At 45.8% G+C, this 472021-nt stretch overlaps 2 protein-coding genes, 1 long non-coding RNA gene and 1 other non-coding gene across 15 annotated transcripts; 2 read left to right on the top strand and 2 right to left on the bottom strand.

Moving 5' to 3' along the window:
• Window positions 1–70646: 70646 nt before the first annotated feature.
• LOC125111224 (uncharacterized) lies at window positions 70647–73090 on the bottom strand. 2 transcript variants are annotated; one of them, XR_007130845.1, is made up of 4 exons: window positions 72728–73090; window positions 71791–72602; window positions 71160–71346; window positions 70647–70845 (listed from the first exon to the last, which is right to left on the bottom strand). It is a non-coding gene; the product is annotated as an uncharacterized LOC125111224 (long non-coding RNA). The 2 variants fall into 2 exon arrangements; XR_007130844.1 differs by lacking the exon at window positions 72728–73090 and having other exon boundaries at window positions 71160–71314; window positions 71791–71856.
• Window positions 71982–82881, top strand: SERTAD4 (SERTA domain containing 4). Of its 5 annotated transcripts, none has more exons than XM_047753106.1 (4): window positions 71982–72111; window positions 77012–77203; window positions 78429–78544; window positions 80359–82881. In XM_047753106.1, the coding sequence occupies exons 2-4, from the start codon at window positions 77029–77031 to the stop codon at window positions 81121–81123; spliced, it is 1056 nt and encodes a 351-aa protein (XP_047609062.1). In that variant the 5' UTR covers window positions 71982–72111; window positions 77012–77028; the 3' UTR covers window positions 81124–82881. The 5 variants fall into 5 exon arrangements, with proteins under 5 accessions (XP_047609062.1, XP_047609065.1, XP_047609064.1 ...); XM_047753109.1 differs by lacking the exon at window positions 71982–72111 and adding an exon at window positions 72402–72458; XM_047753108.1 differs by lacking the exon at window positions 71982–72111 and adding an exon at window positions 73970–74195.
• Window positions 82882–153450: 70569 nt separating this feature from the next.
• Window positions 153451–469687, top strand: HHAT (hedgehog acyltransferase). Of its 7 annotated transcripts, XR_007130843.1 has the most exons (13): window positions 153984–154157; window positions 171749–171879; window positions 188232–188299; window positions 218566–218679; window positions 231377–231571; window positions 234314–234529; window positions 242268–242439; window positions 291760–291910; window positions 339030–339065; window positions 392488–392689; window positions 420808–420952; window positions 468680–468846; window positions 469422–469687. XR_007130843.1 is itself a non-coding variant. In XM_047753081.1 (12 exons), exons 2-12 carry the CDS (start codon window positions 171789–171791, stop codon window positions 468769–468771), a joined length of 1482 nt encoding a protein of 493 aa, XP_047609037.1. In that variant the 5' UTR covers window positions 153452–153721; window positions 171749–171788; the 3' UTR covers window positions 468772–469687. The 7 variants fall into 7 exon arrangements, 6 of the variants coding, with proteins under 6 accessions (XP_047609038.1, XP_047609037.1, XP_047609036.1 ...); XM_047753081.1 differs by lacking the exon at window positions 153984–154157 and adding an exon at window positions 153452–153721 and having other exon boundaries at window positions 468680–469687; XM_047753080.1 differs by having other exon boundaries at window positions 468680–469687.
• LOC125112302 (U5 spliceosomal RNA) lies at window positions 199544–199659 on the bottom strand. Its single transcript, XR_007131096.1, has one exon. It is a non-coding gene; the product is annotated as a U5 spliceosomal RNA (small nuclear RNA).
• Window positions 469688–472021: the final 2334 nt, after the last annotated feature.

Below are 472021 nucleotides of genomic sequence, written 5' to 3'. Positions count from 1 at the left end.
TAACAGGGTCACATTAAAGGGAAAATCCATTCTTTTATTATTACACTAATGAGCATTTCCGGGGCTTTGTAAATGATTTCGTTTATAAAGTTACCAAAATGAATCAAATGGCAAAATATCTCATGAAAGTATTTTCAGCAGCAGTTTATAGAAAGAGATTTGAATGAGGGGCTGTAGATTTTAGTGAAAATTTCGATCTAGGCATTTGATGTTGCAAGTATCTTTTCTGGCTTTGAAGTAACTAACTGCATTGCTAACAACTGGGATCATCCTAATAATAAAAAGAGTTACCAGTCTTATTTGTAGCTGTAACAAAGCCTAATCCAACACATTTTGAGACCAGCTCGGTGCTTTCTCCTTTAGCGAGGAAAAGAACTAACTAGCAGTTATTTGTTAAATCTTTCTTCAGACTGTGCCCAGAATTGTGTGTGTGCGTGTTTGGCTATATCCCTAGGGGCTTATCTGGTGTAACTATCAAATCCAGTGTGGTGTAAAAAGTAATCAACAATTTTTTAAAAATTCAAGAAGGACCCTACCTCCACCCCAGCTGCCAAGTCCTCAAAGATTATGCCTACACATACAGCATAGAAACACATGTGCACATAGACACACTCAATATGTGTGTCTATGTGCACATGCGTGTATATGTTTTTTGTAAAGGTGAAGGTGCCCTGGCTTTTTCAGATAACTAAATAGAAAAGCATTTATCAAGTTTATGGATTATTTTTCTCCTCTGTATATTTACTAGAAATTATATTTGGTTTTGGGTGCTATTAGCTGCCATTCTCCTCCACACACAGCAAAATATATATCTTTTTATCCTTTGGATTGACACAATTTAGAGTAATTACTCCCCCGAATTTGTCTATTCTTTTAGAAAAAGATTAAATAGGGCTCAAGAGACCACTCACTCTACTGAATCTAATGTATGAGACACTACTACTGCTCTTTTGTGTGCTTGAATTTGCATGAAAGCTTAAAGGCAAAATCTTATATCTCAGCAATTAAAGCAAATAGGGGCCCACTGGTGGGCAGCAGGTGTTGCCTGAGAAACTTAAGACAACTCGCTTTCTTACTGTTCTCTTAAAATCCCCTCAGTTTTGTAGTAAAATGAGATAGTCCAGATACGACGACTGACTGCCATTCACGGGAGCTCCTGAGCATGGAATTACAGGCTTTATTTGTTTCCCAAATGAGCTGCAAACTGTAGTTGTTTATTACTGCCCAGGAAACAAAGTGTATTTCGGATCAGTAAAGAATTTGTCTGGTGTGCTATCATCTTACCCTTAAGAAGTTTTCTTCTGCTGCCTTGCGTCTTCTGTACTATTCACATTGTGTGAAATCCATTTGCATATTTTCTTACTATGCATTCAGTGAATTCTCAATAATATATTTAGTGACAAAAATAATCAAATGAATCCAAAAAAGAAATACCAAAGAGAAAATATCTAACCTACCCTTATTAATCTACACATGTTTAAGTGCAGGGCCTATATGTTAAATCATTTTCTTGATGCCATCGTCATTTTCATTTCACTTATCAAGTGAGTCAGAAGTATAGTCAGTGACTGCAAAGTAAGACAGCAAGAGTTCATGGAACCCAGGGTATTCTTTACGATGAAAATGGAGACCTAATGATATCATGGTTTTTTAAGTGGACTGTGAGATAGACTAATTGAAGGTATAAATTTTAGGTGAAACTAGAACTGTAGTCACCAACAAAATTTTTAAGGTCTCTATCCAGACAGGAATAGTGACGACGTAAATCTACTTGCATAAAATTGCCGTTTGCCTAATAGGCTATTCTCACTGATAGTTATTGTATTATTTCACATCCATAATTATTATTCAATAAGTTTTCACTTTTCTTTCCTTTCACTGTCCCCAGTTCACCCCCTCCTACATTGGAGGTAGCCTGCAGTCTCATTATCACCAACTGAACTCAATATTGGGTCCAAGGTTGAACATGCTACAAAGCCTTTTTTAAAGGTATTCTACACACACACACACACACACACACACACATACACACACGCATTGGGGCCATACCCATGGCACATGGATATTCCCAGGCCAGAGATCAGACCCAAGCCACAGCAGTGACAATGCCAAATCCTTGGCTGCAAGATCACCGGGAAACGCCTACAAAGCATTTTTTTAAAATTAACCTTAAAACATCATCTTTGTCCACCAAAAGATATAATAATGATGATGGTAACTGCTATAAATTACTAAGATTTACCATAATAATTTGTTATTTTCATTCTTACAACAATAGTTAAGTAACATTTTATAGATGAAGAAACTGCTAGATAGAGGTTAGGCAGACTTGTCCAAGGTCATCCAGTAAGTGACAGCACTGGGATTAGAATCCACATGTTAATTACTCCAAAACCTATATTGTGCATATTGCAGTAGCATCCTTTCTTACTAGTTGCAAGAAAACAAGTTGGGAAAACATTATATTCATCAATAATCCCACCCATTCTAATCTAATGGCAGAACTAGAGAAAGAGAAGGGGAAAAAAAAAAAACTTGGGAAAGAAAAATACAAGACAAAAAGAAAAGATCGGAGATTTTTTTTTCTTCTCAGGACACAAATGATACTTTTATGTCATACTTTGTAGATGACTTATCTTTTCGAAGACTTGGGGATTCATTTACTCTACCCGTTTAGCCTGTGCTTATATTCTGAAAGTGAATTAACCAATCTGTTCTGCTCCTTGTCCACTGTTAGAAATCCGAGATGTTTTAATTGCATGAGATCACCTTTCTCCCTGCGAGGTGGATGGCCTGTATCCATTAGCACCCATCTTCCCATACTAGCCTTGAGAGGAAAGACTGTCTTTCTCTGCCTTCTCATTGCAATTTATATTGCTTCTTTACCCTTTGTTAAGGTTTAACAGGATTACAGCTAATTTTATTACATGTATCTTTCCCCTTGGTAGTACTTAATACTCTCTTTTTATGTGCCCCTTGCTTAGAGTAGGCACACTGAATGTTGAATTGAACTAAATTCCCTATCGAATAAATCGATAATACTGTTAACCTGTCTCAATATTTATGAATCTGGTATGGATTTATTTCTTCATTTCACATATATTTATAAGAGTACCTACTATGTACTGTGTATTTTTCCAAGTGCTGCACATGCAGAGATAATGACTTGGATAGACAGTATCTGCCTTCATGGAGCTTACATTCTAAGGTGGATGATGTAAGTTTAGCAGAGGAGTACAATATGGAATTCAGGAAAAGCTTCCTGGAGAAAATAACCCCTGACTTGGGTCCTAGAGAACAAATACAGATTAGACTCTATCAAGGAACACATTTTCTCCAAGGGCAAAATTTAAAACAGTGGTTCCCAAACTATAGGGTGTTTGGGAATTGTTTCGAGAGCTTAATTTGTATTTCAAAGCCTCACCTCAGAGGTTCTATTTCATTTGGTCTGGAGTGGAGCCCAAGAATCTACATTTTATTAAGCTCCCCAGAAATTCTGTCTGAGATGCACTGGTATAGAATACTGAGTCCATTATGTAGAATTCCTGGTAGCAGTGTTTCAGTGCCCATAGATTAGATCTTGAAGTGTGATAGTGATAAATAAAAGGACGATTAAGATGAGGATTAGTGCTACTGATTTTTTTTTTTTTACTTGTGCTTCCTTAAAAAGAGAACTATGTCATGAAAAATTTAGTGATAGTATGAGTTCCTGTGCATTCTCATTCAACAAAACTTTTTGAAAGTGTTCGATGATATAATAAATTGTATTATGTTAGTTTTATGATTCCTGAAAATTCCTTTGGATTATTGTTCAAACACTCCCTTCCAGACTCTCTTTACAATGATAGATGCAAGGCAAAAAGAGAGTCTGAGGAAATACTTACCTAGTACATCTCTGTCACTGTTCTAAATGAAATAAGACCGACCTTTAAGTAAATGTGTGGTGGCAGCCATCGTGCTGGCATTTTTCATTCTTGTATAGAGGAAGCTTTCTTGCCTTTTATCGTCATCCTGAACAGCTTTCTTGTCATTATAGGCATCAGACGAACCTCATTCCTGGATTCTTCACTAGGAGCAGCAATGTTTCTCTCCCCTGTGCTCTGATCTCAATTTCCTTGGTTGCTTTGCCTTTTCGCAGGCTCTTTTAGGTCAAATGGCAGGTTAATACAGCAGCCTCGAATCATCCTTTTTCTCTAAAAATAAATTCTGTGTATAGGTTCATCATCTGAGTTTCTATTTCCCCCTTATGTAAAATGTACTCATACCTCCTTCTCTGGTGGAATATTTCACAAGGATGTATTTTGGAAGTATTCTTCCAACAAAGATCTGTGATGAACCCACTGAAAAATGAGGTCACTTGAACATTTGGAATAGCATCCTATGGAATGGCTATTTTGTGACTGCTGCTATGTCATTGCATTTGGTCTGTTTATGGCTTGAGATCTGGTTAATTTGATCTTAAGGTGAAAGAGTTTGAATTCTTGAATTATTAGTCCATTATCCAAAATGAATGTAAGAATCTTGCTTTATTCTCTCCCTATTTAGACAAGTATATATCTTGCTGAAAACGTTTCTTCTTTCTTCCTCCCTTTTTCCCACTCCTATTCATATACTTTCATGCTAGATTCCATAGGTCATCACAGCTGAATAATTTCTATCAAAAAGTGATAACGTGGAATTCCCTGGTGGCTCAGAGGGTTAAAGGATCTGGTGCTGTGACTGCCGTGGCTCAGGTCACTACTGTGGCGCAGGTTCAATCCCTGGCCCAGGAATTTCCACATGCCATTGGCACAGCCCCCAAAAAACAAAAACCAAAAATCAAAAACAAATACACACAACAACCAGAAAGTGATACCCTGGCTTTTTTCACTTAATCACGAGGACAGGACAGTAGGGAGGACCAGATAGGTTTTCTCAGAGACAAGAGCGCAAAGCGAGACTCTCTTTGGTCATTACGTCTGTAGTATCTCAACAAACTTGATCCTTGATCGTTGCTGTTGTTGTTGTATACTTATCTTGACTAGAAGGAGGTACCCTAATAGCATATTAAAGAGGTGGGGAGCAGAGAAGAAAATTTGCTTATCGATCTAGCAAATGTTTGGCATAACTTTATTCTAGAATTTCAACCTCTTAGTACATAAAAATTTCTAAGCAATTAATTATGAGCACAAACTCGTGGATGTGGCAATAGTTTTATAAGATCTTTGACATTATTTCAATGTCATTTTGACAGTCTGCATCACAAATTGTCCTATTATTTCAGGACCTTTTTTCACCCGTTTTTTGTTATTCTCATCACTATTTGATATTTTAGTTTGCCTTTTACATATTCAAGACTATTCTAAAAAGAAAAACCTAACACCTTTCTGTTTCTTCCTTTAACATGTGATCTCTCACCTGACATTTAATTGTGTTTAAAACGAATATCCAGCAGATGGAAGATAATAGTCTATTATACACTGAAAATAAACAGTTTTCTGAAATTTGTTTATCTATTCAGATATCGCAAGAATGCTATTTCCGTAAGTCTAAGCAGCTAATATTAAATATGACTATCGTGTTTAATGACAAAATGGGGTTTTCCCTTATCCCTGCGATTTCTCATCTCTCCTGCCTTTCGCATCTGGTTGAAGGCTGTGAAGCTCTTACCACACTTCATTCGTCAGCTTCTGAGTGGGCTCACCTCCTCCAGGTGGTATTGTTTTCAATAACAGCCGAACTTTGTATACCCTCAGGGTCGGTCCTCACCAGTGATTCCTGTCCGTAACCCCATTAATGTTGAGAGAAGTAATACAGAGGCACCGAGAGAAGACCCCTGTCTTCTAAGCCCTCTTCGAGCCCTGGTACAGGATGACACCATTAACACCGAAATAGTTCAGTCGTGATGGTGTAGAAGCCAGGTCCTTGGAAATGAGATTTTAGGTCATTATGTCCTAAATTCTCTCCTTTTGGTCTGCCCCCTTCCTCCCCCCAACCCCAAGAGTGCACCTTCTTTTTATTATAAGTTTTGTCAGAAAGCCTTTTAAAAAAAAATCCTGGTTTTAAAAATGTGAAATGTTGACTTAACTGGGCAATTTTGTAAAAAAGGAAAACGTAAGCAGATAGAATCATGGGAAGCTGGGGAGGGGGCTTGGTTTTGTTTGGAGCCAAATCTCTTTGCTTAAATATTGAGAATATTTACAGCATTCTGTAATTAGGTCACATTTGTTTTGTGAGGAGAGATGAGGGTAGCTTTTACATATGAATTGGCTCTCTTAGTATTGAAGTATATTTAAACAGTTCTTTAAAACACAGCCAGGAAATAATGGTGACGTTTACAATAGCATTTTGAAATTATAAATACTACTTTAAATTTACTAAGAGAAAATTTCCGGTAGTAGCTTGCATTACAAAGTTAATTTATAATGTCTCTACATAATTTTATTGAGAAGACTTTTATTTTTGTGGTGAAAATAATATAGTGGCAACAGTTTTGAGGAATCTTTAAAGCTGTCATAGAGGGGAGAGCCAAACTTTGGCTGGATTTTTACTAGACTTTTAAAGTAAGAAAATGTATCAATATTACGTTTCAGTTCAATTGATCTTGATGAAGAATGATTATTTGAGTTTAAGGGTCTTGATAAATGTTGGCATCTGTTGTTTTTCTGAAACTCACGATGTTCATCAGAGCGCAGTATTCTTGCATTGTGTTTTTTTCTCTCAAAATAATGTAATTTTTATGAAAAACTCAATTAGTGGAATATTTTATGCAGTATCCCCTTATTTTGCTTCTTTCCTTCTTCCTTCCTATTATTTTTTTGAGGCAAGAAGCTTCCTTAATAGTATAGTTTCTACAGAGCTTTCTTACTTATTTTTCTAGTAATGGATTTAATGGTGTAATGATGTTTAAATGCTCTGTGAGCAAAACTGTTAAACAACCTGAAGAAATGCACTGCTGACTGACACTTCCTTTGGTCTTAAATTGTCTCCTGCATCTTTTCTAGTGACTCTATGCTATTAATGGATCTTATTAAGATAGTGTCTGTATAGTTAGCAACAGTGTTGTATTACTGTCACATATTAAGTTGCACTTTTGATCAGAACTATAAACAGATGCGTGTGTAAAACAACCCATTTTATAGAATGAGCATATGTCTAACCATTTTCATGGAATTGGAAACATGCTATATGTTGCATTTTATTCTCATATCGACTTTTCTACTCTCTCTACACCGGTTGTCTCGGTGCCTTTTTTCCTTTTGTATAACTGTATTACATAAAGAAATTGCTGACCTCTGTGTAAACAACGTAAAAACTGTTAAAATCATTAATTCAAGGAGATTTTAATGGCAGTTTAATTTTCCAGAGAATAAATTTTTGTGTGGGTTCCAAGTTACTTTTTTTTCACTTTTCTGTAAGAAATCTCTTTACGTTTCAGTACTCCCTCGGAGTGGGTAAGCATCTGACGTCTCTGATGATGATACACAAAAATCAGCCAGAATTCTTATCATTGACAAATAAGTGTTAATGTGACGATTACACAAAATAAAATAATGTTGGTTGCATAAGCAGCTATCAAGTGGATACATATGGAGATGTTATCAAGCTCTTGAGTTTGAAAAGAATCTTGTTTAAAAGGTGCTATAGAATGTTACTATCAAAATGTTTGGGTTATATTATTTCCTTTACTTCTAAGTCAAACCTGACATCCAAAGAAAATCAGCTAGAGGCAAACATTTTAAAGTTTATAAATCAAGAATGAAACTAAGTAGCTTTAAGATGATGACAATAACAACACCTTTAGCTGGAATATGTGTGTATATACAGTTACCTAGCTCGCTCTTTCATTTAATGTGAACTTGTCATAATTCGTATCGGTATTGTCATTCTATTTAGCAAAATCATTTTCTATTTGGCAATAGTAGTTTGTTGATTTCTAATTCTTTTTTGTTAGGTAGTTATTGCATTGTTTCTCAAAGACCTTGAATTTAGATATTTTTCATATTTCATTCCCTTGTCCATTTTATTTCCAGCAACAAAGATAAGAACAGACTTAACAAGTACTATTTTCCATATTCAAAATAATTTAAACATTTGGTGCTCTAAAATTGACAGAAATTAAAGTTACTACATTATCTAATTTCTGATTGTCTTTGAATCCTTAATTCCATAAATTAATCAGAAGCCTTTTTAGTCAATTTTTTAAAGAGTAGAACATCAATGCCCAGATGATCTGTTTAGTTTGTTTTTTTTTTAAATAAGAATCATCTCTACTTAAACACAAGGGAAACATGAAACACTTCTGCTTAAGATAAATCTGCTCCTAATTTGATGTTCAACTATTTAGGAATTTGTATCCCTTCCCAACACTTGCTGCTGAATCCCCCCAACCCCAATATGTTGGGCTTCCAGTTTTAAGATTTAAGGTTGAAGAAGGAAAAATAGTAGACTTGCTTATAATTTTACTTCAAAAAAGTCATATTCATTTGAGTCATGACTCAACTGTCGAAGAATGACAATTATAAACGATCAATTGGAAAACTGATATAAAGTGAAATTCCAGCAGAAAATAGGCATATTTGCATTATAACTAGCAAATCAATAAATTACCTTTTTTTATTGTTAGAGAGGGATTTAGGTTATTTATCATACCTTGTTATATACTTAAGATTATGGTTTAATTGCAAATTGATCATAGCTACTTTGATCTCCAATATTATGCAAAGTTATATTTAAGTCAGATTTTTCTTTCCATAGATTATGAAAATATTCATGTTTCTTTCCCATTTGCAAATAAAGTTATTCCCAATTCAAAAATAAAAGGTCTCGGTAGGAGTTCCCTGGTGGCTCAGTGGGTTAAGAATCCAGTGTTTTCACTGCTGAGGCTCTGGTTACTGCTGTGGTGTGCATTCAGTCCCTGGCCTGGGAACTTCTGCATGCTATGGGCATGGCCAAAAAAAAGTCAGGGAAACACGTGAAATATTTTGTTTGAATAGTACTTTATAATGAAATAGTATACGCTAAAGGTTTCTACATAAAAATAAATGCCAAATACGTGGGGACAAATTTTGGAAGGATCTCATAAACTCAGTAAGAGGGCAGAAAATGAAGGAACATTCTCCAGTTGACATAAGGAAAATATATCTAAGGGAAAACCTTCCAAGCAGTACATTTTCCCCCTTTTTTTCTATGTGCTATGTGGAAATTCCTGGGCTAGGGGTTGAATCAGAGCTGCAGCTGCAGTTTATACCACAGCCACAGCAATACTGGATCCAAGCCACATCTGTGACCTGTGCTGCAGCTTGCAGCAACCCCAGATCCTTTACCCACTGAGAGAGGCCAGGGATCCAATCTGCATCCTCACGAACGCTGTGTCAGGTTCTTAACCCACTGAGCCACGATGGGAACTCCCCAAATAGTACATTTAACATGCAATGGGAAGTGTCCACTTGTTACCAAATTTCATGTTTTTCTTTTCTTCTCAGTCATCTGGCTAGCTTGCGTTTCTTGGCCTCCCTTGAAATTAAGTATGTCCATGAGACTGAATTCAACCAATGGAATACGAGCAGGGGCCATGGGCACCACTCTCGAGGTGTTTTTTAAGAAACAAATTTGCCCTCGCCTTGCCTTCTTTCCCTTTCCACCGACTGGATCCAAAGGAAAATGAAAGCCAAGGGAGTGACAGAGCTGTGAACTGGGAAGATCCCGGGTCTTCAAGTCACCTGACGGTCAAGAGACAACCAGATGTCTTTGCCTTGGACCCGGTAGCATAAGTGAGAACAACTTCTTTTGATTTGAACCATTATGCATTTCAGACCCATTTGTTACTGCAAACAATTGAAACCAAAACAAATATTGGGATCTTCCAGTGGGGTTCTGGGGAGTGAAAACCTACAATATGTTACACTGGCTTAGCAGCCCAACAGCCAGCAGAAAGGAAACAGACACAGCAGGCTGAAAACTGGAACCCACATTATGCAGTGGCAAAACCTGTGCCTGTTTTACTTGGAAGGGGGTCTGTATGACTACTGAACCTGTAGTGTAGGCGAAATGGATAGAAAGAGCCCGAGTAGCCAATGTATCTGAAACGGGGGGTTTTTTGGTTTTTGGTTTTTTGCTGAAAAGTATTACAACAAAGCAGTAAACTCAGGCAAGATATAAATGGTCTTCCCATACAGACTGAAGGGACTGGAGAGGGCCCAGAGATTAAGTGCCTTAGAGGTTGGAAAAGTCTACTGTTTCTGAACCCCAAATATTAAGATTCGACTGAAAAAGGGTCTTGGGTTTAAAAGGCCTATTAAGACCCCAGAAGAAAACAAAGGGACTCAGCCATGTGATAGAGATCAAAATTTTAAAAGCGTTTTGCTTCTTATTTCAGAGGAACTGCAGGTAAACTTGCACGCTCATGAAGCCAACTGTGAAAGTCATGTAAGCCCCAAGAAGAAAATAATTTTCAGTAGAGTTAATTTGAAATGTGTTCGTTTCAAATGTACAGCAAAGTGATTCAGTTATACATATATATATATATATATATATTCTTTTTTCAGATTCTTTTTCCGTTATAGGTTTTTACGAAATAGTGACCACAGTTCCCTGTGCTATGCAGTAAGTCCTTGTTGTTTATCCGCTTTCTGTGTAGTGGTGTGTATTTGTTAATCCCAAATCTGAATTCATCCCTCCCCCCTCCACCTCTCCCCTTTGGTAACCACACATTTGTTTTCTATGTCTGTGGGCCTATTTCTGTTTTGTAAATAAGTTCCTTTGTATCATTTTTGGAATCCACGTAGAGGTGATATCATATGATATCAAATGGGAATTTTAATTACGGTTATCCACTTCCTCCTCTATATTTCGTATTTGGTGAGCAGATAAGTTGTCTTTAAACTCTCGGGCCACTGGATTTGATGGAAAGAAGAGTGTGTCACCAGAGAGGAGGGTCGTCAGAAGGAGTGCAGGAGCTGATGGGACTTGAGTTTGTCTTCGTTGGGGAGAATGTAAGCTATTTAACAAACCTTTGTTCTCCTCTTCCTGGACGCGCACTAACTCGTTTTCCAGCCTCTCTTGTAAATATTTGTGGCTGTATGACTGAGTTCTAGCCACCTGGAACATGAGGGGAAGTGACAGGTGGCATTTCCAGGTCAAATGGCCCCTTCACCATCTTTTCTTATCCATTAGCTGGTTGTAGATGGTGGCATCCCAATGCCCAAGGGGATGGTGGAGCTGCTAGATGAAAGGAGCCTAGGTTCTTCTTCTTATTATTCTTCCCTTTTTTTGTTTGTTTTTTTGTATTTTTTTTTTTTTTTTACCACATCCATGGCATGTGGAAGTTCCTGGGCCAGGATCAAACCCACACCACAGCAGCAACCTGAGCCACAGCAGTGACAACACTAGATCCTTAACCCAACCCACTGTGCCACCAGGGAATTCTGGAGCCTAGGTTTTGGAATCACTGCTTGGGGCTTATCTTCCCACCAGCCAGTATTATCTTTGTCCGCATGTTACATGAGCAAGAAATAAACGTTTGTGTGTTTGAGCAATTGTACATTTCAGGCCTACTTTGTTCCTGCAGCACCCACTTCACACCAGCAGGTAAGTTCATGGATTCCAAGCTAGCAGCTGAGAGAAGTCTGGATGACTCCACTGCCAGAAAGAATTCAGTGTGAGGAAGGACAGTGTCTGGTATCTGATTGTTTGAGGACCAAAACCAAATGAGGTAGGTCTCAGGAACACTGCCTGCCAGGACTGCATCAAGACGTTATTTCTCAGGAACAGTTTAAGGCTGTTAGGGCAAATTCATATTACTCGTCTCTCCAACCCGACTGGAGAATCGGGTCTAACTATGACCCAGGAGATGAGATGAGGTGATGGGTTGAAAATCTCTTAACCACGAAATTTGGTTTGTGAAGCCCCATGGCATTTGTGATTTCTAGTCCATTAATTGATAAAAATTCCATTTCTGACATATAGTTCATAGGAAAATAATATTAAGGTAACACTAAGCTTATTAACATTTCAAACTTCGTCTTAGAACAGTTTTGGATTTACAGAAGAAAGAATAATGTGATAATACAGAGTTCCCACATACCCTGCACCTTTTGCCCGTATTATTATTATTATTATTTTTTGGTCTTTTGTCTCTTTTTTGTTGTTGTTGTTGTTGTTGTTGCTATTTCTTGGGCCGCTCCCGCGGCATATGGAGGTTCCCAGGCTAGGGGTTGAATCGGAGCTGTAGCCACCGGCCTACGCCAGAGCCACAGCAACGCGGGATCCGAGCCGCGTCTGCAACCCACACCACAGCTCACGGCAACGCCGGATCGTTCACCCACTGAGCAAGGGCAGGGACTGAACCCGCAACCTCATGGTTCCTAGTCGGATTCGTTAACCACTGCGCCACGACGGGAACTCCTGCCCGTTATTATTAACATCTTACATCAATATGGTACATTTGTTACAACGAATGAACCAAGGTCGATACAATTAATGAACCAATATCAAACTAAGGTTCATCATTTCATCAGATTTCCTTAGCTTGCACTCCATGCCCTTTTTCTGTTACAGGCCACCACACTGCATTCAGTCACCCTGTCTCTATCCTCGTGACTGACAGTTTCTCAGACGTCCCTTGTTTTTAATGACCTTGACAGTTCCAGGTAGTACTGCTGAGGTATTTTGCAGAATGTCCCTCACTTGGGATTTGTCTGATGTTTTTCTCATGATTCGACGGAGGGTATGGGTTTTAGGGAGGAAGGCCACGGAGGTAAAGGGCCATTTTCAATACGTCATATCACGGATGCGTACGGTCAACATGAGTCATCGCTGCTCTTTGATCACCTGACTGAGGCAGTGTTTGTCGGGTGTCTTCACTGTCTAGTTATTCCCTTTTCCCGTTGTATCCCGTCCTCTTCAGACGGGAGTCACTGTGTGCTGACACGTAAGAGTTATGCTCCAGATTCTTGAGAGCAGAGTATCTACATAAATTGTTTGAAATTCTGCGTGGGAGCTTTGCCTCTCCTCCCACTTGTTTGTTCCGTCATTTAGTATCAGTTTAGACACAGAGATGTCTTATACTTTGGGTATACACCACTATATTTACTTTGTTCAGACTGTTCCAGCTTTGACAATTGGGAGCTCTTTCCTTTGGCTCCTGTGTCCTTGTGACTTGGCTCCTCCATGGTGGGGGCATTGTTCCTTGCTTCCCTCCCTCCCTCCCCACTTTTCCTTCCTTCCTTCCTTCCTTCCTTCCTCTCTTTCTCTCATCCTCACTTTCTTTCTTTCTAGCACTTCCTCACTGTATGGCTCTCTGAGATGCTCCAAGTTCAGGTTCATCTTGTATACTTTAGCCCCAATCCCAGAATCGGCTAATTCTCCAAGAAGTCCTTATTCCTCTCTTTAGGCAGAGGCATCAGAAACCCATGTCTGAACACTAGTTGTGCCTGTTGCTCCTGGGGTATCACTGGGTCCAGGCCCTCGGGGCTGACAGGAAACACACAGTGTTTGTGCTAAGCCATCTGGATGCACATATCTGCAAGTATGTGTATGCAATAGTCTGTATCCACATGAAGCTAAACGTGGGTTCACACGAATGTCGTCATTTCTAACCCGTCAGCACACGGATCATTCCAGCCTCCTCTCCTCTCGTCTGTAAAATCCCACTCCAGCCGTGCGCCACCGCCATCCCCTGCCGGCACCGCTCCAGTGCACATGTAAACACATCACAGCTGTTACCCCTACCCCTGAATAACAGCTCCCCCAACTAGGGAACAGTAGAGTTTCTTTTGCGTGTATTCCTTCTTGCAAACTCCACTCAAACTCCACCGCTTAAGTGAGCCCCTTCCCCCACTCCCTTCAGTCAGGTGGTCTTCCCGTTCACAATACAGTTAAATTATTACTATTATTATTTTTTGTCTTTTTGCCATTTCTTGGGCCGCTCCCGTGGCATATGGAGGTTCCCAGGCTAGGGGTCTCATCGGAGCTGTAGCCGCCGGCCTACACCAGAGCCACAGCAACGCGGGATCCGAGCCGCGTCTGCAACCTATACCATAGCTCACGGCAACGCCGGATCGTTAACCCACTGAGCAAGGCCAGGGATCGAACCCACAGCCTCATGGTTCCTACTCAGATTCGTTAACCACTGAGACACAACAGGAACTCCAGTTAAATTATTTTATCACATCCTGCATTCCATCCTGGGATTCTTTGACCTTCTAAATGATTTTTTTTTTTTTTTGGTCTTTTGAGGGCCATACCCACAGCACATGGACGTTCCCAGACTAGGGCTCCAGTAGGAGCTATAGCCGCTGGCCTACACCGCAGCCACAGCAATGCGGAATCTAAGCCGCATCTGTGACTTACACCACAGCTCGCGGCAATGCAGGATCCTTAACCCACTGAGGAAGGCCAGGGATGGAACCTGTGTCCTCATGGATGCTAGTCAGATTCCTTTCTACTGAGCCACGATGGGAACTCCCTAAATGATTTTTAAATTTTCTCAGACATTAAGGTTCATTCTTTGCTTTGGAAACTTCTACAGGTTTTAATAAATGCACAGTGACATATACCCACCATTACAGAATAGTTTTACCACCTTAAAAAAACAACCAGTTCTGTGTATAACTAACTATTCAACTCCCTTCTTCTGCCCTCAAGCCCCAGACAATTACTGATCTTTTCATCATCAGTTTTTGGCTTTTTTTTAGAATGTCATATAATTGGAATAATAGTGTATTTAATCTTTTCAAACTGGCTTCTTTCACTTGGCAATATGCATTAAAAAATCATTCATGTCTTGTCATAGCTTAATAACTCATTTTTTAAATTACTATTATTTAATTGTATGGCTATACTATAGTTTATCCACTGTTTATGCATTCATCTATTGAAACACATTTTGGTTGCTTCTCGTTTTTGTCAACTTTGAATAAGGCTGCTACAAAGGTTATGTGCAAGGTGTGGGGGGGAGGTTGTGTGAGTATAAAATTTCACAGTCGGGTAAATACCTAGGCATTCAATTGCAAGACCGTGTGTTAATGCCAGGTTTAGCTTTGTGAGGAACCGCCAAACTGTCTTCCCAAGTGGCTGTGGCATCTTGCATTCCCACCAGCAGTGAGTGAAAGTTCCCTTCGCTCCACGCTGTTGCAAGCTGCTGGTCGTTTTTGGATCTTCGTCATTCTAATAGGTACAGAGTGGTATTTCACTGTTATTTTAATTTGCAGTTCCCTACAGATGGGATATATGGTTTCCATCTGTACATTTTCTCTGATGAAATATCTGTTCAGATCTCTGCCCATTTTTAAATTGGTTTGTTTGTTTTCTTAAAGCTGAATCTTAAGGGTTCCTTGTATATTTTGTATACAACTCCTTTATCAGATAATGTGTTTTGCAAATATATATATTCTCCCAGCCTGTGATATGTCCTTTTATTCTCTTAAGATTGTCTTTCACAAAGCAGTATTTAATTTTAAGAAAGGTAAACTTACCCATCTTTTCTTCATGGATTATGCTTTTAGTTTTGTATCTAAAACCTTTTTATCAAATCCATAGTTACCTAGATTTTTTTCCTTTATTTTCTTCTATAAGTTTTACAGTTTGCATTCTACACTTATGTCTATGATTGATTTTAAGTAAAAAAAAAAAATTTTTTTAAGGTATATGATCTATGTCTAGGTTTTTTGTTTTTATTTTTTTGCATTTGCGTGTCCAGTTTTCCTACGTCATTTGTTGAAGAGACTCTCCTTTCTCCATTGAATTGCTTTTGCTTCTTTGTCAAAGATAAGTTGTCCGGGAGTTCCCGTCGTGGCGCAGTGGTTAACAAATCCGACTAGGAACCATGAGGTTGCGGGTTCAGTCCCTGCCCTTGCTCCGTGGGTTAAGGATCCGGCGTTGCCGTGAGCTGTGGTGTAGGTTGCTTGGATCCCGCGTTGCTGTGGCTCTGGCGTAGGCCGGTGGCTACAGCTCTGATTCAACCCCTAGCCCGGGAACCTCCATATGCCGTGGGAGCGGCCCAAGAAATAGCAACAACAACAACAACAAAAAGACAAAAGACAAAAAAAAAAAAAAGATAAGTTGTCCTTATTTGTGTGAGCCCATTTCTGGGCTCACTATTCTTTTCCATTGACTTACATATCCATTCTTTCACCTATACCATGCTGTCTCGTTTATTGTAGGCTTAGAATAATTCTTTTTTTGTTTGTTTTGTCTTTTTGCCATTTCTTGGGCCGCTCCTGTGGCATATGGAGGTTCCCAGGCTAAGGGTTGAACAGGAGCTGTAGCTGCCAGCCTACACCAGAGCCACAGCAACACCAGATCCAAGCCGCATCTGCAACCTACACCACAGCTCACGGCAACGCTGGATCCTTAACCCACTGAGCAAGGGCAGGGATCAAACCCGCCACCTCATGGTTCCTAGTCAGATTCGTTAACCACTGAGCCACGATGGGAACTCTTATAATAATTCTTAATATTGGGTATTCTGAGCATTCCTATCTTCATTCTTCTTCAGTATTGTGTTAGTCTAGGTCTTTGGCCTTTTTTTTTCTGTTTTGGCCACCCCATGGCATATGGAGCTTCCCAGCCAAGGATCGGACATGAGCCACAGTTGCAGCCTAGGCTGCAGCTATGGCAACCCTGGATCTTCAACCCTCTGTGCCGGGCCGGAGATTGAACCTGCATCCCAGTGCTCCCAAGATGCCACCAATCCCATTGGCACCACAGGGGGAACTCCTCTTTTGCCTTTTTCTATAAACTTTAGTATCAGTTTGTCAATATCTACAAAATAGTTCATTGCAGTTTTGATCAGAATTGAATCTTAAGATCACCCTTGGAAAAACTGACATCTTTATATATAACATTGAATCTTTTAATCCAGGAACACAAAAATATCTCATTTATTTAGATCCTTAGATGATTTCTTGCATCAGAACTTTGTAATTTTCCATATATAGATCCTGTACATACTTTGGTAGGCTTATCTCTAATGTTTCTTTAGAGCTATCATAAATAGCATTTTTTAACTTCGGTTTCCAGTTGTTCATTACTCTTATGTTGAGAAGCAGTTGACTTGTGTATTAATCTTGTGTCCCATGACCTTTCTATACTCAGTATTTAGGGAGTTTTTGTTGTCTTTGCTAATTCCTTGGGATTCATGTCATCTGCAAAAAAAAGCAGTTTCCTTCCTTCCCAGTGTGTCTTATTTCCTTTCCTTTTGGACTATGTAGGACTTCCAGTAAAATATCGAATAGGGGTGTTGACAGAGGACACTACTGCCTTGTTCCCCGTCTTATGGGGACAGTGTCTAGGTCTCACCACTAAGGATGTTAGGTGCAGGGTTTTTTAGCTATTCTTTATCAGGTTGAAGACGTTCTCCTTTGCTTCTAGATTGCTGAGTTTTTATCATAAGTTTTGAACTTTGTGAAATTTTTTTCTGCATCTATTGATACTGAGAATATGATTCTTCTTTAGACTGCTGAAGTAGGTAACATTGATTTTTTTACTTTTTTTAAAATTATAGTTGGTTTATAATGTTGTGCCAATTTCTGTTGTACAGCAAAGTTGATTAATTTTCTAAGTTGATCCAGCCTTGCCTACCTGGAACAAGTCTCACTTGGTCATGGTGTATAATTCTTGTTACACATTGCTGTATTCAATTTGCTAATATTTTGTTGAGTATTTTTGCGTCTTATGAGAAATTAGTCTACAGATTTCTTTGTCGTAATGTCTTTATTCTGCTGTGTATTGAGGTAATATCAGCTTCATAAATGTTTGGTAAAATTTGTTTGTGAAACCATTTGGACCTGATGTTTTCTTTTTTTGAAGATTATAAAATTATTGATTCAATTTTTTAAGAGCACTATTCAGATTATTTCTTCTTGTGTGAGTTTTGGTACTTGTGTCTTTTAAGGAATTTACCCAATTCATCTAAGTTAATACATTTGTAGGCACAGAGTTGTTAATAATATTCCATTATTATCCTTTTAATGTGCATGGGATCTCTAATGATGTCCCTCTTTCATTTATTTTTGTCTTTTTCGGGCTGCACCTGCAGTATATGGATGTTCCCAGGCTAGAAGCTGGCCTACACCACAGCAACAAGGGATCCAAGTCACATCTGCAACCTACACCACAGCTCACAGCAACGCCAGATCCTTAACCCACTGATCGAGGCCAGGGATGAAACTCGCGTCCTCATGGATGCTAGTCAGATTCATTAAGCACTGAGCCATGACAGGAACTCCAGTAATTTGTGTCTTAATTTTTGTTGTTGTTATTCTGTGCTAACCTGGCTTAGAAGTTTATCAATTTCATTAACATTTTCTGAGACCATCTTTTGGTTTTATTGATTTTCTGTGTTGGTTTCCTCTTTTCAATTTCATTAGGTTTCAGCTCAATTTTTATTGTCTCTTGTATTCTGCTTGCTTTAATTTGGTTTAAATTGGTCTCTCATTTCCTAAGATGGAAATTTAGATGATTGGTTTTAAAACTTTTCCATTTAAAGCTGTGAATTTCCCTTTAAGCACTGATTTCCCTGCATCCCACATATTTTGATAAGTTGTTTTTCATTTTCATTTAATTATTTTTAAAACTTCTGAGACTTTTCTGTCCTATTATTTAGAAGACAATTGTTTTAAAAAGTAGCTTAATTTCCAAATCAAGAAACGTAGTTGATTTTCACATTGTTCTGCCTTTTTTTTTTTTTTTTAGGTATATAAATGCCAATGTCCAAGCTCTACAGCTGAAACCAAAATCCTCGGAAAGGTTTTTAACCATTTAAGCTTATTTTATCATCTGGAGATATGATTTAGCACAGAGCTGTGTGTTTAAGGTGGCTTGACTGGGGTTAAGTTATCCAGCACTTATTGTTTAGATGCTTCCTTTTATGCTTAATGAAAGGAAACTCCTAAAGCACAGTAACTTCATACACTTGAGAGACATTAAATCTACCATCTTTATTCTCAATACTACTAACACCTTCCGTTAACTCCTATTTTCCAGTTTTCCAGCCTCTGGATCTTTTTGAACTATCTTTACCTCCTCAATCTGTGAAATCTAAGCCTCTACCCACTCATCGATCAAGAGTCAAAACATGATAAGGGCTTAACTTTATGACCCTACATTTTATACCACTCATCTCACTTTTATTTTTGAATCGCAAAGTGAGAATTCATTTCAAATTATTTACAGACTTTTTAAGGAAAAGTTTTATGTAAACAAAAAAATTTTGAGGATTATTTTTAACCACCAGGCAGTATTTTGCCTCAGTTATTCTTAAACTATGCAATACAGATGTTCACCCAAATTAGTTTCACATTTTGTTAACTGGGAAGTTGCCATATATTACATACCATACATGTCTATAGATATTCAGAGAATTTGAAAGCAGTGAAAAATGTTAAACTTCAGTGGAGATATTTTTTAATAAATCAGAAACAGTACCCTAGAATATGATGAATACCAGCTTTACAAGTGATAAGACTTCAGACTACGTGTACGTGAGAGGGAGAGAGATTGAATGTGTAAAATTTTCCTATTTGTCAAAGGACTGTAACCGCTTATAATCTGAATCTATACTATAGATTTTATGATTTGGTTTTTTTTCTTATTAGATAAAAGAATATCAAAGAACACCATTTTTACTTGGGCTTTATTTAACAAGTAATGATGAAATGCCTGCATGTGTTAGGGACTGTTCTCATCTTAGGAATATATAGTTTCTTTCCAAAATGAAGCATGAGGGAAATGGGCCTGGAAACCCAACAAGGCAAAAAATGTTGAAGTGTAATGATAGACGTCTATAAACGGTGCCCAGGCCAGCAGATGCTATAATGGTTGGTTCTTCTTTGGGATTGGGGAAAGGGGCATTTAACAAGGGCCTAATACCTGAGTACAATCTAGAAAGACAAATACATTTTTTCTAGGGAATTGGGATGAAGATGTAGCACAGTGAACACACTCATGAAGACACAGGTGGTATGCTTCTTTATGAATACCATATGTCATGGACCGTGGCTGGAGCATAGCATGTAAACAGGAAGATGAAAGGTAATGCTGGAGTCCAGGCAAGGACTGGATCATGAGGGGCTGTGTCTGCCTTGCTAAGAGTTTTATCCATTAGTTAGCAGTGGAGAATCCCTAAATAAGTTAAACTAGATAGTAACACGACGAGCTTTTCATTTTCTTAAGACCATTCTCAACAACTTTGGAGGACACATTTGAATGAAGGGAAAAACTGGAAACACAGCCTCCTGGAAGTAGGTCACTGCAGTAATCTAAGTAAGAAATATTGAGGGTTTGAACTGAGAAAATAGCAGGAAAAAAGGAAAGAGGAAATACTCAAGACACAGCAGGACTTGGTGAGTGACTAGATGTGGAGGATTAGAGAGCGAGAAGTCTGGGAAGATGCTTCATTTCTGCTTTGGACAGGGGGCTAGAGAATGTTGCTCTCTACCGGGGGGGGGGGGGCGGAGACAGAGTGAGCCCCTCTGAAAGAAGGGGAAGTTTCAGATGCCTGTGGGGAGACATCCCAGAGATTTCCCAAAGGTTGTTGCATATGCAGGTCTGAAGCTCAAGGATTGGAAGAAAACTCTTGAGCTAAAGAAATAAATTTGTGGTTCATCACATTTCAAATTATTTGAAATCTGGATAAATGAGGTTTTTTATACACCAATAGTATATTGTATCACCAATATGTTACATGGGTAAACATTAAAAAAATCATTTAGGCAATACTAAACCCAATGGGAAGATGGCATAGTAGCTATCCAACACTCCAATTACTCATTAAAAAGGACTACTATGATTAGAAGAGACTTCAAATAAATGACAACTAAAAAGTTCACTTTAGAATCTAAGAGCCACCACAATTGATGTTGTGCTTAAGTTCCTGTTGTCCCTCTGACAGTTAAATCATTATTAGGAACTAGTTCTTTGTTGTTTTGTATTTTTTATTGTTTGGAACTAGTTTCTACTAATAATGTCCTATAAATGTTAGGTTGATGGACAGTCACTACTAAAATAAAAATGTTATGAGCTAATTAAAGTACCATGTTACACCACATAAAATAATAAAACTGATTTTGGACATATTTACACATGATAGAGAGTGTTATGCTTTGGTAGGTCTTAAAACATGTTATGCTATTCATCCATTTAAATTGTACTACCTTGTTCAAAACATTTTAGAAACATATTTCTTTTGATTTTCAGAGCCTCTCTAGCAGCCATACAAGAAACATACTCATTTTACAGTTAAATCCCATTTTTTAAGAAAAATAACTTTCTTCCTCTTTTTAAATGTATTATGGGAAATTTAAAATTTACTAGACAAAGTAAACAATAAATGAACTTTATGTACTGCTCACGCAGATTTAATAGTTAGGAACATTTTTTCTTGGAATAGTTACATGTTCATACACACTTCCCACCTACTCAATTTTTATTCTTTATATGTATTAGTTCGAGTAAAGTGTATATACAGTGAAAGGCATGAGTGTTAGCTGCACAGTTTTGACAAATGGAGGCACCGTTGGAACCTCACACCTCCATCGTGACAGACCATTTTCATTTATCAAGAATACCTCCTCAGGAGAGCATGCAATGGAGTGTGCCAGGTGAACAGGGCAGGGCCAGCTGGAGGGTGGGGTGGCATGTGGCCTAATGGCAGCATTGGCGGTGGCAGCAGCAGCGGTGCTGGGGTTGATGAGCTTGGCAGCTTCAGGTCCCTCAGAGGTTCCTGCAAGGGACCCGGGCCACCAGTGGAGGCGGAGGTGCTTGGTGTTGGCACTTGGCAATGGTGGGCGTCCTTGGAGCAGCTGCCTTCCAGCAGATGAGTAAACTGAGGTTCCTTTTGGTGTTGGTTCTTTGCCCAAAACAATAAAATCTGATCAACATATCTTTCTCTGAAGGTTTTAAGCAGAGACTGGATCATGAAATTCATATTTTATAGCAGATTCTTGCATTGGGCATGAAATCAAAATAGATAAAATCTTGAGATCTTTCATAATCAAGAATTTCTGAAGATGGCAGAATATAAGGACTGGAGCTCAACTTCTCTCCTAAAAACAAAATTTGCAACTAAATGCTGAGCAACCTTCAACCAAATGGACTGGAAACCTTTAAAAAGATATCCTACTCCAGAAGAAAAAGAGGATGACACATCAAGAGGTAGGAGGGGCGATTACATGATATAAGCAACCCCATACCTCCTGGGTGGGAAAACCCAGACTGGAAGGTAACTGGTTCACAGACTCACCTGCAGTAGTGAGAGTTCTGAGCCCCACATCAAACTCCCATGTGTGGGGATCTGGCACTGGGAGAAAGAGCCCCCAGAGCATCTGGCATTGAAGGCCAGTGGGGCTTGTGTGCAGGAGCGCCACAGGACTGGGGGAAATGGAGACCCCATTCTTAAAAGGTGCACACAGACTTTCAAGTGCACTGGGTCCCAGGGCAAACCAAAGTCTCCACAGGAATCTGGGTCAAACCTGACTGCAGTTCTTGGAGGACCTCCTGGGAAAACAGGGGTGAATGTGGCTTGTTGTGGGGGAAGGACATTGGAAGCAAAGCTCTCTGGAATATTCAGCAGCATGTACTTCTCTGGAGGTGGACATTTTGGGAAAATCTGGCCCCACACATCAGAGAAGTGCTGAGAAGCCCCAGGGCAAACAACAATCCAGGTGGGATCACAGCCCCACCCAACAGGCTGCCTAAAGGCCCCCCAGGCACACAGCCCAGCCTCTAATCCCATCCAGAGACAAAGGCCCACTCACCAGAAGGATAGGAATTAGCTCCACCTACCAGTGGGCAGGCATCAGTCCCTCCCATCAGGAAACCTACAGCAAGCCCCCATACCAACTTCAGCTGCAAAGGGGGCAGACACCAGAAGTAAGAGAGGCTACAACTGTATTATCTGTAAAAAGGTCACCACACCAAAAATCTACAATAATGAAAAGACAGAGAACTCAGATAAGAGAGAAAGAGGAAAAACCCCAGAAAATCAGCTAAGTGATCAGGAAATTCTCAGCCTCCAGGAAAAAGACTTTAGACTGTTGATGCTGAAGATGATGAAAGACACTGGAAATAAACTGGAGGCAAAGATGGATAACTTACAGGAAACACTGAGCAAAAAGATACAAGATATAAAACTTCAGAAGAGATGCAAAATACAATAATTGAAGTAAATTCACTAGAAGTGGTTAACAGCAGAATACAGGAGGCAGAAGAACGAATAAGAGATGTGGAGGACAGATTAGTAGAAATTATGATGTGGAATAGAAAAGAGAAAAAAGATTGAAAACAAATGAAGAGAGTCTCAGAGAACTCTGGGACAACGTTAAACACACCAACATCCATCTTATAGGAGTGCCAGAAGGAAAAGAGAGAGAGAAGGGGACAGAAAAACTACTTGATAGAATAATAGCTGAAAAGTTCTCTAACATGGGAAAGGAACCACTCAGCCAAATCGAGGAAGCGCAATGAGTACCATATAAAATAAACCCAAGGAGAAACACCCCAAGACACATATTAATTAAACTGACCAAAACTAAAGACAAAGAGAAAATATTGAAAACAGCTAGGGAAAAGAAACAAATAACATACGAGGGAACCATGATTAGGTTATCAGCAGATTTTTCAGCAGAAACTCTGCAGGCCAGAAGGGAGTGGCGTGATATACTTAACATGATGAAAGGAAAAAACCTCCAACCAAGTTTACTTTACTCAGCAAGGCTCTCATTCAGATTTGAAGGAGAAATCAGAACCTTCACAGATAAGCAAAAGCCAAGAGAATTCAGCAACACTAAACCAGCTTTACAACAAATACTAAAGGAACTTCTCTAGGCAGAAAAGACAAGACAGCAACAGGAAACAAAAATATCGCAAATGACAAGGCTCACCAGTAAAGGTATTTATACGGTAAAGGTATGAAATATGCACACACAATTATGCCACCAAAATCAGAAATCATGAGAAAAGGTGGGTACAAATGCAGGACATTGGATATGCACTTGCAATTAAGAGACCAACAACTTAAAACAGTCTCATATATATATATACTCTTACATCAAAACTTCAGAATAACTGCAAACCAAAAATCTACAATTGATACACAAACAAATAAGAAAAATCAACTCAAATACAACTCTAAAGATAGTCATCAAACCAGAGCAGGAGAGAACAAGAGAAGGGAAAAAAAGCAACAAAAATAAATCCAAAGCAATTAATAAAATGGCAATAAGAACATACATATCAATAATTATATTAAATGTTAATGGACTAAATGTCCCAACCAAAAGACAGACTGGCTGAATGGATACAAAAACAAGATCCATATATATGCTGCCTTCAAGAGACCCACTTCACTTCTAGGGACACATACAAATTGAAAGTGAGAGGATGGAAGAAAATACTCCACGTGAATGGGAATCAAAAGAAAGCTGGAGTAGCAATACTCATATCAGATAAAATAGACTTTAAAAATGAATATTTTAAGGGACAGGGAAGGTCACTACCTAATGATCAAAGGATCCATCCAAGAAGATATAACAATTTTAAATATCTACACACCCAACATAGTTTCACCACAGTAAACTGCTAACAACCTTAAAAGGACAAATTGACAACACAATAATAGTAGGGGACTTTAACACCCCACTTACAGCAACGGACAAATCATCCAGACAGAAAATCAATAAGGAAACACAGGCTCTGAATGAAGCATTAAACTAGATGGACTTAATAGATATTTATAGGACATTCCATCCAAAAGCAACAGAATACACATTCTTCTCAAGTGCACGTGGAACATTCTCTAAGATTGATCACATCCTGAACTACAAATCCAACCTCGGTAACTTTAAGAAAATTGAAATCATATCATCTTTTCCGACCACAATGCTATATGACTGGAAATCAACAAGAAAAAACCTGCAAAAAACACAAACACGTGGAGACTAAACAACATGCTACTCTCAGAGACCAATGGATCACTGAAGAAATCAAAGATGAAATTAAAAAATACCTAGAAGCAAATGACAACAAAGATACGACCTTCCAAAACCTATGCGATGCAGCAAAAGCCATTCAAAGAGGGAAGTTTATAGCAATACAAGCCCACCTCAGGAAACAAGAAAAAGCTCAAATAAACAACCAACTTTACATCTAAAGCAGCTAGAGAGAGAACAGACAAGATCTAAAGTTAGTAGAAAGAAAGAAATCATAAAGATCAGAGCAGAAATCAATGAAATAGAAACAAAGAAAATCACAGAAAAGATCAATGAAATGAAAAGCTTGTTCTTTGAAAAGGTCAGCAAAATTGACAAACCCTCAGCCAGACTTATCAAGAAAAAAATAGAGAAGACACAAATCAATAAAATTAGAAATGAAAAAGAAGTAACAACAGACATCACAGAAATTCAAAGGACCATAAGAGACTACTATATGCAACTATACACCAATAAAACGGAAAACTTAGAAGAAATGGACAGATTCTTAGAAAGGTACAATCTTCCAAGACTAAACCAAGATGAAATAGATGAATGGACCAATCACAAGAACTGAAATTGAAACTGTGATTAAAAACTTCCAACAAACAAAAGTCCAGGACCAGATGGCTTCACAGGCCAATTCTATCAAACATTTAGAGAAGAGCTAACACCTTTCCTTCTGAAACTATTTCAAAAAATTCCAGAGGAAGGGATACTCCCAAACTCATTCTATGAGGCCACCATCACCCTGATACCAAAACTAGACAAAGATACCACAAAAAAGAAAACTACAGGCTAACCTCACTGATGAGCATAGATGCAAAAATCCTCAACAAAATACTAGCAAACCACATCCAACAGTACATTAAAGGGGTTGTACATCATGACCATGTGGGATTTATCCCAGGGATTCAAGGGTTCTTCAATATCCACAAATTCATCAGTGTGATACACCACATTAACAAACTGAAGAATAAAAACCATATGATCCTCTCAGTAGACGCAGAAAAAGCCTTTGACAAGATCCAGCACCCATTTCTGATCAAAATCCTTCAGAAAGTGGGCATAGCAGGAACCTACCTCAACATAATAAAGGCCATATATGACAAACCCACAGCTAACGTCATTCTCAATGGTGAAAAGCTGAAAGAATTCCTGCTGAGATCAGAAACAAGACAAGGATGTCCACTCTTGCCACTACTGTTCAACATAGTTTTGAAAGTCCTAGCCACTGCAATCAGAGAAGTAAAAGAAATAAAAAGGAATCCAAATTGGAAAGGAAGAAGTAAAACTATCACTATTTGCAGGTGACATGATACTATACCTAGAGAATCCTAAAGACTCTACCAGAAAACTGTTAGAGCTCATCCATAAATTTGGCAAAGTCGCAGGATACAAAATACAGAAATCAACAGCATTTCTATATACTAACAATGAAAGATCAGAAAGAGAAATCAGGGAAGCAATCCCATTTACCATTGCATCCAAAAGAATGAAATACCTAGGAGTAAACCTACCTAAAGAAACAAAAGACCTATACTCTGAAAACTCTAAGACACTGATGAAAGAAATCAAAAATGACACAAATAGATGGAAAGACATACCATGCTCTTGGATCTGAAGAGTTAATATTATCAAAACGACTTTACTACCCAAGGCAATCTACAGATTCAATGCAATCCCTATCAAATTACCAAGGACATTTTTCACAGAACTCAAAATATTGTAAAGTTTGTTTGGAATCACAAAAGACCCAGAATAGCCAAAGATATCCTGAAAAAGAAAAATGGAGCTGGAGGAATCAGGCTCCTGGACCTCAGACTATACTACAAAGCAATAATCCTCAAAACCATATGGTACTGACACAAAGACAGAAATATAGATCAGTGGAACAGGGTAGAAAGCCCAGAATTAAACCCACACACCTACAGCCAACTAATCTATGACAAAGGAGGCAAGAATATACAATGGAGAAAAGACAGCCTCTTCAATAAGTGGTGCTGGGAAAACCAGACAGCCACATGTAAAAGAATGAAATTAGAACACTCCCTAACACCATACACAAAAATAAACTCAAAATGGATTAAAGACATAAATAGGGAGTTCCCGTCGTGGCACAGTGGTTAACGAATCCGACTAGGAACCATGAGGTTGCGGGTTCAGCCCCTGCCCTTGCTCAGTGGGTTAACGATCCGGTGTTGCCATGAGCTGTGGTGTAGGTTGCAGACACGGCTCGGATCCTGCGTTGCTGTGGCTCTGGCGTAGGCCAGTGGCTACAGCTCCGATTCGACCCCTAGCCCGGGAACCTCCATATGCCGCGGGAGCGGCCCAAGAAATGGCAAAAAAAGACAAAAAAAAAGACATAAATATAAGACCAGATGCTATAAAACTCTTAGAAGAAAACATAGGCCAAACACTCTCTGACATAAATGATAGCAACATCTTCTCAGATCCACCTCTTAGAGTAATGACAATAAATACAAAAATAAACACATGGGACCTAATCAAACTTCAAAGTTTCTGCACGGCAAAGGAAACTCTAAACGAAAAAACAACCTACAGAATGGGAGAAAATCTTTGCAAATGAATCGACCGACAAGGGATTAATCTCCAAAATTTATAAACACCTCCTACAGCTCAATACCAAAAAAATAAACCCCATCGAAAAATGGGCAGATCTAAACAGACAATTCTCCAAAGAAGACATACAGATGGCCAAAAAACACGTGAAAAGATGTTCAACATCACTATTAGAGAAATGCAAATCAAAGCCACGATGAGGTACTACCTTACACCAGCCAGAATGGCCATCATCAAAAAGTCTACAAACAATAAGTGCTGAGGGGAGTGTGGAGAAAAAGGAACCCTATTACACTGTTGGTGGGATTGTAAATTGGTGCAACCACTGTGGAAAACTCTATGGAGATTCCTCAGAAAACTAAACGTAGAATTACCTTTTGATCCAGCAGTCCCACTCTTGGGCATCTATCCAGAGAAAACCATGACTCAAAAAGACACATGCACTCCAATGTTCATTGCAGCACTATTTGCAATAGCCAAGACATGGACACCACCTAAATGCCCATCAACAGAGGGGTGGATCAAGAAGAAGTGGTACATATACACAATGGAATATTATTAGCCATTAAAAGGAACGAAAGACCGGCATTTTTAGCAACATGGATGGACCTAGAAATCATCATGTTGAGTGAAGTCGGTCATACAATGAAACATCAAATGCTTTCACTGACATGTGGAATCTGAAAAAAGGACACAATGAACTTCTTGGCAGAGCAGATACTCACAGACTTTGAAAAACTTATGGTCGCTAAAGGAGACGGTTTGGGGGGTGGGGGGATGCACTGGGGTTGTGGGATAGAAATCCTATAAAATTGGATTGTGATGATCATTGTACAACTATAAATGTAATAAATTCATTGAGTAATTTAAAAAACTCTTAAAAAAAAATCTCCTCGGAGTTCCTATCCTGGCACAGTTGAAACACATCCGACTAGGACAAGGAGGTTGAGAGTTTGATCCCTGGCCTCGCTCAGTGGGTTAAGGATCCAGCGTTGCCGTGAGCTGTGGTGTAGGTTGCAGACATGGCTCGGATATGGCGTTGCTGTCTCTCTGGCATAGGCCAGCAGCTACAGCTCCCATTCAACCCCTAGCCTGGGAACTTCCACATGCTGTGGGAGCAGCCCCAAAAATAGACATAAAGAAAAAAAAAAAAAAAGAACATCTCATGATCTTTCTTAGTTGCACCTAAAAGCAACCACTATTCAGTGTCTTCATCTTATATTAATTTTGTCTGTTCTGGAACTTTAATTAAATGGGATCATGCAGTGTGTCCTCTTCCTGTCCAGTTTCTTTTGCTCAGCACAGGGATTTTGAGATTCCCCTGTGTTGTTGCGTGCATCAGCACTCCGCTCCTTTTCATGGCTGGATAATACTCCACTGGATGAGAGCAGATGATCTGTTTATCCGTTCTTGTCCCAGGTTTCCATTGCTGCCTAACAAATCACACTCCAAATTAGATTAAAAAACGTACAACCATTTACTTCCTTCATGAATGTGCCCTTCGTGCATGTCATAGGAAGGACAGCTTCTCCCTGTCGTATCTGGTATCAATGTGGGTGACTCAAAGGCTAGAGGTTCCTTGAGGGCTACAGGCTCAAATCATCTGAAGATTCACTCACATGCCTAATGGTTAACGCTGGTTTCAGCTGGGAGCTCGGCAGGTGCCTTGGCTTCCTCACTGCCTGGCAACTAGGCTCCAAGAACATGCATCCCAGGAGGGTAAGGCAGAAATATGGCATATTTATGACCTAACCTCCAAAATCCCAGAGAGTCACTTTCTTAATCCCTTACCAGCCGTCACAGTCAAAACTATTAAGTTCAGTGGAATAGCCTGTAGACCTCGTGACTCAGCAGTGTCAAGGTCACCCTGAAAGGTGTAGGATAAAACGTGTTACTGATGGCCACGTTTGGACAGTACTCTCTGCCACAGTCTGCCTTCTGGCCACAAGAGTTCACACCCTTCCCACATACAGAACACACTGAACCCCCTCTTCCAAGAGCCCCAAGCCCCTAAACATTATGGTATTAACTTACAGTTCAGGATCTCATTGTGTTACTCAGGTCCAAGTGTGGATGAGGCTTGAGGTCCGCAACTTGAGTTCTGAAGAGCCTATGGACTAAAAAGACAGTGTATAGACTCAATGACGGTTCAGCAGAGGAAAACTGCTGTAAACCCCACTGTTCAAAAAAAGTTCTGCCCTCTGGGTATTGCCATTTTTGCCATTAAATAGAGAAGGGTTTTTCCTAAAAGCCCCTCTACATCTAGGAATCTCTGTGGGGTGCTCTGAGACAATACCTTCAAGATCTTTAGAAGGATTTTCTTATCTATTTGAAAAGGTCCATAAAACACCATCTTGTTCCTCCGAGGTCTCAGCAAATGAATTTCCAGTCATGTCCTTGGCTTCATATTTAGACCACATTTTTCTGCAGCACCATTGATTTTCCTAGAAGCCATTTCTTAATTTGAGTGTCATTTACCATCTGGAGAGGCTGAAAATGAGAAACAGTTTAATTTTTTTGTACCCAGCAATTCCTGGCTTCTTCTAAGTTTAACTGTTATTTCTCTTCTGTCGCTTCAAATGCATAGCCAGTGAGAAGTTAGGGGGCACTTTTTTTTTTCATTTTCAAAAGTTTTATTGAAGTATAGTTGATTTATAAGGTTGTAATAATTTCTGCTGTACAACAAAGTGATTCAGCTACACATATACACACATCCGTTCCCTTTCAGATTCTTTTCCCATATAGACCCTCACAGAATATTGGATAGAGTCCCCTGTGCTATACAGCCAGGTCCCCGTTGGCCAATCCAGGTGGCACTTTCAATACTCTGCTTGTATATCTAACTAGATTATTGATTGCATTGGGCATGTTTCCTATTTTCCACATTATTGCAGGTGATTTTGGGGACAATGTTCCACCACTATAAGACAAAGGTCTTTTTCCCCAGCACCAATAACATTTTCCCGGATTTCTTTTCAGGCCTTGCTGACAGCCTCCTCCAGGTCCTATAAAGCCCTGATAATACTCTCTCTGAGGCCCTTCCAGCTTCAGCCCACTACTGAGTCCTCAAACCAGTGCCATACCTGTCACACTTCTGTTTCAGTAGCAGTCTACCTCCAGGTACCAAAATCTTTTCCAGGTCTCTTTTGCTGAGTCACAAAGCACACTACACTTAGTGGCTTAAGAGACCAACAATCATTTATTTTGCTCATGAACTTGCAATTTGGGCAGAGCGTAGCAAAGACGCTTCATCTCTGCTCCACACGCATCAACTGGATAACTTGCTGGCTGAAATCATCTGAAGGCTCACTTGCATGTCTGGTGGGTGATAATGGGCTGTCAGCTGGGACACCTACCCATGAACTCTCCTTGTTAGTTTCCTAGCACCATAGTGTCTGGGTTCCAAGAGCCAGTGCCCCCCAAGAACAGGCAGAAATACATGGCATTTGAGTAGCCTTGCAAGTCACGTAGTGTCACTTCCTCCATTCTCTAATGGTTCACAATTACAAAGTTCTATCCATCCATGCTCAAGTGGAGGGAATATGGCAGATGTGACATAAGGTGGCAGCCATCCTTGGGAAATAAAACCTGCCACACTACCGTTGAGAGCTATTACTTAGTTTTAACCTACAGCTGTATCTAAAGTCACAAGTCTAGGTCCCAGACGATACTTTTATCCATCCAAAGAGCAAACCCACTTTCAAGGAACTATAACTGAGGTAGTGGGGAGAACACGGTGGAGGCCTTCAAATTCCAAAAGAGCTTTTAAGATATTTTGGAGATTTGGAAAAACTATTCTCATGCAACCCTCTAAAATAGATTTTGCTTATACGTGATTGAATGCATTGTCTACTTGACTATCAATTACAACAGTTATATCACTACCAAGAAGAGAATTTAAAAATTAGAAGTTTTGCTGGCAAGGGGCAGACTAGTTAATGTCCCAAGCTCTCCAAACCTGCCAATAATTTTTAATTTTTAAAAATTTTTATTAAAGTATAGTTGATTTAATATGTTGTGTCAATTTCTGCTGTACAGCAAAGTGACCCAGATTTTATATATATACACTATACACTTATTACATATATACAGATTATATATATACACACTATATACTTATATATATATATATATATATATATACACACACACACTTTTTCTTCTATTTTCTTCCATCTTGTTCTATCACAAGAGACTGGATATAGTTCCTTGTGCTATTCAGCAGGACCTCATTTCTTATCCATTCTAAATGTAATAGTTTGCATCTACTAACCCCAAACTCCCAGCCCATCCCACTCCCTCCCCCCTTGGCAACCATAAGTCTGTTCTCCATGTCTGTGAGTCTGTTTCTGTTCTATATATAGGTTCATTTGTGCCATATTTTAAATTCCAAATATAAATGATATCATATGGTATTGGTCTTTCTCTTTCTGACTCGCTTCACTTAGTAGGAGAATCAAAACCTGCCAATAATCTTATGAGACCTTTGATATTGTTCATTATTAGCATGCTTGTTTTTCCCACTTGCACGTTTCTGTGAAACAAATCAACGGCTCTATACTTGACGTAACTACAGCCCAAGAAGATGTAACCATCTACTTGTATGTTTAATTCTTCCAAGAGGTAGCTTTTTAAAAGCTGGTTGTAAGATCCCTTGCTAAACTCTATATCCAAAGGAGGACATAGCTGATGCAGACTTGCAGAGAAATCCCTGAGAAGTATTTAATATATAATCCTTTCCACTATACTTGAGACACTCAATGCATGGAGAATATTTATAGGTATAAGGAAGGTGCCTTTTCTCCTGAAAACGTCTAACTATAAATAAACCATCAATTCCAAGTATATACATTCTTGTCACCCCTCTGCCATTTATATGGAGAAAGGCAAGAAAAAAATATGGAAATGTCAGTTATAATTGTTTAGTCTTATCAGTTGGGCTCGGTCAGAGAATCATCTCACTAAGGGAATGACAGCCCCACTGGCTGCAGAAGAAAAATAAACACAGAAAGATAGATGCTTGGACTGGCTGCTGATATTTGGGAGCATTGTACTCACCCTGAAAAGGACTTCTGACTTAAGCAGGATGAGTATTAAAAAAAAATGTTTCTTAAAAAAAAAAAGTTTAAAAAAAAAAAAAAAAAGGAGTTCCCGTCGTGGCGCAGTGGTTAACGAATCCGACTAGGAACCATGAGGTTGCGGGTTCGGTCCCTGCCCTTCTCAGTGGGTTAACGATCCGGCGTTGCCGTGAGCTGTGGTGTAGGTTGCAGACGCGGCTCGGATCCTGCGTTGCTGTGGCTCTGGCCTAGGCCGGTGGCTACAGCTCTGATTGGACCCCTAGCCTGGGAACCTCCATATGCTGCGGGAGCGGCCCAAGAAATGGCAACAACAACAAAGAAAAAGACAAAAAGACAAAAAAAAAATGTTTCTTACTCCAAGTTGATTAATAAGTTATGTTTTAGTGAAAATTACCAGGTTTCACTTGGGTGCTTTTCTTGACGTACTTGCTATACAGGTATAACAGTTTAAATCACGTTAGTAATAGTTCCAGGTTCCACTTTTAAAATAGATGTTAAGTAGCGTTGGTAGTGTAGTGGTGAGCATAGCTGCCTTCCAACTTTTAAAACAGATTTTAAAAGAAAAATTTGCATAGTTACATGTCAAATAAGCATGCCTGGAAATGACAGCCTTCAGGTGGGACCATGCATCTCTAACCAAGTCCTCACTGCCACTTACTGTTGCTCTAATTCCTCAAGGAAACACCCAATCTTTTGAGTAATAGTCTTGCAAATATAATCCTAAGAAGGTTAAGGGGTAATATTGTTTTAGAACATACTTTAAGCATGACTTTAGAGAAACACGGAGGGATTTTTCTGCCATCACCCTGTATTAGCCATCTTTAAGTTGGCTGCTACAGCTCCTCAGCTTTCTCTCCAAGATTTAAGCGTCAACCTATTTTTCAAAGTCATGTGGTCTGCTCTTTTCATTGATTCTTCAGTTGACTTTGTTTTGTTATTGAGCATGTTTTCTAGGTAATAAGCCCTTAACACTGAACTGGTAGGCTATGGGAAATCTTAAAAGGTGAAAATGAATTCAGTGATTCATATTATTCAAGGTTTTTAGTCTGTATCTCTTGAAAACCTAGTCAATGGGTGTCATTGCCTTCTCACTGCCACGACCAACACCATCACTTGGCTCCCAATAAAGTTACTTCTGATTCTCTCCTTGATTTTGATTTTGTTCTAAATGGATCTCTCTGACAGCAACAAAGTGAAGTGTCTTGAAAAGTAAATTGCTCCATATGATAGTTTTGAAATAAAATGCCTGCCAAATTGGATTGATTGGGGCTCTGAATGCAGCAATATTAAGTGAAGAAGTTTTATCTTCCATAAAAACTTCCCCCATATTTTTTTCCAGGGTGAAAAAAATATGTGAGTCACAGGGCTATATTTCAAGATGTCAAATTGAGGTTCATGATACGAAAGTGAAATGCTAACTGAAATAATACCAAATGTGCTGGAAACGATAGACATGTGCCTAGGGCTTGAGACATAGAAAAGAAAGAAATATCACTTGGCTCATCCACGGATTTTTAGTTGCTAATTATTGAAACCCATTAATGGATGGTCATTAAATACTCAGTACCATTACAGATGTCATTGCTTTGTTCCCAATTAAGGCTTTTCTGATTCTTTGCTTTTTGTTGGTTTTTCTTTTTATAAAAAGGGCTGCACCTACGGCATATGGAGGTTCCCAGGCCAGGGGTCAAACCGGAGCTGCAGCTGTCAGCCTACACCGCAGCCACCGAAACTCTGGATCGAAGCCACGTCTGAGACCTACACCACAGCTCTTGGCAGTGCCGGATCCTTAACCCATTGAGTGATTGAGCGAAGCCAGGGATCAAACCTGATCCTCATGGATACTAGTTGGGTTTATAACCCACTGAGCCACAAAGGGAACTCCTCTCTCTTGCTTTTGAGTTTATTCTAAATGGCTATCTCTTCAATTTACGGAGTGAAATGTCTCGAAGGGCATTTGGGAGGTCAGGTGATAGATGGGGGAATAGGAAAAAAGACTCAGCTGTCTCAGTTCTTACATCAGTGGCTCTCAGACTTCCATTTGCTTAAGAATCACCTGGAGGAGAAGTGCTAAAAATATAGATTTTTTCAGGAGTTCCCACCATGGAACAATAGGTTAAGAACCCAACTGTACTGGCCTGGGCCACCGTGGAGGTGCAGGTTCGATTCCCCCCAGCCTGGCACAGTGGGTTAAAGGATCTGGCATCGCCACAGCTGAAGCGTAGGTTGCAACTGTAGGTCACAGCTACACCTCGGATTCATTTCCTGGCCTGGGAACATTCATATGCCGTGAGTGAAGCCATTAAAAATAAAAAGAAACCACAAATCTGTGTAACTGGGTTCCCATACTGTACAATGGAGGGGAAAAAAAAGTGTGTTGGGGAAATAACAGTAAAAAGTAAATTAAAAAAGAAACTAAAATTTAAAAATTAGTGCACTGTGTAAATCAACTATTTTAATAAAATCATCTCACAACAACAACAAAAAAGTAAAACATTTCTGATGAACTAAAGTAGGACCAAACCAAATCTGAATCACAGGAGATGGCTATGGGATCCCGAAGAACAAAGGATGATGTTTTAATTATCTACTGTTAAATTTAGAACCACCTCCAAATATCTTATAACAACAACAACAACAACAACCTTATTTTGCTCACAAACCTACAGGTCAGGAATTGGGACAAGGCACAGAGGGAAGGGCTCCTCTGTGCTCCATGGTGTCTGAAGGTCTCAGTGGGGAAGACCCCAAAGTTTTGGAGCCCCCAGACCTCCCCACCCCTTCTCCGTCTCTGCACACAGCATCTCTACATGGCTAGCCTGAACATCCCTCAAGCACGGCCGCCACTGCCCTGTAAGTCTACTTCTTACCTGGCTGTCAGAGCTCCGAGACAAGTGTGGACGAGACAAGAGGCCTGTGTGGGAGCTGCAAGGCTTCTTATGTCCTAGCCTCAGACGCCCCAGATCAGCCCAGATTCAAGGAGGAGGAAGCAGATTCTGCCCATCAGCGGGAGCAGCAGCAAGGAATTTACAGCCGTCTCCAGTCTCCTGTAGTTTGTCCTCTGGCCACGTTATTTACATGCATCCCACAGACAAGATACACTTATCCCCTCCCAAGGCTCCCAAAAGTCTCATCCCATTTCAACACTGACCTGTAGTCCAACATCTGTCATGTAGATCAGAATGAAGCGCCTGGATGCAGTTCCTGAAATACAGCTCCTATCAATCTGAAGACCTGGGAAAGAAAGATATTAGTTATCAGCCATAGGGTACCTGCAATAAACAGTGCCATTCAAAACGGGGAAGGTTTGGGAGTTCCTGTTGTGGCGCAGTGGTCAACGAATCTGACTGGGAACCACGAGGTTGCAGATTCGATCCCTGGCCCTGCTCAGTGGGTTAAGAATCTGGCATTGCTGTGAGTTGTGGTGTAGGTGGCAGACGTGGCTCGGATCCCGTATTGCTGTGGTGTAGGCCAGTGGCTATAGCCCCGATTCAACCCCTAGCCTGGGAACTTCCATATGCCGTGGAAGCGGCCCTAGAAAAGGCAAAAAAGCAAAAAAAGGTAGGGGGAAGCGAAGGTTTGATTAAAAGGCTTACAATAGTCACTGGTTCACAATAGTTGTGAATTCCATCCAAATCCATAATCAAGAGTTCATTTGCTCTGAAGTCATTTCTTTTGCTGAGAATCTGGAGACTTTTGCTATAAGTTTTATTATTGTTTATTTTCAAACCCAAAAAAGTCCCAACTCCTTAATAGGTCCTCTAGATTCTCAAAAATTAGACAGTTCCATCTTTAACATACTTCCCTTCTCGTATTTTATACTAGGCCCCTAGAAAAAGCCAAACAGCATCTTGAGCATTCTACCTGGGAATCTTCTTAAGTAGATCAAGGTCTCTTTCCCCCATTACCACAGGCAACAGTTTGGCTACCTGTTGTGCCGGGATAAAACAGGTGCCTTTTCCTCCCACCTCTAATGACGTTTTCCCTGCCATTCTTTAGGGCCTTACTGGGAGTTTCCTGAGGCCCTTCCAGTTTCCACCTACCGCCCAGCAACAAGTTCTGGTCCAGTTATCAGCGCTATGCAGCCACTCAAAATGACAAGCTTTTCTTTGGCTCACGAATCCACAGGTTGGAATTCAGACACTGAATAGTGGGGCAGGTTCATCTCTCCTCTGGGTATCTGAGGCCTCAGCAGGTAGGACCTGGATAGCTGGATGCTGAAAGAGAGTACGAGCTGGCTTCAGTGTCTTTACAGCATCGTGGCCTCAAGACAGACTTTTTTAATGGGTTGCTCAAGAGCTCCAAGAACGAGTGTCCCGGGGCCCAGGCAGAAGCCACAAGACTTATCATTGTTGCAACCAGCACTGAAAGGCAACAGGAGATCCTGAAAGAGGGCGGGAGAATCATACCAAAACACACAAGCCTCTCTTACATCTAGAAAGCCGGAGACCAGGAGGTGCTCTGTTCCGCAGAACCAAGGCGCCTAGGCTTTAATCCTCACGGCTTTTATTAGGGAAGGTGGCGTAAGTTCATGAGCAAAATCAGGTTCAGGTGATAACTATCTTAGTGGTTGTGTTTTGCACGTGCGCCAAGTTTGTTTACTGCAAAGTCAGCAGTTGCAGTGGTCGCCACCCTCTCCCCTTTTTATTGGCTGCATAAGAACAGTTCCCGGACATTTTGGTTGCAGAGCGTTCATCTGGTTTCTATGGATCAATCCAATTCTACAGCCACGTCCGCAGCAGGTCTCCAGGTTGACCAGTCATGTGTGGGAGGCGAGGGTCTGTCTCCATCCTCCGGGGAATCTTTGATTCCAGCCTTTTGTTACATGGGATAGGGGCGATGGTTATAAGGGGAGACCTTGAAAATGTAAGGTTGCAGCTGCCAGCTGATGCTACTTTGAGAAGAGCTGGTGGCATCAAGTCTGACAGGTCACATAAACCTTAAAGTTCTTAGCAATACAGAGACTTGTCTAAAATGACTCCCAGAATATTTCCTAGTGTTACCTTGGATGTCTGACCCACAGCTACTCTAGTCTGCCTTTTTCCTCTATTGGCCAATGCAGATGCCACTGATAGTGATTTCTGATTTTCTAGATATGAGAAGACACAAGAAGTTTGGGTCTATACAAAAATCCTTACCTTAAATCTAACTCTCTGAAGGCCTGTTCTGTCAGTTTTCCCAGAGCGCCTCTCTCCTGGTCTCCATGCTGAGCTCTGATCGGGGGGCGCCGAGGGTCGGCAGCTGCAGTGGCTTATGTTTTACTCCAGGTAGAGGCTGATGACAGCAAGGACCAAACTTCGGTTCGCAGGGTTTCCCCACGGTCCGAAATTCAACTATAGTCTGAGAGGCATTTCAGGGCCATTTCGTCCCACGATGGTAGGAATGACTCTTCCCAGATCTAGTAAAGATTTTGCTGATAGGCAACTCCATGTGCTATTACTGGACTAGGCCTTGTTTACAGGAGCCAAACGTCTCTGGGCCACCTATCTTTCTAGTCTCTAAAGGTCCAGGAAAATATTCCCATGTCTAGAGACCACTGACCTCATCCGGAACTATCATTTTATCAGAGACTCAGTTACAAATTCGGCAGTACAGGAAACAGCCATTCTGTGAAAACAGTCAATAAAAATACAGCAGGATTAGTGAAGTCATAAATAAAAATTTAAGTTGCCATGTCCAGCACTGCAGGGCAACGGGAGATCCTGGAAGAGGGATGGACACGGCATAACACAGCACAGAAGACTCTTACATTTAGAAGAGTGGGGGACCAGGAGGCACTCCGTTCCGCAGAACACAGGCCCCTAGGTTTTAGCCCACATGCCTTTTATTAGGGAAGGTGACGTAAGTTCGTGAGCAAAATCGGGTGCACGTAATGATAAAGCTCTCCGTGGCTGTGCTTTTGCACATGCGCCAAATTTGTTTACTGCCTCGTTCAGCAGTTTCAATGGTCTCCAACGTTAAGTGAAGGGCTTTCACCCTGTTCAGCTGGCTTAGTCGTTTCTTATCTTTAAAGGAAATTATACACTGGCTTTGTCCATTCAGCCCAATTCTCTAGTGTGATTAGGCTGGTTATCCCCAGATGGTTTAATTGTTCCCAACAAAAGGAGCCTTTAGATTTAAATTAACATGGCCTGGCAAAGTTATAGCCCTGGGCGGAAGTCTCACTTGTTGAGGATTGAGTTTGAGTAATGTTAGAAAAAACTCTACTTAGGGTCTGGGTCAGAGCAGGTATTCACTGGCCAGGTGAGGGGATGCCACCTAGTAACATCAATAATAAGAGCCTTGGAAGGGAGAAGCCCATCAGGGTAAATCAGAAGGAAAACAAATAACCATATGAGTCCAATGTGACAGTCTTGGGACAGTGGTCTACTTCTGATGTTGTCTTCTTTTTATCCAAGCATTGGTGTTTTTCTTTTTTTTTTGTCTTTTGTCTTTTTGTTGTTGTTGCTATTTCTTGGGCCGCTCCCGCGGCATGTGGAGGTTCCCGGGCTAGGGGTCCAATCGGAGCTGTAGCCACCAGCCTACGCCAGAGCCACAGCAACGCGGGATCCGAGCCGCGTCTGCAACCTACACCACAGCTCACGGCAACGCCGGATCGTTAACCCACGGAGCAAGGGCAGGGACCGAACCCGCAACCTCATGGTTCCTAGTTGGATTCATTAACCACTGCGCCACGACGGGAACTCCTGGTGTTTTTCTTATTAGAGCCTTGTTTTAGGGTCAGTTTGAAGTCAGTAATTCTCTCTATAGACCAGTCCAATGTAGATGCCCTCAAGTGAGAAATACAGACTTAATTTTCTTCACTTTCTTTGTGAATATTGAACTTACGAATTCCTGATAAGAAACCTTTTATCTAGGCTGGAGGCAACCCTTGAAATGATACTTTTCCAGAATGCATATGCATTCCCCCATCACCATGGGACATCCGATATTCTCCCAGAGACAGATTACAGCAATCGGCTTCAGAAACAAGCTTGAATTATTTTTAATAACTCGAAGTTTATAATAATGTCACAGTGGCAGAGAACTATTTGGGAGGTGAGTTTTAGACAGTAAACACTAATCTCAACACACAAAACTGGAATATGAATCAAAACAGTCTTTTTCTTTAAAATTACCCGCATTTTTACCAAATATAGCCAAATTAGGACAGTAGAAAGTCTACCCCTAATGGAAAACACGTTTTCTAACCATTTCTTTCTCATTATTGCGTTTGCCAGGGAGCCAGGAAGAACCAAGCGGCCGTCCAAATTCAAGCTTTGCACTAGTTTACTTTTAAATTCGTTTAACAAAATTTTAAACTTAGCCCCAACCATGAACAAAATTCTTTTCTCATTGTCCACGTCCCACAAACCTTCCATCACTTGCTGTATCCGTATTAGTCTGTCTCCTGTCTTTCCATTCAAAATAACAAGCTATAAGACAGACTTACTTTTTCTCTTAATAAAATACAATTACGTTTCTCCATTAAACCTGGGTACAATAAGGTATATTTAATGTTGATGACTCTAAAGACATGTCTATATTAGATTAACAAACTTTTTTTTTTGTCTTTTTGCCTTTTCTAGGGCCGCTTCCCCCGGTATATGGAGGTTCCCAAGCTAGGGGTCTAACCAGAGCTGTAGCCGCCCCACTGGCCTACGCTGGAGCCACAGCAACACAGGATCCAAGCTTCATCTGCAACCTACACCCCAGCTCACGGCAATGCCGGATCCTTAACCCACTGAGCGAGGCCAGGGATTGAACCGGTGTCCTCATGTATGCTCATTGCGTTTGTTAACTGCTGAGCCACAGCAGATTAACAAACTTTCATATTAACATCTAATAATGAATATCAAATACTACATTTTTTGCAGTTCACGTGAACCAAAAATTAACTTACGTATTTTGAGACTCTGTGTAAGTGCTTAATTTCCTTTAAGCCAATTAAGTGGAGCTCTTTCATGAATTTTGGCAATGCCATCCGTACACAAGACACATACAAACAAAACAAAGACCTCCTACTTCCCATTCCTTAGCTTCAGCCATGAATAAGGTACAACTGGGTAAAATAAGCCTCTTCCCTGAGACCTTAAAGGCCATGTCAAGTAAGACTAGGAATGGAGTTTGTGGGTTCTGTTCTAATGTTTGTAATTTTCATCTGTCAGCAGAAGCCTGGCTTCTAAAATGGGCAGGAAGAATGGCGTGTCCTTTTGTAAAGCCAGATGATCTAACGTAGCATTATGTCAACCCCATGCTCCCAGGGTCACTTGCCAGAAGTCGCGTGTCACTTGGCCTTTCTCCGTGCCACTGTTTCACACACCTGCCAGGAATCCAAAAAGGTGTAGCCGCTGTTTCTGGAAAGACACAAGTATAACCTCTTCCCCAAGTTATTAAAGGATCAGGGCCTTGCCATATATTTTCCTCAGGTGTTTTCCAGTATGCTAACGAGGAGGTACCAGGAAAACGCTGGCCACAGTGCCATTCCATGGGCATTATTCCTTGTTCATTACAGGTGAAAAAATTCAAAGTAAGCAAAGCTCGTCTTAATAATCGTGTGGGGGAGGAGGCTTCTTGTTCGCCCATTGTTTAAGTTGCAGTTTCAATCTATGATGTGTATGTTTGACTATAGCTTGTCCTTGGGGATTATAGGGAGTGCCAGTGACATGTAAAATACCCCAAATTTGACAAAACTCAGCAAAAGCCTTACTAGCATAAGCAGGACTGTTATCAGTTTTAATACAGTGTGGAAGGCCCAGGACAGCAAAAGCTTCCCCACAATGCTTTTTGACACGTCAACAAGTCTCACTTGCCTGAGCGGAGGCCCAAGAACAGAGGAATATGTCAACAACAACATGAACAAATTTTAAACAACGGAACCTATTAACATGAGTAACATCCAATTGCCATAGTGGATTCCTTTTTAATCCTCTAGGATCGACTCCATCATTGGTAGACACTTGGGCTAAGCTTTGACACGATGGACAGGATTTAATAATATCTTGGGCGACAGCACGAGACAGACTGAGCTGTCTACGCAGCATTGCTGCGGGTTGATGGAGAGGTGCATGGGAAGCACGGGCCGCTTCCAAAACAGAAGCGTTTGACCGCCATCATGTAAAGCACCTGCTAAAGACATAGGAGAACGTCTATGAGTCGTAAAAAATGGTGATGTCCTCTAATAATTTGCTGTGTGCAAAAAAATAGTTGGAATAATGCTTCATCATTTATTCTTTCAATTTTGCTGTTTCTAGTTTTTGTACTTATTGTACCACATATTGAGACTCTGAAACAATATTACAAGAATACAAGATTATTTTTAAAACTTGAACAGCCACGAGTTCGGCTTTTTCAGCCGAAGGGTCAGAAGGTTGTGTAATTTTAGTAATGTTTGGACCTTGAATACCAGCTTCACCATTTGAAGCTGCGTCTGCACAATGAGAGTTTAGCACTAGGCTGTGGTCTGGTAACTTTTGGAACTGTAAAAGGTCTCATAGGAATTTTATAAGTTTATAGTTTTCGGGTGGATGATTATCAAGTGCACCTGTATATCCAGCCAAGGCAGTCTGCCATGGCAACGAGGTTCCCAATAAAGTCTCTCTCCAATTTGTCTAGAGGGACATTTATCACATTTGGATCCACTCCAATCAATTGTTTAGGACGGTGTCTGCCTCGAATAATAGTTTTAGCTCTAAGATCCTCCAAGTGCTGGTGTTTTCACTTCTTGATTAGAAGGATGGATCCACTCGACAATGCCCAAGTGTGGCAGCTCCTGAACTAGGGCTGCTGTAGGTGAATTCATGGAGGGCAACACAATCAGAATAAAAGGATTTTCATAATCAGTACATTGCCTCTGTGCCTTTTTTCCTCAACCAGCTGTAATTCTTTGAGGGCTGCAGGAGACAGTGTACGTGGGGAGGTAAGGTCAGGATGGCCCTTCGATGTTTTAAAAAGATGCATTAATTGATTTGTAGTAATTCCTAAATATGGCGTTAGCCAATTAACATCTCCCGATAATCATTTAAATGTATTCAATTGGCCCCTGCGAATTTGCATTTTCTGTGGCTGAATAGTACAGCCTTCTATCAAAGTTCCTAAATATTGAAATGGAGGGGTCTTTTGAATTTTATCTGGGACTATAATAAGCCCCTTTTCATTAAGATATACTTTGGTATCTAGCAAGATGTTAAAAACTTGTTCTTTTGGAGCAGAGAGGATGGTATCATTCATGTAATGGATAATATATGCCTCAGGGTATTCAAGTCTAACAGGAGCTCAGGCTCCAGCCATAAATTTTTGGCACATGGTAGGGCTGTCTTTCATGCCCCGTGGCAATACTTTCCATTGATATCGCTTCATAGGCGCCTTGTTATTTAAAGCAGGAACAGAAAAGGCAAATCTCTATTTATCTTGAGTGGCTAACGGTATGGTGAAAAAAAAAAAACAATCTTTATATCTATAACAAGGCCCAATCGAAGGGAATTGCAGTAGGAGAAGGCAAGCCTGGTTGTAAGGCTCTCACAGCCATACATTGTTTTATTAATTTCTCTTAAATCATGTAATTGCCTCCATTTACCTGATTTTTTAGGAATAGTAAAAATAGGAGTATTCCACGGGCTGTTCGTTTCCTCAGTATGTCCTGCTTGCAATTGCTGAGCTATTAGCTCATGCGTTGTAGCCAATGTCTCCTGAGTTAGGGGCCATTGATCTACCCACATTGGATCATCATTAAGCCATTGCATATCTGCAAGGGCTAGTGGAAAACTTTCAACGGTCCCTATTAAAAAATCCTTACTGAACCCATTCCATGTTTATCAAGCTTAATGTGCAAGTTTATAGGTTCTTTTGCACTTTTGTTTTTTCCTAAGCCTGTTTGTTTTTGATATCCTAACTTTTTCATTGGTTTCCATCCAGGGGAAGAATCATTAGAATCACCACATCCTCAGTTGTTAATTAAGTCTCATAGCAGACAAGAGATCTCTTCCCCGTAAAGTGTCGGCTATATCAGCAACGTAAGGTTTAAAATAACCCGTTTTTCCTTCTGGTCCGACCCAGGAAAGCATCTGCCAACTGATGGACTGTAGTGGGAACTCCGAATCCCCTCAACTTCATCTTGGGGGTAATTAAAGGCCATGTGGGAGGCCAGTCATTCTAACAAATAACCAAAACATCAGCTCCAATATCTGTTAATCCCCTTACATTTTTTCCATTAACCTTAAGAGTTATTTGTGGACGTTCTGTTGTGACTTCCTGAGACCAAAAGACCTGAGAAGTTCCCGAACATCCAAATCCTGATGGTCCCCTTTCTTTCTGGCAACTCTTTCCTATCTTAAGATATGGCAGCAGGAACAACTGAGCAATTCTCATTCCTGGCTGTAGAGGACGAATGGCACCTGACCTCCCCATCACCTTAATTTCTCCCTGATAGTCTGCATCCATCACCCCAGGCAACAGTGTCAGCCTTTCCTGGTTAAGCCCCTTCTCCCTTCTCATTAAGGCCTAACAGGAGGAAGAGAGCCAAATATTCCAGGAAGGAAAGCCCAACGCCCGGTTCACGTGTTAAAACTGCTGCTGTGGGGCAGGGCAAGTCCAACCCTGCGCCACTGGGAGTGGCCCTTGTAAGGGCTTGGATTCTTTTTCGGTTTGAGCCACAAATGCCCTCATTGGTTGATGGGGCTGGGGCAGGCCCTGACTCCCATTTCCCGACACCGGAGTTGTTAATAGAGAGCCGTTTTGGTGAAACTAAACCGACATTGACTAGCCCAAAGATTTCCTCTCTGACAATGGGGACATTAACCAGGGTTATGACCAGGTCCTGGGGGTGATCCTGCTGTTAGGGATGACTTCCCTTTTAATCGAGCTCAGCATTCTTTCTGAAAACATCCTGCTTTTCCACAATTAAAACATCTTTCCAGAGCTAAGGGTTCCTTTCCAAGCTGCAGCAAGCACTGCTTGAGCATAACCCTCTACTTCCTACATCTTGACACACCTTAATAAACGCAGAGATGCCTCCTGAATTTCTTACAGGGACCACTGCCCTTTTGCAGGCTTTATTTGCATTTTCATATGCCAGTTGTTTAATTAAAATATCAGCCACCTGAGAATGTGCTACTTGGCGACATACGGCTCGAGTTAGGTCCACAAACTGTGGGTAAGGCTCTGTAGGGCCTTGATGACATCGTACAGAAGGTCCTTGTGGATTTCCTCTCTCAGGACCTTGTCACCCACACTCTTTGGGTGGCCAGGCTCAACGGCTCATAGGCCCGAGGATCGTAAGTCAGTTGGCTTGCTAAGTCAAGAAAAGGGCCTGTCCCAAGCAACATTTCAAAGGTAACTGGGACATTATTTCTTTGATTTAAGCGAGCCTGTTCCTGACCAAAAAATCTGAAAGACTAGACTTCCAAATTAAATAGTCTCCACCATTAGGGTGGCTTTGTCGATCCTATGCCAATCCCATGAGGGAAGCTGAAGTGTCCCCATGCTTTCTGCCATACTCATAGTAAAGGGAGCTGTAACTCCATTCTGTATTCCACTCTCCCGTAGAGCTTTAAGAGCTTTAAAATCAAAAGGGTTATGCATGTGGATATTTCGTCCTGGTGTTGGAGAATGGCTCGGATCGCCAGTGTTGGAAAACCGGACACACGAACACGGGGTAGACCTCGTCAAGGCTCTTTACTTCTGCAGAAGGGCGTGCGTACTCACAGCGCCCACGCAAAGAAGAAAAGACCCTCCCTATTTATGCCTAATGCAGGTGATGGACCTGCCCCCTTCCCATGGGTCAGGTCAGGGCCCACGTTCTTCTCCGTTGGCTAATTTGAAACAATTGTTACTGGGAGAAGAGGGAAGGAGGAGGGGGTCGCAGGTGGGCTTTTCAGCTGAAACCAGAGCAAAATGGAGTCACCAAGATTTCCTTTGTTAGAAAAGACATTGTGGGACCTGAGGATGGGGGCAATGGTTACAGGGATGCTAAAAAGGTCCCGTCCTCGGGGCTAGTAGATTTTAGGGCTGATTGAAGGGGAGTTAGTGTTGCCTCCACAGCTAAAGGCTTATTCAAATTCTCATCAAGAAAGGAATCAGTCTGAAGGGGAGCAGAAGGCCTAGGTTTTTCCTTATGCTCCTGCAAGTATTCCAAAACACGTCGTACTGGTCCCCTACGTATATACGTAAAGCTGGAATGATAGGTCCCCATGTAGAAAAAACAAACAGAGAGGCCAGATTGCTGGGCATGCTTTAAATTTTCTCCCATGAGATCCCGCGATCCTGGTCCATAATACACTCTCCTGGAAACCTAGGGTTATATTTGATCACAGCTTCCAACAATTCCTCTATCTTAGACCCTGTTACCCAAGCCTCTGACTGTCTCAACATACACTTAAGCAATTGAGTGTAATGTTTAGTTTCCTGAAATTGATTCTGCCCCATTGTTATCCTGGTTTCAAGTTCCTACTTGCCCACTCTTGGTCACGACTCTGTTGAGTGCAAGGCTACCGTCTCCGCCGTCTGTAGTTTCACCCTTTCCTGCTCGTGGCAGACCTTCCTTTTTTCTCTGCTCGCGGCAGACCTCCTCTTCCAGCCCCACGAGGGGCGCCACTCTGCTTCGACCAGCACTGCAGGGCAACAGGAGATCCTGGAAGAGGGAGAGAGCGGCATACAGAACACACAAGCCTCTTACATCTAGAAAGCCGGGAGCAGGAAGCCCCCTGTTCTGCAGAGCAAGGGCGTCTAGGCTTTAGCTCACATGACTTTTATTGGGGAAGGTGACGTAGGCTAATGAGCAAAATCAGGGGCAGGTGATGATAACTGTCTCAGTGGTTGTGCTTTTGCACGTGTGCCATATTTGTTTACTGCAAAAGTCAGCAGTTGCAGTGGTCTCCAACATATCATGACAGCGTCAGAGGTCCTAAAATATCACTTTTGCCATATTGCATCTGTCAAGCAAGTCACTAGGTCCAGCACAGATTCAAGGGGAGTGAAATTGGACTCTATCTCTTAATGGGAGGAGTAGCAGAGAATTTGCAGCCATCTTTGCTCAAAAGAGGTTTTTTTTTTTTTTGGTTTTTTTTAGGGCTGCACCCATGGCAATGTGGAAGTTCCCAGGCTAGGGGTCAAATTGAAGCTGCAGCTGCTGGCCTACACCACAGCCACAGCAGCACCAGATCCAAGCTGCATCCACAACCTACACCACAGTTTGTGGCAACACTGGATCCTTAATCCACTGAACAGGGCCAGATATTAAACCCACATCCTCATGGATACTAATCAGTTTCTTTTTTCTTTCCTTTCCTTTTCTTTCTTTCTTTTTAGAACTGTGCCTTTGGCATATGGACATTCCCAGGCTAAGGGTCAAATCAGAGCTACAGCTGCTGGCCTACACCAGAGCTTACAGCAATGCCAGATCCTTGACCCACTGAGCAAGGCCAAGGATCAAACCTGCGTCCACATGGACACTATTCGGGTTCGTTTCTGCTGCACCACAACAGGAACTCCAACTAGGCAGTTTCTTAACCTGCTGAGCCACAGCGGGAACTCCAAAAGAGATCAATTTTTAAATATGATTTCATTACCTGGAAAATGAACATTTACATAGATTGCAACATCCAATAATAACACATAGTGGGGGAGCAAATGGAAAGTAAAGTGGGTGATTGACTGTCATCGAGAAAAATTCAGACCTTTGGGAGGTGAAGCAGACACATTTGGTTGCATATTCAGTTTCCTTTAACTTTGCAAAACTTCTCTCAAATACATTTAGACACAAGGTGTCAGCACAACCTTGAGCTTCATTAATTTCATCAAAATATCCAGGTAATTGTGTCAGGAAGAGTTGGTCTAGAGAAAGCAATGTAGCTTAGTTTCTCTATTTTGTGTTTGGCATTCTGCTTAGTTATTTAGTATTGATGATTTTTAAATGCTGTAATACAAACTCGAAGGTGTGCTCAAAAATGATATTAAGAAAAAGCACAGGAGTTCCCATCGTGGCACAGCGGAAACGAATCTGACTAGGAACCATGAGGTTGTAGGTTCGATCCCTGGCCTCGCTCAGTGGGTTAAGGATCTGGCATTGCTGTGGCTGTGGCCATCAGCTGTAGCTCCAATTCAACCCCTATCCTGGGAACTTCCATATGCCGCAGGTGTGACACTAAAAAGGACAAAAATACAAAAAAAAAGAAAAAAAAGAAAAAGCACAAAGCCATAGGAACACAAGAAAATTTATTTGGTGAGATAATGTCGTATGGATTTTACAGGAACAATTTATATGGTATAAATCCCTAATATGATTATAAACAATGTGTCAAGTTTACTTTGCTTTGTGCCTAATTAGGTGTATGGCTCTCAGACTATTGATATCAGGAAGCTATTTCTACAAATATATGTTATCACTAACAAGTACCTGTGCTGGCTTAAGCAGAAGCCAAGCAACTATTTTTATTTTATTTATTTATTTATTTTGGCTTTTTAGGGCTGCACCTGCAGCATATGGATGTTTCCAGGCTAGGGGTGGAATGGGAGCTGCAGCTGCTGGCCTACACCACAGCCACAGCAACACAGGATCTGAGCCGCGTCTGCGACCTACACCACAGCTCATGGCAACACTGGATCCTTAACCCACTGATCAAGGCCAGGAATCGAACCTGCAACCTCATGGTTCCTTGTCGGATTTGTTCTGCTGCACCACCATGGGAACTCCCTAGCAACTTTTTTTTTTTTTTTGCTATTTCTTGGGCCGCTTCCGCAGCATATGGAGATTCCCAGGCAAGGGGTCTAATCGGAGCCGTAGCCACCAGTCTACGCCAGAGCCACAGCAACGCGGGATCCAAGCCTCGTCTGCAACCTACACCACAGCTCACGGCAACACCGGATCGTCAACCCACTGAGCAAGGGCAGGGACCGAACCCGCAACCTCATGGTTCCTAGTCGGATTCGTTAACCACTGCGCCACGACAGGAACTCCTGCAACTATTTTTAATAGTAAATTAAAGAATATGTTTTTGCAGATTTCTGCTTCTTTATAACAGGAATTTATTTCTTCGTATCCCTCCATTGACAGGATTTTACTTCGCCCACAGTCTTTAGAAATTAAGTCAGACATTCCATACTGACAAAGGGTCAATTTACCAAAAAGACCTAACAATCCTAAAGCTACATTCTCTAATAGCTGATTTTTTGCATTCATCTTCAGTTATTTTCTTAGGATAAATTTGCTGGACCTAAGTATGTACATTTTTAAACCTCCTGATAAATCATGCCATGACTTCCAGAAAGGTTATACCAATTTTTACTCCTGGCCAGAAACATGAAAAATACCCTCCTGTCTTTTTTTCACCAAACCTGATGACCATTCCATATAAAATATTTTTTAAATGTGGTTTTATTACTTTTAATTTTTCTTTAAAATTTGATAAGGAATGGTCATTTCATACAAATCTGTTTCCCTCTGTGTGTGTGTGTGTGTGTATGTGTGTGTGTGTGTGTGTGTGTGTGTGTGAGAGAGAGAGAGAGAGAGAGAGAGCGAGATCGAGCCAAGGTCAGTAAATTCTCCCCTCACAGCCTGTATATACTTCTATCACTAAAGTGTCACATCATTTTATAATTATCAAATTGAATATTATATATTTTGTATATTTTGCCTGATAGAGCATGACCTTCCCTAAGGCCAGGGATTTTTGTATTCTGTTTTCCAGTTATCTCACAGCCACAGAGTCTGGTGAAGGAAGGAAGGCAGGAGTGAAGGGAGAAAGGAGGGAAGGGGATGTGAACTTCAACTTGGTCCTTGTCCACAGTATCGCAAATTTTAATCAGCCTAATCCTATTAAAAGAGTTTCACTGTATTCTCTTAAAAATTAATTTGCTGGCTTTTACGTCGGCTGAATCTAATAAAATCCACATAGACTGCATTGCAGAGCCCAGAATGTTCTCTCTTGTCTGAATTTTTTCATAAACCCTAGCCGATAACCTGCGTTTCACACAAGTGAACGAGTTTGGACCAGTTGATTACTGTCAGCAGGTAACATGTGAACTTCCCTTGACCCATGTACAGGGCATTTACAACCCTTTCTTTCTTGGTTAATTTCAGAACTAGGCTTTGTTTTATTGAAAGGAAGGTACATTTCTCATTACAATTAGAATTTTCTATTTGTGCAAAACACCTGTAAAAGTCATCCTAATGGGGATTTCACGAGTCTGAAACTTCTATTTTTCTGTAGAATTTTGCTAGGCACTTAGAGTATGCATTGTTTTGAAATTATCAAGGGTTTAATTACATATAATATAGGTTTATATGTCATATTCAAATAATTTGAACATTGATGTTGCATGCAGACTCAGCGATCATTCTAAAGCAATAGCTGATTTTAGAGATTATCAAATTCAGCCACGTCATTGCACACATAAGAAAACTAAAACAACAGGGAGGTGAAGCCACCCAGCTGGTTAATGTCATGGTGGCACTAGACTCCAAGTCTATTGAATGTGAGCCAATTATTTTATCCATTGATTCGCCAGGTTAACCAGCAGAACACTTCTTTCTTCAGCTGATCATATTCCTTACCTAGAGGAGAGTGAGATTTTTCTGTAATAATATACAAAAGAATGATAGGCCAAAAGGCTGATCACACAAACGATATCAGATCTACAATGATGAAAAATTAAAATACTTTCCTAAGGTCTGAATACTTTGAAACAGAATCTCTCAGACTTAGTTCTTCAGCCTAGAATCTTCTATATCTTTTTATAACACTAGTTTGGGAAGAGCAGGAAGCATCTGGTACCTACTTGTTAGCTAACAATGAAGAATGATAAGAATTAACAAGAAGTAACTCAGTCTTTATTCTTTTCCCCCTAATGATCAAGCTGAGCATCTTTATCTCATTAATATCTAACTGTGAAGTCCCTTGACACCTGAAAAGTCGAGCAATTTATTTATCAGGATATGCTACCTGATTGTGAAGCTTTCTTCTGGCGGGGATTTTTTTTTTCAAAGATTCATCTTTCTCCTGGAGTAAATATCATATTTTTAATTATTCATAATGTTTCTCCTGTTTTACCACAAGCTTTCTCAGAGGACAGAAGTGCATTAAGCCTCTTCTGTTACTATAAGAGTGTGAAGAATGAATAGGAAAAATATATATATATATATATATATATATATATTAGCATTTCATTGTTATTCTGGGCAAACAAAATTAAACCTGATTTGCAAATGCTGCAGTCAGAAACAACAAAAGGTGTAAAGTGATGCAACAGAATTTATACTGCATCCACACCAGCAAACAGAAAGAAAAATGCTCGTAGTTGAAATGGTAACTCAGAAGATTTCACATTCTTAACAGCTATATTAGGGAGGTAGAAATGTGAGCCTGCCTATAAATATGAAGAGAAAAGCATTATTTAGACTCATGCTGGAGAGGCACTCTACATTATATCTTCTGTACAAGCTAAGTTTGCTCACTTCCCTTTTCTCATATTGAATACGTAATAATTAATCAAAAAAAGGAAATACTTTCTCCATAGAATAAGATGACTAGGAACCATTAGGTTACTATCTCATAAATGCTAAAGTTGAAAGTAGTCCTATATTGAATTCTGGTTCATTGGGAAATAACTTAAATGCAGTAGAATTTGCCATGTTTTATGTACATTGTACAGTCCTGTGAGTCATGAGAAAAATGCCCCATAACCACCACTACCCCCAAGAAACAGAGTATCTCCCTCTCCCCAGAAGTTTCCTCACATTTCTTCATATTCAGTCTCTTCCCACACTTTCAACCTGCCAGTGCTCCTAATCTTTTTTTCTGTGGGTTTGCCTTTTTTAAGAATGTCATATAAATGGAATCATGCAGTTTTAGGCATTTTGAAGCTGGTTTCTTTCACTTAATGTACTGCATTTGGGATTCATTCATGCCCGTTGTCATGTTTATCAGGAGTCTGTTCCTTTTCATGGCTGAGTACTATTCCATACAGTGGCATCCTACTTTGTATACCTACTCACCAGTTGATGATCTTTTAGTTTGTTCCCCATTTGGTGTGATTATAAATAAAACAGCTATAAGCATTCATGCACAATTTTTTGTGTGTGTGAACCTAAGTTTTTATGTCTCTTGTATAAACACCTTGGAATGGGATTTCTAGATCTTATCATAAGTATATGTTTAACCTGATGACCAGTTTATTAACGGCCAGACTGTTTTCCGAAAGGCTTGTAACAGTTCACATTCCCATTAGCAGTGTGTAAAAGGTCACATTGCTTTGGGTCTTTGCGGCACTTGGTATTGAAAGATGTTTTTGTTTTGTTCTTTAATGTTAGCCCTTACCTACGTGACACGCCTATTGGATGTGTAATGGTAATGCACAGTGATTTTAATTTGCATTTCCCTAACAACTAGTAAGGTTGAGCATCTTTTCATGCACTTATTTGCCATCTATATACCTTCTTTGGTGTGATGTATTTTAAATCTTTTGCCCATTTTCTTTTTTCCTTTTTAGGATAGCACCTGAAGCCTATGGAGGGACCCAGGCCAGGGGTCTATTGGAGCTGCAGCTGCAGGCCTGCACCACAGCCACGGCAACACTGGATTCAAGGCACCTCTGTGACCTACACTGCAGTTTGTGGCAACCCCAGATCCTTAACTCACTGAGCAAGGCCAGAGGTCGAACTCACAGAGACAGCTGGTCCTTAATCCACTGAGCCACAATGGGAACTCCACTTTCGCCTGTTTTCTTATTGGGTTATTTGTTTATTTATTATTGTTTTTTAAAGTTCTTTATATTTATAATATGGTTACCAGTCTTTCAGGAGATAAGTGGTTTACACATATTTTCTCTCAATCTGTGGTTTACTCTTCATTTTTTTAACAGTGTCTTTGAAGAGCAGTGGCAATTAATTTTTGTTTTGTTTAGTTTTTGTGGGTTTCCGTTTTTGCATATGGGTATCCAGTTTCCACCCACTTCTTGAAAAGACTGTCTTTCCTGTATTAAGCTGCTTTTACATCTCTGTCGAATATCCATTGGCCACATAAGATGGGTCTATTTCTAGACTCTCTACTCTGTTCCATTTATCCACCCGTCCATTTTTTCACAAATACCACAATCTTGATCACTATAACTTGATGGTAGGTCTCGAAATCAGATAGGGTGAGTCCTCCAACTTTGCTCTTAGGTTAGTCAGTCGGGAGTAGAGAGAAATGCAGGTAAAATAGAGAATGCATGATCCGTCTATAAGTGTTCTCATTTTTAAAACTTTGTGTAGGCCAACAATACGTATGCGCAGGCTGGATTCAAGCTACAGACTGCAAGTTTGCTTAGAAGGAAAAGACTTCCTGGAAAAGACTTCTTGTAGAGCGACCGTCCCTGCAGGAGGCCTCACAGCAGCCAGGCTTGACCTCAGGAGCCTGTGACAATTGACCCCAAGCAGGGAGGCGCTGTGTGGCACAGAGGACATGGCTGTCTTCAGTGAGGCCCCAGGCACTCTGCAAAGAATCCTTCAAGAATGAAGCCAGAATTCCCACTGCTTACTGATCGTTGGTATTTCTTTACTTGAGGAGAAAGACTTTAAACTCGCATGCAAAGATGAAGCTCAAAATGTTAAGTAACTTTTTTATTGTATTTATTTTTGTTTGTTTTTGTTTGTTTTGTTTTTTGGCCAAACTAATGCCATGTGGAAGTTCCCAGGCCAGGGATTGAACACACACCACAGCGGTGACCTGAGCCACTACAGCGACAACGCCAGGTCTTTAATCCCCTGAGCCACACAGGATCTCCAAGTAACTGTTTGTTGAGAAGTTATATAAACTTACCATACAACCCAGCAATTCTACTCTTAGATACCCGATCAAGAGACATGGACACATACGTGCACACCAAGACCAGCATGCACATGTTCACAGCAGGATCATTTATAACGGCCAAAAAGTGGAAACAACACAAATATCCAGTGACAGTCTGGTGAATGGATTTTTAAAAAATGTAGTATGGTGGTACAACCATTATGGAAAACAGTAGGGCGGTATCTCAGAAAACTAAATATAGAACTACGATATGACCCAGCAATCCCACTCCTGGGCATATATTTGGACAAAACTTTCATTGAAAAAGACACATGCACAACACATGTATGCTCACTGCAGCACTATTCACAATAGCCAAGACATGGAAACAGATGAATGGATTAAAGAGATGTGGTGTACGTACATGAGGAATACTACTCAGCCAAAAAAAAGAACAATATACTGCCATTTGCAGCAACATGGATGGAACTAGAGAATCTCATACGAAGTGAAGTAAGTCAGGAGGAGAAAGACAAACACCACATGATATCACATATCTGGAATCTATATACGGCACAATTGAACCTTTCCACAGAAAAGAAACCCATGGACTTGGAGAATAGACTTGTGGTTGCCAGGGGGAGGGGGAGGGAGTGGGATGGACTGGGAATCTATGCACACTATTGCCTTTGGAATGGATAAGCAATGAGATCCTGCTGTATAGCACTGGGAACTATATCTAGTCACTTGTGATGGAGCATAATTGAGAAAAATGAATGTATACATGTATGTGTGACTGGGTCACTTTTCTGTACAGCAGAAATTGACAGAACACGGTAAACCAACCATAATGGAAGAAATAAAAATCATTACCAAAAAAAGAAATGTAGCAGGGGGAGTTCCTGTTGTGGCACTGCGGAAACGAATCCTACTAGCATCCATGAAGATGCCGGTTCGATCGCAGGCTTGCTCAGTGGGTTAAGGATCCGGTGCTGCGACGAGCCGTGGTGTAGATCGCACATGCGACATGGATCTGGCGTTGCTGTGGCTGTGGTGGAGGCCGGCAGCTGTAGCTCCGATTGGACCCCTAGCCTGGGAACTTCCATATGCCGTGGGCCCTAAAAAGAAAAAAAAAAAATGTAGTATGTCTACACAATGGAATACTCTTTGGTACTTTAAAAAAAGAAAAAAGGAATGACTGAAGCATGCTACAACATCTCAGAAATGTTCTGCCAAGTGGAGGAAGTTAGCCACAGAACACCATGGGCTGTATGCTTTCATTTACCTGAAGTGTCTTTGAAGGCAAATCTCAAGAGACAAAAAGTAGCTTAGCGGTTGTTCAGGGTGGAGCGCGGCTACAGGGATGGATTATAGATGGATATGAGAGGATTTGGGGAGTGATGAAGAAAATATTCTAAAACTGGAGCCTAGGTATGGTTGCATTCAATAAACTCACTAAAAATTGCCAAGGTAGACACTTCAAATGAGTGACTTTTATCATATGTAGATGATACCTCAGTAATGATACAAAATAACTGAGTGCCTGGTTGAGGTAAGAGCTTCGTGTGAATGAGTTTCAAGTTCACTGCCTTCCGTCGAACTTGGAACTATGGATGGTTAGTTATAGAGCTTACCCTCTTGTATGGGGAGAGGAGAGGCTTTGAGGAAGAAGGGCGGGAGAGGAGAGGAGGGGACCAGGAAAGAGGCAGCACTGCAGAGGGACACAGATGGGACAGCTTGATCTTGGCCTTCTGCTGGCTTGTGAGTCATCATGGGCCAGGCATTTATCTTTAAAACTCCACTGCCAGCGCGCCTGTTGTGGCTCAGCAGGTTACGAATCTAACTAGCATCCACGAGGATGCAGGCGTCGCTGTGGCTCTGGTGTAGGCTGGCGGCTGCAGCTTCCATTCAACCCCTAGCCTGGGAACTTCCACATGCGGCAGGTGCGGCCCTAAAAAAGACAAAAAAGAAAAAAAAAACCCACAAAAAAACAATAAAACTCCTTTGCCCCTTAGTGAATTAGTATCTCTTATAAGACTACTGTGAAGACACAATGAGATAATCCATGCAGTGTACCCAGAATAGTGCCCAGCTTGTACAAGGAGTTTTTATACTTTCTACTTATTATTAAAATGGCAGTTTATGAAGAGAAAAATCACACTGCAAGGCGCCGCTAATTTGCAGATGGTGTTCCTTATTTATTCTCACATGGGAACCGCTTAATCCTTACGCTTCATAACCCAAAGCGCAAGCCTGGCTATTGCCAGCGCCTCCCTCAAGCCATCCGAAACTTCTGTGACCTCACGGGCACATCCGCACCCTTCCTGCCCAGGAGTCCTTTCTCAGGATTCTCCTGGGGCCTCCACCCTCATCGTGCCCCCCCACCCCAGTCTTCCCGTTTCTGCCTACTCCACCCTTCGGCTGGAAGGGCCGTCCACTTCCTCTCCAGGCAAGGAGGCATTGCTTTACTGGCTCTTCCAAGTTCTTTTATGTTTTGAGCTTTGGTTTTGGTAAGTGAAGGGAAGATCTGACATGTCCCTCTCAACCAAGCCTTGCTTTTAAGATTCTTCTCTCACTCCGATGCAAAAAAAAAAAAGACAGTCTCTAAAACAATGAAATATTGATTCAGTGAGTGATGATCTCATTCGGGGAGCTTTTTAAGAGAAATTTAAAACTTCATTGGTTGAAATCTTCAAAATTATTATATGTATTATAAATATGCAAGGAAAAAAGCCATTTTAAATACAAAGAATCAAGGAATTAAGGTTTTTTTGGTTTTGTGGGTTTTTTTGTTTGTTTTGTTTTGTTTTGCTTTTTAGGGCCACACTCGTGGCATATGGAGGTTCCCAGGCTAGGGGTCCAATCGGAGCTACAGCTGCCGGCCTACACCACAGCCACAGCCATGCCAGATCCTTAACCCACTAAGCGAGGCCAGGGATGGAACCTGCAACCTCATGGTTCGTAGTGGGATTCTTTTCTGCTGTGCCACGATGGGAACTCCTAGGATTATTTTTAGGTTATCTGTGAGAGTGAGGAGAAGCAGAGGTTCCATACATGGTTTTCACACGTTTCTGGTGGCTGGTGAGTGTGCATATGGTGATGAATGAATGTACAGTTCCAAGTAGTCACCTACCACTACAGCCCGTTCCCCTCTGCTCATCTCTGCCCAACCCCTTTCTCTCTTTCTCTAAAATTTTAGAGAAATGACAATAGATGAAAATCTCTAAACATGGAGGATATTGAGAAAGAAAGAAATGAATTAGTCAATTTTCTCTTTTATAAATAATTTAAATTGTAAACCCATTTAGATTCATCAAGGGCATAACCTCCTGCTTCCAATTATCGTTTGAAATTTGGGATAGATTATCCAGTCCATTTATATCAAGAAGTATGTTATTGTGAAATGTATAAATTCCTTTTAGTTCTGGCTCTCCATTGTATTTTTTTAATCTATTAGTCTTGATTGTATGTATTAATCTATTAATTTAGTGTATCTCAAAGTGCGGCCTTATTTGAAAATAAAGTTATTAAAGATATTATTAGTTAAGATGAGGTCATTAGAGAGGGCCCTATACCAATACAACTGGTGTCCTTATTAAAAGGGGAACCTTGGACATAAGACACACACACAGAGTAGTCATTGTGAAGACGAAGGCAGAGATCTCGGCGATGCTTCTGCAAGCCAAGCATTGCCGACAATTGCCAGCCAACCACCAGCAGCTAAGGGCTTGGTATGAAGCAAGCTCTCCCTCACAGCCCACAATAGGAACCTGTCAACAGCTCCATCTAGATCTCTAGCCTCCAGAACTGTGCGACAATTAATTTCTGTTGCTTAAGCCACCGGTTATTGGTCCTTGGGTATGGCAACCCTGGCAAAGGAATACAGCATGTAACATGCTTTCTCTATTATGAGATGGTCTAATTCCCAAATGATTTTTGTTGCAAATGTTTTCCCCCAGATTCAATATAGTTATAATGTATCTTCTCAACATAAATGCATCATGGACAGAATTAAATTCCTCTTTAGAGTTACATTTGTATTGTCTATGGGAAGTTGTGTGGAGGAGAGATAACAGAGAAAGAAAATGCCTTTACTGATTTCTTTAGAGGGAAGAAAAACACTTATTTTTACATAGAGGGATGGAGGGGATCAGATTCATTAAGATTTTCCAGTTGCAAAAAATAAAAACAAAAAACCAAAACAAAAAACAGTGCTGTGGCTGTGGTGTAGGCCAGCAGCTCTGATTCGACCCCTACCCTGGGAATTTCCATATGACGTGGGTGCAGCCCTAAAAAGTAAAAAAAAAAAAAAAGAAAAAAAAAGATTTTTCCAGATGCATTCCTTATTTGGTTTTGATTTTCTACCTAATCTAAGTCCTTTCAGTTTACATTTGGTTTGTAAGTTTTCCTCAAAGATGAATGCACATAGTCATGTATAGATTGCTTGGCATCTATTCACAATAAGGCAAGAGTAAGCCTGCCTTTCCATTTAAAATGTTCTGTGATGGCAAAATACTAAGAGGGTAGGGGATCCCTTGTGGTATAGAGGGTCAAAGATCTGGTGTTTATTATTGCAGTGGCTCAGGTCACTGCTGTGGCATAGATTCAATTCCTGGCCCAGGAACTTCCATACACCATGGATGTGGAAAAAATAAAATAAAATAAAAATTAAATTAAAATTTAATACTAAGGGTCTAACTAGACAATACTGTCCTGAGACATGTGTATTATTACATGGGCTAGGAATCTGTGAAAACAAGTGGAATTGAAAATGTTTGCCTTGGAGTTCCCGTCACGGCTCGGTGGTTAACGAATCCAACTAGGAACCATGAGGTTGCCGGTTCGATCCCTGCCCTTGCTCAGTGGGTTAAGGATCCAGCGTTGCCGTGAGCTGTGGTGTAGGTTGCAGACGAGGCTTGGATCCCCCGTTGCTGTGGCTCTGGTGTAGGCCAGCGGCTACAGCTCCGATTCGACCCCTAGTCTGGGAACCTCCATCTGCCTCGGCAGCACCCCAAGAAATGGCAAAAAGACAAAAAAAAAGAAAGAAAGAAAAGAAAAGAAAATGTTTGCTTAATACAGAGAAAATTACTAATTAATGGTATGTACTTGGGTGCATAGTCAACCACGGATGTCTTTAGAAGACATGAGCTATCTAAATGTGCACATTTGGAGTATCTCTAGCATTAAGGTCTGAAAATACTCTATCCCTCTTATTATTAAGAACTTCAATGCTGGCACTCGAATCCATACATTCAAAGTGGCGTTGAGAACTGTGATAGAGCCATGCTGGTAATTCAAGTTAAAAACACATTTTCTTTGATTATCTGGATGTTGCAGGCAAATGTAGGAGCCTATTAGCATGAATTGTCATCCAGAGAATTGATTCAATTTTCCATTTTGCTTTACTCATGTAAGCATGGTCTAAACCGTCGGATGAGAAATATTCCTAGCAATGAACTGCATTTAAAATCTTGGTAAAAAGTCATTTTTATCTAATGGCCAATCATGACAACTAATAACAATGATTCCTTACACTTAAACATGGTTTTTGCAATTTACAAGCATCTTGTTTTGCATTTACCAAATTCGATCTGCTCACTCCCCCCCGCCCCCCCCGCCCAAGGTGGACGGACACTAGTCAGAAAAACAAGGAACCCAGGGGTTCAAGGGATTTGATGGAATCTACACAATTTAGGGCTCGTGAGTGTTTACTTCACCACATCAAGTTTTTTTGGTTTTGGGATTTTTTTTTTTAGAGCTGCACCTGTGGCCTATGGAAGTTCCCAGGCTAGGGATCAAATCCGAGCTATAGCTGCTGGTCTACGCCACAGTCCAAGCAACACGGGATCTGAGCCTCATCTGTGACCGACACCACAGGTCATGGCATCGCCGGATCCCTGACCCACTGAGTGAGTGCAGGGATCAACCCTGCGAGCCCATGGATCCTAGTTGGGTTCGTTACTGCTGAGCCACAGTGGGGACTCCAACATATCAAGTGTTTTTAATCTTTTTGTGTGTGTGTGTGTGTGCCCTGAGCCTCTTAGGAAATTTGCAGAAGGCTTTGGACCCCCTTCTCAGAAAAATGTTTGCAATTGTATTTATGTTTATTTATTTACTTATTTATGGTCATGTCCATGGCATGCAGAAGTTCTCAGGCCAGGGATCAAACCCATGCTACAGATGTAACCAGAGCCATAGTAGTAACAATGCCAGGCCTTTAACCCACTGAACCGCAAGAGAACTCCTAATTGTATATTAAAAGCAAACCAATTATATTAAAATACAATTATCAAAATATTTTAAAATACTTGATACTGTGATATGTGTGCTGGTTTGTTAATGCATCAAGTGTTAAGAGGCAGTGGCAAACCTAATAACCACCGCAGTTTCAAAGATACTGAAATTGAGATATTACAACAAATGGACTGCAAATATGCAAATATCTATGACTCCTACTGGTGACAACAAAACTGGTACTTCTATGTATGAGACTCTGGGAGATCCCATAACTAGGAAGCCAAGCAGGATGTGGTCCTAGAGTTTCAAATGGAAGTAATTATGTGATCAGTTTCTGGAGGGGTTCAGGAACTCTTACTGGCTTCTGAAGAAAGACAGAAAGACCTGGAGTAGCTCAGTGTTGGGGTAAGGTCGGCCACCTGAGTTGCTGAAGTCAGATTCCTAATCTACTGTGCCTTAGCAGGAACTCCTGGCTCCTCTTGACTGTGATGGCTTCTCAGATTTTCCTTCTTTTGATGACCTTGATAGTTTCGAGGACTACTGTTAAGGCATTTTTAGAATGTCCCTCAACTGGGACTTCTCTGATTTTTTGTTTTTCCATGATTAGTCTGAAGTGAGGGGTTCGAGCGAGGAAGGCTGCAGAGATTAAGCGCCATTTTCAAGCCATCATATCAGGGGTACATACTAACACGCGACCTACCACTACCGGCATTGACCTTGACCACCTGGCTGAGGTAGTTTTTCTTGGGTTACATCATAGCAAAAGTATTCCCTTTTCCTCCTGACAATTCCTTTTTTACATTTCTGTAATTAATTACTTGAAAAAAATAATTCCCGTACAGCATGTTAATCTGGTCCTTTATAGAAGCAGAGACGTAGAAGAGATTTTGGGAGATTAGTTAGTTCAGTCTCTGGGCCGAAGCCATCCTGCACAGATGGGGTTCTGGCTGGCCTACTTTTAAAGATAAAAAAGGAAGGGAACTCCACAGTGAAAGAATTCTGAACTCTTGACAGTTGATGCCCTACAACTCAATCAACAAATAAGTAGCATGTCCTAACCGTGTGCCAGCTGCCTAGACAGGTGTTGAGATCCTAGGCCTTTACACCATCTTCAATCTTTTCTGGAACAAGGTGGTGTAGACGTAAATAAATATACGAGTGAAGAAACAAATGACTGAATAAAATACAAGGCACTATAACACAGTGGGAGTTAGGATGAAAAAAATTGTAGTGGCTCTAAGCAGTTTTAAGCTCATAAAATCTAAATTTATGTTCCAGGTCCACCAGATTGAGGCATACAACTTTGCACGAGTCACGTAGCCTTTCTAAACCTCAGTTTCCTTAACTATAAGAAAATCACACCCACTATTAAAAGCTATGCAAATCAGGAGTTCCCTGGTGGCCTAGCAGTTAAGGACTCAGTGTCGTCACTGCTGTGGCAAGGGTTCGATCCTGGCTCGGGGAACTTCTGCATGCCGAAGAGGCAGCCAAAAATAAAACATTGAAAGCTATGCAAATCAAATACCATATAGAAAGTATCTGGCAGGTAGGAGGCCCTTAGTCCTCTCTGACTGTACGTGATCCCACTTGAAAGTCACTCTAAGGTAAGTGGGATCTGTTTTTTTTTTGGGGGGGGGGGAGGTTCCTCTGCTGAAACTGAATTTAGGGAATGCATAGTGTATATATACTTCTTAGTTTTCTTCCTGATTTCCTCCTTCCTCCATTCCTTTCTTTTTCTCCCTTGTTTTTTGGGTTTTTTTCCCCCCAGATTGTATTAGCTCCTTGCTGTTGCCTTAGACTGCTGGACTTTCATATCATTTCCCAGCGCCAAGCCCCTGTTACTCTGGTATTTCTGAAGCAGCAGAGCTCCTTAGTACCTGCTAAGAACTCCTTCTCCCCCAGGTCTTCAGAGAGAGGCTAAGAGCTGGAGAGAATGGAGGGGGGGGGGGGAGGGGCAGGGGCAGGGGGAGGGGCAGGGCTTGTTTCTGTGACTTGGATTCCTGCGTTTGTTTGTTTTGTTTTAAGTGGTTGCTTTGCTGATCCTATTACGGTAAAGGGTAATGATATTTGGGAATGAAAGTCTATGAATAAGTAATGATAATAGAAGTAAGAACCAGAACTCTGGGATATAAAGCGTGTGTTAAAAATAGTCTGTCATTTTCAACTCTGCCTACTAAGCCTTTTCCTAGACGGAAAGACACAGAGCTGGGGGGGGAGGGGCAGGCGACATGGGAGCCAGTCCCCAGCCAAAGGGCAGCCCCGCCCCACAGCAAACCAACTTCTCTGTTGTGGTCGGACTCTCATCTCCACCGCTACCACTGCCTTTCTCTGATGCAGGCACTGAACGTTTTTTTCAAAGCCAAGTAACCAGAGTAATAAATGTAAGATGTATCAGGACTAGAAAGGATGAGAACATTTTAGGGTCTGCTATGAGGACTGCGATGTTTCTGGAGACATAGTTACTCTTCTGCAGAGCATCTGAGGTCTCTCACACCGCCTAACAGGAAGGCCACCCAGGGATCCAGTTAAAGTGCAGCAGTGAGCAAGCTGAACCATAAGGAAACAGAAGAGACTGCAGCTCGGGGTGAAAACTCAGACCCTCGCCTCTGAGACATCAGGCATTTCATTATCTAGAAGACTGGTCAGAGTGGAGTCCTGAAAATCAGCACAAATGCCTACCAAATCCTGGTTCTAGTGAATCGAGAGAAAATAGACAACCACACAAGCAGACTCTGTGTTCAAAACACCCAGCCTACAGTCCACGGACGACCCGATCCCCAGACTACAAGCAAAGACGTTACAACCGACGTGAGCGATTGCTCTAGTGCCAATGGTGGTCTCGGATTTATCCCTTTCAAGGCGAAGGTCACAGGCTAAGGCATTCTCCAGATTCTGCTACTGAGCACAGACCCCGCCGCCACCACTGCCTCCCCCCCATCAAACGCCAGGAGTCTGTTAGGGCAGAACTGCACAAATGGGAAACACCCATCAAAGGCAGCAGGAATATTAACTTCACTAGGAAGCCTTTATATGCCATTACTTTAGAAAGGATTCCTTGTTAGTCCTACCATTAAACAATTAAATTGTCAGAGATGAATTCTGTGCGTGTGTGTGCAGGATGTGTAATTTCCCACTCAGGTGATGTCTGCTGCGGGTCTGTGTCTCTCCCTGTCTCTCTCCCTCCCTCTCTCCGCTTCAATTGTGTGCCTTTCCCTTTACATTGTTGAAAATAAATACATCTCCGTGGGAGCATAAGCAGTTTTTGTTATGAACTTTGATATGCCTACACATTTTATACCAGTCAGAAGCTAGGAATACAAAATGAAAAGCTCAAAGACGGATCCGTCTTCAAGCATCCCCCGCCTGAACATGATCCCCTATCCCCCTTTCCTGACACTGGTTATGGGTAACAGTCGGGTTACTCTGCTGGCGTTGTGGACGTGGGCATTATAGGAAACAGCTCTAAGTCAGGCTAATGCCTGCAAGTGGGAAGAATGATGACCACATGCCATATTTCCCCTTTCATCCTAATTAGAGCTTTATGCCTTGGTAATTCCGATTTCCTTCTTCTAGCCTCTCTTATAAAATGTTTGGCCCGTGGAAATCTAACACCCTTGTGAAAAGCACACACATCTCACTTAAACGCAGTATGGATTAGTTCAGCAAAGAGAGCGCATGCTACTTAAATGCAGTAGTGTTTAATAAATACAATGAGCATCATTTAAATCTCTATCATTTGACAGAGCTTGAGAATTTCCTTAATCAGATGGTAGCTTTGGCTTTGTCAGCTACCAAAAACTCTTCTTTGAGGCTTTAATCTTTTAAAAACTAAAAAACAAAACAAAAACCCAAAATAGAAGAGCTGAACACCAAAATGAAAAGACCTCTAAAAATTGCACAGAGATAAGGGAAAAGGCCAGCCCAAGAAAATACTGCTGATACCTATAAATCCTCCGGCTCCTGAAAGAACCATGTTGGATTAATTCTCTCAATGCCAATGCAACTACTAGTCTCTTAATAAGTGCTTCTTGATATGTTGACATAGTATCATAAGTATATCCTGCTGTTCTAACATTAAGCCTCATAAAATGTTTAGCTTATCTATTTTATAACAATATACAGATAAGGCAAATAAGGAAGGAAAGGGATTTTGAAATCAAAGTACAAGTAGCGACAGTTTCTCCACAGCCTGCTTCCCTTTGGGGTCTCATCACCCTTGGCTTATGTCTTCTTTTAAAAGGATGACAAAATTATGAAATTTGGATGCTATGTCTGCTTCTGTGGTGAAATTTAGATGTAGGCTTATAATTAGCTGGGGCTAATCTGCTAGAGCCTCCCACACAACCCTGCACAGCCTCTCCTTGGCCTCGCCAAAATCTGTCTTCAGGTTTTGAAGGGTTTGGTGGGGGAGTTTGGCCTCATCCATGGCACTTGGAAGTTCCCTGGCCGGGGGTCGAACCCATGCCACCACAGTGACAACACTGAATGTGTAACCCATTAGGCCAGCAGGGAACTCCTGCCTTCAGGTTTTAGATGAAACACTGCACCTCTTTACTCAGTTAATTTGTACTAGCTCTCTGGCAGAAGTGGACCTATAAGCTTAGGGTTTTGGTTAAGAAAAAACAACAACAACAACAACAACAACAAAAAAACAACGGCATAAGCCCTAGCTCTTAAAGGAAAGAAAAGAATACGGGTGGGGAAATCTCCTTGGAAGAAGAAAAGGAAAATAGAACAGGAAAAGGTGGTATTCCCAGAAAGGATTTGTATCACGTTTATTTATTTATTATGGCCGCACCCGCGGCACATGGAGGTTCCCAGGCTAGGGCTTGAATTGGAGCTGCAGCTGCCTCCACCACAGCCACAGCAACTTGGGATCCGAGCTGCACCTGCGACCTACACCACAGCGCAGAGCAATGGTGGATCCTTAACCTACTGAGCAAGACCTGGGATTGAACCTGCATCCTCATGGATTCCAGTTGGGTTTGTTAACCACTGAGCCACGACGGGAACACCCATTTTTTATTTATTTACTTATTATCTCAGTTCATATTGTAAAAGTTTAAACCCAACCCACCCCTAATACACACCCACAGACACACACAAGCCCACACACACGTTGGCCATCTCTTGCTCAACTAATTCTTCCTTCCGACAGTAGTCTTTCCCTCTTTCCATATGTGAAAATTTAAAACTTAGGTTTACACCCATCCAGTCTCTCACCTGTGGCCGCTTCACGTGCCCTCCCTTGACCCTCATGGAGGCTCCTCCCTCCCCTCTCTGATCACCTGGGTCCCATCCGACTTTCATGCCTCACACACAATCCATCTTTCCCCTCCCTGAAGGCTTGGGATGAAGAGTTGGGTTGATATATACCCAAGTACTACGCTCTTGTACTAATACAAGATTAACAGCATTAGGGAGGTCCCCCTGTGGCTCAGCAGGTTAAGAACCCGACGTGGCCTCCATGAGGATTTGGATTCGATCCCTGGCCTGGATCAGTGGGTTAAGATCAAGCATCGATGCAAGCCGCGGCAATAGGTCGCAGATGCAGCCAAGATTTGAACCCTAGCCTGGGAACTTCCATATGCCACAGGTGCAGCCATAAAGTGAAAAAAAAAAAAAAATTAACGGCATTAAAACGGTTTCAATAGAAAAATTTTGAATGGCAAAAATTACCAGGTATGTTAGAAGAACATCTCTTTACAAACAATTTGTATGTTTACTATAAACCATTCCTACATATTCAGCAATATAGGGCCCCTAAAGAGTACCCTGAACAAGGAACCGCATATGTTGTGGGATTTCCATTCAGAAATAATACTTATTGGCTTGTATTACATTTGAAATCATGTCAGTAATTATTAATTACTTTGATTAAAATGTTTGTGGGAGTTCCTGTTGTGGCTCAGCAGTAATGAACCCAACTAATATCCGTGAGGATGTGGGTTTGATCCCTGGCCTCACATAGTGGGTTAAGGATTGAGTGTGGCCATGAGCTCTGGTGTGGGCTACAGATGAGGCTCGGAGCTGGCATTGTTGTGGCTGTGGCATAGGCCAGAGGCTGCAGCTCTGATTCCACCCCCCAGCCTGGGAACTTCTATGTGCCCTGGGTGCGAGCCTAAGAAGACAAAAAAGAAAAAAAAAGTGGTATTTAAGAGATGCCTAACAAAATACAAATATCCCTGAGAGAGATAACACGCCAGGCTCATTATCAATGATTTACCTCTTTTAAGGAATTTTTTTCAGGACTCTTTGATGAAATATCAAATCCCTTTCCACTTGTGGTGACCACAGATTAGGTCACCTAAGGAAGCAGAGCTTATACCCACGTCTGTCTTGCGACGGCAGGATAATCAGGAAAGACTGCCTGTGGCCCCAAATCCATCTCCCACCCCAAATTTTTCTTTTAAATTTAAGCCAAAAAGGTCTTAGAACACCATTAAATGACCACTATCCCTGAAAGAGGTCACATGTTAAGCCAACATATTATTTTCACCTCTGAGTAAATTTGTTCATCCGTTTTTTCAAGGTGCTAACCAAGCTCCTCCCTCTAAAATTTCCCGTAATGTCTTCAATTACTGCATTAAGTCCTAAGACTTCAACCTCCGCAGTTATTGAAATCGCCCTAAATGTCTATAATTTGCTCTGCAGTTCTATCCCAGTGAGACCAGAATATGTCTGTCTGTTGGACACCTCCTTCTGTCTGTTCCGTGACCATCTCTTACTCAACTCAACTCAAGCAGAGTCAACCCATTCTATTCCCTTCAAACATACCTCTTCTCATCTGTTGTGGGTTCACTTAACCACATGGTAACTCAAGCAGAGACCTCAGCAGCAGCATCCACATGCCGCTTCCCCATGACCAATCAAGGATTATATCCTAAAGATTCCATCTCTCCCCTACCTCCTACCTGTCTCCTTCTTCCTGTTCAGAGACCACCACTCTAGCAGGAACCAGCATTTCGCCTCGCCCAGGCTGTGAAACCCCACTCTGCACCGCACTCTGCTCTTCCCAAAACTGGGCTTTGATTGTGTGTCATTCTCCACCTTGAAATCCTTCATTGCTCCCCATTGCTCATTAAGTTAAAACCATACTCTTGTTTTTCAGTGTTTATTAGCCTATGGCCTCGTCTACCTTCGACTTTCGCATGCTTTTTTAACCCCACTAGTAAAATTGGAATACTCACTATTGTCTAAAGATGCCCTTTGCTTTCCAACCTGTGCGCCCCCAATGGTTTCCTCCACTTGAAATGCTTTCATCCATTTTCCATTTCTACTCATGGAGAGCCTATTGTTCATGGTCAAGTTCAGATTTTCAGATTTTACTTCCTTAAATAAGTCTTTCTGTTGCTCCCCACAGCTGAATGTGATCTGTCCCACCATGAAACTCATCTACTATGCCCTGAAATACTAAATAGTACCATTATTCCATGCTTGTTTTATGCTACTCACTGTATTGACACCTGCATAAGTCTAGGGACAGTGTCGTCCTCATCACTACCCCACCTGCAGAGCCTACATGCATAAAATGCACATAATTATTGAAGCAAGTTTTAAAGGAGGATGATAACAACAGTGGAGGGATTCCTGGCTTCTGAAAGGGTGGCTTTGCCAAGAAGTGACATTACAGGGTCCTGGAAAGCAAGTTTACATGCTTAGTAACCCGAGGACTACAGCTTAGGACAGGCATCTCAGCAATGAATGGAAATCTGCTTTGGGGGAAAGGAGTGCCGTTCCAGAGAAACGGCATCCACCTGGGGACTCTCAGGTGGGCAGTGCAGCATGAAGGGATTTGAGTTCTTGGGGATCTTAGGAGAAACTCAGCGAATTCTAGAACAGGCAAATGAGCTGGTGATGAAATGAACTGCCTGTTTCACCATTCTACATACACTAGACTAAAGGAGCTCGATTTTTGCCTTGTTTGAGTTTCCATACATACGTGAAACTGTCAGTCAATTGCTCAATCAGTCAATACACATTTATTGAGTGCTTTCAGCATGCCAAGTGCTATGCTAGGTGCTGAGATACAGGGGTGACGAAAAAGGACCAAAATCCCTGCCCTTGAGGACCTTACTTTTTAATGAGAAAAGTGACAAATAGAATAAATATGTGAAATTAGAAGGTGATAAATTCCCTGGACAAAAATGAAACAAGATCTGGGGATGAAGTGTTGGAATTTTAAGCAGAGTGATCAGGCTTTGTTAAGAAGATAATATTTGAGCAAAGACTTGGAAGAGGTGGAACACTGGTCTATGTATCACTCTGGAGAAAGAGCATTCCAGACAGAGGGAATAGCCAGTGCAAATGTCCTGAGGTAGGTATAGGCCTGACACACTAGAGCCAAAGTAGCTGGAGCCAGAGTGAGGTCAGAGAAGTAAAGGATGCCCCCCCACCCCACCCCCGCCTTCTTAGGCCATTATAAGGTTGTGGTTTTTACATTGATTGAAATGGAGAGGCTTAAGAAGAGTCTTAGCAAAAATTGACATCATTGGCTATTGAGCTGAGACTGAATGAAGAAAGGACCGAAGAGTGAAGCAGAGGAGTTCCTGCTGTGACGCAACGGGATCCACAGTGTCTCCAGAGTGCTGAGATGCGGGGTGAATCCACAGCCCCCCCGCAGAGTGGGTTGAGGATCCAGCATTGACACAGCTGCAACATAGGTAGCCGCTGTGGTTCAGATCTGATCCCTGGCCCAGGAACTCTGAGATGGCCCCACCCCCCCAAAAAAAAACCGAATCAGAGAAACCGGTTAGGAGGCTATTGTGATACCCTACCTAAGAGAGATGATGATATGATGGTCTGGACCAGCCCGGTAGCAGCAGAGACCATGAGAAGTCATCAAAGTCTAGGTAAACGTTAAAGGCAGACCTTTAAGGATTTTTGAATGTATTAGATATAGAGCGTAAAGGGGGAAAAAAGAGTCACACATGACTCCATGGTGTGGTTTATTAACGGAAATAGAGGCTATTAGGAAAAGTATAGTTGGGAGAACAGAGACAATCGGGGGTTCGGTTTTGGATCTATAAAACCTTGTGATGTCTAGTTAAACATCTCAGTGGAACCTGGAGATTAACAGATCTCGACAGGAGATCTAAATTTGGGAGTCATCCGAATATAGACAGTATATGAAGCCAGGCGACTGATTGCCACAAGAGAGTGGTTAAAAGGAAGAAACCAAGGGCCATGACCGAGGCATGATGGGCTTGAGGCACTCTAACCTTCAGAGGTCACAGAGAATCGGTAACGGAGACTGAGAAGGCAGAGCCAGTAAAGCGGGAGACAACCCGGGTGTGTGTGTTATCCCGGAAACAGAATAAAAGGTTTCAAGGAAGAGAGAGGGATCCATCTGGTCAAATGCTGCTTACAGGTCAAGAAAGAGAAGAAGCCAGAAAAGCCCTTTGGATTTGGCAATGGGGAGGTCTTTGGTGTCATTGACAATAAGTTTCAATGGAGTGATGGGATAAGAAGGCCTCATTACAGAAGGTTTGAGAATAAGAGAAGAGGAATTGGAGAGATTTAATATTAGATATCTCTTTGTATTGTTAAAAAAAAAAATTGCACTTTTTATAAATGCCAGTAATTCAGACTCCTTATACCCCAAATGTACATTGTGTCCACAGTAATCTGAATACATCAAATTTTACTCGAGAAAACTCCCTTTCAAATGATAAGTTTTTGTGAAATGGGTTTCAACAGTTCTGAGTCTGGCATTCTCTTTGTTCACCAAAGAAAAACAATCACTGTCTTCAGTGAATTTGCAGCTCAAGATATTTTAAGTTTTATAATCAAACTTCTGTCTTGGAACTTCTCTCTCTCTCACACACACACACACACACACGATGACATCATAGCTTTCTGGTTGAATATTGCAACACATAAATTACATTCACTCATTCCCAATATTTCTTTATTGATTTATAGCTAGTTATTTTCTTGTGCTGTAGCCACCACTTACTCACTTAAATTTCTAAGAGATGTTTCTCATTCCACAGATATTTGACTGCCTTCTCTGCCCGTAGACAGTAGTTCATGTTGTCAACAGTTGGACACTGAATCTCAGCGAACTTGAAGCTTGAGATTAAAAGTAGGCCAGGGAAACTTTACAGTAACACATGTTAACCTAACATATCTGAACAGGACAGGGTCAAGTTCATGCTCAGAACAACAAGGGTGCTGTGAAATAGAATGATTTCATACTTGTGTTATGATGTCATCTTGTTGTAACATTAAAGCCAAGAGTCCTCCCCACCCAAAGGGCAATGTCAGTTTCCCAGAAGACTCACTTCTTAGAGCCCAGGCTCCAAAGATGCCAGTGCAAAACCCATGCTGATACTTAGTCTCATGTTATTTCTCAATTTTATGCCTAATTTGCTCCTTTTGGTTTTATGCATTTTGACACAGCCAAGGGTATGTGGGGATTTCCCCACAGTCCTTTAAATGCTATAAAACTTTAATATAGGGAGATAAAAACAATAATAGGCCATGCCTCCAAGCCCTCACCAGTTTTAGACCCAGATCTAGATTTTCAAGCACTTATATTGCTTTAAAAGCCCTTGTGCCCTTCTTTATCCTCTGCCCCCAACGAAATAAAAATTATATTCTACTCATAACCTGGGCACAACACCCAGTGACTGCAAAAAAAAAAAAAAAAAAAAAGCAAGCCACTTTTACAAGTCTTAAATTATCATCATAATGGTCTCTATCATGCATGAGCCAATGCAATTTAACCTGGTTCAAGATAAAGCCAAGATGGAGACCCAGTTCCCAGTTTTAGGCATGCAACCCTGAAATGTCTTTGGGAAAAAATGAAATAGTGCTCCCGGAAGTCTGTCGAGTTAGGCTGTTTTCAGCATAATTGCCTTCTCTCAGCTTCCTAATACTCTTAAAACCTCTGAGAGTCTTTAATGCACAAAGTTCAACAGAAATACCTTCAAAGCAGATTAGTTCTAATTATGTTTAATATTTGTTTGCTGCTTTATTGAATAAACTACATTTGCTTTAAAAGAAAAAAAATTCACTTAACTGCATGTCAGTCACCCAAATTTTAAGCGTACAAATGAAATGGAAAGCATTTATTACTCAAATTTAATTACAATTCTAAGAAATAAACATGCAAATTAGATAGGGTTCAATTTGCAGATGCTAATCCTCATCCTTGATCTTGTTCCTCTCCTCCCTGATTTTCAGTCTGCTTCTCTTCTTGATTCCTAGGGAGCCAGGCAGCAAGAGGTTTGGTTTTTCACAGTCGGAGGATCACTGTTTTAAAGAAGTGTTATATTTAGCACATCTGGCATCGTAGCAGTAAACAAACATTATAGTCTTTGTAACACTTTTGTGCAGGTGCCTTCCCCCCACTTTATTAGGTCTATGCCTTCCAAGCCTCTGCGTTCATTACACCTGAAATGACCCATCTCGACTATGGAGGGGTCCCTAGACAGAAGTTATGAATTAATGTTTCAAAAAACAAACTCCAGTTGAGCCCAATATAGGGGAAAATGACTATTTGCAAAATAATGTGATTCCCGGGCTTAAATTACATTCTCTTGACCAAGGACAACCTCCTTTATTACTTTTTTATTTCCTGAAGGTTTTCCCTGGAGGCTCCCCACCCAGAAAGAGTTGCCAATTCAAGTTGCAGTCGGACCAAGGTTGCTTTTTTATACACGTACAGCTCCGGAGGGGAACAGGCGGGGGCGGGCGACGAGGGGAGAATAACTGCCTGGTCCTGCAAAGACATCTGTTTCTCATCTCCGTTTGCTGTGGCAAAGGAGAAGAAAGTCTTTTGCAAAGGGTGGGAAAGACACAGATCTTTTTTTTTTTTTTTTTTTTTTTAAATCGCACGCACACAGCACAACAAAAGTAAACGAAATAAAAAAAGAGAGACATCTCGGAAGGCTGCAGAGTGAATACATTATTCGGCTGGAGCCGAGCCCCCAGGGCTAGGGCCGGAGCCCGGGAGCGCGTGGGGTCTGAGCTGCGGGCTGGAGCTGGGCCCGCGTGTCCCCGGGCACCAGGAGGGGAGGGGAGGGGAGGGGAGGAGGAGGGAGGGCGGGAAGGAGGGAAGGAGGCAGGGGGCGGGCTGGGGTGGGGGTGAGGGGAAGGCGCCCCGTGTGCTGCCGGAGGAGCGGCGGCGGCGGCGGCGGCGGCGGGAGCGGAGGGAGGGAGGGAAAGCGGGCGCGCTTGTCATGTTCCCTCTCTCACCCTGGGGGCATCCTGCAGAACCTCTCCTCGGAAATCCACGGGGAAATGGCAAACTGGATTGACGGGTTTCACACGCTCCTCGCTAGACAGAGCCGCTCATTACCATAACCGTCTGCAGCGACGGCGGCGCAGCGCTGCGCCCCAGTCGCGGCGGCGGGACCTGCCAGGACCCTCGCCCGCCGCGCACCAGCAGCCACCGCTGACCGGGCCGCCGGGCCGGGACCCGCGCGACTGTGCACCGGCGGCCGAGCTGGCGCCGAGCCCGAGGCGGGCCAGCAGCAGCTCGAGCGCCGCGGCCGCCGCCTCCCGGCTGACCCCGCGGTAAGAGCCGGGCTGGGCGCGGGCAGCGGGGACGGAGAGGCCGGGCCGGGTGGAGGGCGACGGCCGGTGCCCCCCGGCGGCTGCTGGCGCGGACCGGCTCCTGCGCGCCCTCCTGGCCCCGGGGCTCCGCCGGGGTCCCCGAGTGGACGCGCACCGGCCGGAGCGGGACTGGGGGCGGCGACAGGGCCAAGGCACAGCCGGGCGCGGAGGCGGCGCGGGCTTTTCCCGGGGCCGGCGTGCGCCGCGGAGCCTTTCCGGGCGGGAACCGCCGCCGCCTCTGGGGCTGCTCGGGCTGCCGCCCGCGCGCACCGAGCCGAGTCTAGAGGCGGGCGGAGACCGCAGCGCTGGTGAGACCTCGGGGTCCTCGGTGGCCGTTTATTCCCTTATTCTAGGGAAGGAGGGGTCAATAGGAGGGCTGCCCCCAGGTCTGGACGCCGCGGCGCTTGGCAGGTGGGGAGGGAGGGATGATGGATGTCAGGAGCGCGCGTTTGCTAGAAAAAGGAATCGCTGCAGGAGCTGACACCTTCTGTCCCCCCGCCACCTCCGCCCCCGCACCCTCCTCCCCAGCAGCCGAGCCGCGCTGCGGGCGGCGGCGGCTCCTCTGTCCTCAGCTCACCTCCCCGGCGGTCTAGGCTGCTGCCCGCATGGTCCACGCCTCCGCCTCTCTCCCCCCTTCCTCCCCTCCCACCTCCTCGGCCCTAGCAACTTTCCCGAGTGCCCGCCGGGACCGCAGGGGCGGGGGAGAGGCGGCCCCGCGGCCGAGGGTGGCGAGGACTGGGCGGGAGGCTGCAGGAGGCTCGGGCCGCGTCCTGGCCGCCCCGGTCCATCCGATGCGCAGGGCGCTCCTGCAGCCGCGGGCTCCGAGTGGGTTTGGCCGGCGAGGGAGGGAGGGCCGGGCAGGCATCTGCTGCGGGCTGGAGCGCGGGCTGGGGCCAGGCACGCCAGAACCCTGCCAACCGCCGTGAGTCATTTCCTTGGAATCCTACCTTTGGTGTTTATTTCCCTTAGAAGGAAACTTGGCTTTAAAAAAAAAAAAAAGAAGAAGAAGAAGAAGAAAAGAAAGAATAATCATAGCTCTATATAGCTCTTATGCTTCAGGAGAGGCGCACGGCTCCAGCACCGTAGAAAGACAACTTGCCTTTGTTCCCAGGCACTTGGGGTGTTGTTTACTTTCTCCTGCGGCCGGCGGCCGGCAGGGGCAGAGCCCCGCTTCCCAGGAGAGGGGCTCAGGAGCTGAGGCACTGAGCCCCGGGGGGTGTCTGTGTGAGTACCCGGTCGTGGTGGCTGCTGCCCGCCTGCAGGGGGTCGGTCTCCAAACCTCGGACCCCAGATTTGGGCCTGGGACGGGGAGACCTGGTGCCCGGACTCGGACACCTGAGCACCCCGCCGTCAGCCTCCAGCTGAGCACCTGCCTTCCCAGCCCCGGGAACCGACCTACATCTCTTGGCCTTTCGGAGCTGCTGCTGAGAAATGTTTTTCCCAGGGCAGACAGGTGTACTGCAGGGACTGGTGGAAAAGCAACATCTGCCTATTTCGAAGGGTTGAAGGATTTAATTCCTCCCACCCAATCCCCTTGCGCCACCACCAGCACCACCACCACGAGTTGGGTCTTGTTAGGGACAATGTCAGGTCAAGAACTTGATTCCACCTGGGCAGGAAGCGTAGGCCCAAGCAGCGTCAAAGGTGTATTGAAAAGATGAGTCCTTTATTTCCCTGCTTTTCGGTATTGGAATCAGATCTCTAACTGCGATAATGGTCTTAAGAAAATGTATTCCAATGGTAGATGGGGGGGGGGCAAAGAATGAGCAGAACCCCCTGTTAGGTGGAAGGTACCACTCAATCTGCAGCTATGCTCTTCTCTGTTCCAGTCGCTCCCATTAGCATCATAATGGCTCCAAGAGAAAAAGAATCCCAACTAATCTGGAAAAAACAGACTGTATAGAAAGGCTTGGTAACTTTACTGTGACCATTTGCTGGAAAAACTTGACATTTTAGCCCTTGGCCGTCTGGGAATGCTCGAGGTGTCATTCCACTACTTTGCCTTGGCTGGTGACACAGACATGCAGGAACCGGAGGATAAAAGGGTAGAGCCTTTTTATTTGTTAAACCCTTGTAGAGAAAAAAACCCACTTTAACACCCTTCTTTTGAATCCGCTTGCTTCCGATGTTAAAATTTTTTTTTTGCTGTACATGTATGTCTTTGTGACTCTGTCTGCTATTAACAGCACATAAATTTGTGAATTTCAACGGCTGAACTCACTAGCAGAATTATAATGTAAATCTCATCGTACGGAGAAGAAAAATGACAGTCTCGATGTGCACTCATAGTACCAAGAATCCTTGGTGCCTAGCGCCCCACACTCCAGTTCTTCGTGATCACTGAACTTGCCTTCTTCATTCGTTAGCATCCCAGTGCAAGTTCTAAATAGATGAAGAAGACTCAATGGCAAAATCACCTCTCCACTCCCAGATAATCCCAACTCATTTATATTGTATGTAAACTTCCATAAATCACTTGTGGAACTCAGCCTCTCCAGTTGACTTCCAATTCAAAACAAGAAGAACTTACTGAAACTGGATATCGTAAAGGAAAGAAACAGCCAAGATCAAAGCTGTTATGGATGCCATGTTTCGAGTTCAAATGCATAATAGAATTTCATATGGCGGAAACAGTAGTCACAAATGGAAACCCTGAAATCCTTAACAACCAAAAAACTACAAGGAAAAGTCATTAAAATATAAACAAACTCTTACTAATGTAAAACAGCACAGCAGCCATATAATGTTCTATTAACCAAAGGCGGTTGCTACAAGGGGCCGGCAAATGCCTCACTGTCTTCAGTGGCATGGATTTGTCGACTTGTTTTGGTTTATAGGTAATAAAATTTCCACATAGGCAAAAAGCTTGAATCTTATTCCCAGAATCCAGCACAAAAGTGAGTTTGAATTTCAAGGGAGAAACTACTGTTGTCAATAAGACAGGGCCAGTGACTCAATAATGGCTATAATTCATGTGCTCCTGGTACCATCACTTCCTGATGCTATTGTCTCTTTGAAAAGGTTCAGAAATTGGACCATTTCATGAGAGTCGTCCAGGGAATAAATTATCATGAGGTTTGATACCTTGTTTGGATGCTGAGTTTGCGAGGTAATAGAATGGCCTCGTGTGAAATGAATGTGGTCTCAATTTCTTGATTGATGACTCAAAGGGCAAAATAAATGGCATGTCCCACCGTTTCTTTTTAGGGAATTCATTGAACCTCTTTTTTTTCTTTCCTCTTATAAGAAGATTTTCCAAGTCCTCGCTGCTGCCTCTTTGGAGGGTATTTTAAAAGTAAGGCGGTAGGTGGTTTAGCAGCCCCATCAGCTGGATCCCCATTCCAGCGAATGACCCAAACACCTGCCCTGTCTATTAGAAGGCTGGCTTCCTTCTTCGATGAAGTTGGGACAGAATCTCGGGTCTTGGAGAGAAGCCTGGGTGACGGATGGAGTCACGGCTGCCAAGAGCTGCTCTGTGAGCCAGAAGGACAATGTCACTTCATGAAGCTACTTCCCCTTTGCCTGGTGCCTTTCCTCCTTTACCAGGAAGCGGACCCTTGTTTTAACATGAGGTCATCCAGTCCCCGCAAGACAATAGGTGGTTCACCCGTGCAAGCTGTGTCATTTGGAAAAGAAAGTGAAGAACCAGACCCTGAGGGTCTATTCGTAAGACAGCCCATCTTCAAGAAAGCAGATCTGACCTCACTCTTGGTGACCTTTCTTTAAGTGAGATGGTGGAAACTTTGGGTCTTGGGAAGGAATTGGTGCTTCATAAGGCGCTGAGGCTGCTCCGCTGTCACCACGGATCTGTGGCCTTCTTGCTTTAGATCGTCTCCCGCGTCCACTCCCTCTCGAGCCCTCCGCAGGACCCGGCGAAGCCCCTCAGCCTCCACGGAAAAGGCTCCCACCACCTGCGGCACCGAGGAGCCCAGGGCGCGTCCTGGAGCGGAGAGGCTCCCACGCTGCCTGCAGGCCCTGGGGATGGCGTGAACTGGACCAGAGGGCAGTGGTGGGTTGCCTCTTGGAAAGTTTCTGCCTTGTGTCTGGGCTTTGCGGTGTGGAGTTGTCGGCTGCCTCTGGCCCTGAAGCCCTGGCTCCTGTTTAATATTCTGCCTGCTCCGCTGATGTTGTGCTTGGCTCCTGTGGGACTGCAACTCACGGCTTGAAACTGGAGCCAATTTTCTGTCTTCATCTCTCAGTGTTTTGACTGGAGGCAGATCCAGTTCAGGCCGATCAGGGCTGGTGGAAACAGCTACCCAGTGTGTCTCTGTCTGCCTGGCTCTGGGAGAAGAGCGTGGAGGGAGCCCCAGCATGTGGTAGCGGGACGGGCCCCAGGAACAGAGGAAGAGGGGCGGCGGGCCGCGGAACAGACCGAACCTGAGAGCATCAGTAGGGATTACGGTGAAGGTTGCTGCCTCCCCCTTCCTTTCCTTTTGATTGATTAGCGGGTTTCATCAAAGGAGACTCTCGGGGGATTGACTAGAAAATTGATTTTGCCTTATTAATAGAAAGAAGCAGCAAGGGCTTTGGCCTTGCCTCTTAGCGGTCCATTTTCTGCGGGAAGGTCAGAGGCAACTGTGTTGAGGAGGCAAAGCAGCTGTCTGGAAGAGGGCTGAGGGGAATCGGAGAACAATAAGAAGTGGGGTTTTAAAGATCCGCCCCTGAAATGCAGATTGCTGAACACAGAGGCTGAGCTAATAGCTGCAAGAGAGTTCGCTGAGGTTTCCTTTGAAAAAATAATAAAATGGTTCAGAGCAAAGGGGAGGACCGAGCAGGAGAAGTTTCCCGAAGCAAAGGAGGGAAGCTGCCTAGGCCATCCCCTAGCTTGTCCGTGCTGAAGGCTGTTCTCTCTTTTTTCCAGATCTGAGGCCGTCAGAGATGACTCTGGTTCTGTCCATGAATAGATTCTGCGAGCCCATTGTCTCGGAAGGAGCTGCTGAAATTGCTGGGTACCAGACGCTATGGGAGGCTGACAGCTACGGAGGCCCGAGCCCCCCGGGGCCAGCACAGGCTCCTCTGCAGGGAGACCGGGGAGCCGGTCCCCCGCTGGCAGGTACTGCCCAGGACCTTCCCCTGCTGCTCTCAGCCAACAGGCTGACGGGCAGGGGTGGTGTCTGGCGCGCCCTTCTGAGCTCAGAGTTCCTGCTCCCGGGACTTCCCAGGCTTCCTGCATACTGCTGCTGGGGGAGCCCCAGGCTCCAGGGAAGGGGCCAGGGGTGGTGTTTAATTGCATTCAAACCTGAGCTTCCACGTGCTGCTGCCCTGGGTAAAAGGCATGCATCTGTATTTTTAAGAGAACCAAACCAGATCTGGAAGCTCTTCAGGTTGCATTTCTGTGTTCTACCCTCTCTGGAACTGTGTGGTTCTCTCAGAGCGAAGCACACGTCCTGGTGGGCTTGACAGTGAAATCTTCATCTCATGAGACATAAAGGAATCTGCACTCGGGGCCAGCAGCTTTGTGGCTCTTTATTAAGCACACCACTGGCTTTGGTATTAGAGGGGAAAAAATTTTTTTTAAGTCCAGACAAAGATATATTCTTCCTGGTTCTTTATTCTTATACTGGAAGGTGAGTTCCTTTGATTTTTCTGTAGTACTAGTGATTGGGGAAAAAACCCCAAAAACTAAGAACCGAAAATGTGAAACAAGTACTCCTTGAAGTCTGATTTACTAAAAAGAATTACAAGCTTGGTCTTTACAAACTAGACCTCTTTTAATTTGTGGTTGATATATTGCCTTTTTTAGAGCGAACAGGACTTTTGCTACCCTGAATTTTAATTTCGTATTTCCAAAGAAGGAATATTGTCATTCCAATGTGCAGATAATCGTTTGTTTACTTCCCTGGAGCCCAGTAATATTTACAGGTTGTTTGGTTGGTTGTGCTTATAGTTGAAGATACATAGATTTGAACAGTGGTGTTATATTATCATGGATTTAATTCAACAATTTGAATAAGCACTGGTATTATTTTGGAGTTATTACACTACTTCCCTTTATGAATGTTGCTATTTACCTGTGCATAGAATTAAGATCCTGAGTATTTAGTAAATACGGAACTCTGTCATCTTCCTCTATAATTGTCTAGAAATCCTTGCCTGGCCTGGGTCACAGGATTCCGTATGATAGCAACTATTAAGACAAATGTTTATTTTTAATCGCCACATGTACAGACAAATACGTGGCCACATTATCTTCTAGAAGGAAAGGAAAGGAACGTATTTTGTTTGGAGAACCTCTGGCAAACCACATGTCATTTGTCATATCTGATTTATTACCACAGGATCCCATTACAGGGGAATTTCAAATCCTATAACAACATCCAAGATCACATACTTTAAGAGGAAGTATGTGGAAGAAGAGGATTTTCACCCACCACTCAGCAGCTGTAGCCATAAAGTATGTTTTTTTAATAGTCGTTACTTTTATTAAGAGTTTAAGATACTTAGTTGATTGATCCATTTCCAGAAATTAAATTGTCCCACCCAAGCAACGAAAATGAGCCCCTGCTCGCGGAGCCATGTTAATCTCATTGTCACTTTTTGGGGCCTGGTGTTATTTTGCACAAGTATTTGAAGGAGCCAGTGAGAGCGCCTCTACCCAGAAATAACAAAATTGCATAGTCTAAGTGATTGCATTTTTCTCAAGTTACCTTAAGGGTCAAGGTGATTGGTGCTTTTACATGTGCAGAAGTGCACTTGTTCCCTTCTGGCCTGTTCTCCCTCTCTGACCTCTAGTTCCAAGGCCTGTTGCCACATGTGTGTGCCCGCATGGGGGTCCAGGGCTTCTGACCTCTCGAGGTCGCCCTCACCATCCCTGGGAAGTGTGTGCACGAAAGTAGAAACCTGTTCTTCAAGGTGCGTTCATCACTGGTGTTGAGTGTGTTCAAACGTGTCATTCATCCCCAGAAAAGACCAAAGCCAACTTTTTTGCATCTGTAGGAAGAAAACATCAGGATTGGAAAAGTGCAGAGATGTATGAAACCGGCCAGCTGAGCTTTTGAAATACCAGTTCCTTTTCCTCGTGGTTATTACCTTTCTTCAAAAACTTATCTGCTGATTTAATTGAGGAGAGGATAAGCCAGACCATAGTTGTTTGAGAAGCAGAGAGGATTTTTAAGGTTTTAACTCGTCTTCCTCTCTCTCACCTCTTACTCCCTCTCCCCACCCCCACCTTTTAAATACTGCATTTGACTCTGCTCTTCAAAAGACACCAGCATGCATTGGCAGGTGCTGGGCTTTTCCCTGCATGTGTGGTTCCTGCCTTTGGTTTAAATCACAGATCCTCGGGTTGGCTTTTTTTATGACCTGGAAGAGCTGGCCCCCAGGACACAAGCGGTTTGTTTCCTTTTTAGTTTCTGTGTTGTGGCCAGAACAGTCTTCCAAATTGCTGCTGGATTTGAACGAACCATCACACAGTGATGGAATTCACACAGCTCAGGAGTGAGTCCTCTGATTCCTTCTCTGCATCGCTTCTGCCCAACTCCAGAAAGAGCCTCCTTTGCCCTTCAACCGACTGGTCCTTTTAGGGTTTGAGCCTCGTTAGTTATCTTTGTCCCTCTATCAAGCAAAGGTAATTGCAAGAGTAAAACACAGACGGACAGTGCTGAAAGCCAGATGTCACGGTCCTTGATGGCCAGGGTTTGAAGTATACTTGTGATGACCCACATCTTGGCATCTTGTAAAAAAAGACATACAGTATACAATACTGACATGTAACATATGCGTCTAGGTGTGGGTGGGTGTGTATTTGTATACACACACATCAAGGCACGAGTATCAAAGGAGTCCAGCTTAATACGTTTACCAAGTGGGAAAAAGCCATGTAACTAGCATCCAGATAAAGAAGCGACATAACCAGCAACTCGTAACCTCTCCTTATGTCCCTTTCTGGTCACTCTGCCCACCGAAGAACCCACCCTCCTGACTTCTAGGAGCATAGATGAGTTGGGTGCCATCCCCCTCACTGCCCAGGCATCCTGACCGGTCCCTGCTGAGGTCTGCCCTGGGGCTGGCTTCCCCAGTGCTTCTCCTCACCAGTGAGTCTCCTGGGACGAGTGTTCATTAGCCGCACAAGGGGTAGCATCTCTAAACGAACTTAGGGGGGGGAACCACAACCTTCCCAGACCCCGAAACTGCCAGGAGGGAAATGGGCCTTATGACACTTGAACACAGACCGTTTCCTAAGCTGTCTCTTCCTGTTTTGGTTTGTAGACCATCTCAATCTTTGAGGAACGAGCCCACATCCTTTATATGTCCTTAGAAAAGCTAAAGTTTATCGATGATCCCGAAGTGTACCTCCGAAGATCGGTCCTTATCAACAACTTGATGAAAAGGATCCATGGGGAGATTATCATGCAGAATAACTGGTGCTTTCCCGCCTGCTCTTTCAATGGCACCTCCGCCCAGGAGTGGTTTATGGCTCAAGACTGTCCTTACAGAAAACGACCTCGGATGGCCAAAGAGGAGTGTGAAAAGTTTCATGCCTGCTGCTTTTACCAAGAATGTGGTGGTCACTACCTAAATTTACCCCTGTCTGTCAATGCTAACGTCGGAAGTGCCTCCTCCTCCTCCTCTTCCTCCTCCTCTTCCTCTTCCTCTCCCTCTCCCCCTCTGCCTTTACCGAGTTGCTCCCACCAGGTGGATTTTGATGTAGGCAGCACACCTCTCTACAAGGGCGATGGCCAGATACCTGCCAATGAAATCTTTGTTACGAATGCCAGGTCGCTTGGTGTTCAGGAAAAGGCCAAGTTAAATGATGAGAAAGCAGACGATGACACCAGCAGGGATGGCGGCCCCCTAAACCATGAACCCGTGGGAAATGACCTTGCTTTTGAGTGCAAAGGCCAATTTTATGATTATTTTGAGACTGGATATAATGAAAAAAACAATGTGAGTGAGTCTTGGAAAAAGTCCATAAGGAAGAAGGAGCCTTCACCGAGCAACAAACTGTGTTGCAGCAAAGGAAGTAAAATTTGAGCCATCTTCTCACCGCAATCCCGACGCATGCGCAGCATGATCAATTAGCGCCCATAAATTTTATTTTGAATGGATTTTATAGTTTTGTACAACTGATAAAATTATGCCACGAACATGCCGTGTTGTTTTAATGCCTGGAGAGCAGATTGCCTGAAACATCTGTATCGTAGGCATCAGTGCGCTACTTATAAATGTGGTGACAGTACCAAGAAAACAGTTGACTTAACGCTTAAAAGTATATCTTAGTTTTCTTACAGAAAAGATTAGTAGATTAGATGGGGGAACAATGTGGCCCTTGTGATATTTCTACTACCCCTGACCCCCAAGGAGCCTGTCACTGGTGAAGAACCCCCCACATCTTTGCCAATTAATTAGGTAGTTCTTTGGTAAGCAAATTGATATAACCAGCAAAGGATGTCTGCTTCTAATACATGATACAGTTTTTTTTTTTTTTTTCTAAAAAAAAGACTGAAGACAGGGAGCTAGATGAAATGGCTTCATGGTACTGTTAAGTGTGTGGATTTAACAGTCTTATGTGACAGATGAAATTAGGATAGAACGTAATGAAACATACCTGTCTAGGGCAGCAGTCAACAATATGAGTAGAGAGTAGTCCCTGCCAGTTCCCAGCTTGCCTAGGACGGGTGATGAGGCTTTTAGAGAGGTATTATACAGGGCGATTTTTGGTGCCTTACTTTATCTTAATTTTTGCCAATGTGAAAATTAAGGATAAATCAGAGTACAGCAGGGATTTAACAAACAGGAAAAAAAAAAGAACAGGGTGGATCAGCATTGTTTGGAAATCGTTAACTTCGAGCTGTTGCGTTCAACTTTTGATTCGACATCGCCTTTATGTTTGATGCCCAATTGCTTTTTGGAGTTGGCGTTTTTTAGGAAGGGATGGAGGAGACAATAGAGAAAGCGATTAGAAACCAGCGCTAGAGCTGCTTGAGCTTTTCTACGGCAACGGTCTGTTGCCGGGGTTTGGGTGTTCTGGGTTTGGGATTTTGTTGCGTTTTCTTGTCCGATGACGTTCATGAACCAGTGGCATGCATTATACTTTAATCGGTTTTGCATCATTTTCACTCGTTTAGATTATAAAAGCATGTGGTTTTTATATATGACTTTCGCTGTTGATTACGAAGCACAATGTTCATAAATGTGATTCTCTTAAAGAATGTAAAGACGTGTAGTTTGGGGAAGGTTATTTTGGAGAAATGGGACTTGGTCAGCAAACACGCCTATGTATTTGGTCCTCATTTTTCTCGGTCGTTTCTTTCATTCGCACCTTGGTGAGAGTGTTCAGAGTGCCTCTCTCTGACCATCCTTCCTCCCATGCCAGCCACCGCCGCCTGCTCAGCTGGGTTCCCATGTCCAAGGTGACTCACTGACCTGGGCCTCCTTCCACCGTACTTCACAGGAACCAAATGCCAAACGGAGGAAATAGTAAGTCCTCCCAATTTCTCCAAGATAAAGCTTTTTTTAAAAAAAAAAAATCACTGCTTATTAATATTAAATATAGGTCTCATTCATACAGTGTATGAGTAAGATCATTTGGACAATGTCCACAAGGACCAATTTTTAAAACATGTTCTTGTGTTCTGGCTGAATAGTAATGTCTTGTCCTTTATTTTCAATATTTGATAAACATTTGATGTTGACAACTTAGATGATAGATGCTTGTATATGAATGTGTTGTTGTAATAAAGTGAGGTTTTCTTGATATATATTTATTAAAATGATCAAAATTCATTAAGATTTTCTTATTTGAGTGGCTGTTGGCGATGTTTCTCTTTTCCATTGCTCTTTCTCCTTTAAAAAACAAAAAACCTCAAACTCTAGACACCTTAGAGGACAGTGGCACACTGGAGTTTTCAGAGGTCAAGAGAACTTTGAGAGACCCAGCTAACAGGTGTTGGAGGATGGTCCTAGTTTGTAGGTTTAGATTTCTGTTAATTAAGAGCCCTGTGTTAATCAGTGGTGATGTGGTTGGTGATTTCAGGTTTTAAAGGACCTGAAGGTTTTCGTTTTTGTAAAGGTTCTGGGGGAAAAAAAAAAAGCATATCGTGAAGCCATAAATACAGAATCTTAGCTGATTCCTTATGGAAAGTCCTATTGTCAAGATGACCCATAGGTGAATAGTTAAAACAGCTACAGAGGTGACTGCTAGTAGTAGTCAGCGCAATTCTGTATTGCTGTTCCTAGAGGCTAATATTTCACTTGCTAAAAGGTGAAAGCTAGTTGGAAGCGAATTGTCAAAAGTAGCGTTCTTGGGTGTTCCCCTCGTGGCTCAGTGGTCAACGAACCCGACTAGGACCCATGAGGATGTGGGTTCGATCCCCGGCCTCGCTCATTGGGTTAAGGATCCAGCATTGCCGTGAGCTATGGTGTAGGTCGCAGACGTGGCTCGGATCCAGAGTGGCTGGGGCTGTGGTGTAGGCAGCAGCTGTAGCTTCGATTGGACCCCTAGCCTGGGAACTTCCATGTGGCACAGGTGTGGCCCTAAAAAGCAAAAAAAACAAAAGCATTCTTATGAGCATAATACCTCATGGAGATTTACATGTGAAAAAAAGGACTTCCGCTTTCGCTTTTTAAAAGCCCCCCTAGAATTACCAGATAGTGGTGGCCAAAGCTGGAAGAGGATGGAGTTGGTGATTTCCACAGTGCTCCCTTGAGCTGCGATCATGCGTCTGCTCAGTGGAACCCACCAGCCCTTCTTTGCAGGATGAGGGGTGCCTTTGAATCCAGCAGCTCTGCAATTTGTAATATTTAGTAACCGAGTGTGTGTTTCTAGGACATTTCCAGCATACTGAGAGGAACACTTTCTTTACCAAAAAAATAATTCCTAGACACGCATCCAGATAACGCAAATGTTCCTGGCATGGGTCTGAAAGCCTGAGGGCCTCCTGTGTGGCTGCCTTGTCATTTCTGCTTGAGAGCTAGGAAGTTAGATTGTCCAGAATGGTCAAGGGTCCCCTTTGCAGAAAGTTAATGAGGTGGGTTCTCTAGTTGGGTCCTCAGAGCTGGGAAAGCTGAGAGCGCCCTGCACACCCCAACGCTGTCTCTCCACCTGGAAGTAACTCCTTTTCCTCCTGCTGTGCTTTGCTTTAAGGAAGACCTCCAAGGGCCGAATCCAGACTTCGAAATGTTCAGTGAGGGGAAATCTTCACTAAAGAGAAAGGCCCAGCTTCCCGAGAGAGCCTTTACTTGCTCCTCCCCTGGGCACCTGGGTGCTTGTTTTTAACCACATCATTAACCTTGGCCCCTGGTCCTTCTTCTCTAAAAGTGGGTGCTTTATAGACAATAGCCTGGCAAAGGTCTTTTAAAGGGCAAAAGCATCATCATCATATGCTTCTACTCTTGACATCCTATTACCTTCCATCATGTTCTATCCCAAGAGACTGGATCTAGTTCCCTGTGCCGTACAGCAGGACCTCACTGCTTACCTGTTCTCAATGTAACAGTTTACGTCTACCAACCCAAAACTCCCCGTCCATCCCACTCTTTCCCCGTCCCGGCCCCGCTCTCCCCCCCCACGTCCCCCAGTACAGCAGAAATTGACACAACACTGTAAAGAAGCTGTACTTAAAAAAAAAATCCTGTTACTCCGCTGTTCATCTTGAAGGGGTTCTGGGGACAGGATTGTAGGAATAGGGACCTAGGGAGGAAGGAAGGGAAAACTTGAAACCGATGGAAATGACTCTGAGAACAATCAATAATGAGGGTAAAGCATCTTTGGCTTGCTCGTTTGAGACAGTAGACGTTTTCAACATTTTACAGGCTGCTTTGTTCAATAAGACTGAAGCAAGTGAGCGTCAGGTATTTGCTTTTGGGGCTCATCGGTAACTCCACCCAAAGCGTGGCCACCCACTTTTCCAAACGTGAACTTGTATTATAGCTTCCCTTGAGGATTTCCTTTCTGTGTATCAAGAGAAGAATCAAGAGCAAGGTGCAAAAGACCTGGGTGTTAAGAGGTGTCAACCTCCCATGATGAGAGCAGACAGGGCTGTGGGGATACGTCCGCAATGCTGCTACACTTTTACGTCCCTCGAACAAACTGTGAGCAGAAAACGTTTTTAAAAATAATGAGTTGTTCACATCCTTTTTTTATGACAGTCTCTGAAATTTGTAGTCATTGTATTTGCGGTGAAATCACATCCCTGCCCGTTTTACTAGAACTTTTCCAAAGCAAGGATTCAGCACGTCATTAATACTGATGGTTTGAACTAGATGCAGAACTGTCCCGTGAAACGAAGACTGAAATCAATCTTTAAATAAGGAAAGAGACAATATGTGTTTTCTAGTAACTCATTTTAAGATTGCTGTGTTTGGAGTCTGAGGTTTAAAATAAATGCATCAAGGATCTTTCAAGTTAACAACACAATCAATACCTCTGTTGCTTTCTTAGAGTTCACGGTATAGCAAATAAGCAAGGTAGGATAGGGTCTCTTCGCCTGGCTCAAACCCTCTCCATTTTATGGGATCTAGCGACATGACCTGGGGTGAAACAGAGACTAGTTTAGAGATTGTTTCCAGCCCTGTGTACACGCCATATTCGAGCTGGGAGTATTCACTTAGGAAAAGCACTTGCAAAGATGTAAGTTATGAACACTTGAATCTCGTATCCTGCCATAAAGTGCATCAGCAAGTGAGTTTAATAAAACATGCTGTTTAAAATAGTCTGTAATTTCCTGTTTCTGCATTTCCCTTCAGTATCTGTGACAGGCTGAAGAACGATGACTAAAAGAAGGGAATTCACACAAGCTCGCCTGGTGGTGTTTGCAAACCATCGCCATGAGCTTCATCGACTTTGGTAAACAATTCTCTGGTGGGCTGTCTATGGCTGGTTTTTTTTCCCCTTTGGTGTTGGTCCAGTTTGTTAATTTTGAAAATGCAAACTACTTATTCACAGCCTGGAAACACCTGCTTTTGACCACAATGAAACTGATGGAATGTACGGAGACAAAATTAGTCATTTCTCGTGAAATTTCCCGTGTTTCTCAACCCCATTCAAGGGAACTGTTCCCTTGATTTAAAATTATGAAATCTTATAAAATGCCTTATCTTGGGGGAGAACACACTCAGGAAAGAACTTGCAGGAACATAAGTTGTGATCTTGCTTCTTGCCAAGATCCCAAGACAGTGGGCAGATAGCAGAACTTGGGGGAGGAGGGAACAGCCTCCAGCAGATATTGGCTCCATCCAGGTCAGTCCACGGGAGCAGCTGAGTCCAGGCACCAGGCATGTGATTCTCCGCTACCCCATCTAATTGATCAGCTCCAGTGTCTAACCCAGCCTGGATACTTCTAGACACGGTACTTTTCTGCAGATGTCTTCTGAGGCGATTGTAATGCGTTAAGCTCAGATGTGATGTAACCCTTATAATCTGGCAATCAAGACATGAGCAGATCTCTCTGAAATGCACCTGGCACAGCACTCAGGCATCGCTCCCATCCTCAAAACTCACTCAACCCCTGTGTGCGTGATCAGGAAAAGATGGAGAATGACAGGAAGCAAGGCAAGGGATTTCAGCAAAAGTCTGGGGAGTTGATCTCTGACGGAGTGGAGGGGAAGAAGTCTGAGAAATCCAGCACTCCCCATGCACTGAGGAGCATATTCACTTTCTTTAAGGAGAAGTCTAAAGATGAAAAAGCAAAGAAGGCAGAGTTCCCGTCGTGGCACAGTGGAAATGAATCCAACCAGGAACCATGAGGTTGCAGGTTCACTCAGTGGGTTAAGGATCTGGGGTTGCTGTGAGCTGTGGTATAGATCGCAGGTGTGGCCCAGATCCTGTGTTGCTGCACCTACAGCTCCAGTTCAACCTCTCACCTGGGAACCTCCATATGCCGTGAGTGTGGCCCTAAAAAGGCAAAAAGGCAATGCTTTTGGTCAGACCTCTTTCAGGAACTGAAGGACGTTATGTTTTTTCAGGAAGAGAGAAATGGCTCATCTGCCCTTTGTGGGAGCTAGGAGGCTTTCTCATCGTTCTTCAAGTCCTTCGATGCTGTGCTTTTCAATTAACCCACCAAACCGTCCGTGTGACGAGGTCGAGGCATAAGCTCATTTCTTCCATTCAGTTCAGGCACAGAGGTCGTGGGTTTCTCATGAGACTGGAATACAGCATAGGGTTAAGCGTGTGGGGTCTGGAGTCACTCTCTGGACAAAGATTCCAGCTTTGCCACTGGAGCCGTGCAAACTTGGCCTTGGCCAACAAGCCCCTTTACTTCCTAGTGCCTCGGTCTCCTTCTCCGAAGCGGGGTGGCATGCCACATCCACCTCGTGAGATTGTCAGGACTAAAGACTTTAACACTGGGGAAGTGACTCAGCCTTGCCTGGGTGTACATTATGGGTGTGAAATAGCAGTGCCCCTCCGAGGCTTCTCCACTAATGTCCCTGAGCCCTGCGAAGGCTGGGGCTGATGGTACCACATCCTCTTTGTAAATTCAGCCTCCTGGGTTGAACACTCAAGGTCAAAAAGCAAGTTTGAAATTAAATAGGGGGATGGTGTCAAACCTGGGACCTAGGACCCTGGGACAGCTGTGAAAGGAGTCGGTGTTCTTGAGATATTTTTAATATTTCAAAAACTTATTGGAAAGCTCATAAAGTTTCCTGAAAGCAGTTGCACAAGCTAACCCTTTTAGATTTCTTTACTTTTAGCTGGAATTAAATCAGCTCTGGGTTAATACTGTTAGCACAAAACTGAGAAGAAACTCTGACTGGGAAAATGAAGGCATTATCCTTAATAAATACAATTGATTTTGTGGACAGAATCTTTCAGAACATTGGTTACGTGGAAGGAATAAGAGGTGTCCTTTACCTCTGACGCATCCCTAGGATTTGCCCAAGTTCAAGTTTATTCATTTGCTGTATTGAATGATTCTCTTAGAATCATTCTAGTTTCTACTCAGAAAAAACACAATATCGAGTAAAAAAATTTAGGCCAGATATGAGTGCTTATGTTCCTATATCCAATAATGGAGGCCAAAGCAAAATTTTCTGTATAATCAGAACTTAGATGACATGGCCCGAAAGCAGTTATAAAGTAAGTATGATACAGTTTCCACTTATAAGATCTAAGTTTAAAAAGGGGGAGGAGGGGGAGGGAGTATGATGGATTGGGAGCTTGGGGTTAATAGATGCAGACCGCTGCCTTTGGAATGGATTAGCAATGGGATCCTGCTGTGTAGCACTGGGAACTCTGTCTAGTCACTTATGATGGAGCCTGATCATGTGAGAAAAGAGAATGTGTGCATGTATGTGTGACTGGGTCACCATGCTGTACAGTAGAAAATTGACAGAACACTGTAAACCAGCTATAATAGAAAAAAAATAAAAATCATTTTATATATATATATATACATATATATATATATATATATAAAAGCAGCTCAACTAGGGAGTGGTTGTCCCTACTTTAAAACCTCATATCCCCCCCCTTTTATAGCCACACCTGTGACATCTGAATTTCCTGCACTAGGGGTTGAATCGGAGCTGCAGCTGCCAGCCTACACCACAGCCACAGCAACGCGGGATCCGAGCCAAATCTGCAAGTTGCATCTGTGACCTACAGTGCAACGTGGAATCCTTAACCCACCAAGCGAGGCCATGGGTCCAGCCTGCATCTTCACAGAGACAACATCGGGTTCTTAACCTGCTAAAGCCACGATGAGAACTACAAAACCTCATTTTTTCTCTATGTTGCCTTTAAACTCAGAGCCCAACAGATGACTGAATTGAAAATAGGGTTTCATTTTAAAAATTGCACTTCCATCCCTCTCAGAGTTCCAAGAGTATATGTTTTTCCATAAGGTGAGTTACACTTACAGTGATACTTGCTGATTAGAAGGACTGAAATGAGAACAAAACAGAATGGTTTGAGAATGAGAAACTGGTGCCAGAGGGAGAGAAAATGCCAGGTTGTGCCAAGATGGTTCTAGAACTTTTCTGGGATAGAAGGTTCCAGAACGTCTCTGGTGGTTCTACCCAACCAGGCTCTAGGGTCTCATCAGTGACACCAGTAGTTGCCATTTGAACCAGCTGAGCCACTGAGAGATGCACAGGTGGCATGAGCAGGACACCTCAACCTGCCCAAGGAGATCCAGCCTGGCCATTTCTAGACACTCATTCTCCCCATGCTTGGAAACTCAGCAACTAGAGTAGGTTTTTTGTTTTCCAGCAGATAGCATTCCAACCAGTAAAGATGATCAATTAGAATTCTTACCCAGTCCAGCCTTAACCTAACTCGTTTTAGCCAAGATGACTTCAGGGGGAGGGACCTGAGGCTTGGGGGCGGGGCATCTTTCTGTCTGGAAATGGTATTGGTCCTGTGCAGAACCGGATGAAGAAATCCTGAGGCCATGGGTCCATCTAGGTATTGTCATGGATGAATGAACGGCTACATCCTGGGAAGAACCCTGGGGGGGAACTTGGAAGAATTGATTGCTTTCCAATTCCCATTCTCACTATAGGCAGAGTTTCACAATCTTTCTAAATGTTTTCTAACTTTGTACTTATTTTCTTAGAACCTATTGCATTAGTTTCTGATCACACGGCGGCTGTTTCTTAACCATAAAATTATAACCAAGTTAATTGAGAGCACTAGGTGAGGAGTTAGGAGACAGGTTCTTGCCCAGCCCTACCCCCCATTGGTTCTACCACCCACTAAGCATCAACAGGCTCTGAACTTCTCTGGATCTTCATTTCCCATCTGTCAAACGATGAGGCTGCCCTCAAAGGGCCTCTGATATTGGTCTCTTCTGGCCCTGACATTTGTGATTCAAACAACCAGAGATCTTTCTGAAGATTTTTACTTGAATTGTCTACACGTGTCACTCCTTCCTTTCCTTCCCCGGGACGCCTTGATTCCTAACCCCTCCCCCCACCCCGCCCCCACGCCCGCCCGCGGGGAAACCGAGACATTGCTTCTGGATGTTCCTGCAAAAATAAATCTCTGAGTTCTCCTGTCCAGATGATTGTTTTCTGCATGTGGCTGCTAACCGATTGCCAGAAATACATTCCTCCAGAGAGGCCACGCTCCCCCGCGGTGTCTCTGCAGTTACCCTCCCCCTCCCCAGAGAGGGAGGGCTCCCCATTAGCCCATTAGCTCCACACTTTCGGAGCCAGCCAGGCACAGCGCCGCTCCTCCTGACACAAGATTGTCCTCCCCTTCAAGCAAAGCAGCCTGCCTGCGTCAGGAAGGCAGGCGATCCGAGAACGCTCTTCTCTCCTGTTTCCGAGGAATAAAAGAGCGGACTTTCCCTCTTCTTTTTATGAAGATAGTCCTTGCAGCTGTGACTGTAACTGTTGTTGGCTTTTTTTTTTTTTTTTATGCGAGCCAAGATTATGGTCCCATAACCCAATTAGTGTCATTTGGTGGTGGTCCAAGTGCTTCCCCTGCACGAGTTTTAATTTGGGGATCCCCCGAGGCTGCACTCCACATCTGTAGCCGGCCTGTTCTTCCTCTCCCCTTATTTGCTCGAGGTTTATGGGAGGATTAGCTGTGTGGTCTGGGAGGCGGCTGCTTCTCTTTCATCCGCACGGCTCTCGAGCCGCCGAGGAGCCTTTTACTTTTCATCAAGCCCTGGCACCTGGAGGGCGGGCAGCCGGGGCGACTGGAATGAATCAGTGGATGCCCTGCAGGCCCCGAGGGGCGCGGCCCTGCAAGCGTGGGGGAGGGGAGGAGAGGGGGACGCTGCTTATTGCGGGGGTGAGGGGCAGCTCACCCCGCCCCCGCCGGGCTGGGCCAAGCTGGGATCCCCACGCAGGTCGCGGAGCAGCCCCCCTGCCCCGCCCCCACTCCCTGGCAAGCGAGGACTGGCGAGGGCTCGGGGCGCTCATTGTGCAGGCAGCTGGCACCAGCTGGGAAGGGGAATTAGCATAACAAAGAGCCCGAGCGAGCGCGGCGCGGCCCGGCGGGGGCTCTGCGGAGCGCCCCGGGCTTCGTGGAGCAGCGCTGTCACTAGCAGCAGCGCGCCCCCAGCCGCCGGGCCGAGGCCCTTGGAGCTGCAGGGCCAGACCGCACCCGCCAGCATCCGCGCCACGCTAGGTGGGCCAGAGTTCCCGCCACCGGGCTCGCCTGGAGAAAACAGTGGGTGTGGATGTGAGGGTCCCTGACAACATGAGTGGGTGTGTGCGTGTGTGTGCGCGCGCGCGCGTATGGATGCTGTGAGTCTGAGTGTGCGTGTGTGCATGGGTGTGCATGTGACTGTGTCCGTGGGCATGGGAAGTGGCCACCTGCACACCGAAGGGGACCCACTCGCCCCCTTCTCTTCCTACCTAGACCTCTTTGTTTATTCTTTCCCTGCGGAGGAAAAGAATCACCAATTCTCAACTCTGGCAGCCCCGCGGAACCCCCTGGGGAGCTTTTACGAAGCACCCAGGCCCCAGCCGCAATCCCCTGAAACACGCTAATGACGGGCCCCTGTGTGGGTCTCCAAGGGTGGGAGACCCGCCCTCTGGGATTCCGCCCCTCCACTGGGATGAGGACGTGGGAGACTCGGAAACGGCCGCCAGCCAGCGCCCGAGAAGGGAAGGGCCGTTGAGCCTTTGCGTTTAGAACCTAGAAGCTTTCCCGGCCCTCGCCTTCCCTGGCTGAGGTCAAGTGCACATTCCTCCCACAGTGGTGGGTGGGTCTCAGCTTCCGACTGGGCAGCTTCATCTCCGTATTTGCATATAAGCCTTCGAGCTGCCCGTGGGAAGAAGACTGTCGGAAAACTAAGGCTCCGTTAAGTGTCACAAAAGGTCACAAAGCAGTCATTCGACCGACCGAATGGGAGCCCAGGGCTCTGGGACTCGAAGCCCACGTTCTTTGCATTGCGACATTAAACAAAAACAAATACTGCTGTTTAATGCTCAGCAGACCCCAGGCTGACCGGGCTCCCTAGAAGGACACCGGATGGACGGTGGAGAAGAGGGTCCGCACGCAGCTGGACACAGCCCAGACCACGTTCCCTAGAAAATGCCCCGCGCCTCTCCTCCAGCTGGGATTTCTGCGCCACCTTCGACCTGATCCCCCCCACCCCGCCCCAGCCCTACCCGCCGGGTCCAGATCCAGCTCCCAGCCCCCTCCCTACCGGAAGGGAAAATGACAGCACAAGCCTTTCGCCGCCACCCGGGAGCTGTCGGCAGCTGCGCCGCCAGGGCTGGATGGGGCGGGATGAGGGGTGGGGTGGGTTGGGGGCTGGAGGGAGGGATCGCTGCGGCCCGGGACCTGGGGATCCTGGAACCCGGGAGCTACTCCTCCGCGCCTGGGGCCCAGCACCCGGTTCTCGCCTCGCTGCCCCGCGCCGGCTTCTTCCTTGAGGGCGCCGGGCGCCTCGGAGGCTCTTCACGCGTTACCGGACGGGAGTCCCTGGCCTCGGCTCGCTGCCTCCACAGCCCTCCGGGAGAGGGCGGGGAGGAGAACTGAAATGAGCTGCGGGGCTCTGCCAGGCCCAAGCTTCCCCAACTGCTCGGGGGTGTGCGTTTCCAGGAGCGCAGCCTCCATTAGGCGCCTTAGCATCACCAAGATCCAGAGGGGACAAGGCCTCTCCGGCCGCCCGCCGGGGCCCACTCACCTTTCTCACTGTCTGGGAGACCGAGGTCCGGGGGGGATGAAGTGACTCTCCAGGTTTCACGGCCCTCTGACCACCTGCTCAGCTTAGCTCAGCTGCACCAGGCTCTTTGATAGGCAAAACCCAGTGTTTCCTTAACTAGAGCCATGAAGAACCCTGGTGCCAATAAAAGGAGCAGCCCTAGGAATTCAGGCAGCATCTGGCCTTGAAAGTGCCCTGGAGATCAGCAGGGTTGAAATCCTGGCCCCTCAGCCTGAGTGCCACCCCATCTGAGTTCCAAGCATGGCAGGTGAACTGGTGGTCAGAAGGGGCAGGTGGTGGCTGCTGTTGTTATTATTAGGAGTCAGAATTCTCCCAGGTTCTAACAACTGCGTTCATTCTCAATAAATGGTTTCTTAATAATCATTTTAATTAGCAAAAAGGCTGTCTTATTAAAGCTAATTAAAGGCAATTTGGGAACCTTATTTTCATACAATCATAAAATTAGAGAAACAAGAGGCTAGAGAAACGGGGAATGTCTCAGCCTTTCTACAGAGGGGCCAGGGAGAGCTGGGACGGGAAATCCTAGACCCAAGCCAGGCCTGCAGGCCAGGAGCGCCCGCTGGAGGGCAGGCGGACAGCTGTGGGGAGGGAGCCTCTGTCCACATTTTCCACCTGGAGTCTCAGCGTCACCTGAACTTCTCCCTCTGTCCCATCACTGGCCAGTTTTCTCCCTCTATTTAAGTTGAAAATGCTGACCCAGACCTGAAATGAAGTTTACCCCAGACCTCGCCACTTCCCAAAAGCTCCCCATCTGTCCCCAGGCAGTCTTTCCATGCCCATGCATTCTGTGGCTGATTGTCCCAAATCACCAGGTTAACAGACGTTTTTTTGTTTTTTTTTTCACCTCTCAGGCCTTTCAAGGCTCCCCAGACCTCAGTCCAGGCAATTTGCCCATCCCCACCTTCTGCTCCCTGTAGGGAAGCTTCTGCTCCAGCCACTTGTGTCCTCCCAGTGTCCTCTCCTGCTGACCCGCTCCCAGCCTTCACCCCTGCTTTTCCTTTAGCCTGGAATAACCTCACCCCATCCTCACTCATGCAGAGTAACTTCCCATCAAGGCCAATCCAAGGCCACATTTAGTAGGAAACCTTCCCAGGCTATTTATAGGCTGCTCCATGATATATAACATATAATCTCCCACCCCACAACATATAATGACTTTTCAACAAGAATCATTTTTTTTTCTTTTGAAGAAAGGCATTATATAAAGGAATTAAACATGGGCTTTGGAATCAGAGACCTTAGTTATAATCCTGGCTTTACAGAACTTTGTGAAGTGGTTTATGTGCACATCTTTGCTATAAATGTCTCGGGTCTAGCAAATGGCTTGACTTCCCTAAGCTCTGGTTTCCTCATGAGTAAAATGAGGCCAATAATAATACCTATATGACTAGGTTATTGAGATGTGTAAATAGATAACGGAGGTAAATCGTTTCACACGATGTAGGCAGATAATACTGATAGCTCTGTGGTCACTGTCCTTGTTGGTATAGGGCATGATTCTGCGGGTATGAGCAGGTACACCAGGAAGAGAGAGCCCACAGTCAAAGGGAGTCCCTGACTCCCTGAACTCCCACCAGCCTCATCTCTAGGAGTCTCAGTCCTCAGTGCCTCCCCTTCAATCCTTCTCTCCAGGGTCCCTTTTAAACCCTGGGATAGGACCCTTCTCTGGGGATTACAGGGCAGTAGCTTATGGGCACACACTGTAAGCATTTTGTGCCAGAACTCAGCCCACGAAAGACACTGGACAGTTCCTTTGTGGCTCAGCGGTTTAAGAACACAGCATAGTGTCCATGAGGATGCCAGTTCGATCCCTGGCCTCCCTCAGTGGATCAGGGATCCAGATGCAGCTAGGGGATTCGACCCCTAGCCTAGGAATTTCCATGTGCAGCAGGTGCAGTACTAAAAAGGAAAAGAAAAGAAAAAAGAAAAGAAAGACCCTGGGCAGGGGGTCAGCTTCTTGGGTTCTTGCCTGAAATATCTCAGCCTCTACCCTGAGCACTTCTCCCTTTGAATGAACCCATTCTGGCTGGAACCTAACAGTTTAAAAGAGCTCGCCACTGACTCTTCCCCTGACATCCAGCCTTGAAAACATAGCCTGGGGCATACGAGGATTCTGCCCAGCAGACCCTGCACCTCTCCTAATCTGTTGCTTAGGCCACGGGACAGTGAGGGGCCATGAATCAGCAGGAGCCTCCCCTGCCGTTCACCCCCGAGCATCCTCTAGCTGAAATCGTAACCCCGACAGAACTGACCGCACAGGAAGGACAATGGGCAGGTCACGGCCTATGAGCGTTTCGCTGTCTATTCTCCAAGTAATTGTTTAAGTAGGGGCCTCTGCCTGATAATAACTATTATCACAAGACCTTGTGTTTATTAGAGACTCCTCACCAGAAGGAAATGCAAACCTATGACATTCTGATTCTGAGAAGCAGCACGCTTTCACCTACGGGGGCTGTAATCAAAGCAGAAGTAGCACACAAATTAAGCAGCAGTCCCCCGCATATCAGACACAGGGCGCATTTTCCTCATCTCAGCCAAGAAAGGGACTCATTTCCCACCCCTGCTCATCAGCGGCTGTGTGAGCCCCACCACAGCTTCCGACGGGGCCGGGACTAGCCTGCCATGTATGATTAAAGCTCTATGTTATACAGCAGTGGCTGTGTTTTCAAGGAGATGGAGGAAACCTCACAGGACCCCTGGGGCAGGACACAACACTGCTCCTCAGAAAATTCCTTTTAAAAAAGTTGTCATGAAATCCAATTAACCAGCTGGAAGGCCAGCTTGGGCAGCCCTCCTTGCGGTTAATAAATAATGGAACATGCCCTGCGTTGGAAGGGGGATTTCTCTTCTCTGAGCTTAGAGGTTGTGACAAGCCCTCCCGGCAGGAAGAATCATGTGCCGTCCCCACTGCTGCCCCCTCCTCCGGTCCCTGAAACCTCAGTGGGTCCAGCGGAGTCATTCCCATAGACAGATGCGCCAGTGTCCCGGGCATCTCCTCCCTCCTCTTCACCACAAGCCCCAAGTTCATCAGGCCAGCCCCGAGAGTGCGGGATGAGGGGTGCTTGCTTGTCTTGAGGATATCTGGCACAGGAATGGGTGTCAGGTGCTCTGGTTCCAGTCTAAGGTCTGGCCCATCCTTAATAAGGTCTGGAGGGGCTCCTGGCCCCAAGCTGAACTTCATGGTGAGGCGGAGAGGAGGGCAGAGCTGGCCCTTCCCTGCTGGTCCTCTCTCCAAAGCTGACTGCCCTGCTCTTTGCTTCACTTTTGCAGAACCAGCACCATTCAGCAGAAATGCAATGCATACCACCACGTACATGATTTAAAATTTTCTGTTAGCCACATTAAAAAAAAAAAATTCAAAGAAACGGGTGACATTAATTTTAATTATATAATTCATTTTACCCAGCAGGTACAAAACATTACCACTTCAACCTGTACTCCATGTAAAAATAATGAAGGAGGAGCGCCCACTCTGGCGTAAAGGGTGAGATCCAGCATTGTGTCTGTGGTGTTGTGGGTTTGACAGTGGGTTAAGGATCCGGCGTTGCTGCAGCTGTGGCATAAGTTGAAGCTGTGGCTTGGATTCAGTCCCTGGCCTGGGAACTTCCATATGCCACAGGGATGACCAAAAATTTTTAAAAATTTAAAAAGTAAGGAATGAGATATTTCATATTCTTTTTTTGTTCTGTCTTAAGTCTTTGCAATCTGGTGTATATTTATATAGCATATACCACTTAGGACAAGATACATTTCAAGGGCTCAATAGCCACAAGTGTCTAGTGGCTACCATACTGGACAGTGTAGTTCTGGACCCTTTGTGGGTCTAAGCCTGGATCTGCACGATCCCTCCTCCTGGGAGACAAGCAGCTCCCACCCAGCTCACAACCACATCCCTTCTCTTCCTTGCTGTCCAGGCGCCATGGGGTTGCTTCTTGGGGACCCTCAGGCCCAGCCTGCAGGTTCAAAGCCATGGGACAAAAGGAAGGTGCTGGAAACTCTACCATCCCCGCAACTGTCCAGTGAAAACTCCCAGCACCAGAGGGTCAACGTCTTGGGATGCCCCGGCTCTGGTCCATTCCCTCCTCACCTCATCCCCACTCCCAAGAGGGGATGTGTGGGGTTATCTCAGTGTGAATGGAGCCAGGCCTGGGCAGGCAGGTGCTGGGAAGTGGCTGCAGGCAGCCAAGCATTCCCAGGGCGGCGAGGGCTTTTGTTAGGAGCTGAGCGGCCTTTAATCCTCGGTGTTACCCCACAGGGAGGATGTGGGCGGCAAGTAAAGTCTTGCTGGGAAAAATACTGGCAGGAAGGTGAGCCGCGTGCCCAGTACCGCCAGCTCCCCCACCCCCCCTCGTCTTTGATGTTGTGCCTTCGTGCCACGCAGGCCAGGTCAAGCCTGTGACAGACGCAGCCCTCCCTGGGTGAGTGTGGCTGTGTGACTATGCGTGTGTGTGTGTGTGTGTGTGTGTGTGTGTGCATTTGTCCTAGCTTCTAACTGGGCTGTACCTGCCTGTCTCCGCAGCCCCCCCCCGTCTCAGTCTCCCAGGGGGAATGAGTCCTGGTGTCCCATGTTCCGAGCCCCAAACTTAGACATGAGGTCTGAGAACTAGGAGTATGATGGAGAGGACCACAGGTCTGGGGCAGACGGCACTGTGCTTATCAGGTCCACGACTGGTCTCTGTTCGTCTTGTGAACAGAAGTGGATGGGCGGCCCCCTGACTGTCCCCGTGGACAGCATGTCGAGCGGAGGGAGGTGGGTGTTGCAAGGAGCAGAGAGCTTTGACAGAAGTGCTCTTCACAGGCCTGGACTGTGGAACATGCTGCAGCCTCAGTGAGGCCCCAGGCGTGGGGAGAGGGCCACCTGTCGGAAGGGAAGCCCAGGCGAGCTTCAGTTCTCAGACCAGGAATTTGGTGGGCTCTGGCTGAATGTCCCCACCAGCCCCCAGATGTCAGAAAATGAGGGAGTGAGCTGGCTAATTGAGCTCTCACCTGTATAAAACACTTTATGGCTTACGAAACCTTTTACCTTGATAACGGTATAATTCGCCTAACCATCCTATGAGGTTGCCAGGGCAGTTATTAGTATCCTTATTTTAAAGATGAGAAAACTGTGCCTCAATGAAGTGAAAGCCTCCTTCAAGGGGTAGCAGCAAGATAAGCAGGCCAACAGGCCTTTCCGGCATCAAATTCTCCAGAACCATCGCCCACGGAGACCTTAGAGTTCTGACAACTTGGGGAGCTTTCCGATTTCTTCAGGTGTCTAATAAAAACTTTGAATCCTGCCCCTGAAACCCTGACTTTATACGGTCCCAGCCCCCTTGAAATTATACACATAATATGTGTCCATTTTGGAGAAATAGGGACCAGGACACAGAGGCTCAGATTTTTAACGGAGCCTGTGATGTCCAAAAGCTTCAGAATGAGTGAGCTGTCCCAACTCCTTTGTCTAACAGGGAAGGAGACTGGAGCCCAAAGAAGGTCAGGGACGTACCCAGGACCCCGCAGCTTCAGGGCAGAGGGGGACATCCGAGTCAGGCTGCTTTTTTCAGTGTTCACCAAATTAGTGAGGTCGGCAAGCTCCTGAGCTGCTCATGGATCCAGGGAGTCTGGTCTCAGGAAGCGAGGTAACAACTAAGAATGGATGTGCCATTCCAGCTCCACCCTTGGCTGCTGCACAACCGTGGCCACGACGCTGCCCTTCTCAGCACTTCGGTTTACCTTCATGAACCACAGAGAGAAAGATCCCCTGCCCCCTCTCTTCCAAGGACACAGGGCAGGAAAAGGGATGGAGCTGCAGAGGTCGGGGCCGGACAGGGAAGGACAGAGGGAGGATGCAGACCCCGGTTGAAGAGGCCAGGGCTGACCTCCGGATAAATGAGACACTTTGGTTTTAGAGTCCCGCTTAATCCCCTGGGGCAACATGTCTCCTGGGCTGAGCCCCACCCCTCAAACTGTGTAGCGCAAATCACCTCCAACTTTGTCTCTGAATCCTCTGAGTTATCAGGGTCCTTCGCAAAACACAACAAAACAAACCAAAAAAAAGCAGAGTCTTCTCCATCTGGTTTAAATATACTGAGATTTATTAAGGTTATGGAGAGGACTGAAAAAATAGACTCCAGCTGAATTTCTAGGACAACTCCCAGAGCCACGCTGCCACGGGAGCTGCTGCCTCTGTCACGAGCAGGAAGCTGCTAGCTCTGACCGACCCACACTGTGCCTGCTGCAATCTGGTGCTAGCCAAAAGGAGATTTTATATATATTCATAAGTATATATATATTTATATATATATATTATTTAGCATAGTAATCACATTTCTCCAAAATTCTTCAAGTAGAATTGAGGTGCTGAGGAAGATACTGAAGCTAATCTTTTGGTTTCTTAACAGCTCAGCTGGCGTTCCCCTTGTGGTTCAGCAGGTTAAGAACCTGTCAAAGTGTCTTTGAGGAATCAGGTTTGATCACTGGCCTCACTCAGTGGGTTAAGGATCCGGCATTGCCACAAGCTGTGGTGTAGGTCGAAGATGTGGCTTGGATCCCGTGCTGCTTGGATGTGGTGTGTAGGCCGGCAGGGCAGCTGCAGCTCCAATTTGACCCCTAGCCTGGGAATTTCCATAAGCCTCAGGTGTGACCCTCAAAAAAATACACACACACACATGCAGCTCAGATGTACACATACGTAGATCCTTAAAGATTTTCCGAAGGGAGTATCGCTATGGCCTGGTTTATCTGGAACAGGCCGGCTTCATGGATTACACTTGTGGGCCCCGCATAGTCCTGAACAACACCCCTTTCCCTCTGCAGCGTGTCTCCATCTAGATGACAAATGATGCGGTCGTCTCATTCTTGGGGGACACCTGACAGATATCTGGCCTCTTGGACGTGCTGACAGAGATGTCACTGCAGCCTGACCCGACCGTCCCAGTGTCTGGTTTTGAAGTTTGCCCTTTGGGAAAGTTGGCAGTCAGCTGATTTGTCTTTAGTCTCTTACTTATCAGGTTTGGACACCCAGGTCCTGCCTCACTGCCCCGGACCCGTCAAACCGAAACCTCTGGAGCTGTGGGCTTCTAACTCCTGCTCCCTAAGAGCTACGAACATGCAGCTCATAGACTTTCATGCTCAGCCTGTTGTCCTATTGTCCTTGCTGAGCCATGGCCATCCAGCTGCTCAGCACTGCCCTTGGAGAGGAACCATCCCTAACCCCATTCCGCTGTAAATACGATCCCTTTAGCATACTCACTTTGCATGACATGCCCTCACTTTGCGTGACTTTCTTTGGGGCCCGTTTTGTGCTTCTCTGGTATGAGTTTCATATCTGCTTCTTTTGCTACACTCCTGCCTCCCCTATCAGACTGGAGACCCAAGATCTCTATGTGCAGGGATCGGATTTCTTTGGTGAAACTGGGGTTCCCTTAGGGCAAAAAACCATCTCTCCTATCAGATGGGGGCTCCCCAAAACAGGAAGACCTCACTGCCTGCCGTGGCGCCTTTGCCTTCTGGCCTCAAGTTCAGGCCCAAGGTTCAAGGTGAGTTATAGGCACGAGGTGTGCTCTCCGAACTCCTCACCCACTCGGGCTGGGCAGGGGGGAGAGGGGGTGTGTGTGTGTGTGAGATTTGTCCTGCGACTCCCCCTCAAAGCAGTTCTGATTTTTCCAGTCTGCCGGGGCCTCCGGGCTGCCGCGCAGACTCCTTGCTTAATGAAGCGCAGTCTCCATCTGTGGTCTGGGCCTCCTGGCGGCTCCAGCTGCCTGGGGCCTGGCTTGAGGGGAGGCAGTAAAGAAGGTCCCTCATCCCCCCACCTCCAAGTACACACCGGGGGATCCACTCCCCCACGGCCAGCCCGTCCCCACCAGTTTGTGGCTAATGAGATCCAGACCCCACACCAGAGCTCCTCCACTGGCTTGACCTATTTAATTCACAAGGCAGCTTTTCCCTAAATGGAGTTTCGGCTCCAAAAGCTCTGGCCCTGGCCACAAAGACAGACTCTGGCGGCTCTGGCCAGCTTGGCCTTGGGCATTCCTTCCCAGCCCCTGACTTTCTTCTCTCCCTCCCTCCTTCCCTCTCCTCCGTTTTCCAACATCTGTGTCCAGAAAGGAAGAAAAGCCCTGTTTGGACTGGCCTCCTTCCATCTGTCATTTTTTTTCCCCTTTCAAGCGTCTTGTCTAAAGCAGAGTCAGTTACATAAACATTCCACCTCTTTCCATAAATTGGCCGCAGTTTCCGAACAATAGAGTTACTGTGAAGGGGAAGAGAGCGCCCCAGGCCACACCCCACAAGGGCTGGTCCCACAGCCAAAGAGAACCAGAGACTTATTCTTTGAAAGAACCAAAGAGGAAATCCAGAATCTTCAGGCGAGACCTTTTCTGTTGTGCTTGGAACCGCTTCTCCACCAAGCCCCCCGGCCCTGCCCCTTGCGCTGCTGCCCTTCCATCTCTTTAGCTTGAAGCTGTTTGAGCTGAGGCCCAATTCTGCTTCTTCTTCAACTGCCTGACAGTGTGTGTCGGTGTCCCCAGGGCCAAGCGTGTGGACGATGGGGTTGGTGGTGGCGACAGTGGGGGGGAGTGTGTGTGTGTGTGTGTGTGTGTGTGTGTGTGTGTGAGTCTTCTGGCCTGATTTTTGGAGGCACACCCTGAAGATTTTGTTGCCTTTTTCTTTAAATAGAAACAGTTGGACCTCACTAATTCAGACCAGTTGGGGAGGAAAAAAAAATGTCTGACTTAACAGAATACGTTGCAACATACTCCTTATTTCTCCCAGGTTCATCGAGTCGCTGGAGCTAGACTCACCCTGGCAGATATGGTGCTGCCAGGCCTGCTTCGTGGACAGACAAAGATTATCAGTGGCATCCTCTTGAATACCTCATTAAAAGCGAGGGCTAGTCAGGGTGTGAAAAGACATCCTTTCCTAAGAGGTCAGCTATCTTCAATGTTAGTATCACGTCTCATTGATTTAGCCAACTGTCTTCCTAGCCAGGCTGCATGCTCTTTAAGGACCAGTTCTGTATCTTATCCATTTGCTACGCGGTGCCTGCTGTAGCTGCCAGGAAGTATGCAAAATATGAGTTGAATAGTGGATGGATGGGCGGAGGGATAGGTTGATAAAATGAACGAGGCAGGGAAGGGGCGGGGGAGGAGGAGGTTTGGGCAGGGAGCGGGGCCTAAAGGAAACGTGTAGTGGCCTTGCCTGATGTGGGAGGGAAGTAGCAGAGACCTGTGTCAGAACAAAAGCATGTAGCTAAGAGCATTCCAACAGGTCCCATAGCAAGTGGCAGGAGATGGCCACGGCGGAGATGGCTGGGCACACGGCTGCTGGGGTGAGTTTCGCGCGTTCCGCTAAAGGCAGGCCAGGATGGAAGGTGATTGGTGGGATGGTGCAATCACGTGGATGGATCTGTGAGCTGGTCTGGAGCTGGAGGAAGAGGTGAGCAGGCAGCGATGAAAAGAGATTGGTCTGGTTTGCATAAACGTAGTTGGGGGGATGCCATATTGCTTAAGATGCTTTTGACTCTAAGGAGCAGATCACTTAATTCAGTTGGCTTACCCTGGTGGTTCTCTGCAGGGGGTGACTTGATCCCCTGGGGACATTTGGAAATACTTGGAGACATTTTTGGTTTTCACAACTGGGAGTGGGGGGCAATCGCTACTGGTTTCTTGAGGGTAGAGGCCAGGGATGCTGCTCAATATCCCATAATGCACAGGACAGCCGTGTGGTCCTAAAATACCACTAGTGATGCTGTTGAGAAACCCTGGCTCCAACCAATCAGAGTGGTTTATTGTCCCATATCACAAGCAGTTCCATGGGGAGTTCATCTGTTTAATTGGAGAGATAGGTCCTCTCCGTCAGTAGGCTTTGCCTCTGCCGTTTATGGGACCTGTGTTCCCTCAGGGCCACAAGAGCCTAGAGTGACCCCAAGACTACCTCTTCCCCCCAGAACCTCCTCCCATCCCTTTATAAAGCTCCACTTCCCTTCCTGTCTCTGTTGTATCCCAGGCCTGCTCTTAAATCAGTCCTGGGCGAAGGGATTGTCATGATTAGTTTAAACTCACTCTGATTTCCCCACCCCCACCCCCACATGGGTGATGGGCTCTGAAACCTGAAGGAATCTATATTTTGTTGGGAAGAAATGTGTCTTCTGGAGAGAAGAATGTGTGCCGTGTACTTTGTGACAAAATCTCCCTGGCTTCCTGGGCTCATAAAAGTGAGCCATGTGCTCCTTGGCCTTCAAGGCTGGAACTGGTGGGTCACTTATCCACTTTGGCGCCGCCACTCCCTAAGTCATTCTTTCCATACACGGCAGATATTACGGAACGCCTTCTCCTTGTGCTCAGAGAGAAACAGACACGGCTGCTGCCAGCCTGGGACTTCTGCTCTGTCAGGGGAGACATCAATAAATCTCATGGATGCTGTGCCGTTTCAGACAGAGATGTGCCATGATTTAAAAGGACCTGGAGCCGTGACAGTGTATGACAGAAGATCTCACGTGGAGGGTGGGGGGAGAGTCAGGTCTGAAGAATGAATAGAAATTAACCAGGTAAACGATGGGGGACCGAGGAGAGTCTCCTGGGAGGAGGAGCACTCGTGCACGTTCCTCTATCACAAGGAGCACAGCTCAGGCCAAGAACTGGCAGATATTACAGCGCGCCTTCTTGTGCTAGGAGTGACACAGATAGGGCAGGGGGTGCAGAGCAGAGACCCGGAGAGGATGGCACGGATGTCGGGAGACTGGGCGAGGGCCTGTGGCCTTGTAGCCCTTGCCAAGGATTCTGGTTTTGATCTTAAGAGCGTGGAAACATCATTCAATGGTTCTACACGGGATTGCATGGACGGCTGTGTGCAGAACGAGTTGGAGAGAATCAAGCAAGATTTGGGAAGATGGAGAATTGCAGAAGTGGAAGCAGGTGAGAAGCAACAGCGGTCGGAACAGGCTGGTCACGAGGAGGAAGAAAGGTTGGGAGCTCCCATCGTGGCTCGTCGGAAACGAATCTAATGAGGATCCATGAGGACGCAGGTTCGATCCCTGGCCTGGCTCTGAGGGTTAAGGATCCAGCGTTGCTAGGAATTGTGGTGTAGGTTGCAGACGTGGCTCAGATCCCACATGTGGTGGCTGTGGTGTAGGCCGGCAGCTACAGCTCCGACTCGACGCCAAGCCTGGGAGCCTCCATATGCCACAGGCGAGGCCTTAAAAAGACAAAAGACAAAAAACAAAAAAAGAAGAAAGTTTGTTAGGTGGGAGCGATAGTTGAGAGATGAAATTGACAGAGGTTGTTGTGGCTCGGGGGAGAGAAGAAAAGCTGGCAGGTGAGCTCTAAGTCTCTGGGTTGTGATAATGGTAGGAAGACGGAGCCATTTACTGAGAGAGAAAACCCTGGGAAAGGAGCAGACTTGTGGGAAACTAGAGTCGAGCTTTGGACGTGGTGAGATGGAAGTTCCTCTGAGATGGCCCCATGGAGACGATGCGTAGGCATTTGGAATATGCATCTAGAGAGTGGAAGAAGATCGGGGCGGAAATATCAGCATCGACGCTGGAGACAGCAGCCTAGAGATAGATGGTGCGGTGGTTGTCCATTGCCGAGTAAATGACCTCAACACTTGGTGACTTAGAACGACAACAATCACTCATTATCCCTTGCGGTCTGCGTCTGTTGGGACATTGGACAGGGTAGGAGGGAATGACTTAACCGCCCTCTACGACCTCCGAGGTCTCAGCCGGAAGGCTCGATGGCTGCGAGCAGGAGTTATCTGATGTTGATACTGGCCGTCGTCTGAGACCTTAACTGAGCTGCTTGGCTCTTGGCTACAACAGTCCCATGTGGCCTCTCCCTGTGGCTTGGGCTTCCTCACAACAGGAGGAATTGTTTCCAAAAGTAAACATCCCAAGAGCCAGGTGGGAACTGTATCCTTTATGTGACCTAACCTCAGAAGTCATATGGTGTCACTTTCATCATCATTTATGGACCAAGGAAAGTGTCGACTGCCACCCAGATTCAAGGGGAGGGCACTCAGATCCCACTTTTGGGGGGAAGGGTGTCTGTTACATTAGAAGAAGGGTATGTGGGATGAGATAAATGTACAGGTGTGACTGTCCCTGGGCCATACGGTCTGTCACGAATGGTCACTGAAGACAATGGATAAGATCTCCCAAGGAAAAAGAATCTAGACCAGAAGAGAGCCTAGCATGGAGGCTTGGAGTCAGCCCGCATGGCAGGAGGAAAGAGATGGGCCTGCCGAGGAGACAGGAGCAGACCAGGAGGTAGGAGGAAAACTGGAGCGTATGGCATCACAGAAGCCACTGGAAGACAGCGCCTTCACTCATTCATCACAATTTATCAAGCATTTTTTTTTTCCCCTATCTTTTTAGGGCAGCACCCAGGCTCGGGGTCCAATCAGAGCTGTAGCTGCCAGCCTACACCACAGCCACAGGAACATCAGGTCCGAGCCACATCTGTGACCTACACCACGGCTCAGGGCAACACCGGATCCTTAACCCACTGATGGAGGCCAGGGATCGAACCCGAAACCTCATGGTTCCCAGTGGGTTTTGTTTCCGCTGCGCCACGACGGGAACTCCTCTAGCACTTTCTATGCCAGGCTGTTCTGGGCACTGGGAGTATAGTAGGAAAGGCAAAATTCCCCAACTTCGTGATGATTCCATTCAAGCAGAGAGACACCCATTTCGTTAAGGACTGGAAAAATGTGCCTGGATGTAGTGACACGAAGGTCAAAGGTGACTGCTCTGAAAATGGCTTTATTTGGAAGCCAGACTGGGGTGGTTTGAGGTCCGCATGGAATAAATGGATTGTGGCAAAGAAGAGAGCTCCAGGTTTCTGGGGATAAAGTTGGCAGCCGCAGACCCTCAGCCCGGGCGGTGCATCTTCGTAGAGCAGGTCCTGTTGTCCGTCTGGGCGTCTGCATTGGCTCCTGGTGCCCAGGGGCTCAGGAGTTGGGAGGGAGCCCCGCTGTAACTGGAAAGGAACTTGGATGGATTTTCCCCTGGGCTCCACACAGCTTTTGGGGGGAGGGAACTGAGAGAATGTATTGCCTTCTGCAGCCCCAGCCTCCAAATTTTGCCAACAGTTCTGTGGTTTCCCTGTCATAGATTCTTCTCTCAATGGCTCCTGGGCACTGCCCAGTCCCGTCCTGAACCTGCAGCCCAGATTCCAGCCACACTGGTTTCTTCACAGACTATGCCCTTCCCTGCCTTCCTGAGTCCCGGACAACCTCCCTCATTTTTTGTGGGGTCCTGGGTCCACACATGCACCTATGCACTAAAATTCATTTGTAAATCTAAAACCAATCTTTGCTGTGCTTTCAGGATCTTTGCTGGACATGCACAAAGATGCAGAAAGTTTGAGGTACCTGATGTGCATGGTTCCAGCTGAGGTCAAACAAGGCCTGCTCTGCCCTCTTGTTTCAGCTTTCATTCTGTAAATATGTGTCCGCTTTGTGGTTTATTTAGTGCCATTTTAGGGGCACTTTTGTGCTTTTTGTTGACAGCCCCAGGTGCCATGCTGAAGGGCTGTCTGCTGTCTGACACATCCAGGAGGGCAGTGATGTGTCTAATGGAGAAAATATGTGTGTTAGAGAAGCCTCACTCAGGTGTGCATTACAGTGCTGTTGGTTGTGAGTGCCATGCTAAGGAATCAAAAATATCTTTTATTTTTTAAAATTAAAAAAATGTTTAGGGTTGTACCTGCAACATATGCAGCTCCTAGGCTAGGAGTCTAATCGGAGCTATAGCTGCTGACCTGCACCACAGCCACAGCCACACGGGATCCGAGCTGCATCCTCGACCTACACCACAGCTCACGGCAATGCCGGATCCTTAACCCACTGAGCAAGGCCAGGGGTCAAACCTGCATCCTCATGGATGCTTGTCAGATTGGTCTTTGCTGAGCCACGATGGGAACCCTCAAAAAATATATCTTTTAAATAAACACACAAAACAAGGTTATGCGCTGATTGAGTGATGAAAATGTACCCAGAAACTCACAGGAACCTACCTGTGTATTCCCCTCTTCCCCGGCCAGGCGATGGTTCAGCTTTGGCTAATTTGGGGTTCACAGCAACTTTCAAATAGAACGGCCATGAGTGATGAGGGTGGGCGACGTGGAAGCACCCACACAGTGCCTGGTGTAGACAGGCATTCGGGATCTCTTGACTCTAAATCTCAGTGAGAAGAAGGCAGGAAGCACTCCAGCCAGTTTCTTGCCATAATTGTTCATGCTTTGCCAAGAATTTGGTTGCTAAAAGAGTAAAAAAAAAAAAATTTTTTTTTTTTTTGCATGTCCCTACACCATTCTCTCCTGGCAGTGTTACAGCAGTGGGGTGTAACCACCCTCGAAGGTCTGTCCGGCTGCTATAAATTACGGTCTGGTTAATACATTCCTGTCTTATTTCTCTTCTCTCCACTGGCTGCCTCCTGTTTCTGTCCCCAGATGAGGCCTCTAGGCAGGAGCTGTGTCTCCTCACAGCTGGGGGTCTGCAGGGGGCTGTGTCTCCCCCTTTCCTTGTCTTCTCCACCCTCCCTCCCTTTCTGTCTCAGCTCTTGGGTTTGTTGCTTCCACTTTGGTTGTTCTTCCTGGTGGAAGAAAAAGAAAAGGAACAAAAGCCTTGATTCCATCCGGGTCCCCCCGCAGGGTGACAGAAAGGACCCCCTGGGGGCAGGATGGGTGGAGAGGGTGGGAGGGACCCTGGCCCCCAGGGTGCCCCCCATAGGGTGGCCCTCCCCAGATGGGGCCACTCTGGTCTCCTCCCAGGTCCGTGGAAGCAGCCAGAACGAGGGGAAAGGTTTGCTCTACACCTGGGTCTGATTAGACTCCCATTCCTGAGACTCTGCGTTGAACCATCTCTCCCCAGGCAGCCAGTTGGAAAACGTCTGTAAACCTGCGCTGAGGCCAGGCTTCGGGAGGTAGCCCCGGGTGAAATGGGAGGGCTGAGGGTACTTGATTTTGATCAGAGCCCTCTCTGCCTCCCGGCCTCCTGCCAGCTCTCCGGCGCCCCCAGCCAGGATCCTCTAGGAATTCAGAGCCTGGGGATTGTATTACCTTCTGAATTCTATTAGCACGGGCCGGCCCGGGGTGGGGATGGGGAGGGGGGGAATCCAGCAGCCTTTGGTGCCAAAGAGGCGCCTTTGGCTGCTAGTCTCTGTTTTTCCAGCTCCCCCTCCCCCCTGCCCCATCGCGCATGCTCTGTGCAGGGGTGGCTCATGTGCGCACAAACTGAGAAAGATGCGGGTTTTCAGATGCTCTCCGGAAAAGAGAAATTAACCATGATCGTTCTAATAGCAGCTACGTGCCAGGCACTAGTGTCAATGCTTCATGTATATTCGCACACTTCATTCTCTAAATATCGCTATTTTACAGATGAGGAGACAAGCAGAGCTGTATGACCTGTGGACGTTGATACTTCCCCGTTTTGAACTGTGGTTTCCTCATCATGATAAAGCAGGGTTAGATGAGATAAAGCTGAGGTACCTTTCATCACCGCATGTTTTCTTTTTGTTGATCTCTCTCTCTCTTTTTTTTTCTTTTTTTGACCGCACCCATGGCACATGGAATTTCCCAGGCCAGGGACTGAACCCGCACCTCAGCAGCAACCTGAGCCACTGCAGAGACAATACCAGGTCCTTAACCTGCTGTGCCACAGCTGGAATTCCATGGGTCTCTTTTGGTAACAATAAGGAGGAAAAGGAAAGAGAAAGAAGAATTAAATCCTTACGACACTGGGTTCTACAGCAAGCTTGGTAAACTAGGCCTTGAGGCCATTTAATCTTTGCCCTCTGTTATCACAACTACACAAGTCTACTTTTTTTTTTTTTTGCCATGCCTGCAGCGTGCTGAAGTGCCTGGGCCAGAGATCGAATCCATGCCATAGCAGCAACCCGAGCCACAGCAGTGATAATGCCTGATCCTTAACCCACTGAGCTACTAGGGAACTCCTCAACTCTACTTTTTATAGCTTGAAAGCAACCATCTACAATATGTGAGCCCATGAGCATAGATGTACTTTTTTTCTTTCTATTTTAGGGCTGCACCTGCAGCATATGGAGGTTCCCAGGCTAGGGGTGAAATCGGAGCTGTAGCCTTCAGCCTACGCCACAGCCACAGCAATGCAGGATCTGAGCCGTGTCTGCCACATACACCACAGCTCACAGTGACACCAGATCCCTAACCCATTGAGCAAGGCCAGGGATCAAACACGCATCCTCATGGATACTAGTCGGATTTGTTTCCTCTGCACCATGATGGGAACTCCCAGATTTCTTATAGAGCAAGCTGGCCAGGGGGCCAAATCCAGCCCTCTTCCTATTTGGTGACTAAAGTACAGCTATGCTTGGAGTTCCCTTCATGGCTCAGTGGTTAACGAACCCAACTAGGATGCATGAGGATGCGGACTTGATCCCTGGCCTCACTCAGTGGGTTAAGGATCCAGCATTGCTGTGAGCTGTGGTGTAGGGGAATTATCCAAGATCATAATCCCCCCTTGAGCATTAATTTAATCATGGCTGCAAATTCCCTTTGGCCTTTTAAAGTCACATAGTCCCAGGCTCTGGGGATTAAGACATGGACATCTTTGGGCGAGCCATTATTCAGTCTACTGCTGTGTGTGTGTGTTTGTATCAAGTACTTTTTCTAATCCATGGCTTACCTGTTCATTTTCCTTTTTCTTTTTTCTTTTTCTTTTTGGCTGCACCCATGGCATGGAGGGGGATCAAACATGTGCCACAGCAATAACCAGAGCCATAGCCAAATAGCAGTGACATTGCCGGGTCCTTAACCTGCTGAGCCACCAGGGAACTCCTCATTTTCTTAACCATGTTATTTAATTAAGAGCTTTTTTTTGGTAGAACTAGATAAGCTGATTCTAAAATTTTATATGAAAATGCCAAGGACCTAGAATAGCTAAAATAATCTTGAAAAGAACAATTTTTTCTTTCTTAGATTTTACTGGACTTCACTTTAAGGATTTTGCATTTAGGTTTATGAAAAATATTGGTATCTTTTTGGCTTTTCCTGTAATAGGGGTCTAATTTTGGTATTAGGCTTAAAGTACTCTCATAACACTAGTTGGGAAATATTCCCCTATCTATTTTTGAAAGAGTTTTTGTAAGATTAGTGTTATTTCTTACTTAAATATTTTATAGAACTTACTAATGACGCTATCTGGGTCTGCAGTTTTCTTTTTTGGAAGATTTTTAGGTATGAATGTGAAGAGAGAAGCCTACGAAGATAAGACTACTAAGATAAGATTTTTCTATTCCTTCTTATATCTACTTTTATAATTTGTGCGTTTCAAGAAATTTGTCTATTTCATCTAAGTTGTTGCAGAGCCCTTATCTTAACAAATACGGACTTTATTCCCTTTGCCTTTGTCTTTTAACTGGCTAAGACTCAGTAACTGCCTCTGCTTTTGAATCCAGTAGTTGCTTACAGGATATATTTTCTTTTTTCTTTTTCTGACTGCAATAGCGACACTAGCTTATTGAAGACAATTTTGGAAATACACACAAGCCTAAAGAAGAAACAACAGTTACGCTGTCAGAATCAAATCAGGCATTTCTTTAATTTTGTTTTATCATCATTCAAGACAATAATAATTTATAATTAATATTATTTAAACGTCCATATAGTAAAATTGACTTTTAAAAATGTATAGTGGGAGTTCCTGTTGTGGTGCAGCAGAAACAAATCCATCTAGAGTCCATGAGGATGGGGGTTTGATCCCTGGCCTTGCTCAATGGGTCAGAGATCCGGCATTGCCCTGAGCTGTGGTGTAGGTCAAAGATGTGCCTTGGGTCCCACATTGCTGTGGCTGTGGTGTAGACTGTAGCTCTGATTAGACCCCTAGGCTGGGGACTTCCTTATGCCTTGGGTGTGGCCCTAAAAAGAAAAAAATATGTCTATTCCTATGAAAGCATGAGAGCTTCAACAAGAGACATTCCAGAAAGCATTACACTTATGGGATGAGTTCCCTCCTGTCTCTCTTTGTGGGACAGAAGTCCAACTGCGAACTATTCATAAAGATGGGGAGACAGCAGCATTCTCCTTTGGGAAGTTGTCCCAACCATTTTGTGGGCAGTAACCAGATGTAGGCCAAGTGCGGTGCGATGGTAGGTCCAATGTACTGTTTAAATAGCTTAGGGATCTGTCTGGTCCCATCCATAATGGAAATAATGAAGTTAACCCTGTTCTTCTTTTTCTTTTTTTCTCTTTTTTTAAGGGCCACACATGTGGCATATGGAAGTTCCCAGACTAGGGGTCCAATCAGAGCTGCAAATGCCAGCCTACACCACAGCCACAGCAAAGCTGGATTTGAACTGCATCTGCCACGGATGGAACAGCTTGCAGCAACGCCAGATTCTTAACCCATTAAGCAAGGTCCCTGATCAAACCCGCATCCTCATGTATGCTAATTGGATCCTTAACCCACTGAGCCACCACGGGAGCTCCAGGATAACCCTGTTGGGGGGTTAACCTAACCCTAACCCCAACCCTAACCTCTGAATGGCCGTTCAGAGTCCATCGTGTTGGGTGGGGGAGGGACCTGGGTTCCTAAGACGTTCATTGGCTGAGTCTTTGATCCAGTAAAATGGTTCCTCTCACGTGGCCAACTTAGGGGAGGGTTATTCCCTGGAAATTCCTGGGGATACATGATGTGTTATTTTGACAATAAGCCAAGGCGAGATGCTGACCGACAGTGGTCTTGGGGCCCAGCCTGGCACCATCTTTCCCGTTCCAAACTTGTCTGTGTCGGGAAGCACCCAAGGACCAACGCTTAGGGGGCATCTGGCTTTTGTAGGTTCCTTGGTCCAGATCCGCGGCTGAAAAACTGTCAACCAAGTCACCGGACAGTGACTCCCCCTGGTTTTCGCCTTCAGCCTGCCTCTCCTTTGTCTCTCAAAGGCCAAGAGCTTCCACAGCTATTAAAATAGCCTCCTCTCACCAGATAGTTTGTCAAGAGGAGAACTCATATGTATCACAAGGCTTTGACTTTGGGGGCGGGGAGCCAATACGAAATCCCCGCCCAGTGCCAAGGAAAGGAAGTGGCAGCAGGGCAGAGCCCACAGAGATCTACGGCTGTGGTCAGCCAATATCTGCAGTGGGGATGCAGGTGCATTCGAGCTTTATAGCAACAGCCTTCAAATGCTAGGTGCCTGTCTTCAGAATACGAGGGACTATGCATCCGAGGAAGAGGTCGGTCCTATTTTGTAGGAACTTCACGTGGGGGATGGTGTTTGTCAAAGTCTCAGCTGAAGCAGCCTGAATGGTTGGAACCTGGGAGTGATTTCAAGGGAGTTGATCATCTAAACATAAGAAGCAATCCAGAGAGTTTTTCATCTTAGGTCCACAGACCTCCAAAGGAGTTCCTGAATAGGATACCTCTGTTTTCCTGGGGAATTGTATGTATTTATGTTATATATTTGAAAACCTCATTTGGAGAAGGGGTCCAGAGGCTCTACTAGTCTGTCTGAGTGATCTTTGAGACCAAAAAAATCCAAAGGTTAAGAACCCCAAGCCTCTCCTCTCTCCTTTTCTTTTTCTGCCCCTCTCCTCTCTATCTCCTTTCTGTTTTCCTAGCAGGGCAATCGCGAGACCAAAAAAAGCTCTTGGATGCTAATACTCATCCTTTCTCATAGCAGAGTTTTGATATGTTTGTTTAAAAGTTAAACATCCCAGAGTTCCCTGGTGGCTCAGCATGTTAAGCATATGGCATTGTCACTGCTGTGGCACAGGTTCAATCCCTGGCCTGGAAACTTCAGCAAGCTGCCAGTGTGGCACCCCCCAAAATTAAACATCTGTATCAGGAGAGAATGGAAAAAAACAGACTCTAACCCTGCTCTCACTTTCTAGTGGGGAAGGCTCCCATCCTAGGGTTTGTTTGTATCCCCGTTCCCTCCAGAAAGGGCTTGGGGCAGATAAAAACGTTTCGACATATGCAAACCCATGTCTTAGGTACCGAACAGCGGGACAGAGAACACAGGAGTGATCCTGGGGAGCTGGCACGCGCTTTGCTCAGCTGTTGAAATCAGCGTTGGCATTTGGCTCTATGCCAAAAAGCTCCTTCTTCACCTTCGGAGCATTTCAGAATCTAATAATAATCTATGTGAGTATTTTTGTCAAATTTAAAAAGCTTGGCATGTTCTGTCCTTTAATAATCCTTTCTCAGAAAAGGTAAGCTGCTTAATAAATCTCAGTGGTAATGGATGGAATCAGCCAAGAGGCAGAAAGTTTATTTAACAGTCATTTGACTTGATTAGCCTTCAGAATATTTTCTTGCAGACAAATCGGACAATTCAAGACTCTTTCTTTCTTTCTTTCTTACTTTCTTTCTTTCTTTCTTTCTTTCTTCCTTCCTTCCTTCCTTCCTTCCTTCTTTATTTGTTTATTTTGTCTTTTTAGGGCCTTCACCTGAGGCATTTGGGAGTTCCCAGGCTAGAGGTCAAATTGGAGCTGCAGCTCTCAGCCACGGCCACAGCAACGTGGGATCCAAGCCTCCTCTGTGACCTACACCACAGCTCATGGCAACACCGGATCCCCAACCCACTGAGTGGGGCCAGGGACGAAACCGAGTCCTTGTGGATACTAGTTGGGTTCGTTACTGCTGAGCTACGATGGGAACTGGAAGACTTTTCCTATCAGCAACAAGAAAAGAAGTCACTTTGGTACTTAGGTAGCTTTGGGGTCACTGTAGGAAGTTTCCAGCTTCCAACTCCATGTACAGTTTAGCCTTTTGAATATTAATCACAAACAACATGGTATGACTTAGCCAGGTGTTTTCAAAAATCATTAGGAGTAAAAATTCCACTTAGTGTCCAAAAATATGCATTAGTCTTATAGCGTACTGGTTTGCCCCAGTATCCATTCTGTATTCTTTTCTTTAGTATAGAATCACCACGAGTTAGCTAGGCACATTATTACTCAGCTAAAGATCACATTTCCGGGCTCTTTTGCGATCAGTATGGATGTATGACTGACTCTTGGCCGATGAGATGTCAATAGGAGTGATGTGTACATCTTCTGCACCATTCCTTTAAGGAAAAAATGTGCCCATCATTATCTCTTCTCCTCTTCCCTCTGGCTGGAAGGTAGACGTTATGGCAGGAGCTGAAGCAGCCGTCTTAGACCAGGAGGAGGACGGAAGAAACTGGCTCTCCAAGAAGAAAAGAAGCATATTATCTCCAACCACACAGAAACACCGCCCAGCCCTGAGCCATCTACCCAGATTTTTATGTAAGAGAAATATACCTTGTTAGAGACACCATTGTTTTGTGGGGTTTTTTGTTTTTGTTTTTTGGTCTTTTTAGGGCCACACCCAAGGCATATGAAGGTTCCTAGGCTAGGGGACCAATCAGAGCTGTAGCCACTGGCCTACACCATAGCCACAGCAATGCCAGATCCGAGCCTTGTCTGCGACCTATACCACTGCATACAGCAACGCTGGATCCTTAACCCACTGACCGAGGCCAGGGATTGAACCTGCGTCCTCATGGATACTAGTCAGATTCGTTTCCACTGCGCCATGACGGGAACTCTGAGACACCGTTATCTTGGCCTTTGGCATCGTAGCCAAATCTGTGTTCTGTCCCATCTTGGTCCCAACTGCCTTTCTTCCTGCTCTTAGTTCCTGTTTTCCTCCTCTCGGTTCCATTTCTTCTGGCTGGTCAGCCTCTGACAGTTTGCCACGTGATCCATGGCCAACGTGTCCTCAGTCATTCTCCCTTACTTACCTTATCTTGGGTATATTACTTCCCCAGCCAATCTCAACCACAATTCCCCAACATGGCCTGACTCTAGACAATCTGTGGTCTCCAACTTCTGAAAAGAATCCACCACAATAAAAGAGTAAATGCCAACAATATTTATTCAGTGCTTATCATGTACCAGTTTCTGTTCTAAATGAATTACATATTAATGTAATGTCACAGTAATTACATTTCACCTTAACCTGTCAACAGCCCTTTGAAGGTAAAAAGTTTTATTCCCTCTACTTTGGAGATGAGGGATTGGAGGCACAGACAGATGAGAGAATGTTCTTTTCACAAATCATACAGGGATCCTGACTCTGGAAACCCTGGACAGAGAAAAGCAAGAACAGAGAAGTCCTCATGGTCACTGAAGAGTCTAAGGGCCAGACGATCTAGGACCAGGGAGGTGCCAGGAGCCGCTGCAGGCTCTTCTCTGATGGCCCTGAATCCCACCTGCAGAGGGCAGCCTCTTCTTGCCCAAGTCACTCCAGGTGCCCAGTAGAGGGACAAGGAAGAGAGCCTGGAGTGTTGGCACTTCTTGTTATTCCAAGATTGTTGAGTTCACAGAGCAAGCTGAAGGGATTGCCCAGGCAGACTCTCCCAAACGTTTTTTTTAATTCATCAGCCTCAGATTCACCCACTGTCAGCTCCTCTGTTGGGGGACAGGAGGCTGATCTGAGAGTCCTTCCAGAGGCAGTCGAGAGCCTGCTGCTTCAGCCCTTCCAACAATTTGCTAGGCATCTGACTCCCGATAGTAAATAACATTTCTGTTTAACATAGGTGTAATGGTTGCTGTTCCCTACAGCTGAACTCTTTTGAAGTAGGGAGGAAAAGAGAGCTGAGAACCCGGAAAAAAAAGTTTTAGTATTTGCTGTGGAAAGGGTAAGGTGTAATATTCTTCTTGCTGAAATGCCCATAATAAGCTAGAAAGGAATTCCTTTATGCCAATGTTTATTCCAGTTGGGAGAGAGGACTTAGATTTCAAGCTTGCCCTAGGAAAGTTTCATTCATTCATTCAAGAAACATTTATTTTGTGCCAGGGACCAGGCTAGGCACTGGGGTCAAATGAAGAATAAACCAAGATTTTTGCTCTCCCAAGTACGGGGCAAATATCCAAAGTAAACAAACAAACAAAAAAATAAATAAAAGGAAATTTTGGAAGAAACATTTTTGGGGGGGTCATGCCGGTGACACGTGGAAGTTCCAGGCCAGGGATTGAACCTGCGCCACAGTAGTGACCCAAGCCACTGCAGTGACAACGCCAGATCCTATACCCGCTGAGCTGCCCAGATGCTCCTAAAAGAAGCATTGTAATCAAACTTTTGCAATAAGATCCAGCTTAAACTGTGATTGATGACAGTTAAAATTAACCGATTCTGGATTGCTGTTTCCCTGAAATCCTTTTTGGAACTGACATGAGTCAGGAGATTGATGTTCTTGCCTGGGTGCTTTATTGAAAAGCTTGCTTCCCGAGCCTCTCATCCAAATGGTTCATATGCTTCTGCAGAGACGTATAATTTTCATTTTTAAAATGTCTGAAAATTTTATCATTCCAAGCTAGATCTTAGGTACAACACACACACTGTGGTTTGGAATGTGAGATCAAAGCATCTCACAGCACCAGCGTGGTGCCGAGCATTCCAATTCTGGGAAAACAGAGCATATGCTGAGCCCTGTATTGGTCGAACTAAAGTTTTGAAGGGACAACAATAGAGGGCCACTGGCTAACGCTGCATCTAGGGACCCAGATATGTTTGATGATACGGCCGATTAAACCGACGGCTTATTGTAACAGGTACAACGCAAAACCCGTCTTCATTTTCTTCCGCCCATCTTTCCCTCCCTCGGGGCAGAGATCTTATCGATTTTGTTCAGCTCTGAGTCTCTAGCGACGAAAACAGACTTAGCAGGGCTCCATAGATATTTTTTGAATGCTGAATAAATGTTTGAAAAGGATCCTCCCGGCTACGGGGCGAGGGAGAGGCTGTGAGGGCGGAGAGGGAAGCAAGGTGGCCTCTGAGTGGGCTCCGTCCAGGTGTGGGGTTGTGGCGGCTATAGGATTAGGGCTGTTGATGAAGATGATTGTAAGTTGTCGGATGAGGATCGCTTTAGAATGTAGACCTGTCGGGACTTGCTAACGGACTGGCTGCAGAGTGTGGGAAAAGAAAGGAGTCAAGAGTGACTCTTAAATGCATGGCCGGAGCAATTGGATGAATCATGGGTCCATTTATGGGGACCGCAGGCCTGGGCAGGTGTGTGCCTGGCCTGTTCGGGGAAGAGCAAGGAGCCCAGCGAGTGAGCTAAGGGGACGGTGATGAGCTGAGGTCACAGAGGCGGCTGGAACCAGATCCCCAGGGAACTTGCCAGCCTAAGGAGGCTCTGAGGATTGTTCTAAACGATGGGAAGGTCTTGGAGGGGTGGGCACATTGTTGTAACAGGATGTGATTTGCATTTTAAAAGGATCACTCAGGCTGCAAGTGCGGAAAATCAACCATAGAGAACAAGAAGCAGAAACCAGAAGACCAGCTAGAGGTCGTAGTAGTGGACCAGGTGGGAGACAGTGGCGGCTGGGCCAGGTTGGTAGCTGTGATGGAGATGAGACAAACCAGATTGAGCCTCCCCTGCAATGAAAACTTGCTCCTTCTCCAACACACCAAATTCACTCCCTGATTCTAGACCCAACTCTGCTCACATACCACCTCTTTGGAGGTCTTCTCTCAGTACCTTTTTGTTTTTGTTTTTGATTTTACTTTTTACAGCCGCACCTGCAGCGTAGGGAAGTTCCCGGGCTAGGGATTGAATTGGAGCTGCAGCTGCGGGCCTACGCCGCAGCTGCAGCCGCGCCAGATCTGAGCCTCTTCTGCAACCTATGCTGGGACTTGTAGCAACTCGAGATCCTTAACCCACGAAGTGAGGGCAGAGATTGAACCCACATCCTCATGGAAACTACGTTGGGTTCTCAACCTGCTAAGCCGCAACAGGAACTCCCTCAATTTTTTTTAAAATTTATTTTATTGAAATATAGTTGATTTCCAATGTTGTGTTAATTTCTACTGTACAGCAGAGTTATTTATTTATACATCCATTTACATTCTTTTCCATATTTTTTCCACTATGGTTTATCACAGGGTAGTGCACTTAGTTCCCTGAGCTACACAGTAGGACCTTGTTGTTTAATCCTTCTATATCTAATACCCTTTTTTTTTTGGTCTTTTTAGGGCCACACCCCTGGCATATGGAAGTTCCCAGGTTAGGGTTGAATTGGAGCTGCAGCTGCCAGCCTACACCACAGCCACAGCCACAGCCACGTGGGATCCGAGCAGTGTCTTTGACCTACACCACAGCTCATGGCAACACCGGATCGTTAACCCACTGAGCGAGGCTAGGGAATCAAACCTGCATCATCATGGATACTAGTCGGGGTCATTAACTGCTGAGCCACGATGGAAACTCCTCAATACCTTCTTGAATTTGGTGCCAGATACCCTCTCTTCTCTCAATCCCTTTTCCAGCTTCATTTTTATTTACAGTCTGTATTACTCCCTTTTCTACATTTTATTTCCTTGTTTTTATCCTCTGTCTTCCCGACTAGAAGGTAAGCTCCGCGAAGGCAGGGGCTTGGTTTCTTTGCCTGCAAACAAGACCCTCCACAGGTCCTTGGTGAACACAGTGAAGCCCCAGTGTAGGAGCTGGGAAGTTTTCTTTATAGGAGAACTGGGTTTCCCGTGCAAATGTGCAGCATAAACAGGGTTTTAAGGGCAGGGGTCATATACTCAAACCACCCTAGGGAACTTTCTATTTTAAATATATTGACACATAGCCAACTCGGGAGGGGAGCACCCTGAGGGTGGTACTTAGATGTGAGCAATCTCTTGTACCTCAGCAAAGGTTTAAATGAAAACTTTTATTTATTTATTTTAAATAACATGACTGATCAATCTAAAAAACAACACATATCCACATATACAGGTCTTTGTGCAAATGCATGGACTGCACATATACACGCTCATTATTATTAATTATTAATTATTTTTTTATGGCCACACCCGTGGCATATGGAAGTTTCCAGGCTAGGGTTCAAATCAGAGCTGCAGCTTCTGGCCTACCCCTCAGCCACAGCAAAGCAGGATCTGAGTTATCTGCGACCTATGCCACAGCTTGCAGCAAAGCCTGATCCTCAACCCACTGAGCGAGGCCAGAGATCAAAACCACACACTCATGGATAACTGGTCAGGTTCTTAACCTGCCGAGCCACACGGGAACTCCAATTTTCAATGTAGTCTTTCTTTTCATTTCCTTTTTTTTATAGTCAGCCTAGCCCCATAATGCCTTTAATACAGAATATATCTTAATGCCTTTACTTAGAATATATCTTTCCATATTTTCTCTAGGCTCGTATAGTCTACATAGAATATACACACACACACACACTGAGGGGAAGTGCTGTTCACTGTTTTACAAATGTGAGATCATTTATACACCTTTTACCCCCGCACCGTACTTTTCTTTCTCAACCATATCACAGAGAAATTCCTCTGCGTTAACTGGCAGAGCGCTGACTGCTCATGTTCTTTGGTTACATGCTATTCCGTGGCGTAGGTGCACAGTAATTTCTTCGGCCATCCCCTCTTGGAAGACATCCTCTCTCTGTTTCCTGGCTTTGTTCCTTCGAAGAGTGCCACAACACCCATCCTTGAAATGTGGTCCTTTCAGAGCCGGAAGTGAAGTCACGTGTTCTTTCACCCCCACCCCCCACACATAGTTTTACAGTTGAGACAGTGAGGATCAGAAAGGGAAAGGAATGTGCCCGAGATTACACAGCTCTTTAACGAGTATTCGAGAACAATTCCAATAGCCGTTATTTCACAGAACCTTCACAAGCTGAACGGGTTTCATCATGTCCACCTTAAAGGTACAGAAATTGAAGCCAAAGAGACTAATTGCCTTGATGATATGGCCAGTGAGGGAGAAAGCCAGGGCCTAAAGCCAGGACTTTGGAGTCCTCATTCCCAGTAGCTTCTTCTTTCTTCATTTTATCCGCACCATTAACACAAACTGTCTACTGGGCAGCCTTTGTTAATTCATTCTGGACTTTATTTTATTTATTTATTTTTTATGGCCGAACCCTCAGCATACAGAAATTCCTGGGCCAGGGATTGAATCTGAGACAGAGCTGTGGCAACAACTGGATCCTTTAACCCACTGCACCAGGCCAGGGATCCAACCTGCACCCCTGCAGCGACCCAAGCTGCTGCCGTCAGATTCTTAACCCACTGCGCCACAGAGGGAACTCCTCTACTGGACTTTAACTATGCACCCTGCCTGCAAAAAAAAAGTTTTCCTAAAAGAATGATGCTGTTCTGATTTACTCATAATTTAGGACACATGTTCCTTACTCATCGGGCTGAAATCGTGGCAGAGATGGTTAAAAACAGATTTAATTTTGAGGATTGGCTCTGCCATGGACTGTGATTTTCAACAGATAACTCATCATCCCTGAAATTCGGTTTCCTCATCTATAATCGAGGGGTGTGATTGAAGCCACCGTATCCGACGTTGCTGGAGTAGACGACCCAAGATGTACGAGCAAATAGGACAGTGACTGGCTGTAGTAGGCCCTTGGTGAGCATTAGCTATTATTTTGGATGCTTGGCTCCACCCAACTGAACTGGTAGGTATCTTCCTTCCTAACTGTTCTTCAGTTGGGATAGAAAAAGCCTTTCTCATCGAAGGCCTGGGCCAGTCAGGATGTCCTTGCTGGGAAAGGCAGAAGGTAAGAGAGGAGTAACATACAACTATCAATGTAATAAATTCATTGAATAATAAAAAAAAAAAGAAAAAGAAAAAGAAAGAGGTAAGAGAGGAGTAAGACCTGGAAAGACTTTTCTTGTTTGCATTGCACAGAGGCATAAAGTGAAAGGGACTTGGTCCCTTAAAAAGGAAACTAAGAACATCCCAACCCTCCTGAGTGTGCCCGCCCGTGTGAGACACGCTGAGTACAGACATTTTTCAGCAACAGAGCATAACTGTCAATGGATATGTTACAGCTATTTTAGTGCCTTCTCCTCTCCAGGAGAAAAGCCATTTTCAAGCCAGTTGCTTGCAATGCATCAAGTGATGAAATACAGATAACAAATTGTGCATTTGTTTGGCTTCATGCTTATTACACCCTCGGTTCTGGAAAGCATTGCACTTAGCCCCTTAATAATCCCTCTCCCGAGATCAATTACCGGGATTTATCTGGTTCCTCGAGCATAAAAGTGTTTTATTGTTTTTACTTTTGCTCCAAGTGAAGTGTGAGGGGGTAGGCCAGGTTTAAAGGGACGGTCCCAGGCAAGAGTGTGAGGTGGCAATAGACTGGCCCTGCTTTCCTGTGGGCTGAGTCCCCACGACTGACCGGGATGCAGGGAACATTTGAAGGCACATCCCCCGAAGAGTGCCTGGGCCCAGATGTTCTTCTCTCTGGTTATTTGCGCAGAGGATGGAGGGTTGCAGGTGCCTGGGAAGGTGGGTACTGCTCGAGGAGAGAGGCTGGCAGGCAGAGCTCAGTTTTTCAGACCAAATCATTTTTCCTCTAAAGTTTCGCTGTAATCCAAACCAGTTGAGCATTTGAGAAGAAGTAGGTACCATGAAAAGGGGTAATGGAATTAGCTTTCATGTTTTTCCAGGACTCTAAACCATATTTCCTGTCACAACTGTACATTATTAATACAAGGCATCTGTTAGCACAGAACTCCCCAAAAATGTGCACCCAAACCCTTACATCTGGTTTCGATCATTTATTTCTGACATTTGTAGTTGGTGGGGAGGGAGGGGGGAGGATGGGAAAAAGGAGGAATTAAACCAAGATGTTGCCTTTAACCCATCAGAAGCTCCTAGTTGGAGCCAAACGCCGGAGTTCTTAACGTGGTTTTTGCATTAGGTAATATAATTATATTAATTTAGCAGCAAATAGCATGACTCCAGGCCTGGTGGGTGTGGGTCCACGCTCGCTTTTATCCTGCCTTCTCCGGCTGCAGCAATTAGCTTCCTCTCGCGAAGGGGATTAGCAGGACCACCCCCCAGCGGCGGGGCTCGGGGCGGGGCGGGGGGGGGGGCGGTGTTCGCGCAGAACTGTCAGGTGTCGCTTGGCTGCCGCGGACCCCCGCCCCCGCCCGGCCCCGCCCCCGCAATTAATTCCCGCTCCGGCCTCGCCCGGAGACAAAGCGGTATGTTCCCAAGGTGTCCGACCTCCCGCCCCCTCGGCGGGCCCAGCCCGGGTTCCTCCGGCAGGAATCGCCCCAGGCGCTGGGGGCCCCGAGCCGCCCGGGTCTGAGACCCGCCCCAGACTTTCCACGATCAGATTTCAGCTCCACTAACGAGGAGAAAAGAAAGAAAGAACGCGCGACTTCCGCCAACCGGAGCCGCGGGGGCCCGAGGGAAAGGCGGCCGGGGAGGGAGGGGACGCCCAGAGGCTCCGGCGGCCTTGGCCCGTGTCTGCCCCGGGCCCTGCGCGAGGATGGGTCGGGCACAGGTGTCCAAGGCGCGCTGCCCTTGACCGGACGCGGATGGGCTCCCAGGGCCTCCGACTCTGCCATCAGCTCCCCAGAAATGCCCCAGTGTCTTCGGGGGCGGCGAGGTCTCAGAGCCTGTGTGCGACGAAAGGCCTCAGTTACCCCGCCGGAACTGGGGGCGGCGCGCGGGGGAGGGGGCACAGCGCCCCGGTTGTCCTCTGTAGAAGTCACCAAAAGGGGACACAGTGGCCTTTGGAATTTGGGGGATTGCTTTTTCAGGAAAGAGACCTTTCTAGGCGCTTCAGCTTTGAAAAACACAGGTTTTCTGTTTAATTATTAGAACCTCAAAGATCAAGTCCAACAGCCTTCTCCTTTCTCAGAGGAGGAAACTGGAAACCAGAGGGGTTTGGCGTTTTTTGCTCAAGGTCACACAGGTCAAGTCTGTGGTTGGGCTGGGACTCGCGGAACCAAGTCTCTTGAGCCCAGCTCAGTGCTTTCTGCAGCTCTGATATGAAAAAAAAATAAGCTTGGCTCTTGGGGGAGATGAGGGGAGACATCCAGGCCTGGCCTGAGCAGCCAGGACTGAGGCTGAGTCCAGGGTTCAGATTTTCCTGGAGCCAGTCCATCGGCGGTCAGGCCACATGTGAGTAATAAAGGACTGAGTGCTGTGTACTTTCGACTGGTCCCCTCTTCTTGGCGCTCTTCCCCAGCTTGAACTTCCTTTTGGAGTCTCTTCTGACTTCTGGGTGTCCACCCTGGGCCCTGTTGGAAAAATTTCAGCTTCATCTCAGAATAAAAGGAATGAAAACCTGGGGAAAGAAGCCAAGGAGGAAAAGCCACAAATACACATCTGGCCGCGGCAGACCGAGCAGCTCTGAGCCTGCAGAGACGCACCATGACGGCTGTTTGCAGATGTGGGCTGCCGAGGCTGGAGGGCCCTCCCAGGCCTGTTCCTGAGAAATGAGAGCAGCCAAGAGAGCAGGCACCTTCCCTCCCATCCTCTGCCTCCTGCTACCCACCCAAGCCCTGCGAGTTTCTGCAGAGCGTGGGCAATAGCAAGAGCCGTGGAGTCAGGTGTGGGCTGAAATCCTCTCTCTACAGCCCAGCCGCAGAGGCCTTGAGCAAGTGACAACCTCCCTGAGCCTCAGTTTCTTTACTGGTGATATGGGTACCAGTAGGCTGTGCCCAGGGCCACACTGTGACTTTCCTGGGTCCTAGGCACTTTTGCCTTTGTGGCTGTGGACCCCTTCTTCCAAAAATGGTTTTTTTTTAAATAAAAATATATTTTATGATTGCCTTGGTATAAAGATGAGTGTACACATTATGTATCAAAACATTTTTTTTTGTCTTTTTTCTATTTCTTTGGGCCGCTCCCATGGCATATGGAGGGTCCCAGGCTAGGGGTCTAATCGGAGCTGTAGCTGCCAGCCTACACCAGAGCCACAGCAACGCGGGATCTGAGCCGCGTCCGCAACCTACACCACAGCTCACGGCAACGCCGGATCCTTAACCCACTGAGCAAGGGCAGAGACCGAACCCGCAACCTCACGGTTCCTAGTCGGATTCGTTAACCACTGCGCCACGACGGGAACTCCTATCAAAACATTTTTAATAGGAAATTGTTTTTTCTTCCGTTTCCACAAAGAGAACATTTTCATGGGCCCCTTAAAGTACTGTGGGCCCTCTGCATGGATAATCCTAGCGGGGAATCTGACCCTGTTTGTACACGCCCCACCCCCCAGCAGAGAATCTGCTCTGGGCGAAGCCCACGCTAAGACAAAAGGGTGTGCCCATTATGTCTGAGGAACCTGAGCAAAGAGGCTGTTGACAATAGCTTGGAATGAGTGGGGGTGGGGAGGAAGAGTAACAGCGTCATCACCTGTCACCCGCTGCCCTCTCCCACCCTATCTCAACCCCAGTGGGTGCCAGACTTCCCTACAGGATGGTGAGGCCTTGCTTCCCTTACCTGATGCGTGCCCGCTGCACCCCCACCCCCCATCTCCATTCCCTCTGCTCACACCCAGGCAAGAAGAGTGAGGGCCAGCCACGCCGACAGCCCACCTCCTAGGTCCCTGTTCAGGGACAGGCATCTTTTCTGCCCCTACACGCTTCCCTCCTGCCTGGGGCAATTCCAGGCCCCGGGGCTCTCAGCCGGGCTCCCTCATTGGCTCCTGAGGCCCCCATCCGGGACATCTGGCTGTGCCCTCCTCGCCCCCTTTCCTTCCCAGAGCAGGCCTCCCTCCGGGACACTCTTCGGCTCCCGAGAGCCTCGGGACCAGAGTGGACGGGAGGAGAAAAGCTGTCTTGCGTGATACTAGCCTTCCGCCCCGTCTGAGGTCACAGGGCTGCGTCCCGCCGCCCCTGGGGGCTCGAGGCCCTCAGGATTCTCTTCAAGCGACCAGGCCGCCGCCGGCGGGCACTAAAAGGCCTCCGCGTCTAAGGTGGGAGTGGCTGGTGTTAGCGGAGTCCGACGTGTGGGCCCCAGCGGGCGCTGCACACGGCGGCCCAGGCCTGTCCCTGCTCCGGGGAAGCGGGAAGCTCCCGGCTGGGCTGCGGCCTGCGGGCTTTGCCGGGGCCCCGGCAGCCTCCGAGGGGGCCGTCCGAGGCTGCCGGGGCTGCGGGGCTGGGGCTGACCCGGGCCGCCGCCTCCCTCCGGGCGTCGAGGCCCCGGGGAGGCCGGCGGCGCCTCCCCCGCGGCGGCCATGCTGCCTCCCGCGTCAGCGGTTTCTTGGGGAGGCGTCGCTCCAGCCGAAGCCTTTTTTCCGAGACAGGCTTTTCCCTGACAAGTTCGCAGCTCAGAAGGAGCCGGCGCCTCTTAACTGTTGAAATCAAGCGCATCTGGAAGCGGTAAACTTTTCAACAGGCGCAGAGGAAGAAAAGACATATTGTAGGGGATGGATTCACCTCTGGGACTAATTATTCTTTATATTTCACCCGTCACATTTACAGTCTTCGTCAGAGCAAAGAGACAGTAAGTGATCTCATTAAAACCCAGAGAGAGGCTTCTCCCCATCAAGAAGCACCTCCTCTCAACGCCTGGTTCTCCGATGAGAGGACCGTGTCACCGTCGCTGGGGCCCAGGGACTGGGGCCGGGAACCTCGAGGCTCTGCCGAGTGGTTTTCTTTGTCTGAATACAGGATCTTTTTTCCCCAGCCCTGGGAATACCCTCCTAAGTCTGAAATCAAAGTCTTCTCTGGCCGCATTTTCCCCAGAGGCAGGATCTTGTTGGGGAGGGGAAATAGGAGGGGGCGTTGGGTTGTGAGGTTAAAAAAATGATCTGAACCAGCTCCTGTCGCTTCCTCCCCCATCAAAAACGCATCCTGGTGAAACGACTCCAGAGAAGGCACTGTTAGATTCTTCCAGGGCTGTGGGGAGCAGCAGTGACCACCCCTGCTCCCCAGGACCATCTCTGTGGTATGAGGATCCGAGGGGCTGTAGATACCCCTTTCCAGCCACATGCACCCTGCAGTCCTTCCAAGTCACACCTCCTCGTCCTCCACCAGACGCAGTGGTGGTAGGACGACTTAGAAGGGACCCCCGCCACCACTGCCCTGCCACTCAACTCCACAGACACAGGGATGCGTGCAGGAGGAGAAATTCTCCCTCTCTGCAGTTTCATCAGGTGTTGGCCTGAGGTAGCCCTGCAGGTTGGGGAATCCTTCTGCCGAAGTGGGCCGGTATATTCCAGGTCCCCCTACTTAGAATGTGATGGAAAGAATTAGCATTACTTGGGAGCCTTTTCAGCATACAGAATCACCTCACCCCTTCCAGCCCCACATCCCAGGCGTTTTAACAAGGCCCCCAGGTGATCTGTATGAACATGAAAGTGTGAGAAGTTATGCCCTAGATCAGTGGTTCTCAATTTTGTATTTTGGTTCCGAATCACCTGGAAGGCTCATTTAAAAAAAAAACAAACCCAACAAACCTGGATGCAGGACCTTAACCTCAGAATTTCTGATTGAGGAGGTTGGAGTGGTTGAGAATTGAGAATTTGCATTTCCAATACGTTTCCAGGTGGCACAGTTACTGCTGGTCCAGGGACCACACCAAGTAGATTTTCAAGCCTAATGGCACACACTTAAGGAATCTTTTTTTTTTTTTTTTTTTTTTATGGCTACACCTGCAGCATGTGTAAGTTACTGGGCTAGGGGTTGAATTGGAACTGCAGCTGCTGGCCTATGCTTGCCTATGGCACAGCCATAGCAACACCAGATCTGAGCAGCCTCTGTGACCTGCGCTGCAGCTTTCAGCAACACAGGATCCTTAACCCACCAAGTGAGGCCAGGGATCGAACCTATATTCTCACTGACACTATGCAAGGTTCTTAACTCGCTGAGCCACAACAAGAAATCCAGGAATCATATTTTATTTATTTATTTTTCCTTTTTAGGGCTGCACCTGCAGCATGTGGAAGTTCCCAGGCTAGTGGTCAAATGGAGCTACAGCTGCCAGCCTCCGCTACAGCCACAGCCACACCAGATCTGAGCCATGTCTGCTACCTACACCACAGCTCACGACAATGCACTGTCCTTCACCCACTGAGCAAGGCCAGGGATCGAAACTGCATCCTCATGGATACGAGGTGGGCTTGTTAGTGCTGAGCCACAACGGGAACTTCCAAGAATCATATTTTAAAATACAGATTTGTGGGGTCCACTTGGGGAAATACAGATTCGAGGATCATGTAGTCTCAAAACAGGGTTGTTCAAAAAAAGTACATCTGTCTAGCACTGTTGCCAGAACACTGTGACAATCATATTCCAGTTACTCTTTGGGAAAGAGAAACTCCTTACAAAGGATGAGGCCGCTCAGGCTCTGAGAGGTTATGTGATTTACTGAATGTTTCCAAGACGGTGAGCGAGAAAACCAGGATTTGAACCCAGAAATGCCAAAATCAGAACCTATGTTTTCTCGTCTTCACAGCCTGCATTACAAAATCAGTTTAAAGATGGTTGAGTCCATTGGGTTATTTTAGTTTGATAATGATTTGAGTCACCTGTTCATAGGGTTTCCCAGAGGTAGTTAAATGGCTCTCTGGAACCTGGTTAAGAATAGATAAGACTGGAGTTCCCGTCGTGGCGCAGTGGTTAACGAATCTGACTAGGAACCATGAGGTTGCGGGTTCCGTCCCTGCCCTTGCTCAGTGGGTTAACGATCCGGCGTTGCCGTGAGCTGTGGTGTAGGTTGCGGACTCGGCTCGGATCCCGTGTTGCTGTGGCTCTGGTGTAGGCCAGTGGCTACAGCTCCAATTCGACCCCTAGCCTGGGAACCTCCATATGCCGCAGGAGCGGCCCAAGAAATAGCAAAAAAAAGCCAAAAAAAAAAAAAAAAAAGGATAAGACTGCTGTGTGCCAAATACCCGTCTTTCTCCAAGCGGGTAATGTCCTATAATACTTAGAAGAATGCCAAAGAGATGGAGCATGCCTCCTCTGATCTTGCCTACCCTTGCAATTTACCTTTATGTACAGGTTAAAAGAAAAAACAAACAAACAAAACAAAAACAAAAACAGTGAAAAGACCTGACCGTTCCTTCAAAGGTCAAAATGACCAGATTTTGAGTTAGCCGTGTCTGAATCACTGAGCTCACTGTGTATGCACGTCCATTCCCCTTCACGGCTGTAATGCCCAGCAAACTTTTTCAGTCGAAGAAAAGGCGTTAGCTTGCATTTTAAGTACCATTGTTGATGAAGGAAAAAAAAAAAACAAAAACCCACATATAACATTGTATATGCCTCAGGCCATGTCTATGAAAAAAGTATTCGCCTGAATCTGTCCTCAGATCTTTTTAAAAGTGCAAGTCGAGGCGAGGTTTCCAAGCCGGCTGGAACGGAGAACAATGCCCTGTGGCTGTGGGTGGGGGTGTGGGTGCGGCTTGTCAGCCGGCAGCTTTTGAACAGGTGTCAAAAAAAAGGCCATTTGAAATAAATGCTCCTGGTGCCTAAAAGAGAGCAGTGCCTGAGTCAGGAATGTCCAGAGGTCTCTTTGAAGGAAAAAAAACAAAAAACAAAAACCAACTTTGCTGCTCCTTCTCCCCTGGGGAGCAGAGCCTGGCATTCTCCCGCTGACTGAGCATTGGCTCCCAGAGGTGTTTCTGGAAGCACGGAGATCAAATTGCTAAGCCATTTTCTGCCTCACAATTACTTCGTTGGGTGTTTTAACTTGTAAAACTTCTTTTAAAGTCTAGCGCTACGCTTACTCCCCCCCACCCCCACCAGGCGTGGGAATCCAGGTGTCATCAGCCATTCCAGAAAAGAAGCCAAGGGCGCCTCAACGTTAGCTCACATGCCATAACCAGGCAATATTTTTAGAAATTCAAAAAAAAAAAAAAAATCTCCTGGGCAAATGGGGTCGCTCTTGTGCTGTTTGGGGAAAGTGGCTCATCAGAGTAAATGCCTCTTTCTCTGATGCCTTAAGTATCCTCCCTGCCTCAGATGAGCTGGTTATTAAGGTAATGTTACCCTTTATTGCTGAAAAGCAGTGTAAATAGACACCCAGACTACAGAGATTACCTGCTTTCAAACTGTAGAAATGAGACACTTTCTCTTACAATTTCCTTTCCCACCAAATAGCATCCCTATTTACTTGCAGGAATAGTCCCCTTCCTGTAAGGACCGCACCCATTCACTCAGACAGAAAAAGCTGGCGAAGTAAGTGTAGCTATTATGTGGGGAAACCTTTGAGTGTCTTCTTCCTCCTGTGTGCTCACCGCCCTCTGGTCATTCAGTCTCATACAGAAAGTACCGCCTCTTTTCTCTTTATTTATTTATTTATTTATTTATTTTTTAGGGCCGCATTCATGGCCTATGGAAATTCCCAGGCTAGGGGTTGAACTGGAGCTGTAGCTGCCGGCCTACACCACAGCCACAGCCACGCCAGATCCGAGCGGCCTCTGGGACCTATACCACCACCCATGGCAATGCAGGATCCTCAACCCACTGAGCGAGGCCAGGGATCTAACCTGCCTCCCCATGGATGCTAGTGAGATTCATTTCTGCTGAGCCACGGCGGGCACGCCAGTACGAAGTCTTTTCTCCTGAGAACTAGTTGACAGGGGTTGGGGGCCGGGGACAGTCCTGGGGCAGAGGATGCCTCTTGATGGATGGAGGAGGCAGGGCATCAGGAAACTCTGAGACTGAGGCAGGAGACACAGCCACCTGTGGCTGGAGAGCTCCTAGTGATGGAGAAGGCACAGCCCTGACAGTAAGTGAACAGGAATACGTACACACACACACACACACACACACACACACACACACACACGAGTACAAATACGTACATATACACATATCCGTACACACACAAGCACATACGTGTACAACCATATGTTTCCACTAACCATCATTATATTTATTACTATATAATTTTTTCTTAGACTGCATATAAAAAGTGGCATTGACGAATAACACTGAGACTTGGAAGCAGGGATGTAATGAGTATTACTTGACCTACACTCTGGAATTAGTACCCAGGGGAAGGGGTCTCAGAGGGGGGAGGACGTGGCCTGGGTAGATGCCCAGCGCTTTTACTATTAGGCGCGGGAAGAATGGCAGAAACTCCGCCCCCTCCTTCCCGCCAGAGGTTCCCTCATAACCGAAGCACAATAGCTTCACCCAGCCCACTGTAACAGGATAAACAAGTTTGATGTAACTTCCAAATCTATTTTCTATTGTACGTTCCGTTTATTGAATAAAATAGCAATTCAACATGTTTGCAAATCATGGTGCTGCGAGATGCCAGTGCTGGCAGAGATTCATGTGTTTACTGTACGGCTCGCCCAGCGAGGCTCTGCGACTCAGCAGAGCATCATTGTGGAATTCCAAACAGCTGCAAGGAGTCAGTTGAAAGCGATCTTGGCTAAGCTTGCAGGGGGCTGTGTGGTATGGTGGAAACTGGTTCCAGACAGCAGAAGGTACTTGCTTTTAGACTTCAGACGCGCAACAGCTTCTGGAAACTTGCTTTTTGGACTGATACAAATTAAGAGCGAGGCCGTGACATGATTTCATACATTTGCATTTAATTTCGTCTAAACAGGAACCTGAATTTGCTTTATGTTAGAAAACCCCTTCTTTTCAACATCTTTTTCGGGGCCCTGGTTCCCAGCCTCTGGGAAAGGGCACAAAAGCAAGGATATGGTCCCCTTACGGAGGAAAATGGAAAAGCCAACACTACCTCCTCACGCTTCGCCAAAGGATTCAAATTTCTTTCAGAGGATTGGTTGCTCTTTTAGGCTGAATGCACAGTTCGCCTGCAGGCATTCAGCCAGAGAAAAGCTGATCTTGATTTCCGGGTCAGCACGTATTTTCGAGACGGAGACGCAGAATTTGGTGGTGGTGGGACGTACCAAAAAAGTCTACCTGATCCGTGAATTGTGCTGCCCAAGTTTGGCCGCCCTGCAACCCGGACTCTGCTGGGAACTCCATTCTGCACACTACCAGCCCCATCCCACCGCCTGGAGGCTGCGTTTCTCTCCCAGCCAGGCAGGTATGGAAGGACCCTCTGTCTGTTGCTGACTTTTCCAGTAGCTGGAGCCCTGTGAGCACAGCCTTGAAACTGGCTGTAAAACAGAAAAAAACAGAAGCACATGAGTACCCAGGCTGTCTGCCTGGTCCCTTCTGCCCTGGTCTTTGGCAGCGAGGTTGGCCTAGCCTGTGTTCCAGCCGCCTCGCTGGTTGCTGCCAGTTCCGTTTCCCAGGACTTGGGACTAATCCCAGTCTCACGCCTCACATGGAGCTGGCTGGTTCCTGTTAGCGATTCGGTCTACCCCTAACAGGGAGCATCGCTGCTGCCAAGAACTCATGAAACTGGATTCCTGCTTGGCCTCTTCTGATCAGACTCTGCTGGATCACTTTGCCTGCTTGGAAACAGACGATGGCTGTGCCACGTCTCTTAGACGGGTCTGCTGCAGCCCGGGGAAGGCTGCATCTGGTCTGTTTATTCTGATTCAACTTATTCCCCCGTCTCCCCACTTGCTGTGCAATGGGCTTTAATCTGGAATTCTAGGTAATGCCAACTCCCTTTCAGAATAGTTCCTTGTAGCTATCACCTGTGCTGAATAAAATAATCTTATCAGGTGAAGAGGCTTTCAGAGAACTTTATCTACCTTTCCAAGTCTTCCAAGGAAAGTTCCCAAGACTATTCTAGAAGATAACCTGGTTTTCTTTGCTCAGCGGCTTAGCTCAAGTCAGAGGCGACGTGATGGATTTATGACTAGGCCTTTTACAAATGTGTCGATGTGGTGATCTGGCCAGCTTTGACCTGCCTTCAGAAGAATGTTCCGCCCTGAAGCAGGCCCATCTGGTCAGACATAGTTACAGAAATGGGTGGGTTCTTGCAAATGGTCCATCAACTTAACCATAGAGACAAACAGCCTGGCTGAGTCTTTAGTTGGGCCTGAAAGCTATTTTCAAAGCTATTTTCACGGAGCCCTTCTGCCTGGAGGAAAACACTTGTTAAATCTGTGTTATGAAGTGTTAGACGAGTGCCATTCAAAACTGTTAATATTCAGACAGTTTTTATTTATTAATGGACTTTTCATCTTTTCAAACTGGCTCTTTAAAATCAGTAATAATCTCTGTTGATCAAAATGGATCCAGAAACAATTTATGAGTTGGTCATTATTCTTTCTTGCTATGGAAAATTAGCCAACAACTGTTCAACAGACTCACACAACCAACAATAACTTTGAAATATAGTTAATAACACACTCAGTCATGATTTTTCACTGTCTTGCTTGTTCACAATGATAAGAATCAATATAAATGTCTCCCATTAAGATTTGTGTTTGTTCATTTCTGCTGTGCACAAAAGAAATAAAACAGTATTCCCAACAGTTACTATTTTAATCGCTTTGTTCTTTTCAGGGTATTTTAGCAGTAAGTCACTTACTCTGGTCTCATCCATTAATAAAACGCTATGATGACTTCAAATCCATTTTGGCTATAGATTATATACATAAATAAATATAGAATCCATTGAAAATCTACGACTTACAAGTTGCCTGAAACAGGGCTGTTTTCAAGACCTTTCTATTAAGCTATAGAGACCCTTTGGATAATTTAAGAAATCTTTACTACTCCAGAAAAACAGATAAGATAGTGACTGTCATGGTTGAATTGGTGGTGAAACGCCCAGAACCTTCAAGGAGCTACTTCCCCAAACTTAAGATCTCTTTCAAAGGTCACCTCAGAGTACTGAGGCTACTGCGAAGCATGGTTAGAAAGTTACAACCTAGAGTTCCTATGTGGCATAGTGGTAAGGAACCTAACCAGTATCCAAAAGGACGCAGGTTCGAGCCTTACTCAGTGGGTTAAGGATCTGGTGTTGCCATGAGCTGTGGTATAGGTCAAAGATGTGGCTCAGATCCCGTGTTGCTGTGACTGTGACATAGGCTGGCTCCTGCAGCTCTGATGCAACCCCTAGCCTGGGAACTTCCACCTGCCGCAGGTGTGGCCCTTAAAAAAAAAAAAAAAGAAAAAAAAGAAAGGAAAAGAAAGCTACAGGCTGACAGGTGAGGTGTAATTTCAACCCTAGTTCTTCTTGGGTAGAGCAAGCCGTCACCTTAACAGTAGTAATTCAAATTTTATTGAGCCTTCTTTTTTTTTTTGGTCTTTTTTTGCTTTTTCTTGAGCTGCTCCTGCAGCATATGGAGGATCCCAGGCTAGGGGTCTAATCGGAGTTGTAGCCACCAGCCTACACCAAAGCCACAGCAACGCGGGATCTAGGCGCGTCTGCGACCTACACCGCAGCTCACAGCAACGCCGGATCCTCAACCCACTGAGCAAGGCCAGGGATCGAACCCACAACCTCATGGTTCCTAGTCGGATTTGTTAACCACTGCGCCACAACGAGAACTCCTATTGAGCCTTTTTGCCACATGTTCAAGGAGGACCTTCTACCTATTTCAACAATGTGCCACCTGGATGGCACTGAGATGTCTCCCATGCCCTCATGAACGGCGACCGTGTTAATGCACCAACACACAGCTTCCCCAGGTACACGCCCTCTGCCCTGGCTCTGGCCCCATCCAAGTTCCTTTGGGCACAAAGCTTCTTCTTTTTTTTTTTTTTTCTTTTTCCTTTTGGGGCCGCACCCACGGCACATGGAGGTTCCCAGGCTAGGGGTCAAATCAGAGCTCCAGCTGCCGGCCTACACCACAGCCACAGCAATGTCAGATCTGAGCCACATCTGTGACCTCCACCACAGCTCACGGCAACGCCACATCCCCAACCCCCTGGGCGAAGGCCAGGGATCGAACCTGCAATCTCATGGTTCCTAATCAGATTCGTTTCCGCTGCGCCACGACGGGAACTCCTGGGCACAAAGCTTCTTGAGAGAGCCTTCCCTTTACGCCAACTGCTGGCTGCCACAGTCAGGATTTCAACCTTCCAGCCAAAGCAATTAACTACAGGGTCCAGACCTGCCAATCCACGAGGGTAAGAATGGGCGACGTGTCATCTGGGCTTTCGGGGATGTTCGCAGGCTGGTCTTGCCTCAGGCCTCACACGGTCCTCCCCGAAGATCAGTCCCACAGCTCAGCTCCAGCTCTTTCCTATGCGGCTCAGACACCAAGCTTAGGGACCACACAGGGAACAAATCCCATGCTGGCCTTTCATCTTCACCCCACCAGGCGTCGCTAACTTTCCTCCCTCCTCTTTTATTTTTAATTTTTATTTTATTTCGTTGCTTTTTAGGGCCGCACGTGCAGCGCATGGAGGTTCCCAGGCTAGGGGTCCCATTGGAGCTGTAGCCACCAGCCTGCACCACAGTCACATCAATGAGGGATTCGAGCCATATTTGCAGCTTACACCGCAGATTGCAGCAATGCCAGCTCCTCAACCCACTGAGCGGGGCCAGGGATTGAAGGTGCATCCTCATGGATACTCAGCAGGGATTCTTAACCTGCTGAGCCACAACAGGAACTCCCCTCCCTCCTCTTGTAGCCCCACAGGTCAAAACTGCAAATAGACCACTCCTATCCACTCAGCAGTTTAGGCGGACCTGACATATGCAGACCTCCGTGTGGGCTGCAGGTGGAATTCACCAGACTATGCTACTTCAAGCCAGGTTTGACCTCTGCCCCAGTGACATGTTCAAGCCACAGCTCTGAGCCTGGCCCCAGAGATGCCATGAGCTCAAAGGGAGACACGTGTTCAGGGTACAAGACAGTTTCAGCAAACACATCAATCCCTTTGGCCCTTGGAATGCTTGTGCGACCCAAAGGGCAGCTACTGTCTTGGTTATATTTCCCAGAAAACTAGGAAGGAAAACCAACCAACCAACCAACCACAAAAGCTGTTTCCTGGCTCTCCTGGCAACTCCGACTCATTTTGAGTGGTTGTTTTTTATTACCCCTTCCTTTGGGGAACAAATTCAAGTTGCGTGTTTATTTCTGCAACACTGAGAAACACAAAGCGAAAGCCTCCCTCAAGGATGATCTCGTTTCCCATCCCAGAGATGTGCCAAGAACCACATGAAAAGGAAAAAGAAACGCGAAGGCGTTGCATTCTGTAATAGATTTGCCCTCTAAGATTACTTAGAATTCCACTTCTATTTTATCTATTTTTTATTATATATATTTATTTATTTATTTTCGTCTTTTTGCCATTTCTTGGGCCGCTCCCACGGCATATGGAGGTTCCCAGGCTAGGGGTCCAATCAGAGCTGTAGCTGCCGGCCTACACCACAGCCACAGCAACGCAGGATCCGAGCCGTGTCTGTGACCTATACCACAGATCACAGCAACGCCAGATCCTTAACCCACTGAGCAAGGGCAGGGACCGAACCCGCAACCTCATGGTTCCTAGTCGGATTCATTAACCACTGCGCCACGACGGGAACTCCTCCACTTCTATTTTAAACGCACTCCAGGTATGATCCTCCCCACCCTCCCAAACAGTCACTCTCTCCCAAAAAAGACCCAGGCAATAAAGTGAACCATCTCAATTTACCCAGTGTATCCGTTATGTAGGCGTCCCCACCCTCGGGCTCCTCGCAGTGGGGCCCCACTGTATTTTTCCTTCATGTCTCCATGATTCAATCCACACCTTAGGGATTTTTAATGACAACTTGTGCTCCAACGGTTCTGTGGTCTCCCTCGTGTCTCTGAGACTAGATGTCATACGGATGGAGCTGAGATATTAGCACAAGCAGGCGACTGTCAGGGACAGACACCCTGGCCTCCTTGGCTGGTCTGGCCTAGTCCTGGTCTTCAGGCTCCCATACCCAGGCCGGATGCTTGAACTCGTTTCAGTTAATGTGGGTCTCCTACGTAGCCCCTGCTCCTGACCTCTGGAGGCTGTATTGTTGAGTGGATAAGAAGGAACAGACCTGGGTACCAACCAATACGCAGGTCTCTGAGCCATTCCTGGGCCACCCAGTTGTAGGATCCTGCCCAGTGTTTCCTGGTGGGTGGCCCCCAGGATTTCCAGGGGATTGACCATCGCCCGGATGGTATCAGAAACCACGTAGCCCACAAGTTTCCCCAGAAGGAAACACGGGCCAATCCCAGAGCTCAGATAAGATCTTGTTGGGTTGAAGGGACTTTCTGAACGAGAGCTGCAGCAAGAGAGCATTAAAGCTCTGAAGGCAGCAAGCTCCACAGGGCTGGAAAAACTTAAGTGTCCATCTCTACCTAAGTGGGAGAAAAGTTGGAAGCACCCTGAAGCTTCTCTTCAGCTCTATGACTTTTGGTTTTAAGTGACCGCGTCTGCCTTGGGAGCAAACCTCAGGGAGCTGGGGCAGAAATGCAACTGCTCCTAGTCTCCAGTGAGAAAGTCGGATCCAGGACGGAGAGAGAGGCCAAGGAGATGGCTGTACTTGTGTCGGTGTCTATGCAAAGTGTGAGGCTACTGGCGCCCGGGCAGATCCCGTGACTGCCGCCCCTCCCCAAGCCCTCAGGGTCACCACCACTGGCTGTGATCTCTCTCTAGTATTTTCCCTTCCTCTCTTCCTTCCTCCCTTGCTGGTCTTTTTAGGGCTGCACCTGCGGCATATGGAAGTTCCCAGGCTGGGAGTAGAATAGACAGGGGGCCTAAGCAACACATGTTTACTTCTCACATTTCTAGAGGCTAAGCCTGAAATCAGGGTACCCGCACAGCGGGGTTTCATTTTTTTTTTCCTTTTTCCAGCCACAGTTGAGCCACATGGAAGATCCACCGCAGCGGGAGAGAGCCACCCGCCCAGGACCTCAGCGGAGAGAACACAGTTCCTATGAAAGCCAGTCATGACCTCATTCAGCATCTAGGAGGGGAAAACCCACTGCATCCTTCCCCACTGGTTCTCCGTTGAGTCATATTGGAGGCAGCCCCTCTTGAGGACCTCCGGGGGCTGCTTTCAGTTAGTGGCTCCTCAGAGGTCAGCATTTTCAGGTTCTTCCAGGAGCCCCAGCCTGAGGCAGTCTTTCTTCCATCAGTAGCCATGGGCTCTCACAGCTCTGATGTGTCATTGTGTGAAAAGAACTCCTTTCCAAGGTGAGGAAGGGAGGGAAGGAAGGCAGTGAGGGGACGCAGAGATACACGTGCATTCCTTTCCTACAGCTGCTGAACCAAATCACCCCAAACTCAGTAGTGTAATACCATAGAACTTTATTCTCTCACAGGTCTGGCGGTCAGAAGTCCAAGGTCAAGGTGTTATCTAAGTTGGCTCTTTCTGGAAGCTCTGGGGGAAAACCTGCTTGTCTCCAGGTCTCTCTCTTCTAGCTTCTGGTGGCTGCTGGCAATTCTTGGGGTTCCTTGGCTTGTAGATGAATAACTCCAATCTCTGCCTCTGTCTTCACAGTACCTTTCTCACTGAATGTCTTCTTTCCTGAAATATCTAGATAAAGACACGTGTCCTTGGATTCAGGGTGCATCCTAGTAAAGACAAAATCTCAACATTCTCCATTTAATTACATCTACAAAGACTCATTTGCCAAATGAAGTCCCATTCCCAGGTTCTAGGTGGACACCTCTTTGGCGTAGATCCATTTATCCAATACAATGGTAAAGGTAAGTCCAAATAAAAAAAGCAACCGACATCGCCATGACAAGTGCAGAACATAAAACAGACCGGAGCTGTGAACTGGAACTGAAAGTCTTGGGTTATCGTCTTAGTTCCGTCAATGCCAGCAATCCTGTAATCACGGTCGAGATCCTCCCTTGTGCAGGCTCGATTTCCTCATCTCTCAAATGAGAAAATGGATGAAATGAGCCCTTCCTGCTCTGCTGCTCTGTGGTTCTCTTCTTCTAACTGGCTCTCACACATGTTCTCGTGCACACATGCATGCAAAGCACACCCCTCCCTCCAGCAGATCAAGCCAGGCACCTCCCAGACCCAGCTGAGTCTAGAATTTATACTTTCTTATGTGGGGAGTCTGGAATCTCAATTCCATTGTGTCATGTTTGACTTGGCTGGAGACATAAACTTTGGCAGTGCTTAAAAATGCCACACCTTCACATCCGGAGTTTTCCCACCATCTTCTTGGTGTCCTAGATTTTGGGACACTTTCCTCTTTTCCATTTGGGTATTTCTTGGTCTCTGGAGTTTGGTGTGTCCACTGTTCTTTCTGCCCCAGGAGTGGTCACGTCTCAGATGGTGTGTGCTTTCTCTGGCAGATCACACAAAAGGAGGGTGATGGATGAAGAAGCGAGGCTTGGAAATTCCACAGCTTTGTTTCTTCATAGGACTCCTAATAGTATAATGACCAAGTGCTGTGTTTTTTTTTTGTTTTTTGTTTTTGTTTTTGTTTTGCTTTTTAGAGCCGCACCCGAGGCATATGGAGGTTGCAAGGCTAGGGATCAAATCGGAGCTGTAGCTGCTGGGCTACACCACAGCCACAGCAATGCCAGATCCTTAACCCACTGAGCGAGGCTGGAGACCAAACCCCCGTCCTCATGGATACTAGACAGATTCGTTTCCGCTGAACCACGATGGAAACTCTGAAGTACTGGAATTTATATCACAACTCTGCTCCAGAAAACATGTGTGCATCTAAGAGTGGATTAAGTGTATCTTATTATTCCATATTTCTACATGTGCAGGCTAGGCAAAGGAAGTCTAGTCATGGAACACAGGATGAAAGAGCTGGAGAAATTGTATGCAATCATTTCTACATGTTTGGAAAATGCAAGCTCTGTGAGAGTACAGGAGTCTTGCCATCTTGGTCACACCTGTATCCTTAGCCCTTAGCTCAGGGTGTGGCATATCGTAGACATGCTTCATTTTATTTTCAGGGCCACAAATTTTTTATCAATTGTAGGTATTTATTCCCATGGTATATGGGAGTTCCCAGGCTAGGGTTCCGATCAGCTACGCCACAGCCACAGCAACTGGGCATCTGAGCTGAGCCTGTGAACTACACTGCAGCTCACTGCAACACCGCCAGATCCTTAACCCAATGAGTGAGGCTGGGGATGGAACCCGCATCCTCATGGGTACTAGTTGGGTTTGTTGCCACTGAGCCACAACAAGGGGAACTCCCATGTGGACACTTTTAAGTTTCTGATTATGAATGAAAATGAATGTATGAACCAGATTCTCAGAGGAGTGCATATCTCACGCTGTGTCTTCATTTCTGATTCATTTTCAGTAGGCAGAACTATTAGTAGGCTAACATTTTCTCTTCTAAATAACTGATGATCTCAAAGTGATTCAAGGTTTTAAGGGAGTTCTGCTCCTTATTGGCTCTGAGGTCCTTTCGTTAACAGGTATTCAGAAAAATAACCCTCTACTTACCTGTTTTATCATGTAGGTATTTTGATGTTGAATTTCTTAAATTTCTATCTTTGCCTCCTTATCCTCCCCGAAGGGCACCCCCCAATGCCCCCCACCCACACCCCACACACAGCGCATCGCCTACGGAAACAAACAGGTGGTCTGTGCGGCCACCTAGCGGCGCATCTTCGTCACTGCCGCTCTCAGAGCTTCCGAAGGAATTGAGGGAAACGCAAATTCCCCCCTTCCGCCCCTGAGACCCGCCCCGGAATTCGCGCCAGAGGAGAAAGGAGGGTGAGCTTGAAGGTGCCCCGCTTGGGTCACTGCCCCACTTCTGCAGAGATGGGTGGTCCAAGGCTGCCGTGCGTGAGGCTGGGTGACCCTGACCCCAGCCGAAGGAAGTGATGTCACGGTCTTCTCAGCGGTGCCTTTGAAACAGAGGGCGGGGGTGGGGAGAGTGGAAAGAGCGCCAGGGTGAGACAGAAAGTCCTTGTTTCCTGGGAAAGGTCAGGCTTTGAGAGACTTTTTAGCGAAAATCATTCGCCTCCATGTCGAAGTCTCCATTCGAGTAGAAGATTGCTCCTTGGAACTGAGAAGCTGTAGTGATCCCCGAGAACACAGAAAAGGAGCAGCAACGTGGTCATCAGAAAACAGAGCCCGCAAAACTCGGCAGCCCCTGGGAGATGGAGCTTAAATGAGGAGTTTGGGCCAGGGCATCCAATGAAATACCTAGAAGGAGGCTTTCTAGAACCTTCCCACGGGGTCCTCAGTCTGCAGAGGTCCCTGAGGACTGGGCCCCAGGAAGGAGGGGCGCTGGGAGGTGGGAGCTGGGAGATGGAGGCGTGTACGAGGTCAGCAGTGATCACACACTCACACAATCACCAACAGTTTCTCCCAATTTCAGATGCATCCTGCAGGTGCCACGCTGAATGGGATTAACGTGTGCCGTGATCGTTCCTTTGCTCATTTTATCAGGTTTTGCCTGAAAAAAAAGAAAAATGTACCCCACGTGCACCACGTTGAAAATCACCTCTGGCCCTGGCTCCTATCTTGACTCAGGTGGCTCTATGTAAGCCCCTCTCATGGGCTTACAGATTCTGCCTGGAAATCCTTAGCCTTCTTCATTTAAGATAAACAGACCGAGTTCCTGTTGTGGCTCAGTGGTTAATGAACCTGACGAGGAACCATGAGGTTGCGGGTTCAATCCCTGGCCTCATTCAGTGGGTTAAGGATCTGGCATTGCTGTGAGCTGTGGTGTAGGTCACAGACGTGGCTTGGATCTGGTGTTGCTGTGGCTCTGGTGTAGGCTGGCGGCTACAGCTCCGATTCAACCCCTAGCCTGGGAACCTCCATATGCTGAGGGAGCGGCCCCAGAAAAGGCAAAAAAAAAAAAAAAAAAAGAAAAGAAAAAAAGGATAAACAGCCCTGTCCTCAAGCCTGCTGTCTGCACCCCTCCACACCCTCTCCCTGAGCCAGGGTCTCCAAAGAGTGGTTTATCCTGACTCCTCCGTCCCAACTGGTTTCTGTCCTAACCATTTCATGGAAATCGCCCATTTAGAGACTGCCTGTGACTTTCTTGGTGCCAAATCCAAAGGCCTTGTTACTAAGAACATGTCGGGTTTGATACTTCCTACAGTTGTAGCCCCTGGTATTCGAGGATATAACTTTATTTTCCCAGCTCTGACCTCAGACCAGCAATTCCGCCTGCAGTGTCTGCTTGGCAGCAGACAACGTAGCCCTCCCTAATTCAACATAAACTCAGTCCCGTATGTTTAATTTTTAAAATCCATTTACAGACACTTGGGGGATTATGACTCCAAAATTAGCTTCGTTTTCTGGTACTCTGGGCAGTTCTATTTTCTACATAACTATCTTGTATTTCCACTTTGTTCTTTATTATGGTAAGAATAACATAGCATAATAAAAGTCTGTGGGGTTTTTTTTTTCTTTTTTGGCCACACCCGTGACCCATGAAAGGTCCCCAGCTAGGGATCCAATCCGAGCTGCAGGTTTGATCTATGCCACAGCAGTGACAATGCCAGGTCCCTAACCCACTGAGACACAGTGGGAACTCCCCAAAGTCTGTGTTTTTTATTGAGGTGTAAATGACATACAATATTGTATTAGTTTCAAATGTACAGCATAATGGTTTGGTATTTGCATACATTGCGAAAGGATACCACAATGAGTCTGGTTAACATTCATCACTATACATTGCGGAGACCAGCTCGGCAGGGTGGGGCTGAGAATGGGTGCTGTGAAACTTAAGGAAAAGAGTTAACATGAAACGAGACACAGAGACATTTATCTTAATTGAAGGTGGGAACTGGGGACTCAAGGTCTCAGGGACCAAGAGCCCCGCCTCCAGAAACCACACTACTTTTATTGTGCTCGAGGATGACGTCAATGGAGGAGGGGCTATGGGTGCTGGATATAGTTTTCTTATTATTTTGTAAGTTCTTTTATTGTTTTAAAAGTCACATAGCTGGTAGATTGTTAAGCTTTTACTCTGACCTTTAGGCATTTAACAATCGTTAGCATTTGAGTTAGCTATCTCTGCAGAGCATTCCAGAGAATCCTCCCTGTGCTTCCGCAAAGGGCATGCCTATCTGCAGCAACCTACAAGTGCCTAGGTTTGCACCTTGGTTCTCTTTGCTGATTCATATTCTGCTAACGACAGCTCCTAAACCCCTTGGCCATGAGTCTCCTCTTTCTCTTATTCTTTAGAGGACACATCTCACTGTGCAAACGGCGTGCCCACCTGCACAGGTCTGGTGTGCCTAGACCAATGCATTAGGTCCTCATTCAGCTGACCCTATGAATAGCTGATGCCTTTAGGTCTCTGTGCTTAAGCTGAAGTCATTCACCAGCACTGCGACTGTTTTTCAAGCAGGAAGATGGGGTAAAGTGAAGCAGGACAAGATGGAGTTTTCAGCAAAGAGGCTAAGAAAATATTGTAGAAACATGTCTCGTGACAATACATAGTTACAATGTTTTTTTTCTTGTGATGGGAAATGTTAAGGTTTCCTCTCAGCGACTTGCAGACATGTCACAGGGCATCATTAACTATGTCACCACACTGTACATTACATCCTCGTGACGTATGTATATTTTAGCTGGAAGTTTGTACTTTTCAACCCCTTCCACCCAATTCATCCACCCCCTACCCCCTGCTCCTGCCTTGGCAACCATAATATGTTCTCTCTCTCTCTAAGCTTGGTTTTTGGATGTGTTTTGTTTTTTTTTAGATTCCACATATAAGTGAGATCTTACAGTATTTGTCTGTCTCTGTCTGACGTATTTCACTTAGTATAAGGCCCTTGAGGTCCATCCGTGTTGTCACAAGTGGGAAGATGTCATTCATTTAAAAAAAATTGGTATGTAGTTGATTTTAAATGTTATATTAATTTCAGGTGTACAACAGTGATTCAATATTTTTATAACTTATACTTCATTTAAAGTTAGTATAACATGTTGGTTGTATTCCCTGTGCTGTACCTGTTTGTGACTTGTTGATTTTATACCCAGGAGTTTATACTTAATTCCCTATCTTGCCTCGCCCCTTACCCCTCCCCCCACTGGTAACCACTCATTTGTTTTCTATACCTGTGAGTCTGTTTCTATTTTGTTATAGTCATTTGTTTAACAGTTTTTTAAATTCCACATATAAAAAAGACATATGGTATTTGTCTTTCTCTGTCTGACTTACTTTTCTAAGCATGATACCATCAGGGTTTCATCCATGTTGCTGCAAATGGAAAATTTTCATTCTTTTTTGTGGTTGAGTAATATTCCAGTGTGAGTGTGTGTACCACATCTTCTTTTTCCATTCATCTGTTGATGGACACTTAGATTGCTTCCATATCTTGGCTACTGTAAATAATGCTGCTGTGAACAATGGGGTTCACATATCTTTTCAAATTCTTGTTTTTGTTTTCTTCAGTTATATACCCAGGAGTGGAGTTGCTGAATCACATTGTAATTCTATTTTGAGCTTTTTTGAGGAAACTCCGTACTGTTTTCCATAGTAGCTGTACCAATTTACATTCACACCAAAAGTTTGTTAGGATTCCCTTTTCTCCACATCCCCACCCTTTATTATTTGTTGTCCTTTGATGACACCCATTCTGACAGTGGCTGTCTAACAGTGTGAGATGATATCTCTTTGTGCTTTCGATTTGCATTTCTCTGATGATTTGCGGTGTTGAGCATGTTTTCATGTGCACATCTTCTTTGGAAAATGTCTATCAAGCCTTCTGCCCATTTTAAAATTAGCTTGTTTGTCTTTTTTTTAATTGAGTTGTACGAGCTCTTTATGTATTTTGCATATTAACCGTGTATCAGGCGTATCATCTGCAAGTGTCTTCCCTCATTCAGTAGGTTGCCTTTTTGTTTTGTTGATGGTTTCCTTTGCTGTGCAAAAGCTTTTAAGTTTAATTAAGTCTCCTTTCTTTCTTTAGTCTTTTTAGGGCTGCACCCATGGCATATGGAGGTTCCCAGGCTAGGGGTCGAATCAGAGCTGTAGCTGCCAGCCTACGCCACAGCCACAGCAACGCCAGATCCGAGCCACATCTGCGACCTACACCACAGCTCAAGGCAATGCCAGATCCTCCCCTTGCCGTTACCATTATCGTAGTCGAGACTCCAGTTCCTTCAAATCCATTTGGCTGGCTCAGGGTCTCTTATGCTTTCCGCTTACTGGCCACAGACAGTTTTCAGATCTTTTCCTGTCTTGCCAAGGTGCTTTGAGCTCTGTGCAGCTGCTCTAGGCTACGGCTTTTGCATGCTTCTAGCACCATTCCGGACGCTGCAATTCTTCCAGGAATTGTTGTTCTTCCTGGGGCATTCTGAGAGGTGAGACACATGTGCCCTCTGCTATGGTGTTCCTAGTACATACAAATTTCATCGGCTGTGACTACAATAGGAAACAGGTTTTACATCATGGCTGAGTACATGCACACAACATAAAGGAAACAACAGCTTCATGAAACAATATTGACCATTACTCCTTGCAATGTACTCTGGTATTTTATTTTATTTTATTTATTCTATATTTTTAAACGATTTTTATTTTTTCCATTATAGCTGGTTTATAGTGTTCTGTCAATTTTCTACTGTACAGCAGGGTGACCTAGTCACACATACACATATATATTCTTTTTCTCACATCATATGCTCCAGCATGCTCCACCCCAAGTGACCTGATATAGTTCCCAGTACTATACAGCAGGATCTCATTGCTTATTCATTCCAAAGGCAATAGTTTGCATCTATTAACCCCAGATTCCCAGTCCATACCACTCCCTCCCTGTCCCCCTTGGCAACCACAAGTCTTTTCTCCAAGTCCATGAGTTTCTTTTCTGTGGAAAGGTTCATTTGTGTCGTATATTAGATTCCAGATAGAAGTGAAATAATATGATATTTGTCGTTCTCTTTCCGGCTTACTTCATTTAATATGAGAGTTTCTAGTTCCATCCACATTGCTGCGAATGGCATTATTTTGTTCTTTTTTATGGCTGAGTAGTATCCCACCATGTATGTATACCACATCTCCTTAATCCATTCATCTGTCAATGGACATTTGGGTTGTTTCCATATCTTGACTGTTGTGAATAGTGGTGCAATGAACACGTGGGTGCATGTGTCTTTTTCAAGGAAAGTTTTGTCCAGATATATGCCCAGGAGTGGGATTGCTGGGTCATATGGTGTTCTATATTTAGTTTTCTGAGGTACCTCCATACTGTTTTCCATAGTAGTTGTACCAATTTACATTCCCACCAACAGTGTAGGGGGGGGGGTTCCCTTTTCTCCACACCCTCTCTAGCATTTGTGGACTTATATTTCCTTTAATGCTGGTTTTGACCCAATAAATCAATTTTATTATCCAAGAGTAGGTGTCAACCCCTGCTTTGAAAAACACTGCCTTAGTGGTGGGTTTCTATTATTCACTAGTCCTGGGATTTGGTTCATAGGGTGAGCACTGGGCCCCATGCCAAAATCAGGAAACAATTCCACACATGTTTGGTTCTTTCTCAACATGCACAGCTTTTGGAATAATAGAAAATCCTGCCTTTCAAGATGTTGTCTCTAGTATGAGTTTAAAATAAATCCATTCAGACATTCAACAGACTTTTTATTTTCAGCTTTCTCTGCTCTTTGAGTGAGAACAATGTGTGCAGAATATGACAGAATGGTAGAGGAAAGAGCAGCAGAAAGAAAGAAAACCTCAGTTATTATTTCCAAACATTGTATGTTCTGTTGTTTGTGGTACTAATAGTAGCTTAAAATGACTGAGTGCCTGCTATGGGCCCGGCCCTGGGCTCACATTTCGCATTTATTATTTCGGTTAATCCTTGTAACGACCCAAGGATACGGTACGCGCCTCATCCCCATTGTATAAAAAGGAAGTGAAGTCCAACGTAAATGTGATTCCACCCCCTCCCTCCACATCCAAAGGCCATGTCTCATTTCTACTTCCTCCTTTTTTTTTTTTTTTTCCCTGCTCTTTGCTGCATATGGAAGTTCCCAGGGCAGGGGTCAAATTGGAGCCACAGCAACACCAGATCTGAGCCGCCTATGCAACCTCCACGACAGCTCATGGCAACTCTAGATCCTTAACCCACTGAGTGGGGCCAGGGATTGAACTGCGTCTTCATGGATCCTAGTCACTGCTGAACCATGAAAGGAACTCCTCTACTTCCTACTTTGGGCTTATTCCATCTCTATAAAATGAGAGATGGGGACTGGACTACATCTTTTACCTCCAAAACTTTATAAAAGGCCCTTCCTTCCTTCCTCCCTTCGTTCCTTTTTGTTTTCTTTTTAGGGCTGCACTGCACCTGTGGCATATGGAAGTTCCCAGGCTAGGGGTCTAATTGGAACTGCAGCTGCCAGCCTACCAACACCAGATCCAAGCCATATCTGCCCCCTACACCACAGCTTGCAGCAACACCGGATCCTTAACTCACTGAGTTAATCCAGTGAGGGATTGAACCTGCATCCTCAGAGACACTGTGTCCAGGTTCTTAACCCATTCTTAACCCGCTGAGCCACAATAGAAAAACTCCTCTTTATCTATTCTAGAGCTCATATCTATAAAAGGGAGAAAGATGCCTGGATAATGCGAACAAAAGATAAATTACAAACCATTGATTTTTCCCTTCCAGTTTGGTTAGTTCATGTATTTAGCAAATATCTGTTGACTATGTACTGAGACTATGCTATGTACTACTGGAGATTTGGCCGTGAACAAGACAGATCAAGCTCTTGACATTCTGGAATTTACATTCTATAGGGGCTGGTTTCAGGAGAGCATAGACACTGACAGGTCAGGTGCTTTTCAACCTTCTCTCAAATCACACCTCCCAGTAAGAATACTTTCTGCATAACAGTGAAGCTCATTCCCTCTCCCCCCTTTACCCCACCCATCAGAATAAAAACCTTTGTAGAATAACACTTATTCTTATTACCTATAAAAAACCCCAAACCATAAATTAATAGTATCTTATGAATACTTGAATGCAGCGTAGGAAAAATTTCCCAAGTAATACAAAACCAAAAATTAGGCGAGATTTTGTTGTAATAGGGGCATGTATGCTTCTCAGTTCGTTCCATTCCAGAACATACAAAGACAATATTTGAGCATCAACTCAGGAGCCTGTTTCTCTCCTTTGTTTGAATCAGTTTTAAAGGTTGAAAATCCTGGTTCATACCATAACGGTGATACTAGTGATACATCCTTTCTACCTGGCAACGGAGATTCTTCTTTACTCTCCCCCTGAAATGGTGGTGAAACGAATGCCTTGTGCTCATCTTTTAGTGCAAATGAAGAAGGAAGCTGTAGTAGTTCATTTGCCTCTTTTGGGCAGCAAGTTTAGGTCAATTATTGATGCAGAATTTCACGAAGAAAATGGTTTTTTTTCACCTGGAAGAATTTTCCTAGTATTTCTAATTTCTCTTCTGGAAGGTAATGATGACGCACTTGGAACTGAGAGGCGGAATGCAACAGTATCCCTAATTTTATTTCAGTCCCTGTCTTTGTTGATAATGCCCTCTGCAGTATGTTGCGACAACACTGAGAACAAATAGGAGCTAGGGTGATTGTGTTTGCATCTTATTTGCCATAACAAAATATCATTTGGAATCCTGGATATATTTAGCTTGCTGAATTATAATGTTGTTTTCTCCCTGAAGTTATAAATTTAAGTTCATTAAAAAATCAATATCATCCGTTAAACATATTAATTTAAAATCCCCATCATCTTCAAAAATGGGATTGCTTGCCAAATGAGATTGCTTTTCAACGAGAAAAATGTGACTGCCATTTCTGAGTTCATTCACCATGTTTAATACTTCCCCTTAAGTTCCCGTAGGATAATCAATGAGCTGCATTCTGTATGCTCCAGCATGAGGGTCTGGCTCGCTCCAGTCTGAACAAAACAGGTCAATATTTTGGCTATTTGATAAGCTCTCTTTAATAAATTTAACAACCTTCACCATTTTTTAACACTTTTGATACAGCAGACATTTCCAGAGATGTCAAGTAGAATTCCTATTGGTGCTGATTTCTAAGCACAAGCATTATTAGTGGACTTTAACAATATTTAAACAATTTCGTTCTGTTTTCTAGCCATATCTGCTGGCTCCATCACTCGTACTTCCTTTATTATCTTTCCAGTTTAATAAATATTGACCAATGAGGCATTTTTACCAGCTTTGTAAATATATCTGATCCAGTGACATGTGAGGTTAAATTTAAACACACACACACACACACACACACACACACACACACACACACACACAGAGTCATCTTGCATAAACTAGAAGAGTTGAATAACTCACAGCATCCATGCTCTTTCTGGGACAGATCTCAAACCCAACACTGGATGTTTACCACATGAGAAGCATGGCTTTGGAAGTTTCTTCAACAGTACAGATTCAACTAGAAATAGTAATATCCCAAAGAGTTGTGAGTTTTAATTTATAAGCTGATTGAGCATTCAAATTCATATGCATCCTTTCTGTTCATGTTAGAAGAGTAATTTTTTAACATCTGTGTGGCACCTTTTGCCAAACCATATGCCCCTAAATCTCACCAACAGTCTGCAGAACTACTAAGGAATTATGCCAATAACTTTTTGTCTTTTGTTTTCTTTTAAAGTGTTTGAGGAGCTTGTTGACAAGTCCAGTATGCTGTGTTTCTAAGTGTCCAACTAGTTTTGAAGGAATTATTACAAATAATATACTGAGGTCTGTCATTTTTGTTGGATTTTACTTACTAAAAAATATTGTAGGAGTTCCTGTTGTGGCTCAGTGGTAACGAACCTGACTAGTATTCATGAGGATGTGGGTTTGATCCCTGGCCTTGTTCAGTTGGTTAAGGATCCAGCGTTGCCCTGGGCTATGGTGTAGGTTGCAGATGTGGCTCAGATCTGGCTTTCCTGTGGCTGTGGTGTAGGCCAGCAGCTGCAGCTCCAATTGGACCCCTAGCCTGGGAAACTCCATATGCCACGGGGCAGCCTTAAAAAAGAAAAATATGTATATTGTAAATAATCTGCCTCATGAAGACTTCCATTCTTTGTTTTCTTTTTTCTTTTTTAAATTTTAATTTTTTGGCAGTGACTGCAGCATGCAGAAGTTCCCAAATTGATGTCACAGCAGCAACCCAAGCCACAGCAGTGACAACGCTGGATCCTTAACCCACTGAGCCACCAGGGAATGGCCTCTTTTTTCCTTCTTAGAATGCACTTCAAATGAAATGGAAGCTTACTATTAGAGTCAGTATTTTTCTCAACATTGTCTATAGTTTTAGTTCTCGGGAGGTTGAACTGGGGTTATGCTCTAATTCTCCCATTCTGTTCTCTTGTAATAATAGTAAGCAGAAATCCTCTTAAAAGGAAATTCATGATAATCTATATAAATGCACATGTGATGCAAACCTGAACATAACCTATTTGATAATAATGTCCTTTCAGAAAAATGCTTTACAATGAAACCTGCATAATGTTAATATAAGATATAAATTCTGTTAATTGTCCTGTAACGGTGATGCTCATATTCACATCATCTACCAAAAAAATCAAATGAGCTGTTTATTAGCAGAAGACAGAATGACTTGGAGTTCCCGCCATAGCTCAATGGTTAACGAATCCAACTAGGAACCATGAGGTTGTGGGTTCGATCCCTGCCCTTGCTCAGTGGGTTAAGGATCTGGCGTTGCTGTGAGCTGTGGTATAGGTCACAGATGCGGCTCGGATCCCTCGTTGCTGTGGCTGTGGTGTAGGCCGGCGGCTACAGCTCTGATTAGACCCCTAGCCTGGGAACCTCCATATATGCCTCGGGAGTGGCCCTAGAAATGGCAAAAAGACAAAAAAAAAAAAAAAAAAAAGACAGAATAACTTGTATTAGTCAACTGAAACTCATCATGGCCTTCCATTATCTTGCTCAATTCTGTCCAAAGCAACTGAATGCAGTATTTCCAACAAGTTTACAATTCTTAATAAAAATCCAATAATGGGAGTTTCCACTGTGGTTCTATAGGATCAGCGGCATCTCTAGAGTGCTGGGACATGCTGGATTGCAGGTTCAATCCCCGGCCTGGCGCAGGGAGTGAAGGATCCAGTGTTGCCACAGCTGTAGTGTAGGTTGCAACTGTAGCTGGGATCTGGTCCCTGGCCTGGGAACTCCATATGCTGCGGAGCAGCTAAAAAAGAAAAAAAAATTCAATGGTGTGTTCTCATTCTATCCTATCCTATCCTATCCTATTCTATTTTATTCTATTGTACTTTGTTAAAAAAAAAAGGTCTGGTTATGACCCATTAGCTTTATTTGACAATCTACTAATGTATTATGTTTTACAAGTAGCCTAAATAATACTGGCATAGATAATAAATATGTAAAAAAATGCAAGAGACGTTCAGGGAGTGGTGGTGCTATAGGAACATATAAAAGAATAATGTAACAGAATAGAGAATGACTAGGCAGGTGGTAATTTTGCCAGGGTAGTCAGAGAAGGCTTCTTGGAGGAGGTGACATTGAATTGTGCTCTGTAGAGTTTAGAAAATTGATATGAATCGATTCATTCTTCAGCATTTATGGGTAGTTTGAATTATATTATTTTAAATATACTTATTATTTTTTAGCTGATTTTTATATATTTGATGAATCCCCAGTCAGACTGCAACTTCCTGCAGGATAAGACTTTTTGCACTTAAAAAAAAAAACTCCTTCAGCATTCAATTTGTGTTATGTGTAAAGCAGATGCTGGATAAACGCTAGGTCAGTGTTGACTACTACGAATCACCAAAGCAGGGCCAACATCCTGCTAGGCAGTGCAGATGAGAGCCTGTGCCAGGTGGTGAGGGTTGGGAAGGGCCTGGAATCCTTCTGAATCAATCCCCATTATTGTTTGTGCCTGAAATTTCACAATTAGAAATTCACTCCTTTATCTTTAAGCCTTTATCAGTTAAGTCTGAACAACCATTTGTGCCTGTGTTGAATCAGTATAATTTCTCTTTCTCACAGTCGAATTTACAAAGAAGTGTTGACTTGCTTAATCCCTCCTAAGCACCGGTCCTGCATCTGGAGAGTGGCTCCCAGGTGCTCAGGGCTGCCTGTCTAGACTGCTCAGGCTACTCAGGCCCCACTAACCGAGAGAGCTGGAGAGGAAACATGACCAGTGAAGGCAGTTGATGCATGACTTCAGTCTTGACAATGAAGGCAATTCTGACACTTGCTGCAAGGTTAAGGCGTGAGGGCCTTATGTTAAGTGAAACAAAAGGACAAATGCTATATGATTCCATGTATATGAGGGATCCAGGTAGTCACATATTCATAGAGACAGAAAGGAGAATGGTAGTTTCCAGGGAATTCCGTGCTGGGGAGTTTCTGTCTAGGGGACAAAATTTTAGTGTTGCAACATGAAGAGAGTCTGGCGTGGCACAGCAATGTGAATGTACTTAGATTCAGAACTGGTTATGACGGGGAGGTCTCATCGTGGCTCTGTGGAAGCGAATCTGACTAGTATCCATGAGGACACAGGTTCAATCCCTGGCCTCGATTCAGTGGGTTATGGATTCCGCATTGCCGTGAGCTGAGGTGTAAGTCGCAGATGCAGCTCGGATCCCATATTGCTGTGGCTGTGGTGTAGGCCGATGGCTACAGCTCTGATTAGACCCCTAGCCTGGGAACCTCCATATGCCGTGGGTGCGGCCCTAAAACAACAACAACAAAAAAAGGTTATGATGGTAAATGTGTTATGTACATTTTACTACAAATTTTAAAAAAAGTCTATGCTGGTAAGCTTATCTCTTATTTATTTATTTATTTATTTATTTATTTTCTTTTGTCTTTTTTAGGGCCGCGTCCACAGTGTATGGAGGTTCCCAGGCAAGGGGTCTAATCAGAGCGACAGCTGCAGGCCTACACCACAGCCACAGCAACAGCAGGATCTGAGCCGCATCTGTGACCTACACCACAGCTCACCGTAATGCTGGATCCTTAACCCACGGAGCCGGGCCAGGGATGGAACCCGCAACCTCATGGTTCCTAGTCGGATTCACTTCCACTGTGCCATGATGGGAGCTCCCTTATCCCCTTTTCGAATGTAATCTGAAGGGAAAAAAACCCAAGGCTTTACATAATTTGCTAAATTAAAAAAATATTTAAGGCATTTTAACTACTGTATGGTTATGTGAGTGACTAAGCTGATAAATTCATCATAGAAATACTTGCTAAGGATAATTTCTAGGTTAACAGATAACATGCAGAATTGGTTAAGGTGTTTATATTTAGAGAAAATGTTTAAGGAGCTTTTAATATTTAGATAGTTTCAGCATTCAGTACATAGTTGTGCAAATGTAAGATTCTAGAGATTGTTAAACTTATAAGAAAAGTCTTGTTTTTTGGGGGTGTCAAATTAAGATTTTTCTATTATAAAATTTATGCTTAATAAAAATGTGGAAAATTAAGAATAAAGTCCCACCACCCAAATTTAACCTTATTTGCTTTCCAGTCATTTTTTTCATGCACAGCTTTAAAAATATTTAGTTATGCTCACATTACATATGGATGGTAACCATTATGAAAGGTTGCATATATAATAGATCATAGAATGTATAACTTTTAGTTTAATTTACACTTTATTTTTGGGAAATTAGGGAATTTCAAGGATATCCCCCCAATTATCACATATTTTGGTACATTTTAACATATTTTTCTTTTTTTGCTTTTGAGGGCCACACCTGCAGCACATGGAGGTTCCCAGGCTAGGGGTCTAATTGGAGCGACAGTTGCTGGCCTACGCCACAGCAATGCCAGATCTGAGCTGCATCTGTGATCTACACCACAGCTCATGCAACACTGGATCCTTAACCCACTGAGTGAGGCCAGGGATTGAACCCGCAACCTCATGGTTCCCAGTCGGATTCTTTTTCTGCTGCGCCACAACGGGAATTCCTATTTTTCTTATAATGGTATTAATTTAAATGATATAAATTAAAATTGAATCTTTATAAAGAGTATTTTCTACATTATTTCCTTTGGATTTATTTCCATAAACAAAATTCAGAATCAAAAGGCTTAAGCATTAAGGGTTTTCATAATTGTAAGGGTTTTGATACTGCCAAATTGCTTACCTACTAAAAAGTGTATAAATGCTATCACACAGCACTCTTGCCAGCCTTTAATGTCATTTATTAATTCCTGATAATTTTATATGTGAAAAATTGTATTCTTATTGTACTTTGCACTTCTTTGAGCTTTTTGCAATATATCTGTTTCCTAACTGTATATTCAGCTTTTTTTTAAATTCACCTGTTGCTCATCTAGGATTGGCTTCTGTTTCTTATTAATTGTATTTGATCTATATACAATAAAAAATAACACTGTATCATAGTTCCTGCAAATACTTTCCCCGGTGTATTACTTTTTAATTTTGACTATGTTTATTTGATTGATGCTCCTAATTTACCTATGATTAAATCTGCCTTATTTTCATTTGTGTTTTCCAGTGAATGTGTTGTGTGTGCCAAAAGGGGTTAAATATAAATGACCTTGAACCTACGTTATTGTCCAATGGTGTCATTAGGAAATAACAGAGGAGCTGTTATCTCATTTCCCACCCTGGGTCTGAGGGTACCCTGAGCTGAGCTTTTACTCAGCCATCATCCCCTCCGCTGAAGGCTGCCTGCCTGCAAAGGTTGCCAGATCAAATACAATTTGAATTCCTTCTTTTTTTTTTTTAAGCATCAGTATGTCCCCAATACTGCATGAACCACACAGATGCTAAAGATTTTATTTGTGGTTCATCTGAAATCCAATTTTAATTGGGCAGCCTGTATTTTTATTTACTACAGCTGGCACTCCTGCTTGGGGTCAGTTTATTAACACCTGCTTACTTAACGCCATCCTGTACCACGCATCGGGGCTGGGGATGGGGGGGGGGAGCTGAAAAGAGGAACTAGTTCTGTTCTCAGAGTGTACTCCGGTTTCCCAGAGAATTTTGTATTAGGAAAATAATCTCCTAGACTACTTCAGTGACTGCTAGAATAAACTTAGAGCGCAGCCTCTGTTTTCCTGCGGCCCAACGCAGTTAGCCCTATTTACATGATCATAGACTCCACCTGAGGCACCCTTCCCCTGGGGCGTCTCTGCTTCTTTTGGTTTAAAGAGGGATCCGAGTGCCAGGAGTTTTAACAAGTGCCCAGGTGATTCTGGCAGGCTTGACACTGGAGGCCTCGGAGTAACACCTGACATAAAGTCATGGCCCAAGCTACATCTGTAGAGGCGGCTTCAGATCTTCCACTCTTTTACAGCCCATTCAGAATCGCCGAGACACGTTTTGCGGTGCTGCTGTCTTTGCAAGTTGCTTTACAGTTCATCTAGCTCATCCCATTTGGTCTTCACTCTAATTCTCCGGGAAAGCAGGAAGGCTTATTTCCGCCTTACAGAGGAGGACTGGGAGGTTCACGGGGGCTAAGTTCACACAGCAAGCTCCAGAAGCCCGCCCCCTTTCCACCCCACGGAGCTTCATCCTTTCGCCTGCAACACCTACGTGGGGACCCCAGGAGCTGGATTTCAGGTGACTTCCGCTCCCAAACCTGCTGGCAGCCCCAGGCCTGCAATGAACAAAACGGGGTGCAAAGGTCCGGGCGCAGGCAGCGGGGCCGGCGGATCGGCGCCGGACGCTGCGGACGCGGAGAGGCGGGCCGCCCCCCGCGCCTCCGCTCCAGCCGCGCGGCCTGCTCGCTGCGGCTCCCAGGGTGCCGCCTGCCGGTGAGCCCCGCGGCCCGAAGCGGCGCGCGCGCGCGCGCGCGGGCACGGGGGCGGGGACGTGCTCCGAGGCCGCGCGCGCGGCTGCTCCTCCAACCGCTGCTCCGGGGGAAGAGGGCGGCTTCCCGGGACGCCGCCGCCTCCGCCGCCGCCGCGGCCGCCGGGACTCGGAGGTGCTGGGAGGGTTGTTAGAACTCGGGTCGCGTGTGAACATCGCCGCCGCCGCCGCCCGGGACAGCCCGGAGGTTGGTAGCTGGTGGCTGTAGCGGGTCCCCGGGAAGTTGGGTGTAGACTTCTTGCTTCGATGTACTCGGTTGAAAAAAAGAAACGTCCAAGACGCTTTCCGTTTCCCATCCCAGCTCCTACGTGCGCGCCCGGGGGCGGGGCAGGGGAAGCGCGGTGGAGACAAAGGCGGCGGGGGCCGTGCGCCCGGGTCTAGGGCCCATCCCCTCCCGCCCGCGTCCGCTCTCCCCAGTTTCTGGGACTGTTGCGGCCACGTGTGGCCTCTGGTTCCCTTGGCGATCTTAGAAGTGCGTTTGCCTGACCGCTGCGGCTCCAGTGACCACCTCCCCCCACCCCGAAGTCAAAGACTTCTTTCGCTTTCTACTCTCTGGACTCAGTTTCCCTCTTCTCTCCGCGTATCCTCTAGGAGATAGCGGTTTTTACGTGGAAAGGCCCTCCTCCCTGCAGTCCCTACCAAAGTGGGCGGTTCTAAGGACGGCTTTGACCTTAAGGAATGTGCCGCTTCTTGTATCGTGGCCCTTGGATCAGGGCAGTCGCGCCAGCGAGTTAGCATCTTTGGTGGTTTGCTTTACGTGGGGGTGAGAGTCGTAGTTTCTGTTCCCTTCTGATTGGTACTCTTGCTTCCTTCGTTCGCAGAGGTTACACCCAGGTGATAAGTGTTCTGGGACCAGGAGATGGGAGGGGAGGCTGTCCTGAGGAGCGTGGGGGAGGGTTATGCTGGACTGTGAAGAATGAGTTCGATTTTTTTCTTCCATTTTTTCACGTTCCATCTTTCCTGTACTTTTTCCTCCCTCCTTTCTCAGTGGCAGCCCCTAACTGTGATTAGATGTTGAATAAGAGTAAATTCTGACCTGAAAGATCGAACTGGCAGTAAGAAGGACGATGTGTCTTGTCAGGTGCTTTAAATCCATTATTTCTAAACCTTGCAAAATAACTGGGAAGAATAGGTAACGTAAGCCCTTTTCACAGCAGAAGAAAGGCTTAGAGGAGATGCTAAAGCCACAGAGAGTAAATGTTGGGGTCAGGTTGTGCACCCCTCTTTCTGGGTAAAGCCGATGCTTTATCTGCTGTTGACGTTGCTCCCTCCTTGGGAAGTAGGTTGTGTAGAACAACTCAGAGTGAAGGCCAAGTCTCTAGGGAGGGCAGTCATTTTTGTGGGTGGCTGGATGTTGGTGGGGATTCTGTAGATAAAGTCAGGGAGGAGCTGGGGTAGGCCTAACTCACCTGTGTGGCTCCTTCCAGGGCAGGGCCTGGCGAAAGGAAGGTGCTGTACAACTGTTGCATGGCAGTTGCCTGGCTTGGGTGAGATCCTTGATTCCTTGGAGGGATTTTCTTTTCTTTCTTTCTTTCTTTTTTTTTTTTTTTTTTTTTTTTTGACTGCACCCATGGCATATGGACGTTCCTGGGCCAGGGAACAAACCTGAGCTGCAGCTTCAACCTTATGCCACAGCTGCAGCAATGAGGGATCCTTAACCCACTGCACCACAGTGGGAACTGTAGGAATTCTTTACCCATTTTTTTGTGTCATGGGCTTCTTTGAAGTCTGGGGAAGCCAATTTTTAAAAGGAATTTAAAAACACAAAGTGACAAATTATATTGAAACAAAGTGATCAAAATAGTGTGGTGTAGGTCCCCGACACAGCTTGGATCTGGCATCTGGCGTTGCTGTGGCTGTGGTGTAGGTTGGCAGCTACGGCTCCAATTTGACCCCTAGCCTGGGAACCTCCATATGCTAAGGGTGCGGCCCTAAAAAGACAGGAAAAAAAAATGCAACCTCCCCAAATTTGTCATAATGTTTTATGCTTCTTTATTAATACATTAAACAAAATTCAGAGCTATGTCAAGTCTCAGAATATCAAAGCAGTGGTGTCCATGTAAATGAAATTGTGCAGTATTTCCAACAGCTGCGCTGTGGTGTGAAAGAATCTGTCACTCTTACCGGTGACAAAGTTACCAGATAGGCTCTTACTTGGCTGGTTTGTTTTCCACATTTATAATCACACGAAATCCCAAATTTCAGTTAGAGGTTCAAGAAAATAAAGACGCTTGAGAAAAGAAACTGAAGTTCATGGCCTCCTGCATGCTTACCTATGGACAAGGTAAGTGAGTGAAGGGTTTGGTGCCTGGGTTACAAACCCTGGTTCGTAGTGGTTTTTCTACCATGGTCTTGCTGGCCACCCTAAAGCATTATATTCTTTTTCTTTTTTTTTCTTTCATGGCTGCAGCCATGGCATTTTGAAATTCCTGGCTCGGGAGGAAATCCAAGCTGCAGCTTTGACCTACACCACAGCTGTGGCAACTCTGGATTCTAGAGCATTCTATTCTAATAGCGCTTTCCTTCTTTTTCCATTACTGTCTCCTTTTCTACAGGTTCTCAGTTTCTGGTGTTGGATTGTTTAAATACTCTACTTGCATTGCTCCTTCTGTGGGCTGTTGTGCTGGAGAATATTCCTGTAACAGCGGGTTTGTGTTAGTTAATGCATGCCCATTTTCCCTTCCCTCCTTCCTTCCCTCTGGTGTTGTATGGTATTACCAGTGTTAGAGAAGAAAAAGGAGTTACCACTACATGTCCCATCGATGTTTGAACAATCTTTTGCTGTTATTATGAACAGTTTTATGGCAATGCACTTGAAAATTCAGATGAAATGGACAAGTTTTTTTGAATACAATACCTCATAAGATGTAAGAACTAGAAAATCTCAATGGTTCCATTAGTTCCATATCTAGTAAATAAATGAAATTTGTAGTTGACAGCCTTTCCATAGCAAAATATCCAGACCTATAAGGCTTCGCTAGTGCCGTATTACAGACATTTTTAAGAACATGAATAAAAGGGGGGAAAAAAAGATCGGCTTGGCTCCTTTTATGAGCTCAGCATAACCTCATCACTAAAGGCCAAACTCTCACAGAAAAGACCGAAAAGTCCTAAAACGATGGATTGGTAAATCAGACCTAGTGATCTCTACCTGTATTTTTCTTTCTTTCTTTTCTTTTATTTTAATGGTTTTAATTTTTTTTTCCCATTATAGCTGGTTTCCAGTGCTCTGTCAGTTTTCTACCGTACAGCAAGGTGACCTAGTCTCACATACATACATTCTTTTTTCTCACATTATCATGCCTCATCATAAATGACTAGTTATAGTTCCCAGTGCTGTATAGCAGGATCTCATGGCTTATCCATTCCAAAGGCAATAGTTTGCATCTGTTAACCCCAGATTCCCAGTCCATCCCACTCCCTTCCCCTCCCCCTTGGCAACACAAGTCTGTTCTCTAAGTCCATGAGTTTCTTATCTGTGGAAAGGTTTATTTGTGCTATATATTAGATTCTAGATATATGTGATATCATATGGTATTTGTCTTTCTCTTTCTTACTTCACTTAATATGAGAGTCTCTAGTTCCATCCATGTTGCTGCAAATGGCATTCTTTTGTTCTTTGTTATGGCTTAGTAGTATTCCAGTTTATATATATATAAGACATCTTCTTAATCCAGTCATCTGTCAGTGGACATTTAGGTTGTTTCCATGTCTTGGCTATTATGAATAGTGCTGCTATGAACATGTGGGTGCATGTTTTTTTCAAGGAAAGTTTAGTCTGGATATATGCCCAAGAGTGGGCTTGCTGGAGTCAAGTGGTAGTTCTATATATAGTTTTCTAAGGTACTTCCATACTATTTTCCATAGTAGTTGTACCAATTTACATTCCCACCAACAGTGCAGGAGGGTTCCCTTTTCTCCACCCCCACCCTCCCCAGCGTTTGTTATTTGTGGACTTACTAATGATGGCCATTCTGACGGGTGTGAGGTGGTACCTCATAGTAGTTTTGATTTGCATTTCTCTAATAATCAGGGACGTTGAGCATTTTTTCATGTGCTTATTGGCCATCTGTGTGCCTTCTTTGGAGAAATGTCTATTCAGGTCTTTTGCCCATTTTTCTATTGAGTTCTTGGCTTTTTTGCCATTGAGTTGTATAAGTTGTCTGTATATTTTAGAGATTAAGCCCTTGTTGGTTGCATCATTTGAATCTATTTTCTCCCATTTTGTAAGTTGTGTTTTTGGTTTTTTTATGGTTTCCTTTGCTGGGCAAAAGCTTGTCAATTTGATTAGGTCCCATTGGTTTGTTTTTGCTTTTATTTCTGTTGCCTTGGGAGATTGACCTGAGAAAACATTCACAAGGTTGATGTCAGAGAATGTTTTGCCTGTGTTCTCTTCCAGGAGTTTGATGGTGTCTTGTCTTATATTTAAGTCTTTCAGCCATTTTGAGTTTATTTCCATGCATGGTGTGAGGGTGTGTTCTAGTTTCACTGATTTGCATGCAGCTGTCCAGGTTTCCCAGCACCATTTGCTGAAAAGACTGTCTTTTTCCCATTTTATGTTCTTGCCTCCTTTGTCAAAGATTAATTGACCATAGGTGTCTGGGTTTATTTCTGGATTCTCTATTCTGTTCCATTGGTCTGTATGTCTGTTTTGGTACTGGTACCACAGTGTCTTGATGACTGTGGCTTTTGAATGGTTGTGTCTTCATTATCATTTGTCTTGAGGTATTTTTTAATTTCCTTCTTGATTTCCTCATGGACTCATTGTTTTTTTTTGTTTTTTTTTTTAGTATCATGTTGTTTAGCCTCCATGTAGTTAATTTTTTCTCATGTATTTCCTTTGATTTCTAGTTTCATGCCATTGTGGTCAGAGAAGATACTTAAAATAATTTCTATACTCTTAAATTTGTTGAGGTTAGCTTTGTGCCCCAGTATGTGATTGATCCTTGAGAATGTTCCATGTGCACTTGAGGAGAATGTATATTTTGATTTTTTGGGGGGTGTAATATTCTGAAAATGTCAATTTTCTATTGTGTCATTTAGGATCTCTGTTGCCTTACTGATTTTCTGTCTAGAGGATCTGTCCATTGATGTGAGTGGGGTGTTAAAGTCTCCTATTATGATTGTATTCCCATCAATTTCTCCTTTTATGTCTGTTAGTATTTGTTTAGGTATCTGGGTGCTCCTATATTAGGGGCATATATATTGATGATTATAATATCCTCTTCTTGAATGGATCCTTTTACCATTAAATAATGCCCTTCTTTGTCTTTCTTTATGGCCTTCATTTTATTTAATTTAATTAATTTATTTCTTTTGTATTTTTGTATTTTCTGGGGCCACACCCATGGCATATGGAGGTTCCCAGGCTAGGGGTCGAATTGGAGCTGTAGCCATCGGCCTATGCCACAGCCACAGCAATGCCGGATCCAAGATGCATCTGTGACCTACACCACAGCTCATGGCAATGCTGGATCCTTAACCCACTGAGCAAGGGCAGGGATCGAACCCACAACCTCATGGTTCCTAGTCGGATTCGTTAACCACTGAGCCACGACAGGAACTCCTATGGCCTTCATTTTAAAGTCTATTTGGTCTGATATGAGTATTGCAGCTCCTGCCTTCCTGTCTTGTCCATTGGCATGAAATATCTTTCCCCATCCCCTCACTTTCAATCTATAAGTGTTTCCTTTGCTGGGCAAAAGCTTGTCCGTTTGATTAGGTCCCATTGGTTTTTTTCACCTTTGCCCTAAGGTGAGTCTCTTGTAGACAGAGACTCTAGATTATAGGATTTTGCTTTTTTGCTTTTTTATCCAATCCTCCACTCTTTGTCTTTTGATTGGAGCATTCAGTCCATTGACATTTAAGGTAATTATTGATAAATATGTATCTATTGCCATTTTAAACCTTGTTTTCCTCTTTTCTTTTTTTGGTCGGATGATTTCCATTTATTTTATGCTTGTATATTCAACCTGTATTTATAGGATACTAGACCATGACCAAGTTGGATTTATTCCAGGAATGTAAACTTTATCTAACATTAGAAAACCAACGAATGTAATTTAATCACAGTCACAGAATAAAGTAGAAAAGCTACTTGGTAAAATTCAACACCTATTTGTGATAAATTCTTTGCAAGCTAAAATAGTATTGAGAGAATTTAAAGTTGAAATAATGGAGGGTAAATCATTGCTCCACAAATAAATCTGTAGATTCAGTATAATCCCAATCAAAATCCCAGCAGAATTTTTTTTCTTTGTTTTTTTTTTGGGGTGGGTTGGCTTTTTTTTAATTAATGAATTTTATTACATTTATAGGTGTACAACAGTCATTACAACCAAATTTTACAGCATGTCCTTCCCAAACCCTCAGTGTATCCCTCCACCCTGCAACCTGTCTCATTTGCCAACCATAAGTTTTTCAAAGTCTGTGCATCAGTATCTGTTCTGCAAAGAAGTTCATTGTATCCTTTTTTTAGATTCCACATGTAAGTGATAGCATTTGATGTTGGTGTCTCATTGTTTGACTGACTTCACTTAGCATGATAATTTCTAGGTCCATCCATGTTGCTGTAGTTGATAAGCCAATTTTAAAATGTATTTGGAAATTCTAGAGTATCTAAGGAAAAGAACAAAGTTGGATGACTCAAGCCTCTAGATCAGCATGTAGTTTGTCAGTGTGGTGTTGGCACAATGCTAGGACAGACCATGGAACCATAAACAGACTCACACGTCTGAGGTTTCTTGATCTATGACAGAGGCGACACTGCAGTGCCCTAGAGAAAGGACAGCCTTTTCAGTAAATGAGGCTGGCTCCGTTGGATGTCTGTATGGACAAAATGAATGTTGATCCTCTACTTCACGCCATATATGGAAATTAATCAAGGTACATCACATATCGGAATGTGAAATCTGAAACAGGAAAGCTTCTGGAAGAGACCAAAGTGAACCACCTTTATGACGTAGATATTGTCTAAGAAAGGTTTATTGAATAGGACACAGAAAGCACTAACTGTAAAGGAACATATCGTTAAGAACTTCCATGCATCTAAAGATGCCATGAAGCGAGTGAAAAGGCAAGCTACAGATTGGGTGAAGGTGTTTGTAATACTTATATCCCATAAAGGACTCACCTCCAGAATGGAGCAACAACGTCCACAAATCATTAAGAAAAAGAGCCCCGTGGGGCAAGTCACTCCATAAAAGAGGACTTTTTTTTTGGGAAATTTCCAAATTCCCAGTAAACATATGAAAACGTAGTTAGCCTCATTAGTAATTAGGGAAATGCAAATCAAAACTATAATGAGATGGCACTCTGTACTCACCAGAGTGGCTAAAGTGAAAACAAAACCAAACCCACCACCTGTCAATGCTGAGTACAGGTGAGGAGATGAGCACATGGCAGTGCTCCTACGTGGCGGATGGTATGGAAATTAGTGTAATTGTTTTCGGAATCGTTTTGCACTATTGTTTACTAAAGTTGGACGTACACCTCCCCTCTGACCCAGCAATTCTGTCAGTCAGGCAGATATATTTGCACCAGAAGACAAGTAAAAGGATATGCAGAGTGTGCTGTTCCACCCCACAGCCCCACGTTGAAAACAACCATGTGTTCACCAGTGCAAAGCATCAGTAAGTTGTATACCACGGAGTACTCCGCAGCCACCAGAACGAACAGGTTATGGCTTTGTATGCCACATGGACGAGCCTCACAAACATAGAGCTGAGAAAAAAGAAGGTAGACACAGCAGAGGAAGTGCCGTGTGAGTCCCTTTTTTTTTTTTTTTTTTAAGCTCAAAAATAGGCAAAACTAAATAAACTAGGGTGCCAGAAGTCAGGCTGTGGTCACCAAGGAAAGGACAGAAGGGGCATTCAGGTTTTTATGCGTAGTAATTACTGGAGTGAGTCTGCTTTTTGGAAGACTTAACATTTTTTTTTCTTTCAGCATGCTTTAATAGAACGTTTACTTAAAATATATTATTAAAAAATTGGATTCATTCAGATGCCCCTCGTCGAAGGAGTGTAAGATGTGGGAGGGGGGCAGTGGTCCTTGGTGATTAAAAAGGCTTAAAATAGGTTGAGAATTTTCGGGGTGAGAATGCAATATCATGTCCGTAGCTTTTTTGAATTAGGGGCTTATGAATCTGACTCCGTTTCTGCCAATCTTGAATAGAGAGATCTGGCTTAAGGGCAGTTCATATAAAAAGACTTACAGTTATGTTTGATATTAAGATTGGTAGCAGTGTGAGCCAGAAGCCAAAAAATGCTAAGTTGAGAACTGAATACAAAATGTTGTTTTCAGACCTCATTTTCTTGCAATTTTAAGGTTTTCAAGTTTAAAACAAATCACACTAAATAATTAAAGTATTCTGATCTTTCTATAAAGCCTTTCAGTTAGGTGCTTCTTCTTGCACCAGGCGGTGAACTGACCGAGGACAGGAGTAGCGTGTTAGTTTCCTATTGCTCGGTAACAAATGAGGGCGACTTGGTGGCTTTTAACAACATGAATTGATTGTCTTGTAGTTCTGGAGATCAGAAGCCTAAAACGGGCTGGCAGGGTTGCCCACCTTCTGGAGTGGCGGGAAGGGAAGTGGTGGGATCTTTGTTGGTTGTTGCTCTTCTCTGCTGCTCCCATTCCTCAGTTCTTGGTCCCTCCCTCCATCTCCAAAGCACACCTCTGCCTCATCCTTTTCTCTCTGTCTCCGACCACCCTTCCTTCTTCGAAGGACCCTGTGCGGACGTTGGGCCCACGTGGTTAATCAGGGGTAATGTTTCTGTCTCAGGATCTTTAACTTCATCACACCTGCAGAGTTCCTTTGCTGTAGAAGGTAACATAACTACAGGTTCAGGGATTAGGGCCTGGCCATTTCTGGGGGAGCCATCTCTGGGAGATCCTGCAGATGGAACCTTAGGATCCATTGTCTTCACAAGGAGCACAGTTCCTGATTCTCGATAGGGCCTCGTTGATCATTGTGGAATGCAGGCATGAGCCTGAGATTTCCCTGTTTGAAGTACAGTGGCAGAAGAAGAGACGTGATGGTGTTGCCCTACTCTAGCTCTGGAATTTGGGGTTCAGCTCTAGATGTCTGTGTAAAGAGACAACTGACAGAATGCCAAAGGGTCTGGGAACCAAGCCATTGAAGAAGTGATTGAAGGAAGCTGGAGGTTTGTCCTGAAAGAGGGCTTCGGATGGAGTGGGCGGCATTGCTTATCTTTAAATATTTGAAGTAGTATGATTGGCAAGAATAATTAAGCCTTTTAGTATACTTAATAATAATAACAATAATATTAAACACAAGAAGAAGCATTTTAGAGCTTACTGTGCCCAAGGTCGTCTTCTGACTCTTTGTAAACTCCTTTAATCCTCAAGCAACTCTCCGAGGGTTGTCATCATCCCTGATTTCTAGATAAGGAAATTGAGGCACAGAGAGGTTATGCAACTTGTACTAAGTCACACAGAAGGCAGCAAAGCTGGGATTGAAACTTTGGCCTTCTGACTCCACGGCTATGCTCTAAACTATCGTACTATCTTGCTTCCATGCTTTCAGTTCTAGCAAGTATAATGGGATTAGTAGCGGAAGCTTTTTTAGAAATAGAGGGGCAAATTTTGACTCAGTTTAAGAAGAAAAGAGAACAATCAGACTTTTTAGAAACGGGAGTTTCCCTGCCTTGCACTGTCGCTGGAAATGGTCAGGGCGGCTACTATAAACAGCTTCCTAAACTGGCTGGAGATTAGACCAGATGACAATACTGATTTTGAAATCTGGATTTGGGAATGTAATTCTTTAAAATTTCTTTTTCAAAGTTTGTAGCAGTTTAAAGTGCTAGATGTAGTTTTCCCACTAACTTTGTCAATTTTATTTGTTGGGAACCTTAACATACTGGTGTGGTGGCCGCATCCCCACCCCCCTTTTAAGGTGCCATTGCTACTGCTCCTGTAAAGAGATGGGAGCTGTTCTCTCTTCCCCCTTGGATCTGGGTTGGGCTCTTGACCAATAAGACATTTGTAAGTGCTAAAACCTAGTCCTTAAGAGACCCTGCATCTCTTGCCTTTGTTCTTTTAAGACCCTGAAGCCCCCATGCTACGAAGGGTCCAGCCTACTGGGGGCGGAGGGTGGGGAGAGGAGTGCCCACGTGGAGAAGTAAGGCGTCTAGCTGACAGCTGGCACCGAAGGCCAGCCAGGTGAGGGAGAACAGGTTGTCCCTTTCCAGGCTCCTCGAGCCAGGCAGTAACAGTCGTGGGAGTGATGCCAGGTGAGATGAGCAGAAGACCCACCCAGATGGCCACCCCACAGAACTGCGAGAAAGAATAGCTCCTTGTTATTTTAAAACACATCCCACTAGGTGTTGGGATGGCTTATTGCACAACGAGACAGAACTGCTACATAATAGTCTGGTGCATATGTGGAAGTACTGATAGGTATTTTTAAATGTTCTGTAATTAGACTCTTGCCCAGCCCGGAGGACCTCTGCAATGTCGCTCCAGTGCGTAGGTGGAAGCTTTTCTGGGTTTCTCCTTGCTATCATGTGGGTAGAAGAATCAGACTCTCAGTGATACTCCTACACAGGGTTTGTGGAACACCGCACTGTGAGAGGCCACGGTGACTCTGGACCTGGGTTTCCTGGTGAACGTTGATCATTTATATTCTGCAAAATAGGTTTCTGTTTCATCAAATTGGACCTGGAAAAGAGCAGAAGTCTCCTACCATTTTTTCCCCCGAGTGTGCTAGAATATTGCTCTATTTCATTTTCATTTCTTCAAAGCCATTGTCATTTCAGTGGGCATGAGTTCCTCTTAACTTTATTACCCTGTGGTTTTCAGAGGGCTCATTTGTTCCTAAATTTAGAACGAGTTCAATTTTACTCAGCCCCTACTTATCTCTGTATAACTGCCGACTCTCCTGTCATATCTGAGGTAAATTGGTTTGGTTTAGTTTGGCATCTTCAGCAAATCTTTTAAGGGATGTACGAGTTCGATGTTTCACGTGTATTTTGATTACATCTAGTTGATTTTCTTCCTGGGGAGTATCTGCATTATCGGTAACTTTAAGTTCTTTTGCATGTATATAGCTTATATTATCTTCAAGTTTTCCTCATGAATTGATTTCTTCATAGATGTTGAAAAAAAATGAATCTGGTGAACTCTAAGAATAGAGAGGTGGGTGAGGGAATTAGATTTGGGGAGTATGACTCTAAGCTCTGCCGCTTACTAGCTGTGTGGTTTGGGACAGACTTCTTTTTTTTCTTTTCACAGCTGCACCTGCAGCACATGGAAGTTCCCAGGCTAGGGGTTGAGTTGGAGCTGCCGCTGAAGCCTACACCCCAGCTCGTGGCTACGTGGGATCCTTAACCCACTGAGCAAGGCCAGGGATCGAACCCGCATCCTCACAGACTCTGTGTCGGGTTCTTAACCTGCAGAACCACAATGGGAGCTCCAGGGGCAGGCTTCTTGGTCTTTCTGGGCTGTAGATGTCTTCTGTCTTAAACGAGGGTACCAGAAGTGTCAGCCTCAAAGAGTTGTTACGGAGATTAAATGCAATAATACTTGTAAAGTGCTTTCTGCAAATACTGCTTATTAATAGTACAGCGACGACTGAACTCCGGGAAAACTTGGTAGGGAAAAAAGTCAGTTTGGTTAGTTGGTGGGAGCAATGACTGTGATGGATCTGGGGGATTATTAGCTTAATTCTGAGAGAGCCGTGGTGAAGTCCTCTGGTGCAGGGGGAGTATTTGGTTAGAGCCCACTTCGTGCTGAATATCAAGAGTGAGGAGCAGAAAAGAATTGGAAGTGTTGGCATCCATTCGTTGTACTTATCAGAAAGAAAGATTACAGGCTTTCAAAAAGGCGCTGGAACTTGCTGGGGCAAAGCGTCCTACAGCAGTTCTGTGTGAATGCACACCCTGCAGCCTTTGGCCACGTGGGCTGTACTTCTGTGCCAGGCGCAAGGAACAGGATTTCTGCCTCGGAGAGGAGGCGTCCAGAACTTCGGTTCTGTTTTTCACGCCATCGCTGGCTGCTCCGGGTCCTTGGGTAGATCCGTCTCTTCCCCCTGAGCAGAATTCTGATTCCTAAAGAAAGAGCTCACCGCTAGCCCTCCCGGTGCGGATGAGGGCAGATGGCATCTTTGACCCGAGGGTTAAATTAGAATGGACATGCGCATGCGCGTGGCTCCCGCACAGAAAAACCCGGCTTAGCTGAGGAGTTCGTGCCATTTTACAGCTAAGATTTTACCTGGGCCTCTTGGGGTCTAGCCTTCCCGGATAAATGCTTTTTGGAAATAGCCAGCCTGGGGCTCTTGTTCCTCCAGTTGGGCTCCTTGCCCTTATTCCCAGGGAACACGTGGCTCTGGTTTCCTACCAAGACCTCGCGGTCAATGCGTGTTTCTCTGTCTTCGCTTGGTGCCCATTCTCCTTCTCATCGATAATACTTAGCTTTGCGATGCTGCGGCCTTAGCAGCTTTGGAGTCGCTATCTTATGCCCTTTATTTGCCCCCCTGCTGCCTCCTGTCCTAGTTTGGTGCCAGGACCAACTCAAGTTTTCCTCCTGTGTGTTGCTTGCTCCGAGCACTTTCTCTCCACTTCCCACCCAGGGCCGGAATCGTCTCCCTCCCTGCCTTTGGATTTTCTCCGTGTGTCAAGGGGCCTCCTCCTGAAGCTAAATGGAAAAATTAAGTATACGGGGACCTCTGATTTCCTGAGGTTCCTTCAGGAAATCAGACCCAAACATGTCATCACATGTGTTTAGAATCCGCGGCCATTTGGCTCCTCAAGGATCTGCAGCTTGTTCTTCCTCGCTGTCCTGACCAGCACCCCCACTGAAGTGGAGACACTGGCTCGTGTTCTCAGACACATCTGCACTGTCAGACATCCCAGCCGCCCTCCTCGGCAGTCACATATCAATAATACAGCCTCCTCTGTATGGATGGATCAGGTAGACTGCTGCTTCAGAACAGGCTCTGTTGCTGAAGATGGGTTGTTTTCTCTAGAAATCATGTCACACATGGTGGTGAGCTTCTAGGCTGTCTCGTGGATGCCCCACTTCGCTGATAGTGTTGCTGCAGGACCGAAACCACGCATGAAAAACAGAAAAGAGGCTTTACCTCCACATCTGAGTAAGGGCTTCTCCGATTTCATCCCAGTGGCTTAGACCTAAAGAAGAACACAGGTGTGTTTAGAAAATGAGACAGAAACTTGAGCATTTTCTGAGTTCTTAGGAACCTTTATGGGTTTGGACATTTGAAGAACAAGTTCTAGTTCTGTCCCCAAAGGTACAGCTTTCTTTCCTTTGATACTGTTGTGTCATTACATCCTGTATTTTATTTATTTACTTTTTTGTCTTTTTAGGGCCGCACCCACAGCATACTGAGCTTCCCAGGCTAGGGGTCGAATCGGAGCTACAGCTGCTGGCCTATGCCACAGCCACAGCAATGCCAGATCTGAGCCACGCCAGATCCTTAACCCACTGAGCAAGGCCAGGGATTGAACCCGTGTCCTCCTGGATACCAGTCGGGTCCATTAACCACTGAGCCACAACCAGAACTTGGCAGTAAATCCTTTAAAACATACCTGCTTTGATTGGCTCTCTGAATGCCCAGCTGAAATGAACAGGGGAAAAAAAAAACACAAAAAACCGAGGAGAGGAATTTTCTTGAGATAAGTCAACAAGAGTTGAAAAGAATTGTTAAGGAAGAAACCTCTATTAAGAAAAGGACAGGCGTTTTCGTTGTGGCTCAGCAGGTTAAGAACCTGACTCAGTGCCTGTGAGGATGTGGATTCGATTCCTGGGCTCACTGGGTGGGTTAAGGATCTGGTGTTGCCCCAAGCTGCAGCATAGGTCACAAATGAGGCTTGGATCTGGCGTTGCTGTGGTATAGGCCTTAGCTGTAGCTCTGAATTGACCTGTAGCAGGGAACTTCCATATGATGCAGGTGTAGCCATAAAAAAAAAAAAATAAAGATGAGCATCTGTGTGGTGGTGTTTTGAGGTCATGTTACTGGAATTACAAATGACGAGGCAAGAAAAGTTAGTACTGCACAGAGTTCTTTTGGGGGCCAAGAGAAGAGGTGGTGAGGCAAAGACACCAGGGAGAAAGCTCTCCAGGCAGCTCCCAAGGACAGTTCGTGTGCTGTGGTGGGTGACTTGGGTTGGGTAAGGGGGGAGGAAGAAGATGAGACCCTAGCGAGAGTCTGGGGATGCCCAGCAGCAGGCGGGATACTCCCCCACCGCCACATGGAAGGTCAGTTCAGTTAGGGGTCATCAATTCAGGAAAAAAACCCGGGCTCCAGCTAGATAAGCTCCTGATGAATTAAGTTCACCAACTGTTCCTGCTGGCCAGATCTTAGCTAATGTTTAGGGAATACTCACTCTGTGCCCGGCCCCAGATACGCATCTTGCATTTAATCCATGCATTAACTCTGTGATGAAATGAATCTGGGAGGTTATGACCCACTCAAACTCCTCAACCAGTCAGTGACACGGCTGGGTCTCCCTCAGGTCTGCTCGATGCTGAATTCACCACTGTGCTGTCAGCAGGACGCTATTTGGTCCAATCGCCAAGTTTTAAATTCGAGGATGCAGCCTTCCTGCTTATGTTGCTTGTTACTATGAATCTTTGTGTTGATGTCTGCAAAACATACACAGTATAGATAAGAGCAGCATCAACAAGGGAAATGGAGTTCCCTGGTGGCTCAGGTCACTGCTGTGGTGTGAGTCCAACCCCTGGCCCAGAATCTTTCATGATACTGGCATGCCCACCCCCACAAAAAAAGAGAGAAATGTCATACTGAGTTTTCTAGTTTCCTGACAGTCTGACAGTTAAATCACTAATGCAGGGGAATTATCCTAGAAGGAGAATGTCCATAAAAGTCTGCTAAAGAGCAGGGCATCTAGAACTGGGATCTCCAAGATTTTTTTTTTTTTTTAATTTTTGTTTTTTAGGGCCGCACCCAAGGCATATGCAAGTTCCTAGGCCAGGGGTCGAATTGGAGCTACAGCTGCCAGCCTACACCACAGCCATGCAGGATCTGGCCTACACCACAGCTCAAGGCAACACTGGATCCCCGGCCCATGCAGTGAGGCCAGGGATCAAACCCGCATCCTCATGGATGCTACCTGGATGTGTTTCTGCTGTGCCACAATGGGAACTCCAGTCTCCAAGATTATTATGTTCAGATTTCAGTCGCATTTGAAGAGGGGTCCCGTTCTTTGCTAATTGAAGAAGTCATCCAATATAGCAATACCAACGTCTTTGGAAGGAGAGACGATATAAAACCCAGAGGTTGAAATTAATTTCCCACTAAAGGGAAGAGTGCCGTATTCTTACAGATTTCCAGAAATAAATCTTAAGATATTCTAGAAGATGCCAGGCATTAAAAAAAAACAAGTGTGATTAGAAATACAGGAAGCTAGAGGTGGTTCTGAAGAGTGGAGGAACCTGAGGGCTTGGTGGGCTTGTGATTGGCAGCACGACTGCCTGCTTCTGGAGCTCATAGGGGAGCCGCAGGGGAAACTCATGCTGGGCTGCCTCGGCCCGCTGATTTCTGACCTCCTAGTTTATGAAAGTTGACATTATATCCCTTCCTTCTCTGCTCCCTGCAGCCTGAAGAAATGAGTTTGTGTGTGGCAGATTCTGAGCCAGGCCCTAAGGACAAGTCCCTCTGTGAGCTGGCAGTAACGGGGCAGGCTGTGCCTGAGGGGCAGCGTGGAGGCTGAGCCCTGGCTCAGTCCCTCCCTCCCTCCCTCCCACAGCATTTGGAGTTCCTAGGGCAGGGATCAGATCCAAGGCGCAGCTGCATCAATGCCGAATTCTTTAACCCACTTCGAGGGGCCAAGGATCAAACCTTCAACCTGGTGCTATACAGCGGGAACTCCCCTGGCTCAGTTGTTTCTGATTTTGTGCCCTCACCATGCTGTAGAGTCATCATCCGTAAATACCTGCCTTCCTTGCTCCGCCTACTTCACCTGGCTGTTGTGAAAACAAAATGAGATCATGCGTGACTTCTGATTGTTGGCATTGCTGTCACATGTGAAGCGCTTGCTTGGGTGGGGATTAAACTTTGTCTTTTAATTTGGTATCTGCCATGAGGTGTAAGTAAAGCAATGAGGACCTTAAAAGGGTTTACGTTCAGCTCACTCTTTGTTACTGGGGAACTGATCATTTAATTTGCGGAATTTTAGGGCTTCATTTCTGTTACTTGTTTTATTACTTGAACTATAGAGCTGGCTGTCAAAACAGAGAAATCAGGAGTAGCAGAGGTTTAAGCAACCTGGGAATGCATTTCTCTTTCATGTAATCGTCCAGGTGTAAGTGGTCCAGGGCAGTTTTGTGGGTAGGGTGGGGTGGCCCATGGAGTCAAGGCCTGGGACGCCTCTGTCTCGTTTTTCTATGTGGCTTTTACCTCTTGGTCCAGAGATGGCTGTTCCAACTCCACCCAGCAGGAAGGGGCTGACCGCAGCCTTGGAGCCAGACCTATCCAAATGTCCACACTTGGAGACACTATAGAGTTGAGCTCAGCGTCTGTGTGTTCAGATTAAAAAGTCAGTGATTGTGTAAGAAGGGAGACTGCATATTGGAGGGTGAGCAACTAGCAGTGTCCGCTGATGCAGTCATGCTGATAGCTTCCCTTGAAGACGTGCTCAGAAGATGGAAGACAGAGGGGTTTTATTAATCCATTCTTATAAACCACTATGGAATGACATTTGAAGGGGAGGACAAGGAGGTTAAAGTGTGTTGGCTTGGAAGAGGTTTGGAGGTGATTTGTCTTTTTTTTTTTTTTCCCCCATTTTAGGGCCATACCTGCAGCATATGGACGTTCCCAGGCTAGGGGTTGAATAGGAGCTGCAGCTGCCTGCCTATACCACAGCTACAGCAATGCCAGATCTGAGCCACATCTGTGACCTACCCCACAGCTGGCGGCAACACTGGATCCTTAACCCACTGAGCAAGGCCAGGGATCGAATCCATGTCCTTCTGGATACAAGTCAGTTTATTTTCTTTCTTTCTTTCTTTCTTTTTTTTTTTTTTTTGGTCTTTTTGTCTTTTCTAGGGCCGCCCCTGTGGCATATGGAGGTTCCCAGGCTAGGGGTCTATTTGGAGCTGTAGCTGCCAGCCTACACCAGAGCCACAGCAGCTCAGGATCCGAGCCGCCTCTGCAACCTACACCACAGCTCACGGCAATGCTGGATCCTTAACCCACTGAGCGAGGCCAGAGATCGAACCCGTAACCTCATGGTTCCTAGTCAGATTTGTTAACCTTTGAGCCACGACGGGAACTCCACAAGTCAGGTTCTTGAGCCACAGTGGGAACTCCCTGTCCTTTTCTTTTATTCAGGCTTTTAAAAAACAGGTATTTGTGGAGCACTTAGTAGTCCCTTCCTGCTGTGTTCTCAGTCCCTTCCAGATCTGTGCTAAGGGCTGGGGTCTCAGAGAATATGGTTTCTGCTCCCTGAAGGTCCACTCCACGGGGGGAGACAGGTGTGTCAGGCAGTAAGGACAGATGTGTCTGGGGTACACTGTGGAGGGAGGCAGATGGGGGCTGTGGGTGCTCATTTGGAAAGACCCTCCCACGCTGGGCAGACTATGTGTGTGTGTGTGTGTGTGATGTGATGCAGTTGGAATAGGTTCGCTGGCAGGAGGAGGTGTGACGAGGAGGCGGGTATGTCTGTACCCCTGGAACCGTGATGGGTTCCTGAGAGAGCAAGCAAACTCCCTGGCGATAAGATGCCATTCTCTAGCACCATGTCCGTGGCTTAATGTCTTTATTTCTGTTTCTCTTCGTAGAAACTCCCAGAGTGGCCGTCGGGACCCTGTCACAAGAACAATGCTGCCCCGATGGGAACTGTGTTTTTACCTATTTGCTTCCCTAGGCTTCCACTTCTATTCTTTCTATGAAGTTTTCAAAGTCTCTAGAGGTAAGACCCCCAGCGTTTCTGAACTTGTCTCAAGAAAGAAAGGTGGGAGGGGGATGCTAGAGGTGGCAGATTCGGGAAGGTGGCCTCATGGGTTTGGGGTGACTCGAGCCTGCTTTGCTTCCCCCCGTCTTGGACAGTTTGAATCAATGGCCTGACCTGAACTGGCGGAGTTTTCCACCCTCTTCCTGGATCTTTTAGGTGACCCCATGGCCGGTCCTCTGAACGTTGGATTCCAGGGCTGTTGAAGGCAGTGGACATGATTTGCATTTGTAATTTTCAGTAACTTCTTAAATTTCCCTCCCACCGTCACTCCTCTCAGATACCAGGATGCATCCCGTGGCATTGGAGGCCCAGAGTTAGTTTTTGTTATTTTGGCCATGGTGTGTAGTGGCTTGATGTGGGATCTCAGTTTCCAGATCAGGAACTGAACCTGGGCTGCAGCGGTGAAAGCACTGAGTCCTAACCCCTAGACCACCAGGGAACTCCCCTGTTGGCAGTGCTTTTGTGCACATGTTGACCAGGAATCGGCACCAACTCCCCAGGCCAGCCACTGGGGAGAGGAACGGGAATCCTCCTTTCCTATAAGTGCAGCTTGGAACAGGCACTGCCCTTGTCTCTTCTGCTCATACCCAGTTGGCCAGCACCAAATTCCACGGCCACAGCTGGGGGCACTGGGAAATAGTGTCATTAGCTGGGTGGCCACGTGCTACATTAAACTGCCCGTGCTGGGGAGGGATGGGAGAAAGAATTTTGGAGGGTTCATGAATGGTCTCTTACAGCATCGGGGATGGTTTGCTTAATAAATGTACTGTTGCTCCTCAGAATATTTGTCCCCGTGGTAGTACATAGCCTACAGAAGCTGTTGCTAGAGGTGGCGGCGAGCCTTGTCTTAAGTAAGGATAGAAGTCAGGCAGTGGAGGAGAGAGCAGGGGACCTGTGGCAGAGATGAGTTTGCAGGCGAAAGGACAAGTGTGTGCGGTGCCCCTGGGGTGTGAGAAGACACAGCGTGACCTGGGAGCTCCAGACCCTCTGTGGGGCTGGCATACAGTGTGTGGAGGGAGAACGGCAAGAGTCCAGCTTAGATCGAAGAGCGGCGGAGAGATTGGCCGTGACCGTGTGTAGCCTTCCAGCTCAGGAGGCTGCACTTGATCTCAAAGGCAGGGGAGGATGCTGACAGTAATTGCGGTCCCTCCAAATGCAAAGGTAGGTTTGGGGAAGCACAGTTGACAGTGCTCTGCCCTCCGAGTCTGCCTCCCTGTGGAGCTCTGGGTTTGATGTGCCTCTCCAGGGTCGGCTTTGCTCCCATTCTACCTGCGTCCCACTCAGAGCCAGGAGCTTGGTTGCAGAGATGAACCGTCTAAAGTAGATGAAGACGCTTGCGTGGCCAAGGCTGTCCGGGTAGCTGGGTTTCCCTGATGGAGCTCTGAGCTCTCAGAGCCCTTGTGTAAGAGCCCACCAGTCTCTGTCAGGCACTGTGTTAGGCACTTTATGTACCTTGTCGTAGTCCATCTTTAGGGAAGCCCCTTGAGATGGCATCGTACTTAGAAGACAGGTGCTCAGGGCTGGCATCTAGATGGCATCCATGACCCTGACCCCTTCTTCCCTGTTCTTCTGCCATCCTTAACAGGGGCTCCAGCGGCCAAATTCACTTTTTTTCCTCACCAGGAAGCATGGAAGGGAAGGGAGGGATAGGCCCCCTCTTTCTGAGAGCGTGACTTGAAAATTGCCTATATCATATTCATTAATGTACTTTTTGCTAGAACCTAGCCCTGGGGCCCTACCAACTATGAGGGGAGCTAGCAAATGCGACCTTTGCTTGGGAGGCCATTCTTCCAGCTGAACTGAAGCATCCTATTACAGAGAAAGAAAGAAAAAATGGGTGGCAGCCGTTAATCAGCAGTCTTTTCCATAAATGGGTGTCACCGTTATCCATTGCTACCTAACAAACCGCCCTGAAGATTTGTGATTTGCAGCTGCCACCAGGTATCTCTCACTGTTCAGTGAGGTTTTTTTTTTTCCTTTGAAAGAGACTCTTTTTTTAAAGAGCAGTTTAAGGTTCACAGCAAAAATTGAGCAGGAAATACAAAGAGCTTTTATTCACTAGGTACCCCGCCCCCCAAGCGCAGCCTCTCTGACTATCAGCATCCTGCACCAGGTTTATTGTAATTTGTTACAATACCAAATTGTAACAATTTGTACAATACCGAACCAGAGCTGGTACATCATTATCACCCGGAGGCCGTAGTTTACAGTGGGGTTCATTCTTGCTGGTGGTCATTCTGTGAACTTTGAAAGACCATACGTTACATGTATCCGTCATTATAGTAGCTACAGAATAATTTTGCTGCCCTTGAAAAACCTCTGTGCTGTGTCTCTTCCTCCCTCCCTCCCCTTAACCCCTGGCAGCCACTGCTCTCTTTACCATCTCAATAGTTTTCTCCCTTCCAAAATGTTGCGTAGTTGGAATCATACAGTATGTAGCCTTTTCAGACGGGCTTCTTTCACTTAATATGTATTTAGGGTTCCTCCATGACTTTTTGCGGTTCGATGGCTCATTTCTCTTTTGCGATGAACAGTATTCCATTGTCTGGTTGTCCCCCAGTTTATTCATTCATTTACTTCAAGTGATCATGAATAATGCTGCTCTAACCATCCATGGGAAGGTTTTTGTAGGGACCTAAGTGCTCCCCTTCTTTGGGTAAATACCAAGGAGCAATGGCTGGGTTGTGTGGTATGAGTATGTTTATGTTTATGAGAAACTTCCAATTTTCTTCCAAAGTGGCTCTTTCATTTTGCATTCCCACCAGCAGTGGGTTCCTGTTACTCCATATCCTTGTGAGCTTTTGGTGTTGTCAGTGTCTTAGATTTTGGCCATTCTAATAGCTGTGTAGTGGTGTCTCGTTATTATTTTATTTATTTATTTATTTATTGTCCTTTTTTTTTTTTTTTCCATTTCTTGGGCTGCTCCTGCGGCATATGGAGGTTCCCAGTCTAGGGGTCGAATCGGAGCTGTAGCCACCCGCCTACGCCAGAGCCACAGTAATGTGGGATCCAAGCTGACTCTGCAACCTACACCACAGCTCACAGCAATGCCAGATCCTTAAGCCACTGAGCAAGGCCAGGGATCGAACCCATAACCTCATGGTTCCTAGTCGGATTCGCTAACCACTGAGCTATGATGGGAACTCCTCGTTAATTATTTTAATTTGCATTTCTTTGACATGTTATGCAGCATATTTTCATATGCTTATTTGCCATCTATATGCTTCTTTGGTGAGCTTTCAGTTCAGGTCTTTTGCCCACTTAAAAAATCAGGTGGTTCTTTTGCTTATTGTTGATTTTCAACTGCTGTTTATATATTTAGATAATAGTCCTTTATCAGATGTGCCTTTTGCAAATATTTTTTCCCAGTTCATGGCTTACCTTCTCTTCTCTTGACAGTATCTTTCACAGAGCGAAACTTTTTTTTTTTTTTTGTCTTTTTGCCTTTTCTAGGGCCACTCCCACAACATATGGAGGTTCCCAGGGTAGGGGTCCAGTCGGAGCTGTAGATGCCGGCCTGTGACATAGCCACAGCAATGAGGGATCCAAGCCGCATCTGTGACCTACACCACAGCTCATGTCAACGCCAGATCCTTAACCCACTGAGCAAGGGCAGGGGCCGAACCCGCAACCTCATGGTTCCTAGTCGGATTCGTTAACCACTGTGCCACGACGGGAACTCCCACAGAGCGAAACTTTTAAATTTTTAATATGTCCAGCTTATCAATTCTTTCCTTCATGAGTCAAGTCTTTGGTGTTGCATCTAAAAAGTCATTGGCACATCCAAGGTCATCTAGGTTTCTCCGATGTTATTTTCCAGGACTTTTTTAGTTTTGTGTTTTACATTTACATCTATGACATTCATTCGTGATATCCATTTGTGTGTGTCTGGATTCATTCTTTTTTCCTTGCATGTGGATGTCTATTTGTTCCAGCACCATTCGTTGAAGAGTCTGTCTTTGCTCCCTTATCTTACCTTTGCTGGTTTGCCGAAGATTGGTTGAGTATATTTAGGTGGGTCGCTTTCTGGGCTGTCCTTTTCTGTTGCATGGATCGCTTTGTCTGTTCTTTTACCGCCACCATACTTTCTTTTTTTTTTTTGTCTTTTTGCTATTTCTTGGGCTGCTCTTGCGGCATATGGAGGTTCCCAGGCTAGGGGTCCAATCGGAGCTGTAGCCACTGGCCTACGCCAGAGCCACAGCAACGCGGGATCCGAGCTGCATCTGCAACCTACACCACAGCTCACGGCAATGCCGGATCGTTAACTCATTGAGCAAGGGCAGGGACCGAACCCACAACCTCATGGTTCCTAGTCGGATTCGCTAACCACTGTGCCACGACGGGAACTCCCCACCATACTTTCTTCATACCATAGCCTTGTAGTAAGCCTTGAAGTTGAACAGTATTGGTTGTCCCACTTGATTTTACTTCTTTAATATTGTGTTGTCTATTATGGGTCTTTTACCTCTCTGTATAAATTTTAGAATCAGTTTTGTTGATATCTACAAAATCACTTATCTAGGATTTTGATTTGGATTGGACTGAATATACAGATCAACTGTAGAAGAACTGATATTTTGACAATGTTGAGTCTTTCTTTCCATGAACATGGAATATGTCTCCATTTATTTAGTTCTTCTTTGACTTCTTTCATCAAAGTTCTTTTTTTCCTAGTATATAATATATATAACTTATAGATTTATACCTATTTTTCATTTGAGGGATGCCAATGTAAATGCTATTTCTTCTAATTTCAAATTCTCCTTGTTCTTCACTGATACATGGTAAAGTGATTGACTTTTGTATATTAATCTTGTATCCTGAAACCTTTCTATAATTGCTTATGTGTTCCAGGAATTTTTTTGATTGATTATTTGGTTTTTCTTTCTTTCTTTCTTTTTTTTTTTTTTTGTCTTTTTGCTATTTCTTTGGGCCGCTCCTGCGGCATATGAAGGTTCTCAGGCTAGGGGTCAAATCGGAGCTGTAGCCACCGGCCTACGCCAGAGCCACAGCAACGCAGGACCTGAGCCGAGTCTGCAACCTACACCACAACTCACGGCAACGCCGGATCGTTAACCCACTGAGAAGGGCAGGGACCGAACCCGCAACCTCATGGTTCCTAGTCGGATTCGTTAACCACTGCGCCACGACGGGAACTCCGATTATTTGGTTTTTCTAGTTAGACAATCAGGTTATCTGCATAGGCAGTTTTTTTTTTTCTTTCCATTCTGTATTCCATGTATTTCATTTTCTTATTGCATTAGAAAAGGAGTGGTGAGGAGAAACATCCTTGCCCTTTTCCTGATCTGAGTGGGAAAGCTTCTAGTTACTCACCATTAAGTGTATTAGCTGTAGGTTTTTATAGATGTTCTTTACCCAGTTGAGGCAGTCCCCTTCTATTTCTAGTTTGCTGGAAGTTTTAAGTCATAAGTGGGTGTTGGATTTTTTTTTTTTTTCCAAATGATGTTTGTGCATCTGTGATACAATCATGTGATTTTTCTTTAGCCTGTTGATGTGATAGATTCCACTGATTGATTTTCGTGTACTGTGAGATTTTGTTTTTAATAAATCTGGATTGAACTTAGCTGGAAAGTTCTGCTTTGTGTGTTGTTAGCTGGGCTGTTATCATCTGGTGGCTCAGCTGGGCTGAAATGTCCAAGACGGCTCACACACATGACTGGCTATCAGTCAAGAGCTCAGCTGGGGACTGTCAGCCGGAATGGCATGATTCTCTGTATGAAGCTCTCCACATGGCTTTCAAGAGGGATTGTTGCGTGTGTGTAAAACCAGGAGATGCAGATCTCTTAAAGCTCAACCTGGGAAGTTGTATAGGTCACTTCTGCCTCATGTATTGGTCACAGCAAATCAGAGGGCCAGTCCCAATTAAAGGGGAGGGAAAACTATAGCTTTTTATGGTTGGAGCGGCACATACACACAGGGAGAGAAGGAACTGATCTGGCCATCTTCAGAGTCTCTGCCTTAATGGGTGTTACAATGGATAATGCTTTATCCAGATGAGGATACTGTGGTCGAAAAATATAACTGGTCCAAGGCTACACGTCTAATAAATGATAGAGCAGATTTGTCCAACTCCAGACCCACTGTTTATTCTATTCTGCCACTCATATTTGTTGATATTTTCCTAAAGCAACTCATTTGGAAGAAGACCTTTTATCTGTTTTGCTGTTAAACTTGAAACCTTAACATTTTACCCCACCAGAAAGCTTCTTGGATGGCGGTGGGAGGGGAGACTAAAAACTTTTCTACATTTCCACTGATCCAGAGGCTGTCATCCTGTTTGACTTATTACTGACCACACTCCCTGTCCTGGAGCTTCTTTTGTCCTTCATGCTTTTCCTTTTAATGTCAGTGCCAAGGCATTTGGTGACACTCAAGAAATGTCGTCTTTCTCTAGTGCTTTTGCCCATTCAGCTCATGGAAGCCAGATCTCCCTCCCTTGCCAACGGGTGTGTGACGGTGCAACACTGAATCTGCCTGGCTCCACGTCTTACTGTGTAATTCAGGAATAAGTGCTGCTTAACCCACATCGTGGAGGTAGGCTCCTAGGGAAAACTGTCTGTTCTGTCAACTTTTGTCGAGTATTTGTTTCTGAAGGAAATATAGGGCCTAGAACACACTAGAAGCTCAAAACTTAGTGTTATGTGAAATGCCACCGGCGTGCCTCTGCCTGGCTGCTTGCTCTGGGCAGGGGGCAGGCATCTCATTCACGGCCCTCTCTCCCTTCAGCAGTAGCAGGGTTGTCCAGCAATTAGGGACAGTGGATTGATTTTAACCGCTCTCGTCAAAATGGTATCTCTTGGTAAATCTGCAGCAGGAACTGAGCAGAAGCCCCCTTCTTCCTTTCAACTCTACCGCGAGTCTACACAGAGCATTTCGAAGTCCAGTAGAAGTGCTTTGTGGGGGGGTGTGGGGGGGTGACGTCTATGCCTGCTGACTTCTCCTCTGGTGCTCAGCCAGGCTGCGGCTAATCCAGACCTGCTGCATCAAGTTTGTGGCTTATGGTTTAGAAGATATACAGAGACTTGTGTGTCTTTGATTGCAGAGAGACAGAACTTGAGGAAAGATGCATGTACTATCAGTGCCTTGAAAGAATTCGTGCTGCTGCCTAAAAGAGGGCCATGTATTTTTGTCATTCATAGCCGCTGAATGCAATTCTTGGCATGAAAACAGTTGAATTCTCATCCGTGAAAACCATGGGTGATAGCAGCTCATCTGGAAAAACATCTGGAAAGGGACGTCTTAGATGACTGTTTCAGTTTGCTTAGAAATACCTATTGGTTTATGTTCAAAACTTCCATTTTTTTCTTATATCTGTTTTGGCATTTTATAACTTTCTCAGGATCTACGCACTTTATGGAGGTTTTCAACTTGATCAGCATATGGTGATTCATAATATTCATTTAAAATTTTTTGTTTCTGGAGTTTCCGTCGTGGCTCAGTGGTTAACGAATCTGACTAGGAACCATGGGGTTTCGGGTTCAATCCCTGGCCTCGCTCAGCGGGTTAAGGATCTGGCGTTGCCCTGAGCTGTGGTGTAGGTTGCAGACACAGCTTGGATCCAGCGTTGCTGTGTCTCTGGCGTAGGCCGGTGACTACAGCTCCGATTCACCCCCTAGCCTGGGAACCTCCGTATGCCATGGGAGTGGACCTAGAAAAGGCAAAAAGACCAAAAAATAAATTGACAATTTCCACACTCAGAAAAAAAAAAATAAAATTTTTTGTTTCTCTAGTTGGCTTTTCTCTCATGTCATATGCTGTTTATTTACATCTTTTTCACTCTCTCCATCACTTTCTTTCTTATTCTTCTCCCTACTTCCCTATTTGTTTTCCTTTGATCAATTTTGCTAGAGATCTTATTACTTTTTTCAGTGTAAGGTTTCTTCGATTTCTCAAATTGCGTCTTCTTGTTCATTGATTTCTTCCCTTCCTTATTGTTTCTCTGGGTTTGTTCTGTTCTTTTTCATTCCCGCTTCACGAGTTGAGTGCTTAGCGTATGTGTTTTGTGTGGGAACTATTTGTACTGCTGTGTGGTATCTGACTGTTTTTCTCAAAAGGATTTCCTGAAGAGGAATTAGAGAGTCACACTACGTGAATATTTTCAGGGTACAGATAGACGTCCCTGGCCTGTCCTCCAGGAAGGCTGTGCCAGTTAACACTTCTGATGGAGAACCCATCTTACCCTGGTCTTGGTAAGTTGAGCCTTTGTCCTTCAGTCCAAAATCTCAGGTATATTTGGTATATGATATGAAGTGAAGAGTTACTTTTTTTTCCCAGATAAATAGCACTATTTAATGTCTTCCTCCCCTTCTTGAATTATGACACAATTTTGATCATGTACTAAATTCTTATATCTACTAAATTCTTCACACACACACACACACACACATGCAATCACACGCATCCACACATACCTTGGGGGCTGTCTTTCTGTCTCACTGAATTTCCTAGTCAATTCCTACATCAGTAGTGGGCTGTTTTAACTGCTTTTGCCTTTTAGATGCCGGGTCATTTGGTGGCGTAGGTTACCACTCCTCATTCTTTTTTTTTTTTTTTTTGCAGGGGGTGGGGGGCGGTGTGTTGTGCGCTTGTGGCCTGTGGAAATTCCTGGGCCAGGTATGAAACCTGCGCCACAGCAGGGAGCCCAGCTGCTGCAGTGACAACGCCAGATCCTTAACCTGCTGCACCGCAGGAGGACTCCACCACTCCACCACTGTTCTCTATTCCCACCTTTATTTCCCTTCTTTTCTTAGCTAGTCTTACTGGTTTCTTCCAAATACATGGGTGAAATTGGCAAGTTCCCGAAAAATCTCCTTCAGGTTTTCGTTAGAATTCCAGTAAACCTAGACATTAATTCGATAGTAATTAACAATCTTATAACATTGCATCTTTCCCTCTAGGAGTATGATATTTTTTTCTCAGTGTTTCTGTTACTTCCCTTAATAAAGGTTCACGGTTGTCTTCATATTTGGCCCTGTTAAAATTCCTGTTATTTCTAAGTCTTTTTTTTTCGTTCTTGTAATGGAGATACTTTCCAACTATGTTTTCTATAATTTTTAGCTAATTATTTCTGGTCTATAGTAAAGATGTTTATTTTGGTTTAGCTCTTTTATGTTCCAATAATCACTGAATTCTCCTAATAATCCATTGGCGTTATGATGTGATTCCTCTGCTTTTTGTGTTTTATCATCCATACATAACGATAACGGTTTTGCTTCATCTACTATCGCTTCGCCAGGAATTTGAAAACAGTGCAGTAGTTGGAAAAGAATGCTGTCCTTATTTTGATTCTAACTTTAATGGAAATCTCTGTATTATTTTTACCAGTTGTGAAAAGCTGGATAAACTTTGCTTTGAAAATAATCATGTTGGAGTCCCATCGTGGCTCAGTGGTAAACAAACCCGACGAGCATCCACAAGGATGCAGGTTTGATCCCTGGCCTTGCTCAGTGGGTTAAGGATCCAGCGTTGCCGTGAGCTGTGGTGTAGGTCGCAGATGCAGCTCGGATCCCACGTTGCTGTGGCTCTGGCGTAGGCCGGCAACTGCAGTTCTGGTTGGACTCCTAGCCTGGGAACCTCCATATGCTGCGACTGTGGCCCTAAAAAGCAAAATAAAATAAAAATAATCATGTTAAGGAATACTTCCAGCTCCCTTTTATTAACATTTAAAAATCAGCAATACATGTTGAATTTTATCCATTTTTAAAGTATCTGTTCAGATGATTACCTAGTGTTCCTTTCTCAGCCTATTGATATATTTTAAAGCAATCATTTTTCCAGTAATATTTAGATGGATTTCTACAACAAATCTACTATGGCTATGGTCTTTTTAAGTACACTGCTTGTTTCCATGTTTAAAAAATATTATACTTTCTAAGTGAGATTGGTTGGCCTGTAGTTTTATTGTGTCATCCTCAGATTTCAGTATCAGTAGTCTGTTTACTTTTTGGAATGAATGCAGAAGCTTTTCTCCCCACATTCTGGAACTGTTTAAACAGTTTACAAAATGTCAGCATCAAAGTTTGCTATCATTCACTTGCAAGTTTGCCTAGCCACAGAGTCTCTTGAGAAGTAGATTCATTGGAAGCATTTCAGTATCTTACAGGGTTATTGGTATATTTAGGTTTTCTTAAGTCAGCATAATTTATATTTTCTATTTCATCGAAATTTTCAATTTTATTAATGTACAGTTTTATGTCATATTCTTAAAATGTTTTGAATCCCACATGTGTCTCTTTTCTCTTGTTTTAGGAAATTTACCAGAATGTTTTGCCTCTTTGGTAGATTTATTCTCTTTTTGGAAAAACAAGCTCTTGGATTTATTTAAAAATTTCTACCATTTTTCTGTTTTCTTTCTTTCTCTCCTTCTTTCTCTCCTTTCTCTCCTTCCTTCCTTCCTCTCTCGTTCTCTCTTTCTTTATTTCCACCTGCGGTATATGGAAGTTCCCAGGCTAGGGGTCGAATTAGAGCTGCAGCTGCCAGCCTACACCACAGCCACAGCAACACCAGATCTGAGCTGCACCTGTGACCCACACCACAGCTCATGGCAACGCCAGATCCTTTAACCCCCTGAGCAAGGCCAGGGGTCCAACCTTCATTCTCATGGATGCTACTTGCGTTCGTTACTGCTGAGCCAAAACAGGAACTTCTGTGATTCCTTTCTAATGAACAGCAGCTACCCTGGATCTTTTTGGCTTTACAGAGTCCAGGCTCACCTTTCATGCAGCAGCTTTCTTCCTGAGAAGTTGGAGTTAGTGACATTTTTATAAAAGTAACTGTGTTTTCCATTGATTGGAGGTTTTTATTTCACAGGTACTTTTCATTCCTTTCATCTTCTGTGACCAGCAGTTAATGTTTGTCTAAATGAACTCTCTGACACCAGGGAGCCCTGAAATTTAGGCAGATACGGAGCAAATTAATTGAGTTGCTGCCTGCAATTTCTTTTTATAAATGTATATATAGTAAGTGTTCTTAGAGAGGGATGCAAATATAGTTGCTCCTGGTCCCCTTTCGGCTTTTGTTTGTTCCGTGGCGTGCCTGTTCTTATCACTTGTCACCAGTCCTGGCGTATGAAAAAAGGATGGAGCTGTTCATGGATAGATTAATTCTTTTATGTTGTTCGTGCAGCACACTAGCCTTTCAGGGGGGGCTGGGCTTTGTCAATCTGGAGGTAAATTTTTTCCCATTTGCTTTTGTGATTAGAGGAATTTGGTTGCAAAATGTCTGGCTCCTGATCTGGGGAGCCCGGGTCAAGGTGGGGAAACAAAGGCTTCTGGTCCTGGGTTTGAACAGGTGGCCTTGCCCTTGGGGCCAGGTGAGCTCTCTGACCAGGGTCAGAGGTGCTAGGGGCCCTTCAGCTCCTACAGTCTTGTGGAGGGAGGCACAGGTCTGGACGGCTGGCATTAACGGGATGCTGTGGTGCAGCCGAGTCTGCAGGCTGTTGTCTTTGGCAGGGCTTCATCTTATACTGGACCCGTGTTTCCCGTGTACCTGTAGCCACGGTTTCAGGAACCCATTGAGTCACCCGCTGTCTTCCGAACGGGATTCCAAGTCTTCCGGCCCAGTGCGTCCCCTTCCTCTCAGGCTCACACTGGCCTTTTCTTGCTAAGTGGACATTGGTCCTCCAGGGATGCGCTTGGTGGCGTCTCAGCGCCTGTAATAAATCTCCCAATGACCTTGACCTGGGACAGGGCCCAGGCGGGAGCGCAGGGCTGGCACCCCGCAGTGTTGGCCTGCAAGGCCTCGCACTCCTCACCCCCTTTCCACCCTCAGCCAGGGCTGGATCCAACACAGGCGCAGATGCCGAGCTCACAGCCTCCTCTTTGCTGGAGCATTTCCATCTTAGTCTGGGTCCTCTACCCTTCCTGGGAGCTAGAGAGTCCCGTGCACATTGCGTGCTGGGAGCCTGCCTGGATGGAGCCCAGAATTCCTAAGGAGCCCGAGATGAGCTGCTCTGCTAGGGACACTGAAGCTCATGGATATCCTTTTAGCCCTCTGCATCTATGCACAGACATGCTTTGGTGTCGCTTGGTCTGTTTCTTAACCACCTTTTCATTCCCTGAGTGGAAACTGGGACAGAGGAGAGAAGGAGCCCACATACTTCATGAATCTCTTGGGAATGGACTTCCCGCTGTGGTGCAGTGGGATCAGCAGCGTCTCTGGAGCACTGGGACGCAGGTTCCATCCCCAGCCAGTGGCATCAGTGGGTTCAGGAGCCAGCATGGCCATAGCTGCAGCATAGGTCGCAACTATGGATATGCTACAGGGTGGCCAAAAACCAAACGAAACCAAACCCAAAAAACGAGCCTCTTTGTCACCCCTCTTGTTTGTGATCCTCTTCACATGCACGTTTTTTTTTTTTTCTCTCTTATTAGGGTCGCCCCAGTGGCACATGGAATTTCCCAGGCTAGGGGTTGAATCGCAGCTACCGTCCTGCACCACAGCCACAGCAACACCGGATCTGAGTGGCATCTGTGATCTCCGCTGCAGCTTGCAGTAATGCTGGATGGTTAACCCACTGAGTGAAGCCAGGGATCGAACCCGCATCCTCAATGGATACTCTTCGGGTTCTTAACCTGCTGAGCCACAGTGGGAACTCCTCCACCTGCGTGTTTGAGAACTGCTTACAATTAAATTCTCCTGTCTTTAGAAGCCCATCATTTCTGCCCCCTCCCCCTGCCTCATTTACTACCAGTCTGCAGCACCCACCGGCTTCCTGGAGAAATAAAGAATGCAGAGGATCTGATTGGACTTTTTCAACTGCATAGAAGCAGCAGGACAGTCAGGCCCTAGCTGGGTGCACTAGTCTCCCCACAGAGGCTCCAGTCAGAGGTGTGTGTATTTCCCTCCGCTTCCCGATTATGGCTCTCCAATTCTCCTACCTCACCCCATAATTGATATCCCATCAAAGGGATAAGTTAGTTCGAGGTTTTAAGTGAAAGGTTTACCACCACAGCTCACTGGTGATGATTGAAATGCAAATCCTCTCACTCAGTAGGGTGAATGGGGCTTTGATGCGTCCTTTAGTTGGGTGGTGGTGGGGGGAGCATGGAGTGAATCTTATCCACTCCAGAGCATGGGGTACTGAAGGCTCTTCAGCAGATATTGCTTCACTTCTCCACGCCACAGTTTTGGGAAGCGTTTTGTTTTGTTTTGTTTTTGCCACACTTGGGGCATGCAGAAGTTCCTGGGCCAGGGATCGAACCTGCGGTGCAGCATCTGCCTGAGCCACAGCGGTGACAATGCTGGATACTTAACCCGCTGAGCCGCATGGGAACTCCCTCAAAACAGTCTTAAGAGAGTGATCACTAAAAGCATCATGATTGGATTTGAGTGGAAATTTTTCAAATGACTTGTATTTTTTCCATTATAGTTGATTTACAGTGTCCTGTCAATTTCTGCTGTAGAGCAAAGCGACCCAGTCACACATACATATATACATTCTTTTTCTGACATTATCCTCCATCCTGTTCTGTCACAGGTGACTAGATACAGTTCCCTGTGCTGTGCAGCAGGAGCTCATTGCTTATCCACTCCAGATGCAATAGTTTGCATCTACTAACCCCAAACTCCCCCTCCCTTCCCCTTCCCCTCCTTCCCTTGGTGAGGGAGGATTATTGGTCTAGAGCGATCCTGTCTGTTGCTGTAACCGCATGAGGAGCTCTTGAGATGTGGCCACTTCAAATTGAGATATGCTGTAAGGATAACGTGTCCATGGAACTTGGAAGAATTAGTGAGAAAAGGGGGATATAAAAGAACTCATTAATGATTGTTTAATATTCCATGTTGAAATAATGTCTAGATATATTGGGGTAAATGAAACATGCTAAAATTAATTTCGGCTTAAATTTTGTTTTTTTTTACTTTTTAAAATGTGGTTAGTAGGAGTTCCTGTTGTGGCTCAGTGGTAATGAACCCCACTAGTATCCATGAGGACACAGGTTCGATCCCTGGCCCCCCTCAGCGGGTTCAAGGATATGGCATTGCCTTGAGCCGTGGTGTAGGTTGAGGCTAGGATCTGGAGTTGCTGTGACTGTGGCACAGGCCAGTGGCTGCAGCTCTGATTTGACCCTGAGCCTGGGACCTTCCATATGCCTCGGGTGTGGCCCTAAAAAGACAAAAAAAATTGTGGTTACTGGAAACTTTATAATTGTGTCTCAGGTAGTATTTGAATTGGACCGAGCTGGACAGGATTTTATCTTAATTCTTCCGTCTGCATAGGCTTCCTTTTTCCCACTAGAGGGAGATGTGTCCTAACTTGGGCGAGTCTGATGCTTTTTTAGCGGGGAAACTTCACTGCCTTGGAATGTTCTTTTTTAAAAGAAGAGAACTCAGGTTTTTGCCTTGTTTCAGTTCTGCGTGTTTCTGATGTGTCTGGATGTTGCGTTTTGTAGGAAAGGGAAGCCAAAACAGAAGAGTCAAGAAAGCAGAGACGTTTGCTACCCTCTTTTTGTTAGGAGCTTGCTGTCTGTGCCCTAATCCCTTAGGGCTTGAGTGTGTGTGTGTGCGTGTGCGTGTGTGTGTGTACGCAGCTGTAACAGAAAAGACCAGGACAGTCACACTCTGCCACAGCCCCTCCAGGACCACACCGAGTTGAGTGTGAACCAGCCTCTCCAGGACCACATTGAGTTCAGTGTGAACCAGCCCCTCCTGGACCACACCGAGTTGAGTGTGAACCAGCCCCTCCAGGACCACACCGAGTTGAGTGTGAACCAGCCCCTCCAGGACCACACCGAGTTGAGTGTGAACCAGCCCCTCCAGGACCACACCGAGTTGAGTGTGAACCAGCCCCTCCAGGACCACACCGAGTTGAGTGTGAACCAGCCCCTCCAGGACCACACCGAGTTGAGTGTGAACCAGCCCCTCCAGGACCACACCGAGTTGAGTGTGAACCAGCCCCTCCAGGACCACACCGAGTTGAGTGTGAACCAGCCCCTCCAGGACCACACCGAGTTGAGTGTGAACCAGCCCCTCCAGGACCACACCGAGTTGAGTGTGAACCAGCCCCTCCAGGACCACACCGAGTTGAGTGTGAACCAGCCCCTCCAGGACCACACCGAATTGAGTGTGAACCAGCCCCTCCTGGACCACACCGAGTTGAGTGTGAACCAGCCCCTCCTGGACCACACCGAGTTCAGTGTGAACCAGCCCCTCCTGGACCACACCGAGTTGAGTGTGAACCAGCCCCTCCAGGACCACACCGAGTTCAGTGTGAATGTGTCCTGGGGTCCTGGGCCCCGGGACTCAGTGCCTCTCCCTTTTCTGTTTTTCCTGGGGTTTGAGGCTGGGGCTGCTGTTGGCGTCTAGTGCGTGTAAGTCTACCCTTGGATCCTACTCAGAAACCAGCATCATTTCATGATTATGTTTTAGTGACACTGTCTCTTCCTGATTTTCCTTTGATCTTTCGGGGTAGCTCCTTTGTGGTCTTGTGGGGTTTTTTGTACGGGTCTTGGTCCGATAAACACTTTATTTCTCTTTTCTTGCCTGTGCAGCCTGCGCCCTTTCAGGCAATCTCAGCCATCCTGGAGGCTTCAGCACTCCCCTTAACTTATCCTGGGGACTCCTAAGTCTTTACCTCCAGCGCAGGCACTCTTGAGAGCTCCTTCCATGCCCATCCAGCCACCTGTTAGTCATCACACAGAAACCCCAAACTCGGCCCCACAGCACTCCTTACCTCCCCTCTCATGGCATTCATCAGCCCTACTGTTATTTTTTATTGTTTTGTCTCTCACACCTGCTGTACAGTAAGTTCCAAGAGGGCAAATGCCTTGGCCATCAGGTTCTGATTCACTCGTCAAATTTCAGGCCGTGCCTGGTTTTTGTTCACCCTTATTTGAGTGAAGATTTTAAAATATTTTTTTTCATTTTAAACCGATAGTTTAATTATAAGCATACACATTGCCGTTATACCATTCCGTCAATAATCTGCTTGGCGTTCTGTCATCTGTTCTGGGGCGTGGTCTGTTGAGACATTTTCTTCACCGTCTGTACAGGTGGGGCGATTGCCTTCATCCCTCCTGTCGTTCTCTGTGCTGGAAGCTTTCTCTTTTGGTCCCTCTCCTCTTGTGACCCTTAGGACAAGTCAAAGGGACATTTCCACCAGCCCCACCGTGTATTTCCAGGAAGGAGCTGAGGTCACACAGATCAAGGAGTGTGACATGTTTCCACGGCTGTGGTTCAGTCCACAGGCAGCTTTTCCAGGGTGTATTCCAGTTGCTTTTAGCACCGCTCCTGTTAAACCAAACCCAGTGTGATTTAGATCCGTGACTAATAGACACTGTTTTTCTCGTCAGAACATGAAGAGGAACTGGACCAAGAATTTGACCTGGAGACTGACTCTTTATTCGGAGGATTAAAGAAGGTACCAAGTGGGTCAATGATAAACCTTCTCAATTTTCACACCTCGTTTCAATATTTTGCATCTTTGGAGCTGGGTGTCAGCCCAGGTGTGGTACTCAGCAGCCACTGGAGAGGAAGAGCCTCTCCTCTTGTAAGTGGTGTGAGCGTGCCATGTCGCGTGCGGTTTCCCGTGTTCTTTCTTTACCTTGTCCCAGCATTCTCCTCTCAAAACACCAGAAGACACCAGGAATCCAGGTCGGTAACCTTAACAGTTCATGCACATCTCACTTTTCCTGACCTACCCACATTGATGGGAATCCAGTGTGGTTCCTGGACACTCCCTGTACCCACTGTTGGCAGCTATGGAACTGCTTCCTCCCGGCCTCTAGTGCTCCTGCCATCTGCATATGCTGCAAAGCATGCTGGGCATCCCCCGCCCCTCTGCTCCCTGGTTCTGCAGCGGCAGTGGCCTGGCTCATTTATCTTCCACTGCAGCTCATTGTGCCTGCTTAGATAGCAGGTGGCGTGGCCGCTGTTGCTCTCCTAGGTGTGATAGCACTTCTGTTCTTTAGACAATGCCAGGCCCTCCTCTTCCCTTCGTGAGATGCTAGGCTACTTTCTGTGTCACCCCAGAACCCTTCATCTCTTGAGGTGGGGGTTTTTCTCCTTCTTCCCCTTTCAGTTTCTCAGGACCCCATTCTAGGAACAGCTGGCATCACAGAAGGTCCAGCTTCAGCTCAGGGTTCAGGGTTCAGGTCAACACTAGTGAGGAGCTGTTCTTCTGGGTGTTTTGATACATTTAAAAAAATGATATAAAAATGTTAATTTTACTATCTTTGCTCTAAGAGTGTCATGTGCCAGATATATTGTAAGTTTAGTCAGCTTCTGTTGGCTGACTTGGGGCATAAAATAATACTCGCATTCTGAGTTCTGAACCCCTGACTTAACACGTGAACTTTGGAAGACAATTCATTTCCAAGCCAGGAACTGCCTGTACTGATATTTTCCTACTTTGAGAGTTTCAGATCTTGCTTAGAATTGAAGCAAATGGGCTTCAATTTCCATTTTGATTTTCTAGGGTAACCTGTCCCATTTTCCCAGTTCTGGCTCTGCTCAGATTCACCATATTAAATACACGAGCCATGTTTGTCTGGGGCTGGGAAGACAGCCTGTCCTGTGTGATGGACCTCCCAGTTGCTCTGCCCACCAGACATTTCCATGAGTTTATTTTTTTTTAATTTTTAATTTTATTTATTTATTATTCTTATTTTTTGTCTTTTGTCTTTTTAGAGCTTCACCTGTGGCATACGGAGGTTCCCAGGCTAGGGGTCAAACCGGAGCTGTTGCTGCCAGCCTACACCACAGCCACAGCAACATCAGATCCAAGCTGCATCTGCAACCTATACCACAGCTCATGGCAACGCCAGGTCCTTGACCCACTGAGTGAGGCCAGGGATCAAGTCATGTACAGTAGGTGGTATTGTGCTTGCCTCATCAATGAGGAAACCTGGGAAGCTTTATGTCACAGTGGACTTTGAGCTGTAATAGTGTTACAGAACTCAGGTTCAGCTGATTGCCATTCAAGAATCCAATACTGAGAGATAAGCATTGGGCAAAAGGTAAGATAGGTTTATTGAGGAAGCCTGCAATCCTGGTGAGAAGGTGGACTCATGTCCCAAAGAACCAGCTCCCCAGGTCTTGCTTGGAAATTATATAAGGAAAGAGGAAGGAGCTAGGTGCTGGGGAGAGGGTTGCAGGGTGCATGATCAGCGCATGGGTCGTCGTCTTATTGGTTGGTGGTGAGTCAACATCATCAACCTTCTGGTTCTGGCTGGTCTGGGATCTTCATGCTTGTGGGCAGCATATAGTTAACTTCTTCCACCTGGTCGAGGTTTCAGTATCTTCACAACAGCTCAAAGGACATGGCTCAGAAAATCTCGATAGCCCTTCAGAAGAAATTAAAGGTCCTTGACTTTAATGGCTAAACTCTTATAATTTGTCTTGTTTGACTGTTGCCCTTTGTTGCTGCATTTTCTCACTTCTCTGATTGAACTTATTCTTTGACTTTAAGTTTTTCTGCAGACAGGAGGCATGGGAGGGGTCTGTCCTGGGAAGGCCCCACAGGGTCCTGCTCCACTATATCAGGGAGTCTAGGATCTGCTCTTTAAACTGCTCTTGGGGGGTGGGGGGATGTGCATGGGCTGAGGGATGGAAACCCTGTGAAATCAGATTATGATCATTATGCAACTACAAAAAAAAAAAAAAAGAATCAGTGAATCAAAAGAAAAAAAAAAAAAAGTACCTGGAGTGAGATAAATAGATGAGGATGGTGGACCGAACTTATCTTGGAGATTAGCATTTGGAAATGGCCCATTGCTTTCATTACACTGTACTAGCCCCTGGGAATGATTCAGCTCCCTACAAAATGCCAGCAGTGATTTGGAAGATGTGCAAGAAATGTACCTTAAAAATGGCAAAGTAAGTAAAGCTAGTATTTTTTCCAAAAAAAAAAAATAAAAATAAACTGCTCTTGGATCACTTAGAAAAAAATGGTCATTTTTTTTCTTTTTAGAATCGTAATTCAGGCATTTCAGATAATACTAAGTTGCCAGAGGCAAAAATAGCAAACTCCTATTAGGCTAAGAGACTTCTTGCTGCAGAGAAGCAATCATGAGGCGGTTTGAGAAGTTGAGCCAGGATCAGGCCCCAACAAGTTTGGGAGCTACCATGGATTTCATTTCGGAGAGGCAGGCTCAGCCCAGCTGGGTGTTGCTAGACAAAGGGGCTTTTGTCTTCACTGACTTCCCAGCTCTAGCTACTGCATTACCCTTGGCTGCTTGACACCCTGCCAAGGCGCTAGAGTCCTGGGGACATGGCCTCTTGTGTGTGTTCTTCCTGACAGGCCCCTGTGATGGGCATGGGCAGAGGGCATTGACATTCAGGTCAAAATTCCTTCATGGGAAAGTACACAAGGCACACATATATGCCCTTGGGGCTCCAAGGGCTTTTTTCCATTCTGAAAAAAATCTCTGTCCCTCTGTCCTGTCCCATCCATCCATCTATCCATCCATCCATCCATCCATCCATCCAGTGATACTGAGCACCTCTTGCCCTCATCTTTCTACATCTGGCATAGGGATGGGGAATTTGGAGTTCTAGAATTTAGAGGGAAAAGGATGAGTCAGGGTGGATGACCAACAGATGATGGAAATTGATACTATGTCCATGATAAATATCATAAAACAGACCAGAGGCCATATGTAGCCACAGAAGTTTCACTGATGTCTGCTGAAAGTCTTATTTCAGCTAAGATAGAGGCCTGATATGTTCTGAGTCTTTCCTCTCGAGGTTGTGGGAGGTGACAAACAAATGCTATGCTGGTCCAAATTCTAATCAAAAAATGATAGTAGCAGTTCCCGTCATGGCTCAGTGGTTAACGAATCCAACTAGGAACGATGAGGTTGCAGGTTCAATCCCTGGCCTTGCTCAGTGGGTTAAGGATACAGCATTGCAATGAGCTGTGGTGTAGGTTGCAGACGCCGCTTGGATCCCTTGTTGCTGTGGTGTAGGCCGGTGGCTACAGCTCCGATTCGACCCCTGGCCTGGGAACCTCCACATGCCACGGGTGCGGCCCTAAAAAGACGAAAGACAAAAAAAAAAAAAAAAAGATATCAGGCATGAGTAGAAATCATGAACTTGAGAAGGAAACTTTCATGTTCTCTGACTCGTCCATCCTTTAAATGTTGCTAAACCTCAGCACTACTGACACCCTTCGTTGTGGGGGGAAGGGGGCTGTTCTGTACATTGTAGGGTGTTGAGCAGCATCTCTGGACTCCACCTGGTAGGTGCCAGGAGCACCTGCTGCTCCAAATCATGACAGTCACAAATGTCTCTAGGCGTTGCCACGTACCCCCCTCGAGACAAAGCTGCCCCTCTCTGAGAACAGCCAGCCTGCGGTCCTGTTGAAGGGCTTTATCCTGCCGACTTGCATTTCTTACCTTTGTGCATCCTGTTTCCTCTGGATTGTGCCTCACCCCTTTGCTACCTGGTCCTCACTCACGCATCATCTCCAAACCCGGTGTCTCCTATCATAGAAACATTGCCTGGGGCTCTAAATCGGGCTTAGTGCTTAAAGTTCCCGACACTTCCCTTCGTCTCTTTTTATCTCCCTCCGCAAATGCAGCTTTCAGGGAATGCGTTTCTATGCCCACGGCCATATGGAGCACAAGGGACACAGTAGTGAACCAGACAGACAAGGTCCCTGTCCCAGTGTCACCTAGCAGGGACAGACCGACAGCAGACGAATGAAGAAACATAACAGTCACAGATTGAGCTAAATGATGTGAGGGAAATGAGCAGGGTAATGTGTAGTGATGCTTTGGATCGATCTGGTCCCCTCTTGTGATAAATAGATGTGCAGTTTTATCTCGTGATAACCATCTTCCACCTGCCTGCAAGTCCCACAAGGGCAGGGCTGGATTTAATCAGTCCTGTATCTTCAGTGTCTGGGACAGAGTAGGTGAGAGTTTTGCTAATTTAGCCGCAGGAAAGAGTGAATAACACCGTGCCAGGTTGCACCATTGGTGTAAAACGCATTGGTCCTAAGTGCACCTAGTTTGATGAGCAGATGAATGTTGCATGGGGGCAGTGTTGCTGTTCTGAGCAGGGAGAAACCACCGTGGGCACAAGCCATCATGTGCTGCCGCTGCGGGGGGAGGCTGACCTTTAACGGAGCTCCGCAGGATGGGTGAGCTTTGGCAAGGTCATTGCTAGAAAAGATGCTCTTCCCCAGGGGTCCACTGTGCTTGGAAAGGCAGTGGGCACATTAGGGCGATGGTAGCCCAGGGGAGGCTCCCTTAGGACCATGAAAGGGTGCTGGGCCTGCCACAGTCCTCCAGCTGTTGATGATGAGTTTGGAGGACTGCAGCCCCAAACGGGAGTGGCTTTTGGTCTTGTGACTGCTTTGGCGTCAAGCTGCCCACTTTTGCCGAGATGCCAGATGCGGTGGGGGAGCGTGTGTGGGTGCAGCTCTCAAGGACTGTTCAGATTCCATATGCTGTGGCATTTGCCTCCTGATTTGTATGTCTGCTCGTCCTGCCACAGGCTTTGGTGGCTTCCGGGAGCGTGTGTGTGGCCAGGGAAGGGTCGAGCCCAAGGCTTTCTAGTCTTGGCCGCCTGTTTGGTGGTTCCCTTCTCTTTTTTCTTGCCTCATGTTCTTCCGCAATGTCCCAAGGAGATAAAGGGAATGTTTTAGTGGCCGTGTTCCTTGTTTGATGTTTCTAGATGGTAGACCCTGAATCATACTGACATGAATGAAACTTTGTGTTGGGTTGTATTGTCATAAATTTTTTTTTCCCTTTTATTTCTGATTTAAGGTAGTTGGCATGATGGAAAGTGCACAGGTTTGGAGTTGGGCAGACTTTCTTTCAAAATGCAACTTGCTCCATTTAAGAAAATCAGTTACCTTATTTGGGCTTCAGTTTTATTTTTTTGGAATATAGGAATGGGAGGTCTCCTCGTGGAGAAAAGATGATGGATATAAAACACCCACCTTGGAGTTCCCGTCGTGGTTTGGTGGGAACGAACCTGACTAGTATCTATGAGGTGGTGGGTTTGATCCCTGGCCTTGCTCTGTGGGTTAAGGATCCGGTGAGCTGTGGCATAGGTTGCAGATGCAGCTTGGATCTGGGGTGGCTGTGGCTGGCAGTTGTAGCTCTGATTCAACCCCTAGCCTGGGAACTTCCATCTGCCATGGGCATGGCCCTCAAAAGACAAAAAACAAAAACACCCCCCAAAAAACACAAATAAACAACCAAACAACCCCCCCCCCAAAACAAACAAACAAACAAGAAAAACACCTAGCTTGTGTAATGCTTGGCACAGAATGGATCTCCAGTCCACACTTCTGTGGCCATTATTTGTCCTTCTGTGCATGGTGACATCTTTGTTTTAGAGTTAAGATTTATTGATGGTCCCTCTCGGGCAACGAGATAATGTTCTGTAGAGAAGCTTTTGAATCCAGAGGGGATGGATTATCCCTGAAAGGAGCTCCCCAAAGCCCAACGTATTATGAAGCATCTCACGTGTAATCAATTACTCATTCCTTTCCGGAGGACACCTCTTGCAGTGACTGTTCTGAAACTGGGGCCTACATGTAAATGAGATGTTCTTTCTGAAGTAGAATCAGCGAGGAATTTTCAGGGCCTGCCAGAAAATTAGAAAGAAACAGAGACCCCACAGAGAGCTCGATTGCTTATGTCTTTGGAGTGTTCCGAGAGAAGAGGTCATTTTGAAAAGCAAAGACAGTTTTTAGCTCAAATTTTGCCTGTAGAGCTGTTAACATTCAGCTCATTTATAAATTCCTTTGTATTGTGATACTTTCAAAGAAGTTTGAGCTCACATTTTGCCTATAAAACTGTTTAAATTTAGCTTATTTATAAATTCCTTTGTATTGTGATGCTTTCAGAAAAGTTCAGTCAGCTCCCTTTTGAGTCACCGAACCAATATTCATTGAGCGGCTACTGTGCAAGAGGCTTCCCAGCTGGGTGCTGGGTGCTGGGGGGCTGTGACCTTCCAGGCTCAGTCTGTCCTTCCTGGGCTCTGAATGCAGGGGTTGGTGATGCTAAGACAGAGGGAACGATGCAGGCAGAAACAGCAGGTGCACGAAACCCAGGCTCAGTGGAACTGGAGCCAGAGGAACTGGGGAAAGAGGGGTGAGAGGAGCAGCGTGCGTAAGGACTGGATTAGGGAGAAAGTGTCGGTCAGCCTGGCTGGGAGGATGCTGAGAGGAAGCGCAGACACAGGAAAGACAGAGGCTGGATCCTAAAGGCCACTGGGTGCCGTACGTGGAGTCTGGACTTTATTTGGAAGGCAGGGGACGGTCCCTGAAGGGGTTCAGCCATTTCTTCTGCGGGCTCTTTCAGGAGCCTGGGAACTTCCCTGCCTTGCCCACCTCTCCTGTGCTTCCCGTCCCCCCCCCCACCAGATTTGGGCATCCCTGGAATGTGCATCTCATACCGTTGCTTGAAACCCTTAGTGGCTCCTATTTCCTACCATATGAAGCCCAGACGCTGTGGCTGACATTTGGCCCCATTTGGCCCCTGGCCCTACCTTGTTTTAGCTCCTCAGCAACTGGTAGTGACCCTGTGCTACTACGCCATTCCCCAAGGGTGCCTCGATGTTTCCAAACCCTGAGCCTCATGCAGAATGATGGGCACATCTGCTGCTCAAGGAACAGCCCGCTGGAACTTTGCCTGCTGCCTCTCCCGGGCTCCCCCCAGCTGGCATCAATTTCTCCCTCCTATGAGCTCCATACTTTGGATTCCTTCTCACACCTGTGTTATGCAGCAGTTACCTGTTTATTTTTATTTATTTTTTAATTTTTTGTCTTTTGAGGGCCGCACCTGCGGCATATGGAAGTTCCCAGGCTATGGGTTGAATCGGAGCTGTAGCTGCCGGCCTACACCACAGCAACACCAGATTCGAGCTGCATTTGCAACCTACCCCACAGCTCAGGGCAATGCTGGATCCTTAACCCACTGAGCAAGGCCAGGGATTGACCCTGAATCCTCATAGATGCTAGTCGGGTTTTTAACCTCTGGAGCCACAACAGGAACTCCCATGGCAGTTACCTATTCACCTCTGCCTCCCCTGTCTGGCATCCAGCAGTGGCTGTTGGATGAAGGTGGACTTGCCCACCTGGTTGGGGACTTACCATGGAGGAGCATCGGTCCCTTGGCAACGTTTGCCTTGTTTCACGTGTCTAAGCTCTGGCAGGTTAGAGAGTTTCAGCCTTACCTCATCTTCCTTAAGCCACAGCTCCTCGAAGATGACTCCCTCATCTGATGGGAGCAGATGAATAAGCTGCTTGGCTGTGAGAATTTTCAGCCTGTCTTTATTAACAGAAAATTGGATTTTATGCAGCTTTGCTCCATCACAGGCTGCTCAGCAGAGGCAGATTCTTGCGTCCTGTGCCAGCCTCCCCCCGACCCCCCCTCCAAATGGCAGGGGCAGGACAGCCACAGACTAGTCACGGAAGGTTCCCGAGGACTCCTTGGGTTTGAGTCCTTCTTGTTAAGCACAAAGAACTCCTGCTCTTAACTTCTCAGTACATTGTCTCTTGTCTAGTCTCAACCCTGTCGGATATCCTTCTTGGTAGGGAGGAGGTTTGTAAGGAGGCAGGAGGAAAAGGAGGTGGGAGTGATTTCCTGGGGAGGGCGGGGAAGGGAAGCTTGGCGCCTCATGTAAAACCAAGATCTGCAATGCAGATGGTTAAACACCAGACCTGCGTATTAGCTCAGCCCCTACATCCCACGCTCTGCCCGCCTCTGTCTTCTATATCGACTAGCTCAGGGTGAAAATATCGATTTCGCTGTAAAGGTCTTTGAAGGAACCCGGGGAAGACAAGGTGAGGTTAAAACCAAGGGCTTAGCCTGCGGAACTGAAAGATCAGCTGTGTGTGTGTGTGTGTGTGTAGCAGAGGGACTGAGAGAGGGTCCCCATAAATACTTAGTAAGATCTTTTTAGGGCTGCATCCACAGCATATGGAGGTTCCTGGGCTAGGGGTCACATCGGAGCGGTAGCTGCCAGTCTGTACCACAGCCATAGCAACACCTGATGCAAGCTGCATCTGTCACCTGTGCCATAGCTGCGGCCACACCGGATCCAAAGCCGAGGATCGAACCCGCATCCTCGGAGACACTCTGTCTGAGCCACTGAGCCCAGCAGGAACTCCTTAGTAAGATCTTTAGGTGGTAATACAGGTTTAGAGTGGTGAGAAATTTTTCAGCCACAAACCAGTCAGTTTGCAAGGAGTTCTTTGCTTACCAGCTGCTTTGCTGTGGAGCTGTGGGCTAAGGGAAGGTAGAAGCACAGTTTCTCTCAGGAAGTTTACTCCACCTGAGAATGCCAGGCTGCCACGTGGCTGGAATAGCGACGATGCTGAGATTAGTGAATGAAGGGTGAGAGCATCAGTCAAGCTGAAGAGGTAGCAGGCGTACAGAGCCAGGACAGCCGGCCCTATTTGTGTGTCCTGCCTGAAAATCGGCACGTGCATTACATGCGTGAGTATTGCCATTTATGTGAGTATTTCTGGCTGATGTAGCCAAAAGTTGCTGGGGCAATTTCCAATCTTGAAATGACCAAGTTTCTAATATATATACATATATACATATATATGGTTTTTTTTTTTTTTTTTGGTCTTTTTAGGGCCACACCCACGGCATGTGGAGGTTCCCAGGCTAGGGGTTGAATCGGAGCTGTAGCCACCAGCCTGCGCCACAGTCACAGCAACATGGTATCCAAGCTGCGTCTGCCACCTACACCACAGTTCATGGCAACACTGAATCTCTGACCCACTGAGCAGGGCCAGGGATCAAACCTGTGTCCTCATGGATACCAGTTGGGTTCATTAACCACTGAGCCAGGATGGGAATTCCCAAGTTTCTAGTCTTGAAGGCTCCCCTGGGGATGTGGGTCTGAGCTGAACCTTGAATAGAAGGATGGTATTTTGAAGTGACTCTCGTCTGTCTGGTTGTTGAACAAAAATTGAATTCTTGGATTTTACATTTGGTAGCTTCTGGTACCTGGCAGTGGGTAGGAGGCTCCCCAGCCTCACTGCCAAGTGGTACGTTGTAGAGGAAGAGTCCAGATTCTGCCAGGTGTGCAGACATTTTTGAATATGTAGGTAGAACATCTACCACTGAACCTGTTCTGTCTTTAGCTTCTTCAGCAAGCACCTTGCAGGAAGGATTCATCTGAGGCTGAGGCAGTTCTATTCTGTGCATTGGAGCAGACACCCTGCTAGTCTGATGGGGGGATAGAACCTTTGAAGGGAAGAGACACAGAAGCACAGGAGTGCTGGAAGCAGGGCTCTTCTCACTGAAGCTCTGGGCGCCTGCTCCAGGGATTCTTATGCCTCATCTTTTTTTTTTTTTTTTTCCTTTTGGCCATGGCATGCAGAGATTCCCAGATCAGGGATTGAACCCCTGCCATAGCTGCAACCTGAGCAACAGGAATGACAAGGGAACCTTAACTCACCGAGCCACCAGGGAACTCAATTTTATGCCTCTTATGCGTCATATTATCCATCTTATGCCTCATCCTTAGGGTATTGGAGGCTGAGAACATGTCTAGCCCATCACTTCCTTCATTTGTAAATTGCTTATTCTAACATCTTTATTGCTAATAAGCTCTCAGGTGCAGCTTTAGGTACCAATATTGAAATAATTTGAATTGCAGCCATGTCTAAAACTGGATTTCTGACTGGGACCCTTCAGATGCTATCTCATTCCTCCTGGAATGTGGGTTCTGCATTTGGGCACTTTCATTGTTAAGAACAGTCCCTCCAGATAGATGAGGTTGTTTATGCAACCTATCTTGTGTAAGTGCTCCAACAGATAGGATTCTGAGAATGGAGGGGGCAGAGTTCAGCAGTGGCTTGGAGCTGAAATTTGGGGGGAGAGGTGGGGAAATGGCAAGGAGGGGAAACGTTTCCTTCTCCCAGAACATTCCCTAAAAGCAGCACCTGTCACCATTCTTTAAAAGGTTATTACCTTTCAAAATCATGACATGACAGTTGCTATGTCTGTTAAAAAGAAATTAGTAGCAGCTGCAGGATAAGAGTGAGATCGTGGGCCCGTGGGAGATGTGAAGGGTGGTGTCTTCGTAGCTGCTGAAAAGTTCAAGGTGGGTGAGGGTTCGTTATTCCATCATAATTTCACTCCTAGGTTTCAGGAAGGCAGTTCTCTCACTAAATATGATCACACCTGTAGATGTATTAGGCAAGCAGTAGAAACCAATTCCACTGAGCCGTTTGGGTGTTTCGTGGGCAGGATGAAATCCTTTTACGAAGTGCTTTGTCATTTAGGAAGGTGATACTACTACCATGCATGAAAAGTTCTGAACAATCCCTGCATCAGGTAACCAGAAGTTCTTCAATTCATAGCCATCACTAAGGATATATGTTCTTAAACACATACAAATCCGCTATTTATAGCTGTCACTAAGGGTGTATGCTTTTAGCACTTCTAGATTCTTGACTGGTGATCACATGGGGTGTGTTCTGAGGGGGAAACTTTCATGTTTTTAGGTTTGGCTGGCATTTCTGTTACACTAGTGCAAAAAGAGCAGTTCAGGAAGAAAACCAGTGAAAACTACAAACTCTCTACATTACTATAAAATCAGAAAAACATCAGTGTAGTGCAGGACCACACAGTGGAGTAACTTCTCATAAGAAATAGCATCTTTTGTTACAACAATGAAGCTTAGTCCTGCCAAAGCAAGACCTCAAAAAATTGGTAGGACACTCAGAAGTGTTTCTCTCCACGGAAATCTTTAGTAAAAGGCGAAAGATTTATGCGATCTGAAGAGAAACAAGAGTATGTTTTATGTTGGCCAAGCTCATTCCTTCTGTAACTGCAACTCCTATTACACTGATGGTGGCTCATTGTCCCCATGAGCTACTTTCTGTCTCAAGTTTGTACAAAGAATTTTTCAGCAAACTTCTTATGGTTAGGAACAATGAGTTGAAAGAGATATAGTTTTTAAACTTGAAAGAACTAGTTGGACGCTATGCAGGGTACTATGGGTATGCAAATGAGGAGTCTGAGTCATCAACTGAGGTTCTGCCAATACTTTGGTATTCACAGCACCTCTGAAGCCACCATTAGGGGGCGTAGCAGAGGTCCCTGGAGACTGGGCTCTAAACCCTACAGAAACTGCAGTCTTTATTTATTGTATATTGTATCTTGGATTTTGAGTACAGTTCTGTTCCCTTCCTTTCCCTAACTACCAGCACAATTAATACAGAACCTTAAAGAACTCCCTTGCTATCTCTTTCTACTCGCACCCATCCTGCTCTCCCCATCCCTAACCAGTGCAAGCCAGGGTTTTTGTTTTCCATCTCATTATTTTGTCATTTGAGGATGTTATATAAATGGAATTGCACAGTATGTAACCGTCTGAGACAGACTCCTCCTCCTTCCCAGCATAATGCCCTCGAGATCTCCAAGTTGTGTGTGTCAGTAGTTTATTCCTTTTCTTTGCAAGGTCATTAGTTCATGATATGGATGGACTTTAGTTTGTGTAACCATTTGACCATCAAAGGACATTTCTATTGTTTCTAGTTTTTTGGCTTTTATAGATAAATCCGAGGTGAATGTTTGGGTATAGATTTTCATGTGAACCTAAGTTTTATTTTCTCAGGATCGATACCCCAGGAGTTTGATTAGCTGTATGAACTGTTTTCCAAAATGGCTCTACCATTGGACATTCCCACCAACACCATTTGAGATAATGCAGTTTCTCTGCATACTTGCCAGCATCTGGAATTGTGAACATTTTAAGCTTCAGCTGTTCTGATAGGTGTATAGTGCTATCTCGTCATGGTTTTAATTTGCATTTCCCTGATGGATAAAGGTGTTGAACTTATTTGCATGTGCTTATTTGTCGTCTCCATAGCCTCTCTGGTGAAATTCCATACATGTCTTTTGCCGTTTTCTACTTGGATTGTTTATTTTTACTATTGAGTTCAGAGAGTTCTTTATATAGTCTAGTTACTAGTCCTTTGTCAGATAGATGGTTTGCAAATATTTCTTAGTAATTTGACTTTTCATCCTCTTATTATGGTCTTTTACAGAAATCCAGTTTATTTATTTTTCTCTTAAGGGTTGTGCTTTTGGTGTCATATCTGAGTACTCTTGGCCTAGTTGTATTTTTTTTCCCAAAAGTTTCATAGTTTTGCCTGTTACATTTAAATCTATGATCCCCTTTGAGTTAATTTTATGTTAATTTAGGTAAAGGTGTATTATTATTTTGCTTATGGATGTCCAGTTGGCATTTAAAAAAGTCATAGGCTATACGCTATAGCACCCTTTGTTGAAAAGACTGTTCTTCCTCCATTGAATTGTTTGGCACCTTTGTCATAAATCAATTGGCCAAACTTGCGTGGCTGTATTTCTGTGTTCTCATTTCTGTTCCATGGATCTGTGTATCTGTCTTTCCATCAGTACCACATTTTCTTGATGACTGATAAGTCTTAAAATTGAGGAATCTAACTTTATTATTTTTTTCAAAAATACTTTAGCTCCTTTGTTTCCTTTGCCTTTCCAAATACATTTTAGAATAAGCTTTTCTATATCGACAGAATATTTTGCTGGGATTTTGATAGGAATTCTGTTGAACATAAGATCAGTTGATGTTTTAACTATGTTGAATTTTCCAGTCCATGAACACAATATAGCTTTAGATTTATTTACATCTTTTTTTCTTTATTTCATTAGTGTTTTGTTGTTAGCATACATATCCTATATATATATATCTTGTTAGATTTATACCTAAGTGGGTTTTTTTTTGAGCAATTATAAATGGTTTTACATTTTAAATTTCAATTTCCACACGTTCATTGCTAGTGACTTTTATATATGTTGATCTTATAACCTATGACTTTTCTAGATTCCTTTATTCCTTATTGGAAGATTTTTTTGGAATAGATGTTGAGTTTTTCCTACATAGACAGTCATGTCGTCTGTAAATCAAGACAGTGTCATTTCTTCCTTTTCAATCTATACAATCCTTACCTTTTTTTCTTATTGTACTGGCTAGGATTTCCAGCGTTACACTGAATGAGAATTACGAGAGTGAACATCCTGGGTTTTTCCCCAGTCTTAACCATTTGGTATGAAGTTTCTGGAGGGGTTTTTGTAGATGTTCTTAATTGAGTTGAGGAACTTTTCCTCTACTCCTAGTTTTTTGCGATTTATGTATGAGTATTGAATTTTGTCAACTGTTTTTCCTGCATCAGTTGATATGATCATGCATTTTTTTCTTCTTTAATTAAGAGTATGTTAATATGTTGTTGGATTACTTTGATTTTTGAGTATTGAACCAGCTTGTATCCCTGGGATAAACTCCTCTTGATTGTGAGAATATATATATATATATATATATATATATATATATATATATATACATATATATATATATATATATATATACACATACATACACATACACACATTAGACTGCAGTTTTTTTTCCCCCCTCTCTTTTTGAGTACTGTTTATGGCTGATTTTGATTGATTATATATGGTCATGTATTTTTAATTTCACATTTTATGTATGTATTGCTAGATTTATAAGATGAGCTGGGGGAGTTATTTCTCCTCTTTTCTCAAAGAGAGTATCTTTAGATGCTGGGTAGAATTCTGTGGTGAAACCACTTGAGAATGGAGATTTCTTTTTAAGGAGTTCAAAACTATGAATTAATTTGATGAATAAAATGGTATATTTTTATTGGGTGAATTTTGGTAGTTTGTGCTTTTCGAGGAATTAGGCCATTTTATCTAAGTTGTCAAATTTATGTATATAAAATTTTTCTTGGTATCACTTATTATCCCATAATGTCTTTGGAGGGTCTTGTGCTAGCCCCCTTTTAGTCTTTATTTTGGTAAGTTGGGTCATCTTCTCTTTTATTCTTTGTTGTCTAGAAATTTGTAAACTTATTGATTTTTACAAAGAATAAGCTTTTTGTTTCGTGGGCTTTTCCCTATTTTTCTGCATTTGATTTCATTGATTTCTTGGCTTTCTTTTTTAGGGTAGCACCTGTGGCATATGGAAGTTCCCAGGCTAGGGGATCAAATCTAAGCTATTGCTGCCGGCCTACACCATAGCCACAGCAACATGGTATCTGCGGTAGCTCACAGCAATGCTGGATCCTTAACCCAATGAGCAAGGCTGGGGATGGAACCCATATCCTCATGGATCCTAGTCAGATTCATCTCTGGTGAGCCATAACGGGGACTCCTGATATCATTGATTTCTGGTCTTTATTTACCCCTTCCTGCTTGGTCTGGGTGTATTTGGCTCTTCCTTTTCTAGTTTCTTGAGGTGGTAGCTTCGAGTTTTGAGGTCGTTACTCTGATGTAACTGTTTGTATTTTTCTTCAAGCAATACTTTAGCTACACATTTTTTTTTTTTTTGTCTTTTTGTTATTTCTTGGGCCATGCCTGTGGCATATGGAGGTTCCCAGGCTAGGGGTCGAATCGGAGCTGTAGCCACCGGCCTACGCCAGAGCCACAGCAACGCGGGATCCGAGCCGCATCTGCAACCTACACCACAGCTCACGGCAACGCCGGATCCTTAACCCACTGAGCAAGGGCAGGGATCGAACCCGCAACCTCATGGTTCCTAGTCGGATTCATCAACCACTGTGCCACGATGGGAACTCCCTTAGCTACACATTTTGATAAACTACATTTTCATTTTTTATTCGGTTCTACTTGTTTTTTAATTTTCCTCACGACTTCTTCTTTGACTCGAGCATTATTTAGAGAAGTGTTTGGAGATTTTCCTCTTACCTTTCTGGTATTGACTTCTAGTTAGAATCCATCGCTGTCAGAGAATACACCGTGTATGAAGCAGTTCTTTTACATTTGTTGGGATTTGTTTTATGGCCCAGGATATAGTCTATCTTAATGAATGTTCCATGAGAACTTGAAAAGAATATCTATTCTGATGTTTTCCAATGGCAGGTTCTATGAATGTTGATTAGGTCCTATTGGTTGGTAGTGGTAAGTTTTTTTGTATCCTTAATGATTTTCTGTCCAGTAGTTTTATCAATTGCTGAGAGAGAGGTGTTAAAAGTCTCCAACTATAGTTATGGATTTGTTTATTTTCTATCAATTCTATCAGTGTTTGCTTCATATATTGACAGCTCTGTTGTTTGGTGCATGCATGTTTAGGATTGTTATGTCTTCTTGGTGGGTTGACTCTTTTATCATTATTTAATGATCCTTTTTGACTCTGGTGATTTTCTTTCATGAAACCTACTCTATCAGATATTCATATAGTCACTGCTACTTTCTTTTGATTGATGTCTGTAGGCATATCCTTTGTTAGCCTTTTATTTTCAAAATACCTATATTGTTATTTTGAAGTGAATTTCTTACAGACAGCATAGGATTGGATTGTGTCTTAAAAATCTATTCTGCCAATATCTGTCTTTGTTTGTTTTTTTAAGGGCCTCATATGATAGTTCCTAGACTAGGGGTCTAATCAGGGCTGCAGCTGCTGGCCATAGCCCCAGCCACGGGCACATAGGATCTGAGCCACATCTGTGACCTACACCACAGCTCATGGCAAGGCCAAATCTATAACCCACTGAGGGAGGCCAGGGATCAAACCCTCATCCTCATGGATACTTGTTGGGTTCATTACTACTAAGCCACAGCAGGAACTCCCAATGTCTTTCTATTAATTGGTATACTTAATTTGATTGGATTCAGATTCTTGAATCTGTAGGTTTATTCATTCTGCCCAATTTGGACATTTTTTATCATTTCTTTTTTCCATCCCCGCATTTTTCTTCTTTCTTTCTAGTATTCCAATGACATGAATGTTAGACCTTTTATAACTGTGCTACAGGTCCTGAGGCTCTGTTAATTTCTTCAGCCCATTTTTCTCTATTATTCAGATTGTATAATTTCTATTGACATGTCTGTAAGTTCAGTGATTCTTTCCTGTGTCATCTACCTCTGCTATTAAGCTCATCCAGTGAGTTATTTTATTTTGCTTATTTTTTTTCCCTCAAGTCCCCTGGTCAGTCTGCTGCCTTCTTTCCATCTTTCAGAATCTTCTTATAGTTTATTTTATAATTACACCCAGGGTTTTTAGCTCTCCTTAGTGGGAGGGTTATGGAAGAAATGTCTTTATTGTATCTTGCCTAAGAGATGCAATAAGAGAACCTGAAGATACAATAAGAGAACTAGAAGTCTCTGTTCAAGTATTTAAAATATTTCAGCCATCATAAAAAAAGATAAGTCATCTTAATAACAAGTTTCTGCAGAGGCAATGCACTGTGGGGGACTGGTTGGTGGGAATGTGCTCAGAAAATGCTGTGAGCCTTGGACTCTGTTCTTGTTTGTCTCTGTTTCCAGTCTTGGAGGCACCTCAGCTGCTATGATAGCTGGCCATGCTCAGGGATGCTTTGGGAGGGAACACTATAGAAAACCTCACTTCTCCTGCGTGTTTCTCCTCACTCTCAGGCTACCGCTGTGCTTACAATACTTCTGACACCAGTTGTGTGCAGGGTTTCCCCACACCAAGCAATTCTGCAATACCGATTGGGTGTCCTACAGTTTAACTCAATTCTGACGTTATCTACCAGGAGATAGCATCAGATCCCACAGGTTGAGGCCTCAATTCCACAAGACTGCTCCCCCTACCTTCCTTAAGATGCCAGTTACACGCCTAATTTGTTACCTGTGTTTCTGACCAGTTGGCTTTAAATCAGAGATTCCCACCACCCCTTCCTCAGGTTCAATTAAAACTTGCTAGAGCTGCCCACAGAACTTAGGAAAACAGTTTCCTTACTGTTTTCTGTTTTGTTATAAAAGGATACAGTAAAAGATACAAATGATCATCCAGGCGGAAGAGACGTGTAGGGCAAGATTTGTGGAAGGGGCACAGAGTTGTCACACTGTCCAAGACCACGCCCCAGCACTTCCCCATGTTCACCAACCCCAAAGCTTTGGGTTGTACGTTGGGGGTTTTTATGGAGGCTTCCTCGCATAGGCAGGATCAATCACTAACTTCATTCCTAGGTGCTCTCCTGTCTCTGGACAATGGGGAGTGGAGCTGAAACTTCCAAGCGTCTAATCCTAGCGTGGTCTTCCTTGTGACCAGCACCATCCAGGAGCCCACCAAGAGTCACTGTATGAGGACAAAAGACAATGCTATCCCCTAGGAAATTCCAAGGGATCTAGGAGCCTCGTGTCTTGAGCCAGCATCAGAGACCGAGTACGCAAACAAAAGATGCCGGTAATGCTCTTATCACAGGAGATTCCAAGGGTTTTAGGAGTCCTGTGCCAGGGACCGTGGCCGTCAACAATATGCGTGCTTTCTCTTATTTCACAGGGAGGCCTCTCTTTGAGAGCGTGGGCAGTGACTTAATGGCTAAAGGGGATAGGCTGAAAAGATACATGGGAGAATCCGTCCACGTATTCTGATTGCCCACTTTTCTGGTCTTTCATGCAGTGTGTAACATTCAAGTTGAAAAATGGTATGTAGGATTATGAAGAGCTCCCCCCACCCCCAGCGGATGGATGGCAGAAACATCAGTCTTTCCCTTTTCTCTCTTGTATCCCTCTTAGCTTTCTTAATTGGCCTTCTGCCCTGGAAGACCTTCCGCATTTGGGGATTCCATCTGGGGTTCCCCTCTGCTAGTGTTTCTCACCACAGAGATGTGACATAGTAGTTTTTCTCGAATGTGTGAAGACGTCCTAAGAAGAAAGCGAATTCTCTGAGCGTGAGGGTGATTTTAGGAACCATAGTCTCCAGAGGGGTGGGGACCATTCTTTGTCTCCGTGTTACTGTGACTTTGTCTTTTTGGTATTCCAGAGAAGTGACGCTAATGAGACACACGATTTATTAGCATGGTTGGTAGCCGGGGAGTCTTATGGGCTTGTATAATTTGCTGTCCAGCCATCCCATTCGATTATATTTTTTGGTCGTGATCTGTATCTTATTTATCAGCTTGATTCTTTACAACTCATTTCCCCACATACCGTATAGAAAATGTGGGTAACGTTTTTTCCAGTTTGAGGGGTATGGGGAATATAATATAGTTTTTCATGCCTTTGAATTCATACTAGAACTTAATATTTCTTTAAAAAAACCAATTCTTCATTAGCTTCGGGAAGAAAGGGAGGCCTATGGAATAAAGTAGGGAGACCGAATCTCTACATGTTGGATCATGTGTATGCACACGTCGTGAATAATCTGGAGCAACTTGTAGCTAGAGGATGTTACTGAGTTTAGCTTAACAGTTGGGTTGAAGACATTCAGAGAATCCACCCATATTAATTAGGTCCCTTTGATGAATTAAGTCATCTTGAGAGGTTTTCTCTTTTCTTCTTCTGCGGAAAAGAGAAACCTCCTGCTCCTGTTGTATCCTGGACTGATTTGTGAGGCTTAGCTCTTAAGGGCTGGTTAAGAGCCGGGATGGTACATGGTAAACAGTACAGTGTAAACTAGTCCTGTTGATGGCTTTCCCACCCTTGCAAGCATCTTCTTCACGTGGGCGGGATGGTAAAGACATTTAACCAGATGTTATTTACAGAAAAAAAAATCTTTGGTTTGGGAAAACATTTTATCTTGAAGGACAGGTAGGTTGGGGAAAGAATGTTGTCTCTGGAAATCGTGAACAGTAAAATAACTTAGTTCAAATTATTTTAGAAGTAGCAATAATTTCAAAGCATTTGTTGAAAGATAAAACTCTTCCAGGAGGAGTTCCCATCATGGCTCAGTAGTTAATGAATCCGACTAGGAACCATGAGGTTGGAGGTTCAATCCCTGGCCTTGCTCAGTGGTTAAGGATCTGGCATGGCCATGAACTGTGGTGTAGGTCACAGACGTGGCTCAGATGTGGCATTGCTGTGGCTGTGGCATAGGCCAGCAGCTACAGCTCTGATTAGACCCCTAGCCTGGGAACCTCCATATGCTGCAGATGCAGCCCTAAAAAGACAAAAGACAAAAAGAAAGAAAGAAAACTTCCAATAATTGCTAAAGGAATCATTAGCCAGAGTTCATCCAGAGAGCAGGGCTTCTTCTGTGCAGAATCCCTACAAATTAGTGCTCCTTTTTTCTTTGGAGATTTATAGGCCCCTAAGGTGAGCCTCAGAATGTGCAGGGAAACATTTCTGGATTCTGGTATCTCGTAAAGGTTTTTCTCTGTCCACACTTTTGCTTGGTGTACTTGGAAATTAGGCGTTGTCTCAAAGGAAATAATATGCACATAATGCTGTTTAGGACATAGGAAAAATAAAAAGTGTTTATTATTTCTGTTGCATTTCTGTTTTGCAAAATGCTGGGCATGAGGGGAAGGAAAACAGTAAATATATTCAGCTCTCTTGTTTTTCTACATGAGGAAAAAATAATTATAGTAAGAAAAATACAGACTAGTGGGTAAGGTAGATCACTTGATCACTTTTTCCTCTCTTTTTTTTGGTTTTTTGCTTTTTAGGGCCGCACTTACAGCATATGGAGGTTCCCAGGCTAGGGGTTGAATCAAAGCCACAATTGCGGGCCTACACCACAGCAATGTGGGATCTGAGCCGCATCTGTGACCTACACCACAGCTCACAGCAATGCCAGATCCCCGACCCACTGAACGAGGCCAGGGATCGAGCCCTCATCCTCATGGGTACTAGTCGGATTTGTCTGTGCTCTGCCACAGTGGAAACTCCTGGGTAAGGTAGATCATCTTCCATTTGGTTTTGAAATTCATAAACAGATGCATGTGTGCATGTAAATCCATCACTGCCTTCATTATCCAGTTCTAGAATACTCCTTGGCCTGGCCTGTCTGGTGTTTTTCTCCATTTCATTTTTCTCCACTGAGTAGACTTACTTCAGAATAATGTCCTTCAAAGAATAATTTTCATAAGGTTTCTATTATAAAGCTAGAGCTGGATTGCAGTCAGAAGAAGCATTCTTTCTCAAATATGTTGATCAAGATTCCCCTGCGGACAACAGAATCCATTCTCGTTGGATTAAGCAGGAAGGGCTTTGTTGCAGGGATTTAAGGAGGTGTCAGAGTCGTTGAAAGGACTGTAGGGACAAGCACTCAGCAAGCTTCCTGGAGCAAGTCCCAGAGCCACCCCGTACAACTGTAGCTGCGGCACGGTTCTGGCTGAGGACATAGTGCTGTCGCGCACTAGCAAAAGCTGCCACACAAGGAGTCTCCACTGTGGCTGCTGCAGAAAACCAAGGGCCTTTGCCACCATTCTTTTGGAAGTCTCACAATCTTACTCTGGCGCTATGAAGAGGGGACAAGATGGGGGGACCAAGCCTAGATGGGCAAAGGCTCGTCCCTACCTGTGAAGTACGTCCAACACCGTGCACAGGGGGGAAACAGGTGTCAGCGCTCCCAGTTTTTCCTGGATCACCCAGGCCAACAGATGCGCCCTGCTGAGACATCCGTGGCCTTCATGGAAGCTGTGTCATTGGTAAGATGTAGATGTCAGAGCTGGTAGTGAATTAGCCAGAAATGCCATCTGTAAAAAGCAATGCACCTGACCTACCCTCACCAGGAGATGAGTGGTAGGTCTGGGAGAAATGGTGATCGCTTAAAACAGGTGCCGGCAAACCAGGGCCTTTGGACCAGATCCAGCCCTGCACCTGGTTTTGTGGGTACAGTTCGGTTGGAGCACACCCCACCCCATTTGCTTCTGTGTGACCAATGACTGCCTTTGAGCTACACCATCAGAGTTGAACAGTTGCCCCAGAGGCTGTATAGCCCACCAAGCTAAAAATATTTACCATCTAAGCCCTTTATTAAAGTTTGCTAGCCCTTGGAGTTCCCACTGTGGCTCAGTAGGCTAAGAATCTCATATGATCTCTGTAAGGATGTGGGCTCGATCCCTGGCCTCACTCAGTGGGTGAAGGATCCGGCATTGCTGCAAGCTGTGGCATAGGTGGCAGGTGCAGCTGAGATCCTGTGTTGCTGTTGCTGTGACGTTGCCAGCAGCTGCAGCTCTGATTAGACCCCTAGCCCGGGAACTTCCATATGCCACAGGAGCAGCCCTAGAAAGAAAAAAAAAAAAGTGCTAGCCATTGTTTCAGTGTGTTTATTTATTATTATTATTATTATTATTTAATAATTATTTCCCCAATACAATTTTTTTCTACTGTACAGCACGGTGACCCAGTTACACATACATGCACACATTCTATTTTCGCACATGATCATGCTCCATCATAAGTGACCAGACATAGTTCCCAGTGCTAGACAGCAGGATCTCATTGCTAATCCATTCCAAAGGCAAGAGTTTGTATCTATGAACCCCAAGCTCCCCAACCACCCCATTCGCTCCCCCTCCCCCTTGGCAATCACAAGTGTATTCTCCAAGTCCATGAGTTTCTTTTCTGTGGAAAGGTTCATTTGTGCCTTATATTAGATTCCAGGTATAAGTGATATGATATGGTATTTGTCTTTCTCTTTCTGACTTACTTCACTCAGTATGAGAATCTCTAGTTCCATCCACGTTGCTGCAAATGGCATTATTTTGTTCTTTTCTATGGCTGAGTGGTATTCCATTGTGTATATATACCACATCTTCCTAATCCAATCGTCTGTCGATGGACATTTGGGTCGTTTTCATGTCTTGGCTGTTGCGAATAGAGCTGCAATGAACATGCAGGTGCATGTGTCTTTTTTAAGGAAAGTTTTGTTTGGATATATGTCCAAGAGTGGGATTGCTGGGTCATATGGTAGTGGTTATTTTAATTGCAATAAGAAGGATGGATTTGGAGGGATGAGTTCTGTTTTAGATGCATTCACTTGTTTTAACTTTAGACTTTGCACTGCATCCATCAATCCCTTGGGCTTTTATGACTGTTTTAAATTCTGATTATATAAAGGAGGACTGACTGGCCGCTGGAGGCCACCTAACAGCAGGTGGTGAAACTGGAACTCAAGCCTGGGTCTCCTGGATGTGAGCACAGTCAGGTTTCTGCCACACACACACACACACCTGGCTCCATCAGCCCGTGGGGAATAAGGTCACTTTCTCTGCATTGTGGTAGATACACACACACACACACACACACACACACACACACACACACGAGATGAGAATAATATCTGCTGGAAAGAGGCGGGCCGTCCTTTGAGGCCATGCATTATAATCACTCCCTCTGTGTTGTTGGTATCTTCCGTGCAGGGATGTGAAAGCCAGGACCTCCTCATTAGGGGTGTTAATTTCCTGGGTTTAACTCCAGGCCGCCACCCCCCCCAAGCCCCCCGTCCCTTCAAGGCCCAGAGGAATGTAGAAATGAACGTCAGTTTCACTCTATTGCGTCAATGGAAGGGGTCGAACATTCTAGTTCTGCTGCAGCTCGCCCTCCCTGAACCCTGAGGAACTGGATTTTGCAATCCTGAGGTCCTGAACTCCCCTTCTGTGGGTACTGAGCCAAGACAGGCTGTGCCAGGAGATCTCTATCAAGCTCTCTCCGTTCCCGCTTGCGTTTACGGATGCTCATAAATTTGCCCATCAGAGCAGATCTCATCGTGGAGTGAATAGCTGTTTTGGCCTTTGTATCGATCCTAATAGAAAGATGAGCTCATACAAAGCGGAAGAATTACCGAATTAAGAAAGAATTCAAAGCAAAATCCCACAGGCGGACGGGACTCACTTTTCAGGGAGCACTTGGTGTGAGAAGATACTCTCCAAAGCCCGTTCACTCGCTTATTTCCAGCCATTGGTGCCGTTTGCCCCCAGATTCCTAAAGGGCGTGTCTGAGGCGGCAGGTGGGCTCGGAGCCGGCAGAGGCTGTGCCCAAGGGGCTCAGGGCTCGGCGATCCCGGCAACTCCCTGCGCGCAGAGGATGTGTTCAGGAAGTTGGGTTTTTTTTCCCTTAAAAACTCAAACTCGGAATGTAGTGGAAAACAGTTCGATGGTTGCTCAAAACATTAACCAGGGGAGGTGGGGGAGGGAAGGATCGGGAGTTTGGGGTTAACAGAGGAAAGCTATTGCATGTAGGGTGGAGAGACAGCAGGCTCCGACTGCACAGCACAGGGAGCTATATTCAGTGTCCTGTGATAAAGCACAGCAGAAAAGAATCTGTACTCTCTCTGTAACTGAATCCCTTGGCTGTACACCAGAAACTACCACCCCATTGTGAGTCAATTATACCTCAATACAATTAAAAAAAGACTAGCTCCCATTCGACCCCTAGCCTGGGAACCTCCATATGCCGCGGGAGCGGCCCAAGAAATGGCAAAAAGACAAAAAAAACCCCCCAAAAAACCATTAAACAGAATTATGATATGATTCAACAATTCTCCTCCTAGGTGTATACCCAAAAGAATCGAAAATGGGTATTTAAACAAATGCTTGGCTGTAGATGTCCATAGCATTATTCACAGTAGCCGAAAGGGGAAATAGCTGAAGTATCTGTGACTGGATGAGCAGGTAATCTGTGGTATATCCCTGTAATGGGGTGTCGCTTGGCTCTCCTCAGATGTGTGACTGTGTGGAGCAGACCTCAGCAACACTGTGCTATGTGAAAGAAGCCAAACCACACGCTGAAGGATTCCATTTCTAGGAAATGCCCTGTGTGGCTAAATCTATAGAGACAGAAGGCAGATTTGTGGTTGTCAGAGCCTGGGGGAGGAGGGGGGAATGGGGTGTGGCCAATTAATGGTTGCAGAGCTTCCTTTGGGGGTGATGAAAGTGTTTTTGAATTAGATACGGTGTTGGTTACACAACATTGGGAGTCTACTTGCCACCGAGTTGAATTTAATGTTATTTCTAAGTCAGCTGAATTTTACCTTAAAATAATGAAGACAGTAATAACCAATGCCCCCCACCCCCCACTCACGTTTTTTTCAGAATCCCTGAGTTGTAGAGTTTCAGTTCTGTTAGATTCTGGCAAATAACCTAATATTTGAGTAAAATTCTCAGCTACTGGTAAGAACAGTGAGGTACTGAAAAGCAGGCTAGGTCTTGGGAGAGTCTGGGTTAAAAAACCAGTGGTGAACTTGGTGTAACTGATTGTATCTGTGGGATGAATTTCCCAGCTTCCCCTGGGGTGTCTTGGTAAACGCCTTGGGTTTTCCTTGGCCCTGGGTGCTTTAACAGCATTTCCGTCCCTTGGCCTGGACATATGAGCCGTGGAATTGTGTCATCTTCAGCCAACGTTAATTCAACATCGTCTGAGGAATGCAAGAAAAAACACAGAAGGAGATTTTTGGCCACCCCCCTGTGATAACAGTGCAGGACTCCAGCTGAGAGGCCAAGAGTGAGAATGCTGCCATCTGGTGAGGTTTAGGGCTGATGAGAATTCAAGGCCAAAATAAGGAAAAATTTACTCAGTGGTGAGTTGGCAATGTAAGGTCTTCATTTGCCAGGAATTTTTCCTTTTAACTTTCTGCCTTTAGACTACTAGATGATTTTAAAAGAGATTTGAACCACCAGATGTGAGTACATGTGTTTAAAAAGAGGTCATTTGGCCACATTAGGAAATCATTTAGAATTTAGAACATTAACAAATTATTAAGACATTTAGTGCACCCATGTTCATAACAGCATTGTTTGCAACAGCCAAGAGGTGGAAGCAACTCAAATGTCCATTGACAGGCGAATGGATAAACACAACAAGGTGTATCCATACAATAGTGGAATATTATACAGCCTTAAAAAGGAGGGAAATTCTGCAGTATGCTTCAATATGGATGAACTTTGAGGACATCATGCTAAGTGGCATAAACCAGACCCAAAAGGACAAATAATGCATGATTCCACTTATAAGAGGTACCTGGAATAGTCAAATTCATAGAGACAGAAAGTAGGACAGTGCTTGTCAGGAGCTGGGGTAAAGTAAGAATGGGGAGTTGTTGTCTAGTGGGTATAGGATTTCAATTTTATAAGACAAAAAGTTCTTATGGAGATGGGTGGCAGTGGTTATAGAACAGCGTGGATGTCTTTAATGCCTCTAAACTGTACACTTAACAGTGGTTGCGATGGTACATTTTGTCACACGTATTTGACCACGTTGCAGCCTGAGGGCCTGGAGCTTTAAAGTCCGGCTCTGTCGTATACTGGCTGCGAGACCTTGGATGGGATATGAAACCTCTCTGAGGAGAGTTTTCTTTTTCTTTTCTTTTTTTGGTCTTTTTGCCATTTTTAGGGCCGCTTCCGCAGCATATGGAGGTTCCCGGGCCAGGGGTCCAATCAGAGCTGTAGCCGCTGGCCTACGCCAGAGCCACAGCAATGTGGGATCTGAGCCACGTCTGCAACCTACATCACAGCTCATGGCAACACCGGATCCTTAACCCTCTGAGCAAGGCCAGGGATCGAACCCGCAACCTCATGGTTCCTAGTTGGATTCACTAACCACTGAGCCATGATGGGAAGCCCGAGTTTTCCTCTTCTTACCCTGCTCTGGGCAGAATCATACCGCATAGTCAGTCTGTGTGCTGTGGTGGTTTTTCCCCATCTGGGGAAGAGGGCAGGCTGGCTGAGTGGGCCACTTTCTGGAGCAGAGCAGCCTGTGTGGATGTGGGACCTGGAGGCATGGATGGGTCCCAGGGACGTGTGTGTTGGGGGGGGGGGTCACCCCTTCCCCTGAGTGGTGGGCACTCAGTCAGGACAATGTCTGTAGATGGATGGCTCGCGCTCTCCTAGGATTTCCTCCCGTTAGCCTGGAAAATAGCTGTTTTTTTCCACTCTGTGAAAGCAATCCGAGACATCCTGGTGGCTCCCCCTTCGTTTTACACGCTGGGAGGCTTGGGGCCAGACAGTTACATGACTTGTCCAAGTTTACACGGGGGCAGAAACGTGACAAGAACGTGGGTCATCTGATTCACTCCCCAGCGTTTTGAAGGCTGGGTGTTGGGCGCTCACGATACAAATTTGTGCTTGAGTCATGGATCTTGCCCTCAGGAACTGATCATTTTTTTCCCTCTCTAGGGAGAAAATATATAAGTTAAGTAGAATAAAAAAGGCTATGGTAAACATGCTGCAGTAAACTGTGCTCCAGTGAAAGTGCTAGAATTGAGGTGCGACTGACAGAAGGGGCCGCAGTGAGGCCCACCTGGAAGGCGGAGAAGGTGTCACCCTTGAGCTGACCCCTGGGTGGTTAGGGGGCGATAAGGAGGTGTCCTTGGGGTTGGGGACCATGGGGTCAGATGCTGGGAGGGCTTGGGCGCGTCTGGGTGTGGCAGGCGAATCCAGGTAGAGGGGTTGGCACGAGGAGAGACATCCTGCCAAGGGCTTCCTCTTTGGTATCCGACAGGATTGGGTTTGAAAACCCAGGTCTGTCCCCCACTAGTTTGGGGCAAATAATTTGCCGGCTCTGACCTCCTCTGACTCATCTGTAATGTGAAGTTTAACAACAACAAAAAGAAACCACGGCAAGGATTGTTGAGACGTTACCATTAGAAAACACGCGAAGTCGCTGTACAGTAGAAAATCGAGAGAACGCTGTAAACCAACTATCATAGAAATCATTATGAAAAAAAGAGAGCAAACACCCCCCCCGGGATGTTCCTGAGTGCTTTGTGGGAGAAGGAAGGGTCTGGGCTGTCCTAGTGCCTGTAGATGAATGACACCCTGTCAGATGTCCTGCTTTGCCATGGTTTTCAGAGTGCGGGGTGTTGTGTTGGTAGCACGACTCCTCAAGGGTGAGGAATTCATCTCCCTCTCCCCACAGTGCCTAGTGTGGAACTCTGCTCCCTACGGCAAAAGAGATTCCGGGCCCAGATCCTTCCCTTTGTTAAGGACAGGAGAGGCTGGGAGTTCCCGCTGTGGCACAGTGAGTTCATGCTCCAGCTTGTCTCAGTGGAGGCGCAGGTGTGAACCCTGGCCTGGCACAGTGGGTTAAGGATCCAGGGTTGCTACCGCTGTGGTTTGGATTCGATCCCTGGCCTGGGAACTTGCACATGCTGTGGGTGCAGCCCCCCCCCCCCCCCGCCGAAAAGAGAACAGGAGAGGTCGGGTTTCTCGAGGAAGTCGGAGTGTCAGAGTCACTGTTTAAGGATCCAGAATCATCTTGTCCTTGAGTTCTCTGCTCTTGCCTGATTGCAGGTCGAAAGCCTCAGGATGAATAACTGTGCTTAACTGTAAAACTCTTTAAAAGGCTATTTTCTGAAGTCATTAGGGATGAAAGACTGTGATTTTGTCGATGGGATTTTACCAGCATAGTGTTTCCAATTGTCCTAGGCCTTAGGATGGAACATAAAGATTTTTATTTTTATTTGGTTTCTTGTATGCTATGAAGTACTATTTCATTTTTTCCCTTTGAAAATTAAATTTGGAAAAGTTTTGAAGCATAGGTAAGCCAGAGGTGATGAATTCTGAATGCAATCCTAAATGTTCAGAAACACATATGTGTGTGTATAATTGACGTATAGTTGATTTACAGTGTTGTGTTAATTTCTCTCTTTTATATCTTCTCTTTTACTTTCTTTTCCGTTATGGCTTATCACAGGGTATTGAGTATAGTTTTCTGTGCTCTATAGTAGGAACTTGTTTATCCATATTTATATTTAAAAAGCTAAAATGTTGGTTGTTTTTTTTTTTTTTTTTTTTAATGGCCAGATCTGCAGCATGTGGACGTTCCCAGGCTAGGGGTTGAATCAGAGCTGCAGCTATAGGCTTAAGCCACAGCCACACCAGATCTGAGCTGCATCTGTGACCTGTGCTGCGGTTTATGGCAATGAGGGAATCCTTAACTCACTGAGTGAGGCCAGGGATTGAATCACATCCTCACGGATACTATATTGGGTTCTTAATCCACTGAGCCACAGTGGGAACTCCTAGCCTTGGTTTTTAGTGCCTCTGAGCTGTATTCCTGTTACAAAGTAGCAATTTACTAGCATGGCCTCATTACACGACCTTGGGACTTGTTTACCTTTAAGGTTAATTGACTCTCCACTAACTTGACATTTTTAAGACAGAGAAATAGCTCTGGAAGAGGGATTAGGCCAGGTTAAAGATTTGCATTCTCTGCTCTCCTGCTGCCTGAGTGTGAAGTGTGGGCATGTGCTGGGCCCTCCTGTAGTCAGTCTTTCAATGGAAGGAAATGGACCAGATCTGTCGTTTTCATGGAACGGCGTCTCTATGAACAGGTCGTGTTTGGACCAGGATCAGGGGTGCCAGGAGCACATGCTGTTTGAGAATACATGGTATCGCTGTGTTTCTTTATTTGGAAAATAGAAAACCTCTTTTTCTTTTTTTAAGCAAGAGGCGAAATGTAAAGCTTGTTACAATCCTAACTGGTTAACACAAGACGGGAGCACGTGGGATTGGCGGTTAGTGGCAAAAAGTCACAGTTTTTAGGGAGTTCTGCCTGCCAAGTGCTGTTTTAAATTTTTGGTATGGGAGTTCCCGTCGTGGCGCAGTGGTTAACGAATCCGACTAGGAACCATGAGGTTGTGGGTTTGATCCCTGCCCTTGCTCAGTGGGTTAACGATCCGGTGTTGCCATGAGCTGTGGTGTAGGTTGCAGACGCGGCTCGGATCCCTCGTTGCTGTGGCTCTGGCCTAGGCTGGAGGCTACAGCTCCGATTAGACCCCTGGCCTGGGAACCTCCATATGCCGCAGAAGCGGCCCAAAGAAATAGCAAAAAGACAAAAAAAAAATTTGGTATGCATAAACTTTCATTTAAACCATACAAAGCCCTAGGAGATCTGTTCCGTTATCAAATGAGAGGACGGAGCAGAACGGGGATGTGTCTCGCTCAAGGTCATCACGGCCCGTGTGGGTAGAGCTGGAGTCCAAACCCGACCTCAACCTGCGGCCTTGGCTGCCACCTTTGCTACCTCTGCATCCAGAGTCTGACGGGAATCAAGACTACCTTCCCCTATATTTTATCTTCTGAAAAAAAAAAAGCATTTTGTAACATGTGTCACTTGTATGAAGTCGCTCCTCAATCCTCAGGTAGAAAAAAAAAAAAGAAAAGAAAACTCCATTTTCCTCTAAATCCTATTAAATTTGACTCAATTTGTAGAGAGTGGTGAGGTGTTCAGCAGCAATAGATCAGTGGTCAGGGGAGGGAGTTCCCACTGTGGCTCAGTGGTAAAGAGTCCGATTAGTATTTATGAGGACGCTGGTTCGATTCCTGGTGTCACTTAGTGGGTTAAGGATCTGGCAATGCCACAGATGTCGCAGATGTGGCTCCGATCCCGAGTGGCTGTGGCTGGCAGCTGTAGCTCTGATGCAGCCCCTAGCCTGGGAACTTCCATATGTCGCAAGTGTGGCCCTAAAAAGCAAAAAAAAAAAAAAAAGTCAGTGGGGGGGGTGCCTTCTCCACCCACACAGTTTGGCTAGAACATTCTGAGGGCCTCAGATCCGCACTCTCTCATGGTGGTGCCAAGATGCTCACCAGCCAAGCCGCCACGGTCTCTGAGTGGCCGATCACTGTGTACTGTCTATGTGACGCTGTGTACACGAACTGAATTCTTTAAGTGTCAGTTTCATCTTTTATAGCATGGGGTTAATTAGAGCTTCCATCCCACGGAGGGTCCTGGGGTGGGTCGGGGGATCAGCTTTAACAAAGATACTCATTTGGGCGAATGGCAGTGAGACCAGCCAGGCTAGAGGGGAAGGTCAAAGTTGGTAGGGGTTGGGGGTGGGGATAGAGGCTGGAAGTGTTGTGTACATGTCATTTTGTAGCTTTTGGACTCACTTTGGCCACTGTCTTGCCATTGTTTTATTAACTAGAGTTTGCATTCTGCCTCAAACACATAGTAAGATGCTTCTGATAAAGAACTGTTTTGGCCTGTTTAGGACCCAACTGACTTTGAGTGGAGCTTCTGGATGGAGTGGGGGAAGCAGCGGCTGGCATGGCTTCTCCTTGGCCACGTGGGTGTGTCTCAGGTAGCCAACCTGCTCGCAAGGAAGGTACGAGCCTTTTACTCCTTTGCTTTTTTTTGAAGAAAGATGTGAATGTGGGGGTGGGGGGATAAAAGGTAAAGATAAGGTGAATTATTAGTCATGGGAAAGATAAAGATTTCATGCATGCTTAGCCTGAGCTTACTCATTTTTCACACCACTGACTATAAAGGGTTTAGAGTAAAACTAACTTGAGATGTTAGCTGGTCAGAAAAGCCAACTTTTTCTTTTGGTTACATCCATGCCATGTGGAAGTTTCCAAGCCAGGGATCGAACCGTTGACACAGCAGTGACCCGAGCCACAGCGGTGGCAATACCAGATCCTTAGTCTGCTGTGCCACCAGGGAACTCCCAGATGGTGTTCTTTAAGATCCTCTTAAACCAGAGGATCTTATGAAAACCTGTTGTTGAGAATCTATGTGACTGCATCTAAAGAAGGGTCAGTTCAAGTGGATGATTTCACTAAGAAGTGGGAATGATTTTAATGTTCATTTATGCTACAGTAGCTGTGGTAGTTTCAAATTCCAGCAGTATTTTGTCTTGCCTCAGCCTGCTTTGGAGAACAAGAGTTTCTTTCAAGTGGATGTTTGAAAAGCGCTTTTGCAAGAGGCGGGCTGGAGGATTTCTTTCTATTCTAGCTGACAAGGGGCTTGAGGGTCTTTCTCTGGTGTTAGGGCTGGGCTTTGTCCAGCATCCTCTCATGGATGCTTCTGGCCTCTGTAGTTTCCTAATCTGAAAAAAATGAGTCTGTGCTTGGAAATCTACCCAGTAAAAACAAAGCACAGCCAAAAACAGACTTGGAAGTGAACCCAGGAGAAATGTTTGATTCTTAGAGGTCCACGGAGGTGAAAAAAACGGAAAGGACGGAAGAAGTGGGAGCCTCTGGTCTGAGACGAGGACGTGAGCTGAGAAAACAGATGCCATGTGCCCAGAGATGTGCCCTGGGCTTGGGCTATTTTTTTTAGCCCTTTCCTGAAATTTGGTTCTTTCTGGGCCTGCTTCTCATCCTGGAATAGAGGAAATCCCCATAGCACACTATGTTTCTTTGTTTTAAATCTGATAGTGATGATTTTTTGGTACTCACGTGGTTTGCATCGTCTAACTAAAATTCTAGAGGCTGTCAGATCTGAATATATATTAAAATTTCATGTAACTTTTTTCCATTTTATTGCGATAACGTTAGCATGGCACTGCGTAAGTAGGGTATACAGCGTAATGACTTCGCAGACATGTATCGTGAAATGATTACCACAATAAGCTTAATTAACATCCATCACCTCACAGGGATACAAGGGGCGAAAAAGAGAAAGAAAGGAAAGAATGTTTTTTCCCTGGTGATGAGAATTTTGGGGTCTACTCTACTATGTAGCGCTTTTTTTTAAATTTTGAAGTAACCTTTCTTTATTATTATTTTTTTAATAGTTATTTCCCCAATACAATTTTTTTTTTCCTACTCTACAGCGTGGTGAGGAGCGTGACAATATTTGGCACCTTTTAAATACACTGTATACCGGTGTTAACTGTAGCCAAGAATTTGTACATTACATCCCTACCGCTTCTTTTTCTTGTAACTGGACATTTATCTTTTGATCCCTTTCATGCAATTGTATATAACCTTCTAAGCAAACCTAATAACAAATACTTTTTTTTTTTTTGGTATTCCTAAAATGCTAATGAATATATCTCCCTCAGCCTTCAGTAATGGATTTCTTTTCTTCTACAGATCTGTTTGGTGTTTTGTTAAGAAGTCAAAACTGGTGGAAAATTTAACATTTTCCTTTCTTTTTTCTTTTGGTCTTTGTAGGGCCGCATTCTTCTCGGCACATGGAAGCTCCCAGGCTAGAGGTTGCCTCAGAGCTGTAGCTTCCAGCCTACACCACAGCCACAGCAACACAGGACCCGAGCCCCATCTGTAACCTACACCACAGCACCCAGCAATGTTGGCTCCTTAACCTACGGATCGAGGCCAGGGATTGAACCTTTTGTCCTTATGGATACCAGTTCAGTTGGTTACCACTGAGTCACGATGGGAACTCCAGCACTTTAACTTCTAACCCAAAGCCTGTGTGTCCATAGGGAAATGACTTGTTAGCCCAGGTCTCAGTTTTCCCATCTGTAAAATGAATAGCTGAATACCTGTGTTTTCTTACCTCTGTGAGGGGAAGATGAACTGTTTTGAGGAGGATCCGTGAAATGCAGCCGGTCTGCATCCTGCTGCTGTGGGAGAGGGCCAGCCGTAGTGGAGAGGAAGAGTACTGGATGACAGATAAGGTCCCGGGGTTTTGCGTGCTGTTAGCTTTCGCACCTGAGGATGGCTTTTCATCGCTGACTCTTAATTCATCATTTTCTGTAAAGTAGGCTTGATGCGATAGGATGTCTTTTTTCCCCCCTTCCCCTTGAAAAGTGCTGAGCTTCATTTGTTAGAAATATCATTAAAACGTAAGGCTGAAACCTGAACAAGGTAGGACAAAGAGGAAGCACCGCACAAGAAATGGCAGAAATCAGTGCATTAACAGTAAATCACAGTGTGAATGGACCCAATCTGCCCCTCAGCCCCAGAGAAGGATTGTCGGACTGGATACAAGAAAAACAGAAATGAAGGAAAATAAATGAAGAAATGAGACAGAGTCGGAGGAGTGCCTCTGGGCAAGATGTCCTTCAAACGGAGGGACACAGAGGAGTTCCCATCCTGGCGCAGTGGAAACGAATCCGACTAGGAACCATGAGGTTGCGGGTTCGATCCCTGGCCTCGCTCAGTGGGTTAAGGATCCGGCTGTGAGCTGTGGTGTAGGTCACAGATGCGGTCTGATCTGGTGTTGCTTTGGCTGTGGGGTAGGCCAGCAGCTGTAGCTCTGATTAGACCCCTAGCCTGGGAACCTCCATATGCTGCAGGTACAGCCTTAAAAAGACAAAAAAAAAGAGGGACACAGAGAGTTTGAAAGGATGGAAAAAGGTGTTCCAGGCCAACATAAGCCCTGTCTTTGCCCCATCCACCTAGATACTGGTGCAGTTTCATTAACAGCATTATTAAAACATTATCAGTGATCAGGAGGGCTCTTGTTTAATGATAAAGAGTGCATTTCATTAGGAAGCTGTTATAATTCTGTTTCAAAATATAGAAAGCAAAAGTTAATTAGTACCATAAAGCTAAATAGATATATCTGTGATTACAGGAGAAATTTTAACATAATTTCATCACTCCTTGATATTATCAGATAGAAAAAAGCAACTAATATAATTACTAAGTTCGATATAAGAAACATGTAAATTTTTGCACCTCACACCTGGAGAATCAATGTTCTTTTAGAGAACACATAGAATATTTGTAAAAATTGACCACATACTTGACCATGAATTAATTTCAGTGACTTCAAAGGCTGTGTTTTACGTGAGTTACCTACTGTAATCCCAGGGCAGTTAGGTTGGAAACCAATAACAAGATGACCTGGAAACTTCTAATTCACTTAGAAATTTAAAAAGAAAACATACTTTAATAGGTCAGAAAGAGATCCTACAGGAAATTAGAAAATAGAAATCAATGAAAATATATTACATATCAAGACTCATATGTTGCTACTTGGGTAATTGTATCTAAGTGCATAACTGTACATACATTAAAACAGAAGAAAGGAATTATAATTTATTCCATGGAAAGGAATAAATTATAATTTGTCAATATAGCTGAATTGCTGGATCACAGCACTGAGCTAATAAGGCACGTTGCAAAGGAATCCATCAGATAGGCGCCTATGCAGATAAAGCTGTGCAGACTGAACGATATGTTCACATGTGTGATCACAAAGACGAGGTTGCCATTAAAATAAATTCGACATAGTGGCTACATCTGGTTGGGGAGCGAAGTAGAATCAGGAGGGAGGAATCAGGGCTCTTTTTTGTTTTCGCTTTGACTATTTATTTGTTTTCATTGAGGTACATTTGCCACACTCCCAGGGCCTCTTTTTTTTTTTTTTTTTTTGTCTTTTTGTCTTTTCTAGGGCTGCTCCCAGGGCATATGGAGGTTCCCAGGCTAGGGGTCTAATCAGAGCTGTAGCCGCTGGCCTACGCCAGAGCCACAGCAACTCGGGATCCAAGCCGCGTCTGCATCCTACACCACAGCTCACGGCAACGCCGGATCCTTAACCCACTGAGCAAGGGCAGGGACCGAACCCGCAGCCTCACGGTTTCTAGTCAGATTTGTTAACCACTGAGCCATGATGGAAACTCCCCAGGGCCCTTTAAAGCACTGATGGCTGTATCTGTCCTAAGCTGCTGGTGGCAATGCAGGTGTTAGCTCCTTATTCTTTATACCTTATAAACTTTATATATATTCATTTCCCTGTGTTTGAGAGTTGATAAATTTTTAACTGTACATAAAAATAGGGATGGAGCGGTGGGCAGAGGAAAGGTGAGGCTGCCTTGGGCGCACTGAGTTTTTCATCACCCGCCCTTCCCCCTCCCCCCAACTCTGCCATGTGCAGCAGGCACAACATGGCTCCATCTGACTGGTCTCCTTTTCCTTCCACTCATTTTGCTACCTCTTTTTTTTTTTTTTTTAATTAGTGTATAGTTGATTTACAGCATTGTGTCAATTTCTGCTGTACAGCAAAGTGACCCAGTCATATATACATATATCTATGTATATATATACACACATAGTCTTTTTATCATGCAATCTTCCATCATGTTCTATCCCAAGAGACTGAACATAGTTCCCTGTGCTGTACAGTAGGACCCCATTGCTTATGCATTCTAAATGTCATAGTTTACATCTACCAACTCCAAACTCCCAGTCCGTCCCACTCCCTCTCCCCTCGGCAACCGCAAGTCTGCTGTCCCTGTCTGTGCTCTCTTTCTGTTCTGTGATAGGTTCATTCGTGCCATGTTTTCAATTCCCCATAGAATTAACATCATATGGTATTTGTCTTTCTCTTTCTAACTTACTTTACTCAGGATGAAGGTCTCTCGTTCCATCCATGTTGCTGCAAATGGCATTATTCCATTCCTTTTTATGGCTGAGTAGTATTCCACTGTATATATGTACCACATTTCTTAATCTGTTCATCTGTTGATGGACATTTAGCTTGCTTCCATATCCTGGCCATTGTCAACAGTGCTGCTACAAACATAAGGGTGCATGTATCTTTTTGAATGAAAGTTTTGTCTGGATATATTCCCAGGAGTGGGATTGCTGGGTCATGTGGTAGTTCTATGTTTTGTTGTCTGAGGAGCCTCCATACTGTTTTCCATGGTGGTTGTACCAATTCACATGCCCACCAACAGTGTGAGAGGGTTCCCTTTTCTCCACACCCTCTCTCCCATTTGTTGTTTGTGGACTCATTAATGATGGCCATTCTGACTGGTGTGAGGTGGTACCGCATTGTAGTTTTGATTTGCCTTTCTCTAATAATTAGTGATGTTGAGCATTTTTTTCATGTGCCTGCTGGTCAACTGTATGTCTTCTTTGGAGAAATGTCTATTTAGGTCTTCTGCCAACTTCTCAGTTGGGTTCTTTGGGTTTTTTGTTGTTGTTGTTAAGCTGTTTGTATATTTTGGAGATTAGGTCCTTTGTTCCACTGTTAGCAAATGTTCTCTCCCATTCTGTGGGCTGTCTTTTCACTTTTTTAATGGTTTCCTTTGCTGTACATCATTTTGCTGCCTCTTGTTTGTTTTTTGCAGATCAGCATTTCTCTGGCCTTTTCCCATTATTTCTGCCCCAGGAGCCTTTTTAACTATTTTCCCCCAGTTGTCACTTCCTTTCCTTGAAATTTCAAAACCACAGATACACTGTCTGTTCATGGGCTGTGTGCACACTTGTGCTTTATGCATAACGAGTAAAGTTTTCTTGTCTTCAAGAACCAGAGCCCCCTCCCTTGGAGTAGATGCGGCTCCTGTAGCAATTTGAGCTGTAGATTAACTCTGTTCTTGACCAGATCCTCCTCCCTCGTTCCGAATTTCCTCCATTCTCAGCTCCTATTTTGTACCTACCACCATCAGAAATCTACGTAGGTTTTAGGCTCTAGATGTCCCTCTGTTTAACTTCCTTGTCCCCTTGACTTAAGGCTCTCTCTGTCGGAGGCCACATTCAGGGTGGCTGAGAGCGCTTGGCCAACTCCCAGCTTGGCCACTTTCACAGTCTGCAATCTTAAGCACGTTAGTTAATGTCTGGGAGGCTTTCTCCTTCCTTGGATGGTACCCCTTGCTTCTTGGATAGTGATGAGGGTCTGATGGTTTTGCTGTGACAGCCAAATCAGAGGTGGCTGCTGCTGTGGTCTGTGTGCACTCCTGGGAGCGATTCCCTCTATGGTGTTTAAGAAAGGAGGTGACTGCCTGAGACCCTGAAACCCCGCAGGGCGGAGGCTGTCTGATGAGTCATATCAGCTTTCTTCTCATGCATGTCTTTCTCTGACCCTGTTTCAGTCTTGCGCTGGGTTGTGGGAGAAAGGATGGGGGCACACAGCCCCTTCCCCTCAAGATGCTGAGTGAGAAGTGACAGAGGAAGCCCACTCCTGATGGGGATCCTGAGCCTGCCGATGCTGGGTTGGGTGCCTGGAAGGGGTGGGCCACATCTGCCTTGGGGGTGTCAGGGAAGGCCCCCAAGGAGGCGGCTTTTGAGCTGCAGCTGGAAGTGAGTGGAGTCATTGGCTTATTTCAGCCTCCTGCATCTTGTCACCGGGCCTGGGTGGACAGGTGGACTTGGCTTTTTATCTGCAGAAGCACATCTTATCCAAATTCTGTAGGAGGTTTTGTTTGTGTTTTTCTTGCAGTGAGGCAGAGCTCATCCTGAGTCATGTGTGTGTGTGTGTGTGTGTGTGTGTCTCCTGTCCCTTTGCAGCCACAGGTTTGATTTGTGCCAGTGGGTGGGCAGGGTCCTGGCCAGGCCGGGGCACAGTGCTTTCTTTGTGAGTCCCCGAGGTTCTTATGTAAGTAGGAACCACAGCTTTGGCCCCATTCGCTCCATGCTTTCACCGCCTGGACTGAGTGGTCCAGATGGCCTTAACTGGGGTGGATGCTTTTGGCACTTACCCAGGGTGGAAGGTTGGGGCTGCAGTTGTCTCTGATCCCCCCGTCCTCAGGGGCCTCATGCACCATGGACCGTGCTGTGCGAGGGCAGAGGCGTCATCACTTCTTGCTTTTAGAGCCCTTCTCCCCAGAAGGATGCGTCCTCTCTCATCTAATATCTAATCCTGTCTCTACCTTTGCTGGCCCTGCCTCCTCCCAGAGAGAGGCAAAGAATGGGTTATTTTCAAAAGTGTGATTTTCTTTTTCTTCGGTGTTGGCTCCCCCCCCCCACATAAAGTAATAAAACTTTCCACTGAGCTCCTTGGCCAAGGTCAAACGCCTTTTCTCTGGGTAGGGCTCTCTCTGGGTTTTGGCAGGACCGCAGCAAGGGCAGCGCCCTGGGAGGGGGTGCTGAGCACTGGCCCTGAGCTCTGGCCCCGGGTTTGTTATGACTGGAGCGCATGTGGGGTGCGTCAGACAGGGGCCTCCTTTCTTGAACGCCCTCACCACCTGAGACCTTGTGTTCTCTGCCCTCAGAACTAAAAATTCCCCTGTGTGAGCGTTTTGTGAGGGCTGGTTTGGGGGTGGGGGCAGCTGCAGCTGGGTCCATTTTCACGGAACTTCTGATGGGGAGCCCCCACAGCCTTAGCCCTGGGCCCCAAACGGCTGAGCTCATCAGGCCACAGGACTGAAACAACGTCATCCCGTGGCTGAGATGAGTAAACTAACCTCTGGCAGGCTGTGATGAGCAGGCGCTCCCTTCCAGCATGTTATCGAAACCACACACCTAATAGGAATCTCATGCACTAATGGATTTCCTGGAACCAGCAAATCTTCCACCCCCATCAGTGCTCATTCTAAGGAGGGGCTGACATTTGCTTTGTTTGGGCCTCCTGGCCTTTGCTTCCAGGAAAACAGGCTAGGATGCAGTTGCCTGGCCTCGGGGATGGCTTCGTTTTTGTTTTTCCTATTTGTGTGGGGATAGGTATGTATATATTTTCCAGTAGCAGCTGCAGTCGATTATGCAGTATGTAATAACATATGCCATGTCTAAGGATTATTGATTGGCTCCTTTTATTTATTTCTCAAACAATGCCCCCACGGAGTGGTTTCTGGGCAGATGTGCAAAAAAGAATTAACACGCAGCAGAGTCGGGTCCAGTTGCCAACAGGAGCCTTCGCCCCGGCTCTGTGCGTTCATTCCTTCCTCCGAGGCTGGTGAAGGCAGGTGTGTCCTGTTATCACTCAGCGCCTGCTGCACAGACCCCACCAAAGTGTGAGCGGGGCATCGCCAGCCGGCGGTGCCTGTGGCTGGGGGCAGCCCCCTCGGAGGAAGATTGGAAGACGATAGATTTGCAGAAGAAAGGACGAGGCCCAGTCTTTTCTCCAGGATGCTGGTTTATGTCGGCCTTTGAAATATACCGGCTGGATTTGTTGAGCTCTCGGAAGACTTCCCCGGGGTGATGGCGGTCAGGCTGTAGCCCAGAGTCTGCTTTCATAGGTGGGTGCCTCTGGCCTGTCAGGTGTGCTTTTGAGGCTTTTCCCCCAACCCAAGATTTCTGAGACCCCTGTGAGTGGGAAGCGGGTGGTAGGCAGTGAGATGTGAAAGAACCCCCGTCTAGCCTACCTGCCCTGGCCGAGGGTCTTTGTTAACAAGGGGTGAAGTGGTCCGTGTAGACTTCGGAGAACAGCAGGTTTTCACAGGAGAGATGAAAAAGCCCCACATTTTGGTACTAATTTCTCACTCTTGGTCATAACTGCCAGGTTACGTCCCAGTACTTGGGGAAGCCTGTCCCATCCATCTACCCATCCATCCAGATGCCTCTCCAACTATTCTAACCACTCATGTATCCAGTATTGTTGAAACACATGCTGTATGCTGGGTACCATGTTCGATTCTGGGCTTGCATTATTATGTTTATGAACAAGACAGAATATTAGTTTGTTAAGGGAGCCTATCAAAAAGAGAGTCAGTTATGCCCCATTTTTTTTTTAAGGGCTGCACCCATATATATATATGACTGAGTCACTTTGCTGTACAGCAGAAACTGGCACATTGTAACTCAACTCTAATGAAAAATTTGAGAAAAACGAGCATTGTGAATGCAAATTGAGGCCACAATGTTGTATAATGGATATCATCATACAACTCAGAATGGTTCAGATAAAAAATGGTAACACAACCAAATGCTGGCGAGCATGTGATAGGTGACCAAAACTGTATTTGCTCAGATTGCACTGAGAAAAGTCTTGAAAACCCTTCTAGCAATAAAGCCAAAGTGTCATTTTGGAGTCAAACATAACACTGTTTGTTTTTATTATTATTGTTATTTTGTCTTTTTGCTATTTCTTGGGCCGATCCTGCGGCATATGGAGGTTCCCAGGCTAGGGGTTGAATTGGAGCTGTAGCCACCGGCCTACGCCAGAGCCACAGCAACGCGGGATCCGAGCCGCATCTGCAACCTACACCACAGCTCACGGCAACGCCGGATCGTTAACCCACTGAGCAAGGGCAGGGACCGAACCCGCAACCTCATGGTTCCTAGTCGGATTTGTTAACCACTGTGCCACGACAGGAACTCCTGTTTTTATTTTTGATAAGTTAAGAGATTGCTGGCATTTTTGATGCCAGAGGCTAACTATCTGATATTTAAGCATTTTCGCTTAAGACAAAAGTTTGACGAATTACATGCGTAAGCATTTTTGGGGTGGAAATGGGGGGAGGGTGGCTGTCTTTAGGCCTTTGCATATGAAAATGGTTCTTGAAACCCTTGGCCAAACCCTCCTCCTCAGAGCAGCAGACCTTCCAGAATGCTCCCTGCACTGCTAGGCACTGTCACGTTTCCATGTCTTGCCCTCTCTGCCCTGCTGCTCGTGGGTCAAGGCGTGCGTGTGGAAGGGTTAGTGGTTCAAGGCAGTGTGCTGCCTGACGGTGGGAACTGACCTGCTCTGATCCCCGTCAGCGAACAAGGCGTGGAAGGCTAATCATGCTCTTTACGACTTTAGTGGTGTTTTGGAGATTAGACTCCAACCACATTTTTCTACATCCTAATTGCATTCGTTTTATAATATGAATTCAATATTTTAGTGGGATTCAGGAGTTCCTGTTGTGGTTCAGCAGCTTAAGAACCCGACACAGTGTCCACGAGGATGTGGGTTCCATTCCTGACCTTGCTCAGTGGGTTAAGGATCCAGTGTTGCAGCAAGTGGCAGTGTACGTTGCAGATATGGCTTGGATCTGGTGTTGCTGTGGCTGTGGGGTTGGCCAGCAGCTGCAGCTCTGATTCACCCCCTAGCCCAGGAACTTCCATGTGCTGCAGGTGCTGCTGTGAAAAAAAAAAAAAAATTAGTGGGGTTCCAATTTGCCTAAGTTTTTATTTTAATTAATTAATTGTTATGCCCATACCTACGGCATATAGAAGTTCCTGGGCCAGGGATCAAATAGAAGCCTCCACTGTGACCTGTGCCACAGGTGAGGCAGTGCCAGATCCTTTTAACCCGCTGTCCTGGGCCAGGGATTGAACCCGCACCTCCACAGTGACCCAAGTCGCTGCAGTCGGAGTCTTAACCCAGTGTGCCACAGCGGGAACTCCTAAATACATTTTCAAATAGGTGATTGTTTTCGCACATCTCACGTCTTTCCTTTTTCATCACTTACCGCCGTGAATGTGTGTAGCGGCGTTGCCACCCCCTCCGGGGAGGCTGCGTGTGTAAATTTGAGGGAAAACAGAGGGTGAGGCTTAGTGTTCGCATTTTCTGTGAGGTCTTAGCTCTGTTGAGGGGTGTCTGCTGGACTCTGGCAGGAGGAAGATGGCGGGAGATGGGAACCCAGGACAACCTTGTGTGTCTTGTGTGTCCCCCAGGTAGGCTTTGTGAGCATGAGTAAGTTCGTCGGAGACTCTTGAGCAGATGGGGTCTGCACAGCACTGTTAAGTTGTTCCTGAAGGTTCCTCCAGCTTTTCCAAGTTGAGGCAGCTTAAGTCTGTGGTTAAGTTCCCAAATGAATCCCAACAGACAGGCCTTTTCCAAATGGATCAAATAGCACTTAATAAAAATGTGGCTGCGTATAAGTATAGGGACGTAGCCGTGCATGGAAAAGAATTCAAAGTGGTAAACGCTGCAGATCATATTGAGAAAGACACCCCCCACCTTTTTTCAATTTCTTAAAACTGCTTCTTAAAATAGTCTTTGGCGGCCTTATTCCTTACAAAATTGGACTCTGTCCAGAGGTGAGTGTTTGGGGGAAAGTTTGAAGCAAATTTATGTGGCTGGTTAATGTGGGTAGTAGGATGGAAAAACAGTAAAAAATGAAGTGCAGAGTTCTCTGATTTTCTTGGAACTTAAAAGTGGCTGAGCTCGTCACCCATTTAAAATGTTCTCTCTCGGGCTGGAGAATAGGTTTGGGAAAGAATTGTACTCACGCAATATTTTGGAAGCGTGAGCATTGAAGGATGGGATTTACAATTTGCCGTCCACACCTGTCCTTCCCTTAAAGAACTCTTTTTTGTTTGCACAAGAAGACCGAATTTCAAGCAGTCCCCACTTTTTGACTCAGTGTATTCCTGAATATCTTATTTTTAAATGCTGACCAAAAAGACATATTCTATTTCCCTATAGGAAGGATATCTTGTCTTTGCAGTATTCTTCTGTATATGCCGACACTGTTAGAAACATCTTACACATTTTAACTTACTTAATGCTCATAATAACCTCAGGAAGTAAATACAGTCATTATCCTAATTTTATGTATGAGAAAAATGAGGCACAGGAGATTAAATAACTTGCCTGTGGTCACACGGCTAGTCAATGGGGACACCAGAAATTATTTAGGCAGCTGGACTTCAAAGCTTGAGAACTTATATCAGTGTGCTATGTTGCCTTTCAAACAGTGTTAAAACATTGTTGTGGTTTTTAAGGATTTACCAGCCAGATACGGTCAAGAATGTATTGTGGAAGCAGACATGTTACTTTATCTACTTAGTTATTCAGTGTCAGTAACTATGACTTGATAATGAAATAGGAAAACATGCTTATTCTCGTAAAAAGAGAATAAAGGTATTAATCAGATTGATATGCAAAGGTCTCTGTATCACTGAAAGCAGGAAAGCTATACTTTTTCTGTGGCATAAATTTAACTGTCAATAATGATAATGCAATAAAAACGTAATTTGATGTCTACTTTTACATCTCCGGTTTAGACTTCAGAAAGCCTTTTGTGGCTTGGATGGTCCCGTTTTCTCGATAAGACTCCCCAGAAGTGTTCACTACTGCTTTTTTTCACCTTCACTTTTGCAGAATAGTGTACACAGCGGCTAGTGTGCCCGGTTGGCAGCTTTTCCAGCTGTCTTCTGGCTTCCATGATGTCTGTTGAAAAGTCAGCAGTATGTCTTCTTGTTGTGGGATATCAGCTCGTCTAGGTCGCTTTGACTCCAAGCAGGAAAGTGGCTCCTTGCTTCTGGGTGGATCTGGCAGAGTTCTGGGGTAGGCAGTCATCACTATGGTGTTAATGCGTAAGGTCGCTCTGGCTGCTCTTTGTCTGTTTCGCTAAACGTCCAGGGCAGTGAGAACAATTTGGTTATGGGATTGCTGAGCGTTATTGTCTTATGTATAGATGCTTCAATGGCAATGCCTGTTAATTCACCTGTCTTCCCCCGCGCCACCCCCCCCCCCGCCCCCGTGCCTCTCCCTGGGTCCCTCCCTGTCTGCAGCACAGACCCTGGATCCTTGCAGCCTACGGGATGTGGGCCTGCCATTGCGCGCTGGGGACCCGAGGCACGGCCATGGTTCTTCTTCACACCACCATCTCCTTCTGCGTAGCCCAGTTCCGGTCGCTGGCCCTGTCCTGGCTCTGTTCTCTCTTCCTCCTCTCGACACTGAGGCTGCAAGACGTGGAGGAAGTGAAGGTAAGCGTCTCCATGCCCACTGGGAAGGAGATGGCCCCTTTGCCAATGCCCACCTCTGAGGGGACACCTTTGTTTTCAGACGAGAGTCCGCTGAAGAACTGTGGAGGGGCTCCCCCTAGTGGCCACGGTGGGTTGATGCATGTGAACCCTGCCTTGCATTTGGCGGTCTTGCCTTTTGTATCTGACTGTCTCAGCTCTTGGAGGCCGACCAGTGTTGACCTTGTACCTTGTCTCCTAGTTTGATGCCAGAGGTCACAGGAACAAAGGGGAAAAAAAAAAGCAGTCATACCCTATGCATTTAAGATAAAAATCGTCCTTAGAGTGCTGCACAATTTATAGGAGTGCTCCCGTTCCTTATCTCTCAGAAGCCCACGAGAGCCCTTGAGACAGGTAAGGCAGGTATTTTCCTTGCATGGTGGGACTGAAATTCCAGTGTGTCTCTACTTTTGTTCGTTTGTTCACTCAGTCATTCATTCACTCGCTGATTCAGGTGATGGCACTTAGAACTGGTGAGGCCGGGGGTTGGCGCAGTCGTGGGAGAGGAGAGACAGGAAAGATGAGCCGGTGGTTTTCTAATCTCATCTCTTCACTGTCTCTCCTCCTCTTGACGTTGGAGGCAGTCCTTTAACCTCTGCGTCTCACTTTCATCATTTGGAAAATGGAAGTGATAGCTGTTCTGCCTTCTTCATGGAGTTGCTCTGAGAGTCTATGTGTTAAGGAATTGTGTAAAAATTGTAGCCTTTTGAAAATTCAAGTATTTTTTGCTGTCGTTAGACTCTCTTAATTTTCCTTCATTCTCACCCCTGGACCGGGGTGAATACTGCACGTGTCTCAGTAGGGTAGCAGCTTTCTCCTGACAAAAGATATTTAACCTCCCAGGACGATTAAACAAGACGACCATTTAAATAAGGGTGCTTAGAAATAGATTTGCAATAAAAATAAAAGCAAATTCACACCTAACTTTTGGGGGAACCTGGCAAATGTATCAAACAGCCTTCAGGAGTTCCCTGGGGGCCTGGTGGTTAAGGATCTGGTGTTGTCCCTGCTGTGGCTTGGATCTGATTCCTGGCCTTGGGGCTTCCTCAAGCCGTGCCCCGAACAAACAAGCAACCCCCCCCCCGCCCCCCCAACAGCCTTTGGCCATAAGGATCATTTGTTTGGGGGCCATTAGCATCAGCTGTGGTGCTGGTGATGGTTAAGTGTTCCGTGTGTTCCGTAGGCTGGTGGTGTGAAAAGTATTGCTGAAGGGGAGCAAATGACCAGAAACTAGTTGCATTGAGTTTCCATGCTTTTGCACATGCAATTTTCTCGATTCTTCTTGGTGGCTTCTGAAGTGCTGGACATGGAGTAGAAACTCTGTTCAGAGCCTCGCTTTTTTCTGTGGCAGCCTTTAAAAACCCTTATGGATCAAAGGAACTCCTCTTTCCTTTGTCCCAATTCTATTTCTTGAATCTACTTCCATAAATTATTTTTTCTCATCCAAAAATATAAAGACTATAAAATGATCCATAGTTTTACTCCCCTGCTTTTAGTAAGATTTTGTCACCTTTGCATCTAGTCTCTTGTCGCCTACGTAATTTTGTGTGTGCCTGTTGTTTCTCGTTTCATGCTGTTATTGTAATGGTACTTTTACACACCTGTCTCCTGTATGATAATTGAGATTCACTGAGGGCAGGGCCTATATTTTTAAACTATGTGTCTCTAATGCTTATTTGAAAAATGGTCCTCCACTGTATGTGGATCCAAATTAATAACAGAAGAGCAAAAGGAAAAATGCGTTGAAGACATAAACCCCACGTGGCATTTATGGACACACCTCATTTTATTGTGCTTCACAGCTTCATGGGTATTGCTTTTTTTTTTTTCTTTAATTGAAGGTTTGTGTCAACTCTTTGTTGTCAGATGATTGTTGGAATTTTTTAGCAACAAAGCGTTTTTCCATTAAGTTATGTTCTATGTTCATTTTTTTTTTCCCTATTTATGGCCACACCTGCAGCATATGGAAGTTCTCAGGCTCGGGGTCGAATTGGAGCTGCAGCTGCAGCCTAAACCACAGCCATAGCAACACTGGATCTGAGCTTCGTCTGTGAACCATGCCGTAGCTTTCAGCAACACCAGATCCTCAACCCACTGAGCAAGGCCAGGAATCGAATCCCACATCCTCACTGGACACTGTGTCTGGTCCTTAACCTGCTGAGCCACAACGGGGACTCCTATTCATTGTGTTTTTCAGACATAATGCTGTTGCACACTTTCATAGATGGCAGTGAAGGGTAAACATAACTTTTATGTGCACCAGGGAACCAAAAAAATGCATGCGATTCACTTCATTGCAATATGCGCTTTAGTGCGATGGTTTGGAACTGAACCTGTGGCATCCTGACGTCTGCCTGTGTGGCCTCTACTTGTCTTCAGAGCTGTTGAAGGCACCGTCAGGGTGTCCACTCAGTGTAGCCCGTCTCGGTCTATCCCCTGGGGCATCGGATAGACGTGTATTTGAGGAAACCTCCGCCGTGTGTTGGTTGCATCAGGCTCCGTGCGAAGCAGGTGTTAGGGACCCTCTCCTGCCCGCTGCTCACTCTCTGCTTGTTGTGCTTGTCAAGGTCGCTCACCTGCCGTCAGTGGTTCTGGATCCCCAGGACGGCTCCTCTGCTCTGCCCGCGGAAGAGATCGCCTTCCCCGGAGACTGAGTGAGGTCTGGCTCTGACACTCAAGGGTTCTTCTCTCCTTCTGCCTTTGCAGCGAGGCTGGTATGAGACGGAGAACGAGTACTACTTGCTGCAGTTCACGCTGACGGTCCGCTGCCTGTACTACACCAGCTTCAGCCTCGAGTTGTGCTGGCAGCAGCTGCCTGCCGAGCGCGCCTTCTACTCCTTCCCCTGGATGGTGGCCTACGTCTTCTACTACCCCGTCTTCCACAACGGGCCCATCCTCAGCTTCCCGGAGTTCCTCACGCAGGTAGAGCCCCTTGGGGGCCGGATGGCTCTTTCTGCGGATAAAGCTTCTGTCCTTGTGGCTGGGTCATCCGTGGGTGCCCACGGATGCAAAGCCCACGTCGTTGTCCTGGTGTCTGATGATCAATGAAGTGCCTCAAGGCCAGCGTGTCTCTTGTGCATCTGGACTGAGGGACGTCCCACCCAGGTCCTCAGGGGGCGTGGCCCCAGGGTGAAGGGCGGGGCCCAGCCAGGAGCTTGAGGGTAGGCAGCCCCGGCAGGCGGTGTCAGAGCAGGAAAACTAGATTCTCACGGTGTGGCTTGGAAAGTAGGAGGAGAAACTGGCTAAGCTGTTGGTTGACCAGTCGTAGGTGGCCCGTTCTTTTCACAAACTGCTTATGAATCGTTCTGTGGTGGCCCAGGGATTGTTCAGGACAACCTGGAGGGGATGACGGTGGGGTTGGAGATGGTTTGGAGGATACAGTGTGCTTTCGGGCCTGGGCACCTGTTTCCGCCCAGCCGTGTGGTGATGCTGCTGCTAGAGGTTGAGAACCATGATCTTAATTTCCTTGGAAGAGAGGGGGATGGAGTGGGGATGGGGTAGGCCCGGGGTAGGGTGGGTTCAGGTCCTCCAAGTTCGTCTCTTTTTTACAACCTCCTGGCCATTGTGAGGGCTGCACCTGCCGCACATGGAGGTTCCCAGGCTAGGGGTCAAATCGGAGCTATAGCTGCTGGCCTACACCACAGCCACAGCCATGCAGAATCTGAGCTGCCTCTGTGACCTACACCCCAGCTCACGGCAACACTGGATCTTTAACCCACTGAGCGAGGCCAGGGATCGAACCTGCATCCTCCTGGATACTAGCTGGGTTCATTAACCACTGAGCCATGATGGGAACTCCGCCATTGTGAGTTTTGAATTCTTTCTACCACTGCAGTCAGGAACTTTGGGACTGAGCATCCACAGGCAGACCCCTCCCCTCTCTTGAAGACAGTTGCTGATTCTCAGAGAAGCATAGCCCAAACCCATTAAGAGAAAACAAATGACTTTCCTAACTGCCTCTTTTCCATTAAGGAGCTTAGCCCTGTGGGATCTGTACGTTGTTGGTGGGCATATCATCATCCTTTTTAGTTCCTGTCTCCTCCTTTCCGACTGTACCCTGTTAGCTCTTGAGACAAGGCGAGTGGATGGTCGCAGGGTCCTGTGTCTATTACGGAGAAGCAGGTTTGGAGGTCATTGCCTACCTAAATCCTTAGCCAAAGGCTTTTGTTCTCCCGAGTTTGAGTCTGGGGAAATGAAAGGGTTAACATCCCTGTGGGGACGCAGGTGTGGTGACTCCAGGTTGCATTGGGTCTTCTCTCTAGCCCTTTTATCCCTTTCAAAATGATAGCACTTTCCAAAAGCAGGGGACACAAAAAGGCAAATTGAAACCTTTCTCTGTGGTCTGCGAAGAGTCACAGAAAAGTCATCTAGAAGAGGCAGAATGTTTAATAAGCCACAGAGCAATGAGAATAGGCCAGGTACTTTCTGCTGTGGCTGGGGGGTGCCTGTGGGGGGGGGCACTTACCTCCTATGAGAAAAATGGATCTAAAATGGGAGTCCTTATACTGGGAAGCTAGTCCAATAGTGAAAGAACTGCTTCAGAGAGCCTGGGAAAGGGAGGGCCGGAAGAAAGCCCACTGGAAGAGCTTGTAAGCCAGACTTGTTCTGAATGAGCGTTTGTGTGAATGGACAAATGTAGTAGGAACCGGTGATACTAGAATTCAGGGCTCTTAGATGGATTCTCAGGTCACTGCTCACCAATCAGAAAGCGCAGAAGAAGATTCTGCCACCAGGGGGCAGCAGAGCCTCATCGTGGAAACCGACTGAAGCCGGCAGACCACGGTGTTGCTAAAATGATAGAATTATGTCCACCGTGGGAGAATGTTATCTTTCACCCAATTTTTTTTAATGTGTAAATTTACATACTGAAGATGAAGGACATATAGAAGAGGTGACTCTGTAATGTATGGCATGTGATATTTGTGCAGATCCATCACGAACAGGGAAGCCTTTGCATGTCAACAGGCCTCCGTGCCTTAACTTGAAGGCCATCTCTGATGGCATTGGAGTTTCAGGAGTACGGCCTCGTTTATTTTTCTCCCAGGGTCCTGTGGAATTGAGACTGAGCCGGGCGAGGTGGGGGGAGGGGGCGGGGGAGGTCTTGGGAAAGGTGGGAAATGCCGTTTATTTGCCGAGCTTGGTGCCTGGGGCAGGTGGAATTGTGTACTGAGGAGCTGCTGTGGGGGACGCCGGTGAGCCTGCATGTGGTAGCACCCGGCGAAGAACCAGTGTTCAAACAGGGAACTCGGTTGGTGGTTAAAAGCCCAATCCTATAGCTACAGGGTTTGAATGCCTGCTCTGCTTTGGCCTGAGAGCGTTTGGTGAGTTAAGCTTGCTTTGTTGGTGATTCAGTTTCCTTATCAGTGACATGGGAAACCAATATCATCTCCCTCCTAGGATTGTTATGAGAATGAAATGAGTTCGTGTCGGTCATGTGGCGTGGCATGTAAATACTGTGAAGTGCTAACTGTTACTGCTGCTGTTCTTATTGTGAGCCCAGAGTGGGTGGTATCTGTTGGAGGAGGTTTATCGAAAGGATGTAATTGGGAGTTTCTGTCATGACTCAGCGGGAACAAACCCGGCTGGTATCCATGAGGATGCGGGTTCGATCCCTGGCCTCGCTCAGTGGGTTAAGGATCTGGCGTTGCCACGAGCTGTGGTGTAGGTCACAGACATGGCTCAGGTCCTGTGTGGCTCTGGCTGTGGCGTAGGCTGGCAGCTGCAGCTCTGATTCGACCCCTAGCCTGGGAACCTCTGTATGCTGTGGGTGTGGCCCTAAAAAAGAAAGAAAGGAAGGAAGGGTGGAGGGAGGGAGGAGGGAAAAGAAAGGGAGAGAAAGAAGGAAAACGGAGGGATGTGATGCCTGGTTGGCCCATAGCTGGACCCCAGCCATCCGAGGCTCCTCACCCCTCCCCGCCCAGCACTGCCATGCTAGGAGCCATTTCCAGGACATGGCGACACTGGCTGAGCCAGCCGAGGCCTCTGTATACACGTTAAGACTCTGGCCGGTGGGTGTGGAGATCTCCTCACCTTGCAGCTCCCAAGACAAGTCTCAGATGTAAGTTCCCTTCTGTATTAAACCTGCACCTGCCGCCTGGAGTAACCTGCCTGTTTTTTCTGCTTCTCCATGCCCTTCGCAGGTGGGGACCACTTTCAGATTTCACCTGGGAAGCTCCCGAGGGTGAAAACTCACATAAGTTAATGCCAGAACTGAGGCCCTGGGTGTCCAGGCTGTAGGTAAGGGCAGTAGCCAGGGATTCTGGGCAGGACGCTGGGCAGGGGCCATCCTTGGCCTCAGAGGAGGCCCGCATGCTGGTTCCATCTCTTTGGGGGAGAGATGGAGGCAGTTGCTGCAGGTACAGGGGCGGGCGCAGCCCTGAGTGACCAGGGCCGGCAGTCAGTATCCCAGATAAACCACTCAGGATGTGGGGTGGGCTCTGGAACTAGAGGGCACCTGGAATGACACTGACTGAACTAAGTCAGTCCAACTGAGCACTTACTCCGAACCAGGCTTTACATGTTCTAACCCATTTCATCCTAGCAACAACCCTAGGGGTTAGACACAGATGGTAACATGAAGGCCAAGAGAGGCTGATGGAGGGCACCTTGGGGCCGAAGGAGTAAAGACTGGAGCCTTGTCTCCAGCTTGGTGAGCCTCGCAGGTGTAGAGGATGCAGTGTGGCCGGGTGGACGGGCGGGCCTGCAGGCTCAAGCTGGCCAGCCCAGGTCCCAGCGCCGTGGCAGCTACACCAAGGCAGGCCCCCCTCTCACTGTTCTAGCAGAGACCACTGGGTGCCACTGGCCTTGGTCTGGATGCCTAGGGCGGAGCAGTGAGGGTCTGATTCGGGAATGACCTGCTAGGAGTGGGGGTGTGGTTCGTGAGCTCGGGCTGGAGAGAAAGTCCCCCATGACAAAGGAATGAGACTTGAGACTCGGGCTGTAGTGCCCTGGACCCAAGGGCGGAGGCTGGAGCCAGGGCAGCACAGCTGAACAGTTCCCTCGGGGGAAAGCTTCTGTTTGGTGCCCGGTACCATGTGTCCTGTTCGGGTGGGAAGAGGAACCTTTCATCTCTGAGAGCTGTGGTCTTGAATCACTAGAATAGCTTCACAAAGCTTTGATATTCCTTTTTATGCAATTTGCATGAAGTGAGGTTTTAAGATATAATGTGTTCTAAAATGCACTTTGCAGATGAGTTACTATGTGTTTTTCAGTGGAGGCTTAACTAAAAATTCCCATTGGTGGCAGTTTCCCATGGTCTTAAGGCTGGCACACCCCTAGCTTTGAAATATTTCTCAAATGAAACGCTTGGCATGCAGAGGTGGTGTAATGAGCAGCCCTGCTCATTAGGTGAGCTGAGTACAGCCTGTCTTTACTACCTGCTGGATCGACAAGGGACAAAGCTGAGTTTTTTAAATAAAAGGGAGTCAACAAGATGGAAGGCACACTTGCGCTGTAATAATGACGCAACTCTAAAGAGAGACTCATAGCCATTTTTTTTTCAAAATAAAAGCAAATAGAATGAAAAGTTAGATTGTTTTCCTTCTGCTGTGTTTCCTTGTGCAATTAAGGAATGGATGTTCTTTTGCTCTGGGTGAGGAGGCATCCAGCATCAGAGAGGGAGCATCACAGAGAGGAGTCCAGCCCTTCTGGCCCTGTGGTGACACATAATTATGCCTTATTAAACCTGGCGAGGAGATTGGCCCTGGGGAAAGTGGGTAAGTCATTATTGGCAAACCAGGCAGCCACAAAATGCACCTTGTGTTTCTTCTTCATTAGAGATATTCGTGTCATTTTAGAGTCTGCATTGTTTGGGGAAGGAAGGGAGGGCCTTTATCCTGACCTTGACATGGGTTGCCTGGAGCTGACTGGACAGACTTCGTTTCCTGATTGCCTGGTGTGGTGGTTTGTTCTGATCCCACAGTGGCTCCCCTCCTGTCTAGCTGCTTCTCCCCGTGCTGAGATGGGGCTGTAACCCAGGAAGGCTCTGAGGCCTCAGGTCTGTCTTTGGGGGATCTGAGCTTGGGGTTAGGCATCTGCTCAGGGACCTGCAGGCTATGTGCATCGTTGCTTCTTTAGAAGCTGGAGACAGTTGTGCAAAGATCGTCTTTTGTCAACACTGCTTTTGAGGTGGTTATCACATTCGGCCAGGGACTCTGCTTTCCACCAAGAGGCTGGCACTAAGAAAGGGCCCATCCATTGGGTTGGGATGGTTTTAGGCGCCTCTTCGTGTCCTAGCCTCACCAGTTGCCTTGGTGCAAAATGTTCTAGCCTGCACAGACTGATGGACACTAATCGTTTCTTCATTTGCTGGTGGTCGTTCGGTCAACATGATTAGCTTTAGAGAGCTGGAAGAAGGTTGAGAATGAGCAAAAGGGAACTCGGTTTGTAGCTAAGAAAGTCTACGAGTGAGGAAGGTAGGAGAAAAAAAGAATGGGGTGCACACGGAGGAGAGAGAATACTTGGCTCATAGAGGATGCTGGGCCTCCCGGGAGGCCCTGCGAGGAGGCATCCTTTAGAAGAAGGTGCAGAAACAGAGGGCTTGCCTTGGCAGCTGCCAGGACCATAGTATTCACAGTATTGTAAAGTGACACTACTCCCTCCCCGTCCCCCAGCTTACAGAACAGAATAATTGTTAAAAATAACTGAAGAATCTTCCCATCCAAAAATTACCACCCCTGCTGCCATTTTGGTGTCTATCTCTCTAGCCTGTCATTATTTATGCATAGTGACCAAAAATAGTCCTCCTGGCTGTGTAAGATGGCGGCACACCCAAGCTTTTAACCGAGCCCCGGTCCCCTGCAGTTGGACAGTTGGGTTATTTCCTTCTCAGTTAAATGATGCAGGCCTGAGGGATCGGGCAGGTGGAGGTCTCTCACGGAGGATTTAGCCATCCGCTGGCTTGCTGTTGCTCTGTGCTAGACTTTGTAGGGTCTCACAGAGCAGACGTGCCTGAGGTGAGGATGAAGCCGAAGACCTCCCTCAGGTATGCCTGGAAAGGAAAGAGCCTGCGCTGGGTCCCTGCAGTGCAGCTGTAATTGCAGCAAGCTCTGATCCACACAAGACGGCAAATCCCCAGCATGCCCCACCTTCCTTCCTGGATGACCTTCCCAGCTAGTGCTTCCCCTGTCAAACCTGGTCAGGTGGAGCCTTCAAAGCAGTTGCTTTTGTTTCTTAACAAATATCTTTCTGAGGTGAACTAAAGAAAATGAAAGGAAAAAAGAAATTCTTGTTAACTTGATCAGTTTACATAAAAACGTTAAACCAGGAGCTCCCGCTGTGGCCCAGTGGGATCGGCGGCAGCGTCTTGAGAGCACTGCGATGAGGGTTCAATCCCTGGCGCCGCACAGGGGGTTAGGGATACAGCTCTGGTGAAGCTGTGGCATAGGGCTCAACTGTGGCTCTGATCTGATCCCTGGCCCAGGAGCTCCATATGCTGCAGGGTGGCCAAAAATGACCAAAAAAGGTTAAACCAACAGCTTTCCTTGGCGTAGCTAGCCAAGCAGATGGCAAAAGGGGGGAAAGCCACTTATGCAGATGTTTGCAGTTTCACTGCACTGGTCAGAACGTCTTGGTCTGGCTTCTTGCTCCAAGAGGACCCTGTGAGACAGTGGTAGGATATATGCTCAAGAATGGAACAAAAATAGATTACTTGGAGTGAAGCTCTCCCACCACCTCTGAGGGAGGCGGCCTTGTGCCTCAAGGGTTGGAAGAGAGGAGGAGGTAAGAAGCACCTCAGAATCATCTTTCCGGTTTATGTAGTGTCTTGAGCCCTAGTTGTCCAATGTTGAGTCAAGTCCATATCCTCTGCCAGCTGTTGTTTGCAGGTGCGACGTCATAATTTGTGCGTTCACTTCACTTCTGCATTTCAGGGCAGGCTTCGGTCTGTTAACGTCATGTCAGTGTAAGATGCGGAAAATGCACACACATCTCTTGTTTTTCTGCGTTTGTCTGGGGTGTGCCAGGAACCGCCCTCCATCCTGGGTTTTTGCAGGCCTGCTGCTGGGGGGGGAAGGGGTGCACGACCTTCTTGGTTTGGGGCACTGGGCTAGCGTGCGGGACAGAGTTTTCTGGCTTGGACATGACTTCTTTTTTAAACTTTTTATTGAAATGTAGTTAATTTACAGTGTCGTGTTGGATTCAGGTATACCGCAAAGTGGTTCATGTGTGCACACATACCTACCTATTCTTCTGTAGATTCTTCTCCGTCATAGGTTATTATCGGTTATGGATCATGACCAAATATTGAGTATAGTTCCCTGTGCTATTCAGTAGGTCATTGGTTGTTTCTCTCGCTCTCTCTCTTGCTCTATATATATCTATATATTTGTATATCTGTTAATCCCAAACTCCTAATTTATCCCTCCCCTATTCCCCTTTGTAACCATAAGTTTATTTCCTATGTCTGTGAATCTCTGTCTTGTAAATAAGTTCATTTGTATTGGGTTTTTTTTTTGATTCCACGTATAAGTGGTATCACATGGTATTTGTCAGACATGATTTTTTTTTTTTTTAACCCAAGAACATTGAGTGTTCCCACCAAACCAACCCTCTGTCTCGAGATACAGCAGTACCAAAGGTTTATAAAAATGCTGTCTAGGGGACTCTGAAAAGTTTTAAAAATGGAGGTGCTATCGAATGACTTCTTTTGTTTCCACTTTAGATGCAGCCGCGGGAGCAGGGCTCGCTGAAGGACAGCTTTTCCATCCTTGTCCGGGGGCTGGGCCGCCTCCTCTTCTACTGGTGGCTGGTGGAGCTGATGGTTCATCTCATGTACACGCATGCCATCTGCAGCAGCGCCCCCCTCCTGAGCGCCGTCTCGTGCTGGACCTTGGGTGAGTGTGGGAATCACTGGCAGTGGAGCAAGCATCACAAGGTGGCTTCAGAGCTAGGCTGGACCCGGGGCAGCCAGGGGTGTGGCTGCGTCGAGCAGATCTTCCTTCTTGTATCCTTGCTCCTCCCTTGGGGCTGAGATGACACGTGCCTGAGGTGGCCGATGGAGGGGAGGGCCAGGCTCGGTGGTCTGGGAGCCGAGGATGGTAGCAATTCCTCTTCATAGGAGAATCTTACCAAGCTCTGCTGGGTCTGCATCTTCCTGCTGTGTCAGCAGAGCACCTGACAGGACAGGGCAATTGAGGCTGGGTGCGCCCTTTGAGTCCCTGCCAAGAGGTAACGCAGAGCAAGTTCCGCAGCAGCCCTTGCTTTTGTGCATGATACAAAGCAGAGCGTGAGCTTTTGAGTCAGATAGATAGAGGGTTTTTTTTTTTTTTAATTGAAATGTAGTTGATTGACAGTGTTATGTTAGTTTCAGGTGTACAGCAAAGTGATCCGGTTATTTTTATATTTATATATTCTCGCTCAGATTCTTTCCCCTTAGAGTTTATTACAAAATATTGAATACAGTGCCCTGATATGCAGTAGATCCTTATTGTTTATCTAATTTGAGAATTACCTGAGGATTTACCCTTGAGGGGGATTTGATAACTGGCAGTGACTCTTGACACCATGGAATAGAGTAGTGTTGAGTTGTGGTTAAGTGTCATTTGTAGCACAACTTAAAATTACATGTATACATTTATATATTTGCTTTGTAGGGCCTTGGGGGGGGGCATGTGGAAGTTCCCGCGCTAGGGACCGAATCCGAGCTGCAGCTGCTGGCCTACACCACAGCCATAGCAACTCAGGATCCGAGCCGCGTCTGCGACCTACACCACAGCTCACAGCAATGCCAGATCCTTAACCCACTGAGCCAGGCCAGGGATCGGACCCACAACCTCATGGTTCCCAGTCAGATTGGTTTCTGCTGCGCCGCAACGGGAACTCCACAGCGCTGGATTCTTAACCCACTGAGTGAGGCAGGGGATCAAACCCTGGTCCTCATTGGTACTAGTTAGATTTGTTACCACTGAGCCACAATGGGAACTCCTGGTTTTTTTTTTTTAATTGCAGTATAGTTGATACTATTATAAACAATGTTATGTTAGTGTCAGGTGTGCCGAAAAGTGATTCAGGTACATAATCCCAGACTTCTAATGCATCCCTCCCCCTTTCTCCTTGGGGAACCACAGGGTTGTTTTCTGTGTCTGTGGGTCTGTTTCTGTTTGGTAGATAAGTTCATTTGAATCATATTTTTAGATTCCGCATATAAGTGATATCATATGATATTTGTTTTTGTCTGGTTTACTTCATATAATCCCTAGGTCTACCCATGTGGCTGCAGTGTCATTATTTCATTCTTTTTATGGCTGAAGAGTATTCTGTTGTGTGTATGTATATGTGTGTGTGTATCTGTATCTATCTATCTCCTATCTCTATATCCGTATCTATCTATATCTTCTTTATCCCTTCACCCTTCACAGACAAAGATAAGAACCTCTGGTCCATAGACAAACAAAGGTTTGAACAAAGGTTAGAGGCTCCTGGGCAACCTTTGGCAGCTTGCTACAACTCTCTGTGTCTTCACCTGTCAAGTAAGCAGACTCACCTTTGCAGGGTTATTTTGAGGGTTGAACGAAACCATGCGAGTGAAGGGTTTTCCTCCTCAAATGTCTGGCAGATGGAATTAACAGTGTGAGCTTATGTTGGCCCCTCTGCTGGCCCCTTTTTTCTTGTCTTCCCGTTTCTTTATATCTGCAAATAAGCGGGCTGGAGGTCTTATTTCCTGAGCAGGACACAGTCTCTCCCAGTCCAGGACTTTTCTGCGGAGAAGTCATGGTTCTTTATTCCTCTGGCCCAAACAGCAGGGAACATGTCCCTTTTCTACATAAAACCTCATTTCCTTGTTTGCGCGCCTTCCAAGAGCTCCCGGGAAGCTGAAGTCAGCCCCGCGCTCTGACCTCCAGCCTGTAGCTCCAGTGGGAAATGTGTGATCTTCCGGCCAGATTAAGCTGCTCCCTGCCGAGGGCAAGAGTAATAGCCTGACTCCTTATCTGTTTGGTGATTTATAGATTTAAAAAAAAATCTTGATTGCCCTTGTTATCGCTTATGCTCAATCAGAATTTTTTCAAGGAAGATGCCTTTTAGGATTGGAAAAATGCCGAGCTGTTTTAATGACAGTCTCTTCTTCCTGAACAAAATCTTTTTTAGTAGGTGAGGGTAACTCATAATCTAAGGCTTTAATGATACACTTAGACAAACCAAATAGGGTGAAGTGATGGCTTATGCTAAAGCATATCACAGTGATCCTGCATCCGAATTAAGAGATGGTATCAGTTCAGGCGATTTTTAACTATGAAAACTGGAAAGCAAAATCAAAGTGGGGCTTGCAGCTATTTCTCCTAAGGTCAGCACTAAGGGTGCTAAATTCTTGACTTAGAAAATTCACCCGTGAACCATTTGGGTACCAACCACAAAGCTTAAGAAGGAACCAGAATCCTAGAGCCCCTTGTCTGTACCTGCAATCCCATCGCCTCCTTTCCTCCTTCCATGACGAGAACCTGACTTGGGGGTTTATCATTCCCTGTTTATACTTTCTTTTTCTAAATGATTAATTTATCTTTAGGGCCATTTTGTTTTTATTTTTTGTCTTTTTTGTTATAATTGGTTTACAGTGTTCTGTCAGTTTTGTGCTGTACAGCGAAGTGACCCAGTTGTGTGTGTGTGTGTGTGTGTGTGTGTGTGTGTGTGTATGTACATACATTCTTTTTCTCACCTTACCCTCGATCAGGTTCCATCACAAGAGCCATTTTAGGTTTGTAACAAAATTGAGAGCAAGCTTCAGAGATCCCCTGACCCACACATACACAGCCTCCCCCCCATCTCCATGCCCACCACAGTGGGACATTTGTTACAACTGACGAACCCACAGTGACCCATCTTTATCACCCAGAGTCCGTCATTTACATTAGGATTTGTTCAGTGTTGTATGGTCTGTGGGTTTTGACAGATGTGTAATGACATGTATCTACCACTATGATATCGTACAGAGTCGTTTCAGTGAAAAAACTAAAAAATCCTCTGTTTTCCATTAATGCTTCTCTCCCCTTTAATCCCTGGCAACCATGCATCTTTTTACCACCTCCATAGTTTTACCGTTTCCAGAATGTTTTATAGTTGGAATCATACAGTAGTTAGCTTTTTCAGATTGACCTCTTTCCCTTAATGATGTGCATTTAAGGTTCCTCCATGTCTTTTTATGGCTTGATCGCTCACTTGCTTTTAGTGCTGAATAATACTGCATTGTCTGGATGGACCACAGTTGATTTATGTATCCATTTGCCTACTGAAGTACATCTCAGTTGACTCTAAATTTCGCAATTGTGAATAAATTTGCTGCAAACATCCATGTGCAGGATTTTATGTAGACATAAGTTTTCAGCATCTTTGAATAAATACCAAGGAGTGCAATTGCTAGATTATATAGTAAGAATGTGTTTATTTTCATAAGAAACTGCCAAACTGGCTTTCTCAAACCGGCTCCCCCCCCCCCCAAAGTGATAGTGCAAAATGTATCATTTTGCCTCTTAATCAGCAGTGAATGAGTGCCTGTTGCTCCACAGACTTGCCAGTATTTGGTGTTGTCAGTGTTTTGGATTTTTGGCTATTCTAACAGCTGTGTAGTAATGTCTCATTGCTGTTTTAATTTGCAATTCCCCAGTAACATATGATGTGCAATGTCTTTTTATCTGCTTATTTGCTTTCTATATGTCTTCTTTGGTGAGCTGCCGCTGCAGGTCTCTGCCCATTTTTTAATTGGATTGTTCATTTTTTTTTATTGCTGAATTTCAACGGTTCTTTGTATGTTTAAGATGTGTCGTTTATCTAATTGCCTTTTGCAAATATTTTCTCCCAGTCTGTGACTTTTCATACTCGCAGATGGCAGTTTCCTTAACAAAAACGAAAGGTTTTAATTTTAATGTAGTTCAGCTTATCAAAGATTTCTTTCATGGATTGTGCCTTAGTTGTTGTATCTAAAAAGTCACCCCCACACCCCAGGTCACCTGGGTTTTCTCCCGTGTTATAAGAGTTTTACACTTGTGTATTACACGTTTCAGTCCATGATCTCTTATGAGTTAATTTTTGCGAAGGATGTCAGGTCTATATCCACAGACCTGAATTTCTTTCAGCACCATTTGTTAAAAAGACAGTCTTTGCTCCATTATATTACCTTTGCTTCTCTGTCGAAGATCAGTTGGCTGTATTTGTATTTATGAGCCTATTTGGGGCTCTCTATTCTGTTCCTTCGATCTTTTTATTTATTCTTTCACCAGGATCACACTGTCCGGATTAATGCAGCTTTAAAGTAAGTCTTGAAGTCAGATAAGAGGCAGTCCTCTGACTTTTTCTTCTTTTCCAATGTCGTGTTGGTTATTCTGGGTCTTTTACCTCTTCATATAAACTTTAGAATCAGTTTTTCAATATCCACAAAATAACTTGCTAGGATTTTGATCTGGACTACATTGAACCTATAGAGGAAGTGTGGAAGAATTGATACCTTAAGTCTTTCTATACATGAGCATGGCTATCTCTTGATAAATAAATAAATTAATTAATTAATTTATGGCCGCACCTGCGGCATATGGAAGTTCCCAGGCTAGGGGTCGAATCAGAGCTGCAGCTGCTGGCCTACACCACAGCCACAGCAGTGCCAGATCCCAGCCTCCTCCACAGCTCATGGCAATGTCAGATCCTTAACCCACTGAACGGGGCCAGGGATTGAACGTGCATCCTCATGGATACGAGTTGGGTTGGTTATCTCTGAGCCACGACGGGAACTCCTATCTCTTCATTTGTTTAGTGATTCTTTGATTTCTTTCTTCACACTTTTATAGTTTTCCTCATATATAACTTGTTCACATTTTGTTATACCTACATTCTTTGGGGGGTGCTAACTGTAAATGGTATTGTGTTTTTGGTTTCAAATTCCACCTGTTTATTGTTGGTAAATAGGAAAGCAGTTGACTTTAATATATTAACCTTGTTTTGTGCAACCTTGCTAAAATTTCTTCTTAGTCCCAGGAGATTTTTTGTTGTTGTTGTTTTTGGTTCTTTTAGGATTTTCTACATAGACAGTCATTTCATCTGCAAACAAAAGTAATTTCTTCCTTCCCAAAGTATATGCTTTTTATTTCATTTTCTTCTTTTATTGTGTAAGCTAGGACTTCCAGTATGATATTGAAAAGGAGTGGTGAGAGGGGAAATCTTTGCCTTTTCCTTGATTCTCACCGCTAAGTGTGATGTTTTTTTATTTGGTCTGAAACTAGAAATCTGTTTTCTCACCATTAAGTATCATCGTAGCTGCAGGTTTTATGTAGATGCTTTTTATCAAGCTGAGGAAGTTCCTTTCTATTCTTAGTTTGCTGGGAGGTTTTATCATGAATGGGTGTTAGATTTTGACAAATGCCTCTTTCTTGTATTTATTGATGTTACGTGTTTTCTTTCTTCTCTAGCTTGTTGATGGGATAGAGTCCGTCACTGAGTTTCAGGTATTTGACCAGCCTTTTACATAGGTCTCATTTTTCATGGTGTATAATTGTTTTTATACATTGATGGATTTGATTTGCTAATATTTTGTTTAGGGTTTTGCATCTTTGTTCATGAGAGAGATTGGTCTGTGGTTTTCTTGTACTGCTTTTGTCTGATTTTGGTATTAGGATAATGCCGGCATCATAGAATGAGTTAGGAAGTATTCCCTCTTTCTTCTGAAAGAAATGATAGAATATTGGCATAATTACTTACTGGAGTATTTTCTGTTTTGGAAGTTTATCAACTATTGATTCCATTTCTTTAATAGGTATTATCCTGTTCATATTGTCTGTTTCTTCTTGTGTGAGTTGACAAATTGTATCTTTCAAGGAATTTGTCCATTTCATCTAAGGTATTGAATTTGTGGGCTTAAGTTTGTCCATGGGCTCTGTACTGCACTCCCCTTTTTCATTCTGGTATTAGCACTGTTTTCTTTCTTTCTTTTTTTTTTTTCCTTGGTTAATCCGGCTAGAAACTTACTTATTTTACTGATCTTTTCAAAGAACGAGCTTTTTGTTTTGTTGATTTTTTAAAAAGATTGGTTTCATATTTTAAATTAGACTTCTGCAGTAATTTTTATTATTCTGCTTGCTTTGGATTTAATTTGCTCTTCTTTCTAGTTTCCTAAGGTGGAAGCTTAGATTATTGATTTTAGGTATTTCTTCTTTTCTAATATGTGCATTCGATGTTATCAATTTCTCTTCAAGCTCTGCTTTTGCTGCATTCCACACATTTTGATAAGTCGTATTTTTATTGTTATTAATACAAAGTGTGTTTTAATTTTCTGGAGATGTCTCCTTTCATTGATGTGTTATTTAGAAGTGTTTTGTTTGATCTCTAAGTATTTTGAGATTTCTTGGCTGTTTATTGTCAATTTCTAATTTAGTTCCATTTTGTCCGAGAGCAGTTTTCTGTTCTCTTAAATTTATTGACATATGTTTTATGGCCAGAATGTAGCTGTCTTGGTGAATGTTCCCTGTGAGTTTGAGAAGGATGCGTATTCTGTTGTTAGATAAAATCGTCTGGAGATGTCAGTTATATTCAGCTGAGTGATGGTACACTGCTAAGTACAACCATGTCTTTACTGATCTGATGGCTGCCGGATCTCCCCATTTCTGATAGAGGGATGTTGAAATCTCCAATTAGGTATAGCGAATTCATCTGTTTCTCTTCGCTTTTCTATCAGTTTTTGCCTCACGAATTTTGTCCTTTTGTTGTTATGCATAAACATATTAAGATTTATTATGACTTTTTTGGAGAAGTGACCTATTTTATTTTATGTATTTATTTTTTTAGGGCTGCACCCTCGGCATATGGAAGTTCCCAGGCTAGGGGTCCAATCAGAGCTGTAGCCGCCAGCCTACGCCAGAGCCACAGCAATGCCAGATCCGAGCCATCTCTGACCTATACCACAGCTCACGGCAACACCGGATCCTTAACCCACTGAGTGAGGCCAGGGATTGAACCTGCCACCTCATGGTTTCTAGTTGGATTCGTTAACCACTGAGCCATGAAAGGAACTCTCGACCAGTATCATTTTCCTTCTCTCTGAAGAACTTCTTTTACCATTTCTTACGGGTAAAGTGTACTGGAAACAAATTCCACCATTTTTGCTTGTCTGAGGAAGTCTATTTCTCATTCACTTTTGAAGGATAATTTCATAGGATACAGAATTTTAGTGTTTTTTTCCCCGTCAACACTTTAAACATTTTCCTCTATTCTCTTCTTGCTTGCATGGTTTCTAGGAGAAGTTACAAGTATTTCTTATCGTTATTTCTCTATATATTAGGTGTTTCCTACCCTCACCCCCACTGCTTCTTTCAATTTTTTTTCTTTATCTTTGATTTTCTGCAGTTTGAATAGATATACATGGGTATATTTTGAGGGCATTTATCCTACTTGGGATTCTCTGAGCTTAGAATTTTTTTTTTTTTTTTGACGTCGGACATTAATTTTGGGAATTCTTAGTCATTACTGAATCAAAGATTGCTTCTGCCCTTTTCCTTCTGGTCGTCTCATTACCTGTGTGTCACACATTTTGTAGTTGTCCCACAGTTCTTGGGTACCTCATTCTGTATTTTTTCCCCTTTGGTCTTTTTCTTTCTGTTTGCTTTTCAAGTTTAGAAGTTTTTATTGACAGATTCTCAAGCTCCGAGATTCTTTCCTCGGCTGTATGCGGTCTACTGATAAGCATTCTTTATTTCTCTTACATTGCAGTTTTGAGCTCTAGCATTTCTTTTTGATTCTTAGAATTTCCTTATCTCTACCTACATTATCCATCTGTCTTGCATGTTGTCTGTTTTTTTCTGTTAAAACTCTTAGTACAGGAGTTCTCTTTGTGACTCAGCAGGTTAAGAACTTGACTAGTGTCTATGAGGATGTGGGTTCAATCCCTGCCCTTGCTCAGTGGGTTAAGGATCTGGCATTGCTGCAAGCTACAGTGTAGGTTGCAGATGTGGCTCGGACCTGATCTGGTGTTGCTGGTGGTTGTGGCTTTGGCTGGAGGCCACAGCTCTGATTCGACCCCTAGCCTGGGAACTTTCATATGCCACAGGTGCAGCTGTAAAAAGAAAAAAAAAAAAAACCTCTTAGTATATTAACTATAGTTGTTTTAGATTCCCAATTTGATAATTTCTATATTCCTGCCATATCTGGGTCTGCTGCTTTCTCTGTGGGTCTTTTTTTTTTTTTTGACTTTTAGTATGTACCTTGTAATTTTTTTCTTGAAAAATGGACATGGTGTCTGGGTAAAGGAACTTCAGTATAAGATGTTGGGAGAAGGAAAGTGTTCTTTAGTTTTATGATTGTGTCTCAGTCTTTCAGTGAGCCTATGCCCCTGTGATATGAACTGCACAAATGTGTCTATTTTTTTTCCCAACCCTTTTATTTAGTATAGAATGACGTGTGTGTGTGTGTGTGTGTGTGTGTGTGTGTATGGGGGTACTAGAGTTGAGTAGTTGAGTATTTTTCTTCTGTTCACGTGGAAGACAAGAGCAGACTAGAGTTGGGCGTTTTCCTTCTTCCAGGTTGGTTGGGATCTGATAAAATACCAATAGATTAGGGTCTGATAAAATAGTTTGTTCTGAAGGCAGTTCCTGTTAAGAACAGATGGACAGGGTTGAGGGGGAAGCGTTGTGGCTGCAGCAAACAAAGATCCTGCTTGGTATGGGTTACTCTGGTATACTCAGGGAATGTAAGCTGTAAGTAGAGACAGATGTAGAGTCGAAGATACAGTGAGAGATTCTGTCAGAAATGCATGAAGGGGTTTTATTTTGGAGAGCTTGTAGATGGTGCTGAGGAGAATTTGTTCTACCTTTTAGGCGATAGGGATCCATGGATGTATTTACGTATTTTGGGTATTTTAAATACCCAAAGAGTGAAAACCAGAAAGCTTATAAGCAGAGAGGAAACAGGATTAGATTTGGGGTTTAGAAACATTCTGCTTGCAGTGAAGAATATGCATCACAGTGGAGTAAAACTGGAAATAGGAAAACCTGTTAGAAAATGATCCATCTCTTTCACTCAACAAGGATTACAGAGCCAGGCAGTGTTTTACATGATGGACTATTAAAGAAAATCAGGATCAAGGTGCTGAGGACTTGGATGAAGCAAGGAGGTTGGAGAAAAATGGACCGATGAGAGAGAGCGAGGTACAGTCAGTAGGATTTGCTCATCAATGAGACAGGGAGGATGAGAGAGGGAAGGATCTAAGGAATTTTCAATTTTAGAGTTTAGGTGATGTCTGACATGTCCTTTCACCAAGAGCAGGGAATATAGGAAGACTAGTAACAAGTTTTAGGGAAGAAGAAGGAGCCCAGTTTTTGGCAAGTTGTATTTAAAATGGAATATCCAGGTGGAGACCTCTCTGCTACAGTTAGATGGGACCTGGAGCTCAGGAGAGAAACGGGATGGAGACAGACTTTCGAAAGCCATTGAGTGTATGGGATAAGTCAAGTCCATGGGAGCAAAGAGATTTCCTAGAAAAATGTGGAGCATGAGAATAAAGGAGCGCCAAGTATGGAACTTGAGGGAATGCCAACATCTAACAGGCAGGAAGAAAAGGAAGAGCCAGCAACAAATGAGAAGGAAATTAATAAACAAAGTATAGAGTATAGTGAAGGTTTCAAGAAGAAAGGAAGGCTCGATTTATCAGAAGTTGGAGAGAGGCCAAGCAAAAAGGCCCTGAAGAGAGTCTGTTTTATTTTGCAAGTCATTGTTGACTTTGGCCACGGTTGACTTTTTTCACTGTTGACTTGGTCATTTTTAAAGAATATAAACAAAGGCTATAGAATAATAAAGAAGTGAGAAAATAGAGACAGTAGCTAATATGCTGCTTTAATTGTGTTAAACGATAATGCCTCATGTCCCCTTGTCAAAGAAGCTCAGATGGCCTTGCAGTGGCACAGCCCGTTGAGTCTGGCCTGCTTCTTGCTTCCTTGCGGCAGACCTGCCCTCCCTTCTCGGGGTTTCCCTTTGTCCAGGCTGCCATGGCATTGGAGTAGAGCATGACAAGCGTCCCCTTTCTTGCCAGTGCACAGGATTTCTTCAGCTTTAGGGTTTGGGGGCTAATCCCTTTTGGGATGTTCAGAGAGGGAAAGAAAATAAACATCAGGGAATATTAGGCTTACAAAGGTACTTCAGCCCTGGTCTTCAGTTTCTGATTTCCTTCTGAGATAGTAAAGAGGTATTTTTATTTTTTAATTGTCACTTTAATTTTTTTGGTGGAAGGGTTCTCTGTTCTTCTGTGATGGCCTTTTTTTTTTTTTTTCCATCATAAAGTTGCAGTTCAGTGCGAGGCATCAGCACAGACAGTAAAAGATGCCTCTGTCTCCTATGCAAGAAGATATACAACTGGGCTTTCATTTCCAAGGATCCCAGGACGGAGTAATGTTCCACCTTGCTCAGAGATGACTCCGTAGAGTGAAAGCTGATTTAGAGAGGGAATTATGCCATTACCTTTGGTGTCTGTCTCCCTCAGTGCTCACTGAAGAACAGTGCACTGCACAGGTGCTTAAGGAATACCTCATGTACATGCTCAGGTGAAGAAAAGACGTTTTATAAGAACTCTGCCTAGTGAATGTGAGTGACTAGACATTCAAGCCAGTGATCAATCCAAGATTTTTCATGAGGTGCCTAAAGGAAGTCATCCGAAAAGTGATGACTACAGGTTGAAGTGATGAGATGGTGGGGTAGGAGGACATGGAGCTCGCCTCCCCCCCTGAAAACAACAAAACACCTACACGTGGAGCATTTCTCACTGAACACTAACTGTAGACTGGCAGAAGGACTCTTGTACAACCAAGGCTTTAAGAAAAGTCTACATGGAGTGGGGTAGGAAAGGAATAGAAAGATATCCCATTTTTATGGATTAGAAAAGATAATTTTACTTTTTTTTCTTTTTTTAGGGCTGCTCCTGCAGCATATGGAAGTTCCCACACTAGGGGTTGAAGCCAGCCTATGCCACAGCTGCAGCAACACAGAACCTGAGCCATGTCTGTGACCTTTACCACAGCTCACAGCAACTCTGGATCCTTTACCCACTGAGTGAGGCCAGGGATTGAACCTGCAACCTCCTGGTTACTAATTGGATTGTTTCCACTGTGCCACAATGGGAACTCCTAGAAAAGATAATATTTTTAAAATGCCCATGTCACCCAAAGCAATCTACAGATTTAATGCAACTCCTGTCAAGATATCCATGACATTTTCCACAGGACTAGAACAAATAATCCTAAAATGTATTTAGAATGACACAAAGACCCTGAATTGCCAAAGCAATCTTGGGAAAAGAGTATAAAGCTGGAACTATCATGCTTCCTGAATTAACTACAGAGCTACAGTAATTAAAACAGAATGGTACTGGCACCAAAATAGACATATAGATCAATGGAACAGAATAGAAAGCCCAGAAATAAACCTGCATACTTATTGTCAATTAATCTATGACAAATGAGGCAAGAATATACAATGTGAAAAGACTATCTCTTCAATAGTGGTGATGGGAAAACAGTAGAGCTACATGTAAAAGAATGAAATTGGACCATTTTCTCATACCATGTATAAAAAATAAATTGAAGTGAATTAAAGACCTAAATGTCAGACCAAAAACCATAAGGCTACTAGAAGAAAACATAGGTGGAAGACTCTTTGATGTGAATAATAGCGAAAAAATTTTTTGGATCTGTCTCCTAAGGCAAAAGAAACAAAAGCTAAAATAAGCAATTGGGATCTAATTAAATTTAAAAGGTTTTTTATATCAAATTGACAAAACCATCTATTAAATGGGAGAAAGTATTTGCAAATGATATGACTGATAAGGAATTAATGTAAAAAATATGTAAGCATCTCCTACACCTCAATATCAGAAACAACTTGTTTAAAAAAATGGGCAGAAGGCCTGAATAGACATTATTTTTCCAAAGAAGATATACAGATGGCCAGTAGCACATACTCAAAATAACTGATCATCAGAGAAATGCAGATCAAAACTATGATGAGACATGACCTCACACCAGTCAGAATGGTTATCATCAAAAAGCCTACAAAGAGCAAATATTGGGGTGGATGTGGAGAAAAGGGAACCCTTGTACACTGTTGGTGGGAATGTGAGTTGGTGTAGCTGCTATGAAGAGTGTGGACGTTCCTTAAAACTAGAAATGGTGTTACCATATGATCCAGCAATCCCACTCCTGCGTGTGTATCTTAAGAAAACGAAAATGCTAATTCAGAAAGGTGTATGTATCCTAAGCAACACCATGTACAGTAGCCAAGATAGAGAAGCAATCTAAATTCCATCAACTGATGAATGAAGATGTTCTTTATATATGCTTATTTATATGTTTATGGCTAATATTCTACTGTATGTTATATATGTATGTATATTATAATATTTGTATATCCTGTGTGTGTGTGTGTGTGTGTGTATATATATATATGTATGTATGTATACATGTATCCCAGTAGAACATTAGCTATAAACAAATGTAGTTTTGTCATTTGTAACAACATGGATGGACCTAGAGGGTATTATGCTTAGTGCAATAAGTCAGACAGAGAAAGAGAAAAACTCTCTTTCTTGTCACTTATTTGTGGAATCTAAAAAATGAAATGAATTTGTATAAGCAAACAGAAGCAGACTCCCAGATACAACGAACAAACCAGTGGCTACTAGTTGGGAGAGGGAAGAGGGGAGGGGCAAGAGAGGGGCAGGGAATTAAGAGATACAGACTACTAAGTATAAAATAAATAAGCCGCAAAGACATACTGCACAAGCGCAGGAGAATGTAGCCTTCACTTTATAATAACGTTAATTGGAGTATAATCTAAGAAATTATTGAATCACCGTGTTGTATACCTGAAAGAAATATAATACTGTGAATCAACTATACTTCAGTTTAAAGAAGCAATGACTGCAAAGTGAGCAGAAAGCAGGATGTAAGTAGAGGTGGTTTACTATAGGATTCATTTGTTTGGGTTAATCCAACGAAGGTATTCACAGACTCTGCGGAAGGTATTACATCTTCTCCTGGTGGGATGGAAAAACCCTGACTGGCTGGGTTATCAGGGCTCAAGTGCTGCGCCTTGTAGTTAGGAGGCCTTGGGAACTCCATGGCAACCGGTGACCTGCGTTTTTCTTTCCTTCCCTTTAAGGCTCTCCTAGAGACGTCAAAATAAAATTTTCTTCCCGTTTCTTTTATCCCTTCTCAGGGATTTGTTGATTTCTTTTCCCTTCTCCTTCAATTTCCGACGCGGCCTAGAGCTGCTATAATCAGCTTCTCAGGTGGAGATCAGACTCCAGGAAGATCTGCCACCTGAGCAAAGAGTGGACAGAGCTCCAGGGGCTCTGGTTGGTGCCCTTGTCAGGGTTGTGCCCACCCCCATGGGGCTACCTTTACCCCTGGGGGGGCTATTCTAGCATCGCCATAGACACATCTTACTGGGAGAACAACTTTAGGAAAGACCAACATTGTAATGAAAGCAGGGCCTGTATCTTCACTTGCTAATGATAGACTTTAGTTCATAGATCTGGGAGCAAGGATAGGGATTCTTCCAGTTCTTTCCTCAGTAACTCAGAGGATAACGGCAGGTGGATTTGGGGTCCACTTGGAGTACTGGCAAACAAACTCAGGCCCAAAGTCCCTTTTGCCGCATTTGTACCTACTCTGATTCATGGACCAGAAGAGCATTTGGGGTTCGTACATATCACTGTTAGCTGAGAGACCGTGTTCAGTGACTCCCCCCGCGGCCCCGATTCTGGTTATTTTACTTTCTCTGGGAACACAGTTACCCTGGTAAATGACCTCATCTCTTTAGGGAATGCTAGAAAGGAGACATGAGTTAAAGTGTGTACTTGTGCTATGGTTGTAGAATTTTCTTCCCTTATAGCAACTTCCTCCCACTTCATTCAAGGGCTCTGTGACTTGACTCAGGTCTTGGATTCGGTTGAAGAGCTATAAATGTCACGGTGGCTCAGGGCACATCTCTGGTCACTAAGACTTGACCTTTTTCCCCCAGCTCTGCATACAGTGAAGACAGTGGTGGGGATAATAGGAATAGCGGTAGCTCGAGCCCTTGTTCTCTGCCAGATACTCCTGAAGACCTTCGCGTTTCGCAACAGACAGAATCTTCACAGCAACCCTAAGAGCAGGTAACAGCTTCACACCTATAAACGGACACAGAGCTGTTCAGGAAGTGAAGCAGTTTGTCTAAAGGGAGGGTGAGAGTCCCCATTTATTGAAAGTCCAGGGTCCTTGGAGTTCCTGTCAGGACTCAAGCGAAAATGAATCTGACTAGCATCCATGAGGACGAAGGTTCAATCCCTGGCCTCGATCAGTGGGTTAAGGATCCAGCGTTGCCCTGAGCTGTGCTGCAGGTCACAGGTGCGGCTGGGATCTGGCATTGCTGTGACTGTGGTGCAGGCCAGTGGCTCCAGCTCGGATTCGACGCCTAGCCTGGGAACCTCCACATGCCATGGATACAGCCCTAAAAAGCAAAAGCAAAAACAAACAACCCCCCACCCAAAACCCAGGGTCCTATGGCCAGTTACGCTTCACCAAATGTGCCTGTGGGTCCGAGCATTGTGATTACCAAGCTGGGCACATGCCTAACAGTAGTGATCGTGCCCACTTTGCCTTGGGGGTAAACGCTGCTGTTTTGTCTTTATCTCTTAACGTTGTCTCTGCATTGAAATGTGGAATCTGATGGTCCGCAAGCAGCATCCCCAGCTCACAGAGAATGGCTTTGGCTGCCCACTTCCGAGATGCTTGTGCTCCCTCGCTCATGAAGATCTCAAAGTCTTGGTCAAGGGCTCTCTTGGGAACACAGAGGGTGAGTTAACAGGTCACACATGATAAGTCTACCGAACATTCTTATCTCCTGAAATGATGCTATTACTTCCTTTATGGTTGCCTGAAGAATTTCTGGCATCTCCGTCCCATAAGTATGGGCAGTTGTGGTGGCAGGGTGTCTAAACCCTCAGCCAGCCCCATTCCCGGCTACCCCCCCTGGCATACAGAATCCTGAAAGGCTGGAAAGCACGCCCGTATCGATAATTCCACCCAGTGAGCATTTGTTCTTTCCTCCTCCATCTAGAATCCATTTCCACACACACATTGGTCAGATTTTTGTCAATATAAAGAAATAAAATCTTGCCATTCTTTTGGGGTGAAAGTCTTGAAATAGGCCCCCGGAGCAGGCTGGGTCCACCCTCATTGGTAAAGAGCCGGAAAAGCAGAAGGAAGATGGGCTTCCCTCACGTGGAGATTCCCTCTGGTGACTTCATTAGAGAAGCCTTCAGTCAAGGCCAGGTCAGCTTTACCTCACAGGGAGAGAGGGGCTGCTTCTGCTGGCAAGGGGTGCCTTCCTTGAGGCTTGGGGTTCAGGATATACTCAGTAATCCCCACTGTAGTTCTTAGGAGTCCCGTCCTTTGGAGATTGGTGCCTAACTTTCACATTAATGTGCAAGGCTGAGACTCCAGTTACTGCAGTAATTTGATAAATCTAAGAATCCAACTTTTTTTTTTTTTTTAGCAGAGTAACAGAAAGTCCCTGGATTTCAGTCCATTGCTGGAGCTGAGACTTTAGGAACTCGAGCCTGTGATTCTCCTCTTAACTCTTCTGTTAAAGCTCCCCTGGCAGTTGGAAGCCAACAGCCCACACTATGTTTCCTGAAATTAAAGGACACCACGCTATTATTAGTTGTAATATGGGTTCCCCAGGGAGGCTAATTTGCAGGTGTTTATTAGGGGTTCTCTTGGGGTTAATGCCTATGGAAACAAAGGGAAGGAAGTAGGATGGGGCAGAGGCAGAATTTGATGCAGTCTTTTTTTTAAAAAATCTTTTAAAGTAGAGTTGATTTACAGTGTGTCAATTTCTGCTGTACAGCAGTGACCAGTCATATACACACACACACACACACTTATACATATATGTATACTTATCCTCCATCATGTTCTATCCTAGGAGACTGGATATAGTTCCCTGTGCTGTACAGCAGGATGATACAGTCTTAATGGAAGCTTTAGCTGATTCTTCAGAGTTGTCCTCAGTGAAGTGAGGGGACAAGTCTTAATACCCACATGTCCATGAGTCACTGGATGTGGGCTGCCTCAGAAAGGGCTGTGACCTTGGATGAGGTGGCTTTCTTGGGAGAGGCAGTCCTGCTGAGACCTTCTGCTGGTCACACCCCCAGCAGCTGAGATAATAAGATAATAAGCCCTTCATTCCTGGAGGAAGGTCTGAGCGGTCTGTCATGGTATCCGCCGCTGCAGTGAACTGTGGACGTGTCTGCTGGGTCACTCAGAGCTTTGCCCCAGCGGCTCTTTCTTTCCAGGTGACCACCCACAATTACGATGTGATCAACAGTTTCAGCACTGTGCTGGAGCTTCCAGAACCTCCCTGTTTATTCCTTAAGCCCTAAAGCATCCAGATAAGCAAGTCAAGATTTCCCAGCTTCCCCCAAGAGTGTGATGCCTCGTATCAGGTTCTCAGTCAGTCAGTGTCTTAACTGGTCAGTTTCTTCCCTGGATGTAGCAAAAACCAACTTTGGATGATGAATGCAGAAAATCAGATACATTACAAGAAAATGGGCAGTTCACAGGATCACAGGGAGAGCTGGAGAACTGAATTCAGGGCATGCAGCCAGGAATCAAAGCCCAAATTATGCCACAGAACTGATTCTGTGAAGGTGCCACCACCCTCACCAGACACAGCTGGCCCTGGCCTCTGTGGCCCATGCTGTCAATACCAGCGCGGGCCACTGGGTGCTGCTGTTAATGGTAGTGCTGCTGGAGTGCCCCTGCATGATTGGCAGCGCCTAGGTAAAGTGCAAGGGAGTCTGGAAAGCAACTGTCTGGCATCCGCTCTTACAGTAGGAGGAAGGTTTCACCAATGACAAAGGCTCGTAGGATGAGGAGTTCCCTGAACCTGGGAGTGTGGATGCCAGGCAGCCAGAAATCCTTATAAATGTGCACTGTGTCATTTGTGACACATTTGGTCACTCATTCCTTGTCACCATCCTATCACTTTCTCCCCCCCCAGCACAACAACACGAAGCTCTTGCTTACATTTTCACTCTAAAAGATAAAAGTTTATACCCCACCCCCACTCTACAAATGCAAACTTATCTTCCCATCTGCCTAATATAGTTATTTTCAAATCAGGTTAGTTAGATCAGAATTGGCGTGCTTTTATTCCATGCCAGTCTGAGTCAGGTACTTAGGTATTTACCACCATTATTTTTCTTTGGGTAATTTTTCAGGTTCCCTGAAGTTGATTATATATATATATATTTTTTTTTTTGCTTTTCTATATAGTCCTCATTAAATCACTTCCACGTTCTCCCCCAGCTATGTACATCTCCTTTTGAATGTGTTCACAGAGATTTGGGATTATGTCACTTCTATCTTTAAGTCTTTTCTGGAGCCTTCTGTCCTGTCTTCATCTGGACTGGTGGATTTCCAGACCTGCTGCATAACTGTTGTCCAGAGAAATTCCTTTCTCCATTATCCTGGGGATTCCTTTTGTGTGTTGAAGCCTTGCTTCCTGGAATACATGTGTTCTTTGAATTACTTCCCCATTTTGACAAACTACATCTCCCAGTAACTTTCTGAAAAAGGATTCAAGGGATGTCAATTTTTGGTGTTTTTCATGTCTGAAAGGCTTTTATTCTGCTCTCTTCATCCTCTATAAGGTGGCTAGGTATAGAATTCAGAGTTTGAAATCATTTTCCCTTGCCAGATTTTTGATAACATGGCTCTCTTATCTTCTGGCTTATGGTGCTATATCGAGTCTAATGTCATTCGTTTTCTTGATCTTGTGCATGAAATTTGATTTTTGAACCTTCTTTCTAGGCGCTTTTAAGGTCTTCTCTTTGTCTAGAATATTCTAAAATTTCATAATGATATGTCCTGGTTTGGGACTATTTTCACCCATTGAATGGGATAGAGGCCCTTTCAAAAAAACAAACAAATAAAAAAGCAAAACAAAACTGATTTTCTTTAATTCTGACTGTAGTCTTAATTTACTTTGCTAATGATTTCCTTAGCTCCATATTTTAATTTAAATTTTTTTAGTTCTGTCTCTTTGATGCCTTTTATTCATTTCTGGGACCTTCTGGACAGGGCTTCTAATTTTCTAATGCTTTTTCTTTTATTTTTTATCTTTTTGATTTTTATGATGTGTTTTCTGGGCTTTTTTTTTTTTCCAAATTTCTCCTCTAACCTGTCTTTTAAATATATTTTTAAAAATTGAATTTTCATGAGCTCTTTCTTGTTCTTCAAATGTTGGTCTTTCATAGCCTTCTGTTTTCATGGATCATGATATCTTTTCTTATATCACTGACGATGTTATGTATGCGTTTGAAGGGAAGGGGGTTCCTTTTCTTTCTGTTGCTCCTCTTTCCAAGTTCCTATTTTCTCCTTTGTTTTGCTGGTCTCTGCACTTCAAGTTAATAAATGACTGGTGACCCTTGACCCTTTATTTTGTAGAGCAAGGCTCTCAAAGGTAGGATCAGAGTTTTTTTTTTTTTTTTTTTTTTTGATTTTTGGCTGGCATGCGGCATATGGAAGTTCCCAGGCCATGGATGGAATCCAGACTGGAGTTGTGACCTACACCACGGCTGCAGCTGGGCTGGGGATCGAACCTACGTCCCTGTCGGTGCAGAGACACCATCAATCCCATTGCACCACAGTGGGGAACTCACAGAGTTTCTTTTTTGCTGACTGTCAGAGCCCAGCTAGGCTGCACATCACAGAAGCCTGACTCCAGCAGCACAATCACGTAGGCATTTGTTTTTCCCACAGAATGAGAGGTGGAAAGATGAGCATGTCAGCTCTAGGAAGTTACCAATGACCCAGGCTCCTTCCAGCTCTCGGTAGCTTGTGGTCTCAACATGGCTTCACTTAGGCATTATAGGAAGGAAAAAGTCGGAAGAGAAAAAGGTTAAAGAAATCATTCTTTCTGTTTTATAGGAAAAACAATAGTTTCCTCAGAAGCCCAGTGGAATAGAAAATTGCTTATTACAATTCTATGGGACAGTATGGGTCATGGCCACGTCTAGGCTCAAAGCATCCTGGGAAGGTGATTATTTTTAAGAGGGTACATTGCTATTTGAGCAAAGTCAAGATTCTCTCAGGAAGAAAGGGCAACTGGATGATGGGTAGGTGAGTGTCAGTGTCCACCATGCCAAGCAGAGTATCTGGCACATAAATGTCTGTTGAACGGGCAGATGACAAGTGGGACAAATCTACAGAGCATGGCTGTGCATGTGCCAAGAAACCGAGATGTTTAAAAGCAGCCATGTAGGGTTAATTGCAAGATGTCACTGTGAGAAACGAGGGATTCTTTGTGCTTTTGCAACTATAAGTGAGTGGATTTTCTTGGAAAATGCCGTAACTGAAGAAAAACAGGGCCAGTGTTGTCCCTTACATCAGAAACCCCTAACCTTTAGTTAAGTCATCTGGCATCACTGGGATACACAGTTCTGTCCAGTAACTAAAATGGGAGAACTGTTGATTTTCTGTGAACTAAGAGCCTGTCTTTTTATGACTTCCCTTTCTCGTTTTTCCAAATCCTCATTCCCATTTATGTACTTTTTGCTCACTCACCACTCCCTAGTCCGAACTTATCCACAGAGTAGGACCCGTTGTTTTCTCATAACTTGGGGTGTATGTGCGTGTGTATTGTATTTGTATGAATGTGTACGTATGGGCAGTTTGAATGCCTCATGCTGGTGTGCTTGCCCTGGTTACCTGCTATGAGTGGACCTTTGAGAAGCTGAGGACGTGTTCCCTATGTTCTGGATCTTTTCTGTGTCCTGAGAACATCTGCTCTGTGGTGCCACCTGAGCTGGTGCCTACCTGGGGCTTTCTACTGGGCACTTTCTGAGGCTATTTCTTGGTGGCGCCCCCTTTGCTTTGGGCTGCACTTTGCGTCGTGGTCCCAGACTTTCGCGAAAAGGGAAGCGAGTGCCTCCTGAAAAATGGAGGCCAGACGTTCATGGTCAGGTTTTGGCTGGGAGCCGTCATCTTTTGATGGGCACCAGAGATACCAGCTGAGAATTTTCCCGCAGCGACAGCAAACACTTCTGTGCACATCTTTGTCGGCTGTTGATGCCTCTGAAACCAGAGCAGGACGCAAAGATGAGAGCACAGAAATTTATTATGCAGCCAGAGGAGAGGCAGATCGAACCGCTCGAACCAACAGGCCCCCGGACTAGGTCCTCTGAGACCAGTCTCCCTTCTAGCCTTTGTGGTTATCCTGGCCTGCTTACTTATCCCCGCTCCTGTGACACCCATTCTCTTGAGATTCTCGGTCATTCTCCCTAGACAAGAATCCCAGGTGGTTAATCCCTAACCCTGGGCTGATATCTGTAAGGGAAAATCTATTAAATTAGATGTGTTAGCATTTCTTATCCACTGCGCTATCTGATTTGTGGGAAGCGGAGCCTCACTTCTGGATATTTTGGGATAGTTAAAACTCAATTCACTAAGAAAATGTACTTGGCCTTCAGAAGCATGCATGATGAATTATTTCCTTCCAGCATTTCTTAGTAGGGTCTCAGGCTTACTCAGTGACATAACAAATGACTTAAGAAAAAAATCAAGGCGCAAGATCCTATCACACTCACAAATCTCTTTCCTTTTCTGTAGACCCATGGACAAGAACATAAATACCGTTTGCTCTTGTGCTCATTACCCTTGATTCGGTCTCCAGCCATGTTAGTGTAAGTTCTTTTGCAAAAATTATGACAGTTGGACTCTTAGGGATGGAAACTAGAAATTTCACAGAGCGTAAGACCTTACAGTAGCCATGTTTAAAGGTGTAGTTTCCAGGGCTGTTTGCCAGGAGTGTGGGCTAGAAGAATGGATTGGACTAATAAAGCCAGTCCCAAACCAATGACTAAGACAGGAGAATAGAGGCTAGAGCTGGGAAGTCCAGTAAGAGTTGAGGTGGGTAAACTGGGTCCTGAGAGTAGGAGATTGTCCTGAGTTGCTGCAGTAGAACTCCGATGCTGAAGAGCAGGTATGCGGAGTTCCCATCGTGGCGCAGTGGTTAATGAATCCGACTAGGAACCCTGAGGTTGCGGGTTCGATCCCTGGCCTTACTCAGTGGGTTGGGATCCGGTGTTGCTGTGAGCTGTGGTGTAGGTCGCAGACGTGGCTCGGATCCTGCATTGCTGTGGCTGTGGTGCAGGCCGGCAGCTGCAGCTCCCATTCGACCCCTAGCCTGGGAACCTCCATATGCCATGAATGCGGCCCTAGGAAAAGACAAAAAAAAAAAAAAGGTATTCCTCCTTTTAGGAGGAATATGGACTGAACCAGCTGTTGAATTAAAAGCTAGGGTTATAAAGCAGATGAAAACTTATCAAACTGGGACTACATTGAAATTATAAATATGCAGACTTCCCCAGATAGCTGCCTGTAAGGAACTCAAGGGATTCCATGGAAAGACACAGGCATGAGGTGGCAATAACACACAAGCCTTGCTTGGGTGATGTTTTGGGCGGTTGCCTACATTGTATGGTCCTCACTTAGAAGGGGAGCAGGGCAGGGGAACTCCCCAGGGAGAGTGGACTCAGGAGGGGAGTGTAGGTGACAGTGGCGTGGCTAAGAGTCTCTGAGTCAGAGGGCTGTGAAGGGCGGCAGTGGTGCGGGGCCTGTAAAGCCCCGGAGGTTTGTCTTATTTATGGGTCGTAGGTATTGGGCAGAGTTTCACAGGGTTTGCAAAGCAGGCAGGTTCTAGGTGGCCAGAAAGTCTGCTTATATAGGCTGTGTTTTAAATAATTGGATGTATAACAATTTGAGTTTGGCACGAGTGGGGTTTTGAACTAATGGGTCTCAGCCTGATGTGAAGAAATAAGACAACGTAGAGGCCAGTTTGGGGTCATTCATATAACACCGCCTCCTCTCAAGGTGGTGCCTGTCAGTGCCTTGGTCTTCTGGTTGGTTCTTCCTTGGGAGACAGACAGAAAGCAGGTCAAAACCCACCTTGGGTCAGGGAATCTGGCCAGGAGGTGGAGCCTTGTGGCAAAGAGACCAACAGTTAAAGAACTGCACTCTAGCTGCTGCAGTGCGTGTGTGTATGTGTTGGTTACTAAAGACATGCCTGAGATTAAACTGGCCATTCATTGCCTGTGCTCAGTGATTCAAACCCTCTTTGGTTAGAGAACAAGGCTTTGAAGGTGAGAAAGGCAAGGTCAGCCTCTGCCCTTGTGTAATGTCTGCTTTAAAGAGTTGGTTTTTAAAAAATGAAGGGAAAACACAAACCAGTAACAATGCAGGGCGATGGGTCCCGTGACAGTGGGAGTCCAAGGTGTGTGGGTGCGTAGAGAAACACAGAGCTCAGTCTGGAGGCGTCTGGAAGCCTTCTTGGGGAAGTGCTGTCTAAGAGGAAACCTGAAGGACTGTTTGGAATTAAGCAGTTAACAGGTAGATGAAGAAGGGAGGACGGAGGAAGGATGCTCTAGGCAGAGGGACCAGCACATCCAAAAGTCCAAAGATGAGACATCGAAGGGCAGGAAAAGGAAGAAGGGGAAAAGAAAGAAGTTCAGCATGGTTAGAAGCTTCCGTGATATGCACATGTGTGTGTGTGTGTGTGTGTGTGTGTGTGTGTGTGTGTTTTGGTGGAAAGCAAGACGGAAGTAAAGGCAGGCAGGCAGGAGGTGATGGGAAGTTTCAAGATCTCTGGTGATGAATATAAAAGCAAATTGGGGACATTCATGAGGTGGAGTCCACTGGCATTACGGAAGGGTTGATTGTGGGGGTTGGGGGAAGGGGGGGGGTCCTAGGAGTGAATGTGGGGTCCTGCCTCAGGCAGGTGGCCCGTGAGGTGCCATCCTCTCTTATCCACGTTTATTGGGGCTGTCGACCCAGACATTCTTGCAACTAAACATGTCCTCCCAACACTCTTGTGAGCGGCTGATGATGATTGAAAGCAACGACTCCCTCTCAGCTTCTCTGCAGCTGCTGCAGTGCATGTGTGTATGTGTTGGTTTCCAAAGACACGCCTGAGATTAAACTGGCCATTCGTTGCCTGTGTCATCTTGAGTAGGTAGACAGTTTCTGCAAGTTGAGTGCAGGACACGTCTCCTCCTTTTGCTCCCTGTTCTAAGATTTCTGTGCATCTGAGATCGGGGGTGAACTCTCAGTCTCTCCACGGCTTCTGAATTCTGGCTGATTGCAGGGGGTGAATGGGTACTGTTGATTTTCACAGCTTCCTTTCTGTCTTCTGTTCTCAGACATTCTTACCCTTTGTTCTTTGGCTCTTTGAAGATTTCAGGTTAATTTCATAAATTTTGATAGGTCCTCTGAAGGGTTACAAAAAAGACGCAATGGCTACCATCTAAGAATGTGCAGTGGTTTGGAAGGGACGAGCAGCTAGATATTCTGGGAATACTCCTGTTTTTCTTTGATCTTAAGTGTGAAATAGTTAACGTGTTAACTTTTATTATAGGTAGCCAGAATGGAGCCCTTTGGCTAAATGCCTTAATATCTGTTAGTGATCAGCAGACGTGCATCGTAACCTCCATGTGGCCGTGTCTCTCATCATTGTTTGCCTGGCATAGAATAAGTGCTCCCTGCATGTCTGTCAAAAGGATCAACAAGTGAGCAAATGGATTCTTTTGTTGACTCTTGTTCTCAGCTGTTGGCTTTCTTTGTTTTTCAGTTTCTTTAAAGCATTGATGATGCAGTGAAATAGAGTACAGTGATAGTTCAATGCTAAAATAGGGGTTTTTTCTTATTCATATGGCTCTTGTTGAATACTTACAAAAATTTGTGTGTGCATGTGTGTCTTATTGATTACAACAAATCCTGCCAAACTCAGAGCACCTCATGGGACATAATGAACGAAGACACTCTTAACTAAGGACTGAAGTGTCCTTGCGGCAACCCAAGGAACCCATTGTTGGTGACCAGAAGATGGTGTTGTTTGGAGCAGCAGTGTGTGTACAGGTCAAAAAAAAAAATGTTATCTTTTGCTCCAAAGTATTTTGTAGAGGGCATTTTAGGAGAGGCAAACCAGACAGAGAATATGTTCAAAGATGGAGTGACGGACTGGTCTGGGTTGCCAGGGGCTGTCCTGGGTTTGGCCCTGAAAGTCTCATCCTGGGAAACTTTGCAGCCCTGGACAAACTGGGATAATGGATTCCTCTACATGCGAACACGAGCTGAATAGAGAGCAGATGGAAGTGGTGCTTCTGCATGATCAGGTAAATGCATGTTTGTAAAAGGTGTTATAAAGAGTGGCATCTCCGGGAGGCCCCTAGAGGAGGCACCTTGACCGTGTGCGCAGGGTCCAGACGTGTACAGTGAGAGTTCCTGAAAGGTGAGAGTTTGAGACGACCCCCTGGGCTCCAGGAGCCATCCTCTCCCCATGGTGCAGGGATTTCTTTGGAGGTGAAACATGTGGGAGACGTTGACCTTTTAGAGCCACAGTAGACCTCACCTATCATCCAGTACTTATTCTGCAGATTAGGAAATGAAGGCTCAGAGAGGCATGGTGACCTTTCCAAGGTCACGGTTGATGGGCAGCCAACCTAGACGGGAACCAAGTGTGTCTACTTCCAGGCCCCTGTTCTTTCTGTGGCCTTTACTCCCTTTCCTTTGGCTCCGGGGAATCACCAGGTATGTGAGTGTTGCCAGTCTGGGCTGGTGTGGGCGTCCTCCTGTGAAAGGGGTAAGAAGCGAACCATCGGTGCAGCCGGATGGCCAGGAAGGAGGACCAGGCGCAGGAGTGTGGTCAGGTTTTGCGAGTGCAGGGTTGATTTTAGACATAGCAGCTTGTTGTTGAATGACCTGAGAATCTAAGGGTTGCCACCCAGGTACCCCCTCATGGGCGGTTACTGGGCAATCTGAAGCCTGCTGCGCCCTCTGCAGGTGGGGAGCTTGGGGGTTGTTTCACAGAGCAGCAGGCCCACAGGACTTTGTGGAAAGAGACCTTGCTCACTTTTCTGATCATCTTTCTCTGCACCCTCCTTGATGCCAAACTGTTGCCGAAATGAGTTTTTACCAGTCACATGCTCACCAGCGAGGGTACTAGCGGGGCAGAGTTAAAACTGCCAACGTCTCCCACTTGCCCTCCACCTCCCCCGCCTGTTTTTTGTTCCTTGTCCAGATTATTTACAAAGATTCGCTCCTCTTCCTGTTTTCCTTCCAACCTACTTCTCAAGCTTAACGTAGTCTGGATATTTCCTTACGTGATGAAATCTTCTTTTGGAGGCTGTTTTCTCAGAGTATGATTTTTACTCATTTTTTTCGTGTCCCTTCCTGTGACTTGACTGTAATTTGGTTGCCCGCTTCTCTGTTGCTGATCGTTGTTTAAAATCTTGCCCTGTTACAAGCAAAGCTTCCAACGATGGCGTATTTGCATAAGCCTTTTTAACTCATCCCTGATGACGTCCTGAGGGTGGTTTCTTGGGTCAGAGGCTTTGGCTCCTCTTGCCAAACCAGACTCTAGAAAGATTGGGCCATTGTTCTTTCCCACTGTGGGCAGTGGCTAAGGGTGGGCGCGGAGGGCAGTGATTTTTTTGTACAGGGAATTTCTGTTTAGTTGGCACATACCCTCCCTCCCCTTCTCTACTCCTTCCACCCCCCCTGCCCAGTTCTCTCTCCCTGTTCCTGTCTTGGGGTGTTTTTGAGCATCTCCTCGTTCTAGGATAGGTATGGGTTTTCCTTGCATTGTGGGAAGAGCAGCTGTCAGGCCGCGTGTGAGCAGTGAACTGTGAGAAAGCAGGCTGGCCTGGGGCCTGAGGGGGAGAGATGCTGCTGCCAGGGTGGGCGAGGCCAGAAGTCCGGCAGTTTCTCCCAGTGTTTCTGGAAGAGACAGCCAGTGCCTCCCAGGAGCCTAGCTGGGCTTCCTTGAGCTCAGTTTCCCTGAATGTTGGGGTTAGGAATCCACCACTTATAAATATAGGTTTTCGTAGGAAGGACTGTTAACAAAAATAATTAACGAACGATCTATAATATGAGTAGAAAAGAGTTTTATGTGAGCCAAACTGAGGACTACAGCGCAGCAGACAGCCTCTCAGATAATGCTGAGGAACTGCTCCAGAGAAGCATGGTTTTGATCTTGTCAGAACAACAACAAAAAAGTCAAATAAGTCAGGGATACGTTTCTTCAAGGTTTCAAAACAGAAACCAACCAAAAAAGTCAACCAAACAAGCAGATAAGCTTGTGGGTCAGGATGGCTTTGGTTCCTGGGGTGGGAGTCGTCGTCTCACCTTTGCACTCTGAGTTTTTCAAATACCTCTCACCTACTTATGGAAAGCATTGTAAATTTATCAAAGACTTGAATCTTTGTGCACTAGGAGTAGTGAGCTGGCCGAGACTTTGGAATTCTGGGGTATAAAGCCTGTTCTAGAATGCTGAGACTTCTTCGAAAAGGGACACGTTTCCGTAGTCATGTGATGGCTTTGCATTGTGTTTTGACTAAAATCAGAAGGCCATGCTCTGTAGACAGGTTCATTGTGCCATATTTTAGATTCCACACACAAGTAATATCACATGGTATTTGTCTCTTTCTAACTTCTCTTAGTGTGAGCATCAGTTCCATCCATGTTGGTGCAAATGGCATTTTGTTCTTTTTTATGGCTGAGTAGTACTCCATTGTATATATGTACATCTTCTTAATCCATTCATCTGTTGATGGACATTTAGGTTGTTTCCATGTCTTGGCTATTGTGAGTAGCGCTGCGATGAACATATGGGTTCATATATCGTTCTGAATGAAAGTTTTGTCCAGATACATGCCCAGGAGTGGGATATAGAGAACAGACTTGTGGTTGCCAGCGGGGAGGCGGGAGAGCGTGGGAAGGACTGGTAGTTTGGGGTTAATACATGCAAACTATTACATTTAGAATGGATAAGCTATGAGGTCGTACGATACAGCACAGGGAACTATATCCAGTCTCTTGGGATAGATAACAGAAGATAATATAAGAAAAAGGATATATATCTATGACACTATGCTGTAGAGCAGAAATTGACTCAACACTGTAAATCAACTACACCCTGATAAAAAATAAATTTTAAGAAGGCCATGTTGTTTGCTCCCGCCTACCCCCCGACTCGCCTCTCACCCCCTCTCTTTGCCCTCTGCACCCCACCGTGCTGGAGGTCTTGTTCTTTTTCAGACAGAGCAAGCATGGTCCCATTTCAGGGCAGTTTTCTTAACTGTCCCCTCAGCTTAGAATGCTCTCCCCCTTCATCATTGGAGGTCTTCTCTTTGTCATTCCCATCTCAGCTGGCATGTCATTTCCTAAGAGAAGTTTCCATGGTGACCCAAACAGAAAGAGCCAATCAGCATTGTATGCCGCCTGATTTTATTTTCTGCTCAGGGCTTATCACCATCGGCATTTTTCCTTGTTTGACTCTCACCCCTGAAGGTATATTCCGTAGAAGTAGGAACCTCATTTAAATTCGTTTTCCTGGTGTTCCCCATGCCTTGAACAATAGGTAGCTAATGATGGACACTCTGTAGCTAGTTGTGATGAAGGAATTGGGCATCCGGGAGGCAAAGTTCCTTTATGTTTACCATTAAAAGTTGGTTTCTTCAGAGTTCCTGTTGTGGCTCAGCAGGTTAAGAACCCGACAGTGTCCGTGAAGATGTGGGTTTGATCCCTGGCTCTGCTAAGTGGGTTAAGGATCTGGCGTTGCTGCAAGCTGCGGGGTAGGTTGCAGATGCAGCTGGAACCTGGCATGGCTGTAGCATCGGCTTCAGATGCAGCTCCTCTTTGACCCCTAGCCCAGGAACGTCCATATGCCACAGGTATGGCCCTTAAAAAAAATGTTTGTTTTCTCATTAGACCCACTTGGGGCTTGCAAATCCAAATTTTAGTCTTAACCCTATATTTACTAATTCTGTTATCTTATCTTGGGGGAAAAAACCACATATAGTCTCTGACTCTCAGCGCCTTCATTTGTAAAATAAAAGAAACCCAAAGGGTGCTTGAAAGGAATAGCTGAGATAATCAATCGATGTACAGCTTTTTGTAAACTTCTAATCAGCCAACAAATGGAAATTATCGTTATCTGTTTCCTGGAAGTACCTGGAACTAGCCCGGTTTCTCCAGAAGCTTGGAAATAGGTTCAGTTCCGCCCTTTACAGATGGCAGACCATAGTATCCGTTCACAGTGGAGCAGAGGCATGGCCTTGGTCAGCCCTTGACTGATGGAAGCATCAGTGGGGGCTTTATCAGCCCCGTGAAGACATTCTGCCAACCAGAAAGGGAGGTGGTTTGGGCAGAACTGGACAGGGAAATATTCAAAAGGCAAGTCCTCATAATTCTCATTCAAGCAGACAGGAGGGATAGATGCCCTGTTCTGGAGACTTGCTTTGCCGGGTCCAGCGGCAGAATATTCCAGCTGTGGGGTGGAAGCTTCCGTCTCTCAGAGCTGGATGCCATTAGAAGTTCATGTTCTCAGCAACAGCAACAACAACAAAAAGAGAAAGAAGAAAGTAAAAAAGTTCACGTTCTTGGAGTTCTTGCTTTGGTGCAGTGGGTTAAAAATCTGACTGCAGTGGCTCAGGTCACTGTGGAGGCACGGGTTTGATCCCTGGCCCAGTGCAGTGGGTTAAGGATCCAGCGTTGCTGCAGCTGGGGCATAGGTTGCAGCTATAGGTTACCTAGCCCAGGAACTTCCTTGTGCTGTGGGTGCAGCCATAGAAATTTAAAAAAAAAAACAAAAAAAGTTCAAGTTCTCTGGCCTGTGCCCCGGCCCTGATCTCCCCCTCACCACGCAGTTCTCTGGGTGCGTGATTTGATTCCCTGTTTGGCTGACGAGAGAGAAAAGTGGCTCTCGAGGGACAAGGTGAGGCCGAGTCTCCTTGGAGGTGATCGTTCTCACTCTCAGTTGGTACACTGGCGTCCAGTGCTCGGGCTCTGTCTCCGTGAACTTGGCGAGTAGGCATCTGCCCCCAGGGTGCTGACAGAGCAGCCTGCTGGAGATCAGCCTGGCAGGGCTGGCCTTATCAGGGTACTGCCGCCTCATCCAGGGGCGCCCACCTGATATCACAGCCGTCTATTTGCAGTGTAATCATGGTTTAATTTGATGCTCTGTCTAGCTGGAAACTTTTTTTTAATTTTTTTAATTTTTTTTTATTTTTGCCTTTTCTAAGGCCGCTCCTGCGGCATATGGAGATTCCCCAGGCTAGGGGTCGAATCGGAGCTGTTGCTGCCGGCCTACGCCAGAGCCACAGCAATGCGGGATCCGAGCCACGGCTTCAGCGTACACCACAGCTCACGGCAACGCCGGATCCTCAACCCACTGAGCGAGGCCAGGGATCGAACCCGCAACCCCATGGTTCCTAGTCGGAGCCCTTCACCACTGCACCACAACGGGAACTCCTAGCTGGAAACTCTTGAGTGTGATCGTTGTGTTTGTGTTTATTGAGCATCAAACGCTCAGGGCGAATGTAGTAGAACTGGCCAGGAGGTGGCAGTAAATGCTAGGTAGTCATTTGAGCAATTCCCATTGGACGTTTCATTAGCCTAATGTCAGCCTCTCCAGGGCAATTTACAAAGTTTCGGGGGGTGGGAGTAGGGTGGGGGCATTGCCGCTTGACCAGAGAGCAGAGATCCACTAAAGTGGGCTTTCTCATCCCAGTTTGCACAATGTTTCGGAGTCTTTCCTCTCTTAAGTTCTTTTCATGAAATTCGGTACAATTAAAACATTCTTAATATACTCTTAATTTCCAGAACCTTTGTAGAGCATGTTTTTATATACAGGGTGGAGATCAGATTTCACAGGACTCTGGCTGTGTGTCCCAGACCTTTAATTCCTAGATAACGTGAACCTGACTTCTTGTTCCCCTGGACGGAGCCGAGCCCAGTGCTCTCCGGAGACTTTCAGTTCGTGACCTCCTCTGTCTCTGTCTCTTGATTTTGTGGAATGCGTTATGTTTAGGGATCATGTACGGTCCCCACCGTGCACTGCCCTCATTGTCACATGATACTTGGTTCTTTTCCACGTGAACTGAAATCTGTTCAGGTAAAGCCTTTGTGTGTGTTAGAGACGTGAGTAAAACTTTGGAAGATGGCCGCACTAACAAGTTAAAATTGACAGTTGGGAGTTCCCATTGTGGCTTAGTAGGTTAAGGACCCACCATAGGCTCCAGGAGCATGGGGTCCATCCCTGGCCTCACTCAGTTAAGTATCTGGTGTTGCTTCAAGCTGCAGTGTGGCTTGAAGACGGGGCTTGGATCTGGCGTTGCTGTGGCTGTGCCGTAGGCCTGCAGCTGCAGCTCTGCTTCGACCTCTAGCCTGGGAAGCACTATGTGCCGTGGGTGCGGCCATGAAAAGAAAAAAATAAAGGGCAGCTGGAGCTGGTTCCTCTGCCACATCTGGGACCAAGGCTCTGGTCTTGGTCATGCTGCCCCGTCCTCTGCTCTGTCCTCCTTTTTCTGCCTCTTCCTCTCAGGAACAAAAGCATCCCCGTTTCCTTATAGACAGATCTTTCCAAAACCAAACAAAAGTCTCACTCTCTGGCTTGGTTTCTCAGATATTTGGCTCTAAACCCGGGCTTCTTCGCTGACGGGTGACCCTTTCTGATCCTGCCTCCCTGTCCCTGAGGCCGCAGCACCATTCCCGTGGGTGCTTCTCCTTCCGGGATACTGGCCGTCTCGGATCCTCAGGCTCTCTAGGTGCTGTTGCTTGAAGTGTCCTGTATTCCGCCGACTCCCCCTTCAAACAGCCCCTTCTGGGCTGCTGCCCCCACTCGGATTCAGATGACGCCTCCCTCCACAGCCACCCCCACGCCCCACCCCTGCCCCGCCGTGACCGGGATGAATTACTTTGATTAGGAGAGAGAAGCCGAGTGCTCCGTCCTGAACTGTCACCCGCTTTGTGACACTGGGCCTATGAGGGGAGTTCAGACGGGCCCCTCCATGGCTGTGAAGTGTTATTTAAATGCGAACCTTCATGCTGCAGTGGAAACGAATCCGACTAGGAACCATGAGGTTGCGGATTCGATCCCTGGCCTCGCTCAGTGGGTTAAGGATCCGGAGTTGCCATGAGCTGCGGTGTAGTTTGCAGACGCAGCTTGGATCTGGCATGGCTGTGACTGTGGTGTAGGCCGGCAGCTGTAGCTCCGATTGGACCCCTAGCCTGGGAACCTCTATATGCTGTGGGTGCGGCCCTAAAAAGCAAATAAATAATAAATAAATGTGAACTTCCTCAAATCTTGTTGTGGTCAGAAAAGGGATGGTTCTTTCATGCAAATCCGTTCAGCAAGGTTTCATTAAGCCTCCAGGGAAGAAGCACCAGCCACTCACTGATTCTCCGTTATAGGTTATTTCATTAGGCACGTGTTGGATGCCAGATCGTGTGTGGGGCCAGAGGTAGGGACGTGAAGTGGGGGTGTCCAGGGTGCGGGTGGGGTGCGAAGGCACCTGCAGTTTTGGGATTCGTGAGCGATGTCGGTGTGGGTGGTGTGTTTGGAGTTCGCAGTGAGTGGGTGGCCTTCAAGCCGTGGGGGCGCAGATCTCTGGGCTCGTGGGCACAGCCTGCCTTTCAGACATTTTTCTTCACGTGAAAGGGAAGCGACCCGGCGTGTAACTTTTTGTTTTGTGAAAGATGAAGTGATCTTTTATTGTTGGTGTACTTTTAAAATCATTTTCGTGTTCCTTATGGACAGTCAGAATATCAGAGGGAACATATCGTGATGAATGTATAGGTTAAATAAACATGTAGAGTCTATATACGTGGACTAGTTACTCTGACATTTTTTCCCCTGAAATTCTAGCAGATTTGAGCATTACCTGAGGATTTACCCTTTGAAGGGGCTTTGGCAGCTGGCAGTGACTCTTAGCAGTATGGAATAGAGTAACGTTAAGTTTTGATAAGTGTCATTTGTAGCACCCTTAAAACATTTTTTGTTATATATTTATATTATTTTTTAGAAAATGGAAGTACAGTTAATACTGTACTGACAATGCTGTGTTAGTTTCAGGTGTGTGGCAAAGTGATTTAGTCATATATATGAATCATTTTCAGATTCTTTTCTGTGATAGGTTATTATAGGATATGAAATACAGTTTCCTCTGCTCTGCAGTAGGTCCTTGTTGTTTATCTATCTCATATATAGTAGTGTGTATCTGTTAATCCCAAACTCCTAATTTTTTCCCCCTTTCCCCTTTGGTGACCATAAGTTTGTTTTCTGTGTCTCTGAGTTTATTCTGTTTGGTACATAAGTTCATTTGTATCACTTTTTTAGATTCCATATATGAGTAATATCATATGATATTTGTCTGTCTTTGACTTACTTCACTTAATATGATATTCTGTAGTTCCATCCATGTTGCTGCAAATGACATTATTCCTTTTTTATGGCTGAGTAGTATTCCATTGTATATATGTACCACATCTCCTTTATCTATTCCTCTGTCCATGGACATTAAGGTTGCTCCTGTGTCTTAGCTATTGTAAATAGAATAGCATAAGTTTTTGAGGAGGTATTTATTTTAGTAGAACTCTCTGCAGAGAAGCTTGGGGCTTCCTTTCTCTAAGGGAGAACATCAGATTGGGCCCGGAAGACGGCTGATCTTACCTCTCAAGCTAGTGGAGTATTGTTTCTTCACAATTAGGTTGCAGTTATCAAAATTAGAGCAGTCTTTAGCTAATAACATTAAACATCAGTCCTCTGACATAAGAGTTTCCTTTAAATTCTCTGCATGAGGAGTTCCCGTTGTGGCTCAGTGGTAAATGAATCCGACTAGGAACCATGAGGTTGCGGGTTCGATCCCTGGCCTTGCTCAGTGGGTTGGGTATCTGGCGTTGCCTTGAGCTGAGATGTAGGTTGCAGACACGGCTCGGATCCTGCGTTGCTGTGGCTCTGGCGTAGGCCGGTGGCTACAGCTCTGATTAGACCCTTAGCCTGGAAACCTCCATATGCTATGGGTGCAGCCCTAGAAAAGACAAATTCTCTGCAAGTCCTCTTTTTGAATAACTCGGCAATGAGTGTGAGAATAAGCCTTAGTATTATCTTTGAAGGTCTGTCATATAACCAGCAGATTGTGCAATAGAGGTATCTCTTTTCCATCCAGGGAAATCAGAAAATACAAATGAACGGCAACAGAGAGGAAACCTCACTTTCCCCAGGAAAGTTGCTATTTACACTTTGATGTGTGTTTAAAAAAATTTTTTTATTGAAGTATAGTTGGTTTATAATATTCTGTCAATTTCTGCTGTACAGAAAAGTGACCCAGTCTCAGACACACACACGTATATATTTTCTTTTTTCTGATATTATCTTCCATCACGTTCTATCACAAGTGATTGGATATAGTCCCCTGTGCTGTACACTAGGGCTTCATTGCTTATCCAGTCTAAGTGTAATAGTTTGCATCTACTAACCCCAAACTCCCACTCCATCTCCCTCCCCCTTGGCAACCACAAGTCTGTTCTCCCTGTCTGTAGGTCTGTTTCTGTTCTGCAGATAGATTCATCTGTGGCATATTTTAGATTCCACATGTAAGTGTTATCATATGGTGTATGTCTTTCTCTTTCTAACTTACTTCACTTAGTATGAGAATCTCTAGTTGCATCCATGTTGCTGCAAATGGCATTATTTCATTTTTTATGGCTGAGTAGTATTCTATCGTGTGTATGTACCACATCTTTTAACACAGGGAAAGGGAATAGGGTGTGGACCTTCTGACTCGGAAGTTCTGAAATCTGACTGAACCTGGGACTTGTTCTGCATTCAGATTTCAGGGCTCTGGCCCAAATCTGTTGAATCACCACCTACCTGTCAAGGAGAAGCCTCGGAATCTCTGTGATTACCTGTTATCCCAGGTGCCTCTTAGGACCAAGTAAACTTGAGAAACGCTGGTTGATGGTGGTGAGGCATCTTCCTATCAGAGACACGCTTCTTCATAGGCAGCCAGTTCCCAGTGATGGAAGCACTAATAAGCAAGTTCATCATTCTGCCTCGTGGCATTCTCTTCCTTCTCCTTCTTATAATTGGCCTTTCCACTTTACCCGACACTGACTTTCTGGGCTCACAGGGTGAGAAGCAGGTGCAGTTGCTCTGGTGAAGCCCATTTCACTCACTGTTCTCTGAACATGCATCTGGCTGGTGGGGTGAGGAGGAAGTTAAACATTCCTGGCAAAATTCAGGTTCCAGTGGGGTTCTCAGTGTCTCCCATTTTAATTTTAATTTTTGAAAATATTTTATTAAAGTATAGTTGATTTACAATGTTCCTTTGATTTCTGCTGTACAGCAAAGTGACCCAGCCACCCATGCACACACATTCTCTCTCTCTTTTTTTCATTTTTCCATCACATTCTAACTCAAGAGACTGGACACTCAAGTTCCCCGTGCTGTTCAGCAGGACCTCATCACCTGTCTGTTCTAAAGGTAGCAGTCTGTATCCATCAACCCCAAACTCCCCATCCATCCCCCCGCCTCCCTTGGCAACCACAAGTCTGTTCTCCATGTCTATGAGTCCATTTCTGTTCTGCAGATAGGTTCATCTGTGCCATATTTTAGATTCCACATGTAAGTGATATCATACGGTGTTTGTCTTTCTCTTTCTGACTTACTTCACTTAGTATGAGAATCTCTAGTTGCATCCATGTCCTGCATTATTTTGTTCTTTTTTATGGCTCAGTGGTATTCTATCATATATGTGTACCACATCTTGTTAACCCATTCATCTGTCAATGGGCGTTTGGGGTGTTTCCATATCTTGGCTGCAGTGAACATAGCAGGGCATGTATCCCTCGTCTCCCATTTAAAAAGTTCGTATTTTGGAAGAAGTACAGCATAAACTTATAATCAACCCCCACATATTCATCACCCAGGTTCAGTGATTATCAACTCATGGCCAATTTTCTTTCATCTGTATTCTCTCCCATACTGTTTTGAAGCAAATCCAAGACCTCTAATCATTATCCGTAAACAGTATAGTAATATCTCTAAGAGATAATAACTCTCATTTTATTTTCTCTTTTTAAAACAAATTTATTTATTTTTAAAAATAATTTTAATTTTTTTTCCATTCCAGCTGGTTTACAGTGTCCTGTCAATTTTCTGCAGTACAGCAAAGAGACCCAGTCACATGTACATATATATATATTCTTTTTTTTCACAGTATCCTCCATCATGCTCCATTGTAAGTGACTAGATATAGTTCCCAGTGCTACGCAGCAGGATCTCATTGCTTATCCATTCCAAAGACTATATGTGTACACACACACACACACACACACACACACACACACACACACATATGTATATATATGTAACAGCAGATTCAGGTTCACAGCAAAATGGAAAGGAAGGTACAGAGATTTCCCATATATTCCCTGCTTCCCCAGCCTCCCTTATAATAAAAACACCCTCCATCAGAGGGAACATTAGTTGCAATGGATGAGTCTGTGTTTGTGCATCATTATCACTCAAAGTCCATAGTTTACAATAGGGATTCACTCTTGATGTTGCACGTTCTAGGGGTTTGGACAAATGTAGGATGACATGTATCCTCATTTTCTTTTGAACTTCAGAATCCCAGAAGACGACCAGCTATGGCGGCCCAGAACTGTGCCCCAATTTGACAGTTTAGGATTGAGGAGGGCAAAGGCAGTAACGTATGGCTTTCCTTTAAAAGAGCTCCAAAAGATCGCATTTCTCGAGTTCATCGTTGAAGAGTATTTCAACCCTGGTAAATCCAGGCGTATGAGATGATGGGGAGAAGAGAGCTTTGGCAAGAGATTTGAGAGTGATTGAAGAGGTGGGCGGGGGTGGAAATGATTGCAAATTAGTTGTTCTTACCTGGTAAAGATACAGTGAAGCTCTGCGGAGTGTACATTCGAGTATTTCTTTTTTGAACTCCTAGCTGCTCACTGGCTGGAGTTTAGAGACCTGGGTCCTAAATGCATGTAGTCAGAGGGTTTTGTTGCTCAGTTTTGAAGCACCAACTGCTGTTGAAATAATGTCTGTGCACCTGTCTAAATGGTAATGAAATGCTAACAAAGCCGTCTGTTTGCTTTCTCTCCTACAACCTCGAAGTGGGGGGAAAGAGATAAGATATTGACATCGGATATCTGTCTTGAAAACTGGGGACACAGACATATGTCAGAGAGCATAAGTGAATCTTTGTTTTTCCACCCTTTGGTGGCATTAAATAGTCTAAGATTGGTTAAGATACGGCAGAAGAACATTAATTTTCATCCATTGTCTCCCTGGATTAGAATCCTGAGGTTATTTAAAATTAATGCAGTGTGAACTCAAAGCTACACTGGGATTTGCTACTGGGGACTTGACTGTTCAACTACAGATGCTCCATATGTGGTGTGAGGAAGATTTCGTGGTGCACGCTTGCAGAATGGGAGATGCCGTGCTATGAAGGGTAGCAAGTTGCACCCCAGTTATCTTTGGCCTTCCCTCCCCCTCCCCAATATGCCTCTGAATGCTGTGATCTTTGTTGCTCCCTACCTACCTCATAGTTGTGTGCGGGTAGCTTCATGTACAGATAACTTCTTAGATAACCTAGAACAGGTGTATTTTCCCTTTAAGCATCGTTGATGTATGGAAATCTGCATTGGTTGGATACTTTAGGGAGGCAATTATTTGCTTCCTAAAGGTGTGTGTGTGTGTGCACGCTCTTTGAGGATCTGCCATGGAATACTTTAAATTGTAGTTAATTTCCAATTCTTTTTGCACACAGATTGTACAGAGCCCTTCTATTGAGCGAAGTGAGTTGCATCGAAGCATCAAAAATTCAAACAGGAATCTCCACCTGGTCTCTATCTAGACCTTTGTGTTTCAGAATTTTCAGGTCACTCAGCCCTGTATAAACCCCCCTCCTTTTCCCACATGAGTTCGTTAAATCTTAGGTAGCTGTGTGTGTTTGTGTGGTATTCCTTTGCTTCTGCTGTGGGGTCTTCTCCCCTCACAGTGTTTGCGTGGCAAAAGGCCTTTGTAGACTTCCACAGACTTTGAATTCAGCGTGTCCCTTCTGTTATACAGCAATTGTCCATTTTTTAAAAAGATTTTTAAATTCATTTTGACATTTTAAAATGCAGCGCCTTGATTTTACGTGAAGATATATTTTGTGAAGTAGTCACTGTTTTTATTGGATGATTCTAATTTTGATACTGTGTGATTTATTGTGGCTTACAGCCTTTTCTCTCAAGACATTAACAATTTATAATTAAAGAGGACAGTCAAAGAAGATTTACTTTTCTCTCCAGATGACTTTCTCCCCCCAGCAGCATACCTTCGAAGAGAGGCATTTTGGTGATTTAAACTCTAACAAGTAGAATGTTTTGAAAACTAGATTTTTCATTAACTGTATATCTAAAGATTAAGCATTTTGGAAGGCACGCTCTCCTTCGGGTTTCTGAGTTGATAACTACTTTTTTGATGCTAAGAGGATCAGAATTCTCAAGTCCATGAATCCAGAGATGCTCACCACTGTGCAGCACCCTCGTGCGTTTGTTTCCTGCATCCCCTCGCCTGCGATGTCCTTCCCGAGGCTGTCCCGAGCATCTGCAGAGCTCTGTCCCTGCCCATGTGTTCTGCTTGGAATGCCTCCTTCAGGTCCCCTCCGCAGCTCCCTGGTTGTCCCCTCACCTGGTCAACCTCACGAGGGCACGCCTCTGCGTCCAGTCTCAGGGTTGTTTGTGAATCTCATAAACGTGATGTCTTGGAGGCAGAATCGTGAAGCGAGATTCAGGTCCCGATTCTGCTACGCGTTAGTGTGTGATCGGAGGCAGGGTCTGTACCCTTTTTGTGCAGGTTCTGTAACCTGCACAAAATCTGTAATGGGTGGGTCATAAGAACACCCATGCTCACAGAGAGGCATGTTGTGAGAATTAAATAAGATGATGTGTACTGCTGGGGGTACAGAGAGAGTAAGTGCTTAATAATCTGTGGATGTTATTATTATGCCATAATGTGCACTCAGAAACTCGTTTGCTGATGAACTTGCCCTGGCAGCGAGATTACATTTTACATGTACACACACACACACACACACACACACACATTTGTGATATTTAAAGTCACAAAAAGTTGTGGCTGTGGCATAGGCCAGAAGCTGCAGCTCCGATTTGACCTCTAGCTGGGAAACTTCCATATGCCGCAGTTGTGGCCCTACAATGAAAACAGAGGGAAAAAAAACCTCATAAAAACATAGTGAATGTGTGTTTATCCACCACTTAGTTGAAAAAGGAAGATGATGGCACCCAGAGTTGAAGCCGCCGTGGAGACCCTCATTGAAAGTAACCATTATTCCTACATGGTAGCCACACTCCCAGGTTTGGTGATGTTTTGGCTCTCGTGTGTTTCTCGTGTGTTTCACTACATGCGTGGCAGTCATTTTTAATGGCTGTTGGTAATTACTAAGGCCCTGGAGCTCTTTGAGGAGCCGTCTGTGAAGGGTTGGTAGGTCCACCCTCACTGGCATAAGGTGGGAAGAAAGTGCGGAGCCCGCCCCCCTGCCCCCGTCCCTCCCACTGTCAGGTGAGCCCAGACCTTCATCCTTGTTTGTCTGCTGCCCCTCCTGGAATGAGGACCCACCTAAGGACTATAGCCTGGCCTCTCTGTCCCCTTTTGTACATCACTCAGAAAGGAATTGGCCAAATATTACACCCCTGAGATCACTCTTGAACAACCTGAGTGTGTTCTTGCTTCATTATCATCCATCCTCTTGGCTCATCTCCAGCTTGGGGCTTTGGGCACTTTGATTACTGCTCCTCCAAGCCTCTGACTCCTTGCCTTTTTTTTTTTTTTTTCCTTGACTCCTCCCAGCTCCTCAGTATTTGCATTTCTCAGAAACAGCCTTCTGTGAAGTGCTCATGGGGGAAAGACAGCCTGGATCCTGGGACTACCCTCCTTTTTGAGCCCCAGAGGGTCACCTGCGGGGCCTGGCTGACCTTGTCATCTACATGTACAACCAGTTGTCTAGAGCATGTTATCACTGTAGAATGAGTAGGGAATCTTGTGATGCAGACCATGCCTAGGGAGGTAAATGATGGGCATTCACGTTAGAGAGTCAACTCAGGATGGCGTAGTGGGTGGGTTCGAACTAATTCCTGGGTTCGGACTGGTTTCTCTTTCAGCCAGTCGGTTATCCTGTTGAGCCCAGCAGGTGAGGATGCTCTCTCCTACCTGATGGGGCTACAGGTTCAACTTTTAAATCCTTAGGTTTAGGTAGATATCATAGGGTTTGCTACAGCCATTTATTCCCAGAGCTCCATGACCAGATAATAACTGAGCTTCCTTTATCCCTTGGCCCCGGTGGGCTGGGCAAGGTCCGTGGGTGCTGTCAGCGGCCTCTCTCACCAGATCACCGTTCTTTCTTCCCGACTTGTTCTCTCTTCCTGACTTGCCTGCTTGCTCTTCTGGAGCTCCTGGAGGTAATTCCTCTGCTCTGACTCTACCTCCCAGCCTTCCCCCATCAATCATGTTTACTGACTTGGTTTTCTAGGCACCCCTCTGTCTCCTCCTCCACAACAAGGCAATAGCCATCTTCTCTTCAGCGTCTCTCCAGGAACTTCTGCCCACAGATGTTGACCCTCCCAGCATGTGAGTGTCCTTTCCTCTGGATGCCCCCGATGGAAAGGAAAAATCTCCAGTGCTGTCGTGGTACTACTTCTACTTATGTTGTGGTTCCTGGTCTGTGTTCTTACTGACTAGTCTTCATGCGTCTAATACTTACCCACATCTTCTATATGAAAGATTCTTTTTGTTGTTGCGTTAAGAACACTTGACATGAGGTCCATGCCCTTAACTTGTTTTTAAAATGTACCATACAGTGTCATTAGTTGTAGTCATGAAACATTTTATGTGAGAAGAATTAGGCTTCCTAATCTGAACAGACAATCACAGAATAGTGTATAAAATCTAGAACAGGTTAGATGCAGGCAAGATGAACGTGACCGGAGTCCTTTGCATTGGAGCGGAAAAGATCCAGGGGTGAGGTCAGGGCAGGAGCCCAGGATGGCAGGAGACGGGAGTGTAGTGAGTCGGTGTGGCGCAGGCTGGTGGGCACGGATAAGACAGAGTGACAGGGCAGAGACCGCATGCCTCCTGACATGGAGTGAATGAGTAGTGATACAGACCATGCCTGCGTAGGGAAATGATGAAAGCCAGTGCCTTGCCCTGACCGTGGTGACCCCAAGGACAGGGCTCAGACATGCAAAGATGGCAGCTTTGCAGGGGCCATTAGCGCCAAAGGGTTTCTCTCCAGTCTTGGCAAACTCTGGCGGAAGACACAGCTTGATCCATTCTCTGGTGCTAAATTGTTCTTCAAATCTATAGGAGATCTGACCATTCAAAAGGATCTAAAACAACTCAGATCCTTATGTTTACTCCCAGAAAGAATTTCCGGCCTTTAGCACCACTCAGTGGGCACATGGCTCCGTATCGAACACCTGCTACGTAAAGGTCCCAACATTCAGCCATGTGGGGCTGGGCTTTGAGCATCTGGTCTTCTGGTGGACGGTACAGGCAAGTACAAAAATACTTACAAGGGAACATGTAATACAGGTGTTAGTGCCACTTCTCCTTGTTTGCTGTGGATGATGGGCTACTAGAACTGAAATTATGAAATATTTAAATGAAATTTAAAACGCTTAAAAATCTAAGGATTTCTATGAAATAGCTTAATGTATTACAGAAAGAAAAACCTACACATTTGTATATAGAGAGAGGTCATTTAGGAAGCATGGCTTTTGGAAGGGGAGGGGTCGTTAGTTTTGGAACCAAGAAACCTGGGTTTCAGATCCAAGGTTGATGACCCCTGAGATGTGAGAAGGTTGTAATTCATCTAAATGTTTGGTTTTAAAAATCTTACATATGGGAGTAATTCTTCTGACCCAGGGTTGAATTAAAAATAGCAATGGGATAACGTGTGAAAGTGCCTTTATTCTTTCAGTCCACTCCTTCATTCAGCAAATGCCCATTGGTCGTATCCATGATGTGCCCAGGGCTGCTTGGTGCTAAGGGGGTGGCGGTAAGGATGACAGCCGTGGCCCCTGCCCCATAGAGCTTGTGATGACCAGACCTCAGAGAAAGCCGTACCATGTTATGTATTTGCAAGGAAGCACGTGACTGTTTGGGCTGGAGCTTTTGGGAAAACGTTGTGAGATAATGGCATTAGATGGGGCCTGTGAAGAAGGGTACAATTTGGGTTAAAAAAAAAATGGAGCAGAGAGGACCTCTGGGCAGAGGAATGACTGTGAGCAAAGAGGAAGTGGAGCGTATGTTTGGGTAAAATGAGTAGTTCCAGGGAGGGAAAGCAAAGTTAGGTTTGACTCACTTTCCCCTTCACACCTTCCCCCCCACCCCCCCGCCCGCCTCCTGTATGAGCGTTTCAGCCCCTTGTTTGAGGACCAGAGCTGAGAGGTGGGTGGAAGCCAAACAGGAGCCAGTCACCAGCTGCTTTGTACCAGTTCCAACTGTGGTCACGTAACATCAGATACAGAGACAGTTTGGAGGGCTGGGTGGGTTGGGGTGTCAGTGGAGGAAGGGCCGAACACCAGGGAACCCCAAGGTTCCCTCAGTCCCCTTCCTCCTAGAACTCAGAAGAATGAATCCCCTCCCGTCCTGAAAGTCTGCTCTGTTTCTGGTTTTGAGGGAGGAGCGAAGGCCTCATTCTCTTCTGGACAAGCTGAGTTTGAGGCCTTTGCAGTTGGAGGTGGCCGAGCGTGGTGGAACTCGCCGCACATGCAGTTGCTCCTGCGCAGGGAGCATGAAGCTGGGCCCTTCTTCCTCCCCTTCCCAGCTTTGTTCCTGATGCCAGGAGGTCCCAGGCCTTCTTAGGCTTCTTTTATTTGGTGGCAGCTCTGAACTTCAGTCGTGACTTGGTCCTCAGAATAGAGGACTAAGATAATAGAATTTCAGTTTACTTTCCAGAAAAACCCTGATACAAGCGGTTTTCATGCTACAAGGTGAATGATCAATTTAGTTACTTTTCAAGGAAACATTTATTAAGCCTTAATTATAGGCCAGATATTAGGTCCTGGGAATACAAGAGGCATAAGGTACAATTCCTGATCTTGAAAAGCCTGTGGTCTCACAGGGTGTGTACAGCTGTGGTCTGCTGTGATGACAGCACAGACTATTAGAACAAAATATGATGAGAATCTGGAGTGGGAAGTGGAGAAGGGGGCTCCCCTTCAAGTTTTTGCTCACATGTCCTCTTTTCAATAAGGACTATCCCGAATCCCTTTTCAAAATAGCTGCCTGCCGCCTCTGCATTCTGAGTTCCCTTACTCTGCTCAACAATTCTTTTTTCTTTTTCATTGCATTTATCATCCTTGTCCCAGTTGGCTATTGCCAAATAACAAACCATCCCCAAACTTAGTTGAAAGCAATGGTTTCCTCTCTCTCACTGTTGCGTTGGTTGATGAGACTTGCTTGGGTAGTTCTTGGTTGTAGTCTCTTCTGTGGTTGCTGCCAGACACCAGCTGGCACAGCAGGCACCTGTGCCTCACATCCAAGATGGTGCCTCACATGGCTGGATGTTGAGGCACTCGGCTAGGAGCGCATTTGGTACCATCCTCCAGAGCATCTTCATGTGGTCCCTCTATGGGGCTCAGGCATCTTACAGCCTGGCAACTGGGTCCAGGGGGCAGGAAGCAGAAGCCCCAGGTCAGTGACAGGCTGTGCTTGGAGTTGGAACACCATCACTTCTGTGTCTCTTAGTTACAGGATCTGCCCAGATTTACTGTTGTTGGAGGAGTGACAAGATTATATTGCTGAAGAGCACATGGGAGGGAAGATAGCATTGTGGCCACTGTTGGGAATACGGTTTGCCATACTTGGTGTCATGTAGAATTTATTTATTGTTATGTTTGTTTATTTATTTTTTGCTTTTTAGGGCCACACCTGCAGCATATGGAGGTTCCCAGGTTAGGGGTTGAATCAGAGTTACAACTGACAGCCTACACCACAGCCACAGCAACGCCGGATCCAAGCCATGTCTGTGACCTATGCCATAGCTCACGGCAACACCAGATCCCCCACCCACTGAGCAAGGCCAGGGATCGAATCCGCATCCTCATGGATACTAGTCAGGTTCGTTTCCACTGTGCCATGAAGGGAAATCCTGTTATGTTTATTTTTTGTTGACTCCTCTTAGGATAGAAGCCTCATGAGGGCAGGGGTATCCATTGATGAATACCAAGCAGCTTCACCCATACTTAGCACCTAAAAAGTATACAACAAATAGTTATTAAGTGTTCTAACAAATATGTCTGAGCCACTGTGTACAGATCGATGCCTGTCCTAGAGGGGTGGGCTTTTTTTTTTTTTTAATTAAAGTATGGTTAATTGACAGTGTGCCAATTTCTGCTGTACGGAAAAGTGACCCAGTCATACATATACATTCTTTTTCTTGTATTTTCTTCCATTAAGTGCTTGGATGTCGTTCCCTGTGCTGTACGGTAGGACCTTATTGCTTGTCCATTCTAAATGTAATACTTTGCATCTACTAACCCCAAACTCCCAGTTCCTCGTACTCCCTCCTCCTTTGCCCTTGGCAACCACAAGTCTGTTCTCTATGTCTGTGAGGCCTGTTTCTGTTTTACAGATAGGTGTATCTGTGCCATATTTGAGATAAGTAATGTCACATATTTGTCTTTCTCTTTCTGACTTCACTTAGTATTAGAATCCTAGTCGTATCCATGTTGCTACAAATGACATAATTTCATCCTTTTTTATGGCTTAGTAGTATTCCATTATATATGTACCGCATCTTAATCCATTCATCTGTTGATGGACCTTGAGGTTGTTTCCATGTCTTGGCTATTGTGAGTAGTGCTGCAGTGAATGTAGGGCTGCACGTATCTTTTTGAATGAAAGTTTTGTCTGGATATATGCCCAGGAGTGGGATTGCTGGATACTTTGGTAATTCTATATTTAGTTTTATGAGAAACCTCCATCTTGTTTTCCATAGTGGTTGTACCAAGAAGTATGGACTTTAATCCCATTCCTGACTTATATTCGTTTCTGTCACTTTTTTTTTTGTCTTTTTGCTATTTCTTGGGCCACTCCCGCAGCATATGGAGGTTCCCAGGCTAGGGGTCGAATCGGAGCTGCAGCCACCAGCCTATGCCAGAGCCACAGCAACGCGGGATCCAAGCCGCGTCTGCAACCTACACCACAGCTCACGGCAACGCCAGATCGTTAACCCACTGAGCAAGGGCAGGGATTGAACCCGCAACCTCACGGTTCCTAGTCGGATTCGTTAACCACTGCGCCACGACGGGAACTCCCCGTTTCTGTCACTTTTAACAGACTGTATACTCTATGAAGCAGGGATCTCACCTCTTCACTCAGCACTGAATGGCCCAGTTGCCAGTAAACGGTTGGGGCTCAATAACTATATATTAAATTAATGCAAAATAAGTTACCGATTCTGTTTGAAGCATGGAGAAATTCTGAAGAAGAGACTGAATTTGAACTGGGATCTGAAGGATAAATGGGATTTTTCCAGGAGAAGGAGGGATAGGGCATAAAGGCAGAAGAAAACCCGGAGAAACCAAAGGGAGGCATAAATGGGATAGTCGTGAATCTGAGCTGTGAGCCCCTGGGGCCTGGGTCTCCACCTGGTCTGACTTCCAGTCTGTTTCTCTTAGCGTGTAACTCCTAGCACACATATTCAGTGGTTGGGCGTTCGGGACATGCTTGTGGAATGAATGAGCATAATGTATGACCTCATCCCTGACTTTTTTGGGAGGAAAGTGTTAGGTTAGGTAAAAACCAATCATAATTCCTGCTAGTGAGAGGAACTTTTAAGTATAAGCCTGGCAAAAATGTTCTGAAGTATTAAAAATGGCTAAATTTTGAATATAGCAAAAGCAAGTTCAGTTTATCTATATTAGTAGCTTTCCATCAGTGTAGAGCTGTTTGTACGTGCATGTTGCCTTCTAACGTATTGTATGCCGAGTGGGCGATTGCAGTAAATTCCTTAGGGGCAACCTGAAACCTTAGATGAAATCTTCCTGGGAAAAGACTCATCTTTAGGTCAAGAAGAAAGAAGACTCAGGTGTGTGTCTTTCCTAGGGATGATGGAACCCAACAGCAAGACAGCAGAATTGTTAAATACATGGGTCCAAACACATTTTTTTCTGAAACTAAAAATACAGAAATTGCAGTTATAAGGTTTTAACAACCACAATGTGGTGCTTCTTTTTCTACAAACGTGTGACCCAGTCACTAACATGGCAAAGGAAAAAGTTAATTCAAGACCTTTGTATCTTCACCCCTAAAAAGCACTCAGCATCAGGTAAATAGAGAACTTGTGGCATGTTGACAAGTAGGTGGCTTCTTGTGCTTTCCATCCACATCGGGGGAAAAAAATCCGTAATTCCTTTATCTCCAATTAGATAGAGTTCTGGTAAATACCTGTACAGATCAACCCCTCCCTCAGCCCAGTTCCATATGAGAGTACAGCAAAGGGTGAAGATTGTGTGCACATGGTGACTCCTAAAAATGTAGATTCCGCGATGGATTTTAATTTGTATTCCTTGTCTATGACGGCTGTACAGCAACAGTGTCAAATTAAAGACGGCGTTTGAGACAGAAAGCAGCCTGTTCTCGCTGATCGTGCATCCTGTTAACAAGGAAAGACGTCTCTGATGCTTCCTGCATAAAAGAGCTCCGGTGGCCTCACCATCGCCCGTAGGTCCCTTGATGCCTTCTGTTCGTCAGGCTGATCGTTGTCAGCTCTGGAAGCTTTGTGTCTTTCCATTAGTCAGTCTTACTTATGTCCTGCCTTTCTGTAGCTCTGGGATTTTTTCTAGCTAGAGGCTGGTGGTTCATTTTGGAATATTTGAAACTCCCCCATCACTGCCATCTCAGCCAGTGGAGCTGAGTTCCTCACCTTTTCAGGGCGGTCCTGTGCCCCAAGACAGATGCTTTTAAGATGGTATCGTTTGCACATATATGCCACCCACCTCTTGATGAATATTTATACAGATACACGCAAGTACATTCATGCTCACACATAGGCACACACATCGGCTTTTTTCTTCTCTCTTATCAGATGCACCCAAGAATGCTGCCGTTTCATACCAGCCCTTCCAACAGATAGGACTGTAATCTGGTTTCCAGAAAGTGGTCTGTTTGGCCTCTCTTGAGACAGGGCGACTCTTGGAGTTTTCTCCTCGGAGGACATGTGCCTTTTGACTGCGAACCACCTTTGCCCAAACTGTACATTCAGAACATGGCTTGCGTGTTTCTCCTGGCACCGAGTTTCTCCTGGCACCGAGTCACGGTCTATAGACACACACCTCCAGGGTGGTGATGTACCTTCAGAGCTCCCCATGCGACACCCTGCAGGCCAGGCAGTAATACGTGCTGCTAGCACCTCTTTAAGGCTTAGTTAGTTCCTTCAGGATGTGCTATAGAAAACCTGTGCTATAGAAAACCGCCACGGGCCGGGCCTGCACTGTCCCCTGCACCCGGGAGGAGACGGGTCTGGAGTTGGATGGCACGTGGCCGCAGGCCCTCTTCTCCAGGGTTTCCTCGTGGACTTTGCCCTCGGCCTTCTCCTACTAGACACTGCTCCGTTGGGCTCTGGTTTCACCCCCTCACCCCACTGCTGAGGCCTGCACAGCCGCTCACCTGGGCTTCTGCTTGCTGCACATTGACCTGTAGCCCAGGTCCCCACCCCACTCCTGGGGTGAAGAGGTGGCAGCCCTTGCCTGGAAGCACACAGGGAGGTGTCGACCATTAGAGCAGTCTGAGCTCCAGCGGGAGTCGTGGGTCACTCCCAGAGGGGACAGGCGGAGGCCCGTGGGGCCATTGTGTGTGTTTTGGCCTCAGATCCCTCCCCCCCCCCCCAGAGCCCATACCTTGCATTCCTTTTGCTCCAGAAAGATGTGATTCTGGCCAAGAAGCTCCTGGTCCTTGCAGCTAGGGGCCCTCATGTTTTTTAGTAAAATAGCATTATTGCGATATAGTTCACATACCGTATCATTCACGCATTTAAAAGTACAACTCAGTGGCTTTTCGTGTACTCACAGATATATGCAGACATCACCACCGCCAATTTTAGAGCATTTTCTATGAAACTCACACAACACTGTGAATCAACTGTACTTCAGTTTTCTAACAAGTTAAATACATGTGTGACTCGTTCATTTTGCTATGCAGCAGAAATTGGCATAGTGTTGCAGATCAAATATAATAAAAAAGTAAACTAAAAAAATAAAATAGGCGTTCTGGATATGGCACAGTGGGTTAAGGATCTGGTGTGGTCACTGCAGTGGCGCATGTTGCTGCTGTGGCGCAGGTTCAATCCCTGGCCTGTGAACTTCCACATGCTGCAGGCGTGGCCCTAAAAATAAATAAATAAAAAATAAATACAAAGAGCTTGGGAAAAAAAACTAAATAGTCACACGGTGACGTATGGAATGATTGAAACTTCCGTGTGTTACACGGAACTACCCGGTATTCTGTGATGATCTCTATGGGAAAGACTCCGAAGAAGAAGGGATGTGTATGTGCACAAAGGAGTCACTTTGTTGTAGGGCAGAAACCACCACACCATTGGAAGTCAACCACACTTCAATAAAACTTAAAAAGAAGAGGAGTTCCCGTTGTGGCTCAGCAGGTTGAGAACCCGACATCGTGTCTCTGAGGATGCAGGTTCGATCCCTGGCCTTGCTCAGTGGGTTAAGGATCCGGTTAAGCTATGGAGTAGGTCGCAGATGCGTCTCAGATCCAGTGTTGTGGCTGTGGTATAGGCCAGCAGCTATAGCTCCGATTAGACCCCTTGCCTGGGAACTTCCATATGCCCCAGATGCAGTTGTATAAAGAAAAAAAAAGTAAAAAAAAAAAAAAGAAACCCTACCCTTTAGCTAACACCCCCATAATATCACTCCTTAGCATCCCCCCACCCCATGCTGAGGAACCAGTAATCAACTTTCTGTCTATATTTCTGTCTTTGTTTCCCTTTTCTGGACTTTTATATGAATGAAATCATTGGATATGTAGTCTTTTTGTGGCTCATTTCACTTAGCATGATGTTTTCAAGATTCACTCATGCTATAGCTTGTGTCACTATTTCATTTCTTTTTTATGGCTGAATGATAGCCCACTGTATGGCTACACTATGTTTTACTTATCCATTCATCTGCTGATGGACGTTTGAGTAGTTTGCATCTTTTGACTCTTGAGAATAATGCTGCTGTGCCCATTCTGTACAAGTTTCTATGTGGACGTCTCTTTTCACTTCTCTTGGGTATAAACCCAGGAGTGGAATTGCTGGCTCAAGTGGTAACTGTGTGTTCAATCACTTGCAGGACTGCCAAACTGTCTTCTAAAGTGGCAGCATCATTTTACATTCCTGCCAGCGGCGTGCGAGAGTTCCAGTGTTTCCACATCTTTGCCACCTTGTCGATCTGACTTTTTTGCTTCTAGCTGTCCTAGTGGGTGTGAACGCATGTGTGGTTTAGAAGGATTTTTCCCTTCTAATAGTTAAAAGAAAATTTTTTTTTTTAATTCAGCACCCTACACTGGGGGAGGGGTGAGAGGTCCACGGTAGTTTTACTAGTTACAATCTGGGCGAAGAGGACGTGGTTGCCTCATAAGAAGCAGGACAAGGGAGGGCTTTTGTGCCAAGGAAGTCTAATAGTTTTGTGTGCCCTGCAGTCTAACAGTTATTTTATTTTCTTATTTTTTGTCTTTTTAGGGCTGCACCCATGGCATATGGAGGTTCCCAGGCTAGGGGTCAAATGGAGCCATAGCCTCTGGCCTATGCCACAGCCACAGCAGTGCCAGATCTGAGCCGTGTCTGTGACCTACACCACAGCTCACGGCAATGCTGGATCCTTAACCCACTGAGCGAGGCCAGGCATTGAACCTGCGTCCGCATGGATGCTGGTCGGCTTTGTTTCTGCTGAGCCAGGACGGGAACTCCCTAATAGTCTTTTTTAATACTGTGTGCGCGTGCGCGCACACACACACACACGTTTTTAAAGTGTGCCCTTTTCCCGCGTCTGTAAAAGCCAGAGCTCCTCTTGCCTGTCATGATCATAGGGGAGATTTCAGTGTTTGTTGGTCTCATTGCTCAGAAGGAGTGTGGCGACCCGGGTGAGGCTTGGGTCGAGGAGGGTGGCAGGGGTGTGGTGGGCAAAGCGGGAGCAGACGGCGTGTGGCCGCGGCGCCGCAGCTGTCCCAGGCGATGGCCGCACCTCCTGTCGCCCCGTCTCACGGGTCCCTCTGTCTTGCAGGAGGCCTGGCGTTGGCCCAAGTGCTCTTTTTCTATGTGAAGTACTTGGTGCTCTTCGGCGTCCCCGCTCTGCTCATGCGCCTGGACGGACTGTCGCCGCCGCCCCTTCCTCGCTGCGTGAGCACCATGTTCAGTTTCACGGGGATGTGGAGGTCAGTGGCTTCGGGTTTGTGCAGGCCCTTCAGGGGGTCCAGTGGGAGGACCGCGGCTGGGCCAGCCTCTGAGCATTCGGGCCCCATGTGGCACTTCTTTTTTTTTTTTTTTTTTTGCATCTGTCTTAACAGCATGATGATCCGGGCTTTCTGACCCTTTCAAAAATACTGTCAGGCTGCAAAGCTCTGTGAGATCCGACAGTTTCTCACCACGTCTACACCCGGAAAGGAAGTTTCTCACCAAGCCCAAGTACAGATGCTCAAAGGGTTATGTCGAAAGTGGTTTCTTACTAACTTGGACATGGTGTAGATGTTGATTTTACCACTGTGTGTATTTATTGAGAAGGGACTTTACTTCTGGGACTGTAGATTAGGAAAATAGACTTAGGGAGTCCCTGTCATGGCTCTGTGGTAACGAACCTGACTAGTATTCATGAGGACATGGGTGCAATCCCTGGCCTTGCTCGGTGGGTTAAGGATCTGGCATTGCTGTGAGCTGTGGCGTAGGTTGCAGATGAGGCTCGGATTTGACGTGGCTGTGGTGTAGGCCGGCAGCTGTAGCTCCTGTTGGACCCCTAGCCTGGGAACATCCATAGGCTACAGGAATGGCCCTAAAAAGCAAAAGAAAAGATTTAGGATAATAGCACAGACCAGGTCTCAGATCTGAGGCAACTTGTTAAATCTGAACTTGAGGTTTCTTATCTCTTGTACGGTGATGAGAGTGATAGTAACACCTCTGGGTGATGTTTTGAAGATTAAATGAGCTCGTAGGTACATTTAAAGCATCTGGCACATGGGAGATATTTACAGATGTTAGCTTTTACCCTCATAGTACTCCTATACTCATGCACATGAAAGCTTGTTCTAAGTTTTCTTAGTCTTCCCGATTTTGCCCATAAACGTCCATAAATGTTTGGTTGGCCTGAAGTCTTTGTTCCAAAAGCTCCCTCAGCCCCCCTGCCGTTTCTGACTGTTGTTCTCCAGACAGGCTTGCCTGCCGCTGTGTTTTATTATCGCTTGCAGGGAGGAACGAGTGACAGCTGGCTCTGGCAATTGCAAACCCGGGGTGAGACCCTCGGGCGGGGGACTTGCATCTGCGGGAGTCGGCGCCGACTCTAACTGTGCTCTTTGGAAACCTCTGCTGGCCTCACCCTGGCCCTGGTCCTGCTCAGAAAATCCATTCTGGCTCATCCAGAGCTCGGCGAGTATTACTGTTGCTCTTGGAAAGGGGGTAGATGGTATCCAACAGCCTGGTTTTCTGTAGTAATTTATTGCAGAGGCTGCATTGATCTAAGCCTGTGTGAACGCATTTTATTTTTGGTCCACATTGCTTTCTGAGATTAGAAATGCCATCCAAATCTGGTAAGGAATGTCAGGTAATTGCTATGATTTGTCGTTAATTACTTCATTGAATAGCCTCTGTTGCCCGGCCCTTACTGGCAGGATTAGGAAGGGGGCTCTCTCTGGCTAGGGGTCAGGAAGCGGTTCTGATTTGAAAGGTGAACCTGGTTGGAAGGTTCCGTTCCCTTCTGATCTGCTCGTAAAAGTACTCTCCTGAATGAATGGGTCAGGACCTGGCATGATTTGCGGGGCATGTCACATGTGCCCATGGGTACCTGGCACGATTCCTCTGCCTCCTCGGTGTGAATGCTTGCCCTCCTGCATTTCTCGGGCAGCACATCTTCCTGCAAGGCTTCCCTGGGGCTGGTTGGTATAATCGAAAACCTTGACCCCTGGCGGGCATGCTGGCTCTAGGCTAATTGATTATTTTATTTTTTGTCCAAGATCCTCTGTTGTATGAAAACCACCAAGGTGGAGAATCTGCCAAGATCTTTGTCATTCTTGTTTAGAACTGGGCTCAGAGAGTGTAGACCCCAGGTTGTTGAAACACTCTCTCCTCCCTCTCCGTTTCTATGTGGCAAAGAGAGTTATTACGAAAAGTCACTCGGAGGAGGAAACTCTGGCTCTGCCTCCTCGGGGTGATGTTTAATGAGAGGTGCTTACAAGAGCATGAGATGAAATAACAGACACGGTCTTTCCCGGAAGTGACCTAGACCTGTAGCCCTGCTTCCTTTGGCAGGTGTGGCTGTAGATTTCCCCTTCACATTTGTTTTAATTTCTCGAAGGGTTTTCTGCTTTGCCAGTTGTACTTAGAAACCCATGAGCCTTCATTCCTTGTATGTAATAAGCACTCTACATTAAGTAGTTGAATTTAAGAAGGGAGAGGAACCCTTCCCAGTGTACAGTGTGAGGCTCAGAAGGAGTAGGTTTTTTTTTTTTTTTTTTAACTAAAAAAAGAAGAAAAAGTGTAGATTGTCCTTCGTGCTCTGTGTGACCTTCCTCCACTTTTAGTTTACCGTGTTCATGGTCAGCGTCTGGTCCTGTAACCCCACAGTGGTCCCGGTCCCCATTCTGTAACTTTTCTCTGTAAGAATGCATGTCAAGGGAAAATATAATTTCGAATTTGCAGCGTCTCTTTCCATCTGCTATTTCCGGGCCGTCACGGAGGCATTGCTGCAGACAGGCCATTGCGCCCCCTTCCTGGGTTTTAGGTTCGAGTAGAATTTTTTGAGTCATGAGCAGGTGTGAAAGCTAGTGCTACAAATCATTCTGCTGGGCCGTGGCAGCCACTCGTACAGTGACACAAAGGGCAGAGTGGTGGGGCGTGGAGGGAAGAGGTGTAAAAGCCATATCTAGAGATTGTGTCATGGCTGCCCAAGCTTCTAGAAAAGCCACACTGAATGGGTTTAGAACCAAGGATGAGAGATGGCTTTTTAGCCTCCCATTTGAAAGGAGCCTTACATCCCTGAGCACCGTGCTGACTGATGGCACGGTCTTTCCGTCCACTTAGCAGTGAGAGAAGACTTGAAGCTGGCAGCCTCTCATATGCCAGGAATCTCTGAGCTCTACATCACAGAAGAGATGAAATTGGCCATCAACAGGGAGATAATGTTCCCTGACATGATAGTTCAAATTGATCATGAAAAATTGCTCTTCTCCCAGATGGCCCAAACCCGAAAGTTAGGACCTCGTGGGTTTGTTTATTGCTTGTTTTCCCTACTAGCTCTTTTGCTTCGTGTAATTCTTGCTCAAGTATTTGCAGGCAGAACAAACCTCTAAGGAGTATGTGTAGTCCCACTTGTGTGATTTTTCTGTGGCTGTACAGACATGAGAAATTGAGATTTTCTGCCTAATTTGGGGGTTTCATGTTTTAATTTAGGCAGGCTGAGATCTGTAATGAGCATCTTTTGCCAGGAGTTATTAAAGATGACATTGTGTGTCTGAGGTTCCAAATTAGAATCTGATTCTGTTCCTCTGATTCGATTTCTAGCTATGGAAGCAAAGTGTGTGCAAAGGGATAGAATTTCCCATGGCGGCTGGTGAGTTATGGGTCAATTTCAGTTATCTCAGGAATCTCGCACAGCTCGCCCCCTGCATTTCTTGACTTACGATGCTCTCAGCACTTTGCAAGCAAACATATGCATCACTGCTTATCCCAGTGGGATGTGGGTGCAGTTGGTGGCTGCTAGACCTTAATGTATGGTGACCTCTTTAGGCTGGGGGTAGAGGAACCTGAGCTCCCTCTTTCAGTGGGCACTTACTGCGTGAGCTGTTAGGTCAATAGAAGAATTTGGGTCTCTGGGTAGAGAGTTGGTCCAGGCCTGCGATAGATGGGTAAGAACCAGCTACACAAACTGCTGCCTTTGAATCATGTTTAACCTCAAGTTGCAGGGCAGGATGGCAAGCATGGAGTTTGTGAAGAACACCGTATCTATAAGCGTTGCTGGGTGGAAAGCTGGGGAGCTGTGAACACAAAGGAGAAAAGATGCATATTAGCAGGGGCTGGTAGTAAGAGTTCAGTTTTTTTTTTTTTTCCTTTTTTTTTAGGGCTGCACTTGTGGCATACGGAGGTTCCCAGGCTAGGGGTCCAATTGGAGCTGCAGCAGCTGGCCTATGCCACAGCCATAGCAACCCCAGATCCAAGTCCCATCTGTGACCTGCACCACAGCTCACAGCAACATGGGATTCTTAACCCACTGAGCGAGGCCAAGGATCGAACCTGCATCCTCCTGGATACTTAGTCCAGTCCTTTCCCATTGAGCCACTATGGGAACTTCCTTTTTATTTATCTTTTTGAAACAACGTAGTAACTAGGAGCTTGTTACATAGTAGTTGTGTGATTTGGGCAAATAATTAAGGTGACCCAGAGGTCAGTCTTTTTATTTCTAAAGTGGAGATAATAATACATGACTCTGAGCGGTGATGGGAGGGTTGATTGAGCCCGGAGTATGCTCGGTCCTCAGGAAATGGTAGCTTCTTTCTTTCTTTCACTTGACAATCTAATGCAGCCAGACGTGACTAAGAGATGGGCTGGGTTGGGCAGGCAGTGGGCAGTGACGGGACAGTCCAGCTCTGAGCCTGAGACGTGGCAGTTCTGAGACACAGACCGTGGTGGAAAGGTGGCAGGCCCTGCCCGCTTTCCTCATCTGCTGAATGGCAGGCTGCCTGTTGCCACTAGACCATGTCTGCGTTCCCTTGTCATCCCATCATGACATTATCCGCAGCCACGTCGGACCGGGATGGCCCCCAGTATCCTCGGGTCAGCGGACTCCCACCGCCCTGCCTGCGTAATCGGGCAGACCATGGAACCTCCTTCTGCCTGCGTTTTCTAAGCTGTTGGAATAGAGCTAATCATAGTGCTTGCCTCGCTAGGGAGGTACGAGGGTTAAGTGAGCTGATGTGCTTAGAGCAGTGAACACAGAGCAGGTGCGTGGCAGACACCCATCTATTCGCTAGTAATCATAGCGGTGGACAGGAGGGGAAAGGCAAGGCCTGATAAGCGGGGTGGTTGAGAAGGTGGGAGGTGGTGAAGGAAGGTGATAACACGGGGAAGACGGGGGTTTCAAAGCGGCAGCAGGGGGTCCCTGGAGTCTAGCCCATCGCGTCCCCGCCCTCTGGGGGTTCTTTTTGGGAACAGTTTCCAGCTGAGGGACCTTGGCGTTACTTCCCATTTGGGGTCCCTCCCTTAGTCTGCCTTCCCCTCTTCTGAGTCGAGTCCCACAGGCTCAGACGACGCCTTTGTCTCTTCTTACATTCGCATTTCAAAAGCCCCTTCCCTTTTCCTCCAGACACAGGCTTCCATAAATTGAAGCGGAAAAGGGGTATCAAGTTGAGGCAAATTTTATGAAGCCATCATTATGTTTCGCTGTCCGGATTTATTTTCTCTTCAGAGACAGTTACTCTGCTCCCCTCTCCACTCTCTCCCTGTGTGGAGGATGTTTGCAGCCCACCTACCACCGAGCCAACCTCATACTTTTTTCCCAGTGAGATGCCCTCTGAGGCAGGAGATGCCAGGGCATCTTCAAAGGGTGGGTTTTCCTTGGTCACCAGATGCGGGGTCCGATTGCCCGGGTTTGACTCCTGACTCCATGCCTTCTGACCCTGTGACCCCCTCAGTGCCTTGGCTTCCTCCTGGAGCTATCACCTGCGCTGGTCAGGGCAACAGCCACGCTCCACAGGAGTTGCCCCTGGACGTGCGCAGAGCCCAGCAGGCGGTAAGCTCTTTGAGGGCAGTGATCAGATCTGGGGTGTTTCACACCCTGTCTCCAGCACCCTCCCCGGTGCCCAGTGTGTGGTGGGCACTCAGAAAGTATGTGCTGAATGGACGAATGGTCGCTCTTTGCTGAAAATGGGATCACGAGGTCCAAAGAGCCAGCTTTTCAAATATTTTGGCTGGCGGCTGAGGGGCTGCTCCATGTCATCTGTGCCGACACGCCTTCGCCTAGATGCACACGCCGTGCCCACAGTCAGTACCCCACCCTCTCCATCTCTCTGTTTTTCCCATTAAGTGTGCGTACACGGTGTGCCAAAATATTGTGTCTGCTTGCACTTTTCCTGAGAACGAGTCTGCCTGGTGAGGAATGGGGACTGCACGCCTTTCTCACTTAATGGTTATCATTATTTTATCAGACATTGTATCACATCCTAGATACCAGATGAGAGAGAAGGTTGCAAACGTACGGGAAGAAAAGAGATTCCATTCAGACGTCGCTATGAGGGAGGAGTTTGACAGCTGTTGGTCTTTGGGGGGAAGGTTTTTCCGAGGGAGGGGCTGTCAGAAGAAGTTCTGATCTCTCGTGGTGGGAGATGGGGAATGTGGAAGCAGGACTCCGAAAGAAGCGTTTCGGAATCACGGCCTCACAGTGAATACAGGGACCCCTGAACAACGCAGGGGTGGGGGCACTGAGCTGCCTTGCCGTCCAAAACCCACAGATAATTTATAGCCGCTCCTCTGGGTCTGGGGTTCCACATCCTTGATTCAATCAACCTTGGAGCACACACTGCTGTCGTCTTTACTGTTGCAAGAAATCCGGTTACAGGTGGATCCACACAGTTCAAACCCGTGTTGTTCAAGGATCAACCCTTATAGTAGGAGTAATAATAATAACAGCAGCTGGGGCAGCTGCAGCAGCAAACCTTTAGTGCTTATACTGTGAAAGCCACATTTCTAAGTGCTTTTATGGATTATTTATTTATTTATTATTTATTCTGTTTATTCTTTTCATTCTTTTTATGGCTGCACCTGCGACCTATGGAAGTTACCAGGCTAGGGGTCAAATCAGAGCTGCAGCAGAGGCCTATACCACAGCCACAGCAATGCAGGATCTGAGCCGCATCTGTGACCTACACCACAGCTTGCAGCAACGCTGGATCCTTAACCCCCTGAGTGAGGCCAAGGGATTGAACTTGCATCCTCATGGACACTCTGTCAGGTTCTTAACCCACTGAGCCACAGCGGGAACTCCTCTGAGTGCTTTCACATATTTAGTTTACTTAATCCTCATGAAACTCCTATGCTGTAGGTTCTATCCCCCGCCACTTTACAAAGGATGAGGCGGATGGAATCATAGCCGAAAGCCTTCAGTCACCCTGCTGGGCAAGCTGGTGCTGGGATCCGAGCCCAGGCACCAGGTTCTGGCATCCGGCGAGTCACTGCCTTTCAGTGCCTCTGGTGTATGGACCTGAGCAAGTTGCTCCACCAGGGGGTGGAATGGAAGGCCTGGGGCACAGGCTGGAACTTGGGAGTACCTGAGCGTGAGGCTGGCTTTTTATGCCGACTCCCTGGGAAGGGAGCTGGTGCGGGGAGCGATGGGGAGGGGGCAGTCCGGCAGTGGGTTGACCTCGACCTACCACGGGATGAGGCAGGGAGTCACCATTTAGCCGTGAGGAACTGACTGAGGGATTGGTGTGGGGGCCCTTATACACAGACAGCTGCCTCCATGGAGGTTGGGGGGGGGGCTTCACCTGGTGCCCACATGGAAACTTGACCTTGCTTCCCTGCCCTTGTCGCCTCCTGTGTCCTCTGGCCCATGGCCGCTCCCTCCTCTGTTTCTTTATCTTCAGGCAAGGTGTTCTGAATGCATTGGCCTTTAGGGGCCCAGCTTTTTTTTTAATCATCATGGCTCCCACGAGCCAGGGTCTGTTCGGTTTTGGCTCTACCAAAACGTGTCTGATCAAGTCCCGTAAACTCTTGGAGGAGTGGGAAAGGAGTGGAGCAAGTGACACAGTGCCAGGTATACTTGCCAGGCCCTGGGCTGGTCATTTGTGTTCTTCGTGTCAAGGTGCAGCTCATGCATTACCACCAAGGTACAAAGTGAGTGTGGTGTCTCTGTTTCGAGCAGTGGATCCACTCTTCCTCATCAGGAATTCTGGGCCTGGGGCTAGAAAGGGGAGTTTCAACTTTAAAAGCCAATCGGCAAATACTGAGTGGCTTTGTGGTAGTTGCTGTTTTAGGCTCTAGATAGAAAGTAGCGAGAAAAAAAGCAGAACAACGTCCTGACCTTGTGGCACTTCCATAACAATAATGAGGAAGACAGGAAACAAAATAATTAAAGTATGTGGTGTGTTGGAAATTCACAACTACTATGGAGAGAAATGCATCGGGTGGAGGTGGGGGGCAGAGCTGCTGCTGTATTAGGAGGGGTGGATGTGGTGGTTTCGCTGAGAAGGGGCCGTCTGAGCCTTGATCAGAGGACGGAGTGGCTGAGCAGAGTGTTCTCAGCAGATGCGGGACGGAGAGCGCGGGGTGTTTTTGGAAGAGCAGGGCTGCCGTGTGGCGGGGCAGACGGAGCGAGGGTGAGCGTGGTAGCAAGTGCCGGCCCAAGAGAACAGGCTCTCCGTTTTCGGGCCTTTGGATCTTGTCTTTGCTGAACGAGCGTGAAGCTCTGCGATTGCGCGCACGCTCCTTTGGGACCGTTTGACCTTCCTGACGAAGTCACCGTTTCATCAGTGCATAAGGATCCTCGTTATTGTTAATGGTTCCTGTTCTGAGGTTTATTTAGTCTGATGTGAATATACTGACTCCAGCTTTCTGTGGCACATTCTTAGTCCATGCTTTTCCTTTTAACCTGTTTGTAATAATTAAAATACTTTTTTTTTTTTTGTAGACAGCATAGAGTTGAGTTTTACTTTTTCATCCAAGCTGACCATCTCTGCCATTGGGGCATTTAGGCCATTTTCTTTTTTTGGCCACACCCGAGGCACGCAGAAGTTCCCAGGCCAGGGACTGAACCTGAGTCACGGCAGTGACAGCGCCAGATCCTTACCCACTAGGCCAGCAGCACACTCCCTAGACCATTTTAGAGTTAATGTAGTTGTGGGTAGGGTTGCACTTAAAGCTACCGTCCTCTTTTTACCGTCCTCTTTTTACCTTAAAGCTACCGTTTTCCTTTTATCCATCCTGTTATTTGTTCTTTTCTTTTTATTCCTCCATGTCTCGCTCTCTCTCTCACACACATCTCTCTATCTGTATCTCTCTGTCATGCTCACATATACATCTTAATGTAATATTTACTTTTCTCGTAAGATGAGGAGCTCACGTTTGTTGACAGTTTACTCTGTGTCAGTATGTGGAACAAAGTATTTTACTAAGATTAATCACCCCGTACAATAGCTGTCTGAAGCAGGGTGTATTTCCTTTGTGTGCAAGTTGGCAAGTTGGAGCTTACACAGGTCACTCTGCTCACGTGGCCTTGAATCCCGATCAGTTCAGTAGCATCATCTGAGTTCTTATCACTCCTTTCCTCTTCTGTGATATTATCATGCTCTCCAGTTACCGGAATACAGCTACATCTTTTCCTTTAACTAGATGGGCAGATTTTACCATTGTAACCGTTTCTCAGTGTGCAGTTGCGTGGTATTAGGTGCATGCACGTTATTCTGGGATCATCAACCTGCTCATCTTCCCAAACACGAATTCCACACCCGTGAACAGTAACTCCCCATGCTGTCCTCCCCCAGCCCGCTTCTGGTACTGTCAATTTCTTTGTATAGATCCAAATAGCCCATTTGGCATTTTACGTCTTTCTGTCTGAAGAGCTGCCTTGGCCTTTTGGTCTGCTGGCAATGAATTACTTAAACTTGTGTATCTTTTTTAAGGAAACTATTTTTATTTTGCCTTCAATTTGGAAAGAAAGTTTTACTTGGATATAGAATTTTATGTTGTCAGTTATTTTTTTTTCTTTCAGTATCTTAAAGATGTTTCTCTATTACCTTCTGGCTTGCATGGTTTCTGACAAGAAGCCTGATGCCATTCCTTTGTATGTACGTATATGCTACGTTTCTTTTTTCCCCTCTGGGTGCCTTCAAGATGTACTCTGTTATCTTTGGTTTCAGCAGTTTGTGATGTGTTTAGATGTAGTTTTTGTTTGTTTTGTTTTGTTTTATGCTTGGAATTCTCCGAGCTTGGGTCTGTGGTTTATTTTCTTCTATTAATTGTGAAAAATTCTTGGCATCATCTCTTCAAATGTGTCTTTCCTATCATTTTCTCTTTTCCTTCTGGCCCTCCAATTAGACAGTCTGGTAAGAGCTCATAACTCTTTGATGCTCGGGTTGGTGTCTCGCTCCCTCCCCAGCTCAGTTATCTCTCTCTTTTCTCTTCCTCTTTGTGTTTCGACTTGGATACTGTCTGTTGGCCTATCTTTAAGTTCATCGCTCCTTTCTTCTGCTGTGTCCAGTCTGCGTCTTTAGATCCCTGTCCAAAGTAGTAAAGGAAGATGAGGATGGACATTGGAGTTGCCCCCCACCCCAGAGGTCACTGGTGACCATGACAACAGCAGTTACAGCAGGGTGGGAACAAAAGCCCCGTCAAAATAGAATTAAAGGAGACTGTGGGTCTTATTTGACCCCCAGGCACTTGTGCGGAGACTAATGAGGAGAAGCTGGTGAATAGGGCTTGTTCAGGGCCCAGCCCTCCTCTCTTCCTGACTTGACCTCACCCCAGTTCTTTGGACTAGGCAGACCCTCTGAGTCCTGGCTGGGCCTGGGCAAGGCTGGGCACCACACTTTGTGGTGGGCTCAGCTTGCCATTCATCACAAGTGTCCCTAAACCAGATTTATCGGCTCTCATCTTTCTACCGTCCATGTGGAACTTCTGGATCCCTTCTTGCTGTAGGGTTGCTGAAGGAGTCTCTGCAATGGCACTGAGGCTCCCTCTTTCACTTTATATTTATTCCAACATGGCCACTCTTTGTTTCAGAAAACATCCTGCAATGCAGTCTGAGTTCCAGCCAGAGAGGAAAGCTGGCGTCTCTCTGCCTTGGATTTTTTTTTTTTTTTGTCTTTTTTGCCATTTCTTGGGCCACTCTCGTGGCATATGGAGGTTCCCAGGCTAGGGGTCTAATTGGAGCTGTAGCTGCCAGCCTACGCCAGAGCCACAGCAATACAGGATCTGAGCCTCGTCTGCAACCTACACCACAGCTCACGGCAATGCCAGATCGTTAACCCACTGAGCAAGGGCAGGGATCAAACCCGCAACCTCATGGTTCCTAGTCAACCACTGTGCCACGACGGGAACTCCTGCCTTGAATTCTTACCTCCACTTCTATAATAGACTTGCCTTTTAGGATGCCACGGGGTAGGCTCGCAGGAAAGGAGGCCAGGACGTGTTTTCACGTTTCTTCCCCTCCTCCATCTCTTCCTCCCCCTTCCCACCATCCACCAAGTCACAGAGACAGATTTTCTACTTCCTCCTCCTCTTCTCTTTGTACACATGTTCTCCTTTAGGGCAGGAAGCCTCGTGGTCCAAACCTCATAGGTACAAGAGGGGTGTTCTTTGTCCGCATGGGGAAAAATACTCTGACCTGACTCGGTTAGCCTTGGTGCTGAATTTGTGAGCAGTTGGACAACCAGGAACTAGGGACTGCTGAGGACAGCATACATTGATTCAGTTAAAAAAAATCATGTTAGAATTAACTTTCTTATTCTTATGAAAGTATTTTTGGACATGGATTTAGATGGTCGGCATCACCGTCAGAGAACTAGAGATGTGAGTAGTGACGTCAGTTACTTTTCCAGAGTCGCATAGGGAGCACATTCTAATTGCATTAAAATCTTCAGTCCTAATCCGCTTAAGAAGAAAGGTTGAGATGTCTAATGCATTTACTTATAGATGCGTGTATAAAAATTCATACCTTCACTAGCACCGCAGGTAAATAGGTTTCCTTTTCCCATTATACCAAGAAGAAAGGCAGAAATACTCGATGTCACCTACCTACTTGGTGAGTCCTGAGAGTTCAGATACTCGAGCTGCAGGCCTGTTTGCTGCCATCTTCATCATGACCCGCCTGACCGTAGCACACATTCAAAGGCTTCTCTTAGCATGCTAACAAAATTCCCTGATGCTGTCCAGCTGCTTCCCAGATGGACGAGATGAATGCTCTGTCTCCTCCTAAGGGCTGGAAGCTAGAGATCACCTGCAGGGTAAAAGTGAAGACGAGTTCTCTGCCTGCGGTGCTTGAAAATGATGTTCCGTTGCTAAGCATGACAATCAAAACTGGCTCCAACCCACCAGTTCAAGCGTTTCTCCCTCACTTCGTATTACAACGGGCCGGAACGGGGCCTCGTCCCTTGGTCCAGCCTATCCGTTTCTTTCACAAACCTCCATGACTTTGGTGCCGATACGCTAGTACCAGGGGCTCACTGGAATGCTTCTCTTGCCATCAGGCAAAATACCCCTTACTCCTCGGCTCCATCCCAGCCTCAGTGTCCCCTTTTCTGTCAAGCTGTGCTCAACCCCCCAGACAGAGGGGTTGCACACCCCTTTGCTCCACGGTACTGTGTCTGTTCACGTTTTAATACTTGTTTGTGTTATTACGGTCGCTGAGTCTAGCTCACTGAGCTTTTGAAGGCTGGAAACTACCATGCTTTACTTATTTTGTTTGGTGTCATTGGTATTTAATGCAGCAAATGTCTGATTTAGCAAGAGCCGGGCTATCCCAAGTGTGGTCTGGGGAATGGCAGCATCAGCCTCTTCTAGCAGCTTTGTTAGGGGTCCCACCCAAGACCTACTGAATCAGAATCTGCTTCTTTTTTTTTCTTTTCAGGGCCACACCCGCAGCATACTGAAGTTCCCAGGCTACGAGTCAACTTGGAGAGAAGCTGCTGGCCTCCATCACAGCCACAGCAATGCCATGTCCGACCTACACCACAGCTCATGGCAACGCCAGAGCCTTAACCCACTGAGCAAGGCCAGAGATCGAACTTGCATCCTCATGGATACTAGTTGGGTTCTTCACCCACTGAGCTACAATGGGAACTTTTTTTTTTTCCGCCCATGGCAGGTGGAAATTCCCGGGGCAGGGATCGGACCTGTACCATAGCAGCGACCTGAGCCACAACGGTGACAACTCTGGATACTTAATTGCTGTCAGGCCACTGGGGAAGTCCCAGAGTCTGCTTTTTAACAAGATCTCTTAGGAACATTGTGTGCATGTTAAAATTTAAGAGGCACTGGGCAGGGCTAGGCGGCTTCTAAGGACTCCTTCTCCCTGACACCCCATGACTATAGATGCCCTGGAGTGACTGCAAAGCATCTTTGAATATTCTCATCTTACTGTCTAGTGGGTCATGGGGACTGGGCCTCAGAGGAACTCCAGCAGGAGCTTTTGCTGGTGCTCTTAGGGTGTCTGAATGGGTAGGGGCAGGATGAGCTCGATCTGCCCCAGGGTAAGGAGGGCCTGGAGGGTGGCTCTTGAGGAGGAGAAAAGGAATCAGGCAGCCAGACTTGGTTATAAGACGGAGGCCACCGACCTACCGTCACAAAACGTAGGAAGGATGAGCCACCCCTGCTTTTGTCCCAGGATGGCTTTGTCCTCCAACTTGCTCTCCTACAGGTGACCTTCTCCCTCCTCTGCCTCCTTCCCTCTGTCCTCCTAGCAGTGCTCCCCTTGTGTCAGAAGCCCACAGGCGAGAGCCCGTGCCATCCAGGAGGGAAAGCCTGGCCTTTTCTGGGAGCTGTGCCTTGCAACCTTTCTCGGATTTGGGAGGGCGTCCTTCCTGCTCCCCATTTCAGGGAGGGACATGGCTTTCCCTGAGACTATTCACCTGGGACACCGGGCCCACCCGACTCCTGGAAGGCCATTCCTGCAGCCCTGACCTGGCCGTGAAGGTGGAGATGATAGATAATGTCGTTATGTCTGTGGAAGGTGTCGCAGTGTATAGAGGATTTTCTGGGAAGTTAATTAGAGTAGACCATGGGTACCCTGCAGGTGCCAGCTAGGTGGTGAATAGAGAGTACGTTTGCAGCAGTCAGGCGAGGTTGCTGGCTTTGTTGTTATGGTCGAGGTTCTTCCGCTGGGGGTCGGAAGCAGGGTTGTTGTTGGGGGATGGGAAAATGGACTCACCGAGGGTTGTTGGTGGTACAGCCCAAATCCCATGATGATACGTTGTCCTCATAATATAATGATAGTACTTGTCCAGTTGGCAACTGACTTAATCGGTAGCAATAATTGTTGTGGCAGTGTATTTCCCAGACTACTTATTTTTTTGCTGCAGTTGGGATTAGGGACTCTTCTTGCAGTCTGTGGTTTTACTGCAAAAATTGAGGGCCAAAATTTTAGTTTTCTTAGGATTTCTCAAGTGGGTTTTGACAACAGGGTGCAATATGGTGTGTGTGTGTGTGTAATTTTTTTTTATAGCTGCACCCATGGCTTCATCTGGCCAGGGATTGAATCCAAGCTACAGCTGCAACCTCTGCTGCAGCTGCGGCAATACTATTCCAGGCTGGGGACTGAACATGTACCTCTGCAGCAACCCCAGTGGCTGCAGTCAGATTCTTAACCCGCTGCCCCACAGTGGGAACTCTGAGATGTGGTATATTGGAGGCAGGGTGTATTTCTTCCTAGTAAGTTTGTGGTCACTCAGTTGCATGAGATTGATTCATGAAGAAATCTGAGGGACTGGTTTTATATGTTTTCTGTGTTTTCTTTTTTCTTTTCTTTTTCTTTCTTTCGTTCGTTGGTTTGTTCTTTCCTTCCTTCCTTCCTTCCTTCTTTCTTTCTCTCTCTCTTTCTTTTTTTTTTTTTTTCCCTTTTAGAGCCATGCCTATGGCGTATGGAAGTTCCCAGTGTAGGGGTCGAATGGGGGCTGCAGCTGCTGGCCTACACCACCGCCACAGCAATGCAGGATCCAAGCTGCATCTGTGCCCTACACCACAGCTCACAGCAACACCGGATCCTTAACCCACTGATCGAAGCCGGGGATCAAACCTGCATCCTCATGGATGCTAGTCAGGGTCATTAACCACTGATTCAAGAAGGGAACTCCCTCCTTTCTGATTTGATGGCAGATTTAATTTCCTAAAGGCTACTAACAAGATCATCTGCCAGAATTTTGCCTTTGGCTCAGAATCATGAGCAGCTACTACACGGTCTGAGCGCTTCACCTTCTTAAGGTCCTTCATCACCAAGGCCCATCTGTAAAGCCAAGAAACTCTGGGCCTGAGGGGGGACCTTCGCTTGAGTGACCTGCAGTCCTTGACTCCTTGGTGGGGAAAGAGGGGAGGGTTAGGACTGCCTCTTGGAATCTGGGGAAATCCTTAGCATCCCGAGGTCCAGGTGAGCAAGGGGGCGCGATTGTCTCCCATTTCATAAAGGAACTTCCTTGATGGAGCCTGGACCTCGGGGACGCAGTACTGTGCCACGCGTATGTGTATGTATGCGCATGTGTGTATGTGTATGTATGCACGTGTGTGTGTGTATGTATGTACGTATGTATCAGGTAGGGCTTTGCAAGCCATTGTGGGTTTTGTCTGAGTTAGATAGTTCACTAGTTAGGGTTCTCCCAAGAAACAGAACCAGTAACATAAGCAGTTTTCCTTCAAACCATGTAGGTTTGAACTGGGCAGATCTGCTTACACATGGATGGTTTTCAATAGTAAATGCTCCAGTGCTATACCATCCATGGTTGGTGGGATCTGGAGATATGGAGGGCCAGCTGTAGATGACACGTGGGTTTTTGCCTGCACAGGGAGTCGGAGCCCCACCCCCTGCAGTGTTCCAGGGTCAAGTGTATACATGAGATGTTTTATAGGAACTGGCTCACGCAACTCTGGAAGCTGAGAAGTCCATTCTCTGTTATGGGCAAGCTGGAGACCCAGAAAAGCTGGCAATGTAATTTAGTCTGAGTCCAAAGGCCTGAGAACCAGGGATGCTCATGGCGACACACCAGTTCTAGTCCAAAGGTCCGTCCTGGCCTGAATGAGAAGGTCTGGACCAGGAGAGTCGATGGCCGAGGACAGGAGAAGGGCAGAGCTCCCCTTCCTCTGCCTTTTTGTTCTGCTCGGGAGCTCCGTGGCCTGGGTGATTCCCACCCGCAGTGGCGAGGGTGTGTCTTCTTGACTCAGACGACTGATTCCAATGCCAGCCTCTTCTGGAAACACCCTCCCTGACCCACCCAGGCATAATCTTTTACCAGCTGCCTGGGCATCCCTTAGTCCCGTCCCAGTTGACACACAAACCGTCACAGATGGGCCGACATGGAAAGGGTTTGGGCTGAGAAGTGACCCTGTAGTGTGTTCTGAGACGCGTCCGCAGGAGCAGTAAGCAGTTATGAGGTGGCGTAGTTACCAAAGCCAGGCCTTGATGTGGCGATGCTCACAACTTAAGAGAACGTTCCAGCCCCTCTGCTGCCCTAACCCACTCCCAGTTTACAAAGGGAACTGCTTTGTTTGCAGGGTCTAAAAGAGAGCAGACTTGTGGTGAGGGGAGGCAGGGGAGGGAGTGGGATAGACGGGGAGTTTGGGGTTGGTAGATGCAAACTCTTCCATTTAGAATGGATAAGCAAGGAGGTCCTACCGTACAGCACAGGGAGCTGTATCCAGTCTCTTGGGTTAGAACATAATGGAAAATAGTATGAAAAAAAAGAATATATATATATACACACACACATTGTTTTATATATATGACTAGGTCACTTTACAGTATAGCAGAAATTGAAGGAACATTGTAAATCAGCTATACTTTCATGAAAAAATTACTCATATCCACGAGCTGAACCATAGGATAGCTGCAGCCTGCGCTCCAGTGCCCATCTGAAGATGTACTCCAGCTTGAAATGGAACTAATTGAAGCTTTAGTTTCTGTGAAGCCATTTGGCATTCTGCAGTATGAGTCTTGCACATTCAAATTATTTTAAATATAGGGTGCCAGAGGAATTAGATAGAAAAACACTCCCTTCATTGTTTCAGGACTAAAAGGTTGGCACATATCCTTGCTACATGTTGACTTGTCTTTTCACAACCACTACTGCAGCCCTTGAGAACCGCGGCTCCCTCACCTTGACGGGGAAGGAGAAAATGGCCAGACCAAGTGCCTGCATGAAGATATTTGTATCCAAAGGAGAGTGTAGAAATAATTCATGTCACGCTGCTGCCCTGCTCGAATGAATACAGAAGAGACTTGAGGTGATGCATTATTAAAGGCATGTGTGGCGGAGTTGCCTCGCCTACAATTTAAGTGTGAACTTATTAGCATTTCAGGTTGATGCCTCTTCGATTTAATTAGATTCCGGGCTTCCATCGATTTATTCAGTGCATTTCTCATGGCGTAAAAGGCGTACTGTGTTCACACCAGTAGCTTTTCATCACTCTCCTCTCATTTCCTCACGCACTCAAGCAGGTCTCAGCTTCCCATCTTGGATTCAGAAACGGGTTATTTTCCAAAGAAACTGTTGTGTTCTGGAGCCTCTTTTGTGCTTAGAGACACGGAGGCTCTTGGGAGTGCTATTTTTTATCCACATTGTCTGACATGAATGCACCTCTTGTAGATTTGCTACCAGTAAATTGAACTAATGCACAATAATAGCCCTATTTTCTGTTTCGTTGGTGCTTTGTCACTGTGAATTTTTCTATTGTTATTTTGGCAATGAGTCCGCAGACTTTTATTTCTACTGCTATGAGGAGAGCGGTGGGACTATTCAAATGGTGGGAAATTAAATGTAATGAATCAAACCGTATTAGTGATTCTCAAGATGAGCTGGTGAACTGGACGATAAAGTGCAGTACTTGCTACTGACGCTCACGGTTGTTTGGAAGAGTACAGTGCGTGCAGCTCTGAGCCTCTGCAGGATCCCAACCCCATCCTTGGTACTGCTGGGCATCCCGGGGCCAGTCCAAGTTGACACGTAAACCATCACACATGGGCAGACCTAGAAAGGGGTTGTGCTACCTGCTGCTGGACCCCTGGGCTGTGATTGTGTCATCTGTGAAGTGGGGCTCCTGATATCTTATTATCCTAAGGCCAGGAGAGGTCTGCTTGATTTCCAATGGTTCCTTCCAGCTTTAGGGTGTGTGTGGGGGTAGGGGGGGGGCAAAGGGAAGTGGTGTGAAAAATTGGTAACTTGCTGGTTGGGTTTAATCACCGTGATCTAGAGAAATAATGCTGTAATACAAAGTGGAAGAAGTGATGTATTTTTAATTTCTTTCTTTTTATGTCCACACCTGTGGCATGTGGAAGTGTCTAGGCTAGGGATCTAACTGGAGCTGCAGCTGGAGCCCAAGCCACAGCCTCAGCAACATCAGATCCTCGCCACATCTGCGACCTACCCCGAAGCTCATGGCATGCTGGATCTTTAACCCACAGAGCGAGGCCAGGAATTGAACCCACCTCCTCACAGACACTGTCAGGTTCTTATCTTGCTGAGCCACAATGGGAACTCCGTATATTAGATTTCCAGCTGAGCTAGGACCTCAGATTAAAGTCAGCTGTGGCCAGCTCTGAGTCAGAAGTGGTCTGTATTGTTTGTACAGTATATCTTTAAATGTTTTGTGTTTTGAAAGTTTAGTTGGAAAGAGGTTTAAAGACATAGCAACTAAAGTAGGATACTATAAGTATAAATCCATTTCTATAGCATAAATCTGTTTCTGTAGTATAAAGATGAATCCATTTTTACCACAGAGCAAAAACTGTGTTCAGAATACTGTGAATTCACAGTTCAAGGGAAGAAGGAGTTAAGAAGCAAAGCCCAGAGGCAAAATGGGATTGTGGCTGATTGGCAGAGGCTCATCTTTGAAGAGAGAGCTAATTTTATTTATTTCTGCAAGACTCTGCGTGGGCTTGGTTATGTAAAGGTCTGTGAATTGGAAAAAAAAATACTTCTGATTTTCTGCCTGTTTATTATTCATCTAGGAGTGATAAACCCTATTATTAACTCCATGCCTGATGTCTTCCGGAGGAGAGATTAGAAAGTAAGGACGGCTATGGATTGCCATGGAGTTGGAGTTTTAGGGTTTGCTCTAATCTGGCAGATTGCCACAGCCCTCCTGTCTTTGATGACGTTGGAACGTATTGTTCTCCCTGACTTAGTAGAGCATCCCCCACTTTGAACTTGTCTGATGGTTCCCTGTGGTCAGACTTAGCTTGCACATTCGGAGTAGGGATACCGCGGCAGATCCGCCATGTCCTTTTTAGGGCACCGCGTCTGGAGGCAGCTCTAATGCCGCAGTCTCATTGCCGGTGTTCGTTTTCATCGTCTTGGAAAAGTACACTGAACACTTCATTAAGTAAGGATGTCTCTGCGGCATAGTCACTAATTTTTTGGCCTTGCATTTAATCAGCATTCTGTGGGAGGCACTTTAGTACCATACAAATGTTTTTCTTCTTCTTCTTCTTTTTTTTTCCTGCTTTTTAAGGCCACATGTGCGGCATATGGAAGTTCCCAGGCTAGGGGTTGAATTGGAGCTGCAGCTGCAGGCCTACGCCACAGCCACAGCAATGTGGGATCCAAGTCACGTCTGCGACCTACACCACAGCTCATGGCAACTCTGGATCCGTAACCCACTGAGGAAGGCCAGGGATCGAACCTGTGTCCTCATGGATACTAGTCAGGCTCATTACCTCTCTGCCACAATGGGAACTCCCCGTACAGATATTCTGCTCTTCGAAACCTCCCCCCAGACTCAGCACTGATCCTCGTCTGAGCCAGTTTTTCGTCTGATGCTTTTCTAGCTTTGGTGCTTACCAGTGGCATTCTGTTCTAAACAACAGGCTCCCCCTGTTTGTTTATCTGTCTATCATCTGTGTGGTGCACCACTTCTTATTTCTTAGAGGTTTATAATTGATTACTGTACTTAATTTTTTTCACACTCACATTGCCCCAGTCTTAGCCGGGGGGCCCATGCACCTGACAGGGACATGCTCAGATGGTATTTGGAAGGCTACCTCATAGTGCAAACCACGCCTTGCCTTTCACTCTCCTCTCCTCTGTGGTTCCAGAAGTGTCTATACATAGGTCCAGGGTCCTGGCTGACTCTATGCTGAGTACTAGTAGTTGGCTGAGGTTTGTTTTTTTTTGGGGGGGGGGGCGGTCTCTTTGCTCCTTCTTGGACTGGAACTTGAACCTCAGCATCTTGCCTCGTGTCAGATGGCAACGAGAAGAACGAGAGGCAAGAGGGTGCCTGAGGGTGCGGAGTGACAAAGAGGCCAGACCTCCTCCAGGGGGAGGGTTCCTTACCTGGGGCCCAGGGCATAGATGGCAGTGAGAATGAGGAATGGGTTGCCCGTGTGTTTGACTTTTTAACACAGGGACTCCTCCCACGGGTACACGCTCAGAGTTCCAGGCTCTGACCCCTTCTCTGGGCTCAGGCTCAGGCTCAGGCTCCGAAGATGTGTTCACCGGTCGTCTCTGGTTAGAGCAGTGGCCGCACCTTGTGTTCACAGAGGCTAAAGAATGGACCAATCTAATTTTCGCCGTGGGTGCTCCCAGCAGAACTGACACGCAGGCCTCCTCCGCCAGCAAATACTTCACGTCTCAGTGCCATTTGGATGACTGCATGCCCTAGGTTTTGTGTTTCCAGGGGGCATCTAATAAGCGGTAATATTAAAGTTTCCTTTAATACTAAAAGAGGGACTAGAATTAGGATTTTTTACATCCTCTTCAGTTTTAAAATTCTCTACTTCTGAAAACCGAAGGAGGGGTTTTACGTGCTCGCACTGATATTCTCACGTATTTGTCCTCACCCATCGACCCTGCAGCCTGTGCTCCTGGGGCAAAGGCAAAATAGGCTCTTGGCAAAGGTTACCTTCTTCTCCGGGCTCTTACCCTCCAAACCCTCCCTGATGATAAACGTATAATCAGGATGTTCATGAATGCGTTTGCCAGCGATAACGCAGAGATGCATAGACACAGTATCCTCATAGGACGGGAAACGGATTTCTGGTGCAGCCTGTGAAAGGGCCCATTTCTGAATTCCTCCTAAGACTCCGTGGATGCTTACCCATAATGAAGCCACTTCAATCAGCTTCTCATTTCTTCTTTGCTCATCTTGAAGGATTGTTCCGGAGATGCCGAAAGTGCTATTCACATTATTAATAATTAGAGCCTTTATCTAGAGATTGGCGGGTCCTCTTCCGTCTGCAGCCCTGTGTCCTCATCTGCTCGAGGATGGAAGGACTGGCTGAGGGTGTGTTCATTTAAAGGGACAGGCCGGGTCCACACGTAGACCGCCAGTGTCGGGGAGGAGCAGTGGGTCCCGTACGTCCCACCTGCCTTGCAGGTGGTTCATGATAGCAGATTTGTCCCTGGACTTTCTCTATAGTCTGTGTGTTCTTAGAAAGTTAGGGCTTCTGCAAACTCCAGAGTCAAGAGCACCCCGCTCAGGAGTCAGTGTCACCTAAGAGCAGGCCTCTTGGTTCGCCTCTTGGTTCACCTCTTGTTGGCTTTGGCAACAGGCAGGCAAGTGTTCCCTCCTCCATGTCAGGAAATCCTGCACAGGCTCCTGGCCTAAAGGAGAGCTTGAGTTGCTGTGTATACTATGGCTTTGAAAAGGCTTTCTCAGCTCTTTTTAAAAAAACAGGGGAAAAAAAAAAATCTGCCTCCTGGAGTTCCTTGGTGGCTCAGCGGGTTAAGGATCAGGCGTTGTCACTGCTATGGCTCCGGTTACTGCTGTGGTGTGGGTTCAATCCCTGGCCCAGGAACTTCCACATGCCCTGAGTGTGGCCAAAAAAAAAAAAAAAAAAAAACAACCCAAAAAACAAACAAACAAACAAACAAAACACCCCTGCCTCCGAAGAAGGTGAAAGGAGGGGTAATGAAGTGCCCAGTCCCTTGCAGCTGAAAACCATGCACTTATTTTTATTGTTTTTATTGGCTAGTCTTCATACCTGTGATATGATTTTGCTTTTTTTTTTTTTTTTTTTTTTAAGGGCCACACCTGAGGCATATGGAGGTTCCCAGGCTAGGGGTCAAATGGAAGCTGTAGCTGTTGGTCCAATGCCACAACCCCAGCAATGCCAGATCTGAGCTGCGTCTGTGACTCACACTACAGCTCACAGCTACGCTGGACCTTTGATCTGCTGAGCGAGGCCAGGGATTGAACCTGTGACCTCATGGATGCTCGTCATATTCCTTTCTCCTGAGCCATGATGGGAACTCTACTGCGATAGGATTTTTCGGGTTTCATTCCTCCTGTGAAGTCCAGATCTTGGGGCAGAGGGTGGAAGAAGTCAGAAAAGAATGGGGGCTGCCATGCATCTGTACGGCTGTGGAAGGGCTTGAGCGTCAGCCAGACGGCGACCCCGCAGGTCTGTGGACGAACGGCGGGGGCTCAGGACCGAGGGTGGGGGCAAAGCGGGTTACGCGGCTGGGAGGATGTGGGTGTGCTTAGGTATGTCTAGAATTAGTGAAGACTTACAGATGACCCAAACCAACCACGACGGCTTTTTAGCCATGGAAGAGGATGAAGGTGGTTTCCGGCAGAGCCACACGATACCCATTTGAGGTCCTTCCTGGACCTCAAAGGGCATGACCTTGGGAGTATCCGGTTGAAAGACAAGGACCAGGAGTGTTCTGAGGGGAAGTTCGTGGCATCTCCAAGACCGCCGTCCTACCCCACATGTGTTTTGAGGAGCAGGAAGGATGTGTGTGTTTCAGGGCGAAGCGACATGAAGGATGGCTGTGGAACATCTTGGAAGAGAGAGAGAGAGAGGCCCGGAGTTGCTGGAGAGCGTGGCAGGTCAGCACAGGAGTTCCTAACACAGAGGGGAACCTGCACAGGTCACCTGGCTTTTCCCTTCTTTCGTCCTGCCTTTCCCCAAACTTCTGTATCCCACCTTCCCGCATCTCCTTTAGGTCTTGACTCCGAGGTCACCTTCAAAATGAGACTCACCCTGACCGTCCCCACCCATCGCCCTTCTTTCTTTTTGTTCTGATGCTGCCTGTCCTCCAACAGACCATGTGGTCTCCTTACGCGTCACGCGTACGGACCATTCTGTCTCTCCTTGTTGGAACAGAAGCTCCGTGTTTGTCTGTGCTGTTCACCGATGCATTCCAAGAGGCAAAACCATGCCTGGCACCTAGTAGGGCTTCAGTTTTTTTTTTTTTTTTTTTTTTTTATTCAATGGGCGAATGAAATGACTAAGAGAGAAAACATTCGCAAATTGCGACGAAGCCAAAATAGGGTCCCGGAGGAATCCCATGGTCATTCTCTTTGGTGTAAGAGAAAAAGGGAATTTCCCAAAGTGGGCAACAGAAGCAATGCTTTTCTGCATAGGGTACAATAACTTCTATCAACTGAAATATTGTAAGTAGTGGGTTTTCCACCAGAGCTTGTTCATTCAAGATTCCATCTCTTTGATAAAAAAAAAAAAGGCATTATTTCGCTATTATTCATTTCTGGTACAATTGAACTTGAATGCAATGTAAGTTATTTCTTTCAAATATGACAGTTTTGCAAAAGGCTGTATTGGTGGCAGTAATAATTTCTGCTGGCGCTTAAGAGCCAAGGGTTGGGGAGTGAGGAGACTGGCCAGACTGGAGGGAAGGTTGTGGATGGGCAGAAGAAATCTGGGGCCAGGGCTGCACTGGGATTTTTTTTCTTTTTTTTTTTTTAGGGCTGAAGGTGTGGCATGTGCATGTTCCCAGGCTAGGGGCTGAATTAGAGCTGTAGCTGCAGGCCAATACCACAGCCACAGCCATGCCAGATCTGAGCTGCTTCTGTGATCTATACCACAGCTCACAGCAGTGCTGGATCCTCAACCCACTGAGCGAGGCCAGGCATTGAACCTGCGTCCGCATGGATACTAGTTGGTTGCATTTCCACCGAGCCATGATGGGAACTCCCTGCACTGGGATCCTTAGGAGGAATGACTAAGGAGTCCCTCAGAGGCCCTGTCAATTGAACTACATAATTGTTCTACATATTTAACTACAGAAATGTTGAGTAAACATCGATGAAAGTCTTCATGTAAGAGAAGCAGGTCTCATTGGGGAGCCTTGACTGGTGTTTATAATGGTCCCCGTAGCATTATTGTGTTTGTTTTCAGCCTCCCCAAGTTTCTGGACCGTTCCTCTTGACCACCGTCATCTCTTGTAACGGTCTCTGTCCACTCCACAGCAACTGGGGTTCAGTGTAGCCCTGCAGACTATCAGCTTCCCTGTTTCAGTTTCTTACGAGGAGCTTATAAAGCTGAGGTTGCAGGTCATGCTTCCTCTTTGCTGACTCATCTGGAAAGTCCAGGGAAACTGCTTCTGAGCGTAAGAATCAGAACGCACCCCTCTGCAGTTGCTCTATGGTTCACTGATCTCCAGTGGACGGTATGGTTTACAGCCCCCGTTGTGCCCCCTCTTAATCTGAACTGGGATGATGTGGGGACCAGTGAAAATGATAACAGTCACCCTCCATGAGCTTGAAAGCCCTGTTCCCATGGAAAAGCCTTCTCATATTTTTGTCCTTCCACAGTCTCTAATTTTCAATATGAAGTATATTTGGAAAGTAGGTTTTTTCTCTCACATATGTAATCTTCTTAACCAGGGAGGAATAGTATCGGCTCAGGGATTCAGTCCTTGAAGGAGCACGTGGCCTCTGCACTGCCGCGCCCAGTGTCGGTAGAAACACACACTCATGTTGACAGAAGACGGGGCCCCGAGGAGCCGTATTTGCCTTCTCTCTGAAAGTTCGGTGATGACGGGCCTCAAACACCACTAGCCTTCTGTTTCACCTGCCACTCTGTAGGCAGAAATGTCTGTTTTGGGTGACAGTTGAGAAGCTCTCCCCTTCAGACCACGAGCTTGTTTGAAAATGGAAAATCTGCGTTGTTTTTCTGGAGTTATGTTGCTACTTTTCATTTAAAGGCTTTTCAATCAAATGGGGGGTTAATTTTAACTACAAAGATGATCTCATACTTTCTATTCATTCCACCCCTCTAATCTGTCCACAGAGGTATAAATCCGTTCTACAGCCTTACTGCCTTTTTAAGTTATTCTTTCATACTAATTTTAAGCTGACTGCCACTAGTCTTTTCCTAAAATTGACAGAAAGACTCGTGGCTAATGTCAGTTTTAAACACATTCTCCCATTACGCAGACACAGAAAACATACTACGCTGCCTTCCTCTAAGCAGAAGGACCTTGATGTCAGCCCTGCAAAAGACATAAAAAAAAGGGGGGGGGGGGAAATCACAGCTCCACTCATCTGAATATACATATCAATATAAGAAACCAAATGTTAGTAGTTCAAAGGCAGAGATATCTTAAAGATAGAAAATGGGATTTTTCAGGTGGGATTTCCATGGTTTGAGGAGGACAAAGTCACTGGCTCTTTGGGTGCTAGCTGGGAGTGTTTTGAGAAGGGACAGTGCCAACAGTTTAGTGTGGTGAACATTTGGCAAAGAATGTATGGGGCGGGGGAGTCTATCTGATGATCCTCAGAGAGAATTGGGGTGGGGTCTTCAGGCTGAGGGTTTGGAGGGTGTGCCTCTCTCTAAAAGGCTAGGGGACTCTTTCCCTGCCACCACAGTGTCTAGAGAAGGATGACCAGTTTCCAGAGTACAGAATGGATTTTATGATGGAAGACTTGACCTCTGCTCATTGTCATCCAGGACTTGGTCAGGGTTGCTCAAACAGTTGTTCCGATCTGAGGTAGTGAGACTTTGAGAGTCAAAGTTAAACCACATAATCACTAACCCACATGGCCAGCTCCCCAGTGAATCCACATTAATGGCTCATCCAGGTGTGGTCAGCTGTAGGAAGGCTGATACTTTTTAGAGACCTCATGTGAATTCGTTTGAACTTTTTTTTTTTGGTCTTTTTGCCTTTTCTAGGGCCACTCCTGAGGCATATGGATGTTCCCAGGCTAGGGGTCGAATCGGAGCTGAAGCTGCCAGTCTATACTGCAGCCACAGCAACGGGGGATCCGAGCCACGTCTGCGACCTACACCCCAGCTCACGGCAACACCGGATCCTTAACCCACTGAGTGAGGCCAGGGATCAAACCCGCAACCTCATCGTTCCTAGTCGGATTCGTTAACCACTGAGCCACAACGGGAACTCCTGAACATGTTTTAACATTCAGAATTAGTTGCATTTCTGTGTACTCACAATGAAATATTAGAAAAGGAATATAAAAATACAATACCTTTTAAAATCACACCCCCAAAATTAAATACCTAGGCATAAATGTGACTAAAGAGGTCAAAGACTTTTATGCTGAGAACTATAAAGCATTAATCAATTAGAGGAATTTAAGAGGATTTAAAGAAATGGAAAGATATTCCATGCTCCTGGATTGGGAGAATTAATATCATAAAAGCGGCCATACTGCCAGAGCAATCTACAGATTCAGTGCAATCCCTGTCAACTTAGCCATCACATATTTCACAGAACTAGAGCAAACAATCCAAAAATTTATGTGGAACTGTAAAAGACCCAGAATTGCCAATGCAACCTGAGAAAAACAAAAACAAACAAAAAAAACCCACCAAGCAGGAGGTATAACTCTCCCAGACTTCAGGCAGTCTTACAAAGCTACAGTCATCAAAACAGTGTGGTACTGGTATCAAAACAGACAGACAGACCAATGGAACAGAATAGAGAACCCGGAAATAAACCCTGACACCTATGGTCAATTAATCTTTGACAGGGGAGGCAAGAACATAAAATGGGAAAAAGAAAGTCTATTCAGCAAGCATTGCTGGGAAACCTGGACAGCTGCATGTAAATCCATGAAACTAGAACACACTCTCACACCATGCACAAAATAAACTTGAAATGGCTTAAAGACTTAAACATAAGACACCATCAAACTCCCAGAAGAGAACATAGGCAAAACATTCTCTGACATTTCTTCCGTGCTGCCGAATCCCCTGTGACCTCTTAGTCCACGCGGGTGCAAGGCTGGCTCAGGCCCCTGGCGTCGCTGTCAGCAGCTCTGCCGTCATCGCTCAGAACTGGCCTGCCCACCTCCTCCGTTCCCTCCCTGAGGCCAGGGGGAGTCCTTGCAGAAGGTGACTCTCTAGCCAGTCATTCCTTTGCTTCAAACTTCTTAAGGGCGCCTAGTGCCCTCAGGGTACCTCTGACCTGAAGGGTGGAAGGAGGGTGGAGAAAGAGGGTGCGAAGACCCGGCTTCCCCCTGCGGGCTCGGAGCCTCGCCCCCTGGTGTAGCACCTTCCTCAGCACCTCCCAGCTGAGACCCTTGGGCAAACCCTTCTTCCTGCTCTGGCTTCTGCTGCCTCAACTGTGAGATGGAGAAGACAGTGCTCATAAGACCCTGCCAGCACACCAAACACCCAGGAAGCCTTCACTGCAGTGATGATTGTTCATATTCTGCTCCCACTTGGCCTCTGGCCCCCAGTCATACCTGCTGTTCACAGACACCTTCCCCGCCTCCATTCACGTATTGGGACCTCTTTCTTCTGGTCTCTATTTATTTTTATAAGCTAATTGCTTCCTTGGTCTGGAATGGCCTCTCTCTCTCTCTCTCTCTCTCTCTCTCTCTCTCTCTCTCTCACACACACACACACAATCTTACACATCTGTCTACATCCTCTACATTCACCAACTCCATCCTCTGGCGAACTCTCCAGCCTCCAAAGCTCAGCTCAGGTCAAGGCTCCTTTACCCTGATCAGCCTGCACAGAAGTCCCTGTCTGCATCTTCCCGATTCCCATTGCTTCCTTTAATCCTGCCATTGATCAGTGATACAGGGAGGGCCTGTTTACTTGTAGATCTCTCCTCACGGCTCTCACCCTTGTGGAGGAGGGATTATAGCTTGATCGTTTCTGTGTACTCACTGTCTATACACTGAGGACTCACAAGTGCCAGATGTGCAGATGGATGGGTGGGTGGATGGATGGAGGTTACCGAGGGCATCTGATGTAGTGACAGGAAACTGCCCAAGGCAGCCCATTTGGTTCAGCCAAAATTGCGCTAAATCCACCTGAAGATAGAGCCACTCTCTCATGTTCTCTAATCCATAGTAAACTTATTTGGTTCCCTGTGTTATCCATCCTCTCATCCTGGCTGATACCCTCTAAATATGTTCCCCTTTTATCAATCTCTCTTTAAAGTAAGCACTTGAAATTGAGAATGACCTTCATGGTGTAGTCTAGTGAGCACAAGGACACATTATTAATTCTTTTGTTCTTCTGTTAAAGTGGACAGATGCTAGCATTTTTTTTTTTTTTGCCTCACAACATTGTTGATCTGTTGAGCTCACTGCTAACTAGACCCCCCAAATCTTTTTTCTTTTTGTCTTTTTAGGGCCGCACCTGCGACATATGGAGGTTCCCAGGCTAGAGGTCGAATTGGAGTTACAGCTACTGGCCTACACCACAGCCACAGCAATGCGGGATCCTTAACCCACTGAGTGAGGCCAGGGATCGAACCCCCAACCTCATGGTTACTAGTTGGATTTGTTTCCGCTGCACCACAATGGGAACTCCTAAACCCCCCACCCCAAATCTTAACATGCGTTTGTGAGACCACCTTGTCTGCATGCTGTACGTGCAGGGCTTCGCGGGCTGTAGTCAAGATGGGCTCCTCCCCTGAGTGAAATGGGAAGCCATTGTTGGGTTTAAGTAGAGGAGTGACGTGTCTTGGGTTTTTATAGGGTCACTCGGACTGCTCTATTGATAATGGCCTTTAGGAGAACAAGGAGAGCCTGTGAGGAAGCCATGGAAGTAGAGATGAGAAGTCATCAGCTTCTGGATATACTTTCAAAAATAGAGCTAACAGCGTTTGCTGATGGATTGGATGGAGAGAGTCAAGGATGACTGCAGTGGATTTTGCTGTCGCAGTGGGAACAATGAAGTTGCCACTCACTGAGATGGGGAAGCCTGGGGGAGGAGCAGATATAAGGGAAGGTCAAGAGTTTAGTTTTGGATGTGCTTTTTTTAGTTTGGGATAGACTTGATTTAGATGTCCAAGCAGAGATGTTTTTAAAAAGCAGGGAGATTTGTGGCTCTGGAGACTAAGAGAGAGGTCTGAGTTGGAAATACCAGTTTGGGAGTTTTTGGCATACAGAGAGCACTTAAAATTTGGACATAGGATAGAGAGACTGCCAAGAGAAAAGTCTATCTAGGGACAAGAAGAGAACCAAGGACCAGTGAACAGTGGCTCTCTTACCTGACAGGTTGGAGTCGGCAAAGGCACCTGAGAAGGAGCAGCCAGTCAGCTTGGCAGAGAACCAGGAGAGTATGGCATCCTAGATGACTAAATGAACATCAGGGAAAAGAAAATATAAATATAATATCATGGAGTTCCCTGGTGGAGTTGTGGTTAAGGACCTAGCCATGTCACTACTGTGACATGTTCAGTGCCCTGGCCTGGAAACTTTTGCATGTCGCAGGTGTGGCCAAAAAAATATAATATCCATATACATTATATGTAACAGTTAAGATAAATATATAATAAATACTATACGAATACAAATGTTTCAGTGTATGTAGTGGATTACATCTAGGGAATCAGAAAGCCTGGGTGTTGACCTCAGTTCTGCTCTTCTAAGTTCTTTGACTCTTAAGCAATTTAAATAGCTTTTTTTGGAGTTCCCATCATGGCATAGTGGAAACAAATCCAACTAGGAACCATGAGGACGCAGGTTCGATCCCTGGCCTTGCTCAGTGGGTTAAGGATCTGGCATTGCTGTGAGCTGTGGTGTAGGTTGCAGATGTGACCCGGATCTTGCGCTGCTGTGGCTAAAAAGACAAAAGACAAAAAAAAAAAAAGCTTTTTTTTAATCAACATTTTTTTTTTTGGTCTTTTTTTAGGGCCGCACCCTTGGCACATGGAAGTTCCCAGGTTAGGGGTCCAATCAGAGCTACAGCTGCTGACGTACACCAAAGCTCACAGCAATGCTGGATCTTTAACCCACTGAGTGAGGCCAGGGATTGAACCCGAGTCCTCCTGGATACTAGTTGGGGTTGTTACCGATGAGCCATGACGGGAACTCATGACACCGTAGCTGGCTTCCACCAGAGCACATGATCTGAGAGAGAGAACAAGAGAGCATCCCCAAGACAGAAGCCACAGTCTTTTTATAACCTACCCCCATCACTTCTGCCATGATTCGCATCTACTGTGTTAGCCACACAGACCAATCCTGGCACCGTGGGGGCTACACGAGGGTGCGATTATTGGAGCTGAGGGCCATCTTGGAGCCTGGCTGCCACGACCTCTCTATAGCTTCGTGAATGCCTGATTGAGATATGATAGATTTCTTAATTGGGTCATGTGAAAAGATGTTTAAGAAACACTGCTCTACAGTGTCCGTACGGAGTGCCTGGGGACAGAAGCCCATTTGGGGAGCTCTGCTGTTGATACTCTTTCCTACACGCGGTTAATTTCCGGTGGCTTTCGGATCAGGAATGTGAACACCGGTGAGTTTTACAGTGAAACATTACCCTGGTAATCCGCATGGGCTGCACGGGTTTATCCTTAAATGAGGTGAGCCTGTGCCTGGGTCCTTCCCTGTCCCCCTGTCTGAACCCTGCACCACTCACCCATCCGGTCATCTGCCGACACGTCTGAACCGAGTGGGTTCTCACTTCCAATCTCTGGCTGTATATTATGCGCAACGGTATGGCTTGCTTCATGTTTCTGGTGGAATATAACTTCTGAGCTTGTGATAGTGGTTATACTTTGTGCCTTTATTATTTTTTTCCTGCTTGCTTGTTGGCCTCTGGGTGTGGTCTGAGTAATGAGCTTGTGGGAAATGTTACTTGTAGATAAAGGGGTTTACCTGTGGATAATGATGTAAGTTTGTAATTAAACTCTTAAGTTGGGTAAAAAGGCTTATTACAAATGTATTACAATGTGCCCTATTTAAAGGACTCTTCTGGAATAATTATAGATATGGCTTTTAATATAATTTAGTATACCCTGCTGTGAAAAACAAATCTGTTTTAGCTTTCCTGGCTGATGTTTTTAAATTAGCATTAAGGGACTGAAAAAGAACGAATTATCTCTGAAGCACTAATAGGCTCTAAGCAGGCTAGGAAGTCTCTACTTAAACAGTTAGGAGAGCAGTGGAAAGCAGAATACGAGATAAAAGCATATGGCTACTGGTGTTTAAGTTAAAACTGTGGGAGTTTCAAAATGGGGTAGTTTCTTGGGGGTGACAAGAGAGCTGTTTTACAAGAAGCCTCCTGGTGTGCGCCTTAGCATTTGTGCTTCAGAATGTTCGTGCTGCTTGTCAGCCCTGCGGCCACAGGTCTTGGGCTGAACCCGAATGGGGGCCTCGCCCCATCCCCCACACGGTGACCTGAGGCGTAGCTCTTGCCTCCACTGGTCTAGCAAGCCTGCCTTGTTCTGATGGCTTTCTCGAGCAATTATTAACTTACAGCGATCTCCCAAAGCTCCCCAGGCCCCACTCTGTGGTCCCCCGACATCTGTGGCCCCCCGACCCTGGGCCCCCCCCCCCACCATGCAACTCTCTTACTCCATCCCTATCATTTGTATGATGTGCTAATGTCAAATAATTCCTAATTTATCCCTCCCCCCCAATTAAATTCTTTATTCTCTTCAATGGGTTTATGTTTAGAAGAAGAAGTTTTGTGGTATAACATTCATGTGATGCTACTTTTTCTCGTCTCTTAAATGTAGTAAATTTTAATTTTCCTTGAAATATCTGTGAACTTTAAAATGTTGAAGACTATTTATAATATAATTTCTTTTTTTTTCTTTTTTTTTTTTGTCTTTTTGCCATTTCTTGGGCTGCTCCCAAGGCATATGGAGGTTCCCAGGCTAGGGGTCCAATCGGAGCTGTAGCCGCCAGCCTACGCCAGAGCCACAGCAATGCGGGATCCGAGCTGAGTCTGCAACCCACACCACAGGTCATGGCAACGCCGGATCGTTAACCCACTGATCAAGGGCAGGGATCGAACCCATAACCTCATGGTTCCTAGCCGGATTCGTTAACTACCGCACCACGACGGGAACTCCGTAATTTCTATATCTTTTTTTTTTTTTTTTTTTTTTTTAAAGTTTCTGGCTGCACCTGTGGCATGGGAAAGTCCCCAGGCCAGGGATTGATTCCAAGCCACAGTTGTGGCAACGCCCGATCCTTTAACCCACTGTGCTGGGCCAGACACTGAACCTGCACTTCTGCAGTGGCCTGAGCAAATTCTTAAGCCGCTGTGCCATAGCAGGAACTCCCTATAATTTCTACTTCTGGAAGTAAGGTCTTTTTTTTCCTTTGAAGCCTATCATTTTCGATGCCATCTAATAGGAGGACTTAATTTTCATAACATAGAAGTGGCCCTCTGACCGCATGAGTGAGCAGGTTGAGGACAGCTGAGCTAGAGAACGTTGAAGGTCTCTGGAGGTTCAAACCTGTGTACCTCCCCAAGGCCCAGAGCCCTGGTAGACCAGGCAGGAACATCCGTCAGCCGTATGAAGTGCCTTTCTCTCTGTCCCTGTTTCCAAACCAAATCTGGGCCCGCTCACCCATGTGCAGCAAAGCCAGTCAACTGACCGGGGTTGTGGTGAAGGTGGGTGCCACGTTGCTTGTGAGGTGCCAGACAAGGAGTCAGGAAAGCCAGGGCTCAAAACGCCTGAACTCCTCAGTGGGTTTCAACAAAGCGTTTTTAGAGGCCATGACCAGCTCCTGCATGCTCCCTGACTAGTTGATGGTCAGGCGCCAGGGTGGAGTCACAGCGTTAAGATAATCAGTCCTCAGACTCCAGTGGGTCCGGGGGCCGTATACTCGTGGTCATCAAATGGAAGATTTGGTGGGGTTTTTGCATCTGTGAACCGACTCAGGAAATGTGCATCAGATATTGTTAGCTAAATACTCCAGAGAGGACCTCAAGCAGAAGTTTTTTGTGGGGGGGTGGGGGTGGTCTGTCCTTATGGGGAAGGCCCCATAGGGTCCTGCTTGACCACATCCAGAACCCGGTCTGAACAAAGGACCGTTAATGAAGTCGCTGGGCTTGACCCACGGACCTGGCTTCAGCATAATCACTCTGCAAAACAAAGGTGAATGTTTGCATGATGGTTTATGAAAAGCCAGAGCTCTCCGCCTGGCTGTCGCTTGATATTTGCCTTGCGGGCTATGCCACGCACTCTCTGTGCACAGGGTCCTGTCTGGTTCTGGTGAGACCGGCTGTGTCACGCCGCGTCAGGCCTCAGGTCTGGCCCGAGACCCAGCCCTGCAGAACTCCACCTGCTTCTGCACCCCACTGGGCTCCGCTCCGAATTCCCTCCACTTACAGCTGCCGGACGGCCATGTGGTTCTTCTCCCGGTGACACATTGCTGCTGTATAACCTCTTTTACTTTTTCTCCTGAAGTTCATTAAGAAGCATTAGCTAGAAAATGACAGAAGGGAAAATAGCCATATTCATTTTGATTAGCTGGAACCCTTTACATGCAAGAGATGCCTAAGGAGAGCCTGAGAAATTTTGCTAGTAATTAGGGAGCATAGGAGAGGCAGCAAAGGTTTGGGACCCGTTGCTTTAAAACCCCGGAATGCTGCTTATATCTTAGACAGTCAAGCAGGGAATAAATACCAATAGGGCATTCTTCTCAAGGCTCCCATATATAATTAGAATGAAAAGAAAACCAAACTAAAGAGAGAAAGCATATCAATTAGTGAGCATGACACTAATATCAAAGTTATTTTTGATATTTATTATCATTTTTAGGTGTAATCATCAGGTTTGTGAACGCCAATTATGGTAACGCATCTTTAGTTTCCATGTAAAACGGGGAAGAACCTGCGTACTTCACCCAATTAAACGCACTCGCGTCTTATTTCTGTCTTTTCAAACCTATTGGCCTTAGATTAATAATAGTAGCTGAACCAGACGTTCGACCGTTCTGAGGGTGAAACTAGATGGTTGAAGTGAGATCACATGGTGCAGTTTTTCAACCATAATGAACAGCTTCATCAAGCACGTAGCATGAGTCCTCACTCATTGTGATGTTGTGTCCACAAGAGACACGCTGTTCATTGGAACGAGATTTTAATCGGATGATTGGTTATAAATATACGTGTACAGGGAAGACTTTCTCCAGCTTCTAAGATGTGTTAACACTTGCTGTGTGTTAAATTTGTGTGATCTGGTGACATTGGTTGGTGTTATTACCCACTGACTTGTTGAATTGCCCCGTTCCCAGTCCCGACCTTTTGAGGCCTGACCTACTTCATTGTGGTTCCTGAACCGCTGAGTATCTGGGACCCAGTTTACTTCATAAACAGCAGCAGAGGCTCCTGTCTCTCTCTAACCTTTCCTGAGGGGGGAATGAAAGGCCAAAGTCGGATGTTCTCATTCTCTGTCTGGAGATGATTCAGCACTTGTCAAAGGCAGCCTGGGCGGAAGGATCAGCGGGGCTTACCAGCCATTCCATCAGGAATGTGGTTTGGCCCCTTTTATCTCGCTATTTCTGGTTGCCTCCTGGGCATCACTGCTGCAAGTGGTGCCTAGAAGAAAGAAGAGTGCACGCATACAACGCCATCTCATAAGGCTCTGGAGCCAGCTTCTCGCCACCTCAGCAACATTTTAGGTTCCAGCCCATAGTGATATTCTGTGGGGTTCCTGTCAGCTGGCTTCCAGAGAGAGGAGCCTGAGTGCCATGGAATTGACATGCTGCCTAGAAAGCCCTTCCCACCCCAGGCTGGCCAACTTCTACTTATCCTACAAAACCCAGCTGGAGAATTACCTCCTCTAAGAAGCCCTTCCTGAATGCCTCCCCTACTGTTATATTGTTAATACCTCTATCATGAGTTGCTGGACACTGTGTGTGTTTGCTTGTTTGTTTTGGGTTTTTTTTTTGGGGGGGTGGTTTGCCTGATTTTTTGTTTGTTTGTTTTTTGTTTTTGCTAGAACTCTATTCCATCAGTAGTTTCTTTAATTTTATTACTATGAAGGGATTCCCTCTTCCACAGTCCCACCTCAGCAATTAATATTCCTTTTTACTATGTTACAGGGCCCTAAAGCCAACATGTTCTTCCTCTTTTTTTCTTCATCTTTTTCAAGTTTTATTGAAGTATAGTTGATTTCAGTGTATTCTTAAGAAAAAAGAAATCTGTCCTAGTCCAGAAATTGCAAACACAGTCTTGTGATAAGCATATCTTGTTTTGATTTATATGTCATTTTAAAAAGCCCTAATTTTTTATGTTTTATTTTATTTTGTTTTTTTTTTAGGGCCACACCCACGGCATATGGAGGTTCCCAGGCTAGGGGTCGAACTGGAGCTGTAGCTGCTGGCCACAGCCACAGCAATGCAGGATCTGAGCCACATCTCCAACTTACACCACAGCTCATTGCAACACCAGATCGTTAACTCACTGAGCAAGGCCAGGGATCAGACCTGCATCCTCATGGATACTAGTCAGATTCGTTTCTCCGGAGCCATGATTTTTTTAAATGAGGAGACCTGAGTTCAAGTTGAAGTCGGGTCACTTGTTAACTATATAATTGTACGCAAACCACTTAACCTTCACTCATGCATTTATTCATTCATTTATACATTTACTGAGCTTATGGGCCAGGCCCTGTTGAGCCCTCTGTGTTGACTTCCTTAGCTGGCAAATGGGCATAATAAATGATCCTTGCTCGCCTTACAGTTTGTTAAGAAATGTTTGTGATAGTTCTTTATAAATGTAAGGAACCATTGAGACATTATTATTATTTTAGTGGACAAGGACTTGTGCATCAGGAATAGAACAGAGCAAAGAAGCGGAGAATGGCCTTTTTAACAGAATTTGTTTTAGCCACATCAGAAAAGCGCTGTGGACATATTTAAGTGCAACATCTGGGGTGAATCAGGCTCAGTTCTTTTTTTTCTTTCTTGCTCTATGTTTGAAATATAATTCTGAGAATAAGAATCACATACCAGAACAAGCACTGATAGGCTCACTAGAACTGGACATAACGAGTGAGAAGTAGGTCCCCAGACGGATGTCAGACCACCCCTCAGAATAAAGAGACAGGCAAACAAAAGCAGCACATGTTCACGACATAACTCTTAGCCATTTTTCTCTCAGTGGATGACTTTGTCTCATACTCTGTTAAAAGGCCTTCCTCTACTAACTCTGTCAGCTACTGCAGCCATCATCTGTCACAGGGGAAGATGTCCCCCCCCCCCCGATAAACAAAAACTACCTTGTTTGTCTCATCCTTCTGAAGCTACTCCCCTTCCCCTCCCCTTCAGAACCACACTGAACACATAACACAAGAATTACTTATACCCACTGTCCCTACTTTCTTTCCTCCCCATTCATTCTTTTTTTAAAAAATGTTTAATCCATTCATAGTGAAATGCACATTAAATTTCTAAGATGCTATTTACTATATTTTAATGAGATTATTTTTGTCTCAATTTTAGCTGAGGCATGAAAAAAGTAGATTCAAGGGAGATCACAATATTTTATTTTTTATTAATGTATAGTTGATTTTCAGTATTGTACCAATATCTGCTGTATAGCATAGTGACCCATGTATATATTATTTTTCTCATACTATCCTCCATCTTATTCTATCCTAAGAGATTGGGTGTAGTTCCCTGTGCTGTATAGTACAACCTCATAGCTTATCCATTCTAAATGTAGTAGTTTGCCTCTACTTACCCCAAAATACAATCAATCCATCCCACTCCCTTCCCCTCCCCCTTGGCAACCTCAAGTCTGTTCTCCATGTCTGTGAGTCTGTTTCTGTTCTGTAGATTCATTTGTGCCACGTTTTAGATTCCACATATAAGCGATATCATATGGTATTTGTTTTTCTCTTTCTGACTTCAGTTAGTATGAGAATCTCTAGTTGCATCCATATTGCTGCAAATTACATTGTTTTGTTCTTTTTTATATCTGAGTAGTACTCCATTTCTATATACTAACAATGAAAAATCAGAAGAGAAATTAGGGAAGCCACCTCATTTACCATCGCATCAAAAAAAATAAAATACCAAGGAATAAACCTACCTAAAGAGACAAAAACCCTGTATTCTGAAAACTCTTAAAACACTGATGAACAAAATCAAAGATTACATAAACATATAGAAAGATGTGCTCTTGGATTGGAAGAATCAATATTGTCAAAATGGCTTACCAAACACGGCAATCTACAGATTCAATGCAATGTCTGTCAGATTACTAATGACATTCTTCACAGACCTAGGACAAGATATTTTAAAATTTGTATGGAAACACGAAGACCACAAAGAACAAAAATAATGTTGAAAAATGGAACTGGAGGAATCAGGCTCCCTGACCTCAAACTATACTACAAAGATACAGTAATCAAAACAGTATGGTACTGGCATATAGATCAATGGAACAGGATAGAAAGCCCAGAAATAAACCCATTCACTCTTCACTCAGCTCTGGCCTGGCCTACATTTCAGCCACTCAGTGAGACTGCACTTGGCCAAGTTGCCAAAGATCCCCGTGTTGGCAAATATGTTTAGTAGATATTTTTACATGAAGAGATGAAAAGTAAGATGAACTTAGATCCTTATCTCACACTGTGCACAGAAGTTAACTTAAACTAGCCTACAGACTTAAATGTAAGAGCTAAACCTAATACTTTTAGAAGAAAATATGGAAAAATCTTCAAGACTGTGGGTTTAGGCAAAGATGTCGTAGCTGTGACACCAAAAGCATGACCCATAAAAGAAAAGTGGATAAGTTGAGTTTTTGAAAATTCAAAACATTTGTGCTTCAAAAAACAATTTTAAGAAAATAAAAGAATGAGATGACAGACTGAGAGAATATATTTTCAGGTCACATATCAGATAAAGGGCCTGTTTCTCAAAATGCACATGATGATAGGAACGTGGTTTTCTTGTTCACTGTTGTATCGTAAGCACCTATTGCTGTGCCTGGCATTTATTGATTTATTTGTTTACATGGAAGTGTAGTTTACAATTCTGTGCCAGTTTCTGCTGTACAGCAAAGTGACCCAGTTCATATATATATGTATGTGTACATACATACACACATATGCACACATACACACACATTCCCTTTCCTATCTTATCCTCTATCATGATCCATCCCAAGAGACTGGATACAGTTCCCTGTGCTGTACAGCAGGACCTCATTGCCCATCTACTCTAAAGGTACTTTCCTATCTCGCTGTCATATATTGTCTGCTGCTCACCGATCTTGTGGGCAGGGACTGGGAGTGAGGGGCTCTCCAGGTCCCCAGTTGAGAGCGCAGCCTGGTCCGGAGCGTCTGTTACTGTTGATGTCTATGCCTGACATTTAGATGAGGCTCCATGGATATTTCTTGAAATAGTGGATGAATAAAGCATTCGTGATGCTTGGAGAAGAGTCTTTAGGAACTTGAATCTGAGGAGAGAAAATAATTTTGAATTTTGAACACTCATATAGAATGTCCATGCAGCACTTCTGGCCACTTCATTTGTTCCCTTTTTGCACTGTAGGTTTCATGATTTCCCTATGTCTCGGTTAAGGAAACAGAAATATTTAGGGATAATTCCCCCCCTCCCCGCCCCAAGATCAAATAGTACCTAGTGAGAGAGTCAGAGCTCAGACCCTGAATTTCTAATTCCACGTCTAGTGGGATATGGTTTCTACTGTAGTTTAGGAGAGCGCTTCACTCCTGAGCTGTCTCTGCCTGGCCCTCTGTCTTCTCTCCTTATCTTCCTCCATCGTCTGAGATACCAGATCTTCAGGCTGGGCTATGGTCTCAGAACTTGCTCCCTGATAACCTGATGGCAGACCCACTTCTCTGATGCCGTGAAGAGCTGTCATGGGAGAACCTGGCACTAGCTTTCACTGTTTGTGTTTTAGAATTTGTCCTCCCAGGGCTACGAGTCTGATTTTCTACCTTCCTATCAAACCGTATTTCACCAGACATGTTTTGGCTGACGGTTGGGATCTGACTGTGGCCTAAGTTCACTTTCACTTTTCCCAGTTGTCACTTTTTATTCTTGTTCTTCTAGTGACTTGATTTAGTTTTTACTTCCAACTCTCTAAGGCACTTTTAAACTTCCCAGGTAGGAATGTGAGAGCTGAACTTTGGCAGCCCAGGAGTTCCCATTGTGGCTCAGCAGGTTAAGAACCCAACACAGTCTCCATGAGGATGTGGGTCTGAGGCCTAGCCTTGCTCAGTGGGTTAAGGGTCTGGAGCTGCTGCCAGCTGCCACGTAGGTTGCAGATGCAGCTCAGATCCGGTGTTGCTGTGGCTATAGTGGAGGCTGGCAGTTGCAGCTCCCATTCGACCCCTACCCTGGGAACCTCCATATGCCCCAGATGTGGCCATAAAAACAAACAAACAAATAAAACCACTTTGGCAGCCCACTCGTGGGATACACAAGCCTGGAGAGGAAGCAGTGTGAGGATCGTAAATTGAAGAAGCCCAGGCAGGAACTGAGATGGGAATGTGGTACTTCACCGATCCTGCCCTGCCTCTGTCATGCTAAGTGGCCATAACAACAGTGGTTCTAAAACATACCTCACTGATGATATGGCTTGCGGAGCTTCTGGCCGTAGTTCCTTGCTTTTGTCATCCCTAGCGCCCAAACAGCCAAGAGCAGCCTGGGAGGAAGGACCAGGACCCCGAAAGGCAGGCAGCCTGGCAGCTCAGAACAGATTATGGAACCAACGGTGGGCTCTGGTCTGAGTTCTACCCCAGACATGCTGTGTAAGCCTGACCCCCCCTCTGTCAGAAGGGGTGCTAGACTCAAGGGTGTGTGAGGCTCCATGCTCTGGGAGTAAGTGTAGGTGCAGCAGCACTCTGGCAGGTGCCAGCAGCCCAGTTTTGATGCACTGTGAGCTTCGAACAGGAACAGCAGTCAGCATCTTAATAAATTAACCATCAGGGCCGCCACAGAAGCATTAACGGAGGCACAGTCTGCTAATCTGCTGATGGTTATCAGACAAGAGCTGGAAGTGAGCATTCATACTCAGAGGTGTTTCCAGAAAGTGACTGAAACAGGGAGCCGGAAGCCTGAGGCTAGGTGGCGGCTTTAAGCTCATGCTTTCCAGTTTTCTAGCTGATGGTCCAGTCTCCTCTAAACACCCTTTTAACCTGTGCTTGAACTCACCTCGTGATGGGAAATTCACTGCCTTGTTAGGATGTTGCAGCTTTTTCGAAAGATCCTTTTTTCTCTATCAAGCTGTGGCTGCTACCGACGAATGTTCAGACCACAACAGTGTTTATATCCTATATACACATAAATGATTTCCTATTATTTTTATTTTCGGGAAGGAACCAAGAACTGCTGTGCACAGGATCCCTGCTTCTTGTGTCGCCTCGCATGAAGAAATCTTGGCTAAGCTGGTAGCTATGAGAGATTATTTTCTTAAAGGATGATAAGAATAATTGTGTTGTATAGTTTGACAGCTGTCTTATTTTCAGGAGGGAGGCCCCATTTCTATCTGTGGGCATTTATTCTACATCTTTTTTGGGGGATTGTTTCTAGGGCCACACCCATGGCATGTGGAAATTCCCAGGCTAGGGGTTGAATCGGAGCTGCAGCTGCCAGCCCACACCACAGCCACAGCAACATGGGATACAAGCTGCATCTGTGACCTACCCCACAGCTCACAGCAACGCCGGCTCCTTAACCCACTGAGCGAGGCCAGGGACCCAACCCGCATCCTCACGGCTACTAGTTGGGTTCATTTCCACTGAGCCACAGCGGGAACTCCTCTTTTACATCTTTGCATGTAATAATGGATGCATTAGTTCCTTTTGAGCATCTTCTGTCTGGGGTGTGTACTGTGCCAAGTGCCAGGGCAGACAGAGGCCTTGGTGCCTCAGTACAAGTCCCTTGGTTACATGTTGATTTGCTACCCACCTGGCTTCTTGGACTCTTTAATCAATAAAAATCGATAAGAGGCCAGGCGAGGCTTTATTGGGACTTGTGCTGCAGCAGGAGGGAGGAAAACAAATAACACCTGCTCTTGCTTATTCCTGGAGGGGGGGCAGGCTGGTCCCTTAAATAAGTGAGGATGGGGGCTGATCAGTGGGTCGAGTTGGCGGGGTGGCTTGGGTGGTGTGCCCGCCCCCTTGGTGGTGCTGTGTGCGGGGGCACACATGCTCAGCACCCTGCTTTTGCTCCTGGCATCTCAAAAGTGGCTGTGGGACTGTGCCCTAATTGTGTACGCATGCATTTCTTTTGAGTCCCTCATTGTCTCTTGTATCCTGTTGCTCGAGGTGACATTTGTCCAGGTGTGAGCACTGCGGCAGAGGATCCCAGGTCCCCGGTCCCAGGTCCCAGGTCCCAGGTCCCAGCCGATCTTAGGTTCACCCAACAGGCATTCAGTGAGAATCTGCTTGGTGGCTGCCTCTAGTTCTTGCCCTTAAAGAGTTTACCGTCCACCGAGAGAGACAATGTTTGCTATCAGTCCCACTGTGGTGAAATTATCACTGACTTCACCGCCTCTTTCCCAGCCCCTGCGCTCCTCGAAGCAGGGGTTATGCACTGTGCATGAACGGAATTCCCACTGCCTGGCGTGTTGGAGGCACAAGGTAAATATTTGTTAAATGAGTCTGTGGCTGAATAAAAGAAGACCCCGGCCTCTGATGCTCAGAGCTAGATCTTGACGCAGCAGTTTACCAGTTAGGTGGCCGGGGATAAGGACAGGCAGCTCTATAAAACGGGCTGATTTTGCACGTGGTTTCAAGGATTAAGAGAGAGAAGACACAGAGTGCCCAGCAGTGCCTGGCATACACATCTTAAAAACAAAAAGCCTGCAGTATCCTCTTCCTACTCGAGATCCCTTAGGGCCTCGATTACATCGATATAGGAAAACTAATGAGACTCTATTTCCAGAGTTCATAGGTTTGCTTGTGTTTTGAAATGAAAAGACTTAGCTCTAGAGGAGGCCCCACCCCAAACCCTTTGAAAAGAGCCCAGGTCAGCTTTACCACGGTAAAGAGGGAGCCCGGAGTGTCACTTGGGGAAGACAAAGTTCTGGAGATGGATGATGGCGATGGTGGCACAGCGTGTGAGAGCACATGACGCTACCGACCTATACCCGTTAAACTGGTTAAAAGGGTAAATTTTATGTTATAGGTACTTGATCGCAGTAAATTAACACATCAAGAAAAGAAAAAAATATTGCCATGATTTATAGCTCTCCCAGGAGGTGGGCCATTTTCAAGTCCACCTGGTCCCTGGACTGTTCTCACTCCCGTCATCGCATGTGGCTCACCAAGCATTACTGAGGTGGGGGTTCCCTCAGAAGCCAAGACTCTGAGGCTGTTTGGTTTGAAGTGGAGTAAGAAGAGGCGCTCACACCTGTTTTGCAGGTGGTGCTTTCCTTTCCTCTCTGTGCCTCACCCATCGCACGTCGAGTCTGTCATCAAGTCGTTTTGACTTTACATAAAATCCTATTGGAATCCAGCCCCGTTCTTTCCTCTCTTGGCTCCAATATTTCCCTGTAGGGCTGAACCCCATCATCTCTCACCAGCCCTGCAATGGCCATTTAAGTGGCCTCCCAGCCCTGCTGCTTCTCTTACCTTCCATTTTCTTCAGGACACCCAGAGTGTTCTTCTTTTTCTTCTTCTATTTTATTTTGGCCCTGGCTATGGCATGCAGAAGTTCCTGGACCAGGGAGGAACCTGAACCATAGCAGTGACAATGCCAAATCCCTTTTTTTTTTTTTTTAACGTATGATTTTTATTTTTTTCCATTGTAGCTGATTTACAGTGTTCTGTCAGTTTTTCTACTGTATAGCATGGTGACCCAGTTACACATACATGCATACATTCTTTTTTCTCACATTATCATGCTGCATCATAAGAGACCAGACATAGTTCCCAGGGCTACACAGCAGGATCCCATTGCTAATCCATTCCAAAGGCAGTAGTCTGCAATTATTAACCCCAAGCACCCCATCCATCCCGCCCCCTCCCCCTCGGCAACCACGAGTCTATTCTCCAAGTCCATGATTTTCTTTTCTGCGGAAAGGTTCATTTGTGCCATATATTAGATTCCAGATATAAGCAATATCATGGTATTTGTCTTTCTCTTTCTGACTTACTTCACTCAGGATGAGAGTCTCTAGTTCCATCCATATTGCTGCAAATGGCATTATGTCGTTCTTTTTTATGGCTGAGTAGTATTCCATTGTGTATATATACCACATCTTCCTAATCCAATCATCTATTGATGGACATTTGGGTTGTTTCCATGTCTTGGCTATTGTGAATAGAGCTGCAACGAACATGCACGTGTGTGTCTTTTTCAAGGAAAGTTTTGTCTGGATATGTGCCCAAGAGTGGGACTGCTGGGTCATATGGTAGTTCTATGTGTAGATCTCTAAGGTACCGCCATACTGATCTCCATAGTGGTTGTACAAATTTGCATTCCTACCAACAGTGCAGGAGGGTTCCCTTTTCTCCACACCCTCTCTAGCATTTGTTATTTGTGGACTTGTTAATGATGGCCATTCTGACTGGTGTGAGGTGGTATCTCGTGGTAGTTTTGATTTGCATTTCTCTAATAATCAGGGATGTTGAGCATTTTTTCATGTGTTTGTTGGCCATCTGTATATCTTCCTTGGAGAAATGTCTATTCAGGTCTTTTGCCCATTTTTCAGTTGGGTTGTTGGCTTTTTGCTATTGAGTTGTACAAGTTGTTTGTATATTTTAGAGATTAAGCCCTTGTCAGTACAGCGTTCTTTTTTTAATACACAAACCAAGGCATACCACAGCTCCACCCCTAGAAGAAAGAAATTTAGATAAATAAAAGCTCTCTTTATTATTTGCTTTCAGAATATCTTATAAGTCTTTCCTTAGTTGAAATTTACGCATTAATGCCAAAATAGCAATGGTGACTTTTAAGTTATTTTTTTATAATTTCTTTATTCTTACTTTATGGTTCTTGTGTAAAATCTTTATATTTCCTCAAAAATAGAAAAAAGATGATGAAAGTTAACCTATGTTCCTGCTATGCATGGCAGTGTCTTTTTCACACCATGTAATAAAGTGCGAATTCTGCGTTATTCCTCTTTTCATCACAAGTTTGTAATTGTTTCTTCTGAAAACAGCAGTATAACTCACACATTGATGCTAATGCTGTGAGTGTATGGAATGACTGAAATAATTATTTCAATAAAAAAAAAAACCACTCCTCTGTTCTTATCACCATTAAAATAAAACCGAGATCGATCCCTGTCCTGCAGGCACAGCCCTGCCTGGTCTGGTCTGGGCCCTGCCCCTGCCTCCATTCTTAGCTGTCTCAGTCTCTTGTCACCCATCATACTCAGTCACGCTGGCCTTCTTTCTCCATCTCCTGCCAGCCCTGTGCTTTCCCAGCACAGGGAAAAGGGGGCAGTATGGCTGGAAATCTGAGGGACGGGTACGGAGCTCAGGATGCGGGAGGGGGCAGGAGGAGCAATGGTTCCCTGGGGTTCTCAGGAAGGGCCTTGAGACAAACAGAGAAAGCGCTGACCTTGTCTTTGCATAGCTGGCCCTTTCTGGCGGTATAGCTCTCAGCTCAAATGTCACCACCTCGGCGAGGCCTTCCCTGAGTGCCTTGTGTGGCCCGGCCCTCTGCACCGTCACCTCGTGTGCATTCCTTGCCCTCTGACCTTATCTTCTGCTTGTCAGTGCTTCTTTGCTGTCTATCTCTGCCACCTAGAATGTGAGGGCCTTGTTATGCCACCCTCCCCTGCATCGTCGGGGCCAGACCCATGCCCGAGCCGTAGAAGGCCCTGACAGATTATCCGCCGAATGAATGGATGTCACAGCAGATGAACTGATGCGGCGAAGGAGTAAGACGTGTTTACCTATGAGGAGGTGCTGTTTTTCTGCCCTGACGTATTTCCTGTCACATTTTCTGATGCTCATCCCCTCCCCGACCCTCTCCATTCTGCTCGTTTCAGGTGTTTGTCAAATCTTTAGACTATTCTGCATCCTTACAAGCTGGACTGTCACAAAGATGCTGAATGTCCCCCCACCGGTGCCAGCATCACACTCCATCCGCCACCTGTCACTATGCATGAGAAGAAGTCTGAGACACAGTCTATGTCATGGCCCCTCCCTTCTGTCCATCTAGACCCTACATTTGAGGGGCCGCCGTGGCTCCGGGGGAAGATGGGTGTATGTGCTGGTGTGCCCATCTGACATGAGGCTCCCTGTGCCCCCCTCCTGCCCCCCCACTCAGCTTCAAGGCCCTTCCTGAGAATTCCAGGGAACCATTGCGCCTCCTGCCCCCCACCTGTATCCTGAGCTCTGTACCCGTCCCTCAGATTTCTGGCCATACTGCCACCTTTTTCAAGCTCTGACCCTGCCTGTGTCTTGGATTAAGCGACCTCTCTTTCTGAGCTGCCCTGTAAGACAACTTATGGCCTTTTTTTAACGTGGTTTGCTTCTCCCACTGAGTTATTGGGAATGTGGCTTCCATGGAAACGACTCTTACGCACTGGCGGAAAGGAGACTCATATTTATTGAGTACTCGCCGGGTACCAAGCGCTAAGCCTGAACCCTGTACCTTTGTTATAGCACTTAGTGCTCCTAACCGCCCTGTGGGTGAGGGCTCTCCATTTTCCCAGAGGGGAAGCTGGAGCCCAGAGAACTGATAGAACTTTCCAGAGAATGGCCAACTCTAAGACCTGAGGAGGTGGATGGCTCCTGCAGAGCAGGTGGGCTTGCCGGGAGCAGGGCAGCCGCGTTGGGAGAAGCAGAAAGCAGGTGGAAGCATTTATTTACAATCAACAGCCATTTTCAATCAGGAATAATGAGAGGCCATGAGAGCCCGTGCTTTTAGCAGGAAGAGCAAGTGATGTGCGGATTTTAGGGCGCCGCTGAGCTCTAACCTAGTCCTCTGCTAGCTGTGCGTCTGTACCTGTTGCTTTGTCTCTTATCCTTCACTGATAAACAGCGATGCCAACACCTACCACCAGCAACTACAGGCGTGTGTGAGTACGGAACATAGTAGTTGCCCCTTTCTAGATGCTAAAGAATAATTCCTGTGAAAGTTATGAAGTTTTTCATTATTCCTTCTTCCCTACCCACCCCACCACTGTTCTGAGGGTCTCTCTGATTCCTTCCACATCTGTTTCATCCTCCGATTCCTGCAGCAGAGTCTGAGGCTTTCCATATAACCGGAAAGACGGAGGAGCTTTTGGATGTGTGAAGGAAGCAGACGTCTTTGTTGCAATCCACCCATCATCTTCCACCTCCCATGCTGTGGTCCTGGCAGACTCAGGAGCTCTGTCTGGCTTCTGAAGATTTACCTACTCGGCTGCGCAGTGTAGCTTTGGGTTTGGTTGAGAGGAGTTTGTTTGTTTGTTTTTTCAATCTGTGTTAAATATAATTATAGGCACTGACCTCGTCGGGTCAGTGTAAACTCAGCTGAGATAAGTCAGCTGACCCTGCAGGTGTATCTCCCTCTAGAGCTCTGATCAGAAGACTTGTGAGCAAGGGACTTTATGTATCTCGAATTTCATTTTCCCTGAATTATATAATCATTTCAGGTAAGCGATAGCGTACATGAGGTAGCTCCTATTTTGGTTTTGTTTCGCTCTTCTCGTCTACCCTGTGTCTATAACTGTAAACAGGTGCTGGCGTGCATAAAAGAATCTTATCATTTAAAGGTACCGCAAAGGAAGCCTATTTAATGTCAGTCCTTACCTGGTAAATGGCAGGGGGGTGAGGTGCCAAGGATGCTGAGATGTTCCAGGGACAGGGTAGGGTGGACCTGGCTGCTGGGGACAGTCAGGGCCTGGGCAGTTGGACCCCACGCTAGCATGAATTTCTGTGTCCACTGCTCATTGTCCGCAGGGACAGAGGTAACTCAGGCTTTCCCCAGGCAGATGGCTAAGTGGGTGGGACGTAACCACTGCCGTCCAGGTGTTCGGAGTAGTGATAATAGCCGATGGGCGGCAGCATCATGATTCAGACCACCCAGTCTATTTACTCACAGCCAGACCCAAAGGTGAGAGAAGGATACCCGCTGAGAGGTTGGAGGTTTGGGGGAGCAAGGTGTTTGTGAGCGAAACCGAGGCAGAGCCATTCCCGTGGCTAAGCCGGCATCAGGAGCCGGGGCTCCTGGGTGCCTGGGGTGGAGGCCCCAGCACCATGGCAGGCTCACCAGCCAGTGAGAAACTGCGCTCTCCCTTCCGTGCTGGAGCAGACCCGGATAGGGGTGGTGAAAAGCTCCAGGGACTCGGCTGCGAGGAGATGGAAGAACGGAGGGGACCTGTCCCCACCCCGTCCTCTCCTTTGGCCAGTGTGGTTTTGTGCTTTTAAAACCCTGATTTCATTTATTTTGGAGTAAATGAAATCCAAGACCACTCGTGTGATAAAGGGACTCCCCTTTTGGGAGTGAAAACAGCAGTGAAAACTACCATTAAGGCCTCCGCTTCCAGAGAGAGGGTTTGACCGGTGGTTCTGAATCAACACCACCGGGCCGGCTTGTTAAATCTGCTTGCTGGGCCTCCTCCCTAGAATTTCTGAGTCAGTGTGTGGGGGTGGGGCCTGAGAATTGGCATTTCCAGCACGTCCCAGGGCCCGTACGTTGAGAACCACCGAGAGGGAGCAATCCATTTATTCACCGTGCTCACAATGCACATGGTCGATTTTTTGAAGTCTACCACCGTTGTAAGTATCTTCCACTAACATGCTTGTCTGTGTCCCCCTCCAACAGGTATTTTGATGTTGGACTGCATGATTTCCTGGTTAGGTAAGCCAATAATTTTAGATACCATTGGAATAGCATGTCTGTTGTGGAACACTGAGATGAAAATGAAACTCTTGGCACATATCTTGGTAAATAATGGCGATTGCATACTTGTCGGCAAAACATCATTAGCACTGTTTTTTGTGCCTCCTTGAAGCACACAAGAAAAGCGATCAAAGAAATTTATGTTTAAAGGCGTTTAGGAGTTCCCGTCGTGGTGCTGTGGTAAATGAATCTGACTGGGAACCATGAGGTTGCGGGTTTGATCCCTGGCCTCGCTCAGTGGGTTGAGGATCCGGCGTTGCTGTGGGCTGTGGTGTAGGTCACAGACATGGCTCGGATCCTGAGTTGCTATGGCTGTGGTGTAGGCCAGCAGCAACAGCTCCGATTAGACCCCTAGCCTGGGAACCTCCATATGCCGTGACTGTGACTCTAGAAGAAACAATAAAGGGGGGGGAGGGTTTTATATCTGAAATAGTTACCTATCTATTGAGCTGCTGAAAAGACAGAAAAGCAGAGTGCTGGGTTGCATTGCTACATTAAACAACCCTCTTGACCAAATTTCCCCCTGCTGAATTTCAGCTTTTTAAACAGTCTATTGTTTTATAGTCACGAAGATACAACCTTGTTCATAGTTGAAAGAGATTACAGGTGGCAATGTACGTCTTAGTATATTGGTGATTTTTACCAGAGCTGTCTCATGGGGCATGTTAATTCCAAATAGCTATGAAATCAAACAGAGGTTAATTTGGAAACATACCAGAATAGTAACGCTGCTGGTAAGATTATGCATGATTTTTTTTTCCTGTTATAAACTTCACTGTATTTTCTAGATTTTTTTTATTCTAGCGAGCATGTAGTTATTATTCTCATAATAGTGGAAAACGGTCATTAAAACACCTGTCAAAACCATATGTGGGAAGCAATAAAGGTTGCTAAAGAACTATACGCTAAAGATTACAGGTAAACAAGAAATCTCGTAGAGTGATTTGCTTTCTGCAAATATGTGGCTCTAAATGCTAATTAATTCTGAGTCTGATAATAAGCCATCTCGTAACTGACACGTGATTTCTGGGGAGGTCGTTGTCGTGGTTCAGGTCTCCATGGGGCTCGACCATCTCTGCGGGTAAGATGCTCTCTGAGTGGAAATGGATTTGGCATCCCCTTGGTCCTAAACCGAGAGCACTTCTGTGCCAGATTGCATGTGGTGGCAATCCAAGGAAGGCCATACATACCTGTCCTCATCCCAGGCTGTGCGTTGAAATCTCCTTGGATACGGATTATGCTGGCTTGCTCCAGGATGGCACTCGTTGAAGGTAGTGTGTAAGCTGATACTCCTGACGTATCTAGGGTAAATGTGTTTTAGCAGGAGGGAGGAAAGGCCAGAGGTCCTGGGAAAAGCAGGCATGAGGTTTCTGTATCTAAACCAATCGGGAAAACTGGCTGTATTTCAGGGAGTAGTTTGGATGTTTTAACGTCTTTGGTACTTTGCGTCACTCCCATGCTATTGTTCCCATAACTGCTATGGTGGATGCACGTTTGTGCTTTCCTCAGTTTCGCTAGTAAGTTTCTTGAGGGCGGGAAACATGTCTTAATCACCTTTCCATAATTAAATCACATAGAATTAGCCTTCAACAAACATTTTGTAGAAGTGACTGAAGAAGGAAATAAATGAGGCTGACAGGGCATGCACGGAGGGTGAGAAGTAAGAAGCTGTTTATTTATTCAAGAAATAATTCCCGTGCCTACCGCATGCCACTCACTTGGTTGTGGCTGGGCATACCACAGGGAGAAAAACAGGCATTTGACTGAAAGCATTCCGTGTGCTTATCACCTGCCAGCCTTGTGGTCTGAGCAACTTGAGGCGAGGAGGCGGGGCTTCCTGCCTCTGGGACCCTCCTCCCCATCCTTCTTCTGGCTCCAACCGTATCTCCTGTATTGGTTGGGGAGGAGGACAAGCTTGAGATCAAGTGCCTTGAACGTGACTGGTGCTGGGATCCCCTGGCACTGGTGCAGAAGTTCTTTTTGGATAAGATGCTCCAACAAGCCACCTTCATCAGTTGTTCTGTGAACCAGGCAGAGAACTGAGCCAGCTTTCTGCCCTGCCGTCTTCCTGCAGCTTTCCTTTCCTTTGCTCGGGTAGGCGCGAAGCAAATCAACATGCCTGTGGCTTATCCGCGGGGGAGTGGGATGGGTCTCCCTTCTTGCCCGCTGCCCACCTCTGAATGAAGTCTCTGCATCTCCTCCCCACCCCCTCTGCGCACGACAGCATCCGTAACAAGCCAAGAACCTGAGGAGTCTAATGAGTCTCTTCCCAGCTTGGGGACAGGGTGAGGTGGCGCAGTGGGAGCAGTCAGTTCTCCATCTCTTAGCAATCCCAGGATGGGGTGGGGGTCCCTTTTATTTGCAGCCGTCTTTAGAAGATGCTCCCAGTTTGGGAGGTCCTGCCTGGTGGGGACGGAGCACTGTTGATCACCGGGCCCTTTAGTGGGAACTATTTTATCTGCAGGTCATTGGCCTGGAAGCTGGGTTGGGAGGGGGTGGTCACGATGAAAGCAGGAGGTGAGGGGACGGCAGCCACAACTTGTGTGAAGAAGTTAAGCTGTGACGGGGAGGAAAGAAAGACCAGGCAGCTGGTGGAGAGGGTGGTTTGAGGGGGCATTTTCTTTTTCTTTTTCTTTTTCTTTTTAACTTTTAAATTGGAGGAACTCTTGTATTTAGCCAGCTGAAGGTCTTAAGCACCCTTTAGAATTAGAGCAAGTGGTTTCAGTCGGGTGGAGAGACGCAGCACAGGACTGCCAGAGGAATGAAGAAGCAAAGGCAGTGAATGGTGACTTGGGGACCCCAGAGGGTATTGGCGTTTGACTGGAAGCGTATCACTAGAAAGAATCTTAGAGGGTTGAAAGAATGAGGGGGTCGTACTTAAGGAATCCGTTTCATTCTGTGATGGCCAAGAGAAGAAACTATATTTCCCTTTGTAAAAGAGGATATGGTGAAGAAATTGGCATATATATATATATTTAATTAACTGCATTTATTGGCTCCAGCTAACTCTTAACCTGATTCTGGGCTGTCAGGCTGTATTGAATGCTTGGTGTTTGCCAGGAAAGAAACTGCAGCTTGCCTGAAATGAATCAGCTGCCTCTTTCACATGGATGGAAGTCATGTTGGCTTCTCTGGAATGACATCGATGTCCGCAAAGCCAAGAGCCCTATCTGTGATCTCAGCCTAGGCAGCTGCAAGGAGGGGCATGTTTCCTTTTAAGTTGTTGGTGTCACTGAGCTAAGGGGCAGGAAAGAGCTGTCATGGTTAATGAAATGTGAGCTTTTCTGGTATGGGCGTTGATGACGACTGTGGGAAAATTCAGTGAGCTCAATTCTTCTGCATCTTATAGAATCCAAAGGGAAGGCTTTCAGGAAACAGTCATCACAACTCACGTGAGCACAGCCTCCGAAGGAGTTCCCGCTGTGGCACAGCAGATTAAAGATCTAGCATTGATTCTGAGGTGGCCCAGGTTTGATCCCCGGCCCAGTGCAGTGGGTTAAGGATCTGGGGTTACCCCAGCTGTAGGTTGCCGCTGCAGCTTGGACTGATCCCTGGCCTGGGAATTTTCATATGCCAGGGGTGTGGCCATTAAAAAAAAACAAACGCCTCTGAAGAAGAGTGTCCGCTGGAGTTCTTAATGTGATGCTACAAAAGAGAAAGGAAAAAAGTGACTTATTTATGAAAAGAGCTTACAGAAGAAAACAGCTCTTTGATTTTAGATAATGGGGGCTCGTTTTAATTGAGCTAGGTTTTGGCAAGAAAATAGAAGTGACTGGTGTTGGGTTTGGATCTTGCTGGCTGAGGCATTTTTCCTTTTATCCAGAATTGTAGCCAGCCACGCCCCTTTTACCAAAGGTATTCTACAATTCCCCTTCTGAGTCCCTCAGGTGGGGGACTCGTCGTAAGTGATACAGGGTGTCCTCATGACTTTTAAGTCATGGACACATCCCTCTTACATGACGTCTGAAAGATGAAATTTGCCAGGGCTTTTTTGTTGTTTTGTTTTTACAATTGCTCTTGTGCTTATGCATGTAAAAAATAGAGAGTCACCTGTGTTTTCCTCTTGTTTTCTATATTGTTTATATTTAGCCTTTCGATCCATTTCAGATACACACGGCCCTTGGAATAGATAAGCAATGAGATCCTGCTGTGTAGCACTGGGAACTGTATCTAGTCACTTATGATGGAGCATGATGATGGGAGAAAAAAGAATGTATATGTGACTGGGTCACCTTGCTGTACAGGAGAAAATTGACAGAACACTGTAAACCAGCTATAATGGAAAAAATAAAAATCATTATAAAAAATAAAATATCCCTGGGGGGGGGGAATACATATTTCAAGTAAGAATCTTTTAAGAAAAAATAGCAACATGAATTTTCTTCACCATCTCCTTTCCTTCCCTTTGGATTTTAAAGGGCATCAGAGCCAGCACTTTGGTCCTGAGGAGAAAGCTTTGATAGTCTGTCAGGACGAGCTGAAATGCCAGGTGTGGGGATGACGGCATCGATAGTTTTTAGGCAAATAGGAAACATCAGCGTCAGGCATGGTCCTAAAGCTGTTTGAGAAGCTCTCTGGAGTTAATAAATACAGTCATTAGAAGACGCGTTCCTTTGCAGAAGAAAACGGATTCTGCTGAGGGAATGTTCAATATCGTGCAGATTCAATCCTGCACACATGCTAATGACCTGAAACAGCCTGTGCCCTTGTGAAGCAGGATTTTGTTCTGGCCAGAGAGGAGGTAGAATGGGCCAGCCGCTCACTTGCCGTGTCTTGTTCTTCCTCCGGAGGCTGATGCTGGGATCCCGCCATGGTCCGGAGTGCCTTTAAACTGTCGAAGGACAGCAGATTTCAATAGGAGGTGAATCAGTGGTTCCCTGAAATCTGAGCTGAGCAAAACCGTTTTGGGTTTTCCCTGAGGGGCCGCCTATACCTGACCCATTCGCAAAACCAACCCCACAGCAGAAGAGAAAGACATTGGACTGGAAAACCTCGGTGCTTTGAGCTTCCTGAGTCACAGGGTGGTTTTTCACCTTCTTTATTTCAAGCACCCCAAAGCCCACCCCTCACCTGCTCTAGTTAATGGCATCGCTCACGTCAGCTCACCATTATTGGAAATATTACTTGAATTGCGGGGTGTCTAAGATGTTCCGAAGAGTCTGCCTTGTATCTCTGTGACGCCCTGTAGTCAAAAGCAGGATTCCTTGTGCTAAAGGCTTTCTCCCGAGGAGGAAGAAGAGCACTGGGGGTAAACTTCTGTCTTTCCTGTATCTCCTTGGGACAGTTGGGACCTGGGTAGGCTCTGAGCCGCTCTGGAAACAGAGAAGTCAGCGGAGAGGGTTGACATTTGGTCCTAGGAGTAAAGGACCAGGGGCAACAGGAAGATAAGTAGCATCTGTGCTCAATCGAGCAGCTTAGAAACTAACAGCTGAGATACATTATATATCATTTTGCAGACAAATACAAAAGGAAGAAAGATAAAACCAATATGTATATATTTCTTAATACACATAGAAGTGACCATTCAGAGACAGAACATCTGATTTGTCACATAGGATTTTGATTTTTTTCTTTTGTAAACACGACAAAATGGAAGTCAACCAAGAAGATTTTTGATTGTGGTATCCAAAAGCAAAGGAGGTGATTTAAAAAGCTGCTCTCCCCAGAGGTGAGCTGGACTCTGTGCTCTTGTGCCTGATTAGGCACTGCTGGTCATCTCTTAGTGGCCACGGCAGGGGAGAGGTGGCATCTGGGGCAGGGTCACCAAGCCCCCTTTGTCCCTGCCCGCTGCAGACTCCTCACCGCAGTCTTTTTAAAGCTTCCTCTCATTCCGCTTGTGGAATATGAAACCGGCGGCTAATGAGCTGGGGGGTGGTCCCGTAACAGAGTGTTTTCAATAAAAAGTGAAGACCACGTGCGTGAGGGGAGCCAGATCCCAAAGTGGCCCAGGAGGCGGATCACGGAACATAGGCGGGATGCTGAGGGGAAGGTAAGTGCTCCCCCGGTTCTCTGGGTCCAGGCAGCTTCCAGATGGGCCTGTCCCTCACCTTCCTTGACAGCAGCCTTTCTTTTCTGAACCTGAAGAAAGGATACACACTTTTGCCTGTAGGCTTCTTGGCCTCTCAGAGCTGTAGTGAGGTTTAATCATACATGCAAGGCATTCAGCTCCGTGCCTGGAAACAGTGGGGATTTAGTAGGGGTTTGTTTTTTTTCCTTCCCTGCCCTGACTTTACCTCTAGAGTCAGGGTACTAGGGTTTGAGCCCTGGCCCTTATCCTAGCTGTGTGACTTTAGGCAGCTCACTCACCCTTTCTGAACCCTTGGTGCTGCATCTGATGCTGTCTTACCCAACATGGAGCCAGTCGGTGTATCTCTTTCTGTCAAAACCGGACGAATCCCCCCATGTCCTGGGACCATCACAGTAGGTCTTCAGGCTCCATTTCCAGCTCAGCTCACCCTCCTTCCTCTTCATATCACTGCCAGAGGGCTCCCAATGCTGCCTTCTGCCCCTCCGCCCGTTTCCTGGCCTCTTGCCTTTGCTCCTGTGTCCCCTATTCAAGCCCTGCCCCCTCCATCCCTCTCAGAGGCCACCTCCTCTATCCTCAGCATAAGCGTCTCCATTTGGGTCCTTTGTCTTGTTTGTAACATCCTATATGTCAATTATATATCCGTTTTTACAAAATGTAATGCTTTTTCTGTTTAAAAAAAAAAAAAGTAAATCAACGGATGGAGCAAGTCCATTTCCTTTGTGACGGAGCTAAAGCCAGGGTTGCTGGTCTCCAAGGACACAGAGCGTAGGGAAGCGGCTGCCTGGGCATTTGGCACCATGAATTTTAAAAACTGGTCCAATGAAGACGTTTTATTTCTCAAACATGTAACAGGACTTAGAAACCGTTCACTTTTATTTTCATGTAAACCATTTATTTATGCAACCAATTAAGCGGCCTTAGCGCGATCCCAGGAGCTGGAATAAAGGCAAGAGCCAGACGACGTGTTGCTCCTCGCTTGGCTCGCATTCCAGTGGGAAGACGGAGAGCAGGCGCGTGACAAGAAGCAAGTGTCATGTAAGCCCATGATGCAGTGGAGGCGCAAGGTGGCAGAGCACCCTGTGATGCATGGGCAGGAGGGGCCTCTCTGAGGCACGAGGTGACACTGAGTGAGAGATGGGTGAGCGGGAGGGAGGGAGCAGCCAGGGAAGAGGTGAGGCTGGGCTGTTTCGGGAACAGAGGGAAGGGCAGGCTCCAAGGCCCTGAGTTGGGAAGGAGCATGTTTGAGGAATGGGAATGAAACCAGCAGAATGCATCTTGGACTTAGGGAAGCATCTCAGGTGTCAGTATCATAGCACCTTTCCCTATAGTTTTGTTTTTAGTGCGGAGAAGCATATCCTAGGAGTTACTAACTTGCTAACCTTACTGGGCAGGATGTGGGTCTCGTTCCCCCATTGTGTTCTTGTTTTGGGCCCTGGCTTGTGCTTCTGTTACATGGTTTTGTTGCTAAGCCAGCCTGCTTTCTTGAATAACTAACTTATAGGGGTCTCCCATCTGCAGATCCTCTGGTGGGAGTAACGACGTAGTCACCAGCCGTGGCCCTTTACCCTGTCCCTAACAGAGGAGGGACGCTTGTAGGGCCGCAGGTATGAAGCAAGGAGCCAGGAGTTGAAGGTGAATCTGGAGGAAGAGGCCACAGCCAGACTGGGCAGAAGATCAGGTTCTCTTTTAGATGCAGCAGGAGCCGTGGAGGGTTTTAAGTAGGGGAGTAATAGGATCTGTGACAGATTTCACTAGGAATTTAGTGAACTTGGGATTTTTGAACCTCGGCCATGACCACGTTGCTCCAGCTGGAGCTTGGTGACCCAGGCCTGTCCTTGCTCCTCAAGGAATCCTGTTTCTTTGACCACCAGCTGCTCTGAAAGCTACGCTGTGTTGAGTAACCATAGCTGGAAGCTTTCCTTCTGTTTAAGTCTGCTGGGTATAGGGTAAAGGGTGTAATTTACATGTGGACATGACCTTGGAGGAGGTTACATCATGGTGGAACCTGGCGATGGGCATGTGGAGAGAGGGGGGGTTGGCTCTGGGAAGTCTACCTGGGATGGGGTTTGCAGCTTTCTCATGGGGATAGGTAACTGTCTTTTGTGGTGAGCACTCCCTCCTTCACCTTGGGTCTTTGAGGTCCAGTTCTGAGCCCTCCATGCTCCTATCTTGGTGCCGCTCTCCTTAGATGCCAGCCACCATCCCCCTCCAAAACCGTAGTGCTGCTTCCTGCTCTGGGGCTGCCGGAGGAGGGATCTCCTCTGGTTCGCTGGTGAAAGCGGTCGCAGAATGAGTTGTATGTTCCCCCCTTTCTTGTCGAAGACCAAACCCTTTCCCAGCTTCCCCTACCACGGTCTCTGTTCAAGATGGCATTTCTCTTCCCCTAGACTCAAATACTTGGAGTGATCACTAGCGCTTTTCTATCCTTTGTAGAATCTTAGGATGGCAGGGCTTTGATTCTCCTCCGCATTCCTTTTCAATTCTTAGAAGATTTCTCAGACCCATTCTCGCTTTCTTCCTAGTGCTATACCACTTTTGAGGAAAAGCTTTTCCAGAATTATTCATCTTTGTGGGCTGTGCTATGTTGAGATGGTTAATTAGAAAAATCCAGTTTTTCTTTTTTTTTTTTTAAAGAAACCCTTCACGGTGTGAGAGTTGAAATGCATAATTCATGACCCACCATCCATAGCTTCTGCAATACAGATGTTCCAGTGAATAAGTGTATCTTTTCAAAAAAAAATTAAAAAGAGCCACTGGTGAATTAATTGAGAAAATTTGAAACATAGGGACATAATGTACAAAGCTCTGAGTTGGGGATGCTGCTGGGTGGGACAGGCTGTAAGGTCCAAGGTCTGAGGATGGGTATTTTCCCTACAGGACATTTGTTACATTGTGCTGCTGTTGGCGGTGGCTTCTTTTGAATTCTCTTCTGAGTGCCTGGGCATTGTTCTGCCTTGTGGGACTTCTACCCTTCTACCCGGGGGAAGCCCAAAACTTGCTTTCTCTCCTTGCAGCAGGGGCCTCAGATTCCTCCTCCCCTGTGTTAACTGCTAAAGATAAGGACACGTGGGGTGGGGGGAGGTGGTGAAGAACACAGTCCGGGCAGCGGTGACATCAGCTTAGGGAGGCGGAGGTGTGGGCGGAGCCCCTCGCCCAGCTGTGGTGATTGGCAGCCTCTCTCCCTAGTCCAGGGGCAGGCACAGTAGGGACCCCACCAGAGCAGTGGTGGTGTGACTGTCAACAGTTGCTGACTGCATAGGCTCCAAGCCTGGCTCTGAGACCCTCTCTTAGAGGTTGGGCAAACTGCCCATCCTTCTTTAGCTAATTCCTTCCATGTTAAAATGAATCAGGAGTTCCCATCATGGCTCAGTGGAAACAAATCTGACTAGTATCCATGAGGACGCAGGTTCAATCCCTGGCCTTACTCAGTGGGTTAAGGATCTGGCGTTTCCCAGAGCTGTAGTGTAGGTCACAGCCGAGGCTTGGATCCTGCGTTGCTGTGGCTGTGGTGTAGGCTGGCAGCTACAGCTCCGATTTGACCCCTAGCCTGGGAATATCCACATGTCGCGGGTGTGGCCCTAAAAAAAACCCCCAAAAAAGCCAACTAAGCAGAATGGGCTCCATTATTTGCAGCTAAAATATCTGTGGCACCTACGTAGCCAGTGACATTTGGGGCGTCTCGCTCAGCAAGGGAAGCACATGATCTTGGCTTGGCTTTGCCTGTGAGCTGCATCGATTCCACACATCAGAATTAAACAAAATTGCAGCTATTTTTTGCATCCGTTGTAGAAGCGGCCTGTGAAATGGAAAGGACGTTGGAACACGCAGAAAGGCCGAGGCTCTCGTCTGCCTTCCTGTTCTCTTTCTGCAGGGAGTTCGCGCAAGTCACTCCTCCGGTTTGCACCTTCGTTTCCTTATTTGTGAAGTAAGAATGTTATAACTCTAGGGTCCCTTCCGAGTTCAGCAGCCTGGGTGTTTTCATTATCAGAGAGCCATTTCTCAACCCCAGATCCCTGGGGTTGAGGGAGGAGAACAGCAGGAGAAGGAAGGCCAGTCAGCTTGGTGTGCAGATAGCTCTGTCCACACAGCGGACTTCACACATGGACTGACTGTTAGCAATAGAAGCTACTTTGAGGGGTACTCTTGCTGGTGTGTGGGCATCCATGCACGTGTGTGTGTTCTCATTATCTGTGACTGTGTACTGCACACTCATGGGTGTATTTTCAAGAGCCCAAAACCAAAGAAACAAAATAATGTTTCAGACCAAATCCAAACAGCAACAGAAAACATGCACATGTGCTTAGCGGGTTGTTACGGGTAGCCTGACGCCCTCAGTTCTGAATCGAAGAGCCTGGAAGACATCTCTGCCAAGGAGGGTGCGGGTGGTCTCCAGGGTCATTTCAGCAGTTATTCAGCCAGCAGCCAGCTCCCAAACTCGGAGGAAGCTGCTCCAAAGGGGCTCGGAGCACACGCATGTTGGGTCGTGTTGCCGGGCCCTGGTCACCAGGGTGCTGATGAGTAACTGGTCTGGCCAGTCTCAAAGTGGTGGAGTGTTTTTTGGTTTTTTGTTTTCAGGGCCACACCCAGGGCACATGGAAGTTTCCGGGCTAGGGGTCAAATCAGAGCTGCAGCCGCCAGCCTAACCCACAGCCACGGCAATGCCGGATCCTTAACTCACTGAGTGAGACCGGGGATCGAACCTGCATCCTCATGGATACTCGTCAGGTTCTTAACCCTCTGCCACAATGGGAATACCCAAAGTGGTGGAGTTTTAAAAAAATAATTTCTTCTTTTTAATTGGAGAAAATACTTTTTTGCTGTTGTTGCTTTTTAGGGCTGCACCTGCAGCATATGGAGGTTCCCAGGCTAGGGGGCCAATTGGATCTACAGCTGCCGGCCTGCACCACAGCCACAGCAACACCAGATCCGGGCCGCATCTGTGACCTACATCACAGCTCATGACAATGCCGGATCCTTAACCCGATGAGCGAGGCCAGGAATCGAACCCACAACCTCATGGTGGAGAAAATGCTTTTAGAGCTTTAGTCAGGTAACCCGTGGATCCACTGCTTTGCAATGTATAAATGACTGTCTGAGTGTGCTGAGACCTTGGTCTAAATGGAGCCCGTTCCTGTGCGGAGATCCACCCCCCCCCCAACCCATCCAACCCAGAGGCTCTGACTTCTGTCGTTTCCTGGTGGTTCACAGCTGCTGCTGGTATTTTGAGGATGAGTTTCAAAGCATCTTTCTGATGCTCTTTCAACACCATTTGTCTGGTGACACAGAATGGGTCCAGTTCCCTCCAGTTTCCCACTGGGGGACCCAGCTGTCTGCTGTTATCATGTATGGCTAGCCCCGTCACACTGGGTTCCACTCCACATTGCTGCTGGAGGCTTTCAGTGACTGTGCCATCTCTCCTACTGTGGGTGTGTGTGTGTGTGTGTGTGTGTGCCATCTGATGGGAAGGCCAAAGAGGGCAAAAGCCATCCTTTCCCATTTGACCTGGAGGAGGATTTGTGTATCTAATCAACAGGGAGTTGATGCAACTCGGGCGTTCAGCTGTGGATGCAGTGCCAGCAGGTGATCAGGAGAGTAGCCGCAGCATCTGTAAACTAGTTCCTCCAGAGGCTACGGTCTGAGTTGGAGCCTGGCTGTAAATATAAAGCAGGATTTCTCAGGCCTGGTCCTGCGACATTTTGGATGAGATACGTCTTTGCTGCAGAAGCTGCTATGTCTCCTGTAGATGTAGCAGCATCTCTGGCCTCTGTTCACTAAATGCCAGTAGGGGCCTCAGGGTGCAATGCCCCTGGGGGTAGGGTGGAGAGAGGAGAATTGCTCTTGGTTGAGACACTTCTATGAAATAAAACACCATGTCTGGTTTGGGCCTGTACCTAAAAGAGGATGTGAGCACGGTGGCGACAGGGCTGCAGGTTGAAAGTGACGTCTACCTGTGGCCTCAGATGGCAGGTGCCCATCCACGCGCCCCCGGTGAGGCCTGGCAAACACTGAAAAAGATGAAAGTCAGCCCTGGGACGTAGGCGTGGGGTTCAGCTTGTCAGAATCGGTGAGAGATTTTCTTGAAGGAACTGGGCAGGAGGCATCTGGCGGCTCGTGCCCACTGGGCAGTGATGCCCCTCAGCCCTCTCCTCTCCCGGAGCCTTTCCCGCAGGTTAAAAACCAGTGGCCTGTTCCCGCCGGAGAAATGAGCTGCCCTCCCCCCGGGGGCAGAGCTGTCGCGCGTTCTGTCCCAATGCAAGGGTTGCGCTCCTCCTCCCTCCCTGCACCTCCCTTTCCACCTCAGGGCGGAGGCTCTGGTGGTGACACATGAAGTAGGCGGGAAGCAGGGGACGTGGGTGGGGCTGGCCGCAGTGTTAGTCTGCCCTCCATCCTCCGCAAGTCAGCACTGGGGGTGAGAGTAGAGACGGAAGGGACTCTGCTGACACATCAGAGAGTGTCCTGTTATTTTATTTTCTTCTTGTTGTTGTTATTGTCTTTGGAAGGCCACAACCATGGCATATGGAAGTTCTCAGACTAGGGGTCAAATCGAAGCTACAGCTCCCAGCCTCTCCACCACAGCTCATGGCCATGCCAGATCCTTCACCCACTGAGCAAGGCCAGGGATGGAACTTGCATCCTCGTGGATGCTGGTCGGGGTCATTACCGCTGAGCCGTGACAGGAAGCATCATTTTAATGTGCCATGTTGGTTAATGGATCAGGTGAGCAAAGACACGGGTTGAGGAAAGATGAGTCGTGTCAGGGCTTTCCTGTTAGCAACTGCAGCTGGCCTGGGTGCCGGGGCCTCAGTTTGACCTTCAGGTGTGTCGCCTGAGAAGGAGCTTGAGCTTGTGCACAAGGAGGCGGTGAACAAGCTGAAAGGCAGCAGACTGTTCTCTCTACCTTTTTCACCTGAAGAGCGGCTTCGAGAAACTGCAGTCATTTGAAGTTCTCCTTCATTATTCATTTTATAGCGAGTAATTCTGTGGTTCTGTTTCGGGGGTAATGCTGCAGAAGTTTTTTTTAGTGCTTTTCCTTTCTTCAAAATTAGAAATAGTGATTAGAGTAGCTCTTACGTTACATGGCATTTTCCCCTTTCAGCACTTGTATTGAATACAACAGTTTGTATTTTTTTATTTATTTTTTATTGTTATTTCCCCAACACACTTTTTTTTCCCCACACGGTACAGCATGGGGACCCAGTTACACATACATGTGTACATAATTTTTTCTCCCACTGTTGTGCTGCATTGTAAGTATCTAGACATCGTTCTCAGTGCTACACAGCAGGACCGCATTGTAAGTCCATTCTAAGCAATAGTTTGCATCTGTTAACCCCAAGCTCCCATTCCCTCCCCTTCCCCCAGGCAACCACAAGTCTCTTCTCCAAGTCCATGATTTTCTTTTCTGTGGAAAGGTTCCTTTGTGCTGTACATTAGATACCAGTTATGAGTGATACCATATGATATTTCTTTCTCTTTCTGACTTACTTCACTCAGGATGAGAGTCTCTAGTTCTATCCATGTTGCTGCAAATGGCATTCTTTTGTTCTTTTTTATGGCTGAGTAGTATTCCATTGTGTATATATACCACATCTTCCTAATCCAGTCATCTGTTAGCGGACATTTGGGTTGTTTCCATGTCTTGGCTATCATGAATAGAGCTGCAATGAACATGTGGATGCATGTGTCTTTTTTAAGGAAAGTTTTGTCTGGATATATGCCCAAGAGTGGGATTGCGGGGTCATATGGAAGTTCTATGTATAGATTTCTAAGGTATCTCCAAACTGTTCTCCATAGTGGCTGTACCAGCGTACATTCCCACCAACAGTGCAGGAGGGTTCCCTTTTCTCCACAGCCCCTCCAGCACTTGTTATTTGTGGATTTATTAATGATGGCCATTCTGACTGGTGTGAGGTGGTATCTCATGGTAGTTTTGATTTGCATTTCTCTTATAATCAGCGATGTTGAACATTTTTTCATGTGTTTGTTGGCCATGTGTATATCTTCCTTGGAGAAATGTCTATTCAGGTCTTTTGCCCATTTTTTTGGTTTTTCTCCATATAGACTTTAATTAGAATGGATTCGCTGTGTGCCATATCCTGCTATTATAGTACATCATGAAAATGGGTTATTTTTCTGTCTCTGAAGTATAATGCTGAGTGCAAGATACGAAAAAGTAGAAGGCAGTATACTTTTTGTTGACAGATACCAAGTTGCCGATAGATGCTAAGTCTGAATACATTTTACTTCATCTGGGGATTTATGTAGAAAAAAAAAATGTAGCCATTGGAAAACAATCCCATTATAAAACAAAGGACATGTCAGCCCACATCTCAAGAGAAATAATAAATCTGTAAGGTGATTTATTGTAAGAAACAGAACTATTTTAAAAAGGATTTGCTCTGGATGAAATAAGGTGTGGCGTGTAAGAAATAACAGTGGTGAGTCAAAAAGAGAGGATAAGAAGGGAGGAAATGGGAGAATATGAACATCAGAATTGACACTTTCAAAACCGACTCATATGTAGGAGGCGGTCTTGAGATGTTCTTCCATGTTGCCAAAAAAATAGAGAGATGAATACGAATGAGAGAAAATAATAAACATGAAGTATCGCCATAGGATTATTGAGGTTCCTGAAGGAGAAACCCGAACAATAAGAGCGGAAGTAAAGAAGAAAACTACCCGGGGCATAAAAAGACTAACCATGCTACAAACAGAACACACAGCAAGGAAGCCATATGGAGGCACAGTCTGCCATGATTTTAAAATTCCTGAACCAAGGAAGAAACGATGTAAGATCCAAGCAGACAACGGGGCTGCTTGTGAGGAGTAAAAAAATGTCAGACGTCTGCTTGGTGCTGCCTCGTGCCAGACACAGTGGAATGGTGTTCGCTGGGTCCCGAGAGGAAAAGACGGCAATTTTACATGCGGAGGGATTGCTTTAATGTGTGACGTCAACAGAAGGACTGCTCTAAAGATGCTTGGGGGTATCTGCCGTGGTCCAGCCGGCTTTTCGCAGAAGCACCTGCCACTGCAAGGACCCACAGAGGAGGAGGGCCCTTGAGCCTCGTGCCTTGTCTTGCACCAGCCTCATTGGACTAGGAGTGGACAGCTCCTGGAAGCAACTGTGACTTCAGAGCTGACCACCAGAGATGAGCCAAGCCAATTAAATTCTTCTTCAAGGATTTTGGAGCAGAGAACCAGTCTTCAGGTGGGTTTGAAGACTAGAGCTGGAAAGTCACAGGGAAGAGGGTGCTAGCATATGGCAAGCCACACCGTCTGGGTGAAGCAGAAGCTATGAGAAGCTGAGGAGGGGAGAGAAAGGAGAAGACCGTTGGGTCAGAGGGAAGGAGACAGAATTGCGGCTTGAGCTCCTTTCTGGTTCCCATGAAGCTCTTTCATCCTTTGAGTTTTGTCCACGGTCCTTACGATAAATCCTCTTGAGCGTGAGCAAGTGTCTGTTCCTTCCAGTCAAGAAAAGTTCTCAGCACAAAGGTACTTCTAGATAATCAAGAGCTTGTGAAGTACACCACCTTGTAACCTTGAAATGAAAACGTTGCTTGAAGTAGAATACAAATTACAAGTCAAATAAGAAAGATGTATGAAAAGATTGGATTGCTCTGTGGGCCTCTCGTCAGACTTAATACTCACATTATCACTAAGATCTTCTCTTTCCTCAGGTTTTCAGGAATGTATTCTCTCTTCTGTAGAAGCTGAAGTGTAGTTGATTTATAACGATTCAGGTATACAGCAAAGCGAATCAGTTATATGCACGTGTATATTCTTTTTCAGATTCTCTTCCATTATAGGTTGTTACAAGATACTGAATATAGTTCCCTGTATTACGCAGTAGGTCCTTGTTGCCTCTTTTATGTATAACAGTGTCCACCTGTTAATCCCAAACTTCCAATTTATCCTGCCCCTTTTCCCCTTTGGTAACTAAGTTTGTTTCTGATGATGTCTGTGAGTCTATTTCTATTTTGTAAAAAAAAATTCATTTGTATCATTTAAAATTTTTTTTATTGTTATTTCCCCAATAGTTTTTTTTTTTCTACTGTACAGCATGGTGACCCAGTTACACATACATGTATACATTCTTTTTTCTCCAATTATCATGCTCCAGCACAAGTGACTAGATATAGTTCTCAGTGCTGCACAGCAGGATCTCATTGCTAACCCATTTCAAAAGCAATAGTTAGATGTATCTTTTTTTTTCTCTTTTTTTGGCGACCCTGCAGCATATGGAGTTCCCAGGTAGGAATCCGATCCAAGCTGCAGCTGTTGACCTAAGCCACAGCTGCTGCAATGCCAGATCCTTAACCCACTGTGCCGGGCTGGGGAGTGAACCTGTGTCGCGTGCTCCAGAGACACTACTGATCCTATTGTGCCACAGCAGGAACTCCTGTATCATTTTTTAAGAGTCCACTTATAAGTGATATCATATAAAATTTGCCTTTCTCTGACTTACCTCGCTTAGTGTGATAATCTCTAGGTCCATCCATGTTGCTGCAAATGACATTATTTCATTCTTTTTAATGGCTGGATAGTATTCCATTGCATATATGTACTACCTCTTCTTTATCCATTCCTCTTGTCAGTGGGCATTTAGGTTGCTTCCATGTCTTGGCTATTGTGAATTGTGGTGCATGTATCTTTCTGAATTAAAATTTTCATCTTTTCCAGATATATGCCCAGCAGTGGGATTACGAGATTATATGATAGCTCTATTTTTAGCTTTTTTTTTAATATAAATTTATTTATTTATTTGTTTTTGTTGTTGTTGTTATTATTGTTGTTGTTGTTGTTGCTATTTCTTGGGCTGCTCCCGCGGCATATGGAGATTCCCAGGCTAGGGGTCCAATTGGAGCTGTAGCTGCCAGCCTACGCCAGAGCCACAGCAGCTCGGGATCCGAGCCGCGTCTGCAACCTACACCACAGCTCACAGCAACGCCGGATCGTTAACCCACTGAGCAAGGGCAGGGACCAAACCCGCAACCTCATGGTTCCTAGTCGGATTCGTTAACCACTGCGCCACGACGGGAACTCCTATTTTTAGCTTTTTTAAAGATACCTCCATACTGTTTTCGATAGTGGCTGTACCAATTTACATCCCCCCCAACAGTGTAGGAGGGTTCCCTTTCTCCACACCCTCTTCTGCATTTATTATTTGTAGACATTTTTATGATGGCCATTCAGCCACTAACATCTTGAGGAGACTCATCACCTAGTGAAACCCCAATGTCTGAGCCTCTCTCATGAGACAGAAGATGGCAGAGGGTTTGGGGCTTCTTTTTACAATCACACCAGGAAGAAGCTTAAAAACAAAGATGTCCGTTAGGGATCATTATTCCTAATTTAGGCAGTAATCCTGTAATCTGACATAAAGGATGTTCGAGAACCACTCTCTCCCAGGTAGCATTTATCATCAGAATTATAATTACGTTTAAATGTAACTACAGCAATTTAGAAAACATCCACAATGTTTCCTAGGAAGGAAATTGGGAAAAAAATACCAAAATAGTGATATTCTTTGGTAGAAAAAGAGGTAATTTTTTTCTCTCTCTCATACACACATGTACACACATATGTTTGTGTGTGTTTGGTTCAGTGTTGACCTTTAAATGAAAAGATAAACTTGTAAAATTAGAAGCAGGACTGAGCAACATTTTCAGAGGAAACCATAGTAATGCCTCATTTAGAGCCTACTCTTCACTGGGTACCATGTTCAGGCTCTCTATAGGCATTGTCTGTCTGTCCAGATCTTGCGAATCCAGTAGAGGGTGTGGGTTGTTCCCATTTTCTAAGAGGGAACTCATGCTCTTTGAGGTTAAAGACTTGGCAGGGTCTCACAGGCAGTAATTGGCAGATCTGGGGGTTTGAATCCAGATCTGGTCTCCTCGTGAGTCCCATCTCTACCCCACTGCACTGCATCTTCTGCGTAAGCCAGGTGCTGAGATGGGACTCGACAAGCTATGTCACGGCACTGGGTGAACCGCTATGAAGAGGAGTACATGTTGGGGAGAGTTAAGGCTTTTGAAGAAAGGTTCTGTAGAGAAACCGTCAGAGGTGCGGTACGGAGCAAGCCATCCTCTCTCTCCATTTTAAAACTTTATTTATTTATATATTTTATTGCAGTGAGGTTGACTCACAAGGTCGTGTGAGTTTCAGGGGGTCCAGCCAAGCGAGTCAGTTACACAGATGCTCATATCCATTCCTTTGCAGGTTCCTTTCCCCTCTAGGCTCCTATACAGTGTTGAGTAGTTTCTTGGTGAAACTGGGGACTTTGGTCACACAGCCTCTGGGCGTCTTGTCCCTCTTAGGTCCCGGGGCTCATCTAAGCAAGCAAGCCACCAGGAAGTGGACCTGTGTCTCTCTTTTTGTGGCCCTTTGTTTTTGCTTTAGCAGGGATTTGAGGTGGGAATGAAAACCTGTTGGGCGACATTGGCAAGTGTGCGGCAGGGCACCGTTGGAGGGCATTGTGCGGGAGTCCCAGAAAGCCGAGCTCATAGCATATAATAGCGGTTGAACAATGATTTGGAACCACGGGGTTGCTTTTTTCATTGTACCTTTTTTTGGGGGAAACTAATTTCTAATCTGAAATCAGCCATGGTCCAGTACTTTCCTCAATGACACAGTTATACACATGGTCGCACTGTAATGAGACCGTTGGCCTAACCCTAAGTGGATGTCTTGGAAAGTGCTATTACTACTCCTCTTCAGGTGAGAAAGCTCAGAGAAGGTCAGTAACTGCACAAAGCTCAGCAGCTGAACATTCACTCAAACAGCTCAACTCCGGGAAACGGTGTTCTTGGGCGCTTTGGTAACATTGAGGCCACAGGGGCACGGTGGAAGGGACCCTGACTAGCAGTGCATACGTGGCCGGGGGTGAAGGGCTTGCAGAGACCGGTCTCTGCCCCTGAAGCTGGCTTATGGTAATCCCCTACAATTGACATTTAAGCAGTACCCATGAACCTTCTCTCTGAAAACATGTGCGTTGTGCGTAAGGGTTGACGGTCCTTGAAAAGCATGCACCCCCCAACGGGGAACTTTGGAAAAGCTTCTGGGGAGTCACTGCCTCCTGGTCCGAATGAGCCAGGCCAGGGCCCACTGTGAACATCCTCTGAGCCGGCCGCGGGGGCCTGTCCATGGGGGTTGCCCGTGGTGCCTGCAGGTCTAAGCAGGGGATAATGGACCAGTTGGTGGATTCATCTCCCTCCTCCCCCTGCTTTCTCTTTCCCCTCCCCCGGATGTCGTCCTGGCTGTTTTCTCTGCCTCCAACCCTGCTTTTTGGGTGGCAGTGGAAGGTAAAATTCAAACTGTTTCAAGATGGACAAGCAGAGAGTCCGTCACTGTTGACCGAAGTGCTGTCTTTGCATCCTCATAGAGCTTGACTGTTCTGCTTCCGCACCTGCCAGCCTTTCCTACCTAGAGGTGGGACATAAACAGATGGGGGAGGGGACTGGCTTCCAACTTTCTAGACTCCTCTTGCTGTCATTAGATTGTCACCCCTGGATTATCGGAGTCATGGTTACTGCAGTGGTGCCCTTATATTTGAAAGACAACATCTTAAGGCCTCTCAAGTCCACTAAAAGCATTCTTTTTTTTTTCCTCCTGTTTTTGCTGTTTCAATGTTAGGCTTAGAAAATTAATATACTTTTTAGGCTGTTTTCACTGTTTCAATTTTTTTTAAAAAAAGCAACAATATTATTGCATATGTATTGCACAGCTATTGCATATATATGTGATTATATATTTTTGGATGCATTTGTTCTGCATTTGTGAAATTTTAGGAGCTGTCCTCAGAACTGGTTGCCAGCAGGGGTGGGTTAATATGACTCTGTTGCTCACAGGCAAAAAGCATTATGGAGAAAATGACATTTACTGCACTGTAATGGTCAGAGTTAAGCAAAGGTTTTAATTTTGCTCGTCCAAAGCCTCTACAGAACCTTGGTCCTGCTGGGAGAAGGAAGGCACGTTTGATGCGTTCATGATCAGGAAATGACAGAGAAGCTTTTAAAAAAGCAGATGCATTTTGAAGCAAGGACAGGCTAACTGGAAGGATGGGGGAGAAGGTGGAGGAAGGCTTAGCTTCATGGGTGGGAGGATTCTTCAGGTTTTATCTGAAAAACAGAAGGGGGTGCTCAGATAGTCTCTCTTGGCACTCCTAAAGCCGTGTTTTATTGATTTTTACAATCGTGTTTTTTTTCCGTTTAATTCGTTCTTAGGTTCTCATCATTTCTTCGTAGGATTAATAAGAGTTTGTGCGGTGGGTTACGAATCCACCTGCAGCAGCTTGGGTCACTGCAGAGCTGTAAGTTCCATCTCTGGCCCGGAGCAGTAGGTTAAGAATCTGGTGTTGCCCTGGCTGTGGCTCAGATTCCATCCCTGGCCTGGAAACTTCCATATGCCGTGGGTTCGGCCATTAAAAAAAATAATATCATTTCATCATAGGACCCTTCCAGGTGCCTCCTCGCAGTTCTGCAGTATTGCCTTTTTTTTTTTTTGTCTTTTTTCCATCCAGCCTTTCCACTGTCTCTTCACCTTCTCAAAACATGGATCAGGGTCTCCTTTGAAAGCTCCCCTCTGCCCACCGGGTGAGGGTCAGGGGCACGTCAGTCAGAGGCTTTCATGTGGGACCCTAGCTCACCTGTTCAACCTTGCTTCCCTCCCCCTGCTGTCTCTATTTCTCCACCTTCCACTTAGACTCTGAGCTGAAGGGCTTTTAGTCCAGAACGCATTGTTTTCCCCGCTGTGCCTTTGGGTTGCAGACAGCCTGTGAATTGTCTGTAAGATCCAGGATCTGTCTGTCCCATGGCCCCTGCCCTCTCAAACACCAGACCCTGATGAAAGGAGAGAGAAGGAATTGGTATGCACCGCCCAGCCCCTCGGTTTCTCCCACTGCCGGTCCTGGGGCAGGATCCTCTCAAGTTCTAGGCATCTGGTGGAAAAGAATATGGCTGTCAACGCACAGTCTTCGTGACTTTGGACTGTATGGGTTCCTGTCAAGCAATCTTATCAAACATCTTTATCTAGGCAAGGAAGTTCCAGGGTGTTTTTCAAGGAAGACTGGGTCAACTATTTATAATCTAGCTTTTAACCTGGGTTGAGTTCTCTTACATGGGTGGCCCTCCTCTCGGTTCATCCCAACTATGTTTGTTAACCACAACTCATGAGCTTTCCCCAAGATCTGATCTCTTCAAGAGTTGTTATCTCCGTAAATGGTGCCATAACACCTCCTGCTACACACACCAGACTTCAGGAATCATCTCTGGTGTCTCTGCTGTCCTTACCTCCAAATGTTGATTATCCATACCTAATTTCTCCTACACTTGCCCACCTGTCTCCAGAACCCCATGGCTACTCTCACCTCTTGTCTGGATGACTGAAATAATTTCCTATCGACTCAACTTCCATTCGTCCCCCGTCCTACCCTCCCCCCATCCATTCTCTATATTGTTATGATAATTACTTTTTTGAAACACAATTCTGATCGTGGCACCCTTGTTTAAACACTTCAGTGCTTTGCATTGCTTTGAGGATGAAGACAATATTCTTGACCTGACCTGTCAAGAGCAGAGAGACCTCTTTGCTCTGGCCTCTCACCTCTCTGACCCCACCAGCCTCACTTCCTTTTGGGCACCTCTCCCTCTCTATACTTGAGCCTCCCGAGTTTTCTTTCATTTTCTCACATGCAGGTGTTCCCTTCCTGCCCCAGGACGTTTGCACAAGCCATTCCAGCTGCTTAGACTACTACCCCTCTCGCTTGCTTAAGGAACTTTCCCTTTAGGGCTCACTTTAGTCATTAATTCTTCAGAAGAGCCTTTCCTGGTCTTCAAGTCAAATCCTCCTGTTACTGTCTTTCTCAGTAGAATGTTTTGCTTCTTTGGGGCCTCATTACAGTTTTTCATTGACTATTTAAATGATTTGTTTGCTTTATTTCCCTGTTGGGCTGTAAGCTCCATTAAGGCAGGAATCATGTCTGTTTTTGCTCATAATTGTATTGCCAGTCCTTAGCGTAATGCCTGGCACTAAACATGTTCCTTTAAATACTCGTCGAAGGGCGTGAGGAGGGGCATGTCCCGTAGGCTCAGCTCATGTTGTTTTCTCACCAAAGCTCCTCTTTTTCCTCCTCATGCTCAGGGCTCAGGCTGGATGCCTCATCCGAGATTTACCCTCTCCTGGTCCTGAGTATCCGGGATGACATTGTAAATCCAGCCCATCAGTTCGGCTAACATTTTCTCAGTATCTGCAGTGCCTGGCAATGCACTGCTCCTTGGGGATGGAAAGATGGAAGGCACGTGGTCCCTGGCACAGAGGGGCACACTGCTTACCAGCACATGCTCAAACTGAGGGCTGTACTCAGTGACCACGTAAAGCGACAGGGAGATACAGAACAGGGAGCCTCAGCTCAGCCGGGGGGAGCCAGAGAACGTTTCAGAGACTGGGTCACCAGGGCTGGTCGCAAAGATTGGTGGGTGAGTTTGCTAAGCATGGTGGACGGGGGCGAGGGGGAGAGGAAGCCATGGGAGCCGAGGGGGGAGATGAGTGTGTGTGTGGAGAGAAGGAGGTCCAGTGTGGCTGAAGCGTAAGTGTCAGGGCACTGTGGTGAGGCAGGATAGGCCGGGGAGCTGGGATTTAATCCCACCCGGGCAACGTGGAGCTTCTGCATGGCTTTAAACCTGGAATTAATGGGATCAGATTGGTGATTTTAAAGTAATAACCCATACTACTCAGCCATAAAAAAGAACAAAATAAGGCCATTTGCAGCAACGTGGATGGAACTAGAGACTCTCATCCTGAGTGAAGTAAGTCAGAAAGAGAAAGACAAATACCAGATGATATCACTTATATCTGGAATCTAATGTACAGCACAAATGAACCTTTCCACAGAAAAGAAAATCATGGCCTCGGAGAATAGACTTGTGGTTACAAAGGGGGAGGGCGAGGGGAGGAAGTAGGGTGGTTTGGGAGTTTGGGGTTAATAGATGCAAACTATTGTCTTTGGAATGGATTAGCAGTGAGACCCTGCTGTGTACTTGAGTGCAGTCTGAGCAGAAATGTGAAAAAGTAAATCTCCAAGTTTGTTAATAGTATCATCAGAAACCGGCCAGGGGCGTGTGTGGTGACTCCATTCAGAATCTGGATCCTGGCCCCTGAGGGGGCCCTCTCACCAGCTGTGATGAGGGCACAGTTGTTTTATCAGCTCATTAAGGGAGGTCCCCAAGGGCCTCTGTTTGGCAATACTCCACTCATCTAGTTACCATTTTTATTTGCTAAAATGGCTGGACACGCCTTGTGTCCTTTTATTTTTAAAAATGATTTTTATTTTTTCCATTATAGTTGGTTTACAGTGTTCTGTCAGTTTTCTACTTTACAGCAAAGTGACCCAGTCTCTCTCTCTCTCTCTCTCTCACACACACACATTCTTTTTCTCACATTATCCTCCGTCATGCTCCATCACAGGTGACTAGATACAGTTCCCTGTGCTGTGCAGCAGGAGCTCATTGCTTATCCACTCCAGATGCAGTAGTTTGCATCTACTAGACAATAGCTCCCTGGGCTGTACAGCAGGATCTCACTGCTTAGTAGTTTGCATCTACTAACCCCAAGCCCCCAGTCCCTCCCACTCCCTCGCCCTGCCCCTTGTGTCCTTAACATGGCGTTGGGAGGAATATGACTGAGTTATAAAAATCTCATTCTTCTAAAGGCTCTGGTAGCTCAGGCTCCCAAGCTTCCTTTGTAAATCTGCCTGAGTGCCCCAGTGACTCCACAGCCTCCCTGCGGGACTGTTTGTCCTCAGCCTGTGCTGAGCCTGGGCTCATGGAGCAGGTGTGTCACACCGCGCAGGTGCTGGTTGCCAAGCGTGTGTGGAGAGCGCAGCAGATTGGCTTTGAAGTGTCAGGGGCTTTGAAAAAGCACAATATGAAACTATTCATGTAAAGTGGGTGGGAACACCTGTGCCACGAGGTGGTGTTTTTGTGAAGCCGAGTCCAAGAGGGTTTGGGGGAGCTTCTGCTGAGCCAGCTGCGTTTGCTCTCTCGTTCTCCGTCCTGCTGTACGTACTGTTGTCTGGAGTCCCTGCTGTCCCCTTGAACGTTCCCATCTGCTTGGTGCCCAGGCCGGGAACGTGGGGAAAGCTCCCGCAGCCACCCCGGAAAGGGGCCTGACCCAGTCATCAAGGCCACGTGAGCCACTGTGAACTCGGGCCTGATGGCGGCTTGTGCCCGTGTCCTGGAGACGAGCCCTGTGGCAGGTCGGGGGAGGCGCTGTGCCTCTGGGGGCTCTGAGTAAGGGGATGTGGTGCCACGGTTAACAGAGACGGTAGCTGCTTTGAAAGGCAGAGCCCACAACAAGGCCTAGAAAAGAGTGAATCTTTAGTGGTTATTTGTAAGCTGAATGGATAAATGAATGAAGAGCGAAGGGATGAATGGATGAATGAGGGTCCAAGCCAAGGGCCCAGAGCAGGAACTAGGGGCTCGGTGGAAGCAGTGAGGCCAGGGGGTGGAGGAGGCTGGGGTCGGGGCTGGGCTGCAGACTGGTGGCCCTGCCGTATCCGGCCTCCGGTTTTCCTTGGTGCTCTGCTCTTTTGTGGCCCCCCAGTCCCAGGGGCAAAGTATTTTGTATTTCACCACCAGCCTCTCATGGGGCAAGGCCTCTCGTGGCAGTGCAGTGCAGTGGTTAAAACATTGGCTCTCGAACCTGGCTCCTGGGTTCCAGTCTTGGCTCCGCCACGCCCTGCTTTAAGGCACATTGTCTACTGCCTCAGTTCACGCATCTGTAAAATAGGGATAATAATTGTACCTACATCATAGAGTCATTGTGAGGATTAAATGACATTATACATTTCAAGTGCTGAGTTAGATGGCTCAGCAGGTTAAGGATCCTGTGTTGTCACTGCTGTGGCGGGAGTTTGATCCCTAGCCCGGGAACTTCTGTGTGCCACGGGCATGCCCCCCACGCCCCCAAGTGTTGAATCAGGCATTGTTTCTGTTGTCATTTTAATTGTTATTATTGGAAAGAGGGTGAAGGAGGAAGGATCGGACGGCCTCTCGCTTCATTTTCAATTTGGCTTTAGGTTCTTGGAATGAAGCTAAGTATTGAGCCATTGACAGCGAGGCCTGTGAGGGAGTGTGTTTTGTTGTTTATGGACAAAGGATGGACAGGCAGAGTGCAGTCTCATGTGAGGTTTTGCATTCAGAGGCCCTGGTCCTCTAGGAAGTCCACGTAAGCTGGCAGGGCTCTTGACCTCATGACATGGTGTGAAGAAGCGTGTGAGGAGGGCGGAACGTTTTTTGTGGCCCTTTCTCGGGAGGCCATCCATCCCCCCCGAGGGGTCTGGCAGTCAGAAGCCCGAGTCCTAGGTTCACCATGAACTTGGGCAGTGGTGGGCAGGTGGAGCCTCATTTTTGCACTCTTTAAATTGAGCAGGGGAATACGTGCCCTGTTAGTCCTATGGCAATGTCAGAGCATAAAAACGAGAAGGGAAGGGTTTCATGAGATTAAGATACCCATACCGCGCAATCATTATTATTAAATTGGGCCCCACTACTGGCGTTCTGCCTTTTAAAATGGCATAACGAGTCATCATTTATCTTGGGACACGTGTCCCAAAGGCTCATTAGGGCCAACCAGGAGGAAATGTGTTGTCAGTACTCACCCCCCACGCCACCTCTATTAGCCAGGCTCCCCAGGCACCACGCCGATTCCCAGCCAGGCCTTTGTGCTGGTTCCTGAAGTGTCTTCTTCCTGCCTCCCGTTACCTAAACGTCACTCTCCCTTCGTGCCCAGCTTATGTCTCGCCCTCTTGTCTAAGGCTGTTTGACTGTTCCAGCCACACGGAATTCTCACTTTTCTGAAATCCACACATCTGCTTGATGCTTCAGCTGGCCTGGGTTTCGAACCACCTCGTAGGTGCCCCAAGTATGTGAGCCACAGTTCACGTGTCTGTCCAGAAGTACATTGGAGAAAAGCCATCTACGTGGGCAGCAGAAAAAGCACTTTCAGCCTTAAGATGGGAATCCGCCTGGTACAATCTGTGTGTCCTTGGGTGAGCTATTGAAGCTCTCTGAACCTCCGTTTTCTCAGCTGTGAGATGGCGGTATTAATAGTGACTTTAGGATTCTTGGGCAGCTTAAATAAGCGAAAGCGTGAGCCCTGCATTGAGCATGTGGCAGGCTTTCAGTAGATGCTGGCCGTTCCCTTCTCTGCAGGGAAAGGCTTAGCAGTAGGGGAGGAGAGGTGAAAAAGAGATTTTTTTTTTTTAAGGTGAAGTATAGTTGATTTACAACATGGTGCTAATTTCTGCTGTACAACAAAGTGATTCCGTTATATGTGTATGTGTGTTTATAAACACAAACATACATGTGTATGTATACACATTATTTTGTATGTTCTTTTCCATCATGGCTTACCCCAGGATATGGAATGTTGTTCCCTGTGTTGTACAGTAGGGCCTGGTTGTTCACCCATCCTGTATCTAATAGTTTGCATCTGCTCACCCCAAACCCCGACTCCATCCCTTCCCCCCTCTGCCTTCCCCTTGGCGATGACAAGTCCGTTCTCTGTGTGAGTCTGTTTCTGTTTCAGAGATGAGTTCCTTCGTGTCATATTTTTAAATAATTAATTAATGGACGCATGGTTGGTTGATAATGTGTTAATTTCTCGTCAACGGCAAAGCGATTCAGTTATACATATGTGGGTACGTATATACAGATACCCTCTTTTTGAATCTTCTTTTCCATTAGGGTTTATCAGAGGACATCGAATACAGTTCTCCATGCTGTGCAGTAGGCTCTGGTTGTTCATCCCCTCCATGTATTACAGCTGACACCTGCTCAGCCCCACCTCCCACACCATCCTTCCCCCAAACCCCTCCCCCTTGGCAACCACAAGTTTGTTCTCCAGTCTGTTTCTGCTTCATAGATAGGTTCATTTCTGTCATATTTTAGATTCCGTGTATAAGTGATATATGATATTTGCCTTTTTCTTTTGACTTACTGCAGTTGGTGTGATAATCTCTAATTCCATCCATGTTGCTGCAGATGGCATTAGCTCATTCTTTTTTATGGCTGAGTAGTATTCCATTGCATATATGTACCACGTCTTCTTTATCCATTCATCTGTTGATGGACATTTAGACATTGTTTCCTTGTCTTGGCTATTGTGACTAGTGCTGCTCTGAACATAGAGGTGCATATATCCGTCTAAATTACAGTTCTGTCCAATTATATGCCCAGGAATGCAGTTGTTGGGTCCTATGACAGTTCTATTTTTAGTTTTTTGAGGAAACTCCATTCTGTTTTCCACGGTGGCTGCACCAACTTATATTCCCACCAACAGTGTAGGAGGGATCCCTTTTCTCCACACCCTCCCCAGCATTTATTATTTGTGAAGTTTTTAATGATGGCCATTCTGAAAAAAGAGATATTTTTGCCCCTGCTAAAACCCAGCATTTACTTCTCACTGGTTTGTCTCATTGTCACACAGCTCTGATGCATGCAGGTGGTGGCAACAACCTTGACATTAGCCGGGGTTTGGGTTTCAGCAGTAATGTCCCAACTTTTCTCAGAAGTCTTGGGTTCCTTGTATGACATGAGGCAAACGCCAGTGAACAAATTTAAGTGCCTGCAGAGGTGTAGTCCTGCCACAGGAGAAGCATAAGCAGTGAAACAAGAGCTGGAACCTTTGCCCTCACTTCACCCTGCTCCACGAGCAGCTGGAAGGAGGGCACCCAGCCCTACTTGTCCCCATTCTGATGCTTCGGCACCATTTTAGACACAGCTCAGATTTAGTAGTTATTCTGAACATTCTAACCCTGCTAGGAGATTGGTAGTTTGTTTTTCTCGTTGTGTTTCTGAGTAATCCCCGAGGAGAGGCAGCTGGGCTGTTGGCTCCCCAGACCAGCCAGCAGTGACTTCAAAGTGATTAATGGTTCCCCCCTTCATTATTCAAGATAAAACTTCATCATCCCAAGGAACTACTTAATCAAAATGCCAGGCATCCTCTCAGTTATAAGAAATTTATTGGAACGATTCTTTTTTAATCTCAAGTCATAAAACCATTTTAAACTTTAAATGTCATAGCAACACTAATGAGCGATTTAGTGAAGGGGGGGAAGCAAATTGGTTTATCAGCTTCCAGGCTGCCCTGGTAACCAGGATACTTTGGAGATGCTTTCGCCATTGTAAAGAGACGTGCGAGCTTTGCAGAAGGGCTGAGCCTCCTGAAAGTTGCGTCATGCTGAAGCTTTGGGAAGGGACCTCACTTTTTAATCCACTCTGAAGGCCATTTCAGGTATGCCTGAGCTATGTTTTTCTGCAAAGTGGTGAAACTAGACTCTGAGGGGGACACCGGCTGTTCCCACTGACAGTTTCGACGTGGAGAGTGCAGTCTCCTTTCTTCCTGCTTCGTCCTCCCTGACCAGCAGTTTAAGAGAAAAGTAAAAAGTTTGCGGTGACATCGTGCCCTCAGTGTTTTTGATGGCCTGGGGAGCAGCACTCTCGCTGTTTGTATTCCTGATGACAGCGCGGACATTTTGTTGCTGTGGATAAACAGAGTTGTGAGGCGTGAAGATGGAGACAGGAAAGCAGGTGGCAGGGGTCCGTTTGGAAAGGACTCCTCCGGGCATTAGACTGTCTCACACAGGTGCCTCCAAAGCTCTCGCAACTTTCAGAGCGCTCTGGGAGCAAGTTGCGTCTCTGACATATAGTTAATGCTTTACCTGTGGAAAATATAAGTCATCGAGGCATCAGATTTATCCTCTTCCGAGATGTCTCCCCCCTGCCCCCACCCCAAACGCTGCCTGTGCCCTGCACCTGGCTGAGGCAGTGGATTATCTGGGAAACAGACTCTAATATGGAGATGTGAGTGCAGATTCTCTCCTGGCACAGGTTCTGGGCATGAACGCCTTTGACGGAGCAAGGGAAGCAGGTTTAAGCAAAGGGGCAATGGAGTCGCCATCCTTTGCAAAGAAGCCTCCCTTCCTGGGCTCCCCAGGTAGCTCTGGAGCTGGGGCGCCCATCACAGTTGAGACAAAGAGGCTAGATCTTTACCACCCTCTCCGCCTACCCAGTTATTGGAAGCAGCTGTCTCCAGGGAGCGGCTGGGCCCTCGGGCGGGGCGACCGTCTTTGATGGAGAGCAGTCCCTGGAGAGCGGCTCCACCACTTGTGAGCAACTGGGAAGGCAAGGCAGATGGGTGTGGGGATGTGTGCTGTGGCCTCTGCATTCCCTGGAGGGGTGATGCTTGGCCAAGGCTGTCCCCCCGGCTCCCCGACCGGGCAGCGAGCTCCCCGAGGGCCGCAGAAGTCCTCCTCCTCTGGCACTGACTGCAATTCCTGGGCTCCGTGAGCACAGGTTGAATGAGGAGCTCTGTGCCGTTTCTCTCTCATTCCAGTGACTGTGAACCGTCTTTGCTTATTCTGCAGCGTCTTTTTACTGCTACAGCAGATGGGATCGGGGGGCTGAAGTGGGGAGGGAGATAGGTTTCTTCTTGCCCCCAGTGGCCTCAGGGCTGCTCAGGGGGAGGGGACTGAGGCTGGCTTCTTGACCCACAGCAAGGAGCACCACGTCCTGTGCACCTGTTTACTTCCAAAACCGGGGGCGGGGGGGGGGGGCTCTGTCCTCTGCCTTCAGACCCTCCTCGGGAGGTTGGGGCAGGGAGAGGCTATGCAGCATCCCTTTCCTCAGGAACCCTCCAGGCAGAGGAGAGGGATGTCATTTCTTCTTGGGGAGGCACTTCTGGGGTCATGGAGACAGTGGACACACCACCACGAAGGCAGAAGAGAGACGCTTTAGAAACAGGAGGACGTGCAGAGCTGTGAAGCCCAAACCCCTGTGCGTTTTGGAATCGCAGCTGCTTATTCATGGCGTTTCACGGGCTCCCTCTCCCTCTCCGCATCTGCACTGGCCTTGGTGTCTTCCTCTGCAAACGGGGCTGGGCTCTGAGCTGCTGGGGCTCCATCCCATCCCCTGGCCTGGCCCTTGCTCATGCTGGTACTTATCCGCCTCATTACTCTCCCTCCCACTCCTGTCTGAGGTGGACATGTTATTAGAAATGGCCCTGAAATGGTTTTCTTCTCTGGGTAAAAGATTCATCACTTAGATCGGTATTTTTTATTGAAAATTTCAGGAGGAACAGGCTCTGTTTATGTTGGCATGCATCATGGGCATGTAAAGCCTTGCAGTGAGTGAGCGGGTGAGTGAAACCCAGGGCTGATGTGTTTACGGACAGTGTGTGTATAGAGGGGGGATGGCAAGTGCCTGTGATTTTCTCGGCATTTTCAGAGACTGTAATAGGAGGAGGAGGAGTGGTAGGAATAAAAACACCTGGCTTAATAATTTTGGGATGAGGACACCCCCTGTTCTAATTGTGTAATTAGAGTTTTGTTCACTGCTGCATCCTCAGTACCCTCTAGAGTGTAAGGCAGGGCTTCAAAAATACTGTCGAATGAATCAGTGAATGAATGACTGAGTGACTTCCAGGTAAAACCTCTCTAATTCGGCTAAGGGCCTAACCTCAGTTTGCTGCTTTGTCCTCCCGGCCTGGAAGACAAGCTCCGCTGGGGTGTTGTGCTTTGCTGCTGCTGTAGATGTGAGGGCTGAGAGAGTGCCTTCAGTGAAGTCTCCGTCAGGGCTCATTGTAGGGTTTGGGGACAAAGACACCATCCTCTATCCAGAAACCAGGCCACCCTGTGTGTGTGTGTATGAATCTGTGGAGGTGCCATGAGTATGTGTATCTGTGCACTGCTGGTGTGTGCAGGGGAGATGCTGGGGAGGGAGAGGTAGGTTTCAGCCTAAGCCTGTAAAGCTGCTGTGGTCCTTTACGTGGGAAGATGCCCTCCTTAAACTGTGGCCAGGAGAGTGGGTCCTCCTGGATTTCCTGTCTTTAGGGATGGATTTATATGGGGACCACCCCGTCTTCCTCCAGGTGCCCCCTGTGGTCTGTGGCTCTGAGCCAAGGGTGGGTAGCCATTGGAATGTGATGCCAAGAGAGACTTTTCTTTTTATTCCGGGGAGCTGGTAAAGATCCACAGCTGGGACAAGAGGCAGTTCTCCCCACATTTAAGTTCAGAGTGTGCTGCCAGGGCTTCTTGAAAGTCCCGTGTCGGAGAAGCAGCCCTACACATCCCTCCTGCCATCTACCCAGAGACTGGAAGAGAGGAAGGGTTCAGGGAGAAAAGTCAGATATTTATAAATAGAGGCTCTTCCTTTCCTCCAGTCCCATCCCAGGGAAGGAGAAGTATTTCCCTGCTCCGAAGCTGAGTGAGCAAGACCCCAAGAAAATAACTGGTACAGCTTGGGGGGTGCCCCGAACTCTTCCCCCTTGCTTAAGTCAGGGCTAGTTATTACCTCTGAAAGTTGTCAGGTCACCAGGTTTGCAAAATCCCAAAGCTGCTGTGGTTCGTAGATGGGGTCAGGAGAAAAATGGATGGTCTGGAAAGGGATGCCATCAGCAGTCTGCTCTGCAGCCATCTGGCAAGGCTAGAATACCTGAGGTACAGGTCTTTTGAATGGGCCCCTTGGAAGGTGGCTGGGTTTCAGCCATCTTTCTTGCATCTTCTCTTCTGCCCTTCACCCCTATTCTTCTGCCAAGAAGCTTTCCTACCAGACAAGGAGTCCCAGAAACAGGAGGATATGGGTTGGGTTTCCTCTGAGAGAGACCAGAGGAAGGACGGGAGGCCTATGAACTTTGGGCGGATGTCTCATGCCCACACCCTGCTACCAACTACAAAAGCCTGGCCCTTGGACACATTTTGCCACCAGGAAAACATAACCATCAGCCAGTTTGAAGAAGGGGGACAGCCCAGAGAAAGAGGCATGCCTGCTTGCTGTCAGCATTCACCTGAGGAGAACTCTCTCTACCTGTTCCTTCCATGATCCCACCCCTGACACCAAAAGTGAAGCATGCATTAGGCGAGGAGAAAGCCGTGCCTCCAGGACCCTCTTCCCCTCCTCTCCCAGCTGGTAGAACATACAGCAGTTCCAGCCTGTGCTGGGGAGCAGGATAAAGATTAGTTTTAAATCATGTATGAGATTGGAGTCGTAGGTCATAATGGCCTGAGAGGTCCTGGGATTGGGCTGAGCTCCTGTTTGGGGAGTGGCACCCATCAGTGGGAGTTCTCGGGGGGATGACACAGAAGAGCTGGGGCCATGAGGAAATGTGGGAAAAGCCCATCAGTGAATCACCGTCACAAGGCATAGTCTCTGGTTTTCTGTTTTCAGAGGGGATGCTGTGCCCCTTCACACGAGCCAGTCTCTCTCACTCCATCTTTAGTAGCCGTCAGATAAGAGGACTGGGCAATGGGGAGTGATCCAATGCTTGGGTTGAAACCTTTCGAGGCTAGCGGACAAACAAACTGAGCTAATGGCCTGAGCCTTGTATATGGTCGACAGGCACTCAGGGACAGAAATGGTGCCCCTCAGGCCCCGAGGAAACCCAGCCTTCAATTCTGTGCTGGTGGCCTCATTGGTATGCGTGTGTGCAGACTCCAGCCAGGAAGTGTTATTAAACTGGCAAGAAGAAGTGGGGCCAGCTGAGCCTGATTAGTATTGATTGGAATTTCTTCCCACCAATAAATCTGGTTATTAATGTTGATGTTTGGAGTCCCTGTTTGCATAAGAGCAGCCATCTTTGTTCTTTTCTCTTCCACTCTTCCTTCCACTAGAATTTTTTTTTTTTTTTTTTTTTTTGCAATGACAGTTTTAATTTGAAAAAGTGACTTGTGAAGAATCAGCCCTGTAGTCTGCAGAGGGCTTGGTTTGCTCTACTCTCTTGCTTCTCTTCCTCCCCACCCCCAAGCCCTGTCTTTTTTTTTTTTTTTCTTAAGTTATTTTATTGAAGTGCAGCTGATGTACAATGCTGTGTTAATTTCTACTGTACAGCGGAGTTGTTCAGTTATACATGCATTCTCTTTCATTCTTTTCCATTATGGCTTATCACAGGATATCGCATATACTTCTCTGTACTATATAGTCGGACTTTGTTGTTTATCCATCCTCTATATAATAGTTTGCATCTGCCAATCCCAAACTCCCAGGCCATCCCACTCCCACCCTCCTTCCCCTTGGCAGCCAGAAGTCTGTTCTCTATGACTGTGAGTCTGTTTCTCTTCTGTGGACAGGTTCATTTGCGTCATATTTTAGATTCCATATATAAGGGATAGCAGAGGGTATTTGTCTTTCTCTTTCTGACTTCACTGAATATGAGAATCTATAGTTGCATCCGTGTGATGCAAATAGCATCATTTTATCCTTTTAAAGGCCAAATAATACCCCACTCTAATATGTTCCTCATCTTTATCCATTCATCTGTTGATGGACATTTAGGTCCCTTCCATGTCTTGGCCATTGTGAATAGTGCTGCAGTGAACAAGTGGGTGCATACATCTTTTTAACTTAGAGTTTTCTCCAGATATATGCCCAAGATCCCCCCATCCTTGTCTTTTCTCAGCCAGTCCCCAGTTCGCGGGAGGGGTGAAGGCTTAGGGCAGGGTGTGGGAGCAGCAGCTACAAGTCAAAGTCCCACCAACCACCTGTTCCTGTCACTTGGCCTTCAGAGAGAGTTTCCTCTTCAGTGTTATCTTTCCCCCAGTTTTCTTAAAACAATCAAAACCCCCAAACCTTCTACAGTTTGACTGCATTCTTGCTAAAGCGGCAGTTCTACTAGGGCGGCACTGTGTCCCTTTTGCTTATCACTACATGCCGTAGCCATGGCCAGCCCCAGACATCGAAAGCACGCACAGCCGTCCTGTTTCCCACTCCTCCCTGTTGCTCAGAGGGATGCTGGGGGCTGCCCTCCCTGTCATCCTGCCAACGTGTGACGCTGCCTTCCTGTCGTCACCTTCCTTCCATTGATACACACATAGGCCATCCCCCAGGCCCAGAAGTGGGCTGAAGCCCCACACAACAGCTCTGCTTTCCTGCCGTGTTATACAATGAGATTGATTGCTGTCTGTTAGATGTGGTTGATTAGCTCTTTGAGGTGGAGACGGGTAATGATGAGACCAAGACTGTGGAATTTAATTTCATATAATTTGCCCAAGAGTAACAATTTGTTGACCACAGAGTTTATCCTTAACCTGGCCAGTCACAAACGGGTATGATTATATTCCGGGAGAGGGAGTTTATCAAACGCACCATAATACCACTGGAAAAAGAGCTCAAAGTCAATGACCTCCGGCAGGGCCAGATAGGCATTTAGTTCCTCCTCTCACGTGAGGGAAGGTACAGCATTATGGCTGGAGGGGCCTGGGACCACATCCATGTGAGGTTTCCTGCAGATGTCGCTGTTTGTCACCCACCCACAGTCCTGACTCCCAAGTGTGTTGAAGGAGCATGGAGAAAAGCCCAGCGAGACCAAAGGCTCCTAGCTGAGCAAAAGACCTCAGGAAGAGAGGCTACATTCGCTGGGACCAACTTTGGGCATATAGTTCATTGAAGGAGTACAGTGCATTACGTTATCCACTGACACTTGGCAAATTGCTGGATAAGTGATGCCGATAGAAGATTTCATGAGTCACGGGCTGGTTCGTTATAATAAATACCCCTACACATGTCAAAGATTCTTTGGGTAACAGATGACTCCCAGATAAGCCAACCTCCCCTCCCTCCCTTTGCAACTCCATGATGCCCGGTTTGGAGAGTTCCCAAGTTATAATCTCCCCAGCCTTAAGATCATCACCCGCGTCACGTTTCTGATGAGTGCCTCCTGCCTGGGTACTAGATGCCCAGGGCCAGGGATTTTTATTGTTGGCTCCTGTCAGGGAAGAGTGGGCCACGTGCTGGCGAATTACCTGTGTGAACAGGAGTGTGGGCAGAGCAGGCCACCTGCCACTGTCTCCATGAACATTCAGACACGATTCCTCGCAGGGCTAGAAGAGCAGTTCTCCCGCTCGCCCAGCTGTGTCTTGGGCAAGCGGCTGTACTTTACACGGACCTGGATCCCCACGGATCGTATCTTGAGCTTAGGTGATGAGAGTGATGGATCCCACTTTGTGTTGGGGGGGGTAATACTATATTGCAAGTGTCAGACACTTGCTTCTTACTCAAATTTGAATATCCTTTAGCACCTAGCATCCAGCCTTTTACTAGAAGGAATCCAACAAATGGTGGTTGGATGAAAGCTAAATAAATACGAGATGTGATTCCCAAAGCCCCTAGTGTTGTAGAAGGAGTCCGGAGAGTGGGAGCTTTAGCTGAAGGCTGATGACTTTTTGATCCCTTCAAGGCCTCTTAGTGGGATCCAAAGTTTGACTTTTTGCAAAATGCTGCAGCAGTGTTCTCCTATCTGGCTGACCCTCCTATCTGGGTTTCTTTCTCTTGTTACTTTACTTGGAGACAAAGGATGCATTTGTTCCAAAAATCAGACACATGCCACCTGCCAGGACTTGCCTTTGGATCTTATAAATCAGTTTCTGTTGACTTGAGTGGTGTGTAGTGTTTGCTGATTCCGCTGGGAAAAGGAACAGGGAAGGGGGAGAAAAGGCTTTCTCTCACATTAGGAAGTGGATTTGGTAACTTTACATCTTACTGCTTTCTGCTCGGTTTTAAGGTATTTCAGGTTGAAAGCGCTTGTGAGTTTTGGCAAGATGAGGAAGAAAAGTACTTTCCTTTCCATGTGGGTAAACAGTCTCTGCTCTTGTCTTCATAGCCCCAGAACAGCTCTATCGGAAAGAGGTTCTTCTTGGGGCCAGGCATCCATAGGTTGGGGTCAGATGGCTGGTAGGTGATTTGGTGGAGTGCCCTTGGGAAAGGTGCCCAAAGAAACGGAAATGGAAGCCTAGGTTCTGTCTTGACGTCAGTTTAATTGCAAGGGTGCCGAGCACATAAGCTACATCCAGGAAGCTGTGAGGAGACTGAGTTTTTACGGTTCCTCTTTATTTCATAATGACGTCAAGTAGTAACTCATGGAATTAGGGAACATCTAACTTGGCAGAATCCTCTTCAGCAAGTTTATTTTTAGCCGGTTATAGAGATTGGTTGAGCATTTGCTGGGTACTTGGCTCTCTAATACATGTCATAGGGAATAAAGACTTACTGGCATGATTTGTAGGCCCACGAAAAGTTTATCTTCTAGTTCCGGATATGGGTTAACATATAGGAAAGAGTTGTGAAGAACACAGCGTCATCTACAGTGAGATTCTAACTTACACAGCCACACTCTAGCCTCTTATCTTGCTTTATTTTTTCACAGAATATATTATTAATTATTGTTAGTAAGAGTATAATCAAAATTATTCTGCATCAAAGCATATCACCTATTCGTTTGTCTACCTTTTTAAGTCTCTTCCACTAGACTCCTTCATGAAAGCAGAGACCGTCTCTGTTCTGTTCATGATTCTAAATAAACAATTTAATCTCTGTCTGCTTGGCCACATTAGGCACTCCGTAAGTACCTGCTGAATCAGTGGAGTGGATTCTAAGTGTTAGAGGAGAGCTTTGTCAGAAAAGGTTCATGTGAAGCAGCATTTAGTAATAGGTCTAATTTTTAATTCCATTCAGCATTTATTATTCAGCACCCAATATACAGAGATCTTAGCTCACTTTGAAGAGTTACACTGATGTTTTAAGTAGTGGAGCTGGGAATTGGACCCAGGCCTGTCTGGCTCCTAAAGCCACGTCTCTCTACCACACGAGGCTGCCATCCACAACAATGGCCAGGTCTTCCCGCTGAAGGACCTGGGGACCACAGGTCAGAGGCAGAGGCCAGATCGGGTCTACCTGTGCTCAGCCAAGTTTTAATTTGATTTTGATCCTCTGCTGGCAGCTCGTCCCTTCTTTCGGCCATCTGGTCATTTTGCTACCCAGGAAAGTGAAGGTATTTTTCTTGTGTGTGTGTGTGTGTGTGTGCGTGTGAGATTATCAGTGAAATGATGTGTTCCAGACTCCATTACGTATTATCTGAGAAGTTAGAGCATTTCCACGCAGAAATATTTCTGATGAGGCCGAGAACCTGGCTGGTCTGCATTGATTTGGGTGGCGATCGGGGGAATGAGGGCTTCATTCCACCAAGACATGAGAAGGCCCTTCAAGGCCGCTTCATGGGACCCAGTGTTTTTCCTCTTGGTTTGAGCACCTCAGAGCTCTGCTCCTCTGCAAAGATTTCCTGTGCTTTCCTTTCCCATGAACTCCCAGAATCACCTGGAAATGCTCAGTCCAATGGTTTCTCTCTGGCATCACTCTAAGGACCAGGCCCCACCTTCAAATTGGTATTTGGTTCTTGAAGAATAAATTCACTTCCTGCTCCTTCTCTGTCAGGATTATGAACCAGGGAGGAAAGGATGAGAGTGTATTTCACTTCCTCTGAGTCAAAAGTTTAAAACAGTTTTAAAACTGGGGATGCATGTGTCTTGGCTCTCTCATACTTTTGTTGGTTTTCCTGAGATGGGATTGTTCTGAGACATGGTTTGCGGTGGACTTTCATCATGGGTTAGAAAGAGCCTGTGGAAAGGGGACAGCAGTGGCATCATCAGCACGAGCAGAGGACAGCAGGGTGGATCCACTTTTTCCTTTTCACCTTGAGGGCTTCGCTGATTAAGAAACAATTAAGAAACACCAAACCCTGAGCAGCACTGACCTGACCGTGGAGACAGAAGAAGCTGTCTGAGTCCATTTGGGCTCCTGTGGCAGAAAAGCATGGACTAGGTGGATTATAAAGAACAGAAACTTGTTTCTCACAGTTTTGGAGGCTGGAAGTCTAAGATGGGGGTGCCGGCAAGGTCAGGTTCTGGTGAGGGCACTTCCAATTGCAGATTCCTGGCTTCTCCTTGTGTCCTCACAGGGTGGAAGGGACAAGAGAGCTCTCTGGGATTCCTTTTATAAGGGCACTAATCCCTTTCATGCGGGCTCCACCCTCCTGACCTAATTGCCTCCTAAAGGCCCCACCTCCTAATACCGTTGCCTCCAAGGCCTGGGGGGCAGTTAGGATTCAATATAGGAATTTAGGAAAGAGACAGGTCAGTGCATCACCCAAGTCAGTGATAACTGAGGGTCCGGTTCTCTGCAAGGTTCTTTCCTATAGCTTTTCTCCAAGAAAAGATTGAGGGATATGGTGACAAGGGCCACTTTCTTTCCTGGTTTAATGCAGAATCATCTGCCACACTCCAGTCCCTAGCTGAGGTTTGGGGTGAGTCCTTCGGAACCAGGTAATTGCTTTCCTAGCCTAAGTTCTGGGTGATCATGGGCTACTTTTTTTGGGCGAAGAGAGGAGCTCTTGGTCTAATCATAAAGAATTTATAGGATTAAAAGACTAAGAACTCTCAAAAATAAATCTGCTTGTAGTTTTAAAATATGAGCAAGGCACTTAACCATTCTGCACTTCATTTTGCACACATTTTATATAAATAACCATAAATATACACATAAGTTTAAATGCAGAGGTTGAGCTAAGAGTTAGCATGGTCTGGTGACAAGATGCCAGGTTCAGAGACGGATCTGAGTACAAGTCTAAACTCACTGAATAATTTTCCTCATCTTGAAAATGGGGAGTTTTTAACTTACCTGATAGGTTTAAATGTGGCAAGTGCCCCGTCAGCCGGCTGGCACATGGAAGGTGCTGGATGAAGGTTAATGCTTATCCCTCTTTCAGAGCTACTCATACTGCCTCACCCTGCTGTCTCTTTCAACAATTTTTTGGTCTAGCAATCATATTATAACTTCCACAGAGGTAGGGATTGTGCTTCTAGCATTTTTATATTTCTCATCATACCCAGAACAATGCCACTTAATAAATACCCAAAAGCCACTTAATAAATCCTTAATGAAGGTTCACTTGGAGATGGTAAAAACGGGTGATATCCGGTGTCTTGGCATTTTTTCGGAGACACCATGGAAGTGTGTGTATCCCCAGGACTTAGCCCAGTGCCCGGCACATAGTGGGTGCCCAAAGTAGGGAATGAGTGAGTGAAGGAAGGAATATGATAGAGATTAACTGAATATGGCAAAAACCTCATCCCATTATATCAACCATTACAGAGCACCGGCATTGCAAGGACCAATGAAGCCTTAATTACAGGATTACAACCCATAAATGTCATACAATAACCCAGTTCAATTTTAGGTAGCTATTGAACTCTTAGGAGGTTGGGAACTTGCTGCTATTTAACACCCTTTAGTGTAAAATAGACTAGCCATACAAATCATATAAACGCTGATTAGAGAGGGTATAGGGAGTAACGTGTATTTTTCTAATCTGAATGGTTGACATCTGGGACTCCTACTTATTGAGCTTATGAAAGCATATAATGGTGGTAAAAAAAATGGAGGGCTTTGTGGAAGTTCTTTTTAATCCGATCACCGATCACCGAGGGTGGAGGTGGCGCTGGGTGGAGAATTCTGAAGTTGCTGGGGATGGGAGGGTGTTGTGCTTCGGAGAGAGGAGCAGGCTTCCTTGCTTTCCTTTTTATTGGCGTCCTTGTCACAGCTGACATGTGACATGTGTGGGGTGCTTGCGGGATGCCCAGCACTGCTCTGAGGCCCTTACATTTAACAGCCCAGTTAATCCTTAGGACATCGCTCTGAAGTGGGTTCTGTTCCCTCCGCTCTACCTATCAGCACCCTAACTAGTAAGTGAAGGTGGAATTAGAACCCAGAGGAGGAGTGCCCATCATGGCTCAGCAGGTTAAGGACCCAGCATTGTCTCTATGAAGATGCAGGTTCAATCCCTGGCATTGCTCAGTGGATTAAGGATCTGCTGCCGTGTAGGTTACAGTTGCAATGTGGATCTGGCGTTGCTGTGGCTGTAGTGTAGACCGGCAGCTGCAGCTCCAATTCAACCCCTAGCCTGGGAACCTCCATATGCCTCAGGTATGGCCCTAAAAAGACAAAAAAAGAAAGAGGAAAAGAACTCCCTGGTGGCACAGCAGGTTAAGGATCCATCGTTGTCACTGCCGTGGTTTGGGTGGCAGAGGTGGTATCAGTTCGATCCCTGGCTGGGGAATTTCCACATGCTGCAGGTAAAATAAATAAATAAAAATGATTGAAGAAAACAAGAATGTTTAAGAAAAAGAAAAACATTTAATTCAGTGGAAATCCCTTCTTTGATTATTATGGATAACAGTAACCCTAACATATTATCTGTATGCTATTTGTGTAATAATTTGTTTTACATTAATTTTTGGTTCTTTCCAATCTGCTTGCCTTCTTTGATCATCCCATGCAATCCTATGAAGTGAGCTGGATGCGGATTATAAATGTACCTCCTGGATGGAAGCTCTGTGGTCCTGCTGGGGTCACAGCGGTTCAGGGTGGTGGAGGTGGACGCAGGGTCTGGCATGTCCCCAGGGTGCTGCCTGCCAGGCCCGGAGTGCGCATGCCTGGGCAACTTTCAGATGTGACATCTAGAAGTCCTTGGGTCTCAGGTAATGCATTAAGAAAGCCTCACTTTATTTCATGTATCATGTGCCCAAATGTCTCTCTGGAGTCTGCCCTTGAGATCTTCCAAACGGAAATGTAAGGTTATGTTTTTAAAAAATTCGTCAACTTTTTTTTGTCTTTTGTCTTTTTAGAGTTGCACCGGCATATGGAGGTTCCGAGGCTAGGGGTCGCCTCAGAGCAGCAGCTTCCAGCTTCCACCACAGTCACAGCAACATTAGCTCCAAACCGCGTCTGCGACCTACACCACAGCTCACGGCAATGCCGGATCCTTAACCACGGAGCGAGGCCAGGGATGGAACCCGCAACCTTGTGGTTCCTAGTCGGATTCGTTTCCACCCGCGTCCTCATGAATCATAATTGGGTTCGTTAACCACTGAGCCATGATAGGGACTCCCCCACATTTGTCAGCTTTTAATATTTTTTTTTCCCCCGAGAGCTTTAAGAAGGCCATGGTCAACTTTGTTGTCTGACACTGGCTTTGGGGAGACTGTCAGCCCTAATAGGGCTTATTTGAAATTGATGTTTATTAGTCATTAAAGGCGAGATGGAGGCCTCGCCTTCTCTCTGCAGTCCCTTCTGCCTCCATCTCAGGTGTGGCCTTCTCTCGGATCCCCGGTGCCGGGGGTGGGGGGGCGCTGTAGACCCAAGCCCTTCTTCCCCCTCGCACCCCCAGCACGTGCATGCTGTTTACGCCTCCAGGCTGCACGTATTTCCTTCTGCTTTGATGTGCAGTTTTCAGCAGTACCTCTGGATGTGCATGTCTAAGTGGTCCACTTCAGGCGGCAGGATCATAGAGGGGGTGAGGCAGGACCGTGGGGTGGAAGGGGAGTGCTGGCAGCAGCACTTCTTTATTGAACCCCAGCTATCTCTCAGCAGTCTTAAGACCTGGCTTCTCTCTGCAGCGACGTGGGTCACAGGTCGCTGGAGAGCGCCTGGTTACCCATCCTCCTCTCTGCCTGCCTTTCTCAGGGATAAGGCAAAGCAAGCAGAGTGTTCTCCAGCCCGTGCAACTTCTTCATCTTGACCCCACTTGAGAGGGAGCTTGGGGAGCAAAGTCCCATTCCTACGGTCTTTTTCTTTCTCCAACCTCTGGGAAATGGCTGGTTCCTAACATGAATTACCATGTTAATACCCGGTTCCACCGCTGACATCTTGGAATTTCTTATGATTCTATGGCACGAGTGGTGGCATTTTTAGTCTATAGGCGACCCTGCCTTTTGCGACACACGTTGAATGTCATCCTTAGACTGTCTCTGTAAAATGCCGCCTCTTAAAATATTCATGTCTCAGTGTGCACTCCAGAGTTCATTCAGTTACCACAGTGTCTTTTGAATACGCAGCGCCATCCGCACGGCTCTCACTGCATTAAGGGGAAAATGCTTTCTGGGGCGTTGTTTCCCGGGCATGGATTGATGGGCCGGCTTTGTTTCCGTAAGTGTTGCACTGGTGTGGTTTGGTTGGACGCTGCTGCAGGTTGATTGTCATTCATGCCCAGATCCAAGCATTATCAGTTTTCCCTTCCAGCACCAGACTTAAGAGGTATCATGTCTAGTAGGGTGTGGGCCATCATTATGATAAATAAGAGGCAGTTGAAACCGTCCTGTCAAAGCTGATTTGTCAGAGTGCTGATTTCAGTCCAGGGAGGGAGCAGCCTCTTTCTTACCACCAGCAACCCTTGCTCTTTGATTATTTTTGGAATATCACTTTGGCCCCGACACCTTTATTTTTCTTCCTCCCGAAAGCAGTCTTGAAGGGCAGTGTTTTGAAAGGGGTGCCTGTATGACACCTGCTGGCATTTTCTCCCATTTTCCTCCCTATATGGGCATCGGACCCAGTGTGTGTGTGCCTGTGTGTGTGTGTGTGTGTGCGTATGCATTCATGCATTCGCCTTCAATGGTCCTGACCCCTCACTACTTTTCTTGTGGCTGAAGTACCCAGTGGCGCAGGCAGTGACATTCATGGCGGAGGAAGCGATTTTGTCAGAACAGTTAAGCCAAGCCATCCAGCAAAGGGCCAAAGCCATAGTCCCCTTGGCCTCATGAACGCCCTCCCTCACGTGCATCTTATACTGACGGGTGTGTCCCTGGTTTCATTTAAGGCTTTTAAAATTAATATCACAAATCTTAAACCTCCTGATTTGGGCGCTTTCATTTGAAAAACATTTCACCCTGAAGTTTTGCTTTTTGGTTAAATCTCCCTTTTCTTTTGGGCAGTCCTGGCATCTTCCTGGGGAAGTTGGAGTTGGTACCCGCTCCATCGCTCGGTCCCTGCCAGCTGACCCCTCACTCAGGGGCACCTCTAGGTGGCACCTGTGATTTAGTCTGACTTTGTAAATATCACCCTCCAAAGCCCACCGCACTTTAGAGAAGAACGTGGCGGCGGCAGGCGTGATCAGTGCCATTTACTCACGAGGCCACTCTTTCCAGCGAGACTCCTCTTTTGCTCGCGGAGAGTGACAGGGCAAGGAGGAGGGAAGTGAGTGAATGAGTCGGAGAAAATGAGGAGGATGAGGAAGCGCACAGGAGGAGAAGGCAGCAGATCAGGGTTTATTGAGTAGCCCCCCGAGTTCAGCGGGGAAGTTAAGACTCTGGGGGAAATAAAAAGAGAAATGTTACGGTCGTCTGATCCACATCTTGATGATGAGGTGGGGCGTCCTATGTACCCTCAGACCAGATGCGGAGGCTCAGAAGTGCTACAGAGCCGCACCTCAGCAAGTGCGAAGCCAGAACTCAGCCCTAAGATGAACACATGCATACTGAGGACATACGGACTCAACAGACCCCAGCACTGAGCGGGCTCAGCTGGGGAACTTTTCCTGAAGGCTGAGCTGGTTTTGAAAGATCAAGTGGCGGAAAGGACACCTGGGAGGTGGGGGTGGGGTCTTGCATGCTGGAGGGTTGGGCTGGCATGGTGGTAGGGCCCAGACTTGTCTGAGAATGCAGTCCATTCATCGGAGTAAAAAAACCTATTTTGGAGACTCATAAGATGGAATTGTTGCTGTAGGAGGATGCCAGTTGGAGAATGGCTTTTAAAAAACCAGGATGACAAAAAAGAATGAAATAATGCCATTTGCAGCAATGTGGATGCAGATTGTCATACTAAGTCAAGTCAGAGAAAGACAAGTATCCTATGATATAATTTATATGTGGAATCTAATAAAAATGATGCAGAAGAACTTACTTGAAACAAACTCCCAAATTTCAAAGCCCATCTTATGGTTGCCGTCCGTGAAACTGTTGGCGGAGGGAAGAATTGGGAGGGTGAGAATCACACGTACACACCACTGTATAAAAGAGATGATTAATGAGGACCTGCTGTAGAGCAAAGAGAAATCTACTCAATAGTTTGTAATAACCTATATGGCAACAGAGAATGGATATTTTTGTATGTACGACTGATTCACTTTGCTGTACACCTGAAACTAATACAACATTGTAAATCCACAAAACTCCAAGAAAATTAAAGTTAAAAAAAGCCAGGCTGAAGGGTTTTAATTTAGGCCTTAATGCAACGGGAATCCACTCTAAGCAGAGCCCCTGAGGGCAAGGACTACCATTGTCAAACTGGATGCTTCTGGAGGACACAGAATTTGCCTCTTGTTCGCCTCAGCAGTTAGTTTTTGGTTTTGCCTGAAAGCCTCACTTGCTGGGCTTTTATTATGTGAGCTACTGTGTCACCATGGGAACGTAGAGTATACACCTGTCAAGGCCATGGGCCGGCCTCTGGGGGGCCCTGGTCAGCCTGGCTGTCTCAGAAGGGTCACCCCACAGACGCAGATGAAGAATGAAATGCGTCAGCATCCAGGCAGGCATTTCTTTACTACTCTTGTTTCAGAGCACATTCTTCCAGAGACCCCAAGGCATTGCTCCAGCACAGTCATTTTTTCCTTGTACATGTTTATTTTATAGTCATCGTTTTCCTAGCAGCCGTGATAAATGAGTGAGAAGATGAGGACCAGCAGGGGTGGCACCGAATGGGATGGGGGTGAGAGACAGAGATCAGAAGGGAGCACACAGGAGAAATGATAGAATTGCTCATAGGAGGAGATACGTGCTCCGGACGATGGGAATGTTCATGCTGGATTTGAGAATCTGCTGATGGAGCAGGGGAGGGTGGGGTCTCTTCCTGAACTCTCTCCCTCTGAGTATAAGACAGGGAATCACACATCCTACAGACATCTGCGTTTGCCCTGTTTTTTGTCTGGTGTCTTGTACCATCCCCTATTGGTCTGGCCTGGGGCAGTTTGAAGATGCTTTCAGCATCCTCTTGGGAGGAAGATGGGAAGGCAGGCAGGCAGCCAGGAAATCTTGGTGGTTATTAAACTGAGGCTTGGAGGACCTTTTTATTAGCGACTCTACAGCACTAAAGAGTACAAACTCCTGCTCTTGTCTCCTTTGCTCAAACCTCCAAAGAATCTTTTTTATATCATGTTTATTTATAGCCCCAAATAGAAATGGGCCTGGGAACCCTGGGGATGGATGAGGCTTCAGTGTGTGCTCGCAAGCAGAAGAGGGTTAGCAGCCCAGTGGAGGGAAATGGTACACCCCTTTCTGTGCTCTCTTTGCCCCGGCCCGTCCCATCCCTCCTTTGGGACTGGAAGCTAGATTTGAAGCATATGGCATCTTAAGACTTAATGTGTGTTTTTTTCAGTCTGGAAGCATAAATAAAACTGCATGGAGTTCCTGCTGTGGCTCAGTGGTTAATGAACCAGACTAGTATCCATGAGGAGGCAGGTTTGATCCCTGGCCTTGCTCCATGGGTTAAGGATCCAGCGTGGCTGGGAGCTGTGGTGTAGGTTGCAGACACAACTCAGATCCCTTGTTGCTATGGCGTAGGTCGGCAGCTTCAGCTCCAATTCTACCCCTGGCCTGGAAACCTCTATATGCTGGGGGTGCAACCCTAAAATGACCAAAAAAAAAAAAAGATTGTAATACTGCAAAGACTCATACATCACCAACACACTAACCTTCTGGAATATTATTAGGCTGCTTTAAAAGGGTTGAAAGAGTAAACTTGTATAAGCGCTTTCTGGCCTACCCAGCAGCCCCCCATTATAAGGAAAGGACCTGGTCAGGGGACTCTTGTACTGTGTAGATAAGAGGGGACCAGAATGGAAGGGCTCCAGTGATTGGAAGGTCGACTGTTGGGTAATGGACCAAGTTGTGGTAGAGGCTGCTGTAGCCTGACCAGCCCACATGGCCTCTATAGACCCTTCTGTAGCCAATGTCAGATATTTGGAAAACACCTGGCTCTGATCTGGGTTAAACCTAGTCATCAGGTCCTCTTGGGTATTGAATCCATAGCTTTGAAGAGGAGCAGAATAAACCACCCTAAAAAGATGCCACTTTTGCTTGTGGATTATTTTGAGCTGAAGGAAATCAAGATCCAGCAGAGGGAGTTCCTGTTGTGGCTCAGTGAGTTAAGACCCCGACAGAGTCTCTGTGATGATGCGGGTTTGATCCCTGGCCTCCCTCAGTAGGTTAAGGATCCAGCGTTGCTTGCAGATGTGGCTCAGATCTGGCGTTGCTGCGGCTGTGGCATAGGCCAGCAGCTGCCGCTCCGATTCAGCCCCTAGCCTGGGAACTTCCATATGCTCTGGGTGTAACAGTAAAAAGAAAAAAAAGAAAAAGATTCAGCAGACTCAAAAACGTCCCTCCAACTTAACTATCTAAAAGAATTTGGATCGGGGGCCTGTGCCAGAAAAATAGCTATTACCAGAGATGACATTTTCATCTGTATGGCAGGGCCCACTTGTCATTGTCTTGCGACTTCCTGTCCTCCACGTTGAGACCCAGACCCCTGTCCCATTCCTCAGCTCAGGAGGGTGTGTGAGCCTCCACTGCCACCCTTGCCCTGGGGTCTTACTGTCTTCGTGAACTCCCCCTTACATGTAATTAAATTTGTTTTTCTCCTCTTAGTGTGCCTATGTCACTTCCATTGTTAGACCAGCCAAAGGGCCTGGAAAGTAGGAGAAACATGTTTCCTCGTTTATAGCACTAAGTGGCCTGGTTCTGATGGCCGAATGTTTAAAGCTAATGTTCTTAAGTGAGAACATCCCTAAGCCAGCAGCCCGGAGGGAGGAGCCTCCAAATACTTATGAAATATATAGGGATGCGAATCATTATGAAAGTGGCATCTTGTTTTTTTCCTGTATGCAAGAGTGCTGCTGCTGGCCCATTATTGGTAAGTCTGCAGGCAGTTACGCAGAGTATTAAGATCTCCAAACTCTTTATACATGCATTGTATCAACTCCTATCCAAAGAAGATTTTAGCCTCTCAGTATATGCTCAGTGTACACACTTAAGCTGAGCAGGCCTAATTGACAAGGTCACAGTTGCAGAGATTGGTAAGTGGCAGAGCAGGACCAGGCCATGTCTCCAGCTCCCAGTTATTGGCTCCTTTCTTGTCCCGTGATTTGCTGCTGCTGCTTGGACGTATTCTAGTGGTAATGACCGCAGGGCTGAGCCATTCACGCTCTTTCATCCCCTTCTGCAGTGAGGAAGATAGAGCTTTTGGGGAGCTAGAGTTTGGAGTTTGGTCTACGAAGGTGTTAGGGGACCACCGACCAAAAATGCCTGCCTTGGCCCGGCCATGATGACAACCACATGCATGAGTCATCTCACAACAGGAAGTTCCAACGTGGTGGTGCCACCGAAAACTCGGAGAATTTGGGAGGGGCCCAAAGGTGGGAAGAGATGCCAGTCCATAATATGTCCTGCCAGCCTCTCAGAATCCTTGGTGCCGGAATCCCTCTTGGCTGAGAGATGCCCGCTGCACCATTTGAGTCAGGCCAAATACGGGCCGAGCAAGAAGACTGACCAGAGACAGTCCAGAAACTAATTCCATTCCCATAAAACCTGAGACTGTGAGCCAAGTGACAGAGTAGTTCTCCTGGGTCCTTTGACCCTACTGCTTTCTACCCTGGCGCCACTTCCCAATAAAGTCTTTTCTTTTTTCTTTTTGTCTTTTAGGGCCACACCCACGACATATGGAAGTTCCCAGGCTAGGGGTCAAACGGGAGCTGTAGCCAGTGGCCTACACCACAGCCACAGCAACATCAGATCTGAGCTGCATCTGCAACCTACACCACAGCTCATGGCAACACCAGATCCTTAACCCACTGAGTGAGACTAGGGATCAAACCTGCATCCTCATGGATACTAGTCAGGTTCTTTACTGCCAAGCCACAGGGGGAACTCTCCCAATAAAGCCTTTTGCTTTGTCAGCATGTGTGTCTCCTCCGATAATTCATTTCTGAGTGGTAGACAAGAGCCTTCTTTCAGGCTGTGGAAGGGGTGCCCCTTCCTGCAACAAAAACAAAGTTGAGTCTTTTTCTAGGATGTCAGTTATAGGCTTGAATTCATCAGCTCAGTGCTTCAACCCACTGAACTTCTGGCTTTGTGGAATAAAAAGATTAACTTAAAAAAATGTTGGCATCTAATTACATGAACCTAGAAGTTTAAATGTAGACTAAATATAGCCTGAGTTTAATCTCTATTTTATAAATTCCACAATGTTCTGGTGCCAAATAGGACATAGCATTTTTAATAGATAATTGTTGAGAGTTGCATATGAAACTTTCAGCCAGCATGTCTCAGTAAAGGAGCTGAGAACTATAGCCCAACTCAAATATGCCCTCTGCTTTGAAAGTGGACCTACTTCTCTTAGGCTTCTGGAGATGACAAGGTCCGCAGTTACCCATCAACCAACTGCTAGTTTTTGCTTATTAAAATTCCATTATGATCTGTTCTGTGCAGAAAAATATTAAAAGTAGACTATTTTCTGTGTGCACCTTCTTTTGAAAACTTAGGTAGATATATAGCTTCCTTCCCGAGAACGACACCCCAGGCCCTTGTCCACTCCCTAGAGGGTGGGGATTTGCCTGTTGGCTCACCACTGAGCTGTGAGAAAAAGAATTCAAATGTGAGCCAAGGCCAAAGCCAGAGCCAGGGTTGGCTCCTGGAAGCCACTGCCTGTGAGAGCTGGGTTTAGGGGAGCATGGCCACCTCTGCAAGAGTTCTAAGCAGGAACTCAACTCAGAGGCCAGGTGAAGCCAAGGTGGGGGTCACCTTCCCGTCCATGAAATGCAACCCAGAGTCTTGCCCTTCCCAGCTGTTAAAGGCTCTGGTCTTTAAAAGGCTAGCACTCGGAATTTCTGCAATCTCTTGGGGTTGGGATAGGTCTAGAGCTTTGGGGCACATAATGTTGACTTTAATAGAGGAAGTAGGATTATAAAGTCTGGAGAGACTTCAGGATCCTTAGATATCTTAGGAACAAGTGTCTTCTGAAGTCTGCCCAATAACGTGGGTAGGTTCTTATAATCCTTCCTTGTTTCCTAATTTCTCTTAGTAAGTCTGTGACAGTGGTGACAATTTATTACAAATGTAAAAGCTTTCAAAGACTATGAAAAATAAATAAAAATCATGTTTGTTAGGAAAGCGCTTTTGACTAGTAACTATGTAATAACATGCGTGCGCGCGCACACACACACGCACGCACATACATCTCACATATCTCAAACTGCCTAAAAGAATTTTACAGTTTAGGGGTTCCTGTTGTGGCTCCAATGGATGAAGAACCCGACTGGTATCCATGAAAAGGCAGGTTTGATCCCTGGTCTCGCTCAGTGGGTTAAGGATCTGGTGTTGCCATGATCTGTGGTGTAAGTCACAGATGTGGCTTGGATCCTGCCTTGCTGTGGCTGTGGTGTAGGCTGGCAGCTGCAGCTGCGATTTGACCCCTAGCCTGAGAACTTCCATATGCTACAGGTATGGCCATAAAAAAAAAAAAAATTTGGAGAAAGTTGCCTATTTTGGAAATTTGACCAGATGGTCCCCTCACAAGCCTTTCCCACAGAGGGTATTTCTTCAGTTAATGAAATACTGGTGGATGTTTCTGCAGAGACAGCTTTGAAGATCTGGTTGAAGAAAAGGAACATATCACCAAGAAATGCACCCATTGCAGTAAATGGCTTCATAGAAGACAGGCCTGGGGACTCTGAAACTAGAAAATTCTAGATTCCGATTCTACCTCTCATGAAAAATCGGCTTGACCATTAGTTCCTTGCAAAGTTGTGTTAATGACTAGAAACAGTATGCGTAAGGCAGAGCTTCCTCCTCCTGAGTTGGGGGTTTGCTGTGTCGCATTAGTTCTGGACATGGTTTTATTATTTTTTTTTCTATTTTAAATTATTTTTTTAGGGCCCCACCTGTGGCATATGGAAGTTCCCAGGCTAGGGGTCGAATGGGAGCTGTTGCTGCCAGCCTACACCACAGCCACAGCAACGCGGGATCTGAGCCACACCTGTGACCTATACCGCTGAGCCACGACAGGAACTCCTGCGTGAGATGGTTTCAAATGAAGAAGGTGGCTTCGATGGGCGGTAACCATCTGAAGCAACATTCCCCGTAAGCAGTGACCCCACGAAACCCGATTGGACAGAGCAGGCCTTGTGCAGATCCCAGCTCCCACAGCCACTGAGAGGGAAAAATTTTTCTTATTTTTGCTCTGCTAAGAAGGTGGTGCTGAATGCTTTCTTCCGCTGGGAAATCAGTTTCAGTGCGTGGCGGATCTCAGGAAGCGGGGTCATGCTTTTCTCAAAGAGACGTTATTTCTGTTTTTATTCATCACGGAACTGACAAGAGCCTAGTAGAATTTGTAAAAGAAAACGTGTTCACTCTTCTTCTTGCTGTACCTACTGCTGTCTAGAAATTAAGAGCAAAGAAGGGATTTTTGTTTTCCAGGCTTCTGGTTGAAAGCGAGCAGGCTTATGTCCCTGGAGACCTTCTGTATATGAGTTTCTGGAATAAAGGAATTCTCAGAGTTTTTTTGTCAGCTGTCACTTTTGAAGGCAAAGTAACAAAGCCATGATGCCAAGAGATGCCTAAAATAGCTGCGCATGTAATTATGAGGCTAGAGGCTTCCTTGTCACATGCTTGAAAACGTGTTCTTTTTGGAGTTGAGTCCGATATTAAGGACCATTGAAATGAACGATGACAGGCTTTTATTTTTATACTGGGTTTTCTGACATGGGCACTGCAGTTCACTTTAATATCGCGAAATACAGTAAAAATCTCAACGTGAAACACACGTGTTGGGCGAGAAGAGTATTAGGATTGGAATTAACTTGTTTTATAAAACGATTATCTGCCAAGTTTCCATAAGCAGCAGTTGTTCCTTAGAATTTGGTTGGACCAACCCCATTGTTTTCCCGCGTGCACCCTTCCTAGGCTCGAGTGCCAGGATGGGGGCGCGGTTACCTTCCCGCAGGAGGAGGCCATAGGGAGTTGTGGTCCCCTGGGGGCCTCTGCGGAGTGTTCTACACCAATAACCAAGCAGCCTCTAGGGGACAGCAGAACGCCAAATAAAACACCGGAGCTGGGCTGTCTGGATTTTCTGGCTCATTGCCCAGCCTCTCCCCTTTTGCTAAACAAACCTCATCCTTGAGGCCTTGCCAACATGGGGACCTTACCCTTAAGCCTCCCGTGTCCCACTGGCCTCCAGTTACCTTGTTCTCCTGCACACTCTTAAGCCCTCGAGGTCTACTCTGTACCATGTCACAGAGCAAACCAGGCCCATGTCTGCTTAATGCCAGGACTTGTTTGTTGGTGTTTCACAACCTCCTAGACGTGTCCTTTGGGCAGGACCAATGTCTTATGTCTCCGTGTTTCTCATAACGCCAGGGCTGCCCTGGAGGCCGGAATAAATGCTTGACAGCAGATGGAGGACCCCCTGATCTGCAGTGAGTGCTTGCTGCGTATTTGCTAACTCTGTTGTCAAGGTGGTCTTGTTTTTGCGCAAGAGACAGTATTTTCCTCACTTCGCTCGTTTCTGAAAGGTCTCCATTCTCACACGCTTTCTGGTTTGTTTCAGGTTGAGGTGTGCGATAGGAGGGCTTTCAGAATAAACCCAGAGGTGTGATGGAAAACATTAACTTCGGCGCCATAGATGCAGATGTGCATCTAGGCTCTTCCCCTTCCCAGACTCTGCTCCCTGGTTAACTTCCCAGCCTCCGTGTTCTCACCTGGAACGTGGGGCTATCTATGGAGTTCACTTGTGGTGCAGTGGGTTCAGGATCTGATGTTGTCACCGTAGCAGCTCGATCCCTGGCCTGGGAACTTCTGTATGCCACGGATATGGCCAAAAAAAGTGGGGCTATCTAAGCTGATAGTATAATTTACCATCTAAACTGGAGCACATTAGAATAAAGGAGGATAGGCGTTCCCGTCGTGGTGCAGTGGTTAAGGAATCCGACTAGGAACCATGAGGTTGCGGGTTTGATCCCTGCCTTTGCTCAGTGGGTTAACGATCTGGCGTTGCCCTGAGCTGTGGCGTAGGTTGCAGACACGGCTCGGATCCCACGTTGCTGTGGCTCTGGCGTAGGCTGACAGCTACAGCTCCGATTAGACCCCTAGCCTGGGAACCTCCATATGCGGCGGGAGCGGCCCAAGAAATGGCAAAAAGACAGGAAAAAAAAAAAGGATAAAGGAGGACATTTAAAAAGTCTTACAGTCATATAGTCTTCGGAAGTATTTATTGACTTAGGATTTTTTTTTTTTTTTTCAAGGGCCCACCTGCAGTATATGGAAGTTCCCAGGCCAGGGGACGAATCAAGAGCTGCAGCTGAGGCCTACACCACAGACATAGCAATGCCTGATCCTTAATCCACTGAACAAGGCCAGGGATCAAACCAGCATCCTCATGGATACTAGTCGGGTCTGTTACTGCTGAACCACAACAGGAACTCCAGAAACGGTTTTTCTTTTGTAATTTTTTTTATTTACCTATGAAATTGCCCTATTCAAACATGATTTTCAAAATAACATTTCTGACAAAATATTAAATAAGGTATAATTTCCCTGGTGGTCTGGTGGGTTAAAGATCTGGTGTTTTCACTGCTGCGGCTTAGATCACTGCTGTGGCATGGGTTCAGTCCCTGACCCTGGCAACTTCTGAACTTCTGAATGCTGTGGGTGAGGCCTCTATTACATATGTGTGTGTGTATATATGTGTATACACACACACACACACAAACACAGGACAGCTTGGGAATGGGTTGGCCTGCTGGCACAGCAGGTATAGACCTTTCAAAGGGTCAAGCCAAGTGATACCTGTAAAGTGTCCAGTGCCGCGCCTGGGATGCAGTGCACATTCAGGAAACAATGATTTCTCCGTCCTGGAAGGAGGTTGGACAGAGAAGCACTGACCAGCAGTAAACAAAGGACTACGGGCTTTTTAAAGAGCCCGCGGCAAGGAGGGTGTACTTCTAGCTCTGCAGAACCTAACGACCCTCGATGGGAGTTTGGTCCCGCTCTGGGAGGCAGAGTGATGGAAGAGCTTGGCTGAGCTTGGATGTAGTCAGAGAGCTGTCCCCGCAGCAGCGCAGAGCCTGCCTGAGGGGTGGCCGTACTTCTGGTGTTAACTGCAGCTCCCCTGTGAGCACAGAGCTCTGCTCTTGACTTGCAAATTCACTGCTGCTTCTGGGCAGCTTGCCTGGAAAGCTGGGTGAACTGGCCTGGGCGCCCCTCTTCTGCCCCCAGCCTCCTGCCATGTCGGGGCCCGAATTCAGTGATTGTGCTTAAATACTGGGTTTGCCATAAACTGAATAGTTTGAGCTGTGAAATATATACCTGCCTTGAAGGTTGGTGTCCCTGCGTAACCAGCGGCTTAATTGCCATTCTGCGGTTGGGCTTCTCGGGGTCTGAATTTGTGGCTCCACTCCCTGCCTCCTCTAGGTGCTGTTTCGCTCTGGTGATGAGAGCTCTTGAGCCTGTGTGTTCATTTCACCTCATGCCCCTCAGAGCTGAGGCTTGGGTGTTAGCCCCCGCCTTCTGCCATGGAGAATTCAGGGAAGGCTCTGTGGCTCCTGGGAAGTCAGGCAGGGTCTGCACGTGGCGAAGAGGAGACTCAAGCCCGGGGGCAGGTGGTGTGGAGAGGCAGCCTCCTCATGGCACCTGACGGCTTCTCCTTTCTCTTTCTCCAGGTATGTGTACATTCCAGTGGGCGGGTCCCAGCACGGCCTGCTGGGGACACTGTTTTCCACTGCAGTGACCTTTGCGTTTGTGAGCTACTGGCACGGTGGGAATGACTACCTCTGGTGCTGGGCAGCACTCAACTGGCTGGGGGTCACCGTGGAGAGCGGAGTCCGGAGGCTCGTGCAGAAACCGTCCGTCCAGGACAGCTTGGTAAGCGGGACCCTTGCGTTCGCAGCAGGGGACAGCCAAGCTAGAAGGATGGGGTTTGGGAGGGAAGGCAGTCCATCATCACATTCACCCCATCATGGGCCATCCCTGCTAGATTTCGTCAAAGCATGTGTGCCCAGAGGTTGGACAGCGGAAAAAGAGGCTTCTGTGGCTATTTCTTTTAAATAAATATTTTACCTCTAAAATTAGAAGTTCCCACTGTGGCTCAGTGGGTTAAGGACCCAACGTAGTCTCTGTGAGGATGTGGGTTCGATCCCTGGCCTCGCTCAGTGGGTTAAGGATCCGGCGTGGCTGCAAGCTGTGGTGTAGGTCGCAGATGTGGCTCGGATCCTGTGTTGCTGTGGCTGTGGTGTAGGCTGGCAGCTGCAGCTCCGAATCAACTCCAGCCTGAGAACTTCCATATGCTGCAGGTGTGGCCACAAAAAGAAAGGAAACAAAACTATAATTGTAATACATGCTTATTATATAAGAATTAGGACATTCAGACAAGAGTAAAAGAAAAAAGTCCCTCAAGAGAAACCATTGTTAATACACGTTCTTCTAAATTTTTTCTACACACACACACGCACACAACATTGAAAACAAATGCCATTATACTAGAGATACGATTGTATCAGGACCACCTTTTTATGTCATCAGATCCATTTCTAACAACCTTTTTTAATGGCTACGTAGAATTCCATTATGTGGCTATGCCATAATTTAATTAATTTCCTGTTATTAACAATTATATTATTCCATTTGGGGGGCAGTTATCAATTGCATTGAGATGAATATCTTAACCAGAGTGAATTCCTGAATGTAAAATCACCAAGTTATAGGTTTTTCTCACTTTTAAGGTTTACCATGCATACTGCTTAACCCTTTCTTTACTGCCCTGTAGGCAGGGCACCAGTTGACAGTCCCACCAACAGTGCATGAGAATGCCCTTGCCAATGCTGAGTAGTGCTGGTATTTTTAATCTTTGCGGTTTTGATAGGTACTGTTTTAGTAGCATAACAATCACCTGAGAGTCTAAGACATATTCCAACTCCATAAGAAAATGATTTGGAAAATTAAGCATTTTTCTTTACACACGTATTTTAAGTGACTTTGAATTATGCGCAAATCGGAGTTCCCGTCGTGGCGCAGTGGTTAACGAATCCGACTAGGAACCATGAGGTTGCCAGTTCAGTCCCTGCCCTTGCTCAGTGGGTTAACGATCCGGCGTTGCCATGAGCTGTGGTGTAGGTTGCAGACGCGGCTCGGATCCCGCGTTGCTGTGGCTCTGGCGCAGGCCGGTGGCTACAGCTCCGATTGGACCCCTAGCCTGGGAACCTCCATATGCCGTGGGAGCGGCCCAAGAAATAGCAACAACAAAAAAGACAAAAGACAAAAAAAAAAAAAGAATTATGCGCAAATGTTTTATCATGTAAATGCGGCATATTATGTCTTAGAATCTCGTGGAAACTCCTCCATTCTGAATATGCAGCGATGTTCTGATAGTCCTCAAAAATGTAGCTAAAAAGAAATACGCTGGCATCAGCGTCCATGGCAGGCCATAAAACATAAGAACTTTACGGGGAAATGATTAATGTGGGTAAGTTCCACCAGTATGTGCAGCAAACAAGTATACTTCAGAAAGCCTACAGCATCAAAAAAGATACGTTTGAGCCTGTATGTGAAGATGCATAAAGATGCATAAAGATGCATAAAGATGCATAAAGATAGCCATGGTACAAGTGGACAGTTGTTTCAATAAAAACTGATCCAAAGCGTGTAGCAAAAGTAACACTCCTGAAGGGATTTGAAAATATTCTTGTATGTTTATAGATATTTTAGTATGGGCTCGTACCTAGCAATCAACAGAAAAGAAGTGTCAGTGAATTCTAATAGAGAGTGGAATTTTGTCGAAAGTCTTGGCTGTGTTTTAGAAGGAAAAACCATAAAAGGCAATATCTTAATAAAGGTTACAAACTTCACCTTCAAATCTGCGTAGTCTTCCCCAAAGCTGGAAACCCAGTCATCAGCCACGAAAGCCAGAAAATTCTTTTCAGCCCTGGCTGAAGCCCTAGGACACATCTTCGTGTTCCCTCATGAAGGGTCCAACATTAACCTTGAACTTAATCTTAAGCAGAGCTTCCATTAACCAAGAAATCTAAGGAATCTAAAATATTAAAGGAGTGACTCAAACTGTGCAATGTAGCCCGTGGCTTGTTCATTTGGGTTAAAAAGAAGAAAGGCAGTGAAAAGGCCTGCTGCTTGCGGAATGAAGCCCTTGTATGTCTGCTCTGCCCCCTCTCCTTCCAGGACCCTCGGGTGTTCATCTTATTTGAGCTTCCATCCGTGATTCAGCCACCTGGGGGTATAGTCATTTTTGAATGTGCACTTTTGGGGGGTGAGACAGATGTCTCGTATATTGCAAATATGGTGTTTAGTTCATGTATTTATTGAGCAAGAATGTATTTTCCAAAACCCAGTTTTATCACCCATCTTTTATCCTGACAGTCTGATGGTTGGTTTTGGCTGTTTAGACTGAGACCCTTCAGTGCAAGGATAGGACTCCATTACTATTTATATTCGCAGTGCTTAGCCTACGTCAGCCAATGCACAGTTAATGCTTCCAGATCACGTTGATTCTTTAGTCATTCGTCCACTCGTCCACTCAGGGACTTTTTCTCCGTTACTCTGCTTCTTATATAGTTCAGCCCAGATTCCGTTTTCCTTCAGAAGAACACGACTGCCATTCCAAATGTACACAGCCTTCTGAGAAAACTGTTTTCCCATGTGGGTTACCTTCTTCCTTATTTTTATTTTTATTTATTTATTTTTTTGTCTTTTGTCCTTTTAGGGCTACACTTGTAGCATATGGAGATTCCCAAGGCTAAGGGTCTAATCGGAGCTGTTGCTGCTGGCCTATTAGAGCCACAGCAACGCCAGATCTGAGCCATGTCTGCAACCTACACCACAGCTCACGGCAGTGCCAGATCCTTAACCCACCGAGCAAGGCCAGGGGTCAAACCCACAACCTCATGGTTCCTAGTCAGATTCATTTCTGCTGCACCATGACGGCAACTCCCACCTTCTTCGTTTTCATGAAACCTTTTCATGAGTCCATTTCCCATTCTTTTTTTATATTGACATATAGTTGATGTGCAATATTAAACAAGTTACAGGTGTACAGCATAGTGTTTCACAATTTTTTAAGATTATATTCCACTTATAGTTATTGTAAAATATTGGCTATAAATTCACTCTTCTTTTGTCAAAATCCAAATTAAGACTTCATGCCTCAATGGCACTTAACTTCAGCTGATTTTAGTCTCCCCAACCGATCTGATAGTGTTTTTACAATGCGAGTTCACCCCCATGCCTCTTATTTACTCCCCCCCACCCCCGACATTCAATCTTCATCTGTGGTTTGTTTTTTTTTTCTTTTCATTATGAAGGATTGAAAGATTTCTGAACAACACGGACCATCATTCCTTCTTTTTCCAAATCCTCTTCATCATCAACCTCAAAGCTTTGTCTAGGGCACAAAATATGGTAGGATTCTATTTCTTGGTGTTGATACAGTGACGGTTAAACACTGATCAAAAGACCAGTCAGGGCTGAGTGGTGTAAATAGGAAGCCCTCTGACATGCCAGGCAGGGCTGTCCCTTCGAACTTCCTGCAATATTGCATATGTCCATTGTGTTGTCCAGCACAAGTAGTCACTAGCCACACAGCGCTCTTGAAATGTGGCTAGCATCACTGAGAAACTACTTTTTTAATTTATTTAACTTGAATTTGAAGCTAAGTAGCCCCTGTGGATTTCATGTTGAGCAGTATAGTTGTGGAACACACTGCTTTGCTAAAAAAAAACATTTAAAAGAATATGAAGTGTTTGACCCTACTGTCACTTAGAATGGAGTTTATTAACTTTAGAATGATGTTTATTAATGATGTGGTGCCTCATATATCCTTTTGGCTACTGAATCTCTCAGCAGAGTATCTCACAGATGTCTCAGACGTAGCATGCGTAACACTGAGCTCCTGGACCCCCACGTCCCCCCGTCATTCCAACGAGCTCCTGACCCTCTCGCGTTCTCTGTTTCTGCAAAAGCACCATCGTCTTTCTAGTCGCTCGTGGCCAAAACCACAAGTTACCCTTTGTACCTCCTCTGTCCCAGTTCTCCTTGTACCTACTGTACATTTTACCTCCCAGGCAGATCTTCATTTTTGAAAATGTTTTCCATTTCTGCAGAATCATACAAATCCAGGCTTTCTCATTTCTTGCCCGGTCTACCACAGAGCTTCGAACTGGTCTCCCTGCTTTCACTTTTGCCTTCTTCAGTTCATCTCCTCAGAGTGCTCAGTGATGCTTCTCAATAAAAACCACACTGGCGTCCTTCAAATCCCTGCTGGCATCCCATTTTTCTTAGGGCTAGGTCCACAGTATTTATGGTGACCGAGGAGACCATGGCTCATCTGGTCTTGCCACCTCTCTCCATCCTCTGGGCTCCCCTCCCTCACACCCTGTCCTTCCTCTGTTCATTCAGTCTCTACCTGGCCCCTCCAGCCCTGGCTCCCCAGTGCAACCTCTTCCCTTTCTTTCTTTTTTTTTTTGTCTTTTGTCTTTTTTGTCTTTTTGTCTGTTGTTGTTGTTGTTGTTGTTGCCATTTCTTGGGCCGCTCCCGCGGCATATGGAGGTTCCCGGGCTAGGGGTCGAATCGGAGCTGTAGCCACCGGCCTACACCAGAGCCACAGCAACGCGGGATCCGAGCCACGTCTGCAACCTACACCACAGCTCACGGCAACACCGGATCCTTAACCCACGGAGCAAGGGCAGGGACCGAACTGGCAACCTCATGGTTCCTAGTCGGATTCGTTAACCACTGCGCCACGACAGGAACTCCTCTCTTCCCTTTCTAGAATCTTCTCTCTCCTTTCCGTTCTATTTAAGCCTTCAGATTTCAGCTGGAATGGTAGTTTGTTTGGGTGCCTTCACTGCATCAATCAGGTCCCGATTAATAACTCATTTGGGGTACTGTGTACACGGTTTCTTCTGTTGTACTTAATCACGTTACAAAGAAGTATTTTATGCAGTAACTCATCTAGTCCTCACCTCCCTCACTGACCTGTAAGCCCCATGAAGTCAGAGATCTGTATCCTTGCCACATAGCACGATGTGCCTGGCGCAAAATAAGCTTGCTGTAAATACCTGTTGAATGAATGAATGAATGATATTTTCTGACCTTATTAAGGGGGATATAAGAAATAAGCTTATGTCGTGGCATGAAGGCTATAAATTGAACACCGGAAGAACTTACTGAGGCTGAGGCTCGTTGAACATTATACAGGGAGACTATTTTGTGGCAGGGTGGGTACTACTTGGTCTAGGGGTAGCAAAATTCTATTTCGATGCTCAGTGCACAAAATACATATGTAGGAGAGAAAGGGGTGGGGAGGAATTCGCCTTCCTAGTACCCTGCTGCTTTATGAGAAGGGGGATTATTGGCTGTGACTCACTGAGGCCCAGAGCTGTAGGAAGCTGACAAGAGGCATTTTCACAAAGCACCAAGCAGCGTGGAGGAAGAGGAGTTACTGCTGAAGCGACACGCTTTTTCTCTGTACACGTATTCTCCCGGGGAGCTGGAATTTGTGTTCAGCAGGGAAATCTTGTAATAAGTGGAAACATCTTGAAGCATCAGTAGAGACACTACTTCTTGCCAGTTCTTGGTTTGAGCTCTCCTTTGAAGGACGACTCCATCAGGCTGCTTGTTCATTGTTCTGATACAAAGGAGAAGCCACGTCTCAGACCACTTGCTCGCCCCCCCTCCTGATTACCAGTTTGGTGAATAATTTAAATATGTCCTCCTCCCCCAGCCCTCGTCTGTCTCCTCTTCTTTGCCCCAAGAGTGTCCTGCTGAGCTGCTTTATGTCCTTTTTCTGAAGCAGTAGAATTTCTGTTTATAGACTTAATCGAGAAAACACGCCTCCAGTGAAAATCGCCGAGGATCAGTCTAATGGTTCCTGGAGGGGTCTGGAGCTCTGGTGTGTCAGAAAGAACCCAGAGACCACGGCCCGAGACGGTGTCCCTTCAGTGTATCAGCTGTATTGATCAGTCTGAGTGTCAAGATGTAAGTACAGAAGCCCCGTGAGGTTGAGAGATCAGTTAACTCGAAAGGGTAATTGATGGTAAAACCACCCACATGTTCCACCCAACGGTTACCGAGTTCGGGGAGTCCTAACTCACCAGTCGGCAGGATGTACCTGGCAGTTGGTCTGATTGGACAGCCTTTTGAACGGAGGTTAGTGATCACAGCCCCCACTGACTGACTGAAGCAAGCTGGTCTGAGAAGAGTCGTTGGACACCAGCTCTGCGGACGTCTCTATGTCTGCCGCTTGGACTCACTTCAACAAACAGAGGTCAAGGGCGAGCTGTTGGCGAGTCCTCTTCTTCAGCCTGGAAGCTTTCCTGGACTGAGCCCATCCAGATGGAGTCAGCCTGGTCCTCCATTTCTTTCTTTTTTCTTTTTAGGACTGCACCTGGGGCCTATGAAAGTTCCTAGGCGAGGGGTCGAATTGGAGCTGGAGCCACGGGCACCACAGCCACAGCAACGCTGGATCTGAGCCACATCTGCAGCCTACACCACAGCTTACAGCAACACCTGATGCAAGCTGCATCTGCCACCTATGCCACAGCTCATGGCAACACGAGATCCTTAAGCCACTGAGCGAGGCCAGGGATGGAACTCACATCCTCATGGGTACTAGTTGGGTTCTTAACCTGCTGAGCCACCCTGGGACCTGCCGGTCCTTCGTTTCTGAATTTGCTCATCTGGGGGGGGGGGGAATGTCAGCGCCCTAAGTGGGAGACATGTTGCAGAGCCCTGGAGAGCTCTGATGAGGCAAGATCTCTTCCTCCTCATTCCTTTGCTTCGCATCTTCCTCCAGTGCTTCACCGCATGTAGTGTACTCGTCTATCAGTGTGTCATGGTAGAGTCTCGTGTTAGTCCATTGCCTCCGTGAATAAGGGATCTTTCCTGGTCTCCAATCAGGATGATCATCTCGGCAGCGGCTGCTTTGGGTTAAAGAGGCAATACAGCCGTGGAATGAAAGTTTTTCCCTGTGAAGAGCTAAGTGGACTTGTTTTCAGAAACCTCGTGAGATGTGGATTGGCCTGTTCTTCCCAGGCCAGAGGACGATGAAAGGTCCAAGCTAGTGACAGATGTTTGGGAGCGTGTAGATGCTCTTCTGGAGCCGTGGGGATGTCTGAGGCTTTCTAGAGACAGTACAGAAAGGGAGAAAAGGCCCAGGAATGAACCTGAGGACACCAGCATTTAGATGGAGAAGGAGGAGGCAAGATGCGGGAGGAACATCTAGAGGGTGACTTCACAGAGACGGAGAAAAAGGAGGTATTTCATGGAGGGCATGTCACTGGCGTTGATGCCAATAGGGCGCCTAGTAAGGTGAGGTTGAGGGATGGTTATGTTTCCATGCTGGAGTGCCAGCACTGGAAGAACAAAGCTGAGCGTCGTCAAGCTCGTCCCGGGAGTTTAGGATTTGGCTGGAGAGGAAGGACAGAGCCGTCGAGGACCAGTGGAAGGCACTAGGTGCAGAGAGCCCAGGATGAGTCCCAACAGCAGCTGATGTTCATGAGGGGAGCTGGGCAGCGGGAGCGGAGCTTTTAGGAGTGGTTTCTTTAAAGCGCTGGGGCTCGAGAGGACCTTGCAGAATCAGGAGTGGGCTTTGGATAGGTCAGTGGAGTGAAGGCGGGCTCAAGACCAGGGGAACAGCACACACAGCCTGAGGTCAGGTTTGGGTTTTGCCATGTTCAGGTGCAGAGGCCGACTTGACAGCCAAGGGCCTGTCACTGGGGAGAATGGAGGAAAGGTTAGAGAGGCCAAGTGGTCCCCCCTGTACAGGGATTTGAATGCCAGGAGTAGAACTAAAGAACTGCAAGCCACTTAACCAACCGGGAGGGCGGAAAATTAACATATTAATCCCACATGTCCAATTAGCCTGTTGCACCAGCTTGCTGCCCATCCCTCGGGCCTCTGGGTCTGGAAAAAGCAGTGCCCGTTGTCGTGAACAGCGTGCTGCTTGGTGGATGATGACCTGTGGGCACGGCCTTCCTGTACCTCCCACCCTGAAGCATCATTAGCGATGCAGGAAACACTGCGTAATTCACCGGGTATACATTTTCTTCTCTGTGGGACTCCGAAGCCCTGCCCTAACCCCTCTTGGTCTGGGAGGTAGAATTCTGCACATAATTCCACCTTTGAGTTCCAATGTGTTTAGAAAGGCAAAAGCATTTTCAAAGGTACTTTTAAACTTTCCATTACTGTGGCTGCTGTCCAACCGAGAGGAGGCTTTGAAATAGAGTCAGTTCTCAGCCTCCTCAGACTCCCCAGGTCTGGCCGTCTCTGGGGCTTCCGCTGCCTTTCCCGTGCCTCCCAGTTTGGACTTGGGCAAGGCAGGGGCTGCCCTCTTGTCCCATCACTGCCGCCTGTCCGTTCTCCCCTTTAAGTGCACAGCGCAAACCCTTACCCTGGGGAGCTGCAACCTGGGGAGAGAACACTGAGCCGAAGATGCAATCCACAGCTGGCATGCAGAGGATGGAAATGGGCTTTTCTAGGTGGCTTGTAAGATGAAGTTTGTGTGTGTGGGGGAGAGAAAGTTCAGTTTTATCTGGGGCAAAATGAGAACTCTAGCCCAGGAGGCAGCATTTCAGATTTCTCTGAGACACAGCTCTGAGGCGGTAAGATATATAGGAATTTTGCAATAAAGGGCAGGTCATAGGAACAAAACCCAGAGATTTCTGCTTCTACAGTTCAGACAAGTGGTTACTCTGACCACAGTCTAGTGGCTCCCAATCCTCTACAGATGAACTTAGGAGGAAACACAGTCTTCTTATGTGCGGGCTGAAGCTTAGGAGATGTGTTTCCAAATCTGGGTCTCTTTTCCTCCCAGAAAATCCAGAATTACCCACTGGAGGTGGCAGAGCTTGAGTTTCTAGTGTTCCTATTAGCAATGGGAGGGTGAAATCGCCCCTTCTTCCCAAAATAATATGCACATATTTAGTGTCATACATATTTACTGTCTGTATCTATTAATATGTATGTTATGTATAATGCGACTGTGTATAGCACATACAGATCTATAGTGCATTTCTATATGTGTATGTGCATGTGTGTGTATATATTTATTTTTTAAAGCTCTGAGACATCAGAAATGTGCAGGACTTCCAAGATATCTCACATTCCTCCCAAGGCCTAGAAATAAATGCTGCTGTTTAAAAAAGCATCTCGAGCAGCTGCTGGCCTTGTCTGAGATGAGCTGGGTTTTGGAATCAACATGCTCGTGATCTCACCAACATGTTTTGAAACACGCAGTTTAACGTGGCTCTTGCCTCCTCCTCTGGTGTCAACTCTATAATCCCCCCAATAGGTCAGAGGAAGTGTTTTGGAACGGCCACTGTGTATCCCCTGAAAGGTGACAGAAGGAGTGTTATATCAAAAGCGCAGAGCATTTATCAAGCCAGTTATGCAGCTATTGAAAGGGATGCCATTGCAGTAATTTCACTGAGGACAAATGAGAAGTAAATAGGTACAATAAAAGTGGATTTTTATTTAAAACTACCGACTCAGGAAAGCATATGGAAAGTTATACACGAAAAGTATCAGTGGTGGTGAACTCTTTAGTGGTGGGGTTATTTGTGATGCATATTTTTCTGGTTTTTGCTCAATTTGCATCGTTCGTCCTTTCTCCAGGAAAGGAGTGGTGCTGTCTAATGAAAGTCACTGAGCGAAAAGGGCAGAGGTTGGACTCACGCTCACGAGGTTTGCTTAGCTGACCCTGGATGCTGGGTTTATGTTGCACATCAAAGGTTAGCATTGTCATTCTAGGGGGGCAGATGAGTGTGGGATGGTCGTCACTGCCCTTCTGGGCCATACAAGGAACCGCACCAGACCCTTGCACAAAGATCTTTCGTATCACATCGTTATTTTACTTAAGCCTCACAGCAACCCTTCAGGGCAAGTGCTCTTCCCTCCCATTTTACAGATGAGGAACCTGGAGACGGGAGTTTAAGTCATTTTTCTAAGAACAGAGGGTTAGCATGGCTGGAAAGGAATCAAATCCAGGTACACAGCTCTGTTCAGGAGTCCTTGATTTCAGACTGGAGGGGGAGTCTTCCTCGGGGACCTCAGCCACTTCGGTTCCTCGCTCACGTCGCCTTGCTGCTTGTGTATAGTTGGCATTAGATTCATTGGCAAAACAGTCCTCTGTTCTCGGACCACGTGTGTTTTAACTGTGGTTCCTACAACCTGTCTAGGGAATGACTCTTCTGAAAATTCGTCCAAGAAATGGGAATGTTTACACAAGCCTTTTTATCCCATTATCTCATGGAATCTTTATAGTGGCTTAATAGGTACAGTAATATCATTGTCCTTGCTTTACAGAGTGTAAAACTGAAACCCAGAAAGTTCCAAAACTGTATGCTCGTGGTTCGGAAGTCAGATATTACTGCAGGGCTTCCTTTAGATAAATAAATAGAAGAGCTGTCGCCATCCCTCCCTCTCCTGAGTTGTTCTCCCCACCAGCAACAGCTTTCAGCTCTCTTGGTTGACTCTGATATTTACTTCTGTCTTTCTAAAGTATGTCCTATTATTTCTTCATTTATGAGTTATAAACAGTAACTGCTTTCTTCATAAGGTTTTAGCATCTTAGGCTTCCTCCCCATTTCTCCTCCTCGTGTAATTATGTCTCTACTTTTTGGCTGAATCAGAACTCAACGCTGACATTGTCATCCACTGCGTTAAGAGTGGCTCCCTGCCACACCCGTTAGTGTGCTGTCACTGCATTTCCTTTTTTAGGCAACTGTTTCCCTCACTCAGCTTAAGAATTGCCTTGCCTGTTTCGTTTGATGAATAGTTTACTGTCATCACTTCTTTCACACTCTAATAAAATTGGAAAACCCCTCAGCATAGTGTTTTATTTTGCACGCGGTCAGATGTGTGTGGGAATCCCTCCGCTCTCCTCTTTACCTGGGGAATCTCTCCCGAAGCCCTCCATCCCTTCCCTTCTGGATCGTTTCTCTTTAGATCTGCTGTACACCTGTGGTCCTGATACGTCCCTCCTCCCCCATCCTCCCCGGAAACCCTGTTTCCCGGGCCCCACATCTCCTCCTTGTTTCCCCCCCCTCCCTTGATGTGCTGGAGCATATCCTTTAGCAGCTTCCTTAGAAAAGGACCATGGGCGATACTTTTTCTTTTTTCGAGACCAAGTATTTCCAAAGCTGTCTTTACGGCACCCTCACAGTTAATTGATTATCTGAACACTGAACTTCAGGTTGAAAAGTAATTTCTGCTAAACAATTTAAAGGTATAATTTGTCTTCTAGTTTTTAGCTTTACTTCTGAGAAATGCCATTTAATTCTTGTTTCCTTGTCTGAACTCTGTTTTTCTCTCTGGAAGCTTAATGAAATGATTTTTGGTATTCAACACATACACCATCACGGTACCTGTTGTCCCTGAGTTTAGAATCTCTCTGATGCAATTTCTTTATGGAAAAAAAACAAAAAACAAAAACAAACTTCATCACGGGTGGGGGAGAGGAGAAAGACAGATTTTTTTATTTATGGCTGTACCCACAGCATATGGAAGTTCCTGGACCAGGGATCAAATCTGAGCCACAGCTGTGACCTACATCACAGCTGCAGCAATGCCAAATCCTTTACCTGCTGCACCACAATGGCAATACCTACCCAGGGTTTTTTAACCAATCTCTTTGCTTTTTCCCTCCAAGGTTTACTGTTGCCATCTGTGGTATATGGTGTCTCTAATGCCCAGGCCTTCCCAGCACCTGGTGTGGGGATGACTTCCTTCTCTTTGGCATCTAGTCTTCAGGCATCTTGGCTCCGCTAATTCCTCCATCTGCTTTCTGTCTTAGGCAAATGGGTTGACTTTGTTCCTCTGCTGTTCACTTCTCTTCCATTCCTTGTCTGTGGATTTATACCTTTCCAAATGTTTACTTTTATGTTAATGGGCTTTGTGAAAGGAGCAGAAGATGTCTCACCTACTATGTTTAACTGGATGTCGCTAGAAGAGTTTTCTGTGCTGCAGTTTGGTGACTCATTTTGGAATGCCTTACCTGTTTGTCAGTTTTAGATTTTTAAACATCAAGCTTGCTTTAAAAGCAAGCCTTGCCCTGAGCTGTTGTTTCTGGGTGTGAACAGCATGTAGTCTTATTTAACAGTCCCAAGGGATCTCAGTATCGCCCAGAGGGAGGCCGCCGGTGCCGTGGGCATGACTTGGCGTGATGGTCCTCTGGGTTCCATCTTGCTACCCTTGGGCCTTGACTGTTTATAGTCAGATGAGGTAGCCAGGGCCCAAGATCATTTAGGAGAAAGATTCCTAGTTTTCCTTTTCTCGTTCTTTTAAATGCATGAAATCATTCATGACCACGTATGTGCTTCCGAAAAGTATGCCGACGAGACTGAGGGCCTCTAAGACACCCATCACCCAAATAAAGGCACCTTGCTCACTTTGCTCCCATGAACGGTACTGTTACCAGATTGAAGGATAGCCTTGCCCACCATTCCTACTGTGTGTGTGTGTGTGGGGGGGGGGTTAGAAATGTATATATTCTAAAATTTGCACCATTTCCTCTCTTCATGGTGTGTTTTTAAGGTGTATTGATATTAGTGTATGTAGATCTGCATAACTGGATGTGATATGGATATATCATCGTTTATTTAGTCACTCTTTTAAAGTTAGGTTGCTTCTTTTTTTCTCTTTCAAATGCAGCTTCAGTCGTGATGCCTGTTCATGCCTCCTTGTATATAAAGTGTTTCTTTAGGGCAGATCCCAAGAATAGAATAGAGCAGGAGCTGGCGAATGATGGCCCAAGAACCAGATCTGGTCTACTGCCTATTTTTGTATGGCTTGCAACAAGAATGCTTTTTACCTCTTAAAATTGTTTTATCCAGTGGTACACATTTTCCTCACAGATATGAAAGGTCATCCTTGATGTGTAGTAAATTTCCAAATAGTCACAGGTTCGTTTTGGGGCTCTCTGTTCGATTGCGTGGATGTATTTGATTATTGTTACTTAAAAATTTTACTGAGGTATAGTTGATGTACAATGTTGTGTTAATTCCTGCTGTGCTACACGGCGATTCCGTTATGTAAATACACGTATCCATTCCCATGTAGGTTATCGCAGAATGTCGAGTAGGTTGTGCTGGGGGATAAGCGGTGCCAGGTCATCCACTCTTGGGTGTGCACATGCCAGCCCAAGTTCCCATTCCACCCTCACCCCCCATTTTAAATACTGGCGTTTTAAATGTCTTGATTCCCAGTGAGGAAAGCCCCGTGCCTCTTTCGCTTCTTTATCAGAATGACATTGGCTATTTTTTGCACATTGATTCTGCCATGGGAAGCTTAGGATTGGTGAAGTCCCCGAAAACTCCCTTTGGTATTTATATTGGAATTTACTAGATTTAATCTGCTTTGACTTGTAGCATCATTTGAGTAGAGTTAACATATCTGTGATGCCAAGTTTTCCCAGCCTTGAGTAGTTATTTCTTCAAGTCTTCCTTTATGTTCTCATATAAGCTTTTATTATTTCTTAGAGCTCTTGCGCATTTCTCTCTGGATTACTGCTGTTGTGTAGGAAAGGTATTGATTTTTGCTTTGAGCTGATCATCTTGCATCTCCTTTAAATCTTTTTTTAGCTCTTAGTGATTTGTTTGTCGTCTCTTTTGAATTTTCTAGATTGATGGTCATATCACCTACAAATAAGGATAGTTTTGTTTTTGCCAGCAATTTTAACTCTTGCTATATTTAATTTCCTTACTGTAGTGACTGGGTCCTTTGGTACAGTTTCGAATGACAGAAGAAAAACTGTCTCTTTCTTGAAGCTAGAGAAAACACTTCCTCTGAGTTTTTGATATACCCTCTTTTTTAAGTATTTTTTTATTACTCAAATGAATTTATCACATCTGTATTTTTGATATACCCTCTTTATCAACCTAAAGATGCTTCCTTTATTGGCATCTATTGAGTGTATTATTATTCTCCTTTAATTACTTAATCTTATAAGTTACATGGATTTCTAAAGTTTTGAATATTGAATCATCCTTCTTTCTTTCTTTCTTTCTTTTTTTTTTTTTTTTTGGTCTTTTTGCCTCTTTAGGGCTGCACCCATGGCATGTGGAGTTTCCCGGGCTAGGGGTCGAATTGGAGCTATAGCTGCCAGCCTATGCCACAGCCACAGCAACGTGGGATCCAAGCCGAGTCTGCAACCTACACCACAGATCACGGCAACACCAGATCCTCAACTCACTGAGCAAAGCCAGGGATCAAACCCATATCCTCATGGATGCTAGTCACGTTTGTCAATCACTGAGCCACAATGGGAACTACAAATCATCTTTGTATTCTTGGGATAAATCTTTTTATTTTTAATTATTTTTATTTTTTTGCTTTTTAGGGCCACACCTGCGGCATATAGATGTTCCCAGGCTAGGAGTCAATTTGGAGCTACAGCTGCCGGCCTATGCCACCGCCACAGCGATGCTGGATCCGAGACATGTCTGCGACCTACACCACAACTCATGGCAATGCCGGATCCTTAACCCACTGAGGTAGGCAGGGATCAAACATGCATCCTGATGGATCCTAGTCAGATTCTTTAACCATCAAGCCACAAAGGGAACTCTTATTCTTGGGATAAATTTTACTTAATTGAGAGTATTCTTTGAGTTACTTCTGTAATTGATATGCAGCTATTTAATTTAGAATTCTTAAAGCAACATGTGAAACAGAGATCGGCTTGTGGTTTTCTTTTCTTGTTTTGGCTTTTTACAACTTTGGTATCAGAGTTAATACTAGTATCATCAAATGAATGGGAAACTTCCTATGGTTTTTCACCCTCTGAAACAGTTTCTATGAGATGGGACCTTACTAAGAACATCTGGGCAATTTTTCTTTGAGCATAGAGCTTTGACCACTGTTTCAATTCTTCAGTGTCTCTGCTTTTATGAAGTCTTCCTACTTTTCGATAATGTTAGTTAATTTACGTTTTCTAGCTAAATTATCTTTTTTTAATCTAGGTTTTCAAATACATTGTTATACACTCTCCAAAGATTTTTAAATTTCCTATATCTTATTTCCTCATCTATTTCAACTTATTTTCTTAATTTATCACATTTGCCAAAGTTTGTCTATTTTATTATTCCCACAGTTAAAACTTTTAGTTTAAATGAATGAAGTTTAAAGTAACTTACCAATGTGTTAATTTCTGCTAGTTTTCGTTGGTGGTGAGCGTAGCCCTCGTGATAAATTTTTAGAATGTGCTTATATTCCTTTCCTGGCTTAGGACATGTTCGGTTTAATTATGGCCCACATGTGTTTGAAAATTGCATATATTCACTGTTCAGCATATCTGTCTATTAGATAAGGCGTGATGACTCTTTCATTGTGATAAAAAACACAACAGAAATTTACCAATTTAACCATTTTTAAGTGTGCGATTCAGAGCCATTAAATGCATTCACATTGTCATGCAGCCATCACCACCATCAATTTCCAGAATGTTTTTATCATCTCAAATTGAAATTCTGCACCTATTAAACAATAACTCCTATTGCCTCTTGCCCCTAATCCCTAGAAACCACTATTTTACTTTCTTCTTCTATGAGTTTGACTATTCTAGGTACCACATTTAAGTGGAATCATGCAGTATTTGTCCTTTTATATCAAGACTATAATTTGACCTGATGTCTTTGTGATTCATCCTTGTCGTAGTGTCTGTCAGAATTCTCTTCCTTTCTAAGGCTGAATTATAATCTATTCTACATATATATCATAGTCTGTTTATTCATTTATCAATTGCTGGACATTTGGGTTGTTTCTACCTTTTGTTTATTGTGAATAATACTGCTATGAATATTGGTATTCAAACATCTGTTCTGTCCCTGCTGTAATTTCTTTTGAATATATACCTAGAAGTGAATTGCTGGTCCTTAAATCTGAAGTTCGTCTCCTGCAGTCATCATACAGTCGGGTCTTGTTTTTTATTTATCTATTTACTCTATGTATTTTGATTGCAGAATTTAGTCATTTTCATTTAAAGTAATGGTAGATATGAACTTACTATTGCCATTTCGTTAATTGTTTTCTGTTTGTTTTGTTTTGTTTTTCGCTTTTTTCTTCTCTTGTTGCTCCTCTCTTGCTCTTCCTTTGTGGTATGATGATTTTCTGTAGTGGTATATGCTTTGATTCCTTTCCCTTTATTTTTGTATACCTACTACAGGTTTTTGCTTTTTGGTTACCATGATGCTTTCATAAAACATCTTATATTTATAACAGTCTATTTAATGCTGATAACAAGTTAACTTCAAGTGCATATGAAAGCTTTAGATTTTTATACTTCTACTCCATACATTTTATGTTTTTGATGTCTCAATTTACACTTTGTACATTGTGTATTAATTAACAAATATTATATTTGTAGTTATTTTTAAACCTTTACTTTTAGCCTTAATATTAGAGTTGTAAGTGATTTACCTACCACCATTACAACATTAGAGTTTTCTGAATTTAACTATATATTCACCCTTCCAGTAGGCTTTATACTTTCATATATTTTCCTGTTACTAATTAGCATCAATTTGTTTCAGCTTGAAAAAAAAATCCCTTTAATATTTCTTGTAAGGCTGGTCTAATGGTGATGAATTCCTTCCGCATTTTTAGTTTTTGTTGTTGTTGTTCTAGAAAACTCTCTCTCCTCCTTCAACGCTGAAGGACATCTTTGCCAGGTAGAGTTCTTGGCTGGCAATGTTTTTCTCTCAGAAATTTAAATATAATATCCCACTGCTTCTTGCCTGTGAAGTTTTTGTTGAATAATAAGCCAATAGTCTTATGGGAGTTTGCTTATACATCAGAAGTTGCTATCTGTTACTGCTTTTAAGATAATCTCTTTGTCTTTAACTTTTCACAATTTAATTATAAAGTGTCTTTGTATGGGTCTCTTTAGATTTATCTCATTTGGTACTGTTTGAGCTTCCTAGATCTAGATAGATGCTTCTTTCCTCAGGTTAGGGAAGGTTCTAGTCACTACTTCTTTGACTAAGTGTTCTGACTGTTCTCTCTTTTGCTTCTGGGACTCCATAGTCCATTGGTTTGCTCAATGGCATCTATATGTCCCTTAAGCCATCCTCACTCATTTTCCCCCCCTCCTTTGATGGAATGAAATCCACTGCCCAGTCTTTGAGTTTGCTGATCTTTCTTCCACTTGATCTGCTCTGTTGTTAAAGTGTTAAACTGCTCTGTTGAAATTTGCAGTTCAGTTATTGGGTTCCTCAGCTCTATGATTTCTCTTTTGGTACTTTCCTGTATTTTCTATTTCTTTGTTGAAATTTTCACTTTGTTTATTCATTGTTCTCCTCACCTTGGTGAACATCTTTAAGAATATTATTTGAACTCTCTATCAGAAAAATCACTTATCTCCATTTCATCAGGATCTGTTTCTGGAGATTTAGCTTGCCCGTTGGTTTCAACTACATTCCTCTATTTCTTCATTTTCCTTGAATCTCTGTGTTGATTTCTGTGCATTCCTTAAGACTGCCATCCCTCTTAGTCCTGACAGAGTTGTCTTGTGTAGAAGGTGAACCACATCAGTCAGCCTGGCTTAGTGGTCTCCTAGTTGTCTCTCAGACTTTTTGGTTGCCCAAGCCAACTTCTTCATTCTGAGCAGCTCCCAGTATTTGAGGCTGTGCCAAGATCTATCAGTGTTTCATAGGAGATGATTGCTGTCATCAACTTGCTACAAGCTGATTAGAATCTGGAACCTCATGTATCAGTGGAGATAGTATGCAGCCAACCTCCTTCCAGGGAGAAACTGGAAAATGGGTGTTTTTGTCTGTTCTCTCTGCACTGGGCCTTGGTGCATGGATAAAGGTGTGCTCCTGTGCCCATCAAGAATTGCTTCTTTGTTTGCTATAGTCCTGTGGGACTCATGGATGGAAGCTCAATTGACTGTCATGGCCAGGCTGTTCAGGGACCTGCCCTTAGGCAGCAGCCACAGAAGCTGAAATGCAGATGTGCATACAAAATCCATTTAGAGAGATACTAGTAACTTGCTGTGGATGGGAGGGAGCAGGTGGGAGAGGTGTCCACCAGCTTCTTCGATGTTCTGGGAGGATCATAGCCAGCCCCTAGATGATGCTAAACTGGAAGGCTGACATTCAGGCAGCAGTTTGAAAAGTATGAAGAGAGACCTCCTTCAGGGAAAGGCTAGAGATGAGCAATTTTCCTGCCCTTTCTGCACTGACCCCTTGAGGGGAGAGCTGTGGCAGGTGCCAGTTAGGAACTGCTTCTTTGCTTTATTTAGTCTTATGGGTCTTGTGAAAGCCACGTACCACCAGTTTCCAGAGCTAAGATTTTTTTTTTGGGGGGGGGCACTGTCCCTGAAATATGAGTCTTAAAAATTAGGGTGTTAGATGTTGAGTTTCCACCCTTTGCTCCTCAAGAAGAAGCTGGAAGTTAGACTTCCTTCCTCCTGGTATGGCACTTTTGCCACAGTGGGATTTATGGTGAGAGCATGTCTCAGCCTTGCCTGTTCATTTTTATGTGGCTATTTTCTCATTCACTTCATGTATAGGAGTCACGCAGCTAGTTTCTGGATTTCTTTCACAGGGAGTTGCTCTATGTATAGCTTGTACACTCAGTTCCTGCATGGGAGGATAGGAATTCAGGACCTTCTTATGTCACCATCTTATTTGACTCTCCTGTTCTTTTTCAAGATTGTTTTGGCCATTCAGGGGGTCCCTTGAGCTTCCATGTTAATTTTAGAATGAACTTTTCTATTTCTGCAAAAAAGATCTTTGCATTAACAAAATAGATAGGGATTATCTTATGCCTTAGATAGGGGTTTCATTGACTCTATAAATACTTTTGAGTGGTCATGTCATCTTGATAATATTAAGTATTCCAGTCTGTGAATATGGATATCATATCTACAATATGCAGCTTTGTAATTTTCAGTGTGTAAGTATTTTGTCTCGTTCATTAATTTCTAAGTGTTTTATTCTTTTTGATGGAATTATTCATTTCCTTTTCAGATCGTTTATTGTTAATATATAGAAATGCAACTGATTTTTGTTAATTTTATATACTGTAACTTTGCTGAATTTGTTGTAACTTTTTTGGGTAGAGCCTTTAGCACTTTCTGCGTATAAGATCATGTCATTTGTGAACAGAGATATCTTTTCATCCTTTTCAATTTGGCTGCAAGGTCTATTCATTTTAAAATCAACAGTTCTATAGTCTTACTTTTTGTCTGTTAGGTGTCATTTTCTAGGAAGATATACTAAACCTCCTACTGTAATTGTGAATTCGAATCACTTTTTAAAATTCCAGTGTCATTTCTAAGTCCTATTGTTCTTGAAAATAACGAGCTCCTGAAATTGTGCCTTAGTATCTATCAACCATTGCTAAAGGAACACATGCATGAGATATTTGTTGAACAAGCATTTCTTGAAAATCTGCTTTGTATCTGACCCTGAGGAGACAGATTTCATGAAGATTTCAGTCTAGAGGAGGGGCACTCACTGTTGCACAGACATGAAGTTGTACAGTAAAGCAGGGAGTGTGAAGACAACGACGCTGAGAAACCTGTGTGAATCCCCGCTCTGTCCTTACCGGTGTTTGTAACGTAGAGACAGTTTCTTAGTGTCTGCCCTTCCAATTCCTCCCTTATAAGATGGGAATAATCTTATCTACTTTGCAGTATAAGTGGAGCTCCTCACATAGTACCTATTTTACGTTAAAAATTATTTTTAAAAACCCAAACAAATGGGCAGTAGACTTAAATAGACATTTCTCCAAAGAAAACATATGGTTAGCCAGCAGGCACATGAAAAAATGCTCAACATCACTAATTATTAGAGAAATGCAGATCAAAACTGCAGTGAGGTTCCACCTCACACCTGTCAGAATGACCATCATTAGCAGGTCAACAAATAACAAATGCTGGAGAGGGTGTGGAGAAAAGGAAGCTCTCCTACACTGTTGGTGGGAATGTAAATTACCATGAAAAACAGTGTGGAGGTACCTCAGAAAGTTAAATGTAGAACTATTGTATGATCCAGCAGTCCCACTCCTGGGTATACATCCGGACAAAACATTCATTCAAAAAGATATATGCATCTCTGTGTTCGTAGCAGTACTATTCACAATAGCCAAGACACGGAAACAACCTAACTGTCCATTGATAGATTATTGGATTAAGAAGATATGGTACATATATACAATGGAACACTCCTCAGCCATAAAAAAGAAAAAAATAATGCCATTGCAGAAACAGATGCGACTAGAGATTGTCACACTAAGTGAAGTCAGTCAGAAAAATACCATATGATATCACTTATATGTGGAATCTAAAATATAGCACAGATGAACCTATCTACAGAACAGAACAGACTCACAGACAGGGAGAGCAGACTTGTGGTTGCTGAGGGGGAGGGGGTGGGATGGGCTGGGAGTTTGGGATTAGTAGGATGGATAAGCAATGAAGTCCTACTGTGCAGCACAGGGAACTATATCCAATCCCTTGTGATAGACCATGATAGGAGATAATATGAGGAAAAAGAATGTATGTATATGTATGACTGGGTCAGTTTGCTGCACAGCAGAAATTACAGAACATTGTAAATCAACTATAATGAAAAATTTAAAATATATATATATATACACACACTTGAAATTTTAAAAAAGGAATAGCACCTACCTCATAGCTTTGCTAGAATTAATTTTTTTAACTTTTAAAGCAATTAAATTTTCTTTTGTCACATGCAAAAGATTGTCGTTATCTAAGACATAAAGATTGATGCTGTATATCCCATAAGTTACAGAAACAGAAAACAAGTGACCAACTCTGCCAGGTTTAAGGTGGCCCGCAGTTATCAAATAGTGAACTGTGAACTAGTAGGTAGAGAGCCTTAGCTTGCCCTGGGCAGCACAGAACTTGAACACAATTTGTGCTGGTCCAAAGCTGTTACTCTCCTGAGCTGACACTGAACTGGAACTTGAAACAAAGAAAAAGGAGGGCACGTTCTAAGTAAGAGAAAACAGCTGGTACAAAGGCACAGAGATGTTAACACTGCGTGCTGTCTTTGGAGAGCAGTGAAGAGAGCTGTGCCGTTAGTTAAGGTTGAAAAGTGAAATGAGCTCTGATTGTAGAGTGCCTTCCCAGCTCGAATTTTAGCCTGTAAGCAACGAAAAACCACCCACATACTTTGCAGTGAATGGTCAGAGTCCATGTGCTTGATGCACTAGAGGGGGAGAGGCCAGAGTATAGCAAGCCAGTTAAGAAAGAGGCTTATGCAAGAGTTCCCGTCGTGGCTCAGCGGTAACGAACCCAACTAGTATCCATGAGGATGCGGCTTTGATCCTTGGCCTCAATCAGTGGGTTAAGGATTCAGCGTTGCTGTGAGCTATAGCATAGGTCGCAGACGTGGCTCGAATCCTGTGTGGCTGTGGCTGTGGTGTAGGCCAGCAGCTACAGCTTGGATTCAACCCCTAGCCTGGGACCCTCCATGTGCTGCAGGTGTGGCCCTAAAAAAAAGAAAAAGAAAAGGAAGGAGGCTTATGTAAAATCCGGAGCAGAGGTGTGTGTGGACTGGAGGCGGGTCCATGGTAGTGGAAGAGTAAGAAGAGTGAGGCAGTTCTGTCAAGCATTCTAGAACTTTTAGCAGGACCCCAGGCACTTAAAATATGGCTTAAGCTTTCTGATTGTATCAAGTTTGCTTAGTTATTGAAAAGTCCTCTGAAATACCTTCATATGCTACATGGATTTGGATGCTAAGTTATGGCCTCTGCTGGTTTTTTAAAATAAATTTATTTTTATTGGGGTATAGTTGAATTACAGTGTTGTGTCAGCTTCTGCTGTACAGCATAGTGACCCAGTCATACATATATACACATTTGTTTTCTTATATAATCTTCCATCATGGTCTATCCCAAGAAACTAGATAAAGAGTTCCGTGTGCTGTACAGCAGGACCTCATGGCTATCCCTTCTAAACTGAACTGGACGTCTCTGCTCTGGAGCAGACACCTCTGTCCAGCTGTTCCATTTAAGCAAAACAGACTCTGCTTTCATCCCTCCAAGTGTCTGATTCTCTCAGGAGCATGCATTGCTTAGATCAGTAGCAAACAGAAATTGGAAAATTTAACTTCCTTGACCAAATATTTTTTGAAGGTCCGTACATGCATAAGAAGGAAGGAGGAATTGCATTCAGAACACCTCCATGTTCCATTGCATTGGTTTGGCTTGGCTATAGGATGAGCGTGGAATAGTAGGGAAGTCAGGAGATTCTACAGCCTAGATTGGGCAAAGGGAGAAACAGGTGTAAGGTAATTACAGAGCATACACAGAGCATGCGTGGGCCTTTGCGCTACAGACTGAAGGATGGGACACGCCTTCTGTCAGGAACTTACCACGATGATGGGCACATGAGAAGCAGTCCCTGATAAAACACAGACTTTTACGTGGACGTGATCCAGGTGCCTTGAGAAAGGCAGCAAGGGAAGCAACGTCCTGGCAGATGGGCACAGGGATGGGGCAGGAGCCACAAAATGACTTTGACTTTGGGTCCTCCCACTCCTCAGTGTTGCACTCAGGCCACCGTTCTCTTTCATAAGACCTGCAATTGTTTCTGTTGTTGTCTTGGATCTCATCCTTATGGGGTGCAGGGTGTGCACCCCTCATCTGCTCTCCCTGGTCTGCACCAGGCTCCCCCATTGCGTTTCCTTGTTCATCTGCTCTGACCCTCTGGTGAGCGTTTTTATTTGAAAACGAAGAACTTCCGTGATTATATGGAAGAACTGTGTCCAGCTGCTTAAACCCACCCAGTTCCTATTTTAGCTTCTCCCCCACTTAAAAATAAACAGCATCAGGTCCCCCTTGCCAAGCCTTTGTCACCGTCTCCAGCAGCCATTCCTCCGGCCCATCTGCTCCCCCAGATGCTCAGCCTGTCCCCTCCTCCTGTCTCGGCCCCACATGCAGTCCCTCCATGGACAAGTGTGCGGCCCACAGAGCACAGCAGCCGGCAGCACCCCCCACGCCATCTGCCTCTCGCCCCCACGGACATTTGAGCATCACTTCTGACCCAGATTCCACAGCCTGCAGCCCCCAGGCCTCCGCTTGTTTGCCTGGCTAGTCCTGTGATTTCCAGGGACAAGATGTTGACTGGAAAAGATAGAGGGTTGCCATGGAGATATGAATAAACCCCAAAGCAGACACCTTTGCAGCAAGAGCTGCAAAGTCTTTGGGCAGGAGTTGGGTTCAGCCCTAGGTTTGCTAGGTTTGGGTCACATGTCTCACCTTTGGAATCAATGCCTTAGGGGGAAGTTTAGAGCCGCCGCTAAACTTGTTAGCACATTGCCGCACGCCAGCTCTTGTTTCTTCTGTTTGGTCAGCGAGCTCGCCCAGAGGAATTAGAGGTCTGCCTTGGGTCCGCACTTCTGGATCATCTAAGAGGCTTGGTGGATTCAGCCCCAAAGGCCAGGAGGTGCTCTTGGGCCTGAAGAGTGGGTTAGAGTGACATTAACATGGAGGAAAGCTACCCCAACCTGTCACAGAAGTCTGAGTCTGTTCGGGAGAACTGGTTACCCCTGTAGGGGAAAAGGGGTGCCTTCCCACTTGCTCAACCCCCCACACCTCCGGGTCTCAGGATGCAGAGGTTGGAACTCCTGCTCCAACATCTTGCCTGCTCAGGACTGGGGGCACCAGAGACACGTCCACTCCCAAATTTGGTGCCAGGTGGCAGTAGCAGCCAGTGAGAGGGGCCTAGCACGGGGTGCTGTAAAGGAACCCTCTCCTTGCCCTGGGATGCCTTTTTCTGGGGCTTAGGGAAAAGGGGCATGTTCTGGCATTGCTCCTAATTTGAGAGAAAGGGAGATTCTGTGCCCCAGGGGCCAAGAGAAAAGTTAGCTCTATAATGAATACAGAGCAAAACATTTCCCCTTTTTCTCAGGGGGATGCTATTGGCATTTGGGGCCAGACTGTTCAGTCCCACACATTGCAGAATGTTTATTTATTTTTGAATCTTTATTAGCATAGCGTTGATGCAGTATGTTTGTAATCCCTGGCCCCTGCCCATGAAATGCCACAGTTACCTCTTGGCGGTTGTGTTGTCCTTGGGACAACCAAAAGTGTCCAGCAAATTGCCAAACATCCCCTGGGGGGTGGGGGGAACAGTGCCCCTCCCAGCTTTTGCTGCCAGCATATTGGATTGCCACAGACTCATCTGTCCTCTGGGAAGAGACCATGACCAGACCTGAGCTCTTTTTTGGTCCTGATAGATTCCTGTTAATGAAACTGAAAACCTGTTTACTCATCATTGCCTTAACCGATCAAGTCGGCGATTCTTATTTTCAGGCCCGATGGCTCTTCACGGCAGACTGATTTTTCCTCTCCCTATTTGGTTTACACTTCCTCAACCCGAGTTCTCCTACCAAGGGGTTTTTCAAGCACCTAAGCCATGAGGATGGGTGACTAAGACATGGGGCTTGACCCTGCCCAGGGCCAGCCTGCCTCCCACACATGCAGGAGTCTGGGTGTGATGGCAGTGATTGCAAGGGATTTCAGAGGGTAGTGCAGAAGAAACAAAGGGTTTCAAGTGGGAACTCTGGCCCTGTGGTGTCTCAGAAGTCGTGTGTGTTTGTTTATAATTTTTAATTATGTACTCTTCAGGGCTGCACCTGCGGCATATGTCAGTTCCCAGGCCAGGGGTTGACTTGGAGCTGCAGGTGCAGCTTACACCACAGCCGCAGCAACAGCTCAAGGCAACCCTGGATCCTTAATTCACTGAGCGAGGCCAGGAATTGAACCCGCATCCTCACGCGTGCTACTCCAATTCTTAACACTATGAGCCACCAGGGGAGCTCCCAGAAGCAGTATTTATTGATGGAGCTGGCTGGGCCAAGGGAATACACCTTCCAGCCTTGCCCATATGGTGTTTTCCCTCCTGGGAGCCCTGAGTACTTAGCTCTAGGTTTCCTGTAAACCCATGGCTGAGGCCGAATGGTTCCCAAGACGGACCCATCCGAATGTCCGATCTGTCACCTTCCAGGGTATCCCGGGAATCTGAAGAGGAGGATGGGCTGCAGCCAAGACTTGCAGCCCCTTCGCTATTAATCATTACCCTCCTGTGGCTTCCCTGGGCAAGTCCTCCTTTTCCTTCCTCTGGCCCATCATTCCGCTCTCCCGCTGATTCGCAATGAAGAGATGCAATGCTCTGTGAAGTCTGCCGCGTGTTGGCAAAAGGCTAATTTTGTTAGTTCAAAGGATGGGGCTATTAGTTTAAATGAGGTTTTGGGATTTTCTTTATCATCATCTATTTTGTCTTCCACCCACTCACCTGGAGGATAATCAAGACTCACCTATGAGCATCTTGATTTCTCCTAAAGTCTTTCTAGCTTATTGATTCCAACACCTGTGCCTTTAACATTCTTGCTAATTTTTAAAAAAGAAATGAACTATTTCAGGAGCGATCTTGTGGCTCAGTGGGTTAAGGATCCCGGGTTGTCACTTCAGTGGCTCGGGTTGCTGTTGTGGCGCAGGTTCGATCCCTGGCCCGGGAACTACTGCATGCTGTGCCTGTGGCCAGAAAGGGAAACAAAACAAAACAACAACAACAAAAAACTGCCTCTAAATATTGTAGTCAGTAATTTCAGATTTTAAATCTTCCCCCATCTCTGAAATCAGAGACTCCGTCGTATTTGCTATGCTTTTGACTCTTATTTTTCCTAAGCAGAAATAGGAGTTTACTGAATTGTGTGCCGAGAGAGATACTGGGGTAGTCAGAGAATCAAAGGGAAAGCTTTTGGAATCAGGGCCTTGGGTGCTGGAAAGGGGATCCCTGCGCCTCCAGCCCTCACTGTCCCCCAGTGCCTCCTCCCTCACCCTGCCTCCTGCCCCCCCCCCCCCAGTTCTGTCCCCCCACCATAGTAGCCTGGCCCTGGCCCTGTACTGCATAACCCAGAACCCAGCACGGCAACCCTGCTTAGCAATCCAGGGCCAGGAGTGTTTTCCTCTGTCATTATCTCTCTGTTGATTATTTAATAATTGTCATCATTTCCCATAAAAGGGGAGCCACACTGAGCTTTAACCCAGCAATATGCACTCTCTGTAATTGACTCTAAAAAGGGAGAGATCAGTGGCGTCTGTGAATTCCCCTAACAGGATGTAAGGTTGGGGCAGACGGATGGGTTTGAACAGACTGTCTGACTCCTCCGGTTCCTTAGAAATCCAGTGTGTTGTCAGTGTCCCCTGTACCTGCAGAGAAGCATTTGGATGCATTGATACCAAGGACAGCGCCTATTTTTCTTGATTTATTATTTTGGACTCCTCCCCCACCTCCCTGCTTCCTCTCACCCCCACCTCCTTAGTCACTGCTGATTGAGTCAGTAACGCTCCACCTATCTTCCTCTGCTCAAAAATGCAGACGCTGGCAGATCGGTGCCTCCTTGTTCTCAGTGATGAAGAGTGCAGAGTTACCAGCCTGCTTTTTCCTCGTTTCTCTTGCATTTTACCAGTTGTGTTGCTGTGTAGCTATCTCTCACCTGGCCTTGCTTGACAGCATCCCCTGTGTATGCTTGTGGTCTCTCAAAGGAGCAGGAGAGACGAGAGGTTCTCTTGTCTGATGGCCTCTGACCAGGAGCATGTCAGCATCGCCCGAGCGCCTTCCAGGACAACTAGGTGTGGACAGACACCTTAGTCAGGGCCTGCTACACGGCTTGTCCATGAGAAAGCCGTGCTGTCACATAGGGTGGCAGTAAAACTAGACTCCAAAGTGATGCTGCAGGAGAGAGCCATGGACGGGAAGCTGCCTGGTGGCAGGTGTAGCTGAGCATGCAGACTGGACCTGGGACTGACAGGAGAGAAGGCGGGAGGTGGGGGGAGAGGGGCAGGAACTCGTTTCTCTCGACTTTTGGAGGACACCACCCGAGGCTTCCGGAGTGACCCCAGGTGATGCGCAGTAGGGTCGCCAGAAATAAGAAAGCCGCCTGCCGGAGCCTCTCCCTTGAGATTTCTTCTCTCTGCTTGTTGAATTCAAGTGATTCAGAATTCTGTTCCTAGTGGGAGCACAGCTGGAGTCAAGATGCAGCTGACCCCAGAGATGTGGGGGCTTCAGGAAGATGTTGAGAAATGAGCTCTAGACTCTCTGGCCCCTCTCTTTTCTGTGTCTTTGGATGAGGCCGAGGTATTTGTTAGAACCCGAGGGCCCTATGTGTCTGGCCGTTGCACTGTACCTGGTTCTACTGCACCCACAGTCCCAAAGGACAGTCCCTGGGAGCAGGCTGGCGAGGTTCACACAGCACACACAGCACTGTGCTCGCTCAGTGGAGCACCAGGACGACCGGTGCTGAGGCTCCGTTTACCTTATGAAATCCATGAGAAAATATGGAAAGGGGAGGAAAAAGTGCCTTGGATGGGTGAGCAGAATTCTTTGTCATCATGGCTGGAAAGCATCTCTGCAGTGCCTGCATATTTCAGGTGCCAGGATCAGCCTTCATTCGCTGACGCCGCGACAGGCTCAGTCAGTGTGGCGCGTGCCCTGAGCTCTGACTCGGGGAACCGTGTGAGCTTGCACTGATTCACCGACACCCTCCTAATGGGATTCCTCCTCCTAGTGGGTCAGGTTTACAGAGTGGCTTCCCAGGGTCAAGCTAACTAGCCCAGAAGATGGCGCTGAACTTGACCTCATTGCAGCGTGCTTGTTGTCATGGAGAGCAGTTTAAACAGTTCCTGTACCTGTAGGGTTCCGTGCAGGAAACGTGTGGAGCTGTTTCAGCTAAACCCTAAGGAGGTTCAGGGCTCGTGTTGCACGTGTCGGAGGGCAGCCCACTTTGGCGGTAGCAACTTGGGAGGGCGTCGCTTCTTGGCTGGGACCAGAATGAGCATCTTGTCGGAATAGAACTTTGGAGAGCTCTTGAAATAACAACCTGCCTCGGGCTCTGGGGGGAGGTGCTCCGAGCTGGTAGGAGAGAAGGGCTTCGTGGTGTCTCAGCCCTGTTTTTGCCACCCTCATGACGAGATGCCTCCTGGCCTTGTCCCCCCAGGCTCAGGTCCTCTCCCCGCAAGCTCGCCGCCGCTTCCACGCCGCCCTTGCATCTTGTTCCACGTCCATGCTGATCCTGTCCAACCTGGTGTTTCTCGGGGGCAATCAAGTTGGGAAAATCTACTGGAATAGGATCTTCATTCAAGGTAAGTTGCCATTTTCAGGCAGTTTCTTGTTTTTTTCACAGATGTAGTGGGTATGCTGTAGGGGCCTGGGGGAGGCAGGCATTGGTCTCTGCATGCTGTGTGACCTATAAATATTCCAAATTCCTGTGTTCCGCTGTGGTTTTAAGTGTCCTCTGCTTTGAGGTACCTCTGATCTATGCTCTGTGACACCTACCAGCACAATGTGCCATCCTGAGTCTTCCAAACTCTATCGTTCCCTCCTCCTGAGTTACAGCTCCAATTTTGGGGGGTTTTTCTAATCGTCCCTACTTCCCTGCTGTAGATCAGCGTCACGACATAGCCGTGTCTAACCTCGTTCCATCTACTATCTGAGGGTCCCCCTGGGAGAATGTCCTAGAAGCCCCACTCTGCTCCCCTGCTGTGGTGGCCACCACAGCTGGTTTGCCACACCTCTTTGTTTGGTATTTTTGTCTGAACACTGGTGTGCCAGCCCCAGCAGCCAACCTCGTGTATAAGAAAGTCATGTATGTTTGCTGTCACGCATGTATCCATGTCCACGGTGCAGTCACACCTGCAGCAGGTAAAACGCTAGTTGCTGAGAAATATTGTTGAAAGCATGGCCTTAGTCACTGGCCACCGTTTCCTTTTTGGGCCAGAACTAAGTGTTACAGCCCATCCTTAGGAGTATTGGGAGAATGGAAACGACTCACAGAGCATGTTACTCCGCCCACCCACTGTGTGTTCAGAGCCAAGGTCCCCTGCTCTGGTTCCCTGACCAGCGACATGCTTCTGTGCTTTTGTTTTGGGACGTTGTGCCAAGCGGTGATGACGTGACTCAGCGTGGCTAGGCTGTTATCTCCACATCTGTGTCCCCGACGAGCCAGCGCTGCTTCCAAAGCAGCTCTTTTCACACCAGAAATAGCCGTGACACAGCTGCATGGTCCCAGGATGGCAAGGTCATGAATCTGAACTGTGGCAGGCTTGGGTGTGCCAGGCTCAAAGGGACCAGGACAGAGCCCCGTTCTGCTGTCATCTTGTCACCCCTTTGATTTTGCTTTCTGAGAAATGTTTCAGCTGATAGTTTCTGAAAAGATCACATCCTTTTGAAGCGGCATCTGCCCTTTAATAAAGATGGGAGATAACGGGGCCACTAAGAATTTAAAGATTAAAAAAACTCTCCTTGAAGTGGGTGACAAAGTTGTGTACCTTTCTTGCCTCGTCCTGCTATACCTGGCACAGTGCAGGGAACACAGTGACTCTGGAAATGCTGCCTTGGGGTTTGCTAGTCACTCAAGCAAGAAGGCTCTGATCTTTGCTTTGATAAATAAACATACCCGGTGTTTGCTACTTGCAAGGCCCTGAGGATACAAGGGTGAAAAATGTCACATACAAAGATGGGAGCCAAAGATGCAAACAGATGTGTCACTAGATTAGATAATCACTGTGCCAAATGCCTAAGGAATTGCTGAGGTCACAGGATGGGGGGTGACCTTCCTGTGGAAGCTGGACTTCACCGAGGAGGGGACATTTGAATTGGGGTTTTGAGCAATAAGTAGGAAGTTGCCAGGTGAAGACGCAGGTGCATGGGGCTGATTAATACCTGTTTCTGTGCCAGGGCATCCCAAGCTCTTCATCGTTTTTCCCCGTAGAAGTTCATTCCTCTCACGGTTCAAGGAAGGTCCAGTGGCTTTTTCTAAGCAGTAACTTCAGGACTTTGACCATTTCTGTTTTGACGCTTCACCTTCCTGTCCTGGCATTGTGGAGTGGAAGAGAACGCGGGGGTGGTACACCAAGTACTAGCTAGCCCAGCCAGAGGTGACACTTGGCATTTCCTGCTCCTATTCCATTGGCCAGAGCTGGTCATGTGACCCCCATCTCCGTAGCCTGCAGGGCAACGTGGGGAAGCACACAGGTCCAGGAGGCTATGGCTCCGCAGGAGGGGACACTGAGGCAACCAGCCGGAGGTGCCCAAGAGGCGGTTAAAGTGTGAGCTGGCATTGGGGAGGAGGGTGGGACCAAACGATCGCCATATGGGAGACAGGGCTTAAGGGTGGTCGTGAGGCTGTGGGAGTGGGTATAGTTAGCCAAGGAGCACGTGCAGAGTGGGGAGAGAATGGCTGGGAGGTAAAACCTGGGCGCAGTGGCTTTTAAAGGGGCGGAGAAAAGGTAGCAGCTATAAGACGTGCTTTCTGCTCCTCAGAGGCAGGAAGATCAAAGCGTGGTTTGCCCTTGTACCCGCTGCACCTAGCGCCAGGCACGGGGGGGGGGGAGCGGGTGTCAGGGCTCTGAAACACCCGGTCAGCTTCTGCCCTGTGGGTCCTGCTGTGGTCTGCGATTGGATCGTGTTGTGTCCTCCCGGGAGCCAGGGGCCGGGGTGCCGATGGGGCCAGGGAGGCTCGGCTTAGAAGGCAGTCCCCTGGGCCCCTGACTCAGGGAGGGTCCCGTGGGGTTTTCGTGGTTACCTCATTTGTCCCCTTCTTTGGGCCGCTTGTCCCCGAGTGATTGAATTTCAGTATCTCTCGGAGGAAAGTGAACCAGATGGTGCCAAGTCCCCCACCCTTGAGAACTCTGGATTTCTCTTCATAACTGTCTTGTTGGACCCAATAGAAGATTATATGACTATGCATGTTTTGGTATCAAAAAGTATTAATGAGTTTATAGGATGTTGCTCACTCTGCTGGAGGTGTCATGTTAACTTTCAAAAAAAAAAAAATCTGAATTCTGAAACTCATCTGGCCCCAAAGTTTTCAGATGATCAGGAACTGTTGTTCCATGACGCCTCTCTGCACCCAGAGGACAATGCCAGCTCGTGAGGGAGGAGGGCTGTCTCTGGGTGACAGAGAACAGTAACGCTCAGTCGCTGGATTTCCAGGTTTCGTGGGAAGGTAACCCTGCCCTGGGGGACGTCCCCTTGTCCCGCTGGGCCTGGCGGTGACAGGAGCGGGTGGCATCCAGTCCTTTCTGCAGATCTCAGCAGCTCAGCGAGTCCTGTAAGAGCAGGAAGGGGACAGACAGGTGTCTTGAGGATGGGAATTGTGGAGGAGCTTAGCGGTGGCCCACAGTGACCGGGATGGGGACGCACACACATCTTAGAGGACAGCCGCGTGGATTCTCAGGAACCTTTTCCCAGTATCACAGACGTCTCTAGAAGTAGCTCAGTATTAGCTTAGAGGAGCCGCCGTAAGATCAGTATCTCTCTGTCTCCCGTTCACTGCGTTTACACATGGGTTTGTTTGCTTCAAGCTGCAAAGCTTGCCTTAGAAGTTAGGCAAAAACCTCTGTCCTGGTCTCTACAAGGTTGGTGATGTGAGGTTGTAAAACCAGGCCCTTCCCTTCCTGCTGTGCACACAGCCCCACTGGGGCTGCGGCGCGTGTTGCACACAACCCGGGGTTATCAAGTGTGAGCTCTGCTGCAGAGACCGGAGAAGTCATGTTCCTTTAATTCCATGGAAAATAAAGAATCCACATTTTTGCCTTGAAAGAAAATCCCCCAAACTTACTTTTACGATTGAAATTTACTTCAAGAAGCTTGAGGAATGTGAAAGTTTAAGTATATACATATCTATGTAAAGGAACTTTGCTGGGTCTAGGGATCTGAGAAGGATGTGGCTGGGGTTTTGGTCCACCTCAGGGAGGGATCCTGCTGTGTCTTGCTTTTTGCAGAAACCAACACAGGTTGCTTCTTACCTAAGCCTGTGACTCTGAAGAGCATTTGCTGATGAAAGGCGCTTTCTCGTGTCTGCCTTACATCCTTGACATTGAATTGTAAGTTAATTTCTTGAGCAAGCAGTTGGTGACTGCTCTGTAGCTCCCGAATATCAGTGCGTTATAATTCCAAATCTGTGAGACCATAAACCAGCTGTGTCTTAAGCATCCTTGCAGCGCGCAGTAGGCCTGGGGCAGTGGGGAGAAAAGGCAGTCGCTGGGGATGGGTATGCCTTGAAATACATCTGACCTTGAGGAGGCTGAGAGCTTTGTAGTGTTGTTTGGGTGCAGGGTAGTATTCCTTCTAAAATACCATCTAATTCTGTCAGCAGAAGGCATGGGCTTTGTAAAAGCAAACCAACCAACCTAATCCTTTCCTAAGTGGTAAAACCCCATATCCTACATCTTGGGTTTCTTGTTTTTCATTTTATGGCTGCACCCGAGGCACATGGAAATTTCTGGGCTAGGGGGTTGCATCAGAGCTGAGCCGCAGCTGCTGGCCACAGCCACAGCAGCCAGATCCGAGCCACATCTGTAATCTACACCACAGCCCACAGCGACGCCACATCCTTAACCCTCTGAGCAAGGCCTGGGATCGAACCTGCATCCTTATGGATGCTAGGTTTGGTTCTTAAACCACTGAGCCACAGTGGAAACTCCAACATCTGTGGTTTTGCAGTGGTTGAAGCTTGGTAGAGACCTGACCTCCATCAACCACTTTCCTGCCCGACTCTTCATGTCACACACGGAAAACACACACGTCCGCCCCCCCCCCCCCCCGCCCCGTTGCCTGATTTAGGGTGGCAAACTCCATCTCAACACTGAGCTCCTGAGCGGCCCTGTGCCAAGATGAGGAGAATTGGGTTGGTTTCCCTCCAGGCTGCAGTGACAGAGGAACTCGTGATTTTCTTATGCGGGTCAGAACCTTTACCCTCCCCGCACCTGCTTTGCTGTTTCTAGCTGAGAAAGGAGAAAGAGTGTTTTCTCGCCCATCACTAGCTTGTCCAGGTAGTTTATTTATCTCCTGACTCAAATGGCTCTGGACAGGCATTTTGTTTAAAGCAGAGTTGGGGTATTGTGCTGGAAATTCTGGAAGGCTGTGGTTAAATAGAAACTCAGTCTCCTCACATCCAGTTAAATTCTTGGGACTGAAATTCCCTTTTTGATGAAAGAAGACAGAAGGCAGGTGTCAGCGTCTCCGGGGCCGCCTTTGTGATGACTTTGCTCCTGCTCTTCACTAGCCCTTACCTTTCAGTGGAATTTTCATTGCTCTGATTGATTCTGCTTCTGCCCCTGTGAGCCTTGGCAAGTTCTAGAAGAATTTGAGGAGCAGGAGCTTCTGCCCTTGTATTGACGGTAAAGCTGATACATAGATACAGGTTAAGCGATTTATCTGTGGTTGCACGTTGGCCCATTTTTTACTGTTCTTGGAGTCTGAATTTTAAGATGCTTTACTTTCTTCTTTAGTCTCTGCCACATGGTCACCCGGATACCGTGGGCATCAGTTTTCCTAAAAGTAGTTCAGGCTAAGTCACCAGGCATAGGACTAGAGAGAAAGAGGGAGTGGGAGTTCCTGTCCAGCACTGCACCAGGGTCATGTTAGAGCTGAGAGAACTTCGAAAATATCTAGAAAGGAGTTTGAATCTGAATGTATTTAAATCCTGCTTTCTGTGAGGTGGTGCGAAACTCTTTCCTGTTAACCAGGAGGTTTTGCGAATTCACTGGAAAAGAGTATATGGAATAGGGAACGTTTTAACGTATCTTTATTTTATTTTTTCCCATTTAAAACATTGTTCTTGAAGTATAGTTGATTTACAAGTTGTGATGATTTCTGCTGTACAACAGAGTGATTCAGTTACATGTGTACATACATCCGTTCTCTTTCAGATTCTTTTCCCATGTTGGTTATCACAAAATATTGATTGGGTAGAGTTCTCTGTGCTGTACAGCAGGTCCCCATTGGCCAGGCATTCAGTATACCACAGTGTGCATGTGCCAATCTCAAATCCCCAGTTCACCCCTCCCCGGACCCCACCTGTCTCCCTTGGTAACCATAAGTTTGTTTACAAAGTCTATGAGTCTGTTTCTATTCTGCAATAAGTTCATTTGTATCTTATTTTAGATTCCACATATAAGTAATATCATATGATGTTTGTTTTTCACTAACTTCACTTAGTATAATAATGTATAGGTCCCATCCATGTTGCTGCAAATGGCATTATTTTATTCCTTTTTATGGCTGAGTAATATTCCATTGTGTGTATGTGTGTATCACATCTTCTTTATATGCTATATAAAGTATCTTTAAATAGAATATCCATTGAAGACTAATATAGCTCGGACCCAGTTTATCAAATAAAAAGAAAATAATTTTGATTTTTACTGATTTGAAGTCTCTACCTCTGATTGGCCCCCAATCATGTGTATGCAGTATGATATTCAAAAGCATGTTACAATCAAATATTAAACTAATGCAGTATTGTATATCAATTATATCTCAATAAAACTGGAAAAAAGCTACTGCAAACATGGAAGTAGAAATTAAAATCAAACCAAAATAATTTTTAAAATTTACAGACACAGATTTTGAAATCAAACTTATGGTTACCAAAGGGGAAACATGGGGGGGAATAAATTAGGAATTTGCAATTAACATATACACAATATTATATATAAAATGGATAACTGACAAGGACTCACTGTATAACACAGGGAACTCTACTCAATATTCTATAATAACCTATTTGGGAAAAGAATCTGAAAAAGAATGGATATGTGTATATGTTTAACTGATTAACTTTGCTGTACGTCTGAAATTAACACATTGTAAGTTCACTGTACTCCAATAAAATTTAAAAAATAAAAGATTAAAAATAAGTTCCCTTTGTACTCTAACTGGACCTGGTAATTCTTCAGTATAGACGAGGGTATCTGTAGCAGGATTCCTAAATCAGGGCTCTAAGACCCAAACCAGGAAATCCTTTGGGGTGGCCATGCATTTGTGGTTTCTGCAGTGAGCACCCATCCTGGATTTTATATCATGAATTTATTTGACTGCTTGTCATGGTTATTATTATACTACCAATGGTACAGAAGTAGCTCAGCACCAGCCATGCCGGCTGAGGAGCCCAGGGAGCGCCCTGGCCGTCTGAAATGGTTATCATGTGCGCTAGAGCCCCTGTTCACCAGACCGTCTCCTCGAGTCCTTACTGGACATTTTTAAGTGTTTAAAAAAATTAATATTTAGTTTGGAGTTCCATAACCTTTTTGTAACCAAAGAGCCATCACTGTCAGGTGTCTCAGCTTTGGGAGCAACTTCTTTTGTGCCATAGAACCTGCCATTGAGTTTGTTTGTTTACCAGAGTACCGGGCACCAACTGCTGGCTTTATGCTGCCACATGTAGTCGTGTGTTCTTTTCCTGTGGCTGCTGTAACAAATTTATGAACTTGATGGCTTAAAAGAGCATACTTTTTTTTTGTTTGTTTTTAATCTCTTAATGTCCTGGAAGCCAGAAGTCTGAAATCAGTTTTGTTGGAAAGGAAAGTCAAGGTGTTGGCAAGACTGGTTCCTTCTGGAAGCTCTAGGAAGGATTTGTTGCCATGGTTTTTCCAGCTTCCAGAGCCCAGCTGCATCTCTCACAGCTTTGCCTTGTTCCTCTTCAAAGCCAGTGGTGTAGCATGTTCAAATCTCCTTTCTGCCCTTTCTCTCCATGCCTGTCGTCACCTCACCTGCTGTCTGACTCCTCTCGCATCTCTCCTATAAGGACCTTGTTGTTACTGAGCTCACCTGGATAATCCAAGGTACTCTCCCACCTCAAGAGCCTTAACTGGATCACACCTGCAAAGTTCCTTCCCCCAGGTAGGCTGGTTTGCATGAGTTCCAGGGAGTAGGAGGTGGCCCTCCTTGGAGGAGCCGTCATTTAGCCTTCCACAGCACATCAGGTGGCAGAACACCCTTCAGTGGCACCGCTGCAATAGCTTCTTCCTCAAGAAATTTGATTGTAAAATGCAATTTGGATACGATGTGAGTCTTAGTAACGTGAGAATCTGCCTAAAAAGAAGCAATGCCTAACTTCCAGACGTGCACCTGTGAGATTTGCGGTCTTGAGGATATTTAGAGAGTGACGTAGGGAAAAGCTGCAGTTGGGCTTGTTCAGTTTTTGTTCCGTGTTCTCTGGGCCCAAACCTGTGTCACCTCACTCTCAGTCTGTGTCATTCTGAGATGGAGGGACCTGCAAGTGAACAGGACTTGGCGGTCAGCATGGTCTGTCTCCCCACATGCTGCAATTCCAGAGGTTTTCTTGGAACTATCAGGAAGGAAAAGCTCTCTTTCCTTGGCTGCATAGGTGTTGGGATATTGGGCTGGAGCCCCCGGCAGCCCTCTTGCTGTCACCAGTGGGAAGCCAAGTACAGACAGACGCCTGCTCGGAGGAAAGCAGAGTTGTATGTTGCAGACTGTACTTTGGAGATGATAATATTTTGAGACAACCCATTGCAAGATATTCTTAAGCCTTAAGATCCACCCCCCTCCCTTTTTTAAATGGCTGCACCTATCACATATGGAAGTTCTTAGGCTAGGGATTGAATCTGAGCTGCAGCTGAGACCTATGCCATAGCGATGGCAACCCTGGATCCTTTTTTTAACCCACTGCACCAGACAGGGGGATCAAACCCACACCTCCCAGTGACCCATGCCACTGCACTCAGATTCTTAACCCACTGCACCCAGCAGGAATGCCATAGACCCAGGAGTTTCTCTTTTTCCTGGGCTAGGGGTCGAATCAGAGCTGCCAGCCTATGCCACAGCCACAGCAACGCCGGATCTGAGCTGCATCTGCAACCTTTGCCAGTTTGTGGCAAGCCAGATTCTTAACCCACTGGCCAGGGCTCAAACCTACATCCTCATGGACACTGTGTCAGGTTCTTAACCCACTGAGGCACAGTGGGAACTCCCTTAAAGCCAACATGTATATGCACTTATCAATTACAAGAGCTTTTCTTCCCCCATTCAGTTCATGTCAGGGGACAGTTCTTTAGGACTCTCTTACGTTTCTGCCTGACTTTTGAGCAGATTCACTGATTGCCTTTGTTCCAGGCTATTTAGTAAGAATATCTGTATAACAGACATCTTTGGAAGATGGAAACAGTGTCTTCCTCCAAAGTATAGAATATTGAATTACTGTCCAGTATAATCTCTCTCTCTGGGGCAGAGGTCAGGCAGGCTTACTGCCCATTGTAAAATGTTTAGATTACCGTGTCTGGGGTTTTTCTACCATAACATAACCCACTGCATGTGCAGGCTGTCGCCTGGCCCTCTCTGCATTGCAGTGTGGGCCCTGGGGCTCAGAACAATGGCGCAGATGCTCTGGCTGCTCTTATTGCTGTGAGTGGTAAAGTCCTTCGTCTCTGACCCAAGGGTCTCGTGTCTTCTGCCCGCATCCATGAGATGGTGTCAGGCTAATGTGTTGCTTTTGCAAGTAGAATAAAATCTCAAATCCTTCACTTACTGTCAGTCTAGTAGTGAGGTTTCTGTGACTTGTAACCAAAAGCGTCCCAACTGATACACATTAATGAGATAACGTAGGTGGGATACACCACTGTTTCAGATTCTTAAAGGAAGGATGTTTGGGGAGATGCTTTTATCCTGAATTATTATATTTTTTCTGGCTTATGTGCAACCTAATAAAGCGACATTGAGACATGATGCCTCCTGTTATGTGTTTTAAAGTAGGCATCTAACTTCTTCTACAAGTTTAAATAATTACAAAAGACCTGATTTTTGCCATATGATGACTATTGACTTTAAAAATGAAAACTGACACCTCTAAATAATATAAACTGTAAATAACTCAGTGATTTGATATCCACCATCCTCCTTTAAAAAATGTAAATAAGCAAGATCTTCTTTCATAGTATTATTCATTGATTTCGTATTTCTGCTTCATTTCTCTCACAGATCTTATCTTGATTAAAAGTTATTTCCTTTATCTTTACAGAGATCATACATCTCTGTAGCAGTGTTTTTTAATTTGTCTTTCAATTACCATAAGGTTAGACATGTAAGCATTTTTCTCCTGGGTTGAATTATCACTACAGTTATTATAAGTGCATAACTCAACTCAAAATGGTACTGCTTGATAATTGCTAAACAGAAAAAGTAAAATTTGTCTTGAAATGGATGGAGTAGGAATTTAGGATTATTTGATTAAAGGAATGATCTAATTGTCCCTTTATTTTGTTCCTTTGTTGTAAAGCTGTTTCTTGAAATATAGCATAGACTAGAAAAGTACACATAAGAGGAATTCCCTTCAAGGCTTAGTGGTTAACAAACCCCAGTAGGATCCATGAGGACATGAATTTGGTCCCTGGCCTCACTCAGGGGGTTAAGGATCCGGCGTTGCTGTGAGCTGTGATGTAGTTCATAGACACGGCTCAGATCCCATGTCAGTTGCTGTGGCTGTGGTGTAGGCTGGCAGCTGTAGCTCCAGTCTGACCCCTACCTAGCCTGGAAACTTTGATATGCTGAGGGACTGGCCATAAAAAGAAAAAAGTACACGTAAGAATTTCCTCTAAGCAAACACACATGTATAACCAGCATCTAGAGTCTCCTCGTGACCCCTGCCAGTTGTTACCTGCCCTGAGGAGTAACTATTCTGACATCTAAATTTTGAGGTTTTGGAGTTCCCATCGTGGCTCAGAGGGTTGAGAATCCAACTAGTATCTATGAGGATGCAGGTTTGATCCCTGGCCTCGCTCATTGGGTCAAGGATCTGGTGATGCCATGAGCTGTGTTGTAGGTCACAGATTTGGCTCGGTTCTGGTGATGCTGTGGCTGTGGTGTAGGCTGGCAGCTACAGCTCTGATTCAACCCCTAGCCCGGGAACTTCCAAATGCTGCAGGTGCAGCCCTAAAAAAGAAAAAAAAAATGCTGCACTTTTTTTCTGTGGGGAGTTTGTTTGTTTACTATATATAGGCACACATGAGAGAGAATTGCATAATGTGTATTTTTTTGTGTCTGGCTTCTTTTGCTCAATATCCTATTGAGAGCGTTTTGAGCACGGTTATAGATTTTTCCTGCTTGTTAGTGTAAAGTATTTCATTGTGTGGACATGCCACAATTTTTTTATCCATTCTACTATTGATGAACATAATAGCTGTGAGCTCCTGTGGGTTGTCATATATAACGACCTGTGGTGAAGATGGCTATGCATTTTTGGTGAGTTTACACCTGGGAAGGGATGGTTGTATCAATGCGTGTGCAATATATTCAGCTTCAGTAGACACTGTGAGAAAGTTTCTCAAAGTGTTGCAATGATTCCCTTGAGGGTTTTACATCCTGGAGCAGTATCCTGAGATAAGAAGGGTGGGGGAGAGGCTTGCTTTTTTTTTTTTTTTTTTTTTTTTGTAAAGTGAGAAAAGGCTACCTTAGGAGAGGAGAAGGAGGGAGACACTTAACCTGAGATTTAATTTTAGGAACAAGAAATAAATTCTTCTAAAGTTTTCCATGCTGTCTGTACCTTGGAAAGTCATGCTGTACACCTGGTGGTCGCCTAACCCAGTTTGAAGACCACTGCTCTATCGGGGAGAGAAGGTCACTCTGTCCTTTGAGTCCCACCTCCACCTTTGTTCCAGCCCAGAGGGGAAGAAGTGTTCGTTTGGACTGGACAGTGTTTAAAGTTAACATGTATGAGTTAGCCACTGCCGCGTAACAAATCACCCCAAGCTTAATGACTTAAAAGAACAAGCATTTTCATAACTTGATTGTGTGTCCACTGGAGTTTGGCTGGTCTAGGATGGCCACATGTTTCCATCAATGGGTCAACCGTGGTTGGGTTGGATTTGCTGACCTTAGCTGGGCTCTCATGTTGCTGGGGCCTGAACTGGGATGAATTGGCTGAGTCTGGTCTACTCCATGTTGATTTCTTATCCTTCAGCAGACTCGTCCAGGCTTGTTCATACGATAGTCGTTGTGGCTGAGCAATGGTAGAAAGTATGCAAGGCTTTTCAAAAAGGCTTGGGCTCAGAACTGGCATGTTACCTTGCTGCATCCTTTTGGTCAAAGCATGTGATAAAGCCAATGCAATTCAGGGGGTGGGGGGAATAATCTCCCAATAGAAAAAAAACTGCAAAATCATATCGCAAAGGGTGTTTATACAAGTAGGAGGAAAGAGGTGGGACTGACCATTATTTTGCAGTCTCCTTCAGTTGCTTATTCAGAGGGGGACACAAGAGCATGGCCGTTGAGAAGATCCCATGAATCTGGACCCAGTTTGCCTCCTCTCCCCTTGACCTCTTCTTGTGTCCATCCCCCCGCCCCCCTCCTCATTCTCCCTACAGAGACTTTCTCTGCCCTTCGTGTTGTAACTTGGACCTTTTGGCTGCTGTGCTTGGGGAAGGTCAGGGGCAGGCCTGGGGGCTTAGGTCAGCCAGCTGTGCATCTTTCTGTGAAATAATCCCTAAGATTCGTGTGTGTGTGTGTGTGTGTGTGTGTGTGTGTGTGTGTGTGTGTGTGTGTGTGTGTGTGTGTGTGTGTGTGAGAGAGAGAGAGAGAGAGTGAGAGCGAGAGCGAGAGGGACAGACAGACAGGGTGTGGGTAGGGGGAGAGACAGAAACAGAGAGACAGGTGAGGGAGGGATCCATACAGTTAGAATCTGGTTCATCAAGCCTTTCAGGCCCATCTAACTGAAGCTTCCCTGCGGTCCAGCCTGGCAACGTGGAGTCCGCATCAGCTATGGGACCCGAGCCCCAGCTGCTAAGCCAGTGTGCCTTTCCTTTGCATAGATGCCTAGGCTCCCCGGTGTTCAGATTTCCCCGAGTCCTCTGACTAAATATAATGTCATGCCCCTTAGTAGCGTCGACTGGTCCTATTTTAACTGTTGTTTGTTAAGTAATTTCCAGGTCACTAGTTCGGTTGATCTTCTCAGCGGCCCCCGTGAGAGTGTTTAGGCAGACACCGTCGCAGCGCTGCTCTAACACCGAGGCGCACGGAGGCCAGGAAGCTCGCTCAGGCTTCCACAGCTGGAAAGCAGGGGAACCAACAGGGGTTAGAAACCTTTTGACCCCAAATCCAGCAGCTTCACATATTACTCTGTCCGCTCTGCTCTCTGAGGCCTAGACCACGACAGGTAATCCCAGGTTTCGCCACAGACCATCCGTGCGTGTCCCCATCAGAGACAACGCCTAGGGTGCCCATTGGTTAGTTGTTCTGTTTCTGGGAGTTATGGGTGGGGGGTTGAGGGGAGGTGACAGAGATCAGACCTCCAGTTTCTGGCGGTGATGGGCCAGCCTATGCACTAGCTGGGCGGCCACGAGCTGGTCTGCCCCTCTGCAACCATGGCAGAACCCTCTCATCATTGGTTCTAGTCACCTGCAGTCATCGGCAACCCGAAAATACGAAGTGGAAAATTTCAGAACTAACTCGTAAGTTGTCAATGGTGCACTCTTCTGAGTGGCATCATGAGATCCTGTGCCATCCTCTTCATCCTGCCAGAGGCAAGAATCATCCCTTCGTGCAGTGTATCCCGCCACGAGTCAGTTAGTAGCTGTCTTGATTAGAAGACCACCTGTCACAGTAGCCCAGTGCTTGTGTCGAAGTGACCCTTATTTTACTGAATACTGGCCCCAAATCACAAGAGCAGTGGTGCTGGCAATTTAGATCTGCCAACAAGGAGTTCCCGTCGTGGCTCAGTGGAAACAAATCTAATTAGTATCCATGAGGACGCAGGTTCGATCCCTGGCCTCACTCAGTGGGTTAAGGATCCGGCATTGCCGTGAGCTCTGGTGTAGGTTGCAGATGCGGCTCAGATCTGGCATTGTGGTGGCTGTGGTGTAGACCAGCAGCTACAGCTCCAATTCCACCCCTAGCCTGGGAACTTCCATGTGCCAAGGGTGCAGCCCTAAAAAAGACCAAAAAAAAAAAAAAGAATAGATCTGCCAACAAGAAGCCATGAAGTGCTTCCTTTCAGTGAAAAGATTTAAGTTCTTGACTGAAAGGAAAAAAATCGTACACTGAAGTGCTAAGATCTATGGTAAGAATGAATCTTCTATCCATGTAATTACAAAGGAAAGAGAACTTCATGCGGGTTTTGCTCTTGTAGCTCAAACTGCAAAAGTTATGGCCACAGTGCATTGCAGGTGCTTAATTAAGATGGAAAAAGCCTTAAATTTGTACATTAAGATCTTTTGAGAGAGAGCCCACACTCACATAAATCTTAGTACAGTATATTGCTATAATTGTCTTATTATTAGTTATCGTTCATCTCTTACTGTGCTTACTTTGTAAATTAAACTTTATCATAGGCATGTATGACTAGGAAAATACAGTACATATAGGATTTGGTACTCTCTGCAGGTTCAGGCATCCCCTGAGGTCTTAGAACTCATCCCTCTCACGTAAGAAGGGAGAATGGTGGGGGGGTTTTTTTTGGTGGTGGAGGGGGCACCCACGGCACATGAAGTTCCCAGGCTAGGGGTGGAATCGGAGCTAGAGCTGCTGGCCTATGTCACAGCCACAGCAATGTGGGATCCTTAACCCACTAGGCGAGGCCAGGGATGGAACCCGCAGCCTCATGGATACTGGTCGGATTCATTTCCACTGCGCCATGATGGGAAGTCCGAGAATGTTAATTTGATCCTGAGCCTGCTCAGTTGGTGAAGGACCCTGGCTCGCCTGACAGTCCAGCCCTCAGCGTGTTGGGTGTGCCTCGTTAGGCTTCTTTCGGCATTGCATTAGTATGCTCTCAAGCCTTGTTTCTAATCACCCTTACTCAGGCCAAAAAGCAGTGGAAGGAGAGGTCAGTTTTGTTTGAGCGTGCCCTCCGAATCCCCAAAGAAACAGAATGATCTCAGGAACGGCCGTCGAAAGAGCCCATCGTGGTATATTATGTCGACTGCAGAGGCGGCAGCCTGGGCTGGTTGTGGTTCTTTTCTTTGCGGTAAACACCAGAACGTGGGATCTGGGAGACTTTCTTTTGCCTCAGGAATTCTTTTGTTTTTTTTTTGTCTTTTTTGTCTTTTTTGTTGTTGTTGTTGTTGTTGCTATTTCTTGGGCCGCTCCCACGGCATATGGAGGTTCCCAGGATAGGGGTCTAATCGGAGCTGCAGCCACCGGCCTACGCCAGAGCCACAGCAACGCGGGATCCGAGCCACGTCTGCAACCTACGCCACAGCTCACGGCAACACCAGATCGTTAACCCACTGAGCAAGGGCAGGGACCGAACCCGCAACCTCATGGTTCCTAGTCGGATTCGTTAACCACTGCGCCACGACGGGAACTCCTGCCTCAGGAATTCTGTCAGGCACTGTGGACAGCTCTCTGGAGTGTAATTAAGACAGTCAACTATTTCAGTGAATATTCAGTAAATGAGAATGGGAAAAAGTTTTCATTGTCTTGAAATCAAGATAGAAAAAAAAATTCTGTTTTGAGAGCATCTCTTCGGCTCCACACAAGACAGTTCAAGGGGTTAGACTGACAGCCATTTGAGTCACATCTGGGCCATTTTCACTGCCCTGACCCCGCGACTGATCCTTGCAGCCTGCCAGCTGTCCCCTAGTCATAGCACCTGCTGCTGTGGAGTATTCTTGGCAAACAGAACCTGCAGAGAGGGGAGCGCGTGGCAGAGGAGGCGCTATGGATTGAATTGTGCCTCCAGAAAGATATCCTGGAGTCCTCACCCCAGGATCTCGAAATGTGACCTCATTTGGAAATAGGGTCTTTGCAGAGGGACTCAAGTCAAAATGAGACCATTAGGGTGGACCCCTAATCCGTATGACCGGAGTCCTTATAAAAAAGGGAAATTTGGAGTTCCCGTCGTGGCGCAGTGGTTAACGAATCCGACTAGGAACCATGAGGTTAGGGGTTCAATCCCTGGCCTTGCTCAGTGGGTTAAGGATCTGGCATTGCCGTGAGCTGTGGTGTAGGTCCTAGATGCGGCTCGGATCCCGAGTTGCTGTGGCTCTGGTGTAGGCCGGTGGCTGCAGCTCCGATTCGACCCCTAGCCTGGGAACCTCCATATGCCATGGGAGCAGCCCAAGAAATGGCAAAAAGACAATAAATAAATAAATAAATAAATAAATAGGGGAAATTTGGGCACAGAGGGAGGATGAGGTGACTTCACGAGGAACAGATGACCACAGGAGGACAGAGACTGGACTGGCCCTGCCCCATGCGCTGGGAGGCCTGGGCCACCAGAAACTGCAAGGGGCAAGAAAGGAACCTCTGCTAGAGGCTTCAGAGGGCCTGTGGCCCTGCCAACACCTCGACCTCAGACTTCTAGCCCCCAGAACTGTGAGGCAATGAACTTGTATTGTTTTAGCTCATTCCGTTTGGGGCACTTTGTTTCAGCAGCCCCCAGGAAGTTCGTGGGGGTCGTGTGGAGTGGGAGGGTGGGGGGAGGGGTGGGACAGGGTCCCCAGAGGGGCTGGCAGTGACCCCTTCCCCCGCATAAGAAACGCTGTTCAGAGCGTGAGTCCAGAGCCGGGAGGTCAGACACAGGCTTCAAGTGTTAAGATCCACAACCTTAGACTTTTCTCTGGGCGCGACCCTCAGGACAGGCATCGTAAAGGTGTGAGATGAGGGTGGGAGCCGTCACACACCTGGCCACAAGCATGTCGCATGGCAAAGGTAGTCACCCAGTGCAGGGCATTCTGGGCCAGAAGCCCAGTAGCGAGGCCCAGAAGCCGGGAAAGCTGACCTTCTAGTTTTGGGAGAATGTTTGTCTTTCCCGGGGATCTCTGCCAGGTTAAACAGTAGTCATGGCTGGTGAAGATGGGCGAGCAGAAGCTACCCTTAGTGACCCTCCAGGGATGCGCTGATCAGCTGATGTTAATATGAAGCGAGGAGTTCCTGTTGTGGCTCAGCGGGTTAAGAACCTGACAAAGCATCCGTGAGGATGCGGGTTCGATGCCTGGCCATGCTCAGTGGGCTAAGGCTCTGGTATTGCTGCAAGCTGTGGCATAGGTCACAGATATGGCTCAGATCTGGTGTTGCTGTGGCTGTGGTGTAGGCCCCAGATGCAGCTTCAATTCGACCCCCAGCCTGGGAACTTCTATATACTGCAGGTGCGGCAATTTAAAAAAAAAAAGAGAGAGAGAAGGAAAAGAAAACAAATCCAAACTTCCAACCACCACCGGCCTGAATATTCATCTCTTCCTTGTGTGTCCTTCTCTAAGCCATGACCTTGATCATACAGGAAACAGCAGATAGAAATAGCTGGTCTAGAAGTGTACGCTACCCTACTTCAGGCTGCGGAATCGGGGCTGCCAGGGCGGGCAGGGCAAAGCCTCTGTCCCCTGGTGCCAGCTGAGCGACATGCCCACAGCACCTCTCTGCCCACCCCCACCCCCACCCCCGTTCTCCTCCGGGTATTGTCACCCTCCAGCTGCTGTCAGCTCTTGCCCAGAGAAGGAGGCAGCTGCTAATTTTAGCCCTAGTTAGGTCTCTAAGCAGCACGTCTCAGGACTTTATTTTTCTGGTGGCATTTTCATGTGACCTTGGGGGAGAAAAACACTCAGAAGATTCACCAGCTATCAGTAAAATAAAAGAGGAATCTGTATTTTGTTTTAAAAGGTGATCGTATGCCTTTGCTGTTAGACTTCCAGGGGCCAGGGGCATGTGCCTGAGGGAGTTATCTGTAACCTCTGGCTTTCAGAGGGAGAAGAGAACAGGTAACTGGGGATTGAGCCAGGGGATTCTGCCCGGAGAGCATTAGGAAGATGGCCACGAGGCCAAGCCGCGGGTTTCTGACATGAAAACATGCTTGATAAACCTGATTTCCCTTTTCCCCAAGTGTTCGCTTACACACGGGGTGAGTGGGACTGTTCTCATTTGTCTTGGTTCCAAGTCGAATCTCCTTTGTGAGAAGGTTTTTGAGCACATGTGTTTTAAGGTCCAAGAAGGGACCATTTGCTTTCTGAGGGCTGTCAATCATTGAAAACCTGAAAGATGTCGGGTGGCCTAGTGAATGCTGCCCTTTGCTGACTCCCAGTGACGGGAAGGCCCACGATAGGCACCCAGACTGTCTCGGGAGCCACGCCTTTCCTTGGAGAATCTTTTTTTTTTTTTCTTAAGCTAGAAGAAACCAGGTAACTTACGATACAATCATTCCTTCCCCTGTTTTCTCATTCTATTTGTGTCCACAGTTACCTATCTCCTACTTTTCTCATATTGGAAGCTTGCTTCTTGATTACTTTTCTCACTTTGGGGTGGCCCCAACAAGATTGCTGGAGGGTTGGGTCATACCTTTTGCGTTGCTGTAAAAAATTGCTATCATTAGCAAGGGTTTTCTGAAGAGAAGCAAAAGTATACAGTAAGAAAATGAGAAATGTGGGAAGCATCTCAGCCTATTTGATCCAGGAAAGAGAGCATAATGGTCAGATGAGTTCAAATGAGGCTAAGATTTTTTTTTTTTTTTTTTGAACAGAGAAAATTGTTTGAAGGCAAGGGCCTTCTTGTATTCTTGCTGGTCATTGTGCTGGGTATTTGAGATACAGTGATAATCAAATGTGGTAAAATGTGCCAGTCCTTTGGACATAGTGATTTGAGGGCAGACAGATGAATGGTTAACTTTATCTTCTGGGTGAGAAATTCATCATGGAGGAGGTGACCTCAGAGTTGGGCTTGGGGGGTGGGCACAGCTTGCACAAAGGCATGGAGGCATAAAATTGTACACTCAGGAAAGTGCAAGCATCTTAGGATGTCAGTGAATGGGCTGATTGCACCAGGGGACACCAAAAAGGTAACTCGAAGATAAGGTAATGAAAGTCATGCATGCCATGCTCTGGAGCATGGGCTTTATCCTTGATAGGCTAGGCTAGGATTGGGTTACAGAAGGACTTGCAGAGAGTGCATAATTCATTTTCAAAAGATCCTCTTTGAGGTGATGTGGAGGCAAGCAGTCCTAGGAGCAGGAGGGCCAATCAGGAAGGCTATGTGAGGAACGACGGAAGCTGATGGGTGTCGAAGGACGGGGAAGACGGGAGAAGGAATCTCCAGAATTCTCTCAGAGAAAATTTTAGGGAACCAGCCAAGTCTTCATATGTGTACGGTTTAATGGTTTTGGCACCTGAGACAGGGGCAAAAATACCTGAGGTTTAGCCACAATTTTTATAGGTCACATAGATTAACTTCTGAATTTTAGAGAAAGAATGGCCACTGCAAATTGATCGTATTTCCTTTACTTTTGTTCTTAAATAATATAGGTAATATTATCATTATTAACATTACTCGTATGACCCCTTTTTGCTCTATCAAGAATAATTTGATGGATATCCACATGCAAAAAACTGAAGTTGGGCCCCCACTTCATACCATATACCAAAATTTACTCCAAATGCATCAAAGACCTAAGTGCAAGAACTAAAACCATAAAGCTCTTGGAAGAAAGTATAGGAGTGACCTTGAATTGGCCAGTAGTCTCTTAGATACTACATCAAAAACGCAAGCAACAAGAGAAGAAATGCTTCAATTGGACATCAAAAAATGAAAGTATTTTGTGACTCAAAGGACATCAAGAAAGTGAAAATGCAACCAGAAGAGGAGAAAAAATGGCAAGCCATGTATCTGATAAAGAATTTGTGTCTAGACTATGTAAAGAATTATTATAACTCAATAATGAAATAACACATAACTCAATTTAAAATTGGCTAAGGGAGTAGACATTTATCCAAAGAATATAAACAAATAACCAACAAGCACAGGGAAAGATATTCAACATGATTAGCCACCACGTAAGTGCAAAGTAAACTCACAATGAGATACCATTAAGATGGCTATAATAATAAACAAAAAATGGAAAAGAAATGTTGGAGAGATTTAGAGGTATTTGAACTCACATATACTGCCTGTGGAAATGTGAAGGAGAAAACAGATACTTTGGAATATAGCCTGGCAATTCTTCTAAAGTTAAACAGAGGGACTTCCCTGGTGGTGCAGTGGCTTAAAGATCCGGTGTTGTCACTACTGTGGCATGGGTTCGATCCCTGGCCCCGGAACTTCTGCATGCTGTGGGCATGGCCGAGAAAAAAGTTAGAGTTACCATATGACTCAGCAATTCCACTCCTAGGTATATACCCACACAAAAACCTTGTACATGAATATTCATAGTAACATTATTCATAATGTCAAAAATATGAGAATAGCTCATATGTCTATCAGTTGATGAATAGCTAAATAAGATGTGGTATATCCATACAATGGAATATTATTCAGCAATAAAAAGAAATGAAGTACTGATACATGCTACAACATAGATGAGTCTTGAAAACTGTATTGTAAGTGAAAGAAGCTAGTCACTAAGGATCACATATTGTATTAGTCCATTTATATGAAATGTTCAGAATAAGCAAATCTTTGGAGACAAAAGTATATTAAGCTTGCTTAGGGCTGGGAGGGATGGGGGTTTAGAGAGTGATGACTAATAAGTATGAGATTCCCTTTCTGGGGTGATAAAATGTCCTATAATTGATGATGGTGATTACTCTGTATGTGAAAAGCCATTGAATTATATTTACTGTACATGGGTGAATTGCATGGCGTTTTAATTATATCTCAGCAAATCTGTTCAGATTAGTTGAGGGATAAAAGATAGTTGGTCTGACATGTTTCTCCTATCTGTTCCTCCATCCATCCTTCTCTCCATCTATCTGCCCTTTCTCAGTCCATGCATGTATCCATTTGCCTTTTCTTCCATCCTCTCATCTCATCCTACCTCAATTTCTCCTTCCTTGCTCACTCTACAAATCCAAGAAAACATTTGTCACCTGCTAAAGTTTGGCATGACTTTCATCGTGTTAGTTTGGCATTTCTGGTGTCCTTATGCTTTGCAACTGCCTAGCATAAGGTGACGTTTCCAAGTTCCCCAAAGGAAACGTTCTTTATCGATCCATCTGGTAGACAGATGGAGGCATAGAAATGGGGAGAGTGAGGACATTGCCATGAGCCAGGGGCTGAAATGGCAGCAATACCTGGGTCACGTCTTACCTCTGATGAGTCCTCAGAATGGTGTATAGGAAGTTTCCTGGTTTTGTTTATTTTGCTGAGCCAGCTCCGTGTTAAGTATGTATGACATCCTCCCCTGCCTTGTGTCTGTGGCTCAGTGCAGGTTTGGTGCCTGGTTGCTGCATTTCTCATTATTAACACAATGCTGAGTGATTTCAAGGTTGACCTGGTCTAACACAGCTTTCTTAATGAGATTGCTCCTCTTTGTGGCATCATTAATCAGTATGATGTCAGCTGTTCTCTTGCCCAACCTTCAGTACAGTTGTTTCATAACGTTATCACCCATCAGAACCACCTGATGAGCCTATTTAAAATGCAAAATCCTGAGGTTCTCTAAGAGATTCTGATTCAGTTGGTCTAGGGTAGCACCCCAAATCTGTATTTTAGTGAACACTCCTGGTGATTCTAACTGAAATACTCCTTGTATCTCTCTTGAGATACTCCACCAGAATTTGGCCAGCATTGGCTAATGATACGGGACCCTTGCAGTGTCATCTCTTCAAGCCTGGAAGAGTTGCTCCATGGCTGGGAAGGAGCAAGCATTATTCTGTGTGTGAACCTCTTCCACTGCATCTAGTGAGTAGAATTTATAATGAACTTTGAGATTCTGGAAGGATATAACCCAACAGCTCTAGGCAACAAGTTCACATATCCAGTGATGTAGCTAAGCCAAACAAACTTAAGCAAGTAATTAGCATCTGAATTGAGAGGCATATCATTAGATATCAGATTTTTGTGCCCTCTTCAATTGGATTGATTCGATAGCAAAAATAAACTCAAAATTTAGGAGACAGGATGGTGGGGGCGCTTAGGAAGAGAATTGACCAGGTTCTTGGGAGGTGGAAGGAGGGCAATGTTAACTCTCCTCTGAGCACAGACGACTGAGGGCTGCCTCCAACGTGACGGGCAGGAAGCATTACAACGCCTCGGAATGTGTGGATGCAGGTTTTCCTGGTGAAGACATCAATCCGCCAGAACACCAAATCCTCCCCACCATCACCGCCAAAACGCCTTTGTGGAACTCCTAATTACACAAGAGGCTGCATTAAAACATTTAGACTAATACCAGCCATCCTTGATGTTTATTGAGGGTTTTGACCTTCAAAACGTCATTGATGTCTACCAACAGGAACGAGGGGGCTTAAACTAAACTTCAGTTAAACATAAGAGAGAAAAGATTGTATTAACATCTTATGTATGTACGTCTCGTTACATTTTTCAAAGCACTTTCGTTTGTATTTAAAGTCCTATAACATAGTTTGGAATGAATCATTATATTTATTTAGTGGGTGAGGAAAGGAGAACTTAAATGACTGACCAAACCCAATTAGATAGAAAATGGCAGAGGCGAGACTTGAACCCGTGTCGTCTAGGTCCTTCTTCAGTGCTCTTTTCACTATATCACACTGCTAAGAAAATGCTGAGGTTTCTACTACGTATCTGTCTGGAATTGATAATTTAGGAATCCTGCTTTGTCATTCTTTAGAGGATGAATGATGAAGTACTGGACACTGCATGAAAAGAGCTATAAAAATATTTGTAACGTGCGTATCAGTGGTTAGCATGTGTGTTTTGTAAGGAGCTGCATGTCCATACTGTTGGGCAAGAAAAACTCAATACTCACTCTGAAAGCCAAGGAAGCCTTCCTTAAAATAGTAGATTTTGCTTTTCAATTTTAAAAGGTTTTTTGAACTTTTATTTAAAAAATGTAACATGCATAAAGTGCACAGACCTTAATTGTGCCACGATGAATTTTCATAAATTGAACATACCCATTTAGCCAGTACCTCGCACTCGAGAGGGCTCGCCTGTGATCCCGTCTAGCCGCAGCCCACCCCAGGATAGACATTGTGACCTTGTCTAGCCACAGCCCACCCCAGGATAGACAACATCTTGACATCTAATGTCGCAGATTAATTTTGCCTGTGTTGGAACCTTATTTCAATAGAATAATAAGGTACTATTGGTTCTGCTCTAAATGCTTGTTTTGGAAATGCAAATTCCCATCATGATTGATATATTAGGGACCCGTCTGAGTATAATGCAATTTAGTGTTTGCTTGTGTGCAGTTTTGTCCTCAGGAAAGCCTAGGTGAATGCAGAAAATGGCACCCTGCTGAGCTGAGCCTAGTGGGAACACACAGCACAAACCATGCCCGCACCCCAGACAAGGACCAGCCAACTTAGTTCACCTAGGGTGTTAGGAGCCACATGTGGTTGCTGCAACACTCCAACCAATTGCACACCACCCTCTTTCTATTCATGATGACTTGCAAGCTGCAACCCTTCTGACGCCCACTTCCATAAGCAAACTTCAGACCTCTGTAAACCTAAAACACTATTTAGTAGAGTTACTCATCTCTTGATCATTGTACATGTGTAGAGCCATGCCACCACTTTGGTTAGATGTCTTTGTGTGTGTGTGTGTGTGTGTGTGTGTGTGTGTGTGTGTCACGGGCAAGGTTTTGGAATTACAGAATCAAACAATTAAAACCATGGGGCTCTCTGTCTCCCCACCCCCACCCCCTTAGGCCCTGTGGTTTTCATGGTATGATCTTGTACAGTTTGGTGGCTTTCAAGAACACATGCATCGTGTTTTAGCAGTCAGATTGCTTTTGTCTTTGTTTCTTCTAACGTGATTGAGAGAATCATTAACGTCCTTATGTATCGCTACGGTTTCCACTTTCATTGATGTGGAGTATTTCTTGTATGGATATATGACAATTCATGTACCTCTTCAAGTGTCGATGGGCTTTTTTAGGCTGTTTTTAGACGGAGGCTGTAGTGTTGCTGTGAAAAATCTTGTACGTCTTTTACTGCATACGTGTACATATGTCTATTGGGTATGAGCCCAGGAGTGAAATTGCCGGGTCTTAGGATATGTATATCTTCACTTTCTGTAGAAGTCTCTAGTTTTCTAATGTCGTTGCACCAATTTATTCTCTAACCAGTGTGCACAAAGATTCCAGTGGCTCTGTATCCTCCTCTCCAAAACTTGGAGTTGTCCATCTTCTTAATTTTTGTTCTTTGTGTGTGTGTGTGTGTGTGTGTGTGTGTGTGTGTGATTTCATCATGGTTTTACTTGCATTTCCCTGATAACTAAAGTTTAAGGATCTTTGCATCTGTTGACTGACCACTTGCATAATTCTCTTTTGTAAAGTGCCTTTAGGAATCTTTTGGTCATTTAAAAAAAAAAAATCGAGTCAATTGCCTTTTTTTTTTTTTCCTTGGTTCGTAAACACTATTTAAGTTAAGAGTCTTTTGTTGGTTTTATGTCTTGCAAATATGTTCTTCCCTCTGGCTTTCATATTTTACTCTTTTAATGATGTTTTCTGATGAACAAAAGTATTTAATTTCCATCAAGTCCTGTTTGTCGATCTTTTCCTTCATTGTTAGTAGTTTTTGTGTCCTTGTTAAGAAATGTTTGTTTACCCCAAGGTCATAAAGGTATCACCCCGTGTTATCTTCTAGAAGTTTTACTTTTCCCATTTAGATCTACACTCATTTAGAATTAACTTTCATGTATGATATGAGGCAGGGATGACTTTTTTTTTTTTTACCGTGTTCAACAATTTCTTTTTTTTTTTAATTTTATAATGATTTTTATTTTTTCCCTTATAGCTGGTTTACAGTGTTCTGTCAGTTTTCTACTGTACAGCAAGGTGACCCAGTCACACATACACATTCTTTTTCTCACATTATCATGCTCCATCACAAGTGACTAGACATAGTTCCCAGTGCTATGCAGCAAGATCTCATTGCTTATCCATTCCAAAGGCAATAGTTTGCATCTATGAACCCCAGATTCCCAGTCCATTCCACTCCCTCCCCCTCCCCCTCGGCAACCACAAGTCTGTTGTCCATGTCCATGAGTTTCTTTTCTGTGGTAAGGTTCATTTGTGCCGTATATTAGATTCCAGATATAAATGATATCATATGGTATTTGTCTTTCTCTGTCTGACTGACTTCACTCAGTATGAGAGACTCTAGTTCCATCCATGTTGCTGCAAATGACATTATTTTGTTCTCTTTTTATGACTGAGTAGTATTCCATTGTACGTATATACCACATCTTCTTAATCCAGTCATCTGTCGATGGACATTGAGGTTGTTCCCATGTCTCGGCTATTACGAATAGTGCTGAAATGAGCATGCAGGTGCATGTGGGGATGATGATTTTTTTTTTCCTGTGTGAATATCTAACTGATCAAGCAGCGCTGATTGAAAAGATCGTCATTTTCCCCCTGATGTGCAGGGCACTCTTGGTCATAGACCAGATGACCAATGGTTTATTTGTCTCTTGGGCCAGTACTGTAGTGTCTTAATGAGTGAAGTTTTGCTGTTCTTGCGGCTGGTCATGTAATTTCGGTTGTTAGTAGCAGAAGACAGAAGCTTGATTTAGTTTACGTGGTCACTGGAGAACATGACTAAATATGCCGGATTCTGCTTGCAAAGAGACTTACAAGGAGCTAGACTTTTAAGGCTCATTTGTGAAAACTTCTGAGAATAAGAGGGCTATCCATTTTATGATACTGAATCAGAACAAAAATTACCCATGCACTCCTTGGCCTGAGTCTCTTGTGCTGGCAGAGTAAGTTCATTTTTTTCCAATTTCTGAAGGAACAAATGGATGCTCCTGCTACTGCATGCCCTATTCTAATCCTTTTAGGCCTAATCAGCAGGCTGCGAACACATCTCCAAGCCCCAGGATTAAAAGTCAAGACAAAAGCCCATAAGACAAGGCATTGAATCCTATTTCTTACTCTATGAAGATAATAATGTCTCTGGAAAGTAAAAATGTGTTTCTTTTGAAAATGTTTTTTTACTGCAATGAAGAAAATTTGAAAGCTACTGAAAAAGAAAAATTACCTATAATCCCATAAATAATCACTGTTAACATTTTGTCTTTGCTTGCAGATCTTGCAGAAATGCATCTTTTATCTCTTGTCTGTGAATTTGTCATAGTGTTAGCCATGGTGCATAAATATTATAAGCCCCCGATCTTAGGTATTTTATATGAAAATCTTTTCATTTCTATTTAAAATAATTTTGAGGAATTAAAGGATAATTGGAAATATAGAAAGGCCTGCAGTTTGCTCATCATTCTAAAGCAAAAAAAAAGTCATCACCCCGTTGTTTCAATTTTGAAAAAATGACACACTCAAATCTTTAAAGAAGAACAGAAGTGGAAGTAATGGATGATTTTTTTCTATTGCCTCAGGTCCCTAGAATTGATGTGACCGAGTGTCACAAACAGGGTGGCTTAAACAAGAGGGTTTAGTCCCTCACAGTTCTGAAAGCTAGAAATCTGTAATCAAGGCATTAGCCACGCACGCTCCTCTCAGCATGGGGAGAACCCTGCCTTGTCTCCTGCAGCCTCTGACGGTGGCTGGAAGTCCATGGCGTCCCCTGGCTTACAGCTGCACTGCTGTAATCTCTCCCTCTGTGGTCATGGATGGCATGCTCCCTGACTGTCTCTGTGTCTGACTGTCTGCTTTTTATAAGGACGTCAACTGTATTAAATTTAGGACTCACTCCGACTGACTATGGCCTCGTCTTAACTTGATCACATTGGCAGACTGAATTTGCAAAGAAGACTCCATTCTAAGGTAGGAGGGACTGAGACGTAAACATACCTGTTGCGGGGACACAGTTCAACCTACGACACCGTTTCCTGTCCTTGCTCTCCCCACCGGATAAAGTGTCCTGCGTCTAGCCAGGTCACCTAAACTGTAAGCAGCAGAAATGCCTCCGACAGACATGTTCTGTGACCCGTCTTGGGGGAGTCACCCTCTGTCGAGCCTTGACCACTACCCTCCCCGCCCCACCCCCTACCCAGCCTTGTCACACCCCCCATTCTTTTTCCTCACTTCTCATCCCAATATCTCTGCTACATATTTTCAAGAGTCTTTACTAGAGCTGGTGGCCTCTCTCCAGTTTTCATAAGAACGCAAATTAAGGGTAGAGATAGACCCATGTGAGGGGAACATGGGTTTTTCCCCTTGAACTCCCAGACTGAGATTCAGGAACAATTAGTGAGCATCTGTTATATGCAGGCTCTGGGCCAGTTTCCTTTGGTATGTGTGACATCATGTACTTTAAATGTTATACAGCTCTCAGTGATGAAGAGAGAGTTTAAGTACGTAGAGTCAGGTGGTAGGTAGATTTCAGAATAGGGTTTTAAATCCCTAAATAACAGCTTGAAGGTAGGAAGATTATAATTAATATTCCGGCTCTATTTTTGATGTTGGCTGACAGCCTTCAAGCCCCACCCTCCTTCATCTCTGGGCAAGACAACCAGAAAATGGACTCACTCCTTCCCTGGGTGCTGGTGGCACGTTCAAACCACGCAGACCCAGTCTTTCTCACCCTTGCTCTGCAATAAAAACTGAAGCCATGTGACCCTTCTCTTTGCTCAGGTCATTTCAGAATGGCTTGGGTGCCTGTCTCCCCAGAAATCCTCTTTATGCAAGTAATACAGCTTCTTATTCCCTCTTGGCATACGTGCGGTAACATCAGAACCACTTTTGCAGGAAACGGTCACGGTCTGCCGGGCAACCACAGAAAAATATTCAAATAAGTTGAATGCTGCTGTGCTGATCCTCAGAGGGCCACTGTGAACTTAGAGTCAGCATATATTTGTCTGTGGAGACTTGAAGCCATGCATTTATTATTCAGACCCTTCCTTCCCTGGCCAGGAATTTGATGGGGCTGGTGGTGGGGAAAAGGTTCCCCCTATCATGGAAGCATTTTTTTTTTTCCCTGCTGTCCTTGCACTTCTCTGGGCTTGTTCCTCATAGTTAAAAGTCTTGGATCGTTCCCTCAGTATCCAATCAGCTTATTCAGTGCTATTTGGTTATTGTCCCAAGACCCTAAATCCCATATACACTTGGCATGGAGCCCCATAAGCTGATCGATTATGCCAACCACCTATATGCATTCTCCAGCAGTTATTTTGTTTCCTCCAAGGGAGGATTTACTCATTCTGTAGAGAAATCAATGGTATGTATTGCACGTGTGTTAATATAAAATGTAAGATTAATTGTAAAATTTCGCAGAGGTCTGAAAGTGCATCATGCAAAATGCAAAAACTGCTTGTGTTACGAGCGTGTGAATTAACATGCCTACATGCAGAAATGCTCAGGGAATTTGCGGCCCAGTTAAAGTGACACCAGAATTGAGCCTTTTAAAAACAGACCATTCCCAGCATAATGAGTCTATAATTTATTCAGACTCAGACATCTACCACTGTTGAATTTTGTGTTAAATAACCCAGTTGGGGCATATGGAAATAACTTCCAGTAATTCGCATCTTTGGAATAAGCCCAGCTGTATAATCTTGGCCTTAGCCATTTAAATACTTGAGGAGAGTAGAAGGGATATTTAGCATGCATATGGCTATATATTCAGCTCTAATATGTAGTACACGTGGGTTATACTCAGATGCATGGCTGTCTTCAGATAGTGTTTGAAATCCATTCTGGTTGCCCTCTGTGACCCGGCATACACAAAGGGCCCTTTTCCCCCATGTCCAAGGGGGTTTAGGAATATAACCTCATTTTCAGGAGTCTAAGCATAGCGTAATTGCAAAGGAATTCACAAAACAAGCCATGGATGCATATCAGCTCCCCCCAAATAACCTATCTGACCTGAGTGGTCAGACGGAGGTAGCTCCTCCGCAGTGCTGGCCACACTGAATACAGCGGTGACGGGCGATGCTGGAGGCGAACCTTGCCACGGCAGTGGGAGACCTTGGTATACAAATAGGACCCTCAGATAGTGGGATACAGGTAGAGCAGTATTTTTTTTATGAGGATGGGCTGCTGGAGCCATCAACACTGCCCACACCGTGTCTGAAAAGTGGCTGCCTCCGGTTGAGTGCTGTCTCTGGCCTGTGGCCATGTGGGGGTCTAAGTCACGAATGACCTTGACCTGTCATTTGTAGGTGTCAACCAACTTGTCTGGCTTCTGGGAGGTGGGAAAGCAGAATGTTGGAACGGTGGGCATGGGAATTCATGCTATTGCCATAGAGCAGTGCTGATGGGACAATACGTGTTTTTATTTATTTTGCTTTTTAGGGCTTCATCCACAGCACGTGGAAGTTCCCAGGCTAGGGGTCAAATCAGAGCTACAGCTGCCAGCCTACACCACAGTCCCAGCAACACGGGATCTAAGCTGTGTCTGTGACCTACACTGCAGCAATGCCGGATCCTTAACCCACTGAGCGAGGCCAGGGATCGAACCTGCATCCTCATGGGTGCTAATCGGATTCGTTTCTGCTGTACCACAACAGGAACTCCCAGGTTTAAAAAGCAGCAGTAAGTTGGGCGTTAGAAACAACAAAGTAGCAAAATGTTTATGCAGACAGAGCGTATTCTGGGTTAGTGTCTCCATACCTCTCCAAGCCAGAAATGAGCTTGAACAAAGGCAGGCTTGAGGCATCAAGAGACCTTTGGGAACTTGGAGCTGGGAGATGTCGAAGTCCATTCTTGCCAGCGTTTTGCTCTCTTCAGGCATCCTACTGAATGAATGGAGACGCAGATGGATCCACTTCTCATAATTTTGTGAGTAGGGATTTGATTCTGGTTTTAAAGACAAGAAAACCAGAGGTTCAGAGGAGTTAGTCTGTGTACCTGACACGTGGTGAAGCTCAGAACTCCTCCGAGTCCAAGACTGAGGCTCTTTTCTGTGACTGAGCATTCTGGCTCCCGAACCTGCCCGACCATGGAGGCGGTACTGTTACTTCTTTCTGCTTTGTGGATCCTCATCCTCAAGAGAGGCTGGAAGTAGAGAGGATTTTTTTTTTTAATTTCTTTTTGAAAATTCCTTTAAAAAGGTTGGACCATATGTGCATTTGTGGGCTTAACAAAGGGGATAGCATACTCTGGTTATTTTTTTCTTTTTGTTGAAAGGGCAGGAGTTATTCAAGGGACTTTTGGTCACAGCTTTGGAATTTAGCCAATTGTAAACACATTTAAGGGGATTCAGCTGCAGCTCAACGTCTTGATAGAATATTTGGAAGCTCTTGGGCAAGAGGAAATGTTTTTAGTGCAGCATAGCTGATGTGCACTATTGTATTAGTTGCAGGTGTACAGAAAATTGATTTAGTTATCTATGCATGTTTTTATGGATTACTTTCCATCATAGGTTATTACAAGATGCCGAATGGAGTCGCCTGTACTGTAGAGTAAATCCTTGTTGCTTATCTATTTTCTGGGCAGGAATTTGTATCTGCTAATCCCATACTTCCAATTTTCCCCTCCCCCCCCCCTCTTTCCCCCTTGGTAACAATAAGTTTGTTTTCTATGTTTCTGAGTCTATTTCTATTTCGGGTATAGATTCATTGTGTTATATTTCAGATTCCACATGGAAGTGAGGTCATGTAATGCTTGTTCTTCTCTGACCTCACTGAGTATGATCTTTAGATCCGTCCGTGTTGCTTAGCATGGCAATATTCCATTCTTTTGTATGGCTGAGTAATATTCTATGATGTGTGTACATGCGTACATACATGCAACATTTTCTTAAAGCAGTCATCCGTGTGGGGGCTAATATAAATATTGCTGCTGTGAACATTGGGGTTCCTGTATCTTTTCAAATTAGAGTTTTCATCTTTTCCAGATAATGCCCAGGAGTGGGACTGCTGGATCTTATGGTAGCTCAATTTTTCATTTTTTAAGGAACCTCTGCACCATTTTCCATAGTGGCTGCCCCAAGGGAGGGTCCGCCTTTATTCACGCCCTCTCCGGCATTTATCATTTGTAGACTTTGTGATGATAGCCCTTCTGACAGGGATGAGGTGATGTCTCGTTTTAATTTTGATTTTCATTTATCTAATGTTTAGTGATATTGAGCATCTTTTCATGTGCCTGCGGGCCATCTGTATGTCTTCTTTGGATAGATGTCTGTTTGGGTCTTCTGCCCATTTTGTGATTAGGCTGTTTGTTTTTTTGTTTTTCTTTTCTTTTCTTTTTTTTTTTTTGATATAGAGTTGTGTGAGCTGTATGTATACCTTGGATATTAACCTCTTGTCAGTCACATCATTTGCAGGTATTTTCTCCCCTTCTGTAGGTTGTCTTTTCATTTTGTCACTGGTTTCCTTTGCCGTTAGAAGACTTTTAAGTTTGACTAGGTCCCATGTGTTTATTTTTGATCTCTTTCTAGATCAACTAGATCTCCCTGTGTAGCTACTGATTAGACACGATAAACCACTGAACCCTTGTCTCCTTATAAAGTGATGAAGATGGTGGGGAAGGAGCTAGAGGTTTCTGGGTACCGAGCAAGCCTACCTTTTCTTAATGTATTAGCTTCATGGCACACTCTTTCTCAGGTTGGTCCAGAAGGGCCAAATATATTTGTTGTTGCTGTTTGTTTGTTCGTTTTTTCCTTTGGGCTGCACCCACGGCCTATGGAGGTTCCCAGGCTAGGGGCTGAATTGGAGCTGCAGCTGCCGGCCTACACCACAGCCACAGCAACGTAGGATCCAAGCCGCGTCTGTGACCTACACCACAGCTCACAGCAATGCCACAGCCTTCACCCACTGAGTGAGGCCAGGGATAGAACCTGCATCTTCATGGTTACTCGTTCTTAATGGGTTCTTAGCCCCCTGAGCCATAATGGGAACTCCAGTTGTTGTTATTTGGAAACCCACATTCTCTTACTATAAATTCAGAAAGAGAAAAAGAAGACAATTCACTATACGAAACCTTGCTGATTAAACGTTATGTTGGGATAACTGTCTCCCAGGAGCTATCCAGTCCCTCTCTGTGGGGAGAGAAGAACCAGCTCGGAAAGGAGCCTGGGGCAATTAAAAAATAAATGATCATGATTCTGACTATGGGAGAAATAACACTTTGGTGAGAACCCCTCCCGGTGGTTCTCTGTGAAGGGTGAGAACCTGGGTCCCTCCTCTGGGCAAGGCAGTCCCCCCACTCATCTCTCCAGACTCAGCGTGACTGTCGCCTCTCCTCCGCTGCTCCGCTTGCTACCACAGGGGGCACGCCTCAGGCTCTGGGCTACAGTTAGGAGGTCTGGTCAGGAAGACAGAGACGATGCTGTAGGTGTTTCAAACAGAGGGATTCAGTACAGGGATCACCCACGTATTAGAAGGCTGACAGCGAAATAGGGGCACAGAAGTAACGGATATTAGCAGTTGTAGAAAGCGGTTCCTAAGCTGCAGGCTGGGGAAATGCAAAGAAGAGGAGGCATCAGTGGGATCCGGGAGCTCAGAGAAGAGGCCCCTGCTGGCTGGCGTTCAGATCTCTAAGCCGTGCCCTCTGGCTCAGGCCTGGACCTCAGGCCAGGGGGCACTGTGGCTCGTCCTTAGACCTTAAGGGTGATGCATGCCGCTGAGGTTGAGGGTGTCAGAGAAACTGGAGGATGGAGCCACTGCTTTCTTCTGGTGCTGGAGGGATGCTGAAAGACCTGGGAACGGGGAGGTGGCCATGCTTCCACTCCTCTTTCATTCCGGCAGAAGTTGATAAGAATTGTCCTCGAAACAAGCTGCACGATCAGCCCTGTACCATCCTGGAGAAGAGCATAGAAAAGCCAGGCCAAGCAGTAATAAAGCAGACCCCTGGACTTGCTGCTGGCGGCCTTGAGGCCAGGGCTTGGCGGGTGGTGAGGGAAACCGGGAGAAGGGGCTCCTGGAGTGAGCAGGAGATGGGAGGCTCACCACTGCCCAGAGCCCTGACCCCGGGGCCCTTCGCGCAGTGCGGTGGAGGCTCTTGAACGCAATACCTGCTTCCATTCATCGTGATTGGCTTAGAACTGAAGGGACCTTCTCGGGGGCGGCAAGTAATTGAGAAAGATGCTAGTTACACGTGTCACCCAATTACCCCGGGAGATGCATGAGAGAAGGCTTAGGGAGCAGAGCCTTGCCTGCCCCACAATTCAGTATTACGTGGGCGGGGGCTAGGATGGAGAGATGTCCCCTAGGAAGGGAGATGGATGGCAGAGCAAGGAAGGGGGAAGGAAGGGAGGTAGGCGGGCAGGTAGAGCCTTGCCCCAGCTCTCCAGCTGAGGGCTGGAGAGAGAATAGAAGCACGTAGCCTTTCCCACCTGGCTCCCTGAGAACTTGCTGCGGAGGTGATGATGCCAGCAGCCAAGAAGTTTGTCGTGGTTTCTTCACTTACTAAGGATTCAGAAACAGTAGGACCCCGAGCATGCACGGGGAGCGGGGTCGGGGGACAGCGGTGTTCTCGGGGCAGGGATTGCCAGCATGGGGGCCCCTGGAGCTTTCAAGGTGACTGCTCCTGTCTCAGCAGCTTGTCCCTAGGCCTGTCCCTGTCTGCGGCTGGCTACCCACTGACTCAGCGCCCCAGCCTCGCCGTCCTATCGATGGTTGCAGAACAACCTGGCTGTAGGAATAAAATGTGTGAGAAAAAGGCAGCAGCCTAGGAGAAATATGGGAAAAGGACGCGAAGAGACACTCCACAGAAAGAGGAAGCGCAAATGGCTCTGAAACAAATGAAAAAATGTTCAACTTTGTTCTTTTTTTTTTTTTTATTGTGGTATCATTGACATAAAGTTACACTAGTTTCAGGTGTACAACATAATGAGTCAATATTTCTATATCCACCTCAAAAGAGTAATGCAAACTGCAAGTTCCAGGTTGCAGAGCCAATTACATTCAGCTCTGGGTATGAAGTGGCAGCTCCTCTATAGAGAGTGGTTTGGAAATCTCTCCCAAACCTGACCCAGCAATTCTGCTTCTAGGAATTTGTCATTCAGATACACTTCCATGCACGTGAAATGAAATTATTTTACAGAGATATTCATCATGATATTGTAATAGCAAAAATTGGAATGGACAAAAATACGGAGTTCCCATTGTGGCTCAGTGGTTAACGAATCCAACTAGGAACCATGAGGTTGTGGGTTCGATCCCTGGCCTCGCTCAGTGGGTTGAAAAGCTGGCGTTGCTGTGAGCTGTGGTGTAGGTCGCAAACGCAGCTCGGATCCTGAGTTGCTATGGTGTAGGCCTGTGGCTACAGCTCTGATTAGACCCCTAGCCTGGGAACTTCCATATGCTGTGGGTACAGCCCTAGAAAAGACACAAAGACAAAAAAAAAAAAAAATGCCAGTTAGAGGGAGTCAGGTAAATAAATTATGGTATATAAATTCAGAAATTCCCAGAGCCATTTAAAAGGATGAAGCAGGAGTTCCTGTAGTGGCTCAGCAGGAATGAATCTGACTAGCATCCATGAGGATGCAGGTTCAATCCCTGGCCTCGATCAGTGGGTTAAGGATCTGGCATTGCCATGAGCTGTGGTGTAGGTCGAAGACGTGGCTTGGATCCCACATTGTTGTGGCTGTGGTGTAGGCCGGCGGCTATAGCTCCAACTTGACCCCTAGCCTGGGATCCTCCATATGCCTCGGTGCAGCCCTAAAAAAAATAAATAAGTAAAATAATATAAATTGGTGAAGCACCATTACATGTACTACCCGGAACAATCCCCAATATACAAAACCTTAAAAAAAAGGAAACTGTGTGTAGTATTGGGGTTCAACGTAATATTTCTTTCCGAAGGAAAAGTGAAAAACCATTTTAAATATATGTGTGTGTGTATGTTTGTGTATGCGTGCGTGTGTATATATGGATGTATACATTTATGCTTCTGTGTACATGGACTATCCCTGCGAGTATGAACAAGGAATTGGAAACAGAAGCTTCTAGGGGGAGAAATGGGTGGACTGGACTGGGAGTTGGGAGGTGGAGACTTACTTTTCCCTGCTGATTACCCTTTGGTACATTTGAATTTTGTGCATTACCTGGTCAAAAAACAAGAGATTAAAATTGGGGGGGGGGGATCCATTCGAAGTCTTGTTGGAGGGCACTTGGGTGGGAGGGCAAGCCTGCTCCCTTTGAAGGAGGGTTTAGCTAGAGGATGGAAATTACTGGAAGCCATGAGCTTAGGAGGGGGGACTAGCTGGCCATGACTGGCCCTTCCAGCTCCCGTAGTGGTGACTGATGGTCACGATCAAGGCAGTCCGCGTGTCCTGGCCCTGTCTGCTGCCGTGTCCTGCAGGGCCAGGCTGCTGGTGCTCCGGGTCCCCCTTGTCCGGAAGGGCGCTCTCTGGGTTCATGGCCAGTTCTTCCCGCACCATTTTACCCCTCCCTTGGCACGATGTCCAGCGCCTAGAAAAATCTTCTCATTGGGCAATGCCCGAGGTCACAACTTAGCTTTTTATATAGCATTCCTGTTTCTGCAGCTGCCGGACCGTCTTTTAGTCTCTCTGGGATCCCCCGCACTTAACCCGGTGCCCTGGATGTGGTAGGAGCTCAGTGAGGGTTGAATGATGAGTCACAGGAATGATTCGTTTAATCCTCAGATCAGATCCTTCCCAGCCCTTACAGCAGAACGCAGGCTCATCTTCCCAAGTGGGACGCAGGGCAGCCCCCTGGGAGGGGGGCAGTGCAGGCGCTGCGGGGAAAAATGCCAACAGCCTGGGTCAGTACTCCACCCAGGGGTGCCATTGGAGATGGGGGCAGGGGACGCTCACATGTCCTGCTTCCATCACCCCATCAGCTCCATTCCTGGGATGCCAGTTAGGGAGAACGGGAGAGACGCGATGCGGCGGATGGCGGAGTCCAGATCCGCACCATAGAGCTGACTCTCGCAGCACTGCCCTGTCCCTTTGGAAGAATCCGAGAAAGCACATGGCGGGCTGGTTCCACGCCCTGAGCTGACCCACACCGAGGCAGCAGCTGGGAATTCTGCAAGGAGCCCGGAGTGGAATAGCGTGCTCTGAGGTCACACACAGAACCAAGCCAGAAACTACGGCGGCTCACAGCGCTTCCCTGGAGGCCAACGATGAGTCCCATGTAAAGGCTACCGGGAAGAGAGAGAACAGCGGGGTCACTTTCCCCGAAGGACCCCAGCCTCCTGCCGCTCCTGCCGCTGCCGAGCAGGAAGCCCAGAGGAGGCGGCAGGGAAGGACGCTCATGCCTTATGAGTCACGACAGCTATAGCGCTAATTAATTGCCCACATCCCCGAGAGATCAGGCTGCCTTTGACTTGCTCCTCCTCAGCCCACTTCAGCAGCAGTCTGTCCCATCTTCTCTGCTCTATGGGAAACTGCTTCAAGGCGTTTGATGCTGAGCAGATGGGCAGGTGAGGAAGAGAGCCCCCCGTGAGCATTCCCTGGGAGATTGTTGAGCTCTTGCTCCCTGCAAAGGCTTGCATGGGGTCAGGTACATGCAGGCTGCCCAAGTGAGCGGTGTTACCAGAGGGGACCCTTGGCAGCGGGGAGACAGACCCCAGCCTGGCCTGGGAGCATCTGGCAGTGCCAGCCTGGTGTTCCTGGCAGATCTACCCTCAGGGCCATTGGCCCGAGGGGAGCATGGGTGTCCTTCAACATGGGATCTTTAAAGCCGCTTTCTCTGTAACGCGTCCAAAAAACGTGTCCGAGTCATTTTCTGTGTCAGGTAAATATCTTGACAAGCACGTCACTGAGCGCCGCCGTGTCTTGTGACGTTGCCACGTTTGCTAGAGCGCTGCCTTCTGTCCCCAGTGCAGGCAGGATGGCCCTTCTCTCCCTGCCTGGCTGTGTGGTCTCGTCTAACTTCTGTCCTTGTACCTTTCTTGTCTACAGGGGGCGGGGAAGATGATGTGAAGCCTTGAATTCACAGGACTGTGCTCTCTACTACGAGTTGGAAGGGGCCTTGCGGGGGTCACGTGGTCTCGTTTCCCGGTGGAGGCGGCCATCCTTAAGAGGCCTGCTGGCAAAAGGACGGGAAATGGATGCCCCCTCCCAGTGGGGAGGCGGTGGAGGTTTCAGCTCCTTTGTATAGTCGTCTGAATCAGCCTCGTCCCCTCCCCTCCCTCGTCCTCAGTTCTGTCTTCTGGAGCGATGTAGAAGAAGCCTAATTAATTCTCTTCCCATGAGGCCTGTGGGCCTTTTTCCAGGCTCAACTTTGACTTACCAGTGAGTGTGCCCACCCCAAGGAGCCCTTCCGGAGCCTCCTGGACGTGGCTCCTGTGCGACAGTGTCTCTTGGGAAACAGTGCCTGGAATGGCTGAGCCTTGCTGGAGTCTGCCTCACACGTGTGTGCTTTTTCTTCCTCTCATCCCCCTCCCTGGCCCCTGCCTGCCGTGTGGCCTGAGGTGCCAGCAGCAGGGGTCATGGCCCCTATCCAGAGCCAGGCAGCTGGGCTTCCCCACGTGGCCCCACAGCCTCACACTCCTGCAGAGCAGAGGCGGCTGTGGTGGGGGGCTGCTCTGTGGCTCTCTGCTCACGCTCAGCAGAGCGCTGGGTCTCCAGGGCATGCGGGTTTGATGGGAGGGCCCTGTGGGGTTTTCTGTGCTTCTTTTCCCTCCTTGGAACAGTGGCCTAAGAGCCCTGGCCTCATCCCAAGGGCAGGGGCGGCCACCGTCGCTCCTGAGAGTTCTGGGGGAAGAGGCCGCTGCCGCCACTGCAGGGGTTTGCTTTTATCCTCGTGTTCTTTGCTGAGAAATTTAAGTCAAGCAATTTGGAGTGGCTCTTCCTGCCCTGCTGTCCCGTGGCACTGTCTGGGTGCTCACAGCCACTAAGTGCCAGGTGCCTCTTCTCCCAGGCACACGCACAAGTGGGGACTTCTGTCAGTTGGCATCATGTCCCACAGGCTGGGAAAGGAGAGGCCGAAGGAACATCCCCAGGGTTTCTTGAGCAGGGATTTTTGCACCAAGTGTGGTTTCTGATTACCTGTAGTAGGGACGTGGCAGTCTTGTGACCGAGTACTCAGAAGTACTCATGTGCCCACGTCTATTTATTTACTGACCATTTTACAGTGGATGCCCTGGTCCGGGTGACCTGGGAAGAAAGAAGCTGATTCATAGACTCGGCCCTGTTCTGTCTCTGGTTGGGAAGAAGAACCTCCTCCATTGAGTTCTGGCCGCTGCCTTTGCCACCTCTGCCTGCGACAAGGATGCTCAGAGCGTCCCGAGCCCGTTCCAGTGAAGGGGGTTCCACCTGTGAGAGCGTTCTTCCGCCTCCAGAGTGCCCCTCCCCCCCAGTCCCCCTCCCAACCCCCCCCCCCGGGGTGCACAGCTGTCCTCTCATCCAGCTTCTGAGGGGTCGACTGTTACGTATTTGCAGGTAGTTCTTTTCTCTAGAGTCTGCACGTTTCCTGATCAACATCGCCAGCCTCTTTCCCATGACGGGGTTCCCAGACCTCCAGCATCTCGTAGTTGCCTTGTCAGTTTAGAGAACAAAACAAAAGCCATTAAGCTCGGCTGTTTTCATCAGAGGGAAAGTTCAGTTTATCATCCCAGCTGGCCCAGGTGTCTGAGAATCTTGTCTCTGTCCTCTCTTTTCCCGGAGCCTCCCACCATCTGCATGTTGCAGGATGTGGAACCAAATCTCAAGGTTAAGCCGAGCGTTGGGGGCCCCAGAGCGTGCTCTTAGCCTTTAGGGGCGCACTGTCACAGGCCTCAGAGGAAGGCTCAGACTGTTCATGTGACATGTGTCAGGGCTGCCTGTCTACGTGCTGGGTACACAGTAGGAGCTTCGTAAATGTCCAGGTGGGTGAGCCTGCCCCACACGGTGCGCCATCCCTTTGTTCGCGGGAAGCAGCTTCCATGAGCTCATTTGCTAGGCAGCATCCGCCGTGTTAAGTAGCGTGGTGGTGAAGTAGTGATGAACAGCAGCCCTGATTAGATGGTTTAAAAAAAAAAAAAAAACATGTTTAGGAAAAGAAACAGAATTGCATTCCGACTGAGCAGCCTCTGGTCCCAGTGGCCGGAGCCGGGGCTGTTTCAGCAAACGGCAGGAAGAGTTTTCTGGGAAGCAGGTCCCCCACCCTCTTGGCCCTGGAGGGAAAAAATGTGTTTTCTCAGCACTGCCTTCTACTCATCCTGTCAGGGTAAGAAAAAGGGGCCCTGGTTTGTTATCCCCGCTTCCTCGATTTCCCGTGAAATGCTTTTTCTTTATGGCAGCGCGTGCCTCGGTAAGCACCTGCCCCCGGGGCTTGCCCTGGGAGGGGCGGGAGGATGGAAAGTGCACACAGGTCGGCTCCATCAGGATGTGAAATGGCTGTGAACAACCTGATGTATTAAAGACCATGGTTCGTGCCGTGAAAATGTGCACACAGTGCCTGGCACATCACTTTTGCTCACGATGGCAGGGAGCCCCCCCATGGGCAGTTGGAGTCACCCCTTCTTCTGTGTCTCCCTGCTGGAGGCTCAGCCCAGGGCCAGGATCCAATGACCTTGACTGACGATCTTAACCAAAGACCCTCCAGACCCTGGGAACCTGCTCCTCAGGGGCCCCAGGCTAAATTAGGCAGTGACCACTAGGAGGGGGACAAACATGTCCAGCCAGGCTTTCCCTCCCCCCCCCCCGCCCCCGACAAGGATGGAGAAACCGAGGACCCTGGAGATGGGGTGACCGAGCAAGTGAGTGATGAATGACCCCTGAAAATAGGAACCTTCTGCTTCCCCTTCCGGTTTCCTTGGCACCATCGCCACGGGTAGGGGGGTGAAATGAGATTTGCAGGCAGAGGACGTGAAGGAAAGGCATCTGGCCAGGAGGCAGGCCGTGGGGTGAGCCAGTTTCTGCGTCCAGAGCTTACGTGGCCAAGTACACTTGGAACCACACGGCCTTGAGTTCTAAGTGTGGTCTGCTGACCAGGAGGCTGTCAGACCTCGAGAAAGTTGCCCTACGCCTCTGAGCCTTGCTTTCCCTTTCCGTGACATGGGGCGAATCACACCTCTCTGAGAAGGCTGTTGTGAGGATGCGGGCTGTACCCAGCAAAGGGCTGGCCACCGGTAACGCTCAGTACTGGTCCAGCCCCTCTGCTCCGAGAGAGTCCAACCATGTATGAACACCTGGCAGGAAGCTCTTCCATCCGCTTCCTTCAGAGGCCCCTTGAACAGTGCTGCCAGCAGCCCCCACATCACCAGGGATCAGGTTAGAGATGCAAATCTTGGGCCTACCCAGACCTCCTGGAGCAGGAGGAGCTACCCAGAAGCTCTGGGTGGTGGGACCTTGCATTCTGACATGTCCTTCAGGTAATTGTAATGTGGCCTCTTGTTTGAGAACCAGTGCCCTATGATTTCATGCCTCAATCTTTAACAAACTAGGAGTTCCTGGCATGGCTCCGCAGAAATGAATGTGACTAGGATCCATGAGGACGCAGGTTCGATCCCTGGCCTGGCTCAGTGGGTTAAGGACCTGGCTTTGCTGTGGCTGTGGTGTAGGCCAAGGGCTACAGCTCCGATTTAACCCCTAACCTGGGAACCTCCCTATGCTGTGGGTGTGGCCCTATAAAGACAAACAGAAAACAAACAAAAACTCTTGAACAAACTAGAACCATCTGGTTCTTCTTTCTCATGAGAAGGTGTGAAAGAGGGAGCTGAGTGATTTTTGGAAAAACACCGAGGCCTCAAAACCTGGGTTTGAGGCCCGGGTTTATACATTTTAGGGAAGAAATTGTTATGATAGCCCTGGAGTAGGAAGAGCTGGTTCTTCAGACCTTCTGCCCATATTTCCATGGGTTTGAAAATAGACCCAGCAGCTTACAGGCTTCAAAGCCTGGGCAGCATTCCTCTTGCTTTGTGTCCTTTGATAAGGTGGCCCTTGGATGAGAAGAGAGATGCTCCTGGCCTGTAGCTTTGTGACGATGAAAGTCACTGTATAGCACAGAGAACTGTGTGTGATTGAGTCACTTCATTGTCCAGCAGAACTTGACGAAACATAGGGGCCCAGGGCTATTTGATGAATGGCTCCATAATATCTCCAGGCGGCGACTAGGAAGGTAAATAAGACTTAAATAAAGCTACCCGGGTACCTTATCATCAGCCCCCATTAGATTTGGGTGTTGTTAAAGTGCTGTCAGGAGCGAGCTGTTTTAATGAAAGTGCATAGAGTCATTCTGAATAATTAACGAAATGACAGGAGAGAAGCTGGTGGGTGGTGCAGAGAGCACCAGGGCAGGGAGGGGTGCTTCTCAGACCCGGAGCCAGCCCCCCCTAGGCGGAGAGTCTGATGCACCAGCCAGTGCTCTGAGAAAAGAAACCTTCAAGCTCCACTGGCGTCAGAGCAGAAAAGGCCACCAAGGCACAGCAACGCATACCCAGGGTGTGGGGCTGCTGTTCAAAATATCCAGCAAATGGTGAGGCACAGGCATGGAGCAGCCCCTTCAGAGAGATGGTGGCCACGTGCTGGAGCAGGTGCCAGAGGCCCCTGCAGAACCACGTGGTATCCCTTTGGATGTTGCATCAGAGGACAGGTCCTGAGGGGAGGCTGGGACCATGGCTTTTACTAACAAGTAGGTAGCGTATTGGTCTATGAACATAAGATGTGGTCTCTCTGATGTGCACCCAGCCAATGTCGGCCCTGGGGGTACTGAGGCAGCGCTCAGGATGGGTGAAAGGACATGTATCCTCTGGCCCCCAAATGTGGCAGTCACCATGTCCTGTGACTCTGTCTTCTGCAGCATCTCCTGGAATCACCTCTGTCTTCCCTTTCCCCACGGATGCCCTCCAAGCCTGCCCACTCATAAGAGCCCTCCGTGGGGATGGGCATTCACCGGCCTCACATTGGTCCTCTCCAGGATGGATAGGCACCTGCATGCCCAGGGATGTGGATGGGTAGGTTGGTGGCACTTAATGGTCATGATACAATCCCGCACATTTGCAGACTAGGCTCCAGCCAAGGCCAGTCTATCTGGGGTGGTGACATTTGTTTCCTTTGTAGCCCAGTGGCTCTCGGGATGGAATCCCCTCTTTTCCATTTCTTAGAATGGCTTTGAGTCACCGGGTGACCTTGCTGCTTCATGGGACCAGAAGATGAGCGTCTATCTGCCCTGCTGTAGTGACCCACAGGCCAAGCTGAGAGGGTCACGCTGTTCCTCAGCCCTCAGGGGGACTGTGACCCAGTGAGGGGATGACGGAGCAGTGGATGAGCAGGAAAGACCACAGGCAACCAGGCCTCGGAGCCTCTGGCCAGAAAACTTGCCTGGGTGGAGGGAGCGAGGACGTAAGGGCATTGTTTATGGTAGATAAAAGAAAATCATGGACTTGGAGAATAGGCTTGTGGTTGCCGAGGGGGAGGGAGTGGGATGGATGGGGAGCTTGGGGTTCATAGATGCAGACCGCTGCCTTTGGAATGGATTAGCAATGGGATCCTGCTGTGTAGCACTGGGAACTCTGTCTAGTCATTTATGATGGAGCCTGATCATGTGAGAAAAGAGAATGTGTGCATGTATGTGTGACTGGGTCACCATGCTGTACAGTAGAAAAAATAATAATAATGTATTGGGGAAATGAAAAAAAAAGTTAAAAAGGTAGGTAAAATTAAAAACCAGGTGGAAGTCCTTCAAACTCTTCCCCACGTCGCGTAGGGCCAGACACCCTGGCTGGGGTGTGGGCCTGGGCCATTTGGGGCCAGTATGTCTTCAAGCACGAATGTCAGTACAGGTTAGACATTTCCGTCTCGGAGCGCTGTGAGGATGCACTAAGACGGTGTATTCTTTGTAAACTGTAGAGTAGATTTTGCCTCTTCTTTGTGACCAACTCACACGTGGACAGAGACGGGTGCTGGTTGACTGGGGGAAGGGTAGGAAGAAGGCTTTACTGCAGTTTGTTCATAGGCTGGTCACCAGCCATTTTCTTGAAATAATGGTTAACAGTGGGATGTGGCCTTTGAAAAAGACGTCTTAGGAGTTGCTGTCATGGCTCAGCAGGTTAAGAACCCAACATAGCTCTGTGAGGGTGTGGATTTGATCCCTGGCCTTGCTCAGCGTGTTAAGCATCCATCGTTGGCACAAACTGCAGTGTGGGTCGCAGATGCAGCATTGCCATGGCTGTGGTGTAGGCTGGCAGCTGCAGTGCAGATTCACCCGTTAGCCCAGGAACTTCCATGTGCTATGGGTGTGGCCCTAAAAAGAAAAAAAAAAAAAAAAAAAAGGCGTGTTAGAGGCAAGATGGCGGTCATGGCTCTGCAGCATGGCCCAGCCTTTGATGGGGTACTTGGCAGCTCATACACAACTCAGCAATTCCATGAACTGCGCTCTCATTAGGAAGGACTGACTTCTTCCCCGGGATAGGGATTTGTGCTGATTCAGCTGCTGCATGCATCTGCATGGCTAAGAGAGCTCTTCTGGCGGTCTTCCTCAGAAGCCCCAGTGGAAGACAGCATAACAGGGGGAGCCCAGGGTTCAGTCCTCCACCCGGCAAGTCCTCGTGCCTCTAGGGAGGGGAGGGACGGAAGCCCAGCATCATACAAAAAACAGATACTATCTTCCTGCATCTTTTGTTTGAATACCTTGGGGCATAATAGCCCAGAACATAGCAGCAGAGGACAGCGAGTCTGTGATTTGCTAATGTTCCAATAACACCTTACAATTTTTTATGACAACTTTATTGAGAAATAATTTTTGCCCAATAAAATGCATCCATTTAACATGTTTTTCAGTTGTATGTCCCTTGAAAAACAGCCCCATGATCAGGTTGCAAAACATCATCAGCCCCAAAGATTCCTACCGCCCCTTTGTTTTCGGTTTCTCCTTCTGCTCCTGCCCCAGGCAACCACAGACATGCTTTTTGTTGCATGTTATATAAAAAGAATAATACAGCATGTATTATTTTGCTGGTGGCTTCTTTGGCTCAGCATGAATGTTTTTCTTCTGGTAAATTATCTATAACATGAAACTTACCATTTTACCCATTTGAGGCTTACAGTTGCGTGGTGGTGAAGTACCTTCACGTTGCTACCACCACCACCATCCGTGCCCAGAACTTTTGGCACCTTGCAGAACTGAAACTCCGTGCCCATTTAAACACTAACTCCCCCACTCCTCCCAGCCCCTGGCAACCATCATTTTACTGTCTGTCTCTATGAATTTGACTGTTCTAGGTACCTTTGATATGTGGGAGTCATACGGTATTTGACCTTTTGTGACTGGAGTGTTGTATAATGTCCTCAAGGTTCATCCGTGCTGCAGCACGTGTCAGAGTTTCCCTCTTAGGGGTGATTAATATTCCATTCTATGTATATATCCACATTCTGTGTATAAATCCTCAGTCTATGTATATTTCCATCTATCAGTGGACACTTGGGTTACTTCTGCCTTTTGGCTGTTGTAAGCAGTGTGCTGTGCACTTGGGTGTGCAAATATTTCTTGTACTTCTTGCATTTAATTCCTTCGGGTATGCGCGTGGTAATTCTATGTTCGATTTCTTGAGGACCCTCCAGACTCTCTTTCTTCCACAGTGGCTGCACCATTTTACAATGTTACTTTTCAAAGTTTTTCGTGAGACCTGCTTCTTCCTCTAATCATCCCTACACTTTCCAGAACACCAATTTGACCTGTCCTTTGCCTTCTCATGGCCCTGCGTGATAACAGCCTTTTCCTTCAGTGTCCCGAGCCTGTGCCTTTCCAGACCCTTCATACGGATGTAATTGCTCAGAGAACTGCTCAGCCTTAATAACCTCAAGTAAAATTACACGGCTCACTTTCTCCTAGCTGTAGCCATTCCCCTCTGTGTCCTACCTGTTTCTCATTAGCTGTGGTTATTCTAAAACAATATCATGATACAACCACCTACATCCTAATAACTCCATCTACTATACACCTACATTGGTCCTCTTAATTGAATCTATTGTGCTGTATCCGACTGACGTGCGTTTAGCTATATCTGTCAATCTGTCCTATTAACTATATCCCCCATCCTTTTCACCGGTTGTCCGACTTCCTAGCACCCTGTTCATAATATCTTCAGTGCTGCCTCACTGATATCCATTCAAACTGTGGACCTATTTGCATCTGGTCGGGACCAGGTATTGAAAGCCCACTGGGAAGCTGCACACTTCATCGACTCTGGGGGCCAAGCCGTGAATGTACAGAGTATGCAGGGGGCTTCAGTTCTAAAGGACCCTCTTAAGAAGGATCTTTTCCTTTGACTGATACAGTACAGCCCACCCGTCTTTTTAAGCCACATTAATGGAGTGTGTGTGTGTGTGCATGCATGGGTTTAAAGATGTAAGGATGAGGGAGGGAGTTTACTGGACCTGTGCGACTAGAAAGCCTGGAGAAGGGACAACATGGAAGGAGAAGAACTAGGCAGAGGCCAGGGGAGAGAGGACCGCGAGACGAGGCAGCGTTCCTTTGGCAGCACGGAGCCCTGTTGGACGCCATCTTTTTTAATATTACGGGAGTGACAGCCCATCCTGGTTTCTTTCCAGTTGTGTAATCCTGGGCTTACCTGAGCCCGATGAATAGGGGGCTCTGCTCAAGTGCCCCCTCACACTTGAGCCACATCCATGCTTTGTGAGCAGCTGCCACAGTGGAGGACTCATTCCTGCAGGCACCTGTAGAAGAAGAGGCCCGTGTCTAGAGCAGGGCCAGGCGCCCAGCACGTGCTCGTGACATGTTGGTTGAATGCTGCAGAAGGGCCCCTGTGGAATCTGTCTTTTCCTTGTCATCGCATATTTGACCCCTGAGGTCAAGAGAGGAGAAGGGTCCTTGGCAACCAGCGGGTACAGCCTGGGGTTTCTGTCTGCAGGAACACTTGTGCATTAAGAAGACCAATGCGCTGTCTGTATATAAGAGAATTCTCAGGTAACCCTTTACATTTCTGAAACACTTTTAAAAAGCGCTACCAAATCTGTGATCTTATTTTATTGTACACGCTTTTATTTTTGACCTCTCATTGTATAGATGGAGCAACTGGGACCCTGCGAGGGTCTCCCAGTAGAGTCAGGATTACTGCCATCTGTCTCTGCTGGCATGCGGCGACCTGGGGAGAAGGTCCAGGGCTCAGCTGGGGTCCAGACTGAGCATGTATATGCCTCCCCTCTGGGCAGTGTTGGGGTTGGTCCTCCTTACAGTTCTACGTGCTGGGCAGAAGCTTTCACAGTGACGTCCCTTGACAGCCATGGGGCCAAGCACGGTGATGCAGGGCCCCAAGCCCAGCTTTGTGTAAATGACACATCTCCATTCTCCAACCTCTACAGCCAGCCTCTTGGCTTCTGTGTTTCCCAAACATCTCTTGCTGCCTCACCCTAAACACAGCTGAAGTCTGGGTCTGCCTCCTGAACCTGAAGCTCCCTCCCCTCTCCCAGAACCTATGGAGGGGCAGGTGTGGACAGGTCCCCTGGCATCTGTGTCTGAGCCACAGAGGTGAGAGATTAGAGGGCCTCTGGGCAGGATGAGTCCATCTGGAAGCCTGGAAAGGTACCTGGCTGCACTGGGCTGAATAGTGCCCACAAAATTCATATGTCTCTAGAACCTCAGAATGTGACTATATTTGGAAATAGGGTCTTTGCAGGTGTAATTATGGATCTGAAGAAACAAACTGTCCTGGATTTAGGGTGGGCCCTGAAGCCAGAGACTGGTGTCCTTGTTAGAGGTGAGGACACAGAGAAGATGGCCATGTGAAGAAAGAGGCAGAGACTAGAGTGATGCCACCATAAGCCAAGGAAGGCCTGGGGCCCCCTAGCACCTTCAGAAGAGAGTGGCTCTGTCAACACCTCGATTTCAGACCTCTGGCCTCCAAGGGTGTGGGAGAGGACACTTCTGTTCTTTGAAGCCACTGAGTCCATGTTAGTTTGGTCCAGCAGGAAACTCTCGTCCTGACTGAGACAACAGGCGTTTATTTCTCAGTTCTGGGAGCTGGAAAATCCAAGAGCAAAGTACCAGCTGGTTTTGTTCCTGGTGAGGGTCCTCTTTCTGACTTGCAGGTGGCTGCCTTCGCGTTGCGTCCTGATACGCCAGTGAGAGAGAGGAAGCCAGCTCCCGGGGTCTCTTCTTAAAAGGGCCCTGATCCCCTCATGAGAGCCCCTCCCCCCATGGCCTCCTCTCAGCCTCCCAAAGGCCCCACCTCCAGTTCCACCACGCTGGGGGTTAGGGCTTCAACCTATGAATTGAGGACTGGGTACACAGTTCAGTCCATGGCACCTTATAAGGACACTGTGCAGTAAGTTGCTCTCCTCCTCCTAGTTTTATAATTTGAGTTTCATTAAGGTGCTCAAGGTTATAGAGCTGGCAAGTGGCAGAGTCGAGATTTGAACGTGTGTCTAATTCCACTTCCGGGACTGCGCACTTAACCGCTATGGCATATCAACTGAACCTATGTCATATTAGTAGTGACAGCAGCTCATGGTCGACACAGCAAGAAGAGAGCCTGCCAGAGGTAGAATAGCTCTAACACGGGGGCTTCCCCACTACTTCCTCCCTACTTCCGTTCCTACCCTGGCTGCCCCTCCCTGGGCGGTCGTCACATCACACGATCCCCGTTCCTTGGCTGATCCCGTGATGCTCACGCACCCAGCGGTCTCTCTGGTAGCTTGTCCCGTCCCTTTCCACCTGACATGCTCTTGGGTCATCCACAGAGCCCAGTTGACATGTACCCTGTACACACCATGACCTAGCACCTACCTCCTGGCTTGTAAATCCCGCTGGAGTGACCCACCTTTGACGCAGAACTAAATCTTTACATTTTGGCATCTAGTACCTTCCACAGCACCTTTGGCTCTTCAAGCCCCCAATCAATATTTGAATAAGTGAAACATGTAGAAGATGTGGACATCATTAAGTGATGAATATTCAGCAGAAAAGGCTGATACTTTTTTTAAAAAAGAAAGAACATCAGATATTCTAAGACAAGTGTTTGTCCAAGGAACCACTAAAAGCTTTGACTTTTGAAAGCAAATGTTTAATTTAGGCTCTCTCTTCTGTGTGCTTGCAGAGGGTACGCAATTCAATATTATGGTCAATGTATATTTTGAGATTTACTAGGTGTCTCAGACTTGTCATCTTTCTTGATGAGGAGTTGCTTGAGTCTTCTAATTGTGTATTCTTTGGAAGCTTGTCCCATTTGTAAATGTAATTTGTATGTGCAATAGTGCACCCCTTATTTTATGCTGCCCCCAGCGGGGATGTAGGGATCCACCTGCTGGTGTCCCCTTAGAACAAATTTGGTAGGGGGCATGTGTCTTAATGCATAAACCAAGGCCCCTGTTGTTTCTTGAGTTGCCTCCTCCAAAGGGAGACAGTTTGCACCTGTGGGAAGTCTGACCCCAGGCATTTCTAATCGCTCTTCCATCTCTGTCTTCCTCCCGCAGGCTGGCCGTGGGTGACCCTCTCTGTCCTGGGATTCCTGTACTGCTATTCCCACGTGGGCATTGCCTGGGCCCAGACGTACGCTGTAGATTAATGCCGCCAGGTCAGGCCAGCCCTTGTTGCTGGCTTCCAAGGCAAATGGTGCTCCACCCTGACCTTGAACTCCAAGGTAACCTCCAGGGGACCAGTGCTTGATCTGTTCATCTTTTGTTGAAGTTACCTCACTCCAAGTCGGGGAGCTTGAGCTCTCATAACTTTGGGAACTTGGAGCCCCTCCTCCCCGGCCCCATCACCTTCCTGCTGAGTAAGCTGGGGTCCAAAGCAGCAAAAGGTCTTGCCTAGCTACACATGGTGACACTGTAGTCCAGGCCCCAGTCCCAAGGGCCCTCCAGGTTCTTGCTCCTTTACCAAGAAGTCGATGCAATAAACATTTCTTGATTGAGGCACAGAAATCCTGATTAGTGATGGCCCTGTCCTCCATGGGGTGGTAAACATGTTGGGTTGGTGACGTTGAAGTGACCCCTTCCCTCTGACCTGCAGCATGGTTTCTAGAACCAGCACTGGGTTCAGCTTCACATTTTAGCTCCTCAGCAGGGAGGTGACAAAGCCACAGCTGTGTTTCTAATTATCCCGACCCAGAAGGCAGCATATGTTCTGTGGGTGGCACTGCAAAGAGTTGGGACCCACGGGAGCTGTTATTGGAGCTTCTTCAGCAGCATCTACGTTTGCTTGCCTGTTCCCTAGATTTTTCAGAGAAGAATAAACATGGCAGTTCTTCCACCTGACAGTTAATTGTTTCCCAGCAAAGAAGCAAAATTTAAAAACAAAACCAAAAACACCCAGGGAATTAGTGGATCGCGGACAGTGTTACGAGGTGAAGCAGTGTGGGAAGAGGAGCAGGATGCCTTCCTGTGGCCCCAACTGTCCTCTTCCCACCGAGTGTCGTGCACTCTCTGGTTTGCACTGTTCTGTTTCGTTCCGAATAAAATGGAGGCTGTTTTTCACACAGATCATTCGTATCTTTGTAACATTGTTTTGAGTGTTTTTGGAAGAAAACGTTTAAAAATCTAAACACACGGACATAATTCTGAATTATTCACTCTTCTGGAAAGATGCTGACAGGCCACTGATGGCCCCAAGTGGTACATAATTCAGAATAACTCTGTTGGCTTTGGATTTGTTTTCCCTGAGGGAGCAGGGGGTAAGTGAAGCAGCTTTAAAATGTGAATTCCTAGTGGACCCAACTACAGGCGACTAGAACATCTCGAGCACATGAATTAATTGTCATTGAGCGAAAGGTGCACTTGGACCTGGTCTGTGCCCCACTGGCTGCTATTAGTCATGTGGCATTGTCCTTGTGTACTGGCTGTGTTTATCAGCTCAATGAGATTTAAATTCCTCGCCTGCTGGACCAGTCATTCTCTGACGTCCTTTCTTCCTACCCATGGAATGGGGGGGCGGGACCAGATGTGGATGACAAGAAGTGGCCACACAGCATGTTAGCTGCAGCAAAGGACAGAGGCCAGAGGGGGACAGGCAGACCCAGGCATCCGTTGTCTCAGCAGCTGACTTGGTAAAGGAGAGAGAGACAGAGGCAGGCGAGTATGAGGTTGAAGAAGAGTGAGTGGGCACTCAGATGAATACAGTAAAGCCTCATGGACTCTACCTACCTGTCTGTCTGTCTGTCTGTCTATCTATCTATCTAATCTTTTTAGGGCTGCACCCACAGCATATGGAGGATCCCAGGCTAGCAGTTGAATCAGAGCTGCAGCTGCCGGCCTACACCACAGCCACAGCAATGCAGGACCTGAGCCGCATCTGCGACCTACACCACAGCTCATGGCAACAACAGATCCTCAACCCACTGAGCGAGGCCAGGGATTGAACCTGGGTCCTTATGGATACTAGATTCTCTTCTGCTGAGCCGTGACAGCCATGAAAACCTCAGGGACTCTTAACACAAATTCAAGATTTGTGGTCAGCTAGAGGCATTTGGCTGAAGTCTACATGGAAGGAAATGGCCTACTAAGGAGAAAAGGTAGTGTAAAGATAATTGCAGGAGAGTGTCTAATGTATGTGCATCTATAAATAATGCAAACTATTTTCAACTCTTCAGAGATGCCATTCCTATGAAAACAAATAGGCTTATTCACTCATTAAACTACACTGGAAGAGTCAGTGAAAATATATGAAATTATAATTTTCCATTTCTTTTAAGCTGTTATATGATTTAGAGTGGTTCTCCGGAATTAGTAAATGATTTCTGTATGTAGCTATAAATTGGTGGCCTAACAGTTAAAGGATTTAGCATTGTTACCTCTCTGGCGAGGGTTCAATCCCTGGTCCGGGAACTTCTGCATGTTGCAGGCGAGGCCAAAAAATCTGGAGGCCTGATTAACCAATATGTGGGTTATTCAGGACCACTGTCTTAACTTCATCCTCCAGCTGTAATATGAAAATGAAAATATGAAAATGGTAATATGTCACTTTTCATCCGCATATGGACTCGTGTCTTGGAGCTGCTTTCAATGAAAGACCCCTGAGGTGTCTGGGCCGACAGAGCCGTTCCAGATGAGAACACCTGCTAGAGCCCTTTCCATAGCGCTCAGCCCTGGGCAACTGCAAGCACAGAGCTGGGAAACGAGACAAATCTCAAGGTCAGGTCTAGCCTCAGGATCCCCCTGAGACTTCAGTCTAGCTCTGTGGTCAGACTGGAGACTTCCAAGCATGATGGCCGTGACTATCCCCAAGCAGGCAAGTAAAATATCTGAAAGACGGCCACATGTGGGTCATTTTCACTCATTCTTGGGACTGTGCAGGAAGACCAAAAATTATTTCATTATTTCCGGAGATTAATTGCTTGCAGTGACAGCAGAAAGCCTTCTGTTCTATTAAAGACCGTAGATCTAGAACAAAAATGTGGAAATCATAGATATAAAGTTGTATAATGATTTATATATAGGGAGAATTGTTTAGTGGGAGAGGGTTTCCCCTTAGAGAAATTGAGACTCCTCATTGCTTATTGAAAATAATTATATGATTATTGACTATAAGAAGTTAACCATAAGATACACATACGTTTATATTTCCTTCTAGCACATGTACCAGAACGTACCATATAATATACTACAGTATATAGTACAGTACTATACACACCATCCAGCTTCGAGAAGCCAAATTATCTTGACAGCACTGGCCTTTCTCTGTGCATGTTGAGATGCCTCTCTGGTTTGTTATTTTAAAACAAACCAACAAAATTCCTTGTCTTTTATATTTGAACCCGAAAATGTAATATCTATTACTGGGCTCTGAATTACTAGTCCTTTTGACTGATTATAAAAATC

The sequence above is a fragment of the Phacochoerus africanus genome, chromosome 11 (assembly GCF_016906955.1).
Source record: "Phacochoerus africanus isolate WHEZ1 chromosome 11, ROS_Pafr_v1, whole genome shotgun sequence".
Lineage (NCBI taxonomy): Eukaryota > Metazoa > Chordata > Mammalia > Artiodactyla > Suidae > Phacochoerus > Phacochoerus africanus.
The sequence above is the reverse complement of the archived record's forward strand: the minus strand, read 5'-3'. Positions and strand labels throughout refer to the sequence as shown.

Bases quoted from the DNA above. Each gene is read 5' to 3' on its own strand.
- SERTAD4 (XM_047753106.1), top strand. From the start codon at position 77,029: ATGACTCTGGTTCTGTCCATGAATAGATTCTGCGAGCCCATTGTCTCG. The intron at 77,204-78,428 runs GTACTGCCCAGG...TTATTACCACAG, and splicing joins AGCCGGTCCCCCGCTGGCAG to GATCCCATTACAGGGGAATT. The intron at 78,545-80,358 runs GTATGTTTTTTT...TTTGGTTTGTAG, and splicing joins TCAGCAGCTGTAGCCATAAA to ACCATCTCAATCTTTGAGGA.
- HHAT (XM_047753081.1), top strand. From the start codon at position 171,789: ATGCTGCCCCGATGGGAACTGTGTTTTTACCTATTTGCTTCCCTAGGC. The intron at 188,300-218,565 runs GTACCAAGTGGG...TGGCCTGTTTAG, and splicing joins TATTCGGAGGATTAAAGAAG to GACCCAACTGACTTTGAGTG. The intron at 218,680-231,376 runs GTACGAGCCTTT...CCCTGTCTGCAG, and splicing joins CCAACCTGCTCGCAAGGAAG to CACAGACCCTGGATCCTTGC.